This window comes from Leptinotarsa decemlineata, unplaced genomic scaffold (genome assembly GCF_025532065.1).
Source record: "Leptinotarsa decemlineata unplaced genomic scaffold, Ldec_3_MD MMD2_tig00026307_RagTag_RagTag, whole genome shotgun sequence".
Lineage (NCBI taxonomy): Eukaryota > Metazoa > Arthropoda > Insecta > Coleoptera > Chrysomelidae > Leptinotarsa > Leptinotarsa decemlineata.
In genome coordinates, this window is record NW_027412681.1 from 1,030,551 (window position 1) to 1,607,266 (window position 576,716).

General features: G+C 35.2%; 38 protein-coding genes and 3 long non-coding RNA genes across 73 annotated transcripts in view; 29 read left to right on the forward strand and 12 right to left on the reverse strand.

Annotated features, from left to right (window-relative positions):
* Nucleotides 1–1,217: 1,217 nt before the first annotated feature.
* LOC141485141 (uncharacterized) lies at nucleotides 1,218–5,936 on the forward strand. The gene is made up of 2 exons (XM_074181253.1): nucleotides 1,218–1,827; nucleotides 2,528–5,936. The coding sequence occupies exons 1-2, from the start codon at nucleotides 1,491–1,493 to the stop codon at nucleotides 4,108–4,110; spliced, it is 1,920 nt and encodes a 639-aa protein (XP_074037354.1). The 5' UTR covers nucleotides 1,218–1,490; the 3' UTR covers nucleotides 4,111–5,936.
* A 1,502-nt stretch (nucleotides 5,937–7,438) lies between these two features.
* LOC111506419 (tachykinin-like peptides receptor 86C) lies at nucleotides 7,439–70,434 on the reverse strand. Its single transcript, XM_023161484.2, has 7 exons — nucleotides 70,264–70,434; nucleotides 28,621–28,816; nucleotides 23,839–23,981; nucleotides 21,858–22,169; nucleotides 19,703–19,794; nucleotides 10,785–11,075; nucleotides 7,439–9,573 (listed from the first exon to the last, which is right to left on the reverse strand). Exons 2-7 carry the CDS (start codon nucleotides 28,782–28,784, stop codon nucleotides 9,433–9,435), a joined length of 1,143 nt encoding a protein of 380 aa, XP_023017252.1. The 5' UTR covers nucleotides 28,785–28,816; nucleotides 70,264–70,434; the 3' UTR covers nucleotides 7,439–9,432.
* LOC111506420 (uncharacterized) lies at nucleotides 59,639–60,549 on the forward strand. Its single transcript, XR_002722257.2, has 3 exons — nucleotides 59,639–60,054; nucleotides 60,123–60,269; nucleotides 60,327–60,549. It is a non-coding gene; the product is annotated as an uncharacterized lncRNA (long non-coding RNA).
* Nucleotides 60,692–67,448, forward strand: LOC141485059 (uncharacterized). Its single transcript, XM_074181001.1, has 3 exons — nucleotides 60,692–66,290; nucleotides 66,350–66,571; nucleotides 66,629–67,448. Exons 1-3 carry the CDS (start codon nucleotides 66,120–66,122, stop codon nucleotides 67,274–67,276), a joined length of 1,041 nt encoding a protein of 346 aa, XP_074037102.1. The 5' UTR covers nucleotides 60,692–66,119; the 3' UTR covers nucleotides 67,277–67,448.
* A 10,332-nt stretch (nucleotides 70,435–80,766) lies between the features above and the next one.
* On the forward strand, nucleotides 80,767–157,041 carry Brf (Brf RNA polymerase III subunit). The gene is made up of 13 exons (XM_074180878.1): nucleotides 80,767–80,885; nucleotides 80,940–81,164; nucleotides 81,217–81,441; nucleotides 93,051–93,155; nucleotides 144,095–144,244; nucleotides 144,431–144,524; nucleotides 144,595–144,727; nucleotides 144,787–144,886; nucleotides 149,984–150,109; nucleotides 150,928–151,134; nucleotides 153,598–153,856; nucleotides 154,317–154,510; nucleotides 154,929–157,041. Exons 1-13 carry the CDS (start codon nucleotides 80,798–80,800, stop codon nucleotides 155,087–155,089), a joined length of 2,067 nt encoding a protein of 688 aa, XP_074036979.1. The 5' UTR covers nucleotides 80,767–80,797; the 3' UTR covers nucleotides 155,090–157,041.
* On the forward strand, nucleotides 86,447–92,855 carry LOC111506417 (mitochondrial nicotinamide adenine dinucleotide transporter SLC25A51). Its single transcript, XM_023161482.2, has 2 exons — nucleotides 86,447–86,948; nucleotides 92,348–92,855. The coding sequence occupies exons 1-2, from the start codon at nucleotides 86,519–86,521 to the stop codon at nucleotides 92,737–92,739; spliced, it is 822 nt and encodes a 273-aa protein (XP_023017250.1). The 5' UTR covers nucleotides 86,447–86,518; the 3' UTR covers nucleotides 92,740–92,855.
* Nucleotides 94,661–128,747, reverse strand: lute (BTB/POZ domain containing protein 3 lute). Of its 4 annotated transcripts, none has more exons than XM_074180880.1 (7): nucleotides 128,469–128,747; nucleotides 113,203–113,530; nucleotides 105,816–106,050; nucleotides 105,592–105,759; nucleotides 105,093–105,309; nucleotides 98,264–98,629; nucleotides 94,661–96,495 (listed from the first exon to the last, which is right to left on the reverse strand). In XM_074180880.1, exons 2-7 carry the CDS (start codon nucleotides 113,453–113,455, stop codon nucleotides 96,028–96,030), a joined length of 1,707 nt encoding a protein of 568 aa, XP_074036981.1. In that variant the 5' UTR covers nucleotides 113,456–113,530; nucleotides 128,469–128,747; the 3' UTR covers nucleotides 94,661–96,027. The 4 variants fall into 4 exon arrangements, with proteins under 4 accessions (XP_074036981.1, XP_074036980.1, XP_023017248.1 ...); XM_074180879.1 differs by having other exon boundaries at nucleotides 105,816–106,053; XM_023161480.2 differs by lacking the exons at nucleotides 113,203–113,530; nucleotides 128,469–128,747 and adding an exon at nucleotides 108,115–108,337.
* On the reverse strand, nucleotides 146,160–149,844 carry Nubp1 (NUBP iron-sulfur cluster assembly factor 1). The gene is made up of 2 exons (XM_023164321.2): nucleotides 149,324–149,844; nucleotides 146,160–146,823 (listed from the first exon to the last, which is right to left on the reverse strand). Exons 1-2 carry the CDS (start codon nucleotides 149,679–149,681, stop codon nucleotides 146,234–146,236), a joined length of 948 nt encoding a protein of 315 aa, XP_023020089.2. The 5' UTR covers nucleotides 149,682–149,844; the 3' UTR covers nucleotides 146,160–146,233.
* Nucleotides 157,042–157,946: 905 nt separating the features above from the next.
* On the reverse strand, nucleotides 157,947–166,168 carry Sec23 (transport protein Sec23). 3 transcript variants are annotated; one of them, XM_074180875.1, is made up of 13 exons: nucleotides 166,010–166,168; nucleotides 165,632–165,955; nucleotides 165,055–165,310; nucleotides 164,818–164,998; nucleotides 164,477–164,725; nucleotides 164,172–164,342; nucleotides 163,711–163,853; nucleotides 163,349–163,560; nucleotides 162,997–163,197; nucleotides 162,562–162,888; nucleotides 162,096–162,317; nucleotides 159,322–159,345; nucleotides 157,947–158,399 (listed from the first exon to the last, which is right to left on the reverse strand). In XM_074180875.1, the coding sequence occupies exons 2-13, from the start codon at nucleotides 165,908–165,910 to the stop codon at nucleotides 158,310–158,312; spliced, it is 2,355 nt and encodes a 784-aa protein (XP_074036976.1). In that variant the 5' UTR covers nucleotides 165,911–165,955; nucleotides 166,010–166,168; the 3' UTR covers nucleotides 157,947–158,309. The 3 variants fall into 3 exon arrangements, with proteins under 3 accessions (XP_074036976.1, XP_074036977.1, XP_074036978.1); XM_074180876.1 differs by having other exon boundaries at nucleotides 165,632–165,952; nucleotides 166,010–166,142; XM_074180877.1 differs by lacking the exon at nucleotides 159,322–159,345 and having other exon boundaries at nucleotides 166,010–166,167.
* A 5,538-nt stretch (nucleotides 166,169–171,706) lies between these two features.
* LOC111508727 (asparagine synthetase domain-containing protein CG17486) lies at nucleotides 171,707–176,814 on the forward strand. The gene is made up of 4 exons (XM_074181339.1): nucleotides 171,707–171,858; nucleotides 171,912–173,102; nucleotides 174,055–174,296; nucleotides 176,632–176,814. Exons 1-4 carry the CDS (start codon nucleotides 171,796–171,798, stop codon nucleotides 176,807–176,809), a joined length of 1,674 nt encoding a protein of 557 aa, XP_074037440.1. The 5' UTR covers nucleotides 171,707–171,795; the 3' UTR covers nucleotides 176,810–176,814.
* Nucleotides 176,815–176,900: 86 nt separating this feature from the next.
* On the reverse strand, nucleotides 176,901–187,854 carry LOC111508726 (maspardin). Its single transcript, XM_074181340.1, has 5 exons — nucleotides 187,510–187,854; nucleotides 187,090–187,330; nucleotides 183,960–184,189; nucleotides 178,587–178,835; nucleotides 176,901–177,162 (listed from the first exon to the last, which is right to left on the reverse strand). The coding sequence occupies exons 1-5, from the start codon at nucleotides 187,606–187,608 to the stop codon at nucleotides 177,094–177,096; spliced, it is 888 nt and encodes a 295-aa protein (XP_074037441.1). The 5' UTR covers nucleotides 187,609–187,854; the 3' UTR covers nucleotides 176,901–177,093.
* Nucleotides 187,855–190,693: 2,839 nt separating this feature from the next.
* On the forward strand, nucleotides 190,694–198,292 carry LOC111508723 (uncharacterized). Of its 2 annotated transcripts, XM_074180894.1 has the most exons (3): nucleotides 190,694–191,252; nucleotides 192,023–192,081; nucleotides 195,331–198,292. In XM_074180894.1, exons 1-3 carry the CDS (start codon nucleotides 190,901–190,903, stop codon nucleotides 195,334–195,336), a joined length of 417 nt encoding a protein of 138 aa, XP_074036995.1. In that variant the 5' UTR covers nucleotides 190,694–190,900; the 3' UTR covers nucleotides 195,337–198,292. The 2 variants fall into 2 exon arrangements, with proteins under 2 accessions (XP_074036995.1, XP_023020094.2); XM_023164326.2 differs by having other exon boundaries at nucleotides 192,023–198,288.
* Nucleotides 198,293–198,582: 290 nt separating this feature from the next.
* LOC111508724 (uncharacterized) lies at nucleotides 198,583–202,995 on the forward strand. The gene is made up of 2 exons (XM_023164327.2): nucleotides 198,583–199,175; nucleotides 200,654–202,995. Exons 1-2 carry the CDS (start codon nucleotides 198,824–198,826, stop codon nucleotides 202,240–202,242), a joined length of 1,941 nt encoding a protein of 646 aa, XP_023020095.2. The 5' UTR covers nucleotides 198,583–198,823; the 3' UTR covers nucleotides 202,243–202,995.
* LOC141485032 (uncharacterized) lies at nucleotides 202,896–206,153 on the reverse strand. Its single transcript, XR_012466973.1, has 2 exons — nucleotides 205,559–206,153; nucleotides 202,896–205,498 (listed from the first exon to the last, which is right to left on the reverse strand). It is a non-coding gene; the product is annotated as an uncharacterized lncRNA (long non-coding RNA).
* LOC141479846 (uncharacterized) lies at nucleotides 203,640–207,954 on the forward strand. Its single transcript, XM_023164330.2, has 2 exons — nucleotides 203,640–204,667; nucleotides 206,150–207,954. The coding sequence occupies exons 1-2, from the start codon at nucleotides 204,316–204,318 to the stop codon at nucleotides 207,154–207,156; spliced, it is 1,359 nt and encodes a 452-aa protein (XP_023020098.2). The 5' UTR covers nucleotides 203,640–204,315; the 3' UTR covers nucleotides 207,157–207,954.
* Nucleotides 207,955–210,162: 2,208 nt separating this feature from the next.
* On the forward strand, nucleotides 210,163–215,594 carry LOC141485031 (uncharacterized). The gene is made up of 2 exons (XM_074180895.1): nucleotides 210,163–210,715; nucleotides 212,078–215,594. Exons 1-2 carry the CDS (start codon nucleotides 210,364–210,366, stop codon nucleotides 213,082–213,084), a joined length of 1,359 nt encoding a protein of 452 aa, XP_074036996.1. The 5' UTR covers nucleotides 210,163–210,363; the 3' UTR covers nucleotides 213,085–215,594.
* A 422-nt stretch (nucleotides 215,595–216,016) lies between these two features.
* LOC111508725 (uncharacterized) lies at nucleotides 216,017–220,337 on the forward strand. Its single transcript, XM_023164329.2, has 2 exons — nucleotides 216,017–216,624; nucleotides 218,757–220,337. Exons 1-2 carry the CDS (start codon nucleotides 216,276–216,278, stop codon nucleotides 220,103–220,105), a joined length of 1,698 nt encoding a protein of 565 aa, XP_023020097.2. The 5' UTR covers nucleotides 216,017–216,275; the 3' UTR covers nucleotides 220,106–220,337.
* Nucleotides 220,338–224,972: 4,635 nt separating this feature from the next.
* Nucleotides 224,973–233,747, forward strand: LOC141485033 (uncharacterized). 4 transcript variants are annotated; one of them, XM_074180898.1, is made up of 4 exons: nucleotides 224,973–225,113; nucleotides 229,322–229,936; nucleotides 230,125–230,301; nucleotides 233,491–233,747. In XM_074180898.1, exons 2-4 carry the CDS (start codon nucleotides 229,585–229,587, stop codon nucleotides 233,580–233,582), a joined length of 621 nt encoding a protein of 206 aa, XP_074036999.1. In that variant the 5' UTR covers nucleotides 224,973–225,113; nucleotides 229,322–229,584; the 3' UTR covers nucleotides 233,583–233,747. The 4 variants fall into 4 exon arrangements, with proteins under 4 accessions (XP_074036999.1, XP_074037000.1, XP_074036997.1 ...); XM_074180899.1 differs by lacking the exon at nucleotides 233,491–233,747 and adding an exon at nucleotides 231,769–232,791; XM_074180896.1 differs by lacking the exon at nucleotides 233,491–233,747 and having other exon boundaries at nucleotides 230,125–232,791.
* LOC111508715 (uncharacterized) lies at nucleotides 225,200–227,883 on the forward strand. 3 transcript variants are annotated; one of them, XM_074180902.1, is made up of 2 exons: nucleotides 225,200–225,751; nucleotides 226,047–227,883. In XM_074180902.1, the coding sequence occupies exon 2, from the start codon at nucleotides 226,121–226,123 to the stop codon at nucleotides 227,330–227,332; it is 1,212 nt and encodes a 403-aa protein (XP_074037003.1). In that variant the 5' UTR covers nucleotides 225,200–225,751; nucleotides 226,047–226,120; the 3' UTR covers nucleotides 227,333–227,883. The 3 variants fall into 3 exon arrangements, with proteins under 3 accessions (XP_074037003.1, XP_074037001.1, XP_074037002.1); XM_074180900.1 differs by having other exon boundaries at nucleotides 225,739–225,876; XM_074180901.1 differs by lacking the exon at nucleotides 225,200–225,751 and adding an exon at nucleotides 225,758–225,990.
* A 2,022-nt stretch (nucleotides 233,748–235,769) lies between the features above and the next one.
* LOC141479896 (uncharacterized) lies at nucleotides 235,770–239,775 on the forward strand. 2 transcript variants are annotated; one of them, XM_074180904.1, is made up of 3 exons: nucleotides 236,323–236,461; nucleotides 236,512–236,608; nucleotides 237,567–239,775. In XM_074180904.1, exons 2-3 carry the CDS (start codon nucleotides 236,551–236,553, stop codon nucleotides 238,901–238,903), a joined length of 1,395 nt encoding a protein of 464 aa, XP_074037005.1. In that variant the 5' UTR covers nucleotides 236,323–236,461; nucleotides 236,512–236,550; the 3' UTR covers nucleotides 238,904–239,775. The 2 variants fall into 2 exon arrangements, with proteins under 2 accessions (XP_074037004.1, XP_074037005.1); XM_074180903.1 differs by lacking the exon at nucleotides 236,512–236,608 and having other exon boundaries at nucleotides 235,770–236,461.
* Nucleotides 239,776–242,156: 2,381 nt separating this feature from the next.
* LOC141485034 (uncharacterized) lies at nucleotides 242,157–242,876 on the forward strand. The gene is made up of 2 exons (XR_012466974.1): nucleotides 242,157–242,567; nucleotides 242,661–242,876. It is a non-coding gene; the product is annotated as an uncharacterized lncRNA (long non-coding RNA).
* A 646-nt stretch (nucleotides 242,877–243,522) lies between these two features.
* On the forward strand, nucleotides 243,523–251,832 carry LOC111508716 (uncharacterized). 3 transcript variants are annotated; one of them, XM_023164316.2, is made up of 2 exons: nucleotides 243,523–244,065; nucleotides 244,116–245,313. In XM_023164316.2, exons 1-2 carry the CDS (start codon nucleotides 243,720–243,722, stop codon nucleotides 244,124–244,126), a joined length of 357 nt encoding a protein of 118 aa, XP_023020084.2. In that variant the 5' UTR covers nucleotides 243,523–243,719; the 3' UTR covers nucleotides 244,127–245,313. The 3 variants fall into 3 exon arrangements, with proteins under 3 accessions (XP_023020084.2, XP_074037006.1, XP_023020083.2); XM_074180905.1 differs by lacking the exon at nucleotides 244,116–245,313 and adding an exon at nucleotides 250,536–251,832 and having other exon boundaries at nucleotides 243,534–244,065; XM_023164315.2 differs by having other exon boundaries at nucleotides 243,535–244,065; nucleotides 245,221–246,952.
* LOC111508713 (uncharacterized) lies at nucleotides 248,984–250,628 on the forward strand. Its single transcript, XM_023164310.2, has 2 exons — nucleotides 248,984–249,421; nucleotides 249,472–250,628. The coding sequence occupies exons 1-2, from the start codon at nucleotides 249,082–249,084 to the stop codon at nucleotides 249,480–249,482; spliced, it is 351 nt and encodes a 116-aa protein (XP_023020078.2). The 5' UTR covers nucleotides 248,984–249,081; the 3' UTR covers nucleotides 249,483–250,628.
* A 53-nt stretch (nucleotides 251,833–251,885) lies between the features above and the next one.
* Nucleotides 251,886–255,079, forward strand: LOC141479889 (uncharacterized). Its single transcript, XM_074180906.1, has 3 exons — nucleotides 251,886–252,037; nucleotides 252,099–252,832; nucleotides 253,955–255,079. The coding sequence occupies exons 2-3, from the start codon at nucleotides 252,487–252,489 to the stop codon at nucleotides 254,794–254,796; spliced, it is 1,188 nt and encodes a 395-aa protein (XP_074037007.1). The 5' UTR covers nucleotides 251,886–252,037; nucleotides 252,099–252,486; the 3' UTR covers nucleotides 254,797–255,079.
* A 1,359-nt stretch (nucleotides 255,080–256,438) lies between these two features.
* Nucleotides 256,439–262,765, forward strand: LOC141479856 (uncharacterized). Its single transcript, XM_023164306.2, has 2 exons — nucleotides 256,439–257,098; nucleotides 257,902–262,765. The coding sequence occupies exons 1-2, from the start codon at nucleotides 256,747–256,749 to the stop codon at nucleotides 259,614–259,616; spliced, it is 2,067 nt and encodes a 688-aa protein (XP_023020074.2). The 5' UTR covers nucleotides 256,439–256,746; the 3' UTR covers nucleotides 259,617–262,765.
* LOC111508712 (protein KRI1 homolog) lies at nucleotides 260,046–264,151 on the reverse strand. The gene is given in 10 exon segments (XM_023164305.2): nucleotides 260,046–260,830; nucleotides 260,981–261,244; nucleotides 262,012–262,079; nucleotides 262,141–262,279; nucleotides 262,335–262,547; nucleotides 262,607–262,766; nucleotides 263,229–263,469; nucleotides 263,472–263,521; nucleotides 263,632–263,956; nucleotides 264,012–264,151. Coding segments are annotated over 10 exon segments (2,256 nt in total). The 5' UTR covers nucleotides 264,127–264,151; the 3' UTR covers nucleotides 260,046–260,149.
* A 1,239-nt stretch (nucleotides 264,152–265,390) lies between these two features.
* LOC111508722 (protein C1orf43 homolog) lies at nucleotides 265,391–267,040 on the forward strand. 3 transcript variants are annotated; one of them, XM_023164323.2, is made up of 4 exons: nucleotides 265,391–265,739; nucleotides 265,793–265,955; nucleotides 266,166–266,412; nucleotides 266,466–267,040. In XM_023164323.2, exons 1-4 carry the CDS (start codon nucleotides 265,542–265,544, stop codon nucleotides 266,668–266,670), a joined length of 813 nt encoding a protein of 270 aa, XP_023020091.2. In that variant the 5' UTR covers nucleotides 265,391–265,541; the 3' UTR covers nucleotides 266,671–267,040. The 3 variants fall into 3 exon arrangements, with proteins under 3 accessions (XP_023020091.2, XP_074037229.1, XP_023020092.1); XM_074181128.1 differs by having other exon boundaries at nucleotides 266,175–266,412; XM_023164324.2 differs by having other exon boundaries at nucleotides 265,393–265,739; nucleotides 266,193–266,412.
* A 1,831-nt stretch (nucleotides 267,041–268,871) lies between these two features.
* Nucleotides 268,872–284,765, reverse strand: LOC111512727 (focadhesin). The gene is made up of 13 exons (XM_074181127.1): nucleotides 284,357–284,765; nucleotides 284,116–284,304; nucleotides 283,797–283,953; nucleotides 283,453–283,741; nucleotides 280,613–281,381; nucleotides 279,039–279,242; nucleotides 278,479–278,723; nucleotides 278,225–278,424; nucleotides 277,500–277,736; nucleotides 274,341–274,601; nucleotides 274,081–274,277; nucleotides 270,687–270,990; nucleotides 268,872–269,045 (listed from the first exon to the last, which is right to left on the reverse strand). The coding sequence occupies exons 1-13, from the start codon at nucleotides 284,620–284,622 to the stop codon at nucleotides 268,890–268,892; spliced, it is 3,474 nt and encodes a 1,157-aa protein (XP_074037228.1). The 5' UTR covers nucleotides 284,623–284,765; the 3' UTR covers nucleotides 268,872–268,889.
* A 1,104-nt stretch (nucleotides 284,766–285,869) lies between these two features.
* Nucleotides 285,870–287,720, forward strand: Use1 (Vesicle transport protein Use1). The gene is made up of 6 exons (XM_023168876.2): nucleotides 285,870–286,029; nucleotides 286,417–286,564; nucleotides 286,627–286,748; nucleotides 286,898–287,073; nucleotides 287,390–287,531; nucleotides 287,601–287,720. The coding sequence occupies exons 1-6, from the start codon at nucleotides 286,014–286,016 to the stop codon at nucleotides 287,639–287,641; spliced, it is 645 nt and encodes a 214-aa protein (XP_023024644.2). The 5' UTR covers nucleotides 285,870–286,013; the 3' UTR covers nucleotides 287,642–287,720.
* Nucleotides 287,658–295,134, reverse strand: Grip75 (gamma-tubulin complex component 4). The gene is made up of 10 exons (XM_023168875.2): nucleotides 294,974–295,134; nucleotides 294,779–294,920; nucleotides 294,100–294,451; nucleotides 292,712–292,895; nucleotides 292,222–292,524; nucleotides 289,597–289,852; nucleotides 289,285–289,465; nucleotides 288,857–289,064; nucleotides 288,244–288,312; nucleotides 287,658–288,189 (listed from the first exon to the last, which is right to left on the reverse strand). Exons 1-10 carry the CDS (start codon nucleotides 295,115–295,117, stop codon nucleotides 287,920–287,922), a joined length of 2,109 nt encoding a protein of 702 aa, XP_023024643.2. The 5' UTR covers nucleotides 295,118–295,134; the 3' UTR covers nucleotides 287,658–287,919.
* A 711-nt stretch (nucleotides 295,135–295,845) lies between these two features.
* On the forward strand, nucleotides 295,846–312,182 carry Su(var)2-10 (E3 SUMO-protein ligase Su(var)2-10). 3 transcript variants are annotated; one of them, XM_074181136.1, is made up of 10 exons: nucleotides 295,846–296,478; nucleotides 297,358–297,524; nucleotides 298,317–298,464; nucleotides 299,398–299,591; nucleotides 301,256–301,463; nucleotides 301,523–301,763; nucleotides 304,776–305,007; nucleotides 307,624–307,796; nucleotides 307,861–308,031; nucleotides 310,994–312,182. In XM_074181136.1, the coding sequence occupies exons 1-10, from the start codon at nucleotides 296,452–296,454 to the stop codon at nucleotides 311,341–311,343; spliced, it is 1,911 nt and encodes a 636-aa protein (XP_074037237.1). In that variant the 5' UTR covers nucleotides 295,846–296,451; the 3' UTR covers nucleotides 311,344–312,182. The 3 variants fall into 3 exon arrangements, with proteins under 3 accessions (XP_074037237.1, XP_074037238.1, XP_074037236.1); XM_074181137.1 differs by lacking the exon at nucleotides 295,846–296,478 and adding an exon at nucleotides 296,618–296,772; XM_074181135.1 differs by lacking the exon at nucleotides 295,846–296,478 and adding an exon at nucleotides 296,820–297,096.
* Nucleotides 312,183–314,917: 2,735 nt separating this feature from the next.
* LOC111512722 (uncharacterized) lies at nucleotides 314,918–317,156 on the forward strand. The gene is made up of 3 exons (XM_023168873.2): nucleotides 314,918–315,441; nucleotides 315,655–315,988; nucleotides 316,633–317,156. The coding sequence occupies exons 1-3, from the start codon at nucleotides 314,991–314,993 to the stop codon at nucleotides 317,138–317,140; spliced, it is 1,293 nt and encodes a 430-aa protein (XP_023024641.2). The 5' UTR covers nucleotides 314,918–314,990; the 3' UTR covers nucleotides 317,141–317,156.
* Nucleotides 317,157–318,825: 1,669 nt separating this feature from the next.
* Nucleotides 318,826–340,513, forward strand: LOC111512721 (inter-alpha-trypsin inhibitor heavy chain H4). 3 transcript variants are annotated; one of them, XM_074181132.1, is made up of 11 exons: nucleotides 318,827–318,983; nucleotides 319,805–320,020; nucleotides 322,385–322,588; nucleotides 324,468–324,725; nucleotides 325,663–325,971; nucleotides 329,892–330,125; nucleotides 331,736–332,024; nucleotides 335,538–335,876; nucleotides 337,757–338,026; nucleotides 338,889–339,065; nucleotides 340,267–340,513. In XM_074181132.1, exons 1-11 carry the CDS (start codon nucleotides 318,915–318,917, stop codon nucleotides 340,428–340,430), a joined length of 2,529 nt encoding a protein of 842 aa, XP_074037233.1. In that variant the 5' UTR covers nucleotides 318,827–318,914; the 3' UTR covers nucleotides 340,431–340,513. The 3 variants fall into 3 exon arrangements, with proteins under 3 accessions (XP_074037234.1, XP_074037233.1, XP_074037235.1); XM_074181133.1 differs by lacking the exon at nucleotides 338,889–339,065 and having other exon boundaries at nucleotides 318,826–318,983; XM_074181134.1 differs by lacking the exon at nucleotides 329,892–330,125.
* Nucleotides 340,514–343,610: 3,097 nt separating this feature from the next.
* LOC111507091 (alpha-N-acetylgalactosaminidase) lies at nucleotides 343,611–350,709 on the forward strand. 3 transcript variants are annotated; one of them, XM_074181142.1, is made up of 10 exons: nucleotides 343,611–343,628; nucleotides 345,295–345,466; nucleotides 347,990–348,164; nucleotides 348,269–348,443; nucleotides 348,507–348,601; nucleotides 348,990–349,151; nucleotides 349,247–349,444; nucleotides 350,102–350,266; nucleotides 350,460–350,535; nucleotides 350,598–350,709. In XM_074181142.1, the coding sequence occupies exons 2-10, from the start codon at nucleotides 345,312–345,314 to the stop codon at nucleotides 350,654–350,656; spliced, it is 1,260 nt and encodes a 419-aa protein (XP_074037243.1). In that variant the 5' UTR covers nucleotides 343,611–343,628; nucleotides 345,295–345,311; the 3' UTR covers nucleotides 350,657–350,709. The 3 variants fall into 3 exon arrangements, with proteins under 3 accessions (XP_074037243.1, XP_074037241.1, XP_074037242.1); XM_074181140.1 differs by lacking the exon at nucleotides 343,611–343,628 and adding an exon at nucleotides 343,719–343,945 and having other exon boundaries at nucleotides 345,287–345,466; XM_074181141.1 differs by lacking the exon at nucleotides 343,611–343,628 and adding an exon at nucleotides 343,719–343,945.
* Nucleotides 350,710–351,780: 1,071 nt separating this feature from the next.
* Nucleotides 351,781–364,410, forward strand: LOC111507090 (angiogenic factor with G patch and FHA domains 1). 2 transcript variants are annotated; one of them, XM_074181139.1, is made up of 8 exons: nucleotides 351,781–352,196; nucleotides 352,253–352,480; nucleotides 352,716–352,874; nucleotides 352,930–353,011; nucleotides 358,790–359,188; nucleotides 363,555–363,762; nucleotides 363,823–363,922; nucleotides 364,142–364,410. In XM_074181139.1, exons 1-8 carry the CDS (start codon nucleotides 351,984–351,986, stop codon nucleotides 364,304–364,306), a joined length of 1,554 nt encoding a protein of 517 aa, XP_074037240.1. In that variant the 5' UTR covers nucleotides 351,781–351,983; the 3' UTR covers nucleotides 364,307–364,410. The 2 variants fall into 2 exon arrangements, with proteins under 2 accessions (XP_074037240.1, XP_074037239.1); XM_074181138.1 differs by lacking the exon at nucleotides 352,930–353,011 and adding an exon at nucleotides 353,047–353,167 and having other exon boundaries at nucleotides 351,782–352,196.
* Nucleotides 364,411–365,478: 1,068 nt separating this feature from the next.
* Nucleotides 365,479–379,944, forward strand: LOC111507089 (glucosidase 2 subunit alpha). The gene is made up of 8 exons (XM_074181131.1): nucleotides 365,479–365,625; nucleotides 365,685–365,771; nucleotides 366,002–366,238; nucleotides 366,610–366,939; nucleotides 370,556–371,254; nucleotides 374,769–375,015; nucleotides 375,101–375,471; nucleotides 377,544–379,944. The coding sequence occupies exons 1-8, from the start codon at nucleotides 365,612–365,614 to the stop codon at nucleotides 378,265–378,267; spliced, it is 2,709 nt and encodes a 902-aa protein (XP_074037232.1). The 5' UTR covers nucleotides 365,479–365,611; the 3' UTR covers nucleotides 378,268–379,944.
* A 1,442-nt stretch (nucleotides 379,945–381,386) lies between these two features.
* LOC111507088 (polyubiquitin-C-like) lies at nucleotides 381,387–391,917 on the reverse strand. 2 transcript variants are annotated; one of them, XM_074181130.1, is made up of 3 exons: nucleotides 391,770–391,917; nucleotides 386,693–389,427; nucleotides 381,387–381,969 (listed from the first exon to the last, which is right to left on the reverse strand). In XM_074181130.1, the coding sequence occupies exons 1-3, from the start codon at nucleotides 391,856–391,858 to the stop codon at nucleotides 381,680–381,682; spliced, it is 3,114 nt and encodes a 1,037-aa protein (XP_074037231.1). In that variant the 5' UTR covers nucleotides 391,859–391,917; the 3' UTR covers nucleotides 381,387–381,679. The 2 variants fall into 2 exon arrangements, with proteins under 2 accessions (XP_074037231.1, XP_074037230.1); XM_074181129.1 differs by lacking the exon at nucleotides 381,387–381,969 and having other exon boundaries at nucleotides 386,572–389,427; nucleotides 391,770–391,916.
* A 3,027-nt stretch (nucleotides 391,918–394,944) lies between these two features.
* Nucleotides 394,945–397,724, forward strand: Arl6 (ADP ribosylation factor-like 6). 2 transcript variants are annotated; one of them, XM_074181159.1, is made up of 3 exons: nucleotides 394,945–395,309; nucleotides 396,344–396,705; nucleotides 397,464–397,724. In XM_074181159.1, exons 1-3 carry the CDS (start codon nucleotides 395,132–395,134, stop codon nucleotides 397,476–397,478), a joined length of 555 nt encoding a protein of 184 aa, XP_074037260.1. In that variant the 5' UTR covers nucleotides 394,945–395,131; the 3' UTR covers nucleotides 397,479–397,724. The 2 variants fall into 2 exon arrangements, with proteins under 2 accessions (XP_074037260.1, XP_023018104.2); XM_023162336.2 differs by having other exon boundaries at nucleotides 394,952–395,309; nucleotides 396,344–396,780.
* Nucleotides 397,725–399,210: 1,486 nt separating this feature from the next.
* Nucleotides 399,211–422,614, reverse strand: btz (CASC3 exon junction complex subunit). 4 transcript variants are annotated; one of them, XM_074181344.1, is made up of 9 exons: nucleotides 422,449–422,614; nucleotides 421,973–422,256; nucleotides 421,480–421,683; nucleotides 418,423–418,638; nucleotides 418,007–418,364; nucleotides 414,969–415,293; nucleotides 406,258–406,568; nucleotides 403,738–403,963; nucleotides 399,211–400,015 (listed from the first exon to the last, which is right to left on the reverse strand). In XM_074181344.1, the coding sequence occupies exons 1-8, from the start codon at nucleotides 422,521–422,523 to the stop codon at nucleotides 403,745–403,747; spliced, it is 1,992 nt and encodes a 663-aa protein (XP_074037445.1). In that variant the 5' UTR covers nucleotides 422,524–422,614; the 3' UTR covers nucleotides 399,211–400,015; nucleotides 403,738–403,744. The 4 variants fall into 4 exon arrangements, with proteins under 4 accessions (XP_074037445.1, XP_074037444.1, XP_074037446.1 ...); XM_074181343.1 differs by having other exon boundaries at nucleotides 414,969–415,296; XM_074181345.1 differs by lacking the exon at nucleotides 422,449–422,614 and adding an exon at nucleotides 422,317–422,427 and having other exon boundaries at nucleotides 414,969–415,296.
* Nucleotides 422,615–424,457: 1,843 nt separating this feature from the next.
* Nckx30C overlaps nucleotides 424,458–576,716 on the reverse strand; it is a 163,779-nt gene continuing 11,520 nt past the window's right edge. Inside the window, exons 2-7 of one of the 5 annotated variants that reach the window (XM_074181188.1) lie at nucleotides 556,822–556,857; nucleotides 515,178–515,373; nucleotides 505,336–505,547; nucleotides 476,223–476,370; nucleotides 464,001–464,253; nucleotides 424,458–436,266 (exon numbers count right to left, since the gene is read on the reverse strand). In XM_074181188.1, the coding sequence (XP_074037289.1) occupies nucleotides 436,026–436,266; nucleotides 464,001–464,253; nucleotides 476,223–476,370; nucleotides 505,336–505,547; nucleotides 515,178–515,373; nucleotides 556,822–556,857 (1,086 nt within the window). In that variant the 3' untranslated portion in view covers nucleotides 424,458–436,025. Of the gene's footprint in view, nucleotides 436,267–464,000; nucleotides 464,254–476,222; nucleotides 476,434–505,335; nucleotides 505,548–515,177; nucleotides 515,374–556,821; nucleotides 556,858–576,716 lie in introns of all 5 variants that reach the window. The other 4 variants (XM_074181184.1, XM_074181185.1, XM_074181186.1 and 1 more) reach the window with 4 other exon arrangements.
* On the forward strand, nucleotides 543,025–544,481 carry LOC111507092 (uncharacterized). Its single transcript, XM_023162340.2, has 3 exons — nucleotides 543,025–543,245; nucleotides 543,474–543,656; nucleotides 544,234–544,481. Exons 1-3 carry the CDS (start codon nucleotides 543,159–543,161, stop codon nucleotides 544,372–544,374), a joined length of 411 nt encoding a protein of 136 aa, XP_023018108.2. The 5' UTR covers nucleotides 543,025–543,158; the 3' UTR covers nucleotides 544,375–544,481.

The following is a 576,716-nucleotide window of genomic DNA, read 5'->3' on the forward strand; positions in this document are numbered from 1 at the left end:
AATTTAGTGAAAATCTCACAATAAAGTGTTTTTGGAATACGTTAGTTATGGATTTTCATCAAGTATCGGCCGATTCCATCATATACCCGGAGAAAAAAATATTAATAGATCGCGAGCTCGAATTCATTCGAATTATAGACAGCATTTTACGAAAGTAGGGCGTGGGACTGAATCGATAAATTGTTTTAATTTAAAAGTGAGTGCACTGAACCAAAAAGAATTAAGGGGAAACATAGAGCTCAGGTAAAAATTGATGTTTGAAAATGTAACAAGTAGTATTCAATTTTTTGTTTTATTGTTTTAGCAATTTAAAAAGTCATGGATTGAACTGCCTGAATATAAATCTTGGCTTCGTTCTGTACCTAATAATCCATATAAAGAAAGACGTACTATATGTAATGCTGAATTTGTGGGTGAATTGTCGACGATTAAAAAACATCAGAACTCTGACAAACACAAGACAAAACTTAAGAGTCTAGGTAAGTCAGATTCTAAAATTGTAATGAAGTTTATGCAGTCAACTGATGCATCTTCGACTCACGACGAAAATATTAAGTTAGCCGAACTTAAACTCTGCGGAGATGAGGCAGGCACTTCAACTTTTATAAATCTGTCGCGTTTTGTATTATATATATTATTGTTTCCTAATTCTAACGTAGCATGCGAAAGATAGTTTAGCAAAGTTAATTTGATTAAAAGGAAAACCAGGAATTCGTTAATTATCAGTACGCTGAATGGTTGTCTTCTTACAAGCCAATGCATAAAGGAAGGAGGAAGTTACATAGACTTTTCCCCAACCAAAGATATGGTCTCACGTATGACAAAAACCAATATGTACCCCAAAAAAATAGAAGAACTTCATGTAACTGAATATGAATTTCCAATAGACGACTAGACAGTTACATATTTCCAATATTTTTTTATAATATATTTTTTTCTTAATTATCATTTTATTATGTACTCCATATGTATTTTTTTGCTATATTATTGATGTTCTTTTTTTTATTTAAACTAAATAAATGACTTCTTGTTTTTCTTTCATTTCAAAAATATCATAGTTCGGAATAACTTCTTATTTAAAATTATTTAAGTCGCTAATATATACATTTTCTATGTGTACGGTAATTTGATTCAAAATACGGTAATTTCTCTCGGTAAGTACGGTCCTGCAGATCTTCGAGGTTGGCAGCACTGCTACTAGTAGACTACTAGCACAGTATTTCTGTATACAAAAAACTGTGGTTAGGGTGTTCTGTGGCCATATGCCTACTAGTTAGTAGTAGTCAAGTCTCTACTCCACAAAGCTTGGTTATAATAGTTATCTGGTCTACTCTTCATTTTCATTAGTGTTATAGTGTTTACATTTACCATACTAGTATTATTCACAGTTCAGATTAATTATTCAGATAGTGAGTAAAGTGACTCAAAGATAAAAGGTGACAAACAAATCCACGTTGCTCCTACATATATTTTGAAAATTGAACTAGATAATGACTAGTGATAATTGTGGAAGACTAATTAAAGAGGAGGAAGAGGAGGAGGATTGTAATGCAGTCCAAAGAATGATCACGAAATATGAATTAGAGCCAAAACAAGTTAAAAGTGAAGATCTCATTGATATTGTTGATCATGATTTGAAATCTGAAAGGTACTTGGAAGAAGTAAAAGAAGCCTCACATTGTGAGGCGTGTGGAGGATGTTTGCTTAGTCCAACTGATTTCTTCAGCCCTGATCATTCAAAATTCTGTTACAACTGCCAATGCCAGAACGGGTCAAATGCTATGCAAGGAGAAGACATGACTCTGGATTTGAAACAACTTACTTCAGGTAACATATATTTTAGTAAAGGTTTGAGAAGAAAGAACCCGAAATGTCAATGGGTGCCAAAAACATATGTTTTCAACAAAATTTTGTTCCAAATCTTAGTAAAAAATTATATCTGTAGAACTGCGCTACAATGACTGAGATGATTGAAGTAACACCTTATTGTGAGATTTCCACAGAACAGTCTACGAAACCGAGTTACATGTTTCACTGAAAGTGTTTAATACGAACCGAATTCTACCTAGTATATTCTTCTTATATACATTACTGATTTAACTTCTTGTGTGAAGATTGTGTAATTATTATCATGGATAATATTAACATCATCAGTTGACCATAGTATTAAGTCGTCTCTTGATGATACTAAATTGGTTAGAAACACTTTCTTCGAGAGACAATTTTTGTTCTGTTCTGTGAAAAATGTTTTCAATAGATTTTTGGATAAACAAATTGATGAGGTTCAGAGGTATAGTTTATTCTTTTTTTGTGTACTCAAAGGGATGTCATATATGAAAGGTTTGAGAAGTGGCTCATTATTGATACTGGTGAAAATCCTTGTTAATATTGAAATCTGAGACATTTCAACTGAAAAGTCCATTTTTTAAAAATATTTTGATTTGAAAATGATGTTTCTTGTGACCGATTATAAATGTAACTATGTACTGAAATAAGTATCCTCTCTTCATAAAACTATTTTTTATAGATCCTGGAATCCCTCTATTTGAAACCCAAGAAGAAACAATTGTTGATAAGGAAGGGGAGATTATCAATGAAAATATGTTGAAAAGACATGAAAAAATTCATACTGGCAAAATGCTGCTTCAGTGTAAAATCTGTTTTAAATCATTCATCAGAAATAGTGATTTGAAGAAACATGAAATGATTCATACTGGCGAAAAACCATTTCAGTGTAAAATCTGCTCTAAATCATTCTGTCTATGTAGTAATTTGAAAGGTCATGAAAAAACTCATACTGGTGAAGAATCATTTCAGTGTAAAATCTGCTCCAAATCATTCATTGTAAGTAGCAATTTGAAAAGACATGAAAAAACTCATACTGGTGAAAAATTATTTCAGTGTAAAATCTGTTCCAAATCATTCAATCAATGTGGTACTTTGAGAAGACATGAAAAAATACATACTGGCGAAAAACCTTTTCGGTGTAAAATCTGCTCTAAATCATTCTGTCGCAAAAGTTATTTGAAAATACATGAAAGAATTCATACTGGTGAAAAACCCTTTCAGTGTAAAATCTGTTCTAAATCTTTCATTGAAAATAGTTATTTGAAATCCCATGAGAAAGTTCATACTGGCGAAAGACCATTTCAGTGTAAAATCTGTTCCAAATCATTCAGTAAAAGTAGTCATTTGAAAGTACATGAAAGAATTCATACTGGTGAAAAATTATTTCAGTGTAAAATCTGTTCCAAATCATTCAGTAAAAGTAGTCATTTGAAAGTACATGAAAAAATTCATACTGGTGAAAAATCATTTCAGTGTAAAATCTGCTCCAAATCATTCCGTGAATGTAGCCATTTGAAAAGACATGAAAGAATTCATACTGGTGAAAAACCATTTCAGTGTGAAATCTGCTCCAGATTATTCAGTCAAAGTGGTCATTTGAAAGTACATGAAAAAATTCATACTGGTGAAAAATTATTTCAGTGTAAAATCTGTTCCAAATCATTCAGTAAAAGTAGTCATTTGAAAGTACATGAAAAAATTCATACTGGTGAAAAATTATTTCAGTGTAAAATCTGTTCCAAATCATTCAATGTATATGGTACTTTGAAAAGACATGAAAAAATTCATACTGGTGAAAAATTATTTCAGTGTAAAATCTGTTCCAAATCATTCAGTAAAAGTAGTCATTTGAAAGTACATGAAAAAATTCATACAGGTGAAAAATTATTTCAGTGTAAAATCTGTTCCAAATCATTCAATGTATATGGTACTTTGAAAAGACATGAAAAAATACATACTGGTGAAAAACTGTTTCAGTGTAAAATCTGCGCTAAATTATTCCGTGAATGTAGACATTTGAAAAGACATGAAAGAATTCATACTGGTGAAAAAGCGTTTCAGTGTAAAATCTGTTCTAAATCATTTCGTGAATGTAGTCATTTGAAAAGACATTTAAGAATTCATACTGGAGAAAAAGCGTTTCAGTGTAGAATCTGTTCTAAATCATTCCGTGAATGTAGTCATTTGAAAAGACATGAAAAAATTCACACTGCCAAAAAAACCATTTTTGCTGTTTGTCATTCAGTGAGTGTAGTGGTTTGAAAAGACACAAAAAAGTTTATATTGGCGAAAAACCGTTTGTGTATGTTCATTATTATCCCCAAAAACATTACATGGTCATATATGTAGAAATTATGTAACTAGTTGAACATTAACCTCTAAAAAACTAAATATTGTGATCGTTTCTTCGGAATCAACTTTTTTACCAGCATTTATCTGATCAAGTTTTGGCATGAATGCCGATTGACGTATTTATAAATTGCCTGTTTTCTTAGAAGTAATATTGTGTTTTATTTCATTTTTTCAAAATCTATGTGTTTCCTGATTTAATCGTTTATATAATTTAGTTTTCTGAGCATTGTATAATAATTGATTTTTCTCAAAATCAACCTGTTCAATCAGATATAATCATTTATCTAATTAAGTTTTGTTATCATCTACTGTTACATAATATACATTGTACGGATCCAAGTGATTTAGTTAGTAAGTAGTTGAAAATAATTTATTGTGAAAATTACTTAATTATTATCAAGGAAAGTCAGTGTATTCATAATACCTATTTTCATTATTTCATTATTAGTTACCCACTTGAGTAAAGAATTTCAATTGGTTTATTCAATTTTTTCTTCCTTTCTCCACCAGTTTTTTATTGTCTATACTTACTCGATCTCCCACTTGAAGCTTTCCAGGCATTTTTACAGAAATTGACAATAAGCAAGAATCCAGTGATAAACTTCCAGTAGAAAAGACATACCAGGCAATTTTGCGAATTCAAAACCATGTGCATCAATATGGCAGATTTGTTGTTTTTTATAACTCTACATTCAGATAACAGATAATTCTCAGATAAATTTGATGAGCTTTCATTTAGATTCTGTGACAAGGAATTTTTACAGATTTGGGAATTATTGAAAATATGTAGTACATGCTTGAACTCAAGGCCGTGCAAAGTTTCTTCCTTTGCAGGCGTCAATCTTTCCAAATCTGGAATCGATAGACCTTTTCTGAAGAAGTATCTACCGCAAGTGGTGAGATTTACAATGTGAATGGCTCAACGCGTTATTTATATTTATTACTTTCAGTCGTTGGAAAACGATAAAATCAAAAAATGCAAACTTTCACAGCCAGAGATAACAGTGAAAGCTATTTTCCGGTTTTTTTGGCCGTGGTCTGCAGGTTTTATGCCCGACGTTACGTCTACTACTGCGGTAGATATCAAAGGTGAAAGGTAACTGTCGCAGTACCCGAGTTGTTGTTTCCGTTCCGAATGCGGTAACTACAATGCTGATATTTGACTCTGGTTTTATTTTATTATTGGTGGATTACCCGACCTTGTTCGTACAACTAAAGACAGGTAGCCAGATTTTATTAATGCTCATTGCCTGTTTCCTATTGAAATTATCCCCATTATTTGGATTTCTATTACCTTTGTATATACTTTGGATAGTCATTTTGAGTTTTATGGAGTATTAGTGTTACTCTGAATGGATGATTAGAATGCCTTCTTTGTTGAGAGCATGTTAGGCTACAGCTATCGGTTTGCAAGTCATTATAGATGAGAATCTTTGTTTCGAAAAACATGTGAATGAACTAATTCGCAGAGCATATGGACAGTTGAAATTGATATATAGTAGTAGACAATATTTATCAAGAAAAATCAAATCAATACTTTTCGAGAGCTTGGTTTTTGTCCAATTTTAATTTCGCAGTTTATCTCTATGGTCCAAATCTCACAGTTTTTTATGAAAAGAAAATACAAAATTAATGAAACTGATCAACGGTTCCCTTTATTTCTTGAATGGGTCGCTTGAGTTCTTCTTTGGAGGGACTTGAGGAAACTTTGCAGTCCCGTAAGTGCAAAAATATTCATTTACGACATTCCTTATTGATTATTTCTCTGCGATTGCCAAATGAGGATGCCGTATCTACTACACAGAATACTAAAATGACGCAGATACGGCATTATAGTTTAGGAAGCCAGCAAATATTTGTAACAATGAAAGCCGGATCTGACTTTTCAGTAAACAAAATTAATTTTTTTGGAAAAATTTCCTGTTCACTAGATTTTCAATATCATTCTACATCAGAAGTCATCTTTCCTCAATCAAATATATCGTTCTACACAAAGGAATATCAAAATACTTTGACGCTGGATTTATCGATACTAGGTCACTAGTAGACACCGCATTTGATTTTAGCACGGCAGTATAAACACAGACATATACCCTAGACGGTTCACGGCAATGCTAAACAACAGAGACGGAAAAAAGCGCCATCTGAAGATTTGTATCAGTATCATTGTGACGGACGCGGGATATTCAAATGTTGTATATAGTTGGAATATTCATTTTATTCAAATGTTTTTTGTAAATTTTAGCGTATTGTTTAGAGTCTCAAACTACACTTTATACTGAGTGTTGAGTGGACTTTAAACAATACGCTGAAATTTCCAAAAACAATGTAAAAATTATAGTCAGAACAAATGTATTTTGCCTCAAAATGACTATCACACAGCCTTCTAGAACCGTAAACTTTTTTTGGGCCCATTTCCATCAGTTCCAAGTTATTAATTACCAGTATCCATTTCTTGAACCTATTTATATCTTTATCTGGATTAGGGAACGCATGTCTTATACTAGATATACTTTTGCAATAAGGAACGCAACATTTGTTGTGGTAAACCATTGTGAAACAATCAAAATAACGAAATGAATAATCACTAGGGTACACAGTCAGACAACAACACCACAGACCAACAACACGAGTCACATGACCTTTTTTTATATATTATGCACATGTTCTTCTTATTTTTACATACATCACAAACCACAAGAATATATGTGGGTCCGTGACATAAAACCGAAGAACAAATTTTCAGTGCCATCTTAAGACTTGTATCGGTACTAAAAAAGGGATTCAAGGTGAAGTAACCTACGTGAACCTTCTAAGGTATATGGTCTGTGAGTATGAACCACTGTTTCTTTAACAACACTTTACGGCACTCACTACTAGTAATAATGTAGATATCATTTTCAACATAAAAATGAGAAATAGAAACAGCATTTTTAACCATTTCCCAATTGTAATAGTCCTCTTATCAGAGAAGAACTAAACAATTAACAAAAAAGAAGCGTAAGAAAACACTGAAAGAGTTCCGAATACATTCCAACTGAGCAGTGGCGTGCAACAATTTGTTGCTATTAACAATATTGAAAAAGTTAATTATCGGAAAGAACTCTTTTAAATACGTCCAAATTTAAAGATCAAGGTTGTTGCTGTTTATGGCAAAAAGGGTGCTTTGAATAAAACTATTGCCATTTTATAAATGAAAGCAGAAAAAGGGTCATTTTCCAGTAAAAAAAAAGTGACAACCAAAATAATACATTTATTAACAAATTACAGGATCACAGACAATGAACATTCATTACATAAATTGTTACACTGGAATTCAAACATAAATAAATTGTATGTACACTACGGAGAAGCGTATCCTTGCTTGAGAAAACAAAACATTCACGTCGGTGAATATTCCATATAAATTTGTCGATTGGTGTGTTTTGAGGTCTTTTATGTACAGTAGTGTAATAAAATAATATAAACAATCAGTTATCACTCCATTGCTTTTTTTTTCAAAATTATCCCATTAGTTAATTTACATTATTAAGTGACAACGATTATGGACATACAATCGTTGATTAAGTGATGCGACCCCATGGTTGCCAACTGCGGTAAAATAACGACATTTGACATTTGCTAATGAATAAATAACCTATCTTTCTGATTTTCTTCTGCATTTTCATTTTTGGGTCATAATTGGGACAGACTATCCTTTTTTTCTTTATAGCTGATTCTTCATTCTGGAGACCCCAACATTATATAGGATGACTGAAAATCTCTTTTACCAAAATGAAAATGCAGAAGGAACTCAGAAAGATAGGTTATTTATTTAATAGCAAATGTCAAATGTCATTATTTTACCGCAGCTATGGGGTCGCATCACTTAATAAGGTCAATTATGATTCAATCAGCAGATGAAAGCGACAAAATGAATTTGTCACTTGTTATATTTGAACTTGTTTTTTTTCTATTGTGATCTGTAGGTTATTACCTGAATATAGACTGATCTCTGCTTATCGAATCAATATAGATTCATTGTCACAAAACAAGTAACTTCGAAATTTCATTCGTTTGTTGCTCATATCTCTGTTGACACATACTCCAAATCTGATTACTAATGGAACATTGGAAGTCTCCACATAAAAACAGTATTTTTCATGATAGGAAACCAAACAACAATGTTTCTTATCAATTTTTGAAGGGTTATTTTTTGAACTTTAATTACTCTCAAGTCATGTGACATCACTTTACTAGAGTTGAGGAACATTCGAGGTCACACTTTTTGGGGCGAAACTTGAAATAAAATTTAAAATAATGATTTTTGATTATTCTAAAATACAAATCATGAAATTATAAGAAAACAACAAAAATTAATTGGCGCTCCGAGGCCTCTTGAGATATCTTACATTTTGTTTTATGGGAGAGGAGATATTGGCAGATCAAGATCTTCAAATTTTCTGGGCTATATTAGGAAAGCATGCATAAAAACTACTTCCATTCAAATTTCAACAAATGTAACTCTTTGAGGCAGTTCGAAGTTGATTGCTTCTTTTGAAAACATTTCTTTCAAATTAGATACTTTGAATAAGAACATTTTGTCTGCCGCCAAGTTTTTATTTTAGTTTGAAAGTTGTAGATATAACCTAGACATTTAAATACCTTACCATGATGATACTCGGGAACAGAAAAAATTAAGAGGAGCTTCACCTTTGCACATCTTGGACATTATAAACAAGCACAGCTTATCTCTTTTGGTGTTTGAAACATTTTTTTAGTCACAATTATTTTGGAAATTAAAATTTTTTTGCTGAAAGATCACTTGTCATTTCAAAAGGAGTGATATATATTTGTGCATATCAGATCATGAACAGGAAAGACCGATTGAAGCTCTTGCTATAATCGGTAAACAAAAAAAAGGACTTTTAAAAATCCCATTCCAAGAAACAGCCCCTTTGGAGCTGAAGTCTACACAGTTTTACTTTTCAATAAAGGATTCTCTCAAAATAATCAACTCTCAGTTAATTTAAGGATGCTTTCGAAGTATGTCCTTTGAAATTATACCATGTTTGCAACCAGTACCCTGTCTCAATTGGAATTTTTACAAACCACTAGTCGAAATTTTTTACTGTTGAAAATCTCACGCCACAGAACACTTGTTTGTTCTGAAAACGTCTCAGAACAATAACTTTTGTCGTGGACTCCACATAACATGTTATTGTTCTGTGACTAACATTTAGTTCTTCTATTTTATACGGCAAATGTTTTCGTTGTTTTTTGACTTGACTGACGCCTGCTGGTGTTGAAATTCAGTTGGTTCATGTGGTTTGGACTATTTTTGAGCCGTTGCATGTAATGCAGCTGTGTTCCTGAACCGCTGCTGTCAGCCCACTGAAAATAAACAGAGTTCTTTGTAGAAAAACACAAAATTTGTATGGAAAATTCGAATTAAATTACAAATAATACCTGAAAATTATACATTGAGAAATATAAATGATTATTTGTCTATGTAAGAGAATGGATATTGTTGTGGTATCACACTGATCGTTACAAAATAAAAATTAAATTTTATTTCATTATATCGCCTGCAGAACTTCCTAATGTAGTAGTATTCAATAGAAATGTTCAAGAAAGGTCCATGGAAACAAAAAATATTATTATATATACTGGAAATGAGAAATCACTTTCCGCCTCTCAACTGCTTCCACTGCAAACAAGCAACTAATATATTTTCAGTAATAATCAAGTGCAATTATCGCAACTGTCGGTTCTAGAGAATTTCTACTCCTTCTGTTGAAATATCCAATTAGATGAATATAAGACGTTCGAGTTCGTCGATGAGCTTCTTTTAATTAGAATCCAAAAGCACTCAACGAGAAAGAGATTCCACTTCTGAACCATAGAATTTGTTAAACTGCATATCTCAATCCGCAACCCAACGCTTTACGTAATTGTGATAACTTCAATCTGAGAAGTTTGCGTTATTTCCGGAAATTTGACAAGATTCATCAGATGCTGGCGTTTGAAAGAGCGTGATTTTTATGTGCATAAGATTACATTTTTGTTAGGGAAGCTTTGTCGATAGATTCAATTACGATTTTGATTATTCATGTCACTTTTAGTGCCGTAATTTGAATCAAATATGAGACAAAGGTCAAGTTCTTTTCAGAAATGTCAGTCATAAAACACATTGTTTGCCGACCTTTCGATAGAAATATTTATTACAATTATTTTATAGACAGAGATACTCTCAACTAATTTCATGTCATGCTATTCTGATCTGGTGATGAAAAATATCTTGTCATCTGTTGAAAATCTAAATAAAACTCAAGGTATTGGAAAATGATTGGAAACATGCTATGGATGACAACATCATAACAGTGGGAAATTTTAAATTCAAAGTAAGCTTTCCCGTGCATTTTATTGCCACTGCGAAGACGTTCAACTGATTTCATTTTGTTTGAACTGTATGTTGATAGTTTTCAGGTAATGTTAAAGTAATTTCTTGGTCAAATAAGCCGCTTTTCTGTTTTTAATCGTTTATCGAACAATTTTTTTGTGTACTTATAGCTGAAAAACGTACCTAAAAGACTCCAACTCACCTTAACTATCTGTCTCCTCCTCTTGAACGTCATCTTTACGCAGAACAGATTCTTGATGGACCTTCTGAATTTCCTGGAGAGGGCGCAGTATATTATCGGATTCAATGCAGAGTTGGCATGGCCTAGCAGGCGTAGATACCTCTTCGATTGTTTCGTATGCTCTCCCGTTGAAGTGCCCAGATCGGCCATCAAGGTCATCAGGTGATACGGCAACCAACAAAGCGCAAAGACAAACGCAAGCAGCAGAAGGATACACGCTACCCGTTTCCTACCTTTGATCAGCTTGTTTCTCTGCAACAAATTGAAAGGCTTTTAAGAAATCAGCAGATGGTGAGATTTTCATATGTCAGTTGCCATATTTTCAATGTAACTTTTTTTTTCGGTGTCAACTGCATCGACTACTAAATGGTCTAGTGTTATGTTAATGATTACCAGAGCACCTAGGAAGTTTTATGGTTATTCACAGTCACGCCATCTATTCATTGGGTATAATGAAAAACACCATGCACCCATGATGTTGCGGAGTTTTTCGATTTGAAAAAATGTCACCAAGTTAGATGGCTTACAAGCAACGAAACCTGTCACTTGTCACGTCTCCAGAGTTGGCACAGAACACCATAACTGAAAATGGTCACAGAACACCTTTATATTGATGTTGTTCTGTGGTTACGCACGAATTAGCAATGCGAAACCAGTTGAACAAGTTTGTAATTTTTACAACACCCTCTACGTTTATAAATTCATGCTCAATTTACAATAGCCATCATGTGCACCCCACGACTGTTAAAACCACCCCCCTGCTGAAACAGGAAGACGACGACAATTTACAATATTGATTTTAACGCTTTCAAATACTCAATTATGTAAATTGGAGTGTTTGCGGTTAGTTTCACGAGTTTGACACCTCTCATCTGTTAGACTGCAGCGAGGATGAACGGGGTCATCAAAATTCAGCATCCGCTCGCGTCCATTATTCTCAACATGAAGAATTGAGAACTGCATCTGTGTATTACGAGGGAAATTTTGGGGAAAATGTCCCCGATTTCTCGTCAGTGGTTTGAACAGTCTACTGTTTTAAATTCCTTATAGGGTGACTATTCAATATACTCTTGAGCCACAGACGAAATACTTCTACCAACTTCAACTTTCTCTGATGTTTTTTTAATAAATACTGGTTTCACGTCGTGTTTCTAAGATTATCCCAATCCGATCTGTAACCTACTATCGCAGTAGTAGACGAAACGTCAGATTTAAAAACCTGAAGACCTCTGCCAAGATATTCAAAAATTCACAAATAGTTTTTACTCAAAGTGTTAACTGAGTAGAAGATCGCGTGATCTAACCGATTTTTGTGAAAAGTCACACATTCAAAGCCAGCTTTTCCTATTTGAAGAAAAATCATCTCCTGATCAGCATCTAAGTATCGCAATTTCCTCCAGCATCAATGAAATCAATTGGGAAAACGGATCTCCTGATAAAACTGAAACTTTCTGTTCTCTCTGTGATCCCTCATCGGAAAAACCTTGACCCAACTTTGCCTTGGGATAATTGCCTCTGACATATCCAGAGAAATCTGCCAAAAGCAATCTATTCGAACAGAAAGGCTTAACGTGTGCCGCAATTCTTTCTACGGACGACAGGACCGTCTACAGGAGATATATGTAAATTGAATGTAAACCTTTAATCAAGGGAAATAGTAATTGAAATTGTACAAAATAATCGCATTACTTAAAGTTATCTCTAATTTTCTCTTGAGATAGTGCCTCTGAGAGTACGTATATCTAACTTTCTCGGTCGACCATAAGCACGCCTGATTAGTGAGTTTATATGTATGTAATGAAGACTTCACATTATAAGTTAATCCGATAACTTTAAAAGGTCGGCGAATGTTATATAGACTTGCAACTTAATATTGTCTATGGCCTTCTGTCGGTCTTTGTTATTTTGATTTGAGGAAATCAATAATGAGAGAATGTCAGTCCCTTTCGTCATATTGGCCTGAAAATTTCTATGCAAGCAAGCAGTGGCTTGCAGCTCAGTGGTCAACTATAGAGTATTTTAATAAGCGCCCCACGTTGGGCGCCAAATGTGATATCCACCTTCCCGTGGGTTGGGCTACCTATCGGGCGCGTCCCCAGGTGGTGGATAGGGGAACAACCAGGGGGCTGGAGGCCTTGTCCGAGAAGCCAATGGAGCCTTACGGAGGGGGTCGCCGGACTCCTGGTCAGTGGCAGAAATAAGTAGGGTGAGGGGAATTGAAACCCCCAAAAGCCTTTACAAACCATGCCACCGTGGATAAGCCTACCCAAGCTAAGGTTTGAGGAATCGTGCCGACAGCTGAATGGTCGCAGGGTGGTATGCGGTCACGAACGATCCCCTTGAGGAACCGGGCGAAACCTCATTGTAACTAGCCTTCCTCTGGTGATACGGGGCTCTGCCAAAGGTGACCAACTCTTCCCTTGCTACTAGTGAGAACACACATGAACGGAACAACACAAATAACCTCATTTAATACTATTATGTTATTGGAAACACCGTGTACATCAGTTCCAAAGAATGATGAGTATCCACGAAAACTCGCCCCATGTATAAAAGTGAAATATCTAATTGTATTACACCCTGATTCAACCCAACAGAGAATACAACTTACATTCTCAAGGTAAATACCTATTTGTCGTAACGACAGATCCTCTGAAAAGGGTACAGGAGGCCGTATTTCCAGTTAATGACGTAGTTCCGACTGAAGTATAGACGAATGGACAATTTCATATCCATTAATTTTATGTGCTTTTTGATGTCAACTCCTAGTACGAAATTGCCTGCAATTAAATTAGCCGAAGAAATGGAGGTGGTTTCACAATATCCATTATGGCGATTGTTTCTTTTACAGCTTTGCAGAAGAGGTGATTCTAATGGTTTAGTTCACGACGGTTAATGTACCTGCTGAAATAAGTATAATTGCGTATATAATAATACTCTTGGTTTTAGTAGGATAAAACCTGATATATACAATAATAATAATGATACACATTGTTGAATGAATGATCATATGAACGAACCACTACATAATATAAAATAAAGTCGCTTCCTGCTGTCTGTCCCTATATATGCTCCGATCTTCAAAACTGCCCAACGGATTTTGATGCGGGTTTTTTTAACAGATAGAAGGATTCAAGAGGAAGGGTTATATGTATCTGTATCTTTAGAGTAGGGAGGGCCAAGACTCGCCGAACACACACTCTCTTATTGACGATAATTTCTGTTGACACATCCTCCATAGATCCTCATATTATGGAGGCGTTTCCTTAGTTCACAGTGGCCAGTTGGAAATCCTACTGTTAAGCGTATATTTTTACTGGTCATCGCCAGATATTTTTTCGGCACCAGCTTCCCAGGGATTGCGCATGGGTGTAACATTTGGAGGTGGAGTGGAAGAGGAAGAGGGTGCACTTATAGTTGCTGCCATTCTGCCTCTTCGCTCTCTTTCTTCTTTTGGCCTCGGTGCAAATGCGCTTACGCCTTGGCCTTTGTGTTGCGTCACGAGGTGATCTGCTATGTTCAGCCTCATTCTGAGCGGTAGATTGGGGTGGACATTTCTGTTTATCCCTAGCCACCGCTGTATATTAAGGTGAGCATTTCTGTCCAGCCTCGGGACTTCCATTAGTTTCTCTCAAAGTATATCTTTTCCAAATGTTTGACCCATCGATATAGTAACCGATCGAAATCACCCAGCCTTCCAAATTATCCCAGAAATTCTATTATTTTCGATAGGTAAGTACGTCATCCCAGGAAAACTTCTCGTGGTAATCAGACCGAAAATAATTCATACCCAACCCATCTCCCTTTGCCGTCAACTTTTTCCACAGTTATTAGATTCAAGCAAACTTTATAAAGTTGCCAACAAAAACGTTTCGAACCGTTTTGAAATTATCTGTTCGCAACACATTTTTCCTTTTTACGCCCTTAAAGCTCGACTCGTTTTTCAGAGGCGATGGAACTTTTCCAAGGAAGCGGAATGTCACCGATAAGGCGGTGCACGATTCAGTGACGATATTATCCTCCATATGCCGGGAAACACGAGGCTGGATGAGTTTCCTGTCTTAGTTCGTGTTGCAGGAACACGTGCCAAACTGTAACCGGTTATTAACTGTTTTAGTTGGCGAGGGAATGAGAAAGGAGTCAATTTATCTCTATTCATTTTCCAGAAAGTAATTACAGGGTAACTTTCACAATTGTATTTTGTGAAGGTTTCAAACATGTTTTGAGGTTATACTTCTTTTGGGGAAAACTTTTAGGGAAAATCGTGACAGTAAATGTTTACATAATACCAGTGATGAAAAGAGTTTAATGGAGAACTTTTAAAATGTCACACACTGTCATATGTTTTGCAGCGCTATCTTGCGGCAATGGTCCCCTTGAAAAACAGATATCTTCTTCTTCTCTCATTTTTTCTATTATTGCTCTCACATAATATTCAAAGTGACCATTGCCGTAAGGTGGAGGTGCAGAACTCTAGGAAAACAACTGCAATAATTGATGTTTTCTTGGAGCGAAAGCGGATTTTTTTTCTGGAATAGTCACTAACTGAAATAACAATATGAGATAAATAGTACTCCATTACTATATAGAAGATTCATCTATCATTTTAACTACGTGAGTCAGAAGATGTCAGACAAATGGTCATGCATTGTAACTAGTCCATAAGCTTGATCACGATTAGATAGTTGTGAGGCTATTAAATTGTCACGCTTTGTGATTGTTGAGCTGTTCCAGTATTCATTTAATAATATCCTATCGAAAAGTAACGTCTACCATTGTGTGTGGATTATATAGTAAGATTAGTGGGCGGTGATTTTTCTTGGTGGCGTGAGATGCATATTTTTTGAGTAAATATGGTTCTACCATTGTTTGTATTTGTTGCGAGTATTAACAAACCTCAAACCAATTTTTTTCTCAATATTTGACCTTTCAGAATAAAGCAATACCTGGAAAGCGATGCGGTCAAACTAGCCACCTGTAGATTTCTAATGTTTCCATGCTCCAATAGTGACCCGAATGTAACGTCGACTACTTCTCAAATATACTTTCCCACTGAAAGCGATTACTCACGTCAGATAGTGATCGTTGCGGTCACGAATGGCCGTAAACAATGAAATGGAGCACGTTTGATTTGTGTTCCATATCGCAACGAGTGGAATCCACGTGCTGGTGCAATGTTCCAGAAAAATTGGGTCCAAATTTCACGAAATTATGAGCTATAATTGAATTAGATTCCTGGCAAATAGACACACTCTGTGTACACTTTTTCTTCACCAGAATTAAAAATATTCTCACCAAGTTGGCATTAACACGATAATGCAATTCATACCGAAATGGCAACATAAAGTAGTATGTTTCAACAACTGTTTGCAATTAAAAATCAAAATTGAATTTCTTTATAATACAAAATCGACAATTCTAAACTTTTGAACCCATTAAAAAACAAACCCCTGATGATATCTGGTGTACAAAGGTATTGTTACCGACCTCAGTTCCCGATGCTTTCTGAAGATCGTCTTCATTTTTTTATATCTTTGAAAGTTCGAATTCGAAGTCGAAAGAGTTCAGAGAAATTCATCTCTCAGATGTACGAGGACTAATTTTATGATTTGTCTTACTTACAAAAATGTTCTGAGACCGCTTGTCTTTGTCAAGCTTATGCAGTTGTCTGCATAAGCTTGACAAACGTTCCAAAGAACGTTGACACTAGAGAGCGCTGATGTTGGAACTAAGTCTTAGATTTGAGAGATTACTAGTTGGTTGATATGCAAGTTTGTACAGATGCACAGAGTTGACATCAGAGAGAGCAGATGTCTGTAAACCCCAGCGAAACTATGATAGTTTCCATCACCAGGTAGAGGAATTCGAATGATTCAACTTCAACTTTTTCAAAGTTAAGGTTATTCCATTCGCAGTGGAAGTGAAGCATCTAGGTATTATTTTCAATAAAAAACTCTACCCGTAGTTATGGGCATATCATCTTAATTTCCTCAAATTTTCAACTGCTCTCGAATACGAAACCAGTTGAAAATAGTTGTTTCGCAGTTCATACATTCATCACATATTCTATCTATTACTCAACGGAGAAGCAACAGAGAAAACATAAGCTGAATAACCCAGAAAGAAATTCAGGAAAGAGGTATCTCAGTTCACCACAAGCAAATAAATCAAATGATACATGCTCTTCATTGTTACTTCTTTCCCAGTTTGTTCAAGGTCAAATCGATGAAAACCAACAACTTCGCTATTACCCGGGAGATGTTCAACTGTCTACTTTGGGGGTCCCAAAAGAAATCTCTACCTTTGAAATCTTATCTCGCACTATTCCACTGAGTGTTATACATCAGCTAACTTTTGAGGTTACCTTTTTAATATTTGAGGGGTCTCGACAAGTGATCCCGGTCAGTTGATAAACTTTGAACGTTTATTTTTTCCGTATCAAATATTTAACTTCTTGTTTAGTCCGATGAAATTGGGTATATTACTTTATCTTTCGCTTTAACAAAGTTGTCATGATTTAAAAAATCAAAGAGACTGTAACAGGGTGTGGTATCCCTGTTACGGACATTAGCTTTTTTAAGCGAAACATTTTGTGATATATTTTTCAAATAAAGTTCGTGGAGATCAAATCGTTGAGGTGTAGTTTTTGAAATCAAGATTCGTAGTTCCATTTTCCATTTTTTAAATAACAAAATGATACAAACGACAAAAAATAAACTATAACGTCGATAAGCATGATGTTTATAGGTTCGTTCGTTTGTAGAAATTCAAATTGGTAACTACTGAAAAAATAATGAGAGCAAATCAACAATGCCATCGATCAGCTGGAAGCTAAAGTCCAGCAGATAGTAAATGTTTGACATTTGTTCGAGTTCGAGGAATGATAATCTGACGGAATTCGATTTTCAATTATCGGAAATCATCGACTTCATGTTGATGATATACACTACCTTGCACTGACGAGTGGCCAAACAGCCCGAAACCGGTCTGCAAGTGTGTTCCAATAATTGAGAATTTATTGCGGCAGTTGTATCGTCAACAGCATATGCAGGAATAACTTCTGTGAAGAATCCTGCACTGACACTCGTCGGATATAATCCAACGCCCTTCGTGGTATTAGCCAGGGGAGTAGTTGTTTTCTGATAGGTTTCCGCCCATTAACCTACTGTGTAGGGAGTTGAGACTGGCCTGAACGAATTGTTCTTAGATAATTTGACTTATATTTAATGACAAATGACATTTGACAGATGTTGAATTATTGGAAACTATAGATATCTATAGCACATACTATCGAATACTATTATGTCGATGTTTTGCCAACACTAACATGCTCAATTTCTCTTCAACAATGGTGTGAATGACCCAGTTCATCAATGTTCTGTCCTTTTCATTGAAGTGAAAGATTCCAACATGACGTTTTCAAATATTACAAATAAAGTATTGAATCGTCATGATTATGAATATCGCAAACCTGACTAATTTTATAAAGAATGCTGCACATAAGCCTTGCAAAAAGCTATGCGAATGAAGAAATTCGTTCACAACTTGGTTTTTGTTACGAGAGATATTTTAATGTGAATAAACGACATTCATTTCAAAGGAATATTATGAATAGGATGGACAAAACAATGCTGGTGATTCAAAATTCAATTATTAGTATTATTTGGCGGATAAACAATACGCACGTTTTGGTGAATGCGCTAGTATTCAGATCAATACTTGGCCTCCTAAATATCATATATGATATCGTTGCAAATAAATCTAAAAGGTTTCCTTGACAAATTAAAAAAAAACTTTTTGTACTTTCCACATCGCGTATAAACGTCTACTTCCATAACATTATCTTGATGGAATTATAAAACATAGCGCTTAGATAATTATCTCGTAATTAATATAAATTCCTTCTTCTTTTGACGAAAGCTGACTGAAGGAATTAATAATTAAATATCCAGGAGAAATTTTCACGTAAAAAACGCGAGATATTTTGAGATTTCATTTCGATCGAGAGGAGCACTTTTGATCTCAGTCTGAGAGCCATGAGGATTGAGTTATACAAGGCTGAAAGTTATACAAGAAGTATACAAGAAGGAAGACAATTGAAAAATTTTGCTCCAGTATATGAATTAAATACTATTATATTCACCTTGGTTTGTTGATTATAATCCATCCCGGAAGTATTTCTTTTACTGATTAATAATACACAACACCATTTAATACTAGTTATTGATAATTAAAAAAAAAACACCTAAAATGGCGCAGTCGGTAGGATCTACCCAAAACCTTTTCAAATAGTTGCGACCAATTATTTGCCCTTCAGGGTTACCTAATTTATTATTACTATTATTATCCGAGGAAATCTCGCAATTCATCCCATGCTATACACCTCTAATGAACCGGTTGGAAAAGCGAATGCTGATTGAAGTAGAAACCGCCAAATGAGCGTGTTAACTTTCAGTTCACGTAATCGGAATGCCGAACGAAAGGAATTAGAGAAATGACTGTTGCTTGTTCGAGAAATAGTTCATTTTGTCCGATAGAAGGAAATTAGGGACGAACTGTTGATCCGAATCGATAGGCATCATGCGAAACTCCGGCGAAAACGCTATTGCAAGAGAATCGCTTTGGGATGCGGATTTTTCTTCTCCGGTTCTTTTTTTGTTTCATTCGTATAGTTCACCAGAACAAATTAATTGAACACTTTCAGTAAATGGTCCTTCTGGCCGTATTCAATGAATATAATGGTCCTTCGAGCCAGATTTTACAAATAAAAATCAAAATGATCTTCGCGATCAATATTGCATTATTTCCTCTGTTAGAAATGAAGTTTGTTCTTAGTGGAAATTAACCTTAAATAACAGCGATTCCATCACGTGACTCACCTGTTGGGTAGAAGTTGAATCGTTGTCAAATGGTGGTTTTCCAGAGCAAAGAGTTCTGCCCATCATCGAATAAGCGAAGAGCATGATAACACCTAAAAAAAATACAAAATAGGATATCTTTTGAAAAATTAGCTACTCTAGCTTGTATCACGGTGAATATTATTGCAAAAAGACTTGATGATGATTTACATTAAAGTTGCCGTTCAATCGAGCTTGACATCTTGACAATAGGATCTACCATTATCTATTTTTAAGAATATTAAGAATGGTGACTAGTTTTTTGCGTTTTTTCAATGATATTGGTTACATTTATCAGTTTTCTGTGTTTTGATAAAAGAAGGTAGACAATTGAAACATTTTGCTTCGGTATATGGATGATATATTATATGCATCTTGGTTTGTTGATTATAATTAATCCACCCTGGAAGTATTTCTCATATTGATTGATAATACATCACTCAATGAATACTAGCTAATGATGTAGAAAAATCTAAAAATGGCGCAGTCGGAAGGATCTCCCTAATAATAGATTTCTGTTGAATGCTACGTAGAACTATTTCTTCATGTGATACGTTCTCAGAAAGTTCATTCCACATAAACGGTGTTTTTGAGTTTATCTCGTTTAGACAGACAAACCCGGCGGTGGGATTTTGCTTTATAATATGTAGTGATTTACAATTGAAATGATCAGAAGTAAAAAGGAACGATGCTAAAATTTTATCGCCACGGAGCAGTAAAATAGTTTTATGCTTCTTCCTTTCGTTGTTTTTTATGTTGAGGATGTTTCATATTCAAGTTATGTTGGAGTTGCCAACATCCTGAATCATTACTTTTTACGATCCGAGCATAAATATTTGAAATTTTTGTGTCTCCGTATAATCAACGTTCATGTTTGTTGATACGATAAATTTTTTCACGAAAAAAACTGGAGTTGAGTTAAACGATTGAAGTGATCACTATCAGTTTTTTCACGAGATGCTTTCGTAATTTTTTTGTCGATTTCTCGAAGGCACGAAAATTAAATCAATGTTCGAGGGCGAATATAAACTGTATTTGTATTTACAGACTGGACTAGTGATGTAAAAATTCAGCTGTGTTCAGGTGATGGCTCATTGTTTTACCTCCGTTTTTATTTATATTCGCAATGAAATGAATTATTTTGAGAGATCTCTTTCAATTTGTTTGAATATCCGAATATTATTCCACATTCGATGTTTTGAAACATCAAAATCTATTTTCGCCGGAGGAAAATCCACATCAATGTAAATTTCATATTAATTTCATTCTGCAATAATATTGAATTCACCACGAATTTTATTTTTTTAATAACTGAACGTAGTTAGGTAGTGGATTTGATGGGGTTTCCCTCTTCTAAAGACACACGTAGTTTTCTGTAGATTTAACTTTTTAGGGATCCACACAAAAATAAATTAAATGACGACAAATCTGGTGGTCGTCAAGGCCACTCCCCCAATTTAGTGCAGTGAAAATCGCTGATCTGAATAAGCAAAAGGATGAAGGTCATTTGATATTCTAATAGGACGTGCTCCTCCAGATTATGCCTTGATTGTTCGTCAATATCTAGACGAAAATTTCCACAGTACTGTGTTGTAAGAAGAGACTTACATACATACATCTATATGACCACCCAAAATACTCATTTGGGGCGTGAGAATACTCCTCAAACAACCAAGAGACTGCCGCCAGTGCTAAGAGCAGGACATTCTGATCAAGTGATGCTGAGTTCTTGAAAATTTTTTCACCAATAGGTCTTCTTCTCGTCCGAGCCTGGAACAGGTCGTCGGTCTCTTCAAGTCTGACTATAAGCAAAAGGACATCACACTCAGCTGTTCGAGGTGTTGATTAGAAAGATTTTAGCCTTTTCAGATATAAATTCAAATTCAATTATAGCTCCAGGAGAATAATTTTATGAAGCACCTTGGTTGTTATGATCATATCCATTGACGTCATGATGTGAGTGATGTTTCTGGCCTCACCAATGGGTGCTAAACTTTCCCCAATTCTCCAGAAGGCCGAGACAAGAGCTACATGTATTCGATGACCAAGATGGGATTTTAGAAAAAGGAAGCTTCTCCTAAGTGGGTTATTATTATTGTTGATACATTCTATAAAATTGTTATTGACATTGACTCACCTGGCATGGCGAACATGAAAACAAACCAAACAATTCCTAGATCGCTCTGCGAAATGGGAAACAAACTCCAATCCTCTATGCACACAGACACCAGCAGTCCCAAATCAGTCGGGAAAAAATCCTCTCGTAGCCTGTATATGAACAGGATGGGCGAAAAAAGGACCAGCGACATCACCCATAAAGCTATGATTATGACGACGGTGGTCGTTTTGCTGAACGACCTGTATATCATTCCGAATGGCCTTGTGATGGCTAAGTATCGATCCAGAGCCATCGCTGTTATCGTGAATATGCTCAGGGACACCGCTATACCTGAAAAAAAGGGGATTGATGATTTTTCTTCTATTCGAAGACAAACTTTTATTGGATATGTTACTGCTGATATGATATTGTTTATATATAGGGTCTTCTAGTTTAGAATCAAATATATTAAAACAGATTGCTGTCAACAATGGTTACCAACCATCTATCAGTGCTGCTCCAAGGCAAAAAAGTTTTTACGAAAATGACAGATGAAAATGTATGCTTTTCGCTATAATTGTATAGCATCAATGGTCGCCAACACTGTCATCAGAATAATTGACAAGTGACAGCTTGCCACATGATGCAAAGATGGATAAAAGCGATTAGCACATGCGCAGACACTCCATCGTATGTGAAATGAAAATATTTTGAAGTGGTTATTACAAATATTTATATTGATTTGATTACTATTTGCATTATTATTAATTGAAAATTCTGCATTCACCAATCTAGCTTCAGCTTATATTATGTATCAAATCAAATGACAACACAAAGTCTCCTAAAACAAAAATCAAGAGGGGTGAGGTGAACTACCAACTACCATTCATAAATATTTATTTCAAATTCGTCATTTTTCTTTTAGCGTCAGCGGTTTTCGTCAGATTTGACATTTCACTGATCTGAAAAATAAGTGCTTTGTGCTCTGTGATCGACGTGATCGAGATCTATGACTTCTATGAGTTCTATGACAGACGGAAACGCCTATCATAATGAGACGGAAGACATAAATAGACAGATTACTCGACTATCGAAGGACGAAGTGATTGAAATTTGTAAATATATACCGTGACCTCGTTCGAATCAATTCAAAACCAAATGAAGTCAAAATGTATGCCTTTCGTCAATGTGATATGCATGTAAGAAAAAATATTGAATTGTATAGCTAGGAGCAGCCCTGTCATCTATTATTCACAAATTAATTAGTAAATTTTAACACAGGTCAGATAGAAGATTGGCCTTCAACTCTACCACCTTGGTTAGTTCACCTTCTGTGAAATATTTTTCTTTACCTCATTTTAACCAAAATATGTGTACTGTTATTTCCAAATTTATAGAAAATACCATACTTGACACAAACATTTCTTTTTAATCTCAAAATACCATGAGTAACTTTTCAGTAAATTCCAAAGACAAAATTAACAAATTACACAAAAGTGGAGTCTATAAGCTTGACTGCTATGATTGTTCTGCATCTTATATTGGTAGAACCTGTAGACCTCTTTTTACTCGTATTAATGAACATTTAAAAAAACCTGAAAAATCTGCTTTTGGCCATCACAATAAATTTCACAATCATAATTGTAGTCCCAACAGAAATTCCAAAATATTACATAAAATAGATAATAAAAATTTCCTTAGACTTTTTGCCAAAAGACAGATCTTGACTATTCAAAATTTATTTTGATCATTTTTAGACTTTCCTTTGAATACCTACATAACCTACTGAGTTTAGAGAAGTAAATATATCAGACTTAGAATAAATAAACAATTGCCGTTTCCTAGTGATTTTTTCAACAACTATCTCACTTCTCCAACAGGTATTCTCAAGTAAATGAGATTTATAATGGTCCCTTTGGAATATATGATATTTGTGTTGCTTATATGTATAATAAAATTCTCTACTGGAAAATATCCTGCCCAATTAAAGTTACAATTGAAAACTTCTGGAAACACTCACATTGAAGGTAAGGCGATATTTTGCAGGTTAGTTTCCCAAATGGATACATCGTAGTGTAGGCCAGCCATGCTGCATTGGGCATGCATACCAACGTGACGAGTAGATCAGCTATGGACAGATTGACTAGGAAGTAATTGGTAACACTGAAACAAAAAATTAACGAAATTGCAAGAATTGTGTGATTGGACAATGTCTACGTAGTGTATATATATTATATACAACCAAAAGGTAGCTACACAACAAAATTGTGGGAGAAGTCCGGAATGTAGGTACTTATCTAAAATTTCTATTTACGATTTTTTCCTCGAAATAAGTTGAAGGTTCATGTCACAATTACAACTGCGAAGAATTAGTTGTGGCTCCTTTTCATTTACATGTCTCCCCCGTTTTGAATTTCGAGCAAGATGTCACAGTCGAACGAAATTTTCATAAGAGGGAAACATCACTACATAGTATAAAACGACGAAGTCGTTATGGCCCTTCACAGCATGTAATTTAAATGAATATTACTCATTCAAAATACAGGAACATAGCGGCGGTACCGGCCGGTGGCCTGTGTCTAAAAATAGTGCTTTATCCTCTATATGTAGTATCAGCATGGCACCCGTGCGGAGCCGGGTGCCATGCTTTTTGAAACTCTGGTTGCGTAACATGAACTTTCGATTCGATATAGCCCCAGAGAAAAAAATCGAATTTGACATATTGTATGATACAACAGTAACAAGGGTGAAAGATACGAGAGATGAAACCTAACCTCAAAAAAGTCCTTGACCAAGATAATACTGGTATATAATCTACAAATTCAGGTAAACACATACGTCAAAGTGATCTTCACAAAAATGAAGTTGAGTTTTGGGCAATATTTCCTTGAAAGTTTGAGCCTCGATTTTCATGTTGGTTTTTTGTACGAGGCGAATATAAATAACTTGCTCGGAGTTTTTATAAAAGTATTAGTACACTGAGGAACTGTACATCACCGATAAACCTCTGAACTCACATTTAATAACGGTTATCAGCAAATGTATGGAAGAGCTTCTAATGTTTACATGTAGTCTACTCGAAAGTGACGTCACAAGCGACGCCATGACACTTTCGAGTATTTTTGTGTGCATATTTGTGTATTTATTTCATATTTTTATGGGTAGTAGAGATCCGATATTTTAAACGGACCACTCTATAAATATTTTTTCCATTGCGTCCACATCCAACGGTACCAGGCATCAACTCGCGAATTACAAACTCTTTCGCGTTAAATTATCTGCAAAACCTTCCCGCCTTTAAATCCTTTAATCGGATTTTCTTTCAGCCCACCGAAATTATCATAACGAATTGGTCTGTCAGGACGGTTTTGTCTCCGCTGCAATCCCGCCCTGTGAAAGGAGCAGATTTTCTATTGTTTCGTTGGATAAACTCGAGTGGTTCGGTTGTTCTTTCGAATATTGTTCAAATAATGAGCCCAAAATTGTTGGGAAAATGACTGGAATTGTGTTTTCCTTTCGTGATAATGGAAATGGTTTGACGAGACAAGGACTGTGCTTATAACGACAAAGATAACGTCGGAGATATTTTTATATATACTTAGGGCCATTGAAAATGTGGAAAACTTGGTCTTTCTCAGTTGGTGTTTGGGAAAGAATCGCTTAGTCCTGAAACAGTTCATTACGACTTGTTAACTGAACTACTGGAATGGCCTGCATAGTCACCAGATTTGAGTTCGTCTATGTTGGGGAGCCGGGAGTGGTTCATCTATAGGCTAGTGGGTGGTCGAGTTGTTGTTCCGTTGTTCCGATTACTGTAACTAGGATGCTTGTATTTGACCCTGGTTTTATATGATCATCAGTCCCTGTGTCAGGCATTATAAGGTTAGTAAGAAGACAGTACAATTTGTAGCGTGAATGAATTAGGCTTATTCTCTTCTCGCCATATACTACACTACCATATACTAGCTTGCGATCTTTCAGCTACAAACTCCGTTTTTGTTCACAATCTACCTCAGAATTCTCAAATCAGTTGCACTCTCCGAATAACTGTTGTCTAAACATCTCCTTGTCCCTTTGTACACTTTATTGTACGTAAACAGACCCCATGTTAGTCTTGTTTCTCCGAAACTTCACCTGAGGCTTAAACCTTCATGAATAAACTTAACCAAGACGTTCTATTCGAGAGACATTTGCCTTTACAAATTTCAGATAGTCCTTTGAACGTTCTGTGAACACTTTCAATTGACGAGGGTAATTAAATTGGCCATGGAAATTATGTTATCGATTAAGGTGGAAGATATTTGTTAGAAATTCATGAAGCTTTTGTTCATTTTGCTTTTTTTCATCAGTTTATATCAGTTTCAGTGTAAAATGAATTGAATTTCCATTGTGAATTTCCCTAAAAAATTTTATTATTTTCAAAACAGAATTTTGGCAACCATGTTCAGATTTCAGTAACTCATTGTTCCATGATGTAATTGAAACGTCACGCTTGTCACTTGTCATTCATGTTTCATACCATAATGTTCTTATTGATTCGGCCAGTTCAACAGTGATATTTCTCAAATTTTCAACATTGACCATTATACCAGTTCTTCAAAGAGAGCAATCGATTAATTTATCTCACACGGCTTTGGAGCATCATCTAGAATGAGGCCAAAATTCGCTACTCCAATTAGTTTCACCAGCCCTACGACGGTATCCTCTCATTACAATACTTATTACTAATTGCAACGTTACCTTTATTCGTCTGTAGCGTTGAGGGCGTACTAATTATGCCAGATCGTCACTTCAAAACCCTTAGCTCGAGCTTAAAACGATTCATTCCTCCTAAAACACTAGAAACTATTCAAGAGGATATGTTTAGGTCGCGGCAATGGATAACTGAATATTGTCAAATATTTGTACCCGGACCATCATTGAACAAGATGATACTTGTAGTTGTAACAATTCTTTCATATGTGACACACTTGATGGACACGTCCCAGGTAGCAGTAAAAACATACACGTCAAACGACGGTTTCCAAATTTCCATTAAAACGTTTTTTTCCGCCAGGATTCAATTCTTTTTTATTCCGTTGATCCATTGGTGGCTCGTAATGATATGTTGAACAATATTGTGATGCTATCATTATAACATCGAAAAAATCTGGTATATCATGTCAGACTTTTTGATGCCATTGAGAAAACAAGACTACTTGCAATTGAGTTGTACAATTTATATCTTAACACGTGATTTTTGAGGAGATATATATTTCGTTGTTATGTTACTTGTTAACGGTGTTACATTTTTTTCGCAGATCTTGTATAAATGACAGAACAACGAAAACAAAAACTTACTTCATCACTTTACTATTCATGAAACTTTAAATTACAAAACCGAAATGAACTAGACATTTGTCGCTTGCTTATTTCGAGTTCCGTGCTTTGACAGTTGACAATTTTAGACATTCAACTGCTCCCAAACGAAAGAATTTTTGATTCTTGTGAAGATAAATCTTTGAAATGGTACCAGTAATGTTGTTTCATAGAAGAAAGCAAATCAATAGGAGTTCAGGAGTTATGTATACGATTTATTCAGAAAAAATGCTGGTAAATTTTCGTTTTGAGGCCACCCGGCGATTTTGAAAAAATTTTTGAGTGTATTTATGTATTTTGATGCGTAGATTACGAATCCGAAAGAAAAAAGCGGCGCTCTCCCTTATTTACAAACTTACGGCCCTTCAAACTTCAGAAAAAGGCAACTTTTTAGCTTTCTTTTTCACACGATAAACTTTTTAAAAAACAAGCATTTATGCACTAGCTCACCTTTACAACTCATTCCTCCTTCATTGACACTTTTCACTTCAACAATCAACATTTTTCCAATAGAAATGTTAAAAAATGTATGGAGCTGCTTTTTGGTTATATATCTCTGTATTAAACGTTTTTAGGGTTAATGTTATAGTCGGTACGACTGATTCTATCAATATTACTAAAGTAATTCAAATGTTTTTTGCGTTCATTCTTTAGATCATAGGTTGGTGTTTGGTATTACGAATTTGAAATAGTAGGCGGCGACAAATACCAACCACTTTTTTCTGAAATGTCACTAGTAACTAACCTAGAAATAAAAGAATGTCACTAGAAGAAGCATTCGTTTTTAAATTGAGTTTTTTATAAGAAAAATGTTAATTGTTGAATTGAAAAGTGTCAAATAAGGAGGAATAAGGTGTAAAGGTGACTTAGTGAATAAATTCTTGTATTTTCAAATAGTTTATCTTGTGAAAAAGAAGGCTGAAAAGGTGCCCTTTTCTGAACTTTGAAGGGCCGTAACTTTGTAAATAAGGGAGAGCGCTGCTTTTTTCTTTCGAATTCGTAATCTACGCATCAAAATACGTAAGTAAAGTCAAAAATTTTTTCAAAATCGCCGGGTGCCCTCAAAACGAATATTCACCCTGATTTAGAGTTTTAGAATATCAAAATCTTGAAAATGAAAAAGAATTAATGCTCCGTTTTGTCAAAAATATGCAAGGTATTCTACTGTTCTTCTACTGTTGTGCAGAAAAGACCTCTTTGGGTAAACTCAACTGTTTAATTTCCCTTATATATTCCCCTTTAGATTCCCACAACGGTAATTTTAGTTTTGAACCAAACAAAAATTCAGATCAAATCTACGCTATTAAACTTTAGCCTACGTTCCCCTCGTCGTCATCGTTCTCAGTATCGTTATCTTCACTACCGTTTCCTATATCGTAACGAATTATTTTTATTGTCGAAAGTTTTTATCAAAATACGATATGAGAATAAAAGGATAACTCACCTCCTCATGTACTGATCCCTAAAAACGACAATAATTACTATGACGTTGGCACAGAACGCAGTAAAAAACAGTGGAACGTACAGGCCTATAATATCATAGTAGTTGTCTCTATATTTGCTAAGTATCAGTTCATCTGTGAACGGATTCTTCGTGGTATTGTTCATAGTGCCCTCTGCCAGTGATGGCTGGTGATTATCTAAAAAAAAAAAAGATTTAGTTTACTACCCCACTACCTCAACACTTTTGGAATATGGCGAATATTGTTTCTGTTTCTATTTGTTCATTCAAGGAGCCGCAAACCATAAAAGATTGGGAACATCTGGGCTGGATGATACGCAACGAAAACCGATCATCCTGCCGCAGGGCTCCAACCATTGTTCTACATTACAGACGATTGACGTCCCACCTACGTCAATGAATTTCGTAATAGATTTCGTGCAAGACTTCGACTTGTTCCACCAAATCCATTGTTGTTATCTCTTTTCAACAGAGGTTCGTTTGTTTTCAGTCCACTCGGATTTGGTATATCCCACAGCAATTCTGAACGATATCGAGAAAAGCAACCCATGTATAGTACGATGTAGCGGAAAAACCCTTCGAGATAATTATTTCTTTTTCTGATATCTTGTTACGGGGGCTTTTGTAAGAAAGCGATTGTGTTTTCCCAACAATTCCGAGAAATCAGTAAAACGTTGTTTTATTATTTGTGTGGAGGGTGCAAAAGAGATTATGAACTGAGGGTTTTCATTGTCTAGAGAAGAAAGGAATAATCCCGCTGTCTTGTTTGGAAGGATTACCTCACAGAGGGTCCTTTATCTCAAACACATTCGTGAAAACCACCACTTGTGAAAATTGTCTGATTTACTGACAAAAACATGTGAATGTAAATAAGCCAAATTTTCATGTGAACGATTATGGCTGGTTACTCTTTTCTTTGAATCAGTTTTCTAAACTTCAATAAGATGTGTCTCGATCAACTCATACAGGGGTGTCAATTTGAAAACTTCCTACCCTCAATGTACCTTCCTTCCAGTAAACAATATGAGGATCAAGGACTATTTGTAGCCCTCATGTTTCAACCCCCCAGGAGGGTTAGATGTTACCCTTGGAATTTTAAATGGGAAGGGGGGTCAAGTGACACATCATTTTGATTGGCGTTCAATTCTGTTGAGAATGGTACCCTGACTTATTATTTTTTGATGAGCATTTTCCGAAAAATTGCGTTCTAAACTATCAGAAATAATTATTAGCAGCGCAAGTTGAAGTTTTGGGAACATTTGCTACAGAGCTAGGAACTCCTTACGATCAATATCAGAACAGACGGGAATGTCACGCGAGTCTAGAAGAAAAGCTTTGCGAATGCATACATTTCACCCTTAAAGAATGCGGAGTTTTCAAAAGCTGCACGAGAATGATTATGATAGAAGAATCGTTTTGTGAAATCATATCTCGTCGAGTCAATACCATCCCTAATCTTCTGTTGAACATCTGTTGAATACCTCACGTGAAAGTAAGAATAGAAGAGAGACATCTCCAACTTTTCTTTCATCATCATTTTGTGAAAATCTACAATTCTTGTGTCTGAAGTTGCATCGGGACACGTAGAAATATGGCCTGTGATTCCCAGACAACAAAAATAGGGACAAACTTCACAAAACATTAATTTCTGCACCTTTTCACAAATGTTCTAGTAACACTTCTGAAACGTCTATTTCTCTATCCCAAAAACCCCGATCATACGTAATTAAGAGCCATAATGAAAATATTGAATTACTATTAAACTAAACAGAAACCGAGAAAGAATTTAAGTCGGTTGCCGGTTTATGTATTTAATAGTCTATTGGGATTGCTCGTAAAATAATTTATGGTAGCAAATCAAATAAATGGATAATGATTTATTCTACACACATAAAATTGAGATTGCTCAATGAACAGCCCATCAATAAAGTTAATGAAACCGGTCGGTTGTGATAGAGAAAACGGGCTCTTAATAATTTTGAGTAGAAAAAGTATGATGTATTCACTGTGTGTTGAAACAAAGAGTGACAAATATTGAAAATATTTTTTTCATTGAGTAGACATTCGATCAATATGTCACTACTCTACAGGATTCGGTAAGTTTTGATTTATAACTTCCTAGAATTTCATCAAAATCGTGAAAAACGAGAAAAAAATTACTTTTCTATACAACTTTGTTAGTGGTATAAAGACAGGGATTTGAAATCCCTGAAAAAGCAAAATTAAAATGAATAGGGAATTCAAATCATATTACAAGTACAGTTCAAGTAAACGATATAGTGCAAACTACCTACCAACAGCTCTCCTTCAATAATATAGTTAGGGAGCTAACTAGTTTCGTTATTCAATATCCGATTAAATAAGAACTATATAATATATATAATAAATATTTCATTTATATAAGTGAGTGGGAAAGTAGGGATTCAAATAACAGGGTGATAATTGAAAATATTTCTGAATACTACTTTCTTCGAAAGCTTCTGATGATTCCTCTTCCATATTCTCTGTTTCGCCCTCACTGTCGTCATTTAAATCAATAATAAATCTATTTCCATCATTAATATGGAAGTGTCCAACCTCCATATGATCTTTTTCAACTAAAATAACTTTTTTAATCCTTTTCTGCCAGTCTTCTTCGGTGATATTATATACTTCTTCTTCAACTAGCTCCCTCACCTTCTAATCAAATTTTGGGAAATTATTTTTACGCCTGATACTTTGTTTCAATTTTCCCCAAATCAACTCGATGGTATTGAATACACAAAAATAGGGGGGAAGTCTCAGTATGGTGTGTCCATACTTTTCAGCAATACCCTCAAGGTCTTACACTTTTTCAAATGTTTTTGTCTGCAAAATTTCAAGTAGTTGGTTTTTGGTATAGTTATCTTCAAAATACAAATTGTTATCCATTAAAAAAACTTTGTATTTCATCTTTCCTCGAATTTTTATTCGATACTTTGAGCTGTCGCGAATGATAGGAAGCGTTGTCAAGAACTATTACACCATTCGCATCCAAATTTGGGATCAATGTGTTTTCAAACCATTCCTCAAAAATATTAGCTTCCATGTTCTTATGATAGTCAACATTGCAGTCCTCAAGTTTTTTCCACATAATTTCAAAGAATTCAGAACTCATCCTTCATTTCCTCCGCAATGCACAATGATTAGTCGCGATCTTTTGCTTGCAGGCATGTTAGGCGTACATATTCTCGAACCATCAGTCCACCCTTTCGTAACTGTGTCGTGAGTGTCATACCAAGTTTCGTCCAAATAGAAAATTTGCCATTTTTTTTTCAAAAAAGTCACTTCACGATTTGATTTCCACAAACGTGAGGTGTAGTTTTTTGAAACTACCGAATCAATCAGAAAAAAAAAGAAAATTTGCCGTTGTTCTTGTCTATATTTAGTTATTTTGTTCTAAGTATTTGTCATGGAATTCCACTATTCTTCTGCTTTCCATAACTGCTTGACGTTTGTTTATTATTTTGAATCTGAATCCTAGTCTCTTTATCCAATTCTGAAGAATTTTGTCACGGCACGTCTCATTATGGCCGGAAGTATTCAATTTCTTCCTTATGATTTCAGTTGTAGGAATCTCGCTTTTGTAACAGTCGTTTATTGTTTTTTTCAATGATTTTATTAGATGAACATCTAAACGTATTGGTAATGCCGTATCACATCGCGTCTTGCGTACATAAGTTTTGTTTTTGACTATTTTACGTACAGTTGAGAAAGAAATTTCGGTCAAATCTCATGTTGCTTGTAATAGTTTGTTTCCATCGAAACCAAACTTGAGATGTAGATTCTTATATACATTGAAACATACTTTCTGTGTTTCAATATTCTAATGCATCCGAGTCTTATTCACTGGTATCTCTTTTCGCATTGTTCACCATCGCTATTGGAATCACTACACAGGAAAAGTCAGCTTTGTTATCACACTCGTTATTACTATTAGTATTTTTTCAAGGACGCTACATTTTAAACAGATAACAAAAATTTCAAGTAATTATAACTGCACCAGTAACTGCACTCAAGACTCAAATTTGATTTTATGACTCTTCAGTCAATCATTAAACTTGATTAGTATCCAATACGAACCGCCAATTCTTCAGCCCACGTGGACTAGTTGGGAGTAGCATTATTTCTCTGTATTGGTTTTTTTGGCCTTTGAGATGCCGATAGCTTTAACTATTCACAATACAGGTTACTTCGACTATACCTATATTTTTCTCCACTTGGAATAGATTTTCTGGTATTTTTTTCGGATTGTGGTCCATAATACTAGAAATAATCTAAAAAAAGAACGATGAAATGTTCAATACACCTTCCCAATCAGGTTCTTGACTCGGATCAAAGAGTTCATGCATTTTCTACCTTGCTTTGATTGCACGGTTTTAAGAAGCCGATAAAAACCCACTCTGATCGTTCCTTCTGACAGTTTTCTTTGGCCTTTTTACCGTCGTAATTAATTTCGTAATCCGTTACGTCAGTGGATGCCTCGCTGTGTATACAAGATAATTGAACTAAGATGCCCCATGAACTTCTGTAAACATTGTTAATTTGATCCAACAAAGATTCAAATATCAACTCGAAGTTTCCTGAGAAACCGCAAAGTCGTTTTTATGGCGAGAAATGGTATAATGAAGCAGTGGGTGTTCTCTATTTACAATTTTCGAGATGCAGGGTCGGCATTGATGAATTTGGGAATTGTATCTTTCAGTAAATATCGAATAAAATACTTTTTTTGGGGTGTTTCACCTTTATATATATACTTATCTGTTCAATATATATATATATATATATATATATATATATATATATATATATATATATATATATATATATATATATATATATATATCTTTCTAACTTTACTAACTTATACCTCCCTCATAACTTCCGTTCGCCTCGCCCGGTCACACTTTTTCGTAACGCTTTCGTCACTCATACACCAGCTTACTTCCCAAGTCAAGCGCGCGTAAAACAGTTTTACTTCAAAAAGCTATCTCATAGTTAGTACATGGATTCATTATATTTGTCACTAAGAAAATTGTTCTGTTTGTCTGTAACTTGACAATTTGACAATGGGGAATGTTCCTCAATTTGGGTTATTACAGCAAATGCAAGTTTGAACAAAACAAAGTTGAGTTTAATTCATGAGTTTTTTAAATTCACTCAGAAAAGTATTCAAATTGATGTTTCAAATGTTGGGTTTTAATTTTGAAAGAGATTTGTTTCACATATTGGCAACAGCGCCTATATCAAGTTCAAATAATTTATACGTACCTAGATAGTCTACTTTAAAAAAGGAAAATTATCTTTAAAAATCAACAATTAAGGCAAAATATAAATTATAGTTCAATACCACTTCCACAAGCCACATAAACAACAGTTGTTTTGTTACTTATTTATACAGAGGAAGATAGGTTAGGTGCACAAAATGTCATATGTCACAGAATGTCTCCGAACTCGGAACATAAGTAAACAGAACAGCTCGCCTGTGTCTCATACAGGTGACAGATTCATTGTTCTTTATTAGCTATAACCGATGTTGCCAAATGGTGAAATAGAAACGAATCCCTTTAAATGTTGAATGCATTATTTCATTCTTCTTTTTTAAGTATTTAAATAATTTTTTAAAGAAAAAGGTTGAAATGATAGGTTTAAAATACGTTGTTTTAGAGCTCTTTTATGAAAACTACTTGATTTTCGTCAGGAGGAACATTCCCCTTTCCGAGTTTCTATTTATTTTCAATTAGGGGATTAGGGAATTGATTATGTGAACTTTTACATTTTTTTAGCGGTCTAAGTGTAGACCTTTGTCACTTTATTGTGTTATTCCTCAATGATTTTGGTATTAGAGACAAGGATTGAATAAGCTGTTGAAAGTATACCTTTCAAGCACTAAGATTCGTAGAAGAGGTTGAGTGGAAAACTTGAGTTATTACAGCACGTTTAAACTTCCATTCGAAGATGCAGGTATTTCCATTTCATTTTTCTAATTTTCACCATATTCATTCAAAACTTTCGTTCATTTACTTACTCTTTCAATCAACTAAAGTCTATCCAAATGCAAGATAGAGTAAAACGTGATGTTCACGTGATCTCCCAGTGTCAGATGGAAAGGGCAGCGTTCATTGGTGAATTCGTCTTCTTGGTACGAGTTTGGTACCAGCTCAGGGTCGTAATCAGTCGTTTGCGTGTTTGTGTGGCGTGCGTTATAGTATATTGTTTAAAATTGTTTTCCAAGATGTCCAGTACAGACACTGCTGATGACACTGTGAACTATCCTCTGAGTCCAGCCAGGAAACGATCCAAAAAAAGACATTTGAGGGTTGAGATGAAAGAAGTGATTTTAAATTTGTTCAGAAAAGAGATGGAAGAAATTGAGACATCGACTGTCGACGAAGTCGTATCGAAAGTTCCCGATAAAATTGGAGTGTGTTGCGCTTTGATTTACAATGTTTTACGGGAATATAAACAAAATCAAACATATTTCAAAGCGAATACAAATCAGAATCTTCAAACCATTATAAAATCAATAGATGATGCTGATAAACATGCAATCAGGAGGAAAGTGCATGAGTACTTTTTCAGAAATGAAATACCAACGATAGACAAAGTGCTCACAGAAATAAATGAAGATGTTTTATTGTCAAGTTTTAAGCGGTCAACATTCCTTAAAGTATTGAAACACTTGAATTTTGTATGGAAAAAACGAGGGCGCAATAGTTTATTATTGGATAGAGAGGAAATTGTGTTATGGAGGAGAGAGTATTTGACCAAAATTAAATATTATAGGGAACAACAGAGAACAATTTATTATATGGATGGAACCTGGGTTAATGCTGGTCATACTACCCCTAAAGTATGGGTCGATGAAACTGTGACCTCATCTAGGAGGGGGCCTGTCTAGATGGACTATCCACCGGATTAACAAATCCATTAGGTAAGCTTATATTTATATTGAGACCTGCCTCAATCTCAATATATAAAAAGTAACCCTCGTATTTGTTTTATTTACTTACATACCTCTTCATAATTTTAGGTAAAGGATAACGGCTTATTATTTGTCACATCGGCAATGAGAATGAGAATGGTTTGTTGCTAAAGGGCTGTGGTGTTTCGAGTCGAAGAAAACTGGAGATTATCACGAAGAAATGAACGGTGAATCGTTCGAACAGTGGTTTTCCAAAGTTCTCTCCCATTTGGAAGATAATGCTGTGATTGTAATGGACAATGCACCTTATCATTCGCGATGGTTAGAGAAGATTCCGACAACGTCTTCAAAGAAGGTTGAAATCCAAAATTGGCTGCGATCAAAGAATATTAGCTTTGAAGACTCAATGCTAAGAGTACAGCTACTAAAAATTGTCAAGGAGCGCAAGCTTGAATACCAAAAATATCTAGTAGATGAAATGACAGCAGGCCAAAACAAAATTGTCCTTTGCCTGCCTCCATACCACTGCGAGCTCAATCCCATCGAGTTAATATGGGCGGATGTGAAGAATTTTGTAGCTAAGCATAACACCACGTGTTCGGCATGTGATATCGGAAGTCGAGACAAAGATGTGGAAGCTTGATAACATAATAGAGGCACAAATCGAGCCACTGATAATTCAGATTGGTGCGGATGACACTACTGATGAAGAGACAAATTCATCCAGTTGAATAATTTTGATTAATATTCCTTTTGATTTTACATAAAATAAAAATTAACAATGAAGAAATAATTACGTCTCTTTTCATATAATGCTTGAGTGCGCTGTGAAAAATCCAATGAAAATCTTTTTATATTACACATGTTATCTGCATTTTTCCTGTTAAACTGCAAAACTTGCGCATTTCACTCGTTATTATAAAAAAGTTTTCCTAAGTAAGATATAGCATTTGCGATCAACAAGATGTTGGTTCTGAATACGACCCTGGCCAATTCTTGGGATTTTCAATATCACATGCGTAGGGCATGTCAATGTTTACATCCACTCTATCTTGGATTTGAATTTGCTTTAGTTTCCACTACAATTTTTTGTTAATTTTGTTGCTGAAAATAATGAAAATTGATGTCGTAGTATGCGGGAGATTCAGTATTGACAGTTTCAACTCGATTCTGAATCGCTAATATTTCAATCGAGGAAAAGTGATTTTCAACTAAATCATAACTAATTCACAAGAAAAATTTATGTAACAGCGATAAAAATAAACACTCATTAATATAGGACTCTTTTAACGGTCAAATTAGTATCTCTTAGTTTGAATTCCCTGTAGAGTTTAGCACCTTAGTTGAGGGAGTTGATTATGCGGACAGGGAAAACGTGCTCCGGTTCCGTTTGGCGAAAAGCTGTCTAATATAAAAGTGTCACGTCATAATCCTGCCGATATCCTGTAATGAAACCAGAAGAAACTGTTGCCTACTTTATCGGGCATCAGGTACTAGAGCGATTGAAGTTTTATGATTTTCTGGACCGCCGAGGCCCCATAAAGGGTTTTAGGATGGCAGGATGATTCACAGAGATACGTAGTCTGGGTTGGGACAAGTTAATGAACTATCCGACGTGCCGCATAAAAGGTATATATCTTGGTGAGAAAGATATTACATAGGTCAAACAGATATATGCTTTGATATAGTATCAAGTAACATAAAATATATTCACAACTAATAAGACATTTCCTATGGACTGTTGTATGGACAGGAGTGTTTTCGAATGATGTACAAAATGCACTGAAAAATATGGGTCACCTGCCACATGAATCGAATAGTATTTTGGTATTGTTTTCAACGATACCGTAATTAGACGTATTATTCGTTTAAAATGCACAAAACCGAGTAGCTTATTTTCAACAACGTTTTTTTTAGGGCGCTGGTTCTTGAGTCTATAATGCAATTATAGTTCAGCCTATTACCACTGACTTATGGTAGGTTGAAACAGTGCTGAACGGTTTTTCAATTTTTTAATCTAGTTTTGATGACTTCTGACATGTCGGTATGTTTCACTTAATTATGCCAATTGTTCATGAGAACAAGAAAAAAGTATCATTGTTCATAGCCTTCAGTATCAATCAATCATGAAAATAGGATTGAAAATTTTCACCCGCATCATCCTAATCTTCGAAACACATTTCTAAAGCTAGAGACATGCGCTCTTCATTATATGTAAGTTCTCATTTGAAATTTTAGTTTTTTTTTTTCAACAAAAAGAGCAGAAGAATCGTGTGAAAGTTATTGGACTGGTACATTATAATTATTTTGTTCGCATTCGACATACGAACTTTTAATGTATTTGGCCCCACATTGTTCACTTCACTTGGAAACATTTTTTTGTTAGTGAAACGTGTAACTTAAATGAATAATGTATTCGTATAATTGATTTCTAGAGAGAAACACTACCAATTTGACACGTGACGTCCCTTACATTTGACAAGAGCTTGGCACCACCGCATAATTCAATGTGTTTCTTCTTCTTCTTTCTGCATTCTTGTTGTTCTGACTGTGTGCGACATTGCCAACTTGTTTGAGGTCAATTTGATGGTTAGTTCCAAAATCATAAATCATTCTTTAATATGAAACAAAAACTTCATATGTGGAATTTTGTTTAACAGATAATCAATTGACTAGTACTGATCGTATATTCATTCATGTACATATTTCTGCTTTACAAATATCATATATATTTTGGAATATAGTTTGAAAAGGGGAAGGTTAATTTTTAAACTTCGATTTTACTTCGGAATAGAAATATTTGGATGTCACTCCTTGATAAATGAACTATTTTCTGATAGAACGAATAACATTGATTGAATCTCTTGTTTTATTGGAAAGTTTAAAGATCTACAGAAAAAACAACAATTTCCTAACCCATTTCATCAAAATACCCTAAATTTCATCGCACTAAACAACAAGTTAAATATTCTATACGGAATAAATAAACATTCAAAGTTTATCAACTGACCGGGATCTATTTTCGGAATCCCTCAAATATTAAAAAGGTAACCTCCAAAATTAGCTGATGTATAACACTCAGTGGAATAGTGCGAGATAAGAATACAAAGGTAGAGATTTCTCTTGGGACCCCCAAAGTAGACAGTTGAACATCTCCCGGTTATATAATAGCGAAGTTGTTGGTTTTTATTGATGTGACCTTGAACAAACTGGGAAAGAAGTAATAATGAAGATCATGCATCATTTATTTGGTTTCTTCTTCTTCCCGTATTTTTGTTTTTCGGACTGTGCGTACGGCAGATAGATAGTTCCGAAATTAAGAAGAATTTTTCATCACGATGAAAGAATTTTGTCAAAGGGAAATATGTTTGAGAAGTACTAATTGAATAGTTATGTTGCATATTCATTCATGAATTTTTTTTAGTGCTTCGAATTTTCAGTAGTATTTGCCCACAGAACTACGACAAAAATAATCCTCATCCCACCTATATCCCACTCCTGACGAGTCCCTTCTTCCGTTCTCGACTCCGCTAATTATCATTACTCCATGAATCAGCGAGTCTCCAACTTTCAGAGGCAATTCATTAACACAAGTCCGCGAATTAACATAAGTGGAATATATAATAACAAGGCGAGGTTTGCTTCCGTCGCGCCTTCCTTAATGAGCAAACCAAAATTAATAACTTCTTGTCATGGCCGGATTACACGATGCCGTGTTTTATTCCGCGTAAGTGGTCGATTTTGCTGCAGTGAAGGATTTTTTGGTGACGGCTGATGGATGGCTAGGACGAAACGTTGGTTTGCTGCTGAGAGAGTTGCAAATATTATTTTTCGTGAAGATGGACCAGAAGAAGATACTTGAGGCAATCTGACAGCAGTCCCTATGCGTAAGAAACATTTACTTGAAAAACTGTGGATTAGTTTATCGAACATCGAATTGTGTAGTGTACTTAGTGAGCTGCGTGTTTCTATCGTAGTCTGCTTTCGGGGATATCAAGCGGGCTATCCAGTTTAACAATTTCCAGGGAAGTATCTTTGAAAAGGGGGTAAGACCCCAAATTCATTTTTCTGGTATAAAGGGTATACCTAACCTAATGAAAATGTGTTCATGTCATCAATATATAGGGTCTTTCATTAAGCGGTTACTTTCTTTGAATTTAAATTAAAGAAAGTGGGTGTGAGATTTGAAGTTTTTTATTCGTTTCATCTTTTCGTTGGAAGAGGTCAAACCTCTACGGGAAGAAGAGGTTAATCAAGAAGAAGAACTCAGGTAAAAACCAACAACAATATCTATATAGTAGAAAGCAGTATAGGCACTGTTAACGCGAGACTTTCCGAACCGTCTTGAATTTTGCAATTGGACGCTGGAAATGATTAGAAGAAATTGTGACTTTCTGAAGACCATATAATTCACAGACGAATGTAGTTTTTCTCGGGACAAGATTATTAATTTACATAATTACCAAATATGGGCTGATGAAAACCCTCACGCTATTGTCGAAACTAACCATCAAGAACAGTTTTCTCTTAACGTGTGGCTCGGAGTTATTGGGGATGATTTAATTGGGCCTCATTTTCTACCTCCTCGATTAATTGGGAGGCATACATTCAATTTTTAAGAGAAGTGCATCCAGTACTGCTGGAGGAAGTTCCTTTGGGCATCAGAAGGGATATGTGTTTTATGCATGATGGGGCCCCCGCCCATTTTAGTCAAGAAGCACGTCAGCATTTAACTGAAACATATGAAAATCAGTGGATAGGTCGAGGAGGACCACATAACTGACCCGCTCGATCCCCGGATCTCAATCCTCTCGATTTCTCTATTTGGGGCCGTTTACAGCATTTGGTTTATCGCACTCCTGTTCGCGATGTAGAGGACTTAAGAAACCGCATCATCGATGCGTACAGGGTAATCAGAGAGACTCCAGGAATATTTGAGCGAATACGTGGCTCAATGCGCCGACGTATAGACGCATGCGTAATGTCTGAAGGTAGACATATTGAACATTTACTATTATTTCTACATGTTGTGTGTTTTGTTATTAATAAATTAGTTTTGTTTATTACCCTTTAATCGTTCAATGCAGGTACTAACTACAAAATAACAATAAATCCAGTTCGCATTTATGACGATGTATCTCTGTAGTTGTCTGTATAATAATTTTTTGTTGCGAACTGGTTTATTTTGGGCAAAAAACCCAAGAGACATTTTTTGTTGAGAATGAAACAGGCTATCGAAAATAAATTTTTAAATTGTAAACAAATAATAAGACAAAAAGTTACATTGGAAATAAATTTTAGGGGTTGCGTTTTCCACTCCTTAAAACCATGGGGTGAACCAAATAAATTACTGGCTAAGTGTCTTTTTGGTAGTACAAAACGTCAGGTTAGTTTCAATATTGTAACTTTTTCAGTGCTTGTGAAAAAAATTGTGTACCCCCTTTAAAGGGCTGTATCTTAACAAGGGATGCTCCAATGAAGTTTCTTTATATGATAGATCCCCTCTTTTTTGCGATGAGGAATCACCTCCTTAAATGTTTCACACTTATTCAGTGACACCCTGTATAGTAGGAAACAGATCGTGTAAGGACAGTCTACTTCCGAACCTTGACAAAAATTACTTCACCTATATAGTAGGGAGCGGATCGAGTAAGGTCGGTCGACTTCTGAACACTTAATAGAAATCGCCAGAAGATGACAAATTAGATTGTCGAAACGTCATGAGATCAATGTCATTGAGAATAGTAGCACCGAACACGGATCAAAATTCGGGAATCAATTCAGCAGAATTTTTGCCGCATGTTTAATAAAAACCCTGTTTACTTTTATATCTATTTTGTTCCACAAATTCTACATTCTTCGAAACCATATAACAACTTATGAATGCGTTTCCCTGAAAGTTTTCAGGTCAAAACTTGACAAGGTTATGCTTATTATTATTTTCGAAACGTTGTTCCGTTTTCGTTGAGCCACCCTGTATAAACAGCCTTCGAACATTGTAATCATTCAGTAGGTAATGGAAAGCTGAAAATGTGCCAGCGAATGTAAATATTGACTACATCGAAAAGCATTTCATGTCATCGTTATATCATTTTGAAGAAGTCTGTTTATCTAGTGCCACATTTATTTATTCTGTTTACACCGTAATTCTGATCTATGCTACAATTTCCTAGATGAGACGGTGAATCGAGGCCGACTTCTATCATGGGCTTCCCTCTGAGAGGGGTTTGATGGGGGTAATATACCACACGAACCAAGAAGCAGACAGACAACTGGAAAATTTCAGAAAATGCTTATTTTTTTGTTCGTTTATACTTTTTTGTTTCAATTAATTTGGAACATCAGTTATTATGAAAAAAGTGTCTCTGCGTGTCCAAGATAACTTTTAAAGTATAGGATGTTTAGTCGAAGTAAACGATATTGTGCACTCTTGAAGTTGCCGGCACTCTCGAAGGCCAAAAAAATCAATACGTAGAAATGAACCGGCTTCGAACTAGTCCGCGTGGACTGTAGAATTGGCGGTTTGTATTGGATAATTTTTACTAACCGAGTTTCATGATTGGCTGAAGAGTTATAAAATTAAATTTGAAGTCATGTTACGGTGACGAATAGAAATTGGGGAATGCAGGGATGGTTATCGCCGTCGTGTTCAGTTCAGATACTGATCGCGATTTGAGTGTTTGAATTCGATATTGGTGCCATTACAATTACTTTGTGTTTGCTGTTTAAAATGTGGCGCCCTTGGACAAGTACTAATAGTAATAACGAGTGTGATAACAACGCAGACTTTTCCAGTGTAGTGATTCCAATAACGATGGTGAACAATGCGAAAAAGAGATACCAGTGAATGAGACTCGGATGCATTTGAATATTGAAACACAAAAAGTATGTTTCAATGTATATAAGAATCTACATCTCAAGTTTGGTTTCGAGAGAAACAAACTATTACAAGCAACATGAGATTTGACCGAAATTCCTTTGTCAACTGTACGTAAAATAGTCAAAAACAAACCTTATGAACGCAAGACGCGATGTGACACGGTATTACCAATACCTTTAGATGTTCATCTAATAAAATCATTGAAAAAAACAATATACGACTGTTACAAAAGCAATGAGATCCTTACAACGGAAAACGTAAGGAAGAAATTGGATAGTTCCGGCCACAACGTGAGCTGCTGTGACAAAACTCTTTAATCGTATCATTTTATTCAACTGTATTCCTTTGCCTATCAAAGAAATAAAGTTATTTTCATTTGAAAATGAAATAAAAAAATATTTGATGCTGAAGTAGAAATAAATGACATGTCAAAGTGAAAATAGGAGGAACGAGGAATCTAAATTATTTCCTCATTGTGTAAATGTGTTATATTATACAATCATATTTTTAAAATATTTTTATGTGTAAAAATGTGATGAATCAGTTTTTAATCTGTCTTTATTTATTTTGTTACATGACTCTATAGTATTTAAGTGACGTGCCAAATGTACAATATTGGTAAATAAATATTCTATTCTATTTTATAGTTATGGAAAGCAGAAGAATAGTGGAATTGCGTAACAAATACTTAGAACAAATAACTACATATAGACAAGAACAACGGCAAATTTTCTATTTGGACGAAACTTGGTATGACACTCACGACACAGTTACGAAAGGGTGGACTGATGGTTCAAGAATGTGTACGCCTAACATGCCTGCAAATAAAGGATCGCGACTAATTATTGTGCATTGCAAAGGATGAGTTCCGAATTTTTTGAAATTATATGGAAAAAAACTTAAGGACTGCAATGTTGACTATCATAAGAACATGGAAGCTAATATTTCCAAGGAATGCTTTGAAAACACATTGATCCCAAATTTGGATGCGAATAATGTAAAAGTTTTTGACAAATCTTCCTATCATTCGCGGCAGCTCATCAAAGTACCGAATAAAAATTTGAGGAAAGATGAAATATAAAGTTTTTAAATGAATAACAATTTGTATTTTGAAGATTACTATACCAAAAACCAACTGTATGAAGTTTTACAGACAAAAACATTTGAAAAAGTGTATGCCTTTGAGACTTTCCCCTATTTTTGTGTTTTTAATCCCATCGAGTTGATTTGGGGAAAATTGAAACAAAGCATCAGGCGTAAAAATAATTTTTCAAAATTTGATAAGAAGGTGATAGAGCTAATTAAAGAAGAAGTATCTAATATTACCGAAGAAGACTCGCCCTAAAGGATTAAAAAAGTAATTTTAGTTGAAAAAGACTATATGGAGATTGGACACTTCCATATTAATGGTGGAAATAAATTCATTGTTGATTTAAATGACGACAGTGATGGTGAAACAGAGAATATGGAAGAGTAATTATCAGAAGCTTTCAAGGAAAGTTAGTTATGTTGTTGTTCTATGAAACCAAATCTGATCTATGAGACCAAATCTGATCTATGAAACCCAATACATGGAGTATGTTCCTTGTAGCGAACAATTACAGATCACTTAGTTTGACCAACGTACTATTAATCACATTCCTTTGGCTTATTTGTAACGAATTAAATAAAATAATCTCTCTGACCAGCAATTCTTGATACGTCTTTGACTTCTATGTCATAACAGGCCCGATCAATCTCAATATATTCGAAACGACATTCTTGAAGAGAGCACAAGGATGGATGATATCAGAAATAGACCCAATTCGATGATTACTTCAGGATGAAAAATGCCAGGTCCCTCTTCATTATTGGCTCCAAAACAGATGATGCCTTCTCTTTTTTCCGAGCAATCCATTTCTATGAATTGACGTACGTAATAATGACGTTGAGAAATGGAACGTCGATTAGGTAGCAAACGGTGAGATATACCGGGGAAACAAAATTAGGTTTCATACAGCGTTTTTGTGCGGGAAGATGGAGTAACGAAACAAGCGCGACTTTAGACAAGAAGGTATCTGAAGAAATTAGAAAATTTGTGTGTCGTCATCGGCAACCTGGCTGGAGAATGCATGACGAGAGTGTCACAAAAAGGGTGATCAGGCGAGGCAAACGGAAGTTGAGAGGGAGGTATAAGTTAGTGAAGATAGAGAGAGAGAGAGTTACGTTTCGTATATTACTGTAGAGGCAAGAGAGAGAGAGAGGTACGAGCACACATTTACGGTCGAGTAGGCTTTAAAAACTTAGGAGAAAATTACCATACGTTGCCAGTAATTTTAGCAGGAGATTTCGCATCGGAAGATGGACAACTCTTGGTAAATAAGAACTGCAAATGAATAATAACCGAAATTAGCCTACCACAAGACATAGAATAATAACTCTGAATATCTTTTTAATTTTCATAATTGATAAAAATAAAAAATCTATTTAAAAATATTAGTTTATTCATGGAAACCCATAATAAATTGATTTTACACATATACACAATAAATCAAATATACATAAAATACATAAAATAAGTATCTTATGATCCATTCTAATAAGGTAATAAAATTACCGAAAGCTAAAGAGATCACAAAGAGTCTTCTTTATAATTTCTGAAAGAAATGTCACAACTGTTTCTAAATCATATAATAAAGTTGTAACTCCAATTTGGAATAAACAAAAATCGAACACAATATACAAAATTTCGTGTATGGATTGTTCCAAAACATATAAAGGACAGACTTCTAGACTCCTAATCACTAGCATAACTTCACACAAAAGCGGCTGCAGACGAAACGTTAATTCTTGCGCACAGAATGGATTTTGAGAACCCAGAAATTTTGGATATAGAAACCAACTTAACTAAAAGAACATTTTTAGAAATGACCCACATCAATAACGAAGAACATCGCATCAACAAGCAAATAGATCTTAACACTTTGGGCCAAATTCAGACATTTTCACTTAAATACGAGAAGGATAATAGAAAATCACTCAGTATTCAGAATTTTCCCACATGGCACTCTGTCAAAATCTGATATATTTCAAAATTGTTATGCCACTAATTTCCGATCGTTTTGTTTCAGTTTCTGTTGTATTATTCTCCCGTTAGTAAGTGTTATATTTATATCTATATAATCTATTTTAGTTGCCCTGACAAAGGAAATAAATTTACCGAAAGCTTGACAGATGACAGTCTTCTTTGTAACGGCCTTAGCAATCTGACTGCAACCCCATATACAGTGTGTAAAAGCGAAATAGAATAAACTCACGTCAAATTTAAATTGTAACTTGACATACTTTAACGGAACCCACCCGTCGAATGACAGGTACAACCTCCAATTTTTTAAATGGGAAGTATAGACTTGTTTGAAAGGTCTCTTCATTCTCTATTCAAAAATGTTATCATTTTCAAGTTTATTGCAACAATCAAGATAAAATGAATTGAAATTATGTACACTCAAATTTTATTGCAATATACTCAAAACTCATTTCATGTTGAGAGGTTTTGATAATAAGAAAGTAAGCACAAACCATAGCAATGTTCTTTTTAGATGGTATCGTTTAAAAACTGTAAATAATTTCCGTGGCAACGTTAGTTCAAAATGCCTTGTCAACTTGTTTTGTACTTCACAACATTAGTAGTCAGTATTTTAATTTAAGTTTAGGGTTCGTTAACTTCAAGTCTGACGAATGGTTAGATTAATGGAATTGCATAAAATAACAGTTTTACAAATGACTGGTTACGGAGATGAAACCCGAACACAACAGGAAGTAGCTCGCCTATTTCATGAGGAATTTTCTAATTTACCGCCCCTATCTCAAGGAACAATAAGCAAAATATAAATGCAGTTTCCCGAGCTTGGTCATGTCGGGCAGATAAAAAAAGCAGCTGCCAATGCAATGAGTGATGAACTCAAATTAGATGTGATGCATGAGTTTGAGGAAAACCCGCATACATCGAGTGGAGAGGCGTCTATTACATTGAATGTTAGCCATACATCGATAGTAAACATATTAAAAGAAAATAAAACGCATCCCTATAAAATGATATCTACTCAGGAGCTCATGGAGGACGATTTTGATGGAAGAAATCATTTATGTGAGCAAATGATGGACATGTTGGATAACAATTTCATCCAATTGGAAAACGTTATATTTTCTGATGAGTATACTTTGTCTCTTAAGGGTCATGCTAATCAACAAAATTGCCACTTCTGGTCAACGGAAAATCCTCACTGGATGAGAGAAGAACCATTCATCGAGATCCTACCCATCATTTTCAAGATGAAAATTTGATATTTCTTCTACACATAGATAATGAAATTGTTACTGCATATTATAAATACCTACAGGGCATTGTGAACTATCCCGAGTTTGTGGAGTACCTATACTCTGTGAAAACACAACAAATCGTTTGTCTCGTTGAATGCATTCATCATCTTGAAACATAAAAGCTTTTCGTGCTTTCAATTTGTTATGCATGCTGAATATTTTCAACGAAATGTTAAAGCGTTACGACACTCTAAACGGAGTTGATTGGGATTCGTAGTTTTCCATACGTTACGTTCGCAATATTTCACGTCAGATGACAGTATCTGGAAATAAAATATTGCGAATTAGTTATTTTCTAGCTATATTTCATAACGAATTGTTTGGGATCGTTCGTAAACGATATCCGACTATCCGATGCTATCCATAAATGAATACATTTTATGAAATATGGCTGTGTTTTTCCATTAATTTCGTCAAATTAATTGAGGATGAAGTCAAAAAAGTCGGCAGAGTGGGAAAATATGGACCTTAGTACTTGTGCAGCGGTAAAAATAATGGACTCTTATTATTTCTGCTACTTTTCTTGATTTAGTCACATCAACAGAGCAACAACGATATCTCTCTTCAAGAGGACACTTTGGTGTTTTACCACTGAGAAACTTTTTCTGAAAAAGTTGTGGACTTGGATTTGGACCCACTTAGACAACTCAGAAACATGTGCGAAGGAAAGGTAGAATTGGAACACTCAGAGATGAATAAATTCATCATAAAACAATGCTCGCATACACCGAAACTGCAATATTATTCTCGAGTGTTCTTTGAAACGAATTAGCATCTTCCGGTAATGCCGGGAGATGCTAATTCGTTTATTATATGATTTTCACTATAGAGTGTTTTACAAAAACCACGACACGTGTTTCGCTATACAATAGCTTCCTCAAGCGTAAACTTGAGCGTTTCATCGTACTGCTGCTCACTGGAAGTTTATCAGGATGTCTGTTCTCTGGCAGCTTCTCTTGCCAAAAGAGCATTATCTCCGAGAAGGCGCACAAGTTCTATTTTATCCCGGACACTTAGTTCTCCCATGATAAATCACTGTAACATTCCTGTAGGATTATATCATGATACAATGTGAATGGTGATTCGCCCACAGAACTATAAATATTGAATATTTTCTGATGAAATTTGGTATACAACCATTTTACAGGGTTCCCAGTCCAATGGTGATTTTAAATTTTTCCTAAAAAAATTTGCTGATACGATTGATTGTATTTTAGCCTATAAAAATATTCGCAGCAGGTTTTTGTAGAAAGAAAATGATATCTGGTCCCAAAGTACAGTTTTTTGAGCACTGCAATTCAAAATAAATTTCTTCGAAATCGGAGAAGAAATGCAAATTTTGGGGAGGTGTCCCGCTTTCAATTGGGTCACACTGTATATAGATTTGGTAAATGAAGTCGGCGTTCCATTGTTCAACTTCAAATCACGTATAAGCGAAGCCATAATAGGCGGAATCAACGATTTCCAAACCTTTCACGACGTCACAAAAACCTGCAGAGGTTAATTTTCTATCGCCCTTCTTCACACCCGTTTTTGCCATATGCACAAAGCGTTTTTTTCGTGTTTCCGAACAATCAATTTGCCACCTGTTACCGCCGGAGTGCACGATCCGATCGTTTCGGTAGTTTGATAAGGTCCATCCATTAGTATACATTCGCGTTGAAACATGCCGCCGCATTATTCGTGGAGAGCAAATCAAACAACAAACAAAATACACAGACACAGCACCCTATGGGGATAATTGAACATGTGAATCGCCGAAAATCGATATGATTAAAACGCGATCCTTTTGAAAGTTCCAATAGTCTGGACCAGTGATGACGAACTTTTCAAGATCGGTGTGTCAATCCTAACGTAGCGATCAAAATGTAAAATTATTAAATTTATTTGAAGCTGTCTGTGAATTTACAATCAAATTCAAATTCGCCTCACAATTTCAAAATTCAATTTAAGTGTATACGCGGTTTCCACGGATTCGACAATAATTGTGCAGCGATATGTAACTCGTTCATTCTGTATCGAAAATTGCAAATGGAAATCCGCAGAAATGAAGTTTCCACGAAGCATGCTGCAAAAAATTACGAGTCGCTTCGCTTTTTTAACATTTGCTGGGGTCTCCGTCTCTGTGAGTTTTAGAGATTATATCCAAAAGCCATTAAGCCTCAGATTTTATTGAAAACGTGGCAAATGAATCTATTGAAACACCTTTCCGCGCCAACTTGTCAACTTCCCTAGCCTACTTCTTTCCGAATATCGTCAGACACTTCACTACATGTCTCACGGGAAGTTACTTTCAATGGAGGGAAAACGTCTAAGAGCAACTAGATGGCGCGGCGACGGGAAGTCCACTTACCGCAGTGATAGCCAATTATTTCAGGGAACGTTTTGAAGAGAAAGCAATTAACCACTTGAACGCTCAACACCCCAGAATCAAGTTCACTATGGAGATTGAACAGGACCAGCGGATATCATTCCTAGATCTACTAATCGAAAGATACGGTACTAGGCTAACCCACAAAGTGTATCTAAAAAAACACACACACATGGATAGGTACCTGCACATACTATCAGCCACCATCCTAGTCAAAAGAGAAGAGTCATCTCCACTCTAACGGAACGAGCTCAAAGAATATGTGGACCAGAGCATCCAGAGGAAGAAATGGAACATCTTGAGATCGAATGGATACACTGTACCTGATATCAACAAAGCCATGAAACTGAAGAGTCATACGATTCAAAACGGAGAGAAGGATAAGATGGTTGCATGCTCGTATCTACCATCCCTAGGGTCACGGACAGAATTGAAAACTCTTAGGAGAAACATAACATTAAAACGGATTTCAAACCCGCCAAGAAGATACAACAAAGCCCTAGGTCGGCCAAAGACAAGAGGGACCCACTATTAGCAGCGGGGGGTTCATCACATACCGTTACGTTAGGTCAGGTCAAGTTTCGACTTCTGAGAGTTGGGGGTGTAGGGGGCGACAGCTGGTGTACGGAAATTCATTTAGTTCACATAAATGTATATAAAGTTATATGAAGTGAACATGAACAAATCAAAAATATTGTTATTGTCAACGAGACAAATTTCATTGATGCCTCACTCTGTGATGATTTATTGCTTTGTTTTGTTGGTTCACCGATTATCATACACTTATCAATTCCAGGGTGTAAACACGGTTTTTGTTTCCTGGATTATGATTACGTGGCCAAAATACTACTATCTACATGAATGAATGTGAGATTAAAGATGATAATAAGTCAACTGAAGCTTCAGTTGCAACGTCAAGAAGAGTACTTTTACCATGTCACTGAAGATGACTGTCAAAGTTGCAGTTGAAACGTTTGGGGATTGTAACCACAGAAGACCACGGCAAAACCTGGAAACCAACCAAAACAGTACATACAAAACTCGTAGATCCCTATAACCATTGAATTCAACGTTTTACAATTGGTCCATTTCTCAAGTGAAATTCCTGATATCAACAGGATGGTGCTCCACCTTATAATATAGGGAGTGTCGCTAGAATCCTGGGGAGGATGTTTCAACGAAGATTGGTGGCTACACATGCCATCACGTTTGCCAGACTTGCAACCCTTTACTATTTTTCTGGTCCCCAATAAAGACACAGCTTGCACTTTTCTATATCGAATGTTACATGATTCTAATCCCCCATTTCAATGTCAGTTTCCGAAATTGTTCGAACAGAATCAAGCCAATCCACGCCAAATTGAATGGGGAATGTTCCTCCTGACGAAAATCAAGTAGTTTTCATAAAAGAGCTCTAAAACGACGCATTTTGAACTTATCATTTCAACCTTTTTCTTTAAAAAATTATTTAAATACTCAAAATAGAGGAATGAAATAATGCATTTAACATTTAAAGGATTCGTTTCTATTTCACCATTTGGCAACATCGGTTATAGCTAATAAAGGACAATGAATCTGCTACCTGTATGAGACAAACAAAGATGACAGATTTCAGAGGCGTGCTGTTCTGTTTACTTATGTTCCGAGTTCCGAGACATTCTGTGACATATGACACTTTGTGCACCTAAACTATCTGCCTCTATATAAATAAATAATAAAACAACTGTTGTTTATTTGGCTTGTGGAGGTGGTATTGATCTATAATTTATATTTTGCCTTAATTGTTGATTAATAAATAGAATATCTTAGGTACGTATAAATTATTTCAACTTGATATATTATATGCAAGGCGCTGTTGCCAATATGTGAATTAGAAACAAATCCCTTTAAAAAATAAAACCCAACATTTGAAACATCAATTTGCATACTTTTCGAAGTTATTCTGAAAAAGTCATGAATTAAACTCAACTTTATTTTGTTTAAACTTGCATTTGCTGTAATAACCCAAATTGAGGAACATTCCCCATATGGGGCAAACTATCCTAGATAAGGGAAACTTCTGCTCGATTGCGCATTAAGGGAGGGCCGATGGCCAAAATAAACGTGTCATAACGCTGGAATTTGTCCGAATCAAGCTATTCGGGTGGGTTTCATAGGCATTTACGTCAACGTGACTTCTATATCGACGAGAGTTGATTTCCCCTGGATATCATCACAGATGTCCGTGTAAAACTGCCTGGGAGGACTTAAATACGAATGTAAATAAAAGTTTTACGTTCAGTTTATTTTAGAGATTGTGAAGGGAGAGGGAAAACCTCAGATAATTGAAGTGGAGTGTAATTGAGTGCGTGTTTTTCGAGGGACTGAGGATGAGACTTCGTTTACACTTGGAAATTGGATTCATGATGCTGAAAAATAACATGCGTTCATGTACAGTGTGCAGAGAGGTGAATGGAAATAAATCGTCTCTTATTCAAGAAATCACACTATTTACTACGAGTAAACCGTTAATACATATTATATGATAAAATAGAGAATCTTACTTGATTAAATCTGCAATACAATACAAAAGTTGTTAGAAATGCAAGAGGGAGAAAAATCAATAATATCATCTGCAAAACAACTTCATTGCTGTGACACATGTCAAAAGAATGAAATGTCCAGATGTCATATAGAGTGCATTTCTTTAATGTTAAAATTGTACATCAATTAATTGAAGATGACCCTGATCGAAGAACAGAATTCCGCGAAATCATGACGGAAACCATTGCAAGGCATCCTACCTATCTCCACAATATTTGTTTTAGTGACGAAGGTACATTTTTTTCAAACGGCAATGTTCACAGACAAAATTGCCGTCATTGGAGTGACACTAACTCTCACGTTTTCCGGAAAACACATACCCAATATCCAGAAAAAATTAACGTTTGGGCAGGAATATTGGGAAACCATATTGTAGGACCTCTATTGATCAAAATTAAACAGGAGAACTGTATTTGAATATGCTGGAAACTACTGTTGACCCTCTCATCACTGAAATCGTCGAAGCGAATCCTAGATATTGTATTCCGACAAGATGGAACACCAACACATTACTCCAGACAAGTAAGAAACTATTTGTCTACTACTTTTCCCGGTCGTTGGATTGGCCATCGAGGATGGCCAGCCGCTCGCCACATTTGACACCTTTGGACTTTTTTTATGGGGCTATTTGAAGCTAAAGGTCTACTAAACTGAACCTGCTTCAATATTGGATATACGATAGAGGATAATAATTATTTGTAGATATCGTATTACCGTTTTCAACCTCTTGTCCTAGATATGGCCAGTTGATTTCAAAATATGCTACGTCATCCCAGATCCTGTTATATTTTCTTTATATATTCACGATATCAATTTTTGTCTCACATCTAAGGGCATCGAGGTTGTAATACCTAGCAAAAGTTATGTATGTTAATGTATATTCTAGCTTCGGGAAGAGATAGATTTCATTTGATTCAGAATTTTAAACGCCGGTCCTGTGTCTCATACAATGTAACATCTTCGGCCAGACCGTGAGAGTGTTTATATAAAAATTCATCTGCCTATTTAGGGAAGGTATTGTTTCAAAGCGTGTGGTGCGAAAGTTAAGGGAAATCAGTAGAGAAATCGTAAACCGGTATTGGATACAGGGAAGTTCAAAATAAAAAAGTGTTGGTGTTGAAGATACACTGGATCAATGGAACCTATGGGTTGACCATGAACCATCGAAGAGGCGTTATGTAAGTGTTTGTTTTTCTTCATATACTAATCCGTTGATATTGAAGAACAGTATTTCAAAATCTGTCATCATAAATGCACCTTTCTGCTCTGATCCAAGGGATTTATTACACCCTTTAGCACCACAGTCTAGTCCCGAATTTTGTACTCTCTATTTCTCAGCAGATCTAGCATTGAACTTGTCTGCACAAAACGTTGCATAATTTTCTCATTGTCTTTATGACGTACATGAACAGTAACTACAAATTTGCTGAATAAAAGCGAGCAATGAAAGCTTGTCTTTCAGAAAAACAGTCACATCCAGACGACATATTTCATAATACTACTCGTAGCTGTGTCTGAAGCACACATCATATAATTTGTCCGTTTTCATTTTGCTACATTTCTCTCCACTGCCCAGTAGCGTAGCTAATACATGTTTCTTTAGAAAAAGTACTGAGCTAAAATGAATAATAATTATTCAGTTCTCACGTGATTAAATGAAATCAGAGACTAATGACAAAGCATTCGTGATATGATACGCTGTTCCGACTAGCCAAGGGTTTATCAGTGTTACTGGGCTGAACCACAAATGCATTGCTGTGCTCAGTAATTGCTGATGACAAAATCAGTTTATCCTTTGAGAAAATCGTTTGAAAAAGCTAACAACTGATATTATTGCAGGAATATTTATACAGTAAAGTCCGGATATAGTGAACTTGATAAATGCATCAAAAAGGGTTCACTATATCCGAAGTTCATTATAAAAGAAAAATTTAGTCATATTGATTACACCTTTTTTTATTGATACTCTTCAGATGTTTTTTTTATTTTAAAGTATATGGACAAACAAGCGTTTTTCATAATTTGTCAACTAGTTAGTATAATCAGATATTTTACTTTGCACAAGTCTGTTACTAAAACTAATGTTGCTTATATATTCTTCAAGGGTACAAAAACCATTCCAAACGTTTTCTGGAACTTCACGTGATTGCAAAAAATTGCGAATCTCCGTTATTTTTTGTGTCATGTCCTTTACTGATGGAACATTCATAATAACATCTGCCTCAGGTTGCTTCTCCTCATTTTCCTCATCATCACTTATGACTCCCACAGCTGCTTCTGAAAAAGAGTTTGAAAGTTTAAATCTAATCTTAGACTGCACTTGTTGTATGTTACCTTTTGAAAGTGACTGAATAATTTGCTCTTCTGTTAGGCATTCGGTTGACACAACATGATCATCTATTGATACATATTCTTCAAAATCAAAATTTTCCAACCTTTTTTTAATTTCTGTTTCAACTGATTTTTGAATATCAGTAGTTTCTTGAGTCTTTGTATGCTTCTTCAACCACTCATTTAAAGGCATCTCATCATCTGAATCGAATTCATCCTCTGCTTCAAAGAATCCCGCATGCTTAAAGCAATTCGCAATTGTTTCTTTAGTAACCTGCTGCCAAGCACGATGAATAAAGTTTATAGCATCTAAAAGGCTCACTGAAAACTCCTGTTTACTATCAGTTGCTTCTAACATCTTTAGTAGCATTATTTTTCTATATCGACTCTTGAGAGAATGTATTACTCCTTGATCCATGGGCTGCAGCTTTGAGCTGGTATTAGGAGGCATAAAAACCAATTTTATTTTCTTAAGTGGGACTTCAGGATGTGCTGGACAATTATCTACTAAAAGCAAAATTTTCCTGTTTTTTCTCTGTAGTTCTGTATCCCATTGTAGCAGCTCTTCAGTAAACAATTCAGACGTCATCCAGGCTTTACTGTTTGATCTGTATTTAACTGGTAATGTTCTGTTTTTAAAACATCTAGGATTGGCAGATTTGCCAATAATAAACAGTTTTCTTTTTTCTGTCCCTGACATGTTTGCAGCAACCAAAACTGTAATTCTAACCTTGGACATTTTTCCGCCAACACAGCTTTCACCAATAAATTTTAATGTTTTGTCAGGGGTCAGTCTATAAAAAAGTCCAGTCTCGTCGGCATTGAAAATGTCATTACTGTCATATTTTTTACGAAGATCGGGCCATATGGTCGTGAACCAGTTACTGACTACATTCATATCAACTGATCCAGACTCACCAACAATTTTGCCCCCAGTTATACAATTTCTTTTCTTGAAGCGCTCAATCCAACTTCTGGAACATGTGAAGTTTTTTCCCTCGATTTTACTTCCCATTTCACTTGCCTTCTCCTGAAGAATCGGACCACTTATTGGTACATTTTCTTGTCTTTTTTGGGTAAACCATTGTAAAAGGCCCTTATCAACATCTACATGATCCGATTTTCGTAGCCTTTTACACTTACTATTAACCTTGCCATATGAAGATAAAATATTATCTTTATTTTTCCAAATTATGCAAACTGTTGATTTCGGCAAACTCATTTCACGACAAATATCACTCTGTTTACAGCCATTTTCCAATTTCTGAATAATATCATACTTTTCTTTAAGCGTTATAGCCTTACGCTTTTTTTGATTGTCCATTTTGAACGCACAACACAATACAAACGTACAAATTATACAACAGTTCACAGTAAATTAGAACGGCAACTGAAAGAAGAGCAACAACTACGTCTTTGTTAAATCTAATATCCGGGGAATCCCACAAGAATTCCCCGAAAAGTTCATTATAAACGGGTAATTTGGTTCACTTTATCCGGAAATTCCTTATAACCGGGTTTACTATAAGCAATAAAAAAATTCATTGTTCTTATGGAATTTCTTTTAGGTATTTAAATTTGAGTTTACTATAAACGAGTGTTCACTTTAAAAGGGTTTGTTATATCCGGACTTTACTGTATTTCTGTAAAAGAAAGTTTTTGGCTTTCTGCTACTAAGGTAGCAATCGATTTCAAAAGAAATAACTCTATACCTAGATGTGTAGATCATGCAAAGAAGTAACTTTCAGGCACAAACTAGAAGAAACAGAAGCTGATAAAAGCATTGAATTTGTCACCGAATTACTGATAGATTAGGATTTCCTCATATATTAATGGAAATGTGAAACGAGAGAGGTCTCAAAATTGATCCCTGAACAACAACTCGAGCATCAACTCGGGCACTTCGATCGCTATCACATCGTCTTTGATAATGCTTACCGCAGTAGTAGACGAAACGTCAGTCATAAAAACCTGCAGATCACGGCCAGAAAACCTGGAAAATAGCTTTCACACAACCACAAGCAACTTATAATTACACTTTACGTGTTAGAAATCATACGTTGAAAGGTAAGACCTCGTTAATCCTTAGCTCGCACAAGTTTTGACTTCTGAGGGTTGTCGTTCGTAGGGGTGCGACAGCTGGTTAACGGAAAAACAGATTTTTTTTAACAGACTAACGAATAGTTTTGAGCTTACTGTTTGGATGGCGGTGAATATTATAAGTATCTATACCGTAAAATGCAAATGGAAACTCCTGTTTCCAAACAATATAGCATTTCAATGGTGTAAAAAACTTTGTTTCTCAAATGAGATATCAATTGTTATTGATGGAAAACTATTTCTTTAATTCTTGAATATTTCAATAGAGCTTAAAATTATCTTTCCGAACATGTAGCACACTTGATATTCTGCTAGAGTCATCTTTGAACTAGCTTTTAGGTTTTTTCATGTAGACTTTGAAACGCACACTTACATCAAGTAGAATGCAAATATTTACTGGTAGCTGTAAAATTTTTATTTAAGCATAAAGACACTCTTCAATGGGGAATGTTCCTCAATTTGGGTTATTACAGCAAATGCAAGTTTGAACAAAATAAAGTAGAGTTTAATTCACGAGTTTTTCAAATTCACTTCGAAAAGTATTCAAATTGATATTTCAAATGTTGGGTTTTAATTTTTGAAGGGATTTGTTTCTAATTCACATATTGGCAACAATGCCTATATCATGTTGAAATAATTTATACGTACCTAGATATTCTACTTCAAAAAAGGAAAATTATCTTCATAAATCAACAATTAAGGCAAAATATAAATTATAGTTCAATACCACCTCCACAAGTCACATAAACAACAGTTGTTTTGTTATTTATTTATATAGAGGAAGATAGATTAGGTGCACAAAATGTCATATGTCACAGAATGTTTCGGAACTCGGAACATAAGTAAACAGAACAGCACTCCTGTGAAATATGTCATCTTTGTTTGTCTCATACAGGTAACAGATTCATTGTCCTTTATTAGCTATAACCGATGTTGCCAAATGGTGTATTTCAAAGATGACTCTAGCAAAACATCAAGTGTGCTTCTATTTTTAAAAGGTAAAGTAAAGTTACACCATGTGGAAAGGTCTACATAGGAACAAGAAATTTTTGACAGGAAAAAAGTTACAGCAAGTTTTCGAAAATGCACATTTTGGTCCACTCTGTACGAGAGCTTCTCAACACCAAGCACTATATTTTTTTGATAGTTGAGACAAAACCCTGTATCTGCTCTGGATAAGGATAAACCTAGACTGAATTATGCGAAATTCTATTTTTGAAATTATTTCGAAACCACATCTGCGGATTATCAATTTTTATTCCAGGTATAGAAACATAAAGAACTGTCTTCCAAAAATAGAATTAACAGCAACTTCCTGTCATAGTTCACCTCTCCAATCAATTTTCCACCTAGGCACATCATGCGTGGGAAGAAATGACAAACGATCTATTTCCAGGTCCAGACTCGGTTTCATATCGCGATGAAATAGTCCTTTGAGGGTGGAAACTTCAGCGAAAAAACTTTCATTGGCGGCACTAAAATACAACAGATGCTGCAAAAAAGCTTGAAAGCCGCTCGTAATAAAAGAAAAGTCATTTGTCAGAGAGAAAAGCATGTTTGTCAACATTCGCTTGTTAATAAATTTGAATCTCTGAGTGATGTCCTTCTCTCCAACCGGACGAAAGTCTGTAAAAGGGGCTACGTCAATAACTTTTCGGAGGTGGGGAATAAAAGTATTCACAGGAGCGGACAATTTGATATCACGATAGCTTGTGTCAGACGGAAATTCTTCAAAGTTATTACAATTTTTATGAAACTGTGACTTTTATTTGGAAGTTGAGAGTTCCCGGGATTTTATTAACTCCGTGTGGTCTGTCACGAATGTAGACGAGTTGGAAATACTTTGTGATAACTCCAAAACAATTTATAGAAATCATTAGTTTCGGCGGCATTGTTTTTGATCCGTTTGATCCTTTTCAGCCCAGGTAGTATAATCCTCAAAACAAGTTTCGCTCTGGAAGACGTACGAAACACATAGAGACGGACAGATCTCGACTAGTTTCCACTGGAAAGATTAGAAAATCTACTTGACAAACACAGTAGGGATGTATCCGTGTTAGGAATCACACGATAAAAGGTAGGACCTCGTTAGTTCTTAGCTCGCACAATTGTCTCAACTTCTGAGAGTCGTCGTCCGTATGGGGGCGACAACTGATTAACGGAGAAACAGATATTAAACAGATCTCTAGCTAACAGACCACCGGATTGGCAAAATGCATACAGGTCAGGCATGTCCATGACACGGCTTTTCGACAGGTTACAGAAAGAGCAGAATGTGCCTACGAGAGAAAAGGGTACCTTTGGTTTCCTATAGAGGGCTCGTTCGACAAGAGTCGAATCAATCTAACGATTATGGACATACAGGATTGCTTACTTTTGCGATTTTGTTAGACATATCACGTGATCTCGTGACGTAACAGCGGTGACTCTGGATTGATTCGGTACTGCACTTTTAATTAAAATAAACAAATTTCATGTAAATTCCTTATTAAAATATTATTTTTATATAGGATTGAATACTTAATATAAATGGATTAATACTAAGTAAAAAGTTTCCTTTTGTGGATGATAGGGCGAGCTATTTTGCCCTTTTTAAAAGTAAGAGGTTTCATCAGTTTTTTATTTTTTTCGTGAAAACTGTAACTCCCACAAAAATTTTGTAAAAAAATTTGTTTTAGATAATAGTATTATCTAAAAATTTTGTTCATAGTTTTTTGTTCCATCTTTCATAATAAACGCTTAATAATCAAAAATATATTAGTAATAAATTGTTTATTAACAACTTTTTTTATTTATCTGACAGAAAATACACGATACGGTTTTCATTTTTCATCAAGAAAATGAGAAATTCAGATAGAATAATTTAACTTGAATTTTGTTCCATAAATGATAAAATTGATAAATCTACAATTTAATATATAATAATACCACATTAGAGTAAAAAGGAACTACTAAATATATTCCAATAATTTTTTTTGCTTGAATGTAGAAAAATAAATCTAAAGGACTAATTATTACCTACTTTATTTAATTTTCCATTTATTTTTCTATTATCAGAATTGTTTGAATTTTTTCTTTTGAGTAAACTATTATCGTCGGCCTTTAAGTTATCATATTTCATTCTGATAATTGTTCTTAGTTTGCAAAAGAGTTTTTACAGCTCCTGGCTCTTTTCTTAATCCATTTGACGGATGTTTTTGGAAAAGCTTGTTCTACTTTTTAATTTTTTTTAACCAATTATCTGTGGGTTCAATAAAACCTCCCAATAAAATTTGCTGGACCCAAGAAGGTATACTGTAATTATGATCTTCTGCTTTTATTTTCTAAGTATAATCGCTCAAACCAGGTAGATCATTTTTATGCTTTTTAGCAAAGTATCCAGCGATATATTCTAAAGAGTCCTCTGTTGTTTCTGGAATATTTGTATTTGAAATTGAAGGAATGTTAGTAGAAATATCAGAACTACTAGATGAAAATGAGCTACTGCAATTTGATCCTATTGTCTGTCCGAAATAATCCTTAAAAAATGTTAAAATAAGATACAGTCTTATGGCAGCTACTAAAAGTGTCACCAGTGTTACGTCACATCTGCTCGGCGCTTGTTTAACGTGGCCATATATGTAAGTGAGCAATCCCGTATGTTTATAATCGTTGGAATCAATCGTCGTGATCTCGAGAAGAAGAAGAAATGAAGTTACAAAAAATTAGTGCGAACGAAGGAAACATTTGTTTTTAAATAAAGTGAACTCTTTTATAAGACCTCAATCTTGTTACCTAAACCCTCTCCTCATCCCAGTTGCAGAGTGGACCAAGAATAAACAGCATCAATAACGTCCTAATCGAATCGAAGTAATCCAAACTCTGATAAACTCATCAGTAAAAGTAATTGTATGATTTCCCTCTTGTTTCCATTTCAGGGAGAATGGGAGAAATGACGCGTTGAGGCAATTGCACTAATTTCTCCAGAGTCTGACAAGTAATTGACTAGAAGCCAATCTATGATCACGACGTGATCGATTGACGATCCAGTGGCGTATCAACGGGTTCTCCCACATTGGACTTAGGTATAAATAAAGGGTTTTTATAACAAAATACTTCACTAAATATTGTTCTTCTTATAGATCTACATAAGAATCAGTGATGATCATTATAATTACCCGGAAAAAAACATCATGAAAGTTGATTTGATTGAGATTTATGCAAATGAGGATTTCATGGACGGTAATTTTTTGAATTTATTTCAAAATGTTGCCAGCATTGACTTTTCATCGATTTGTTATTGTTGTGGGTATCATTTGCGTGGCATTATTATTATCTTTAAATAAATCACTGCAGTAATTTTAATCAGTCTGTTTTGATAATCAATCAAACATACAGTTATCAATGTTTTTACATTAAATGTTTTGTTTGAGGCTCTTTACTCGTAGAAGTTTGTGATTTTCATACTTTTACTAATTTTTTTATGCAAATAACTTCGATTTAGAAGTATTTATATTGCGGGTACAATCAAAACACCGACAAACTTTTTTTGGTGCAAAACTGTGTCATTTTTGTATTTGTCAATGAACTAATAAGAAAAAGGTTTTTAAAACTTTCATCTACATAGTCTATTATCGTAAAATATAAAAATAAAACATTTCTTTTTCAAGAACAAAACACAAGCACTACAGGAACATGTGAAGGTATATTTTTCAGTGTCTAAGCAATTCTTTGATAGAAATTTGATTAACTACAAAAAATACAATCGACTTAAATTAGCACATCACACATCAGACCAAAACAGTGAATTTTCCGCCATTGTGTCATAATATAATATTTTGTGCATTGAGGGAAATACTTAGACGAAAAACAAGTAAAACGCCGATACTTCGATAGCCCAGCATCTGTCTCATTCTGCGTTCTGTGCATAATTCCACATAATATTGTTCGCAGTAAGTAAACAATGTTCCGCCGAAACGGAAGAGAGAAAAAGAATTGCAAATAGCCACCAATAATGAATGCAAATGTGGAAAAAGTCGAAGACAATTTTCCGTTATCCAGAATGACTGGGTCGTTGAAGCGAGTTCGTGGGAAAGGATACTTTATTTTCTGACAAAATGCCGATAGCTTCGATTACCAAGCTCGTGCGTTAGGGTGGTTAGGACATTTGTAAACATCTTTTGAGTTATTTTTTTGCCCTAAGTCAGTTCACTGAACTTTTTTGACAAACGAGTATAAATTATCATCATACTTTATCATATCGTTCTAAAATGTGAAAAATTTTTAAAGGCAGGAAGAAAACCATAACCTTTCATTTTCAAACACTAATCTATTCTAATAAGATATAAAAGATATAAGATAAGATTAGATATAAAAAATGACTACATTAGAATGTCTCTAATGCAGTTGTTGGATTATTTTTCGTTGCACTCGTCATACTCAAATACGTATACATGTCCATGCAACCTACTTAGTTTGTTAAGAGATCATAGATGTATATGTTATCATGGGTTTATTCATCATGGTGTAACGCATATGCATCATGATTGATTTCAGCCCCATGGGTTTCCGTTGATGCATTTGGTAGCATCCCTTCTACCTCTGCCTTCCTTTTCACCTTTTTTAATGTTGGTTCCAGGACAGTTCATGATCTAGTATCACTCCCAGATATTTGACCATCCTCGACAGATATATCTCTTCACCTCAACGTGTTAGAGGTTCTAGGACCTCTGTTTTCGTCCTCTTTCGTTCTCTGGTTATAATATTCATGATACGTTGTTATTGATATTTGATATTTGCTCTGAGCTACGATAATTAGGTCGTCTGCATATTTTGTGTAAATTATGGTCCAGGAGACATTGCAGCTCTTCCATTACAAAGTTCCATAACAGAGGAACATCATCGTCTAAGGACATCCCCTTGCTAGCAGTGCCGCTTCTGTTTTTCCCATAATAGTTGTGTATACCAATCTTATTCTAAGCATATAGTCTATCGATCTGCAACTAATGCTGTCAGCTGTCACTCTATCTTCTGCTATGCTTTGATGATCGATTTTAGGGAGTAGTCATAGGGCAGTAGTTATTTTCCGGCAGGCATTTCTCAGAGGTAGAAATATCGAGAAAGCTGAATGCTTTTCTTTTTTCGAAAGAACCTTTGTTTTTTCTTTTCTGATTCTCCCAGTCCATTTTCACAGCTTCATGACTTTGATGTCGTTGTGTTGTGATTGGTCTATGATATTCATACCCAGAGAAGGAACTTGTCTTAAGAAGAAATCACATGGGACTCAATCAGGAAAGTAGGATGGCCGTGGTGCGGTATGTACTGCAGTAAGTACTGTATGTACAAAAAAACAAATTTGCAACACTTTTTTGAAGCTATCTGTATATCAATTCTCTTTCGAGTTCAATATTGTATACCGACATCCGGTTCTATAAATCTTCACCAACTGGAAATCCGATAAAGTGAATATCGCATCAACAAATCACCGGGAGAAAAAAATATTTTCGTTCGTAAAACAACCCGAATAAAATATTTGTTTTTCTGTGATATGCAAAAAAAAATGTCATGAGTGGAAATGTAGAAAATCCCTCTTTCCCGAATGGCTCGACGACCTGACTCGTGACCCAATTTCCTGTCATCTGAAACGGGAGGAATTCGTTTAGCGTTGAATTTTCGATAAATATACATTCCAACCGGCATCGCACTTCACAGATTTATTAGGCCCTGTTTATGTTATTAGCAAATGGTGTCTGTGTTGTTGAGATGGATTCAGTCAAGGCATTAATGTCCATGAAAACATGAGTGTCTTTTTCGATTTTTCCCCACATAGGTAACCTTTAGAAATTATATTGAAAGCTACCCGGTAAACATTTTTTCTGTGTTTTTCGTTTCAAAAATGATGGAGAACATTATAATGACGATTCCATGATAGTTTTTTTGACGGTAATGCCCAATTTCCAATGTTGTGAAAATATAACATGACGTGAATCATATTTACGTCTCATAAAGTAGGTACATACTTACTGTGATGGAAATTTTCAGTATTAACGCAAAAATATTTATGAGAAAAAAACCCTATAAAATGTGAAAGACTCTCTACTTTTGGACTCTTAGAGGACTATTGCCACAAGATGGTCTTTTGAACCTCGGGGATAATAAAGATTTTTGAACTAAATTTTTCAATTGTTCAACTATTTGATCTCATAAAGAAAATCAGTAGACTTTGATGGCCTGCAAACTTTTCATGAATGAAAGTCTCGTTCTTTCTTTGTATTCCGATAGATTTTTCCATTTCCAATTCTCACATAGATTGATCGAAACTGGTATGTGAAAATGTCTTGCCATGTGCTAGAATCCGAGTGAACTATTGCTACAAGATGGCACTGCAAAACTCAGGGATAACAAATGATTTTTTTGGAGGACTATCTAGTTTTTTCATTTGCTCATTTGTATTTGATCTGATGGAAAAAATGAGTGAACTTTTTTATGCTAAACGACCTTGAAAATCATATCTCTTCCTGGCATTTTGAACGAGTTTCTTATTACTATTTCTCACACAGATTAAAAACTGGTGCCTGAATATTTCTTGCCACTGCTGGAATTCGAAGTTAAATCACTTTTTCCAGTTTTATGAGGACGGGCTTGCGGGAGAGTAAGGAAGTACTTCCACAAAGATTACAGCGGCTTAAGACTAAAAGTTTTAGCGGTGGTCTCAGTGAATGTATTTATAAACAACCCAAGGAAGAAATCTCAGGCCTAAATTTCCATTTGAAACATATCGAAGTTACACTGATAATAGCAAGGATTTCAATTTGAAATGAAAAGTTGGGTCTACGAAATGAAAAGTTGGGTCTACGAAATTTGGAAAAAGTGTAACAAGCCGTATCAATAATATATTACCCAATAGATTAACCAAAAATACATTCTGATGCCATAAAACTGAGGTCAAGCTATGACGTATGTTCTGGTGAGATCGTTTTGTATGTTTTTGGTACAGTGCAGTATAGTATGCATTATATTACTACTATAATGATTATTCTCTACATTCACAACGTCACCAGAAATACAGAAACAGCTCCGCTTCATTATTTTCGCCAACGGAACTTTCACAAGAGATATATCGAGATACATTTCGTCAATGTAACACAAAATATCATTTTGTTATTTTCTTTGTTTTCCTCGAGTTTTGCAGCGCCACCGTACGGCAGTGGCTCTCTAGAATAATGCAATCGTGACAACTTCCACGAAGATATCGTTTTCCAAGAGAACCCATAAATTAATATGTCATCCGCTTTGAGTAATACCGCAGTATTTTACGATCCTGCACGTTAACATCAACAAATATTCAAATGGCGCGATTAAAAGTATGCAGAACAAAACTTCGCAGGTTTTACGACCCTCATTCGCATCGTAAATATTTATCGGGGAGACCACTAAATCAAAGTAAATAATTGCTAAGTAAATATATAGACCGTTCAAGAAAGTGATGTATATCGGTAGCCCGTTTATTTTTGTTATTGGCTGGATATTGTGGGAACGGCCGGGAATATGCGTTACTAAAAACATGAACATTCGATGTTTGCTTGTTTTCACAGGTGATTCGTGGCTATGGAAGTCGATATCTTGAACGGAGTGGTTTTATAATTAATAGTTCAAACTGTCGTTTAGTATAATCGACGTTTCTAACTGTCTACTGTTACAAGAATAAACCGTTACTAAGATATCGGAAGCGTTTTAGCGGTATTCGTTGTCTGTATAGAATTTGTATTCTACTTTTTATTGCTATTAAGTCTGTATGACTGGCGTGATGGCCAGATACGCCACTGATTTATATCAGATACTTTTTAGATATGTGAAAACTGTTTACCAATGTGAGTGGTTACTACGGTTTACTGAAAAATACCAACACGCGAAGGCTCACATCGTAGGTACGTGGTTTATCCATTTGCCATGAAAGCCACAGAGACAGACAGCCCCAGTCCTCATCAAACAATGCTCAACTCCAGAACGTCCTCTGGACTTCTCGGTCGGCATACCAGAAAAGCTACATTCACCGTGTTTGCCCGTCGTTGTGTAGATAGGACACTTTTCAGAGCTCCGGGGAGCCAGAATTTACATCAATGTCGAAGTAAATTAGGTCCCCAAGGTAGACGTTAGATTATTGATACACCGCTTGCAACCGGTGATAGCGAAGGATCCATGGTGTAAGCAAAGAGACGGGATTTGAAAGGTAAATTTGATTTCACCAAAGAATAATTCGAATACCCATATAGGCGATTTGAAAATGAGAGATTTATTCATTAGATGGTTCAAAAACGAGTTAGGAAGAACATTTTATCTACTTCATATCGTCGAAATAAATGGCGAACCTCGGAGAAGAAAATCTATAGGAGTTGAATCAGGCGAACGTGGTATACCCACTTGTTTTATATTCCATTGTTATGAAGGTGATCTATATTGTTGACTCATATCTATAGTGTTACGAACCCCTAGTTCAAGTTACAAAACTCACTTTCATACCAACTTTACTGAGAAGGACATTGAAAATTTATTATATATGGGATTTCTGTTTGGAAACTATACATAATAGTTATTTATGTATCAAGGGAATTAGGAGGGCCTTAATTACCGATGGCAAAGTTTGCGTCCCGAGGGCCTCTGGCCCGAGGGACAGCAATTGCCTGAGGTTATTAAGGCTCATTAATTCCCGTGGTACATAGATAATTTTATTTCTGACCGATTTCAATAAAATTTTGTTCATTTTTGAAACGGAAAAATGTACCAATTCATTACCTTCCCGGTATATTTGAATCAGGTACCGTTGATTATAGTAGAGTTTTCTTGTTGCTAGGTTGTTGCTATGTTACTTGTTTATAAACAGAACTTTGTTATCAAGCTGTGTTTGCGGTGAAAACGTGTTTTCTACCCCAAATATAATGGAGGATATTTTGAAAAAAGCTGAACAAGCAAGAGAATCATTAATTCCATCGAAAAGTGAAGCCGTATACCAAAAAGAATACAAGATATATCTGGACTGGCTGACACGGAAAAATGTTATGCCAAAAGATGTCACTGAAACTATATTTCTGGCATATTTTCAAGAACTGGTAAGGAATTTTCTATGTTTTTCGGTAGATTTGGTAGTAATTGTGTTTATTCATTTCAGTCAGAAACGTATAGTCCGAATTCTTTATGGACTAAATGGTCAATGCTAAAATCGATGGTGACTATACATGAGAAACGAGATATCACCAAGTTCAATGAACTACAGGCTTTTTTGAAACGGAAGAGTAAGAGTTATAAGCCGAAAAAGTCTGCTGTTTTATCTCCTAAAGATGTTATTAGATTCCTAAAGGACGCTCCTAATGATATTCATTTATTGCATAAGGTAATTTTTTTCTTATTTTCCTTTTTGTGTGTATTTATTTCCTTTTTTTTGTTATAGGTTGTTTTGATTATGGGTTATTTTGGAGGATGCAGAAGTCAGGAACTTTTGAATATGAAGATATCGGATATAGAGGACCGGGATTCCGTTATGGTAGTGAACGTACCGGAAAGTAAAACTGGTGTATCGAAGAAATTTACAGTTGTGGATGAAAAAGAGTTCTCCGCTTTGCCTTTATTAAGACTTTATATGTCTTTGCGTCCTAAAGGTATTGAACGATTTTTTTTGAGCTTCCGACAAAATAAATGTACATCTCAGCCAATTGGAAAAAACATGTTTGGGAAAATCCCCAGCAAAATCGTAATGTATTTAGGATTGCCAAACTCATCTTCCTATACGGGACATTGCCTTCGTCGCACTTCTGCTACTGCTCTAGCCAATGCAGGAGCAACTATGACTAACTTAAAAAGACACGGAGGTTGGAAAAGTTCCACGGTGGCGGAGAGGTATTTGGAGGATAGCATCGAATTGAGAAATAAAACGGCGCGTATGTTGTCTACTTTGTCATCAGAAGAGGCAGGTACCTCGACTGTAGTGAACAAAAGCTCCAGCCATACAAAAGAAGAAATTGTTTCCAGTGGCGGAAGTAATTTTCAGGGAACATTTCAAAATTGTACATTTATTATTTGTAATGACGTGAATAAATAAAATATGGTTCAGTTTTCATTTCTATTTATTTTTACTTGTGAAAGGTAGAGGGAATTATAAAATCTATAATGTCCCAAGGGAGTTATGACCCTCTTTATTGATAGCGTAACTATGACGATATAAGCTTATAATATCCCGGTCAGAAATAAATATATCATGACATGGATTAATGATCAATTATACTGGTTGTTTCAATCAATAATAATTAATATCAATTTTGGAAGTAGTTTGAGTCCTATTATCGACCTTACCTACGAGGTGAACATATGTTTGAGACAACTATGCCAACAAAAGAAACAAAAAAATTGCTAATCGAATGTACGTAGCCGGCGAAATTTTAACGTTCACTTTATTTTTTCAACGGACCTCGTAAAATCTTCCAATAAATTATTAGGTTCATTATAATCACGATCAAATTCGTGCCTTTCTGCCATAAATTTGCAAATTCTTTCACAGAAAGTTCTCCGCATTTGATCAATATAAATTTGGAACAAAATTCCTAATGAATTGGAAAGTTAAATTTAATAACACTATTTCAATGTCGCTTTCCTCGCTTTCGAACTGATCCGCGAACTTGCACAAATTGTTCAATAGAAGTGTCATATGGATCTCCAAATTTGTTTTTTTTCCTATTTAAATTCATGAATGAATTTTCACGAAATATGATTTCCAATTATCAAATTCCATGAGTTCCTGAAATAGAATAGTGCACCATACCGGTTCAATTTGTGTTTAATTTCGGGTTCTCTCTGTTCACAAACACAAACAACAATCTCTGTGCTTCGATCTAATTGCATGTAGCTCGAACAATGCAATTTCATCCAATGTATTTTGAAGCTGATCTAATGTGCATTCGCAACCACTTCTCATTCCCCTTGAAGAGTCCTTCAAGTTGCAATATTTGTGTCTGATTTCGAAGCAGACTTGATGATAATAATTGTTCTTCCTTTAGTCAGTTGTGTTTCCTGATTACATTATGTTGAAGATCATCACCTGTTTTGTTTAAAGTAAAGTAGTTTCTCAACTATAGGGAAGTAAATTTGTAATAGAGTATCGAAAAAATAACTTTGTCAGTGACAGATAAGTTTTCACCTCTCTCTCCCTCTATGTTAAAAGCTTTTGCTTCCATTGAGGCGCATTAAGCCAGAAGTTTTCACCTATTTCTTCAACTATTCTTGTTATAACTGATATATTGTATGTATCACCTACAATTCAAATTAATTGAATCAATCGTCCAAAATTGTATCATCAAAATTTACGAACTTTTTTGTAGAGAATTTTATGAGGAACAAAAATTTAACATCATATTTTATATCATTCTTAATGTTTTCCTAGATATTTAATTTGTATGTAACATACATGCACAATCATAAACAAAAATACAACAATTGGCAACACTATTCAGCTTTGAATCGGGGGTTCTGTATTGTCAAATGAGGAGCTACCGAATGACGTGTATTTTTCAGTTTATTTCAAAGTAGGGTTCGTAGAGAAAAAGACAAGAGTTAATGTACTGCCTAAAATGTCCTCGCTAATCAAAGTACACTTTAGTTATACTTATTTCACTTATTATTAATTGATAACGTGTCATCCAAAAATGAGGTAAGCGTGACTTAAAATTTTCCAGTATATTTGACAAATATTACAAACCCAAAAGAAACGATTCATTTTTCATTTCAATATACTGCTTTCGATTTTGAATAATCTTTGAAAACCGATTCAGAGGTGAACTTCTTATCCCATATCGATATAAATATCAATTCATAATGCCATTATTGACACAGTTGGAGACCCTGCTGGCATTGAAAAAGATCAAGCATCAATATGTAATAGATCTTTCATTCACAAAACCGTGCTTTTTCGAGACAGAATTGTCTGTTGTTTAAGAAAACTAAATAATTTTTCCGAGTATGATAATTCAAATATTTTGGAAAATACACAAGTCCGTAGTCATCTGGTATATACAGATCTGGAAATATCAAACGGATATAAAAAAAAGAAGAAGAATATATGCTATTATTATGGATCAATATGTTCCATCGAATGTTCCAAAAGTTCAGAACAATATCAGGGACCAGGTGAGTATCATGGTATATTTTCTCAGTTTCTTTTTAGAATAAAACAAAATGTTTAATGATCCTTTCAATTATTGATAACAATTAAATAGGACAGGGCAATGTTTGTTACAATTTTAAATGTCCTACAAGAACTATATGTGGTTTTGTTGAAGTACAAAACGAAACAATGCGAATTTATTACAATAATTATCAACATAAGTTGTGAGATACATCGATATTATATCAGAACAGAAAAGATTGAAATTCCTCAATAATATAAAAGAATTCTCTGCCTTGGAGTTCCGAAATAAATCAATGAATATTACTGAAGTTTGATTTAAAGACCTTTCTGCACGAATGCCGACTAATAATGTTAAAAATAAGCCTAATGATCCGTTTCTGAGCAGCAAAGATGCCTGACCCCATACCATAATGTTGTATAAAATTGTGGAATACACAAATGCATAGTAGGTAAACCTGTAATAATGAATCTGTGTTCAAAATATTTCGTAGCGTCGACAGAATGTAAAAACTTTTGTTGATTTTTTTACAGACCCTTTTCATTTGTTCCTCCCATGTTTAGTTGCAATGAAGTGGATGTCTAAACGATAGTATTATTGATTTCGAAGGTAAAGTTAGAAGGTATTATATTTTTGGTATAAAACTCAATTACTTCTGTTTTATTATGATTTATGCATGCAGTAATCTGCAAAATCTTTCAGAATCTTTCAGCAAACCTAAAGACACTACCGTTTTTTATATTATGAGGCTGGTCATTGATATAGGTTAGGAAACTCAAGGAACTTAAGCCACTTTCCTGTGGAGTTCCAAGATCTAAATCGTTGTCTTTTGATAGACAAAATTAAATATAGAAACTTCTCAAAAAATGCTCACAAATCAAAAATACTAAAGCAAAACAACAACTCTTACTTTCTAAAAGAACATCTTCAATCAGCGGCCAGTTCCCACACGGTCACTCCAAAAGTTCGAAAAAGCTTCACGTGTCTTTCAACATTCCTTCAAATCGCTCCAGTCGCGTATTTTCTCGCCGCTTTCAGCTTTTCCAGCCGCTGAACCTGGAAAGCTACCGAAGAGAACTGAAACACGCTTCGAAATATTTCCCGGTTGATTTTCGAATGTTACGGACATGCGCAACTTGCAGAAAAGTTTATCTTATGCCTCGCCAATGAAAACTTACACCTGGAGTTAGGGAAGGTTCCGGAAAACTACCCAAATCCCTGATTGAGATCGTTCATCAGAAAAGTGGCGAAATAACTAAACAGAGTATTTGGAAGTTTCAAATTAATTTTTGTTTGTTGGTTTGTCAAGATGTCTGTGAGAATAGTTAAGGTCTTCCCAAGTCTAAAAACATGTGAAAAAAAACATTTTTACTTTCCACTTTTACATCATTATATAGAAGTAGAAACTTCAGCAAAAAAAAGAAGAAAATAATTAAACCCAGCGACACATACCTTGAAAATTGCCACAAAATGATTTTGCATACAAGAATTCGGCAATGTTGATACAAACTGAATGTTGATATTGATTCCCTTCAAAAACATTAAGTGTATATTACCTATTATTCCTCTACATTTTTTCAACCCCCTCTATGATGTTCTTGTTATTGTTTTCAAGCCTAAGTGATAAATAATTGCGTGTGCATTGTGATGATAGTGACGGTTTGTAACATATCGAGTTGGATCATCTAATTGAAATGTAAGTTTTGAAAACAATTATACCAGTCAGTTGAAAAAATAGGGTTACGGTCATACGTTACATATAACTACTGTATAAATCGGTAATAAATTATGTCCCAATTATTTGAAAATGATTTAACCAAAAACTATCTTACTTGAGGCAAATGATGAAGCACTAACTTACTGTTTTGTGAGCATGGTACATGGCAAAATACTTCATGAACATGAAAGGCCTCCAGACAAAATTTTCTGAATATTATGTAATAACAAATGGTGCTGTAAGGGCCCGTTTTATAGGTTCGATTTCAACTATGATTGGAGTTCAAACTATTGATTTAACAAGTAGGGCGTTTTATAGGTTCCAATCAAGGAGAATTTTTTGATTAACCTGTCAGTTAACTGTTAACAGTTAACTGTCAGTTAACGTAAACGATAGTTGGAGCAGTTAGCCATTGCCTGTAACTCGGCGTAGATTGATGTAGGTAAAATTAATTTATGTTGTTGATGTACTGCAGTACAGTCAACCCTTTAGTGCCTTATAATGAGGAAAAATCATGTTTTCACAAGATTATGTAGATTTTCAGGTTTAGCAGTGGTTAAAGAGACTATCCAAATACTCCAAAAATTTTTTTTTGTATATACACGAGTATACTCCCACAAATAGGTACCTCTAAAGAGGTACCTACTTTTCCATGCATCAGGTAAACATGACGATGATTTTATTGATATATTCCAAGAATTTCTGTCAGATGGGGAAGGAGTAGGAGAATTTGGTAGGAGTCTCAAAAAGGCCCCGAATATTCAGGGAGACATCAGATCACGCTGCTGAACCGAATTGGGCATCTACTTGAAAGACCAACGAATCAGTTGAGTTTACATAATCACAACTCAAAGTAATAAAAATTTTCTTAGGAATCACAGCTTGAGTTCCTAGAAAATGAAAGCTTTTCAACAATCAATATAACTGCTTAATTGGAACCTATGAAACGGCGAAGTGCTGCAGGAGGTTCAAAATCGATCCAAACTGGAGTTCAAACTAAAGTTTAAACTAGAGTTTCTATGAAACGGGCCCTAACGACTTTTGCTGATCTTTTTTTGCAACGATAATTCAACATAGACACTATAATATGGATACGTGCTACTGTATGTGTAGAGTAGGGAGGGTGAGTGTGACCCATTTTACATTCTCCCAAGGAGTTGTCCTCCTAGGTCATCGTCCATCCTGTCCTTTCCCGGAAAGTGGACAGGTCTCTGGGACACAACTCCTTCATATCAGCAAGTGTAGGCCAAGACTCGCCGAACACACACTCTATTATTGACGATAACTCCGGATATTCACATAGGACATGCTTGACAGTTTCATCTTCCTGTTCACACATCCTGCATAGAGGTGTGTCCACTAGCCTAAAATTGTGGAGGTGTTTCCTTAGTTGACAATGGCCAGTCAGAAATCATACAGTTAAGTCTAGATTTTTCCAGGTCATCGCCAGATATTTTTTCGGCGCCAGCTTCCCAGGGTCGCCAAGGGTCATCTTCTTCTTCTTTTTCTTCTTCTTCTTTTTCTCTTCTTCTTTTTCAGTTGTTACAGTCAAATGTTCTTTCCCAAAGACCAGTCCATGTTATGACATCACTGTGTTTCAACCAGAAAATCTAGAATAAACAACATTCAGTATTACTGAATTGCTGCATCTCTCACATTACACCTTTTCATTTTGTTTTTGCTAAGCCACCTTGTATTACTAAAAATACATTTCTGTTTTGAGAAATTCCTGCTACGGTAACATCAACATCACCTTCATAAAGCCAATCAAACTTCTTAATAAACTATCTTAGGCTTCCGCATTGATCTCTTGAAGGAAGAACACTGCCAGTATCCACTTATTTTCCATTAAGAGGAGGAACGGCTTCATTTTAAAGTCGTTTTCAAGTCATTCCAACTCCAATTCGTTCTCATTTTGAAGTTTTAAACTATTGTCGTTTCGCAGTTCGTAGTTGGCACTAGGATGAATTATTTGGGGTGGAGATTCGATAGCAGGTATTAATGAAAAATGTACGATGTGTGTTAAGAAAATGAAGCGAATTTTCATTTTTTATTCATCTATTTCTATTTTGAACCCTTCAAAGTGGCCTAAGCAACTTCTCTAATGGTGATTCGACGATTCTCCATAACAATTTTCTTCACTTTCTCAACATTTTCATCGGTAGTTGATGTGTTGAAGCGTTCAGGGCGAGCTTCGTTATTCACATATTCTCAACCTTCTGTGAAGAGTTTGTAACATTTGTTAACATTTTTCCGACTGAGTTCAATCACTGTCCACCTTAACGACGGCGGGTTGGCTTTCCTTGTTCATCTTTCACTGCCTGAACCACTGTGCATGCTGTTTTCGGCGAGTGCATTAGCTTGGGATGTGGGGGTTGAGCAAACCGGCCATCGGATGCCTGCTTCCACGTAGCCCCGCTGGATACGGAAGTGACAGAATCACTTGTGGTTCTGTTATTCCCTAACTGAATGGCATCCCAACGATGGCTGGATCCTACGGTGTGTGTATCCGTGCCAAGAGGATGTCAGCTGTCTCTACGGAACCTTCGAGATACCGGGCGCCCTCTCTCGCCTTGTCACGGTAATGCGGGACTTTGCCGTGATTGACCTTCTTTCTCTAGCTACTTGTGGGACTTTCATGGACAGAGGAAACTCAAAAATTATTTCTGACGCTGAGTCAACAGAGGAGATTGACGTCGAGCTTACGGCTCCAACTGACGTCTCTGTGAATTTAGATCAGGAGCGAGAGCTTTTCAACTCTCCAACTCCTGATCCAATAACTGAACCTAAAAAAAAAAGGTTTAGTGGTGCAGCCAGGAAACGACAGAGTCGTTTTCTCAAGATCGGGGTATCTATAGTATAACAATTTTCAATTGAAGGTAACTCATATACAAATTGAACTGAGAGCTAACGGCAACAATGTTAAATGTTAGAACTAAATTCTTACCCGGGTCGTTTTTATTGTCTATGCATCGCCATTGTAAATAATTGAAAAGTGAAATGATTCCATAAAATTTTCCCCCCGTAACAAGACAGCTTCTGCATATCGATAGGATGTACGAGCGAATAGGTGAACCAGTTAGTTAAATACTTTGAAATATTCGTAAACTGATCAACACTTCGCAGGTCTATTATGTTTGCGTCCTCAAAATGCCATAACTAGTCATTATCAAGCATCCTTATCTGCATAGGCGTAGTGTGTTCTGTTTCTTGTGTAGGTGACTTTGTTTTGTATTTATTAAATATATTTTATTATATTTACTAAATAGACTGTTACATTTATTAACTTCAAAATATAAGATAGAGTTGGCCGATACATGTTTTTCAAAATACATTATCATAGATTTTCATCGCATTCACACTTTATTGAGAGATAATTAATTGACCTAGTCATTAAACTCAGGTATAACTGTCATTAATTAGTTCCTAGAATATTATTCGGTTCTAGGTAGATAGTAATATTCCAAAAAGTATATATAAATCACAATGTATGTAGAATTCAGTTTGTTAGTGAACACGCTTGAAAAATCTACTGTGCAGCGAAACACGTGTTGCGGATTTGTTAATCTGTTCTAGTGAAAATCTCACAATAAAATGTTTTTCAAAATACATCAACTTTAAAATAGTTTTTGAGGCAAGTGAACAACTGACAAATAGCTGAATAATATGATTGAATTTCATTATTTTTTTAGTATTAAGATGGATGCCGTAGCAGGTCCAAGTAATGCACATAGAGAGCGGAAGTTTATGTCGTTAGAAGAAAAAGATTGTCTGTAGAGTGTACGAAAATTTAAAAAATACCCTCCGTACAGTGGAAGCTGTAGCCCAGGACAAAGGTAATGGATGATGATCTCATTCCAAAAATGAGCAAAGAGAAGTTAAGGAAAATAATAAAAGAAGATTTAAAATTTATATATGCCAAACGATCCCGTAAATCTGTCTTAATAGAAAGAGAAGATATGGGAAAGAAAGTTTTTGGCTTTCTACTACTCCATCTTGAAGAAAGCCAAAAACTTTCTTTCCCGAAAATTAATCACTCCTAAAAATATAACCCCTTCAATTCAAAGAGAAGATATAGTCTCATGGCGACGGAGATATCTTCGCTCTATTAGAGAAATCCGTTCTGCTCACAAAAAAAATTATTACCTGGACGAAACGTGGGTGAATGCTGGTCACACAGTATCTAAGATCTGGCAAGATACTACTGTATCATCAAGCATTTGTGGACGGTTTATCAACAGGGTTACGCGGACCAACGGGTAAAGGGCAACGACTAATTGTCGCCTATATAGGTAGTGAGAGTGGCTTTTTAGACGATAGTGCATTAATTTTTTTATCCAAAAAAAAGAGGGATTATCACGAAGACATGGACGCCCAACGCTTTGAAGGATGGTTTGAATCCCTTCTTTCACGAGTCGAACCAAATTCGGTAATAGTAATGGATAACGCTTCTTATCACAGCCGATTAATAGAACAGCTGCCAACTATGACCACCATAAAAGCAGACATGCAGAGTTGGTTAGGACAAAAAGGAATTCCATTTTCCTAGGACATGGTTAAGGCCGAGCTTATGAGTGTCATTAAACAACATCGTGACAGATATCGCCAGCACGTGGTGGATACAATAGCTCGTGCTGAAGGCATCACCATTTTGAGACTTCCTCCTTACCATTGCGAGTTAAACCCGATAGAATCAATCTGGGCTCAAATATGGGGTTACGTAGCTCGTGAAAACGTGACATATAAAATTTCTGATGTCCAACGTTTATTAGAACTCGCAATGGAACGGATACGGAAAGAAGATTGGGCTAATGCTGTAGCCCATGTGATCAAGGTAGAAGAGAAAACGTGGAGATTGGACGGGATGATAGACACTGTCACACACAAATAATAATAGATTGAAGTGTGACTGAGGATTCCTCTTCGGACGAGTCAATGGATTCTGAAACGTCATAAGCATAACATAGGTGATTATTTCTTTGCTTTGTAGTTCTCTTTCTATATAAAAGGAACATAATAATTATTTTGTAAATATTTCTGGTTTTTTGAAGTACTGTATTAGGCATAATAAGAAAATCTAATCAGTTTTACCATTGACACCAGGTAGCGCCACCAACTATAACAATTTTTACGTAATTACCTATGTGTTTAAATGAATAAAAATATTATTTTAGTACGTCTCTGCAGAGTTGGTAGGAGGATTATCCGTTGGTCACTTCAAGTGCGACATTGCTAATGAATCACCTCCAATTGAAAATTGTTATAGTATAAGGCATCGTCAGGTGTAGCTGACGTGCAAAAACCTTCATATGGGAAGGTTGTCGCGGGTATCAAAGTGGGAATCTTGCACCTTGACTATCCGACTACCTCATTAACGATAAAACAGCAGAGCATATACTTTGTGCCTGCCCCGCTGGAGGCCAAATCAGGTTTTAGAGTTCGGCAGAGCCGTACTCTTACCATCTGAGATGAAAGACCACTCATCATACAAACTGATTGGCTTCGTTAAAAAGCTGGGTTTATTTGGTCACGTGTGAATAATAGGTGTGAGCCACAATAAACCCTTGTGGGTTGCGGTGGAGGGTCGAATCGACCCACTCACTTTGGACCTAACCTAACCACCTAACGACACGCCCGGCGATGTGGTAGGCAAGTAGAGTAAAGTTCAAAAATCAAATTTTTGAAAAGAAAAGTTATTTTCCGTAAAAAATTGAGTCGTAACAAAATACGATCGTCAATGTAATGAGACAAAATTGTATAAGGAAAGTCGGTGAATAATGTTAATCGGGAAAATGTCAAGAAAAAAGTCATTGCTATCCAAATTTGACGAAAAACAATATTTGAGGTATGATTGATGCAATTGTAAGGAATATATTTTTAAAAAAGAAAGGTGGAGAAGTAGAAACCCAAAACTTTTTTTACCACTTGTATATTGTTTCACTTAAATAATTTCGAAATTAGCATCTCTCATTGGTTGTTTTGAAGTTTCAAAGTCGAACCCTCGCCTGAAAATTAAAAGGCCAAAACAATCATTAAATTGATGGAATCACAAATCCAAATCATCCCAACACAAAACCATAAAAACCTCTTCATTAAAACCTCATTTCCATTTACCCCTTTCTGTAATCGCCTGCTTAAAATGTGAAAAATATATTGCCCATCATCGAATTTTCAATAAAGGGTGAATTCCCACTGCGAGTTTGTGTTCCAACCTTCTTTATCGTTTTGTTTAGCATTCCATAAATCTGCAATTATTATGCAAATGCCGTGAAAGTTGCGTGTCGAGAAGTTTTATTGAAACAGAAAACGGAAACAGACTTTTTTGAATTGTGGTGTAGTTCTTTCCACAAGGCCATACGTCAGATCGTAGAATGGGTGTTTTAGAATTTTCAAGTGTTTTCAACGGAATATGTGGCCTGGAAATGTCACCGGTTTGGAAACAGAACAAAGAAAAAGTTGGTGGCCGTGAAGGATTTGTTTATTTAGGAAGTAGTTTGGGATGATTACAAATACACCTTTCGACTTTCCGAGAAAACAAGTTGAAAAATCAATATTATTCCTCAGTTCGATAAGGAAATGATTCGTTTATCAGAAAATAACACCCATACTTTTTCATACAGTGAAAAAATAGAAGTTTCATAAATGATTGTGAAGTCATTATCACTGAACCTCCCTCTCCTTTGGAACAACGTCAAAATGTATATAATGTTTACAAAGCAGAAAAAGTACATGAATAAATATACAACATAACTCTTCAATAAATATTACTCAATCAAATATTTCTTCAAAGAAATTTCAAAAATCAAGTCTTCCTTTCCTTAAGAAATGCTTAATTTCGGAACTAACTATCATATCGGCTCAATGACAAGTTGGAACATAACACGCTCAGTAAGAACAATAAGAATACGGGAAGAAGAAAATTTTACTGAATTTGAGTGACGTCACGACCATTGTTTTTACACGACTTTGAAACAACTATAATACAATTCCATAGTCAACCACTTCGCGAAACAAATGAGAAACGATAAACAATGCAACTGAGACGTCAAGGATCGCGACTATGGGACGGGGAACCCCACACGACAGCGTCGTCTGCTTTTTGGGGAAACCCAGAATTATACATAGTGCTGAGCTAGTGCTTGTGGAGGAATCCCCGAAGAAGACAGCAGTGAGAGCGATTTTTCAATGTATGTATATTGTTTTTTTAAGTTGAGTCACCGGGCTGGTGTCACCCCAAAAAGGTGACCCGGTGCGACACGCCTCCGCCACTGCAGCAGAGATCTGTTGTAAGGAAATCAACTGAATCTACCGAAAAATTTGCTTTTTCTACACGCACAAAGGTTGGCAATCGGACAAGATATAAATTTCTCCATTTTCCACATTGTGGAAGGTAAAAATACCTCAAAGAGGTCGATGAAATCTGATTTTCCTTCACCAAAAGTTACTTTAACATAATTCGAAAATCTCCAGTTTCTCTGTTTTTCTAATTATAGCCGTCACACGGTGAGCTTCGCGTTGATGAGTAGGTATTTCAAGTTATTCGAGTTAAATGTAATGAATCAATATTGATATTGCAGGAGAACTTGGCAACGTACTCGACAAAAACAAAGTGGGCATCAATTATAGGAGCAAACATACTAATAAAAGTTTATTATCTCTGGATTTTGTGATAAGTGAATAAGAAAGCTTTCAGAAACTGGTGATTCAATGAAAATGTCACATCGTGAGTGTTTTTCTTGCTCCATTGTTTTCAGAAAGTAAATGGCTTTCACGAGATTTTCTCTGTAAATTCATTCGAATGAATTTGGAATGGAGTCGGAATATACATACTGCCATTTCTATTTATCGTTTCATGATTAGTGTTCATGGAAAAATCTTGTTGAAATGTGGATTTTCAATGGTGTCATCGATTGCTTTTTTCAATACATCCCATTGTTTAAATTTTTGATGTAGTGGATATCGAGAAAAAAAGTCATTAAAAAACTGTCAACTGTCAGTTTTGAAACTAAATTCCAATCATCTTTTTTTATCAAAGTTGAATTTCAAAACATGGCGTGACAATTTTGTTCCTGTCAATTTGGGCAATTATTGAGAATCAACAGAGAAGAATATCCATCCTCAAGGACAGTTGGGATCAGCAGTGTGATCGTCGTTTAGCCTAACACCACTGATGAGCCCTTGGCAAGTCCAAACAGTGCCGTGTGGTGTTGGATTACGAATGATCGTATATTCACAGATATCAGAAAAAGCTGATCAGGAGAAGTAAGCTTATTAGAGATAGACATCGATCAATAAAGTAAAACTCACATTTTATTACGAACATTTCTCCTTTTACGCTGATTGAGCTTGTAGCCGATCGAGTCGTCAACGAATTACTTTTTAATGGATCGTCTAGCCTTTACATCTGCTTTCACACAAAACAATATGTACCATAAACAGTGAAAATTAAATATATTTCTTGATATTATTTCAGACAAACTGGCCTATCAAACCACCCCTTAAAGCTTTTTTACTGGCCTGGGATAGCATACTAGAAACATATTTCTTTAATTGAACTGGGAAAAGGCCCTAGATTTTATGAATTGTTTTTCGGCAAGGATAAAACATTTGCTTGCACTGGATAGATAAAAAACTATTTTAAATACATTCAATACTGCTTTTTCGAACTTCTCTGTAGCATAACTTTATCGGGGAGTTTGTAGACACGAGCCGAAGAAGAAAAATTTGCCGAATAACGATATATCAATTATAACTGATTGATGGAAAAATAACTTTGGATACAAGTCTCATGTTCCACTAACTACTCAACACATAAGTGTATGTAAGTTGGTGTAAGATAAAAAAAATTCAGTTTCAATTTAATGTAATTTTGTAAGGAACTTTTGCAAAAAAATTCAACCCAACGTTCAAACAATTATTTCAAGAAGAAGAAATCCATCTTGATTTTGATCAGGTTGAAAATCTCTTCCCGTACCCTTTCAACTGTCTCTCGCCCTGAAGACGAGTGGTTCAAGAAGAAGCTTATAAATCGATACTTGATAAAAATAGCTGCGTAAACGCAAGCGAAACATAAGTGGAACCACCTATTGGTGTGACACCCAAGCATACGACGCTTTAAATTTGTCATGAAAGATTTGAAGGAAATAACCTGCTTGCAAATTTCAGATGTTGCTAGTTGCACTTGTTTCTCTGTGATTGAGAAAAAAATCCAAATAAGGATTGATCTTTCATTTATTTTACACTAAAATTCAGCCTGTTACTGAAATAAAACTCTAGAACAACAATTCGAATGGAGGGAACGTACGGAAACTCGGAACCACTCGAAACCGAAATTTAAAAATGACCATGACGCAAGATGAGACGTCATTCAAGAATAGGTGAACATGAACAGTTGAAAATTACAGTTTTTCGGTGAGAACTGGAACAGTACGAACAAGTTCTTCAAATTTAACTGTTCAGTGCTATCTCTACTTCGAGTGCTGTTCACTGCTTCTTCTTCTTACATATTTTTTCCAATATTGATTATTTGTAACAAATTACGCTACTTTATGTTCAAATCAGCTACGCCGCGCCGCTATCGTCGAATAAATTCCGCTACGGTTGGCAACTCTGCTCGAATGAGAAGCAACGGCACAGAACTATAACTTAGTTTTAGTTCTGTGAGCAACGGCCATAGAAATTAAAGACAGTTTGAAGTGTTTTGTGAATTTGTGTTTGATATTTGGTTATGACACAGTTCTGGATACATAACCTAGATTGCCAAAAATTGGTACTTAGAATTCCAAAACCAAATTCTTCACATAATCAAAACACAGGTGAAACGGTACGAGTACAGTAAGTTCGCGTTTATTTTAAGTTCATTTCCGTAGCATCACACAGAATGTCGTCGGGGCGTAAGTGCAAAAACTGCGGAGGCTCGGATATCGAAGTGGACCCCGCCAGAGGGGATGCGGTGTGTACGGCTTGCGGGTCCGTGCTCGAGGACAACATTATCGTCGCTGAAGTGCAGTTCGAAGAGGGGGCTCATGGGTCTTCTAGTGCTATCGGACAGTTCGTCGCAGCTGACTCAAAGGGAGGCATAACCAAGTTTGGAGGTAATAAACTCTTCTTCTAGTTAGCATTCATTGTTGATGGTCTGAATTTTAGGCCTCCATATGAGTGATAAAGCGGAGTCCAAAGAAATCACCGTTCGAAAAGCTCGGCAAGGGATATCGAGGCTGTGCAGCCAGTTGATGCTGAGTCAACACTGTATCGATACCGCTTGTAGATTTTTCAAACTCGCCCTCGGGGAGAACCTGACCAGAGGCAGGAGGAACACGCATGTTCATGGTGCTTGTGTTTACTTGACTTGCAGGACAGAAGGTACAGCACGTATCCTTTAAAAGAATTTCATGTCTTTCTGAGAGTTGTGCACTGTTGTCGTGAATCAATTTGAAGACATCTTTTATGCTTTCAACTTGATTGTAGCAATGATCAATGAAAGCCAAATTATAGTCTTCCACAAAACTATCACACTTACCCATTTATTAAAAAAATTACAATTGAATTGTGTAATACATAAAATTAGCTGTTTTCAAGCTGCAGCCTGTCTTTTCTTTGGCATCTGAAGTACAAGCACAGTAATTTTTCAGTTAAATGCCTAAATGATCCAAACTCACTTTTAAATAAACACTTTTATAAGTTGAAGAGGGATATTTCAATATCACTTCATTCAGTTTCATTTGATATCTACATAGCAAAACTCACTACACTTATTGTGTTATAAGTTTTGCTGTAAAAATATCATATGCTTTTTTTTTCTTCCATAGATTTCAAATCTGTTAACGTATTTTCAGACAAAGCTTGAAACTTAGAATTTCACCATAACAACATAGGCTTTAACGGCCTGAGTCACGATTAAAGAAGTACAAAACGTTTCGTCTGTTGTTGTGGCAGAGATCATCAGTGGTATATGCGTTGAGTGTGAGGACGATGGTCATATCTACAAGTCCCAGCAATGAAATGTTCGGTATTTCAGCCAGGATTTTTTTCTCTTCAATTCGCTATGAAACACTGTTACATTGAAAGAAACGTTAAACAAATAATGGAAAATATTGTGAAGTCAAGATAAACGTTGGGAAAAATCTTTATTTGATCTACTTCACCGTTGAAATGTGGAAAATGGCACATTTTGAAAAAAACCGGAGAAAAACTCAATAGAAATCTGTCTAAACGTCTAAAAAACTTCTTGTGAATGCAAGATGCGATGTGATATGAAATTACCAAAACCTTTAGATGTTCATCTAATAAAATCATTGAAAAAAACAATATACGACTGTTACGAAAGCAATGAGATTGCTACAACTGAAATCATAAGGAAGAAATTGAATATTTCCAGCCATAACGTTAGCTGCTGTGACAAAACTCTTCAGAATTGGATAAAGAACTAGGATTTAGATTTAAAATAATAAATAACCGTCAAGCAGTCATGGAAAGCAGAAGAATAGTGGAATTGCGTTACAAATAATTAGAACAAATAACTAAATATAGACAAAAACAACGACAAATTTTCTATTTGGACAAAACTTGGTATGACACTCACGACACATTTACGAAAGGGTGGACTGATGGTTCGAGAATGTGTACGCCTAACGTGCCTCCAAACAATGGGTCGCGACTAATCATTGTGCATTGCGGAGGAAGTGAAGGATGGGTTCCGAATTCTTTGAAATTACGTGGAAAAAAATTGAGAACTGCAATGTTGACAATTTGTATTTTGAAGATTACTATACCAAAAACCAACTACTTGAAGTTCTACAGACAAAAACATTTCTAAAAGTGTATGCCCTTTGAGAATATTGCTGAAGATACACCATACTGAGACTTCCCCACTATTTTTGAGTTTTCAATCCCATCGAGTTGATTTTTGGAAAATTACCTTCTTATAAAATTTTCCAAAATTTGATACCAACTTACATTTGATTCTGTTGAGCACTTTAGGCGTGAAAAATTGAAAAATGTAAATATATACATTACACTCTTCCATCCTCACAAACTTTACGCATTTATAGTATTAGTACAGTAGGATTAGGAGCATTACCGATGTATTTCATTCTAATTCCTTCAGTTTTTTTGCTGATGCTATTCAATATTGTATACAGGGTTGCGCAAAAGTCCGGAATAAAATTAATATCTTTTTAACCAGTATTTTAGGAAAAAAACGCCGAAACACGTTAGTTGATTTCACGTTGTACGCATTTTTTGGTAATAAAAAGAAATTTTTTTTTCAACCCCTTAGCTGCAACATTCCCCAACTTTGTTTTTCAAATGCAAACCTATGTCGTGTATGGGCTCATTGAAAAGCTCGTAAAAAATGGATTCTGACCATAACCTTTTTTTTTTTTGTGGTTACAATGAAATGAGAAAAAACTCTTTTGAAAAGTTACAAATACCTAACTTAGTGCTATCTACGGGTGAATTAACGTAACAGATGCTGAAATTGGCCTCCAGCCTCTACTTGGCAGCCTCCTAGGCGATGGTAAAACCCGTCTACGGAATTCCGAATGGCCTCAGCCGGTATGTTATGTGATTCCACTCTAATTCTGCTTTTTAGATCTTCAATATTAGCCGGCCTATTTCGATAAACGTTGTCTTTCATATATCCCCAATAAAAATAATCTAATGGCGTTAAGTCTGGGGATCTTGGCGGCCATTCAATTGTACCATGTCGTCCAATCCTGCATCCTGCAAATATGTCATCGAGATATTCTCTGACATTAATACCACAATGTGGGGGAGCGCCGTCCTGTTGGAACCAAAGGGGTTCAGTGGGGATATCTGGATCTGCTTCGTTGGGAAACATAACAGCTAAAGCAGGGACTAATTCAAAGCGTAAAAAGTCTAAGTAGCGTGTAGCTGTAAGGTTTTCCTCAAAAAAGTATGGCCCTAATATTCTGTTGTTGATGATGCCTGCCATTACATTTACTTTCTGAGGACGCTGCGTACGAGTTTCGCATATCCAGTGTGGGTTTTCCTGACTCCAGAATCGATAGTTGTGCCTGTAGCTTCGTCCGAAAAGAGTATGTTGAGTGGAAACCAATAATTCTCGTCACATCGCCTCACTATCCCCTCACAAAATTGCAAACGCCTGTCATAGTCATCTTCCAAGAGCTCTTGGACAAGACATACCTTATATAAGTGGTATTTTTCTGTTTTCAAAAACCTCCCAATCGTACGTCTAGACGCAGGACGGTTTTGGACTAATGAAACCGTTGACAAATGTGATGATCATTACAACAAAGTATAAACAAAATAAAATTTGGAAAAACACAGTCAAAATTAAAATTAACGAAACTGATGTAGAAATAGTGAGTAAAATTAAGTATCTAGGGTTCATTGTAGATAATACAATTTTATCGAATGATCATGCTGACTATATAATAAGCAAAATATCAAAGAAGCTGTATTTTTTTTTCTAGAGTGGCATCTGTATTATCAATGTATGCCAAAATAACATGCTATAATTGCATAATAAAACCTCATTACGATTTTTGCGGGACTCTCTTATATCTCTTGAATCAGAACAAATTAAATCAATTACAAAAATTACAAAATCGTGGAATGCGAATAATATTCTGCAATAGAATGACACCTATACATAATAATGCTCTGTAGTTTAAGGTGGTTTAATGTCTCTCAACGATTGTATTATCAAACTATGATATTTATATTCAAAATAATAAATAAATTGCAACCAACATACTTAGTAAACCTTTTAATCACAAATAGTGAAGTACATCATCATGATACTAGATCGAACACCAATTTTCACATCTCAAGGACAAATTCACGTAGCAGTATGAACTCATTATTTTTCAAAGGTCTGGACAGTTTCAATAAACTACCAAATAACATAAAAAACTCTTCTTCTCTCCGTCTATTCAAGAGGGACTTGGTAACATTCATAACGAAAAACTGAATTAAAGCTAATTTATATTTAAAATATAATAATAACGAAGACTTGGTTTGAATGAATATATAAGTAAATATATAAACGTGTATCCTATATAGAATATGTGCGATATATTTTTTTTTCTTTTTTTTTGGGATTTTCTGTTATTTGGTTATAATAGACTAATTTATTTTGATTTTTATGTATTATATTTAGATAAAGTACATTAATGATGTTTATATTAGACTTGCCTATCTGGAAATAAAGTTCTTCTTCTTCTTCCTGCAGAGATACGGCAATGTCCAATTTTTGATCTTCGTCTAAAACATGTGGCCGGCCACTTCTGGGCAAGTCCTTCACTGTATCATGTGTTGTGTTTTACCTGGAATATCTAAGTTAAATCCGGTCTCGAAGAACGAAATATTGAAATTCAATGTCAGTCAAAAAAAATTTTTTTTATTCTCTCTGTTTTAGTTACAACAACTGAACATCAAACTAAATATAATTAAATACATGGTAAATGAGAGAGTAAACAAATAATAATGAATATAAATACTGAACATTCTCTCCCGCAGTAATTGATTCGAATAAAAGAAATTACTTCAAATCTGATTATTCTCGGGAGACTTCTCTTTAAATACATCAAGTATGCAAAGTGTAGATACAGCTCGTTTGAATGTTGTTCGAGAAGCTGTAACAACATCAACCACTCTGATTTTGCCATCCTTCCCAGGGTGAACATTTACACGAGCAATTCACTTAGAGATTGCACACGACCTGAGCACGGATGGTTTCATTCATGTTTTTCGACAATTTGGTAGTAGACGAGGTTTTCCGCAAGAGATGTATAGTGACAAATTGTCGAAAAACATGAATGAAACCATCCGGCTCGAAGGACCAATTAATGTTGTGTTTTACCTGGAATATCTAGGGGTTAAAAAAAAATTTCATTTTATTGTCAAAAAATGCGTACAACGTGAAATTTACCGACGTGTTTCAGCGTTTTTTCCTAAAATACTGGTTGAAAAGATATTAATTTTATTCCGGACTTTTGCGCACCTCTGTATAAGTGGGTATCTATTGATTGACTGACACTCATTCAAAGACCCTACCTGCATCAATATGCAGGTAGGTTCCATACAAAGAACCTACCTGCATCAATATGCAGGTAGGTTCTTTGTATAGCGTAAATAAGCGTCAAGGAAGGGAATCAGGATTTTCCACCCCCGAAGGGAAAATAGGGGTTTAGAGATGGTATTGAATGTCGTTAGTTTTGAAGTTGGAAACCCGAAGTTTTGGGTTAATAAAAAAATATTGTAACTATTCGTTTGAAATGATCTGTCACGAAACTTAATGTGCCAAACCAAACTCTACGCGGGCAACGACTAGTAGCGACTATTTTCCCGGTTTATTTTGACCGGACTATTAGATCGGCCTCACGCAACATTCGACGTTCCCCGAACTGTCACTCGTGACAGTCAATAAATTCTGAATGAAAATGTCAAACCGCCTCGTCCCATGCCCACCGATGCTTATTTGAGGGACTTCGGATGCGGTCTTGGGGCCGCCTTCGTCACCACCTCCATCACCTTCCCCATCAACAAACTCATCTACCGGCAGGTCCTCGGAGACGGTCGTCTCAAAAACGCTTTCGAATCCATCCGCAAAGAGGGCCCGTTCTACCTGTACCGCGGCTGTCTGCCGCCTCTCCTTCAGAAGACTGTTTCCATCACCACCATGTTCGGCGTGAACAATTCGGCGATGATAGCGCTGAAGCGGTACAACATGAATGAGTACTTGGAAAAGATAAGCGCGAGCGCAGCATCTGGTACCCTGGAGGCGGGGTTCATGCCGTTCGAAAGGGTGCAGGTTCTGCTCGTGCACGCCAAATACAACAAGAGGTTCAGGAATATGTTCCACGCTTTCAAGCAGTTGAGAGCGCAATACGGTAAGCTAGAATTAACTTTTTGGTGAATTGTTTTCGTAAAACAACGATAAAAATGAAAACAACAATAAAAATTAATTGGCGCTCCGGGACAACTTCATTCGGGTTTATAAATCCTTTATTTAGCAATGAAACTGCTAATACAATACATATATAATCAAATACGACACCACAATGTGTTAGTCAACTAAACTTAGGAATAAAATTTCTAAGTATGAGTACTACAATAAATATACAACATCTTCTTAAAATATCACAGTTGTTAGTCAATATAAAACACAAACAAAATACAAATATAGAATACAAAAAAAAAAGTTCATACAGTTAAAATTTATATTATATAAAGGCTAGTTCATTCACCCAATAGATGACTCTTCAACTTTCTTTTGAATAATGCAAGAGTGCTACATTCTTTAATATTTTTGTTCAAACTATTAAAAGCTAACATTCCTGCATGGTAAATGGATTTCTCAGTATTCTTTTTATTTTTAACTCCTACATATATGTTATTACGCGTTTTTGTATTATAGTGATGATGATTCTCACTGTATTCAATATGCCTACTCAGGTATGTCGGTGATAGGTGATTATTCATTTTATATATCATTATCATTGTATAGTAATATACGAGATCTGTCTCAGCCATCCATTGCAATTCCTTCAGCATTGCTTTGATTGGTGTCTCTCTTGGTTTTCTTAATATGATCCTCATGGCTTGGTTTTCTTAATATGATCCTCATGGCTTGGTTTTGTTGTTTTTGTAATCTATCCATTTCATTTTTATTGGCAGTATATATTATCGATGCACAAAATGTAAAATGTGGTAATATAAGTGTGTTATATATTATAATTTTTGTAGATTTTCTAAGTGTTGGCGAAATCCTTCCTAGAAAGCTAACATTTCTTGAGATAGTTTTTATTACCTCTTGTACGTGTTCTTTGAATGTTAAGTCTCTATCAATTAAGACTCCAAGATATTTCGTCGCACTAACGGTTTCTATTTCTATATTATCAATATGGATATTTAAATGTCTGCTTTCAAGTTTATGACATCCCGTTTTATTAGTAAATAACATGAATTTTGATTTATTACCATTTAATTTCAATACATTATAACTACACCACCGACTTATTTTTTGTAGTTCACTATTCATTGTATCTATCAAATGTTCCACATCATGTGCACAGTAATATACAAGTGTGTCATCAGCAAAGAGATGAACTTTACACTTGTCTACCTCATTAACAATATCATTTATATATATTAGGAATAAGAGTGGTCCTAGTGTACTGCCCTGAGGTACTCCGTTGTTATTGACCATTTCACAGGACGTTACATTATTGAGTTTTGTTACTACTATTTAGGTAATCTTCAAACCATTTATAGACTGTACCGGATATTCCATAATTTCTCAATTTAAACAGGAGTCTTTTCCTATTTACTGTCTCAAAGGTTCTTTTCAAATCTAAGTAAACTGCTCCTACATTCATATTTTGATCTGTCCACATTTTCCAGTCAAATAAAACACTTTGGACCGCTGTTTTGCAATTATGCCCAGTTCTACAACCTGATTGATTTTCAGTTAGAATATTATTACTATTTAAAAAATTTAACATTTGCCAACAAAGTATTTATTGGTCGCATATCACTGGCTTTACTTGTATTCTTTACTTTTGGAACTGGAATTATTGTTGATACTTTCAGCATAGATGGAAATGTACCGGTGCGTAGGGAATAGTTGACAAGGTTTAATAATGAGCCTTTTATATTATGATATACTTTTTTCAGGAATTCCGTTGTTAGATCATCATCGCTACCTTTATTTTTCATTGTCAACAATATATCATGTAGCTCCTCAAAACTAATCAATTTGAAATCACTCAAATGTTCTTTTGCAGTGTTTTGTATCCTTATTTCATCTTGTGTCTCAATATGTATTTCTTCTACTAATTTATTGATACTTTCTACAAAATATGTATTGAGTTTATCAGGAATCATATTAATATCTACTTCTTCCTCATTGTCAATCTCTAACTTGGTGAATTTTGTTCTTTCTTTTGATGACAGCAAAGGTTTCAGTGTTTTCCACATTTTTTTGGGGTCACCACTACAATTATCTATTTTGTCCTTGTAAAATATTGATTTTTGTTCTCTAATAACTTTCACCACATTATTTCTTGCCTGTTTGTAGTTTTCTTTGTCTTCAATCTGTTTTGATTTCTTATATAGTTTGTTATCCCTGTATACTACTGATTTTCTAACTATATCATTCCACCATTCTTTATATTCCGGTTTAATTATTTTTTCCTGTTTTGGAGCTGCTTTATCCAAACATTCTTTCATAATACCTGTCATATACTGGCATTTCTCATCTACATTATCATGATGGTATACCCAATTTACCTTCACCAGCTCATTATTTATATCATCATAATTAATTTTGCCTCTAGTGTATATACAATATTCGTATGGTGTTTGGTCTTTATCATTGTTTAAATTGAGTGTAATTAAATAATGATCACTTATTTTTGGAGTTTTGTGTATATGAGCTGAAATATTCCTGTTAGTAATCACCAGATCTATAATACTTCCACCATTGTCAGTAGGATGAGTAATATCATCAATAACTTGCATGAAGCCCATATCAGAGGTAATTTCCCTCAATCGTTTGCTGTAGGTGGTGTTTGCTGAGAAATTTATATTGAAATCCCCCACTATCAGAACCAAGCAATTTATATCAGACATTTCATTACTATCTATTTAAAAACTAATTAATGACAGTTATACCTAAGATTAACGAACATTACCTGAGTTTAATGACTAGATCAACTAATTATCTCACAATAAAGTGTGAATGTGATGAAAATATATGATAATGTATTTTGAAAAACAAGTATCGGCCAACTCTATCTTATATTTTAAAGTTAATAAATATAACAGTCTATTTAATAAATATAATAAAATATATTTAATAAATACAAAACAAAGTCACCTTCACAAGAAACAGAACACACTACGCCTATGCAGATAAGGACGCTTGATAATGAAGAAACCCAATGAATAGTTATGGCATTTTAAGGACTCAAATATAATATACCTGCGAAGTTTTGATCAGTTTACCGATGTTTCAAAGTATTTAACGAATTGGTTCACCTATTCGCTCGTACATCCTATCGATATGCAGAAGCTATCTTGTTACAAATTTTATGGGATCATCTTTCTTTTCAATGATTTACAATGGCAATGCATAGACAATAAAAATAACCCCGGTAAGAATTTAGTTCTAACATGTGTTAGAACCCAACATTCCGTGTTAGGAATAACACGTTAAAAGGTAACACCTCGTTAATCCTTAGCTCGCACAAGTTTCGACTTCTGAGGGTTGTCGTTCGTAGGGGTGCGACAGCTGGTTAACGGAAAAACAGATTTTTTTTTAACAGATTTAACATTGTTGCCGTTAGCTCTCAGTTCAATTTGTATATGAGTTACCTTCAATTGAAAATTGTTATACTATAATACTTGATATCCAGTTTGATCACTTATGCAACTGTCCGGACTTGTGGTCAATAAAAGAGTGTGTATTCGGCGAGTCTTGGCCTACACCTGCCGATATAATAATAATAATAAATCGTCTTCATTGGTGAAGGTACAAAATAGGCGCAGTTTAGCCAAAGGCTACTCTTACACTTAACCTAAAATGTGCAATTATAATCAACTAAAATGATAAGTAGAGAGAAAGACACGATGAAAAAAACGCATCACATAATAATAAAAGTGGTTTTCAGAAAATGTTTTTTCAGAATGACTCTTAACATCTCCTTTCGAAAGTTGCATACAATTGTATAACAGTGAGTTGTAGAATTTGATGGAGAGATAAGTGAACGACCTCTGAAACAGTGACGTCTTATGACGAGGGACATGCAGTTTATTTTTTGATCTTACATCCAAGGAATGTAGCATAGACCTAGGAATCACTTTATTGTAAAGTGATGTGGGAATTTTGTAACTCAATACTTTGTACACAAAATTGCAAAGATTATAATTAGTACGATTGATCATTGTCAGCCAGTTTAATTCTTTGATTTTACTCGAGACATGATCGAATTTTCTTAAATAATAGACAAGTCTACAACAGAAGTTCAGTACTTTCTGTTTCCGTTTTAAATCAAATTTACTTAAAAGATTGCTGTACACAATGTCACCATAGTTGAACCGTGATAAGACCAACGACTCAGTGAGAAGTTTCCTGATTGGTCGACTGAAAAAATATCTATTTGAATAAATCAGTTTGAAAGTCCCAAACGATTTTCTAAGCAAATCATTCAAATGCAAATCAAATTTTAGGTCAGAATAAAAAATAATACCTAGGTTTTTAATGGAATTCACAACGGGAAGTGTAGTGTTCTCAATTCTAATTGTGAGATGTTGTGCGACTATAGCCCTATTCTTTTTATAACCGAAAAGCATCAAATGGCATTCATTCCTATTCAATTTTAGATTAAGTGGCGCAGCTAAATTAGAAATGGTTTGTAGGTCAGAATTGATGAGGTTTTGAATAGTTCCATAGTTGTAGATGTTTAAGTTGGTATACAATTGCGTATCATCTGCATAGGCCTGAACTTTTGAGTGCTTCATAGAATTCAAGATGTCACTGGTGTAGATTATAAAGAGTAAAGGTCCTAAGATTGACCCTTGAGGCACACCAGAAGTAACATTTCGAGTTGACGACATTTCATTATTATAATATACCGTTTGACAGCGATTCGTTAGATATGAAAATAGTAGCAAGACTAACTCATCCGAGAATCCATAATATTTCAATTTGAAACATAATAGAGAATGATTTATAGTATCAAATGCCTTCGAAAAATCTAAGGCAACTAGAGCTGTCAACTCTTTATATAAAGGAGATGTCTCCCAGTGACCTGTCTACCTTTCTGGTAAGGACAGGATGCATGATGACCTATGAGGACAACTTCTCGGGAGGATGAACAATGTGGCATAAGCGCTGTTGGCTCCTTCCCTACTCCACAGATCCAGTTTGGTCCAGAATACGTAGTTACTTGCCATTAAAGTGAGAGCATGACCTTCTGAGGATAGACTGTTGTCCGAGTTTCTATCATAATGTTCGTGTACACCAGTTTTTCTTTATGCTCACAGTCTATCTACCTGTACCTGCTAAGTGCAAGAAAGCAGATATCCTGTTAGCGAATGATACGTACTAAAATGCCTGTCAAATAGTTTTTCCACAACGCTTTCAAGTCACCAGAGTCAGTATAAGTTTGTTTCGTCCGTAATCATGAGAAATATTTTGAAACCTCGACAAAAAATCTCGCCCGGCAGTATAATTCGAAAACATCCTTTATGACACACCCCACCATCCTATCCATTCCTCTTGCAGGTCTGAAGGAGTACTACAGAGGCTTCACGATAATCTGGATGCGTAACATATGTTCGAATTCCTGTTTCTTCATAACCAAATCGGAACTCCAGAAGCTTCAGATCATGAAAGACAAGAGGGTGAAGGACAGCGTGAAAAACTTCTGCTCGGGCGGCCTGCTCGGCCTCATCATGTCCACCCTCTTCTACCCCATGAAAGTAATGAAAATCTTCGCGCACGAAAAGATCGGTGGGCCCCACTACAGCGTGTTCAAGACGGCGGCGGCGGTGTACAAGCAAAACGGGGGCGGCCTCAAGAACTTTTATCCGGGGGTAGCGATGAACGGCGTTAGATCGTTGCTCAGCTGGGGCATCACCAACATGGTGTTCGAGTTTTTGAAGAATGTCGCTTGAGGTTTGTTTCAAGGTTATGCGCCAAACGGTTTGTGACGTTTTTCCTTTTTTGCCACCAAGTAAAGTTTTTATACTTATATTACCCATTTTGCAATAAAAGTGATTTTCAAAGAGTCTCTTCTTATCGTTTTTACATGTACTCAACAGTCCTGAAACCACAGAAAAATGCATAGGTGGTTCTGAAGATCGTATGATGAGTTCTCATGAATATAATAACTAGTATTATTCGATTCCATTGACGATGTCACGAACAGTGTAGCCAGGATTATCTACAACTCCCCTATCTTTGCTTTCCTTAACAATTTTCACAGATTTATTGATAGATATTAGCGACGTTCTGCAAATATGCTGCTACGAATTGGGAAGGACATATCTCCGATTGTCGCAGGCGCTGAGTATCAACATTCCATCGGTGGGTAAGTGTTTTTTTAATTTCTTATTCTTCTTCTTTTCGATTCAGTGGCCTCAGCAACTAAGGCTATCCGGCCAGTTGGTAACGAACGTTGTTGTTAAGTCCAAATGTGGCCACACTTAAGTAGACCTGGGGCGGGCCCATCCACACTTGGAATGAAATAAGCGCGTGCAAAGAATTATCATGCTCAGACCTTAGAGAGTGCTTTTTTGAAGGTTGAAAGCCGTGAGAACTCTGCAACTTGAAATATTTCAAGTTTATACATGTTGCGACTGTGTAGACAAGTTCAATTTGTAGTTTAGAATCGGTTAATGCTTTTTGCGTTTGAAAAATGATATAAAATGACACGCTAACATCGCTAGTTTTCTTCATATTTGAATAACCTTATGTTTAAAAGACCAAACTAAGAAAACGCCAAGAGAGTTTTTAAAGTCATTGAATATTTCCACGTGCTCAGTTTCTTATTCAATGTGCGATTTAAGCTGTTGAAGGCTAGAATTTTTTTTGAAAATGGCGGCGATTGAAGTGATGTTCTAATTTATACTGTTAAAATTCTTCTAGTGGAACATTTCTGTTCACTGTTTCGTTAATTTCCGAAAGTCTTAGATACAATGGATGTGAAAGACATAACCAGGCTTGGCATTTGACAGACGGGTTATGTCAGAATGATAAATTTTCCTAAGGCTATGCCTAGGTTGTGGCAGTTGTTTCCTACGCTTTAGCTTTTAGTTCTAATGAGTAGATGGCGTTACGAGATGTTTTGATTCGGATATTTACACTAAAAAAGCTAAGCTTTGGTTGAAGTTGGGTTTCTGTTCTATTTTGCATAAGACAGTTTTAGCTTTTCAAAAGCCTGGACCACTATTCCGAGCAAGAAAACTGTACAAATCCCAGCAACTTTTGATGCTTTATAAAGCTCAGGTCAGCTATCATGTACGGAGCTCCGCCCCTAAGCATAACCTGCAGCTGCTGGATTATATCCAGAAAAGAGCTATTCGCCTGATTGGAGACACGAACATACTTGCAACCTTGAGTCTGGAACATCGAAGAAAAGTTGGAGATTTGTCTCTTTTTTATAGATATTTTCAAGGGAGGTGTTCAAGTGACTTGGCACATTTGATTCCACCAAGAGCGGTTCATATCAGAAATTTGCGACAGACAGTGGCCTTCGATTCAAACACCGGAACCAAAGTCTATTACATTTCCTAACAATGTCAATCTCGTATTTTCATCCAATGAATGAGTTGAAATTGGAAAACTTCTGAAAGGATCTTTCATCTTTATGTGATAGGGATTCGTTCTCTTTCCTGCCAATAGATGGCAACCTAGGGTAGATATTACTAAATGTAAATCGACTTGATGGAATAATAGAAACACAAATTGTTTATTTTCTAGAAATATTAGAATAATGGGTCCTGAATTCAATAAAAATTAATGTTGGTTTGCCTCGGCTTCAATATTTTATTTCACTTGAAATTTTCAAATTCTTGGAGAAATAATTACTACACATTCTAAATAGTTCTTATCTTTAATACATTTTCAACAGCAGCATACCATTTTTAAAAACTCATCTATCGAATACATCATGTTACAGGGTCTTAACCTAAAAACTGATTTATTTACAAACAAAACGTAACCATGAGATTGTTGACTTAAAATCATCTCGACTTTTTCTTCAAAAAAATAAAAGCCCAATGTTCGAAGTTGCTATATTGTAATACTTTTTATAATAAGTTGTATATTTAGATCGTTATATCTTCCAACAAATATATATTTATTCGGCCATATTTTGTCTAATCAGTTGGCAATGATTCAGGAGCTGATTTCTGTAGTCTTTGTACGCTTTAAAATTCAGTTAAAAATATTTTGCGGGAACCTGATACATATTTTTTTATTCCTTCTCTTCTCGACTCTCATCAAGTTGTGGGTCTTTGGCCTAATATGAAGTGAAGTTTCAAAACTCGTGAGAGACAAATCTTCAGTGTAGCAGTGTCCAGTTTATGACTCGTGGGAGTTTGTGTGTCAGAATTTTGATTCCGCAGTTTTTATATTCAACAACTAACTCTACAGTTGGCACTCATATAAATCGATTAGATCATAAGTATAATAAATGAAAGACCTGCGAATAATTATGTAAATCAATTTAAAAAACAAGTATGTACTGAAAAGTATGTTTCAATCAATGCCACTGTGTATTTCAAAAGAGTGGAGCCTTTGCCTTGTTTCTGTTGCGGTATATACTTTCTACAGCCCTTTGTGTTGTTATCAACATTTTGTGTCACAAAGTGATAGAAATAATTGTGGAGGAATAGAATACCAACACCTTTTCCAAAACTAACCTCTTCAGAAAATATACCCCGTTAAATTTAAATAAAATTACTGTTTCAAGTAATGAATCACTTAATACCAGTCGACAATTAGGCAAACAAGCGACTCATTTAGATGTGTTGCCAAATGCATAAATAATATTCAGTTCCACGAATTCTGCACAGTCGAATCCCTAAGATAATACCAATAAATATCGCTTCTGCTCCCTATTATTTTTTTCACCTCAGAAATAATATAGATTACGTTAGTTTAGAAACTGTGTCCTCGGAAACCTCAGAACTGAAAAATGCTACACAAAATTCATCAGTTTCTCATAGTAATCAATTGAATAAGGTTCCTATTCCATGCAAATGAAGTTCTTAATTCACGTTCGACCCCCAGATAACACAGAACTCCGCCACTGTTGTGATTGAGATCCCTTGAAACCTAACCTCACTAATAACGTCCGCGTCAACCGGTTCCGACACTCCCACATTCAAACCACTTCGAAATCACCATACAAAAACACTCGGTAGATATACCGTGCTAATCCAACAACCCCTCTCCCTTTAATACTCCTCGTGCGCCGGTCCATAAAAAATAAGTTCCGGAATCTGACCGCCTTGCACTCCCGTTCCGTTGGTACTCTCGGAGCTGCACTGGAACTGAAACGTCACCTGCCCCACCGTCGCCTCGCTCATGCCCTCCTGGCCGAAGTAGCTCAGCTCGCTGCCGTCGAGGATGACGGAGGCCGTGTAGAAGCTCTCCGGTTCGATCTGGATCGGATTGTCGAAGTAGACGTGGAACGTGTTACTCGAACCGTCCGAAAAGAACTTGGTGTTGTTCTCGGCCAACACTCGGCCGAGCCGCTTCAGTTCGATTTTGACCGCGTAGTCTGCCGCTCCGTTCGAAGAGCCGTACAGGCCGAAGCCTACTACGAATATGCGGCGGTCGACGGAGAACTGGATGCTGTCGCAGCGTCCGCGGTAGCGCCACTGGTTGGATCTGTAGGCGCATGACTGGAATCGGTGACAGACCTGGAATAAAAGAGAGTGAGGTTAGGCATTGTGCACATCGCCAATTGCACCAATCAATCTAATGCAGAGTATGATAGGCTGCTGATTGACGCCGGAAGTCAACAGCTTCTGGGAATGTCCTCTGACTTTATCAACTGTCAAATACGGAAGTGTTCCCGAGTAGAGAGGACTGGATTCGCCGGGAGAAGGAAATATTTAGAGCAGAGAAAACAGAGATCAAAAACACCTTCAGGTTCTGGTGCAGGTGTTTTCAGTCGTAGATTCAAGACAGATATCAACCTGCCTAGGGTTCTATGCGACTGTATTTCTGTGAAGTGGCATTAGAAGCTCTTGGCTCCTAACGAGCAAAGTCAAACTTGGTAGCAATTTGCCAAAAACGACTCTCTTCAATAAAAAGACCCAACAAGTTGTCTCTTGTCTGGATTCCTGATCACACTGGTCTGGAAAACAATTAGGCTGCTGACTCCCTTGCAAAGGGGGGTGCTGCACGTAGCTTCATCGGAACAGAACCTGTCATTGGATGGCAAGAAGATTTATGGACTTCTGGCAAAATCTTCCAGGATTGATTTACTCCAAGGCGTTTATTCGCCCTTCGAAGGTTGAAACCAAGCAGTTTTTGGACCACAGTAGGACCACAGCTATTGTGAGATAATTTGGCAGGGACCTGGTTAGACCACTTGCACATATAATGAACCGCTCTCTAGAAGCAGGGATATTTCCCACTCATATGAAGTCGGCAAAGATAACTCCAATATATAAAATGAAAGATAAAACATATCAAATTTGGTGTATTCGTAACCATGTCGATAGTAACTGCGTGAGGTATAAAGACTTACAATAAGTTGCCTGTAAATATTAGAAATGATTCCGAAGCGCCATGAAAAAATATTTACTAATTAATTTTTTTACGACCTCAACGACTATTTTAATATGAAACAATAGTGAATTAGTGTATGTTTTTATATATTTGTCATTGTGCATATTGATTGTAAAACTATAGGTTTCTTTTTTAGGATAAAAACTTCTTTATTGTTTACTGCTTACTAGCTGTTCCATAGGCGTACATAATTGAGTCGGTTAAAAAATCAAAAATGAAATACTCATTTATTTTGAACATTCAATGTATTGTTAACAAATCTGAATCCGCCCCTTACTGATATGCCGGCCAGCGAATAAACACATGACGTCACCCCGAAAGTATGCAGTCGGCAACAGTCGGTAAAACTCTAGAAACGAACCGACTCCAGATTTTTAGAAACGATCGTTACCGATATAATAAGTCCGGCTTCCCGACCCAAGAGGGCCCCTGAAGAGGTATTAACCTATAGCAGGGTCCCAACAAACATCCAAATACTTTGTAAAATACTAACCCCTTAATAATGAATAAACGTAATCATACATACCCAAGAGGGCAGTTCAGAAAGTGAATCTAGCGGCTAAACAAGAAATTCAAATAGTGGAAATAAATTAGGCGTTGGTTTCTAAGTGTTGTAATAAATAAATTAGTTTGTGATTATTGAAATATTGTTGGAAATAAGTTTGTTTAAGACAGTCAATCCATTAATTTGTTTCAGTATGATTTGATATAACAAATTTCAAAAGACTGTTCAAATTTGTATGCATACGGCGGGTAAAAAAAAGAAAACTCGCCTTAATAGTCAATAGACTTTTTTTTATGAAACACCTAAAATTGTTTTCTTTTTTGAATTACGATTAAAACTTTCGGTACATTCCATTGAAAGCACCTTTCGAAAACGTGACTACTCACCTGCGACTTCAGTCCGGCCCTCGGTTTGATAGGATACTGCAAACACGGCTTGTTAGTAGCGGTGAAGTGAAAAAATATATCAATCGTCTCTTGTTGCGTCAGAATACCGATCTGAGCGGCTCCATTCGCGAACTCTTCCAGCGTCATCGTGGGTATACGAATTAGATAGAGGGCGTTGCCTAGGACGTCTCTTTTGTTCTGCGGGGTCGGTTCCATTTCTCTACGATTACATTCCGCCGTCGCCCAGTTCAGAGCTGCTTCCAGCAGGTTCATTTCTTTGCAATTGAGGGTCTCTCTTCCCAGCACCGATTCTAATGTGGACATGTCTATGTCGACGAAGCCCTCCGACTTCACTGCCATTTCTGCCTGAATAAAGTGATGGTAAGCTGAATAATTATTAGTGTTTTTGATATTGTAAAGGGAAAGTTGCAGTAGCAGTCTCATGGCTATTACATTTGGGGAGAAGGACGTCAGTTCGTATATCATTCGCTATTTGAAAAGTATTTCTATCATTATTATTGTCAGTTGCAACTGACGGTTCGAATATATTAGGCAGATCGCGCTGCTAGTATTGATTCCATATTATTTCCAGTTAACTCCAACCTTCAAAAGACACTTGTACAAATTTCACAGCTGCCTGACTACTAGTTTGTGGGATATAAAATTTTGAGTGAAGCAACTTTTGTTACTTTGAAGAAAATGTATAAAAAGAAATGTCGTGTGTTAAGCATTGCTTTTTGGTGAAAAAAAAAATACTGTTGAAGCTAAGGCTTGTGAGGCACATTATTCGGATTTTGCACCAGGAAAATCAACCGTTGAGAAGTTGTTACAGTATAATTTCTCTTAAGAGAGGTTGTCTGACTGTTTCGCATATTGGATAAATTATATCAAGGTCATTGTTCTGCAAAGTTCGTAACTAGATACGTTTCTCGATGTCTCGTCAATAAATATCGCTCCGCATCAATCACCGACAATTAGCTGCCAAATTAGATGTAATACTCTCTTGAGTGGGACAGAGAAGTTCAACAATGATATTAATTATTTTGATTCGTGAACGGGGGCCTAGACCCTATTAATTATTTTGATTCGTGAACGGGGGCCTAGACCCTTTCCAACATTTTAAAATTCGAATCAATAGTAAAAGAGTTCAGGCAGGAGCACACTGTGTTTATTTAGTGAGTGTGAAAATACGATTTCTGGATTATTTTTCATTACTATTACCCACGATTGGGGATTGAATCGCCATTTTTAATAACTAGTGTTGTGAGCTTAGTTGTTATTACCTCTTTTATAGGGGATACAAAGCTGAAATCATATTCTAAGGCCACCCTTCATCAAAGGTATGGATACAATAGTTGATAAAGTATTTCGGTTTATGCCGTTGGATAACGTAATAAAGGAATTTCTGAAATTCGAAAGCCTAACAGTTCCGCTACTCCCTGGAAGTTGAGCGAGTGCAGTTTCAACTTCCCAGGTTGCAGCCAAAAAGGGAGGAAAGCTAACGAATCGGATGAGAACCACCATTATTTCTTTGATTATTGCATTTTTCTTCTGACACCCAATTTCGTCACCAGCCAAGTTATTTGTAGTTGTTTTGAAGCTAACTTGTTTAACTATATAAATAAATTAGACTTGTTTCAACCCCTAGTACGTACAGGGCTAGTTATTTAGTATACTAGAAAGTGAGTTTTCTAGAAAGTGAGTTTTATAAAGTCACGTAATATAGACGTTCTCTCTCTCTCTCTCCAAAGAGAAAGGTTGTATTAATTGAACTACTTAGGAACCAACCGTCTCCACTGAGCTAACCAGTACTCTACCCTACCTCAAATACTGGCTTTCGGTACAGCAGTATAAAATTTTGATACGGTTTCACCCTTCAGAGTAACAACTGATAAAACCCTTACACATTATATAAAGACTCCTTCTGAGCCAGGAAAAAGCCGGTAACAAAGTGGTTTGCTGAGTTCAAACGAGGTGATGCGAGTACGAGGAATGCTGTGGACGCCCCAAAGAGGTTGTTACCGACGAAAACATTAAAAAAGTCCACAAAGAGATTTTGGATGACCGCAAAACCCAGTTGATCGAGATAGCTGACTTTAAAGATATCAAAGGAACATATCGTGTATGAATATTTGGAATGCTCGCTAGAAAGAAACTGAGACATATTTTGAGGCTCAAGATAAATTGTACTATAAAAATGGTATCGAAAAATGATGTGACCGCTATAAACGTTGTATCGCCCTTGAAAGGAACTATATTGAGTAATGAAATCAAATTTCACTAAATGTTTTATTCTATGTTGGCTTTCAAAGCTGTCAGCCCAACTGACAAGCACAGGTAAAACGAAAGCAATAAATTCATTTTTAATTCACCCTTATGTGATAACAGTGAAGTCTAAGATCTTCTTAGTGTTGAAAATAAAGTAATAAATACTTTTGATAAACGCATTTCCAACGCTTTCAACAAATTCGTCTCTTTTCCTTTACTTCATGTTGTCTTTCGGCGTTACTTAATGAAGATCCATAGTAATTTCATAAACTACACCTCACGATTTGTTCTCAACAAACTTCATTTTTGAAAAAATATCACATGTTTCGCTATCACAGTAGCTGTTTCATAGCGAATAATATACTAGTACTTTTAGTACCAAACATGTGATATTTTTTTAAAATAAAGTTTGTGGAGATCAAACCATAAGTTATAGTTTGAGAAATTATTGTTTTAGTATCACAGATAAGGTATTGATGATTCAGGTAAAAATTTTGTTGTAACAGGTACAGGTTTAATCGACCTACCTGAATGACATTTACTAGATAATGGGCTCATTTAACAATTTTTTTTTCATAATTTTTCATAAAGTTTATCTTTCAAATAGCACACCTGCAAAAAATCTGAATTTTCACTCTTCATCTCCCCCCTCAAATTAATTGGTTGTATGTGGCGTTCACCGAAACGGTGCGTGGTCAAGCTTGACGTCACATCAGTCGACTCGGCGACAAGGGAATGCTGGAGGATGAGCGAAATACGTCTGCTAAAGCCGTAGAAAGCAAGTTGTGTGTTGTTTACTGCAGTGTGTCAACTGCGTGAATATGAATAATGATAAAAAAAGACAACTGCACCAGACAAAATTTTTATTTCACTGTTATGAAAGTTATGACAGCCGGCTATGCGAAGGACCGACTTGGTATCTGCCAAGGGGACGCATTTTTGTTGCGAAGATCATTTTAATGTAAGTATGAATGATAATGATTAATAAAAAAAAATTATAGTTTACTCTGAGCACTACTTTGAATTTTAGATTAAAACATACTTAGAAAATTATATGTCTATCAAGACTATGAAAGCGGGAAAAATTATATTGAAACCAGGCGTAATTCCGCACATATTTGATTGCCAGATTGATATACCGACGGCCAAACATGTAAAGCTCAACCGTTTGTTCAAAGAAAGGAAAAACAAACTTTGTTGAATACTTGTTACAAAGAGATATCTCTGAAAATAAAATCATATCTGGTTAAGCAGGTACACAGGAAAAGACCTTTGATGTTGGAATTCAAGTTAATTAACAGGTTTTTCGAAGATCAAAAGCTAAACAGACCGTAAATATTATATACCACCGAAAAAAAAAAGTTCTAAAGAACTAGAAAATACAGAAAGTATTTGACATGACATGACTTCTGTTGAAACATAATCAGATTCTACTTTGTCTGGAATATTAGTTGAAAACTGGAATTCGAAAAACAATATTGGGTGAAGATCTATTTACGTCATAAAAAAATCCGAAATTTTGACTTGGAATCCCAAGGTACTCTTATATATTATAGAACTTTTGTCTCAAAAATGCAAGTTACCCAAAATGACATATAAACCGAAAAATTTTGTGGGTTACTTGGGAGATGATCTGCTTTTATAATATATAATTTTCAATTTCAATCTACCGAGGCTTTGGCCTTGAGGTAACACTTTGTCTGTTCAAGACTAATAGGGCTTGTCTACTATCAGTGCAGATTGTTGTTTTGCCAGAAATTCCTTTCCTGGTTATTTCTTTTGTGGCGATTGAGATCCCCCCCCATTCCCCATTTAATCCTTAGACAATCTGGAGTACTCATATGCGTATTGCGTTTGTAGCATCTGACTGTGTTCTGTTCCATTTGTATTTTGTAGTGTTTATTAAACACAAGTCTGGGCTCAGTTGCGTCACTGACTGCGAAGTAAGCGCTTCTTGCCATAGGCTTAGCCTCAATTGACCCATTCATACTTCCGAGGTTGACATCAGCCATGCACAATCGTAACATGACCATTAACACAGCCTCCTTAACGTACAGGTCCAGAGGGACTAATTTGTCAAACTGCGCCAGTTTATTTGGGAATGGTTTAATGAACCTAAACCGCATAATAAACAGGTCATCAATCGGACAAGACAAAACAGTGTGTAAAATTATCTTTCGGCGCATTTCAAGGCACACTCTTCAAATAAAAAATTGAGGGTGGTTCAAACCCACAGATGTAGAATAATAGTCACTTTATAGGCACCAGAACTACTGTTATCCAGGACCCTGTGTTCCTGTTTCTGTAATGCATTCCTGCTAATTAAAATCTCAGCTGTTAGAATTTCAAATTCCAAAGCACTTGACTATTGATTCGCCAAAGTTCAAATACGCTGACCTCTTCGCGAGTATATCTGTGACATCAGCACATATCGATAAATCGGACATTGTGTGCTAATGGGGAAGACGGGATCAAGGTACCAATCTACTTCAATAAAATATCCAGAATGTTTTTACAATCCATATATTAACAGATATTTTGTACACAATCACAAGTTTGTTTCGTTACAACATTGCCCGAAAAAAAAAACACTGTTATGCTGTGAATATGTGGAGTAAAAACATCTGAAAAAAGCTACCCGGAGGTTTCACTGGGGGTGGGTCGAAATGATCAATCCCACATCCCCATTCGATATCCTACGCTGTCGAATTGACCAAAAACTATTCGAAAAATCATTACGATATGTTTACGTAAACGTTGAGCATTACATTCAGAATTGCTTACAATCTAAGGTTTTATGCGCAAACTTTTTAGGAGTTAGAGAAAATATTGGCAAACGAACAAATTATATTTGGTGTATCACCTTCAAAGAAGGATCTCGGTATTCTGTCCCTGTATTTCAGGCTCTGTTGAGATGATATAAAGAAGGTTTTGACGTTGTTAAAAAAGTGAAACCTTCAATTTGTTATATTTATTGTCTAACCATCAAATGAAATTGAATCTTCTCAAAATTAAGTTAACCAGCTACAAAAATCAAGTTTTTATATTATTTCAAATCGCCTATTAGAGAAAAAGCTTATTGTGTGGCCTTTTTCAAGATGATATTCGATGAGGAATGAGGCTAGATCTGATTTGCGAATAGCTAGTTCATGCTCATAGGCTCTGCTGGAAATTCCTATGAATATGAACTGGCTGTTCACAAATCGGATTCAGCCTCATCCCTTCGAAAAATGCCACACAATAAGCTTCAAAAACACCAAAACCATTGCCTCAGGTTAGGATACTTCGTGAAGTTGATGAAATTGGAAAACATCCCATTTGTCTTGAAAAACGTCATCAAAAATCGGTCATCTATTTTTTTTTTTTTTGATAAAAGTTCAAATTTTCTATTGCTATCGCAGTGAGGCAAATAATGATTATTTATGGCCTGACACCAAATTTGACGTTGATATTACTTTGTTTTCTGGAAACACAACATTCGTTGTGGAATAAAAATCAGATATCATTCTCATGAATCATTCACATTAAATGAATAGTAACAAATTGCACTTACATGGAACACTGTCATCCTCACTGGTATACATCGATGTTTCGCCTTAAGACACTTGCCCTAAGGCTCTTCAGTACCAAATTGGATAACATTATAGAAAATAAACACACTTCATTCACTATAATGTTATCCAACCTGGTACTGAAGAGCCTTAGGGCAAGTGTCTTAAGGCGAAACATCAATGTATACCAGTGAGGATGACAGTGTTCCATGTAAGTGCAACTTGATACCATTCATTTAAAGTAAAAGTCATGTGAATGATATCTGATCACAACGAATGCTTGAAATACAAACTGAGTAGAGAAAAGTATCTTCTGTATAATTCAGTGTTCATATAGAAGTATTTGTTTCGAAAGAATTATTTTCTTTCGTGTAATTCAATGTTTATATGAAAGTAGCTGTTTCAGGAGGACTTTCTTTCAGTTCGTGTCTGAAAGTTACTTCTTTGCATGATCTACACATCCATGTATAGAGTTACTTATTCCTTTTTTTTGTATCAAGATGGAGTAGTAGAAAGCCAAAAACTTTCTTTCCCAAAAATTAATCACTCCTAAAAATATTACTTTGTTTTCCTATTGAAATTTAGTCCTCACAAGATCATAACAAACGTGAAACGGCAAAAAATTCCTGTCTTTTTTCATATTCGAAATGAAGTAGAGTCGACAAACGAATTCCGACAATTTTATTTTTGCAAACATCTCAAAAGCAGCCACTGATAGTCTGGATCTGTAGAAACATTTTTACTCCCCCCCCAAATAGGTAATTCAACCAACCTTGTAAGGCTTACCATTTCCGAGCTATCAATAGTGGGGTTAGCTAAAAAATCGGACTGTATATGTCAGGTTTCACTTTGTTAACAGTTTGTTTAAGAACGCTGCACGATAACATCCGACGTTAAACCATTCTCGGTCTGAGGACAGCGCCGAAACTGAAATGCCTCTCGTGGGGCTCGAACCTCTCATCTTCGCGATCGGTCAACTCGAGGCAAGATATCGAGTGGGTGATGCTTACCTGAGCGTCTATAACCTCCCAGCAGCGCTGCATCAGCTCCGGCTCTTCAAACAGCCTCGATTGGCTGAGGAGGAGGCAGGCGTTTTTTGCGGTGAGGCTAGTCTCGAGATAGTTGACGCAGGCCCTCGCCAGGTGGGGTACTATGTATTTCTTGGCGACGTACAGCGTGGCGAGGACCGTGTCCGCTTCCAGTTGGATCTCGTCGCAGTACAGGTATCTAGAATATGGATTGAGAGTTAGTTTAGTTTAAAATTTCATTGTTTATTTCCTTTCATGCATAAAAACGACCAAAAGGTCGAAGACGTACGTCCGCACATACGTAGTATCCCCCCCTCATAACTTTCGTAATGACAAGACATCAGATTCAGACAAAAATTGTTTTCCGCGGTTTTGTAATCTGTCCTGTAGAAATCTCATACGATCGAATGTTATGAATTGTCATCAAGTATGTGTATCCAATAACTGGACTTTTCTTGCTGTTTCAAACAAAGCTACTTACTTGAGCAAGGTTAGGAACGCTGACGGTTCGACGTCCGGAACTTCTATTTCCTGTTTGCACTCCGCCAGACCGCCGTAGAACATGGCGTAGAACACGGAACTACCCGTGGCGAGAACATATTTGTGAGCGGGAATAGCTTGGGTAGAGCCTGGCGTTCCAACTAGAAACCTGCAAATTAATTATACTATGCTCCCAAACGTCTCTTGCGCAACTGTGATTCTTACTTTATATCTGACATCAGGTCATTGTTGAACATGGCTGCGTTTCTTTCGCGCACCGTCGGTTTGGAAGCTTGCCAATTGGAGTCGAGGGTTCCTGGGGGGCTGAGGGGGGATGATGCGCACGGTGTAGCTGGTGGGGAGCCGGGGGCGCTTGCCGGCTGCATCACCTGCAGGTTTTCCCTTTGCGAGACGGCGTGGTGGGGCGGGGACAGACTGAGAGGGCCATTGGTCAGGGTTTCTGCTGCAAGAGAAACATTTGCAAATTTATACAACCACTAGTACTATGTTGCTGTGTCGCTGCTGTTCCAATGTTTTGATAGAATCAGAATCAACGACCTTAGGCGTGCGCAGCGTTATAGAACAGTGCTTTCAAAAAATTGTTCTACACGCCATCTAGTGGCGAGTTACAGAAAAATTGATAGCCTACAAACCTTCTCTATGAAAAATTACTTAAACATGTCAAGTTTCATCACGATCGGTTGAGCGATGTAGATCAGTTATCAACCAAGCAACCAATCAACAAACATCCATTTTTATATGGTAGACTAGAGAAGTCACAGGGGGTTTCAAAGAATAATTATTTTTCTTACGCATGATTAAGCCTAAATGGAAAAGTTACCATTGCCACAGCGTCATTTCCATCGAGCATTTCTACTTAATAATTGTTTGTCAGTCACTAAGGGCGGTACAGTTTATCACAGATTATTGCAACTATTTTAAGATGCAGAATGAAGGGCAGAACTATCGGGAAAAACACTTTCCCCAAATCCAAAAATACGTCAAGTTTGTTTGCAGGTGTTCTGAACGGCATGTCAAATCTTACAGAAAACAGCATCTGTAATATGAATACATGCATTCAACTACAACAGATATTCTGTAACGAATACACCAACACTAAAAACAAGTATTGCGAGTTGTATGGCATACGTAAAAAGACACTTCTTCAACTGACAGCTCCAATGACAGCTAGCTTGAGGCGAGAATGTTTTTTCAATATTCGATATTGAAAAGTTTTCAACTACCGTTGCTTAAACTATAAATGCTCATTGCTGCTGCTGATTTGCACTGTAATTTACGTTCCATTAACCATAGACCTTTTCCAAATATAGTATGTTGATATCTTGTTTTGCATTCGTTTTTACTTTGAATGATAAAGTCTTTTGGAGAATGGGAATTATTATTCGAACTAATTTTTGTTTCAAAAATCGTGACACATTGTCATAATATTTCAAAATTCTAATTTGTGTGATATCAGACTGACCTGATCACAAATTTTGCATTTATTTATATTTTCCTGAGATCACTCCGAAAAAATGGCACGTTTTTAGAGTATAAAACACAAGATCCTGAAGGGTCATACATGTATTTGAACAATGAGATCATCGAAAGTGTTGCATTAAATAAAAACATAAAAATACAATTGTTTTTCAAATTTTTCAATGAATAAACGAGTGAATATAATTCTCAACAGTTGGTTAGGTTGTCGCATAATTTTGTTTTCATGACTATTAAAAAAGCGTCAATTATGTGGCCTTTTCATGTTGGGTAAGTAGGGCTAATCACAAATTCATAACTCAACACTCGCGTTTGAATTGTTTTCCATTATGAGTTTTGAAAATTTACATATTTCAAAATATATTCTCAAACGTCTAACTTGATCGTTAACTGACAGTTCGTTTCGATATATTACTTTCTAACGAAAAACAACACTAACAATATGGACTCTGGAAGTATAAACGGGCGTATGTCACCATTCATGACTTATCTCTCATTTGGTATATCCTCTCCAAAAGTATCTTTTTCGAAAAAATCCTGGTATAAATCATAGAAAAAGTATAATATTCTACTCGCGAGAAATGGACATTACTTGCTTGAATGATTTACGAATAAGCTAATAATTTGAAGAATAAACTTTTCAAAAACCACTGAAGAAAAAAATTCACTCAAATGTGACTGTAACTCCATGAATCTTGAAACACCCGGTATATATAATTGACCAGCTCACTAGTAAATAAACAGATGGTCAACGAGATCTACAATTAACGTAATTGATGGTTATGTTCCAATTTACCAATTCGTCGACAAACAAATAAGAAATTCAATACAGTCGCAGCAAAGTCGATACTAAATAGAATGCCGAAAGTACGTTTACGATCAGTCGGTCAACTGTGCGTTTATTATCACTAAAATTACCGGGAGGTGAACGGTCCATTGACAGTCGCACGTACATAAACACACACCACACGCACACTAATATTTACGTACACCAAACGTGCTACGAAATAGACAAAAACAATCTCACCGTTCATCCAGGCGTTAGTCTGCGTGACCGCCATGTTGTCTTGCGTCCTCTTCACGGGCTTCGTCGATATTTTCGAATACAGATTCGACATAGCCATCGTTGCTCGACCGTTTTCGATTCTTTTTTTTTCACATGCCACTCGAAAAACAGCACCTGCTCTCTCGCGCTACCAGTGCACCGTCGCCATGTTTGCCGTGTCGCTGTGCCGATTCGAAGTTCGAAGTCGGTCGATTCGCGTTTCGCGGCGTTGCCAAGTGAGCTCGAAAGTTCATAGGTCGGAAAAATAATATGTCAGCAAAACATTTGAATTCATGAGTACGACACAATGTTTAGTTTCCTTTTCCCAAGTTTGGTCCTTATGGAAATTAATATACATCTCATGCGAAGTTACGGAATCGTTTTTTCTTCATCAAGATAAATTAATAATCGATTTACATTCAACGATTATTTCATCTTTTAGGGGTTTTTATCTGTTGAAATAGTATTCACGGAAGGGCCACATATTCTCATTATTCGTTTCTTAAAAATCATGTTTTAATCACTGGTTTAAAGTCCTAATTTCCAGTTAAAAATTGTAATTTCGAGTTTGAAGTCGTAATTTTGAGTTTGGAGTCGTAATTTTGAGTTTAAAGGCGTGATTTCGAGTTCAAAGTCATAATTTTGAGTTTAATTCTGCTGGAAAACCGTTTGAGAATATATTGTGTCCAAAATAAACAACATCAAGTCGATGTTGTTAATTTAGACTTTCAAAAAGCCTTCGATCAAATAGACCATTACGTTTTTCTCAGCAAATTGACAAAATTGGGACTCTCTAACCAACTGATTACTCTGATTGAATCATATTTAGTTAACAGAAGACAGTTCGTCGAATATGAATCTTTCAAATCGGCCCGGTACGTAGTTACATCTGGGGTACCACAAGGTTCTAATCTTGGACCTCTTTTATTTTTTATTAATGACTCGGCAACCTCTTTGAATATTCCTAGCCTACTATACGCAGACGACCTGCATGTACAACATGAATTAGATGTAATCAAACTTTGGTGTAATAAAAATCGTCTACAATTGAACGTATCCAAATGTGAAATAATATAATTTACAACAAAAAAGCGAACTTTAATGTACGATTATTCAATCAACAAATCTACAATCAACCGCTTATATGAGATAAAAGGTTTTGGTATAACATACGACACTAAATTAACATTTACAACACATATGAGGAATATGACTGCTGATGCAAATAGGATGCTTGGATTCATTTACAGAAATGGCAAAAACTTCAAAAGTATTGCCACCTTAAAATTGCTATATTTTGCGTATGCCAGATCTAAGTTAGAGTATGGCTCTGTGTTATGGAATCCAGTTTACGACTACCAAAAAACATCAATTGAAAGCGTGCAAAGGAAGTTCTTGAAATACTTATGTCTAAAAGTTGATGGTCAATACCCCACGAGAGGCATCGATCATAACATTTTATTGACACAATTTTATATATCTATAGAAAATAGGAGAGTTATCCTTGGTATATAATTCCTGCTTGAATTACTGAACAACAATATTGATAGTACGATTTTTTTACCCGAGATAAATTTCTCAGTAGCCAGAAGTGGAGGTCGACACAATCTGAAATTCAATTGCGAAGCATCACGCACAAATGTTATGCTACGATCACCATTGAATTTTATGTGCAGTAGCTTCAATAAAATCTGTGAGTATTGCGATATTCCTTTCGACTCTCTAAAGGCCTTGGTATCATGTATCCACAATCACTTTTAATAATTCTATGAATAATATTTGTGTCAGTACTGCTACACTGCATGATTTGTAACTTTTTGTGTATATACTCAATATACTCATAAATCGTTTTTTTAAGAGGATGATCGATATAGACTAACCGACATTATGTTGAAGTTCTGTGTACTTACTTGTGTAGTTTTCCCTATTATCTAAGTGTTCCTCAGGGTAAGATTCTGGTCCCACTTCTTTTGAACTGATGAAAATGATCCTTGATAACACCAGAAATGCCAAATGAACATCGTCACACCAACTTGACATGATCAGAAGTTTATTTGTAACTAATTTTTGTTATTGTTATGAATCTACATTATATTCATTTCATCACTTTTTAATGATTTGTCTACCTCAACACTGAAGTACCTATTAAGTACCTATTACACCTGAGATTTGGAATGTTCCTGTGGCATTCAGTAGAAGTATTCAAAACCGAATTTTCTCTGGCTGTGCATGTCCAAATGTTGGATCTTGAATTGGTGGTAAATTTTGTTATGGTTGGAATACGAATTCTTTTTTTTTACTTGAGGTCCAATACCGTTCTCTTGGGGCTTGAATCATGATTATAAAAGTGGGTAAGAAATTCATGATAACAAAGGAGTATTATAGTCTGCAGGACTATTACCATGACAGTTCGATTTGATTTACATGATAAATATTTTGTTCAAAGCATTATTACGAATGCATTCCTTTTTCATTTTGTAATACATAATACATTGACATTACGTAATTTCATCTTCGTGGCTCTCAATAGGTACTTCTAGGAAATCCACCAACACCTGGCAATATTGGCGTTTGTTTGATATCCCCCCCATGGTCGCCACCTCTCGCTTCTGCGTGACGGGCGTAGGGAATCGATTGTTTGTCGTTTGTTTTGGCCGTAGGCCGCCGGGAAATCGGCCGACCGCGATGAAGATTGCGAAGACTCGGAGGACTTTATCTGATCTGATTATTGAGCGAGTCTTGATTGGAGGTTGTTGGAGGAGGACTGTTTTTCCTGGTTTACTTTATTTGTGAATATTCACTGTGACATTTTTGTCACTTTCTCTGATTTTTCTATTAACATGCTCTTTCTACTTGTTTTCCAAAAGTGAAGTTCAGCTTTTGTAATATCTTTCATAATGTAGTTGAATGACTAATCAGTGGAAATTATGAAAGCGGTTTCCAAGATCACACAGAAACAGCAGAAAACTCGAGAAACACCGTTCATAACAACTATACTACCATATATTGAAGGAACCACAGACAAATTCAGCAGAATGCTCCGCCAACATAACATGGCAACATCATCCAAAGACTCAGATATCACTGGAGTCCCAAGGAGTTTACGAAGTACCATGTTAAGACTGTGACAAGACTTACATCGGCCAAACCAGCAGGTGAATCAACAGACGAAACGATGAACACAAATTAGCTGTGAAAGGAAAAGACGCCACGTCTTCTCTCTTCCAACGCGTATTAGCGACAGGACACAACATCAATTTCGAGAACATAAAAATACTAGCAAGCAATGGAAACTTCTACCCTCGAACAATCAGGGAGCCTATCGAAATTGAAAAACGACCTATTAATATGAACAAGAACACAAAATCAAATAGACCTTACAACCCCAGAAGAAAACTTGGCACGTGATAATTCAGGTATAATGACGAAGACAGGCGGGATAGCACAGATAATCGGGCCAACACAGGTAATCAGGCGAACACAGGTAATCGTACCAACACAGGTAATCGGGCCAACACAGGTAGTGGTGTGGCCGTAGAATAGAACACCCTCACTCCTCCACTTTTCGTCATTACCCAGTTGATCAAACAGAAGCTACCGCGTGCCCAGCGGGAAATTCAAATTGTTATCACCGTTAGTGAGTGGGAAAGAGGCGTGTGTGACGTAGCCGATGCATAGAAGGATAAAATGGGTATCGGAGAGATTCAGTTGAAAGATAACAACACGGTTGAATTATAAAAATAACGATATAATAATAATAATAATTCAGGTATAATGACAAAGACAGGCGGGATAGCTCAGATAATCGGGCCAACACAGGTAATCAGGCAAACACAGGTAATCGTACCAATACAGGTAATCGGGCGAACACAGATAGTGGGGTGGCCGGAGGATAGAACACCCCCACTCCTCCAATTTTCGTCATTACCCAGTCGATCAAACAGAAGCTACCGCGCGAACAGCGGAAAATTCAAATTGTTCTCACCGTTAGTGAGTGGGAAAGAGACGTGTGTGACGTAACCTATGCATAGAAGGATAGAATGCGTATCGTAGAGATTCAGTTGAGATATAACAACGCGGTTGAATTATAAAAATAACGATATTATAATAAAAATAATAATTTAAGTGTAATGACAAAGACAGGCGGGATAGCTCAGATAATCGGGCCAACACAGGTAATCAGGCAAACACAGGTAATCGTACCAACACAGGTAATCGGGCCAACACAGGTAGTGGGGTGGCCGTAGAATAGAACACCCTCACTCCACCACTTTTCGTCATTACCCAGTTGATCAAACAGAAGCTACCGCGCGCACAGCGAGAAATTCAAATTGTTATCACCGTTAGTGAGTGGAAAAGAGACGTGTGTGACGTAGCCGATGAATAGAAGGATAGAATGGGTATCGGAGAGATTCAGTTGAAAGATAACAACACGGTTGAATTATAAAAATAACGATATAATAATAATTCAGGTATAATGACAAAGACAGGCGGGATAGCTCAGATAATCGGGCCAACACAGGTAATCAGGCAAACACAGGTAATCGTACCAACACAGGTAATCGGGCGAACACAGATAGTGGGGTGGCCGGAGGATAGAACACCCCCACTCCTCCAATTTTCGTCATTACCCAGTCGATCAAACAGAAGCTACCGCGCGAACAGCGGGAAATTCAAATTGTTCTCACCGTTAGTGAGTGGGAAAGAGACGTGTGTGACGTAACCTATGCATAGAAGGATAGAATGGGTATCGGAGAGATTCAGTTGAAAGATAACAACACGGTTGAATTATAAAAATAACGATATGATAATAATAATGAATGAAAACTCGGATTAAAGAAAAAAGCATGGCTGCCATTGGGGTTTATAGGGTGTGTGTGTGTATCGTTTGAGAAAAAACATTACAGTTTAACGGGGCTCTATCGTTTTAACGTGCGATTCTTCAATGTGTACAGGATGTCTCAAAAGACGTCTTTTAAAAAACATGACAGTTTAACAGGGCTCTTTCGTTTTAACATGCGATTCTTCAATGTGTACAGGGTGTTTCAAAAAACGTCATTAAACAGTTACCTTGTCGGAAGACAGCCTCGTCATCATCGTCGTCCAGATCCTGTCTGTTGCCCTCCTCCTCGTCGTCCTCTTGCCCCTCGTCGAGCATCAACAAATTTTCCAAGATGGAGACTGTGCTCTGCGGGAAGTTGCCGTGCCTCTTGCTGACGAAGGTCGCGCACTTCAGCAACAAATACCAGACGTCCGCGTGGCCTAGGATCCAAGTCAGCGCGTTCCTTCCGACGCTGAGGCCGCTCTGTTCCGCACCCAACATGACGCTACATCGGGCAGACGTCCCGTGCCAGCATCGAGACGGGTTTGGGAGCACGGGCGGTTACTGTCGGCCGATCTGAAAGTTGAATTTGAACGTCAGAATTGAGGAAACATTGAGTATCGCCATGAGAAGTGTGTGTAGGAAATATCATCGAATTTTTTATTCATTTGAAACATCTATTGATGCCATTATGTGTGGCATCACATAATGGCATCAATAGGTATTTATCTCTCTCTCTCTCACACACCCGTATGTATGTATGTATGTTTGCTCGTAACTCTTTTTAGTTCGATGTTCTTTAAAAGCGTGTTTTTTAGTTTTTTAAACTATATTTATTTTGATATTAGTTTAGACAATCAAATAAACCGAAGACTTTACTGAATTTCTCTTTCTCTCGTGGTTTTTTGTTTGTGCAAAGTTACCTGAAAACAAAATCTTGAAGTTTTAGATTCGATTCATCACTTTCGATCGTAACTTTTGACTAACCCTGTATTCGCTGAAAAATCCGATTGTGAATTGGGTGATGGCGAAATAAATGAACGGCACTTGCGGCGTGTAATGAGAAGTTTCACCGTTACGCCGTCTTGTAGTACTATCCATAATTGAAATGAGTGGGTAATAATAAATATGAGTTTCGTTGGATACGGTTACATGAGTCTGCCTCCAGATAGTCTCGACATGGCTGTTGGCAACGATACCGGTTTTCAATATGGCCGTCCGTGGCTGTGATCCCGTCTGCCGTGACGGGATCACAGGGTGATCACTTCTTGTGGCGGGCGCCAAGAACTCCGCCTTGAATAGAGGCGTAGAACCGGCTGCCCCTGCAGGAAAGCTCCCTCACTTGGCACCTCCACGGAGGGAACCCCAAGGAGGTTGAAGAAGCCGTGCAACGACAGTAATATCGCTGGACCTTCCAAAACCTTCGCGGAGGCCACCGTGAGACACCTCAAGGTTGCCAAAGAGAATGTGTGTTCGGCGAGTCTTGGCCTACACCTGCCGATATAAAGGAGATGTCTACTAGTGACCTGTCTACCTTCCTGGAAAGGACAGGATGGATGATGAACTAGGAGGACAACTCCTCGGGAGGATGTACAATGGGTCACATGTGGCCTAAGTGCTGGAAGTCTACCCTCACCCTCCCTACTCTACAGATACCAACTCTATCAAGTAGGACTGAAAGTTTATTCAAAACATTTTCACGTGTTTTATTCTACTAAGCAGACAAGGGTGAACATAATTCAAGAGACATTGAAATGTAACAAGCTTAATCTACTAGTATAATAAATAATATTTTCAATGAAGCTGTTGGTATTTCTCCACTGAGGTGAAGCAGTACCTAGAAGATTATTATAACGGAGGTTTTGAAATTTGTTTCTTTGACTTTTTCAAAATGATGGGAACAACATTATTCTTTCGAACCATAAAGATTGGTTGAAAAGTTCGCGTTAAGTTTCATTCATGATTCTCTATTTTTAACCACCTGAAAATATTTGTTAAACCGGATGGTATTTTCCGCCAATTGATATGAGAATGACACTAGTGTTTTGAAAGTCTGCTCCTTCATTCAGAGGACATGATATTGTGGAAAAGTTTAATCTTTGAGGGTTGCCTTTTATATTTCGGGATGAGAGAACATTTTCCCCATGAAGATCTCTCAAAAATACAGTTGTTTGAACCGATGTGTGAGAGCTCGCATTGTCGTGGTGAAGAGTGATCCGTATTCGGCGGTTGGTTTACCTGATTTCTTGGATGACAACTGGCAAACAAATGGTTGTGTACCACTCAGAATTGACAACTGACAACTAGGACCACGATTGAACTCACCATACCATCGTTAAACACTGGTCCTTGATGGAGCTTCATCGCCAAAAATTGAATTAAATTCATCCATTCACTGTTGCTAAGTTAATCCACTTCGAAAGTTGTAAAAAAATAATCGCACGAAAATGTTCACGATTTAATTCCATTTTTGGGCCGAGATGAATCTTTTAAGTTACTGTAAACAAGACAAATAGCGTTCATATATCAAAACGTTTTGAGTACGCATAAGCTCAAAAATGTCCAACTTTACGATAGACCTGTCAGTTGCCAGATTGCAACACTAGGTTTGCCAAATCCCGAAACATAAAAGGCAACCTATTGTACTTTCATTCAGTTTGTTGAATTCGTAGTTTTCTTTCCAATCAATCCACATGATAGCAACAAAGTGTCAAAACTGGAATCTCTACTTATGACTGTTGTTTCTTTTTCAAATAGAATACATTTGCTCCATTTCTCAACCATGTTCCTAATGAATATCATTTTGTCCTGAGTCAAAACTAAAGTTTATATTCCCGGCAGGTGTTCCTTAGCCACTTCCTTTTGTCAACGTGAGTACTCGAACGTGAAACAAGTTTATATTTGTTTGGTGCCAGTCTATTAATGAGATTACGAAGATTCTTAGCACTCTCACTTTTAAAGTTGATAGTAATTGGTTCACTATGATGTTAATAGCTATAGTTTTTAAATTTCTATGATAAATTCGCGGTACTTTGATTTCCTGAAGATTTGGAGAAGTGAGATGCATGCAGTAGGTTTGGGAAGGAAGTGATAGTAATGGTGTAGTTGTTGTTTCTTTCATAATGAACTACTTTTGGGATTTAATTTGACATAACTTTTGTGTCTTTGGTTCGAATAGTTTCAGGTCTCACACCCACATAGAGTGACACTGTAAAGTACCTTTCAATCAAAAAACAACAACAGATTTTTAATGATAACGAAAATAATCCATATGTCTTTTTATGTTTAGGTTGAGTATGCTATTGTTGTTTTTTGTCTCTTTTCATGGTTTTTCCTGCCCTCTCAGAAATCTCATCTCCATTGCATTTGTTCTTCACTAGATCGGGAGTATATAATTTGACTTGCGGCTCTTGTCCAAAACTGTATATTGGCCAAACGGGGATAACATTTTCCCAAAGAACTATAGAACATAGAAGTAGTTTTTTTAATGGAAACACCAACTCCACATTTGCAAACTACCTTTTAGCAGAAGTACATGAGTTCAATCATGAATATGACGTGTTACATTTAGAAGAGAAACGTTTGAAACTCAATCGTTTGGAAGGTTTAGAAATGAATAGATTTGAAAATTCGGGTAAATCACTGGATGACCAAATATAATTAAATAAATCCCCATTACTGGATATTTTTTCAAATTTAGAAACTGGTGCATAAGCTTAAGTCATTTCATTCATTACAAACTCGGGTACACATTAAACATTAGTTGGCTAAGTGAAACTCATACTTGAAATTTAGGTACTTCAAATTGTAATATATATATATATATATATATATATATATATATATATATATATATATATATAATAAGTGATACAATATTTGGGTATGCAGCAGGACAAAATTTTGTGTAGTCATATTTATAAAATAATAATTCAAACCAACTTACAGTGTATGTGAGGTTATGTGGCAGGTTGAAGAAGTATGGACGTAACATATAAGAAAAATTACTATGATGTTACTCAGGACATTACAGACAAACAATATATAGTAGATTTAACGATATATCATTATATTATCAAATTAAAAAACCACCTGTTCCTTGAAGAGGAAACCACGTGCATGATTCAAAAAAGGACATATGACATGTAATCCAAATTAGCATGCGCTATATAAGCCAATTACGGGGCTCAAAACGAATTGACATTCGACATCAACAAAATTGTTTGATCTGTGGCATGAAACCTTAACATTGTTGCAAAATGATTTTCGGACAATGTCTGGCTGTAGACATCGCATGTTTAGATTCTATTACATTTTAAAACCAAGTAATTTTGTATTCATTTGTATTGTATTTTGTATTTATCTGGAACAATTTTTGAGAAAACTTATCCTAATGGATTTTATATTAAACAGTAATAATGAAAAAGGATGATGATGTACTGTATATGGAAGATTCAATCTGTGAGAAGAATACCATTAGATGAGATTTGATGATTTCTCGTTTTGTGATTATCCATACATATATATATTGTTTGTCTGTAACGTCCTGAGTGACATCATAGTAATTTTTCATATATTTAACGTCCATACTTCTTTCAACCTGCCACATAACCTCACATACACTGTAAGTTGGTTGGTATATATATATATATATATATATATATATATATATATATATATATATATATATATATATATATATGTATTTGGATTACAGCGTTTTCAGTAGTACCACAGTAGAATAATACAACCAGTAGGCTGTCTCAACACGTGATCCGCCCGAGTTGTCGTGCACCTTCAACCGCTCTTAGGATGAGATTCTCATCCTACACGTTCAGTGCTGTAGTATCGAAGGATTCGACGGTACCAGGGGCATCGGATTAGTTATAATAAACGGTCGGAAATTGATATTGTGTTTAGTTTATTCGCTGTTATTATTGTTTTCAGGTTTTGTAGTTGGTTGTAAGTAATTTACCACAAAATATTCTATAATAACTTTTAATTTTGTTTTTTTATAAGCGCGTGCCTATGGTAAAAGAACGAAATTGGCTCCTCACTTCGTTTTGAGTCTTATAGTCTTCATGCAGTCATTGTTCACGGCGGTTCTGGCGTTGAATCTAGTCATTATTACGCCTTGGTCAAACACGAAACGGACTGGTTTAAGTTTGACGATAGTCGTGTCACGAAGTGTTCTGGCGATGCATTGAATTTATTGGAGCCTCTGGAGACACCCTACATTTTGTTTAATGAAAGAGAGGGCATTGGCAGATCAAGATCTTCAGATGATGTGGTACTGCAGGTTTTTCCGAGTTTTCCTGCTGCTGAAAAAGCAAATGCGCCACTGGAATATCGGTGAATTGTAAAAAAAATATAGAACACTCGAATCTTCTTTAACGGAATCCTTCACCTCTCATTAAAATCCAACAGATTGCATCTCATAAAGCAAATTAGAAGACTCGTTCTAACACATTTAACAGTTTCTTGATTATTTTTCATTTCAACCGATTAATTATGCGGAGATATATATGTCAGCAGCGTTGAGACCTCAAGGTTATTCCGTATACGACTGAATTGATGGGTGTCTTTATTATTCGCGATGTCATACAAGGCGTTTCTCTTCTGGAGGTCGAAATACATTACTGATAGGTCGTTTTAGAACGGGGTCGTATCACATTTTTTATTTTTTATCGGCCTCACTGTGCAAATCGGATTCCTTTCTCAATATTTATTCTCATTAATGATAAGGACAGGAAATGATTGTTGCTATTTGGTAGATTTATATTTTTTAATGTGCTTCCTTAGTTTGTCATTTCTGCCATCAATAAAATCTATTGTTATTATTAATATCGTCAGTGTTCGACTCGGCTCGAAGTACAGGAAAATTCCTTCCAACAGGAAGGAAAAATCCCTTTCTTGTGAGACAGGTTGAAAAGTCTTCAAAATACTGGTGCTAGTTCATTTGCGCACTTTTTAGGTAGCCTGAATAATCGTTTTGAAGTAAGAATAAATTCTAGATTGGCGATAAAGTGTAGGTCAGAGAGTTTCCAAATCATCATAATTCGAAATTCGCGGCCATTATTATAATCAGCAGAAAAAATCGCCATTTTGAAATACTCAAGCGCGTCAGATTAAGATATATATGGTTCATCTTTATGTTCTAGACGTGCTGTCTCTTAATCTGACGATTATCTAGGGGAATTCGCCTAATCTGACAAAGAAATATTTTTTTTTTATTTTTTTTTTTCAAATCATTGAAATTAATTAATTGAAAAGCTCAGGAAATAGCATGCAAATAATTAAGTGTATGTTTTTCAAGTAGAATACTTGTAATTATAAAAAAATAATTCTAAAAAAATGCTTAAAAAAATTTAATTTTTTATAATCAATTGATTAATCAATCTTCATTTTCATCACCAACGAGTTTCTGTTATCAGCTGTGATGGCGTCATGGCAACAGAATTCAGAGTGGGGACGGAGTGAGAGAGTAATAGATAGAGAGAAAGTGAAAGAGGAAAAGAAACTCGGAGAGGGAAATATAGGTATCACACAGCTGCACGCATTAAACTTTATCTACGAATTTTTGTTATTTCGGCTTGCGGAAATCGTCAGATTAAATATTTTTCGTTATCCTTGAATTATGTCCTTCAAAATAAAAATAAATTGGCTACCCTCGAGAATGTCGAAATGACGTTATTTTTTTACAACCTTGCTGCCCTTCCCTTTCTTTACGTCACTCTCAAATTGTCAGATTACTGGAATATACACTTTTTAGCATGTAATTAACTCACCCTACCTTAATCTGACGCGCTCTAGAATTTCTGATGGTCAATTTTTTTTTACCAATCTGATCCTTTATCCTGCACGGGCGGCCATATATATGGGGCTCATATTTGGTGTAAGTACTTGACCGGGTAGAAGGTATCCCTCTGTATATTAAGTTTGCGAGTTATTGTGCTAACAACTTGTTGGCTTTATATTGCATTAGCTTTTGACTATGAGCATGCTCTGTTCAAAGTGGGAGTCGCGAGAGCTCACTGTTGACCAAAAACAAGAACGTCTTGATGATTCTGAGCGGGTTTTGTCATGTTCAAACATGACAAACCGGAATTTTTGCGTCGATATGTGACAATGGTGTTGAGCAACTGGTGAGCGTCGTCCAAAGCGACCGAGAACACAATAATCCGCTGGTTATGGCTCCGGTATCTTGGGATGTACGATTCCTAGAAATTTCACAGTCACAGGAGAATTCTACCAAATTTACAAAAAATATGTGAAGCTTCGACCATGCACAAATGAAACACGGTTTTTTTTTAATTACAAAAATAGCAAATGTACGAAACAGCCTGTGGGGATAAATAAATTTAGCACCATGGCGAAAAAAATAGCGAAATTTTTGCAATTACCGAACCCTGAATTATATACTGGCCACTGTTTCCGGAGGTCATCTGCGACTATTTTAGTCAATGCAGGGGCAGATCTTTTAACTTGAAAACGCCATGGGGGGTCGGAAATCCAGCAATGTTGCTGAATCTTATATCGACAACTCCATAGCTAACAAAATGAAAATTTCAAAAAGTATAGTAGAATCTATTCAGCCTCCAGCGCCATTAGAACCTGAACACAACAATGCTGTGGAAGCTCAGTACGTTTCCCCATCAACTTCAACTTCGACCGCAGCTAATATTTCAATTACCGAAAACATGTTGAAACAAAACGACCTATCAGGAATTAGTTTACAAAATTGTTCAAATATAACTGTTGATTACTATTTTAAATAAAATATAAAAATGGGTTAATGACATACAAGTATTATTATATATGTATTTTAATTTTCAATACTTGAAAACAACGCAACCGTAGAAAAAGTACAGTGTACATTGCGTGAGAAAATGACATATTTCTCACTCGCTTGATCTGCGCTCGTGAGAAATATGTCGTTTTTCTCACTTGTACAATATACTATTAATTGATAAAAATTTTGATACTTCTTCAGATAATTACCGTATTGAGTTGAACAGATATGAAAATCAAATTGAAATTACGTCAAACCATAATAGTTTTCGAATTATTTAGATTTCTTATCTCGCATGTTTCTAGTGATCCTGGAAAGAACGTCAATTAGGGTGGATAAACTATAATTAACCGTTTTGGATTGGTCTGGAAAAGCAATAATGTTATTGTGGCTATCTACGAATACACACGTAGGATGATAATGACTGTAACGAGATTAGAAAGCAGAATAACAAAATTTAAATTATAATAGAGAAAGGTTTTGGCCTTCTTTTTCTCTATCTTTTTCCAAAAAAATGTGGGATTCTTTCAAAAAAAGGAAGAAACCAATTCATTTCAGAGTTAACTCTACAAAAATTTATCCCTACTGATATGCGAATGTAAGTTTGTTTGTTACGGTTTCACGCGAAAACTACTCGACCAATCATCATGAAATTTTGTACACATGTTCTTGGAGGTATTAGAAGTAAGATAGGATACAACAACTTTTTATTAAAAAAAAATTATTTAAGATAAAAAAATTGTTTGTCAAAAAAATTTCAAAATCTAGCTACTTTGTTGGTTAGGTTAGGTTAGGTTAGGTTAGAGTAGAGTAGAATAGAGTAGGTTAGGTTAGGTAATAATTTAAAAAAATTGATAATCCCAGCCAAGCAATAAAATATAGTTCTCATATTGATTCATTTCTATTGTACTGACACTTATTTAATGGCATAAATGCGAGCGAAGTCGCGGGTAAAAGCTAGCAGGTACTAATATAAATGTGAGAGTTTGTTAGGATAGATGTATGTCTGTATGCATGTTTGTGGCTTTTTCACGCCTAAGCAACTGAACGGATTTAGGTGAAACTTTATATAAATACAGCTTATACATCAGAATAACATATAGGCTACAATTTACAGAGGTTTTGTGTAATTTTTGTCATAATATAACGATATTGAGTATTAAGTAAGTCGGAAAAATTCTGGCTCCCTGAGAGCTATTTTGGCGTGAGCTGCCTATACCGTTGAAGTTACATACAGATAATGTACCGTAAGATTGTTTATTTTGAATAGTTCTTACGAATCAGTAGATAGTTGTCCTGAAAGTCAAGAGAAGAAAATTGGATTGGATAATTTAGGAAACACTTGCTACATGAATAGCATTTTACAAGTGTTCATGACGTAGAATTTCAAGAACGAAGTGTTAATGATGAACGAGAACGGGAATGTTTCCTACATCAAACTCCAAACATCTGTTCATGCAGCTGCAGTTTCGTAAGAAGGTATCATCTTTCCCTCCAACCGATTTCCTGGAGTCTTTGAAGTCCACTAGATACTCGTTAGGACAACAAGAGGATAGTTCCGAATTCTTGGGGTTCTTGTTGAATACTCTTCGTGAGCAAAACAATAGCAAAATCAATACTCCTGATCGCTTTGGACTGAATGATTCTATACAGCCCATCTCGTCTTGTGTTTGTAAATCTTTTGCTGGAAAAGTCCTCGCTTGTTTACTTTGTGGTAAATGTTCAAGAAGTACCTAAAACTTATGTGAATTTCTGAAACTTCATCTAGCTTTTCCTAATATGACAAATAACCAGTCCTTGCAAAGCTTATTGTTAAATCATCTGAAAATGGAGTTTTTAACAGGTGATGATCGACTGTATTGTCAAACATGCACCAAACTAACTGACTGTTATAAGGAAACAAGTATAGCTGAGGCACCAGTCAATCTAATAATAACACTGATGATTTTCAAACAAGACTCAACCTCTAACGGAAGCAAGAAACTCTTTGGAAGGTTCAAAATAGATGAACATTTCAACCTAGCAGACTACTATTATAATATTCATGCAGTCATTGTTCACTGTGGTTCTGGCGTTGAATTTGGTCATTATTACGAAACGGACTGGTTTAAGTTTGACGATAGTCGTGTCACGAAGTGTTCTGGCGGTGCATTGCATTCATTGGAGCCTCTGGAGACCCCTACATTTTGTTTAATGAAAGAGAGGACATTGTTAGATCAAGATCTTCAGATGATGTGGTGCTGCAGGTTTTTCCGGGTTTTCCTGCTTCTGAAAAAGCAAATGCGCCACTGGAATAAGCGCCAATTAATTTTTATTGTTGTTTTTATTTTATTTTTATCGTTGTTTCAATAAAATGTTCAAAATTAGTTCTAAATAAAAGTCCACTATAGCATATCTACCTCTTACGTGGTAGCCACTATATGCAAAATACTTAGCCGTAAATACAATCAAATTGGATACTTTTTTCATAATGCACATTGTTTAATATCTGTCAAATTCTTATAAAACTTGATACAATTGTCTTTTTGAGTATTTAATATAGATAAACTTTATCTTTTACACTAAGTAATTCAGACGAATCGTTTAAAAGTTATCACGATTAACGCGACGCAACGCAGTAACCATTCCGCGTCGCGTTTACTGTAAGACAACGGTGGACGATGCGCGGGGGTACAGGGGCGGTCTAAGCAATGAAGCGCCAACGCTGAGAACGCAGGCAGACGCGTGAGGGCAGACGTCGTTGACGGTTGTGTAAGATATGCGAATTTCTTTATAGCTAACATGAGTCGATTCTCGAAGCTATTCATTACCTAGTGCAGCTGGCATATTTTTTTAGCTACTGTGTTCTCAAAGTAAAAATATAAATTACTAGTTGTTGCCGAAGCCGAAGCTACTGGACCTAGAATCTTGAAATATGCAGGTAGGTTCTTTGTATAACGTAAATAAGCATCAAGAAAGAGAATCAGGAATTTCCACCCCAAAGAGTAAAAATAACGGTTCAAAGATTGTGTAACAACTACTTTCACATAAACATTTGAATTAGAGTCTTCCAACAGGCAATTCGAAATAATGGTCATCTTGTTGAAGCTACGTCTGTCAAATTAGTTGTTATCTATTGAGTTAATTTTTCCAAATCACCGTGGACGGATACAGCATTCAACAATAGGTGCAAATGATGTGCTGGATGTGCTGTTCGGGCAACGTACCGCGCGCTTCGTCCATTTTACGATCGCCTAATCGACTTACCGACCCACTCGCAATGTGGTAGATAAATCTGAGGCGTGTATGGAGTACAGACACGCCTGAAGGAGGTATTGTATAGCGAAACACGTGTTGCGTTTTTGTTAAACTGTTCAGTAAAGTGTTTCTTGAATACCAGCACATATTTCACAGTGTATCTTCAACAATGTTATTTTAAACGTCAACAATGAATATTTCTCATGTTTTAATAACTCTTTGCATTCACTAGCGTTTTTATCGGAAGATCAACAATTGCGATACATAAATATTTTTAAATACTAGTTGCGAAAACAAAATCGAACGTTTTCCACAGAAAACGTATCATTAAAAAGTAACGCGCGAGATAAACATCTTTGTAATTGTTGACGACGAATAGAAAATGTAGGATGCGATTTTCACTATTTCAAAATCGACTTGGGAACGAGCATCAGAAATTTTTCAATGCCCACTGCCAATAATGTCGGAACATGGATGGTGCAATTAATGTAGAGGGACTTGAACAGGAGAATAAGTATGTTCTGTTATAGTGCTTAATCGGATACGAAATGTTTTGTAGCTCTATACCTCAATGAATATTTATGTGGCAATTTATGCCACAGCATATGCAGGAATAACTTCATTAGTGGTATTAGCCAGGGGAGTAGTTGTTTTCTGATAGGTGTCCACTGTATCGTGGTTTATACTATCTATAGAGAATTTTGTGCTCTACACACGTATATTGGTGCTGTTAATTGTTTGCCTCTTTTCAGCTTATTACTTATTCAGAAAAATAAAAATTCTCCATGAAATACTGAGATACAGTGTCAACAATAAATTCTAGGGAATCAAAATTGATATCACACACATTTTAAGTTGAATTGATTACTACATAAGGACACATTGCAAAAATAAATTTGGATAGGCAATATTGTGAAATTAATTTTTATATAGCTAAAAATTGTTTTATATAAACATATATTGTAAAATAATAGATAATTTAGGTTGGTATATCTGTATGGTTGGTATGCCTGGATGGTTTACCTTAATGGGTTACCTTTATAGCATAAATAGGGTTAGCTCGTATTAGTTTATAGTTTTAATCTTCCTCTTTGAAGATGATCACTTGTTGATCAAAACACGTGTCGAGGTGTTAAAAATAACGATTTGGTGTTGGGGAAAAAAACTCCAGTAATATATATATATATATATATATATATATATATATATATATATATATATATATATATATATATTTAGTAGGATTTAAAGAACAGTATGACTGAATTATGGAAATCAAATTGGTGGAGTTTTTGTAAAAGAATCATCACTAACATTTTGGGTCAATACGATTAAATTTGTTATGGTGGATCTGTTTGACATAAATCCATGTTGTTGCGGAGATCTGATATTACGAACTGTGGAATGTACGCGATTATAGATGACAATTTCGAGAAGTTTAGCAAACCTCGCGGAACTCCAGATAAAACAATCTGGCATGGTCTCACCTAATAAGCAAGATATATTTCGAAACTACTGGCAACATTTCCGTTTAAAAAGTTCTGCGAAAATGTTTTCCAATATATCTTTCTCTGCTTTTTTCGTATAAGACATAGCAATGTTAGTTCCATCGATTGAAATAAGTTGTTCGATTGATGTTCGATTTATTTTGTAGAAATTCATATTGAATATAGAATATAAATTTTTTTCTAATTGACGCATTTTCACAAACAAATCCTTAAATATACAACGATACAGTCAATGTGCTTTTGGTACGTGCAATATGTACCTGATATAACAAAAGTTACCTGAATTATCAATACCTGGTTGTCAAAATTCACAAATTCAAAAGGGGACAGCTGTATAGTTCCAGTTGGTCATTGAAAGTTTTGAAATTGTTCCAATAAATTCATCTTCCTGCTTTTACAGCACCTAATGACACATATGGAGAAGATTTTCTTAAAAAGAAATAAATAAAATGTATGATAATCCAATTTCAAAACTCTCAATGACCAACTTGAACTATACAGCTATCTCCTTTTGAATTCGTGAATTTTGACAACTATAGTCCGTTCATAATTTGTTGATAGCTCACTGCAAGTTTGACCCTCATTAGAGAACTGAAATACAGAAAGGACAGCTAATATGATATAATAACAAAAACCAAACTAAAACTGGCAGTTTAAGATGTTTTCGACTAACCCACCTTGTATCTGAAGAAATACAATACAGCTATAAAACTTTTAATCCGATTATGTAGGTATTTTGAGTGGAAATGAGTGACCAGTGTCGTAGAGTATATGATTAAAACATTAGTTACTTTAAATAAATAAATATATTAATATTCTTAAACTGTAGGTACTGTAAACTGTATTTTTATTTTTAAAAAATTTCTTTATTTTATTCAAAAATAATAAGTTACTTGCAATTAGTAAAAGATACATTTATTTAATTAATACCTATTTTTAAATGATATAAACTACGATTACTTACAAAACTATTCAAATTCAAAATAAACAGGATCATCTTCGGAATCCGAGTCGTCTTGCAGGTTAATAATTAGCGGTTGTGTCTCTACAGTCGCATCAATTATATTGTCAAGATCCCACATTTTTTGTTCTTCTTCTATTGCATGTCTTACTGCATCTCGCCAATTTTGTTCTGTAATATGTTGTAAAGACTCATATAACAATTCACGTACAGCTTGTATTTTATATGACGTATTTTTTTCTAGCCACATAGCTTTTCATTTGTGCCCAAATGAGTTCAATTGGATTTAATTCGCAGTGGTAGGGTGGAAGTCTAAGGACTGTGATGTTTCGTCTTTCCGCCATTTTGTCAACTACGTATTTCTTGACCTTAGATTTGTGTTGCCGGGCAATTTTTAAAAGTTCTGCTTTAACCATTCCATCTTCGTAAGGCAGGGACTTATTCCGCAGCCAGTCAATGATATCCTGTTTCTTCCACGCAGTCGTTAGAAGTCTTTCAACTAGTCGTGAATGATAAGGTGCATTATCTAATACTATAATTGAGTTTGGTGGTATATGTTCAATCATCTGCTCAAAATACTCTTCGAAAACATCAGCTGTCATCTCCTCGTGATAGTCTTTTGTGCTTTTGGATTCAAATTCCAACAAACCATGCTTAGCAAATCCTTTTTCACTGCCAATGTGAGAAACTATTAATCTACTGCCTTTACCAGAGGGTGGGGAAATACCAGTAGACCAACCTTTCATAAAGGCTTGCCTGGAGCTTGATATATTTTTATCTGTCCAAATTTTTGTGAGAGTATGACCTGCGTTTACCCACGTTTCGTCCTGATAGTAAATTGGCCTTCCTTCAGCCCGAAATTTTCGTATAGATCTTAGATACTTTCTTCTCCAACATATTATCTCTTCCCGGTTAATCAAAAGTGATTTTCGGTCTGATTTCTCCCACCGGAAATTTAATTCTTTTAAAACTTGCCACAATTTGGTTCGTCCGACATGAGGCAAATCCGGGTAATCTCTAACTTCTTGTAAAATTTTGTTTAAGTTGGGTATTTCTTTTTTGTAAAAAAATTCGTGAATTTTCCTTCGAATACCATTTTTGGCAAATTCATCAATTTCAATAGGTTTTCTCCCCCTCTTTAAGTATTCGTTTGTATTTGGGTTAGCTATACCTTTTTTTTTTCTTTCTGATAGGAACCTATATATTGTTGACTCCCCTACGCCCGTCATGTTGGCACAACTCTTGATTATGTTCTGAACAGTGTTTGTGGGATTCTGAGAAACCAGAGCATCGTGAACATTCAAAACAATAGACTTCTCTCTTGGTGAATAGACAGACTTACTGACTGTACGCAACAGTACCGATGTAAAACTTGATGATGTTGATGATGATGACGAAGCCATCGCAAGCAATCAAACAAAACAAGCAGGAACGAAAGGTACGTATATGTTTGTAGGAATATGAAAAAAATTACTCACGCACTGCACAAAATTCGCAAAATAAATATTAGAGACGTTAATTACTGCCGTAGACGCCGAAACACCAACGAGCCGTAAATTAAATGCGATTAAAAAATGTACTAAACCAAAAATTATTTTCGTTCGTAACAACTTCACCCTTTCAAGGCAAGTTTCGAATATAAACTGAAGCTTTATATTTAATGAATAAACACCTCAGGAACCTCCGCCTATGATTTTACGAGTTTTACGACCGTTTTATGACTTGGGCCCTCATTTTGTGCTATCGACAAATTATGAACGGACTATAGGAATGGATGATTCAGGTCAAATTTTTCTTATTTCAGCTACCTATTGCAGGTACCAAAAGGACATTGACTGTATCGTTGTATATTTAAGGATTTGTTTGTCAAAAATACGTCAGTTCACTTGAGAATGGTTTAATAAACCGAAATCGGTCGTACCAAACAAAAATCTTAGTAGAAATTAAACAGAAGTTATTTTCTACATCCTATATTCAGATTGAAATAAGAATCTACAAAAAAAACCTCGGACAAACCTTAGTATCTCCCAAATCTCCAATTCTATCCTTTCAAAACTGCACCACGACCTCACAAGTACCAAATTTCTTCTCTCACACTTTCCACTTGGTCACCCCCCACGAAGTACCGGAATAGTAAGTGGTACTTCCCCTAAGGATTTAACTGTCGCGACACGTGTTTCTTAGTACCTTCGGTAAAGAACCAAACTTGGCAGGCAGCGGAGAAGAGATTATTTTTTGGTTCCGATCTCGACGGTACCCGGTACTTTCTCACTTGGCTGCGGTATGCACACTGAGCTTAGGCGCCGCTGGTGCGGTACCATAATTTCAGTGAGTACCAGCGTTATCTCCGCGTATGCAGGAGGGTGTGGAAGTTCTTGCAAGACGATTGGGGGTTGCGTTTTCGAGAAGGGGTAGGTACTGTATCATGACTTTGCCCAAAAGACTGTTCTTCAGAGGTTTTCGTTTTCATTGTAGACTGAGTTTTCTTCAATGAAAAAGTATCGATACTATAATTTTCAAATAGCTTCATTTATACAGGGTGGCCCACCACATTCGCCTCGGTATCTCTACAAGAAATGAAGAAAGTTAGGGAAACACTTTTAGCTCAGTTATATGTGGGTCCATGAGGAGCAAATTCCAAAATTACTTTGAAATATACAGGGTGACTCCCAAAAAAGTTACATACCAAAGTTATATTTTTTCTTGTGGAACACCCTATATTTAAAAAAAAAAAAAAAAAAAATCTGTTTTTCCGTTAACCAGCTGTCGCACCCCTACGAACGACAACCCTCAGAAGTCGAAACTTGTGCGAGCTAAGGATTAACGAGGTCTTACCTTTTAACGTGTGATTCCTAACACGGGTTGGACGGTAGCAAGTGAAGATCGATCGTTCAGACTAGGGCTTGAACCACCGACCAACACGGCAGTCAATTCGAGTGAGTGAACAAAGCACCCACGCCGAACCGCTTGGCTACCGACTGACTATAGACAAAATAAAGGTGAGTTACCATTATATTTCCCATACTCAAAACTGACCGTTTCTGAGAAATTTCGAGAAATTCAAAAATACACACCATAATTTAAAAATTATTTTCACCCTGTAACGTGTAACGAGCTGCTTGTGATTAAATGTACTGCTTAGCTCAAAGGTTGAAGTTAACTACCACATGAAATTTTTAATGCAATATTATTCCGAGTGGCGAAAAAATTGCCTCAAAATTTGGACACACATTTAATTAAATAATTTCTTTAAGTTGAATGGAACACCCCGTATTTAGTGGCGTAATTTGACGCAGGAGTAGATTCCTTTCAACACTATATTAGGGTTCCCTATACCTATCTCTTCTGATTTTTACACAAAAGTAGTTTTTATATTTTACTTGTGAGTAATTTTTTTATCTTTAAAATGAAACACGCTGTATTGTTATGAAAAGCCTAAAAAGCGTTTGAACACTTTTTTATTCGGTAGAAGCACAAGTTTAAATTTTTCAAAATAAGGTGTATCTAAAGTAAAATGCAGGCAAATGTAAAAACTAAAATTTATTGCCATTTCTGAAATATTAAAAAGCATTTTTCAAAATAAAAAGATGCATGTGTCTTAATTATTGGGGCAAAAATATGTTAAATTCGCTTGTTTCTTGGCAAATATATTAGATTTCATAGTTTAAAAAAAATCTGTTTAAAATCTGTTTTTCCGTTAATCAGCTGCCGCCCCCATACGAACGATAACTCTCAGAAGTTGAGAAACTTGTGCGAGCTAAGGACTAACGAGGTCTTACCTTTTAACGTGTGATTCCTTACACGGTGGAACATAGTGGAATAAATAGCCCGCCATACACACAGAGGTTTGTCTGAAGACTTTATCCAGCACAGTTTCAGACTGTCGACAAATCTGTGCGTTAATGGTTGAGCATTTAATTACATCAACAGCTTTTTGAAGAAGATTATGATCGACCACTGAATTTTTGTTTATGGGTTTTAGAAAAATTTGGTGATGAAGAATTTTGTTTTTCATTATGTGCCTTTTTCCGATGAGTCCATAACAACGGATTAGTTAACAGACATAACTCACTACTACAGTGACGAAAACCCTTATCATAATATGTTATCTAGAGTTCAGCACTCATTTCAAGAAAGAGTTCGCCTATGCATCGAGAATAATGGACACCATTTTGAGCATTTATTGAAATAATAAACTATTTAAGATTCCTAATTTTTCGATAAAATGACTCCAAGGATGCTTTTTTGCTTTTCATAACAATACAGGGCGTTCCATTTTTAAGATGAAAAAATTATTTATAAGTAAAATATAAAAACGCCTTTTGTGTAAAAATCAGAAGAGATATGTATAGGAACCCTAATAAAGTTTTGAAGGAAATCTACTCCTGCGTCAAATTACGCTACTAAATACGGGGTGTTCCATTCAACTTTAAGAAGTTATTTAATTAAATGTGTGTCCAAATTTTGAGGCAATTTTTTTCGCCACTCGCAATATTTCATTAAAAATTTCATGTGGTAGTTAACTTCAACCTTTGAGCTAAGCGGTACATTCAATCACAAGCAGCTTGTTACACGTTAGAGGGTGAAAATAATTTTTAAATTATGGTCTGTATTTTTAAATCTCTCGAAATTTCTCAGACACGGTCAGTTTCAAGTATGGATAATATAATAGTAACTCACCTTCATTTTGTCTATAGTATCTAAAAATATAAAAAAATATAGGGTGTTCCATAAGAAAAAATATAACTTTGGTATGTAACTTTTTTAGGAGTCACCCTGTATGTTTCAAAATAATTTTGGAATATGCTCCTCATTGACCAACATATAACTGTGCTGAAAGTTTTTCCCCAACTCTCTTCATTTCTCGTAGAAATACCGAGGCGAATGTGGTGGGCCACCCTGTATATGTGTAATGTGTGTTTGTATATATGTATGTATGTATATGTATACGTTAATTGTTCTTTTCGTCAACACGTATACACCTCTATCCTTTATTATTTTCTATCATTATTTTCTTTCATTGTTCCACGACAAGCATATATTTTTGTGGATTATAACTCATACTTATTCATTTATATTTCATTTTATAATATAATACTATGAGAATTGTGTGCAAAAAATATCATCCAAACCAATTTACCTACCTACTTAAATTATTACGTTTTATATCATTAACTCTGTCATTTGTTCTAGTGAATAGATATATTATTATTATTATTGTTACTTTTCAGTTGGATTAGGAAGTTTTCATATTTCCACGTCCTCAGTGTAATTTTTACTGTTTCGTTATGCCGACAGGTCCATGTGCTATTCCATTTTAAACAAAATAACTATCTCTCTAGATGTTACAGTAAAATTAATACGAAATTATGATTTGTTACTTCAAAAAAAACCCGGATACCAAATTTCGTGCAGATAACTTGTTTTTTGCAAAAGTTATTTCAAAAAAACGAACAAAAAAATTCATTTCCAACACCCTGTATCTCCGAAACGAAACATTTCCAGACACAAGACTTTTTTTTCTTTAAATTGTCCCAGGAATACGTCACTTGAATAGTTTAACGTAATTACCTCTCGTGTAGAAACCCTACAGAACACAAATAAAACAAAAACACATTTTTAAAAAATGTGTCATTATCGAGCACATTCCTTTCATCTGTTTTACTTTCACGTACGCGCCTATACCATAAAATCGTTCCAGTTTGTCTGATCGGACAATCGAAAGTGAAACCGTTCGTTTTTCGCTTACATAATCGAAAAGATTACCTTATTCAATCGATTTGTTTGCGCTGGATTTCATGAGAAGCAAGTTCAATACACCAAGTTCGGTGAAAGCGGCGTTTTCGCGATATTTACTCTTTCAAGGTCGATCGCTTTTGTTTAGTCTGGACTCTCGAGTTCATCACCAGGTTGGAGCTTTTGTAGAATACAAGAGCAATATGCGTGTGTGCTCAATATGAACATTAACGGAGAAAAATGAGAAAAATCTGAAGAGCTCAGATCTGGAAAATATGGTGGCCATATTAGATGTAACGGGTGATTTTTTAAGTGGTATAGGATTCGATTTTCACAGCAACATAAAAAATTGGAAAAAATTGATGATATCTTTATTGGAATCCATAGAACGATCAATATAATTTGATGTTTGAAGATGATTTCATGCACTAATGCGCAAGGTCCAATTCTGGCACACTCTTTCTAACATATCAACCGGTATTTTACGTGTAAATGCTTCTATATTTGCTTCTACAGCGTCAGTCGTTGCTGGTTTATCCCTGTAGACATGAGCCTTAACATGACCCCACAGAAATAATCCAAAGGCGTCAAATCACACGATCTAGGCGGCCAGTTGACGGACCCCAAACGTGAGATAAACTGTTCACTGAAGGCGGCTCTTAATTGGGCCATTGTTCCGCGTGCCGCGTGGCATATGGAACCGTCTTGTTGAAACCACATGTCAGGCATGTCCAATTCTTCCATTTTGGACAACACAAAGTCGTCGTTGAACACAATTTTTGATAAAAATGTGGATCTTCCTCCAACTTTGCCAGCGCCCATTCATCAAATGTTAGACGTTGTGGGAGGTCGTGTGGCTTCAATTCTTGCACCAGCTGTATCTTATAAAGTTTTACAGCCAAATCCTTTCGCAAAACTTTCCACGTAGTGGTTTAACAGAGGTCCAATTTCTGCGAACGGCGCGACGTGTGGCGAGGGGTCAAAGTGGAAACTCGGTTTGAGCACCCCAAAAAACACGTGAATCCGATGAGACGAAACGCACCTACTTCTATATTTTTTCTTCGCCAAAGCCTCGGATAACTGGACTGAAACTTCGTCCACCGTCTGTAGGATTCTTCCGATTATATAACGATTTCGGTAGTCCAAATGACACCTGACACTTGCGCCACATCATAGGACAATAGCCTGTTAGCCTTCACCTCTTTGCCGAGTGCGCGAAAAATTGAGATTTTCAACAGATTGTAGCGGCCAGTTTAGAAAGTGTTAATTTTTTAATGATACATCGTTGTTTGCAGAAGTGAAATTTCCAAACGACGATCAGTTTTTGACCTTGCACGCCGTTTACTTTTCCATTAATACTGTTATGTCATTACATAAAATATTTTTTTCGGGCGAATCCCGTACTACGAGGGTAATCTGAAAAATTTCCGACCTCGGCATGAAGATGGCAGTACTAGTACATAAAAGCTAGCAAATTTCGTTGTTCATTTGTTGCCAGTTACTCACCAAAGTTTCGGCCATTTTGCCATTTTGGACGCGCAGTTCATATGTAACGGTCGTTTGAGTGCGTAGCAGTCATTTTTTGTACGTTTTTATTTTGTTAACCTCTCATGTGCGAGAGGAAAAGTCAAAAGGCGATGCATTAGGAAATTCACCCAAGCACGTTTGGAGGGGGCGAAACAAAAATGGATGAAAAAATAAATATTTCTTGAGAAAAATTAAAATTCACCTTATTTTTGTGTACATATCTTTGTCTAGAGTTTATTTTGAACTTTCGACTGATTCTACTGAAACTTGAATTTGCACTAATTTCATTGGTTCACCACGTACAACAAATATCAACTCTGCAAGCAATTTTCTAACGATTGCGATCTGGAAACAACTGAAGGACTCAATTAGCAGCTCGATGGATACAAAGCGTTATTATGTTCTCAATATTCGTTAATGTCGCTATCGGTATTCTAGTCTGTTTACATTGGTGCTATTACATCGAGTTGGGTAATACCACCCAAAGCGAAGCATGACAATGACACCTCTCTAATCACGGGACGACATACCTGAAAAATAAATATTTGTTTGACCGCTTCACTCGCCGACGTTTCATTCAACAAATACTAATGATCGATTTTTTTCACACCGTTAGTCATTCTTACTGCACCGAGTTGTATTTAAGCTCCAGAAATCATCGAAAAGTCTGATGTAATCTGTAGACCCCTATTATCGTTGAATTCAGCTGTGTTTCACAACTTTTTCTGGCCCTTGAAACTAATGTCGTCTTTAAACTGTAGTTATTAGCTCATCTGGTTTGTCCAACATTACTTTCATGTCGATGTGTTCCTAAATAATTCCATAAACCACATACTTACTGGCTTTTATATATCACTTTTTCAGCTCAGTTAAAATTCTGTAAAGTACAAAAATAGTGTCATAATCTTCCCGCAAGTTTTCAGAATATTCTGAGGGATCTTAGTATTCTTGTTTGGGCATAACAAAATTTGTAAAGAATCGAACATTTGGCATAAACTTCAATAACATTTGCAGTTTCAAATTGACTCAGTGAATGAGTTAAAATTATTCTATTTCTTTGAACCTTTTTCAATTCAAAAGATACAAATCAGTTGTAGACAAAAAGGAGTTTCCTGGGATGAAGTGCTGCTTCAAGATTATTTCCAAAGAAACTATGTAACCTCTCACCATTATGGACTATACTAACACACTTACATCGATTTTGGTATAACAAATAGCGTTAGATGTAAATGAATATGAAATTCAAAAGTTTTGGTCTTTCGGGCCGGATCTGAAGAAAAGCGATACTGATTAACTTAGCAATCAATATAGCAGAGACAGTCCATCTGACATAACTAACCCTCCAAGAACTAGATTCAATGAAAATTTGAACAGTATTGTTGAATTGACTTCTGTTGGCTGGAGCAACTCACAATTTTACAGAACATATTTCCACAAAAGACGCAATAAAAGGCATTATGAGCAACACACACCAGGCATGTCCAATTCTTCCATTTTGGGCAACAAATCATCACTGCAGATGCGGCAATTTTGCTTGTTAACGTATCCATTCAACCAGAAATGAGCCTCGTCGCTGAACACAATTTTTCGATAAAAATGTGAATCTTCCTTCAATTCTTACATCAGCTGAATCTTATAAGGTTTTACACCCAAATCCTTTCGCAAAATTTTTCACGTAGTGGAGTAACAGAGGCCCAATTGATGCGGACGGCGGCAAATCCACATTTCACGGTCGTCACGAACACTGGCGGATATAGTCGCAATATTTTCCTCGATCCTCAATCTACGTATGTGTGTTGGTGGTTTAATGTCCAATAATGTGAACTGGGTTCGAAATTTAGTCACAAGCTTCCGAATAGCTCCCTCAGGTAATAAAATCAATTTGCAAGTGTTGTTCATTCGTAAGTCGATTCATGTTTAAATTATAGACCAAACTGAACAAGTTTGACAATGACACAAGACACCAGCAAAAAAATCAGTCATTATGAATGCGCTATAGGCAACCATATTTTTAGAAACTTCCTCGCCGTTGAACACGAATTTCAACTTGTATAATCTTCAAAATTGCGAAATCTTTTCGGCCATCCACCACTCATGTAATACCCATTAGAAATCAGTTCTCGAACGTTCAAATTAGTCTTTGTGTCTGCAACGTTTCGCAGAAAAACAATACACACATACCGAAATTAGGAAATTTATATGCGTGCAATACTAAAGTCGTTTGAATAATATTCTTATTATGGTAATGCCACGATCAGGAAGGAATTTTCTGAAGAAAACACATCGTCACCTTCGCTAGAAGAATTCCAATGAGGTATTGAGTAAACAAACTCGGTCATTTCGAAGTACAGGTGTGTAAATATCGATCCACTCAGTTTTAAAATATCCGTGAAATGAGTTTGTGAGCATAAATTCTAATCTGTCGGACGTCGTAAGTATCGCCGACGTAAGACCTTGAACGGGGCGGATGCAAAAAGAAGACAAAAGAAGATCAAATTATCACTGGAAGCCCTTTTTGTGAAAAAGCAGGAGTTGTCGAGACCTTTCTTGTGAATGGGCTTGTTTCATGATTTTTGGTTTACTTGGTATTAATTTGGAATTGAAAAGTAGTGTACTTTGTTTCAGCTCTCTAAATAGCGGTTTTCCCGTAATTAATCATTAAAAATCAGATTTTCTAGGCCCGTGACGTCACGGGCCTAGTCCCGCTTCTCGTCCGATTGACCAATAAGAACAATACAAATAATGAACATTGCCAAATTGTAAAATTCACGGAGCGTATACACAGTTTCTAATTCATTCGTGATCCAAAGTAAAGTCACACTCACTTCCGACAACAAAATCTAAGAAGAAAGTGGGATCCAAATGACATAAAACTCAATGAAAACGTTATTTTTGAAATATCTCCGGCAGTAGACATTTTCATGTTGATATCACAGAAATTTTAATAATGAAAGTGTATATGAACCCGTTAACGTTTAAATTCATGAAAAAACTCTCAATATGAAATAAAATGTACTCGAAAACCATGGTTCTAAATAGAATTCAACAAGCTATATTTTTAAATGATTCTCGAAGGCTCATGAACCCTAATAAAATAAATCAATTATGCATTCACGCCACCCACCAAAAATAAGAAATTCAACGTTATATATTAGCCATATTGCTTCCCAGTCAGCTATCTCTCTTGAATGTATGGGACAATGTACTCTTTCTACGGATCAAAAAATATGAAAATTAATTTATAGAGTGAGGAAAATAAAGTCATTTGTATGAAACTGTCTATTTATTGAAATAATGCGATATTGTATTGAGTGATGTCATCACATAGGTAGGCATCATAAAAGATAATAATTTTTATTTGCATTTCAAAGTTTTACTTCATCACTTTAGCATCATGATAGAAAAAACAGCGAATTTTCATCATCATCATTATTATTAAAACGAGCGTAGATTTTTTTTATCCTCCGCCTATGAAATATTCCGTAACATTTACAAAAACCATTCTCCTATTAATTTGAATATTCACAAGATCTCAATTACCCCAGTCCAGCTCGTGCTCCACCAGAAACACATTTTGTAACGAACAATAAATCGAAAATTATTAACAAATCCATCCGAGAAATCTCGTGAGTTTACCCAAAAAAAAATCGCAATCGAACGGTGCAATCGAATTAATTGGATAATAATAATGGTTGACGTCTTAGAACAGTGAAGCAAAGATTTCTGTGAAACTGGCAGGTTAACATTAATTTTTCGCAACAAGAAACAAGTACCATTCATGGATCTGGCGAGAAAAGATAATTATTCACTCGAAATCGCAACTGACGATTATATATTTGCCAAACGAAATTGATTGGAGATGCTTTTTTTCATGTATTTTAAGTTTTTACAGTTTTTACAGTCGCCTCGGGCTCTTCATATTGCCACAATTCGTTGGGAAATAAGTATTGTTACATTCTACCGCTGTCACATATGTTACAAAACTAAACATTGATTACGCTTTATAATTATTTCACCTATTGCAGTTATTACCACAGCTAGCTAGTGATCTGACAATTACACTGAACTGATATCTGAAATAGCCTGATCTCTGAGCGATTGCCTCGCGTTTATAAACAACACAGGACTCTCAGGATCATTCTTCGAAATATTCCATCCACGCCAGAATGACTGATACTAGTTATACAGAAGCTGGATGAGTATTGACCAGAAAGTTAGCTATAACATAATTTTTTCCTTTCGGAGACGATGTCCGTTCAAAGAATAAGGATAATGTAACAAATTAATGAATTAACTGTCTTAAACAAATTTATTTCCAACAATACAGTGTGTAACAACGAAAAATTCTAGGACCGAACCGACTACAGATTTATAGAAAGAGCCGTTACCGATATAATCACGTCTTCCCGGTCCAAGAGGACAGTTCAGAAAGTGAAACTTGGGGGACTCCACATGTAACTGGCTTTAAGTCGGACACATTGTTCGAGTTAGTTGACACATATTGGTATTTGTTTGTCAGATATGAAGAAAAAAGAGACAGGGGGTTCCTTTTATGCCATAGTCATCTATTTAGTCCATTATTGATAGAGGAATATAACGGGAATTTAACATTTGACATTCCACATATCTGGTCTTTTCGAATCAAAAGTATGTGGATTCAGCACCCAAAAAAAACATAGAGAGAAACTTTCTTTTATAATGTTTTCCCAATAAAGCCGTTTTCGAACCGTGGATGACTGGACTATGAGCCGCAATTTGTTTTCTATTATGTTTTGATGACCTCGCAATGGCGATGCAATTTGATTTGCATGTCGTAATGAAGACGCATCGATTATTTGCATAGTTTTCACTCGAGAACAGTGATTTAACTGATGTTCGAGGAATATTGCGTATAGAATATCTTCATTCGAATCGTATTTCGCTTCTTTAGACTCAGGTGTGCGAGATATGATGACTCAATCAGTTCTCGATAACTTTAATAATATATAAACATATGGCCGTATCTATTTCCGCATCTGGCAGCTTTAGTATTCATGTGAGGCTAAAGAAAGTTTTCGATATCTGGTATTATTTCAAATGTGTAAAATGGACTGTTTTCGAAATGGCACGAATTGAACAAAACTGGGTCTCGAATATTTTTATTCGAAATAAACATTCTGTATATAATTCATAATGATGTCATAGATAATAACATTCCTAAATAACGTTAAGTAACTTATAGGCTTAACGTTTTCTAAAAATTATGCAAGGTGTTTGAAATTCCTCATTGTGAATACATTTTTTTTTTCAAATATCTGTTGTCAATGTCAAATTTTCCAATTAATCATTTTGAAATTAAAACACTGATGTAATGAATTTCACTAGTTCGGACTTCCATTGTCTATTATATAAAATGATTTGAAATCCCTGAAACAAGTAAAAAAGAATAATTAAAAAAGAATAGTTGAAAATAACAATTATATTAAGCAACAATAAACCTGAAATGAAATGATAGTAAAATAACCTACAAGTAAAAATATAATAATTGAATAAATAAAAATTAAAGGAATGCAAAAAGAAAATAATCGGGTGATCACCCGAAGACGATTGTAGATACCAACAATCGAAACGTCGTGAACTAACGTGACTTGGAATCTCTACACTTTTTTATTTTTTATTATTTTCTTTTTGCATTCCTTTAATTTTTTTATTTATTCAATTATTATATTTTTACTTGTAGGTTATTTCACTATCATTTCATTTCAGGTTTATTGTTGCTTAATATAATTGTTATTTTCAACTATTCTTTTTAATTATTCTTTTTTACTCGTTTCAGGGATTACAAATCATTTTATATAATAGACAATGGAAGTCCGAACTAGTGAAATTCATCACGAAACATTGTCAATCACCTTCAAACAAACTGATGTAATGTTTTCAGTACCGAAAATAGAAATGTTTGCTTTCCTGAATCGCCACCTCGATTTACAGTTCATGAAATACTGTGTTTTTCACCAAATTTCTTTATTTATAGTGCAAATGTGAATAAGGGTGAAAATTGTTGTTACTTCAGTAAACGTTGCTAATTTACTTACAAACTACGATACAGATTGTTACAACCACTATTAATAGTCGCCCAAAAGAAAAAATCCAAGGGATTCATATCAGGAAATTCAGGGGGCCATTCTATTGGGCCCTTTCTTCCAATTCACTCATTAGAAACGTCCTGAGCACTCAAGGTGCCTCATCTTGCTGAAACTGGTAACTAGAAATCGTTCTGGTTAGTGGTTGAATGGATCTATAGCACTTTTCAAAATCTCTAAGAAAATGTAATCTAAGAATGTAAGTTTTCACGACTGGAGATAACTGTGTGAAAGCCATTTTCCGTTTCACTTGCCCTTCTCTTTTGTTGTGACTGCTGCAAGCAGCTTCATCGAACCACAACCTGTCATTGGCGTCATATTAGGCTTTGCCAAACAAAGATTGAACACCTGGATGGCAAGAAGATTTCTGGAATCTGGCAGAATCTTCCAGGATTAACTCACTCCAAGACGTTTATCAACCCTTCAAAGCTTGATACCAAACAATTGTTGGACTACAGTAGGGATGAGCTACGAGGTCTAACACGACCGATTTCAAGGCCATTTGTTCGAAATTTGCCACCGCCGGACTTGATGGACTGATCATTACAGTACCATCTGTTTGTTCGTACAAACACCATCCCACTGGAATTGAATTGATGATCACAATAAACGAAGAGGGCGGTTATATCTGCTGGGAATACTTTGCTAATTAGCCGTATACTGTTCTTGATTGGGAGTTTCATCCGTTAATGAGGAATGTTCCTCAATTTGGGTTATTACAGCAAATGCAAGTTTGAACAAAATAAAGTTAAGTTTAATTATAGTCTATTTCAAAAGAGTGTAGAGTAATAAAATCTCATTAAGTATTCAAAAGCGCTACAGGGTGATCCGTCAATAAATTCTGTCACTTCCCTAGTCCGCATTGCAAAATTATGTCGTTTCATAAAGAGCAGGTAGGTATCACCCTGTTTTAAGGGATTTGTCCATTGTTATCGACGGATAAATACTGAGCCAGAGGCGCGCTAGTGGGATAATTGCCAAAAGAATATGCATTCATAAAAATTATATTAAAGGAAATAAAAATTTAATACAGCAGAACAGTGTTATTAAAAAAATATAAAATGTAACAATAAAATATATACGAACCGAAATCGGGAAATACTCACAAACACACACGAACGAACTTTACGTATTGAAACACTTGTGGGGACTTTAAATCAATTTATTCACAAAAACGACAAGAACTTTACTGGATACGTTATTACAATTTGACACTTGAACAATACTAAAACTGTGAACTTCCCTTAACGTTTAACAACACTCTATTTATACCCTAATTGAATGTTCTAGAGATTATTAGGTACAATTTTCGAGAACCTTCCGAGAAAATAATTATTCAGACTACCCTTAATTCTAAACCCTAACCTAAGCAAAAGTGTCACTGTCACTGATACACTGGTCTCTGTCCAGATTGCTTATCCCGCTACAGTATATTTACAATTCAATTAAATTATTCTACATCAGTATAGTCTTCATCCGAAGAACTGTCATCATCCCCTGGTGTTATAATTATAGGGTCAACCACCTGATCGACCAAGTTGTCCAGTTCCCACATTTTATCTTCCTCTTTTAAAACATGCTGGATTGCTTTTTGCCAGTTTTCTGATGTGATTTCCATAATGGCTTGATCAAACAATACCTTGACATCTTTCATTTTAAATGTGGTATTGTGCCTTGCAACATATCCTTTAACTTGTGCCCATATAAGTTCTATAGGATTTAATTCGCAATGATATGGCGGTAGGCGCAGCACAGTTACTTTATACTTTTCTGCTACATCTTCTACGGCATATTTCATGAAGCGAGATTTATGTTGTTTTACTATGGCTAGTAGTTCCTTCTTTACTGAATTCGTCTCAAACTGAATACCTTTATTTGACAGCCAGTTAATAATTTCTTGCTTTCTCCAAGCTGAAGTTGGTACCTTCTCTAAGCGCCTTGAATGGTAGCTTGCATTATCCATAACCACGACCGAATCAGCTGAAAGAAATTTTAACATTTCCCCGAAGTAGTCTTCGAAGACATCCGAATTCATGTCCTCATGATAATCTCCCGTCCGGCACGACTCAAAGCTTAACAAACCTTCTTTTAAAAATCCGTCTTCGCTTCCAATGTGAGCAATTATAAGCCTCTTCCCTTTTCCCGAAGGCACTTTAATACCCGTCGAAAGGCCTTCTATGAAAGCTTGGCGAGAACTTGTTATATTTTTATCTTGCCACATTTTTTTGACTATATAACCTTCGTTTATCCACGTCTCATCAAGATAAAAAATTTTCTTTTGCTCTCTGCGGTACTGCTTTATAGTTGTCAAATATTTTCGTCTCCAGCAAACAATTTCATCACTTTCCAGTAATAGTGCCTTTCGATTGTGCTTTTCCCAGGCAAAATTCATACTTTTTAAAGTTTTCCATAAAAGTTTTCTGGATATCAAAGGAATATCGTTATCTTGGCTTATCTCGATAAATATTTTTTCAAGAGTGGGTATTTCCTTTTTAAAATAAAACGAATGAACTTTTCTTCGAATGTCACATTTGGTGTCTTCATCTAAGATTTTTATTGGTCTTCCTGATTTTCTCTTGCATGGACTTACCTGGCCTGATACCTTTCTTTCTCGCAATAATTTAAAAATCGTGGACTGTCCAATTCCAGTCATTCGGGCACATCGCTCAACACTTTCTTGCACAGACAAACTAGGGTGATCGTGTTTTATGCAATCATATACATTTAAAATTATAACTTTTTCGCAAACAGCGGAGAATTTTTTACACTTCTTTTCTTTGGAGTAAATGTCCCCATTTTATAACTTTTTCACTATTTCTATATCACAATATCACTGTACGTTTAATTGGTGTAGTAACAATTACTATTATAACTCGAATGTTTAAGACACCATTACAATATATTTAAACCCTTTTTCTTAATTACCTGGGTTTAATAGGTATTGCATGATTGGTGGGCAGGGTCAAAAAGGGATTATTATAATGACATGGCACCTCGGAACTAAGTGTTAACCCTTTTTTGAGAAATCATGCTCAAGTATAGGAACCCAAATTGCATATTAAATAAGTTTACAAGAACCACTAAAATTAATCTTGATCTTTTTTTAAGAAATTTTACTTACCTAAATACATGTAGGTACTTAGTTTTAGACCAAATTACTTCCCAAAAATGGCCTTTTATTATTATCTATGTCTGTAATTTTTAATTTACTTTAATTATTAAGTTTAATAATCCTAAGATTTGCCTACGCCCATGGACGACAACGAAATTCAGGCAAATTTTATGACACTTCATGATTTATTACTCTACACTCTTTTGAAATAGACTATAGTTAATTTAATGTTTCAAATGTTGGGTTTTAATTTTCAAAGGGATTTGTTTCTAATTCACATATTGGCAACAGCGCCTATATCAAGTTGAAATAATTTATATGTACCTAGATATTCTACTTTAAAAAAGGAAAATTACCTTTATAAATCAACAATTAAGGCAAAATATAAATTATGGTTCAATACCACCGCCACAGACCACATAAACAACAATTGTTTTGTTATTTATTTATATAGAGGAAGATAGGTTACTTGCATAAAATGTCATATGTCACAGAATGTCTCGGTACTCGGAACAAAAGTAAACAGAACAAAACGCCTCTGAAATATGTCATATTTGTTTGTCTCATACAGGTAACAGATTCATTGTCCTTTATTAGCTATAATCGATGTTGCCAAATGGTGAAATTGAAACGAATCCCTTTAATTGTTGAATGCATCATTTCATTCCTCATTTTCAAGTATTCAAATAATTTTTTAAAGAAAAAGTTTGAAATGATCAGTTTAAAATGCGTTGTTTCAGAGCTCTTTCATGAAAACTACTTGATTTTCGTCAGGAGGAGCATTCCCCATTTCGTGAAACATCTAGCTAATTGATTTTCTAGCATCTCAGACATTCAGTTTTTGACTCTTTGTGATTCTCTTCTCCAATGGGCATTCTTGTATAGCTTGTAGTGACATGACACTATATTTCCTGAAACCCACATAGACAAGACATCTCATCTCTTCTTTATACCTAAGTTTACTTGAAACTGGTGTTCAACAGAGAAATGAGCGACAGCTGATTTGATTCAGAAGGGCGTGTAGAAAAATTGTCTTTGATGAAGGTCGGAAAAAAAGTTGTTTGTAAGCAATACCCAACCTTCATGATTCCTTTCTCTTATCTGATTTGTGAGTCAACTCTTTTGAAACCTGATTCTTTTTTCAGATCCTTGTCTGTACATAATGCGATTCGCCTCCAAACTTCACTTCGGCGATAAAACCCAACAGGTCGCCAACACTGCTTTGAGGTTAGTCCAGAGGATGAAAAGGGACTCCATACATTCCGGTAGAAGGCCATCAGGACTTTGCGGGGCAGGTTAGTGTCGATTTGGGTTGATATTGGTGGTAATGTAAGAAAGTTATAGGACAAACGTGGTAGTCTGTGGGATGATTGGGTGCAAGAACACACAACCTGAAATCGCGGTGTTGTATCGTGAAAAACAACCATTTTTTACTCTGGGGCTTATATTAAAATGTTTCAGAACCTGCTTTTTGTTTTTAGCGCTTTTAATCGCAGCCCGCCTGCACGATTTTGGTAGATCGCCCGGAGACATTGTGAAAATCGTAAAAGTGCACGAAACGACTTTGAGAAAAAGGTAAAAACTCGTGTACTTCTTCAACCCGAACTAACGCTAACCCGAAAACCTAACACTGCTCTTTTTCTAGACTGATAGAATTTGGCGACACGCCAAGCAGTGCCTTGACGCTGGACGAATTCATGAGCGTAGACTTGGAAGAGGAGCAAGACCCTCCGTCTTTCAAAGCCGCCAGGAAAAAAGACAAGGAACGTCTTCAGAAAGTGAGATTTGCCATATAATGTTTCGTACTGTACTTTATTCTTATCGTTTTTCGTTCCAGTTGATGGAAGAAGAAGATGAGACCTTCACTGACCTGCAGAAACAGATCGAGAATCAGTTGGAGAAGAACACGCATAAAAGAAGGCTGGAACCGAGGAACGGTAAGTTGACCCTCGAACCTGTGGAAGTTGAGATTAAAAAAACTACAACATTGAGCATTACATTAAAAAAAGTCGAAGAACATTCGGTAGGACCAAAGGAGTGAGCTACCTCTACTCTCTCTCTCTCTCTAATCTCTATGGCCTTTGATTCTCATTCGAGCACATTTGCCCAGTCTTCTGTCCGTAGTGAACAAAAGCTCCGTCCGAGGGCGCAGCGGTCTTACTCGAGGCAATGCTGCCACCTCAAGTGTTTTCATTCGCTTTATTTTCAGCTTACACCTTTTGGACTCCACTCCGACCACGACATCCACGTGTCATGTTTGAGGGCGCTCGTTATCGGTACAACCGTCCTCTGTCGCAGTCGGAGAGGAAGTCGAGCTACCTCTATATTTTATAATTTGAACCACAAACTCAGGGAAAACTTTGACCATTACCATTAGAATTAGTAGTCATAAACGTTCAATGAATAGTTATTCAATTTATGAATGGTAAAGTTACTGTTGAGTGTGGAGAATTATATAGAAAAACTGAGATATTTTTTGGACTTTCACCGTTTTATTTTTACTATCTCAAAAACAATTGTCTTATCATATGTGTAAACAAACTTGTAACTAACAAACTCAAATTGACATAAAATATACAGCATGTAATAAAATCACAAACGATGCTGCAACTCTTGAACTCCAACAGTTACCAAGTTGTTTTCTGTTTATTCGTAAATTTTTATTCTGGGTTTGATATAGTCAAAAGAGCACCTGAAAATATCTAGCAATTGAACAACTACTGAAACTGGTAGAATCAAAACTTTCAGTCAGAACTTTTGCGGGTTTCAGATGACGATAATGAGAATGAACACCGGAATTCGGGAGGTCTCGCACGAAGTGATATCTTAAATGCCATAAACTTTTTCAAATTTCGTGGACGATATTATTCTTATCTAGACGGACTACATTCATATATAAGTCTACGAAGCGCACATCATAATAAACGAAAAAACGTGTACAAAATGGACTCACCGCTCCTCCGATGAGTATGGTCGCGATACATCCGCTCTCTTCAATTGCGAAGGATCCTAGCTCGTTACATTTTCATTCACAATATATTCAAATGAAACTTGAAGATGTGCCGAACTAAAAAAAACGTATGCGAAAAGGTTTATTTTAAATGAATCGCCGTAGTGTCGTATCATTGGCAAAACAAAGAGGTATTGAAATACTCTGATAGAATCACTTATTTTTAAGGGAAGCAAATGACTATAAATAAATAAACTTGATGACCAAAATATATTTATTGAAACTTCTATAACATACAGTACATATAACAAAAAGTGTTATTGCAAAGAAATGTTCATTTCTGGCAGGCCTTCACCAACTTATCCGCGATCCTCCCCACGCCAAGCACGGCGGGGGAGTCGGCCAACTCCACGACGCAATTCCTTCCCTCGTCGCAGCACCTCGTCACCCTCGGGTCGAGAGGCAGACTCCCGAAGAACGGCACCCCCAACTCCTCGCACATCTTACTAGCTCCTCCTGTCCTCGCAGGAAATATCTCCGAAGACTTCTCGCACGAGGGGCACACGAACTCTGCCATATTCTCCACGACGCCGAGTACCGGCACGCCAACCTTCCGGCAGAAATCGATCTCCTTGCGCACGTCGAGCAGCGCCACCTCCTGGGGGGTGGTCACGACGACGGCGCCCGTGACTCCCGCCTCGGACAGGTACGTCACGACGGAGAGGTGCTCGTCCGAGGTACCAGGTGGCGTGTCGATTAAGAGAAAGTCGAGGCGGCCCCAGTCGACGTCGGAGAGGAACCTGCAGATCATGCCGTTCTTGCGAGGGCCGCGCCAGATGACGGCGTCGTCGGCGGAGCCGAGGAGGAAGCCGAGCGACATCACCGAGAGGTTGTCTTCGACGAAGATGGTCGACCAGCCGCAACCTGAGAAAAGAGTAGCTGGATTATGTTGATTATTGAAGTGAAAATTGTTAAAGAAGAAGGAATAAGGTGTAAAGATGACCTAGTGAATAAATGCTTTTGAATAGTTTATTTGGTGAACTGATATTGCCAACTGATATTGCAAGATCGTTATGTGACCTATCGTGATATTGAGACAACCTTAGGCATTAGTGGGACCAACATACATTCAATATTGCATAAACATTTGAGTGTCAACAAAATGTGTTCGCGTTGGATCCCACATAATTTGTCAATCGCTCAAAGAAGGCTCGTGTCAATTGGTCGAAGAAAATGCTTTTAAAAATTACGATCGCAGTGCTTCGAAACACGTCTATGACGTCGTGACAGGTCATGACTCGTGGATGTACGCGTATGAGCCCGAAAGTAAACATAGTCGACTGCATGGGTGTTTCAAGATGAGCCAAATCCAACAAAATTGGTTGCCTGTTTTTTCGGAAAAACTGGACATGTCGCAACCGTACCACTAGAACAACGCAGAACAGTCAATTCTGAGTGGTACACAACCATTTGCAATGCAAGCTCTCACACATCGGCTCAAACAACTGCATTTTTGAGCACCCAAACCATCGACTTGATGAGTCATCCGCCGTATAGTCCTGACTTGGCACCTAATGACTTTTTTTCATTCCCGCACGTGAAAAACAAACTGAGAGGTCAACGTTTTTTGACACCTCAATCAGAGTGGCAAAAGTGCTTCGACAATTGGTTCAAAGCATGCAAAAGGATATAGATCTCCATGGGCATTATTTTGAAAAACAATAAAGTGATTTTCGATGATCAATCTCTAATCCCGAAATATAAAAGGCAACCCTCGTATTACCAATTTCCACATTGGAAAATAGATTCAATTATTTCTAAGCATTCCATAAGATTCAATTTCAAACCTTCCTTTTTCAAATCGAATACATACTGGTCGTGGTTGAACCATTGCCCTTTTACCAAAAGATGATTTTCAAATATAGAATTGGTCTTTCCATTCAAGAAACAATTAAGATGTTCTTTTATTCTTTGGAAAAAAATCTCCCTGTTTGGACAATATAAAGCTTTGGCAAAAACCACAAGTCACCTTATATACTCCTGATCTATCCCACACTGACGTTTTATCTTCATTATTTTTCAAGAATTTGTTTAAACTATTATATGTTCTTTAAACTAAGTCCGAGTCTTTCTTTTACAAAAAACAAGCAACGTCATTGATGGGTTCACCAAATATGTCAGTGACCTGTGACACTCATTATTGTTTCTTGAAGTGGGATAAACCTGGTAAATGGCTTGTTTTCGTTGTTTTTTGGAAAGAATGTGACATCCGATGGGTACGAATGTTTCCTCGGGTATTCCGATGCTCTAAAATTAACAGCATGTTTCATTAGATAGATTTGTTGGTGTCATACAAATTTGTTTACACAACTAATAAGACACTTGACCTAATTACTAAAATAAAAAAGCTAAAATGAACTTTACAAACAAATTCATAATTTAATGTAACTGAAATTATTATTAAAGTATTCATTACAAGATTGAAAACATTTCCTTATCAAGCACTTTATTAATTGCAATATGAACTTATTCAGGTTGAAATCTTAAACGGAGTTTGGCAAATCATTTCAGTCACACCTGCTTTTATTTTACTGAAACGATGGAAACCAATGTAAATATGATCTGTATGTCTAATATCATAGCCACGCAGATTACAGTGCATGACAAAGAAAGATCTATGTTTATAGACACGTATTAGGTATTGTTATATGTATGGAGAAGGTAGAGTCAATATATTGACGTTCACGAAAGCTTCTCTGCGCTCAGCTCTATATCCAAGGCCATCCATAATTCTTGCTGCTTAACATTGTGTACCAAATATTCTGAACGCTGATGCTGCACGATACCATATCGACAAAGCATATCCAATTCTGGATTGAATGAATGAGAAATAGCCTGTTAGGTTCAGTCTTTGACACCATGTTGCATAACCTTCTCAACAGGAATATAAAAGAGGTTATTTTCTTAACTAAGAAGTCACTGTGATATTTCTACTAGAGCCTATTTTTATCTACATACATACCCAGAAACTTCACAGCAGAACTTTTGTTTCTGGAAGGTGGATCATTCAATACGCTGAAGTGCATTGTTTGAGTTTTATAGCTATTCATACTAGTTGCTAGTAAACCAATCAAAAAGTTCAAGGCATTCAGTGATGTTTAATTTATCGCTATTACTAAGTGATTGCCTGAATTGAGAAGTACACCTACATTCAGTTCTGTTTTTATGTGGATAACAATGAATCATAAGTACTCATTTTGTGTGAAATGCAATAATCGTTTTGCAATTGTGTTTTTACCTTAATACCTCAAAAAGCAAATAAAGTAAATCACTTCTCAGGATAACTGTTCAATTTCTTTTCTACCCTTGGTATTGGTGCATCATCAAACACAATAAATATATTTTTTTAGTTCGATTCGCTAACCTGATTCATGCACCTGCTCCCCAATCACTCCCAAAAGTCGTGGCTGAGAAGGTCCGCATACGTCGATATCCAATACAGCCACATTTCTCTCTTCGTCGTCGTGAGCCAATTTTCTGCTCAGCAGAGCCGTTACCGTGCTTTTCCCTACGCCCCCCTTTCCGGACAGTACCAAAATTTTATTCTTCACAGTCAATAGTCGGTCTTTCACTTTCTTGATCCCAGGATCAGGGGCTTTGGGTCCCTCCGCGCATATGCTCTGATTGGGACACCCTGCGCAGGCCGAGGCTTTGCCTGCATTTTCGCTTTCTGTTCCCGGACAGTGCTCCGGGGCCTCGGCAGGATGATTTACACCTGACATTGTGAAATTGCTTATAACGATGAACTAGTTTTTGTCGTTGGTCAGCTAATGATTTGCATAGAATAACTGTGTCGAATGTAAGCAGTATCTTACTTTCTGAAGATTGATTTAAGATAAAAAATTGGAATTTGAAGTTAGGTTATGTTTGTAATCTCTTCTTCTTTTTTCGGCAATGACAAGTGGCAGGGTGAGTCGTAATCACCGGCCAATCAGTTTTTTTAGGGTGATTCACATTTCAGTTGATGTCGCTGTGACGAACGAATTTTGTTTCCAAATACATTTTACAATAGAGAATTTTTCAGAGTCACCGTTCAGTGAAGAACTCGATGATACAGATAAATTTATAAAAGAATCAACTCTAGGAACTGTGAATGAATTGCTGCAGTCGGAAGTTATTGACGATCCGGATGAAGTTGTAAAAGAGCTGGGTAAGTGAAATTTGTTCAGCCTTCTGGTAACTTTGAAGCCGCTTTGCATTTAGAATGTAGTCATTCGACAATATCATTGACTCGTAAAAGTTCTATGAGAATTGAAAAATGCTTCAAACGACAACGGTATTCTTTGTAAAAAAATGTATAGTAAAGTTTTGCGGCAAAACATCGAAGCATTAAATATACTCATTTGAGAAAGACATCTACAGCAAGCGCCAAACGTGATGGCAAGCCCGCTCTCATGCCCACAAACCGTTTTCTAGTCATCAAGAGTATATCATTAAATAACATTTTAATGAACTGTACTACTACCTATAATACTAAATGAAATATGAGAAGAAAATACAAAGAAATCATATGTTTCATTTGCTAACCTGATCAAAACTAATTATAGGTACTTCACTGGCCAGCAAGGGGTTTATCGTAATCCAATAGTAATTTAGTTGGAAGTGTATATACATGCGCAATCAATCGCCATCACGTTTGGTGCTTGCTGTACTTACATATAATTGGCAACGCAGTAAGTAAAATTAACAGTAGACAACATAATAGTTAGTGAATATAATAATTGTATCAGGTATAACTTCTTGAGGACGTTTTCAATTAATTTTTATACCAACAAGAACTTTTTATATGCTACTCGTCTGTTAGAAATATGAAAATTCAATGGTGAATCGGAAGTTCCACAAAGTTCACTTTTCGGGCCCTTACCAACCGATAAAACAAAAGAACTGAATTTAACTCAATCAATGAGGAAACTCTCAACTAAAAATTTTCTGAATATTATATAGCTACAGTAGCAAATGTCGTTTTAGGTCCTGATATAAACAGCATGGGGCTTGTCAATTCTCTCGAAGATGTGGGGAACTCAGTTCAGACTCCTCAGGAATTGACCATCGATTTGTCCTTCGAAGATATCGATGATGCTGAAATCGATACTTACATCATGTCGGACGCAGAGTACGAGAGGAAAAAGAAGACTTGGTTCACTTTAAATGGAGGTTATTTGGAACTACAGAAAAGTAAGTTATTCAGTTGAGAATTTTTTTACTGCCCACTCTGACAGGTTAAGGTTAATAATGGTATCTTCTTCAATTTGTTTAAGTTTGCCAGGAGAATTCCAAAATTCCACTAAGAAAGAATTTCTAAAATGGTTTCGAATTGTTTAGCAAATTGACATGAAAGTATAAAAAATTGCATTTCAACTATAAGTAAATGAAGTTTCATATTAAATAACAATAAAAAACCAATTTTCTATCGGAATCTACTTTCTTGTCATCAAAATTTCTACGTTAATTTCAAATCTATACTCAAATATTTCGAATTTGTTCTCGAAATTTCGATTTTATTCCCAAAATTTCGACTTTATTCTCGAAATTTCGACCTTTTTCTCGACATTTCGACTTTAGAATAAAAATTTCATCTTCAAACTCAGTATTTCAACATTAATCTCAAATCTATTCTCGAAAATTCCGAATTTGTTCTCGAAATTTCGATTTTATTCCCAAAATTTCGACTTTATTCTCGAAATTTCGACCTTTTTCTCGACATTTCAACTTTAAAATTGAAATTTCGACTTCAAACTCAATATTTCAACATTATTCTCAAATCTATTCTCGAAAATTTCGAATTTTTTCTCGAAATTTCGACATTATTCTCAAAATTTTGACTGTATTCTCGAAATTTCGACCTTTTTCTCGACATTTCAACTTTAAAATTGGAATTGTGACTTCAAATCGATATTTCAACATTAATCTCAAATTTGTTTTCGAGAATTTCTATTTTATTCCCAAAATTTCGACTTTATTCTCGAAATTTCGACCTTTTTCTCGACATTTCAACTTTAAAATTGAAATTTCGACTTCAAACTCAATATTTCAACATTATTCTCAAATCTATTCTCGAAAATTTCGAATTTTTTCTCGAAATTTCGACATTATTCTCAAAATTTTGACTGTATTCTCGAAATTTCGACCTTTTTCTCGACATTTCAACTTTCAAATTGGAATTGTGACTTCAAATCGATATTTCAACATTAATCTCAAATTTCCAAAATTACGATTTTATTTCCAAAATTTCAATTTTATTTCCAAAATTTCGACTTTATTCTCGGAATTTCGACCTTTTGCTCTAAATTTCATCTTTAAAATTGGAGTTTTGACTTCAAACTCGATATTTCAACATTGATCTCAAATCTGTTCTCGAAAATTCCTAATTTGTTCTCGAAATTTCGATTTTATTTCCAAAATTTCGACTTTATTCTCGAAATTTCGACCTTTTTCTCTACATTTTAACTTTGAAATTGAAATTTCAACTTCAAACTCGAAATTTCAATATTAATCTCAAATCTATACTCGAATATTTCGAATTTGTTCTCGAAATTTCGACATATTCCCAAAATTTCGTCTATATTCTCGAATTTTTGATTTTTTTTTTTATTTCTACTCTAAAATCGAAATTTCGACTTTAAAATCGAAATTTCATGATTATTTTCAAATGTATTTTGGAACATTTCGAATTTATTCTCGAAATTTTGACATTATTTTTTGAAATTTTGGTTCTAATTGGAAGTTTCGACTTTAAATCGAATTTTCGACTGCAAACTCGAAATTTCAAGTTTATTTTCAAATTTATTCTGGAACATTTAGAATTTATTCTCGAAATTTCAACTTTAAAATCGAAATTTCGACTTTGAACTTAAAATTTGGTGATTAAAGTCATAATTTTGGCTTTGAATTCGAAGTTTTTACATTAAACTGATTTTTTTTTTGTTTAAAGTCGAAATTTTGAGATGTGAAATCTTTTTCAGATTTTTTTCTGCACATCTCATATTTGTCTTCAAGATTTTCTATCTTAATGATTGTTATTCAAAGGGTCATAATCATTTAGCAAGAGTTTGTTCAATTTGGTGTTCCTGACGTCCTGAAGTTTTTATGTAACTGGAGTGTTTACGTAAACTTGTTCTTGTAAATGAGTTGATGCATGTTCTGATTTTTTTCCATGCTTACAAGCTCTTTTCAGTATTGAACCCATTTCTCAGTTTTACTGTCGTTATTTCTTATCTAATCATCGTTATCATTTGAAATTTTTTCAACATTAAAATATGATTCAAATATGCCAAAGTTATCTTTTGAAATTGTTCTATGTCAGATTCGAAGTAAGTATCAAATAATTTTTACATGTTACAACAATGTCTACCGCAGTTGTAAACGTTAGGGACAAAAACTTGCAGACCACGGCCAAAATATCCGGAAAATAAGCTTCAACACAGTTATCTCTGGCTGTGAAAAGATGTATTATCAACAAAGGTTCACTCACATTTCAACACAATCAAAAGAAAAAGAAAAAACTTGATGCAATTGTGAAAAAGTGAAATAATAAATACCAGACAATTTTTTTTTCTGTCGATTGTAGAAAGTCAAACTTTTTTCTCTCGTTTCGATTGTACCGATTTGTGGCAGGTGTGTACGTGTGTTTTTTTTCAGTGAAAGCGGAAAAGCTGGAGAAAGAACGAGAGGAAGGCAAACCGGAGAAGAAACGGAAACGTACGACGAAGAAGAAAACGGGCTGTCCAGCGAGTTCCGCCGGTGAGGCGATCGAGAAGATCATTCAAGAGAAAAAGATCTCGTCGAAGATCAACTACGACGTTCTAAAAAGTTTGAAGGTTGCTCCTGTTGCTGCTAATGATGAAACGGTTACAGTCGAAGACCAAACGACAGCCGTTACATCTGAATCTACAAAACGGTAAGTCTATTGTATTATCATCTGCAAACAAAGTGAATTTAATGGTTGATAGATCATTCACGTACATCAAGAACAGGATAGGGCCCGGCACTGAACCCTGGGGAATACCACAGGTAACTTCAAAGTCACAGAAGATACCTCACCAACTTCAATTTATGCCACCATCACTAATCTTCATTTGACAAGAAAGCCTTCTGTTCAGGCTTGAAATTTTACCATCCTCTCCACAATTAAATTTCAGCAAACAAACCTTTTGTTAAAATAATTTGAATTAGACATTTCTCTCAGTGGTGCAATAAAATTATTATCTTAATAATTATGTGCCAACCGCAGGAATGTAAACACAACCGCAGTGAGAAGAAAAACGAGTTTTTTTTTCAGATAATAATTTTTGATCTTTCAATGGTTCTCTTCAATATGTATGTTTCTTTCAATTATTTTTATTTTGTCGTGTTTCCAGTCGTAGGCTCTCTTTGCTGCCCACTAGTTTGGAAAAAACTACCAGCAGAGGTAACAAGAACAAGTTGAAAGATGTCGGCCTACCTTTCTTCCAGGATTCCCCCAAAATGGAAGTGAAGAACGAGGTTGGAAATAAGATGTTGAAGAAAGAACATGAAAGCGAGATACTCAAGAAGGATGAACAGGCCAATGCTAGTGAGTGTTTGAATAACTTTATTCAATAATTTTGTAATAATGATCTTTAATCTGGATCTGCAATGGGATTTGCTTCCGCATAACTAATATTCACAGGGTTTTCATGTGATTATGTTTAATGATTTTCACGTGTATATAATGTGTGGGGTTTTCATCTGAATTTATTGCGGGATTTTCATGTGAACCCCTTATGGGATTGTCTGAAAAAATTATTGAGGATTTTCATCTGCACAAATTATTTGAGGGATTATCTTATGCCTATCATTTTACATGACAACTGAAGTTATTTTTTCAAGATCTCATTGACTACATTTGTAATCGGATTTGGGGTCGAACCGTTTTTTAACATCATTTAATTTAATATTTAAATTCAATACCGAAAATTCTTGAAAATCTCCAACATTTTTTTCTACTTCAGCATCTGAAGAAGAATTGGACGAATATTTCGAAGACGAAGATCAACCTACAGAGGAGCCCGCCAATGTCCTTGATTTGCTAAGGCAACACAGGCAAAACTTCGAGGAAGATGACGGCCAAAATTTTGGCTATGGTTACGACTACGATGAAGAGGATTATTAAAATAAGTCAGACAGGAAAGTGCCTTCGCTATTGCTATTCCAAAATATATTTCTCATACGAATCAGGGTTCTACAATTTTCGTTGAACATGGGTATGCATTTGCGATTTACCAGTTAGTATATATGTTGTATATATATAAAATGTATATTAGGAAAAAGTGATAATTTTAATAATTGACAATTAGATGTACAGATTTACAGATGCATCTTCACGAAATCATTTTGGAAATTGTCATTATTGCATTTTGTTCAAACACTGTTTGAATGGGGAATGTTCCTCAATTTGGGTTATTACAGCAAATGCAAGTTTGAGCAAAATAAAGTTGAGTTTAATTCATGAGTTTTTCAAATTCACTTCGAAAAGTATTCAAATTGACGTTTCATATTTGGGTTTTAATTTTTAAAGGGATTTGTTTCTAATTCACATATTGGCAACAGCGCCTATATCAAGTTGAAATAATTTATACGTACCTAGATATTCTACTTTATAAAAGGAAAATTATCTTTATAAATCAATAATTAAGGCAAAATATAAATTATAGTTCAATACCACCTCCACAAGCCACATAAACAACAGTTGTATTGTTATTTATTTATATAGAGGAAGATAGGTTAGGTGCACAAAATGTCATATGTCACAGAATGTCTCGGAACTCGGAACATAAGTAAACAGAACAGCACGCCCCTGAAACATGTCATCTTTGTTTGTCTCATACAGGTAACAGATTCATTGTCCTTTATTAGCTATAACCGATGTTGCCAAATGGTGAAATAGAAACGAATCCCTTTAAATGTTAAATGCATTATTTCATTCCTTTTTTAAGTAGTTGAATAATTTTAAAGAAAATGTTGAAGTGATAAGTTTAAAATGCGTTGTTTTAGAGCCCTTTTATGAAAACTACTTGATTTTCGTCAGGAAGAACAGTCCCCATTGAATGTATTTTATATAATCTTTGTTAAATTTTTAGAGATAGAGGTTCCAAATATTTTACTAGTGTTTTTGGAATATCACTTTTTAATGACTTGAAATGAAAACGTTATATAGTGTCAAAACATCTTAAAAGTACCGAAATCAGTACTGCAAGAATATTTGTTGAAGGAAATTTGAGTACGTTTCGTTGTCAGTTTCTTAGAGAAATACTGGTGGTAACACTGACTCTTTCATGACAGGGTAACAAACTTAATATTCTTCTTCTTTTTTTTTGGTAGGCTGGCCTCCTTGTGGAAAAACCCATAAATTGAACTGCAATTTGCACGTGATGCACTATCATCTTAGACAAAACATCTACGATGATAGTACATAACGTTGGATCAATTGAAAACATCCGGTAAAATCTTGAATTGCTTTCTGCTACAAACTATCATTACATTTAAGGTCTTTTCAAAGATCTTTTGGATTTATTTTCACGTTCGCTTGTATATTATTTTTATTTCAATTGACTGAGAGATTTGAAAGATTCTAAAACTTCATCAGTTTTATTTAGATTCAGGATTTTTGCTAGATATATAATTTTAATATGTAATTCAAGTACACAATCTCTACGTTTGAGTTATATAATTTGTTGTACATTAATTTATTGTATTTATTTATTCTTATGAATTGTTTTTTTTTTGTTGATATTAGTATTGAACGAGAAAATTGTTAAGTGAAGAGAATAACGGTGGTTTTTATCGACCTGAAGACGAAGACAGGTTGTAGCCCCTTTTTTTCTGATAAGCACAATTACTAAATACAAATTACTGATAAAAACATGATTTTTTACGAAAAATACTTTGATTTTACTATGTAACTTATCGGGGTGAACTAAAGTTTGACCTTTTTACACCTATATAAAATTCTCCATTACAATTGTGTTATATTTTTCAGATGACTGTAAACCCAAAACAGGTTATTAGGAAACTCTGATATCAGTAAATTTGAATTATAATTATAAAGATATACTTGGCCATTTATTATCTTTGTTTCATTCTTTAGCTGTAAATTGGACTTTTTTGTTATAGAAGACTAGCTCTTGAATCTATTTATTTCTGAGTATTCTGAAAGATTTGAGTTTCAAACTTGTCTCTTCTAAATGAAGCTCGTCATAGTCATGATTGAACTCGTGTACTTCTACTAGAAGATGGTTTGCAAATGTGGAATTGGTCTTTCCATTCAAGTAACTACTTTTATGCTCTTGAGTTCTTTGAGAAAATGGTTTCCCCGTTTGGCCAATATAAAGTTTTGGGCAAGAAGCACAAGTCAACTTATATACCTACTCCTTATCCATGGCTTGCTTTCTTAGTTTTTAGGAGAAATGGCATCGATAATATCTACCTTGTAACCGTTATTGACAACAATTTGTTCAAAGAAACTCTGTTCTCTCTGAAAATTACTTCCCAACAGTGAAATTTTCAATAGTCTATGGACCATACTATGGAACGATGCTATTTTATACAGATAGGGATGTCAAGATAATTTATTTAATTATTCAGCTCCATTTCAGTGGAGAATTTTGTTGATTGGTGAACTGACATGCCCGACAAACTTGCCTAGCTATACCAGTAAAACAGACTAAGATGTCATCTGCACATTAGTACCAGTACAAGAAAATTATTGTGGATTTCATTCTCTAGATTATCCATGAAAATTTCTGCCAACATAGAACTCGACAGGTTTCCCATTTTTAGTCGTTTGTTGCTTGAATAAAACTGTCATCGAATTGGAAATAATTTCGAGATAGACAAATCTAAAAATTTCGTTTTATTAGAGGATTTACTTGGTTCAAATGGTTCATAACAGTTGAAAAGATGGCACTGGCTTTCTTCTGCCAACCCATCTAAGTGATCACAAATTGAAAGAGAATGTAGAAAAACCACAGTTGAGTAATATCATGTATTTGTGAATTAAAAATAAATACATTTGAAAAACAACACAAAATAGTTTTGATTTGATACCTTACAGTAAAACATCTCCATTTCAGTCAGAGATATTTCAACAGAATCGACATACTGCTTAATCGGAGACAAATTAATGGAACAAAATAACTTTTGAAGGGTTTGCCAGTTAAAAGCGGAAAGTGTTGAAATGTTTTTTTGAAAATTTTGTGTTCCACAAATGACAAGAATTTACTGACTCTCTGTTAAAACATCCCAACCGTTTGTTTATACAGGAGACGTTTCTGATCGATCCCCTCCATTAGGTTTGTGTTATGTCTTTGCAGTATTCGAACCGTCGTGGTCAACTAAGCCGTAGAGGACACTGCCAGTTTTTTCAGGTGATCCATGAATACTTGTAACGATACATCATCAGTGAGAACTGGAGCACCTCCGTCCTAGCGAAAAAAAAGTATGAGGGTTAAAACATTCATTGATAGTCTTACGAGGCGGAAGAATGTTGCTTTTAAAAGGTTTCAGATTGATACAGAAACCATTTGCATATTTCTTGACCCTGCTAAAGCATTTGATAATGTACAATAGAAATAAATTGAAAGAAAGTTAGTTGTCTGACATAGTGACACAGGGCATGATATTAGGTCCACTAATATTCTATACATTCATTAACGACCTTTTGAATATTGAAAGTTAGGGTGGAATTCACTACTTTGCAGATGATACTCTAATCATATTCAAGGAGTAAACTTCTAACTTGGTGGAGATATTGAAAAAATTAAAATTTGGTTGGGTTATAATTTATTAACAAATAATTTAAAAATATCTTCATACAAAACCACCACCTTGCAGAATTTGATGCCCCTCTGAATAAAATTCGTTGATTACATCAAATTTTTAGGCATCAGTGAACATTTAATATGAGATTCAACTATATGATGAGAAAATTCAAAAATTTACTCCCGAAATCGACAAAACTGATTCAACAGCTTCTTTAAGGTGAATTGTGCCAAGTTTTCATAGGTATTTGTGTAAGTAACATTTTTTTATCGTGGATGTCAACTGAGTGAACCATTTTTCTCAAAAATTACTCAAACTGAAGTATTTTTTTAAGAAACGTGCACAAAGCTCCTTGAATTGCAATTGAAAGGAAATAGAATCAAGTAAAAAAATCCAACTAGCCCAATAGTTCTACTCCACACCCTCCCAAGTCTGCAAACCAGAATCAAAACAGTTGATAGATTAGGTTGTTATCAGGTTAGTAAACGTGGCAGAGAAAGTTATAAATATAGAATCCCAGCCAAACCTTATCCCCTCGTTATATTTTCTACAAAGCTCCCTAATAATCAATAATAACAAAATTACCCCACTGGAACCTCCCATAATGGCCTATCCGCAACACATATGAAAAAATAAAAACATCAGGTGAGTAAAAAACATTTAAGATTCTTTGCTGATAACACAACACAACAAAGTTTTTGTTTCGGGGTTGAAATTAGATGATTTTAATGTATTTCCACGTGTTAAAACCGAAAGTGACCATAAAAATTATATATTAGCTCTTGTTTTCAAGATATAGTATCATTATATTATATATATGTATATTGAGTTTTCAACAAATGAAATATTTCATCACCAACAGTTGGTACACATGTTTGTTTACATAACACCCCTCTCATCAGCTGTTCTTAAGTAGTAAACATAACCTATGTGAGTTTGTCAATTGTACGCACGTGGTTGCTATTGAAATTATCGTGTGAAGTTGATTTTTAAATTAATTTAAGTGCTGATCTGAAATGCCTCGAAAGTGTGTGAATTCTGTCGATAGCTTTTGCTATATATGTGGTGAAATAACATTTAAGGCTCAGAAACGTAAAATGACACCTATCGTTAAGACAGCCTATGAACATTATTTTGGTGTGAAAGTTGGGGACCAAGATAAATCATGGGCTCCTCATATATGTTGTAATTCTTGTTCCGTCATATTGCGAGAGTGGCTGAAAAATAATAACCGGGCAATGGCTTTTGCAGTACCTATGGTTTGGCGTGAGCCTACCAATCATACAGACGACTGTTATTTCTGCTTAACTCCTGCCATTAAGCAAGGTTTATCTATGAAGAAAAGAGGAACGGTTAAATACCCTAATCTCCCATCTGCTCTTCGGCCTGTACCACACTCAGACAATTTGCCAGTCCCTTCTCCACCCCAAAACTATGAAATTTTAGAGGAAGGTGATGAAGACTGTTTAGAAGGAGCAACCCATCCTTCTACATCCTATGAGCCTGATTTTGAGGTAAGCGATAGGTCTAGTGATCCGCACAGAATTAGTCAAGCAGAGTTGAGTGACCTTATAAGAGATCTTCGCTTGTCTAAGGAAAAGGCTGAGCTGTTAGGGTCAAGACTACAACAGTGGAATCTTCTAAAACATGATGTGAAAATATCTCAGTACAGACAGCGTCAAAAAGATTTGCTTCCTTTTTTTGAGAAAAAAGAAAACCTCGTAGTTTGTTCTGATGTTAATGGTTTGATGGACTGCTTGAATTTGGATCACATCCCATCTGAATGGAGACTGTTTATAGACTCTTCAAAACTAAGCTTAAAAGCTGTACTTCTGCATAATGGAAATCAGCTACCCTCTATTCCTATAGGTCATGCAGTTCACATGAAGGAAACGTATATAAATATGAAAACACTTCTCCAATCAATCAAATATGAACAACACAAGTGGCACATCTGTGGTGATCTGAAAGTCATTGCTATACTCCTAGGAATGCAATTAGGGTTCACCAAGTACTGTTGTTTTTTGTGTCTGTGGGACAGTCGGGATAGAAAATCTCACTATAAAAAAATGAACTGGCCTACACGAGACCTAAACCCTAATGAGAAAAATGTAGTTTACGAGCCTCTTGTAGATCCTAAGGATGTTCTCCTTCCCCCATTACATATTAAGTTGGGACTAATGAAAAACTTTGTGAAGGCCATGGACCAGGAAGGACAAGCTTTTAAGTACTTGAGAGCAAAGTTTCCCAGGTTGAGTGATGCTAAAGTCAAGGAAGGCATCTTTATTGGGCCTCAAATCCGTGAAATCGTAAATGATCCTGCTTTTGACATGATTTCAACAGGAAATGAAAAAAGAGCCTGGGAAGCCTTTAAGGGGGTTGTACATGGGTTTTTAGGTAACAAAAGAGATGATAACTTCACAGCATTGGTTAAAGAGCTTCTTCAAGCTTACCACCAACTTGGATGCAACATGTCCTTAAAAATTCATTTTCTTCACTCTCATCTTAATTTCTTCCCACAAAACTGTGGAGCTGTGAGTGACGAACATGGAGAAAGATTCCATAAAGACATTGCCTTAATGGAACAGAGATATCAGGGCCGTTGGAATGAAGCAATGCTTGCAGACTACTGCTGGTCTGTGTGTAGGGATGCTCCAGAAGTGTTTTATAAAAGACAAGCTAAACGACAGCGATCTTACAATGAATCGGATGGACTTAATTGAAATTTGGTGGTACAAACTTCTTTTATTTGTCAAAACACTAAGAATAATGTTTTTTTTTATTAATTTTGTACTTAAAATATTCTAAAAGAAACATAACAATATTGTTTTATGTACTTTCACTTTTCACGTATAGTATAACTACACTTTAATATTAAGTACTGTGTATCTCAAAAACCAGAGCTAATAAAAATTTTTCATTGTTATTTTTGTTTTTATCTCCCCAAAATTAGTAGAAATTGACTAATTTAGTGTAGGAAACATTCAAAAAATATTTTTTTGTTGTGTTGTGTAATAAACTGTAATTCCTCTCTCTTCCTTTCTTTTTCTGTCCATTCACGCCATATTACTGCTGTTGAACATTTTCTCTTTCGCTCCCTCCATCATTCTCAAAAATTTTCATCTTTTCTCTCACCCCTCATTTTCTCTTGCCTTTCTCCTTTCATCAACTTCTCTTCTCCCCATTCCACACTCCCCATTCTTTTTACTCTTTCCCCTCTTACTATCTTCTTTACTGATAAATCCCTTTATACTTTTGTGATCTTCCATCTCCTTTTTCAGAGTTTTCCCATTAGATATCTTGTGCAGTTTCCAAATACCTCAGAAACGACAAATGCAGAAAAAACAAATTCTACTCACCCCTCCGTAGGCGTACATATTGTTGTGAGTCTGACTCGGGTTGACTTTCGAGAGCAAGAATCTAGCCTGTGATCCTCCTTGTTCCGTATCGATGTAACGCGGCATAGGAAACCTGGTTTGAAGAATTTCCTGGGCATCGTCCACTGGAGCTTGCAGCAGCTGCCTAAAGTTCTCGTATTCAGGCATGTCCTGATATTTGAGGTTACGCCATTGGGCTATTGTCTGAAAGAACACGAAAAATGTCAAAGTAACAACCTCTTTCTACATGTGTTAAGTTTGCGTGCCCCTCTTTATCCCACTCTACCTTCAAAATGTCTTGGATAATCAAAAAAATCCCGACATGAACAGGATGATGCAGTTCAAATACTATTAATTTTCCGAAACTTTGAACCTTATGCTGTGAAAAAAGATTTAAAGTATACCCCAAGGTCCCATTTTGTGTTACCCTTTTAAACTAAAAACTCACCTCGCCATGGAATATCAGAATCTGGAAGAAAGTGTCCATGAGCAGAATTTTATCGGGCTGGATGGAACTCGTATCCAAAAGCACAGGTTCCGGTGGTCCATTGAAACTGTAGCTGTAGAGTATCGGCTGGATCATGATCAGCGACTGCGTGAGGTCTTCACGCATAAGCATGTGCCTGTAGAAGGACGTTTCGTCGGGAGAATTGTTGAACACCTGCAGGAACTGTGACCTTCTCAAATGGTACATGAACTGCGGGTAGAGGCTGAAGTTTTCGCCCAAGCGGAACGAGTTCGGGTCGTCCTTGTTATATTCGCCGAATTTCTGGCACTGAAAAGTAAAACATTATGGAAATTGTCGCTGTCAGTTTTGTCAGTTACGTTTGTGAATCTTTCAACATAAATACCCACTCTTTTGGCAATTTAAATGGAAACTCACCAGACGTATCAACATCCTATCGACCCATCTCAAAACATCAGGGCTATCGTCTGATTCCGCTCTGTAAACTGCCATCCTCGCCATTATCACTGCGGCTGCCTCCTGATCGAATCCAGCACTGACATGATGTATATTAGCAGAAGCATCGGCCCAGTTTCTAGCAACTGTCGTTACTCGGATCCTCTTCTGACCACTAGCATGCTAGAAAAGAGACAGTGTAGCCGATCTAGCCCCAAAAATGGCATTCTCTTTCAACAACTTTTGCCAAGACGACATTTTGTATCTTAGATATTTCGTGATACTACAATATCATTATAATCATCAGTTTTTTTACAGAAAACCCTGTACATACCTGATATTGCGTGATGAACTGTATGCAGCCCCTTCCCCCTTGAGGTATGGGAGCGGAATGTTGGTTGACGACCTCGAAGAACAAGGCCATGGTAGTACTTGGAGTTACCGTACACATTTTCCACTGGACCGTGTTACCCATTCCTATTTCAGTGTCGGAAACCAAAGGATTCTTTACATTCAACGAAACACAAGATCCAATACCGCCTTGAACTGAAAACAAAAATCCAATCTTTGTTCTGCGAGCCCCAGTTCTTATTTCATCAATTTTGTTATTTTTGAGTTTATAAAATTTACACAACAAACAAAAAAGTTCTGAAATAATGAATCTGTAGAAGTAAATTATCAGCAAAACTAGCTCACTTTTCAACTCCCTGGAACACTTGACCTCCAGAGTACCATTAAATGCCATCTTCAGCTCGTTTTTCTGATCTTTCGAAAATATACGCTGGAACGTTTGCTTGAACAGGGAAGAATTAAACGAGTCGCCCATGACCATATGTCCCCTGAAAAATAATACATTTAAAAATATCCATTACAGTGCTACCTAAGAAATCAATTTTATGGATGGCTAGTTTCTCTATATTAGATCCTCTACTAGAAAAGAATAATGAGAAGAAGAACGACAGTGAGAAGAAGAACGATAGTGAGAAGAATAACGACAGTGAGAAGAACGACAATGAGAAGAAGAACGACAATGAGAAGAAGAACTACAATGAGAAGAAGAACGACAATGAGAAGAAGAGAAGAGCACAGCAACAATGAGACAAGCATTAATGAAAGGCCTATTACTAGCAAAATAAAAAAAAACAGCATATACTTACCCTGTTGAATTGCAACACTGTTTCATCTCCATCAATCCTGTCTGATCCAAAGCGCATGAATATATGTCGACGCAATGGCCATTCGTTGCTGCCCTCATCGCTAAATTATCATAGTGCTTGATTGCTTTCTTCATGTATTTGGCGTTGTCTTTTTGGATGTCGTGGTGAGATCTGAAATCAATCATAACTCACCACTATGGCTTCACCACTTCTACTTATTTCAATAAAGAGAGCCACAGGTATGGTGTTTCTCAAGGTTTTATACTAGGTCCCACCCTTATCATATAATCAATTTCACTTCTCACCTGATAGGTTGCTTCAGATCATCATTCAAGACTTGACCAGGGCCTTGAGAGCAAGGTCCTCCGACGAATAGCATGACCCTGGCACCAGTATTGGCGTATGTGCATTCCAACAAGCCAATGGCTATCGATAAAGCTGTCCCAGTCGATCTGAGGGCACGTTTGCCTTGGTGGACAGGCCATGGGTCTCTTTGCAACTCTCCAATAAGATCAGTGAGGTTCATGTCGCATTTCGAGATGGGTTGAAGGAACCTAAAAGGATTTTAGGAGACATTTGAAGTCAAATTAGAGAGTTACGAAAATATATAAACATAGTACCGATGAAAAGCATAATTGAATCTCACCTGCTTCCTGGTGGCGTAGGAGCTTGCTGGAGTGCTCCAGGCCTCATGGGTTGTCCTGGTTGTTGAGGAGCAGGTTGAGCACTTACTGCGGCTCTGCCCACTCCCAACATCTCTTGAACTTGCTTAGCTGTGAGGTCTTTCGTCCCTCGGAAAACGTAGGATTTGCTGCAACCCTCGGTACCTGTAATTAGATGATCAAAATGGGCTTCTGAAGAATCCCAGAAGTCACATTATTACCTAGTTCGTGCACTTGGACCATCTTCCCGAAGGTAATCAATCCTATCAAAGCATTCGGGGGCAACAAGCTCAAAGACATTTGCAAGGAGTCCTTGAGTGAACCCAATTCTTCCTCATCCATGCAAGTGTCGACAACATAGAGATATATCGGGGGTAAACACTGTGCTCTTGTAATAGTGTACTCTATGGTGGAAAACATTGGCATGAGCTCAGCTGGTTGGTGTTGCTCGGAAATGGCGGCATATTGAGGGGGAAACTATAAAACGATAATAGCCATGTTATTTATTTTGATGTTGGGTGCTATTAGAGGTTATTTCAAGTTACTGTGTTTTTGTACTAATTGAATAAGAGATATTTCACGTAATAAGTTTATTAAAAACTCAGTCCCAATCAAGAAATGACAAAATAATCAAAACATTTGATATTATGAGCTACAAAATATGTTTTGGGAAAAATGTTGTCACATCCTGTGTCTATACAACAGCTTTAAGTATTGAAAACGCATTCAAATGCTTCACTTAGAGAAAAAAGTATATATTATATCTTGAATTGTCACTGATTACAGTTGAAAACTTACCGGGTTCCGCTGAAAGCAGAAGTTGCACACCCAAAGCTTGGCACGATAATCTACTTGGCAGAGTGGGTTCAGTATTGCACGACAATTGTTTCTAGTGCACAGCACTGGATCGTACTGAATTGGTGGAAGATCGGGACGTTCTTTCAGGGGTTGGTAAAGACAGGCCAAGGGCACCACCAAACGGGTGGCTTCTATTCTGCTGGACGGCCAGACGTTCCATGTGAACCGTATCCCGTCTCTGTCTTCGTTTTGCTGGATATACTCTTCGTATGTAGCCATTTTCAGTGATAATCAAGTTGAAAAGTATGTAGGATAGTTGGTCTTCTAGTAAAGAATTATTCGGTTAGATTAGATTCTTGACGAGTTCTTTCATCATACCTTTAGGCGCAGCGAAACAGGAGTCATAAACTTAACTACTGGGGCTTAATATGTTAGCTGAGTATCATTTTTCTGCTGTACACATATCAAACTCCACATAGGCACGTCACTGTCAAAGTGTCAAAGAAAGTGAAACGTCACCAGTTTTTCTTCTTCTTTATTCCAAGGAGCCGAAAAAATAAACGCGCCTTTCTCATTTTTTAAGCCGTTGTATTCAAAGACATCATTTTGGTAGATGTTTGCTGCAGACTGATCTGAAAAACGTGGGACGCAGTATCCGGGTTTTATGGATGACAAACATGGGCAAAACATTAAATTAATGACATGAATCATAGTAGCAATTATTTAAAAATGCCTTATTTGATTTATTTATTGTGATATTCGTTTACAGATCTGTATGAAAGCAATTTCTTCACAGGAGAGCATTTTTGTAAAAAATTATTGTGAAGATTTCTGCATGAGAAAACAGTAATTAGCCAACATGAAATAGATTTCTTCAGTTCGGACTTCCATTGTCTAATATACTACAAATTGATTCAAAACTCTGAAAAAAATAAACAATTAAAAAATTAATAAGATTAACAAAAATAACAATTTTATTAAACGAAAAACTGAAACTACAAAGACGATTGTGGATACTAACAATCGAAACGTCGTGACATAAGTTGGTTTGAAATCTTTTATTTTTTTTTTAAATTTTTTTGTTAATGATTATTTTTAATTTTTATTTTTCAGTTTTTATTATTATTTCAATTTTCATTTGTTTGGTTGTTGCTTGTTATGTTATTTCTTTGTAATTTCAGTTTTTCTTTTAATAAAATTATTATTTTTGGTTAATCTTATTAATTTTTCATTTGTTTGTTTTTTTCAAGGTTTTCAAGTCAATTTAAATTATATTAGACAATGAAAGTACGAACTGAAGAAATACACCACCATTGTCAACCACCTTCAAACAAAAATTAAATAGATTGCTTCATCAATATAAATATTAATTTACATAGATGATATGGAAAAATTTGTTCAGTTTATTGTAATATTTGCCCTTCTCCTCACATCATTAACGTCATTTATCTCTAGTGGAATATCTATGCAGCAATGAAGCAAAATTGAATAATGAAAAACAAATTATTATCGAACAAGCCTTAGAATCAGAAACAGAAATGAATACACTTTTAGAAGCCCAGAAAAAACTTATCCTAGAGATGGAGAGACAAATAAAGGATTTAAAAAAAGATCTGTCTGAAAAAGTGACATTAGTAAAAACAATTGAAACACAAACATATGTTTGTCAAGTGAATCATCAATCCACAATGACTAACTCAACTATTTCCAGTGGCGTAGATATTGAGGATTTTGTAGGGGAACATGTAATGGCTGAACAAAAAAAACGAAGAGAAATTGGAAAGAGGAGAAGATGCTACAAAATAACTACAAGCAAACGTAACAAAAATGGAAAAGTACGTAAGAGGCCAATCAACAGAAACAATAAAAAAATAAAAAAACGCACGAAAGAAGGACTCTTGGAGCAACCAGTTCTGCATGAAACAAATATTGATAGTGACATCGAAAAATTGGAGCAGCAGGAAGGCACGAGAAAATATGAAAAGGAAATTATGGAAAACAGTAGATGTTTAAAAATTGGCGAGAGACAGTCAGTAACAATGCCAGGAAAATCAAATTCAAAGATTCTGATCCTAGGTGATGAATACGCATCAGGGTTTTCCGAAGTATTGAAGAAATTTATGGACAATCCTTATTATAGTGTTTTTGAAATCATCAAGTTGGAGACGGAATTATCGACTTTGACAAGGGATATTTTTGATAACACCGTAAGTTACGGTCAAAATGACTATGTTATAGTGATGTTCAGCACTAAGAACATCAGTAACTGTAAAACCTTAAATTTAGCATTGAAAAATATCTTACCCATAAGCAAAACGACAAATATTGTACTACTTTCAGAATGTAATGATCCAATAGATCACATTATAAATGATAAATTGAGAACCGCTATAAGCCGTTTCTCTCGACTTAATAGAAATGTTTCTATTGTACTCTTTGTCGACAGAAAACAACAGGGAAGTAAATTAAAGATTTTTCATAATCTTAAGAACCATTTAAATACGTCAAAATATAGTAATGTTGTTTTAAAAACAATATGTAGGACTGAGATAGGCGAAGATGAACATGACAATACAGTCGTGAGTATAGATACAAGCTCAGCTTATGATGACTCAGTAGTAAACTCAGAATCCTGTTCTGCTGATCAAGTAGAAGAGGACTCTTTTTTAGATATAAAAATTGTAAAAACGGTACATCTCTGATGCTCTTGAACATTCAGTCAATAAGAAATAAAGTAGATGAACTCTATATATTCTTAGATGACCATAAGTTCCCTAATATTGTTTTGCTAACAGAACACTGGCTGGAGATGGAAGAGCCTCTGCACGTACCAAATTACATTACTATTGCAAAATATTCGAGGCAGAACAGCCAGCATGGGGGCACATTGATCCTCATCAACATGGATTTTATTAAAAATAATTATTTCACTGAGATTAAAAACTTTGATTGTATGTTGGCTGAGAAGGAGTTCGAATTCTCTTGTATATATAGTGAAAATCATAAATTATTTATTATTTGTCTATATCGTTCCCCATTATCCAGTGAAAATCGTTTTTTAGAAAGATTGGAAGTCTTGCTATCACAGATTCCTTATAATGCGACTGTAATTCTCACTGGAGATTTCAATATAAATTTTAAAGACAAAGCCTCAATGTCAACAAAATCGTTAGAAAATTTATTAATCAGCTTCAATTTAGAGATGCATGTTGAATTGCCAACACGTCACTCAAAATATTCTAGTTCTATAATTGACTATGTTTGTTCTAACATGAAGGGTATCAAATGCGACGTCATCAATGCAGGTCTATCGGATCATGAAGCAGTAATGTTTTATTTACCTCAGACATTTGAAAAAAGTAGTAGAAAAAAATATATGGGTAGGATATTTAGCAAGAAAAACTTTGATGGATTTAAGAAGAATTGTAATATGCTCAACTGGGATCAAGCAATGATATGTAAGGATCCTTTATCCAAATTTCATTCAATTCTTTCTGATGTATTTAATATAAGCTTTCCTCTTAAGCTAATCAAGAAAAAAGCTAAAAAACCCTGGTTGACAAAGGGTATCAAAATTTCAGCGAAAAATCTACGATCCCTACATATGATTAGAAAATTTGCCAATGAAAATGAAATCTTCACTTCTTTTTATAACAGGTATAGGTCCATTTATAGAAAAACCTTGAAAATGGCTAAGAAGGTATACTATAGGAACAGAGTAGAAAATGCAAGTCACAGGCAAAAAGAGAGCTGGAAAATTGTCAATGACTTCAGAGGTAGAAACAACTCTGCTCCTGTGAAAACAAATTTAGAATGCAACGATATCAATGAATATTATTGCTCAGTTGCAGAAACTGTTTCTAAACAGATTATTTCCTCAAAGGATCCACTGATTTATTTAAATCACATCTCTGTTTCTGAATCTTTCTTTTTCACGCCTACGGATACAGTAGAGATGAAACAAATCTTTAATGAAATTAAAAATAAAAATGCATCTGGGTGGGATGACTTATCTATAAAAATATTTTCACATCTTCCCGACTCGGCTATTATGGTACTAGTTGAATCAGTAAATGTTTCATTTGCAACAGGAGTTTTTCCATCATGTTTAAAAAACGCAATAGTAATTCCAATACATAAGGGGGGTGATACTGATAATCCCGCAAATTTCAGACCAATTTCAATGTTACCCACACTTTCAAAAATAATAGAGAAACTCGTGAAAAAAAGAATAATGGCCTTTCTGAATAAGCATAACACTATTATTTCTACACAATTCGGATTTCAAAGAGGGAAAGGAACAAATGATGCAATTTTCAACCTTCTTCAAAACGTTTACCTGAATCTGAATGATAGGGAAGTTGCAGCAGCAGTTTTCTGTGATCTGACAAAGGCTTTCGACTGTGTTAATCACAAAATTCTGTTGCAAAAATTAGAGAAATATGGGTTTAGAGATGTAGCAATCCAGTGGTTTGAGTCTTATTTATCCGGACGGAGTCAAAGCGTATTTCTTCAAGGCAACTTATCACACAAATTAGAAATTAAATGGGGGGTACCTCAAGGATCAGTTCTGGGACCCACCCTTTTCTTAGTCTATATAAATGATCTAGCCTCAATTGATATTTCCGGAGAGTTCACTCAATTTGCAGATGACACCACAATACTTTGGCATGATAAAAATGGCACACAATTGCATCAAATGATTGAGAATGATATTAGAAAAGTTAAAGATTGGTGTGATGCTAATAGGTTGTCTTTCAATATATCAAAAACTAACATCCTAACTTTCAAATGTAATCTTCAAGAACTTCATATAGGAAATCAGGTGATAAGTTATATGTCGGAAACAAAATTCCTGGGTTTATATATAGATGATAAATTGAAATTCGAAAGTCACATTGAAAAACTCAGAAGAAAATTGGCATCAGGATGTTTCGCTGTAAGAACCATTTCATGGGAACTTGGTATAGATATGGCAAAAAGTGTGTATTATGCTTTAATCGATTCACATTTGAGATATGGAATCTGTTTTTGGGGATCATGTAGTCGATATGTCTTCAATATGATTTTTGTTTTGCAAAAACGAGCAGTAAGGTATATGTGCAAAGCTAAATTCCGGGATTCTTGCAAGCCACTCTTTATAAAACATAAAATCTTAACATTACCTTGTATTTTTATCTTAGAATCAGTATGTCTCATGCATAGCAAATTTAAAAACAAACCTCATGAATTGTCTCAATACAACACAAGACAAGCACTAAATATAACCTTACCAATTCCAACATCGACACAAATAAAAAATTCCATATTTTATAATGGTAAAAAATTATTCAATCACCTACCAAATGAGATAAAAATTTTAGATAGCAAAAAACAATTCAAAAGTACCGTAAAAAAACTTCTATTGACGAAGGCTTTCTACTCATTAGATGAATTCTACTGTATGAACTTTTAATGCGTGAAATTCGACTTCGTTATACATTATTATTTAATTTGTTTCAGTGATACTTATATTTTATTTATATTTATATGAACTTCATTTTATATTTACACCTCTTTGTTGTTAATATTCGTACAAAGCAAATTTTTATTGTGACAATTTTAATATTTTATGTACATGCATTGTATAATTGCACATGTTGTTGTTAAGTGTTTTAGAGTTATATATGTATATGTGTGTGTATGTGTATGTATGTATATGTGTATATGTATGTATGTGTATATATGTATATAAAATTGTGATCATTTTTATTATTTTCATGTACTTATATTTCATATTTTGTATTTTATATTTCATATTTCATATTTTGTTGACCAGTACGAGGATAATGTATCAAATTTCCTTTGACTCAGATGTGCGTCTATCGTAGTCCAATTATAATTATTATCACTTTTTCTACCTCACTATTTATCATATCGATATATATCTAAAGGTGATTGTTGTGTTATTTTGTTCTTTTATTTTGTAAACGACTTTGTCAATGAGAATTATGTTCTTCAGACAATAAAGTATATTTTGATTTGATTTGATTTGAAGTAAATCTTATCTTAAATTAATCACTCCTAAAAATATAACCCTTTCAACTTAAATAATATTAAGAAGAAGCAGCAAACTTCTAACCTAGCTAACCTATAAATTCTCATTTTGTTATGATTTTGTTGTGATGTGTGGAATTTGCTGCATATTTTCCAAAAAAACAACAATCAATATCAACTTAAATGAAACAGTAACTATTTACATTGTTTATACCATTTCAAGTTATAATTAATTATTTTTCAGTTTGACTTGTTGAGAAATAATATTGCCAGAAGAGGGCCAGACAGCTTTGACATAAAACATTTCTCCACAAAAAGTAACCATGATTTACTATTTGCCGCTAGCGTACTTTGGCTACAGGGATGTCACAGTACAAAACAACCCCTGCAAAATGATCGATCAGTATTCATTTACAATGGAGACATCTTTGAAAGCTTGAAGGATTATAGAAGTGCCGAAAGTGATACTGAAGCATTATTTGAATTGTTCAACAATACAGAGAGTGTCTTTTACGAACTGGTAAAACTGCATGGCCCGTACGCTTTCGTGTATTTTGACAAAAACGAGGAGGAACTATATTTTGGTAGAGATCTTTTTGGTAGAAAGAGTTTGCTACTTGGTAAAAAGGGTGATTTGATTGTTTTGAGCAGCGTCAGTCGAAAAATCCATGACTGCACGTTCATCGAACTGCCAAGCATCGGAATCTTTTGCTGGAACTTGAGAACTGATTTACTGTCGATCGACACATTCCAGTACGACAGCCCCAACTTTCAGAGCAAATTGGAGGAACTAGAAACGTTTTTAGATAAAAAAATAGTGGTCAAGAACAGGGAAAATATCACCAAAATACTACAGTTTCAAGAACCCACTTCTCAGTGTATTTCTCTTTACAAGACACTGGAGGACGTAAAAACAGGGAATAATTTTTCTGTGCTTCTCAAGAATAAAGACTGGTTGAATAAAGTCACTCAACTGAAGACTTTACTGGAAAAATCAATACAAACAAGAATTTCCAACCTTCCCAATTATTGCAAAGATTGCATCAAGGATAAACTCATCTGCCAACACCCGCTGGTAGGAGTTTTATTCTCAGGAGGTGTAGACTGCTCCATTTTAGCCCTTCTTGCAGACCAATTCATTGACAAATCCCGCCCGATAGACCTGTTCAACGTAGCCTTTGACGAAACCAAAAACTACCAAACGCCTGACAGACAAACTGGTCTACAAACGCTCGAAGAGCTTAGGAGGTTGTGCCCTCTCAGGGAATGGAGATTTTTCGAAATAAACATACCTCGAAAGGAACTGGATGAAGCAAGGCAGTTTCATATAGCAGATTTGATACATCCGCTGAAGAGCGTTCTTGATGACAGTCTGGGGTGCGCCTTGTGGTTTGCTGGTAGAGGAATGACGGGTGGCGAAAAGTCTCCCTGCAGGGTAATTTCAAATAAATAATTTTCGTTTGTTGGTTCATTCAGTTCTCTTAATTAGTAGAAAATATATATTTCTTCTTCTTATTAAGGTCATGTTCCCAAAAGTGAATATTTGTCATGACAGCTCTACATTCAACCTAAAAAAAGGTTAATATGCATCTTCTTCTTTTTTTATTTACTACCTTGGTTGGTTGGGCTCTCTAACCATAGTCGGCGATGTTTTTGTATTGAAGGAGCCTAATATGCTTTTATGATATGTTTTTTCAAGGTGTTCTGGATTGGCGTTTGGTATCAGTGGTCAATGTAAAAATGACACATTAGGTAGGGATTTGTGGTTCTGAAAAGATTGGCGATATCTTACAGTATGCTCCTTTTAGTAATATTGAGCTAATAATTGTAGTCGGACACAATTTCTTTTAAAACAGCTGTTATTTTTATGTTGACCGTTAACGATACCAAGCGCTAACTGAGAACGCCTCTCGTTGCCTTAATTTTCTCTTTAACAAAGCGAAGCTGTTAAAGAGAAAATGAAATATTTTTTTTTTCTGATTGAGTTGCAAAAACACAAATGTAGAGGATATCACTTTATTCACTTAATTTCTTGTTAGCTATGCAAACTTAACATGAAATTTTAGGCAATATTTTTTTTCAATTGGAACATATAACATTTCTTATGGACTGCACAGACTTTTTTAAAAAAGTTTTCGGATTGTAGGCAAAAACTAAGAGAAATGGCCCACAAATTAATCCTTGCTGAACACCCTAAATAATATCTATTGCTATATACTTCCTGTCCTTTGAGACTGGAGTAGTTCTAAAGGTGTTCCTCTCAAATCATATTTTGAAACTTTTGTTAGCAACATTTCGCAGTCCACATGATCAAAATCTGGCTTTCAATAAAGCTTTTTTGCATTACTTTGAACCTAGATGTTATTTCTCTGAGTGTGCCATTCTAGGTTTTGTTAGTAGGCATGGGAGCAGACGAGCTCTTCGGCGGTTACACGAAACACCGTGCGGCCTTCAAGAAGCAGTCGTGGCTAGGTCTACACGAGATCCTGAAAGAAGACTGGCAGAGTCTGCCCTACAGAAATCTAGCGAGAGATGACAGAGTAGTGTCGGATCATGGACGACAACTGAGGATGCCTTATTTGGATGAGAGCTTGGTGGAATTCGTTCTGAGTCTTCAGTGCTGGGAGAGGTAAAACTAGTTCAAAAATTCACAAAAAGAGTGAGCATACTTGGTACTGGCTGTAAATCAAATTATTTAAATGAACAGTCCGTTCAGGCCAGTATACCTACAACAGTATACTTATGTCTCACTTAGCGTCGGTCCCTTTGATGTTAGTGTCCAGGAGTTTCAGTTTTTACAATGCGTATTTACGTTTTTGACACTAATGACATTTCTCCCTACTACAATCTCAACCAAAGCGTCTAAACACTGCTCAACATACCAACTATTCATATAAACTGCTCAAAAAAAATACAGTTGATGAAAACCATGTTAGGCACCTGAGAAAATTTTACAAATGATAATTTTGCATTTGTGTAATATTCAAGTAACCCAGATCATTTGGACAATGATGAACTGTGTTTCAAGTAGATTTTAAAAATTAATGGAATCGGCAGATGTTCATATTCGGATGTTACAAAATATATTTTCATTTAAACAAGTAGTGTTCAATCATACAAAGATAATTTTTTTGTATGTATGTACTAACTATAAATGTATGTGAGAGTTTTCGGAGAAGTTATGAATTATTTACACCGTATGATAATTAATAGATTGTTTTGCTGTTTTCAGCTTTTACCCAAGTAAAAATTGACGTTATAATCACTGACAAGCCTAAATGCATTTTGACTATACCTTTTTATATGTTTTCAGACAGAAAACAACTACTTCTTTAGCTAATAACTAGACAAATATTGAAACATGTACAATTGATATTGGAATCTATACAAGTGTAGATGTCTAATCAACCCCGAAAAGTTGCTGCGTTGATTAAAAATAGCTATTCTAAATAAACATGTCCTATTAGTCAACAACTTCTTATATAATGTAAATTTTACTATCAAAAATACCTTACGACTGTTAACATTTTGGAATCCAATTCTCTTTAGACATAAGTGTAAAGATTCTCACTTTGGAAAAACAACTTTGCAAGAGCTCTCTAGGACAAATAGTGGGACTTCGCCTGATTCGAACAAGGAACCAACTGCGGACCTTTTTAAAGTGTTCCTCATCAGTGCAGACCATGCTATCACAGGGACTCGGAATTCCTCCTAGAGAGCTCTTGCAGAGTTGTTCCTTCAAAGAAAGGATCTTTGCAATTATGTCCGAGTTATAATTCAACATCTGTTGGGAAAGTTGCCCGAGAAGTAGTATACAAAGGTATAGACATTTCCAAAATGAATGTTTGCGACAGTCCCTAAATAATTTCAAGAAAGTTTTTTCTCCTGACCTGACTGATAAGTACAGTGGAAGAAAATAAAACTATATAGCCTATAGTGTATCTGGAAAAGCTTTAGTGGGATTGCAGTCAAAATTCTTGGTACTAGGTCAAAGAAGACTCCGTATTTTCGTCAAGCTTTCGATAGTTTATTTCTACCTTCCTTAAATAAGAAATCAACTCAGGCTTTGAATACACTTTATTCAGAAAACAAACAAATTTTTCAGTAGGTTGGGTGAAACCAATGAAATTCGACAACTATGGAAGGGTTGCGTGCCTGTCTTGAACTCGTCGTTTCCGCAACTCCTGGGTCTGCGTGTAGAAAATTCAAACCAAAAATCACCCAAAGTATAAGTATACTGTGTCCCTACACTATAGGTTATTGGACTGACACCTATCATAAAACAACTACTCCCCTGGCTAATACCATGAAGAGCGTTGGATTATATCCGACTGGAGTTAGAGCGAGATTCTTCACTGACGTTATTCCTGCATATGCTGTTGGCGATACAATTCCGGTTTGTTATGTTTAAACATGGCCAAGCACTGCTCAGAATCATCAAGAAGTTCTTGTTTTTGGTCAACAGTGAGTTCACGCGGCACCCAATTTTAACAGAGCTTTCTCATAAGTCAAATGCTTATGCAATATAAAGCTAACACGTTATTTTGATATCTTTACAATGCAACTTCACTTTTCGATCATTCAAAACTATTTTGTAGTTTTTTTTTAATGTTTTCTGGCCTCATTTAGACTTCCACTATGTTTGCATCATCAGTGTCTCTATGACCACGTTTGAAGTCAGCAAACTAACATTTAATTGCTGTTTCTGACGGAGTGGAGTCCTTATAACATTTTTCAAGCCAGTGCTTTGCTTTAACGGTACTTTTTCCCATCAAGAAGCAGTGTAAAATTAAAACGCGAAATTGTTTTTGATCCATCGTTTGAAAACAAGAAAAGTGTGATAACTCACAAACTTATGAGTAGCTTTTCTGTGTTGTACAATAATAATAAATATTTTGGCAATCGACAAATCTACTATAAAATAATTACTCAACAGATAATGTCTTATCCAACGTATTTTGCAGGTCTTACCCTTCCGATAAGGTTGTTCAAGGCTTTGGAGAGAAAATACTACTCAGAAGTTTAGCTCATCACATTGGTTTAACAGAAGCCGCTCTACTGAGGAAGAGAGCTCTGCAGTTCGGATCGAGAATAGCAAACAAAAAGGAAAATGCTCATGAAACATCAATAAAATTATGTTGAGAAAAGTTGTAGATTTTTTAAACCCATTTTAATGAATAATTCTTCAATGGTGAAATGGTCAAGGATAAGGATTGATGGGATGTGTGGAAAACAACGTACAATACTTGTATTTATCACTTACATTTAAAATAGTATAAATGGTCAAGGTTAAGGATTGATGGGATATGTGGAAAAACAACTTACAATAATTAGTATTTGTCACTTACATTTAACATAGTATAAAATCTACTATAGAGTTCAAGGATATAGAAGCTATCACAATTTAGCGGCACTTGCGCCAGGAATTAGGACCTATTGATTAAAGGTCTCTCAGATGCAGCAAATGGAGAGTCATCGAATTGCCGAAGGTGAATCTATAAAAAATAATTATTCAGAAACAAAACAAAGAATTACCTCTCACTTAGGAAAACAGATCGTTATACATGCGTCATCAATACCTGGTGTGATAAAATAATGTTTTCATATAGTGAAAGACGAATAGAACTTTTGTTTGGATCATAGCTTGCATTGAGTACATCGAAGAGATAGCTAAATCTGTTTGATGGCATTTTTCATTTGTAATTGTTGCATAAACTATACTGCAGAGTGTTGATATGAGAAGAAACAGTTTTTGTAGAAAAAATTTGACTCTAGTAAAACGTAATTTCAATGGCAACATAAACAAATCTTATCTCCTAATGAAATAATCCGATAGTTACCTATTTTGATTGATCAGGGATAATTTAACACAGTATGTCTGTAGTTTAGAACTAGACTAGTTTTAAACTCCAGAATCACCAGAAGATGGCAAATGAGACTTGGCCGAAACGTTGTGGAAATAATCCTTGTGAAGATCAAACGACAGAACACGGAGAACAAGTCTTCAATGATATCGCTAAGTTTATATTAAACAGGAAAAATCATGGCTATTCCACTAGATCACAAGACCTTTCAGTAGTTCCCCATTGAACTGCTCAACATTAAAAAAGTCGCCTGTACTTTGGACCTAAAATATTCAACAAATTGGACACCTCGATAAAAGATTTCAGTAGTATATCGGTTCTCAAGCCAAGGTTGAAAGCCTACCTCCTTAGGGACCAATTTGCAGTATATGTCAACAAATCACTAACTAGTTTTACTTGCAAATAATTGAATTTAACAGGGCATACATCTATATACTCAAATTCGATTGTCCTAATTTAAACAAATCTTAAAAGGGAATTTCAATAATCATATCTTTTTCTCAATTTGATGTTTTTTTCTCAACAATTTTCTCCTGTAAGATGAGATTTTCTTACATACAGAATGGGTTATACCATTGGACGATTAAAATTCAAATAATCAAATTAGGTTCTACAAAGGGTTTGAATGAATATTATTATTATTATCTTATCATTATATCAGTGAAAAAACTTCCCCCACCAGAACAAAGATACTGTCTCTCGACACACGTTTTGCTAACCAAGTTAGCATCTTTAGGAGATGACCGAGACCTGCAGTCTTGGAGTGACCACCTTTTTGTTCTGGTTTCAAAAAAATTCTGTTCAAAATCCGTTTTCCGATAACTAGCTGCCGCCTTCCCGAACGACACCACTCAAAAGCCGAAATGTGTGCGAGCCAAGGATTAAAGAGGTCTTACTTTCAAACGTGCGACTCCTAGCTGACTCAAAATCCGAAATTATTTGAAATTTCCATTACTTTGTCGACTTATTTTGGATGCACGGATTGATGACGCATACGTTAAGATCTATTTACCAAACTGTATACAGCCACTAATCGGCAAAATCATTGTTCGTACCTGCAAATGTAAGTTGACCTCTCCGTATCGACTGAGATAAGGAAAATTCCCTCCCGATTTGAGGTGGGCAAGTTTGGCATTGGGGTAACACTTGCAAAGCTCCTCCCGCACATTTCCAGAGAGAGCGCATTCGTCAAAAACGTCTATTATGGTGACTGGAAGAGCGACAAGTTTGTGAGCTTGAACGTACCCTCTGTGGCAGTTTAGTGTGAGTCTGCTTGCAAGATCAGTCTGTGGGATACTTTCCAGCTGAAAGGAAATTCTGACAATGAATATGTGGATAAGTCTATCACGTTGTATGACTATTCTGATAGAGCTTTTTAGGCTATAGCTTGTAATCACTAAACCGCATCATTAGACAATAGAAGAGAGGGAGTCTGATCACGGCTGATCAGTTAAAGAAATCTCTCTTTACTTCAGGAGAGCCTTTGGAATCTCTTTAATCCTTCTTCAATCACATGTTTGCGAGTAATTCTTCATTCAATCGTGATACCTGATTACAATATGACATTTCAGAACTTGTAATCAGTCAAAGCCAAAATATGCTTTATTGTCTGAGAAGTCATATCTCATTGAAAAAGCTTGGTTAAAATAATTGAAAAAACAAAATTACACATTTTAGCTATCGCTACTTAGTCAGGTATAACTGTACACTATAAAATAATATACATTGCTAGTGTGAGTAGAATAGAAATGTATTCATCATTAAAAATTTCATACATGTAGCACATACAGATATAAAATTTTATCAGACTAGTCAAAATAGAACATAAAGCGACTGCGCTTATCTATAATTACAATGTCTATATACATGTTAAGAAAGAAAGAAATTTTATTGAGCTCAAATTACAATTTCTGTTACATTAGAAAATATCTGCAATAACAAAGTTTGTTTAGGTACGTCATACTGAAAATATAAAAAATATACATAGAGTACATAAAAAAATCTCACAATAGTTGTGACTCACACTATAAATACACATATATACACACATATAGGTACATATATTAGGTACACCGACAATTGAATCCCTCATCAATCTCATAGAAGCCTTGGGTGACAAGTGAAATTTTTATTCTTTGATATGAAGGTCTTTCCACTCACTAGGCAAAGTGTTATATATTTTTATGGGAAGAAACTCCGTTTGTTTGACTGTATTTTGATAACGCATCTTCGGTAGCCTGATGATAACTTTGTGTTTTGTATCATAATTGTGAATGCTGGAGCCACTATTATATTTATTTTTATGTACAAACAAAACTGCTTCTAGAATATACATGGAAGGTAATGTAAGTATGACCCATTTTATGAAGATTGGTTTAGCATGGGTTCTGGAATCAACTTTTTCTAAATCTCTCATCTTTTTTTGGATAATGAATACTTCACTTGCATGTGAGGAAGCACCCCATATCAGTATTCCATAATTTATGGTGTTCCATGGTATGGTATTCCATGTTAGCAGTTAAGTAGACATATGAATAAGATGCAAGAACGGTGATTAGCTTAAATTTGTTAAAACTGTAAAGTAATTATACAATAATACCTAGAGTTGTACAAATTCTTCAGTAGAATAAAATGCATCTTTTGTAAGGTAGTCAAGTAAAGCACTTTGGAATTCAGTGAAACTACATATGTTTCCAAATAGCTAAAGTGCTCTATTATAGCAGATGATACCCTGATAACTTGAGGATCCCTGACCAAGAGCCAGTCGAGAGTAGGGTAATCGCAATTCATTACCATTCCAAGTGTAATGTTAATGTATCATGTTGATTTTAATGTAGCTTGATTCATATTTCTTGATAATCATTGTTATGATGAAGACATACAGTGAAGGCAATGTTGATAGTGCCTGCCATACATCTTATTATCCTTTTTTGTCATATGGGCGGGATTTCCCCAAAAGGTCAGCCCATAAGACATTACAGACTGTATGAGTCCAAAATACGTCAGTTTGAGTACCTGCAATGAAACAGTTCCCCGCAACTATCTCATTACAAAACATAAGCTATTCATTTTTTGAGGTAAAAGGTTGTTTTTTGCTACTATTTGGCTTGTATCATCTACATATGTTATAGTTTTATTTGGTAACAAAGATGCAAGTACTATATCACTCATAAAGATTATGAAAAATAGCGGGGCCAGTGTTGATCCTTGTGGGACTCCCATTGTAAGTAGGGCAGGTTCTGATTTTATCGAATCAATAACTACTACTTGCATCCTGTTTTTTAGATATGAGGCAACCCAGTCATTGGCTACCCCACTAATCCCCATTCGGTAATGTTTTTGAAGAAGTAATTCATGATTAATGGTGTCGAAATCTCCGGTAAGATCAAAATATAAGCAGACTGGGAATTGCTTCTCATTTAGGTTCATATATATGTGATCACAGAGTTCATTTATCGCAGATGTTGATTTTTTTCTGCCTAAAGCAGTGCAGGAATAAGTTTGTGATGTTCAGTGAATTTACTCAATCTCATATAGTAGCTATAATCAATTATTTTTGCTTACGGTCTGTAGTTGTCTACTTCATTTTTAGATCCTTTGTTACCATGTAATTTCCTTAGAAACTTTATTTTTCAAGAAAATACCAAATTATACTTTTTGACGTCTATTGACCTTTTTTGACAATCAACAACTACAACTTTTTTATAAACATATCTCATTGTTGGTAATTGAAAATGCAACACACCCTGTATTGTACATCAATAATTTATTTTTAGTTATTATTTTGACATTTTTGTATGTATATGAATGACTGTCAGATACAAGTTCATCATAATATATATATAAATTATTGATATGTTCAATATAACGTTTAGAAGTAACTCAGGCTTATTGTAATTACACCTTTGCACTGCCCTCATTGCATTTCCAACACTCATTCATAGCTAAGCAAATGGAATAAAAAATATATACTGAATGATAAACAAATAAACAAAATATATAATCTGTAACATTTACATTTTTTGAAAGGGATTTTTTTAAACAAACTATTTTGTCTACAAACTTTGTAAATTTTATTTTATATTGTTATATTTTATCTATTAGATATGTGAACTAAGTTCTGCTCAAATTGTGTTTCTGGGTATTTGTGCCTTTGAATTGTTTCTTTTCTTTTATTCTTTGAAGTGCTATACTCGTATATACCAGATTTTTAAACAAGCTTTATCAATAAGATTGTATTTTCTTGGACAATGAAGTAAATGTCTATCTATCTATCTTTCAAACGAATATAAAATTTCGATGATATCTCTCACACACAGTCCGCAGTTCTTCATTAACTTTTTCATAATTTTCAACCCAATACAATCTCAATTATCTTGTGTATCTCATTTGCTGTTTTTATTGACATTTTGATTAGCCAAGTTTTTATAGTTACATTTATAAACTACGCTGCAAAACATCCTCTTTTGTTCGTCTCAATATCTCTTTAGTGAGTTGGTTATAATCACAACACATGATTGATAAGCATGTTTTGCATTTCAACTTGTGTACGTTTGACCTTATGAGCTTGAGTTGTTTTAGATAACTTCTTGTTTACTTCATATCAATTATTGCCACAATTTTACATCCCAGTAGTTTTTCATGGTTTCAGGAGTATGCTCTATTAATTTTCACAAAAATATAATAACAATAATAATGAATGCTTCATTACGCAACAGGATTCACCCACTTACAGGGCTGTGAATTCATGATCAACAGTAATAATATTTTTTTCACAAACTGAGTAGATATACTTGAAGGCTGGCTGTAAATCAAATTATCTAAAAAAACAATTTGTTCAGACCAATTTCAAATTAACTACAGTGTAGATTAATGGACCGACACCTATCAGAAAACAACTATTCCCCTGGCTAATACCACGAAGGGCGTTGGATTATATCCGACAGGTGTCCATGCAGCACTCTTCTCTGAAATTATTTTAATTATTGTAACACACTTGCAGACCGGTTTCGAGCTGCTTGGCCATCGTCAGTGTAAGGCAGTATCTTTCATCTGTTGAGAAAACTTTTCCATACAGAGAGGCGGTTGGTGATGTTATGTATCTAATGACAGGTACAAGACCAGACAGTGTTGTTTCCAGGTCGTTAGAAGATCCCAGCAATTATAATGGGGAATGTTCCTCATTTTGGGTTGTTACAGCAAGTTTGAACAAAATAAAGTTGAGTTTGATTCATGAGTTTTTCAAATTCACTTAGAAAAGTATTCAAATTGTTGTTTCAAATGTTGGGTTTTAATTTTTAAAGGGATTTGTTTCTAATTCACATATTGGCAACAGCGCCTATATCGAGTTCAAATAATTTATACGTAGCTAGTCTACTTTAAGAAAGGAAAATTATCTTTATAAATCAACAATTAAGGCAAAATATAAATTATAGTTCAATACCACCTCCACAAGCCGCATAAACAACAGTTGTTTTGTTATTTATTTATATAGAGGAAGATAGGTTAAGTGCACAAAATGTCATGTCACAGAATGTCTCTGAACTCGGAATATAAGTAAACAGAACAGCACGCCTCTGAAATATGCCATCTTTGTTTGTCTCAAACAGGTAACAGATGCATTGTCCTTTATTAGCTATAACCGATGTTGCCAAATGGTGAAATAGAAACGAATCCCTTTAAATGTTGAGCGCATTATTTCATTCCTCATTTTTAAGTATTTAAATATTTTTTTAAAGAAAAAGGTTGAAATGATAAGTTTAAAATGCGTTGTTTCAGAGCTCTTTTATGAAAACTACTTGATTTTCGTCAGGAGGAACATTCCCCATTGTACCCAACTGAAACGAATACTTCGATACCTCAAAGGAACAACAGATTACGGTATAACGTATAAAGCAACCAATGTGGATGGCCTGAGAAGTTTAAGTGATACTGACCATGGCGGAGATGAAACAACAGGACGTTCAACAACAGGTGTTATTTGTATGTATGCTGGCGGTGTGACATCTTGGCTCAGTCAACGACAAACCTCAGTAGCTATTTCCTCAACGGAAGCTGAGATAGTAGCTGCAAATGAAGCTTCCCGTAAACTAATTTGGTTGAAACAGCTGTATGAAGAATTTTTGGATATGGAATGTAATCCAGTAACGCGGAATATCACAGACATACCAAACATATTCATATAAGACATTTCTTTGTAAGGAAACTGGTTTTAAATGGAGCAAGTTTGAGAATTTGACTAATAATAATAATAACATTGATAACAATAATAAAGAACATAATCGAAAAAAAAAAATAGAAATGTAAATGGAAAGTAAATTGAAGCGCAACAATAAATATTCAAGACATTGAAATGAAAAATAAAAAGAATGCCAACGAATAATTTCAGTACTCCAAATGCAATTTCTTTCGACAGAATCGACACTCACCCTTTCGACCATAAAATCTATAGCATCCACCATTTGGAGATCAACCTTCTCCGAACCGAAATTCCCCATGAGCATCCTCTTCAGCACCAGAGATGGAAGAATCCAGAAAATTGAGGCAGACTCGTGACTGTTGAATATGGAAGTGTCGACAAATGTATTGCATAATATCAAAGAGGATACTCTGGGACAATTTGAAGTGTATTCGGCAAACTTCTGAGCTAGATAACCCCCTGAAAAAGAAACACTATATGCTAGGTGGGTAAGAAATGAGTCGCAGCTATTAGATTAGCGATGAAGCCTGTTGGAACAGCAAAAAAATAGTAATATTGAAATTTATTCAAATAACACACTTTAATGTGAGATTACTACTTCTTCGCAAGCTAGAAGTTTACGGATTTAGAGGATCTGCATTACTTTGGTTTGAGACGTACCATTATCATCGGTGGCAGAATGTTCTATTAGATGGAATTTCATCAGAGGAACGTTTCAATGGCAGTATGGAGACAATTTAGCCTGATATATCGTTTTAAGTTCTTGATATTCCCTCTGATATAAACCGTTTTTATATACTTTGTTCAGCTCAGATAACTCAGTTAGTCTTCTACTAATTTCTCTCCACTGGATTTTTACGGCAGATCCTTTCATTTTCATTGCATTTTTTTTTATGTACTGTGAGTTGGTCTACTCCACTCTAATAATAATATTTTTTTCCTTTTGAAAGTAGTTTTGATTAAAAAAAAGAATGACAATATTGAAAAAACTGTTGTCAGTACATGCAGCATGTTTTTGGTTGAACATAAGGCTTTTTTTTTAGGTTCGAAATCAAAATATAATGTAAAATTGAATATTTTGATTTAAAAGAATTCAGATTTTTGTGGAAAAGTTTTAGGTTGTGTGAAAAAACTGGTGCACATAAAACTTATCGATCTTTTCATTACCTAAATACTCTTTTAGATGGTAGTTCTAGTTCCAATGGAACTTCTGAAAAACCATTTCAACCCCTTAGCTTGGATCGACTTCAATTTATTTTTCCAATAATGAGCACGATATTTTCTTTCCTTGATAACTATTTCTATGCTGTAATTATTATCTTTATCGTCAAAAATTAATTGTATTTATCTACAAAAGCAGTTAATAGAACTGAGAAATATGACTTATAAAAGATACCAAGCTTTTATCTACATATGCATTTTAAAAATAACTGATCATTCGTTGCATGTTTTTAACAAATTACAAGGTTCTTCACAATGAAAATATTCTACGTAATAATAATAATAATAAATGTTATAAATATTCTTGACCATCGCATCGTTTTCAGATTACTTGGTAAGGTATTCCAAGGAATAAGGATACTGTGATAAATAAATCGTTTCCAAGACACGTACAATGTTTATACTAGGGGAAAAAAGGGCAATATAGAAAAAAAAACGATTAACGAATTCGCTCAAATGAACATGTATGAAATATACAAAAAAAATATAACAATATGATGTTTTATAATAGAAGATATTTTTTTATTTTGCTGACATTCCTCAAAGAATTTGGTAAATGATTATATAATTTGAAACCATTACAATAAATCGACATTTTACCAATATTTGATCTAATATTCAAAACCCTTGGATTTTTTGAATGCCTTTTTTGAATAGTAAAGTTGATCACCAATTATTTCGAAAATCAAATTTGAATGTTTCAATTTGTTTTTTGCCAGACAAACAAAGATGCAAAGTTCATTGATATGTCTGATATACTTTTTGTCTGTATAAATCATTAGTTGGTTCCTTATAATCTAAATTGAAAATAGGAGGCCTGATCAAAATAAGATGAATTTCAATGTTCTCAAAAAATATTTATTCATTCATAAATTTCTATTTTGTCCATCTCAAAGTAGTCCCCCTGAGATATAATACACTTGTGCTGACGTTTTCTACAATCCTCAAAAGAAAAAGTCGCAGGGGGGCCAAGTCTGGTCAATATGGTGACTGTGGCATGATTACGAACACGTAATGAGTGAGCCGGTGCATAATCGTGATGCAAAAGCCAAGAACTGTTTTTCCACAATACAAAACAAAATTTTATCACTGTATACTCTATTTATTTTAGAAACAGTTTGTTGGATGCATAAACATAAAACAGAACTTTCCTCAATTGTCTATACCACCCGTCAGACCCTAAATTTGAGTCTTCCCATACGTAACTTTACTTTAACTAAAAATGATGTATTTTATAATGGTATCAAGATGTATAATCATCTTCCTAACTACCTGACATGCGTAGCAAACTGTACTGACGTCAACTAAAGATTTTCTTATCGAGAGGCCCTATTAAAGTTTGCAAAAATTCAATTATATTTTTAATACAGCTTGTCAAAACTAGAAAAAGACTTGATAATTATCTCTCACTCACTCCCATCGTCTTCTAATGAACGCACATCTAATGGGCTGGACCATAACGGAATTTAGAAAGCTCTTCCTACATTTGACAAGCTGTTCATATATTTTTGTGTTTTCATACATTGTTTAGGCATTTTAACAATAAAATGTTTCTATTTGTATGTACATAGAAGAACTGTTGATATTTTTTATTTCTTCCTGGTAATATTTGGTATAAGCGTGGTCCCAGATACGTTGCGTTTCTTTGTCCTATAGTTTTGTCACATCGTGGCGCATTTAAAGAGTATTGTAGGAGTGAATGATTGGTTCTATTTTGATGTTTCCTTTTTTAACATTACTCAGTATGCTCATACAAAAAAGTTGTCAAATGTCACATACACTTGCTTCTTTAAATAAGGCCTCAGTTGGAAGAGTTTTTTTCTATTAAATATAATTTTCTGTATCTATTTCTGTATGACATTTAGATTCCTAAAATAACAATCATTCACTCTTCCAAACCTATTATACCATAGGATAGTTGTGATTGTACAAGTGCAAAAGTACAATGTTTTCAAATGCTGAATGTCAAGAAAGTTTTTTAGGCGATTGAACTTTGAGAAAAAATATAAACAATTTTTATAGCTCAGAGGAAGACGATGCCAAATTCAATAGCGAACTCCAGAACCTATTTTCTCATGATGTTTCAAAGTGTTTGGACCATACTAGGTTATGATAAATAGCTAAAAGCAGTAACTCACCTAGAGAAGGACCAAATATATGGATCCTGTCCAACCCTAAATGATCCAGCAACTTCCTGAATCCCTCACAGAAGTCCCGTATGTTCCAATAAGCAGGAGGTTCGGCAGATATCACCCTTATACCTTTCGCAGATAGAGCAAGTGCTTGCTTGAAAAAAATATCAGCCGTTCCCGAAGCAGGGGGCAGACAAAACAGAGGGCAACGCACTGTTTTGGGGCCACAATCGTAGAGTTTCCATTCCTAAAATGAAAAATGAAAGGGCTTCCTCGATTCCAAATAGGTTTTAATTGGGACCCATCAAAATACACAGTTCTATGAAGTATTCAATGGGTACATCGGAAGATATTTACGAAACAAATATGAAATACAATACTGTTCGACGGGTTCTTAATCATAAAAACAAAGAATCATTTTTTTACCTTTGTGTTGTCTTTGTCCACAATTATAACTTTTAACGGTACACTACTACGAAAACTGCGGTATTCTGGTGATTGGCTTAAATTACTAGTACAACTCATAACTGTGGAACTATTTTAAAAACTCATTTCTACAAATAAAAAAAACTTTGAATTTTTGTAAACATAACCATGGAACAGGACTTGTCTATCTCTCTCTCTCAATATTTTTTGCCTTTGCTTGCTTTTAGGCGCATGAAGCCAAATGCAACAGAACTTATTTCTGATCCTTGGCGTTCCAACCATAGACATGTATATATGGACTGGGTTATCTCACTTTTACACTTTTTCCGATTTATACTTGCGGATCGCACAACGTCTTGGCCTCTGCGTCACAGCATCATGTGATAAATCAAATCCCAAAATGATCACGTTAAATAGCGTGACGTATCTGACGCTACATAAATGAGTGACGTAAATGCCAGGACGTGAATCTCGTCACCTTTTTTTAATGGCCGGAGTCAATGTTTATAATTACGTAATTTTTTCAATATTCTGTCTTTACTAGATTCTTTCAGAATTAGTGAAAGACTGCCACAGAATAATTGAAATAACAGACCAACAAAGTGCACATTACTTTCAAAGGCAGACTGGGCATTTCTTTACAAAATGAACCTTTCTTCCTGAAACCCAGGAAGAAACAGTCATTGTGACCGAAAAGGAGGTTAAAATATCTCATCTGTTTAAAAAAAAATCTGTTTAAAATCTGGTTTTCCGTTAACCAGCTGTCGCACCCCTACGAACAACAACCCTCAAAAGTCGAAACTTGTGCGAGCTAAGGATTAACGAAGTCTTACCTTTTAACGTGTGATTCCTAACACGGGTTGGACGGTAGCAAGTGAAGATCGATCGTTCAGACTAGGGCTTGAACCACCGACCAACACGGCAGTCAATTCGAGTGAGTGAACAAAGCATCCACGCCGAACGGCTTGGCTACCGACCAACATCGGCATCGACATCGACGCCACATATATTGTTGAATTCAATTCTAAAAACTATTCGACTTTTGGAGAAAATATAGAGTTCATGAATAAAACAAAAGTTGCTCAAAAAATGTGAACGAAAGAAGCGATGCAAAATTGCTTGAAAATAACAATCATACTGAGGAACGCTCACTGTCATCTATTGAAAGTAGTATTTCAAAAAAGCATATTGACTCAAAGCCATTTCAGTGTTCTGAATCATTCTTTCAAAATGATCATTTGACAAGTCATGGAGAAATTCATACTAGTAGAAGACCATTTTACTGTAAAATCTGCCTGAAATCATTCGTCAAAAGGTGTCACTTGAAATTGCATGAAACTATTCATACTGCCGAAAAAAATTCAGTGTGAAGTCTGCTCTGAATCATTCACTACAAAATGTAGCTTGAAACTGCACGAAAAAATTCATACTGGCGAAAAAACCATTTCAGTGTGAAATCTGCTCTAAATCATTCAGTCAATATGGCCATTTGAATAGACATGAAAACATTCGTACTGGCAAAAAACCGTTTCAGCGTATATTCTGCTGTAAATCTGCTGTAATACCGACAAAAAACCATTTTAGTGTAAATTCTGTTCAAAATATTTCATGGGGAAAAATAATTTAAAATTGCACACTAATATAATGGATAAAAATCATTTCCTTTCTAAGAGTGAAATTGAACATTGTTGAAAAAGAATAACCCATATAACTTCAATAAAGGTGTGACAGATTTTGGAAATTTCATCCAATAAATTAAAAGGATATTATTTCTAAAGTTTTGCCATACTTTTCATCCACAACTTGTTCAATACAAACTTTATTGACAAACCAGTATAGTCACTGGAAGCTAGATGTAGAGAGAATGGTGGATGTGGAAAATAAAACACATCTCGTTCAATTTGTCTAATGTATTCATTGCCTTTTGGCACAGTGCGTTGCTCCGATGAAATATGATTTTGTTTTTTTCCTTGTGCAGACTTTTTTTTGCAATTTCATCCTGAAAATGCATTGACTAATCAACATAAAAAACAACCAACCAAACAGTAGTGTGTCTGAAACTCGAATAATTTCACTGCGGCTCTACTGCACATACGATACTGAGAGAAGAAATAAGATTTGTTCAATAGTAACAGCTCGTGTCTCATATATTACTACCACTGAATAATACAAAATAGTTTTCACAATTTTTCGGAAATTTTTATTAAAACAACGATAAGAATAAAATAAAAACAACAATAAAAATTATTTGTCGCTCCGGGGCGACTTCATTGATTCCAGTGGCGCATTTGCTTTTTCAGCTGCAGGAAAACCCGGAAAAACCTGCAGCACCACATCATCTGAAGATATTGATCTAACAATATCCTCTCTCTTATAAAACAAAATGTAGGGTGTCTCCAGAGGCTCCAATAAATTCAACGCATCGCCAGAACACTTCGTGATACGACTATCGTCAAACTTAAACCAGTCCGTTTCGTCTTTGACCAAGGAGTAATAATGACCAAATTCAACGCCAGAACCACAGTGAACAATGACTGCATGAATATTATAATAGTGGTCTGCTGGATTGAAATGTTCATCTATTTCGAACCTTCCAAAGAGTTTCTTGCTTCCGTTAGAGGTTGAGTCTTGTTTGAAAATCATCAGTGTTATTATTAGATTGACTGGTGCCTCACTATACTTGTTTCCTTATAACAGTCAGTTAGTTTGGCGCATGTTTGACAATACAGTCGATTATTACCTGTTAAAAATTCCATTTTCAGATGATTTAACAATAAGCTTTGCACGGACTGGTTATTAGTCATATCAGGAAAAGCTAGATGAAGTTCCAGAAATTCACATAAGTTTTCGGTACTTCTTGAACATTTACCACAAAGTAAACAAGTGAGGATTTTTCCAGCAAAAGATTTACAAACACAAGACGAGATGGGCAGTACGGAATCATTCAGTCCGGAGCGGTCAGGAGTATTGATTTTGCTATTGTTTTGCTCACGAAGAGTATTCAACAAGAACCCCAAGAATTCGGAACAATTCTCTTGTTGTCCTAACGAGTATCTGGTGGACTTCAATTTTTTGAATATTTAGTCTTAGAAGCATTTCCATGGTTTCACACTAAGATTTAGTTAGCAGCGCTGATATGACTCAACTTGTCAACTGTCAAAAAAACACGAAACAAAAACAAACGTTCAACTTTGATATTCCATGTCAGTCATGGTTATAATATTGGTTTTACTTTACATCAGTTTAATTATTTAGAATAGTAGGAAAATTATACAGACACTAATTATTACAAACTGAATCTCAGTCGGAGATATCGTTGAAAACAATTTCACCTTGTCCCCGTCACAAAAGAGTAAACTATTTCAAGTTTATCTTTTTCTGAAACTTGATAATGACTACCCATAAACGTGGGAGACCAATTAAACAGGAAGTGGAATATTTTGGTGATGAGAATGATACACACAACTCTGAAGAAAAATTTAATACACTCCGAGGAATTACCTCAAAGAATAAATTTGGGACAGAACATATCAAAAGTGATGTTATTGATATTGTTTATCATAATCTGAAATCTGAAAGTTGTCTGGAAGAAGTAAAAGAAGACCCACATTGTGAGAAGTGTGGACGCGGCTTGCTTAGTCTAACAGATTTTTTCAGCACCGATACTTTACAATCATGTAACTGCCATGCTATGAGAGGTGTTGATATGACTCAGGATTTTAAACCACTTAACTTTGGCTCAGGTAACATATTTGTTATAGTAAATGTTTTTTTGTAGATTTTACAATGTACCTAATTTAGTCTATAACAGAATCCCTCAAAATATGCTCAACATTGAGGTTATAAGCAGATTTCTGAAGCCTTTGAAAGACTTCAGGAATCTGCTTACGTCTGCCCTGCTAAATGAAGTACTAAGGGTGGGAAGTTTTGAAATGAAGACACTGTAGATTCAGTCCATGAGTATCAAAGTTGAACAAGGTTCCAAAAAGTAGTTAGTTGTCAAGCTAAGCTTCAACATCGACTACCTTGTGTCCCACTGCAGAGAAATGTCCATTCTCACTTCTAAGACTTGTCCTTGAAGAATAATTGAGTCCAACCCTGCATTCGTGGTTCGACACGAATGCCACTGATGATAAACTTGATATACCAGCAAAGTTATATAACAGAAAATTTAAATAGTTAGATGTTAATTCATCAACATGAATCTAGATAAAGCACAATGGGAACAATTTCATAACAGCTAGAAAGAATGTAAAAAAAATATTTTTTTATAGTATCAGTACTAGTGAAAATCAAGTCAAGTTCTTAGGAATCTGTTCAATGTTTGTCCTGCAGTAAACTTCGTTAATATTGTTCAATTTCAAACAGAAAATCTAAAAAAATCTCTAATTTGATATTTGCACATGTTTTGATTCGAAAATAATACATGTATCATATTCAATCGAAAATATGAGTGTGTAATGATGTTGAGTAATTTGCTCTTCTTTATTCATGGAACCAGTATTTTTTACAGATTCAGGAATCTTTTTGCATGAAACCCATGAAGAAATAGTTATTGGGAAGGAAGAGGAGGTAATCAGTGAATATATATCATCAACGCCACATGAAAAACTATTTGCTATCAAAAATGTTCATTCTGTTGAACATGAAATGGTACATATAACGGGGAAGATTGATGAATTTAGTTCTGGAAACTGTTTGAATTCAGTTAGAGAGAGTAGAATTCATGAGAAAAACGAAAGTTGCTCAAAAAGTGAAGGAATCAATGCGAAATTGGTTGAAAACAAGCATACTGAGAAACTTCCAGTGTCATCTATTGAAAGTAGTATTTCAAAAAAGAATATTGACTCATTTTATTGTAAAATCTGCTCTAAATTATGCCATCATTCTGGTCATTTAACGAGGCATGTAAGAATTCATACTGGCGAAAGACCATTTCAGTGTGGAGTCTGCTCAAAATCATTCATTCAAAAAAGTGATTTGAAAACTCATGTAAAAATTCATACTGGTGAAAAACCTTTTCAGTGTAAAATCTGCTCTAAATCTTTCATTCAAAAGGGTCATTTGAAATCCCATGAGAAAGTTCATACTGGGGAAAGACCATTTCAGTGTAAAATCTGCTCTAAATCATTCACTCAAAATTGTAATTTGAAACACCATGAAATAATTCATACTGGCAAACTTCCATTTCAGTGTAAAATCTGCTCTAAATCTTTCTCTCAAAATTGTAATTTGAAAAGCCACGCAAAAATACACACTGGCGAAAAACCATTTCAATGTAAAGTTTGCTATAAAACGTTCACTGAGAAAAGACGTTTGAAAGTGCATGACAAAATTCATACTGGCGAAAAACCCTTTCAATGTAAGGTCTGTTTCAAATTCTTCATTCAGAAATATAAATTGAAATTGCACGAAAGAATTCATACTGGTGAAAAACCTTTTCACTGTAAAATCTGCTCTAAAACTTTCGTTCATAATAGTAATTTGAAATACCATGAGAAAGTTCATACTGGCGAAAGACCATTTCAGTGTAAAATCTGCTCTAAATCATTCATTCAAAACAGTACTTTGAAATCCCATGAAAAAATTCATACTGGCGATAAACCATTCAAGTGTAAAATCTGCTTCAAATCATTCGTTCGTGAAAGTGATTTGAAAAGACATGAAAAAGTTCATACTGGTGTAAAACCGTTTCAATGTAAAATTTGTTCTGAATCTTTCATTCGAAATTGTCATTTGAAATCCCATGAGAAAGTTCATACTGGTGAAGAATCATTTCAGTGTAAAATCTGCTCTAAATCGTTCCGTCATAGTAGTACTTTGAAAGCACATGAAAAAATTCATACTGGCGATAAACCATTCATGTGTAAAATCTGCTCCAAATCATTCCTTCGTGAAAGTGATTTGAAAAGACATGAAAAAGTTCATACTGGTGTAAAACCGTTTCAATGTGAAATTTGTTCTGAATCTTTCATTCGAAATTGTCATTTGAAATCCCATGAGAAAGTTCATACTGGTGAAGAATCATTTCAGTGTAAAATCTGCTCTAAATCATTCCGTCATAGTAGTACTTTGAAAGCACATGAAAAAATTCATACTGGCGATAAACCATTCATATGTAAAATCTGCTCCAAATCATTCGTTCGTGAAAGTGATTTGAAAAGACATGAAAAAGCTCATACTGGTGTAAAACCGTTTCAATGTGAAATTTGTTCTGAATCTTTCATTCGAAATTGTCATTTGAAATCCCATGAGAAAGTTCATACTGGTGAAGAATCATTTCAGTGTAAAATCTGCTCTAAATCATTCCGTCATAGTAGTACTTTGAAAGCACATGAAAAAATTCATACTGGCGATAAACCATTCATATGTAAAATCTGCTCCAAATCATTCGTTCGTGAAAGTGATTTGAAAAGACATGAAAAAGTTCATACTGGTGTAAAACCGTTTCAATGTAAAATTTGTTCTGAATCTTTCATTCGAAATTGTCATTTGAAATCCCATGAGAAAGTTCATACTGGTGAAGAATCATTTCAGTGTAAAATCTGCTCTAAATCATTCCGTCATAGTAGTACTTTGAAAGCACATGAAAAAATTCATACTGGCGATAAACCATTCATGTGTAAAATCTGCTCCAAATCATTCGTTCGTGAAAGTGATTTGAAAAGACATGAAAAAGTTCATACTGGTGTAAAACCGTTTCAATGTCAAATTTGTTCTGAATCTTTCATTCGAAATTGTCATTTGAAATCCCATGAGAAAGTTCATACTGGTGAAGAATCATTTCAGTGTAAAATCTGCTCTAAATCATTCCGTCATAGTAGTACTTTGAAAGCACATGAAAAAATTCATACTGGCGATAAACCATTCATATGTAAAATGTGCTCCAAATCATTCGTTCGTGAAAGTGATTTGAAAAGACATGAAAAAGTTCATACTGGTGTAAAACCGTTTTAATGTAAAATTTGTTCTGAATCTTTCATTCGAAATTGTCATTTGAAATCCCATGAGAAAGTTCATACTGGTGAAGAATCATTTCAGTGTAAAATCTGCTCTAAATCATTCCGTCATAGTAGTACTTTGAAAGCACATGAAAAAATTCATACTGGCGATAAACCATTCATGTGTAAAATCAGCTCCAAATCATTCCTTCGTGAAAGTGATTTGAAAAGACATGAAAAAGTTCATATTAGTGAAAAACCGTTTCAATGTAAAATGTGTTTCAAGTCGTTCAGTAAGAATAAGTATCTGAAAATACATGAAAAAAAGCATACTGACAAAAAATATTTCGCTGTAAAATATGCTCTGAATCTTTCATTAAAAAAAATCATTTGAAATTGCATGAAAAAATTCATAATGACTAAAAACCATTTCATTTATAACAGCGACAGTAAAATAAAACATTGTTGAAAAAGAATAAGTCATATAATATATCTGTTATGTTCTTTAATAAGGGTGTGACAAATTTTCGAAAATTCCGTCCAATAAATTAAAAGGTTATTACTTCTAATGTTTTGCCAGGCTTTTAATCAACCATTTTTTCAATACAGAGTTTCTTGATCAACTGAATAACAGAACTGACCTACTATACTGACCTGGTAAATTTCTCATGTTTTTTTTAAGTTTTTATGAATAGAATAGTGCAAGTTCATTTTCAAATGAGAAGTGATTACTCATCAAATTCATATTTTGATTACTGTGAGCATAGAGCAAATGGAAAATTGGTGCCAAAATCGAACCTTGTGGTACATCAAAAGTTGAAACTGTTTCACAACTTTTACTATTATTGATTACCATCGTGAACAGGATTTTTGGTTTTAGGGGTAGGTTTCTGATTGAAAACAACTACGGTGAAGGATGAACGGTTTAATTTCAATGGAAGAATCATAACATTATTGTAGAAGGTGCCTATTCTGTTGTCTAAATAAAAGGGTAACCTAATTACAATAAATCACCTAAGTAAGTTTTACCTACCTAAATAAAAGGCCAGCACGAACTAAATAGCGGCAATGCGTCGTATTTAGTTGTTGATCACCAATAGTACCTAATTATTGAGACAAAACAATTTCAAAGTTGTAAGAAAAGAAATCTGCCTTAGAGGTGCCCTTTTTGCCCCCTCCCCAAATAGATTACTCCAGGTATGTGCACAGTTCATATTTTCCCACCAATAGCCATCGGTCCACTTGAGGACCGATCTATTGCGAGGATGCCTTCTGAAACCGACCACTAGTGATTCGTTACAATCGATTTCGAAAATACTTTTGAAATTGTGTGAGTTATTGCACCGATTCTTAAATGGCTTCCTTCCGAAATTTCATTCTAGCAATAGCTGGAATGAAAACAGTTGGAAAATGGCGTTCACGCCATTTCCAAAAAAAAAAACCAAATGTATTGTGTTGATATTCCACATGAGCTAATCGGCGCCAAACGGTCTATAATTGAAACAATAGTAACTCGATAGCACATATTATGTTCGTGTTCTTATATTTGTGTTTCTCTAATTCTTGAATCATTAATGGGGTGCGTATGGAGGTTCTAAGAAAATTGCCAAACATCCCGCTCAGCTCCCGTCACGTGCAGTCGCTTGCTCACATTGTATACCCATATATCCCATACCGTTGGATATTTTTAACTACTTGCATACTAATAAATCAATTTGTGTTTGAAAATCTGTCCACAGCCCTTGAAATTTACCTCATATTGCCTGTCAAAACTGGAAATGATAAATTCATCAATGATCAATATTGAACACTAAATAAAACTTGAAATTATCACAGTTTAGCCAATGCGAAACCACAAAAAGTAAATTTTTCGTAATTACACTTAATATTAGGAGCATCCTATAATGATTCGTTTTTAAATTAAAAATTTTGAAATTATAAAGGTGTGCTTTATTATTTGTAACCCTTCTCTCTCTATATTGATGGCTTCTGCTTCCATTGAGGCGCATTAAGTCATTTGTAACCCCCTTCTTTCCTAGATAATACTCAACTCTTCTGTAACATCCATTCGAGATTATTAACTGATATGACTCAGAATCGAATAATCTGATGAATTTATATGTCAACTGTAGTAGTAGGGCATAATTTTCCATCATCAGCTATCATAGCGCCCACACATAAATTTGATTTGTGTAAAAGCACAAAAGGGAATAAATCTAATGAGGTCACTATGTCGGACGTGGTGGGGGGCCGCACCTTCTACCTTGATCCTATTATATAAAGCTTTAGTTCGCTCACATCTTGACACGAAAAGTGAGAATCTCTGGAAGGGAGATTGACTGGCAAGCGCGGGTAAAGTACCTCGGCCTTTTAATAGACCGTAGGCTCACTTGGAACCCGCACATTATGTACGTTAAATCTAAGATCGAGGGTCGGATAGCCAGTCTGTACCCTCTGATCAATAGAAAATCCAAAATGAGTTTAAAGAACAAAATTACGATCTACAACACGATGTTCAAGCCTGTCATCACGTACGCTTCAGGTGTCTGGGGACAAGCGGCTCCGTCCAACATTTCCATTTTGGAAAGGTTGCAAAATAAGTTAATTAGGATGATTGTGAATGCTCCTTGGTTCGTGCGTAATGAAGCCATCCGCAGAGATTTGCAGCTGCCTTCCATTCGGCAGTCCATTCAGTTGAGGAATGAGAGAGTTTTCGAAAAAACGGAAACTCATGAAAACCCGTTAGTTAGGGAAGCCACAGATTATGCTGTAGGCGACCCCTCCCGATATAGAAGGCCCCGACACTCTGTCGAATGAGGCCCTCATGTCCCCCGTTAAAGGATGAATAACTTTTTCATCCATCCCACCCCAGCCAGGTAGGGGTATCCCGTGAAGGGCGGCACTGATGTCTAAGGACTTCATGCCGTCATCTATCAGTTGTGTAACCATTGGCCCCTCTCAAGGCCAACAATCAGCCAAAAGGGTAGGGGAGCTGGTCTCCAAACCTGGACGAAATCAGGATGACTCGTCACATCTTGACACTATCCCGTGAAGGGCGACACTGATGTCTAAGGACTTCGTGCCGTCATCAATCAGTCATGAACCCATTGGTCCTTCTCGAGACCAACAATCAGCCGAAAGGATAGGGGAGCTGGACTCCAAACCTGAAAGAAATGAAGATGACCTTCTGAACATCTTGACACTATGAACCACTCGTCCTCCTGACGAGAGACAGTTGAAAGGGTAAGGGAAAAGTTTCCAACCTGATGAAGATGACTATCGACATCTTGACACTGACCCGCTCCTCGTCCTTGTAACAAGCGTTAGTTCCAAGGGTAAGGGAGCTGGGCTCCAAGCTGCTTGAAACAAAGATGACTTTCCACATCTTGACATTCTCTGCGACATTGTATTCACTTTACACCATTGACCTTCCGAGGCCGGAGCGTGTGAAGATATCCCTATACGCCGATGACACGGCTCTCCTCTCGTCTTCCATGGATCGGGAGCTCGGCGTCGTCTACATGCAACGTGTATGTGCAAACAACCATACTCCAAACATTCAATTCTTATAATTGAAAATACAATAAGAGGCAAGGTTAGCTGTGAATTCTTATCTTGCAACGAAGGAACATAAAAATAATATAATTCAATTTGTTATAAAATTCACCATAACAACTATCACAGATAATTAGTGCAAGCGTGTAAATCAAATTATACAGGGAAAGTCGAAACTGTATACAGGTACAAATGTAATTAAATTACAAGCCAATAAAATTCGTTTGAACAGAATAAAGAAAAAGAATTCTAAGCGACCTGAACATATAATCACACGAAATGTTTAATGTTGAAATGTTCTGAATAAAAAATCTATAATAATTCAGCTGTTTTTTTTTTAAACCTTATTGCCCTGCAACATTAAGCAGTGGTTAATTTCAGCGTATTGTTTAAAGTCCACACAACACTCAATATAAAATGTAGTGTGAAACTCTAAACAATACGCTAAAATTTCCAAAAAACATTTGAATAAAATGAATATCCCAACTATATACAACATTAGAATATCTCGCGTCCGTCACAATGGTACTGATACAAATCTTCAGATGGCGCTTTTTTCCGTCTCTGTTGTTTAGCATTGCCGTGAACCGTCTAGGGTACATGGTCTGTGCTTGATATTGATATTCTATCCATCTCGGTCACGGCCTTAATGTTGGTTTTACTTTACATCAATTTAATTCTTTAGAATAGTGGGGAAACAATATTTAAAAACACTTATTACTACAAACTGAATCTTAGTCGGAGGTATCAGTGAAAACAAATTCACCTTGTCCAGAAGAATTACCAATTCCATGTTTATCTTCCTTTGAAACTTGATAATGGCTACTGATCAATGTGGAAAACCAATTAAACAGGAAGTGGAATATCTTGGTGATGAGAATGATACCCACAACTCTGAAGAAAAATTTAATACACTCCCAGGAATTACTTCAAAAAATGAATTTGGGCCAGAACAGATCAAAAGTGATGTTATTGATATTGTTTATCATAATCTGAAATCTGAAAGTTGTCTGGAAGAAGTGAAAGAAGACCAACATTGTGATGAGTGTGGAGGCGGCTTGCTTAGTCCAACAGATTTTTTCAGCACAGATACTTTACAATCATGTAACTGCCATGCAATGAGAGGTGTTGATATGACTCTGGATTTGAAACCACTTAACTTGGGCTCAGGTAACATATTTGTTATAATTAATGTTTTTTGCAGATTACAATGTATCTAATTCAGTCTATTCAACAACCAGACAAACCAAACAGAATTTGAAAAAAAAAAAAGATGAGCGGTGCACATAACTTTTGAGATGAGTCATTCCTTTAATTTCAATTTGACAGAAATTATAGACAGGAAAAGTATTCTACGAAAATGATTATTTTTGGACAAGGCCCTAGTTATCAGCCATGAAAAAATTGTATATCCAAAGACAGACTAGGGCTTTCCATATGAAATGGACCAATAGAAAAATAATTTTGCACCATGACCTTTGAGATTTTTATAATTTCTCTTTTGCTGATTGTACCTATAAAGAATATTGAAAATTCAAAATTTTTCATGGCAATTAGTTTTTGAGTTATCAATAATTGAAAATTTCGCACAATGAGCCTTCCGTTCGGTTGTTTTTACTTTGGTCTTTTTTTGTATCATTAGGGAGATTTGAGTTACTTTGGGCTTTTTTTTGTGATCAGGTTGTTTAGTTGATGCTTCTGTGCACTTTAAAGATGGGTTATTTTCTAGGAGTATGATTTTTCCAGGTAAAAGTGCAATGAGTGTGTCTTTGTCCCTGATGATTGTGTCCTTGTCCATGATTATCTGCCTACAAAAATATATAAAAATACTAATAACTCTCATGAAGTTGAGAAGCCCAACAACTATTACAAATATTTTTTCCACTTGGGTTCTCCTTATACATAAAACACTTAACAGTGAGTTCATGTGGAAACTCCCATCGAGATGTATAATTATAACAAGTCTCCCTAATTATTTCTCATCATTTACCAACTGCAGGCTTATAATTGACTGTACAGAGGTAAAAATTACAAATCCAAAGGATATGAACATGAAGAACCAAACTTACAGCAATTATAAGCATGCATGTACTTATAAAGTATTGGTGGGAGTTTCCCAGAATGGCGTTATACCATTTGTAAGTAAACATGTTTCCTGATTCAACGTCAGACAAGCAAGTATTTTTGATGAGTAAATTGAATAATCATTTAGAACCAGGATGTTTTAAAGCCTGGAGTGACCATTGATGTGCCTCCATTTCTAATGAGCAATTGATGTACCAGCAAAGTTGTATAACAGAAAATTTAAATAGTTAGATGTTGATTCATCAACATAAATCCAGATAAAGCACAATGGAAACAATTTCATAACAGCTCTAAGAGTGTGAAAAAATTATTTTTTTATAGTATCAATACTAGTGAAAATCAAGTCAAGTTCTTAGGAATCTGTTCAATGTTTGTCCTGCAGTAAACTTCGTAAATATTGTTCAATTTCAAACAGAAAATCTAAAAAATCTCGGATTTGATATTAGCACATGTTTTGATTCGAAAATAATACCTACATGTATCATATTCAATCGAAAATATGAGTGTGTAATGATGTTGAGTAATTTGCTCTTCTTTATTCATGGAACCAGCATTTTTTACAGATTCAAGAATCTTTTTCCATGAAACCCATGAAGAAACAGTTATTGGGAAGGAAGAGGAGGTTATCAGTGAATATATATCATCAACGCCACATGAAAAACTATTTGCTATCAAAAATGTTCATTCTGTTGAACATGAAATGGTACATATAACGGGGAAGATTGATGAATTTAGTTCAGGAAACTGTTTGAGTTCAGTTAGAGAGAGTAGAAACGAACATTGCTCAAAAAATTTGAATGAAGGAAACAATGAGAAATTGGTTGGAAACAAGTATACTGAGAAATTTCCAGTGTCATCTATTGATAGTAGTATTTCAAAAAAGACTATTGACTCATTTCAGTGTAAAATCTGCTTTAAATCATTCATTCAAAATAATAGTTTGAAAAAGCATGAAATAATTCACACTGGCAAATTTCCATTTCAGTGTAAAATCTGCTCTAAATATTTCTCTCAAAATGGTAATTTGAAAAGCCACGAAAAAATTCACACTGGCGAAAAACCCTTTCAATGTAAAGTCTGCTATAAAACGTTCATTGACGAAAAAAGGTTGAAAGTGCATGACAAAATTCATACTGGCGAAAAACCCTTTCAATGTAAAGTCTGTTTCAAATTCTTCATTGAGAAATGTACATTGAAGATGCATGAAAGAATTCATACTGGTGAAAAACCCTTTCAGTGTAAAATTTGCTCTAAATCTTTCTCTCAAAATGGTAATTTGAAAAGCCATCAAAAAATTCACACTGGCGAAAAACCATTTCAATGTAAAATCTGCTATAAAACGTTCGCTGCTAAAAGAAATTTGGAAGTGCATGACAGAAGTCATACTGGCGAAAAACCCTTTCAATGTAAAGTCTGTTTCAAAAACTTCATTGAGAAATGTACATTGAAATCGCATGAAAGAATTCATACTGGTGAAAAACCCTATCAGTGTAAAATCTGCTCTAAATCTTTCTCTCAAAATGGTAATTTGAAAATCCACGAAAAAATTCACACTGGCGAAAAACCCTTTCAATGTAAAGTCTGCTATAAAACGTTCATTGAGAAAAAAAGTTTGAAAGTGCATGACAAAATTCATACTGGCGAAAAACCCTTTCAATGTAAAGTCTGCTATAAAACGTTCATTGACAAAAAAAGATTGAAAGTACATGACAAAGTTCATACTGGTGAAAAATCATTTCAGTGTAAAATCTGCTCTAAATCATTCATTCGTAGAGGTGATCTAACAGCACATGAAAGAATTCATACTGGCGATAAAACATTTCATTGTAAAATCTGCTCTAAATCATTCAATCTTGGAAGTTATTTGAAAAGCCATGAAAAAATTCATACTGGCGAAAGACCATTTCTGTGTAAAATCTGCTCTAAATCATTCATTCGTAGAAGTGATTTGAAAATACATGAAAGAATTCATTCTGGCGATAAACCATTTCAGTGTAAAATCTGCTCTAAATCATTCATTCAAGGAGGTAGTTTGAAAGCACATGAAAGAATTCATACTGGCGATAAACCTATCAAGTGTAAAATCTGCTCCAAATCATTCGTTCGTGAAAGTGATTTGAAAAGACATGAAAAAGTTCATACTAGTGAATAACCGTTTCAATGTAAAATTTGTTCTAAGTCGTTCAGTAAGAATGAGTATCTGAAAATACATGAAAAAAGGCATACTGACAAAAAAAATATTTCGCTGTAAAATATGCTGTGAATCTTTCATTAAAATAAATCATTTGAAATTGCATGAAAAAATTCATAATGATTAAAAATCATTTCATTTATAACAGCGACAGTAAAATAAAACATTGTTGAAAAAGAACAAGTCATATAATATATCTGTTATGTTCTTTAATAAGGGTGTGACAAATTTTTGAAAATTCTGTCCAATAAATTAAAAGGATATTACTTCTAATGTTTTGCCAGGCTTTTAATCATCCATTTTTTCAATACAAAGTTTCTTGATCAACTGAATAACAGAACTGACCTACTATACTGACCTGGTAAATTTCTCATGTTTTTTTTAAGTTTTTATGAATAGAATAGTGCAAGTTCATTTTCAAATGAGAAGTGATTACTCATCAAATTCATATTTTGGTTACTATGAACATAGAACAAATGGAAAATTGGTGCCAAAATCGAACCTTGTGGTACATTAAAAGTTGAAACTGTTTCACAACTTTTACTATTATTGATTACCATCGTGAACAGGATTTTTAGTTTTAGGGGTAGGTTTCTGATTGAAAACAACTACCCTGAAAGATGAACGGTTTAATCTCACTGGAAGAACTATAACATTATTGTAGGACATGTGTATCCTGTTGTCTAAATAAAGGAATAACCTAATTATAATAAATGGCTTCCTTTCGAAATTTCATTCTAGCAATAGGTTGAATGAAAACAATTGGAAAATGGCTTTCACGCTGTTTGATAAAACAAAAACCTAATATATTGTGTTGATATTCCACATGAATTCCCAGAGCCAATCGGCGCTCAACGATCCATAATTGAAACAATAGTAACTCGATAGCACATATTATGTACGTGTTCTTATATTGGTGTTTATCTAATTCGTGAATCATTAATGGGGTGCGTATGAAGGTTCTAAGAAAATTGCCAAACATCCCGCTCAGCTCCCGTCACGTGTAGTCGCTTGCTCACAGTGTATACTCATATATCCCATACCGTTGGGTTGGTTTTGAAACTGAATTTGACGTTACATTACTTCAGTTGTGAGAATAGTCACTTGTTGGTCCATATTTTGAATACAAAAAAAATACTTCTGGTACACTGGTATTACGTTTGTAATATTTTGGCAAAATATTGTGTACAAAAATCCGATTTTGAGGTTAGAGAAAATTGAACAGTTTGTTCATATTGTTGAATTTGACATCTGACACAAATCATTAAATTCTGGCGAATCATATCAACAATGAGTTTTAGAGTTGACGGTAGGAACAGGTTAAAGGAAAACAATTGGCGTTCACGCTGTTTGATTAAAAACAACCTAATGTGTCATGTTGGTATTCCACTTGAATTCTCAGAGCTAGTTAGCGCCCAACGATCCATAATTGAAACAATAGTAACCCGATAACACATATATGTTCTTATATTGGTGTTTCAATCAATTTGTGAATCATGAGTGAGCTCATGATTCTAATGATGATAATGGAATCTCTCTGCAGTTGATTCAGTGGGATTTCCACTGCACCACCTGCAAACAGAGCCAGGATTTAAATCCACAAACATACTCCGGGGTGGGAGTCGGAGTAATAATTAATATCCCGGAGAGGTGCATTATGACATGCTCAAGGTTGCTCCTTTCCTCTCATACAACCTACGACTTTGTAGGTATGTTTGGCAGATACACAACGGAAAAAACAAGTTGGGTTAGTTGTTGTTTACTTCTATACGGTGGTAGCGGAATTTTTGTTCATGTGTAGCGACTTTATGGTTCATCCAGTTGGCAACACTGTATTTCATATTAAGGTCTCAATGTTAGTGTTACTTTACATCAGTTTAATTCTTTAGAATAGTGGGAAAATTCAATTATCCAGATACTAATTACAACAAACTAAAGTTCAATAGGAGATTCGAAGAAATCAGTGAGAACAAATTCACCTTGTCTACGTCACAGAAGAATAAACAATTCCACATTATTCTTTGAAACCTAATAATGGCTACTGATGAATGTGGAAGACCAATTAAACAGGAAGTGGAATATTTTGGTGATGAGAATGATACCCACAACTCTGAAGAAAAATTTAATACACTCCCAGGAATTACCTCAAAAAATGAATTTGGGCCAGAACAGATCAAAAGTGATGTTATTGATATTGTTTATCATGATCTGAAATCTGAAAGATGTCTGGAAGAAGTAAAAGAAGGATCACATTGTGAGGAGTGCGAAGGCGGCTTGCTTAGTCCAACAGATTTTTTCAGCACTGATGCTTTACAATCATGTAACTGCCATGCTACGAGAGGTGTTGATACGACTCTGGATTTGAAACCACATAACTTTGACTCAGGTAACATATTTGTTATAGTAAAAGTTCCCTGTAGATTTAAAATCAAAAAATTTTCACAATATAATTAAGTCTATTAACAACCAGACAAACCAAACAGTATATGAAAAAAAAATAGGGAAACAGCAATACAACAAAGTGCACATCACTTTGAAATGAGTCACTCCTTTGATTTCAACATCTCATATCGTGATATTTTTGAAAATAAAGTTTTCAAAGATCAAATCGTGTGCAATATTGCAATATTGAATTCGTTCGTCTACACAAGATATTTGAGAAACTTCTGTATGAAAAACTCACCCTCTGAGTTATAAAAATATAATGTAGACTTTGAGTGCCCCACAAAATATAATGAACTACACTGGCAAATTGATATTTCAACAAATCATTATGGCTTCATAAATGAGGAGTATATAATATCAATTAATCATAATTACAACTCCGTAATAATTGTGCTGTTACCAGAAATCAAAACGTGTCTCAAGACTGTATCCGTATAAGACAATAAATATTTTGTAATAAAATTTAAAAACATTCATCTCTCTCAACTATCTACACAGTAGGTTCTTGCAAATGTCTGCCGGAAAAAAACTACTTCTCCGGCTAATAGCACGCTGGATTTTGAATTACCTATAACTTACACTTATGGAAGATACCTAACAGAGGTTAGTCTCGCAGATATATGATGGGGTTGGCCGATACTTGATGAAAATCCATAACTAACGTATGCAAAAGACACTTCATTGTGAGTTTTACAAAAACCCAACACGTGTTTCCCAGAAGAAACCAGATGTTTCTCGTAGATGTTTTCGTTCATTCAGCAGCTAGGCCATGCTGAAATTATTTTAGTAGATCACCTACAGATCGGTTTCTTGCACTGAAGAGAAGTAATACCTTGAAACTGGTCTGTATTGTATAGATTGCTTTTCCATAGAGGTTGTTGCACAAATTTGTTTCTCAATTTGGAACCCTATAGCTATACAGGATATTCCTATAAAATTATAAAAACGTGATAATATGTATTATCTAGAAAATTACGTCTACTCAGACTTGTCCTTTAAGAATAATTAAGTAAATTCTGCATTCGTTGTTCAGCACAGCACCACTGATGATAAACTTGATGTACCAGTAAAATTACATGACAACAATAGAAAATTTAAATAGTTGTACACGCATCCAGATATAGTATATTGCAAAAAATTTCATAACGGGTAGAAAGAATGAGAAAAACTTATTTTAAAAGTATCAATACTTGTGAAAATGAAGTCAAGTTCTTAGGAATCTATTCAATGTTTGCCATGTAATGAGCATCGTTAATGTTGTTCAATTTCAACTAGAAAATCTAAACAAATTAGTGGCTAATATTTGCGCATGTTTTGATTTGAAAATATGTAATACATGTTTTATATTCAATCATAAATTTGATTGTGTAATGATGTTGAGTAATTTGCTCTTCTTTATTAATGAAACTAGTATTTTTTACAGAATCAGGAATCTTTTTTCATGAAACCCAGGAAGAAACAGTCGTTAAGAAGGAAGAAGAGGTTACTGATAAAAATATGTTATCAACGCCGCATGGAAACACATTTGGTATTAAGAATGTTAAACACGAAGAGGATATTGATGAATTTAATTCTGGAAACTATTTGAGTTCAGTTAGCGAGGGTAGCTTTCATGAGGAAAACGAAAATTGCTCAAAAAATTTGAATGAAGGAAAATATGTAAAAATGGTTGAGAACAAGCATACTGAGAAACTCCCAGTGTCATCTGTTAAAAGTTGTATTTCAAAAAAGCATATTGACTCAAAGCCTTTTCAGTGTCAAAGCTGCTTTAAATCATTCTTTCAGCGTTCTCATTTGAGAGATCATGAAAAAATTCATACAGGCGAAAAACCCTTTCAATGTAAAATCTGTTTCAAATCATTCCGTCTATGCAGTCATTTGAAAAGCCATGAAAAGATTCATACAGGTGAAAAGCCATTTCAGTGTAAAATATGCCATAAATTATTTTCTTATTCTGGTGGTTTACAAGAACATGAAAAAATTCATACTGGCGAAAGACCATTTCAGTGTAAAATTTGCTCTAAATCGTTCATTCGTAGAAGTGATTTGAAAATACATGAAAGAATTCATTCTGGCGATAAACCATTTCAGTGTAAAATCTGCTCTAAATCATTCATTCAAGGAGGTAGTTTAAAAGCACATGAAAGAATTCATACTGGCGATAAACCATTCAAGTGTAAAATCTGCTCTAAATCATTCATTCAAGGAGGTAATTTGATAACACATGAAAGAATTCATAATGGCAAACGACCATTTCGGTGTAGTATCTGCTCTAAATCATTCATTCATGGAAGTCATTTGAAAGCACATGAAAACATTCATACTGGTGAAAAACCGTTTCAGTGTAAAATCTGCTCTAAATCGTTCAGTCAACGAAGTAGTTTGAAAACACATGAAAAAATTCATACTTGCGTTAAACCATTCAAGTGAAAAATCTGCTCTAAATCATTCATTCATGGTACTGATTTGAAGAGACATGAAAAAATTTATGCTGGTGATGAACATTCAAGTGTAAAATCTGCTCTAAATCATTCATTCGTGGATGTGAATTGAAAACACATGAAAGAATTCATACTGGCGATAAACCATTTAGGTGTAAAATCTGCCCTAAATCATTCATTCGTGGGGGTGATTTGAAAATAAATGAAAAAATTCACACCGGCGATAAACCATTTAAGTGTAAAATCTGCCCCAAAGCATAGTAGTAGTAGTAGTAGTATATATTTGGTGCTAATACAAAGTTTACACAGGTCATAACAGATATTGCTTATCTATAAATACAAAATATAAAATATTCAGATAACTTGAATGGTTAAATGGACAATTACTATAGATATACATACATTTGTGCAAATAAAACAAACTAACTATGAAATAGAAATATAAAACAAGTTAAAATATATATGATTAAGTGGTATTACATGTCTCGAAAACCATCACTAAAATATTCATCTAAGGAATAAAAAGCTTTTTTAATTAAAAAATTTTTGATTCTGTATTTGAACTCCTTCAAAGGTAGATTTTTGATATTTTGGGGAAGCGAATTATACATTTTTGGAGCATAATAATTTACGCCAGTTCTGGTTCTGTTGACTCTATGGTTCTGGATATACAGATTTGAATTATTTAAAGTGTTATAACTGTGGATTGCATTATGTGTAGTATAACCTCTTATATGTTTTTTAACATGTAGCAGGCATTGCAATATATATAATGATGGAAGTGTAAGTATTTTATTATTTATGAAGCTACTTCTACAGTCTTGCCTGTAATAAAGGTTATCAAGAATCCTAATTGCTCTTCTCTGGATGCCAAATAAATCTGATGCATTGGGCACATGGCCCCAGACATACATTCATACCATACATTCAAGCAGGTTGTTTGAAAAAACATAAAAACGTTCATACTGGTAAAAAACCGTTTCAATGTAAAATTTGTTCAAAGTTGTTCAGTAGCAATATTTATCTGAAAACACATGAGAAAAAGCATACTGACAAACCAAAACTCATATTCTAAATATTTCAGTTATTATTATAATTTAAAATAGCATTTCCGATGCTAAGAATCACTTTTCTACCAAATTAGCTCCGAAGTTTGTTGGACCTTATACAGTTCATCACCTCGCAATATTTGTTTATCTGACACAATTCAATAAAACATGTTCCTCACTGTAAAATATCATCAGTTTCATTTTTGGTTTTGAGCTTTAGATAAAAGTTTTTGTTCAAGTAAAAACTTTATTTCGGGAAAGAGGTGTTGAATTGGTCAAAGCTTTCGCAGCCGAGATTTTCAGTGTTACTGCATTTGAGTTTGAAGGCTGTCACCAGTGAATCATCAAGATGAATAAACTTCTGAAGAAGTCAGCCACTCGTGCTGGCGAAACGTTAGAATGCAGTTCCAAACTACGACTGTCTTCAAACCGGAATGAAGATAGTAACACTGAAAAAGGGGTGTGTTACGCTTTCAAAATTGCTATCTGAAAGATCTGTGAAATGGTTCAATTTTTAATAAAACTTGAGTAGATTTCATAACGAAGATGGGAAACGTCTATAAAATTCTACATAGTTAATAGTTTATTCACAATACAATAAAAACATTTCATTTCGTAACATGATTTAATATAAAAACAACTGGAAGTGATACCTACAAATAGTGCTCACCATAACTATAATACACGAAGTGCAGGGAATTTGCAGCAGCCGTTTTCGAGACTTGCCATTGGTCAATGCTCTCACATATACAAAGGCATCGTATTTTATAATTATTTCAAGAACAAATATGGCAGTGAAAAAAATTTCAATGATTTTAAAACTTTTAGATCTCTTTTGAGTAGATTCTTGCTGAAAAAAGCATTCTATTCTGTGAAGGAATTTTTAAATGACTGAATATGGCCTTTTTTTAACAAATTTTATCGTTGAAAGTAAGTTGTGTATGTAGAATAGTCTTATAAATAGGTATATATTCTGTATTTAGTTGACTAGTCTTATGAAGTAGTAACATTTGTGTACCAAATTACTTTGTAACATATGTTCTGCTTTTACAGATGATTAAATTCTATTCTATTCTATGACCCTGAATACGCCTTGTCAAAGACCTCGCACATCTCAAAGGCCACACTCAATCTCAGGTTTGAACTAATATTGTGTTTTCATTGATACAACCTACTTGTTTGCAATAAATTATGTTCAGACATGTATGAATTTTTAGGCATTTAATTTTTCGTTTACCTTAAGAGAATATTTTCAGTAATAGTGAATCTGTTCATTGCTAACTGATAAGGCACTTAAAATCTCCACCATTGAGAATAGTCGTTAGCCAATCTCCGCTTTTTGGATACCTACATGACTTACCCTTTGGAATTGGCATAAAAGCGGATCGAAAGACTCATTTATTGAAGGTAATATTGTTCCATAAAACTGTCCATTTATTTGGTAGTGCAAAAATACGTTTTTTGTAGTATTATGAGCATCCTGTAATGATTCGTTTTTATATTAAATATTTTGAAGTAGCTATAAAGTTGTCCTTTATTATTTATAACCCATTCTTTCCTAAAAAAGATTTGCCTCACTTTTTGAGGTGGTTTTGAAATTACTTCAATATTTGACGTCATTCACGAAAATATTTCAAAAAGATTGTAGTAAACAGAATCGATGAATTCGTGTTACCTGTCAACTGTCATTGAATCATACAAAATAAAATAGCAAAGGCGCCACTGGAATAAAAGAAGTCGCTCCGGAGCGCCAATTAAATTCAATTGTTGTTTTTATTTCTATCGTTGTTTTATAATTTCACAAATAAATAAAAAAGAAATTTAATTTTCTCCGGTTTTTGGTTCCACTTTAAGATGATGTTAGCAACACTGATAGATGGCGAATAACTTTCATCGAGTATGTCAACTTGCCAACTGTCAACCAAACACAAAACAAATAACAAATAAACGTTCAACTTGATATTCCATCTCAGTCACGGATTTAATGTTGGTTTTACTTTTCATCAAATCAATTCTTTAGAATCATTATTATCCAGACACTATTCAGTACGAACTGAATCTCATTCGGAGATATCATTGAAAACAATTCCACCTTGACCACGTCACAGAAGAGTAAACAATTCCACATTATTTTTTGAAACCTAATAATGGCTACTGATGAATGTGGAAGACCAATTAAACAGGAAGTGGAATATTTTGGTGATGAGAATGATACCCACAACTCTGAAGATAAATTTGATGCACTCCAAGGAATTATCCCAAAGAATGAATTTGGGCCAGAACAGATCAAAAGTGATGTTATTGATACTGTTTATCATGATATGAAATCTGAGAGATGTCTGGAAGATGTTAAAGAAGGCCTACATTGTGAGGAGTGTGGACGCGGCTTGCACAGTCCAACAGATTTTTTCACTACCGATACTTTACAATCATGTAACTGCCATGCTAGGACAGGTGATGATATGACTCTGGATTTGAAACCACTTAACTTTGGCTTAGGTAACATATTTGTTATAGTAAAAGTTATCCGCAGATTTTACAATTGAATTTTAACAATATACTTAATTTAGTCTATTCAACAACCAGACAAACCAAACAGTATGTAAGCTTTGAGTGTCCCATGAAGTATAATGAACTACACTGACACAAATTGATATTTCCAAAATCATTATAGCTTCATAAATGAGAAATATATAATATCAATCAATTATAATTACAGCTCTGTAATAATTGTACTGTTACCAGAGATCAAAACATGTCTGAAGACTGTATCAAGAAGAGATACATACGTATAAGATAATAATATTTAGAAATATTTTTTTTAAACATTCATCTCTCAGCTATGTACACAGTAGGTTCTGGTAACTGCCTGCCGGAAAACAACTACTTCTCCGGCTAATAGGACGCTGGATATTGAATTACACACGACATACATTTATGGAAGATACCTAACAGAGGTTAGTCTCGCAGATATATGATGGGATTGGCCGATACTTGATGAAAATCCATAACTAAAGTATTCAAAAGACACTTAATTGTGAGTTTAACAAAAACGCAACACCATACTGAAATTATTTTAGTAGATCACCTACAGACCAGTTTCTTACACTGAAGAGAGGTAATACCTTGAAACTGGTCTGTATCCTATAGATTGCTTTTTCATAGAGGTTGTTGTACAATTTTGTTCCTCCATTTGGAACCCTATGCTATACAGGATATTCCTATAAAAGTCTATAAAAACGTGATAATATGTATTATCTAAAAAATATCAAGGTTCAACCTTTCGCGGTCTGCCTGTTGCTGACCGTTGTACTAGGCACACAGTTTCGAGTATGAATTAAGAAGAAAGTGTTGGTAATTTTTGCTCCTTGTCAGTTGCAAACCATCGACCATCCCTGTCTCTCTGTAACTTCCACTGTAAGGCAACTAGTTGATAACAGAGTTCAAAAACAAAGCATTTATAACCTCATAAATGACGTGTTCATTCGGAGAGATGTTCATGCTCTCTTCTACTCAGACTTGTCCTTTAAGGATAATTGAGTAAATTCTGCATTCCTGGTTCAGCACAGCACTACTGATGATAAACTTGATTATATGACAACAATAGAAAATTTAAATAGTTGTACACGGATCCAGATATAGTACATTGTAAATACTTTCAATGTTTGCCATGTAATGAACATCGTTAATGTTGTTCAATTTCAACTAGAAAATCTAAACAAATTAATTAGTGGCTAATATTTGCACATGTTTTGATTTGAAAATATGTAATTCATGTTTTATATTCAATTGTAAATTTGAGTGTGTAATGATGTCGAGTAATTTGCTCTTCTTTAAAAATGAAACTAGTGTTTTTTACAGATTCAGGAATCTTTTTTCATGAAACCCAGGGAGAAACAGTCGTTAAGAAGGAAGAAGAGGTTACTGATGAAAATATGTCGTTAACCCCGCATGGAGAACTATTTGGTATTAAGAATTTTAATTCTTTTGAACATGAAGAGGAGATTAATGAATTTAATTCTGGAAACTACTTGAGTTCAGTTAGAGAGGGTACATTTCATGAGGAAAACGAAAATTTTTCAGAAAATTTGAATGAAGGAAAAGATGCGAAATTGGTTGAGAACAAGCATACTGAGAAACTCCCAGTGTCATCTGGTGAAAGTCGTATTTCAAAAAAGTATATTCACTCAAAGCGTTTTCAGTGTCAAACCTGCTTTAAATCATTCTTTCAGCGTTCGCATTTGAGAGATCATGAATTAATTCATACAGGCGAAAAACCCTTTCGATGTAAAATCTGTTTCAAATCATTCCGTCACGGTAGTCATTTGAAAAGTCACGAAATGATTCATACTGGCGAAAAACCAATTTCATGTAAAAATTGCTCTAAACTATTCTCTAACAGGAGTAACTTGAAAAAGCATGAAATACTGCATAATACTAGCGAGCAATTTCAGTGTAAAATATGCCATAAATTATTCCCTTATCCTGGTAGTTTAGCAAAACATGAAAAAATCCATACTGGCGAAAGACCATTTCAGTGTAAAAGCTGCTCTAAATCATTCATTCGTAGAAGTGATATGAAAACACATGAAAGAATTCATACTGGCGATAAACCATTTCAGTGTAAAATCTGCTCTAAAACATTCAGTCGTGGATATAATTTGAAAAGTCACGAAAAAACTCATACTGGCGATAAACCCTTCAAGTGTAAAATCTGCTCTAAATCATTCATTCGTGGGAGTTCTTTGAAATTTCATGAAAACAATCATACAGGCGAAAAACCGTTTCAGTGTAAAATCTGCTCCAAATCATTCATTCATGGAAGTAATTTGAAAAGACATGAAAAAATTCATACTGGAGAAAGATGATTTCAGTGTAAAACCGATCACAGTGCAATCTGTTTTCTCTAAAATCTTTGAATATGCATATTTGAACAGACTGAACGTTTATTTGAATGAGAACATTATAGTATTCGATCTTCCAGCGAAGTCTTGTTTTTAGGAACGTCTTTAGACGAAAATTTGACCTGGAGCGGTCATATTCAGAAGGTCTGCAACAAACTCAATTCCGCATATTACTCAATCAAACAATTGAAAAACACTCTAGATAATTTTGGATTGATGAATGTCTACTTCTCTATGGCTTATTCTCACATCAGCTTTAATATCATTTCTTGGGGATGTGCAAGGGAATTTCCACGAGTTTTTGTTGCTCAGAAAAGATTGCTGAGACTAATTTTTAATATAGATTTTCAAGATAGTTGTAGACCAATTTTCTTAAGAGAGGGCCTATTGACGGCAACTTCTTTATTTATCTTGAAGTGTGTCACTTTTGCCCGTAACAATATAACTGAATTTGTCACAAACGCGGATATACATGGTAGAGACACCCGTCATGGGAAACCGTTAAGAACCCCCTCACACAAAACGGCTCACTTTAGATGCTCCCCACTATTTAATACAACAAACTGTTATAATAACTTGCCGGCATCTTTTAGGAAAATCGAGTCAGATAAACTTTTTAAAATTGAGGTGAAGAAACTTCTCTGACAGAAGTGTTACTACAGTCTTGAGGAATTCTTGCACGAAACTTTTTCATGACATTTTGAGAGTATTTGCTAGAGCTTCTCCGATTTTTTATATAATACTTCTATGTTGTGAAAGTTTGTGGACGTGAACCATATTTATTGTTTTTGTATTGTTCAACTTCTGTAGTTTTATTTTTGTTTTTTAATTATGACTTAGCACATGTACTCAATGTACCAAAGTGTTAAATAAATAAATAAATATCCAGAAACCAATATGGTTTTCAGAATTCAAAGTCATCAACCGATGTGATTCATTCTTTATATTCGAACGTCTTGAATTCAATTAGCAGGGGCGAGTGCCCTAGCGGGATCTTCTGTGACCTCAGTCAAAAATCTTTACATAAAACTCCGTAATATTGGCATACAAGAAAATGCACTAAGTGAGGAAGGTGATTAAACATTTTGAGACCGTTGTAAATAATGGAGTCTTTAACTAGGCTCGAAGAAGGCAGCGATAATTTGAAGCTGAATCTTTGTTTGGTTTGATACATTGGCTCGTCCAAGTTGTTAAACAAGTTCCTATTTTTAAAGAGAAGGCAGATTGTTTCATATATAAATAAGCAGAGCACAGTTAGGATTCTGTTACAGGCTAAAAGAGGCCGACAAGAGTTCCAAGGCTTGGCTTTGCATATGCATCGTATTGCATAACGAAGATTGGATTCAAAAAGGGAATGATAAACCATTATAGCTACTGCAGATCCGAGCTCTAATGCAGTTACTCGTATTGCATAACATCCAGAGGAGAGCTTGGAATTCAAACTGGGTCAATAATGTAAATTAAGAATAAGAGTGGGCCCAGTACCGAACCTTGTGGGAGGCCGCAAGTAATTTCACCTTCATTTGAGTATGAAGTGGTTTTGACCATCTGGGTGCGATCTGCTAAGTATGACTCAAACCACTCGAGAGTTATACCGTATCTACAGAATTTTCGTAAAATAATTTCATGATTCTCGCAATCAAATGCTTTGGCTGTATCACAGAAGACCGCAGCCACTGTTTCTTTGTCGTTTATGTTGGAATAAATATTGTAAAGAAATGAAAGTATGGCATCGGAAGTGTTTTTGTGCTTTTGGAAACCAAACTGGCAATCGCCTATTTTGTTTTCATTAAGAAAGCAAATGAGTCTTGTTTTAACTTATTTTTCTATCAATTTAGCCATTGTAGAGATTAGAGAAATTGGACGAAGACTTGATGGACCATTGATGACTTCACCCTTTGGCAATGCTAACACAATCGACATAGAGCAGATAGAAAATTGGTGCCGAAACCGAACCTTGTGTAACACCAAAAGTTGAAATTGTTTCATAACTTTTGCAATTATTGATTACCATCGATGTTGAAAATATTTTTAGAATACTTTGTGTGTTATAAGACAAGTTCTGAAATAGGTTCCTTTCAAGAGTTCACGCTAGCAACAGGTTGAATGAAAATAGCGAAATGGCGTTAACGTTGTTTAAGAAAAAAGAAAATCTAATTTATAGTGTTGATATACCGCATAAATTCGCGGAGCTAATCGGCGCCCAACGGTCCACAATTAAAACAATAGTAACCCGAAAACATATGTTTTTTTATTGGTGTTTTTCTAATTTAAGATTCACATCAGTATTAACAGCGGTCAGTGAAATAGTCACAGTTTTGCTAATACAAAAGCACGAAAAGTAACTTTTTGTAATTATATTGAGTATTATGAACATTATTCTGTAATGATTCCTTTTTAAATTAAAAATATTGAAATAACTATAACAATGTCCTTCATTATTTATATCCCCCTTCTTTACCAATGATTACTTTTCACTCGATTTTTTCGAAACGTCTTTTCTTGGTAGGTTTGAAACTGTTTCAATATATGATAGATTTGACGTCATTCACGAAATTATTTCAAAGAGAAATAATATCACGCCAGACATGACTAGGAACCGATTTATCTGTTGACTTTATGTACCTGTCAACAAAGAATCAAATTTGAAGCTTCTACAAGTATTTAGGCCACGTTTGTTACTCAATCTTTGTAAAAAAAAGACAATGTCAAATGTCTCATCAAGCCTGTGTTTACTGAGAATCACTTTTTCGTTGGCTAACAATATTTTATTGTTAAATAAAATTATAATAAACAGTGTTTTATGTACCTTGTTTAATTTTCCTCATCACGGACTCGCGCGGGATTCTTATAGTTCTGTGTTCTGTGGGTTAGCCACACTGATAGATGACGGATAACTTTCAGCAAGTATGACACAACTTGCCAGCTGTCAAGGAAGCACTAAACAAAGTTTAAAGTTTCAATTTTATATTCCATCTTAGCCACGGGATTAATGTTAGTTTTATTTTATATCAGTTTAATTCTTTAGAATAGTGGGAAAAATTATCCAGACACTAATTACTACAAACTGAATCTCACTCGGAGATATCGTTGAAAACAAATCCACCTTGTCCAGAAGAGATAACTATTCCATTTTTATCTTTTGGAACTTGATAATGTCTACCAATAAACATGGAAGACAAATTAAACAGGAAGTGGAATATTTTGATGAGAATGATACCCACAACTCTGAAGAAAAAATTGATGCACTCCAAGGAATTACTTCAAGGAATGAATTTGGGCCAGAACAGATCAAAAGTGATGTTATTGATATTGTTTATCATGATCTGAAATCTGAAAGATGTCTGGAAGAAGTGAAAGGAGGATCACATTGTGAGGAGTGTGAAGGCGGCTTGCTTAGTCCAACAGATTTTTTCAGTACCGATGCTTTACAATCATGTAACCGCCATGCTCTGAGAGGTGTTGATATGACTCTGGATTTGAAACCACTTAACTTTGACTCAGGTAACATATTTGTTATAGTAGAAGTTCTCTGCAGATTTTACAATTAAAATGTCACATTATACTTAATTTAGTCCATTCAACAACCAAACAAATCAAACAGCCACTCCTTTGAATTCAACAAAACAGAAATTAAAAACTGAATATATTCTAGCAAGACGATTATTTTTGGAGATGGCCCATATTATCAGTCATGAAAGATTGCGGATTTAAAAGCAGATTAGGGCTTTCTACATGACATGGACCAATAGAAATAAAATTTCACAGCACGACCTCTGAGATTTTTATAATTTTCGGTTTACTGATTGTACCCACAAAGAATATTGAAACTCAAAAATTTTAGATTTTAAAGGCAATGGGCTTCTTTCATGATTTTTGGTTTATAGTTCACTTGATAGAAATTTTAAATTGAAAAACAGTGCACTTTGTTTCATCTCTCTAAGTATGGTAGTTTTCCCGTAATTAATTATTAAAAATCGAATTTGCTAGGGTGGTAACGTCACAACCCTATTCCCGCTTCTTGTTTGATTGACCAATTGGAACAGTGGAAATAATCAACATTGCCAAATCGTAAAATTTTCGGAGCCTATAATTATCAGTTTATTTATGGAAGTGTATATGAACCCGTTTACGTTAACTAAAATCAGTATTCAAGTTCGAAAGATCACAAAATATTTTCCTAAACTATGAAACTGAAACTGTAATTTAATTAAGTAAAATGAAAAGCATTTGATTTTTTTGCAAAAATATTAATTCATTTTCTTTCATACTTTCAGCAACAGTATTAACTCCAGATAATACTTTCTGTGGAGAATACTTGAAGTTGAAATAAAAAACTGTGTCATCAAATTCCATATTTTCGCTCCCCTGTCATTTATAGTCACTTTTGAAATGATTTCTATAAAGTCTTGGAAGAGGGGAAGGATTGTAGTTCTTTCTTTTGCATCCAATATATTAAAAGTTTTTTTGATCAATCTTCATGTTCCTAGTGCTAGTCTAAGAAATCGCAATAGGGTTTTCTATGTAGACACCCGATCAGAGTCTCCACTCAATCGCTGCCTTAAGCAAGTGAATGATCTAGTCGTAAGTCATCAAAGTCTTGAATTTTTTTACTGTGATGAATTGGAAATAAGACAGTCACTTAAAAAAAATTGCGCCATATATACCTGTTTTTATTAATGTTTCTCTTGTATGTAATTTTAGGTGTTTATTTACTCTGTGTATTTTAAAATCAGTTTAAATGAAATCTATCTATCTATCTATCTAACGTAAGCAATGATTGAAAAGGGAATAATTTTATATCATAATTCCATCCATATCTTTATGAAAGTTATCTTGAGAACTTGCTTTACAAACTTCCTGAACTGATAAGGTGATTCGATATGTTTAAAATTTGTAGGTAGATAGTTATATATTTTAACTGCATTATAGATCAATGAGTTTTTAATCAAATTTGATGATGGAATAGGAAGTCTTGATGAATTCCTAAGATGATTTGTTCTTATGCACTAGGCACACAGTTTCGAGTATGAATAAAGAAGAAAGTGTTAGTAATTTTTGCTCCTTGTCAGTTGCAAACCATCGACCATCCCTGTCTCTCTGCAACTTCCACTGTAAGGCAACTAGTTGATAACAGAGTTCAAAAACAAAGCAAATGGGTGTTCATTCGGAGAGATGTTCATGCTCTCTTCTACTCAGACTTGTACTTTAAGAATAATTGAGTAAATTCTGCATTTCTGGTTCAGCACAGCACCACTGATGGTAAACTTGATGTACCAGTAAAATTATATGACAACAATAGAAAATTTAAATAGTTGTACACGGATCCAGATATAGTACATTGTAAATACTTTCATAAGAGGTAGAAAGAATGAGAAAAACTCATTTTGAAAGTATCAATACTTGTGAAAATAAAGTCAAGTTCTTAGGAACTATTCAATGTTTGCCATGTAATGAACATCGTTAATGTTGTTCAATTTCAACTAGAAAATCTAAACAAATTAATTAATGGCTATATTTGCACATGTTTTGATTTGAAAATAATAAATGTTTCATATTCAATTGTAAATGTGAGTATGTAATGACATGCTCAACAATTTGCTCTTCTTTATTAATGAAACTAGTATTTTTTACAGATTCAGGAATCTTTTTTCATGAAACCCAGGAAGAAACAGTCGTTAAGAAGGAAGAAGGAACTAAAAACATATCAACGCCACATGGAAAACTATTTTGTATTAAGAATGTTGATTCTTTTCAACATGGAGAGAAGATTAATGAATTTAGTTCTGAAAACTATTTGAGTTCAGTTAGAGAGAGTAGATTTCATGAGGAAAACGAAAATTGCTCAAAAAATTTGAATGAAGAAAAATATGCGAAATTGGTTGAGAACAAGCATCCTGAGAAACTCCCAGTGTCATCTGTTAAAAGTCGTATTTCAAAAAAGTATTTTGACTCAAAGGCTTTTCGGTGTCAAAGCTGCTTTAAATCATTCTTTCAGCGTTCGCATTTGAAGGATCATGAAAAAATTCATACAGGCGATAAACCCTTTAAATGTAAAACCTGTTTAAAATCGTTCCTTCGTGGTAGTCATTTGAAAAGTCATGAAAAGGTTCATACTGGCGAAAAACCATTTTCATGTAAAAATTGCTCTAAATTATTCTCTCACAGGAGTAACTTGAAAATACATGAAAGACTGCATCATAGTAGCAAAAAGTCATTTCAGTGTAAAATATGCCTTAAATTATTCTCTTATTCTAGTAGTTTAGGAGAACACGAAAAAATTCATACTGACGATAAACCATTTCATTGTAAAATCTGCTCTAAATCATTCAATCTTGGACGTTATTTGAAAAGACATGAAAAAATTCATACTGACGATAAACCATTCAAATGTAAAATCTGCTCTAAATCATTCTTTCAGAGTTCGCATTTGAGACATCATGAAAAAATTCATACAGGCAAAAAACCCTTTCAATGTAAAATCTGTTTCAAATCATTTTGTTATAGGAGTAATTTGAAAAGTCATGAAAAGATCCATACTGGCGAAAAACCATTTTCATGTAAAAATTGCTCTAAATCATTCTCTCACAGGAGTAGCTTGAAAATGCATGAAAGATTGCATGATAGTAACAGAAAGTCATTTCAGTGTAAAATATGCCCTAAATCATTCTCTTATTCTAGTAGTTTAGGAGAACATGAAAAAATTCATACTGGCGAAAGACCATTTCAGTGTAAAATCTGCTCTAAATCATTCATTCGTAGAGGTGATTTCACAGCACATGAAAGAACTCATACTGGCGATAAACCATTTCATTGTAAAATCTGCTCTAAATCATTCAATCTTGGAAGTTATTTGAAAAGACATGAAAAAATTCATACTGGCGATAAACCATTCAAGTGTAAGATCTGCTCTAAATCATTCCTTCGTAGAGCAGATTTGAAATCACATGAAAGAATTCATACTGGCGATAAACCATTTCATTGAAAAATCTGCTCCAAATCATTCATTCATGGAAGTAGTTTGAAAAGACATGAAAAAATTCATACTGAAGAAATATGATTTCAGTGTAAGATCTGCTCTAAATCATTCAGTCGTAGTGAGTTGGAAAGACATGAAAAAATTCATACTGGTGAAAAACCGTTTCAATGTAAAATTGTTAAAAGTCGTTCATAGAAATAAGTATCTGGAAATACATGAATAAAATTATTTGTTTGAAGGTGGTTGTTAATGTTCCATGGTACATTTAATTAGTTGGGACTTACATTTCCTAATGTGATATTAAATTAAATCTGATTTTCTTGTACTCGGAATAGTGTTCCGCAGGGGTCCATCCTAGGGCCACAAATTTAATGCATCCAAATTTCCTTCTGAAAATAATTTTTTTCACATCAACTAACCCTAATTTACCCGTAAAGAACATTTTTCAGACGGATTGCTAACATAATTTTTTTGTCGCATTTTTAATTTTTATTAATGATTTTTTGGGTTTGCTCTACACTACTGACTTCTAAAAAATTGTTTTCGGTATCTTAGAGCTACTATTTAACTACAGTCAGATTGCTATGCAGTTCGGTACAATTTTTTGACATTTTTGAAAATTTAGTCCGAACAAACGCTACGGGAAAAATGTCTGAAATTTGTATTTTTGAATTCGAAACAATCAAATCTACTAATTTGATGCTGCTGTGGCTGTATTGCTGTGAGACAATAATTTTGGTCGTTGGCTCTCGTACTTACTAATTGGTATTTTCGAGTTCAAAATAATCGAATTTATTAATTTGATGCGGCTGTAACTATTGCTATGAGACAAAAATTTTGGTCGTTGGCTCTCGTACGTACTAATTGGTATTTTGGAGTTCGAAATAATCAAATCTATTAATTTGATGCGGCTCTGGCTGTTGTGATGTGTTTTGACACAAATTATCTATATCAATGTTGTTAGATTGGCTACAGTGACTGTCGGAACCTACCTGTCATATGTCATATTGTAAGTCTACAGAGATGAATAAAGGCAGTTGCTCATGGACATGCGACTAGAAAGTATCACGAGTTTCATTCAAAATATAACAGCTGTATTGCTATGAGACAAACATTTTGGTCGCGGGCTCTCGTACCTACTAATAGCTGTGAAGCATGAAATAACAAAAACGAAAATTTTTGTCAAAAGTCAAATCAAGTTTATTACTGAGAATTAGTTCTTCGTTACTAAACAAATTTTTATTGTTGAATATTAATTTAATAAATAGTGTTTTATGTATCTTGTTCGATTTTCCGAGTCACGGGCTCGCGCGGGATGCAGTCATCAGCCTCGAAATTTGACTCTAGTGCCAAAAAATGACATTTCTGGCACAAACCAACATAACTCGTACAAGTTAAAAAAGATAATTAACAAAAAAATTATATAGTTGTTCTAACAAAAATCGTGGTCGCCTTCTGGGGTAAGCATACATTTTCAGGCAGCAAATCTGTTAAGTTCCTAAATGAAATGGGAGTGGCTTGTTGAAATCACACAAAAATTCAACAACTCGGAAAACGAATCAGTACCACAGAACTATAACTTACTATAGTTCTGTCACAGTATACTTATATACAGTAATCCCACTTCGGGTGATTTTTGGTTTGAATATTCTACACGCACACCCAGGAGTTGCAGTCTCAGATCTGCGCAAACGACCAGTTCAAGACAGGCACGAAACCCATCCAAAGTTGTCGAATTTCATGGGTTTCACCCAACTTACTGTGGTATATTATTTTACAACTCGTGAAAAAATGTTGGAGGTGGTCTCTTATTCCATCAAAGTCTGGTTGCAGGAATATTACTGGAAAAGGCGTCGATCATAAGAAATATTCCATGTATTTTATTCAAAACTGATCATTTTGTCGGATTACGATAATTGTCACATTGGCAACAGTGCAAAATGCAATCATAACCTTTTCGTTTCCTTTATACTTTACACGTTTTCTAAGTTTTCTTGAATATACTTTTATTCGTTTGCTCACAGTGGGTGTTTTTTTCTGCGAAATAGTGAATAGCGAAATCCCTACAGTTCTGGCTGAGTTTGTTTTCAAAAAACCGAAACTCGTCCGCCATCTTGAATTCTCAAATCAATAAATGAATATGCTATATTTGGCCTTAAATATCACTACAAAGAAATTTCACATGGATTCAACAAAACTCGTTCTTCATCTTGTCTTTTTCCTTGTTGAAAATATATTTTGTCACATCCGAATATGAACATCTGTCGAATTTTTAAAATCTACTTGAAACATAGTTCATCATTATCCAAATGATCTGGGTTACTTGAATATTACACAAATGCAAAATTATCATTTGTACAATTTTCTCAGGTGTCCAACATGGTTTTCATCGACTGTATTTTTATGAGCAGTTTATATGAATAGTTGTTATGTTGAGCAGTGTTTAGACGCTTTGGTTGAGATTGTGGCCGTGAGAAATGTCACTTCTGGACACCAACATCAAAGGGACCGACGCTAAAGTGGGACTACTGTATATAAGTATACTGTGGCTAAACTGTTATTCATTTCATATCTACGAATATAAATTTTTTTCATGACAGAGTTATTGTAAAAGGTTTTTTGCGAATGGGTTTTAAAGGAGAACATATGCAGAATACAGGCATTTCCATTTCTGGACAGGCAGTACTTGAATAATGTAGAACGATCTACTGACACTTTGCAGCTGATGGAACACATCATTCAATGAGTTTGGGTATCCCCTCAGAATAAATTATTTTCCATTCATCAATATAAACATCATCAAGTGCGAGACATTCATTCCAATGCCTTCCCAACTTTTCGATAACATGCTAGAAGAATAATTTGTCCTTGGTCTCAGAATACACTCAACTGTCAGCGATAAATTTCTCATTCGAGCCATATATTTTTCCTTGAAGCGTCTTTTCAAAGTCAGCATAGAACCATTAGTCACTGGGGGCTAGATCTAGAGAGTATGGTGAGTTTGGAAAATAAAGCCCATCTCGTTCAATTTGTCTATTGTTTTCATTGACTTTTGACACAGTGCGTCATTTCGATGTGCAGATTTTTTCTTCATGTGCAGATTTTTTTTTGCAATTTCAACTTTCTAACGAAATGACTGGTTTCAGGGTATTACCTAGTCAGCATATGAACACGAATAATTTCCACTGCACATACGATACCGATAGGAGAAGAATTTGTTGAAATATAAGAGCTTCATCTCGTGTGTTATTTATAACTACTGATGAATAATAAAGAATAAGAAAGAACTGTAGCATGATTTCACTCTAAGATGAAGTTGGCAACAGGTATATACGGACATTTTCAAACTTATACGAAACTGCAGTAAGGTTAGTTACAAATAGATGTGGTAAAAAACATAGAAATTTTCATTTCCCTTTTCATTATGATTTCCTACCACGTAGTAACGGCTACATCCATCAATTTATTGATTTTGTATATTACTAATTAATCTTTCAGTTGAATTGCTTCTTCTTTATTATAGGAATTGACGTTCTCCTTGCATTTTAGAATGAACTCGTTTTCAACATAAATGTATTTTTTTTATATATACATAGGTAAGTTTCATCCAAATATCAACCTACTTTTGTTACTTCAATCTTTTTATTTTTTTCCGCCTCCTGAAATGTCAATATTATGTAGTTGACCCACTACGTATCCTTGTAGGTTTCCGGGGTAGCTGGTGATTATTATATAAGGAAAATACTAGAAATACAAATTGTTCACTTTCAAACATTTATTGGTGTCTCCAAATTATTATTTTATTCTTCCTTCTTTTTTTGGCAATATTTGTCTGAGATTTGAAATTCCTATTTATATATTTTAATGTATAAAATAATTTTACCCTACTATGTAACTTCAAAAGGTGAGTTATTGGGAAATTTCCACATGGATGGTTATAATTGAATTGTTCAAACAATGATACAAATCCTGCAATGACATTTGTTCCTACAATAAGATTCTCAAAATTGCTTTGGAAGTTTACTTCCATGGAGGAAATAAAATAAACAAATCCATTTTTGGGCATCCTTAAGTTACCGAATGTGTCAAGAGTCCCTTTTTGAAATGCTCCGAAATAACAGTACGGAGATTCATTATTCAATTCACAATTTGTTTTGGAATAACTCACACACACAAATAACTCACTCACACAAATGTCACAACTATGAATTTTCAGTAATTTATTTATCAAGTGGTCCTTCGGAAACATGAAAAAACTTATTTTGGATTTTGAACTGTTATTTTTACAACTATTTACAGCACAAACGTGTCCACCACCTATTAGTTTTTCCATTATGTTAAAAATTAAAATTCACGATTCGCACAGAACACAAGTAACATAAACGCCCTAACAAGAGCAAAGCCAAAAGCAGAAGAGAAAGTATGTCACTTCCCAAAATGGCGGACTCATCAACGCGACGGATATGCGCGAACTTCTCCCGCTAAGCGAAGTGACATTGCTGATTGTTACCTATGCTGTGGTTTAATTCTGTAGAATAGTGGGAAAAATTAGCCAGAAAGTAATTACTACAAAGTAAATCTCAATCGGAGACTCGAAGATATCATTGATAATAAATCCATCTTGTCCATGTTACAGAAAAGTAAACAATAAACAATTCCAACTTTATCTTCCTTTGAAATTGGATAATGGCGACTGATGAATGTGTAAGACCAATTAAAGAGGAAGTGGAATATTTTGGTGATGAGAATGATACCCAGAACTCTGAAAAAAAAAATGCACTTCAAGGAGTTACCTCAAAGAATGAATTTGGGTCAGAGCAGATCGAAAGTGATGTTATTGATATTGTTTATCATGATCTGAAATCTGAAAGATGTCTGGAAGAAGTAAAAGAAGGCCCACATTGTGAGGAGTGTGGAGCTGGCTTGCTTAGTCCAACATATTTTCTCAGCAACGATATTTTACAATCATGTAACTGCCCTGCTCGGGATTTGAAACCACTTGAATTTGGCTCAGGTAACATAGTTGTTATACTAAAAGTTCTCTGCAGATTTTACAATTGAATTGTCAGACAAACCATACATCATATAAAAACTCATTAATGCAGTTTATTGCATGATTTTCACTGTAACGGGTTTCACAAAAACCTTGACACGTGTTTGGCTATACAATAGCTTTCTCAAGCATTGATTAAAGCTTGAAATCATACAATAAACTATTGTATGAGTTTTAGTATGGATTTTCATCAAGTAGCGGCCATTTCAATTCAAATCAAACAGTATATGAAAGAAAAACAGTGAAACATGTGAAATAGTAGAACAACAAAGTCACTCCTTGATTCCAACTCGACAGAAAGTATTTGCAAGAAAAGAATGTTTGCAAACTTTCTGTTAGCTGTATGCTAAGTTTAATTATGGAACAACAATGGGTTTCTATCTAAAACATTCATCTAGTTTAACTTTCATAACATACTACACATCTTGAAACCACAAAGTCCTGATCATTTCTTGAACGATATGTGAATATTAACCTGCAATTTTAAACTTGTTTGACAAGGCAAAAAATCAATGAAGATATTTGAAAACCTTCTGTATGAAAATGTCACCCTCTAAGTCATATAAATTTAATGTCAATTTTAAGCGTCCCATTTTAAGGTAATAATGAAGTGAAATGAACTAGAGCAAATTAATATGGCTTCATGAATGAGAAATCTGTAATATCAGTGATCAATTAATTGTACTATCCTTATCGTGTTGTTCTCGCCAGGATATTTGATTCTGTGAGTCCATATATTCTTGTGAATCTAGTGCAAAACTTACCACAGATTTACTTCTTGCATATGTTTTGATTTGAAAATAACACATGTTTTATATTCAATCGTACATTTGAGTGTGTAAGGATATGGAGTAATTTGCTCTTTTTTATTCATGAAACTAATATTTTTTACAGATTCAGGAACCTTTTTTCATGAAACCCAGGAAGAAACAGTTGTTAGGAAGGAAGAGGAGGTTACTAATAAACATATGTTATCAATGTCACGTGAAAAACTATTTGCTATCAAACATTTTCATTCTGTTGGACATGAAATGCTACATAAAAAGGGGGAAAATAATGAATTTAGTTATGGAAACTGTTTGAGTTCAGTTAGACAGAGTAAAGTCCATGAGGAAAACGAAAGTTGCCCAAGAAATTTCAATGAAGGAATCGATGTGAAATTGGTTGAAAACAAGCATACTGAGAAACTCTCACTATCATCTATTGAAAGTAACATTTCAAAAAAGCATATTGGCGCAAAGACATTTCAGTGTACAAATTGCTCAAAATCATTCTTTCGGAGTAGTCATTTGAGAAGACATGAAAAAATTCATACTGGCGAAAAACCATTTCACTGTAAAATCTGTTCAAAATCATTCTCTAGAAGTGATCTATTCAAATATCATGAAAAAATTCATACTGGGAAAAGACCATTTCAGTGCAAAAGCTGTTCTAAATCGTTTGCTGCAAAAAGTAGCTTGAAACTGCACGAAAAAATTCATACCGGTGAAAAACGTTTCAAGTGTAAAATCTGCTCTAAATTATTTATTCGTGGAGGTGATTTGAAAGTACATGAAAAAATTCATACTGGTGATAAACCATTTAGGTGTAAAATTTGCTCTAAATCATTCATTCGTTGTAATGATTTGAAAAGACATGAAAAAATTCATACTGGTGAAAAATTGTTTCAGTGTAAAGTCTGCTCTAAATCGTTCCTTCTATGTGGTCATTTGAAACTACATGAAAAAATTCATACCGGCCATAAACCATTCAAGTGTAAAATCTGCTCTAAATCATTCATTCGTGGAGGTGATTTGAAAATACATGAAAAAATTCATACTGGCGATAAACCATTCAAGTGTAAAATCTGCTCTAAATCCTTCCATCAAAGTGGTCATTTGATAACACATGAAAAAATTCATACTGGCGAACGACCATTTCAGTGTAAAATCTGCTCTAAATCATTCCGTCATGGTGGTACTTTGAAAACACATGAAAAAATTCATACGGGCGATAAACCATTCAAATGTAAAATATGCTACAAATCGTTCATTCAAAGAGGTCATTTAAAAACACATGAAAAGGTTCATACTGGCGAAAAACCATCTCAGTGTAAAATCTGCTCTAAATCATTCTTTCATATAGGTAATTTGAAAAGACACGAAAAAATTCATACTGGCGAAAGACCATTTCAGTGTTAAATCTGGTCTAAATTATTCCATTAATGTGGTCATTTGAAAACATGAAAAAAATTCATACTGGTGAAAGACCATTTCAGTGTAAAATCTGCTTTAAATCATTCCGTCAAAGTGGTTTTTTGAAAACACATGAAAAAAATCATACTGGTGACAAAGATTCAAGTGTAAGATCTGGTCTAAATCATTCATTTGAAGAGGTCATTTGAAAACATACATAGGTACTGTTTGAAAAATATTGAAAAATAAAAGCTTATATTATCTGTTACGTTCATTAATAAGGGTGTGACAAATTTTGAAAATTTCACATAAATTGCAAGGGTATTACTTCTAATGTTTTGCCAGGCTGACAATTTGTTCGATACAAAGTTTGTGGACAAACTGAAAACCTACTAAACTGACCTGGTTCATTTCTGATGTATTTTTAGTTTTTATGAATGAAATAGTGCAAGATCATTTTGAAATGAGGGGAGATTACTCATGAAAACCTGTATTTTGTTTTACTGTTTTACAGTTGACTCTATCAACAGGTTAAATAAAAACAATTCTTTAATGGCTTTCACGCTGTTTGATTGAAAAGAAAACCTTATTTCTCGGATTTCCCAGAGTTAGTCGGCGTCCAACTATCCATGAGTAAAACAAAAGTATCCCGAGATAACACATTGATGTTTTTTTTAATTCATGATTCAGGAAGTGAATGAAATGTTTATGGAGTTATGTGTGGTGGCACTGATACTTTAACAATTATGCAATTGCCATTCTATGAGAGGTGATGATATGACTCGTGATTTGAAACCACTTAACTTTGGTGCAGGTAATATATTTGATATTGTAATAGCTCTCGGCAGATTTTACAATTGAACAGTACATGAAAAAAAAAAGTGAAGTAGGTGAAATAACAGAACAACAAAGTGAATATCCCTTTGAGATGTCACTCCTCTGATTTGAGATACACAGGAATTATAGACAGAATAACTATTCTAGCAAAAGGTTATCTTTGAAGATGACCCACATATCAGTCATGAAAAAATGTGTAGATTTAAAGACAGGCTGGGGCTTTGTATATGAAATGGATCCATAGAAAAATATTTTTGCACCATTACCCCAAAATTTCAAGTTATGGCAATTAGTTATCATATCAAACACGTAGTCATCTTTAGCGACTCAAAAAGTGTGCTGGCAAAATTTCTTTTGTCAACCGAATCTGTAAAAAGCGATTATCTCCCATTACGTACCAGACACCTAATGTATAGAGCCATCACAAGTGAAACAGCATACATTTGGCATGGACCCCTAGTCATTCCAACATCGAGGGTAACGATACAGCCGATACCTCATCCGATATTGGAAGAAACCATCCGCTCTCTTATCACCCTCAAGCAGACTATAGAGAGTTCTAAGCATCATCAAAACATAATATCTGGAAAGGGTGGACCGATCAATATAGTGTGGACAGACAATTCAAAGCTAAACTTTACTTTTTCTCCGTACCAAAACCTTACAAAACTCCATAATTCAAAGATCTGGCTAGTTGTTTTCGTAAAGAAATCATCAATATGTGCAGGATTAGGAGCACTCATTCCCTCAGTAAAGCGCATCTCCACAAACCGCTGCGAATGTTGGGGAAATGCAGAAGTTAATACATATATTCTTTGTCTCCCCTTACAATTTTCACAATATACAAACATTTTATGCCTCTCTTATGATCCCTCCTTCAACAATTTAGCTTCTTACCTTCCCTGATATCTTTTTCAAACATATAATCACCAGTTAACATACAAACCATATCCAAATTCATAATTGCATCCAATATAAAGCTGTAGTGACCGAGATAGACCCAATACTTGTGCACATGCAGTGCTTCGCCGATCATGACCTGATTGTAGTGCCCATACACATAACCGTTGTGCATCACCTCACAGTATTGCTTATACTCTAGTGTAATCGGATATTGTTTGTTAATTGACTTCAAATTACAGTTGAACTTTGTTTTAGCGTATATCCAGGTGTGGCTTCGGTTCAACTCGGCCCCACTTCAGTATGGGTTCCACCTGTAGTAGTAACGTGTTTCTGGAACTCCTGACTGGATAGCCCTGGCAGCTGAAGCCGTTATTGGAAAAATAAGAAGAAGAACAATAAGTGAGACGGATATATATATTTTCTCTATATATATATATATACACAGCATAATTTTTATATAAATTATATATATTACAAATGACTACAAGTATAATTCTACATAAACGAATATTTTTGATATGGCTACTCTTGCTACTACTACTGGTGAAGGTGAATATGAATATGGGACAAAAATTAAACAGGAAGTAGACTCTTTTGTGGAAGAAAACGACACTCTCAACTCTGAAGAAAAATGTGATGCATTTCAAGTGGTTACATCAAGGAAAGAATTCAATCAAGAAAAAATAAAAAGTGAAGATATTGATGTTGTTTATCATGATCTGAAATCTGAATGTGTGGAAGAAATAAAGGAAGGCTCATTTTGTGAGGTATGTGGAGGAACTGAACTTAGTTCAAGGGATTTTGTCAGCCCTGACAGTTCAAAATGCAGCTGTAATTGTCAGTGGCAGAATGAGTTTAAAGTTATGAAAGGTGAGGATATGTATTAAAATTTGAAACCACTCTGTTAACAGAAAATACAGGCATCCCAACAGAAAATTAAAAAAAAAATACTTTGTATACGTTAAAAAATGTATGTTTCGTGACATCATAAATGAGAAAATGTTGATGATGTGAAATGATTTGCTTTTCTTTCTTAATGAAACTAGTATTTTTTACAGATCCCGGAATATTTTGTTTTGAAACCAAGGAAGAGACTGTTGGAAATGAGGAGGTCATCAATAAAAATATTAATGAGATGAAGGAAATACTTAGTCCTGGACACTATTCCAATTCAATTAGAGAGGGTAGAATTAATGAGGGAAACGAAATTTGCTCTAAATCTTTCATTGAGAGAGGTAACTTGAAAGCGCATGAAAAGATTCATACTGGCGAAAAACCATTTCAGTGTAAAATCTGCTCTAAATCATTCGTTCAAAGAGGTCATTTGAAAAGACATGAAAATATTCATACTGGTGATAAACCATTTCAATGCAAAATCTGCTCTAAATCATTCACTGAGAAAAGTAGTTTGAAAGTGCATGAAAGATTTCATACTGGCGATAGACCATTCCAATGTAAAATTTGTTCAAAATCATTCATTTGCAATAGTAATTTGAAAACACATGAAAAAATTCATACTGGCGATAAACCATTTCAATGTAAAATTTGTTCTAAATCATTCATTTATAATAGTAACTTGAAAACACATGAAAAAATTCATACTGGTGATAAACCATTTCAATGTAAAATCTGCTCTAAATCATTCATTTACAATAGTAATTTGAAGTCCCATGAAAAATTTCATACTGGTGAAAGACCATTTCAGTGTAAAGTCTGCTCTAAATCGTTCACTGAGAAAGGTAGTTTGAAAATACATGAAAAAATTCATACAGGTGATGAACCATTCAAGTGTAAAATCTGCTCTAAATCATTCATTCAAAGAGGCCATTTGAAAAGACATGAAAATATTCATACTGGCGATAAACCATTTCAATGCAAAATCTGCTCTAAATCATTTACTGAGAAAGGTAGTTTGAAATTGCATGAAAAAATTCATACTGGCGATAAACCATTTCAATGTGAAATCTGTGTTAAATCATTCAGTCACAATAGTAGTTTGAAAATACATGAAAGAATTCATACAGGTGAAAGACCATTTCAGTGTAAAATCTGCTTTAAATCATTCAATCAAGGAGGTGTTTTGAAAGGACATAAACGAATTCATACTGGTGAAAAGCCATTTAAGTGTGAAATCTGCTCTAAATCATTCAGTCAACGAGGTCATTTGAAAAGACATGAAAAAATTCACACTGAAGAAAAATCATTTCAATAGATAATTTGTTCAAACTCGTTTAGTACAAATGAATGTCTGAAAATACATGAATAAACCATTTTAGAGTAAATTCTGTTTTAAATATTTCAGTCGAAATAATAATTTAAAATTGCATGAATAAATTCATAATGTATTAAAAGCATTCAATTTCTAAGAGCAACAGTAAAATAGAACATTGTTGAAAAAGAACAACTATTGTATACTGATACAAGTGTTATTCTTTTGTAAACTGTAAATACATTATAATGGATTTTCATCAAGTATCTGTCATTTCCATCACACTATGGATTAATTTTTTACTCATTTCCTTCATAAACAATCATAGTATCTTGAGAATAAATTATGGAATACCTGTAATGTGTAATGCTCTTAAACTTTGTTATACGTTTCAAATGTTCATTATACATAAAATTGTAGGATTCTACATGACCTTCAAATAAAAGAAAACGTTCCATTCCACCTTTGTTATCAAGTAATACCTCATTTACAGGTAAAGTCAAATCATTTAAATAATGGAAACTTTCTTCCTAACACATGGACAGGACATTCCAATATTACTTTAAACGGCAGGGTCAATAAAACATAACATAACAAAAACTCATTTCAATGTGAAATCTGTTTTGAATACTTCTCTTGTGGTAATGTTTTGAAATTGCATGAAAAAATTCATACTGGCGAAAAACCATTTCAGTGTGAAATCTGCTCTAAATCGTTCCTTGATTGTGATCATTTGAAACTCAAACAAGTTCAATAAAACGAGAAAGAATTATTATTGATGTAGATGTGAGATAATATGCTTCAGGTGATGATATAATTGAAGAGGTACCTTAGGTAGAGGTTTAGGTAATTTTTTGGAGGTAGTCTCAATTATGGTTACCTTAATATATAAATATTAGTGTAAGAAGCCACTTGAAGTATTCAAATCACTTGACAAAGCTACTGTGTTAGCGAAATATGTTGTGATATATATTTTTCAAATAAAGTTTGTGGAAATCAAATCTTGAGGTGTGGTTTATGAAATTACTATGGATCTATGGATGAGGGTATCACTGGTCGAAACAAGGAGGACATTATTAGTACCTTCTACGCATTTTTTTTGAATTATAGAGATTCACCACGTATTGTTCTGTGGTTGGACAACTGCTCCAGCCAAAATAAAAATTGGTGTTTTATAAGTTTTTTGGTATATGTCGTAAATTCAGATGACGTGGCCATTGACGAAATTGATATACAGTACTTTGTACCCGGTCACACATGTGGTTAAAACAATCAAAAGACTATTTACAATATTTATAACTTAAGTTAATATTTAGGTTGGTAATGCAACATCTTTACATTATTACACTGTTGGTAAGATTGTTTTGTAGACATAGTTGCCAAGTATAATAAAAATGATATAACAGTTTTAGTGAAGAGATTTTGTAGACAAGAACAGTCAGTTTAGTTTTTCATTATTAAAAATTATCACTGTAATTTCATCTGTAGAAAACCAAATTAAAGTGTTGTAGTATTTTTCACAAAGTGTATCATTACTACCACAAGCTTCCAACATAACGCATTCATGTCAGCTGATAGCTTTTACCATCAGGTGGAAGCTGCTTTGAGGAAACAGAAAAAGACATACGATTTCAGGGATTTCTCAGAATCTGTTCAAGGTGCCAATAAGTCAAACGTGGACGTGAAAGAAATGAAACCCACAGACTTTTTTCTCTGGAAGGATTTCAAGTCGCAAGAAAAAATTCAAAAGGCATAAAACATATACTTATAAATGAAAGCAGTAGGGGGAAATTATTATCTGAAGTGTAAAACTGATTTGGCGAAAGATGATTATATGACACTGGATTTTCTGTTTAAGAAGAACATGAAAAATAATGGAATGCCCGCGCCATCCCCTTTATCGTCGCCATGTGGAGTGTCAATAGAGAAACGCGAAAGTATTCTAAATAATAGGAAACGATTTTGGGAAGAGTTGGAAATCAGGCCCCCTTGCCTTCAAAAAATTAAGAATTCATGATAAATTACAATGATAACGTTAATTGATATTTCAATGGAGCAATATAAAATGATTTGCAATGTAGTTTCTCATTCACACTATTCAACGCATGAATACAGTATGTGAACACTGCCCGATAATAAAGCAGTATGTGCGTGTATATACTGCATTTTTCGTTTGTAATGGTTACACAATTTCTGCAGTATATGTTTTTTCTAGCGGAAAAACGTGGAGTATTTGAAAACTTACTATTGTGGAAAGTAAGTAATGTCCAAGTTAATCAAGGAACACGTGAATCACGGCGCAATTGACCGTAAATTCTCTTGGTCAAAGTTAAATGCAAATAGTCGCATATCTCAAAATGGCTGTTTTGTACATACGGCACTTTTGCTTAGCAGGGCTAAGCAGTATTGTTCTTATACTTTGTTATACAATTCAAATGTTCATTATACATAAAATTTTAGGATTTTTCATGACCTTGATGTTGGAGTTTATTTAGTTAAAATTTTTCACATTCTGTATAATCATATATGATGTTTTGTAAAACTTGAATGTTGACGTTGTGACGTTGTTGAAAAAATATATTTGTTATTTTGACAGACAAAAATTTGAATTTTATTTCGCTTCTTTGAGACCGGATATTCCAATAACAAATCATTTACGGGTCAAATCAAATCATTCGAATAATGGAAAGTCTATTCCTAACACATGGACACACATTCCAACGAGTAATACCCTAAATCATAGCATTTCGATGACTAATGGTGTTTCTCTAAATCAAAGAGAAAATCCGGATTTCCTTAAAATCATGACTCCGGCCGTGAAAGCAAATGTTTTACTGCCGTCCCTAGTTGAACTAATTGATTGACGTTTTCAAATATTCTTTGTTATATTACATTATATATAACAGAATATATGCCTATTGACGCTGCTGTTCCAGTCGACCAGGCTGGTTTTATGAGTGAACGCAGCTGCTGCGACAACTTTTATTGGGTCATTCATACCTTGTCTTAAAATTTGTCAGCTTCAGGTAGCGAACCCTCGGCATAACTTACTCGGTTTTGCAGAATGATTTGAGTGGATTCCACGGTAGCAACAGGTTAAATGAAAACAATTGCGAAATGGCGTTCAAGCTGTTAAAGTAAAGAGAAAACCTTATTTCTCCAATTGGGGGGGCTGTGGAGAAACAATCTTTAGAGTTATGGGGGGGGGCTCTAGAGAATCAATCATTCCTCAGAGCCGTAGGGGACTGTGTGGTATGGTCAGTTTGTTAGAAACGCAAGTTTCTAAATGCACAAAATCTCTTATTGATATTCCGCATGAATTTCCAGAGCTAGTCGGCGCCCAACGATCCATAATTGAAACAAAAGTAAAGGGATAACACATATTGGTGTTTTTCTAATTCATGATTCACAAAATGAATGTGGAATGAGTATGAGGGTTCTGGGAAAAATGCAAAACTACATTTAGAATTTACCTCATATTACCTGTCAGAACAGAAAATGATGAAAATTAATCAATAACCAGTATTGAACATGAAATAAAAATTGAAGTCAGTGAAATTGTCACAAATTTTCCTATTGCAAAAGCAGCAAAAGTAACTTTTTTGTTTACTCAGTATGAGTTTACTTACAATGAGGCTGCAGACTCGTCTTTTAAAAAAGGGTGCTGCAAGTAGCTTCATCTGACCAGAAACTGTCATTGACATCACTTTAGGCTTAGCCAAACAAATATTGAACACTCGGATGGGGAATATTATAGATTTGATGAGTTTCTGCCTTTGCAGGATGTCCTAATATAACTTGTTCTCACTGCCTTTAACTCTGATTATCTGTTGAAATTTTAAATTATATGGAAATTTGTTGTTTTTAATAATTTACCTACTATCGTAGAATGTGCATCTGTTTATAATGAAAAAACGGTGGGATAGTCTCGGGGGAAGCGTACGGTGTATCATCGCTTTGTAGTCTAGGACTGGTCTTATGAAAGTCTTATAAGTGTGAAGGAGAGTTTTACTGTCGCATCTCCCGAGCTTGCCTCTCAGAGCTTTTGGCACGTTGGCTCTATTTCGGACTCTGTCCAGTGTCTCTATCAAGTCGATCTCCCAGTTGAGGGTCCTGGTGAAGGTGACCCCCAAGTAGGACACCGAATCCTAGAGTATGAGGTTTTCTCCTAAGAGGCTGATATTCAGGTTATCAGGATTTAATTTGGGACTGGTAGAGGAGTTACGATGTCTGAATAGGATAGTTTGGGTTTTGGTGGGATTTATTTTGATACGCCATTTGTTGCACCACTGCTAGAAATGGTCGATCATGTTTTGAGCTTGAATTTGCAAGCTGCGGGTGTTGGGAGTGGAATGGAGTATATCACTTGTATTATATTAAATAGTATTATTAGGTGATACTTACTCTAGAGTGAATAGTTTGTGCCAAATTCGCCCGAGAGGCAAAAAACGACGATTTATTTTTCTCCGATCACGACAGACAACGGTTGAGCTGATAACGACCGTCTGCAAAAATAACATGTGGATGTCGTGATCGGAGTTGAGTCCAAAAGGTGTAAGTTTAATAAAATGAAGTTATGTTTGAATTGCATTCTGCATTGCTTCAATCAAGACAACTATGCCCTCTGACGAAACTTCTGTACACTATAAACAGGACAAGCCTGGTCAAATGCACTCAAATGAGAAGCAACAGCCATATTAGAGTGAGAGGGAGAGGAATCTGTAATGCAAAAGGAGATACATATATATTTTCTCTCTGACAGATGACTATATTCTATAAATTGATGCAAGTATATTTCTGAAAGAAAAATCTGAAAAATAGGATAATTTGTGACATGGCTACTCTTGGTACTACTACTGGTGAAGGTGAATATGGATATGGGAGGAAAATTAAACTGGAGGTAGAATCTTTTGTCGAAGAAAATGACACTCGCAATTCTGAAGAAAAATGTGATGCACTTCAAGTGATTACCTCAAGGAATGAATTTTATCCAGAACTTATAAAAAGTGAAGATATTGATGTTGTTCATCATGATCTGAAATTTGAATGCAAAGAAGAAATAAAGGAAGGCTTATATTGTGAGGTGTGTGGAGGAAATGTACTTAGTCCAAGGGATTTTTTCAGCCCTGGTACTTCAAAAGGCAGCTGTTATTGTCAATGCCAGAACGAGTCTAATGCTATGCAAGGTGAGGATATGTATTAGAATTTGAAACCACTTAACTAAGATATTTTTTAGTAAAATTTTGAGAAAGAGGAACATGGAATTTGAATAGTCATGAAAAAAATATTTTCCAAAAAGAAAAGTCGAAAGCCTCAAGGAAAATTGTATCTGAGTTACGGATAACTGAGTTGATATTGATATACTAGTTTACAATCACAAATATGTTACATAAACTCGTTTTTTAATATTTATTCAGAGAATATTGGGCTTGGCGATATACATGGAAGAAAGATCGTAGTTAAATAACTACAGTTGAATATTCAAGTATCATAGATGTAACTGTAGGAGTTCCTCAAGGTTCTGTCCTGGGACCACTGTTTAACTATATAAATGACTTGTTTGAATTATTTTCTGAATGTCAATTGTTCAATCAAACAATTGAAAACTACTTTTGCCTCTTTTACTTGAAATATCAATATATTTTTTACATATTCGGATGTTACGAATTTCTCCACAAGAAATGATTAATTTTGGATGCCCCTCATTATTCAGTGTAATAAACTGTTATAATAGTTTGCCGTCGTCTATGGGGAAAATAGAGTCAGAGGTAAAACTGAGGTGAAGAAATTACTTTTGCAGAGGTGTTGCTATACTCTTGAGGGGTAGAGCCTCTTAATCAAATTGAAACATATTGCGCAGTCATATTATTGATATCAATTTTGGGTTGTGAATATTTAGATCATGTGAATTATATAAATTGCTTTTTTTAAATGTTCTGTTTTCATTTCATTAAGACTCATCACCTAGAAAATATCTTTGATACAATTATCTCCAGTTGTTGAGAACTTACACTCTTTTATTTTTGGTTATATTGGAAGACGATGAACTTGCACTAAAGCAAAGTTGAATGGTTAATTGGTGATTTTGTATGTATATCCAGTAAAAGCACAGAAACGTATGTGGAAAGCTTTTTTCATAAAAGATCAATCAGTTCTAGTGAAAATCTAGTCATGTGAAAAATCTCGTCAACTTTGATTCCTATGACCAAGACATGCCAACAAAAAATCTAAAAAAAAAATACTCAGTATGAATTTGTTGAAAAATTTTATGAAACTAGTATTTTTTTACAGATCCCGAAATATTTTGTTTTGAAACCAAGGAAGAGACAGTGGTTGGAAATAAAGAGGAAGTTATCAATGAAAATAGGAAAGAGATGAAGGAAATATTCAGTTCTGGATACTATTCCAATTCAATTAGAGAGAGTAGAATTCATGAGGGAAACGAAATTAGCTCAAGAAATATGAAGGAAAGAACTGATGTGAAATCTGTTGAAAATCAGCATACGGAAAAGCTCCCACTTCATCATGAAATTTCTTCAAAGTCATCCTTTGGAAGTAGTCATTCAAAAAGTCGCGAAATAAATAATTTTGACTTGAAACCATTTCACTGTAAAATTTGCTCTAAATCCTTCAATAAGAGGGGTAACTTGAAAAGACATGAAAAAAGTCATAATAGCTATAAACCATTTCACTGTAAAATCTGCTCTAAATCGTTCACTGAGAAGGGTAGTTTGAAATTGCATGAAACAATTCATACTGGCGAAAAACCATTTCAGTGTAAAATCTGCTCTAAATCTTTCAACCTGAATGGTAATTTGAAAAGACATGAAAAAATTCATAGTGGCGATAAACTGTTTAAGTGTAAAATCTGCTCTGAATCATTCATTCAAGGAGGTCTTTTGAAAATACATGAAAAAAGTCATAATGGCGATAAACCATTTCAATGTAAAATCTGCCCTAAATCGTTTACTGAGGAACGTAGTTTGAAAATGCATGAAAAAATTCATACTGGCGAAAGACCATTTCAATGTAAAATTTGCTCTAAATCGTTCACTGAAAAAAGTATTTTGAAAATGCATGAAAAAATTCATACTGGCGATAAACCGTTCAAGTGTAGAGTCTGCTCTAAATCATTCATTCAAGGAGGTGATTTAAATAGACATGAAAAAATTCATACTGGCGATAAACCCTTTAAGTGTAAAATCTGCTCCAAATCATTCATTCATCGAGGTAATTTGAACAGACATGAAAAATATCATAGGGGTGATAAACGATTCAAGTGTAAAATCTGCTCTAAATCATTCATTGATGGGGATAATTTGAGAAAACATGAACAAATTCATACTGGCGTTAAACCATTCAAGTGTAAAATCTGCTATAAATCATTCTTTCAAGGAAGTCAATTGAAAAGACATGAAAAAATTCATACTGGAGACAAACCATTTCAATGTGAAATCTGCTCTAAATCGTTCACTGAGAAGGGTAGTTTGAAATTGCATGGAAAAATTCATACTGGTGAAAAACCATTTCAGTGTAAAATCTGTTCTAAATCATTCCGTTACAGTGGGCCTCTGAAAACACATGAAAAAAGTCATACTGACGATAAACTATTTCAATGTAAAATCTAATCTAAATGTTTCAATCAAAGTGGTAGATTGAAATCATTGACCACAAATCATTTAAGAGTAAAATCTGCTCTAAATCGTTCATTGAGAAAAGTAGCCATTTCAAAGGATAATTTGTTCAAAGTTATTTAGTGGAAATAAGTATCTGAAAATACATGAAAAAAGTATACTGACAAAAAGCCTTTTTAAAATGAATTCTGTTCTAAATATTTCAGTCGAAATAATAATTTGAAATTGCATTCAAAAATTGATAATGGATAAAAAGCATTTAATATCTGAGAGCAACAGGAAAATAATACATTGTTGAAAAAGAACAACTCATATAATATATCTGTTATCGACCTTTTTTTGGGTAATGGTTACCTTCCACAATCTGAAAAAATATAAAAATTATAATGGAGAACTTTATAAAAAACCGATTTTTTCCTTCACAAAAAATGACTTTCGTTGAATATATCTGTTATGTTCTTCAATGTTCTGAAATAGCTTCCTTTCAGGTTGAATGTACATACATATTTATACATACACGTGTTATGGTTTTGTAAACTGTAGATACATTATAATGAATTTTCATCCATTTCCATCACATATATATAGATATATTTTTTACTCCTCTTTATAAGTAAATGTTTATATAATTTTCAACAATTTAATGAAATATTTGTAATGCCCAGTTATCGCCCTAAGACGATTGTGGATACTAACAATTGGAACGTCGTGACCTAACTTGGAATCTTTTAATATTCATTTCTTGTTGATGATATTTTTTAATTTTCAGCTTTCATTAATATTTCAATTTTTTATTTTTATGGTTGTTGCTTGTATGTTTTTTCTGTGTAATTTCAGTTTTTTGTTTAATAAAATTGTTATTTTTCGGTTAGTCTTTTTAATTTTTTACAGATTCTTTCAGGGATTTTAAATCAATTTATATTATATTAGACAATGAAAGTCCGAACTGATGAAATATATCTGAAATACCTCTTGTTCTTTTACTTTGTTATACATTTCAAATTTTCATTATACAGTGTCATCCCCAAATTTGAATTTTATTTCGCTTCTTTGAGACTGGATATTCCAATAATAACTCATTTACGGGTCAAATCAAATCATTCGAATAATGGAAACTCTATTCCTAACACATGGACACACATTCCAACGAGTAATCCTCTAAGTCATAGCATTTCGATGACTGATGGTGTTTCTCTAGATCAAAGAGAAAATCCGGATTTCCTTAAAATCATGATTCCGGCCGTGAAAGCATATGTTATGGTATTGCCCTTAGTTTATTATATTATTTGTTATATTACATTATATATAACAGAATATATCCCATTGACGCTGCTGTTCCAGTCGACCAGGCTGGTTTTGAGTGGATGCAGCTGCTGCGATAACTTTTATTGAGGCTGGTTTCGAAAAGACAAATGTAAACGAATTGTCATCTGTTCATAGCCGTTGATACAAAGAGATGTTATATAGAGGGTGTTTGATTAAAAATAAAACCTAATTTCTCGTGTTGGTATTCCACTTAAATTCCCAGATCTAGTCGACGCGCAACGATCCATAATTGAAACAAATAGTATAACGGGATAACACATATTGGTGTTTTTCTAATTCATGATTCGCCAAGTGAAGGTGCAAAAGCACGAAAAGTAACTTTGTTTAGTTGTTATTATGAGCATCCTGTAATTATTCGTTTTTTAATTTATTATTTCGAAATAACTTCATTATTTGTAACCCATTCTTTCCTGAAAAATACTTATCACACTTTCTTTAGAAACATCCTTTCAAACTGGTATGAACTGGTTTTGGAACTATTTCTGTTTCAGTATTTGACAGATTTGACGTCATACATGAAATTATTTCAACGAGAAAATATAAATTATTTCATGCCAGCATTGATTTCTCAAAGATGTTTTCTGGCGTTTAATCGTATTAGAGCGTATATTCAAAAACGATCCGTAGTTACGTCTTTAATAATAAGATTCGCCAGAATAGAATGATTTGTGTCAGATGTCAAATTCGATAATAGAAACAAACTTTTCAATTTTCTTTAGCACACAGTAGTGCTAGAACACTTGAGAATGTTGAAAAAAACCGAAATCTTGGTCGCATTAATATCAATACATTGAGTTAGTGGAAATTAGACAAAGCACTTTATTCCTATATCTAATTGTCCTTACCAAACTGATGATGGGGTTTGATATTGCTCTCATACAAGAACCCTGGGTGTACAGGGGAAAAATAATGGGATTGGGGGCATCAGAGGTGAGTTAATTTATAACAGAACCTCAGAGTCCCCAAGAACATGCATAGTTATTATCCGTAAATGAATATATATACTGCCGTTGAGTAATTTGTGTTCCAGACATCATGACGGCAGTAAAAATAAAGACGGCTGGCGAGGGCGGACCTGAGTAAATCATCATTGAATTAGCATACCTCCCTTACGACATTCCGGAACCAACACCAACCAGGGAAGTGGAAGAGTTGGTTAGAGCCTGCCAAGCAAAGGGACTACAACTCATAATTGGCTTTGATGCCAATACACACCACCCTCAGAGTAATAATAAGACATAGAGTTGCCTTGCCTTTACCAATACAATACATGTATTTTGAAACGGTTATCGTACCATCCTTTTCTATACAACTTTCGGCGAGGTGGGTGGCGGGTAATGAGAGGTTATGGAGAGTTTATTTACATTAAAAATAAGTTGGACCATAAAACAGTGGCGGTTGGTTCAATGATAATCGGAGGGATACTAAATATTTATAAAATAAATCATTTCAGGTGAAAATGTAGAAGTTTGACTTCTGTGAGATCTTTTTTTCTGGCAGCGTGTATCCATTTTTGGCGTCTCCTTTTTGAAAGTTTTTTCAGGTCCTCTCTATGTGAAAATGTAATTCACAAGGTATTTTGCAAAAGTTCATCCGACCACGATCCCCACGGCTTCCGCAATTTACAACACAACACGTTGTAGGCATGATTTCATGTTATGAAAGACGATTGATATGTAAAATCAGCCTCAGACAACGAATTTCAGCGCAGCAACATAATCATTCACAAAGACAAGTTGATTATGGTTTTTTCTAGTTTTCTTTCCATTAGAACAAACAATATGTATGGCTACAGGCAGCCATTTTGATTTAATATTGACAGCATCTCGGACAGATCTATAGATATATTTTCTCTCTGACAGATAACTACCACAAACCACTTACTCTAAGTAGTCTGTGATAACTACACATTGTCACAGCATTAGGTTTGTTCTAGCAGCGATTTCAAACGATACGGAATCGTACGAAGCATGCGCATACGAATATAGGCGTTCTAGCAAAGCAAATCCAGGATTCGAACTAATAGTCGCATGTTCTAGCGAAGACGAAATCCAGTTTGCAAACCGTATGAGAACTGTCGAAGTAGTCCAGAGGAATTCGTAAGGATTTTCAGTTTGTGACATGCGCAAATATTCGGAGTGATCGAGTGATCCGATATCACGTTTGTTATGATTTTGGAATATGGATTTGTTGGTTATGTTATGTACTAAAGAAATGAGAAACCAAAATAGAAATATTTAGTGGCCTGATAATTGGTTTAAAAATCTTGTTTTTTATAGAACGGCAATCCTCAAAACTGTCAATTTTTTCATATTTGCGTTTGGAAATTCAGGTGAGTAAAATGATTTTATGTTTTTGAATGAAAATCAAGCAAGCATTTGGTGATTTTCAACTATGCATCAACTATTCAACTCCATTATTACAGGTAGGATTAGCCGAAATGTCATCAGAGTCATCAAGCTCTGAATCAAATTGGGGAAATAATTCTGAATCATCCAATGATGACGAACTTGTCGAAATGCTGTTTCATCACCATGAGGAAGAGGATGAAGATAATCACATCAATAAAGATGCTGCAGACCACAGAAATTTTGTAGCTTGACAAGTTTTAAGATAGCAATAAAATTGTAATATTTCTGTTTGTTGATGTTCATTTCATTGTTTGGCATAAGTTAAATAAACATCCATTCAGGTAAAATAAGAATGATTTTTAAAACAGTATAAAAATATAATTTGCTCAAGGGTGAGTACTTTACGACCGGATTAAGAGTCAATTAAAATAATCGGTGCTGAGAATGACACCACATCCTGTCATTTGCTAGAGAGACAGCACAGCCCCAGCACTGATTATTTTAACGGGCTGTTAATCAGGTCGTAAAGTACTTGTCCTAACACATAAACTAATAACTTCTTTCTATATAATGTACATAACAGGAACCCTATGTATAACATAAGATATCAAACTAAATCCCTCATACTAACATTGAATTCAGAATATTTATCAACATCTGAATTCTTATTTTTGCTCATTTGTATGAGCAAATTATTTCTTGTTTCTAATAATTCATTTCTCTTTCTTATTTATAACTTTTCTTTTTCCAATTTTAACATTTCTTCTATTTTGAATTTTTCCATTTTGACCAAGCCGATGACTATTCAAGCCAATTCAATATGTTCATTTTTATCGGTTTTCACCTTTACTTTTCGCTGCACAAAATATAAATTTCAAATTTCCAACTGATAAGTCAGTTTAAATGACAATTTGACAATTGACATTTTTCAACACAAATAAGCGTTCTAGCAGGACATGAATCCCAAACTATTTACAACCAGTCTCACGGCATACATGCGCAGTTGGCCAGTCCATAACACCAGCTTCAAACCATCCGAAATTTCTTGCTAGAACAAACCTATTGTTAGGTAAGCTGTGACATTGTCATGCGATAATTATATTTTTAAAAGAATATAATTTGTGACTTGTGACATGGCTACTCTTGGTACTACTACTGGTGAGGGTGAATATGGATATGAGAGGAAAATTAAACAGGAGGTCGATTCTTTTGTCGAAGAAAATGACACTCGAAATTCTGAAGAAAAATGTGATGCACTTCAAGTGTTTACCTCAAGGAATGAATTTTATCCAAAACAGATAAAAAGTGAAGATGTTGATTATCATGATCTGAAATTTGAATGCAAGGAAGAAATAAAGGAAAGCTCATACTGTGAGGTGTGTGGTGGAAATGTACTTAGTCCAAGGGATTTTTTTAGCCCTGGTACTTCAAAAGGCAGCTGTTATTGTCAATGCCAGAATGAGTCTAGTGCTATGCAAGGTGAGGATATGTATTAGAATTTGAAATCTCTTAAGTAACATATTTTTTAGTAAAACTTTGAGAAGAAGGAATAGGAATACTTAGTTAGGAACAATATTTTTCACAAATCTCAAGGTTCAGTCCTTGTTTAACTATATAAATAACTTGTTTGAAACAACTGGGGAAAGGAAAATCAAGATAAAAGCAAATAACAGATCAGAAATCAAAAGCACCTAAAGGCTGACTTTCGACTAAAAAAGGTCAGATGTCAATCTTGCTAAAGTGCCCATCAGTAAGTTGAGTACCGCTCCAGAGGAGGGGAGGCGGATGGACGAGATGGGATGTTCTGCACACATTAACCGTGTGGAGAAGATTTGAACTCTGGGCACTCAACCCAGGAGGGGGCAACTGGGGCGGTCACATACAAGAAGTCTTCAACAAATTTAAATCTGCATATTGTTCAATCAACCAATTGAAAACTACTTTGCCTCTTTTACTTGAAATATCGATATATTTTTCACAAATTCGGATATTCATGCTAGAGACACCTGCTACGGAAACTTGTTGCGAGTTCTTCCACATGAAACGGTTCATTTCATATGCTCCTCATTATTCAATGCAATAAACTGTTATAATAATTTACCGTCGTCTGTGGGGAAAATAGAAATAAGAAATTACTCGTGCAGAAGTGTTGCTATAGTCTTGAGAAGTAGAGCCCCTAATCAGATTCATATTATTGTTCATCACATGTGTCCAATGTACTAAAGTGTCAAATTAATAAATAAATGTGAATCTGCAAACCACGGCCAACAAACCCGGAAAATAGCTTTGACACAATTATCTCCAGCTGTTGAAAACTTACACTTTTTTATTTTTGGTTATATTGGATGAGGATGCACTTGCACTAAAGCAAAGTTGAATGGTTTTGTATGTATATGTATGTGGAAACCTTTTTTCATATAAGATCATTCAGTTCTAGTGAAAATCAAGTCATGTGAAAAATGTCGTCAACTTTGATTCTTATAAGACCAAGACATGCAAACAGAAAATCTAAAAAAAAACTCAGTATGGATATGTTGAAAAATGTATGTTTTGTGACATCATGAATAAGAATGTGTTGATAATGTGAAATAATTTGCTTTTCTTTCTTCATGAAATTAGTATTTTTTTTTACAGATCCCGAAATATTTTGTTTAGAAACCAAGGAAGAGACAGTGATTGAAAATAAAGAGGAAGTTATCAATGAAAATTTGAAAGAGATGAAGGAAATATTCAGTTCGGGATACTATTTCAATTCAATTAGAGATAGTAGAATTCGTGAGAGAAACGAAATTTGCTCAAGAAATATGAAGGAAAGAACTGATGTGATATCTGTAGAAAACCAGCATATGGGAAGAAATGAAAATATTCATACTGGCAAAAAACCATTCAAGTGTAAAGTCTGCTCTAAAGCATTCTTGCGTCGTAGTACTTTGAAAAGACATGAAAAAATTCATACTGGCGATAAACCCTTCAAGTGTAAAATCTGCTCTAAATCATTCATTCAAGGAGGTAATTTGAAATCTCATGAAAAAATGCATACTGGTGAAAGACCATTTCAGTGTAAAGTCTGCTCTAAATCGTTCATTCGAGGAAGTGATTTGAAAAATCATGAAAAAATTCATACTGGCGATAAATCATTCAAGTGTAAAATCTGCTCTAAATCATTCATACAAGGAGGTGATTTGAAAAGACATGAGAATATTCATACTGGCGAAAAACCATTTCAATGTAAGATCTGCTATAAATCGTTCACAGGGAAAAATAGTTTGAGAAGACATGAAAAAATTCATACTGTCGATAAACCCTTTAAGTGTAAAATCTGCTCTAAATCATTCACTCAAGGAAGTGATTTGAAAATACATGAAAAGATTCATTCTGGCGATAAATCATTCAAGTGTAAAATCTGCTCTAAATCATTCATTCAAGAAAGTAATTTGAAATCCCATGAAACAATTCATACTGGTGAAAGACCATTTCAGTGTAAAGTCTGCTCTAAATCGTTCATTCATGGGGGTAATTTGAAAAAACATGAAATAATTCATATTGGTGACAGACCATTTCAGTGTATAATTTGCTCTAAATCTTTTATTCGAAATAGTAATTTAAAAAAGACATGTAAAAATTCATATTGGTGAAAGACCATTTCAGTGTATAATTTGCTCTAAATCTTTTATTCGATATAGTAATTTAAAAAGACATGAAAAAATTCACATTGAAGAAAAACCATTACAATGAAAAATTTGTTCAAAGTTGTTCTGAAAATATAGACAACCATTTCAGTCTAAATTACCTTCCAAATATTTCAGTGTAAATAATATTTTGCATGACAAAATTCATAATTGTTAAAAAGGATTTCATTTCTAAGAGCAACAGTAAAATAAAACATTGTTAAAAAGAACAACTCATATATCTTATGTTCTTTAAATTTCTGAAATAGCTTCCTTTCAAGTTGTATCTATATGTATATGATAGTACTAAACAAATCTGAAGAAGCTATTGATTGTATACCGAAACACGTGTTATTGTTTTGTAAATAGTAAATACGTTATGAATGGATTTTCATTAAGTATTAGCCAAACACGTGTGATTGTTTTGTAAACTGTAAACATGTTGGTCATGGATATTCATCAAGTGGCAGCCATTTCCATCACATATACGGATATATTTTTCACTCCATCCCTTCATAAACAATCGTAGTTTCTTGAGAAGAAATAAGTAAATGTTTATCAGAAGATAATTTTCAACTTTTTAATGAAATATCTGTAATGTGCTGTGTTGTTATACTTTGTTATTCGTTTCATATGTTCATTATACATAAAATTGTAGGACTTCTCATTGCCTTCAAATAAAAGAAATTGTTCCATTCCACCTTTGTTTTCTATAATAAAAAATATGATTTTACAAGTGAACATCGTTTCAAAATCATTAAAATAAAGGATATATGTCAATTATATTTTTATAATCGTTTTATTTATATGTATAAAAATTAATCAAACGTTTAATATAATAATCATGAGAATGATACAAGAAATAAGTTAACATATTCTTTAAAAAATAGAGTGAAGAAAATGATATTTCAAAAAAAATGACGTATATAATTCCTTATATATTTGACAAGCTGCCTCATTATATAATTTTTTTTTTCAATGTAAATATGAAATTAAAGAATAGATAATAGGAACTTCACCAATTTTTTCCATGATATAATGAATTTCAATAAATCATGACATATATTTCATCAACTACATTTCTGATGAATAATTTTATTTAATTCATATATTGTTATTAAACACATATTTTAAATTTATGTATTTATTTTCTTTTTTTTCACATATGATCATATACTTTGTACATTTAGTTAAAATTTGTCACATTCTGTATAATCATATTTAATGTTTTGTAAAACTTGAATGTTATGTATAAGTTAGCTGTGACGTTGAAAAAATGGATTAGATTTATTTTGACAGACAAAATTTCGATTTCATTTCAGTTCTTCGAGACTGGGTATTTTCAATGATACCTCATTTACAGGTGAAGTCGAATCATTTGAGAAACCCCATAAGTCTAAAAATTCATGATTCCGGCCGTGGAAGCAAATGTTGTACTACTGTCCCTAGTTGAACTATATTTAATTAACGTTTTTAAATATTCTTTGTTATATTACATCATATGCAACAGAATATATGCCATTGACGCTGCTGTTCCAGTCGACTAGGCGGGTTTTATTAATGGATGCATATTTTCCCACAATAGTCATCGGTCCACTAGATGGACGCCTGGATATTTGTCGGGTTGCTTGAAAAGTAGGAGGTATCGGGAAGATGCTCTCTGAAACCAATACCTGGGATGATTTGTTACAATCGATTTCGAAAATATTTTTGAAATAATTTGAGTGAGTTATTAGACAAGTTCTTAAATGGCTTCGTATTGAAATTTCATTCTAACAATAGGTTGAATGAAAACAATAGGGAAATGGCGTTCACGTTGTTTGATTAAAAAGTAAACCTAATGTCTTGTGTTGATATTCCACATCAATTCCCAGAGCTAGTCGACGTCCAATGATCCATAATTGAAACAAAAGTAAACGGATAACACATTGGTGTTTTTCTAATTCATGATTCACAAAGTGAATGTGGAATGAGTACGAGGTTCTGAGAAAAATGCAAAACTACATTTAGTAACTTATATTATCTGTCAGAACTGGATATGTTGAAAATTCAATGATGAAAAACTATTCAATAACCAGTATTGAACATGAAATATAAATTGAAGTCAGTGAAATTGTCACAAATTTTGCTAATGCAAAAGCAGGAAAAGTAACTTTTTCGTTTACTTAGATTATAGAATATTATAGATCTGATGAGTTCCTGCAAAGGGATGTCGTGATATAACTTGTTCTGACTGCGTTTAACTTCCTGATTATCTGTTAAACTTTTGAATTATATGGAATTATGTTGTTTATAATAATTTATCTAATATCGTAGAATATGCATCTGTTTATAACCAAAAAAAACCGTATTGTGACATACATGTTGAAGTCCAAATGGAGTATATCGCTTGTAGTGTTTTAAATAGTATTTGAATTATTATTTGGTGATAGTCCTGTCAACTGATGCCAGGAGGAAATTTGGGAAATGCGCCCAAGAGGCAAGAAACTGCGATTTTATCACTGAACTGTGTATATAAACAGTTCAGTGGATTTTATTGTTCTCCGATCACGATAGACTAAGGGTTGAGCTGATAATGACCGTCTGCAGAAATGGCACGTGAATGCCGTAATCGGAGTGGAGTTCAAAAGGTTGAAATGAAATTATGTTTGTATTGCATTGCCTCAATCACGACAGCTGTGCCCCCTGACGAAACTTCTGTACACTAAAAACAGGAGAAGCCTGGTCAAATGCACTCAAATGAGAAGCAACTTCTCTCTGACAGATTACTATATTCTATAAATTAATGCAAGTATATTTCTAAAAGAAAACGAACATAATTTGTGATATGGGTACTACTGGTGAAGGTGAATATCTGTATGGAAGGAAAATTAAACAGGAGGTGAAATTTTTTGTCGAAGAAAATGACACTCGCAATTCTGAAGAAAAAAGTGATGTACTTCAAGTGATTACCTCAAGGAATGCATTTTATCCAGAACAGATAAAAAGTGAAGATATTGATGTTGTTTATCATGATCTGAAATTTGAATGCAAGGAAGAAATAAAGGAAGGCTCATATTGTGAGGTGTGTGTAGGAAATGTACTTAGTCCAAGGGATTTTTTCAGCCCTGGTACTTCAGAAGGCAGCTGTAATTGTCAATGCCAGAATGAGTCTAATGCTATGCACGGTGAGGATATGTATTAGAATTTGAAATCACTTAACTAACATATTTTTTAGTAAAAGTTTGACAAGAGGGAATAGGATTACCTAGTTATGAAAAATATTTTTTACAAACCTCAAGGTTCTATCCTGGGACCACTGTTTAACTATACCTATAAATAACTTGTTTGAAACAACTGGGGAAAGGAAAGTCAAGATGAAAGCAAATAACAGATCAGAAAGCAAAGGCACCTAAAGGCTGACCTTAGACTAAAAATGGTCAGATGTCAATCTTGGTGAAGTGCCCATCAGTGAGTTGAGGACCGCTCCAGAGGAGTGGGGGTGAATGGACGAGATGGGATGTTCTGCAAACATTAACCGTGTGGAGAAGACTTTAACTCAGGGCACTCAACCCAAGAGGGGGCAACTGGGGCGGTCACATACAAGAAGTCTTCAACAAATTTAAATCTGCATATTGTTCAATCAAACAATTGAAAACTACTTTGCCTCTATTACTTGAAATATCAATAGATTTTTTACAAATTCAGATATTCATGCAAGAGACACCTGCTACGGAAATTTGTTGCGAGTTCTTCCACATGAAACGGTTCATTTCATATGCTCCTCATTATTCAATGCAATAAACTGTTATAATAATTTACCGTCGTCTTTGAGGAAAATAGAGTCGGAGATAAAAGTGAGGTAAAGAAATTACTCTTGCACATGTATCCAGTGTACTAAAGTGTCAAATTAATAAATAAATGTGAATCTGCAAACCACGGCCAACAAACCCGGAAAATAGCTTTGACACAATTATCTCCAGCTGTTGAAAACTTACACTTTTTTATTTTTGGTTATATTGGATGAGAATGCACTTGCATTAAATCAAAGTTGAATGGTTATGTATGTATATGTATGTGGAAACCTTTTTTTATATAAGATCAATCAGTTCTAGTGAAAATCAAATGTCAAAAATCTCATCAACTTTGATTCCTAAGACCAAGACAAACAGAAAATCTAAAAAAAATTCAGTATGGATATGTTGAAAAATGTATGTTTTGTCATATCATGAATAAAAATGTGTTGATGATGTGAAATAATTTGCTTTTCTTTCTTCATGAAGCTAGTATTTTTTTTTACAGATCCCGAAATATTTTGTTTTGAAACCAAGGAAGAGACAGTAATTGAAAATAAAGAGGAAGTTATCAATGAAAATTTGACAGAGATGAAGGAAATTTTCAGTTCTGGATACTATTTCAATTCAATTAGAGAGAGTAGAATTCGTGAGAAAAACGAAATTTGCTCAAGAAATATGAAAGAAAGAACTAATGTGATATCTGTTGAAAACCAGCAAATGGGAAGACATGAAAATATTCATAATAAACCATTTGGTGATTTGAAAAGACATGAGAATATTCATACTGGCGAAAAACCATTTCAATGTAAAACCTGCTACAAATCGTTCACAGGGAAAAGTAGTTTGAAAAGACATGAAAACGTTCATACTGGCGATAGGCCATTCAAGTGTAAAATCTGCTTTAAATCATTCATTCAAGTAGGTCATTTAAATAGACATGAAAAAATTCACACTGGCGAAAAACCGTTTCAGTGTAAATTCTGCTCTAAATCATTCGTTCAAAGAGGTGAATTGAACAATCATGAAAAAATTCATACAGGCACGAGACCGTTTCAGTGTAAAATCTGCTCTAAAACATTCATTGGAAGTAGTGATTTGCAAACACATGAAAAATGTCATACTGGCAATGAATCATTTCAATGTATAACCTGCTCTAAATCTTTTAATATATATAGTAAATTGAAAAGACATGAAAAAAATCATACTGGCGATAAATCATTTAAGTGTGAAATTTGCTCTAAATCATTCATTCATAGACGTTATTTGAAAATGCATGAAAAGATTCATTCTGGCGATAAATCATTCAAGTGTAAAATCTGCTCTAAATCATTCATTCAAAGAGGTACTTTGAAATCCCATGAAAGAATTCATACTGGTAAAAGACCATTTCAGTGTAAAATCTGCTCTAAATCATTCACTGAGAAATATAATTTGAAAAGACATGAAAAAATTCACACTGAAAAAAAATCATTACAATGAAAAAGTTGATCTGAAAATATATGACAACCATTTTAATGTAAATTACATTCTGAATATTTCAGTGTAAATATTATTTTAAAATTGCATGACAAAATTTATAATTGTTGAAAAGGATTTCATTTCTAGGAGCAACAGTAAAATAAAACATTGTTGAAAAGAACAACTCATATATCTTATGTTCTTAAAAGATCTGAAATAGCTTCCTTTCAAGTTATATGTAAATGATAGTACTGAACAAATCTGAAGAAGCTATTGATTGTATACCGAAACACGTGTTATTGTTTTGTAAACTGTAAATACGTTATTAAATGGATTTTCATCAAGTATTAGCCGTTTCCATCACATATTAGTTTATTGAAAGATAATTAGAAGATAATTTTCAATATTTAAATGAAATATCTGTATGCGTCTTGTTCTTATACTTTGTTATGTTTCAAAAGTTCATTATACACGAAATTGTGGAACTCCTTATGACCTCGATATATCCCGAATATTTCATTTTGAAACCAAGGAATCACACGGTAAAAGGTAAGACCTCGTTAATCCTTAGCTTGCACAAGTTCCGACTTCTGAGGGTTGTCATTCGTAGGGATGTGATAGCTGGTTAACGGAAAAACGGATAACGACCGTCTGCAAAAATGGCACGTGAATGCCGTAATCGGAGTGGAGTCCAAAAGGTGTAAGTTCAAAATGAAGGTATGTTTGAATTGCTATGCCTCAATCACGACAACTGTGCTCCCTGACGAAACTTCTGTACACTAAAAACAGGAGAAACCTGGTCAAATGCACTCAAATGAGAAGCAACAGCCATAATTAGAGATAGAGAGAGGTAGAAGGAATATCAACATAACCTTATAAGCTATAGGTTATGTCAGTGAATGCAAAGGGGATATATATTTTTCCTCCGACAGGTGACTACTTTCTACAAATAGACACAAGTATATTTTCTAAAAGAACATAATTTGTGACTGTGTGACATGGCTACTCCTGGTACAACTAATGGTGAATATGGATGTGGGAGGAAAATTAAACAGGAGGTAGAATCTTTTGTGGAAGAAAATGACACTCACAATTCTGAAGAAAAATATGATGCACTTCAAGTGATTACCTCAAGGAACGAATTTTATCCAGAACAGATAAAGAGTGAAGATACTGATGTTGGTTATCATGATCTGAAATTTGAATGCAAGGAAGAAATGAAGGAAGGCTTATATTGTGAGGTGTGTGGAGGAAATGTACTTAGTCCAAAGGATTTTTTTAGCCCTGTTACTTTGAAAGGCAGCTGTAATTGTCAATGCCAGAATGAGTCTAATGCTATGCAAGGTGAGGATATGTATTAGAATTTGAAGGCACTTAACATATTTTTCAGTAAAAGGTTGAGAAGAAGGAATAGGAATAGTGATGAAAAATATTTTTACAAAAAAAAAAAAATGTCAGAAGCCTCAAGGAAAGTTGTATCTTAGTTATCGATAACTGAGTTGACAGTAACCTACTTGCTGACAATCACAAATCTGTTATAAAAACACATATTTTTATGTTCATTCAAAGAATATTGGGCTTGGAGATATACATGAAAGATAGAAAGTAGTCAAATAGCTATAGTTAAATATTCAAGTATCGTACATGTAACTGTAGGAGTTCCTCACGGTTCTGTTCTGGGACAACTGTTCAACTATATAAATGACTTGTTTGACTTCAACAAATTTAATTCTGCAAATTGTTCAATCAAACAATTAAAAACTACTTTGCCTCTTTTACTTGAAATATCAATACATTTTTCACAAATTCGGATATTCCTCCACATGAAACGGTTCATTTTAGATACATCTCACTATTCAATGCAATAAACTGTTATAATAACATACCATCGTCTATGGGAAAAATTGAGTCAGAGATAAAACTGAGGTGAAGAAGTTACTTTTGCAGAAGAGTTGCCATAGTCTTGAGAAGTAGAGCCCCTAATCAGATTCATATTATTGTTCATCACATGTGTCCAATGTTCTAAAGTGTCAAATTATTAATTGAATGTGAATCTGCAAACCACGGCCAACAAACCCAGAAAATAGCTTTGATTCAATTATCTCCAGCTGTTGAAAACTTACACTTTTTTATTTTTGGTTATATTGGAAGAGGATGAACTTGCACTAAAGCAATGTGGAATGATTAATTGGTGATTTTGTATGTATATCTAGAAAAGGCACAGAAAAGTATGAGGAAAGCTTTTTTTATATAAGATCAATCAGTTCTAGTGAAAATCAAGTCATGTGAAAAATCTCATCAACTTTGATTCCTAAGACCAATACATGCCAACAGAAAATCTAAAAAAATACTCAGTACCTATGGATATGTTGAAAAATTTATGTTTTGTGACATCACGAATGAGAATGTGTCGGTGATGTGAAATAATTTACTTTTCTTTCTTCATGGAACTAGTATTTTTTACAGATCCCGAAGAATTTCATTTCCAAATCAAGGAAGAGACAAAAGAAGAGGAAGTTATCAATGAAAGTATGAAAGAGATGAAGGAAATATTTAGTTCTGTATACTATTCCAATTCAATTAGTGAGAGTAGAATTCACGAGGGAAACGAAATTTGCTCAAGAAATATGAAGGAAAGAACTGATGTGATATCTGTTGAAAACCAGCATACGGAAAAGCTCCCACTTAATCATGAAATTTGCACATCCTTTGAAACTAGTGATTTAAAAAGTCACAAAAAAAATCATTCTGACACGAAACCATTTCAATGTGAAATCTGCTCTAAATCATTCACTGCGAAAAATAGTTTGAAATTGCATGAAAGAATTCATACTGGCGATAAACCATTTCAATGTAAAATTTGTTCTAAATCATTCAGTTACAATAGTAATTTGAAAACACATGAAAAAAATCATACTGGCGATAAAGTGTTTCAATGTAAAATCTGCTCTAAATCTTTCATTCATAGAGGTGATTTGAAAATACACGAAAAGATTCATTCTGGCGATAAATCTTTCAAGTGTAAAATCTGCTCTAAATCATTCATTCAAAGAGGTACTTTGAAATCCCATGAAAGAATTCATACTGGTGAAAGACCATTTCAGTGTAAAGTCTGCTCTAAATCGTTCACTGAGAAAAGTAATTTGAAAAAACATGAAAAAATTCATACTGGCGATAAACCATTCAAGTGTAAAGTCTGTTCTAAAGCATTCTCGCGTTGTAGTACTTTGAAAAGACATGAAAAAATTCACACTAAAAAAAAACCATTACAAAAAAAATTTGTTCAAAGTTGTTCTGCAAATATATGACAACTATTTCAGTGTAAATTACATTCTAAATATTTCAGTGTAAATAATATTTTAAAATTGCATGAAATAATTCATAATTGTTGAAAAGGATTTCAATTTCTAAGAGCAGCAGCAATTTCATATATGTTATGTTCTTTAAAGTTCTGAAATAGCTTCCTTTCAAGTTGTATGTATATGTATATGATAGTACTAAACAAATCTGAAGAAGTTATTGATTGTATATCAAAACACGTGTCATTTTTTATAAACTGTAAATACGTTATAAATGGATTTTCATCAAGTATTAGCCATTTCCATCAAATATTAGTTTATTGAAAGATAATTAGAAGATAATTTTCAATATTTTAATGAAATATCTGTATGCGTCTTGTTCTTATACTTTGTTACATGTTGCAAAAGTTCATTATACACGAAATTGTAGAACTCCTCATGACCTCGACAGATTACGGAATATTTCGTTCTGAAACCAAGGAATCATACGTCAAAAGGTAAGACCTCGTTAATCCTTAGCTCGCACAAGTTTCGACTTCTGAGGGCTGTCGTTCGTAGGGGTGCGACAGCTGGTTAACGGAAAAACAGATTTTAAACAGACTGTTGTTGGAAATAAAGAGATCATGATGAAGGAAATACTTAGTCCTGGATACTATTCCAATTCAATTAGAGTAGAATTCATGAGGGATTCAAATTACATGAAAGTAATTTGAAAGGTCATGAAAAAACTCATACTGTTGAAAAGCTATTATAGTGTAAAATTGTCTCTAAATATTTTATTCGAAATGGTCTTTTGAAAAGATATGAAAAAATTCACACTGAAGAGAAACGATTTCAATAAAAAATTTGTTCAGTTGTTCACTAGATAAGTATCTGAAAATACATAAAAAAATGTATACTGACAAACTATTTTAGCGTAAATTCTGTACTAAATATTTCAGTTGAAATAATTTAAAATTACATGAAAAAATTCATAATGAATAACAAGCATTTCATTTTTATGAACAACAGTAAAATAATAAATTGTTGAAAAAGGATAAATGTTACGTTCTTTAAAGTTCTGAAATACTTTCCTTTCTAGTTGTACGTATATGATAGTACTAAACAAGCCTGAAGAAGCTATTGTATACTGAAACACGTGTGATTGTTTTGTAAACTGTAAATATGCTGGTTATGGATTTTAATTAAGTGTCAGCCATTTCCATCACATATACGGATATATTTTTCACTCCTTCCCTCCATAAACAATCGTAGTTTCTTGAGAATATATAAGTGAATGTTTATTAGAAGATAATTATTGAAAGATCTTTAATATGTCTTGTTCTTATACTTTGTTATTCGTTTCATATGTTCATTATACATAAAATTGTAGGACTTCTCATTACCTTGAAATAAAAGAAAATGTTCCATTCCACCTTTGTTTTCTATAATAAAAAATATGATTTTTCGAGTAAACATCTTATATATATATATATGTATATATATATATATATATATATATATATATATATATATATATATAAAATATATGTATGTATGTATATATAGTATACTGTAACTATACTACAAATACATTTTTGACATCTCTAACACAGAACATTATTTAAAGATACAAGATCATGGAGTATATAAAATGTAGAATTGTATTCAACAGGTGGCAGCATTGCTTCGTGTGACAAGACTGCTAACGACCCTCCACAAAGATGACACGTATTGTGAAGTCCAAAAGGTGTCATTTCAAAACGAAGTGTAATCTAAAATGAAGTTATGTTTGAATTGCATTGCCTCGAGCAAGCTAGCTGTGGCTAGGACGAAGCTTCTGTTTACTATAAACAGGAGGAGCATGGTCAAGTGTGCTGGAATGAGAAGCAACGGCCATATTATTTTCTCTATGACAGATGACTGAATTCTATAAATGTACACAAATATAATTCTAAAATAAAGCCTATTATTTGTGACATGTCTTCTCCTGCTACTACTACTACTGGTGAAGGTGAATATGAATATGGGAGGAAAATCAAAGAGGAGGTAGAATCTCTTGCCGAAGAAAATGACACTCGCAATTCTGAAGGAAAATGTGATGCACTTCAAGTGATTACCTTAAAGAATGAATTTTATCCAGAACAGATCAAAAGTGAAGGTATTGATGTTGATTATCATGATATGAAATCTGAATGCCCCGAAGAAATAAAGGAAGGCATATATTGTGAGGTGTGCGGGGGAAATATACTCATCCCAAGGAATTTTTTCACCCCTGGCAGTTCAAAATGCAGCTGTATTTGTCAATACCAGAATGAGTATGCTATGCAAGGTGAGGATAGGTATTTGAATTTTAAACCACTTACATGGAATTTGATTAGGTGTCATGAAAAATATATTAAAAAAAAGCGGAAGCCTCATGGAAAGTTGTATCTGAGTTGACAATCACAAATCTATTATAAACACTTTTTTTTTTTTTTTGTTTATCCGAAGAACATTCATCGACTCTTTTCTACCTGCTGTCCACTATACTTGAACTTCTTAGAAATGGGATTCCATATTCGGTTGAGGTTCACCGCTTCTTCTTTTCTGTTGAAATTATCTGTGTGTTTGTTTGCTGGATATTCATAGAAATAAAGAAAAACTTGAAAAAAAATAATTCATATCACAATTATACCACAAGAAATTGTAACTTGATTCGACCAACTAGACGTCGTTTATTGACGTGAAATTATATAATAAATTGCCAGTGCATATTAAGGAACTACGTATCCATAAGTTCAAGATAATAGTTAAAAAATATTTGATGTCACACTGCTCCTACTCGACAGGGGAGTATTTCGAGGCCGGTTTGAGTTCTTGGGAAACTACGTAGTGTTATAACAAACACATTACTACAACACATGTCATTGGGGAGCACTCTTCACTCAATTTAATTCTGAATAATTAGAAACGAGGAAATATATATATATATATATATATCCCGAAACCAAGGCATCCCAACAGAAAATCTAAAAAAAATACTTTTTATGGATGTGTTGAAAAATTTATGTTCTGTGACATCATGAATGAGAATGTGTCGATGATGTGAAATAATTTGCTTTTCTTTCTTCATGGAACTAGTATTTTTTACAGATCCCGAAGAATTTCATTTCCAAATCAAGGAAGAGACAGTTGTTGGAAATGAAGAGGAAGTTATCAATGAAAATATGAAAGAGATGAAGGAAATATTAAGTTCTGGATACTATTCCAATTCAATTAGTGAGAGTAGAATTCATGAGGAAAACGAAATTTGCTCAAGAAATATGAAGGAAAGAACTGGTGTGAATTCTGTTGAAAACCAGCATTCGGAAAAGTTCCCACTTCATAATAGAATTTGCACAAAGTCATCCTTTGAAAGTAGTGATTTAAAAGGTGGTGAAAAAAATGATTTTGATTCGAAACCATTTCACTGTAAAATTTGCTCCAAGTCATTCAATAAGAGAGGTAACTTGAAAACGCACGAACAAATTCATACTGGTGAAAAACCATTTCAATGTAAAATCTGTTCTAAATCTTTCAATAAAAATTGTTATTTGAAATGCCATGAAAAAATTCATACTGGTGAAAGATCATTTCAGTGTACAAGGTGTCCTAAATCATTCATTCAAAAAGGTAATTTGAAATCTCATGAAAAAATTCATATTCCTAAATCATTTCGGTGTAAAATCTGTTCTGCATCATTTGCCGAAAGAAATAATTTGAAAAATCACGAAAACACTCATATTATGGAAATACCAATTCAGTGTAAAATCTGCTCTAAGTCATTCATTCAGATAGGGAACTTGAGAGCGCATGAAAAAATTCATACTGGTGAAAAACCATATCAATGTAAAATCTGCTCTAAATCATTCCGTCAATCTGGTACTTTGAAAACACATGAAAAAATTCATAGTGCCGAAAGACCATTTCAGTGTAAAATATGCTCCAAATCATTCCGTCATCGTGGTACTTTGAAAATACATGAAAAACTTCATACTGGCGATAAACCATTCAAGTGTAAAATCTGCTCTAAAACATTTACTCTTAGAGGTCACATGAAAAGACATGAAAACGTTCATACTGGCGATAGGCCATTCAAGTGTAAAATCTGCTTTAAATCATTCATTCAAGTAGGTCATTTAAATAGACATGAAAAAATTCACACTGGCGAAAAACCGTTTCAGTGTAAATTCTGCTCTAAATCATTCGTTCAAAGAGGTGAATTGAACAATCATGAAAAAATTCATACAGGCATGAGACCGTTTCAGTGTAAAATCTGCTCTAAAACATTCATTGGAAGTAGTGATTTGCAAACACATGAAAAATGTCATACTGGCAATGAATCATTTCAATGTATAACCTGCTCTAAATCTTTTAATCTATATGGTAATTTGAAAAGACATGAAAAAAATCATACTGGCGATAAATCATTCAAATGTGAAATCTGCTCTAAATCATTCATTCATAGAGGTGATTTGAAAATACATGAAAAGATTCATTCTGGCGATAAACCATTCAAGTGTAAAATCTGCTCTAAATCATTCATTCAAGGAGGTAATTTGAAAGTACATGAAAGAATTCATACTGGTGAAAGACCATTTAACTGTAAAGTCTGCTCTAAATCGTTCACTGAGAAAAGTAGTTTGAAATTGCATGAAAAAATTCATACTGGCGAAAAGCCATTTCAGTGTAAAATTTGCTCTAAATCTTTTATTCAAAATGGTCATTTAAAAAGACACGAAAAAATTCACACTGAAGAAAAAACCGTTACAATGAAAAATTTGTTCAAAGTTGTTCTGAAAATATATGAATGTTCTTTAAAGTTCTGAAATAGCTTCCTTTCAAGTTGTATGTATATGATAGTAGTAAACAAACCTGAAGAAGCTATTGATTGTATACTGAAACATGTGTTATTGTTTTGTAAACTGTAAATAAGTTATAAGTGGATTTTCATCAAGTATCGCCATTTCCATTACATATTAGTTTATTGAAAGATAATTAGAAGATAATTTTCAATGTGTTAATGAAATATCTGTATGTCTTGTTCTTATACTTTATGTTTCAAATGTTCATTATAAATAAAATTGTAGAACTCCTCATGATGACTAATCATTCATCGAAAGTCAAAATTGAAAAAAATCACGAAAAAAATTCGTATTGTGGAAACACCAATTCGGTGTGAAATCTGCACTAAGTCATTCATTCAGAGAAACAAGTTAAATCATTCAAAGATGTAAATATTGGAATCAAAGGCTATAATAATCAAAATAATGTAATTTTACATCATACTTCGAATAAAATTATATAAACTTCCTTTTTATATATACAACTGTGCATAATGAAATTTTTAAAGGCAGTGCTCCTACTTCCCGTATTTCAACTTATTCTTGAACTTTTTGGGGTTGATACCATATGCTGAAAGTCTAGCATCCGAAATGTTTGTTACATCGTTACTAGATCGCATCTTTTTAGGTTTCTTGGATTTTTTACCAACACCTTCACTATCACTTCGTTTCCTTTTCTTGTTAGTCTTGATTTGAAAGTTATTTTCAGAAACTGGTTTATTCTTTTTAGTTTGTGTGACCTCTTCTGTCTGGGTTTCAGTCTTCTTCTTTTTATTCTTCTTCTTTTTTTTTGTTTGCAGCACAACACCTTCAACGGGAACTTCATCCACAACCTGATTTTCATCTTTTTTTACTTTCTTCTTTCGCTTTTTCTTCGAACTTTCATTTTCATTGTTCACCACAGTTTCTTTATGGACTTGAAGTGCTGCATTAGAGTCATCTTCCTTTTTATCCGCATTATTTTCAACTGCAGCTGTATCAATCTTATCTTCTTTCGATATTTCAATTCCATTTTCCTTCGTAACGTTTTCAGGTTCTTTCGAGAAAAGACTTGGCAGAATTTTCATTTTGAGGTTGATATTTTGTCCCTTTTTTTTGTAAGCGATCTGTTCGTATTTCTCCACGTGATCCGGCCTTATTTGTACGGCCTTCTTTAGTGAACACCATTTGTTGAGTTCTCGCTCGTTTGCAAGTAATATCTGAAAAGAAACGAGCTGATGATATTCTGGGTCTGAAATTGAGAGTGCTTATCTTTTCGAATCATCAATAACATGTCAAAAACTGTGTTATCAAAAATGATTTGTGATACCAATCCACGTTCTAAAGTTCAGAAACACAAGCTTCCTTACCTCCTCCGTTGACAGTCCGAAATCATTAGGAACGACTTGTCTGTACTTGAATCTACATGGGATGTCCCCCACAATATCTTCGCAATCCAATTTGTAATACTCATCAAAATATTTCTCGTAATTCTTATCGCTGGGGTCGTATTTTGGTTTGGGTTTGCTAAGAGCCGCCGCAAACCTCGATTTCCTCTTGCGCCTCTTTCTACTTCTGCCACTCTCTGTGGTATCGTCTGGTGCAGAAGCTTGGGGATCGTAGTCGCAATCCATCTGAAAAAATGTTTCCATTAAATCCTCAGAGATAACTCATGAACCCACTTTGACAAGTTGAAAAATTGAATCAAGGTATCCCCTAAGGATCCACACTGAAGCCACATAGAGAGAGAGAGAAATATTCTTTATTGTCTGAAGAACAAAAATTCATATTGACAAAGTGTATCTTATGTCAGTAGTTAAAAAAAATTGACGCATAATAAAACACATATCACCCAGGAAATAAAAGTAAATAATTTAAAAAAAGACATACGACAAAAAATAAATTAGTCCAAAGATGAACGAATAAATACAGGTATATCACATCAAATGCTACATCAGACCAGGGTAATTACACTAACAGTCTGCTATTAATAACCCCAGGAATTTTGTATGATGTTTGTTCTCAATTGACTCTTCTTCTAGTTAAATATTTTCAATCTACCCTCTGAAAGCCCTTTGGTCTTTAAGACATTGAAAGAAAGCTTATTTGAATTACAACACCATTTTCTAATTACATCTATTCAAGGATTCTAACTCTGAACTATGCCACATTATGGTCGTGTCATCGACGTACAGTATAAAATGTCCTAATATCTTGACATTTGGCAAATCATTCATATACACCAAAAAGAAGAGTGGGCCCAGGATTGAGCCTTGAGGTAGCCAGTTGTCATGTACGCTTCTTCAGAGAGTATTGTTTTTTTTACTGTATGGCTTCGACCTGGTCCACTCATCATCTACACAAAAAGTTTCAAAAAATTATCGAATGATAACACACTTACATTAAAGTTTTCATTGTCCCATTGATTGCCAGAATCTTCTTTCTCAGCATCGTATCGTTCCCAATTTTCTGTAAAAGCAATAATGTAATAAGGTGGCAAGTCACAACCAGATATATAATAGTATCTTACCAATCTCTAACTCTTCATCTAGTTCTGGAAATTGAGGCTTTTGTTCGCCTTCCTCTACAGCATAGAACTCGTCATTGAAAAGAGCTTGCATTTTCCTGTCGTGTTCCTCAGGATCAAAGTCGCCGTCAATATAATTGTCCTAAAAAATATATTTTGCAATGTATATGACATTATGAATAATGACAAATACTAACCTCAAATCCTAAACTGGCATTTCCCGTGATTTCTTTAAGTTTGTCAAGCTTTTCCTCGATTTCCTGTCGTTTCAACTCCTGCAACTTCTTCAACTCCTGCATCTTTTCCTCCTTCTCTTTCTTCTTCCTTTCTTTCGTTTCTTGTCTTTTGACTTTTCTCCTGTCATCTTTCATTCTCAAGGAACCCTCCAAAGTACGAGGATATCTTTTTATCTGAAAAAGAAAGGAACTTTGAGAAAGCAAGTTTAGGGCGAGGCAGTTGCTTTTCTTACAAACTCTTGGTCGGGTTCTTCGAATCTGAAATTGTATTTGTGCTCAAATTCTTCTTGTTTTTCAATGTTTTCCTCGTCATTGGATAAATCTTGGTCGGAATCGTGTACGATTTCATCATAAGTCGGGACATAATCATCATCTTGTTCCGTATCCAAAAATCTGGAATGTCAGTAAAGGAATAATAATAGTACTTATTTAAACATGAATCTTACTAACAGAAAATGTAAATAATCAGAACGTTTGGTAATGTAAAAAATAATGAATAACTTTGTATATACATTAAAGAAGTGTTATGAGAATTCCTCCTTGAGTTGGTAGGAATTGCTTTCGTGAATTTTACTGGGATGGTCACATTATAACAGCCCAAGTAAATGTACACAAATAAATAGTATATGGATATCAAAGCCATGTAGGCTTTGTATCACCGTTACATTTCAATATGTTAGGCAGCAGAAAGTATGTGAAATAGAGTTATACAAGTAATAACAATTATGTACAGAATACATAAATCTAATTGAATTTTTTTAAACTGAAAAACAACCATCTACCATTTGCAAATACATTTGGTCTTTTCACACTTTGATAAATAATTTCAAGACGAAATTAAATGAATTTTCATACCTCTTCTTCAAAATGTAATCCCTCAAAAACTTCTCGCCGTCATCCAGATCAGGTTTATTCCAATAATCTTTAAGAGGCTTCAATTCTGTCTCTACCTCTTTGTCGTCCAATTGTGTTTGCTGACCAGCCAACCAACTTTTATAGTCAGCTTCTTCTTTTTCTGCTTCCTCTTTAGTTTTTTTCCTCTGTTGTAAAATGCCGCCCCACCCATCTTCCTCTTCCTCATCGCTGTCATCAAGAAGTTTTTGAAACCCTCTTTGATGCTTTGTTGCTCCTCAACATATGTGCGAGACCTACAAATATAAAAAAGTTAACCTGGTCTTGATAAATGTTTAGAAATGCAGGCATTATATAAAGTGCTCATTTCTCAAAAGTCATTTGATGTTTTCTTTCAAAAAAATACCTCGGTTTGTTTTCATTTACAATTTCATCCTCTTCATCGCTCAAGACGCCCCCTTTTTCAAGAATGATTTTCCTTTCATAATCTTTCAAATACATTGGTTGTTCTTTTTTTGTTTTCTTAGGTTTCTCTTCGCTGGCAGTTTTCTCTGTTTCTTGAAAGAAGTGAACATTTTTGTCATAAATGCTGGGGTCTTTGCTCTTTAATAAAGAGAGAGTTTTGAAAAAGTCCTTTTCGAAAGCTGGCGTTAATTCAACACCTTCCTCATCGTCTGAGGAGCTGGAAGAAGAATCATCTTGTTCGATATCTTCTCCGTACTTAGTTTTCACTGAAACATATTTAAGAATTACTTTATGAAACGTGAAATGCGGCAAGTTCCATACGCCTGTTTTGTTCCTCCCTGTTTCTCCATTTACTGTAGTTCCTGGCATATTCATTATTGGTTTGGAAATTTTCGTTAACATCATTTTCATCGTCACTCTCAAAAATTTTAGACATTGTTTAGCTACGATATTCTTAACGTTTGCTGACAACTAAAAGACACTAGTCTGAAATTTCAAAAAAAAATTAGGCAATATTTACATATTCCAAAATTATCGACATGCACTTCGAAAATTGAAATTAGGTTAAAATCTTTTTCTAAATTGTTATGTATAATAAATAGACCTCGGTCTTAACAGGCAGTTTTCCAGTGCTTTTAGAATTCTAGGTTACTATTACCGCAAGGTGACGCCACCGTCAACGTAGAACTGAAGGAAAACATATAGATTAAATACTTACTAATAGGTATCTGTCAGTTTTTCGTATACACCAGAAAAATAAAAAATCATCCATCAGTTCAACGATACATTCTAACTTTCTATTTCTCTGCTATTTCTGGATATTTGGACATATATGAACAAGAACAAGAAGAAAATAATAGTTGAAGATCGAGTTCAACATGTATTGACAAAATCAGATCATGAGTTTATGTGAATTTGATTCTCTGTAATTGATGTTGAATGGATTTTTTTTCAGAGGCAAATTGAAAATTACAGAATATAAAATTTTATTACAAGTGAGAAATCATCACGTTACTTCTGAATGTTGTTAGGCTAACACTTTATCCAAAACAGGCACTCTTTCAAACAATCAGATATGCAATACTCTTCTCGACGCGCGTTCCACCAACCAGGTTGGCATTTTCAGGATACCAAGAAAACTAATTTCTAACTTGAAACTCTCAATTCATATCTAACAGGACACAGTTTCGCTTTCACTTTCCGATATACATCATAGATTTCGTGTAGAAAATTGCGAAACATTTTCTCATGAAAGTTCTCGCAACTTTCAGTAGGGGGCGATACACATTAACGATTTCGTCTAGAAATTTGCGAATAATGTCCTCTGAATTATTGCTAGCACTAGAATTTTTTAGTTGACAACTATCTACAGCATTTTCGGCTGTATTAAAGGATCACAACGCATTTGTGTAATTATTGCTGCCTCAAAGTTGGACGAATTACAGAATAGAAATCAGATCAATATTTGAGCAGTTGAAACTAATAACACTTATACGTCAATATTCAGGAGTCTGCGAGGAAGAAAAAAGTAACCGGAACGTACATCGTTAGAAAACACTACTTCACTAGTAAACAACGTAATAGTATCATCGAAACGCGTATTAGTCGTAAGATATAATTGAGATCTGTGCAAGACAATTTGAACTCTTGACCGAAATGCCTCAAAATCCAATGCCACAAAACAATAAAAATAGAAGAAGTGTAATGACAGTGACATTTGAAAAAATTTGAGGTTAGTAAATACTACAAACAAATAATTCAAACTAATTCGTTATCAAATAACACAGAAACATACACATTTAATTATAATTCCAAATACTCACTGGCCTGAAAGTATTCGGTCTTCGCCAAATGCAAGCCGTAGCGGAAAAATTAACCAAGCCAAAGAACATGTCAGAAGAGCTTTCAGGCGTCACCGTCGTCATAATAATAGGACTAGGAGTCCTGACATTCTTGCTGCTCTTCATTTTTGCCAAAAGACAAATCATGCGCTTCGCTCTCCGTTCCCGAAGAGGCCCTCACATACCGATAGGCCATGATGGCTCCAAAGTAATATTAGTTTTTATGTGAATGCTTATGATCTCTCTGAATACGATTTTCAGGTACTGAGAAGAGAAATCGAGAGACGAATCGACCTGATACAAAAAATCGAATGCGAGCCACAGCTGATAAGCAAGACTGATCCCAGGTACATTGTATGTCCCGGACAACAAATCCCTGCCCACTACTACCGGTTAAAGGCTGTGGATGATGTCAAAATATTAGGTAAATAGCTGCCTGCTTTTTTTTTCAACTCATACTCACAGTTCTCAACTGTAAGCCTTATTTATCCTGACCATCAGCATTTTTTCCAAACTATCAGTTTACTTTCTCTAAACTTTTTCCCTCAACTGTTAGTTTTCTAACTCTATTTGGGTAGTTAACTTGTTAATCAGCTTACCTTCAACTGCCATTATTTTTTCACTCAATTGTCAGCCTTAGCAGCCTTCGTGACATTTACAGAGAGTGAAATCACCAAACAGGACAGCTGTCTCGTCCGGCATCCCAGCGAGAACCTGCGAGCTTACCTTTTGACAACGTTGGCCGCCCCTTTAAATGGCAGCGGTCAGCGACTCATTCATCAGTTCTGCGACCTCTACGAGCACGCCAGGCATGACCCCAACCACTTTGGGGACGATGAGTACCAACAGTATAACAGACTCCTGATGAAATTGGTGGATGCGTAAGTAAAAGTCTTGGTAGACACTGCGTAAATGTTTCAACCGATCGTTTCAGGGCCAAACTTCTCAAATCGTACAACACTAGTAGGAAATCTTCTCCTAACCGTACTCCTCAGAGGAAGCATGCTGCGGAAAGGAACAGAAACGTCCACTCGAATTATTCAACGGAAGAGGAGGTATTGACTATTTCAGAGCGTATTGATACTAGACCTTCTTCACTGTCGATAGCGCCGTCCGCAGATAATGAAACATCAGTATGATTTTCTCATGAATAGCCTTCTGAAGCCGGCTCGTCTCTTGGAAGAAAAATATTTAGATTTCAAGATTCTTCCCTTCAAAGCTGCCAATTCTTGGTAAAACAGGGTGTAAAAAGGGGAATTAAACAATGTTAGGAAATGTATCACTGTACAGAAATACAAAGGACCTGAGTTATATTTGATATAAAACTGTTTTTTGTACCATTTTCAAAAGTATTATGAGTGGAATACAAAACAAAAGCTGGATGGGTTTATCCAAGAATATATTAGTTCCACTCATTTCCATTTTCTGCAGGATTTGTTGTTTATAGAAAATAAAAATGTAAAAGTTCATGTCTTAGCTGTTATGTGTAGAAATATAAATGTAACTGAAGGTGACAATATTTTTATTCATTTACCAAAATCATATATTGACATGAGATGAGAGTCTCAAAGTGAGATTTATAATCTGGAAGAAAGTTGGCTCGACAATAGATATAAGACTAGAAAGATATGGTAAGACAACAACATTTCAAGTTTACGTTAAGCATTTTCAGAAGGCTGGTCTACCGGATTGAGGCAGCCTTGTGGAAAAGGAAAACGAGTGATTATTACCCACATTGGAAGTGTTGATGATTTTCTTGAGAGTGTTTTATCAATGCTTGAGCCTTGAGCCAAAGAATTCTGTGATTACCATGAGATATGAACGGTGCTGTGTTTGAAGAATATTTTGAACAAATGCTCAAAATCTATGGGATTGTGAAGCATACGAGGTCCGTTGAAAAATTAAGGTGAATGTTCACATTTCGCGGGCTACTAAACTCGTCAGATTTGCTTAAAAGGATCATCACTGGTGAGGATCATGGGTATATGGTTACGACATCGAAATCAAAAGTCCAATTGTCCTAATAGGAGAGCTAAGATCAAGAAAAAGCACGCCAAGTTTGATCAAAAATAAATGCTGGTTGACACTGTAAGTCACAGCATTCTGGGAATGACCTCTGATTTTATGCATCTCACTGTCAACTACGAACTGTCTTATAAAGTACTGTTCCCGAGTAGGTTTTGCCAAACAAACATTGAACACCTGGATGGCAAGAAAATTTAAAGACTTCTTTCAAATTCTTCCATGATTAGTTCACTCCAAGTCGTTTATTCACCCTTCGAAGCTTGAAAACAAACAGTTGTTGGGCTACAGAAGGGATGAATTACGATGTCTATCTAATATACTCAATATAACAAACACGGCCTCAAAGATGTATGTATGGGTTTGTAGTTTGCAACTCTAGGCAATTCAACAATATTACCTGCATCAAACATTTGTATATCACTCTTATCAGAAGCATTTTGGAATATTCTTTCATTATCTGGTGTCCTCAGTATAATTGCCACAAGTATAGCACGTAACAGGAAACTATGACGTTGATATTTCCAAAGTAGTGCTACTTGAAAAGTACAACATACAAACCCTCGAGAAAAGAAGAGTATTTGCATACTTAACATTCTTTTACAAAATCATACATGGTGAAGTGGATGATCCCTATCTTTTATCAAATATCAATTTCAATGTACCTGCTTATGAAACTAGATTGTTTCGCACTTTTTATATTGAATCGGCAAGAACAAATTATTATCAAAATGCCCCATTAAATGCTATGTGCAATGCCTATAATAATGTACAAAATGACTGATATCTTATTCCAAAATCTTACTAGTTTTAGAAATAGGTTGTATGAAATTGTATAACACTTGTGGAATATTCTTTTTAATTACTTTTTGTCATTTTGTTGTATGTACAAATCTATTTGTGATATTTACCTTTCCTACTCTGTAACTGGGCCATGGTCTGTAGAGTTTTTAAACAAATAAATAAATAACAGACTTCCTTACAGCTCACTGTCATCTCAATCATTATATGCAGAGACTTGGACTGTTGGAAGACAGTGTGTGTCGCCTGCGTTTGGAAAATGATGAAACGGCAGAGCATATACTTTGTGCCTGCCACGCTACGAACCGAATCAGGTATTTACAGTTTGGTATAACCACACTCTTACCATCTGACGAGAAAGACCACTCACCATGCAAACTAATCGGCTTCGTTAAGAAGCTGGGTTTATTTGGTCTAGTGTGAGCCACAATAAACCCTTGCGGGTTGCGGTGAAGGGTCGAGTAGACCCACTCACTCTTGACCTAACCTAACCTTGGGTTCCTAACATAAAAAAGAATTTATATAAAAAACTGTATTAAAAACTGGTTATACAGCTCAAGTATTTCATCCACCTGGAATTCTTCATAAATTCTGTTTCATGTCTTAGTGCCCTCAAAGACAATCCAAACAATATTCTATACTGCTCTGGAACACTGGCTTCTGAATTCATATGGGAAAACCACTCTAACGCCTGCAAAAAATCAATTGATCGATTTCATCAACTAAGTATTTGTATTCAAAAAGCGCAATTTAATATGAGATTTCCACTTGCTAGTTTACAAAATCGCGACACGTGTTTCGCTGTATAATAGTCTTTTGTTTGATTGTCGAATAAAATCAAAAATTTTATAATTTCAAATGCGTTCTTTCCCAACACCAAACTGTTATTTCAACACCTAGACACGTGTTTAATAATAATAATAATAATAAACAGCTTCATTTCAGAGTAGACTACAAACTTTTATTGCAAAAGGTCGGTAACATAGCGTCAAACAAGAAGGTACAGATTTTTTTGTTATAAATATTTTTAAACGAATGTTCTTCAAAACAAAGGGCTCTAAGTCTATGAGAAGTTTTTTTAGTTCTCTTTTGAAAACTCCAATTTTCTTAGTTCGTTTTAATCCGTTAGGAAGATGGTTGAAAAGCTTGATTGACATATAGTGGGCGGTTTCTTCAGTTACTGTTACTCTATGAAGGGGATACATATATTCATTTGTTCTAGTGGGATACTTATGAGCAGGTATATTCTCAGTGAAGAGGTGTGAATTTTTATAAATGAACATTAGGCGTTCATAGATATAAATCGCGTAGATTGTCATGTGTCTTCGATTGATTTAGTACAAGTTTATTTTTATCAAACCAGTCCTTAGTTTTGTTGAGTAGATCTGTACTATTAACCATTATCTCTAGGAAGGTTTCACCACCTGATAACAGACTTGTGTCATTTGTGAAGATAGTTTTGAACTGACGTTGGTTTAGGTTTAGATTACATAAGTTGTTTAAATAAATGACGAACAAAAGAGGGCCGGCAATGCTTCCCTGCGGAATTCTCACTTCTGTGGGAAGGGTTTCGAATCTGAAGACTCTTCCATTTCGTTATATTTCTACAGATTGAAAGCGATCTGATAGGTAGGATTCAACCCACTTTAGCGCTGAGACTCTTATTCCATACCTTTCTAATTTAATCAATATTAGTTGATGACTCAAGCACTCATATGATTTGGATAGATCCAGAAACATCCCGAAAGCTATCAATTTTTCTTCCATCATGTTCTTTATATTTTGTGTGAACTGATATATGGCCGTTTGTGTTGATCTACCCTGTAAGTATCCATGTTTAAGCCTACTAAATAAATTACATTGATTCATAAACTCTATTAATTCTCACTGACATTGCTAGTTCGAATAATTTTCAAAAACTGGGAGGGATGCTTATTGGTCGGTAATTTTCTAGGATCTCTGGATCACCTTTTTTAAAGATTGGCTTCACAATGGAGGTTTTTATCCTGTTGGGAATATGTGTTTCTATCACTTTCTCTTGAACGAAAAACCCCTTTTTTCTAAGACAAGTTGAGAAGTCTGCAAAATACCGGTGCCAGTTCATTTGAGCACTTTTTGAGTACGATAACGGGCACTTCATCAGGACTGATGTCTACTATAAGTTGAGGTGGTATTAAATCGATTTCCATATTTTTTGTTGATTGAGACATGGAGCTACAAAAATAGACAAAAAACCTCAACCCGAATTTTGTACTTTTTATGCTTCTAGATGAGTTTACCTTCGTTCTTCGAATACCCTTTGTTGATGAAATACTATCGACCACTCACTTACCTGCACTAAGCACACATTCCAGCCGTCATCGCGAAGCAAAGCTACAAAAGCTTGTGGAAACAGCTCCCTCAACCTCGGACCGTTATCTGCTTCCAGTTCCTTAGCGAAGGCATCGTAACCCGAAAAGAGCACCACTGCCAGTATGAAAATGTCGAAATAGTAAACCACCTGACGCTGGTCGCATCTATCGGCAACCTTTGCTTGGATCTGGCCAATCAAATGCAGAAGCCACAAGGCGCATTCCTCAGAATTACCGACATGGCACTTGAACACTGATCCGATGTCTTTCCAGAGTCGAGGGGACCTAAAATGTATTCCTTTTCTACATGGTTGAAACTTTTTTTTTCTTTTTTTTTTAATAAAAATATAAAATATGTTGTTATTCCCCCTAATCAGCAAATATGCTGGTCTCGGAATTCACAAACATTCAACATGACAAGTGAAACACAAAAACTAGAAAACCACTACCAAGCTCATAGTAGTAACGCATCAGACATGTGCCTCGAGGCTCAGATGTTCTTTTAAACTATTGTTGCCCGCATCGCATGACAAAACGTAAATAAATTCACAAGGTTCAATGTATATTGTAGATAGTATTGAAATATTCAGGATAACATTAAGATTTTGACATCGGTTTACAAAATCGCCGCCATTATCATCACGACTATATCAGATTTTCCATTGAACAATGTGAAAATATGTAGGTAGGAGGTAGGTATGATGTGTGTGTGTGTATTGCATTTCGTTCTACGGCAGCCGTTCACCTGCATTCACGTTAGTTTTGTATAATTTGTATGCGGCATAGCTAAAGTAGAAGTTACTGTTAGGGACATACAATTTTAATTGGTTTTGTGGACAATGTCATCTGTAAGTGTTCATAAGAAACACCTATAGCCTGCAGTTAAATAAATCGACTACAATCCTTGCAAAACCTAGTTTTGCTACTCGACGGTAGATGGCTCTTGTTTAATGAACTCTCTGAAATTTGGTAGCAGTTTTAAGACTGGGGGGGCTTGTGAAGTGTTATACATTGATATCAGAACCGTTCTTATTACAATCGTCATCAAAACAAAGACTTCCAAAATTTAATGCTTCATGCTTTCGACTGTACCAGGTTTTCTTATTTTTTATCCATCATAATACTGCCCCAGTCCCCCCCTTAGTTATAAGCTGGTTACGCCCTTGACTATAGCCCGACAACTCACGTATATGGACAGGTAATTCATTGAAGACTTTTATAGCCTTTGTAAAAGGATTGTATAATCCTTTGTTCGTTATTACCATGCTCAGGTGTAAGTCATTTCTACCCCTTGTATTATACTCATAAAACTGGTTGTTGACTAGTAGATCGTTGATGCTTTTGATTATTTTCTTTTTTAATTTATATGTCCTGACCAGTTTAACTTATCATTTATTATGAGTCTCAAATATTTGGTTTTTGCAACATTCATTAAGGGTAAGTTATTTATTCTTAATTCAATATTTCCACAAATTCTATTTTTTGATTAAATAGCATGTAAACGGTTTTTGCAGAGTTCACCTTAAGTTTATTATGCGCAAGCCAATTTGAGTATTTTGAGAGATTTTCATTAACTGTCTTCTTCATCTCAGTTAAAAGATGAAAACTTCATTTGAATATTTTTTTTTCCCTTTATTCGGTGCAAAACTTCCAGACAGAAGTAGGGAAGTAAATAAAAATGTTTAAGTAAAAATGAATAACAATTTTTGCTGAGAAATTGAACTAAAAAAAATTTTCTTATAAGTTTTTGGAAACTATATGAACTATTTTAGATTTTTTCAAGCAATTTATTGAAAACTTCAAAACAATTTGAAATCGGATTATTCTTTCCTTTGGTAGTATGTATTACATCAAGATGAAAATTATTTAAACTTTTTGTATTATGATCATGTAATTTAAATGTTTTTAATAATTGAATATTACCTTTCAGGAGATTTTCATATAATTTACATAATGAATCTAGCTTTTTCAAAGGGTATTGAATGATTATCAGTCATATTATAAGTCATTTTGTATAGTTCGAAAGATTGAAGTATCCCACGGTTCATTAAATATTAAATTTATACTTTTATTCATGAAATTATAAATTATATTTTTTTGCCTTTCTGTGCAAAATGACCAAAGATATATTCTGATTCAAGACAGCGGTACAATCGATTCTTAAATTTCATTTATATGTCTTTCAAATTTAACATGTAAATCAATGATTAGGTTCAATTTCAAGACTCAGGTTTTATACTGTTCATATACACTGTCTTTTCTAAGTTGATTGTTGAATTGATATCATTTAACCATTTCTCAATCTTCATCATGTTAATCATATTTATCATCAATAAATTCTCATTTTTTCAAGTTAAAGTTCTTTTGGCGCGTTGGGGAAAAATTATGAGAGTAAATTTTTAAAATGCGCGCGCGCACACCGTCACGAAACACCAACACCCTGAAGTTAGCTTCTTCTTCTTCTTTAATTTATGGCCGTTGCTTCTTAGTCGAGCGCATTTGGTCAGGCTTCTCCTGTCTATAGTGAGCAGAAGCTTCGTATGGGGGCGCAGCTGTCTTGCTCGAGGCAACGCTGCCACCCTACGATTTCTTTCGACATCCAGCCTGGTTATTGTCGTAGCGGGCCACCAGTCCCCTCAAAATGCCTTTTACTTCAATATTTATTCAAATTTAACTTTATTTAAAAAAAACACCTCACTTTCACACTCCACGCCGACCACTACATCGACGTGCCATCTCTGACGACGTCGTTATCAGCACAACCGTCCTCTGTCGTGATCGGAGAGGAATAGTTAGTTAGTTTTTCAAAAAAGTTACCAACAAAGTGAAGGTAAAGACATCTACGTATGTTTGTGTGAGAACTGGCAACTGTATTCACGATATTTATTCAAGTTTATGAACCTACAATTACGATTTTTGAAAATAAAGTTTGTGAAGATCAAATCTTTACGTGTGGTTCGTGGAATTACTATGAAACTTCATCAAGTAACGGCAAAGTCAATCAGAAAATCTTCTTCTCGTTTTTGTTTCACTCATTGTCAAAACATCTTCTTCTCTTTTTTTTTTGTATTGCAAATTGCATCAGAAATACCAATTTGACGAAATATTATAGAACCTCATTGGTTTTTCAGTAGTCTCACCAGTTTGAATATAGTTCGAGCTTTGATTTTATCATAGTTACTGAATTTGCAGGGTGCTGTTAGCAGTTTTTGAATGTTCTTTCGTTCAATGTGTTCTTTTATATTTTTACTTTGTAGAAATTAAAATATATTTTCCAAAGGGAGAATCAATATGTACTTAGAAACTAAATGTGTCAAAGTTGTATAAAAGATTTTTTGACATACAAAATTTTAGGTTAGTCCCAACCATACTGACCTCTCTTTTTGACTAGTCACATCTATCACTTCATCCATCCAGCTTAAAGGAGATATAACGGTATTCTTGGCGAGGAAGCATCTGAGCTTCGTTACTTTTTCCACCCAATCTTCGCCAGAGTTCGTCTTCAAGTTTATTAGAGATTCAAAAATTTTAGTAGGTGCAGATGTCAGTGTTTTCATCAAAGCATCAAACAACTGCGAAACAAAAAGAAACCAGACATAAATAATTGTATTTTCCCGAATAGCATGAAGTTGTACCTCAGACTCGGCATCTGTGACAAAAACAATGGCGGTCAAAACTTGAGCGATCGTCGTTTTGTTGGTTTCTTGAATGTTAGACTCCTCGAGGACTTTTTTTAGGAAATCTAATATTTTGATCAATACGGAAGAGTCCTTAGTAGATTGGTAGTTTTTTATTACGCTCCAAATTGTTGTTTCGAAAAAAGGCTTCAGGATAACCGGCTGAATGCTGTTCGACAGGTGCTTTAGGTTCCTGAAAACGTTCACGATATCTTCTTCCTAAAAAATCCATTAGGAATTTTCACACGCCTTTCAGTTCAAGTCAACATGTACAATATGCTTGAGAAGCATCAAGAAATTGAATATATACAGGGCTATTCAAATTCGTTTCTGTACATGGGGATCTCGTAAACGATAAAAGATAGAGTGTCGGTTAAATTGTGGCAAAGTTGTATATTTTAGAGACCTATTCAATGATGTAAAGAAATCAAATATAGCTCTTTTGGTTCTGGAGATATACAGAAAAAACCAAAAAATCCCAAATTATGTTTTTGCCTATATCTTCTTTATTCGCAGACATATTGAAAATCAGTCCACATTTTGCTATTGGCACTTAATGTGGGCTCTCATAATATATTCATGAATCTTTTATACAGGGTGTCATCTGACTTGGGCAACCCCCATCTTTGAATTTTTAAATAAGGGCCTGTATTTTTTGTTGTAGTTTTTGGATCGTAGACGTTCACTCCATACTGAGAAATTAAATTAAATTTTATATTTCGGTAATATTCGATTATAATTGTGTGACTTATTCTCTTTTAAATTACGGCCCTGGAAATTGGTTGACTGAGTTGAATAAAAACATAATAGCAACTTTCACGTCTCCCTATGTATCGTAGAGTTTTTCGAGAGTTTTTTTTTCATTTTTAGGTACCTATTCATATTTTTTTCATTGCTCTGAGCGTTTTCTACAATGAACTTTGAATAAGAAGACCTTTTATGATTATTTGAAAAATTTCTACATCAAAAATATATTATATGTGTTTTAATAAGCAGAAAAAGAAATGATAGCAGTAGTAACATCCGAAACGAACACTATAATTGTAATGAAAATTGAAATGAAGTAATTTATATAGGTACCCAAAAAAATTATTGGCGCAATAAATGTTCGAATTGGAGTCCTTCCATTTCGAGACATTTTTAAACTCTGTTTTTCATATTATTTATTGCCCTTAATACACTTATTTGCTGCATTGTTGCGAAATCATTCAAAATCCTCAATCTCGAGTCTTCCACATTTTCTATCTCTCTGCCAGCGTAAATCCTATTTTTCAATGTACCCCATAGAAAATATAGTCCAAAATAGTAAGATCTGGTGATCATGCAGACCATCTTAATGTCCCATTATTTGTCTCGAAATGGAAGGACTCCAATTTCGAACATTCATTGCATAATTAATTTTTTTGATGTTATTATTGCTACCATTTTTTTTGCTCATCAAAACACATAAAATATATTTTTGTTTTAGATTTGTTTCAGATAATCATAAAAGGTTTTCTTATTCGAAGTTCATTGTAGAAAATGCTCAGAGCAATGGAAAAAATATGAATAGGTACCTAAAAATGAAAAAAAAAAAAACTCTATGGTACATAGGGAGACGTGAAAGTTTTTTCATTCAACTCAGTCAACCAATTTCCAGGGCCGTAATTTAAAAGAGAATAATTCACACAATTATATACGAATATTACCGAAACATCCCGAAATATAAAATTGAATTTAATTTCTCAGTATGGAGTGAACGTCTACGATCCAAAAACTACAACAAAAAATACAGGTCCGTATTTAAAAATTCAAAGATGGGGGTGGCCCAAGTCAGATGACACTCTGTATAAAAGATTCATGGATATATTCTGAGAGCCCACGTCAAGTGCCAATTACAAAATGTGCACAGATTTTCAATATGTCTGCGAATAAAGAAGATATAGGCAAAAAAATAATTTGGGATTTTTTGGTTTTTCCTGTATATCTCCAGAACCAAAAGAGCTATATTCGATTTTTTCACATCATTGAATAGGTCTCTAAAATAAGCAACTATGCCACAATTTAACTGACACTCTATCTCTTATCATTTACGAGATCCCCATGTACAGAAACGAATTTGAATAGCCCTGTATATATATATATATATATATATATATATATATATATATATATATATATAAAGTTGAGATTCTTAGCGACTGGAGAAATATTCAATAAAATGGATTAAAGGGGTCTCTCAGTCGAAAAAACAACAATCAAAACTCTGTTTTACTTTGCCAAACTTTCGCTTCTAATGGGAAGCTTCTTCAGAGCCTATAATTTATTGAGTTGTGATTTTTTTTGCTTCATCTTCTGATATCATTTTATTTTTTTTCAAACCTGTAATGATTTAATTTGCTTTTTGTTGTATTGTTGAAACAGGATCTCTATTAAGTTTAACATAAGAATCACTACCATTAATAATCTCAAGAGATTTCCCAATATAATCAGATTTTTTCATAATCACGGTCATGTTGCCTTTATCAGATCTTATTATCATGAGGTTTCTGGAAAAAGTTAGTAACAATATTTGTAATTTTTGCTCTGAAAACATTCTTTTTGCTATCACAAAACCCAGTTATCAGGTTTTCATTATGCTCTTTGGTGGTAAGCTGAAATTGAAACCTAAGGCGAGAAAATGTTTTATGTCTAAAAAAAATCCATATATATATATATATATATATATATATATATATATATATATATATATATATGGATATATATATATATATATATATATATATATATATATATATATATTTTGATGATGCGACTGCTGATATATATATATATATATATATATATATATATATATATATATATATATATATATATATATTTTGATGATGCGACTAATTTTCGTCGAAGATAAGACTAAATAACAGTAAGAAAAAAAAAAGCAAAATCAGTGTTTTGATCGGCTCTGGTAATTTATTATACAGATTTATGACATTATACAAAGGGAAGTTTTTATATTTTGTTGTCTTATGACTTGGAATACGCAAAACATCACCATGACGTGTGTTGTAACTGTGCACCGTTGCATTTGTTTCTAGTTCATGGGTGTTAGATTAGTTATCCAAAAAAATTACTTACCATGGGTTTTTCTGTCACCGCATTAATATAGTTTTCCATAAGACGTCTAGCAGTACCAGATATGATCACTTGATGCGAGGACAAATCCACGCAATACTTTTTGGTTTGGGGATCGTGCATCAGCTCTTGGAGAAAACACCAATCCAAAGGAGGTAACGGTTTGCTGAATTCGGTGCTGAGAATTCTTAGACACTCTACGTAGAGTTTGTCGTGGATGCTACCTTTCCATTTGTTCGACTGAAAATATTGAATTCATTTGTAAAGGAGAAGATATTGTTTTATACACAGATAACAAAAATTCGCTAAATGGAAATTTTCGACCTCTGTTTAAAAAAATATGAACCCAATCTCTACGAAATTTAAATAAACATGTCATATTTACAGACTGGGATAATTTTGCACAACTGTTTTGTATTTAATTCAATACATTGAGGTTAAATTTCAATAATAAAAACACATTTTACAAATGTAACACAATATTGTTGTTCCACTGCGAAAAGAGTGAAACCACCAGAAATACCAATAATTTTTTTTGTTTATTTATAAACAATTGGCCAATTATAACAGATCTGATGTTATGGCCTGCAAAGTATTCTTTGATTAATATAATCTTGTAGTTATTTATAACAACAATATTTATAATAGTGACGTCATTAACATATAAGGAAAAACAGAATAGGACCTAGCACAGAACCTTGTGGTACGCCATAACTAACTCAACTCACCCAGGTTTTGATGAACTCCCCCAGACCTCGAAGAACACTATGACTAGGTAGATATCCGTAGTTGAGCGGTTCCTTATTTCCTTTTGTTTGGTAGACGTACTTCAAATAACCATCAATTTCAATGGATATCATTTTGGTGATGAAATTCACCGAAGCTGATGACACTCTCAGTTTTATAAGGAAGTCTATCCACGTTTTACCTGCGAGAGAAACAAGACTGTCGAGAACTTTACTATTATAATTATTATATTTACCTGGCACCAAGTGCTGGGTGGTGGGCGTCGTTTTAGTTGGGGTGCTCGGGTCCAAATACTCCTCAGGCAAATGAACGCATATCTGCTCGAGCCCGAAGGAAGTGAGACTGCTGAGGGCTGCTTCGCATATTTCTGGGTCTCCTGTTTCAACGTATTCCCACAATTGATGCATGACATCTCTGTGCAGTTCCACATAGCTTTCGGTGTAAGACAGTTGCGGGATTTCCCGGATCAGAGAGCAGAGGCTACGAAAATAGTCGTTACAGTAGAAGTATTTATTCCAAAGAATTATTCATCCCCGCAGGTCTACTTTAGAGTCAGACAAAGTGCGAAACACTTCGTTTTCATGAGTCTCAACAAAAAAAATTACCGTACCCAAGTCGGGTGACCGAGGAGGCCACTCATCTGCACATCTTCCTCCAACTCTACAGTATTTCCCATCTACCCTACTGAAAAAGATTTTGAAGTATCCTCATGAAAGATACACCAAAAGATGTGCTTCAAAAATGGATTACCGGTACTTTAAAACGCTTTCGTGCATCTCCTGTAAGTTTCTTTACCTTTTCACGACGGGTAATCTGAGATCATTTCTGAACATTGGCGCTAAGATGGCCCACGTCTGGACGACATTCACAATTTCTGCCTTGCATAATACGGTTACCGCATCGATAGCCAAAGCGCTTGGTAGAGACCCATTATCGTCTTTACATTCGTTCAAAATTTTCGACAAGTGCGCCACCATTTCTTCTCCATATAACTCTGGCCTAAAAATAGTAGATGATATAATTATAAAGTAATGTAAATTACAAAAACTACAGCCATATTGTTGTGAATTATCTCCTGAAAAAAAGTAACGCCAGCCGCGGCCAGTCTTTGCCAATCAACTATGACTTTGCCAAGGTCTACTTGTGCTTCTCGATCATTCTGGATGTTGCGTCGCTGCGAGAATATTCCTATCGGCTTGCGAAGACTTCCATCGGGATATAGAAGCACTGCCAACAGGCAGACGAGGCAAGTCTAGTTGAAAGTGCAGTACGAAGTGAGCTGATAAGGCGATAGGCATTTGAGAATTAGTCTGAAGTTCAGTTAAAGTTTTTGTGTGGTATTGGCAGGGTAGTTGTGAGAGTATTATTATAAAGTCGAGTTTAATTGTACAGTGTGGTCAATTATTGTCGAACCTACGGAGAAAACGTAAAAATATATTGTTATAAAATTAATGATTATAAAGTAGTAGTAATGACAGTTTATATCAATTATGTTTGGCCAGTAAGCATCTGTGATTTTATTTCTTTCTTAAATTAATGAATATTATGATTAAAAAGGGGTAAAATTTCATTTAGATAAGAAGGGGCTATATAAGAAAAACATCCTTGAAATTTGAAAGTACGGTGCCTAGGAATGTTGAATGAGTTAATTCTCAAATTGACCATATGTATGTCAGAATGCCTGCTTAATAAACTATATAAATAACTAGGTGTTTTAGTTTGAAGCAACTTAAACAAAAAAAAAATTAAATATTGGACTCTGTACCTCACATTCAGCTCCTTCATTTTTAATAAAAATGGTGTGACATGTTCACCATATGGTATATAGCTTACGAATCGCAAGCAAGTTATATTGCGGCAAGAAATTAATGTCATAAGAAATATATCTTGTCGACAAATAAATTTCTGCTAAAAAAATAACTATAAATATTAATGAATTGTTAAGTAAATATATAAATGCACTAATGTACACAAATGAGCACACATACACAAATAGTAAAACTATGATTGAGTGATTTTCGTATAAATGTATAAAAAAACATTACAAAGAGAAAAAAAAAGAAAATATATATATATATATATATATATATATATATATATATATATATATATATATATATATATACACACACACAATACACACACACACATATACACATATATACACAAACATATATATGTACATACATATACAAACATATATACATACATATACAATCATATATACGTACATACATATACACATCAATTTTATTATGTGCCGAGGTTGTCCTCAAAAAATTCATTTAATGTATAGTAAGCCTTTTTGACCGGAATAATAATGAAAATAATAATATTATTTCTTGAGATAATAAAGACAAAATACTCACTTCTCCAGACATAACTGCTTGATGATGTAACTCTTGGTGACGTATCTGTCCCACCTCTTCTTAAAACCGCCCCCATCAACCAGCAATCCCTCCAAATAAGGGTAACACATACTATCGATCTTCCAGGCATCAAATATCAATTTCAAACCGACGTTGAACAAGTTCTCAGAGCCTCTGCTGACGGCTTGGAGCGTGGACATGATTTTAGGTATATTTTCCCTAAGGACAACCAACTTTGGCAGGGCCGATAAAAGCTCGAAGCTTAGCCTGGCGTGCCGCGTGTTGGACAACTTGTACAGGATGATTGTGAGCAATTTGGGAGTCAAAGAAACGTTCCTCTCTGCGCTGTTGAGTATCAGAGCGAGGGCTTTCGATAAGATTTCCTGGCTGAAATCGTCAACTAGTAGCAAACCGCATAGAAAGTGTAATATTTCTTCGATGAAAGAAGACGGGCAGCCCTGAAGACTGTCCAGCCACTCGGAAAGTCTTGTTTCGCTGTACAAATCTCCAGATAGTCGGCACAACTCAACAGAACCAAATAGAGTGTTGTTGGAGGTGATTTCTTTATGGAAAATGTCTGGAAAGTTATTCGAACCATCGTCGTTTCGTGGACGGTTATCCATAGAGCAAGTTTTGTTGAAAATGCTTTCAGCTATCTTGTAGGCATCCTCTATTAATATGCAGGGACTCGCTAGCCACTGCAGTAGGGAAGATCTGAGCGTCTGGATGACGTGAAAATCTGCTTTCGACTGAAGTACCACGGTTTCACCTTGAAAAAGTAATGATCGACATCATCAATTCAGTTTATTATTAGATAGATAGATAGACATATACTTTATTGTCCAAAAAAGTACAATCTTATTGAGAAAGCTTGTTAAAAAATCTGGTATATATAGCACTTCGAAGAATAAAAGAAAAGTAACAATACAAAAATAGAAATACACAGAAACACAATTTGAGCAAAACTAAGTTCACTAATAGATAAAATATAACAATAGAAAATAAAATTTAACAAAGTTTGTAGACAAAATAGTATGTATAAGTAGATGAACTATGCCGATTCTGTGACACCGGAAATTCAACTAACAGAAGCAATGAAGTATAGTAACAGAGTTACAACAAATAAAAGATGACATAGATACAACACAAAAAGAAAAAAAGATTACATCTATGAGTGATTCCCAGATGTGCTCGAGATCTATTTCTTATTTCCCTCTTACTGCATTTAACAATATCAAACATATTTGAAAATTTGTTAACATTTGAACACATAACATTAATTGGTGCTTTAGACGTAATATTTGTTTGAGCTCTTTTGCACTTGTCTAGACTACAATCTCGGCACATGAAAATCTATTTGTGATTCTATCTTTCTCAGAAGATAGAAGAGCGAACGATGCCATTTGCTACATAACAACAATCAACCTTGTTCTTTGTAACTGCTTTTTGTGTAGCAATAAAAACATTTATTATTATTATTATTATTAAAGTACAGGAGAGTCAACTTTACCATTCAATAGCTAAAGATACGAAATTGAATCTGCATAGTATATTTATACATTCAGATCCTCTTAATGGATAAACTCCATCAACCTTGAAGCATAAAAATTTCAAAAACCTTTATGGACATTCTCAATAGTTATTGAGTACTGGCTATAAATGGGATTCCATTATAATGATCCATATTTTAGTTTAGACCTTACTAGACTGAAGAAAAGAGTTAGTGCAGCGATATTAAAGTTCCTACATTTTCCAAAGATGAAACCATATATACGATATGCTGATTTATTCATTTCGTGAGAGTTGAATGTAAAAAATAGTATCGGATTAAAAATATTCAAGGAAAGATAATGTTTCAAACACCAATCATGTAAAGAGTTAATTTATTCTTGTAGTATAATACAATCATCCAAATTAGAAACAGAAACATATAATCTTAAATCATCTGCAAACATCAATTTATTGCAATTAAATGCATCGAAAAGATCATTTATGAATATCAAGAATAGCAATGGCCCTAAGTTGGAACTTTGGGGGACTCCACTGGTTGCAATATAGTTTAGTGAGCAAATCCACTGTATGAGACATACTGTTTTCTATTATTCATGTATGGTTTCAAAAGGTTTAGAAAAATATTATTATTGAAACCCAAACAAGCCATTTTCTTTAGGGGTATTTTATGGTTTATTTTGTCATGTTGAATATGAATGAATATGTTACGGAGGTGTAGGTCTGTCTTGATGGTTGGTTCCACTCAACCTAGTATTATGAAATAATTGAAAAAAAGGAAATTATTCAACAAATGACACAAAAAATACAATGATAATGATAAAATATACTTTATTGTTCAAGGAAAATACTTTCTTATTCGTCAAGCTTCCAAAAATAAGGTGAATTCCAAGGGTCTCTGCAATCTTGGGAACAGGAAAAAGTCGTAGGGGGCTATATCCGGTGAATACGGTGGCTTAGGCATGATTACAGTATTGTTTTTGGCCAAAAAATTAAAAACAATCCACTTGTAAACATTTTTCTGACTCAGAGTAGGTACAGTCACCATATGCAAATTCTTTGACCCATTTTTTTGATAGCATAAAATTGCCGAACACGTAAAACTCTTTCAACTTTTATGCCTCTCACCCACAAACTAAACAGTTGAAACTGTGAACATATGTTCCAGACGAGTGTACGAAAATATTTCAAATCAAAAGACGATAGATGATATACTTTCTTCAAATTTGTAATTATTTTGTGAATGCTTCTGGTGAAAAGATGACAAAAAAATAAGCAAAAAAAATCGTTGATGGAACTAGATTTCTAATAAATTAAAAAAAAGTACTCACATAGTTGAAAGACATCTTTCAGGTAAACTGGAGAACACACATCAATTATTTTCGAAAATATCAACAGTACACAGTTTGTAGTGAAGTAACGGAGTTTTCCTTGAAAAACCCTCTTCAAACAATATACATTCGGAAGCATATCCAATTTATTAAGAGCCAAGTAGTACAGAACAGTAACTTGCCAGAGTACAAGCAAATCAACGTTCAAACAACTCTCATTGGAGCTTTCGGCTAGTAGAGCTTGATCAATTAATTCACTAGTTAACTCTACGTGGTCCCTTGTTTCGATCTGAAATATTGATCGTTATACTTCTGAATCAGAAACAATCAAACGTTAACTGTACCTGCAACCAACATAACAAATCGAAAAACAACGTCTCTTCCAAAATCTTTTGACTGAGTAAGAAAGTCCAAAGACGATATTTAAACAAGTTCATTGAAATCGAAGGATGATGCAGCCCATATAAATATACAGGTCTGAATAATTGGTTTACAGGTAACCTGAAAAAATCGAAGTTTTCGAATTACGTTTTTTGTCATCGATTATCAATTATTATACGAAATTCAAAGTCTATTAGAGGAAAAAATAATGGGACTCATGGAAAATTTCAAATACACTCCCTATTATCATCATAAAATAATTGAATCTAAAATGCTTCTCACTCATTTTGCCGGCTATGCAAACCTCTAATTTTATTGAGCACCAAATTACAGGAACTCGGATTTTCAACAAGGATGGTAATCAGTGGATGCTGTGGGGAATACAGATTGTACTTGGAACCTCTCAAATTGTCTTGCTTCCACTTGAGGTACAACAAATCACCCATTATATTTATCAAGCTTGAATGGCATCTGAAATAAGAATCAAAGAGTACATGATCTTGTCTCCTACTAGAGTTCTCACTTTGTTGAGGATGTTGCAGATAGGAAATCGGCAATAATTGGTTCTATTGAAAGCACCCTATCTTCTACCAGTTTTACAACCGCTCTTCCGGAGACTTCGCTGATAAGAGGATCGCAATTCAAAGATTTTTCTTTGAGAAACTTCAGTTCTGGAAAGTCTTTTACCTCATCTTTGTGTTTAGCTAGTATATTTTGAATAATTTTGGAAAATGTTTGCACTACAGTGTTTGGGCTAGTGGACTGTAATTTGTTTTCTAAGTCTTCCATTTCAATGTTTCAATATCACCGGTATTTTAGCTTTTATAATAATTATGGGTATTATTTTGAGACGAGTTTGTGAAAAAAAAGGCATATATAACCCTATCTTAATTTTTGTTTTGATTTTGAATTTGAATTCCTGTTTCCGATACGCTAAAATGTTCTTCTTCTATTTTTTCTCTACTTTAGCCAGAGACGAAATATTTTACGCATCTGTGCTTTATTCATTCTATGTCATACCTAACCAACAATAACGTTTTTGTTCGACCATTTAAACGACAGTACCGTTCATTATTAGTAGCTTTGTGGATAGTCTATATACAAATTTAGTAGTATAAGCTAGTTTCAGAATATTGGAATAAGTGCAAGAATTAGTCAGTGTTGACAATGTGAGGGTTTGTATCCAAATTTTGAGTTTTTTTACCCACTGGGTTTTATTTGGGTTTTATTGTGTGCGTTTCGTGTCTTAGCGGGTATTTTGAAGTTATTTTCACTAATCAAAATTTTCCAAATTTTTGAACGTCATTCAAATGAGATCTGAACTGAACATTTTTTTTCTATTTCAACGACTTTGTATCTCTCACGATTTATACTTATCCATGCTGACTTTCTCATCTCGAACGTAGAGTATATTTTTATACATTAACTTTCAGGATGTTTTATCGGGAGTAATTTGAAAATATTTATCGTTTGCATCATATCCAATATGTGATATAATTATTTTGTAAAATTGTTTCCGACACAAAACCAGCGATGTCCAACAATCTGTTATTTTTAGTAATTATCATCAGACCATTAATTTTACTCAGAAACACAACCATACTATACACCTTAGATTTGCCGTCAATTACAACCAACTGCTGATGATACCAGAACCATTCGAAGGGGTCTGTTGTTACAAAACTTTAAATGGCTGTTGCAGAACCGAATATATTACAGTTCAAATCTTTGAGTTGAGTTAAAGGGTTAGTAAACGATAATCAAGTTTTTAAATGCAACCGAAAATTTCGAATGAATTTCTTCAACCAATTAAAATGCGAAAACTCTTCTAATGAGTCGATAGACGAATCCATTAGTTAGCGATATCCATATCATCCTTTGAAAAAGCCTGCGTAGCAAAATTCACTTCAAAATGATGTTTCATTTAGGAACTGAACTGGTGTTAAAGGCACAGTGTTGTTCCAGTGCATGCACTAAATGCGATGAGTAAGACATCTATTATTCATGGTTGCCGTTACCACAAAATCAGTATATGTATTATTTACTGTGCCGTTACAGTCTTAAGAGTCATAGATTTGCAACACTGGATGCATGTGTGGCATATTTATAAATGGAGAAGTTAAAACCCATGTATTTGTGAATTATTCCTTTGGTGGAGAGATTGAAAAAATTCAGTATATATGATAAGAACTAAAAGTGAGTACAAAATTAAAAATTATTTTTCATGTCATGTCTATTTTGTATTAACCTAAATTTTTGTTTTCCATATTCCATATGTCACGTATAGTCGAAATATTTGTTAGATATTTTTCGTTGCGTAGATTTTATTCGAAAATGTGGAAGAATTGTGCTCAGTTAATTTGTAATAATTTGTTTTATCCCATTCTTAAAAAACAAAATAAAAACATGATACAGCGTTGTCAGATGTCTAATTATCAATTTATATGGAAGTGATTCAGATGACGTTACCGTGATTACATGTATATCCATATACTGGTATTTTTTATGGCTGTGATTATCCATTACTGAGACTAAGGTTATTCGCATATATTATGGCTATAACTATTTATTTTTATTTTTCAGATATGCATTTATCAAGACAAGAAATAAATTTAAGAAGACTGTTGGCCAAATGTGAGTTAATGTGCAAGTCTAGGAAAGAAGATGATAGGATAGAGAAATATGTAGAAACCCTGGAGGATATGCTCCAAGAAGTAAAAAATTTAACTGAGTGAGTTGATCATGTCAAAATACCAGATGGAAATTACGTTCAACTTCTCTTATTATTTTAAGGTCCAGTGAAGCTATAGCTAATTATAATAGAAGAATCGGCGCTATCAAAAGAGCTGTGGGAATCACAACAAATAAATATGAAGATCAAGAGGACCCAGAAATTATGAGAAGCAGTCTACTAGGTGAGATTAAAAAAAAGCTATTTTTGGTCTGTGTTCAGGTTCATTTCAAAGGTAATGACATATATATATATATATATTTTAAGTTGGCATGGAAATAATATCATTCTGTTCATTTATAAATGAACCTTCAGTTTTGAATTTTTTTCTAGGTCTAAGACAAAGAAACGTGGTAATATTGTCAAAACCTGGAGTTGACGATCTCGATCAAATGATAAACTATCATGAAAGTGTTCAAAACAAGCTCACCGAAGATATGCTGCACTTGGCAAAGAGTTTGAAGGAACAGTCAGAAACTGCCAATAAAATTATTAGGAAGGATACAGAGGTAAGTGAAGCAAACATGTATTTTTATATTCAGTTATGCACCTCTGCCAAAATTATGTATACTTGTGCAATCTTCTTCTAAAGTATCATTTGTGGCCTTAGATCAAGTGGCATAACGGACAGCATATTTAAAAAAGGGATTTGTCACTGGGTTTTTAGGAATTTATAGTCGTTTTAAGTTCAAAAATTTTATGAAACATTAAAAATCAGAATGAAGCATGTGTTTTTTTTCGGTTTAACTATATGGATAAAAAGTGGCTTGCAAGTCACACTAAAATGAAATCCCAATACTTATTTCAAAAATGTTTCATTGGCAGGTAGTTGGTAGATCAGCTCAACTAACAGAGCAAAATTATGCACAACTTACAAAAGAATCCGTCACACTCGCTGAACATTCCAAAAGAGCATGGAAGTGCTGGATGTGGATTATGCTAGCTATTGTTGTAATAATCTTTATAAGTGAGTACTAGAAACATTACTTTTTTTTTCTCAATATTTCCATCATTTACTATCAATAACTTTTTTCAGATATGGTGCTGTTCATGAAAGTTATGAAAAAGAAGTACTGAAATGAAAATACCTACGTATTATCATGGAATTGTGATTTATTTATTAAAATGGCCAATTATTTGTTTTTTCATTGAAAAATATCGCAGTTTTATTACAAATTGAGGATTATTATCAACTACCCTTGGGCTTAAACTCATGCTTATTTAGACTGGCCACGGCTGTCAGGGCTCTCAGCCGGCTGACACCAAATGCAGTCATCCTTCTTCTTCTTGTGTTACCAGCGCTAAACCCAAGTTCAGAAGTTAATATGAGTGCTATTAAAAAATGAATATGCAATTTAGAACGTGGTAGAGTTAATATCAGCCTTGTTTTTACTAAAGTATTTGTTGAAATCTAACTGAGAAAGCAACTGCAACAAATGCTGTCCGCTAACTTTTTCGTGCAACCTGTGGAGTATGAAAAGGAGAGATTCTATCACTGTGTCGCTTCTTTTTTGAAAGATTTCGAGCTCTTCCAATTCGGGTTCGGTTAATTCCGAATTCCAGGTGCTGGCCACCAAACAGAATTCGTCGCAGAGTTCGAGCAGCCTTATTATGATGCTGTAAACCTAGAAGCAAAATAAATGTAAATTGAGACAGGATAGTCTGGGCGAAAACTTTACCCTGCTAGGTATTTCGTACTGGACAGCTGGCACTTGATAGAGTCTGTGTTTGTTGGCATAAATATGTTCCTGGAAAAAAATGAGGGATTTTTGAGTTACACAATAAAAATACTTTACTATGAGGTATAGGCAATGTCAGAGAACGAATTCGGCATTAGAATATGTATCGCTATCGTTTTGACAGTTTTATGCTGTTTATTGTGAAATTTCTATGGTTCAACATACAATAGTTTCCCAACTAAGTTTGAGTTTTAACCTCAAATTGAGAATGTTTTTTTTTTATGTTTGACATTATTATTGATAAAGAGCTGAGGAATTTCATGAAATTAACACAAAATCATAAAATGGGTTCTCATAGCATTCCAAAAATTAAAGCAAAAGGTTACATCGAATGTAGCAATAGTCGTTTTGCTCTGTCAGCTTATGTGTAAAGATCTATTGACCGTACTGTACTCGACTTCTAGACAAATTTCCCTGGGTAACACTCAGGGATCCATTCTGGGGTCATTATTACATTGAATGTATTAGAACTGACTTCGTCCGGTTCTGAGAACCAAGAACTTTTCTCGTCACATGAAATTCAGAGCCCTGTTTCATCCTCCGTAATCCTTACCTCATCAGGTGTAGACACAAACGTTTTTGCCAATAAATTAGTGATGAATTCGTGATGAACCTTGATTATATCTTCGAATTCGTTAGCGTTTTCGACGGCTTTCAGCAACAAAGAGAACTGGGCCTCTATCACATCGACTTGCAAGTAATACTGAAGATTATTCACCAAGAACATAAGGTTTTGCCGAAGGGTCCAAACTCTTCTGTCTCTAAAAACAAAAAAAAAACTCTCACAAACTCAACTATCCACCAAGCTAAATGACGATCGAATCACATCTTCAATTCAGTGTTTCTTGATATTAGTGCGAAGAGAATGGAATTCATTGATCATGGTGAATTTAACAACTAAAGAAAAAGTTACCTGCTTACCGAAACTCTTCAAAAAAACACTGTATTTATTTGATACATTACAAAATTTGATTCACTCACATTGTCTGCTTGTTTGAAACATGCTCTGCCCAAAGTTTATGGAGGTCTATCTGTGTTTTACGCAGTCTCAATAAATAGCAGAAAAGCTTATTATACAACTCCATCACTTTCGGATGAAAAACTATATGCAGAGGCCAGTTGATCTCGAAGTTCATCTGCAGTCTAGACCATGGATTTGTTCCTGAAAGAAGTTGAAACTAACGATAGTAATTATCTAGCGAACTGACAATATGAGTTTGTGCCACAAGGCACCATTCCCGGACCATGTCACATGAGCAATCTACCGAAAATAGTACGTAAATTTGTCCTTACGTGTAACGTCTGAATTTGAAGTTAGCTCAAACTTGAGATAGGTTTTATCGTTTTCCCCGTAGATTTTCCTGGCAGTTTCCAGGAATATGAAGTTCAGCTTCTGCACAATCGAGTCTGAGGTGGTGTCTTTCAGATGATCTTCGGCCACTCTAATGAATTGTTGAAACAGTTCCCCTCTGCCCAAGGCGTAATAATCTCTGAGGAGGTGCAAATGTTCGACCAAACTGCCTTCATCTAGCATTACGGACCACAAGTACTGAAAATGATGAGTAGCAGATAGCATTCAATATTTGTTCAATGCCATGGTTTATTTAGCGTTTAAACAACTATAGCTCCAAAACATTGTCATGCATAATAATAATAATTTTTGTCAGTACCAAGAAACACACAGTTTTTAGACACATCAATACAATTTCTAAAATAGGTTTGAGAGGATAAGATTCCTCAATATAGTTTCTAAAAAATGCTTGTAGATAAATTAGATTAAAAAAAATACAATTTAACAAGGTGAAATTCCAATCTCATAAAAATTGACTAAAATGTAAAGCCATTAGCTTTTACAAATTATAAATCACATAGCTAACATATTATATATATTCAAAGTTGAGTAAAAATTCCGGAGGTCACCACAAAAGTGGCTCTATCTTCTTTAATAACTTCGAAAAATTGATCAATTTCATATAAAGGATGTTTGGTTAATATTTTCTTCAATAAGTTTTTGAATCTTCTGAATGGCAAGTTACAAAATTCGACAGATAAGGCATTGTATAGCTCAATTCCTATATTATCTGTTCTTTTCAACCTATTTGATTTATTTCTTGTATCATGTTGGTGTATATCCTTGTGAGCAACTTTATTCATCAAGTTTCGTTGAACAAGAAGCAGATTTTCAAAGACAATAACTGAATATAGGGTCATTATTTCAAGTTTTACAAATATTGGTCGATACTTTTCATCATAAATGGCAGAGACTACGCTTCTTACTGCAGATTTTTGAATGACAAATATTCTATTAAGATGTACCTTTGATGCATTATTCCAATTGTTTATACCATACCTAAGGACTGAATGAAAGAGTGAATGATATGTTGCAAGTGCCGCACTTTGATTAACTTTTTTTTTAATTCTTCTGATAGCAAAAACTGTCTTACTAAGTTTACTACACATGCTATTCACATGGTATATCCATTTCAGGTTGGAATCTATTTGGTAGAATTTTTGTTATATCGATTTAAGCAAATTGTTTCAAAAGTTTCTTTTTTTTGTTCATTGAGAATCAAGTCATTTGGTGTGAACCATGATCGAGCTTTCTCTAATATGTCAGTATGGATCATGTGAGGATCATCTATTTTATATATTTTTTTGCCCAAGGTTGCATCATCTGCATACAATATAGTTTCTATGTCTGACGAGTTCATCACGTGAGGCAGGTCGTCAATGTAGATTAGAAACAGAAGTGGCCACAATATTGACCCTTGTGGCACTCTTCTCAATATCTTCCTTTTTTCACTTTTGGTATTTCCTAGATCAACAATTTGATATCTTTCGTTAAGGTATGACTTCATCATGTCCAGGCAGACACCTCTCACTCCGTAGAGTGATGCCTTGTATAATCCATGATTGATGAATAAATTCTATTATTATATTGTTATTATAACTTGAATAATCTGTATACGATGCCTGGTGTCAAAATTATAAATACATAATGGAAGCTTGCGCATATATCTATCGAAATAGAAACACTTTAGCTGCTAACAGAGCCTGTCATAATCACTCTACTCGGAATGCCCACTTATTATTATCTAGTCAACATCGCACTGCTCTTTTCCAAAGAAGTTTTGAGTTTCAAGGCTGCAAACTTTTTAATAAACTCCCCGACAATATCAGAAATTCTGAAAATTTACACATTTTTAAATCAAGACTGAAGCAACTTCTTCTGTCAAAGAACTGCTACAGTATTGATGACTTTTATTTGTAATCCAATACTATATGTGTGTATAGAAAACAATTATCTATTATTATATTTATGTGGTATACATCGTGTATGTTGTATATATGCGTGTATGTGTATATATGTGTATACATATGTGTGTGTATGTGTACATATGTGTATATATGTGTGTGTATATGTGTATACATATGTGTGTGTATGTGTACATATGTGTATATATGTGTGTGTATATGTGTATATATGTGTGTATATGTATATATGTGTATATATATATATGTGTATATGTATATGTGTGTATATATAGATATAATTTATTTTATTTTTTACACATTTTTTAATTTATAACTTTGTGACATTATCTATTTCGTAGTTTTATTTCTTTTCAATATTGTACATTGACGTTTTCCTCTTTTTCATTTGTACTTCTGCTCTTGTGGTTATACAAATCAATCTGAGTAAATAAAGAGATTATTATTATTATTATTATTCAGTTTCAAGATCAATATTTCAATACACGTAGCATCAATTGCTTTACAGAAAGGTGAAGAAATAACATTCATTATCGCTAATTTTAATTAGAATTTTTGAAACTACATCAACAGCCGATGCCTGTGTATCCCGAGATTTCAATAATAATAAATAATAATTTAATTAAAAACGTTCTGTGATGTTACCTTCGTGAGCTTGACCCGGCATTCCTCAATAGTGCTCTGGAATTCAATATTGTTGAAGGTCTGAGATTCCAACCCTTGTACCTTCCTATAGTAGTCGGTCTCCTTACCCTCCCAGATATCTCTCTCGTATTTGATGCGATAGTTTTCATCGCGAGATTTTTTCGGATCGTTTTTAACAATCCAAACAATCCTGCCCATAAACAGAATGCTTTCGGCCGTTTCGTCGCTTATGAACAGAGGAACCATTTCCCAGTTGATGAAAAATTTACGGACGATAGGAGGGCTTCGTATTCTGCTTTTTTTCTAAAACAAAATACATTTTTCTTGAGAATGACTGATGAGGGGTTGCTTTTTATGTTTCTAGAAAATATTATTATTTATCTGAAGTATGACATTTTAATGTTACACATGCACAGCATTGATCAGCATTTGTTCATGTAGATGGCACTTCAAATGGTAAAATGATAAGCATATGAATTTTTAAACTCACGATTAGTCCTAGTTTTGTACTGCTATCTGAAGACAAGTCAACCAATTGTTCGGGATAGAGAAAATTCTCATCAGCAGTTTTGCCATCTGTTATAAAGAATTCACCATAGGTGTCTACCAAATCTCCGTATATTATCCAGTTACATAAATGTCTGTAGAAAATCTTGTTGATGGATCTGATTATTCTGAAAATAACTGAATGATAATGAGGAAATGTGTTCTGTATCAATAATATGGGCGATTGTCAAAGACAGATGGATGTAATTTCAAATATTTACACGATTTCTATTGATATTTACTTGATTTTGAAGTACCTGCAAATGAAACAAGATCATCTGGCCTATTTCGTTTTGAATCTGCAGGAACAAAATACGAGAATGATACTTACAACTACACGTATTTTGATAAACAATATAGCTTAAGAAAGCATTTTTATAGCAAAATTCTGCTAGAGAAAACTATTGTATAGCAAAATTTTGTTTGAGTAAGCTATTGTATAGCAAAATGTTGCTAAAATAAGCTATGGTATGTCAAAACTTTGCTTAAGAATGCTATTGTACAGCAAAATGTTGCTTAAGTAAGTATTGTACATCAAAATTTTGTTTGAGACAGCTATTGTATAGCAAACTTTGCTTGAGAAAGCAATTGTACATACAAATTTTGCTTGAGTAAGCTATTGTATAGTAAACTTTTGCTCATGAAAGCTATTATATAGCAGAATTTTGCTTGAATAGCTATTGAATATCAAAATTGTGCCCCAGAAAGCTAACGTACATCAAAATTTTGCTTGGGAGTTAATGTATATCAAAATTTTGTTTGAGGCAGCTACTGTATAGAAAACTTTGCTTCAGAAAGCTATTGTACATAAAAATTTTGCTTGAGTGAGCTATTGTATGGTAAACTTTTACTCATGAAAGCTATTATATAGCAGAATTTTGCTTGAATAGCTATTGTATATCAAAATTGTGCCCCAGAAAGCTAACGTACATCAAAATTTTGCTTGGGAGTTAATGTATATCAAAATTTTGTTTGAGGCATCTATTGTATAGAAAACTTTGCTTCAGACAGCTATTGTACATAAAAATTTTGCTTGAGTAAGCTATTGAATAGTAAACTTTTGATCATGAAAGCTATTATATAGCAGAATTTTGTTGAATAGCCATTGTATATAAAAATTGGGCCTGACAAAGCTAGTGTATATCAAAATTTTGCTTGTTTGAGAAAATTATTGTATAGCAAGTGTTTGGTTGGATAAGTTATTGTATATCAAAATTTTACTTATTCAAGGAAATTGCTCACAGGTTCGTCATATTTCACTGTTTATTAAGATCATTCCAACTATTTCAACAATGGCCCATATGTACGAGAATCCCTGTATCGTATACTCACTGATCAGCAGCTTTGCCTATTTGATCCACTCCACAATTTACATGCTTATGCAATCTGCCAATCAACAGACACCCGTGTACGTTATCGTTCTGTATTACCTGGATCATGGACAGCAGCACTTGGAACAAGCTGCGATATTTTTCCAGAGAGCTGAGAATACAAGTCAGAGACAGGTGTGGGTTTTGTAAAAACATGTTTTCCAATTTTATCGTTTCGTTTCTGTAACCCTCTAAAACTTTGTGAACTCCGCTACAAAACGCCGTGATGTACAGACCTGTGGGGATCCTTGTAGTATTTTCCGAGGCTTTGGTTTGAGACAGCAATAGGGTCTTGCTGGATGACGAGGAGAGACCTTGAAGATATTTAACTGAGCATCCCTTGATATAAATACATTTTTTATTTTACTACTTAAATATGAAGACTTAGTATACACACTATTTCAGACATCATTAATCTGTAATTAATGAAACTGGTTTGAAACTTCCAGAAAAAATGGGTGAATGATATAAATAATTTGCAATTGAATTTGGGGTGGTATATACAGAAATGGAATCTTATTAATACATCAGGTATGTTTTGATTGAATACAAAGTTGCAGTTTGCTTATTATTTGAAACATTTGGCAGTATATAAGTTTAAATTTCAATTCATTAATTTGTAATTAGATCAGATTAGCTACCTTCTGGACTAGGAGTTTGGGTTAGTACTGTCCGATTGAAACTTGATATCTTATGAAAATCCACAGCAATCTCGACAATCATTTGCAACAGCTTCTGTTCCCCTGGATGGAGAAATTCTTGCAATTCCATCAGGTGGGTCCACTGAAAATCATTCATTCTTAAATAAATAATTTTTAATGGATTATATACGTTACATTGTGGTTATCCGATAAGTCTGCCCCATCTGGGTTGTTCCAAAGATTGAACAGACATTCGTGAATCATAGTTTTGATAGTTTCAAAAAAATGTATATAAACAATTTCAAAATATTTAAAATTTCTACATGTTGACTTTGACATGTGACATTTTACTGTTGAAGATATGTTCCAAAATGTTGTTCGGTGGATCTACAATTAAGTACCTCGGTCACTTTTATGTTACGTATGATTTTTACAGCAGTTTATCATTTGAATTTTGTGAAAAATAATAAAAAACTTCAATCGTGTTTTTAGTTTTTTCTTTATTGAAATTAGGTATGGAATGTGACATTTTAATGTGTGCACATAATAAAGACTCACATTGTTAATATACTGTTTATACACATACGCACGTACATCATTTGCTCATCAAAGTGGCACTTCGAATGGTAAAAGGATAAGCATACGAATTTATTTTTAAACTCACGACATTACAAAAATTGATTCGAAATATAAGAGATGAATAATAATGCAAAACCAAAAAGTGAAACATGGTGCACACAAATTTCAACCGCAATTTCCAAAAGCTCTTCACCTCTGCGAGTGTTCGATTCAATAATGAGTACCACAAAACTTTTTGAATAATATATACAAATTTTCAAATCTACAGTATTTTGTATGAATCTGGCACTTATTGTTGAAAATATATTCTTTTACTGGAGATAAATCTACAGTTTTTCTTCCTAGAAACAACCTTAGAACCCTTTATCCAGGGTTCCGCGTAGCGCTCACAACGAATAAAATGCTCCTTTAGCCTTGGTTGTCTTAGTCGCGGAGAAAACGTCACTTATGCTCACAGCAAGCTCACAACGATCCATGTCAAGATGTGGGACAAGAAATTGAAAAGCATAGAGTAGCGCTTAGTAGAACGCACGGTATATGGACTGGCGTGACGTCACTTCCACATGAATTCCACCTGCGGAACACACAACTTCTTGGCCACTGCGTCACATTATCAAGTGACCAATCAAATCCCAAAGTTTTCACATGAGTATACGCAACACGTGAGACATCGTGACGATGTATCTGACGTTGAGGTTATGAGTGACGTAAATGCCAGGACATGAATCTCTTCATCTTCTTTTAGTTGTAAGAGTCAATGTTCTCTCTTCAATGGTCAATCCATATTCATTATTACGTCACTGGCTGCCATTTTCTGTCGGTCTGTTTGTCTGTTTAGCCGCGTATGTATGAGTTAATCCTGAAATTTAGTTTAAATAAACATCGTTTCTTGGATCGCCAAAAAATAGTTAACAATCACTATAAACTGAATCGGCAATGGTTATCCGTGATGTGCTGAACTTGCGAAGTTTTTGATGTGTGTGATCTAAACATCTTGGCCGAACAGTTCCTTTACAACAAATGAGTGGTTCCCTAGCGTAAATGGTGGTACATTCGTTGCATTTGATGAATTTCAGCCGCTTCGCCCCAGGGAGATGTCCGAAAACACAGATGACTTGCGGGTGAGCGATTTTTAAATACAGAACTTGCTTGAGGCAACACACTTTTTCCAGTATAACAAACTTCCGGGTGAGTCGGTCTGCACTGAATGTTGGTATTCAATTATTATAGGCAATTCTAATTGTCTTTCCCCCAACTAGAAATATGAAAATTCGTAAAAACAGTAGTATATGTCAAATTATCCAAGGTCAAGTCTGAACATGAATACTTATAAAAAAACCTGTAAAGGGTGTTTTTTCAAGAACAATCGAAAAGAAATGCGATTCCGCCCTTGATTTTGGCATTATTATGAAAGTGTAAGTACCCTGAGTTGACTGAAATTTACAATCTGGCTAACAAAAAATCAGAAATCGAAAAAAGAATATTTCGAGAACAACATTGAACTCTGATGACAGTTCAAAAGTGCTTCATGAAGTGATTTACTGCAAATGCTCAATCAACTGTAATAACCTTCCATGATCTGAAAAATAAACAAAGCTGAATCCATAGATAATCGGCTAGGGTGTAATGAAGCTTTAACTGCAAACGTCACTCCGAAAAACTAGTCAGTAACTTGTTGTATTTATAAGTTTGTTTTACTTACAATGTGAATGATCACTGGAAAAAATGCATTTTTTTGGGTATGTATCAGTTCTGTTCCACTGGTTTTGCACGCCTAACCATTTATAAAAGTATTTGATCTTGTTTATAGAAAAAAATAAAGGTTACTATCATTGTTATATAAGGCTCTTGGCAGACATAGATTTTTTTTAGTGGGGGTTGTTTTGGACCACAGTTTGCTATAGTTCCATCATGTGCAGTTATTAAAATTTACAAATTTAACGATGAAATCCCAAATGATATTTCAACAAAAGGTGGTGTTAATAACATTGTTCTTGCAGAGTATGCTAATCACCTTCCGTGTTTCGGAACTTCAAATGCTATTGGGATTTGCGGGACGCAACAAAACAGGAAGAAAAACTGAACTACAGCAGAGAGCTTTGGAACTGTTGAGGGTCAGATCCCATCCTATTCACCAGAAAATCAGAGATCTATATAAAACCGTTCAGTAAGTTCTCATTTGAAATTATGTATCATTTTTATTTCTTTTAGAAATTGTGAAACGTGGTATCATATGCTTATGCAGGGACTTTGAATGTTGATTTTTTCATTAGTCAACCTATAGGGCTCACTAGTTTCGATAACCACATCACCTGAGCCCGTAGTGACTGTATTTCTACAATTAGACAATATATATATATATATATATATATATATATATATATATATATATATATATATATATATATATATATATATCAAAAATATGGTTCATAACATGTTGAATCAACACTAAAAATAATTGAAGAAAGATTCTATAAGGCAGATTAGCCTTTCTCCAAAAAATACTTGCAATTGCAATATACTCGTCATTCATCTGATGACTTCAATAATTATTTTGTTCAACAGTAGTCGAAACATTTTGAAAAAAAAATGCCGAGTACTCAGTACTATCCATTATACCTCCAATGTTTATACAATTCCAGCTGGTTAACGGAAAACATATTTTTTTTTAAACAGTTATTTATGCCTATGGAACACACACTTGAAAATGATTCATTACTCAGTTGCACAAGGAAAGGGACCATAGTCAATAATAACAATTTAATTTTCTTGGCTTCCCTTCTTGACTTAGCCTCATTATTGTTCTGCTGTATTTTCTCGACATGAATAAACATTATTATCAGTATATTATTATAACGTTCAAGCCTTGTGACTCCATGTGAATTTCAGGGCGGAATTCGATGTGAAAAAGTGGCTTGCATAGGTTATCTTCAGTAAGTGAATTTATGTTTTGTAGACAAAGCGGTGCCCTGACGAACGCCCCCCCAACGAGTTCTTCTCCTAATCAAGAGCCCCCCCAAGTGAATGGTATGCCGCAGCAAGGAAATATCCCCCGATCTACTGCTACGGTGCATCCTTTCACTGTAGATACCAGGCAGATGGCTGTGAGTATTTTATAATGATAACCAAATTCAAAGATGAATCCGGGATCACATTGTTGGGTTAGGTTAAGTCTAAAGTTAGTGGGTTTGAGCACTTAGTTGTATTTTTCACACAAAATTTACAAAGGACTACCAACTTTTATGCCTCTCACCAACAAAATAAACAATAATGATAGCTTTTATTGCCCAACAGTTAAAAACCATTTACAGGGTTAACTAAGTACATTAGAAGTAATATAGATCCTTATAACTACAAAATTTATAATTTGAGGAGCTGAATAACAAAATTATAATTTAATAAAATAAAAAAAAAACTATACCAGAAAATTAAAAATTCTCCATGAAATACTGAGATACACTGTTTGGAATACCTCTATCAGGATAGATACCATGAGATTTGAAGTAAATAAACTTTAGGAAACGACGTTGAACTTTTTCAATTGATGTATTGTAGCAATTGTAGAATGGAGACCATAGAACAGAGCCATATTCTAATTTTGACCGTACGTAGGTAACATAAAGAGTACATAGAGCAGATATGTTTTAAAAAGATCTACAATTGCAAACTATGAAGTCATAAACTCTCAATGCTTCACTTACTTTCGATCTAATGTGGTTGGAAAAAGACGAATTTTGATCAAAATATAAACCAAGATCTTTAATTGAGTTACTTCTGCAAAAGTAACTTATTACAACAGACATAATTACTGAGGTCATTAATAAATAATAAGAACAGAGGTGGTCCGAGAGTCTACCCCTGAGGTACTCCAGATGAAGGATTGTAATAAAAAAAAATCATAGCTGTTATAAGATACACACTGTTTGCATTGAATTTAGTATGATTTAATTTAATATTTTATTTCTATGTGCAATATTTCTATGTGCAATTTCTATGTGCAAGTTTGTCTATCTAATGCTCGTGTGTTCTGGTTTCAGGCTCGACAAAACCCGATGTATCAACAGAATATCTATTCTCCCTACCCTCAGTATTCCGCAGCAAAGCAGCAACAGAGCGTTCTAGCCGCCAACTACCCCATTCACCCTGATGTGAAATTTCGACGACTTCCTTTCTACGATGTTTTAGCCGATCTGTTGAAACCGTCGTCTCTAGTTCCTCAAAGCAACCAAAGGTAAGGTAAATCATGGTTCAGATTTGGGAAAATATTGGTATTGATAAGCTCTATTCTGTTTTCCACGATTTCTTCTGTCCATCATTGGAGGAATACCATCTGAGATTGGTTATATCAAATTATACAAAACATGTTCAAAATGAATACAGTATTTTTCACTTTTTAACTGACACAATGAGGAATGTTCCTCCTGACGAAAATCAAGCAGTTTTCATAAAAGAACTCTAAAACAACGCATTTTAAACTTATCGTTTCAACCTTTTTCTTTAAATACTTAAAAAAGAGGAATGAAATAATGCATTCAACATTTAAAGGAATTCGTTTCTATTTCACCATTTGGCAACATCGGTTATAGCTAATAGAGGACAATGAATCTGTTACCTGTATGATACAAACAAAGATGACATATTTCAGAGGCATGCTGTTCTGTTTACTTATGTTCCGAGACATTCTGTGACATATGACATTTTGTGCACGTAACCTATCCTTCTCTATATAAATAAATAACAAAACAACTGTTGTTTATGTGGCTTGTGGAGGTGGTATTGAACTATAATTTATATTTTGCCTCAATTGTTGATTTATAAAGATAATTTTCCTTTTTTAAAGTAGAATATCTAGGTATGTATAAATTATTTCAACTTGATATAGGCGCTGTTGCCAATATGTGAATTAGAAACAAATCCCTTTAAAAATTAAAGCCCAACATTTGAAACATCAATTTGAATACTTTTCGAAGTGAATTTGAAAAACTCATGAATTAAAGTCAACTGTATTTTGTTCAAACTTGCATTTGCTGTAATAACCCAAATTGAAGAACATTCCCCATATGTACACACACGGAACAAGTACTTGAAAATGATTTAGAATAGAATAGAATAGACATTTATTGTGCCCATAAAAATACAAATATTTTGGACAAGTCATCTATTACATTGCACAGTTACATAAAAAAGCTGTAAATGTAACAATAAAATTGAATGTAGAGTATAAAATGCATTTTAAAAATTCTTAACATATAAAGAAACAGGAATAAAAAGTGGAAAAGATGCACTAGGTATCTCCAAGCGAATCCTTAAGAGTAACATTAAACTCACTCATTTTAGTGAGAAGTTTTTTTACTGTACTTCTGAAAAGTCTGAGTGGCAGATGTTTGATTTTTTCAGGAAGTAAATTGAAGCAAGTGATGCCAATTAATTTGCTTTTATCTAATCTTCTTAAGAGGGGCACAATATTATTTCCATTGCGTGTTTTGTAGGAGTGAATATCCGAGTGTGTTGTGAGTGTGTGATAATTTTCTTTGACATGCAGGACATTGTCAAAGATAATTTGTGAGAATAGAGTCATGATTTCTGTATTCTCAAACAAAGGTTTACAGTGTTCATTATATTCAGCTTTAACAATGCTACGTACAGCAGCTTTTTGCAAGACAAATACTCTTTGAAGATGGGTGTAGCTTGCATTACCCCAGCACAGCAACCCATAACTCATTGCTGAGTGGAACAAGGCGTAGTATGTCATTAGAGCTGCTTTCTGACCAGCCGTTTATTACTCCACTGTTCAAGGAAATAGACTATAGATAAATTTAAAAAATGAATAAAAGCCAATATCAATGTATAATGTACTGCTTGATAAACTTCTTACCTTGTTAATTTTGTTTTTAGAATACAAGAAGGCACTTTCTACTTCCACCTCACCCCTCAGCAAGCTACCGACATAGCCAGTTCCAGAGACATCAGACCAGGAGTGAAGTGCGACTACGTGAAGCAGGTCCAGATGAGGTTCTGCCTGCTGGAAACTACTTGCGAGCAAGAAGACTATTTTCCTCCGAACGTAGTCGTGAAAGTGAACAACAAGTTGTGCCCCCTACCGGTCGGTAGACAGACTTCAGCCGTGTATGGAATTATTAAATCGAGCGTTTCATTTTACAGAACCCCATTCCTACCAATAAGCCAGGGGTGGAACCAAAGCGCCCGCCTAGGCCCGTGAACATAACGCAGATGGTGAAGTTGAGCCCAACTGTTGCGAACACCATATCCGTCTCGTGGGCAGCAGACTACGGCAGGGGTTACGCAATAACGGTAGGGTTGGTTCACAAACTGAGCTCTTTGGATCTCCTGCAGCGGCTCAAGAACAAGGGGATAAAGAACGCAGACCATACGAGAGCGCTGAGTAAGTCTGAATCTGTATATCAGCCAAATGGAATAAATTTGAAAACACATGAATGGGGGCCTGTTGGAAGCAAACTCTTGGATGTGCCGATTCATTTGCTTATTTATTTGTGACATTGTCTATTCGTACAAAATAATTAACAAATTCATTCATATGTACTGTGACCATCAGCTAGATGTACGGAAAAAATATTGAAAGTAAGGATGGCAAAAATAAGCAAATCAATTTCAATATTTTCACTGTTTCTTTAAATGATTCCAAAGAAGTATTAGAAAGTTGTAAATCCTCATTGTGAGTGTTTGCAAGTCTCAAAATTCTACCTATAGACTCATTCTGGCCATAGTTGGTATGATGGAAGGGTACTTGCGTGACAACCAGTTTATTAATAACGCTACCAATAAAGGGAAAGCAGTGTGGACATTGGTACAAAAGTACACAGGGAAAACAGAAAAAAAGAATGTTTCAATTCTAAGAAATATTGATAAAGGAGAAAAAGATAAAAAATTAATCTTAAACAAAGTAAATAGCTTCTATATAAATCAATGTTCTAAGTCTATCGTCATGACAACAAATGAACATACAAGTTTACATCCAATAAATATAACCCTATTTCTTGCACCAACAACTGAACATGAAGTAATCTCTACAATAATGTCACTAAAAAATCTAAAATCGGTTGGCTATGACGAAATCCCGGTAAAACTCTTGAAATATGTTGCACGTGAACTATCAACACCCCTAGCAATTATTATAAACATGATGCTTAATAAAGGAATATTTCCTGACAAATTAAAAATAGCTCATATAAAAGTAATCTTCAAAAAAGGTGACAAGGATCAAATAAAAAATTACAGACCTATAGCATTATTATCAAATATTAGTAAGATTTTTGAAAGAATCATATATAATCGCCTTATATCCTACCTTGAAACATTCGAACTATTAAGTGATACACAAAACGGTTTTCGAAAGGGTAAACCGACAACAAGAGCAATATATCAAGCTTTATGTTCAGTCATAAATAGTCAAAACAACAAGAAACATAGCTTAATGATTAACTTAGATCTTTCAAAAGCTTTTGACAATGTCAATCATAAAACATTGCTAAATAAACTTGAGGCTTATGGAATCAGGGGAACCTCAGCTAACTTGATAGAATCATACTTATATAATAGAAAACAGTACGTGGTCGAAAAATGTCACATCACAAATGAGGTTATAAGGTCTGATGAACTAACAATAATTAGAGGGGTACCACAAGGATCAATTCTAGGTCCATTGCTGTACATTCTCTATACCAATGAACTACAAATGGACAACAACTTGAACACTATACAATTTGCTGATGACACAACCGTTATCCTTGAAGAACAAAATGGAGATGACTTGGAAAGAAATGTGTTCGATGCTTTAAGTATCCTGGAAGCTTGGTTTGCACAAAATCACCTTAAGCTGAACCCTAATAAAACACAGGCAATCAAATTCTCACAGTCAGCTGAAAATGATTATACTTTTTCGGATGGTAAATCAACAATAACAACTATTAAAAGTTCAAAATTCCTGGGAATTGAACTAGATTTTAGACTGGATTGGAAATCTCATCTGGATTCTTTGTCAGAAAATGTTGCAAGGCATTGCTATGCCCTAAGAGTCATCACTAAAACAATAAATGTTCAAGCGTCAATGTCTGTCTATTATGCACAAGTCCACTCAAGACTTAAATACGGCTAAATTTTTTGGGGTGCATCTGTGAACGTTAAAAAAATTTTTTCACTTCAAAAACGTTCTTAGAATTATTTATAAATCCAAACAAACTGATAGCTGTAAACCTTTATTCATAGAAAAGAAAGTACTGACCCTATACAGTCAGTATATTCTTGACAGCATAATGTTTATTAAAAGCAATCCAAAGCTTTTTAACGATTTTGATAAAGCACACATCTACCCAACAAGAAATAAAGCAGTTTTGGTTACTAATATTCCTAATTTTACTTATATTCAGAAAAATATACCGTATACTCTAATAAAAATCTATAACAAACTTCCAAATGCACTAAAAAGCCTCTCTAAAACAACACTCAAAAATAAACTTAAAAACTTTCTTCTAAATAGAGCATACTACTCAACTGATGAATATTTTAAAGATACCATCCCTTCAGATTTTACCTGCTAAAATGTCTCACATTTAATTGATTTCAATTTTTAAATGTTTTTAACTGTATATTTATTACACTGACATGTTCTACGCTCATCTGGGCATTTTACTTCATTGTACTTGAACAAATAATAAATAAATAAAAAATAAATAAATATGTGGAGTCCTCGTTAAATTATATTTTACCGTGAGGCCAAGCATTTTGTTTGTAGCATAAGATTCGAAATTCTCTTCAAAATTCTAACAGATAGTGACATTGTTTTGCATACTACTCAAATCGAATTTTATGCTAGCTGTTTTTGCCCTCGTTACCACTTGTTCATGAAGATTTTATATGTGGCTTAAAAAATTCTGATTCTTGATAAGGAAATTTCTATCTTCTACGTAAAGTCATCACATGAAATTTGGTGAAGCTATGGAGGTTGATTATCGAGTATTTGGCGTATATCAGAAATAACGAAGGTCTTAATATGGAACATTGTGGAACGCCTGACTCAGTGGAGACTTGTAGACTTTCAGTAATATTAGTGCCTACTCTAGCAATCACTGGCATAGAATTTGATTCGTGCTTTTCGAAATGCAGTTTTCTTCATCTCCTGAAGAAGCAATAAATCTGCCTCCTCATATTTCCGAATCAATTGAAAGTAGATTTAAGAAATTGTACATGAAATATGTCAGGAATGTTCTAAATAATCCAGAAATTTAATGAAATATAGGGTGCTGCATTCAAAATAAGAAAATTGGTAGTGTCTACACCATGAGCGTTTTTTGAACATGAACATTAATTTTTTTAATTTATTCAATTTGGCTAATGCCGTATAGGATCCTTCATTGATAACGGAAATTTTTTCTCACAGTCAAAGAAAAACTGAACGACGACGACTGCGAAATAGCCACAACGTCGCTCAGGGTGTCGCTGATGTGCCCCTTGGGTAAGATGAGGATGACTACCCCATGTCGAGCGATAACCTGCAGCCATCTGCAGTGCTTCGACGCTTCGCTGTTCCTCCAGATGAATGAACGGAAACCGACTTGGAACTGCCCGGTGTGTGATAAGCCGTCGCTGTACGACAATCTGGTGATTGACGGGTGAGTCATTTTGCAATCAGGGGGGAAAGACAGGGAAGGCGGGAAAGAAATAGAGAGTGGAGAGTTTAGAAGCTGAGGGTATGAATGACTAGAGGCGAGAGTAAAGAGAAAAACTAGCTGGAGAGAAAGTGATTGATTGGAGTATGCATGAATGATGGGTAATAGAGAATGAGAGGATAGGAAATAGGAAGGAAGAGAGGGAAAGGAAGGCATGAAGGAATCTAGAAAATACTAGTTGAGAGGGCGAATTTAATTCCAGAAGATTTCCAGCATCACTCACCTTCAAATGTGAACCACCTCTTAATTTGAATAACAACATTCTCGAGATGAAATTGTCCTCCGAATTCTTAGGACTTCACATTGATAATAAGCTTAAATTTGAGGATCATATTATCAAGTTGAATAAAAAACTTGCGTCTGGCTGCTTTGTAGTGAAGTCAGTTTCGAAGGAACTGGGTAGAACCTTTGCAAGATCTGCGTACTTTGCCTTTGTGGATGCACATATAAGATATGGTGTTGCCTTCTGGGGAGTATGCAGCAAAAGCATGCTGCAGACTGTTTTCGTTTCACAGAAGCGAGCTGTCCGGTATGTGTGCGGGGCAAAGTTCCAAGATCACTGCAAACCATTATTCAATGAACAACGAATTCTGACAATAATATCTCTATTCATTCTTGAAACAGTAAGTCTGATTCATGAAAATATATCTGCTCATGATGATATAAACGAGCCACTTTCTCTCTCTCTCTCTCTCTCTCTGTCTGTCTGTCTGTCTGTCTGTCTGTCTGTCGTCTGCCTCTTTGTACGATCAGAGCGTCTCAACTCGGGTATTTCAGGTACTTTAGGTAAATTTGCCTGTATTTGTACTGCAGTACAAAGTCTTACACATATACTTGCAGTACTAATACAGACAGAAGTGTTGATGAATTGCATACTCCCCAAAAAAGGTTATTTTATAACCTAGGTGGGGTTCAACGAGGGCGTAACACACCGTTCTGGCAGTTTTGATTCCCAAATTTATTGAAGTTACGTCCAGAACAAATTTTACTTTTAAGTTGTTTGATATGTTCAGTAAATTTGAGATTATTGTCAATGTGAATACCTAGAAATTTAGATTGAGTCTCGTTCTTGATCACTAAGTTATCACCAAATGACATGTCATCAAGAGATCACCTGAATGATAAAATGTTTGTTTTAGTGATATTGAAGGATTGCAAATTAGCATCACACCACTCCTTGATTTTTTCATATCAGTTGTTTCTGCATTGTGTAATTCATTCGAGTTTTTGTTGTTTCACAATATTGTCGTGTCATCAGCGAAAAGAGTGAAATTTCCAGAAATGCTCACATTTGCAATGTCATTAACATATAATAAGAATAAGATGGGTCCCGAAACTGATCAAATCAAATCAAAGCATGCTTTATTATCTGAAGAATAGAATTCTTATTGACAAAGCTCCTAAATATAATAGTACATAAATCCTAACTGCTTAAAATGAGCAGGAAGTCATGATAATTAAATGAAATTAAAATTATGCAAACCAATATGGATTGTCGGATGTTAAAAGTGGATGTACTTAATGTATATATACAGTCATGTTTCTATAAAATATTTTCACAACTATACAGTAGAATAGAAATAAAAACAGTTTTCCCTAATTTATTCTATATTAATTGGTTATAAATACAAAACAGGAAAGAATTGTCAGATGATAAAAACATTAAAATAATATATATACATATATACACATATACATATATACATACACATACACATATATACACACATACACATACATATATACACACATATACACACACACACAGACATATATACATATACACACATATACACGTACATAGACCTATGTACACACATATAATAATTTTATAAAATGTTTGATTTCTTAATACAGTTAATATGTACATACATATATAGTCATACATACACACCTACCTTTAAAACTATTTAGTGAGAGACATAGATACGACATATTTTGTACTGCTGTCACAACTATTCAAAATTTTGTTCAAAAAATTCCCTCAAATCATAAAACGGTCTTGTTATTAAAAAATTTTTTACAGCCCTTCTGAATTTCTGTGTGGAACACCACACAAAATTTCCATTTATTTTTCTGAAAGACCCTTTGTTCTTACCATTTGATTCCTTCCTGAAAGGTAAGGTTCAAACCATTTGAGCGTCATTTCTCTGATCTTATGATCAACGCAATCATACACATTTGAAAGATCACAAAAGACCGCAGCTGCTACATTAGGAGAAGTAAACTTTGAGTAAATATCATAAAGAAATGGAAAGATAGCATCGTGCGTATTTTTATTGCTTTGAAAACCAAACTGGCTTTCACTTAAGATATTGTGGTGTTGTAGGAAAACCGTCAGACGTATTTTCACAAGTTTTGGCCAGAAAGCTATGCAGCATTTGGTAACATGAGGTCTAGTAACTCTCTAGATATAGATTTTTAGCATGACAGTGTTATGCAATTTACATCTAACACACTGAATATTCTATTATCAATAATGTTGAATTCTTTTGGAAATTTGTAAGCAGCAAATGGAAAAAAAACACTATACCTAAATTTAAATTTTTAATGTTTTAGATATTTCACAGAAGTGCTGAGCTCCTCCATTCTTTCTCCCGAGTGTAATGAAATCCAGTTGAACAAGGACGGCACGTGGAGCGTGCAAGTCCAAGACAAGAAGCAAGTGAAAATCGATAAGCCAACGGTGATCGGGATCGACGATTCCATAGAGATCATCGGAGACGATGTCGGTACGTACACTGCTCCATCAACGTATTGGCTACTGATATTCTTATTTTGTTTCTTTCTATTCAGAAATCGTGACCAACTCGGCTACTTCTTCGTTGGTTGCGGAAAAACCTATAGAAGCCGAGAAGGAAGCACCCAAACCAGAAGAAAAGAAGAAAGACATAGTGGACCTGACCATTTCCGACTCCGATGACGATGAACCTTTGGCTAAAAGAAGAGCCATCAATCCCAAGCCAGGTACGTTGAATAAACAAAAGTAAAATTCTGTTGTGCAACCGTTTCTTTGACAGTTGACATCTGTGAAAACTGTTGTGTTGGAAAATATTTGACCCCGATTGCAAATTATTCAGATTGTAATTATTTAGAAGGTTTCTATTGACTGGCCCAAGTATTGGGCCCTGAGACCATTCTCGGTTAAAGTCGATAATTGTGAAAGTTTTTTGGGCTTTCAATTTTTTCAATAAAGTTGAATGACTTCAACTGAAGCTCCCGCTGAAGCTAACAGAAGATTTTTTACGGTTCTTGTTCCCAAAGTCATATTTATATTGAGGTTTTAATGAACTTGGGGTAATTTTTTAAGAAGCTCTCCATACTGAATGTTCGGTTCTTAGCATGTTCAATTTAATTTTTTAATCTGTAGACTAATAAATTTGTTATATGGCTTTTCCACATTCAGAGTTTATGCGACTGTATCTCTTGACAGGAAGCGTTTTGTGATCTATTCCAGTTATCAGTTTTATTATTGTTGTATATTTTTTGTAATACCTAGCTAAGGAGTTGTTATGTTAAAAAAAGACTCTGATCTGTCTAAGTGATGGTTATTACGACTTGGGGTGCGTAAGCATACATTCGAATTCGAAAAACCATATTCATTTTATAGAAGTGATACTGTTTTTAAGCTTTACTATACATTTGTGGCCTTCCTAGTTGTATTTGTACAAATGTTGATAATTATAATGAATTTTTTTAAAAGGATATTTTTATTGATCTCTTTGCCATCCCTTTTGAAAATTATGAGGTTACGGAAAAAAAATCACCAAAGATCAACCTCGAATTCTGCTGAGTAGCATTATTTTGTCAGATGGTCTCATTTAGTATCGAGTTGTTTCAAAAGTTTTATCCGTTTTTATGAGTCTACTTTAAACTGTAACATCTTCGGAGTTTTATCCCAACACCAAACTATTATTTTCACAACTTCGACACCTGTTTCAATCACCAAGTGATCATCTTCAAGAGGCGGATTAAACTGTTTAATATTCCTTTTGTAGAATGATTAAACTGTTTAATCTGCCTTTTGAAGAAGACTAAATCATTTAATCTTTCTTTTGAAGAGGATTAAACTGTTTCATCTTCCTTTTGAAGAAGATTAAACTGTTTAATCTGCCTCTTGAAGAGGACTAAATCATTTAATCTTTCTTTTGAAGAGGATTAAACTGTTTGATCTTCCTTTTGAAGAAGATTAAACTGTTTAATTTTCCCTTTGAAGAAAATGTAAACTGTTTAATCTTCCATTTGAAGAAAATGAAACTGATTGATAATCCTCTTGAAGAACATTAAACTTTAATCTTCCTTTTAAAGATGATCACTTGATCACTTCAAGGTGATTAAACTGTTTAATCTTCCTTATGAAGAAGATTAAACGTTTAATCTCTCTTTTGACGAAGATTGAACTGTTTGATCTGCCTTTTGAGGAAGACTTCTTCCTTTTGTAGAAGATTAAACTATTTAATTTTCCTTTTGAAGATGATCACTTTAAGGTGCTGATTAAACTGTTTAATATCCCTTTTTCCTTTTGAAGAAGATTAAACTGTTGATCTGCCTTTTGAGGAAGACTAAACTGTTTAATCTTCCTTTTGAAGAAGATTAAACTGTTTAATCTTCTTTTTGAAGATGACCACTTGATCACTTCAAGGTGATGATTAAACTGTTCAATCTTCCCTGTGAAGAAGATTAAACTGTTTAATCTTCCTTTTGAAGAAGATTAAACTGTTTAATCTGCCTCTTGAAGAAGACTAAATCAATTAATCTTTCTTTTGAAGAGGATTAAACTGTTTGATCTTCCTTTTGAAGAAGATTAAACTTTTTAATCTTCCCTTTGAAGAAAATGAAACTGTTTGATCATCCTCTTGAAGAACATTAAACTTTAATCTTCCTTTCAAATATGATCACTTGATCACTTCAAGCTGATTAAACTGTTTAATCTTCCTTTTGAAGAAGATTAAACCGTTTAATCTCTCTTTTGAGGAAGATTGAACTGTTTGATCTGCCTTTTGAAGAAGATTAAACCGTTTAATCTCTCTTTTGAGGAAGATTGAACTGTTTGATCTGCCTTTTGAGGAAGACTTCTTCTTTTTGAAGAAGATTAAACTATTTAATTTTCCTTTTGAAGATGATCACTTGATCACTTCAAGGTGCTGATTAAACTGTTTAACATTCCTTTTTCCTTTTGAAGAAGATTAAACTGTTTGATCTGCCTTTTGAGGAAGAATAAACTGTTTAATCTCCCTTTTGAAGAAGATGAAACTGTTTAATCTTCTTTTTGAAGATGATCACTTGATCACTTCAAGGTGATGATTAAACTGTTTAATCTTCCTTATGAAGAAGATTAAACTGTTTAATTTTCCTTTTGAAGGTGGTATCTTGACCACCTTCAAACTTCCTTTTGAAAAAAATTTGAACTGTTTAATCTTCCTTTTGAAGAAAATGAAACTGTTGAATCTTCCTCTTGAAGATGATCACTTGGTAATTGAAACACATGTCGAGGTGTTAAAAATTAATTTATTTATTATTTATTCATTCATTTACTATAAACTCCCAAATGGCTAAGTTTTTTTTTCAAAATTCATTCTGAATGTTTTCACTTTTGTAAATTGATCTTAATTAATATTTCTGCTTTCTCAGTATCTTTCATTACACCTGTTTTAAACATGTAAATAGATGAATGTATTATTGTTAGTTCAATTGAATAAATGGTTTCGAAACAACTTGGCATTTTTTTTCTTTGTGTTTTGTGTCAACTGTCATATTGTGTCAAATATCAAGGAGAAATTGATGATGGAGGTAGCCTATTGCTTTTGTTTATGCTACATTATTTTTATTCATACCCGAATCTAGCTGCAATGAAAAGTTGTACTAGGTTACAAATCAGTTTTCTTTATGTGCTATCATCGTTATTATTATTATTTTCAACTGTTTGTAGACTCTACCAGCATCTCGTCAAGCAGCAACCAGTCAAGAATAACCACAACGCCGGGCCCTTCTTCGGTTTCCAGCTCAGGCTACCCTGCCAGCCCTTCAGTCATCAACCTGGACAGTCCTTCACCGCCGAGATCGCCACAACCCCAAGCGGGCGTCCAGCAACAGCCGCTCCAGCAGCAGCAACCGCCTCCAGCCCAACCCGCCTCTTGCATGCTTGCCAGCCAGACGAACGGAAACGCCAAGCCTACCGCGACGGCGGTGCCCTTCATGAGCCCCAACAGTATGCCGTTCTTAGATCTGGACGGCGAGGCGGCCGGTGCCGCGACTTTGAATTATCCGACGAGCTATTGACAAGGGGGGGATTTTGTGCGCGAGGGGCGTTATTGTTTTATTTGAGAGTGTACAGTTAGGATTGATCAGATTTTTCGAAATGAATTCGGTCCTAAGTGGAAGTGCACTGCCAAGGATATTTTTACTTTGTGCCTGTATATTCTAATATTCATCCATGGAAGTTTGCAGATTGGAAAGCTGACTTTTTTGTAACTATTTGATATGTTTTCAATATTTTAGAATTGAGTTGTTACCACTGATAGTTTTTCATTGATAGTGAACTTTTCTCAGAGAAAACTTTATTTATATAACTCAGGTGTGACGAAAGTACGGGGAACAAAAACTTAATTGGCCTGAGGACTTGACAAGGCTCATATGGAAGTTTTCATATTACATACTACAGGCTTGTATGGTCCTAAAAGTTTTATATTCATCGCAAGGGATTAAATTTGATCTTGTGAAGAGTGAAAGGTATGGCGCCCAACAAGAGGCGGTTTGAGGATAATTGGTAATTTCAGCTATATAATTTCAACAATTGAAACACGTAGAGGTTTGTTGTTCTTGGCTTGTCTCTTGGAGTTTGGTCAGTTACTAATCTTTGGCAACTGTCAAAACCAGCCTCATAGTTTTTTATTGGTGAACAGAACATTTTTGGAGTCCATTTATATTGTTGAGTATGTTTCGGAAATGAAATTTCAAACAACTGACGTTTCAAAGAGTTGATTTCAATATTGGATGGAGCCTGATTTCCTATTCCAGTTGGTTTTACCTGTAAACCAAAAATATTGTTAGTAATATAGTTATTTATATCAAAAATTGTCAATAAAAGATGGAAATAGATATTTTCCTAAAAGAACGAACCCTGTGCATTTATTTAGGCGCTGGACAATTTCAATACACACTACTCATCTTGTTGACAATCTGTTGAATTATACTTTTGTATATATTCGGAATAAAAGTCTCAGAATTACGAAGATGGTAATGGTTGGAGAAGTTTATTCTATTCAAAATATAAGAAAGAATTGTTATGAAATGTGAGTATAGATGTCGATATGATTTTATGGTATACTTCAGGTGCATAACCTTCACATTTCTTGAAACCCAAATTTCATTGAAGTTGTTTATTTTTCGTTTTAGGCAGCGTGGCATTGCGGCATTGATAGATGATGTTGCTAGCATTGAACTTTGCCCCTCTTGAAAAATATTAGACAATTAGGTCGGTCGGTAGCCAGGCGGTTCGACGTGGGTGCTTTGTTCCACACTTTGTTGGTCGGTGGTTCAAGCCATAGTCTGAACGATCGATTTTCACTTGCTATCGTCCAACCCGTGTTAGGAATCACACGTTAAAAGGTAAGACCTCGTTAATCCTTAGCTCGCACAAGTTTCGACTTGTGAGGGTTGTCGTTCGTAGGGGTGCGACAGCTGCTTAACGGAAAAACATATATTTTTTAAACCTTGCCTCCGAAATTTAAAAAGATAGATTATTTGCAAACGAAACTCTGTAAAATTGACTTCTGTCTGTTTACAACTTACTTGAAAATATGTAAATGCAATTCTCTTTCTGACATGCTTTGTTTCGCAGCACCGTTATGTCCATGGTACATCAAATTTAACCCCCAATCAGGGTTAGTTTATAGGAGAGGTTTGACAAAGGGCTACCTGAGGTAAGGGGAATTCTGTGACGCCATTGGAGGAGAATTTTATGTGAATAGTTTATTTTACGGTTATCAGCCACTATTTCCTTGTGCCTTTTTTATGTTTTGTGCGTTTATTATAATGTTTGATGACAGTTCAACATCTGATTTCTGTAATAAATTGTAAAACCATGTGATTCACCCTGGCAGTAAAACAGTGAGTTTCCTTTTATTTCCTAAAAATTTTCTAGTGAAGCAAACTTGGACCAATTACTGTGGTCATCGTACTGATTGGATCTCAATCATAATCGCTACTGAATATGCTCTATTCACTTTAAAAACGATGTTTAGATATTCTGAAAAAATATTCTTAGAAATCAGATGATTTTCCAAAGTATCGTATCGCATTTCCTAATGGTGAACTGTAATTATTTGCCAAACGCAACGAAACATGTACACTTTGTTTTTATATTGCCTTCATATTCTATATCAATTCAAATTTAGCGCCATCATTCCTTCCAATTACGTCAAAAACATGGCAGCCAACCTTAACAATCTGTTATCTCTCCTATAAGTAAACCTTATCATAACTAAATTCTTAGTTTGGATTTTAGACATTATCCATACTCAAAGCAATAAAATATCAAAAGGCGTCTTGCTTATTTGAACTAGTCAGTTTTAAACGAAAATAGATAGTGATATGGTCTATTGCGCCAGCAAGAAAGCAAATACCAATAAAACAAGAAGAAAAGGAAGAGACTGACAAGTGTATCTCTAATAAACTACTAATGTACCATTGTTTGTACGGATTCAATGAATAACACGTTGAAACTAATAAATAAAGGGGAATGTTCCTCAATTTGGGTTTTTACAGCAAATGCAAGTTTGAACAAAATAAAGTTGAGAATTCATGAGCCTTTGGAATTCACTTCGAAAAGTATTCAAATTGATGTTTCAAATGTTGGGTTTCAATTTTCAAAGGGATTTGTTTCTAATTCACATATTGGCAACAGTGCCTATATCAAGTTGAAATAATTTATAGGTACCTAGAAATTCTACTTCAAAAAAGGAAAATTATCTTTATAAATCAACAATTAAGGCAAAATATAAATTATAGTTCAATACCATCTCCACAAACCACGTAAACAACAGTTGTTTTGTTATTTATTTATATTGAGGTAGATAGGTTTGGTGCACAAAATGTCATATGTCACAGAATGTCTCGGAACATAAGTAAACAGAACAGCACGCCTCTGAAATATGTCATCTTTGTCTCATACAGGTAACATATTCATTGTCCTTTATTAGCTATAACCGATGTTGCCAAATGGTAATACGGGGTTTTAAAGCTTTTTCATGAAAACTACTTGATTCTCGTCAGGAGGAACATTCCCCATTGTGTTCGAAAGTGAAGTTGAACTGTAGGTTTTGCCATGGAGCCTCCTTCGGTTATAATCTCCAAACGTTTCAGCTGCAACTGTGGCAGTCATCTTCAGTGGCGTAGTAGAAGTGCTCTTCTTGACGTATCAACTGATACCTAACCTATTTCTGTAACGTTTTGGATTCAGAAGTATAATTGTATATACATGATTATGTTAGTGGGTTTCGCTGAAACTTAGAATTACCCATGCGTTTCATTTCAGATTATCTATGATGTTTTTAATCTTGGTTTAAATGTGACTCGACTTGGGCTCTAGTTTTTAAGAAAAATAAATATTTTCAACCAATTAAGGCAATAATCTCGGCAACGATGAACTGTCACACTGATTGGTTGGATATTCCAATGGATGTACTGTTTGTCGAAGTAATATTTCAACAAATTGTTTAGATTAGTCAGTTAATGAAAAAATTTATAATCTAATATTAGTATTAATATTGCAACCAATTGAAATTCAAAATAAAATTATATAAAATGAATATTCCAGTTAAACTACAAAGAGCCTTTAGTCAACTTGTATGAACTATCATTCCATAGTCCAGCTGTCAGGTTGACATCTATGACTTGCGCAATCAAGTAAATTCAAAGTAAAGAAAATGTTTGTTTCGGCGGGTTCTGTCCTGAAGTTACATGCTTTGTCGGATAATCTTCACAGTTTGGAACCAGTAGCCGTGTATAAACCGAGAAAAAGTTACGGTTCGGCTTGCAAATTAACCAATGTTTCCTGGTGTCACGACAACAGCTACATCGCCCTTCTTCAAGACGATGGCCACCCCGAAATTGTGTCTTGCAAAGACAGAACTAACCTCAACTTAGTTCATACGATACAAAGCTTGAAGAGAGTAACGTCGCTGAGTTTCAAACAGAACACGAAGAGGATTTTAGCACTGGGAAATCACGAGGGGGAGGTTGTACTCTACGACACGAAAAACAGAGGTATCGCGAGGAAAATTGTGGGTCTTTCGAGCCCTGTCAGAATGCTAGAGTTCAACAGCAGGGACGAACAGATTTTTGTAGGGGGCGATGCAGGATCCGGTGTATTCTCAGGTAGATTCTGTTGATTGGAATGTTGAAAGTTTTTTCTCATAAAACATTTCTTTCTACCAAATCTCAGTATGGTCATAATTATAAATGATATTTCTCCATGATTTATCCCAACAACCTAGGTGTTCCTCAAACCGTCATCCTCCAGAATGGAACCAATTCTAACCTGTGTGAGTTGTTGGACAATATTAACGTCTATTTTTTTTCTCGTTACAGATCACGACGGAATAAACAACTTCACAAAAGAAATCGCTCTTCCCGACTCGTATACGGCTTCAAAATTCCACCCACTCTCGCCCAGCATCCTCGCCCTTGGCGACCAATCGGGTCGCGTGTTTCTCCGCGATACGGAAAAGGACGAAGTCATCAGCAGTACGCAACGTCACACGTCAACTGTCACCGGCATCGCCTTTACCGGCGATCACAAAATCATGGTCACCACAGGAATGGACAACAAGATTTGCGTGAACGACTGCCAAACGTCAGACTGCGTCTTCAGGATGAACATCCACCAAGCCATCACCTCGAGCGATGTGAGCCCGGACGACAGGTACAAAATACCTCAGTGGAGGTAAAATTATAGAGTTGCTTCAAACTTTGTAGACAACTATAATATTCATCTCTGTCACTTCACTTTCAGGATATAGACAACGGAAATGAGGAAGTTGTTGACATGTGTATGACATGTGCATAGTGCACACAAAAAAGGGAATATTCACAAACTATCACCTTACAAATCACCAAAATCATGTCAGATTAACTCTAAATCACGAAATAACTGAAAAATTCGATAGAATTCAATAGTAAAATAGGTGTAGAGTTCTGTAGAGGTCGAACATCTACATAATACTTTCTTTCTCTATGTGTTTCGTCCCTTTAGTCAGTGGGGATAACATAATCATCAACAATTCTTCGAGAATATTCAGTCAAGTACCTAAATTCAACACCAAACCATCAGCGATGACGATGACTGATTTGACAGATTGAGTTTGATGAATGGGATTTTATCAATGTGATACCGTTGACAAACGTGTGAAAAATTCCACACAATTGATAACTGACATAATTGCTAGTTTATGAAACGAGGATGTGTCGATAATGATGAACACAGAACCATAGGGAATGTGATTTCTAGTTATAAGCTAATGGCTTACGAGTTCTATAAATCTCTTTTTGTAATCTTCTCTTCAACAGGTACATTGCTGCGGGCATAGAAGACGGTTGTGTCTACATCTACGACATCAGGGAACCTTTGAAGCCTTTGGTGTGCACGAACGCTCACGATTGCGCAGTGAACAAGATCGCTTTCGAGCGAGCGGTTCCATGCGCAGAGATCGTGCGCGAAAAACCATCCGTCACGACATTGAACGAGAGCGAGTTCGGGGAAAACCACTCGGAAGTTTCAAACTCGATGGGCGACATAGACAGGCATGACGCCGAAGACGAGAAGTTTAAGAAAGAACTGCTGCGGATGGTGAAGAGCCATATGAGTTACTTGGAGACGCAGTTGGCCGAGCATTGCGCCAAATTCCAGAGTTTCATCGCGAACGAGTTCGACGCGATCCACAACGCAATGGCGCGCTGGGACGTGTTCAACGTGGGAGACACAGCGGAGATTGCGCAGGCTATAGATTCAACAGACTCGAGGAGTTCCAGAAGCGGAGCTTCCGTGGGGAAGTCTCGGTCGCAGATGAGGCAATAAAGAGTATCAAATGGAATTTGAGTTTTTTTTTTGCACAGGAGGAAATTTCCTATACGAGTTCAAGGTTTTGTGTTGAATTTGAACGATTTAGGTGATACTGTGTTGGAAAATCCGATTTCGGAAAGTTTATTCCACAAGGAAGACATTTTTCTAAAGTGTATTCAGAGGCAAATTCAGTCATTGATCTATTTGAAATATGTTTGAATACTATTGATTGACTAAAAATCAATGTTATTAACATTACTTCGGAGCAGAGCTGTTGAAGTACCGAACGAAAGCACTTGAGTAATCGTAACAAAAAATTCAAAATGTTTTGATATAATTTAATAGCACCTATAATAGTTGAATACCAGTATCAAGTACGCTCCATTTATTCAAAGTATTTTAGTATATAAGTAGTACCGAATAATATAAGGAATACTCCTGAACCACACATCATTTACAAACTGGAAAATTCACGGAGCTGAAGTTTTCAAACGCTGAAATTTCGAATTTGAGAAGGAACGGACATCAAACATAATTAAGGATAACGTTAGAGCGAAGAACACTACCGGAACTAACTGTAAAGTTTGTTACGAATCGTTAATAGTGGACGATAATAGTTCTCCCGAGAACATGCTTTCAAGAAACATCTGGTATATATAGGTACAGCTCTAAACCCTATCATGATACGGAAGCTGGAGTATACTGTGCGAGACAGAAACTCAGATTACAGGTATCCGTTCGATCGCTACTCGTCTATCTTCCAGGTGAAAGTGTATGTAATTCTACAATCCGAAAAAAGATTGGGGGCATCAACGAAATGAGCGGGTATTATAAACATCAATCCAAGAGTGACATTGAGATTGGTCCTGAAATGCCATGAAGAAATGAACATCTGGACAAGATTATATTACCTGTAGCCCAGGACCAACGCACTTAGGAATCACAGGCAAAAAAAAAGCCGATAAGTTTGCTAGAAACGAACCATCAAATGCATATATAGGCCCTGAAATACCTATGGGGGTACCAAAGTCTATGGTATGTGACCAGGTCAGGACATGGGTCAATGAGACCCATAGAGTACTGGAAGAATACTCTTGGGAACACACATGTGGGAAAACTTTCATGAAGAGAACTGAATAAATTCTTCAATGATTAGTTCAGAAAAATTATAGAGCTGTCTTTACAGAGTACACCACGGGATCAATCAAAATCCAATGATATCGGGAGAAGCTCACTATTTCTAATACTAAACATACACACTCCGCGTCCCGAATAATACTAAATCACGATTTCAATTAATATATTCAACAACTACTTCCTCAGCTAACACCACGCTGGATATTGAATTATATCGGACATACATTTATGCAAGATACCTCACAGATACATACAGAGATACATACGCCTAAGAAAATAAACCTATAGTTTAGGTAGTTGGAAGAGATGAATATTTTGAGATTTTATTTCGAAATGTTTATTTTCTTATACGTATTATCACAGTTTGTCTAACTTCTAAAGCTCTTAGTACTAATAAACGGTTTCTCATCAAAATTGTTGAGGATCATCATCTACCCTCACTTTCTCATACTCAAACAATAAATAATCTTGTTTGTTATCGACCTGGTTATTACCACACATTTAATTACAATCAGTTTATGGTTTCTCGTGGGATTGAATATAAATGAAAAACTATGAAAACAGGAATAAAAATTTTAATCACATCTTCAAGGATACACTCGATATTTTAGATATGCCGCCAGAGTGAGTTTGTATTTTTTATGTAAAAGTAATGTGCACAAAAATGAGAACGAAAAATTTTGTGATGGGCATGGCATTATTTATTATGCTGCAGATGGAAGTAAGTACTTTCTAGCCTTTTTAAGATATTATCTCCATTGTAGAAGGGGTGTATATGTCCAAGCCAAGTCTGTGAAAAGGATTGATCTGATTATAGAATTCCTTCGTCCTATAAGAGTCCTATGTCTTCGCTACTCTATCCAAATTTAGCCCACTTGAAAGCAAATTTTTCAATGTTGTAGGAGAGCCGCAGTGACGAAGTGGACTCTATATCTTTGAGTGGGCTTCATGCTGAAAGGGGTTCCAACTCAGTGACAGAGAGGGGAATGTTCCTCCTGACGAAAATCAAATAGTTTTCATAAAAGAGCTCTAAAACAACGCATTTAAAACTATCATTTCAACCTTTTCCTTTAAAAAATAATTTAAATACTTGAAAAAGAGGAATGAAATAATGCATTCAACACTCAAAGGGATTCGTTTCTATTTCACCATTTGGCAACATCGGTTATAACTAATAAAGGACAATTAATCTGTTACCTGTATGAGACAAACAAAGATGGCGTATTTCAGAGGCGTGCTGTTCTGTTTACTTATGTTCCGAGACATTCTGTGACATATGACATTTTGTGCACCTAACCTATTTTCCTCTATATAAGTAAATAACAAAACAACTGTTGTTTATGTGGCTTGTGGAGGTGGTATTGCAAACTCCTACGGAGATTCATCATATTTATTTTTTTAGTCTCATTTCTACCGAGTTCTCCTCAGTTCATCTCTGAAGACACAACTACTAATGATCATTCAGCATTCCCAATTCTTCTACAATTCCTGCATTACATTGCACGAATATAAATTCTGATGTTTTATTTTTGTAATTTTCAGGCATCTGAAGAACTCCAGCAAGAAGAATATTTTGTAAGAACCTACGTTGCTGACCGTATAGCACTGACACATATAGATACCAAGGTTGTGAATACCTTGAGTAAATCTACCCGTGCATCATTTTGTGTTTTTCTACCGGAAAGGGCCATATTGACTGGGTTTCACATGGATATTGATGGCCAACGCTACGATTCTCGTGTTGTCGAACAGATATTAGTAAGAATTGAAATTGCACCATTAGCACGAGGGTGTTTATTGGACGTTTAGTGTACGTCATTTTGGTTACGCGAACGTTCGATAGATATCTGTAATAGGGCTTAAAGCGTATAAAATGCAGGCTAGTCAATGATACTCTTGAACCTATACATCAAAAATGTTGTATAGTAACATTCTGAAAAAAAAATGTTTATTGCCTACTGTAGGATGATGGTAATGTAAGAGTGGTATTCGGCAGGATCAAGGAGTTGAAGAAATCTGGTATAAGTATTAGCTATTGTCATGAGGAAACGTATATAGTCACATACATTTCAAAAATTCATTGTTACATATATCGATTGTAATAATCTTTCACAAAAATGGACAAAAAAGGACACTTCATAATGATTAGTAACTCAAAAAGTTGTTGCTTAGTGAATGAGGATTATAATTATTCATCAGAAAATGTGAGCATGCACAACTTTCTCTAAAACCCAAAACTAGCAAAGAAACAACAAAATTATACCCAGATTTGGTAAACCAATCAACAAATTTATGAGTTTACAACTCGATAGAGATAAAACATATTTGGTATGCTTGAAAAGTTTATTCAGTTGCTAATAATAATCACAAATTAATATTAAAGGCTCATTATAATAATGACGTGATATATAAAATCGATGAAATCCATGCATTTTAAACAATTGTTAAAATATACTGGAGTGAGTTTTAGAAACATTTTGAAATCATGATATTTATCGTTTCCAGATTCTAGAAACTAACACATAAAACTGCCGATCACTTAGTGTGTAAAAAATGGGTTTCAGTGCCTTTGAATCTTCTATGCGTCCCTCAGAGTAATATTACTCTGAGATGCGTCCGATTAAACGTAATCCATGGCATAGAACAGTAAATTCTATTTCTTCTGTGGTGGGCGTTCCCGAAACTATGTCTTCCATGTCGTTAATCAGCTTCAACTGAGATGCATAGAAATATCATGTTGTAATCCCTTAGTCCTCTCCGTATGTAAAATAAGTTGACGAAAACACTCGATCTACGGCACTCTTGATTCTTTGTAAAACGTACTTTGGTATTCAAACTCACAGAGGCGCTAACAGCACACAAATGTTTACATTTGAAAACGATTCATGTTGTTGGGTCAGTTTCATTTCTTGAGTCGGGAGATTTCCATAAAATAAAAGCGAATCGGTACAAACATCAACCAATCGAAATTGCAGCCTGAGAAGATGACAGCTTTTCTGTCGAGAGAAACACTCAAGTTTTTCCGCGCTGAGGAGTGGGAATTCTGATGATTCTGTGGCGTTACCATCAGGAAGCATATACATGTCACACATGTATAATGGATCACGTTTTTGACAACTGTCAAAACTGTTACGTTCACAAAACACGAGTTTTTTATCTTTACTAACAATAAAACAACGTAAAGCGAATGAATTTCAATACATTGAAAGATGTAGTTGTGGTAAGAGGATCATCATGAAAAATGAGAAATAAAACTTCCGTTGTATTTTTACCACTTGTGTTCGTAACTAACGTAAGGTTGTAATCGTTTGAATATGTCCTTGTAGGATGAAACTGCAATAACGTTAATTACAAATACAAGTAGTAAAAAACATAGGAAAATCACGTTGGTGTGTCTTCTTAAGCCTTCAACTCAACTTCAAAAGTTAACACCTTCAGAACATACGTTTATATGTTTCATATGTCTTGGAATGATCCCAAAAATAATCACCTTCCATACTAACCAGTTATTACGAAACATCTTATATATCGAATCATTTTGTGGGGAACGCTGATTAACTTTGAGCCAAAGCTATTTTCCGGGTTTGTTGACCGTGATCAGCAGGTTTATATGCCTGACGTTTCGTTTACGATTGCAGTAGACCAAAGTACCAGTAGTAGCAGTAGCAGTACCAAAGGATGAAGTGCTCGGGTCAATCTCACAGCAGATACTACAATCACCGTGACAATGTCTCTTGTGTTCGTGTAGATACATGGGTACTTACATTTCTTTTCGCCTGAGGTATCCCAAATGTTTGATTGAAATCAGAAATACTATCTAAGACTATATAGGGAGTTGATTGGAATCACAAAAATAATTTCAATCGAAAAGAAGGAGGAACTAACATCAACAGAGTTTGACTACCTGCACTGAATTACATAGAAACGAAGGCACAGTGGAACAAACGCAGAGATTCAAACGTTGAATGTAGAGAACAACCCAAGCACTTCGTCCGTTGTAATTATCGCCTCTGATAATACCCGCTGCGGTATTAGGCGAAACGTCAAGCAGTGAAGCTACAGACTAAAACAACCGGAAAATAGCTGGGTCACAGTTCACACTCGTTGATTGATTATTTCCAGGGAGGTGAATTTTCTGAAGGGGTTGTGTATGAATCTGTAAGCGTGAGGAACTCATTTAAATTCGGTATCGACGTTTCGATGGAACCGCACTCTGAGATTCATTTCCATTTGGAGTACGAAGAGCTCTTGCAAAAAGCGAGTGGCCGATACCAAATCGTCTCGAACATCATTCCTGGGTCTTTGGTGGAAAATTTGAAGATTGAGGTAAGTACAAAATAATGAATGTGCACCAGAAATTGATGAATATATCATCATTTGATATACTGTGTGAAGTATTCAGTCTTACGCTTGTATACCTCGCTTCCGATGGATCACCACTATGAAATTGTTAATTAGGTATCATATTTTATTGGGAACTGCTTGAAAGTCGAAAATGAAACTTCATTGCTTTTAAGTCACGATTTACCGACCACAAAAGAGTAAAGGCTGAATAGATTCACTGTATAGAAGGAAATAAATACTGTTTTCGGCAACCGTCCGCTTGGAAGTATAGTCTATGAAAAGCAAATCCGAACAGCTAAATAAAATAATAATGTACTGGTTTGTTGAATTAACTAGTTATTACCATTCAAAACCTCCCACATAAATTAATGATTGGACCTCGTATGAATTTCCACGCCGCCCATGCCATACAAAGAAACTGCCGATGTTCGGAAACTATTTAGTTTTTATGCCATTCGAATTGAAATCGTACATACTACATTAACTTTCCGGACGCTTTTTCTTTGAGAAAGTATCATTTTTTCCATCCTAGTTCCGGAAGAACACCACATCGTGGTTGTCATTGTAAATATGAACATCTTGGTAGGTATGGTTTCAATAATTGCAGTTCATCATTACCATTATTAGTTGACATTTAGATTTTTGAAAGTTTGTTAGGTACCTACATTACTATTCTATAAACGGTGTACGCATTTATACTTGAATTTACTGGCAGTTGTACCGTTGCTAGGAAACCAAATCGATAGTGCTGTCAGTCAAAACAAAACGTGCACTGAAAACATTATACATCTCATTCCTAATCAATCCAACACTGAAATGCATCTGATTCCGGAAATCCAAGAACTGATTACGGAGTATAAAAAAAGAGAAGAAACCATAGAAGCCAAACTGAAAGAGTCCCGTGACCATCTGTCAACATTAATCGACGAAAAACTACCAGAAACCAAAGAACACGTGACTTTTGAAGAAGCAAAGGAAAGAAACAGGACGTTGATTAATGATTTAGATATCGTCAAGGGAAATTTACGCTCCAAGGCTATTTTTAGCCCATCGGAAATGCAGTGGAAAAAAATTTGTGAAAACTATAGAGCGGAACCGTCACTAGAGGTCAACAAATGGAGGTGTCACTTGCCAGTATTCGTTTGAAATAAAAAAAACCGGTATTGTTAGTCACTATGACCTTTATTGTAAACCTATTGATTGTATACCTTTTTATCAATAAAACTGGCTATTTATTGAGTTTTCATCATTATACAGTGTGTTCTTACCATATGAAAATTACAAGGACCTTCAAAAGATATCAAATGGTGATATCACAAACACTGGAAACCCGGTGTAGTTTATGATCTTCACAAACTTTATTTTCACAAATATAGTGAATGTTATGTTCATAGGCAAGTAAATGACACAAACTTGTGGTCGTCTAGATTTAGAATGTCCTTTATTCAAAAATCGGAAACGGTTCTCCTGTCACGTCACTTATGACACAACACATTGTTGCCAACATAAGTGCGTTCCGAAATACCTACCTAAACATACATCATAGTGAATAACATACCTACTAAAAACTAATCATTTACGCTAACTTACGTCAAAGTGACCTTCACAAAAATAAAGGTGAGAATTGGGTAATATTACCGTTGAATCTCGTGTTACAAGTTCAAGCCTGTTATTTTGTGTTGTTTTTTTTTGTACGGGACAAACACTAATAAGTTGTTCGGAGTCCCTCAGTACACTGAGGGACTGCAAACCACCAATATACTTTTGAATTCATATTTAATGATAGGTTATCAGCAAATTTATGGAAAACCTTTCAGTATTTTTGATCACTGTTGAAGCCAATTCACTTACCACCTTTCAGGTGTTTTTCAACGAAACCGTCCCAGTCATCTTGAAAGATACGTTCTTTCGTTCTGGATCAGACTTTCTGCTCAGATCAGATGTAGACCTTGGACTCGAGATCATCAACACTCCTACGGGATTTGGCGTCCTCATCAATCCAGATATTTTCACACAGCTCGAACTCGTTTGTTCTGGTCTAAGAAGTAGGTCCTTCAAAGGACTCGTGGGGCAGTTTGTCGTGGAATACAACTTAGAAAACAAACACGAGGGAGGTCTGGTAAGTTGTATTCATTTGTTTACAATAGTTTTGCACTATAAATGCTATATATTATGCCTTATTAACGGTCGATAATCAGTATTCACAAATTTTCATCACTTCTCTACCAATATGTTGATTATTAATATAACGACTGCAATTTTTACCCATTTAATTGATGGACCGCAGCTGTCATCGAAAAATATATATATAGTTTTTTTTATTCTTCAGCTAACATGGCAGCTGAAGAAAAATAAAAATATATAAACTAAATATTGGTGTTTAACTCAACAACATAGAATATCAGAAAGAAACAAGCAGGGAAATGATGAGAGTAAATTTTTCCGATGCGCGTGCACACCATTACGAAAAACCGAAATCCTGAAGTTAGCTTCTTCTTCTTTAATTAATATGGCCGTTGTTTCTCAATCGAGCGCATTTGACCATACTCTTCCTGTCCACAGTGAACAAAAGCATCGTTCAGGGGCGCAGCTATCTTTCTTGAGGCAATGTTGCAGACCTAAGTTTTCTCATTCACTTTTTCTTTCTTTGGCGACCTTGTTTCATCTTTGGCGACAAACCACCATGCGTATGTTACCATGGGTTAACCTTGCCTATCCCAGGGCGTCCCTCCCACTCCTGCTGCTTTCTTCCTCACGGCGGACGCTTGAGATTGGATTTTAGTGCTCTACGAAGACACCACGAGATATTCACGCGTCTTTCCTTCAGCGTCTGGATTGTCACTATGAAAATATGGAAAATTTTGATGAAAAATTGATATGTGTTATCCAGGGTGTTGATATCGATTGTCATATTTTGATGATATAAAAATCAATTATGGTGCAATTACCAAGTGAATCGAAGCATATTTTTCTTTGGACAAATTGAAACCAATGATTATTCCATTCATTAATGACCCAAGAACGTAGTAACATCTTTACTTTGCCCTTTATTTCAGACTCTCTTCGATGGAAATACTTTCATCACTTTTTTCTCACCACAAGCTCTAGAACCAATACCCAAGCATATAGTGTTCGTTCTGGACACCAGTGGAAGCATGTGGGGAAGAAGAATAGATCAACTGAGGAATGCCATGAAACAAATACTACCGCAGTTGTTGGAAGACGATGTATTCGACATCGTAGAGTTTGATTCTTCGGTGTACCTATCTCAGTTCGATTCACCTGGCAATAATTTACGAAAAAAAGTTATCGACCATAACACACCTCTTGAACACTATGGTAGTTTGGATGATATTTATCTAAGGGTAAGGCACTTTGAGTTTTTCAAAACATTTCGGTAAAGAAAAGAAGAAAACATTAACAAATTTCAATTGGGAGTTTTTCTGAAACAATTGTTCTCCTAGATTTTCCAAACCTCCACTATTCTGATACAAAGGTTAGGAGTTCAGTCAGAAACTGGCACTGTGGTGATAATGAAATAGTTGTTGAAAATAGTGAAACTAGTATGATTTCAATTCTCCAAATGAAATAACAGAATTGATAAATTCAAAACGACGGAACACAAACACTTATCTTTTCTATCACATTCTTCCTACTGCTGTAGATAACATCATATATACCAATGATATGAAAATAAATAACAAAACTCTACCAACAATACTTATTTTGCCATTGCAATATTGCATTTCGATTTTTTGAGCCAGAAATCTAATCACTGAACAAATCACAGAATTTTAACAATAACAAATAATTCGAACAAAAAGCAAAGCTTTTTTATCATATAGTAATTGTTCAACAGAAGTTGTACGCAAGCTGCCGCTTCTGAAAAGTGCCGAAATTTTAGGAAGAAGACAGAATAATGAGAACTCAATAAAAGTTTTAACTTTCAGTATTCGATATATTTTATGAAAGATGAGAATTGAAACTTCTTATGTTATTATACCATTTTTATTTGTAACTAGCGATATTGCAGTTTCGTCCTACTAGGGCATTTTCAAACGAATTGTATTCGCCGGGGTTTCATCAAGTAGTAACACAATTTTAGGATTTTGTGACTTGACGCCGGGTTCTCAGTTCGCCTACTACTCATTTAATGACATACTTTGAGGGTTTTGTGACTCGACGCTGGGGTTAGGTTAGGTTAAAAGTGAGTGGATCTATTCGACCCTCCACCGCAACCCGTGAGGGTTTATTGTGGCTCACACCTATTCACACTCGGCCAAATAAACCCAGCTTCTTAACGAAGCCGATTAGTTTGTATGGTGAGTGGTCTTTCTGGTCATATGGCCGAACTTTGAAAACCTGATTCGGTCCCCAGCGGGGCAGGCACAAAGTATGTGCTCTGGTGTTTCATCATTTTCCGAACAGATGCGACACACACTGTCTTCCGACAGTCCGAGTCTCTGCATATGATGATTCAAATAACAGTGACCTATGAGAAGGAGTGTTAGACATTGTAGTTCAGTAACTGTAGTCCAACAACTGTTTTGTATCAAGTTTCGAAGGGTCAATAAACGCCTTGGAGTAAGCCAATCCTAGAAGATTCAGCCAGAAGTCCAGAAATCTTCTTGCCATCCAGGTGTTCAGTGTTTGTTTAGCAAAGCCTAAAGCCCTGTTTTCCTAGCGACGAATTTTTCGCGTCGCGTGCGACGTGTTACGCCCAGCTTAATACGTCGCCTACCCCTCCATAGGAATCCAATAGGACTGTTTTTCTAGAAAGCGCAACACGTTCCACGCTGACGTGATGCGCTCAACGTGTTAGACCAACTGTCAGGTTTTGTCTGAGACCGTTTGTTTCGTTTTGTGTTATTAGTGACTTTCTGATGTGGACGGAGCTATGCTTCCCATCGATGGGAAAACCCTAACGCTCCCAAGACTCATTGACTTTATGTTCCTATTCTATACAGTTAGAAGGGGGTAAAAAATAGACACAACACCTTAGGTACTATCGTGCTTTTAGCAGACGGCGATATGCGGTATCCAAAAGCCAGTAATCTCTACGACGTCGGGCCATCAGTGCCACATCGTCAGCGGCCATGGAGATCCTTCCAGATCTACCTCCTCTCCACATTTTTCTGGAGAGAGAGAGAGAGAGAGGCTAGATGGACTGCATATAGACTTGTGCATATTGCCAATTGCACAAACCAATTCAATGCAGAGTGACCTCTGACTTTATGCCTCCAACTGTCAACTACAAACTGCCTTATAAAGTATTGTTCTCGAGTACGGATTGGATCCTCCGGGAGAAGGAAATATTAAGAGCAGATAGTTTTGCTTCACAGATGGATCAAAAACACCTTCGGGTTCTGGACCCATGACAGAGATATCAACCTGCTCAGGAACTTTACGCTATTGAATTGTGTGCGGAGAGATTGGAGAATCCAACCTCATACACAAGTCAATAAAAATATTCTCGGACAGTCAAGCGGCGTTGGAAGCTTTTGGCTTCTACCGAGCGACGTCTAAATTGGTAGCAAATTGCCAAAAACGACTCTCCTCGATAAGAAGACTTAACGGATTGTCTCTGGTCTGGATTCCTGGCCATACTGGCCTGGAGGCAACAGCCAATGAGGCTGTTGACTCTCTTGCAGAAGAGGGTGCTGCAAGCAGCTTCATCGGACCAGAACCTATCATTGGCATCGGTCGTATTCAAATGGAGTTTGAACCATCATTCAACCAATACATTTTATATAATTATGCTTTTTTGTGGTTTTCGAAGTCTTGTTCTGTGTGTTACAAGAGGTAAGTGCAAGAAACGCAGATGAAGTGTCAGAGACGCTTACAAAAGGGAAAAAAAGAAAAAGGATCCACAGGAAGTGCCAATGAAAAGAATAGGGCAATTTTTACTGGGAACTTTAGCAATTTTTGGATGATGTGGAAGATGAAGGGAAGAGTTTCACGAACGTTTTACCTTCACCAAAAAATCAACAGCGAACTTTGACTTTTTTCGATTTTTATAAAATTAACGGAAAAACAGATTTTTTAAAAACAGATGTCACTTATTTCTTTTTCAAATTTCGCGTGTGACCAGAAAATATGGTCCTCCTCTTCATCATTTTTCATTTGTTTAAGAATAATCATTGCAATTTGTTTTTTTCTTCTTTGGATTCGTTTCATAATGACACATCGATACACTGTCTGTTGTCCGTCAGTACATCAACTGAACAGAGATACATGCTTCGCTTAGGAAAACATTAAAACACCGCGTGATAAGTTTCACGCCCCTACCGACGTAATTAGGACGAACCCGGTTCCTGCTGCGCGAAAAACACGTCGCTACACCTTAAAACGATGACAATGACAGATTCTGGTCCCATGAAGCTGCTTGCAGCATCCACCTTTGCAAGGGAGTCAGCAGCCTCATTGCCTTCCAGGCCAGTATGGCGAGGGATCCAGATCAGACACAATCTGTCAAACCTCCTTATCGACGGGAGTCGTTTTTGGCAATTTGCTACCAATTTAAAAGTTAAAATACAGTCGCATAGGTTCCTAGGCATCTTAATATCTCTGCCCTGGGTCTGCGACTGAAAGCACCTGCACCAGAAGCTGGAGGTTTTTTTGATCCATCTGTGAACCAACAACTATCTCTTAATATTTCCTTTTCCCAGGAAGATCCAGTCCTTTCTACTCGGGAACAGTGCTTTATAAGGCAGTTCGCAGTTGACTCCATAAAAATGTGGAGAGGAGGTATACGTAGAAGGATCTCTCTGTAATTCAGAGAGCTTCGTTTGGGCCGTTTTCTGTAAGGCCTTCTGCCACCAGGCAATTACACCATAAGTGATCATTGGTCTGACAATCATCACATAAATCCAATAGATTTGTTTGGGACCTAAATCTCAAGTTTTACCACAATTCCTTCGACATGTCCATAGGGATAATCTGGCATTGTGTAACCACACCTCCGTTCTAAATGGAATGACCTCACCACTGCAGGAAAGTGGCGTTTCAACGTCCAATTTTCTCCTCCTGGTGAAACTGGACTATCACAGTTTTGCTGGGGTCTCAATCTATCTTGTTGATCAGGTAGTAGCAGACATTCGGTTTTTTTTGGCTTGAATCAGGGGTCACAATCTGCGTACTTCTAAGCAAGAACTGGAGATTGTAGGCAACACGAAGCATCGACGCTTCAAAGACGAAGCCGCCTTTGATTTATAATCTCCGATTCCTCTGAATTGTATTCTGTATTCTGATCAACAATAAATTATTATTCTACGTTATTTTCCAGAACATGTCTTTTTCCGCAACTAGAGCAACACCGGAAAACATTCAAAAGGCATTCCGAAGCATTGAACGTATGCAGGCTAGCGAAGGTACTAACAGCATCGGTGGATTGGAGGTTGGTCTTTCCTTGGTGAAATCAGTGCAAAATAAAAACTCGGTGTATGTACCAATAATAATATTTCTTACGGATGGACAGCCAACAGTGGGTGTTATGGAAATTCGAAGTATAGTTGATACGGTAAGAGAATCTTCCTTTTAATGATTACTAAGGCTGAACTTAGTCCCTTGGCAATAGTAGGTAAGAGGTTTTACTAAGCCTGAATGATGCGTTGTGAAAAGTACCTAGTCTAGCATTCATTAGGTATAAATAAACAATGATAACTAACTTAATGTTTCTAATAGTGATGAGTAATTAATGCTCATTATAAATGCAAAGCGCTAACAGATTGCTCGAACAAGATTTTGTGATTTCGTTATGATTTACCACAACTGTAGGGTGGCCAATCATATTTTTGTGTCGAAAACGAGTCGCAAACACTTCAACTAAAACCTCAACTATTACTCAAATGTCAATCGACTTATTAGATCGCCCCGCGTACTGCACTGTCACTTCAACTTGACTATCCCGATAGGCGAGTGGATCGCGTTTATATTTGAAGACCACAGGGGAATATCGGGCTTTGTCACAAAAACGAAATTCGTGAGAAATCAAATTTTAAACTTTTAAAACCTTCTGGCCATACTCACTTTCATATCTCCCAAGGTTCCTATGCAGTAGGATCTGATAAATACCTGCCGTAAAATAAATTGATTTCCTGGCTAATACCAGGATAATTCCAGATTTTGCTGTGTTGAAACGGTAGGAGAGATGAATGTTTTGCAATTCATTTTCTTAATACGCATGTATCTCAAATCGATACAGTCGTCACTTTATTTGATTTATGTTAGAGTGAGATGTTTTCTTCTCGATTTTGGGGCTTTATTTCTTAGACGAAGGTGTCATACATGCAGGCGAGCCGCGTTGAAGTCAGTCGAGCACAGATTATAACTACGTTGAGACAAGTATTTTGACAGTTTCCCGCCTTTTTTGTTTATTTCCTTAGACATCCACCTCAGCGCTGTATTAAACATTAAATGTGCAATGCACACAGCACATGTTTTGGCGTTTTGTTTTTGTTATTGTTTATTGATCTTTATCCTGTTATATCGCTTTTTTTTTCTCAGAAACCAAGTTTTAGGTTTTTTTTATAAATACCTTTCAATAAATATAACATTTTTTCACATTTAATCACGATCGTTTTTTTCACTACGAGAGTAGCAAATTTTGACTTCTGATATCACAAAATATCGTCTTGACATGAGCACTGTAACACTAAATCACATAATAAAGGGATGTATTTCAGTAGTTTTTGCTGCATTTTGGTAGTTTTGATATTACTTGCCTTTCTAACCAACAATTTCTATCCATCCTGAGTTGTAAGCATTATATAACTTTCGAATTGATTATTTGTTGTACAGAAAATCATGAATAGCAACTCAAAATGCAGCTAATTCTACCATAATAGATTTTTTCCAATTAATCAATCTAGATCCTTGTTGAAAATTCAAAATTTACCGCCAAATTTCACTATCGATAAAACAGTTCCCTTAGCCGGAGGAGTATCTGTTATCTAGCAGGTCATTGAATGTTTCGAAATGTTTATTTCTTTAAAAAAAACATCTTCTGTTCAAAATACAAGAGTCGACAGAAAACAAATAGAAATATCGATTATTTTGTAATAAAATCGGAAGAATTTCAAACGATTAGCGTTATTTTCGAAGTGCTGACAAACATATTATTTTATTCAGATTACAAATATCAACCAAAGAGAATACAAGGCTCCCATATACGCCATTTCTTTCGGTGTTGATGTTGACTGGAACTTTTTGAATTCTCTCAGCTGGCAAAACGGAGGCAGGGCAATAAAGATCGAGATTGCTAGAGATTCCGCTGTTCAGTTGCTGAACTTTTATAAGGAGATTTCGGTGCCTGTTTTACGGGACATCACGTTCAAGAATCTGCCGGACTCAGAGGAAGTCACCAAGTCGAGTTTTCCGGTATTTTTTGATGGGTCAGAATTGAACGTAGCCGGGAAAGGTGAGTTTTAAAAGAGAGTAAATACATTTTGGTAACTCGTTTATTCAAATATTGTATAAGAATGATGGTTCATGAATTTAAAATACTCCCTGTATTGTGAGATATGAAAATGGAGATAATGGGCTTGTTTCATGATTTTTGGTTTATAGTTCACTTGATAGAAATTTTAAATTGAAGAACAGTGCACTTTGTTTTATCTCTCTAAGTACCGCAGTTTTCCCGTAATTAATTATTAAAAATCGAATCTGGTAGGGTGGTGACGTCACGACACTATTCCCGCTTCTTGTTCGATTGACCAATAGGAACAATAGAAATAATCAACATTGCCAAATCGTAAAATGGAAGTGTATATGAACCCGTTAACGTTTCAATTAATGAAAAATTCTACACATGAAATAAAATGTTTAGTCACTTTTTAAATGATTTCTATAAAGTCTTGGAAGTGTGGAAGGATTTTAGTTATTTCTTGTCAATACTTTCACTCATTTTTTCCTCATCATTTTATCCTTTGGGAACCTAAACTCATTATATGAAATAACTCACGTATAAACCAATGCGCTTTCTGTTTTCTTGTACCTTTCGGCATAATGAAAATCAGCACAAGAATGCACCATATTAATATTCGAATATATCTCTAAAACACTTTTAAAACACACACAAACTGAACTCGATGAAAACACGAATTTTTCCTACGCGAGCTGTCGTCTAAGAAAAAGAAACTCAATGTTGCTAAAACAAGCATAATGCATCCGATATAACATACATTTTCAATGGCGAATAAACCAATAAATTGCGATATGGGTACTCCATTTTCCTGAGAAAATGAATGATCAATTAAAATTTTCTGTAATTATTCATTCATTTTTTTGAGAATAAAGCCAGCAAACAAATAAATATATAATAATAAGATCGCTCGAATCCACGAATTAAGCATAAAAATGGACAATAATATTTTCTTTGATAACTGATATAGTACAAGTTATATCTAAATATGATTCAGAATATAATTTAACGTGCTGTATTCTCAGATGGTTTTCGAATGCTCATGAACCCTAATAATATAAATCAATTATGCATTCATGCCACCCACCAAAAATTAAAAATTCAACGTTACTGGTATATTAGGCATATTGTCATCCAGTCAGCCAGCACCCTCTGTAGTGTATGCGACAATGTGCTCTTTCTACTGTCAATGGGTTCCACACATAACGTATTTTTGTTAAAATAATTTCAAAATGAATGTTGAGCCTAGTTTTGTTAAAACTGACTCCGACAACTTACCAAGAGTCGATTTTGAAATGATCGATGAATTTTACTTGAAAAATTTGCAATACTTTGGTACCGAAAGAAGGTCATTTCAGACTTTGTCTTTTATCAAAGAATGGAAAGTTTTGATTTAATTTTTATTTCAGCTCGACCAACTAAAGAAAACCATAGATCTCTAAGAGTTTCGTTTTTTGGAACACTGAAAAACTTTTTGTCTGATATGGATGAACTGTTTTTACAACTGGGTATAAAACATATTTAACCATTTTGGTGGTAGTAATGGTAAAATTCAATCCAAAAATAACCTGAAAAAATATTTTTCGGAATGTAAACTAATGACACGGAATATGCAGCAAAATAGGCACCCGCCGAGACCTACCTTTTACAAAAAAAATCTTTTATTAGATAATTGTAACAGTGGTATTCATACAGAGTTGACAGAAATATCAACAAAAATGGCATCTGTCAAATTGGATCATCAAATCTGTGATTGGATATTGAAAACCGATACACTTGGCAACTCCGCTCCAGACTCGATCAATTTTATTGGTCAACAAATACGCGGCCAATTTAAATTCTTGCTTTCCGAATTGTTCTTTTTATGCAAATATAAAGAGATCTTGGGACCGATTAGGCCTGATAAATATAATATACCCCTAACTCGATCAGTCTATAAGCAAATCAGTATCATTTTCTATAGCATGAAACAAGCCCATCATTGCGCATTTGTATACATGCATTTTATTACCCATCATTGGCGCGCACACGGGTAACGATCTTGAAGAGTTATGCAGTGAAACACGGCATTTTAGTTCGTGGAATACTTTATTTTAGCTTAATGTAAAATCAAAAGATAACTAACTAGACAACATGGAATCGCCAGCTGTCAACATCAACCGGAGTGTCTACACACCCGTCTTGACGTACAACTACAATTAATGATCGAAATCTCTGGATTGTATTTTAACAGATCTCAATGTTTTTTTGAAGAGAAAAATGGTCCGCCACTGAGATATTTCAAACTAAAAATCATTTGTAAATTCCTCGTTCAATTTGTGGAAAACAATCTCTCTTGCCTTCGTTTCGTATAGGGTGCAGTGTATATGCAAAAAAATAAGCATTTCAACGCGTATCTTTCATTTCTTCAATACATTATTCAGCTAGTAAGATAGCGCCAAAATTCTGTTGAATACTAAATGTCAAATTGACACTCGATCATTTTTAAGCTTTCAGTTTGATATAACATTAAGGTTGATGATTGATTAAATTTTATCGAAAAGACTGGAAAGTTATACAAATGCGCATTGTTAGACATGCAGACATAGAGTTTCTCGTCACACAATATTGGCGCGACTTCACCAACATTCCCGCGTAAATGGTACATTTTACTTTGTACAAGCTCTACTACCTAGGGACTTTTAGCCTCGCATGTTTTTTTGCCAGTGGATTCTTCATCAAAAACTGATTTTTTTAATGGCGTTTTGTTTACTGACGAAACTAATTTTGGACGACAGTGTATACGAAATTACCATAACAATGCTAAAGCTTATTTTCAGCATTAGTTTTCAGTAAATGTTTTAGCTTGGGGTACTTGATGATCATTCAATCGGTCCATATTTCCTCCCACAACGGCTAATGGGTGACTCTCACCTTAATTTCCTGCAGGAAAAGTCACCTGTTCTTTTTGAAGAAATTCCGCTTCAGCTGAGATAACACTTCTGGTGAATTAATGTACGTAATCACTCAGATACAGTATATACAAATCGTTGGATAGCCAGGGAAGGTACCAACATTGGCCTGCTCGATTACCGGATTTAAATTCTCTAGATTATTGCATTCAGGGTTTTCTCGACTCATCAGTTTATTCCACTCACGTCGAAAATGTTGATGGCCTGAGGGATAGAATTGTATCTGGCTGTGCGACAATAAGAAATATATATCTTAGAGTTAAAACTAGATTCAAACTGTAACTCATTCAAAAAATACTGAAAATTTATTCAAAATTTATATTTGAATAATAAAAATAATTCACATACTCACAGGTTATTAGATATTCGATGTATAATATATTTCGAATATTCATTTTTTACTTGATAAACTTCATACAGGTATAGTTTATTGTAGTTATTTATATATCAGAAATATCCAGAACTCTAGAATTCTTTTTACTACTTTCTGAAATCCCCCATTTTATGTCATTCAACACTGATGATACAACTTGTTTGCAACTCAACTGAATTCTTTCAGGCGGTTCTTTAGACAAGCCCATATCGACTTCAACCAGAGGATTGTCAGGCCCTCTGGACTATCACACGACCCAAGTGAGCGTCCCCGCCGGATATTTGGAATGGATTTGGGCTTACCTTTCCATTAACCAACTATTAGATCAGTTTTATGCTTCCAACGACGAAATTTTCTTTAATAAGGCGTGCAATTTGACTGTCCAACATTCATTCTTAACCGAGTATTCTTCTATGATAGTCACTTTGCCTAAAAACTTGGAATTACTCTTGAACATTGAGGGAGGAGTGCTCAGAAATCAACCAAAGCTAGGAAAGCCACCACAATATTGCTCGGACTTGCCAGGTACGTTGATAATAATAATAATCACGGAGAGTTTCGCAAAAATACAGCAAAGCAAATGAAAAACCATAACATCCAACTCCTTCCCGATGACATTCTCTTATATTTTAAAATGTTATCAAATTAGTGAAATTGTAGAAAAATAATGAAGATCTCTAAGATTCTATATGTTTGTTTATTTTGAAATTCTTTGAGAGTTGTAAAAACATCGTTCTACTTGGCTGAAAATTGTGCAGATAAATCAGAATTTTCTTTGATGAATCGGTATAATTCACCACACCCTGTATAGTTGTATTCAGACCGAACAGCAGATATACATGAAAGTTAAAAGAATTTTGCTAAGGTATCTTTAAATTAATTCAAAATGATTTAAATTGAAAGGAGTATATTTCAGCGGATGATTCGTTTTTCGGGAAAGAAGCTTTTTGTAGAAGTGGAAAGCCAAAAAGTTTTTTTTCAATCTGATATATTTGTAATAACAATATTTTCATCTATTTGGTGTACTGCAACAAAATTTTTGTTGAACTTATCAAAACCATTACAAACGCATTTATAAAGTACCAGTATTTTTATCTATTTAATAAAAAATTTAAATGAATATTGTGTTGTAAATCATCCCCTGAAAAAAATCAAGGCCGGCCGCCGCTGGTCGTCGTATATCGATTGTGACTTGGCCAAGATCGCGCTCAACTCGACTTACGCTTCGCGATTGTTCTACATACCGCGTCGCTTCGATAGACTTCTAACGACCTCCCTATCAGCTTCGAGAGACTTCGATTATCATATATAAACACTACCCACACGCATATCGATGAAGTCTACTTGACGACAGTGCGGTACGAAGTGATCTAATAAGGCGATAGCCATTTGAGTATTAGTCTGAAGTCTCAGTCGAAGTATTTGGTAGCATTGTCAGTGTAGCAGTGAAATAAAGTTGGGTTTTATTGTACAGTGTAGTCACTTATTGGCAAACCCACGGGGAAAACGTAAAATGTCAAATATTTCGGATATCATCAATTTTTCACAGCAATGATCATCTCACTAATTGATAAAATAATTTAGGCAATGGCCTCAGGGTATGGTTAGGGGCGGAACAATATTGCAAAGAAGGTATTCTTTGAAAGATAGTTTTTGTGGAAAGTCATGTTTCTCGCTGCTTATGAATTTTTAACCATTCAAAAGCTAAAAAATAAACCAAGCAAAGTTAAGAGGGAATCTGCTGAAGACTTTCTCTGAGTATCTGTGGTCTGAGTGGTTGGGAGCCGACACAACTTTCATGGGTTTGTTAAAGAGAGATTGTTACTTTGCCAAAGATGTTTACGCAGTATGCTATCGCTTATACAGAATTCTGGTTTCATCTGAGAACTCTTTTCCACCATCTCCATTAAATGTTTTTCTTGGTAATCCATTCAGAAGATATTCCTGTACGATGTACCTGTACGAACCTCCTGTACCACAACGACATTCCCAGAAATCGTCGTAGTTGTTTCACATCACAGATGCCCATGACTATTTTTGGGTCGGTTCTTATACCCTCTTCCTGTGTTTTTTGTCTTTTTCAAGCAACGGAACACTTCTTTCAGATATTCTAGATATTGTTTGAACGTTTTGCTGACTGACAATGGCATCGCAGGTACGCTTTAGCATATTTCATAGACATACTAATTACTCTGTCAATGAGTCTCTGGAATACAGATAGCGCTGAATGCAAACCAAATGGTAGATCTTGAAAGGGAAACAATCCCCAGATGAAAATACTTGTTTTTTGATCTTCCACTAAACCCCGCTCTGTATTTGTGACGTTTGGAGGTCGATAGACGTAACTTTGAATCCAATAATTTTATGTGATATTTGTTTATTGACAAAGAGTATTTGTTTTCCAGCATATTTTCGTAAACACTATCCTAACGTGACTCCAAAACCTAAGACAACAACTACAAGAAAACCAATAACCACCACAACTGAACAATTGAGCTCTGAAAGTGAAGGACTGGTTACATCTACAACTGAGGAAACCGAAACAACCACAACTGAACTATACGAAGAAACCACAACTGAACAATACGAAGAAACCACTATGGATCAATGTGTTGCAAATGAAGACTGGCAGATAACAATATCGAATAAATATTCAGATTTAATTCGAAGCAAAGGTAACTCTTATATGTCCGAAGTAACGAGGGCCAGAGACATAGTCGATTAAATTATGAAAAAAATTATGTAATTTAGTTTCGCAGATATTCGAATAGAACCGAAATTCACCAATTAATTTTTTTTTACATTATTTAAGCAGATATCGAACAAATCAACCATGCGCATTGCCACTTTCTTACAGATTTCCGATCCCAGTTCTCGTTTCAGAAAAATCACCAATTTAAATTTTTTAGGAGGAAAAATAAGAATCGCTATATATAAGTTAAATTTTTTGCACAACTTCAAAGGATATATCCCACATATTTGGAATTTCATAAATTTTGAAATATCATTCAAATGAGCTCTAAAGAAGACAACTTTTTTCTAATTCAATCGAATTTGTATTTCTTACAGTTTCCAATTTTCACATAGTGTAATTTTTCATTTCTCCTTGAAATTCGTAACTTTCGTATCAGATCAAAATTGAAAATGAGCCTTCGGAGGGATAAACAGTTCTCTTTTATAAATATAAGGAAATAAAAAACATAAACCAATAAGGAATAAACCATATCGTATAAGGATTTCATTTGGAGTGCATGTATTTTTCTCAGTTGGCTCCTCTGTTTAGTTGTCATCAATGCCAATTGGCATCAATGTTAGTTGTCATCAATGTCAGTTGTCATCAGTGTCAGTTGTCATCATGAATTCATGAAATATTAAGGATATCAATCAACACCAATGACAAATGCATAGACTAGGGAACATAGAAATCCTTCTTCGATATGGACCGTTATTTCCTTTATTGATATGAAATCATTTGAGTTTATCTACGGTTCATCTATCAGAAATCACAGAAGATTTGGGCTCATGACAATGTTTCAGTTGCAGAAAACTGTATTCTTCGCCCTACACCGAGGAAATGCGCGGATGGTTCGGAAAAATGGTTCTTCAACCAGCTGAGAGGGTACTGCACATCATTCAACTACTGCGGTTGTGAGAAAAATGACCTCTATTTCGCCAGTAAAGAGATTTGCGACGAAACTTGCGTCATTGTTGAAGGTATATTATATTATATTGTAGAATATAACTCCTCCGGGATAGGGAAGGGGTTTAATAAAATAAAACTCCTCCAGAATAAACTGACTTATGTATTTTCCCGGCAATTCTAGTTCAGTGACTGACGTTCAATAAATGGGTCTAGGGACCACATCCGCCTCTCATCAACTTATCCATGTTCACGAAATCATAGAATCAACAAATGTCAAGTTATTGTTTTCATAAAGAATTCTACTGCTACAGCCATTTTCAAAGACTACAGTAATGAAAAATATTATTTCAGGATTGTTTTCAAATCGTTATGAAAATGAAAGGCAGACGTTGGATATTGGCGAGAATTTCAAGCAGGGAATAAAGAACAAAGTATATGTCTTCTTTTTTTATAAATACCAACAGTGGAAAACTGCAGCTGTAAAAGATCTAGATTATCTCATAATGGGCCGAAACACTGCTAGGGAACATTTTTGAAATAAATGTGTTTTTAATGCATAAAATACATCAGAAAATCTATTTTATTATGACGCAATTATATTGTGGCGTGGAGGAGATGGCCTCTTAACATTTGTTTTTAAGTGAAGTAAAGAACACTACGAAGAGATGACTATCGAAGTCTTCGAATAATGGTCATCGCGAATGCTATATTTGTTTCCAAGAGACTCAGTAATTGTAATGGACAATGCAAGCTACCATTCTCAGTTTGAAGAAAAACTGACCAGATGGAGTTGGCTCAAAAATGACGTACTTATATTAAAATGGTTGAGTTCAAAAAACATACACATTCCAGATAACTCGGTCATGATATCTCATGGTGTAGCTAGTAGTAATAGATATAAGTTTACAATAATTTGTAATCGATAATCTCACAGCATTCTGGTGTATAACAGTACAGAGACTTCCTCTTCATCATTGTGAATTGAATTCGATGGCTTGTATGGGCATATGTAAAGGAGAAAAATGTGTTCAAGGAAGAAAGATAATGTTGGCCCAGTTAACTTTGTTGAGACATAATAACTCGTAAATAGAAAATGAGTAGGAAATAAAAAAATTACACGAAGCTTTCTGTAAGGGTTTTGCCTACAAAATGAATTTCCAATACTATACTGCTTTTGAAAATGAACTGACGTAATACATCAAAATTTTAATTGTAGTATGAGATCTTCCAATCTTCTAAGCGCTAATACTTCAATGCGATGTTTTGTTTCAGATGCTTGTAAGCTTCCTATTTCTCTCGGGTCTTGCACCAACTACACTTTGCAATGGTTTTACTCCCAGAGAATGAACAAGTGCATCCAATACGAATATGGAGGGTGTTATGGCAATGATAATAGATTTGATACAAACGAGGAATGCTCGAAATGCATACTTTAGTTAGAAATACCATTCAACGACGTCTCATCAATCATAATGTAAAAATTACTATTTTTTCGAAATAAAAACTGAACTTAAACCAATTATTATTCTTCTTTTTCTTGCAGTAATTGACCGAGATGTTGGATCAGATGAGACAAATGACAAATTAGCTTTATTTTTTTAGAAACCTTAACCTCGAGAAAATTGACCTAGAAAAAGTTATCTCTTGAAGTTATTTGGGAAATTTTTGAAACTTTTTCAGGAACAATTCACATTCAATTGATTTTATATCGAGTTGTAATCAATACCCGGTAAACTGATTTTCAGGCCCGCGTAGAACAGTACGTGTTATTGGAAAATTAAAATGTACTGGAATAATGTCAAACCAGTATAACCAAAATATATTTTCGGAAATGTCTCGACAATTTGATCAGAAATCTTCAGATTCCTCTAAATCCATAGATAGAGTTACAAAATGAAATTTCGTCTCACTCAAGTTGTGGAGATTGATTAAAAATTATCAGTACTTTCAATTATATTTGGATACTCATACAGACATTTTATAGGCATTCGTCTTTTTTTACAGAAAATTAGGGAATTACTTTGTATGAACATCACATAACTTATAAACTTATATCTGATGACATAAGAATGTGAGATCTGTGATAAACATTCAGTTTCGGACTGGCACAAAACAGCTGAACTGTCACTTGCCAAATTAATAAATACAAAACAATGTGAGGGTGATATTCACAAAACTATATAGTTTGTGGGGATATTGCAGATTGCAGATCTGCTCATTTTTACGAAAAGTGTCACAGCATTAAGATTCAGAATAATTGATTGTTATCCACAGTTTTCTTATTCAAATATTCAGAATATCTGTGTACGAAGAATGTGAACTGTAAAAAAAGTTTAACACTTCTGCTATACTTTTTCATTCATATATTTTCAATTTTATATCAGTTTAGGATTTTCAGATATAGATATGCTCCATTGTACAAAATAAAGCATAGGCAGTCAATCAGCACTAACACAAAATGCGATACTTTATGAAAACAGAAAGCTTTACAGAAAAAAAAATTGCAATGCAGTTCTGCTATGATATATTTTATATTTCTTATTATTCATACAATGATTCATAGACATGCATCTTAATATTCCGTGTTAGTAATCACACGTTAAAAGGTAAGACCTCGTTAGTCCTTAGCTCGCACAAGTTTCTCAACTTCTGAGAGTTGTCTTTCGTATGGGGGCGATAGCTGAATAACGGAAAAACAGATTTTAAACAGAAACAGATATGTATGATATTTGTCATATTGTAGGTATGCAACGTGCTTGGAGTTCTTCATTTCATTTTTTCTTACTTTGTCAATGGGAACTTTGAACATAATGTTTTGGGCAAAACTACATGCTTCCAGTTTTTTCATTTTGTTTTTTTTTTGAACTTCCATTCAATATTTTGGTAAATATAAATAAAACGACTACGGAAAGAATATATATTAACCACGCGCAAACAAATGATAATGAGTTCCACTGAACTTCTCAATATTTATCATAACTTTACCATATCAGCGACTACATAATTATTGCATAAGTTTTTTCAATATTTCATTCCGTCAACAATTAAATATATTATCACCCTTGAGCAAAACATTTACGATAACCAAATGTTTGACAAACTTCATTACGATAATATTAGAACATTATTTACAGTTGATTAGTCAGTGGCTCTTTGACCTTAAAATTTACAACTTGTTCCCCAGCACTATTTTGAAACACAAGTTGTATAGTTTAAATACAGCTTGCTCTAATCCACAAAGGCGCTCCTATATCACATAGGGAGAACGGCTACAAAATTTTCGACAATTTTGGAATAAGATAAATCGAAATAAATATTTGGTAACTACTTGTTCACTGAACAGACCGATATTTTTATGCAACGGCCATACCACGTTGAAAAGTGCCAGTTCTCGTCCGATCACTGAAGCCAAGCAACGTCGGGCGCGGTTAGTACTTGGATGGGTGACCGCTTAAAATTTATCTTTAATTTCCGATGGATTTTGCCGAGCAACGAGGCATTTCTATACTTATAAATGCGAAAGTCACTCACTTAACACTCACCCATTCATCTCTGTTTCTCCGTGCTGGTGAGGCGTAGGATGATAAAATTTGGTATATGTATAGGTGCTTCTTAGGTCTTAGATGAGCACTAAGAAAGGATTTTTAAATATTCCAACTGAGGAGCCCACCTGGAGGTAAAAGGGGTGCGTTCACATATGAAAAGTACATTTTCATCACTGTTTCCCTGTACCGCTAAATTTTCGGAGGCTGAAATTTTGTATATAGGTTCGCTTTATATTGTAAATGTGTAATAATGAAGGATTCGTAAATATTTCATTTTTCCATCACTGTTCTGGTTGCGCAAAAACAAAGAACAGACCTCGAAAGTGTCAATTTCTCTTGATCGTTCTCAAATTGTGGGGCACCCACTTTTCGAGCTCTTCGACCTTTCCACTACGTTTTAAACCACCATAAACCACATGGGAGCTGACGCCCAGTTCTTCCGTCATTCCACACACCGTTTGTAATGGGCCAGTCTCCACAAAGGTTCTCAAATCCTCGTCCTGGATTTCCGCAGAGGCTTCGGGGCTTATCTTCAAGGTTAATATCACCATAACAAAATTTCGCAAACAATGCGTTCATTACCACTATTATTACCAAATACCTGGTTAATTTTTCGGGCCTTTCGGCAGCGCTATGGTTCAATTTGAAATCGCATAGCAATTAAAATTTGGAAAATACATAGAATATAATATTCTCTATCGATCGATGGTATATACTATGACACAGTACAAAAAACATGACACTAAAACGAACAAAAACTTTTGAAACAACCTAATAGAAAATATAAGTAGAAAGAATTAAAGATCCGTTAAATCGTTCTTAGTCACGGTGGAAGAGCAATTTCTGCCTTGATTTATCATGCGCAGACGTTGAATTCTGCCATTTGTTAGGTTAGATTAGTATCTCTTGTACTTTTTGGAGCATATCCATCCCTGTTTCGATGTCACGTTTTTTCATTCGACTCTGTACTCAGAAATACATTCATGTTACAATTATGTTCGTCCAGTGTGAATATTTTACTCTCTAACAACAATTATCATAAATTATAATTGACATTCACGAATAGAACTTCTTCGTGTTTGGAATCTTGTACGTAAAAAATGCCCTGATTTGCATAATTGATTGTATCTAACAGCTGTGAACACCGGTTTGTTGAACTTATCAGCATTAAAAACATAAATATTGATTAGAGAAGATACGGCTTGAAGTGGTCTACGTTTATATTTAGTCGCGCTTTGATTGTTTGAAGGTTTAGTCACAGTATGGCTTTTATTGTGGTTTAGTGCTTATGTTTGCTGTTCAGAATAATTATTTATTTAGCAGATTCAGTGATTGATATTACCAGGTTGGCAAAAATACGGTTAAAAAAAATAATCGCGCACGATTTTTCACACATTCGTAGCAAGGTAATAATGCACAAATACATTGTTCGCTTTACATCACTGTATAGTGTTCCACAGGGGTCCATTTCGGTACCCTTAAATTATGATTACGTTATTTCTGGTTGTATCAGAAAAGCAGCGAATATAATCAAATAATCATTGTATACAACTACATTCAACGAAAAATTTTAACGGACGATTTGACAGGTATCGCAGAGAGCAGTTGAGTCATTATTTTTCCACTTATTCATTATGAGATTTTTGTCGAAGAAAAAAGAGTGAGTGGGTAAAGTTCATTATGTTTCATAACTCTAGTCCTGAATGATCTTTACAAAGCACTCGAATCGACATTTGTTTGTATCTATTTTCCAGTATAGATATGATTTTATCCCTTGGAGAAGAAGTGTTTTGGCTTCCTACTTCTCCATCGCGGACTTTTTTGTAGACCTTTTTAGGGTGTTCTGTAGTACATTTTTTGATCTATCTCGTAGGGTTCGGACAGTTTTTGCAATGTAAGCGCAAAAAATGTGTTTATTTACGACTTCACATTAGAAACCTCTAAAATTATCAGTGTTTATCTACGATATTATGCATGTTATATACATATGAACCTTCCTCTTGAATCACTTTATCTAATAAAAGAACCCGCATCAAAATCCGTTGCGTAGTTTCAAAGATCTAAGCATACATAAGGACAGACATCGGGAAGCAACTTTGTTTTATATTATGTAGTGATGAATGAGGTAAAATTTCACTTACATGGAATACTGTCATCCGATGCTTAAAATAGCCATTTTTAACACTTCAATTGCTTCGAAAAAAACGTTTTTCATCGCTACATATTCTTCAAAAAAATATAAGCGCATATACAGAGTGGCTGTGTGTTTCAAAATACGTTTTTGATGTAGTAATAACGTCTAACAGAAAGTCAGTAAGTCGTTTATGATAGGAACCAGAAACGAAATTTCCTTAGACCATGCAATGTTTCGGAAAACACACTTGCTTGTTCATTACTAATATGGTTAATATTACAAGATGAAGCACAAAATTCATCCATTAAAAGACGACTTTACGTCACAAATGAATTAAATGTACTATGTCATCGATGACGCAATGAAATTCATTCGCTTATTTGTTTCAATGAGGATACACTATAAAAACACACTTTTGTCTATTTTCCACGATAGTTCTATATTTGTTACTAGTTTCGGTCATCCATTATCAAAACTATTAGACCAATCCCAGCCATAGAAATATTGTTTAAATTGAAAGGCGTATATTTTAGAAGAATTTTTGAGAAAGAAATGTTTTGGCTTTCTACCTCTCCATTTTTCATTCAAAAAATATGAGAATCCACAACTTCAGAGTTTCAGGAACACAAGAAGCAAGTATGAACTCAGGCCATCTGGCGTTTTTCTTAAGCATATTTGCTACTACGCAAGCCTTGGACAATGGTCTTGCTCTAACACCTCCTATGGGATGGATGCACTGGCAGAGATTCAGATGTTTGATCGACTGTGATATTTACCCAGATGAGTGTGTCAGGTAAGTGGTTTGAGAGCTTTTTTAATAACTTATTCAGATAACCACGAGTTACGTATGTACACGTGGTTATCTCAATCGTCGCAAAACACCGTCCTTTGATGGGTATCTTCAATCTTGGGAACAGGAAAAAGTTTCAGGGGGTCAAATCTGGTGAATACGGTAGCTGAGGCATGATTACAGTATTGCTTTTGGCCAAAAAATCACGAACTAGCAATGACGAGTAAGCAGGTGCATTATCGTGATGCAAAAGACATGGGTTGTTTTTCCACAATACCGGACGTTTTCTTAGTATTGCTTCTCGCAAGCGGCGCATAACATCAAGACAATAAATACTCTTTTTTGACCGTACGACCATAATAAAAAAAATCAACCAGTAAGTCCACTCCCACTACTTTCATTCATAAATTCACAAAGTTCTCGGTGACCTCGAAACGGAGTGTGGAGTTCATTTCGTTCTTTTACCATAGGCATGCGCTCATATAAAAACGAAATTTAAGGTTATAGAATATTTTGTGGTAAATTACTTATAACCAAGTACAGAAACTAAAAACAATAATAACAACAGCGAATAAATTAAACACAATAGCAATTTCCGACCGTTTATTATAACTAATCCGATGCCCATGGAACCGTTAAATCCTTTGATACTACAGCACTGAACGCGTTGGATGAGAATCTCATCCTAAGAGCGGTTGAAGGTCCCTGGCAACTCGGGCGGATCACGTGGTAAGAAGCTACTGGTTGTATTATTATACTGTGGTACGACCATGTGGCGAAGACTTCTGTGCCACGATAATTGAAGAAAACAGTGCGCAAAACCTTGACATTTGATCGCCATCGACGTCAATCAACAAGTGTTGAGCGATGCTCATGCAACGGTTATTTTTTGCCAAAATTCAGCAATTTCGAAACAAACTTCGCTGTCACATCACAGTAAAAATCAACCAGTAACTCAGCTCCCACTACTTTCATTTATAAAGTTCTCGGTGACCTCGAAACGGAGTGTGGAGTCATTTCGTTCTTTTATCATAGGCATCCACTCATATAAAAACGAAATTTAAGGTTATAGAATATTTTGTGGTAAATTACTTATAACCAACTACAGAAACTAAAAACAATAATAACAACAGCGAATAAATTAAACACAATAGCAATTTCCGACCGTTTATTATAACTAATCCGATGCCCATGGAACCGTTAAATCCTTTGATACTACAGCACTGAACGCGTTGGATGAGAATCTCATCCTAAGAGCGGTTGAAGGTCCCTGGCAACTCGGGCGGATCACGTGGTAAGAAGCTACTGGTTGTATTATTATACTGTGGTACGACCATGTGGCGAAGACTTCTGTGCCACGATAATTGAAGAAAACAGTGCGCAAAACCTTGACATTTGATCGCCATCGACGTCAATCAACAAGTGTTGAGCGATGCTCATGCAACGGTTATTTTTTGCCAAAATTCAGCAATTTCGAAACAAACTTCGCTGTCACATCACAGTAAAAATCAACCAGTAACTCAGCTCCCACTACTTTCATTTATAAAGTTCTCGGTGACCTTGAAACGAAGTGCGGAGCCGATTTCGCCCTTTTACCGTAGTCGTGCCCTCATATAAAAACGAAATTTAAGGGTATTATAGAAGATTTTGTGGTAAGTTACTTATTTCGTACGGCGATTTCACTGGTCCTTCAAGAGACTAACTCTTGTCACATATGTGAACCGTCAATTAATGTTATATCCTTGACTAGGATTGACTTTCAATAAAACAACTATTATAGTTTTCACTTTATTCCCTTGATAACTGACTCGACAAAAAGAGGCCCGTCAAAGTCATCGCCACAACGTGTCAACGAGTTCGTGGTGCTGGCAAGCAAAACAGTTTCATTAAAACATTTTTATATACTTTTGGTTCAGAAAAGTATATTGATAAACGTTTGTATTTAAATTTAATAGTATTCATTCTACCTTTGGGTGCATTTTGACTTAGGCGTAATTGTAAATTGAGAAAATCAGCGATCTCTCCTGATAGGCAAGCCTCAATAATCAGTTCTGCAGGTGACTTAAAGATATTAAATTAGGCACATCTGCAAGTTTCCTTCTCAACTCTTCATTTTCTTTGTATTTTTCCTCAGCTTTTCCTTCATAGGTGTATGGCTTGATAAAATCGCAGATGTCTGAACATAAGTCGTACTAAACTTGGGGGACGAGGTTGGGGTAAAAGATAGCTGTATCTAATAGCGGTACGTCGTCTTTCTCAAAGGTTCTTGGCAATGTAATAGTGATTCAGCGGTTTCCTATAACAATTTGAATTAACAATTTGAATCTACTATATGTGACGTATGTATATACACTTCTGTGTAATGAGATGAATAAAATATCTATCTATCTATCTATATATATTATTTAATTCACGCAGACGAAGAGTCAGCCATGTGGTATGACTTTTCTTGGTGTCTACACAGAAATACAGTCACAGTAGACTTAGCACATAGCAGATTTTTAAGCAGTAGCAATTTGTCAACAGTGAAAACCTATTTCGAGTTATGGCAGACCACCTGGCATCTGATGGATATCTTGAAGCAGGCTACGAATACATTATGATAGACGACTGTTGGGCATCCAAAGAGAGAACAAGTGAAGGCAAACTTCAACCGGATCCAATCAGATTTCCCAGCGGATTGAAGAACCTGTCAGACTACGTAAGCAAAGTTTCTACCTCAACTTGAAACATTTTAAATCAGGTGCACGGCAAACGTCTACGTTGGCACCGACATATTCCTTCATTTGGTTTACCGTGTTATAGGTACACGGTAAGGGGTTGAAATTTGGAATTTACGGAGACTATGGAACCCTTACGTGTGGTGGTTACCCAGGCAGTAAAGATTACTTGGAAATCGATGCGAATACTTTTGCCGAATGGGGCGTGGATTACTTGAAATTGGATGGCTGTTATTCGGATTATCATACGATAGAAGGAGGTAAGTGCATATTTTGCATAAGAGGGCTAACTTGATAGTATTATAAACGGAATATCTTTTCAGGTTACATCAAAATGGGCAAATATTTGAACGCGACCGGTCGTCCAATAGTTTACTCTTGCAGTTGGCCAGCCTATCAAGAACCTGAAGGACTGAAAGTGAGGAATTCCTGCTGTATTATATTATGTTGTTACAAAAGTTTTGTCCGTTCCTATGAGTCTGCTTTAAACTGTAATCTCTCAGTGACTCCTCATTCAATTTGATCGGAATAAGCGTCATTTGAATCACTGCAGTTTTGCCAACGTGACACAGGTCGATTAATTTCGTCATTATGGAAATGGAGCGCTCGAGATTCGATGAAATCGACTATGGCCGTTTTTGTCTGGTTCTGATTGGCAAACATTCTACCGGTGAGAAAGTTATCGAAGTGTTTGGGGAGAATGATATGGGTGAGACAGACCACCATACGGACAAAACTTTTGAAACAACCAGTAAAAATTTTGAATATTAACGATGAGTGTCTTCATACTTTATTCAATGTTTCAGTCGAATTATTCGTTGTTGTCGGAGGTGTGCAACCTTTGGAGAAACTGGGACGACATTGAAGATTCCTGGTATAACGTTACCGAAATTTTGCAATGGTTCGCTGATAACCAGGACAGGATTTCGCAGTTTTCTGGCCCGGGGCACTGGAACGACCCAGATATGGTAATATTACACTTTAACTCAGAATTTTTAAAAAATATTCGGAGTAAGGAATCGCACGCATATTTGACAAAGTGTTATCATCGCTCTGATTCCAGCTGATCATTGGAAATTACGGTCTGAGCTTCGAACAAAGTAAGGCCCAAATGGCCATTTGGGCCGTAATGGCTGCTCCTCTCATTATGTCTGTTGATTTACGCACAATCGATCAGAAAGCAAAAGATATTCTCCTCAACAAAGATGTGATAGCCGTCAATCAGGATCCTTTAGGGATCATGGGTCGACTTGTTTTAACCGTAAGTACATCACTATTCATCTGAGTGCTCTTCAAAAGATGAAATAGAAAAGTTTAAAATTCAGTAATCATATTTTTTTGGAGAAAACTCGTACAGGAATTATTGATAATTAACAGTTGGGCTGGAAAGTTAATAGGCTAACATATAATTTTTTTTATTGATTTTATTATTCCATTCAGTTCGACTTCAGTTTCTTCATCGGCGCTAAATTCCTTTCCAGTGATTATTCTCTTGATGTTTGAGAACAAAAAAAAGTCATTGGGGACCAGATCTGGGGAATATGGTGGATACGGAGACAATTCGAAGCCCAATTCATGCAATTTTGCGATCGTTTTCATTTATTTGTGATTCGATGCATTGTCTTTATGAAAGAGTACTCTCTTTTTCTCTCAAAATGGAGACTTTTTTTTCGAGGGTCTTTTTTGCAAGGAAGAACTGAAAGGATAGTTGTACATAATACAATTAGTGATTTCAGTCAGGTGTTCCCCAAAGTTACATGCTAAGACCTTTGTTATTTTTCGTGTATACGAATGATTTGAATCATCATTTCCACTGAAAATTCATTGGGGCTCACAATAGGTCAACTTTATCTGAACAAATATAAACATGACCAATTTCAATATCATGTCCATTCGAATTTCATATTTTTATTTTCAGAAAGAAAGGATCGATATCTGGACCAAGCCGGTGCTTCCAAAAATAGACGACAGTTATTCGTATGCAATTGGATTTCTAAGTCACAGAGTCGATGGGTACCCTCGCAGAATTAATTTCACGTTGTCCGAATTGGGTATTAATAGTTCTAAACAATATACTCTGAAGGTAAGATCATGGAGAGTTCCATCTATTATATATCTACAGTACATTAAGTTAAAAAAACGTCAGAATATAGACTCGCATAGATTTTGATTTGATCGAGAAACTACCCAAATAATAAAAGTGTCGTCGATTCTATTGTTTGTTAATTTAGTTTTGAATGTCATTTCGTCATATCCGTTTTCTTATTTTTTTTTAGGATCTTTTCGAACCAGAAAATGAACAGAAGATTGTAACAACTAAGAAACTTGTTTTTATAAGAGTTAAGCCTACAGGTAAAAATATGTCGTTACTTATAAAAATCACTCTTCTGATCTACTCATGACTTGCCTTACAGGTGGTGTACTACTTTTAGCTACTCCAGAAGATAATTCTATCAAGAACCAGAAAAGATGATTTTTGAAAAAACTGACTATTGATCGATTTAGGAAATAAATAATTACATTGTTTGGTGTTTTTTTACAAATACTGTTCATTTTCATTCAACGATAGTGTTAGTTGTATTAAAGTAAAATGAGATGTCTCTTTACATTTTCGTAGTTTTCATTCAGTCAACTTGTTTATAGTGATTTGTACCTATTGAACTCGGAACTCAAGGACTCAACATTAAAGTTATTCTAAGAATATTGTGCTCAAAAATACCTTATAAATATATGTAATATATACAAAATAGATAACAATTGTTGATTTGTTACAATTGAAAAACTAACGACATGTGCATGAATGTTTTTATTAAATGTATGATTTGATGTTAATAGTGGGCTAGGAAATCGAAAACTAGATACTTCATTCAGGTGGTGCAGATAATAGGTGCCATTCCATATATTTTGTTGATTTTCATAACAATTCAGCATGACATGTTGAAAAATAAGACTTCGCTAATTATCAATTGGACAAGTATTGACTTTGGAACTTTATCGTCCGTCCGACATGATCATGTATCATCAACTTTTATAAACAATTTATTGATACCTTGGCTTATATTATTGCAATTTTCGAAATGATCTCTACTTTTCTCCGCAAGTAAACCACATAGTAAGAAAGAATTACCTTAAACTCACTAGTTCTAAGGTAGGAGTTTGATCCCATATTTACCGTTCCATGAATCCGAATATTTATGTCTTGTGTTCCAAAAGAAACCACCCATTCATGTTTTCTCAGGTAAATGCTTCTTGAACAAAGGGTGTCGGTTAGCATTTCATTACATTGGGACATACTCTAATGAAAGATGACATAGTATTACATATGTTTTGTGGTGCTATGATTTTCCCGATTAGCGATAAAGATCAGATAATCCGATATTTCAATCTCTTTGCTGCAATTTGTGATGTCCATTCTTATCAGTAAAAATTTTGGGTAAATTGAACAAGTATGGATGCTACTTTGAGGGATTGATTTTATGAATTTTAAGTGAATAACGGAACGCAGCATTGAATTTGGAATGGTTCGGAAAGCAGTGGCCATCTTGACAATACCTATTGACGTTTGAGATCACAGAATATAAACAATTGTTCACTATTCTGTGGTTTGACATTTCACGTTATTGTAGTACATGAAAATATCTGCGCTAGATTTCTTAATGTAGTGTCGGTAGATTGAATGATAATGTGTAATGTTTGCTGGTTTTAAGGAGTTTTAAACATAACGAAAATGAATCTACAATGTTCTAAAAATATTTTTAATATCGTATTATAGGAAACTATATATTTTTTCTTTAAGTAAAATGACTGATAAAGCAGATATCCCAAGAGATGCCAAATTCTCTTGTGAAGATCTTTTTCAAGCAGATTCCGATTTTAAGTACAAATCAGAAATCGATCCCGATTTGAAAGAGACATTGAAAGACATTCCAGGCGCTCTAGAGTACATCCAGAAACTGGAAAAACTGATAGTAAAGCACCTGAAGAAGATAGTTAAATTGAAAAACAAGCTGAAAGTAAGTCGAATGTTGCAAAGTAGTTCAATATTATATAGTTCATACTTTTTTTTCAGAAGACTGATAAACTCGTAGATGTTTTTACACAAACTGATTTCGAAGCAGACACAGAATATACAGTTTGTAATTCTGATGTAGGCACTGAGATGCCAGTTGGTGAGCCAAAAAGTTTGGCAGACGATATCAAAGACGCAGCTGAAATGGCTATGAAAAACACTGGGTTTGTCTATGAAGAAACATCTGGAATGTATTACGATTATAATACAGGATATTATTATAATGCGGTATGTAACTTTTTTGGAGAATGAAAACTTAATCTTTCTAATTGTCAAATATCTCGAAAACCTTTTTAAAACACGTTCTCAGTACAGATAAAGTCGAATTACTTTAACACGTTCCACTTTTATTTCTCTGATGGAAACTGTGTGGAAACTTCTGACATTTTGTCTCATATTATAATAAAATTCAAAAGTTTTAATGAAAAATTAAGATGATTGATTATATTTAATTTCAATATAGGAATATGGACTCTATTATGACGGTTCAACAGGAACATATTTAAATTACAATCAAGATACCAAGTCTTACGAGTTCCATTCTCAAGTGAGCTTACAACCAGCAGAGCAAAAACCAACCAGAAGAAAAAAACGTAAAAACAAAAATGGCAGCAGAAATAAAGTGAGTACTGATCCGTTGCATAATAATTGATTTTAATGATGTCTCATTGTTCCAGGTAAAGTCTTCTTCTGATTTGGAGGACCTAGAGAACTCTTTCAATAATATGAGCATAAATAATCTACGATCCATTGCTCTGGGTACGTATAGATCAATAATACAGTATTGTTTGTAGGACACTAAACGACAGCGTGGGGACGAAAATTCGCACTCGCCCAATAGGGATTTTGAGGAGGGAGAATGTTCTGACAGCGGAGGGATTTCTTCCAATGATGGGGCTGACTCGGATTCGAGCGGTATAAGCATTTTTAATTTTTATTGCCAATGGGTTATTACTTACTGTTCATCTCCATTCAGTAGGATTTTTTTTCATGATTATTTACAGCTGGTGACTATTTGCTTCATCTCACACGAAATTTTCTATTCGACACTGCAATTTCATAAATTGGTAAGGGAATTTAAGGTGTCAAGAAATGGAGGTGAGGAGTGATGAAAAGTTGATATGAGAAAGTCGAAATTTTTCCTTTTCCTATATGGTATCTATGTTTATTGGCCTATTTCCTAACTTTGTTTTGGAATTAACATATTTGAATTTGTTATTACAGTAGCTACAAAGATCGATACAAAAAATAAGGGGTCTGTATTGAAAAAATAAAGTTGATGAAATCTACTGGAAGAAACGCCACATTGTAAATTGGTTTATATCATATTATAACAACAATGAAACGGTATCCAAAGTTCATCTGCCTTTTTTTATATCATTCCAAATGGAGGCGGTAAAGACATGAAACAAAATTCAACAATTCTAGTTTTGGTAGATATTTTAAAGATAACCTCTGATGTTCTTGATCTGAAACGACAGTATTCTAGTTTCAGAAGATAGGAAACTCTTGTCCAATTTTACCGACCTTGAAAATCTTAACATTTCCAAGATAGCAATAGTGGGATCAGCTGAAAAATATGGCCTGAATTTTAATGGTTTACCTTATCCCATGACCTCATTGAATATCAAAACTATAATGTGTGCAGATGATACAGCTTTGAGCAAAACATTAGGTGAATTTGACGTAATCATTCAAGAACCACTCTAGATAACAGTTCACTAGTAACGTCAATTGATGCATCTATTCGACAACAAGAGGGTTTGAAAATAACAGAAAATCTCAAATGGAACAAGCACATTGATAAGATTTGTAAAAAGATATCCTCAATATCTTATTGTATTTAACGCTGGAATGTAAATAGATCACTCTTAATAATGTACTGCCATGCATACTTTCATTGTAATGTTTCCTATGGTATTATAGCTTGGGGAGCATCTAGTGATTGTTCCAGAATACTCAAAATTCCAAAAAAAACCATAGCAGGAGTTACTAGAAGGACAAGTTGCAAATTCATCTTCAAAATCTCAGAATATTGACTGTTACAAGTATAAACATTTATGTGATATTAAAATATATAAAACCGCATATAACCAGTTTTCCTATTCTTGATGGTAATAAGAATTATAATACTAGAAATTCCCTACAGTTGGAAGTGCCAACACACAGATTGGTTGTAGTTGTATCTGAATCATATCCCAGCCTTATGGCCATTAAATTGTACAATAAACTTCCAAGTACAATAAAAAGTCTGGCTCTAAAACAGTATAACTATTAAATCAAAGAGTTGCTCCTGGATAAATTCTATTATTCTCTCAAAGAATATATGGATGATAACTTATCACCCTGTACATGTGTAACATTTAAGGAAGAGTTTATTATATAAGTTTGAAAATGTACGTATTGGACGAAACTTCAGTAACGTTAGTTACAAATAAAAGTGGTAAAAAACAGAAAGTTTCATTTCTCTTTTCTTCATTTCAGGAAGATTTTAAAAACGATACTGTTACATAAATAACAGATTATTTTTGGTTTTGACTATTATATATTATATTATCTATGTAAATGGGCTCATTTAACTTTTTTTTATTTAATTTGAAAGTTTATGTTCCAAATAGTACATCTGTAAAAAAACTGAAATTTCACTCTTCATCTTCTCCCTCAAATGGGGAATGTTTCTCAATTTGGGTTATTACAGCAAATGCAAGTTTGAACAAAATAAAGTTCTTCAAATTCACTTCGAAAAGTATTCAAATTAATGTTTCAAATGTTGGGTTTTAATTTTTAAAGGGATTTGTTTCTAATTCACATATTGGCAACAGCGCCTATGTCAAGTTGAAATAATTTATACGTACCTAGATATTCTACTTTAAAAAAGGAAAATTATCTTTATAAACCAACAATTGAGGCAAAATATAAATTGTTGTTCAATACCACCTCCACAAGCCACATAAACAACAGTTGTTTTGTTATTTATTTATATAGAGGAAGATAGGTTAGGTGCACAAAATGTCATGTCACAGAATGTCTCGGAACTCTGAACATAAGTAAATAGAATAGCACGCCTCTGAAATCTGTCAACTTTGTTTGTCTCATACAGGTAACAGATTCATTGTCCTTTATTAGCTATAACCGATATTGCCAAATGGTGAAATAGAAACGAATCCCTTTAAATGTTGAATGCGTTATTTCATTCCTCTTTTTTAAGTATTTAAATAATTTTTTGAAGAAAAAGGTTGAAATGCGTTGTTTTAGAGCTCTTTTATGAAAACTACTTGATTTTCGTCAGGAGGAACATTCCCCACTAATAGTTGAATGTGGTCAAGCTTGACGTCACATCGGTCGACTCGGCGACAAGGGAGTGCTGGCGGCGATGGCAGCGATTCATAATCTCTAACTACAGGCCCAGTTGCCACCACTCCAAGCTCGTTGCCTGGTATGACGTCAAGATGTACCGCGGGCGATCTCACATTTTCAATTGCTCTTGCTCAGTTGTTAATTGACATAAAAACCGGAAAGTTTTGTGGGATACTTGGGAGATCTGTTCTGTTCTGTTTAAAATCTGTGTTTTTCGTTTATCAGCTGTCGCTCCCATACGAACAACTCTCAGAAGTTGAGAAACTTGTGCGAGCTAAGGACTAACGAGATCTTACCTTTTAACGTGTGATTCCTAACACTAACACTAATTTGATAATATATAATTTTCAATAAAAATCTAAATTATCCTGAATCATCCCATTGTATACTGTGCCTCTAAGTGCACGGAATTTGTATTTTTAATTTTGTATTTGTATACGTTTTGACATACTCAATGTCATCTATATATTTTCTGATTGATTCGGCCGTTACTTATATATATATATATATATATATATATATATATATATATATATATATATATATATATATATATATATATATATAGATCTTTATTTAAAAATAGGTAACCCTAATATACATATATATCCCAATTAAATCAACGGTATATATATACAACATTAGACAAACACAAAAAAAAGAAATACAATGCAACAATAATATACGAAAATCACAGTTTTAAAAATAGAATTAGTAGAATTACAAAAATTACAAGAATTGCTTTCAGTACGATATCTATTTTATCTTAATAAGTTCTTTCAATTGTTTTTTAAACAAATTCAACGCTGATGATGTTTTAATGAAGTCTGGTAGTTTATTAAATTCTTGGAAACCTTTGAAAAATAAAGAGTTCATAGTACTGCGATAAGCAGTGCTGCTAATGTGAATGTCATTTTTACCCCGAGTGTTATAAGTGTGAATGTCTCTATTCAATATTATAAATGTATGAAAGTAAGCAGGAGCCAGGTTATTCAATATTTTATATACAAAAATCATTGTGAAATAATACAATCGTTTTTCGACTGAGAACCAATTAAGCGTTGCTAACATAGATCTTATGGGGGTGAGACGATTAGTTCTCAGAATTATTCTCATGCCACGATTTTGAAGTTTTTGTAGCATATTCAGCTTAGTAAGATCAAACAAAAACAGGGCTGATGAGCAATAATCAAAATGCGGTTGAATAATTGAATTATATACCGTGATTTTTGTTTCGGTTGATAATTCCTGGGCTATACGAGAGAAAAAATAAAGTTTTTTTGAAATTTTTTTATGAATATAATTGAAATGGGTATTGAAGTTCAGAAAGTTATCCAACTGGAAGCCCAAATACTTGATATTCGATACAATTTCAATTTGTTCATTATTGATGTTTAGGTTAAGGCTATTAATATTAATGGTATCATATCTGTATTTACTTGTGAATATCATAGCCTGACTTTTAGACACATTCAATTTCAATTTATTCAAACTCAAATACTTGCTAATTGATTGTAAAACATTATTCATTTTTTGAATAGCCGTATCTAGGCAGACGTCACTACAAGCAATTAAGGTATCATCAGCAAAGAGGTTAATGAATTCGCATTCCACAAAGAGGTTAATATCATTAATGTATAATAGAAACAATAATGGGCCCAAAACACTTCCCTGTGGAATGCCAACATCATTATCTAACTCAGACGAAACTTCAGACTTGAAACGTACCCTTTGGCTACGTTGCTGGAGGTACTTATTTAGCCATTGGTATACCTTGCCCCTTATCCCATATTGCTTGAGTTTATCCAACAATATTTTACGATCAATGGTTTCGAATGCTCTCTTCAGATCAAGGAACACAGTAATTACATATTTCTTATTATCCAATTGAGTTTTTATATGGCATAAAGTTAATTGTAACGCGGACTCGCATGAAAACTGTTTTCGAAATCCTGACTGATTATTCATTAAAATACAATTTGACTCAACATGATGTAATAACTGATCGTATACAGCCACTTCGAGTAATTTTTCGATAGGTGGTAATGTATTGATTGGGCGAAATTCATCAGCTTTATTGGTATTAGGAACTTTTTGAATTGGTACAATAGTGCTAATTTTCAAACTTTGTGGAATTTCACCAGTAGTTAACGATGTATTAACGAAATTTAGAATAACATGTCCTATAGTTTCAAATATCTCCTTTAGCATCCTACAGTTCAATATTTCATGAATAGAAAATATATTGTTCATGCCGCGGATTATTTTTCGTAAGTGAGGCATTGTGAGTACTTCAAATTTATCGAATGGCATGTATATATTATTATTTAAGTTGGTCCAGTCTTCATTAATATTTATACTATGAACTATACTGTGAATGCTTTCAATAAAGTAGTGATTAAAACTTTGTGCTATTTCTAAGTTGTCTTTTATAGTTTTTTGCCCATCTGATGTATCAAAAATTATATTGAGTGGAGTGTTCAGATCATTTTTATTAACTAATTTTTTTAGTGTTTTCCACATTTCTTTTGGATTGTTTCTGAATATATCAATCTTATCAAAATAGTACTGCCTTTTCTTTACTTTCAGAAGGTTTGTCACCTCATTTCTAAACCGTTTGAAAATTTGCCATTTACTTTGAGTTTCATTATTAGAGTTATTTCGGAAATCTCTGTAAGCTCTGTCCCTTAATTGAATTTTATCAAATACTTCATAATCGAACCATGGAATATTTGACTTATATCGACACTGTTCTATAGGCGCCATATCGTTGATTACTTTTTCACATTTTTCCAAGAGATCGCGATAAATAATTTCAACATTAGCGGAGTCCAAATTGAAAGTTTGCATCATGAGACTAATTTTAATATTGATTAAACTTGATGAAGGCCCATAGTAATTTCAAAAACTACACCTAACGATTTGATCTCCACAAACTATTTGAAAAATATATCACAACATGTTTCGCTTGCATAGTGATTTGAATCACTTCATAAAGCTCCTGTGCTAGCGAAACATGTGATATATTTTTCAAATAAAGTTTGTCAAGATCAAATCCTGAGGTGTAGTTTTTGAAATCATCTACAGGTGATTCAATTGAATAAATATTATCATTATTATTCCCTGAAAGTAGGGCATAGACCTGCCATTCTACTATATCTCCCGATTCTCGCCTTGCAGACATCTCCAAGCAGTGGCCCCCCTGCATGCGCGTCATCGTCGAATCGACCGACAGCTCCAAGCTGAAGGAGGGTTCCCTGCACATAATAACCTTCGAAGGGGGCACCTTGGGCCGCGAGGGCAGCCACTCCATCCTGGTGCCCGACGCTAGCGCCAGCAAGCACCACCTCAAGATCACCTTCGACAAGGACACGGGCCTGTTCTACGTCGTCGACCTGGGCTCGAGAAACGGTACGCTGCTGAACGGCAAGCGGATATCGCCTTCGAAGCAGGAGAGTGAACCAATCGCAGTGGAGCATGGCAGCAGGCTGCAGATAGGGTCGACAGTGTTTCTGTGCCACGTCCACGAAGGAAGCCAGACGTGCGGGCATTGCGAGCCGGGGCTGATTCAAGCCAAGGGTGAGTATTGCTTAAAAATAGAGTTACAGAGTGCTTTGCCATGAGATCTCATTGTGGGGGAACCAGCAAGTTATACAAACGGTGCATTTGTTATGCAGAAAAATATATTGAGAGGCATGATGAAAGTCTTGTTTGGGAATTCTGGAATCTTAACCCTGCCAGGCCTCTACGTATTTAAACTCATGATGAACCAATCTGGTTTTCGATGTGAACACTAATGTGAAACAGCGTTACAAGTTTCAATATCCAAATGGAAACTTGCTGTTGATGATAATAAATATACAGTGGCAGTGTTCCTAGACTTCAAAAGGACATTTGAGACAATTGACGGTCATATCCTACTAAAAAAACTCAAATATTATGAAATTTCTGGTTCAGTACTTGAATGGTTTGAAAGCTACCTCTATGTTCGAACTCAACAGACTAAAATTAACGGGACATATTCAAACCTAAAAGGTGTCGATAATGGCGTACCTGAAGGTAGTGTCTTGGGCCAGCTTCTGTTTGTTCTTTACATTAATGACATCAACTTCATTAATGGATGTGAATTCATCAACCTATTTGCAGATGATACTCTGATTGCAGTGAGTGAACCTGAATTACAAACAGCTATCAATAAAATTAATGGTATTATGATCAGAATATCTGAATTCCTCAACATTAATGAACTCAAGCTCAATGTCAATAAAACGAAAGCAATGATAATTACAACAAAACATAATTCAATTGACAAAACATCTATAATTATAAATATTTACAATAAAAAAATTGAAATTGTCGAGGAATTCAAATATTTGGGGTCCATAGTGGATCAAACACTGAATATGAAAAAACATTTCAATTATATCCGCAATAAAATTGCTAAAAAACTATTTTTCTTTGGCCGTGTAAACAGTTGCTTTCCGTTTCAGACTTCCATTACAGTTTTCAAATCAATCATTCAACCACATTTCGATAACTGCCCTACTTTACTATCATAACTTGATGCAAAATGTTTGACTACATTGCAAAAACTACAGAATAGAGGCATGCGCCTAATTTTACGATGTAATAGATATACGCCAACTACAACAATGTTGGAAGTCCTGGATTGGCTTTCTGTGAAAGACCGTCTGTTCTATCTTACCATGGTGTTCATCTTCAAAATATCAGTCTCGTTGAAAAAACCAGACATCACCAGAAGATGGCAAATGAGACTTTGCCGAAACATTGTGAAAATAATCCTTATGGGGGGAAAATACACAGAACAGGGAGCGAAACCCGAGAAAACAGTTCATCATACTTTATATATATATATATATATATATATATATATATATATATATCTAGTATTTGTAATTTACATTGTTATTTTTTCTATTTATTGAATGCTTGGATAATTCAGAGCATACATATTTTAATGTTATGAAGTTGGACCTGTGACTTTGTCTATCCAATTTTAAAATGTTTTTGTATATCAGGATGCCTATTTGAAATAAATATATTATTATTTTCATCATATACTACCTGGCTGAAAAATAACACATAGTCTTGTTGCACTCACCTCTTTTTCAGTTAATGCTAACCTTCAAAAGAAAGCTGTTGAAAGAGATTACTTTTAAAACTACAGTACTATGGAATAACTGGCACAGTACTGAAATGGTTCAGAGACTATTTGAGTGATAGAAAACAAATAACAAAGGTACCTCCTCCGAAATCATTAATGATAATGGAGTGCCACAGGGTAGTATACTTGGGCACTTACTCTTCCTTCTGTATGTAAATGACCTTGTTTTCAAGATCTCTGATTGCAAAATTAGTTTGTTTGCAGATGACACAACTCTTTACTAAATTCCCAACAACACAGTTTCTCAGAAGGTAAATCCAGTTGTACCAACCTTGCTCTTTACACAAACTACTTAATTGAAAATCTTGGGATGAGGCTACAGAATGACTCTGTCTATACTGACTTTTCCAAAGCCTTTGATAGAATCAACCACGGCCTACTTATATCTAAAATTCAAGCGCTTGGTATAGACGGGAATGTTTTCTAAGTAATCAATAGCTTCTTAACTGGTAGAACTCTGTCTGTAAAATACGGAGGTACAACATCTACGCCCATTCAGGTTCCATCAGGGGTACCACAGGGATCCCATATGGGCCCAGTGCTGTTCAACTTGTTTGTATCGAACATAGTGTTTGTTTTCTAATATTCAAAATTTCTTATGTTTGCTGATGATCTCAATCTTTATCGAGCAATTACTTGCCGTGAAGATGCTGAATTAGTTCAAAAAAATCTCGAAGCCTTTTCCATGTGGTGTAGAAATAATTTGTTAGAAGTAAACATTGATAAGTGTCAAATCATTACGTTCGCTAAAATTAGTCCAATATTCATTGAATATACATTGAATAATATAGCTCTTGAAAGAGAAACATTTATTCGCGATCTGGGAGTTGAATTTGATAACATGATCAGTAAAAAATACTTTGTAGTTCCTTACAGTTTGTATAATATGTTTTTGTAAATTGGCTTTGCCGTTGAATGAATAAATAAATAAATATACTACTGTTCTCGTAACGTTAATGAGCTGGTAGATACTCTAAATAGTGAGCTCTGCAGAGTTAGTCGGTGGTATAATCTCAACACTTTTAAACAGAATAGTGAAAAGACGAAATGTCTTACTGAGTAATAAAACAGGTTATGACGAAATAAAAATAGAGGAATTAGTATAAATATTGCTAATGAGGATATTGAAAGTGTAAAAGTGATGAAGTATTTGGGAGTATTGATTGACCAAGGACTAACATTCAAAGAACGTGTATTGAAAGTGATAAAAACTAACACCAATAAGGTCAGTTTTCTGGTGAGAGTATCACCTAGCCTATCTAGATGGTCGAAAATTACAATTTATAATATACTAGTTTTCCACATCTTTCTGTTCTTCAATAAAGCTAATAAAACGAGTTGGATCGACTTCAAAAGCAACAAAATAGAATCATACTGGGGGTACCAAGAGACACGCCAATAGTCAACATGTTGAGAGAATTTAAATGGATGTCATTAAAAGACTATGTGTACTATCAAACAATGGTACTGATATATAAGATGCATCACCATTTTATTGTTATTGTTATTTTTTAAGTTTAATAACTTCATTACTATTGCAATGTTTTTATAGTGTTGTTTGTTGCTTTGTATCTGTATCAATACTTTTGTCTTACCTTCGTTGCCCACATATGTGTAGATATTTCATATGAGCGGTTGAAGTTTATTACTTATGAATGTAACCAATCATAGTATCACAGTTTACAAGTCAATTGTTCAGCCACACTTCGACTATTGTTCCTCTATCCTATATCTATTCAATCAGAATAAATTGTCTCAACTCCAAAAACTTCAGAATCGTGGTATGAGAATCATTTTGAAGTGCCGTAGAGATACTCCTATCACTATTATGCTCAATGTTTTAAATTGGCAATCCATTTCCCAAAGACTGTTATACTTCACAATGATCTTCGTATACAAAATATTGAACAATTTAGGACCATCTTATTTTAATCAGTATATTGTCTTTCATCACGATATTCACCACCACTTCACTCGAAATAATAATAACTTATATATTAACAGAACAAAAAACAAAAATACTATGAACTCATTGTTTTTCAAGGGTTTTGATCCGTTCAACAAATTACCTAATGCAATTAAAAATAGCCCATCTCTGAACATGTTCAAAAATGAACTGAAGAAATTTGTTTTAAATGTACAAATATGATATGTATTATGTCTTTGTTACCTGTAGCTGTAATTTGTATAATTCCATTCATCTAATGTTCGTTATATATTTTAAATAATTATGCAATTTATCTTTCTACATGTTGCATTGAAATTTTTCGAATGTATAATGTTGCTGTTTTTGTAGTAATGTCTTTAAAAATATTTTATTGAACTTATGTTTGTCATACATTTAAGTCATTTCTATATGTAACACATACCTTGTTTTTTTTTATTTCTACCATTCTAGTTGATTTGTATATTATTAGGATATCCTATTTAAATAAAGATCTATCTATCTATCTATCTATCTATCTATATATATGTAATTCATTGTTTCAATATTTTGACATCAGCCTAATGATAGTTGGGATCAAACATTGTATATTAGCTTATGCTAAATGAAGGAATTAATATTTTACAGTTTAATGTATAACTTTGAAAATGTCGTTATAGGACGAAACTCCAGTAATTTTAGTTACAAAAAAGTAGTTAAAACAGAAATTTTCCTTTCTTAATTTTCATGATGATCTCTTACCAAGTAACGGCTACATCCATCAATTCATTGTCATCTTTTCTACTATTCTTCAAAAATATTCTCGTGATTTTCAGTTCCCGAAAAAGAAATAGTGACGACAATTAGCAGATCAGAAAGGCACAAGAATGAGTTGAAAAACCTGAAAATGAAATGCGGAGTGGGTGCAGAATACGGAGAAGACCCCAAATTAGCAGCCGGTTATACAGACAGGGCCCAAAAACGGAGGGAAACAGTTGGCAGTCAAAACCCGCACGAAAAAACCAAGGTGGCATCGTTAGATGAGTAAGACAAGTGGAGACGTGTGTTTTACACGATTAAAACTAAATAACGTGTGATTTTCAGGTCTATAGATAAGGAAAACAAAGGGTTCAAACTCCTCGCCAAAATGGGGTGGAAAGAAGGGCAGTCTTTAGGAAAAGACGGGGAAGGTCGTTTAGAACCAGTAAGTATCACCGCTGTCTGACGTTTTTCCATACAAGATGGATACAGACGGGTCTAAAATAGACCCTTGTGGGTGACAGACTTTCAAATGACGGACTGGTTGGGCAAGGATCAGAAAAAGAATCGATAAACATGTTTCTCCTACCAGTTTCTCTGATCCTTTGCCTAACCAATCGTCATTGGTTAGACATCACAGGACATTCATATTTTTCTTACACAGGTGAGGCCGGTTGCTAATCAAGGAACTGCTGGTATTGGTAGTAACGAAGCTCACGTGGCAGTTAAGGTCCCCAACGAGAAACAGTCTATTTGGAAGAAAGCTCAGGAAAGATTCGAAAAGTTACCAGCAACTAGTGATGCTTTCGAGGAAGATTTGGCTAACTGAAATTATTTTACTTTTGATGCATGGTTATTTTCATGTAAATATAATGATGATTGAACTGTTAACATGTATAATTGTATTGTTGAAAATAAAGGTTGTGAGGTGGTTGTTGCATTTTTATTCAGTCTTTTTACACCCCCGCATTTTTATTATCTATCTTTGTCTTTTCTTGATTGATGAATTGGCATAGAAGGTGAATGCCTTTATGCATTGATTTTAGTTTTCACATCGAAGTTGTTTTTTAATTCACCCAAAAATGGTGAACCGTTTTTTGTTCATTAGGAGATAGTCCAATCAACAAGTTGAAAAACGTGAAAATAGATATAAAGCTACTAAAAATATCTATTCGAAGGATTTTGTAGTTGTTACAAACAAAACAATCAAGGAAAAATGAGGTATTCAGCTTCTTGTTAATAACATCAAAACTAAATATTCAAGGAATGAAACAAAAAGATTCTTAAAGAGGAGGAAATTCCCTATAAAAAAATACTGACTACTGGAAGTATGCATCTAAGAAGACTTCCACAATGCGAAATTTGTTTAGGTTCAAAACTTAAACTGTAGGGTCTTTCATTAAGCGCTTGCTATCTTTAAATTTAAATAAAACAAAGTGTATGTGAGACATCGATTTTTTTTATTTGTTTGAAAGACCTATTGATGCCATGCTAATTCATATCACCTCTACTTGAGATGACCATGCCCTCAACAAAAATAACTTTGTTGTGAAAAATGAGGACATAAAGTTTTTTCCAACAGGAGCTTATTTTTTTTAAATGTTTCAAAAGATTCATAATTTTTTAAAATTTTTGAATAAACATTTAATGTAAAAAAAATATTTTCGCTATTTTCATCGACTATGCATCTGTAGTTAAACGAGCACGCAGATCTCTATTTTCAGCGTTAAATCAAAATTATAAATAATAATCTTTTTATTTCATTCGTCAAATACTTATAGTTTTAATTTTATTAACAAAAAACCGGAATACCTCATTATTTCCTCGATTATTTTGTTCAAAAAAATCGTAATTTCTCTCCAACTGTAAAATCTTTCGCATACATTTTTCTAGTGCTAGTTATTAGGTTTAATACTTAGGTATTTTGGCATACACCCCCACTATGAAAATTACCTTTCTTAAAGTAACTGTCTACGCCTATGGTTTATCTTTCAGTGAAAACGTCATCCGCCATTCTGAAGAGAGGAAGGTGGTGAACGATGATTGGTCAATTTTTGACAACTGTCAGTTTGTGAGGTTAGCGACCGAAAGGAGATCACTCTAAATCATTACAAAAAGTGTAGCCGGTGCCAACATGGCGCTTCGAAGGTGATTTCTCCGCAATAGTTTTCAACTCCCATCATATTCATGACTTACTTTCTTTTCAGAATTCTAATCACGGCATCGAGCCTGTATTTCTGTTTGGCTGTGGACAAGAACAACTTCAAAACATGCGATCAGAGCAGTTTTTGTAGGTAAGGAACCACTCAAGAGCTTAAGTTGTTCCACAGGGTACTGAAATATTTTAAATACCACAAAAACGTTGAACAAATTTGGTTTTTGAGAAGGAAATCTCATTTTTTAAATGGTCTTTTCGGATCTTTTCACCTTCCACAATCGGAAAGAAATAAAAATAATAATTGTTGAGGACACTTCAAACAGTCCTTTGAAAGCAAAATGATTGACTGACTTTTATTTTTCATAGACGGCTGCGGAACGTGAAACCAGACAATAGCAAATACGAACTAGATTTATCCTCCTTGCAAGTGACAGACGACAGCATCGAAGCGAAATTGGTGAACACGGAAGTTGGTGCTCAATTCAAATTCTCTCTAACTGCCATCAACGGAAATATCTTCAGAGTGCAGGTGGATGAGGTGAACCCCTTGTATACGAGATACAGACCGCAGTTCGCCTTGAATGGAGAAGTACAACTGGCAAAGTAAGATTTAAAGATAAGAAGTTACGTGTACGTTAGTTATAAAATACAGTAAAAATAATAATAATACTTAATTCATGTTGGATCACTAAACCAGTTAACTGAATCACCATAGTATTTAATCTGACGATATAACTTAAAATCAACTGCGAAAGGTAATCTTTTGAATCGATGACGTAGGTAACTAGTACATTATTAAAAACACTGAAAGGTCCACAATGACTGCCTTGAGGAACACAAGAACTCACAGAGAATTATACTAATTATGGTAGAAAAAATACTTGTTATAGTTGAATAAGTGAATATCAGTGAAATGTTACTGATTCTCATTCGATGAAAGTTACAGATTTTGAAACAAACTATCATTCTTTTAGGTTGCAGATTCTCGACAGGAACAAAGACTCCGTAACGGCTCAGTATGCCGATAACAAAGCGGTGATATCTGCCAGACCGTTCAAAATCGACTTTTTCAAAAAAGACTCCTTGGTAAGTGTCGTCAATGGCAGGGGCTTGTTCACTTTCGAACACTACAGGAAAAAGCCTGCTGAAGGCGAGGCGGAACAAGCTCCTGAAGATCCTGGCGCGTGGGAAGAGAACTTTAAATCGCACCACGATAGCAAACCAAAAGGTCCTTCGGCTGTCGGTTTGGATGTTACATTCCCTGGAGCTTTGAGAGCTTATGGATTACCTGAGCATGGAGACAGGTAAGGTTTTGGGAAAAATATTGAAAATACCTTTATTGTTCACTATTGTTTCAATATACGAGTACAAGCAACATCAGAACCATCATTCACATGACTGAAGAAAAAGAAGTTCTACAAATTATCACTTAAGAATTCCCAACTGCAACAAAAATATGGTTCACAGATTTTTAGTTTATACTTTAGCCGAAGCATTCAACTTTCTTCCTTCCAGTATAAAATAGATAGAAACTTTCGAAATCAAAAAATTATATTTTCCATACTTTTGTGAAAATACTGAATAAATAATTATTGCAACATTTACATTCTTCACTGGCATATGCATATTATGAAGTTATCACGATGTATTAATGTTAATTCTAAGCCGTCATATAATTTGAAATCTGCCTATATAATAGAGTTGCACAATATGTGCCAATACTCTATTATTGAATCAAGGTAATCAGGTCTTCTTTGTTGGTGTGTACTATTTTGTAAAATTTTGTAAACTTTTTGTTTCTAATTTTTCTGACATATTTTCTAAAATGATAATAACATAGACTGACGATTTTGAGATTAGAAACATCTTGTTTTTTAATAGAAATTTTCCTATGAATTCTAAAAGTTGAGTTCATCAAAAATGAGGAAACGAGATATTAAAATTGCATCTAGAACAAGTAATACGTTGCGAAAGTTACTTAAAAATAATAAATACAAAACAGCCAAATTCGAGAAATCAGGAGTATATAAATTAAAGTGTGGAACGTGTCCTCATGTATATATTGGTCAAACTGCCAGAACATTCAGGAATCGAATCCAGGAACATCATATGAGCTATGTAAATAAGAAAACAAGTTCAACATATTCAAATCATCTTTTAGAAGAAAATTTTAACGAAAAGTTTGACACAAAGAAAATAAAGGTTTGAAACTGAATCATTTGAAAGCAATGTAAATTAATAAACTCAAAAATAAATGACCAACTGGATTTGAATAGATCACCATTATTGAACTTGTTTTCTTAAAAAACTGAGGAAGTATTATTATTGATGTAGAAGTTAGGTAATATGCTTCAGGTAATTGAAGAGGTACCTCAGGTAGAGGTTTAGTAATTTGATGGAGGTAGTTCCAATTGTAGTTACCTATGGTATATGAATATTAGTGTAAAAGGTAACTTGTAATATTCAAATCACTGTTTTAGAAGCTACTGTTGGCGAAACATGTCGTGATATATTTTTCAAATAAAGTTTGTGGAGATCAAATTGTATACTTTCTGTTTCTTCTTGAATTTACACATGGACAGTTCATATCACCATTCATGACTTAATAAAGGAATCTTGAGTCAATTTCAGCTCGGTGGTGCTCCAGAGTAGATAAGTTCAAAAGGAGCAGATTGAAGGACCCATAGTCTGATATCTTTTTTCTGAAAAGTAATAATATCGCTCATTTTCAAAAAACAAAGAATTGGACGTAAACTACGGAACAAAAGATGATTTGAGTAAATTCATTAAAAACAATTAAGACAAAACCCCAGATCGTGAGTATATAAGTTGACTTGTGGTTCTTGTCCTAAATTTTATATGCAAAACCGAAGAACTTTCTCCGAAGGAATAAAAGACCATAGTAGTAGTTTTTTTGGATGAGAATACTAATTCAACATTTGCAAACCATCTTTTGACGGAGAGGCACGAGTTCAATCACGATTATGGCAGATTGCATTTGGAAGAGAAATGTGCAAAACTCAACCATTTGTAATATTTAGAAATCAAATGATTTAAGAATTCGGGATTATTGCTCGACGATCAAATAGATTTGAATTGTTTCCCTTTATGGAATTTACTTTGCAAGGCGGAAATTAGGATAGATTTCAAAAGTAGGTGATATTATTCTCCAATCTATAAAAGCATGACACAAAATTTAATTATTGCGACGCCCGAAGATGATAATAATGATATTTATTTGCCACTCAATTTGAAATATACAATAATTGTAATTATCGACAAATAAAAATAAAGTTCCCACATAATAATATACTATAGATTATAATGAATGATATATTTATTTATTTTTTTTATTTAATATCGTTTAATGTCTTAAGAACTAACATCTTGTTGACAAACACTTTGTAACTCTAATGCGTGTTACCATACGATAGATGCAATATATGAAATAGGGAATAAGCTTTTTTCCATTGGCAGGTACTTATTAAACACTAAGTTACAATGTAAATAATACTAAGTTCAGATCATAGATGAGGGAGAGAGTATCTTATAAATATGTATAAATTAAGTTTTTATGTATAAATAAAATTGTCTTAAAAAATTAAAATTGTAAGATAAAATTAAATTAAAATTAAAATAAGATTAAAATTAGAGTTACACTTGTATAGATAAAATTAATATTGTATAAATAAAATTAATGTTGTATAAATAAAGTTGTCAATAGAATTAAAATTTGTATAAATAAAATTATTTCGTCATGAGTTTAGTTAATCATCGTAATATTCTGTCAAGTTATAATAAACCTTGTCGATGAGATGATTTTTTAGGTTTTTCCTGAATATTTCATAACTTTCAGATACTCTTATGGACAAAGGTACCTTGTTGAATATTTTTAAACCATTGTAAATAACAGAATTTTTTATTAAAGTCGAGTTTGGTTTTGTAGTTCTAAGCTGATCAACCTGTCGTGTATCATATGCTATGTTACCTTCAGTATATTTGAACTTGTTTTTGTATATTAGGCTTGCTGTTTCTAGAATGAATATCGACGTCAGGGTTAATATTTTAGTCTTTTTGAATAACGGCCTACAAGATTCTGTCCATTGGGCTTTGCAAATGTATCTAACTGCCCTTTTTTGTATTACAAAGATAGAATCGAATAACTGGGATGTGCATGCTCCCCAGAACGCTATTCCGTATCTCAAATGTGCATCTACCAATGCATAGTATGCACATTTGGCCGCCTGGAATCCCAATTCATTTGAAACCACTCTGAGAGCATAGCATCCTGAGGCAATTTTTTTTTAAGGTTTGTTATGTGGTCCTCAAATTTTAGTCTACCATCTATTTGAAGCCCCAAGAATTTCGTAGATGGGTTATCTTCAATCAATAAATATAAAGTTTCTTTTGGTATGAACAAAAATTACATATAGTTAATACAGGGTGGGCCATCGAAAACTTGACATAGAAGTTTTGGATACTAATCGTCCCCAGTTCCCTATTAAAATTCCAAGGGTTGTTCACCCCTCTGCTCCGGGGTTGAAGTAACGACGCTGTAAATGGGGAAAAAACTGCCCCCTACCCAATTAAAATCGACCTGTTTGAGGGTTTTTTAGGATTTTCAAGATTAGTACCCAAAACCTCCATGTCAAATTCTCGATTACCCACCCTGTATAAATAGAGTTATACAAATTTGTCATTTAATAAAACAGTCGCAATAAGTACATTGCTATTGTATAGCGAAACACGTGTTTGTTTCGTAAACTGTCAAGTGGAAATCTCACATTGAAGTGTGTTTTTTTTTAATGCGTTCTCGAAAGTTGTCTTATTTCAAATTTCTTCCAAATAATTTCAAATTCATATCAATTTCCCAATCCACAGACCAGTTTAACCCCATTTCTGTTCTTCATTTCTCCACAGACTTCCCCTGAGAACGACTGGGCCCGGCGGAGTGGATCCCTACCGCCTATACAACTTGGATGTATTCGAATACGAACTCGACTCCACCATGGCAATCTACGGTTCAGTGCCCGTCGTCCACGCCCACTCCCCCAAGCACACCGTGGGAGTCTTCTGGCACAACGCCGCCGAAACATGGGTGGACATCAACAACAGCAAAGACGGCAACGTCATGTCTTCGCTAGTGAACCTCGTCTCCGGCAGCAAGTCGGAGAGTAGCGTAGAGGCACATTTCATGAGCGAAAGCGGCGTCGTCGACCTCTTTGTCCTGATGGGGCCCTCCCCGAGGGACACGGTGCGTCAGTATGCTTCACTGACCGGCGTGGCTCCGTTGCCCCAGTACTTTACGCTCGCGTACCACCAGTGTCGGTGGAACTACAACGATGAAGACGATGTGACGTCAGTTGTAGAGAATTTCGACGCTCACGACATGCCGGTTGATATCATGTGGCTGGATATCGAGTACACCGACGGAAAGAAGTACTTCACTTGGGACAAGATCAAGTTCCCGCATCCCGACGTTATGATCGGGAATCTCACGTCGACAGGGAGGAAGCTGGTTGTCATAATCGACCCGCACATCAAGCGAGAGTCTGGATATTTCTTGCACGAGGACGCTTTGGCCAATGACTATTACGTGAAGACAAAGGAGGGCAATGTGTAAGTATTTTTCTAATACGCTTTTATTAGCTTCACCTGTATGTATGTTTTTTTTGTCAGTTTGTTTGTAACTCTCCCTTCATGGTATTAGCCAGGGGAGTAGTTGTTTTCTGATAGGTGTCAGTCCATCAACCTACTGTGTAGGGTGTTGAGACTGGCCTGAACGAATTGTTCTTTTAGATGATTTGATTTATAGCCTGTCTTCAAGTATGTCCACTGACTATACGTGAAAGATTCGAGTTTTAGTTTATTGAATACATTTCTTAATTCATTATTCATTTTATCAGCTACTGTTTCTATATTATTTCCTGAAATTGATAACAAAGTGTCGTCTGCAAAAAGGTTCATGAAATCACAACCAAGGATAGTATCCATATCATTCAGGTAAATTAAAAATAATATAGGTCCCAAAACACTCCCCTGAGGTACCCCGAAAATGACATCGTGAGATGATGACACTGAATCCTTTATTTTGGTTACCTGTTTGTGTTGTGATAAATAATCAGTCAGCCATAACAAAACAGTTTCCCTGATACCAATACTTGGCAGTTTATTTAAGATCTAAAAACCTCTTTTGAGATATAAAAATATGGCTATAATATATGTCCCTTATGTATTGATTCTTTCCATTTTGCATTCTCAACAACAGATGTTAATAGACCCTCCTTCAGTAGTATAAAAATTAAGAACATCAAGGAGGAAATCATAGAGTTGAAAGAAATCAAGTACTTAGGGGATAATAGATAAAAACTTAAAATGGAGTAACCATATTGACTATCTAACAAATAAAGTGAGGAAGCTTATATATTAATTTTATCAACTACGAAATATCCTCTCTAAAAATCTCCTTTTATTAATTTACAAATCACTGGCCGAATCACTCTTTCGTTATGGTATGGGGAGGAATGTACAAAAATGCTCTACAAAAACTAAATGTCATTCAAAATTATATATTAAAAATAATATATAGGAAAACAAAACGTTATCAGACAACACTACTTTATAATGAAGACGTTGGTGACATAAGATCTCTATATTTTCATAGCCTATGTATATATGCCTACAAATACAAGCAATATCAAAACCATCCTTCACATAACTATACAACCAGAAGTACTACAAACCATCACTTAAGAATTCCCAACTGCAACAAAAATATTGTTCATAGATGTTTAATATATACTTTACCTAAAGCATTCAACCTTCTTCCATCCAGTATAAAAGAAAAAAAAATTTCAAGAAATTCAGTGTTCTATCAAAAAAATATATTTTTCATAATTATTACACCTTTCTAAAAATACTGAATAAATAAATTAATGCAACATTTACACTTCTTTGCTGACATACGCTTATGAAGTTTTCATTATGTTTTAATATTATTCCTAAGCCATTTTGTTACAAGACTTATTTGAAATCCGCATATATAATAGAGTTGCACAATACAAGTGTTCAATCACTTAGGTGCCAAACTCAGTAATGTAATCAGAAATTAGTATAGCTAACCAAATCTTCGATTAACTTGCTGAACTATAAAATGTATAGTATATTTCCTAGTATGTATATGGATGTATATATATATATATATATATATATATATATATATATATATATATATGTATATGTATATGTGTGTGTATATATATCATATCATATTTATTGTATTGTTATCATTTTCAATTGTATAAATTGTATAAAAATTGTATATTGATTTTGAGAATCCTATTGTTACAGTGCTTTTGTATAATATGATTATATTAAATAAAATTAAATTAAAAATATTGTGACTTGTAATGCAGACTCTCATGAATGGTGTTTTCTGAAACCTGACTGATATTTTAGTAAAATATCATTATTTTCTAGATATTCAATGAGTTGATTATAAACCGTGAGTTCTAATATTTTTTCAATACAAGGCAAAGTGTTGATTGGTCTAAATTCCCAGGATTTATTTGTGTTGGGGACTTTCTGAATTGAAACAAGGACACTGGTCTTGAACTCCTTCGGGAATCTGCCAGTGCTCAAAGATGTATTGATAAAATGCAACAATGCACCAAACGTTTTTTAAATAAGTTCGCAATTAAGTATCTCACTGCTGTATATAATAGAACAAGCATCAAATATAATTAATATTCATATACATTCATATGTCGACACAACTGCTTTTCATTTAAAAATATCACATTTTATTAAAAAAAATCACTGTAAATTGTGAAAATAATAAGACTTGCAGTTCTTTCAACAATGTGGCATGTTACATGGTCATTTGGTCCCTATTGAACAGGAAATAATTCAATAAAAGGAAAAGACGTGGAGGTAATTGTTGCCGAGTGAGATATGAGGAATAAACAGCTAAATAGAAATGAAAGAAATGGAGATATATGCAAGAGAGGAAATTGACAGGCAGAGGGAGAAATAAAGGAAACTTGGAATAAAGAAACAGAGAAAGGAGGTTAGGATTATGAAGTAGAAAATTGAAATATATGTGAATAAAAAAAAGAGGTTTTCAGAAAACCAGTAAATTCAGTAACGACATAGAACCAGATAGGTTCAAAAAGGAAAGCAGGAAGAATGATAAAAGAAGTGAGGTGAATGCTACATTTATAGTACCTAATAAAAAATAAAGCTCTTCCAAACAAAAGCAGAGCAAGGGAATGGAAAAGGAGAAATGGATTCGCGAAGGAAAGATAAAGGAGAAAACAGGGGGAGTGATAATAGGAGGGGTAGCAAAATGGGAGAGCTTAGAAGAGCAAAATATTAGAAGATAAAATAGATGGTGGAGAAAAAGGAAAGAGAAATGACAGAAAAAAGAAGAGAATGGCATTATAGGAGAGTGTCAAGTTAGAGAGTAGGAGGAAAGTGTATGTGGAAAAAAACAGATAGGAGAAGTGATAAAGTGGAAATCCATAGAAAGATGTATTGAAAGGAAAAAGTGTGAGATTGACTTGGGAGATATACATTTTTACAAAGAATTAGATGAAAATGTGGTAGAGGATAAGAGAGCTTCAAAAGTGTGCGAGAAAGTTGTAGGAAAGGTGATATTGAACAAAAGAAAATTACATAATTCTGGGTTCAGGGAAATATGATGGTGGCATGATAGTGTGAGATAAGAGGTATGCAAACATCAATCAATACCAATAACATGTTTTTCAGAGCAGAATTATTGAGATATAGTAGAAAAAAGGGAAAGAAAAAAATTACAAGAGCATTAATAGTAAATGGAAAGAGTACTAATGGTAAAAACAGATGAAAAATTAAATGAAAGAGGGAAAATCGAGATAGCGAGAAATATGGAAGGAAAAGAAGAGTGAGATTGATTTGGGAGACATAAATGTGTATAGATATAGAGAGATGTGAAAAAGATATTTGAGATGAAAAAAAATTGGTACTAAGAAAAGGTATATGTGAGAAATATAATAAAAGATGATAGGGTGAGACTATGTAAACATAATTGCCAAAAGAAAAAGGGAAGACTTTGAGTGGTACATTTTTTCAAATCTGATATTATTTTGTACAGGTACGAAGGTTGGTGTTGGCCAGGATCTAGCAGCTACTTAGATTTCTATGATCCTAGAACATTCGACTACTACAAGGGTTTATACGCTTTGGACAAATTTGTCGGTACTACCAATGACGTAAACATTTGGAACGACATGAACGAACCATCAGTGTTCAACGGACCGGAAATAACTATGCCAAAGGACTGCCTGCATTACGGAGGATGGGAACATAGGGATATCCACAACGAATACCCTCTAGCCCAAGTAAGTATACATTATTCAATAGTAATAATAATAATTCTCTAGCGAGGTAACTTATCTTTATGGTTACTCTTCAATTACCTTTCAGAGCACTGCTACCTTCCAAGGCCTTCTCGAGAGATCCCCAAACCGCAGACCGTTCATCTTGACCAGAGGTCACTTCGCGGGCACTCAACGATCCGCAGCCATCTGGACCGGAGACAACGCAGCAGAATGGTCCCATCTCGCCATCAGCTACCCGATGTGTCTGTCCGAAGCGCTAGGAGGTATTAGCTTCTGCGGTGCAGATGTCGGAGGGTTCTTCAACAATCCTGATGTCGAATTGCTGCAGAGGTGGTACCAGGCTGCCATTTGGTTGCCGTTCTTCAGGGCGCACGCGCACATCGATACTAGGAGGAGGGAGCCTTACCTTTTTAACGAGGACGTGAGGAACAGGATCAGAGCGGCTTTGAGACTCAGGTTGGTAATTGGAGTGAAAGAGAGACGGTATGAGGTAGTGATGGGCTTGTGAGAAGAGATTGGAGCGGAGTGGGGGAAGTATAAAGTATGAAGGGGGAATTTAGGCGTATGAATTTTCAAGTCGAAGTTTGAAAAACTCGAAGAATGATTGAGAGAGTTTTGAAAACTATTTCACTTTGTCAAAATAGCAATTCAAAAAATAAACAGTGTCATAGTAATGAGCAATGAAAAACAAATTATAAAATGAAAAAGAAGAAACTGTTGAAGGAGATGTAAGAGAGTTTTCCAAAAAGATTGGAGAAAAGTCACATATTTGTAAAGAGAGAGGTTTGGAGTTTGAGAGATACTGAAAAAGAGGCTGGGGAAAGTTTTTGGTCATTTCAAATGGGTATAACATTCAGATTGATTCTGAGAATGGAAGTAGATAATTGTTAGAAAATGAAGCTTAGATAGTTAGGAAAGCATGAAAATGAAATGACGAAAAAAGTAGATTAGTGAATATTGAAGGGAAATGGGAAAATAGACACATAAATTGAGAAAGTAAGGAACTTAGACATGAGAGATGCTGAAAAAGAGGTTGAAAAAAGACGGAGAAATTGGAATGGAAAGTTTTTTTATGATTTTGATGTGTGATTATAATGGATTTCTTCAGATTTATTGTACGCTAGAAACAAGAGATTGAGAAAGCAAGAAATAATTCGACTGGAGAGAAATGGAAGATGAGAATTGCTGGAAATGATTAGGAAGACAGGATAGAGTGAAATTGAAAAGGTGGGAAAGTAGACGAGAAAAAGAAGTTGAAACAGGATGGGGAAATTGAAATGATGGTGAATTTGTCAATTTTGAGGTGTGGTTAAGGATTTAACTGGAAAGGAATGAGAGATGAGAATTTCTGAGAGTGGGAAAGCCTGAAATTAATTTTTAGATATGATATACTGCTATATGTTGAAAAAAAGAAGGACGAGATTTTTGTTTTTTGCATGGTAACAGTAAATTCTTCCAATAAAAGATTGGAAAGACAACAAAAGGCTCTACTGGAAGAAAACGACAGTTGAGAAGGGCTGGAGAATGGGAGAAATTGAAAGAGTGTGAAAGAGACCTTGAAGTGAGAATAAAAGAAACTATGAGAGATTGGCAAGGAGGGGGAAATTGAGGAGCCAGACGGGAATCAAAACAAATAATTTGAGATCGGAAAATTGTAATCAAGGGAGCGAATGCAGGATAATAGGGTGGAAAACATTTATAGGAATGAAAATGAGTAAGATAGCGGAGTATCAAAAAAGAGATGGAGATGAAATGATAGGCTAGAAGATAGATATTGAGATGTTAGAGAGTTATGGTGAAAGGGTCCTTTAGGTCGGTATTAACCTCTTTCCCTCCATCTTTTATTCCTCTTTTTTTCATTTCCTCATCACTTTATTTGTTTTTCTTATATCTTCTGCGATTTTTCTCTCAACACTTTTTTTGTCACACATTATTTTTCTTTTGTTTATACTACTTCTGATTCTGATATGTATCTATCACCACTGCTGCATATTACTTTTATTTGGTTTTTCCTTAGTTTAATTCAAATCTTGGTTTTTTTACTCGTGTATTTTTTTCTCTTATACATTTTTTTTGCTTTCATTTCTATATCTTTGACACTTTTCCGTTTCTCTAAATTATCTTCATTGTATGTCATTCTCCTCTTCAATTTCAACCTTGTCCCTTCTACATATTTGTTTTTTTATATCCTTCGGCACTTTCTCCCTCCCATTTCTCTTTTAGTCGCAGAGTTTGTCTTCTTTGTTCATTCTTTTTTTGCTTTCTGATCTCATTCTTTCCATCATTTCTTTCTTATTTCTCTTTCACTGTCTATTCGTCCAGTTCCTCCTAAACCTTTTTTCTTTCCCTTTCACATTTTTTTTAGGATAATAGAAAAATGGATGGGATAGACTGAATAATAGATTTAAGAGGAAAATCAGCCTGAGTTTTGAAAGCAAGATAGACAGTAAAATCTGGAGGAAAATAGATCTTGAACAAAATAATACTGTATCAGATGCCTCTGTTTCATCTGCTTCTTTCCATTCCAGGTACGCCCACCTGCCCCTCTGGTACACCCTCTTCTGGGAACACGAGACAACAGGGGATCCCGTTATCAGACCCCTCTTCTACAGCTACCCCTCCGATGAAAACGTTGTGGATATAGACAGCGAGCTCCTGGTAGGCGACTCCGTCTTAGCCAAAGCGATATCCGAAGCCGGAGCTTCGACTGCCTCTGTATACCTGCCCGGCGGTTCCGACGAATACTGGTATGACGTGGAAGACTTCAAGCTGTACCGCGGCACCGGAAACTTCAACATTCCCGTCACGCTGGATAAGATGGTGGCATTCTACAGAGGCGGGAGCATAATTCCCAGAAAGGACAGACCTAGGAGGGCTTCTAGTCTTATGCATGAAGATCCGTACACGCTCTACGTGGCATTAGACAGCAAGGGGAGCGCCAGCGGCAGGCTCTACGTCGACGACAGGGAAAGCTACGGATACAAGAACGGAAAGTACTTGTACCTTCACTTGAGGTTTGAGAATGGCCAGTTTAGCAGCAGTCCGATCGACAAGACTGATTATCCGACGAAGGAATGGGTGGAGAGAGTGGTTATTTTGGGGGCGCCCAAGGGCACGGTTGGAGCTAATCTAAGCAGCAGGAGTATGGGCACGGTTCGGCTGGAGACTTCGTACAGTGATGATGGGAGGGCGCTGGTCGTGCGCAAGCCTGGAGTTAGCATCAGGGAGGCTTTTACTATAAAGCTGAATTGAGTAGGGTTGGGCATTTGTGAAAGTAGTGATCAAACTGGGGGTTTTTGAAAGTAATTTAGGTGGGGTTGTTGTTTAGGACCAAAGATCATATGGTACCTTCCCGAGGCTTTTGGTGCGCTGAACTCGACCTTGGAATGTTCCTTTGCATTAGAATTTTAAGATATTTGAACCAAAAAGTGCACGAAATAGTTATTTTGTGCTGTTCAAGACTTTTTTCACCTAGCACCTGTTTGGACATTTGGAAGTACAACTCTTCTCCTTTAAAATTCAATTTAGATTTGTCAGATATCTTATTTTGTTCAGCAGGTATATTCGACTGAAGCTCGTCCTATAACCTTGAAGCAAATCCTTTTTGGAATTTTTAGGTTAGTATTTCAGAAAATTCTGACAACAGTAACATTTTGGTCAAGTCCTTATAATGGGGAATGTTCCTCAATTTGGGTTATTACAGCAAATGCATGTTTGAACAAAATAAAGTTGAGTTTAATTCATGAGTTTTTCAAATTCACTTCGAAAAGTATTCAAATTGACGTTTCAAATGTTGGGTTTTAATTTTTAAAGAGATTTGTTTCTAATTCACATATTGGCAACAGCGCCTATATCAAGTTGAAATAATTTATACGTACCTATATATTCTACTTTAAAAAAGGAAAATTATCTTTATAAATCAACAATTAAGGCAAAATATAAATTATAGTTCAATACCACCTCCACAAGCCACATAAACAACAGTTGTTTTGATATTTATTTAAATAGAGGAAGATAGGTTAGGTGCACAAAATGTCATATGTCACAGAATGTCTCGGAACATAAGTAAACAGAACAGCACGCTTCTGAAATATGTCATCTTTGTTTGTTTCATACAGGTAACAGATTCATTGTCCTTTATTAGCTATAACCGATGTTGCCAAATGGTGAAATAGAAACGAATCACTTTAAATGTTGAATGCATTATTTCATTCCTCTTTTTTAAGTATTTGAATAATTTTTTAAAGAAAAAGGTTGAAATGATAAAATTAAAATGCGTTGTTTTAGAGCTCTTTTATGAAAACTACTTGATTTTCATCAGAAGGAACATTCCCCATTTTAAACCTCATCCAATTGCTCAAGACTCCATAATTGTCAACCCAAATTCTATAAAACCTTGGATTAATCCTTTTTTTTTTGCATTTTAAGGTTATAATTTCTGGATATCCTAGGGTAACGTTAACCCATTGATCCAGTCCTTATAATTTAGAACCTTGAAGCTTTGCCCTAGGATTCAGATCTCGGACGTGATAACGTCAGACTTTTTAATCCATACCCAATTGCTGAGAAACTCGGATCATTCAATGAATACCCTAGTGCTCTAGACTCTTGTGAAACAGAAGATCAAATGAAGTCGAATTCAGCACACCAAAAGCATTAGAGAAAGTATACGTTGACTTACCCTTACCAAAAAGCATCCCTTAGTGACATTTCATGAAAATCGGATACTTCAGTTTAATATACGTAAGGTATGGCACTCCCTTATAGTTTTTTTACGGTTAGGTGATAATACAGTCCAGTGATTTTTTCGTTGTTTAGGTCTTCTTTTGTTTTGATTCATAAATTTTCATTTCAGAATGATTTTGGATACATCGCTTGTAAAATATTTTTGGTTTCACTTGTTGAGAAATAAATTGTTCATGAACTTTTGATGTGCTGTTTTATTTCTTGCAAATACTGCGAGTTGAAAATATTACTAAAAAATGATAATTATATTTCTACATTGCCGACGGGGACAAGTGTTGCATTATTAGTCTCCTAGAGGGCGCCACAAACTTTTTCAATTAGAAAAAAGAGGTCTTGTGATACCTCAGTTGATAGGCATTTCAATTCTTTATCCAACAGGTTTTTATTTTTGGAAATCGGATGAGCCTTTCTTAAGTGATTAGCAGTTTTCCATTCGTTTTGACGATCTGCAATTTAATAATAATATTTATTTGTAGTTCCTGCAGCTGAAAAAACAAATGCGCCACTGGAATCAATGAAGTCGCCCCGGAGCGTCAATTAATTTTTATTGTTGTTTTTATTTTTATGGTTGTTTTATAATTTCACACATATAGATAAAATAATTATCTAATTTATAAAACTAAAAAAAAAACTACATACTGGAAGAATACTGTTGATCTTAGTTCTAGCCTAGAAGAAAATAAAACTAGAGAAAAAAACAAAAAAGAGGAAGGAGAGAGGAACAGATTACATGTTAAATGTTCATACTGAACATTTTTCAGAAGTATAAATACTACGAAATCAATGACTCTGAGCAGCGATGAGAATTTTTTTGTAACAGCACATAAATAAGGAAACTTAACTAACTGTATATTTTTGTGGAATATTATTATACAAACTATATAATATAGCTGAAGGATCGTCGATAAAGAATGGTTCGATGGGGCAGAGGAGAAAATAACCCTTTGAACCACAAATTTTTCAATTTCAAAATAAAGTGTTTTCAAAACTCACTCAGTTCATTTCAATAAATGTTCTACCATTTACTCCCCGGCAATAAGGAAGTCTGTGTCCTATATGTTATATATTTGGGGTAATATCGTTACAAGCACCTCTCTTAAAGACAAACTTCAGTTGTGAATTATACACTTCCAAAGTCACATATCCCCTCAAAAAAATCTAGAGGCATTATTTCAGGCGATTTAGTGGGCTCTTCTAAGGAACTGAGTTTGCCAGTCTGGCACTGAAAACTAAATGTGTTTCTTTTTGTGGCAAAAGAGGTACACTTTGATGTCAAAGTTTAAAAAATATCACTTCCTATTAAGATTTTCGATACAAATGAAGTAAAATATGGCATTTAAGAAAAGTAATACAGAGTACGTAGATTAGTGATATTCTCTTCATCGAATTGATAAAAATAAAGAAATGTATTCATTTATAGATCAATTACATGCTATCGAACATGTCAATTTATACTTATATACAATAATTATCCAAAGTGGATATAATCAAAAAGGTGAGTATACAATTTGAACTGTGTATGCAGATTTAAAAGAATAATACCTCATGATCTACTAAATGGCGCTGTTCACAATAATTATCCCACAATCACATTTTGATTAGGGCTCAACAAAGAAACAAATGAATTTATTCACATTTTTATTTGAAAATTTCAGTGATACAAGGTCTGATCAGTAATTTTCATCCTTAAAAGGTAACACCAAGTGGAAATTTGGTTCATTCTGGAAATAGTGAAGGACGAGTATCAAACAGTGCTGTTTCGGAGCAAATCTGTTGTGGAATCAACTCCTCACCCTACTAAAAACTGATAGAAGGTTCAACTTCCACGAAATCACTCATCTCTTGACGTTCTACCAAAAAGGACAATCACTTCTGATCTGGTGAATTCCTTCCTTCTGTGACTGTTAAAGCTGACATCTCAGTCCTCTCTGCTAGGTTGATTAAGAAGGGCTTTTCTCCGATATTCACTAATACAACCTACAACTAGAGGAGCAAATAAGTAAATCACCGCTCCTTCAGTGATATTGTAGTCAGCTAGAGTACGATCATTTCTCAGGTGTTCGTTGGAGAATTCCAAATTCTGTGAGTTGGGAGAAAGACCTTCGGTTTTCACCTCGATTTTTGCTTTGACCTCTCTAATAGTCTCGAATGGCTCCACATCCAAGGGGATATATGAATTAAATATTGTGCGCAAAAAGATCTGCATTCTGTAAAAAATTCAATTGCATTATAAATAAATCAAACGTTAAACAACCATCCCACAAGTAAAAACTTGTAGTAGGACACTCAATCATCTATAGATACAGGGCATAACCGCGAGAGAAAGAACTTTTCAAAAAATGGAAAAACACAAGTTTTGACCTGAAAGCCATTGCAAAAACTTCAACGCTGTGTCATCTCATCCAACAATATGATATCCAAAAAATTCAAAAATTGAATGAATTTTATTTAAAACTTGCCATTAACGCTAGTAGATAAATGACACAATACATTGATGGATTAAGTTCATCTAAGAACTTGTCTATGAGTAACCCTCCCGATGCTGTCGAATGTATTTTTATGTTTTATTCTACTAACAAAAATGCTTGAAAAGTGAAACAGGAGTAAATGCATGGTGAAAATGTATAAGATATAAACAAAAAATGTCATGAGACAATAAATACAAATACTAACCACTAATTTAAATAAATAAATGCTTGTACTCAAGATGTTACTAATTAATACTAATTCCGTTTATAGTGTATGTCGTGTACTCTGCTTGTATATTTAATTTTCATATATGAACAAAGTGCTCAGCGTTATCTATAAAATTAAATTTATATTATGAGTACATTAAGCACTTCTATAGATAAAGCAAGAATGAAACAAAATCTAATAGAGAGTGAAGATTAATTCAAACTCTCAGTCTTAGGTCATAAAAAATCATTGATTTTCAATTGAAACATTCATGAAGGAGAATACATATTAATCTCATATATACTTGTCTTCGAGAGAATTTTCAAGACGTGAAACTTGTTGCATATGATTTAAAACTGGTGCATGAATCCATCCTGAGAGAAGCTGAAATTTTATGATTTTTTTTTTAGTTGTCAAAACCTTTTTTTGGTTAGTTTGGAACAAACTACTACATGTTCTTTTATTATTCCTAGACTGAGGGTTATACTATTTTACATTATCACAGACATTATCTTAAAAATCCATTTCTCCCATAGATTTATATAACTGTTTTAACAGTTAGAAGGTCTAGGGTTTCCCCTTTTCAACTAAAAAAAAAATGTAAATGTAATTCATTTTAGTGGATTTACTGAAAGGATTCCTTCTTCATATTATACAAAACAAAAATATTTTTATATATTACTCACCCCTCACCTATATATTTTCACAAAGAAAATGTCTTCTAAATACCACCCACAGAATAAAGCTTAAAACAGTTTTATCACGCCTTGTTCTGTACACTTTCTTTTGTGCTTTTGCCTTTGAGAAAATATTAAACTGATGAGAGGTGTTAGCTGTGTACAGGCCGTGTTCCACAGACCATATACCCCAATACCCCTGTGTTCTGAGATGAAAAATACGAAATAAATAAAGGAAGCGTTGCCAGAGCTAGGAATGTATTGTCAGATTTATCGATTTTCATAAACATTTGGCTACTGGTACCGCCACCTGCAGCCTCTTGGACTGGAAGTGACTGCTATACTGGCTATTTATTTTTGCGGAAAAACCTAAATGTCGTCTTTTTACGAACTTCGAAATATCCATTTTGTTAATTCAACGAGTTATGTTCTGTAAACTTACTAGCAGTTTTATATTCTAGTTGCAAAACTGACCCAACTTAGGTTCCCGAATAACTTGTTACAATGGATTGAATCTTACCTCAAAGGGCGTACCATGACTGTAAAATGTGAAAATGTTAGATCAAGGTGCAACGACGTTAAGCTTGGAGTGCCACAGGGTCAGTGCTTGGACCATTGCTTTTTTTGTTGTATGCAAATGATTTGTCAGAATATCTGAAAGATTGCCACCTTACCATGTTTGCGGATGATACCACTATCACAGTTACAGGGGGAAATATTGATATACTGCTTAGTAAGGTAAAATGCATAATCGATAGTTTTAGCTCCTGGTGTCAGCGAAACAGATTAATATTAAACTCCACAAAAACTGTAATAGTAAATTTCTATAATAGGAAAAATAATGTTCCAGATGACCTACAAACTATTGACGAAATAAAGATTAGTAGCGAAATAAAATTTTTAGGAACTTACTTGGATGAAAGCTTATCATGGGATCTGCAAATAAAAGATGTCTGCAACAAATTAAACAAGACATTCTTTGCTTTAAGGCAAATGAAATCATGCATGGACACAGCAGGTCTACTAGAAATCTATTTTGCTATGGCATATTCACATATATCCCTCAATATCATAGCATGGGGTTGCAGTAATGAATTCATCAGAGTATTCGTAGCACAAAAGCGCATTGTTAGACTAATTTTCAGCATTGAACACCGAGACAGCTGTAAACCAGTATTCGTTAGGGAAAAATTATTACCGGCTCCCTCCATATACATTCTTAAATGTATAGGATTTGCTAGATCTAACATCCATGAACTAGAAACAAACGCAACGGTGCACAGTTACAACACACGTCATGGTGATGTTTTGCGTATTCCAAGTCATAAGTCAACGAAATATAAAAAGTCCCCTTTGTATAATGCCATAAATCTGTATAATAAATTACCAGAGCAGATCAAACAAATTACCTCTGATAAAGTGTTTCATGGTAGAGTAAAGCAATTGCTGCTGCAAAAATGTTACTATAGTTGTGATGAATTCCTGGAAGATGATTTCTGTTGAGCAATGATTTTACTAATTTTTTTTTCCTCTTACTATTATTTAGTGTTATCTTCGACGCCTGTTCCATATTTTTACTAAGGAATTTATATACGTGTCTTGTCTATATATGTGTATGTATGTGTGTATGTTTATATATGTGGGTGTGTGTATGTGTGTATATATGCATATATGTATATACACATATATGATAAATGAAATACCTACCTATTTTATTCGTATCACACTGTTATTATGTTCTATATATATATATTAATTTTAAGTTATTGACATACCATATGTACATACTGTACCTCAGTGGCAAATGAATAAATAAATAAATAAATAAATAAATATTCTATTCCTATTCGCCTTTGACTCAAAACGATATGATTTAACACGTTCCTTTGATATCTTCAGCTTCAGCTATCTCGATCAACTTCACTTTGCGGTCATCCAAAATTATTTTGTGGACTTCGATGTTTTCGTGGGTTTCAGCCTCTTTGGGTGTCCATTGCGTGCAGCGTCCTCGGTGGTCATTTCACCAAGTCAAATTTAGAAAACCACGGTTGATTTTCCTAGTACAACTTCCGAATAATGTTCATAAAGCCAAGTCCTGGCTTCAACAGTATTTTTTTGCCATAACACATGAAATTTCTTCCATTCTATCACACACACTGACAGTCCGATAGCTGTGAAATTTTTACACGTGTCTTTTAAATGTTAGGGTTCACAATTAATCATATGGATTTATCACTAGTAGCGCCATCTGTGTGTTAGCATACGAACTTTTCAACCCACCAAATATGTACTTATAAGAGCTTACGATACTGAAACAGACCAACAACTTAGCATTAAACTTAGCAATAGAATTTGATGGTGTGGTTGATCAACTTTTTAGATATATTCAAAGCAAAAAAACTACTAGTTGAATCATATCGCTCAAAATTTGGGAAGAAATCAATATTTCATTTAGGAGTTAAAATATATATTAATCTTCCAGAGAAACTAAAAATGAATAAAAAAAAAAAAATTCAAATCGGAATTGTAAAAGCTTTCTTCCTCTAATTGAAATTCTGATCTCCATATTACATTTTTTTGTTTTTAATTACCATTATAATTACCAGTCCGTGCAAAGCTTATTGTTAAATCATCTGAAAATGGAATTTTTAACAGGTGATGATCGACTGTATTGTCAAACATGCGCCAAACTAACTGACTGTTATAAGGAAACAAGTATAGCTGAGGCACCAATCAATCTAATAATAACACTGATGATTTTCAAACAAGACTCAACCTCTAATGAAAGCAAGAAACTCTTTGGAAGGTTCGAAATAGATGAACATTTCAACCTAGCAGACCACTGTTATAATATTCATGCAGTCATTGTTCACTGTGGTTCTGGCGTTGAATGTGGTCATTATTACGCCTTGGTCAAAGAAGAAACGGACTGGTTTAAGTTTGACGATAGTCGTGTCACGAAGTGTTCTGGCGATGCGTTGAATTTATTGGAGCCTCTGGAGACACCCTACATTTTGTTTTATGAGAGAGAGGACATTGTTAGATCAAGATCTTCAGATGATGTGGTGCTGCAGGTTTTTCCGGGTTTTCCTGCAGCTGAAAAAGCAAATGCGCCACTGGAATCAATGAAGTCGCCCCGGAGCGCCAATTAATTTTTATTGTTGTATTTATTTTATTTTTATCGTTGTTTTAACACATTGTAATATAATATAACATTTTATTTTAATTTACCCATTATAATTAAAAAATGTATATATTTATATATGTATGTGTGTGTATATGTATATTTGTGTTTGTATTTATGTGCTGTATATGTAACTGTTAATATTGAAATAATTTATTTAATCATTTTAAATTTTATCCCTGTTATAAACATTTTTGTTTCTTGGGATTAATAAAGATTATTATTATTATTATTAATACACAAGATTTGACATAATGAAAAAAAAAACCAACATATATTAAATTAAGTTTATTCGATATTGATACAAACACTACTTACTGATAAGTTTTATAATAACAACAAATAATTCCAATGTTTCAAATAATTTATTTCCTCCATTATTTCGCAAATTATCCTCCTCTGAGACGTAGCACCAAGTGAAGGGTGGATTCTTTCTGAATATTGTAGTCTGAAAGAGTACGACCGTCTTCAAGCTGTTTGCCGGCAAAGATCAAACGTTGCTGGTCTGGGGGAATCCCTTCTTTGTCTTGGATTTTGGTCTTGACATTCTCAATGGTATCGGAAGGCTCTACTTCTAGGGTGATGGTTTTACCGGTCAAAGTTTTGACGAAAATCTGCATGCCTCCTCTGAGACGTAGCACCAAGTGGAGGGTCGATTCTTTCTGAATATTGTAGTCTGAAAGAGTACGACCGTCTTCAAGCTGTTTGCCGGCAAAGATCAAACGTTGCTGGTCTGGGGGAATCCCTTCTTTGTCTTGGATTTTGGTCTTGACATTCTCAATGGTATCAGAAGGCTCTACTTCTAGGGTGATGGTTTTACCGGTCAAAGTTTTGACGAAAATCTGCATGCCTCCTCTGAGACGTAGCACCAAGTGGAGGGTCGATTCTTTCTGAATATTGTAGTCTGAAAGAGTACGACCGTCTTCAAGCTGTTTGCCGGCAAAGATCAAACGTTGCTGGTCTGGGGGAATCCCTTCTTTGTCTTGGATTTTGGTCTTGACATTCTCAATGGTATCAGAAGGCTCTACTTCTAGGGTGATGGTTTTACCGGTCAAAGTTTTGACGAAAATCTGCATGCCTCCTCTGAGACGTAGCACCAAGTGGAGGGTCGATTCTTTCTGAATATTGTAGTCTGAAAGAGTACGACCGTCTTCAAGCTGTTTGCCGGCAAAGATCAAACGTTGCTGGTCTGGGGGAATCCCTTCTTTATCCTGGATTTTGGTCTTGACATTCTCAATGGTATCAGAAGGCTCTACTTCTAGGGTGATGGTTTTACCGGTCAAAGTTTTGACGAAAATCTGCATGCCTCCTCTGAGACGTAGCACCAAGTGGAGGGTCGATTCTTTCTGAATATTGTAGTCTGAAAGAGTACGACCGTCTTCAAGCTGTTTGCCGGCGAAGATCAAACGTTGCTGGTCTGGGGGAATCCCTTCTTTGTCTTGGATTTTGGTCTTGACATTCTCAATGGTATCAGAAGGCTCTACTTCTAGGGTGATGGTTTTACCGGTCAAAGTTTTGACGAAAATCTGCATGCCTCCTCTGAGACGTAGCACCAAGTGGAGGGTCGATTCTTTCTGAATATTGTAGTCTGAAAGAGTACGACCGTCTTCAAGCTGTTTGCCGGCAAAGATCAAACGTTGCTGGTCTGGGGGAATCCCTTCTTTATCCTGGATTTTGGTCTTGACATTCTCGATGGTATCAGAAGGTTCTACTTCTAGGGTGATGGTTTTACCGGTCAAAGTTTTGACGAAAATCTGCATGCCTCCTCTGAGACGTAGCACCAAGTGGAGGGTCGATTCTTTCTGAATATTGTAGTCTGAAAGAGTACGACCGTCTTCAAGCTGTTTGCCGGCAAAGATCAAACGTTGCTGGTCTGGGGGAATCCCTTCTTTGTCTTGGATTTTGGTCTTGACATTCTCAATGGTATCAGAAGGCTCTACTTCTAGGGTGATGGTTTTACCGGTCAAAGTTTTGACGAAAATCTGCATGCCTCCTCTGAGACGTAGCACCAAGTGGAGGGTCGATTCTTTCTGAATATTGTAGTCTGAAAGAGTACGACCGTCTTCAAGCTGTTTGCCGGCGAAGATCAAACGTTGCTGGTCTGGGGGAATCCCTTCTTTGTCTTGGATTTTGGTCTTGACATTCTCGATGGTATCGGAAGGCTCTACTTCTAGGGTGATGGTTTTACCGGTCAAAGTTTTGACGAAAATCTGCATGCCTCCTCTGAGACGTAGCACCAAGTGGAGGGTCGATTCTTTCTGAATATTGTAGTCTGAAAGAGTACGACCGTCTTCAAGCTGTTTGCCGGCAAAGATCAAACGTTGCTGGTCTGGGGGAATCCCTTCTTTGTCTTGGATTTTGGTCTTGACATTCTCGATGGTATCAGAAGGCTCTACTTCTAGGGTGATGGTTTTACCGGTCAAAGTTTTGACGAAAATCTGCATGCCTCCTCTGAGACGTAGCACCAAGTGGAGGGTCGATTCTTTCTGAATATTGTAGTCTGAAAGAGTACGACCGTCTTCAAGCTGTTTGCCGGCGAAGATCAAACGTTGCTGGTCTGGGGGAATCCCTTCTTTGTCTTGGATTTTGGTCTTGACATTCTCGATGGTATCAGAAGGCTCTACTTCTAGGGTGATGGTTTTACCGGTCAAAGTTTTGACGAAAATCTGCATGCCTCCTCTAAGACGTAGCACCAAGTGGAGGGTCGATTCTTTCTGAATATTGTAGTCTGAAAGAGTACGACCGTCTTCAAGCTGTTTGCCGGCGAAGATCAAACGTTGCTGGTCTGGGGGAATCCCTTCTTTGTCTTGGATTTTGGTCTTGACATTCTCGATGGTATCAGAAGGCTCTACTTCTAGGGTGATGGTTTTACCGGTCAAAGTTTTGACGAAAATCTGCATGCCTCCTCTAAGACGTAGCACCAAGTGGAGGGTCGATTCTTTCTGAATATTGTAGTCTGAAAAAGTACGACCGTCTTCAAGCTGTTTGCCGGCGAAGATCAAACGTTGCTGGTCTGGGGGAATCCCTTCTTTGTCTTGGATTTTGGTCTTGACATTCTCAATGGTATCAGAAGGCTCTACTTCTAAGGTGATGGTTTTACCTGTCAAAGTTTTGACGAAAATCTGCATTCTATAACAAAAAAAATCACTATAATTTCTCATTATATTTGCCAAGGAAAAAATAAAATTTTGAGCCCTTTGTAATCATTGTGTCAACTATCTTGACTACATTTGGGAATTGAGTTGAGTCACATCACATTGAACAAGCAGTCAGTTTTTGAAATAAATATGGTCATATACTTAGCAATTACTAATTTTTCAAATGGATGTAATGCCCTTTTTTCAACAACCTTTACAATTTTCATTAATTTTTTATAGCATGCCCCCCAAAAAGGAATTTCATGTCTTATGTGCGATTGAATTACTGCATAATGTGCTCATCAAGAAAATTCTGTTTCAATTTTCACATTTAATAATAACAAACATTTATGTCACAATTGATCGAGAAGCAGATGGCAAAAACTGGGTCTGGTGTATAGAATAGCATGGGTTCAAATCTTACTGACGGTAGAGCTTATAAAATCTTTTTTAACCATCTAATTATCGAAATATTAGAATTCAAATAAAATAACAAGCGTTAGAAATTTCTTGAAATTATTTTAGAATGCTTCCTAAAATGAATCTTATTTTCAAATATTTCTAGATAAGTCATAGAAAAATTATAGTATTCTATTTGCGAAACGTGATCATTAATTGCTCAAATGACTTACGACACTTGCTTCAATATCCTACAAAAGGGGTTTTGCAGCCCTTCTGAAAGGCATAAGTACAGTTTTGTTTTTAAAATTTATGATATATTTATAAATATACTTGATGCCAGATGCGACCTTTGACCAAACTGGACAGCAATATTCCGTCATTTCTAAAAAGTGTTTGATGGGGCTCTAAAACAACGCATTTTAAACTTATCATTTCAACCTTTTTCTTTAAAAATTATTTAAATACTTAAAAAAGAGGAATGAAATAATGCATTCAACATTTAACGGGATTTGTTTCTATTTCACCATTTGGCAACATCGGTTATAGCTAATAAAGAACAATGAATCTGTCACCTGTATGAGACAAACAAAGATGACATATTTCAGAGGCGTGCTGTTTTGTTTACTATGTTCCGAGTTCTGAGACATTCTGTGACATATGACATTTTGTGCACCTAACCTATCTTTCTCTATATAAATAAATAATTTAAATTTTGCCTTAATTGTTGATTTATAAAGATAATTTTCCTTTTTTAAAGTAGAATATCTAGGTACGTATAAATTGTTTCAACTTGATATAGGCGCTGTTGCCAATAAGTGAATTAGAAACAAATCCCTTTAAAAACTAAAACCCAAAATTTGAATACTTTTTGAAGTGAATTTGAAAAACTCATGAATTAAACTCAACTTTATTTTGTTCAAACTTGCATTTGCTGTAATAACCCAAATTGAGGAACATTCCCCATTGTGTTCATCATGAGATATTTCTCGGATTGAACAATAATATAAAATACCAAGAATGCAAAATTTAATTAATTATTAATAATATATCAGCGATTTCTTCATAGTAGATCAATACCTATAACCCGACTTTTGAAATAATATATAAGGATGAATCATATGAACCAATATTGATTCTAGAATTCTAGTTATGGATTCATTTGAGCCATAGCTAGTAGAATGGTATTGAACTTTAAACAGCTCAGAGATTCTGATTCATCTTGACATATGGACAGTTCATAACTTTATTTATACCTTCATAAAGAAGTCTTAACTCAGTTTCAGTTCCGCAGTGCTTCAAAGTAGATGAATTCAAATATCATGATTTCACACACATACACATTATGGATTGCATAAATTCGGAACTATGAAAACTGCACTTCTATTGTTATGTTGAATACTACTATAAGTTTCACAAATATATTGTTACGGATCTACAATATGAGAGTCTAGCTCAACATTGACCTTTGCATCTGCTTAGAAATTAAATTAACCTATAAGGAATGTATGAACCTACACCATAAACATAGTTTTCAATCAAGACTAAATCCATTAAACTTCAATATCATTCAAAAAAAGAAATATATACTTGAGGTATTGTTTACAGTATAATGTCTCGAAATTTTCCAATGACTTGCTAAAAGTGAGTCAAATATTCAGTTAGTAAACATATGGAATAATGATAAAATATATTTTAAAAAAGCATTTTATGAAAAGGCAAATCGTTTCATGACAAAAAACAATAATTACAATAGAAAAACTTCTTGTGATGATTCACGATTTCAATGAGTCAAATATAGCTGGAATGAGCCATAACTACAAATATCTATTTGAAAAAACTTGGTTGTCCTAACTAGGCTGTTATATTTGAGTAGCAGATCTACAATATTTGTCATCATGAGAGAATGGCATCTTTAGAAGGCAAAGAACTTACCCACCACTTGTTTGACCATTTGAACTATCACAACTAGCAATAACAACCCAAAACATAAGCGATTTGAGCAAAAATCCCAAACCGACCATTATTTTTTATAAAGAACAACAGTACTATGTTGATGAATTTCCACAAAGTCATGAAGAATTGTGTTTTTGATCCTTATATATAAGTATAATGCCAATGTATTTTTACACCTTCTAAATATATTCTTCGTAAATTTTCTCTGAGATAAACATGTCATAACATGTTTTCTTGAACTCTTTATGTGTACTTATTTTCAGATCAAATCGAATTGAGTGAACTTATGGAAAATAACTATACATGTACCTATCTTTTTCGATTCGCCACCTTATAACAAATAATTTTTTTTCTGATCAAGTTTGTAATCTGACTATTTGGACATAGTATTTTTATATTCACACACTGTTTTAGCACTTTAACACAATAACACCACAAATTTGTTATATATAAAAAAATATGTCATTTATTGATTATTTCTTACCTGATGCTCAGTATTTCTTGATGAAATTCTTCAAGTCTTTAATCTTATAATAACCACAAAGCACGTATAATAACTTGTATTACAAATATGAATAAGAATGACAATATTCCTTTATTATTGACGTTTATACAATCATAGTTCAGTGTTGCCGGCACCACACCACCATCTTTTCTTCTTCTTACTTTAGTACCAGCTTCAGGTTTGGCGCTATGGCTAAATGCGCCGCACGGAAGCAATAGCCAAGAGAACCTAGAGAGAGAGAGAGAGAGGTTTGGCGCTATTATGATCAGTTCTATTTTAATTACAGTGTTGACTATAAGAAAATGTATTCTTCTGTGTGCTAGACCGTTATTTATAGATGGTATAGACTCTTCTCGCTTCAGGGTAGGTATGAAGCTTCAGGACAAACCGAAATGCTGCTTCGGATAAAAAGAATCCAGGAACAACGACCTGTTATCATCGCGACAAGGATTATTATATGCCTTCTGCTACAGGAAGAATAGAATAGAGTATATTATGATATAATATGATGGAAAAGACTAGAATAGAATGGAATGGAATAGAAATCACACGTTAAAAGGTAAAACCTCGTTAGTCCTTAGCTCGCACAAGTTTCTCAACTTCTGAGAGTTGTCGTTCGTATGGGGGCAACAGCTGATTAACGGAAAAAATAGATTTTTTAACAGAACAGAATAAAATAGAATAGAATAGACTGGAATAGAATGGAATGAAATTGAATGGATTAGAATGGTATAGAATCGAACAGAATAGAGTAGAATAGAATAGTATATATGTATAATATGAATATGAAGAAAAATGAAATATTATTTTCAAGAATGTAGAAATTCATCAGAAGTGGTAATATTCCTTATCACTTTGGTTCCTATATAGTGCCTATATAGTGCAGCACCTGCAGTACACAAGAAACTTTCATGATGTGTTTTCATATCTTTGGAGGTGTATTACATTACCACTAAGATATCTATTACCGCAAATTGTACAAAATTTCCTTCCATTGTTATTTCCAATCCATGAAAACCACCGTTTCCAATCCGATTTGGATTTGTAGGTTTTTCTTTTTTTCACAAGAGTTTTATTCCTGTTATTGTTGTAATCAGACTCCTCAAAACCAGAAGTCATCATGAAATCGTCGAATTCATTTCCTACTTGAATCCTAACTCTTACGGGCATGTCGATGAGTGCAGCCTTCTTATTCTAGTCTCATTCGCTATCACAGATCACAGACACTGATCATGCACAGACACGATCTATAGCGTTTTCTGATGCTCTTGTATTCAAAACGTATTCGTCTCTCCACCTCTCTCTCACTCTTCGGCTGGCCGTAAGTGACAGAGGAGATAAACGAATACGTTTTGAATACATGAGCGCCAGAAAACACCTTATGATAGTATGACAAACATGTAACTTTGACACAAAGGCGACAATGCAGGAAATGGGATGTTATGTGCGTTTGGATTGTTCGGAAAATACGATGGAGTCAACGATATATAGTAATCGTTTTTGGCGTGAGTAATAGCTTCATGGATTTTGTTCAATAGTTCTTCGTCCTTTATCTCAAAAACCTTCTGGCGTATGGAAAACAAGTTTCGAACAAAATTTGTCGCAAATTTAATGTTCTTCATTTAAACTGATATTTGTGTCCTTTGACCTTGAATAACTTCCGTCGCTGATGAGACTTTTAAGGCAGCCTTCAGAACTCCGAAATGAAGGTGTGTACTGGTTTAAAGCTATTCATCTCTCATTTCGAAATGGAAACCCTAACCAAAACGTAAATCTCTTTATCTTTTTCAGTTGTTGGAATCAGTGTTCTTTCTTCAATGGCCAGTCTATATTATGATATCACTGTATACAATATACAAGTCATGCCTAACATGTAAGAAGTGTTGCCGTGGCTTTTGAGGAATACGAAATAATATGTTTATTAGAAATGTGATTTGGTGTTTATAAAATCACAGCTGTTATGAATTTACTGAAATTTTGGTAAGCTATAGAACACGGTTTCCTGAAAACTGACGAACCAAACATCAAAATACATTCGATGATTTTGTATTGTTGGAAGTGACAACTGTGGATTTGGAATATTTGAATACCCAAATACAGAAAACTCCCTAATCCAAATAGGTTTCGTAATTGTTGAGTATTTCACATATATGAAAATCTTATTGACTCAGTGACTTTTCAACACTGAATAATCCCTTATATCAACTTTCATCTCTTTTCGTATTCTGCAAATATTTGTGGAAAATAACGATTTGAATATATTTATGATTAATGGTCATGGAACATAAAATTTGTTATTGTTCTGTGGTACGGTGTAATAACAAAATTTGAACACAGAACACGAATAGAAATTTAGGTGGTAATCGCCACCAGTAAGTAATATAGTAGCCAACTGAGGAGAAATTAATGTACTACAAAAAATATTTATCCGATAAGGGCGATTTAACGTAAAAAGACTTCCCAAAGTTTAGGATTTTTTGCAAATTGTGAGCAATAACACTGATAAAAATTCGTTTTGAACTCCACAGCATAAAACTTTTTCTCCCAGTATAACAGTTTTCACTGTTAGCTATTCTTCGAAAACGATAGGAACAGTGAACTACCGATTCAGGGAACAAGTCAACTAGTTACAATTTTCGAATACCAAATAAGTATAAAGTATGCATTCCTATACGAAAACTGTGAATGCGCGTTCAACTACAACTGTCTTTAGGTTGTCATGACAACTCTTTCAGTATATACAACCTGCAGATATCCTGCTCAAAATGGTAAATAAGACAAATTTGCAATGAACACTTGATGTTTATTGATTTGGAAATAATTCTTTAGTGATAATATGGGCCTTTTCCAAAAGTTAGCGCATTTCTTGGGTGTCAAAAAGAGAGAAGTTAATGTTCTCGTTGTTGGACTCAACAACAGTGGAAAAACGACTGTAGTAAATAGATTTAAAAATGAAGAAGAAAGGGTTGCAGATATTGTTCCAACGGTTGGCTTTTCGGTCGAGCGATTTCAAAGTGAGTACTATATCTATTCTTTTCCGCCAGAGGGAAAATACCCAGAGTGCCTAGATATAATCATGAATTACGAGATGATAAAGCCCTGGAATTACGTTCCTTCGCGCTTCATTTATAGGAATATTTGTCGGAGAAATTTTACCAGTGTCTGTTCGTCAACCTAGGTATGTTCGCTGTCTTAGTTCTCATAACATCCTTTATTTTTACAGAACTAACTTACTACTAACGCTAAATGGAATTCAATTCCTGAGACTTTATTATTTTTCTGCCTTTTTTATATATTTTATTTCTCATTGAAAATTTCATCTCAGAATCTGAATCACTTGTAGAGGTGCTACTAGATTTGTTGCTTGTGTTTTCATTGTTTTTGTCATAATGAACACTTTCACTTTCTACCTCTTTACATTCACTTGGTTTTATTATTATTTCTATATCAGTAGCGTTCATCTCGCCAAGTATTTTATCTAGTACATTTTATACAGTTTATTCATGTTTTCCACTCCTAATGTATCTAATACATTTTCTACAGTATCACCTATCTCTTGATTAACATTTTCGTTGACAATTACTCGTCTGTCGTCAACCTTGGTCTGTTCGTTGTTCGTCAACCTAGGTTTGTTCGTTGTCATTGTTCTCATAACAGCCTCCGGTGTAATTTTGAATAGGCTGCACTCACTGAGCTGCACTCTCCAAATTTGAAAAAATTTCGGGTTCACAAATAAAAAAAAAAAATGCGTTCTTCCTTGTTTCCAGAGTTGATTATTGAACTTAAAAGTATCTAGAAGAAGTTGAAATAAAATGTGAAGGAGTTGGTGAATACACACTTGCGTTTTTCCATCGTTAGTATTGTGACAAAGAAAGCTGAAAAGTTTTAATTTTCGAGGGCTGTAACAATGGGGAGTACCGATTTTTTTTCGGTTTCCTAATCTACCAGTGAAAATTATACTTCTTCAAAATCGGAGAGTGTGGCCTATCCGAAATTTTAGCTGTTCTCCTTCCAGAAGGGGCTTGTTATTATCTATCTTTACTTCCAGATAAAAGCCTGTCCTTCACAGCATTCGACATGTCCGGTCACGGCCGCTACAGAGACCTCTGGGAACACTACTACAAAGACTGCAACGGCATCATCTTCGTGATCGACAGCAGCGACCGCCTCAGGCTAGTGGTGGTGAAAGAGGAACTTAATCTCCTCCTGCAACATCCGGATATATGTCACAGAAAGCTGCCCATCCTCTTCTTCGCCAACAAAATGGATAGCAAAGAGGCCCTTAGCAGCGTTAAGATAGCCGCGGCCCTGGGCTTGGATAAAATCATGGACAAACCTTGGCACATATCGGCGAGCAACGCCCTAACGGGCGAAGGGCTGCAAGAAGGGGTTGAATGGTTGACGCAGCAGGTGAGGGAGATTATTTTGGCCAAGGCTTGATGACTGTTGTGGTAGACAATCGACGTTGAGGACGAGAGGAATAATGTATGTTTTTTCATACTGTGTGACCAAGAGATGCATAGAAATCCTGGTCTTTTTAGATTTTATTAGAAGCTATGACTTTTACAAGCGTGGATAACTAATTTACGCTTCAACACGCCTCTTTTAGGCGTTTCCAAAACATCGCATTCGATTTGTACTAATGGTAGGTTGAAGATCAAAGATTGCATGGTCTACTCATTTTTTGAAGGGTTTATTTTGAAATCAATGGCTCTATTATTCAGATTTTCAATTTATGACCTATAGTGCAAACAAATCTTTCAGCTACATTGAAAATTGAAGTGCCAACTTGACTTTGTCAGGTAGTCACTTGTTGTATAGTCACTCCCTCTGTGAACAGAATGGTGAAACTTATTGGATCGTATTTTTGACAAAATATTTCACATGGAAAAGGGGTCTATCACAAAACTATAACTTATAACTAAGTTATAGTTCTGTGGGTCTAATAATCATTCCAGGTATCTTTTCTTCTTTTTCCATTAATGGCTTCAGCTGCCAGGGCTATCCAGCCAGGGACATTCCAGGTATATTCTATGCATCTTGATATACTTTAGTTATTTTTTGTATTGCCAACTTGATACTTAAAACCTTTTTGTGTGAAGAAGTCAGAAGAATTTGAAATTAATAACTGTAGATCAACATATTAGGCAGTAACTTTACATTTTCAGCTTGTCCTTTATTGAACTTGAGAAGATTCTTTGTAGATCTGGATGTATTTTACAGATTGTGAAAGGCTGATAACCCAAAAAACGTAAAGAAATTAATATTCAAATCTATGAATATAGATCATTACTCCTATTTTTACTATTCTGAAGCAAAAGGCTCCCAAATTACATAACATCTGGAATTTTAGAAGAAAAATGGTCTCATGTTTGAATTGTTTCATTTGCATTTCACAATAAATAATTTTTCAGCTGTATTTTGAATTATTTTCCATTGGTTACTCTGCAGGAGGGCGCTGAGTGATGTATGCACGATGGAACATTGGATTCCTTGTAGTTCTCAAGTCTCGAGGGGGGTCAGGAAAAAAAAACAAAATAAAATTCTGTCAATGTCCACGTTTTGATCTTTTTATTGGGTTCTCTCCAGTACACTGAAATTGAATGAAAAATATATAACGTACGAAAACATGGTAATACCATAAAACAGAGGTGTCACACTCAATTTTGCAAAGGGCCATATATTAAATTTAGAATGTGTAGGCGGGCCAGATTCGAATAAAAAAAAATACTGTATTGTTATAACATTTCATTCATTTAATTATACTGTATCTGTAGAATATACGGTTGTTAAAAATCATATCAAAGTTATGAAGAGGGTTATCATTTTGAGCTCGAGGATGACTCCTCTTGTTTTTGACAAGCTCATTGATGTCAGGTATCATATTCGTTGAAATTATTTTAAGAATTGATTGGAAGTGTTCATTCCTAAGTCTTCAGCGATGTTTATTCCTATTTATTTTCATGACAGAAAACATCTGCTCACATACAAAGGTACTACCAAACGTGCACTAAAACTTCGGTGAAATAATGGATATCAGAAAACTTTTCATTCAAATCTTATAAAAACTGTCGGTGATTTAGTGCTCTGCAACTTATAAAATTTACTATTTCAGTTATAGGTTGCATGGTCCATTTTTAAATGTTTGTATGCCAATGATTCCCAAAAAAAATCTGTTTAAAATTAGCAAGTCGGTTCGACCGGCTACCATCCGATGAATTATACAGTAAAATCCAACAAAATTTCTTGTTTTAATTTAGTTACATGCCAGCCATGGCATTTTATGAAAAAATGTGCAATTTTCCAGTTAGACTGTAAAACTCTGCACTCACTATTAGCTACAAGTTTTTGTAACATTATGCCAAAAACGTAACAATCGACCGACCGTATCGCTTCGATTACTCGACGCAACAGACTCACATAACGTCACGTCGACGCACTCCTTTTATATTCTCTACAAAAATAATAGGGTATTTCCGCTTGTTGCTAAGAGATGGCGGTACTGTCTATGATTGAGTTGTTCACTAGAACTAAATAGGTACCTTATCAACTTTCTCGCTTGTCTACACGCACTTCTTCCTACCATAAAACAAAATCAATTAATAAGATTAGCTTGATTTTTTATTATAATCTCCTTTAGTGTGACGTTGCGAGACATGAAAGTTTAGAATTTTTTCCGAAATATTCATCTTCTATACTTATTTTGATTTCCAATATTCAATGACATATCAAAAATACTATAATATAGCCTAATGCTTAGCTAGTTGGGAGAGATTGATGTTTTGAAATTCATTTCCAAATATTAATTTTCTTCTACGTATGTTTGTCCACGATAGTTTTCATTTTTGTAAACTTGAGAATTTTGGTAGCCTGTAATATTCACCACCTCTCACATCCTGACGAAAAAAAACTCAGTTTTTGAAATGGTTTGACCATATAATATGTATTTGAAATAAATAATTTACATATCAAATATAATGTATATAACCAAGGAAGCTTGCCAAGAGTATGACAATTACGATTATTTCCTATCATTCCTCCACCCATTCTTGGTGTTATCACATGCTGAATTCGCCAAAAAAAAGTATAGATAATGACGCGAAATCATGTCCGAAGAGTATTTTCAAAATTTTAAATACATTTTGAGAAAAAAAAGTGATAACTATCTTTCTAGCGGTACAGCTTAGGATAAAGAACGTGTTAAATTACAAATTATATCAGCATCAAAATAGTCCTCTTGTTTATAAGTATAAATGAAAGCAGTAAGATCAAAGGAATATTTCAACTGTCAAGATATTTCGTCAAATTCGCTAAAACTTTGAAAAACCTAATTAAAATAGATTCGCTCATTAAATGTTGAAAAGATACAAATGTATATTTGTAAATAGTCACGAATGAATCAACAGATACAATAAAGACTCCCTATATAATAAAAAACTACTTCCAACATTTCCATATTTTGATGAAGGACTTCTTGCAGCAAATCTCACCATAAAAACATCTCATCGGGGAGTGCACGAAAAGCAATCAATTTTGGAAAGGCCAGAATCATACCCCCGCGTCAAGACCAAGATGCAACCCGGCACTCCAACTTTTAGAATAAGAAAAAAGCTCGCAATTATCAGCCAAAACCTTTCGCACTGTTTGCGTTGTTATAATCCATCCACATGTTGTCTGCTTTGATATCTTACTAATGGTCGGCGTAAAATGATGGCCCACTCTGTAACATTATTATACATGATTACTAGACAGCACGAATATATTGGTCATCAGTAAATTTTCATTTATATATACAGCGTGACTCACGGTCGATGGTAGGTTAGACGTTTCTGGAAAACGCAAAGCATGATTTTTCTGAAAATTTCACCTCTCACATTTCCTTACCTGTTCTATCGATCTAAAATATTTTCAGCATTGCGGCATTGCCACTTCCATCAAAAAGTCCTAGCAACTTTATTTTTTTAAATGGAACACCCCGTATATTAATACATTTTTGGAATCGCTCTGGTATTTTAATACTTTTTTGTTGATAATGTCCTATACCTATCTCTATCTGTATTCGGAGATAAAAAATAAATTGTGCTGAATATGGTCCAAAACATAGCCTTAATTGAAATTAAGTACATCCAGTACTCTCAATTCATGAAAAGTTGATATTTTGATGATAGTTTGGACAAACTCGAAATGTTCAGATAACACCAAGAAATCGACTCCATATCATACAGGACGTGCTTAAATTACTATTATTTCCATTGTGCATAAAAGTAGTCAAAAGTTCATTTTTTCAAATGAAACCCCCTGTATATTACTCGGTAAATTGAAAGATGGTGAAAAATGCTTCAAGATGATATATCATGTCCCTATACCTAAATCGTCAAGTTTACTCAATAAAGTCGCTTCTTCTAGAAACATTATTTTTTTTTAGAATTTGGATTTAGGTAGCAGTGGAATTATCAAGCTTATAGCAGTTTGGTTACTTTTATAAGTAATTTACAAAGAGTTATCAACGCTGTTTCGAATCATCTTCCAAAATGAATGCAAATATCGATTATTCAAACGAAGTTCTTATGAAATTATTTATTATACACATGAACAAAGTGATCAAATCATTGTCAGAACGTGTAAAAAATTCAACCAAATGTATCCTGAATTAACACCAATTAATGAGATGAAGTTTGTAAGATTACAAAATAATTTCCTTAACTATGGCTCCTTCAACATTACCAAAACCTGTTACTTCAAATGAGGGCAATACTGTTAACGTTTTGGCATATTTTTATGCATATCCAGAAGCTTCCATTCGCAGTGCAGAAAAATATTTAGGTGTATCACATGCTTCAGTACAACGAATTTTGAAAAATCACGGAATGCATCCGTATAAATTTACAATTTTGTTATTTTGAATCATCCTATTCTGTTATTGTCTGTACTTTCACATGTTTTAGCCCACAAAATCTTACTTTTTACCTAGAAATGACTGATTTTTGGTACTGTTGTTCCCTGGGAACTTTGAGCCATAGTTGAGGAAATCATTTTGTAACCTTACAAACTTTCTCTCGTTCATTGGTGTTAATTCAGGATACATTTGGTTGAATTTTTTTCACGTTCTGACAATGATTTGATCACTTTGTTCATGTGTATAATAAATAATTTCATAAGAACTTCGTTTGAATAATCGATATTTGCATTCATTTTGGAAGATGTTTCCAAACACCGTCAATAACTTTGTAAATTACTTATAAAAGTAACCGAACTGCTATAAGCTTGATAATTCCACTGCTACCTAAATCCAAATTCTAAAAAAAAAAAATAATGTTTCTAGAAGAAGCGACTTTATTGAGAAAACTTGACGATTTAGGTATAGGAACATGATATATCATTTTGAAGAATTTTTCACCATCTTTCAATTTACCGAGTAATATACAGGGGGTTTCATTTGAAGAAATTAACTTTTGACTACTTTTATGCACAATGGAAATAATAGTAATTTTAGCACGCCCTGTATGATATGGAGTCGATTTCTTGGTGTAATTTGAATATTTCGAGTGTGTCTAAACTATCATCGAAATATCAACTTTTCATGAATAGAGAATACTGATGTACTTAATTTCAATTAAGGCTATGTTTTGGACCACATTTAGCACAATTTATTTTTTATCTCGAAAACAGATAGAGATAGGTATAGGACATTATCAACAAAAAACTATTAAAATACCAGAGAAACTCCATAAATGTATTAATATACGGGGCGTTCCATTTGAAAAAATGAAGTTGCTATGATTTTTTTATGGAAGTGGCAACGCCGCAATGCTGAAAATATTTTAGATCGATAGAACAGGTAAGGAAATGTGAGAGGTGAAATTTTCAGAAAAATCATGCTTTGCGTTTTCCAGAAACGTCTAACCTACCATCGACCGTGAGTCACGCGTATATATATATATGGAAACACCCCCCTAAAATTTTAAGTTGTAAATCGATTTTAATAACTTTTTAAATATCAAGTACTAAAAGGTCTACCTTGGGACAAAATTTGAAATGTCGATTAAATTTTCAGGGCATACTACGATATTTTTTCTTAGTCGAAAATCGGGATTTTTTATTAGCGATTTTTTTATTGAAAAAATCACTACACCACTGGATTCAGAGTGCCTCTAAACAGGTGTGACCAAAATTTCATGAAAAAATTTTCATTATTAACAAAGTTATGACAACTCAAAAATTCGAAAACTCTCACAGCTAACAGTTACAAAAAACACCCTATATCAACAGATATAGCCATGAGAATATTTTTTTTATGATTTCAACAATAAAGTGCCGCCAGATGAAAAAAAAAACTGTATTTAGTAACAGCAGATGTTTATTCATTTAATTGAATAATTATGTAATAGTTATTATTAGAATTTTTGTATATTAAGATTTATATTTCAAATAAATATTATTATTATTATAAATTTATTTTGCATTAACTTTATCGTTATGGATGGAGAGAAATTGCATAAAAATGATTTTTTGCATTCCTTTCATAATGAAATAATAAAAAGGGACAAAACTTTTGAGATAACCTAATAACTGACAAAATTGTTATTACACTTGAAAAATGCCTCCTTATTTGAAATAGGCCTGCTTTAGTTTTTGATAAAGTTTTACACATAACTTCATTCATATTTTCCATTTTGAAAACCTTAATTTCAGGTTAGTGGAAACACAGAACAACGAACAAACTAACACAAGTACCCATCAAAATAAAAAAAAAACCTGTATGGCCACTCATCTCAAAAATAAATTTTACTGAAATAACAAACAAAACGATCAAAGAATCTTCATAACAAAGCTTTTGCATTCAAATTTCCATTGGCTTACTAACAAATTGAAGATAAAAAATTCGGGGAATGGAAGATTCTAGTATCGTTTAGTACACCTTATTCATTCCCAAGTGACAAAATCCCCAAACTATAACGTACACAATAATGTACACGAATTCATGGACAAAATTTTAACTCACCAAAAATAATCGCTTTCTCATCAAAACTGCTTCAGACGACATTAAAAAAGTTGATACAAATCTGCTATTCATTTTTCATGACAACTGCATGAGGAGTTTTAAAATTAAGACAAATGAAGAGCAAAAGACCTTATCAGATATTCATGTTTCGACGTATTTTTCATATATATCAACTTCTCTCATCTTAGAAGAATGGTGGATACTGAATAAGATTAGGTTTATGAGAATCGCTCTGACTTACAAACATAAAAAGTATGTTGGTCAAACAGGGTGACATGTGAAGACCCGCTTCAAGAACAACACATTACTGAGGTTGACAAGAAAAGAAATGAACGATTCTAATTTGAAAAGTTCAAATCCTGCCACAAACAAAGAGACTCCTTGGTGCTCAGAGTCCAGAAACGTCCAAGAAACTAAGCAAAACAAGAAGCGAACCATACCTATTCATCATTGCTGCGCTTCGACAGATTCGTTAGTCTCTCTCGCTTCGACGGTTTCATTTTGTTGATAATTTGTGTCGTCAGTTTTTTTCTCTTGTCCGGGTGGGGCAACTATCGGTATCGCAGCCTTTGGACGCTTCTGGGGTGCCTGTCGTTGAGCTAGCTGTTGGTCGGTTGAATAGTAAGTTATGCCGCCTTGCGGTTGGTACAATTCTGTCGGCGGAGTCTGAAATTGTTACTCACACGTAATACACGCCATCTATTGATCGTTTTGGCAGTAAGTAATACTTACAGCAGGGGTCGAGATTTTTTATCTTGAATTGTTAGTAAAGTTCATGCAAGTCTTGAGGTTAGGATCGACGTGCTGCCACTAAATACATTGAAAAGCCAACCACAGAACACAGAATGCAGGCTAATCTAAATTGGTAGCTTTATTACTATTGGAGAACGAGATGACTTGAACGGTTAACTGGTGGTCATTTTAATGCTCAAGATGCAACAAGCAAATAAAATGATTATTCAACAATCACTTTGAAAAAAAATGTACGTAATGAAAAGAAAATGGATCCAAAATAGATCCTCGTGGAATCCCGGAATTGAGTTTATAAAAAAATTGTTATACATTTTTTAATTGAGATGTAATAACACAATAATAATAAAGTTACTAATGCTCTGCACTTTTTATACCAGACAATTATAATCATGCAATATTTCATTTTGATTTTTTCACAAAAATCATAAAGTTTTCAAGTTTTTATTGCTACAATTTGATACAATTTAAAAGATTATGGTTGAAATAATCTATCAGACAATGAAAAAAATTACAACGTATATACAATTCATCAGAGCATTTTACTGTAAAGCAACTGAACCAAAAATAAGATAAAACATAATTAATGAAGCCCAATTCTGGAAATTAATCTTATAAAATGAATAGCTAAAATAGACGAATAACAAATATATCGATTAACTATACATTTTCTTTACGCAGAAAATAGATAACTTCCAAATGGCAAGAAAGAGTATAGAAGAGAGAAGAGAAGGAAGAGAAAAGAGGGATAAAAAACAGGTGAGCAAATGGGAGAGAAGAGACACGGAAGGGAGAGGGAAAAATAATGGGAAAGAAAAATAGAAAGAAGCGATGAAAAGAATTAAGAGAAAAAAAAAAAAAGAAATAAGATACATATTTTCATTTCATGTAGAAATAATATTTGATAATGCAACAATTACGTGAGGCTGAAACGGTTTCCATTAAAAAAAGAGGGAATGAAGGAAAATTAAAGAAGTGGAAGTAAAGAGAGAGGATGGAAGCAGAAACAAAGTAGAAGAGAGGTATAAGTCAGAGACGAGTATGAATGAGGTTAATAAAATTTAGAAGGAAAGGAGAAGATAAAATGAAAAATAGAATAAAGAGAGTATAGACAGGAGAATAAAGAGTTAATATGGACGAGTGAAGGGATAATAATGAGAAATAGAAAAGAGACTTTACAAAGAGATTCGAAAGAGTAAAATATGCGTTGACGAAATCTACACTGAAATTCAATTTCATTCGATGTCTTGTTATATAAAAGGTAAAATTGGAACCTCTGACAAAGAATTGATCCAAAGACAAACACCAACTTGGTTGGTGCAAAATGCTTTGTAAATAGTATTGAATTTCTATAAACAAATACTGAATGATATCAACTACGACGAATCAATAATGGAGTGTTTGTCAAACTGTTTATATAACGTCAATATTTCGATAAAACATATATTGGAAATGAAAAACCTCCACTGCTATATTTTTTACACCCGTGGATAGTACTAGTCACATTTTTATCTATCTTAGTCTGCCAAAGATGGAGACAGTTCAACTTCCACAAGCGTAGAACAGATTTTTGATAATGCAATAAGCCCACCAGCCCGAAGCTTTTTCCATGGTAAAAAATAACCAGTGTAGGGTAAAGAAGAGAGACACAGAAGAGAGAACAAGTAAAGAAAGAAAAGAGAGTAAAAAGAGCTTATAGAAAGAGAGAGAATAAGGACCCAGTAAAAAACAGAGAGGAAAAAACAGGGGGACAAGAAAAAGTAGGGGAGGGGGCAGGAAAGAGTGAAGAGGGAAAAAGTTAGTTGGAAGTGAAAAAAAAGGGAGTGAAAGAAAAGAAAAAGTAGAGAGAAGAGTAAAGAATGGATATAAAAGATTAAAGAGGTAATAGGAGAACAGAAAGAGGAGTATTGAGGATTTAGAACAGTGAGTAGAGGGGGGTGAGAAGATCAGGGAAAGTGAGACAAAAGTAGATTGTATAAAAATGATCTGTTGGTGAGGTTCACTTGTAGAATTGACTCGTTAAAAAATCACCTTAAGGCACCCTCCCGAGCAATCATCTAATCAAAAAAATTCCGTCACAAACCCTACCACGAAACTATAATTAAAAAAAAAACAAATCAAACCCTATTCATCAAGCTCCCCACACCCCAAATCTTGCCGTCACACTCCGCCATGCTGCTGACCGCATCCCAATCCAAAATCAAACTTACCGCCGGATTGAATTGCTGAGGGGGATAGCTCTGGTAGTTAGGCGTGTACGCGGCCTGCCCTTGGACATAGCTGAGGCCCTGGGGCACTTGCGGTGTGAGGTACGTGGGGGCCGCGTAACCCGACTGCAAGAATGTAGGCGGAGGCGGAGGGTACGCGTGGGGGAAGGCGTTGGGGACGGGAACCTGCTGCGGGATCGGTTGAAGCGTAGCCATCTGGGGTACTTGCGTAGTAGTGGCGGGGATTATCTGGGCGGGTTGCTGGATAAGCGGTTGGGTGACGGCCGCTACCGGGGGTGACTGCTGGCTGTAATCTGAAAGAGGGAAAATATAATGATAGTAATAACACAGGTCTACAAAAAAAACTTCGCTTCAAAAATGACATTTGTTTTTATCTCCATGAAATAATTGAAAAAGTATAAAAAAAACGAGGAATTGTGGTTTTATTTTTATTATTTCAACATTTATTTATTTATTTATTTCATACACTATTCTACAGGATGAACGCAATTACAAAATAGGGAGTAACAGTGGCATTTACAAATATATACTTACATAAGGTTTGTTTTGGTTCTGTATTTCGAACTGTTATTGAACCGTCCCGTATCGACGCCGAATCAATGCGCAGAACAGTTCTGGAACGGTCCCAACAAGTAAAAAACCAAAACATATAAAAACATTATTCTGACAAGTGTATAAACAAAGATTGGAGGTTAGGTACCTCTACTCTGGTATAATGATCATTGGACTTTTCAGTTAAGTTTATAGACAAGAGTGAAAAATGAAGCAAATATATAATTAAAGTGTAATGTTGTTTTTGAAAAAATGAGAGTAACAGGAATTAACTAAGACGTTATCTCCGGTTATCCAAAATTAAATTGAAAATATTTTGTCCTCTCTTTGTAATCTTATACTAATGAGTTTGACAAAAACATGCCAAGAATACATTTTTGGAATTGTAAAAGATGTGATAATAATAATGATCAGTCCCTACTCAAATGTACGAACTAATAATTACCGTTCCGGAATAGTTCCGAATCGGTTTGGAGAAAACCAAAACACTTTGTGAACGATACTAGAACGATTCTATATGAACCAAAACACATTTTAATAACTGCGCATGATCGAACTGTACAGAATTGTGAACCAAAACAAACCTATAATATAATTTGTGAATCTATATAAAAAAAAAAAAAACAGAACTGTATTCCGTATTACTGTTTCTGTTTTATGTTCATGCAACTTACAAACAACATAACCTGCAAAAATTGTTATAAAATAAATTATGTATTTGCTGGCGCAGGAAAAATTAGGAATTCTTTAAGTGAACCTAAAATATGAACATCTTTAACTACACAAATTAATTATTGCAGTGACCTCCCAGTTCCATGTTGATTAGTAAATAGAATAGAGATACAAAATACTGCAACCTTCTTTTACTCTCCAGAAATACACTTGATTAGATTTATTTTTAAAGAATTGAAGGAGTTATATTTTTAGGAGTGATATTCGTTGTGGAATGTTTGAAATACAAACTGAGTAGAGAAAAATATCTTCTGTATAATTCAGTGTTCATACAGAAGTATTTGTTTTGAAAGAATTTTTTTTCTTTCGTGTAATTCAATGTTTATATGAAAGTAGCTGTTTCAGGAGGACATTCTTTCAGTTTGTGTCTGAAAGTTACTTCTTTGCATGATCTACACATCCATGTATAGAGTTACCTATTTTCAAATTGATTACTTCCTTTCTTTTTTTGGAAGATTCCCTCGTCCCCTTTTTTTGTATCAAGATGGAGTAGTAGAAAGCCAAAAACTTTCTTTCCCAAATTATTTTTAAAGGTTAAGTTGAAATTCCATGCCAAACTTCAGTTGAACTATCAGCTGTTTCAATCAGAAATTTCAAATTAATCTGAAACCAATATTTACCAGACATGCGCGTTGACAACGATTTACAAATAGTTGGAAATCTGTTTGTGACTCAAGGTTGGAACGAACCTAATGTTAACAACCCTAAATTGGCTTTCCGTATCCCAGAAACTTTTATAACAGACAATGATATTTGTGCATAAAATTGTTAATTATTTAACTGGAACATACCTTAAAATCTATTAGCTTTAATTATGATATTCACAAATATTACACTAGACATAATCTTGACATACATATACATAGAACTAATACCAAAATCAGTATGAACTCAGTATTTGTCAAAGGCTTTGATACGTACAATAAATTGGCCTCATTCAATTAAATCATCTTCAACTTTAAAAAGGTTTAAAACTGATCTACTGCATCATATTTATAACATACACTAATAAGATGATAAGTCATGATTTTTGGAGTATTAATCAATTATTTGTTAGTTACAATTTTGTTATTGTATATTAAGAATGTATCCTGCTAACCAAATAAATATTATTATTATAACATTGCATGTTTCTTGGGAAAAATAAATTGTTATTATTATTAAGATTGCACATCGTAAGTTTTTCGTCATTTGTAAATATGAAACCACGTATTTCAATTTCCCGACGATGAAATTTTATTTAATAGACTCTTGAAGTTGTGCTCACGATTTATAACTACACCGAGAAACCTATTTTCAGAAAGAGAATGTGATTTGTATTCAAGTTTGGAAAATTTGGAACCGTTCCCCACCTACCATTCAGATTATCCCTTTGCTTTCTGGATTTATCTGAGCCCAATCGAACCATATAGTGATGAGTATTCCTCAGTTTTTTCCTATTTTTCACTGCTTCTATAACCTCCCTCTCGCTAGACAAAACCGCCACTACCGGCCTAGTTCTGATACCTGTAAATCTCCCAATCCTGTACACTTTACAAACGTACGCCGACACACCCAAGAACTCAATTATTTCCTCAATTTCCCTCATATCAAACTCTATCCTTTCCATAAGGCTGGTAGCTGAAGACTCTGGCAGATTGAAGACCATCAAATTATGCGACCTGTGCGATTCATTTCTGCTTTCCAAGGCTGAACTAGGTGGAGTGTAGTTTAGACCAGCTTCGCTAGATGTAAGTCCAATACTAAGTGAAGATGGTGAAGATGGTACTTCAGATTCGTTTTGAACATTCACGATGGAGCTGTGCTCCATTTCATGACAAAATGGCTTTGCAGCGGGATTTAGACCGACTACCTTTTTTTCACCTGAATATGTTGACGGATCCACAATAGAATTCAGCCAAATTCCATTATACGCAGGTTCATTCATCCCCGACTTCCTTGGCTTGCAAAAATTCATTTCGAGGAATAATTGTAAACACATATTTTTATATATGATATCTCTTTTATAGTTCTCCACTCCCACTCGAAACCTATCAATAGTTTCTTCTAGTTGGGGATTTTTAACGATACTTTTCGTACAATCGGGGCAGAAGAATAGAACAACTGTTTCTGCTAATAAAATAACTTGCAAGTCGGTAGACGACAGAGTTGAACAATTTCTGCATATTATTTTTGTGCATAAGTTGCAAGGATATCCATTCGTGGCGGTTTCAGTGCTGCATTTTATGCAATTGGTGGTAACCTCCATAATCATTTTAGTAGCCACAGAATGAAGGAAGCAGATCCTAAAGACGGTAAAATTTTGAGTTTTTCCACTAGTTTTTGCCACTTATTTAAAATGGAACCAATAATTTGAATGTAAGTATTGATTATGTTCAATTATTCACCATGCTACTGTTCATTTCACTAGTTTTCGTTGCACTACTTGGTAATGTTTATTTAGATGAGATGTTGTGGAAGAACTTGCAAGTTTTATTCAAATTAAAACCACTAAAACACGTTAAAATTAGGCACTCAACAGTAGACACTTATACACAGACAGGTTTTGATTTTTTGCAACATAGAAGATAAGAAAATAGGAAATAATTTTTTGTTAGTCTGGTTTTGATTGAAAAAAAATACTGATTGCTAGGAAACCATTCAATGTCATTTCAGATGGAACAGATTTAGACACCACAAAGATATATACAGGGTGTAACATAAGTACATTAAAATATTCAAGTGATGTATTCCTGAGACAAACTAAACAACGACAAATTCCAGCAATTAATAGTAACCACAAATACATCTCTGCAGGAAGACAGAAATGTCAGACTGCTTGGCCTTGTTCTGGATTACAAACTCACCTGGTCAAACCATGTCAGTCAACTAAGCCTAAAATTGTCCAGCTCACTCTTTATAATCCGCCAATTGAGGCCCGTAACAAACTCATACACCCTACGAACCGTCTATTTTTCCCTCTTTCAAACCCATCTTAATTACGGTTTACTACTTTGGGGAAACTCAACAGCGGCACCAAAAATATTCGTACTACAAAAAAAGGCTGTAAGAATTCTCTCCAACGCTAATTATCGTGATATATGCAGACCACTTTATAAAGCACTGAAAATTATGACCCTTCCATCTCTCTTTGAGCACACTACTGGAAATACATAAGAACCTGCCGAATTTAACTCTGCAATCCGCTGTCCACGAACACAATACCCGCGGGGCCCATAAAATCAAAGTACTCAGATATAGACTTGCTAAATCTTCCAAAAACTCACTCAACTACAAACTATATAATGTGCTACCAGATAAGTTAAACAATGCAACCATGTATACGTTTAAATTCACAGAATGACATTACATCTTTTACTGAATGGTGTGTAGACAATGATATGGACGTGAATGTGTCTAAAAGCAAAAGTATGTCTTTTTCTAGATCACTTACTCATTACAACAATATGTATACTATAGCAGGCGAACTATTAGAATCGGTGAAATCCATACGAGATCTTGGTGTAGTGGTGGATGTCAAAATGGATTTTCACCTGCAGTATGAACAGATCTCTAGCAAAGCAATGAAAATGTTAGGCTTTGTATGCAGGACTACAAAATACTTCACCAACATTAATTCTATCAAGTTATTGTATTTCGCTTTGGTTAGATCGATTACAGAATATTGTAGCTGTGTTTGGTCACCAACTTATGAAATTCATAAGTACACTATAGAAAAAGTACAAAACAAATTTATAAAATATATTGCCTTTAAGTTGTCTATACCTCTCAGTTATCACTCTTTTTCAGAAATTCGGTCTGTAACTGGTTTACTGAAACTTAGTTTACGCAGAGAACATATAGATATTATATTCCTTCATAAATTGCTTAATTTCAGAATTAATTGCTCAACTCTTCTTGCCCAAGTAAATCTTCATGTTCCTTCTAGAAAAACACGGAATAATCTAACCTTTGCAATAGATTACCATAGGTGTAACTATGGAATGCATTCTCCTTTATCAAGAATAGTCATAAACGGGAATAATACAAAATTCGATCTCTTTCATATTTCCGAGGATATTCTTAGAAATAAGTTAAGATATACTTATTCTTAAATTGCTAGTATCTGTCATTTACTTTTATTCTCGCTTCATTTCAATTCTCTACTATAACTGTTTAAATTGTTATTACTTATAATTAAATTAGATAAGATTTGTGTTAACAATCTGATATTTGTATAACTTATATTAAATGGGAGTTACCCGTGAATAAATATATAAATATTAAACTCTTCTTGACGGACAACGCTTTCTACTCACTAGAGGAATATGAAACTTGTGTGATAAACGGGGGCTTGATGATGTATACTCGCTGAGCAGTCATAAACCCAACCTAAACTAATAGTCTCACATGTATTTATCTATGTTTAATCTTAATATTAACACTTAATTTTAACTAGTTTTTTTTTTTTTTGTAACTTTTGCATTTTAAATTTTACATGTTTTTTTTATGACTTTATGTATTTATCGTAGTCATGTGACTTACTATTATTATTATTGTTTTAACTTAGTTATAGTAATGCATTTCTGACTGCTTCAAGCATATATATTGACGTATCTATAAACTGTATGTTTCTGAAGATTAAAATTTATTATTATTATTAATTAAAAAAAAGTCTATATGAACTTGTGTCCGGAAATGCTCAGTTTCGGAGATACAGAGTGTTGAAATTGAATTTTTTTGTTCGGTTTTTGAAAATAACTCTCGCAAAAAATAAGTTATTTGCAAGAAATTTGGTACCCGGGGTTTTTTGACGTGGGAAATCATAATTTTGTATTAATTTTCATGCAACATCTAGAGGGCGCTGTGTACGCTGTCATTATTTATTTCAAATTGCCCTAACTTTTTTGACAGTAAACTTTTGGTACTTTTCATGAAAAAAACCAATTCCCACACCTTTTCCAAGTAAAAGAGGTACACCTCCTCATTTACAATTTTCTATATCAATGCATATTACTCTATAGCCAAATTTTTGTCACTCTCCGCTTGCAAATTAAGTTAATTAACTCGAGCAGGCTATGAAAGTCTGTTCGCCGCCGTCAGATTTTTAACTATTAATTGACAAATTTACAGTTCGGAGTTTATAAAGTGATTTTTTGTTACCATGCCCGACTTTACGAATGCTGAAGTGACTGATATGGTTTTTGCATACGGCTTGGCTGTCAGAAATTCAAGCGAGGCCAGACGCATCTATCAGGAAAGGTATCCCCAACGCATGACTCTTTGTGTAGCGACCTTTGCGAAACTTTTCCGGTGACGGACTACAAGAACTGTAGAATTGGAGGAGGCGTTTCTCGATGAAATTAGTGAACAACCAGAGACAAGTACAAGAAAAACTAGTCAAACTTTAAATGTGAGTCACATGATAGTTTACAGAATTTTAAAGGAACAGCAATTATATCCTTATCATATTCAGCATGTCCAGGCACTTACGTGATTTCCAACCACGTATCGAATTTGTTCAATGGCTTCAAAGAAAAGTCGAACAACATCTGCAAATTTTCATCAAAAATCCTCTTCACAGATGAGGGTAATTTCTCAAGAAATGATATCATGAACTTCCATAACAACCACATCTGGGCGGAAGATAATCCACATGCGATAACGCAAACTCATTTCCAAGACAGATTCTCTTTTAATGTATGGGTAGACATAATTGGGGATTAATTAATTGGGCCCTATTTTCTCCCCTTACGTTTGAATGGAGATGCTTACCTACATTTTTTGGAACACGAGCTTCCACAACTTATGGAAGATGTTCCCATTGGTCTCCGAAATCCCTCTTGGTTTATGCAGTTTGATAGCAAGACATTTTTTAGACGTAGCATATCCCCAACGATGGGTAGGAAGAGGAGGCACTGAGCATTGGCCCCCGAGGTCACCGGACCTCAATCCCGTCGACTTTTTCTTTTGGGGATACCTAAAATCACTAGCTTATGCTAACCCAATTGAAATCGACGAAATGTTGAGGGATCGCATCATAGCTTGCTGTGAAACGATAAGAAACACTCCGGTATTTTTCAACGGGTGCGGAATTCTTTGATGAGGAGAGTAGAAGCTTGTATTACTGTTGGGGGGTCGTTACTTTGAACAGTTTTTGAAATAGTTGTTTCGTTCAATTTTTATATGTTTACTTTCCTAATAAATAACATAGTACTTCTCCGAATTGTTTTTTTTACAAACTCTGAAATGTAGCACTTTCTAATTGAATAATTGAACCTGACAAATTTTTTAAATTTGGATTGAATAAGCAGTTCGATAATGCTCAGTTTAGAAGAAGTCTGTACGGGTATACTGCATATAAAGTTTGATGAAAATAACTAAAATTGCAAAAAGCTTATGACAAAAACCTACCATGTTTGGAAAAATTTCAATAACATGTATTTCGAAAACGAATCATTCTTCGTTAAACATTTTATAGGAAAAAGTTGTTTATTTTGACGAGATCCACCACATACTTAGTTTTTGTAATGTTCCCAACAACTTCACTTAGCGCCCTAGGAGCTAAGTATTCCTTAATCCATTTTTATTTTGTCCCCTTCGAAGTAATTCCCCTCAGATATAACCCTCCAACACTCGAAACAGTTCTAACGTACACTTTTTGGTATGTCTTTGAACTCTCTTCTCTATTCTGTTTTTATCTCCTCAATTGTCGCAAAAACGCCGACCTTTCATGAGTATCTCTAATCTTGGGAACAAAAAAAGTCACAGGGGTTCAAATCTGGTGAATACGGTGGCTGAAGCATGATCAAGGTATTGTTTCCGAACAAGCAATGACGAGTGAGGTGGTACATTATCGTGAATTGTTTTTCCACAATACCAGATGTTTTCTTGAAGATATATGCCGCTTGCTTCTCGCAAGCGGCGTATATCTTCAAGATGTGTGTCATTACCTGAAGAGTAGGCAGATTGAGACCCCAGGGTCAAGTCACAGAATCCTAAAAGTGTGTTATTCCCTGAGAAGTAGGTAGATTGAAACCCTGGCGTCAAGTCCCAAAACCCTAAAGGTGTGTCATTATCCATGGATTAGGCAGACTGAGACACCGGCGCCAAGTCACAAAACTCTAAACACGTGTCATTACTCGAACAACGAAAAAATCAAGGCACAAGGTTCAACCTGGACTCCAGAAACTCATACGTTCTGAAAGAAACCCTTCTCTTTCTCTTGCTCTCTCATTATATACATCGAAATGTTCGAATTTCCTTTATTACAAACAGTCAAGAATTTTTGGGAGAGTTAAGATAAAGTTGAAGTTGATGATGCACTGATTGAAACTATCTTTACATTCTTAAAAGTGTTGTTCCTGTCAACTACGAATCCCGCAAGTACCATGCATAAGAAAATCGAAAACAATAATTGGAAAACTCACCATTGGGATAAAAACTAGGAGGATTGTGGTAGTTCGGCTGCAGTGGGGGGTTATTCGCTTCAGGCAGAGACCTCTGCCTCATGGAGCTGTAACGCTTTGAGCCCTTCTGCTCGGACTGGAGCCTCGGAGGGACACTTCCTTGGCGCTGATTGTTGGCGTTGGGGGGCGCGGCCGTTTGACGCTGGTTGACGTTAGGAGGGGCGCTGCCTTGGCGCTGGTTACCGCCTGGGGAGGAACTGCCTTGACGTTGATTGCTGTTGACGGCAGACTGTCTCTGACTGAAGCCACTGGGAGGAGCGCTACCGTGACGGAAGTAGTCGTTTTGCTGCTAATCAGGACAACAGTTATTTATTGATTTACGAGGATTCAACTTTTTAATTACTGTAGAGCAATGATTGAACTAAAACTGAGAAATATCTATACACCGTTCCGGTACAGAGAATTAGAATCAAATCAAATTGAAATAAAAATAGAAAATGACAAAATGGAGCTCATTACTTAATTCAAATATCTAGGATTCATGTTGGACACGCATCTATCAATGAATAAACATTTCACTTACAGAAAAAAATGTATGAGAGTGTCCCAACACTAAATTATGCAATCACTGATAACTGTATACAGGGTGTAACTAAATAAGTGTAAAACATTTAAGGAGGTGATTCCTCATCGAAAAAAAGATAGGATCTTTCATATAGAGAAATTTCATTGGAGCATCCCTTGTTAAGATACAGCCCTTTAAAGGGGGTACATAAAATTTGTATAACAATTTTTTTCACAAGCACTAAAAAAGTTACAATATTGAAATTAACTTGACGGTTTGTACTACCAAAAAGTCACTTAGCCAGTAATTTATTTGGTTTACCCCATGGTTGTAAGGGGTGGAAAACGCAGCCCCTAAAATTTATTTCCAATGTAACTTTTTGTCTTATTATTTGTTTACCATTTAAAAATTTATTTCCGATAGCCTGTTTCATTCTAAACAAGAAATATCTCTTGGGTTTTTTGCCCAAAATAAACGTGTTCGTAGCAAAAAATTATTTTACGAACAACTACAGAGATACATCATCATAAATGCGAAAATACGAAACTAATCTATCTAGTAGGTCGCTATTAGTGATAGTGACAATTAAATTGGTATGACGCTGTCAGTTTGTGAATTTTCGAAATTGAATTAATACTAATTGTGTGTTGTTCTGTTCTTAATTTGTTACTTTAATAATTCACTTGTTATTAAAATGGCATACACGAATGAGGAAATGGCTGATATGCATTACGTTCACGGTCAAATCCATCAGTATAATACTAGAATAAAAAAAAATTGTATGTAAATAATCAAAGAAAAATGTTCAACACTAAAGCATAACAGTCTACCTGAAAATGTAAAGTCTTCTAACAGTCTTATTCTGTTCAAAAGAAATCTATTAGACCATTAAGGTGATACAAAAATTATTATGTATTATTATTTTTTTTGTATTTTCAATCATCATAGGTAAGACTACTTATCAACAAATATCAGTAGATCTTTTTTTCTATTATTGGGTTTATATGTATATTAATGATAACATTATTATCATTGTTGTATATTACGATGTATCCCATTTGAATAAAGCATTTCATTTTAATTTTATTTCATCAAACGAATCCATACTACAGCTACCGGACTGAGTCATGGCCAATGGGAGGAATCATATCTGCGTAAAGTTTGGGTCGCTGTATGACAAAGAAACTATTAGGAAAAAGGGAGTATAGACTCTTTTGTCTGCAATTTTACGTTTACGGCTCCTAACAGACTGATAAGAGATTTCTACACATCTACTGCACATCTTGAGGGAGGGGCTTCTCACCGGTACTGCTGTATATCATTTTAATTTAAACAATTGTTTTTTGAAAGATCGTTCAGTTGATCTAGATTTATCAATAATAATAGCCTTTATTACCCAACAGTTAAAAACCATTTACAGGGTTAACTGAGTATGTTAGAAAAGTCATATAGATCCTTATGATCACAAAGTTACAACTTGAGAAAATGATTAAATAATATAATAAAAAAAAAACTATACCAGAAAACTTAAAATTATCCATGAAATACTGAGATGCAGTGTCAACAATATAGTCAAGGGAATCAAAATTGATATCACACAAATCTGAAATCATATTGAAGTTATTGCAAATGCTAAAGATAGGTGACTTGAGGTACAAATTGGTTCTGGTTAGTCGGTTGTAAAAAGTTTTTGTACTTCTAGTTCTAAAATGTGGCACACAGAAATGTATAATAGATAACACATCCATAGCATCCACATTGTTGTACAGTAATTTATACAGAAAAATTATTCCAGCAAGTTTTCTGCGTGATTCAAGACTTTCAATATTGCATGTTATGGTAAGAGATTCATATGGAATACCTCTATCAGGATAGATGCCATAAGATTTGAAGTAAATAAACTTTAGGAAACAAAGTTGAACTTTTTCAATTAATGTGTTATAACAATTGTAGAATGGAAACCATAGAACAGAGCCATATTCTGATTTTGACCTTACGTAGGCTACATAAAGAATAAGTAGAGCAGATATGTTTGACAAAGATCTACAATTGCGAACTATAAAGTCATCAACTCTCAATGCTTTACTTACTTTCGATCTAATGTGGTTGGAAAAAAACAAATTTCGATCAAAATATACACTAACATCTTCAATTGAGTTACACTTGGTGACAGTGGAATGGTATCTATTTGATAATTGTAGTCGATTACTGATATTTTCCTACTATAAGACACTACTTTACATTTGGATGCATTGAGTTATAGTTTGTTAACTTCTCACTGAGTATGTATATTTTCTAACTGTCATTGCAATGTATTACACTCTTCGATAGTTCGAGAGCTAGATACGTCAATGTCTGAGTGATTTCTATTCGCAAGCCTCGGCATTCACCGGAGATATAATTATTGTGACAGATTTTTGTGTGAAAAAATCGTACATTTCTATGACTGTTTTATTATGTGTCTATTTTTTATAGTATCCTAAAATGGTATTACCTTCTTTGTATTTCCACTACCCTTGTAGACTCCGTCCACGCTCAGCTTGTTCATCTCCCTCTCCAAATCTTGCAAGTTCTTCTTGTTGGTGAAATTTTGCGATTGGATAAAGTCACCCTTGGCCTGATTTTGATTAGGAAGGATCTTCACCTGTTCCTGTTTCACGTTGTACTTTCTAATGTCGGCAGTTCTAGAAGTGAACCCATTGATGGCCGTGGGTTTGATAACCCTACCGGATCCGATACGCTGCTGGCTGTTTTTGTTGCTTTGCTGCTCTTGAGCATTATTAGTGACGGGTTGAACACGCTCATTAGGGATCTGCGGTTGAGGTACAGGTTGTTCCTTGGGAGGCTCAGTTCTGAAACCAAAGTTTAATCAATGCGATTGTATGTTCTGTAGTCGATGATTTCACAAACCTTTCTTCAGTCTTCCTCACTTGCTCTGCCTGTTCCCTGTTTTCATTACTTTCCGTCTCAGCAGAGGGCTCTGAAGTTGATTCTCTCACGAGAGGGGGGAATTCCTCCGATTCCTTGCCAGGTCTTGTTGTCTTTTTGGGGCGATGCACAACCGGTTGAGGTTTGTTGTAAGCGTCTTCGTCTTCCCAGTTACGTGTGTATTTATTGGGACCACGACTGCAAGAATTAGACATTGACACTCCTATATTCATACCATCATTTGATAATTTTCATTGTATTCTTTGGAAAAAAGTAGCATTGAAATAGTTTTTCAAAAAAAAACAATATCAGAGTACATGAAAACATACTTCAGACAGGGATAATAATTATACTATATCGCACTTATGTATGTAATTATACACAGTTAAAACTGTAGTTCAAATTCAATTTTGATTTTCAAAAGAAATATAACAGAAAATTTACTTCTATCGTATTACATTTATTTTCTCAAACCTACATGATTCACTTTGATTTATATTTATCAATATGGTAATCATCTGTACTTCGACAAACAACTAATGAACAAAAGGACTAATAACTGAATTACTTAGTTTTTTGTTTATTCCCAAATATTTTCACGAATTCAAGATAATTTAGTGCACATTTCAGTAACTTTTTTCATGGAATTAAAAAAATTTGGTTTCTGATTTTGAAAAACAAATATTTTTTCAAATATAATCCACCTCCAATCTTCTCTTATGTATTAATTTGTAATATCTAATAGATTAATCAATTTTTATATGAGAAGAGCAAACTTGCATCATTAACAAAATTAACTTTTTTTATGTCTTTTATAATTCCTGTGACGAAATCTGATATGTTGAAAAATAATAGCAGAATACTCATGATTACTCTCTTGTGTAAAGAAGAAGAAGAATATATTTATTAACATAGGTAACCTTAATATACAATATTATATAAAACATATCAGGAACATTATTTTATTGTATATAATTATAAAAAATAAAAATGTAGATATAGTTCAATATTAGAAACACATCAACAAAATAACAATAACTTTTGAAAAACTAGAGTATACAGAAATAACATTTGATTGTGTATCACATGAAATTCTTTTGAATGAATTAAAACTATGTAATTTTTCTGACAACACTATAAAGTTGATCAACTGATACTTAGAAAATCGATTTCAAACTGTGAAAGTGGGCAATTCTCTATCAACAAGAAAAAATTACAACTGGTGTAGGGCAAGGATCTATTTTGGGACCTCTACTATTAATAATTTTCATTAATGACCTACCATATTGGGAAAATCTATCTGCATATATTTTATATGCAGATGATACTACAATCCAAACAAATGCTAAAACTTTAGATGAGGTACTTATATTATCCTCTGAAGCACAGTCACAAACTGAAAGGTGGTTCAATACTAACAAATTATATCTGAATAAAAACAAAATATAAAACATGGTATTCACTCTAAGAAATGTGGAAAATTACTCAAATTCCCAAAGTAGTGTGAAAATTTTGGGAATTCATTTTGACAGTGAGTTAAAATGGGATCATCACATAAATGAACTATCAAAAAAACTCATGAGACATCTATTTTTACTAAGAAACCTCTCCAGACAAGTTTCAAAAGCAACTCTTTAAACGGCATATTTTTCCTTGTATGAATACATTATTTTATGATATTGTCGCCTGGGGACATGCGACAGATTGTGATAGAATATTCTGACACCAAAGGAAAGCAATTAGAATATTAGACAATATCGAGGATAAAGACGAATGTCGAAATTCATTCATTACATTAAAAATACTAACCTTTCCTTCTCTATATATCATGGAAAATTTAATATACATAAAAAATAATCTATTTCAATATGAAAGCTTTGAAAAAGTGCATGACCACAACACTAGGCATAAAAATGATTTGAGTACAAACTATTGCCGCTTAAAAAGATGTTAAAATGGACCAAATTTTTGGGCTGTGAAACTTTACAATAAATTACCACAAAAAATAAGATCTTTACCTAATAACATATTTATAATAAGGATAAAATATTTTTTAATAAAAAACGCTTTATTCAGCACTGAAGAATTCCTTCACTATGATATAAGTTCCTTAACCATATAGACATTTGTCGTTGTTTTATAACACCCAATTTTAAATTTTACTGCTTTGTGATTAAGTGTGCTCGTCGACATAACTCAGATGTGCTTAGAAGACATAAATGTTTTTTATAAAAAAACTTTTTTCTTAGAATTGTAAGCATCTATTGTTTATGTAAGTATTAATAGATTCCTCACATATACTAATTTTATCAATATGTATGTACTGACTTGTGTAAATACTGATGAATGCATAAAACACCAATAAATTATCTATCTATCAATAATAACTGATATATTCCTGTAATCTTCATGTGTATCAGGACATCTATTTGTAATAAACCTATTTCTATATACTCTAGATATTGATATTATCTTATCAAATATTACTCTATCTAGCATTTTGGATGGATTCCAAAATACCCAATTAATTAATATTTTGCACCTTTCCATTCAACAATTTTTTACTCTGAACCATAGTAAATTTGAAACTGGTACTATAACTTTTTCCCTAGACTTCACATATTGTGATATTTTCAAAAACAATAAAAAACTAGCTGTATTATTGCGAATTGTAAACAAGCTTGGTATAGTTAGTTTTCGGGTTTCGTCGTGATCTTCTTTGGTTATAATCTTCAAACGTGTCAACTGTTTCAGTTGACCAGTCAAGAAGAGTACTTGGACCAAGCCACTAAGAAGACTTCCGCAGTAACAGTTGAAACATTTGAAGATTGTAACTGAAGAAGACCAAGGCAAAACCCGACAACCAACCAAAACATTGACGCCGCCAGCAGTGAAAGCCTAGATTCCTATACAAGCTTAGATATATATAATAAATGTTCACAGCATACAATCACTATCATCAAAAGTGTAACTTTGACGTTCTGTGTCGATTCACAATTAATAGAGTTACTCGAAAAACATTGAAATTTCCCCACTCACCCATATCTTCTACGCCTTCTCGCCCTTGGTGGACCGTCTTCATTTCTGATATCGTATCCATAGATACCGATCAATTCTGTCCTCGTCTTGGGGCCTTGTTCTTGCTCGCTGAACCTATCATGGGCCCATCTCTCCTTCTTGTCCTGCCAAACTTTTTTCTTTCCATCTTTATCCTTATCCTCCTCGACTATTACATTGGATTCACTGAAAAACGACGGAACTGTCATGCAAACAGATTTTTTACAGATTTTTGAAATCGAAATAGGTATACTGAAGATGACAGTTTTGATATAAGTGATTCGCAAAGTGTTTTTAAATGAAGATGACCCCAAGAAATTTTATGTTACTGTTTGTTATCGTGAAGCAGCTTCAACTTCATTCTTTGTTTATTATTAACTTTTGTCTGCATGCTGTCGCCGTAACATTTTGTAGGTCAAGTTTGAAAAAATGGCTCAAGTGCCACATAAGTAAGTTCAACAACCTCCATACTTACTCATCTTCTGCAGTACGATCATCATGCTCGTAAAAAGTCCCCCTCTTGGGAATATACTGGGGATTTTTCTTGTCCTCATCATCATCGACCTTCTTGGAAGGGACACTCTCCTGTCCATCTCCTTCTTCACGCTCCAAAGTAACGCTACCAGCATCAGAGTTGGAGTGCTCATCAGAAGCCCTGGATCGGATTTTCACATTCGGGTCATCGCTGTAGCTGTCAGCGCTATCATAATCAGAATTTTCCGACGACATTTTTTCTCCTTGATGGAGGTCAGTTTCTACCTGCAAAATCATATTAACCGGTCAGTGTGAAGGTTCGGGTGTAACTGAAGAGTGAAACACCTCGCTCTACTTAACGGTAATGAATGTTGACCTGAATTGATAGTTTGGTTCTTTCACTTGATACTTTCACTGTGTTGCTGTCTCTCAAAATGAACTGAGAAACAAAGGCTTGCCTGTAGGTACCATACTCACCTCTGGACCTGACTGAGAATTTCTGCCTTCACCACTATCTATTTCAGGGTGTTCTTTGAGAATTGGAACGTCCATTACTGGAAAAATAGGAAAAAACAAATATTACTCTTCAACCAGACGACCTTCAAGACCTGTCAATTATTGAATAACTAATGACAGTCACTGCTGTTATTTAGGAATTTTCAATTGTACCAAACTGCAGTGAAAATAGTGCCCAAAAGGGGTCGATATTGCCCACATGTCAGTTTCTTCTTCTCATTTGTGACATCTACATTTCATTTCGTAATAAATCGAACAATTAACATTAGATATTCTTTAACACAGTTGTGCTGAAACAAAATCCATTAGGTTTTCATAATTCGGATTATTTTGTCAAAGTCAGAAGTTGAATCAATCGGACTCCGTGCAGACACAACTTTCATAAGAATTCCTCATTTATTTTCTGAGATCTTGTCTACATTGATTTCTTCCCAAATGAACCGAGCGAATCGAGCTAACCGAGCGATCAGATTTGTATTATACGAACAAACCTATTTTTGATTAACACAGAATAGAAGTGGTTCTATGGAATTGGCTGCGTTCAGTACATTTCAGGTGAACGTCTTGCGACAGTTGGAACTTGGCGTCCGTAGTTTGGAAGAGGCAGACGTAAGGGCTTTGAACTGCGGGCTCCAGAGGTAGTTGTCAGCGATGCTTTGAGACTTCTTCATTGATAGACTCTTTAATGCGATAATCGTCGCAGTTATGATGAAATATCTGGAGCCAATCTCTTTATTAGGTTATTGTTACGTAGCAGCAGATGTCATCTGCCCCCTGTCTCTTGATATATTTTAGACACGTGTAAGGCATTCTCATTGGTGGGACATTATTAATAAGTATTTTTTATATATGGGTTACAATGATCAAAATTCTCATCTTCAACTGGAAACTCGCTATACAATACAAAGAACTAACTCGTTTTTCAGAATTTGAAATATCTGTATACATACATATGTATTAAAAAATGAATATTTCGAAAAACAACTACTTCTTCGGCTGATCACAATCTGGAAGACAAAGCTATCTAGAAACAATTAGTTACTTTCATGTAAAAATTCAATCACATGGAAGAAAGAGTACTTCCAAAACGACAATTTTCATATGAACATTGAATTATACAAAAAACTTTTCCTGTTGAGTTTAAACTCCAAACATTCGTTATGGAATCGAATAAGATATTATTCACAGGACTGGTAGACAATATAAGAAAAAGGTGAAATTTCACTTTTTAGCACCAAACAGTATTCTAAAATACTGTTTTTTCTCTCAATCCTATTATCTTGCATTCAGATGATTTGAATATCATTAAAATAATGCATTGTTATTTCTAGCAAAATCTACATCTTCCATACTTTTTTGCTTGTTTCAGAAACTTGGAACCACTATATGAATTGATGATCTAGTTGCTGACTCACTGTAGAAACTCGTTTACAGATTTTTCAACATATAGAATTTAATTTTGAAATGTATACGCAGGTTTTTCGTGTACTAGTAGAATTGTGGCTCCCAACGAGGGGCTGAATGACCTTGAAATTATTTATCGATGACACCCTTGAAAATATTCAACAATCCTGGGTTATTCATTGAGAGGAATAACCATCTTTAATTTGATGATGTAATTACGGAACACTCCATATGTGATAATTTTGGCGGTGCCACACATTCTATTTGTGGCATTTTTATATTTCAATCATTTGAAACGTAACAAGCAATGCTGCCCTTTTTTCATATACACTGGGGATTTTATTTGGCTTGTATTTTCTCTCGATGTTATTATTTTTAATTCAGATGATTTTAATTCAAATAACTTGCAGTGTTAACTAGTAACAACATTTACATATCTCACACTTTTTTAATCGTTTCCGAAACTTAAAAATCACTATATGAGTGGAAGACCTAGCTACTGAGAAATCCTTTATTTGGATTCAATGCATTTGTTGTTTTTGAGGTGCTGAATTGAAACGAAAACCTCATTTATACATATTATATTGTCGGCAAAAAGTAACATACCATGATATGGCTTCATTAATATTACAAGTACTATAATAATAAAAATTCTCTAGCAATAACAATCTACAGGATACACCATTAACAATCTTATCTCTTTTATATACCTATGACGAATGCATTTACAAAAAAATCATTTTCATCGTTTTCATCGCAGACGGGCCTATTCAATGGACAAAATAAATAATCAATGCCATCGACGACGAAAATTTTTCGGTACCTTACACGCTACGTTGAAGTGTCTTCTAATATACAGAAGGAAGAGAACTGAAGGCATTACTTTAGAAGAAAAGTTATTTCAGCTCTACCGAAGCAAATGAAGCTAAGACGGCCCTATCATTGGTATACATTCATTTGTCTAGACGGTTTGGTTCAAATATTGATATTACACAACGTAGCAGTTATAAAACGAAAATTTTCATTCATGAAAAGGTCTATTTTGTATAGAAGATATGTATCGCCACAAGAAAATAAATGATCCTCCAGTATATCAAAGATTTCAAACGAATCTTAAATGAATAATGAACTCCATTTTGTTTACGAAATGACACAAGAAAATGGAAACTTCTCCAAGGTTATATTTTCGTGTTATCTTGACATAGAAAAAGTATCACTTTCTGTTTTTGAAAAGATTTGAGATTACATTTTTAAATAGTTTGGAAGAATTTTCAGTAATTTTTCTCTCTTATTTTTGAGCTCTGTCACCAAATTGAGGGTTATGTAACAAAACGTTTTTGAGTTTTGACGTTGTTTTTTGTATTCGATTCATTATTGTTTCGTTGAAATTCATTGAGAAAGTCTCATGATCTTTTTGTATGAGTGGTCAACTAGCAAATTACCATTACTTGAGTTGAATTGGTTTATAGCACTATTTGAACTCAGCAACATCTTTTTCTGGTCAGTAGATTCAATTGACAACTGACAATTGACTATTTATCTTTACTTGTGACGTAACAAAACCCTATTTTTTGAGAATTAGTTGAGGAACAGTTATTTTACATATGAGAATCTGTAATTTCGAGAATTGTCTACAAGGTTGAACAGAAAAAAATCACCCGACCCATTTTGTTTTAAACGCACTATATTGTAAATCCTTCAGCAATCAATTTAGATTTCTTTAACCTCTTCGAGAGGAGTTACTAACAACTACTCTCTTGCAAATTTCGTTGAATCTGATACTTCACTGGAGGATCACTGCTAGAAAAATATAAAAATTCTAGAAAATATTCACATTACAAGATGGTCTTTCAATAGGATTCTAGAAATTACAAAAAAAACTTGAAATTGTACTTGATGACTCATTGTAGAAACTCGTTTACAGATTTTCCAACATATCACTTCTTGATGATTGTAAACAAAAAAACGATGATACTATCGAGTATACTTTTGGAATGTATATGCAGGTTGTTCGTGTAGAACAACAAGTAAAATTGTGGCGCCCAACGAGGGGCCCAACGACCTTGAAATTATTCGTGGAGCATGACTCTTCAAAACTGTTGGACATTTCCTTCTAATGATCCAATTAGCCCACGCTATCTTCACGAACCCTCTGCATATATTATTTTCAAAGCTGAGCAGATTTTAGATAAAAAACAATTATTGAGAAATGTTTTCAGCAACTTTTCAACAAGATATAGTATATATTCACAAGATCATAACAGTTTCGACTATAGTTAAACTACTTAGATTGCTATTCCCTAGAAGAGCAATATTATATTTTAGTGTTTAGGTTTAATTTTTTTTAAGCTGGAATTTGAAATATGATATGCCTATGTACTATTGGACTATTTTTGCATCTTACAATATTCACATATCGCACATTATTTATATAGGGTGGGATAAATAAAAAAGAGTGAGTAGAATATCTGGCAAAAGTTGGAATGTGGTAGGTACTCAAAAATGATTTTTGAGGCGTCCTAAAATTTAAATCGATTTGAGAAGTTATACGTAATCTCTGATGAAAATAGATCACGAAAAATAAAGCTCAAACTTTATCCCACCTTGATACTGTAGCTTTTTTGCACGAATGTTTTAGCTTTATTGTAAAGCTCAAAACTGACTCGGAAATATTGATGAGTTTTGTGTGTAACAGTTTATAAATTATATGATATAAATTTAATAGACTTTGTTAATATATGATAAAAACCTCTATAGCATCAACACACTTCATTCTTTTCAACTTCAAACAAGAATATTTACAACTAATCCATACAGAACCGAACGTTTTTTTTCGATATGGAATGAATCACAGTGAATTGACAATAACTACTACTGATAAATAAACTCTTTCATCAAACATAAATGAACTAGGACTTCTTTCGGAAACAGCAGGGATTTCAGCTATATTTTATTTTGCTAATTGATATCTCGATTCCTTACCGCAGTAAGTTCATTTCTCTGCTTTTATTTTACTTTTCTTCTTCAAAATAGATTAATTAACAATTCCTACTATTCTCTTCATATCGTTTTACTTTATTTATTTAATTTTTTATCCTTCACAATTTTTAATCTAAGTAATCTAATTCTTCTCGTATTATTTTTCAGTTTGGTTTTCGAGACAGGTTTGTTTTGGGTAGAATTTTTTTGGTAGAAACAGTATTTTTTCTTTTCCACACTTGCTTTTCAAAGTATGCCGCATATGATATATCAATGTTTTATTGCTGGGATTAGACAAAACAGCAATTTTCCTCACCATGAAAAAAGCTTCATCGAGATTTGATATCATTTATGAGCTTGTGTACCCTCAAAAAATCCTAGTTCATAAACTTAGCAGGGTTACCTGCTTATTCAATCATTCAATTTCTAACGTAAGTTTGAGGAACTTATTAACAATTTGAAGGAAATGAGTGTTTAGTATATTATAATCAAAGGTGAAATATTTTGATGTAACTGCCTCTTTAGCGAACCCTTATAAACATTTTCGAGTGAGTCTTTGCACACAAAACCATCCATCACTGATGAGGGTATTGTCAAGTTCGAAACACTCTTGTTTCAACGTTCATGTGCCTATATAAAAAAATGGCTGCACCGCAGGATTCAGCTATTTCAAGCGACAGCTTTTGAAATTCCAACTTTTTGAGAACTACAGGTAAAAATTACATATACTATTAATAGTGACTAAAGATTGTGCAAACATGATATCACATATTGAAATCACAAATTAGGACATCAAAGAGGAGTCACAAACAGATTAGAATTGGTGAAAATCTTGGTCATAAGTGAACATAAGTCGTAACAGCGGTTCCAAAACCTTTCCTCTGGGATAATTTATCGTTCGTCTTGATATTTTTGATTCATTTATTGCAGAGAAAAAGTCTGGGAACGTACTTCAAACACGTTGGAAAAAATTTAACAATGCAATTCACATGTATACATTGTTACATTGGGACAGTGACAAATGTAGTAAAAAAGTTTACACATCGAACATATATAATATACAACACAGGTTTTGCTTATATGCTTCAGCATGCTTCAATTTGTCTGTAATTCCGTCAAAATTAATACACGTAATTTTATAATAATTTGTACGATATTTATTGACCACATTATTGTATTAAACATTCGTTCCGTCTCCATTCATTGAAATTAATATATTCCTTATTTCTGGAAACCAAATACTTTCTTAATGTTTTCAGATGCTTGTTTGAATATAGTTTTCTATTGAAATATCAAAGTTCAAACTTTCATTATGAATGTACGTATATAAAATCTAAAAATAGAAGTGACGAAGCAAAATATATACATTTTATTTTTCCATCAATTTATTTTGTTGGTAACTTTTCGTGCTCAATTTATAAATTACACAGCCGATTCTCTGTTGCTTCAGATTGAAAAATGATAAAAAAGAAGCACAAAAAGTTCAGCAGATTTGTGGTTCACATCAAGTACGTTCATTGTGAGTCGAAGATTCAAACATCTTTCATTGCCATCCGTTTTTAGTGTTTTTTTTTTGTAGAAAGTTGAACTTGAACTGGAGCCAGTCTTCTATACAATTTGACTGTAGTGGAAATTCTTGATCTGGTGAATCAACAGAAAAAAATTCGAACCATATTCAAACAAACCATTGTTTATGTCATTCATTTTGCAAATGTATAATGTATTCACCATTGTTTCTGATGTTTGATTTTTTCCACCATCGATTTCATTACCATCAATATCGGATTCAATGTGCCAGAGATTCAGATTCATAACAAGTTCTTCCATAAATAATGGAGACGACAACAGAAAACCTCGTACAAATATTATCATGTGCGGTTTACCATTTGTGTATGGTATTGTTCGTATTGTAACATGCTATTAGTCCAGACAAAATAGGCATTTCAGTTTAAATTATTTCTTAGCAAGCTGGATTTTTGTACAGGCCCAAAATACGCCATTATGAATGAAATGTCAAAAGTCCTCATCGATCCCACTTGTACGTCGTTTTTTATTGGAAGTCAAAGGTCACAATTTTTTTTTCTTTGCTTATATCTCTTGAATAGTGAGAGCCACTGAAAACACTTTATTTATTTATGTATATACACGGGAAAGCCCAATTCAGATATCAGTAGTACAGTATACAATATATGCAATATATCGGCAATATATGCAATATATCGGCCTAGAGTTTCACTTTTTGTGTAATGTAATGAGGACCAAACTGTGGAACAATAATCGAGATGAGATCTATGATCTCTAGATCTATGAGATCTAGGGAAAATTAGAGAGATTTGATAGCAGTGATGTTGGTAAAATGACAGGTGGTTTTCTTTATAAAGCCAAGCATCTTCATAGATTTTTGAATTACAGCGGAAATGTGTGATTTCGAAAAAGTTTATAGACCGTAAAGTTTTCTACAAAAATGAAACTGATACTTTTTTTAGGAAGCACCGCGATTTCAGACTTGGAAAATGCAAATATGCTCTCATATATGGTCAGTATGCACCATCGCGTTTGAGAGAAAGAGCGAAGAGGAAGAAGAGAACCATGAGAAAGAGCGGAGAGGAAGAAGAGAGCCATGAAAAAAAGCGGAAAGGAAGAAGATAGCCATGAGAACGAGCGAAGAGGAAGAAAGCGAAGAGAAAGAAGAGAGCCATGAGAAAGAGAGCGAAGAGGAAGAAGAGAGCCATGAGAAAGAGCGAAGAGGAAGAAGAGAACCATAAAAAAGAGCGAAGAGGACGAAGAGAGCCATGAAAAAGAGCGAAGAGGAAGAAGATAGCCACGAGAACGAGCGAAGAGGAAGAAAGCGAAGAGAAAGAAGAGAGCCATGAGGAAGAGAGCGAAGAGGAAGAAGAGAGCCATGAGAAAGAGAGCGGAGAGAAAGAAGAGAGCCATGAGGAAGAGAGCAAAAAGAAGGAAGAAAGAGAGTCATGAGAAAGGAACAAGTGATACAGAGATTGAGTATGAATAGTGTGATTTTCTTGCTGCTACAATTTACATTATATTGATGATATGATGTGTCATTGAATTTCCTCGATCATAATATTTATTGTGGATAATTTCTATGGAAGAAACCACATTGAAAGCACAGAGTATGCTACCTCAAAGCAGTGGCAAATCTGGGGTGGGCACAGGGACACGTGCCCCCCATTACTTTTTGAAATATCCAAAAATATAATAAATTTTTAGCTTGGTTTCTCATATCATTGCCTTTTTTAGGTAGAACTGTCGCATTTTGAATAAGGGAAGCAACTCCAGTTTCAGGTACTGCCTGAAAGAACATCTTCTGAACAAACAATAATACGCGGATATCTTGTAGGCAATAGCTGAAATATTTGTGGTATTCTTATGTTTATATCGATATCCGCCTCATCTCCCCTTTTTATTTGAATAAAATGTTGTACCTACTGTCAGAATTACAATTTGAGCTCTTAGTTCCTTTGGTTTTTCTATCTTTTTTACCTTTTTTTATTTTGTAAGGTGCAAGAGAAAGAATGTACTCTGTTCAATCTTGTATCCTACTGACAAATTTATATTTTTTCTCTGTATTGTAACATTGTTATTTCCGCTGTCAATTAATTCATTTATTATTATTATTATACTCCGGATTGGGAACTGAGCCCCTCTCAAAATAATTTTCTTGATCCGCCACTGCCTCATGGGTTATTGTAAAAAATTTACAATCTACAAACTTCATCGGCACCATTTTTCTTCAGCTCTCACCATTCAAGAGATACACGCAAAAACAAAGAAATCGTGACTTTTGAACTCGAATAAAAAACAACCAACTAGTGGGATCGATGTGGACTTTTGAGATTTCATTTATTATGAAGTATTTGAGGCCTATACAAAAATTCGGCTTGTTGAACAAGTTTGTAAACTATTCCCCTTTTTTCGTCTATTTTGTCTGGACTATATTGTGGAATCTTATCACGTAGGGTAGAACAAATCAACAGTAGGCACTTTCAATAAAAGTCCATAGGACCTGCAAGTGCCCGACAAAATCACTTATATCTATTATGTACATGTTTCCTACACAGTAATTGTATAGTCTACATCTATATCTACAATCTAGATATGTATATTTCACTATATGTATTATTCTGTCCTACAGTGCAATATATTTCGGGAAGTTTCAAGAATTATCTAGAATTTTACTGACCACAAATCAAGCGTATTCATTTAACATCCAAAACAAATTTTCTTGAGAGTATTCATTTTGCAGTACTTAATTCAGTTCTATGATTCTGTTAGATTTTTCGTTTATTATTGAAAATTTGTATTAGCTTTTCACTAGAACCGTTTACCGAACTCCAATATGTCTTTTTCACGTGTAGTAAATAATACTACACGTGAAAATACGTTTTTATACAGGGCGTTAGAATGAAACTTTGAGCCTTCTGTAACTCAGAAATGGATCCAAAACAATTAAAATTCCAGTTTCCTTTGGGTGATACATCGTTTGATATGTCTCTTGTATCTCAAACTGGTTTATTATTTACTGAAGAAAACGGTCGTTCAAAAAAAACTCGTATCAAAAAACTAATAATTGCATTTTTTTCTCTTTTCGAGAAAAATTAACAAAAAGCAGCAGCAATTATGATCTTCACTAATTCCAGCATCATTATCAACAGACGATCCCGATATGAATCCTTTGGATTTGATTTTAAAATAAGACTTAATGTTATTTCGAATAATATAACAGTCGATTTTGTTCCCAGTGACGTTGTTTGTTGTTTCTCAATAAAAGAAGCAAGGGAAAATTAAGTTTTTTTCTCAAATTGAATTTTTTGATAATAAGTGAATCACTTTTGGAAAACTAGAGAGGTAAACGGTACCGCAAGTGTATGGATATCATTTCAAAATTCCCCTCGTAGATTGACGTTTTGAGTCATAGTGTGGTCGACTTTTCGTTGTACACCCTGTATACCGTATAGCGGTTTCGTGTATTGACTACGTGTATGTAAAAACAAAATCCAAAATTTCTGATCACGTACATGGTGGTGTTATGATGTTCCTTTTTACGTTGAAATATTTTATTTTGCAATTAATATACACGGTATATTCCTGTTAGTAGGCAGGTGAGAAATTATGGAGTTGAAAATTTCTCTGACCCATATATAATTGAATATATAAATGAAATCATCGCTCGTCTATATAATTCATAGAACCCAGTTGCTATCTCAAAACATCACCGCTCAAGTTTATAGTGGTCAGTCGAATTCCAGTTAAAGCAACTAATATAACTTACATTTGTTGTCTTCCTTTTCTTATCAAAATTGTCATTGAAAAATCATCTGATTAAAATTGCTACGAATCGTTCAAATTGAGTATCTACTTTAAAACAATCCTATTTCGTTTTTTGTTTGGTGAAGTTGTATGAACTGCCCGTCTTGTATAAAACAGTAGATCAAAATCTATTCTTTAATAAAATGTTCATTATTGCTATCGTAGTGGGGGCCCTTTCTAATTTAAAAACCCTACGGCATTCTTCGAGAATACTAAATCCAGCCCCAGCTTGAATATCTGAATATGACCTACATAGTTTCCGGATTTGACACCTCTCGACTTGAGCGTAACAACTGAGTTTGATATTGTCGAAGGATGCCTTGAATGCTAAAACACACTATAATGGAAGTCGATATTGTTTGTTTTGTGCATATTATTTGAACACCAATAGCGTATAATGTAATACCTCGGGTTCATTCAACAGAGATTCAATCTCCACAGGATTCTTACGTCATCTGAGACATGTTTGTTTTTTTAAAGGTTGTGTTTAATTTGTAACAGGTGCAATTGTAGGTTCATATTTTTGTCTAATACACCTGATTCAACTGTTTTTCAATTTCTACTTTACAATATGTATTAGACAAAAATTGTAAAGTTGTTTGCCCGATGTTTCACGTTTGGAAATAGAACCCGAGTATAAGAATATTATAGTAATATTACTTATTATTTATTGTTTAAATGTAGTTCAATTTGTGAAAATCATTACAATTTGTGCCACATATTTTCCATTGTTTTGAAACATTTTCGAGATTCATTTTTTTGAATCTGGTTCGACAAAGGAAACTAGCAAAATATGAGACACAAATTATCAAATAACAATCGATTTCTGTACCGATACTGAAAAAAGATCATTTTGGACAGTTCGGCAATATTAAAGAGGAAATATTATGAAGAAAGAATTTGATACTCGTATGAATTATGAAATGAAATAAAAGACCATTAACAAGAAACAATTTCGAAGTGACCGCTAAATTATTATGTGATAATAATAAAAACATTATTAACATATAAATATTTTCACTCGACTGGATTTATTCGAGTTCTCCACAGTTTATATAAGAAAATAAAGTTATATGAGTTTATACCAGGTGGTTGGGAAGTTGAAGTGAGATTATTTTAACAAAATCAAATCATTCAATAGAAAAGTTGATTTTTTGGAAGAAAGTGATTTTTTAGACCAGATATTCTCGAAAGCAGATTATTTTCTTTTCTTTTCATGGATTTACAGACTTTTGAACTCATTTTCAGATGTTCTGGGTAACTTTTTTCACCCCTCAATTAGAAAAATATTTCAGACAAATAAAATTATCACTAATTAGACTTTTGTTTTTTGTCCAATCAAATTGTCATTCGATGAGTAAAGCTCTAAATTTCTGAAATATTCTCAGAATAGAACAGCTTCTCCAACTTCATAAAAAGAAGAGACAAAGGAATAGATCAATATTTTGACGTACTTTTTGGCAGATCAAACTCATCACTATGGCATCAGTGGAATTACTCATGAACGGTTGGTAGTAGTAGCAGGAGGTAGTCAGATTGTGAAAAACTCATTATCCTCATCAGAAGGTGAAATGTTTAACAGTCTAACAAAATTTTAATGACTTTTCCAAAATAACTTCTGACTGTCTCATGATTGTTTCGATTTCAATGAAACAGGATTTGACGGTATACAACTTCTTCCATTGCCAAATTTATCAGGCCAGATATAGTCATCATCAAGATTCCTGTTAATCCCTCCAGTTCCTCGTCTAGGTCTCTTCAGCTAGGATGCTTGTGAATTTATCCACGCATCTTTTTCCATGTCGTGCCTTTGTCGGGGTCATCAATGTTAAGACTTTAGTTATTTTTCCTTTCAGGAATCTCCAATGAAACTGTATTTCAGTCTAGCAAAATTTTAATGACTTTTTCAAAATAACTTCTGACAGGTTCTCTTTTTTATATCAACTATATGGTGAGCAAAAAAAAATAAAAACAAGCAACAAATTGAATTATTAGAAAATCTGAAGTTTCAACAAATGGCGTACCACAAGGTTCGATACTGGGACCGATGATTTTCTTGTTGTACATAAACGATTCAACATTTATCGATATAGAAGAAGAATTTACCTTTATGTAATCTCCATGAGAGATATAGAATTTAAACTGGTACGACTTCAATCTATTGTCATTTAATTTCATCAAAACAAACTAGATATCGTTCCGCTGCTTTATTGACAGCATACTATTAACAATGCAGACAAAATGATTACTTAGATTCGCCGATCACCTCAATAAAAAGCTAGCTTCAGGGTGTTTTGCAGTGTGAATAACTTATTAGGAACTTGGTTTGTCTGCTGCTGAATAAGCTCATTTCTATCTAATTGATTCTCATTAAAAGTATGAAATGTCTTTCTGGGGAGTATGTTGCAAAACTCAATGATGTTTTCATTATACAAAAAAGATCTATAATATTCATGTGTAATGCCAAAAGTCGAGACACTTGCAAACCTTTGTTTGAACTTCATGAAATTTTGTTAGTCTTCGGAATCGTCACTCTAAAAACAGTCTGTTGGATTAACAAACATAAACTGAGATTTAGCGGCTACTCCAATACTCGTAATTATGCCTTTCGTCGAGCTAATGATAATCACCAATACCAGCCTCTACTCTGGTCAAAGACTCCTTGTATTATAATAGTCTTATTATGTTCAATCATTCACCTGGACATACTGAAATTTTAGAGGATAACTGTAAGTTTCGGAAATTAGTAACAGATTTATTACGTGGTACACCCTGTTATAGTTTAGAAGAGTTCTATGAGGACAGTTGCCTCTAATTTATTTTATCTTCTGTATTTTCAATATGTAGAAAAATTATGGTATTCTGCATTTTTGATATTTTGAACTTTTCTGGTATTGTTTCTTCAATTGTTATATTTCTCTTCAGTATCCGATATATCTCAACTCTGCATTTAAGTTATTTCAATATGATTTGTACTCTATATGTATGTATATGTGTTTATATATGAAGGAGAGAAGATATATACATAGAAAATCCTACACTTACTGGGAGTTCTTCTTCTGGCGAAATCCAAATATGGAAAGCAGTAAATTATATTAATTTAAAATGCCTCATACTTTTGTTGTATCACCTTATATGTAGGTATATATTTTTTTGAAGTTGCAACATTTTTCACTTACAAATCGATATTTATATCGGTGAAATGACGAAAATATCAAGTACTAGGATATCAATTTTGGTATTTTTACTTTTTATTCAAATACGATTTGTTGGACAAAAAAAATTTGAAATAAATGAATTGGAAAGAAATTTTCGATTTTTAAGTTGCATTTCTATTCTTCACTTCCGAAAATATCTAAGGCAAATAAATCAGACAGTTTACTGGTTTTTGCAATGAAAAAATAACCGAACCACTTTTTCTAAATTTGCCTTACTTTGTTCATGCTGTGAAATTTTCCACGGCTGATTATTTGCTGTTTTCGAGTTCATCAGCAATAATCTGTAGGATTTTGTGTTCGACGTTTCGGCTGAAATCGCCTTTGATAACGTCAGTCGCAGTTATAGGCGTAACTTCAGGTCCAAAAAACCAGTAGACAGCAAATAATCTGCTGCCTAACTATTTCTAAAACAACTTTTATCAACTCAAGGTTCTCAATAGAAAAAAAACTTATCTTCAGCAAAATTCAAAACCAAGTCCTCGACGATTTTTTTTCAGTACGGGCACGGAGTTAACTCCACTATCATATACGCTATTCCCGTCAATATCATCGACCAGTTTTTAGATATCAGTACAATTTGCTACCTCACAAAAAGTTTGTGATGTTCTAGAAGGGACATACGATGTATTCGTATTCGAACATGAGGGACACGGCCACGAATACGAAGTAGAGCAAAAACATGGTGAAGCCCAGTCCTCTGTTCATCTTCCACCGGAAGCAAGCAATGGACATGATCACAAACACGAGCATCATGAAGAGGATGGTAATGGAGCACACCATACCGACTGAGTTTACCTCCACTGGCTTTCCGTAGATGACGCCGAACAACAACCAAGGCACTGGTAATCTGGAACAAAACGTTAGTTGAGAGGGATGATTGTTGGTGAAGTCTACTTAGATATATTTGGGAAAGCGTGACGATATGAAATCTGGAAATCAAGGACTTGGTAATGGTTTATTCTTGTACAATATTTTTAATTTATGTTACAAAATCGGGCTTCCATTGTCTAAATGAGGTGTTGACAGATTTGAAATCCATGGAATGTTAGAATTTTTGAGAATTAAGAGCTGTTGCGCTGGATATTTCTATAGTATAACAATTTTCAATTGAAGGTAACTCATACACAAATTGAACTGAGAACTAACGGCAACAATGTTAAATGTTACAACTAAATTCTTACTGAGGTCATTTTTATTTTCTATGCATCGCCATTGTGAATAATTGAAAAGTAAGAGGATTCCAAAAAATTTGTCCCCCGTAACAAGATAGCTTCTGCCTATCGATAGGATGTAAGAGCGAATAGGTGAACCAGTTCGTTAAATACTTTGAAACATCGGTAAACTGATCAACACTTCGTAGGTCTATTATATTTGCGTCCTCAAAATGCCATAACTAGTCACTCGGTTTCTTCATTATCAAGCGTCCTTATCTGCATAGGCGTAGTGTGTTCTGTTGCTTATGAAGGTGACTTTGTTTTGTATTTATTGAATATATTTTATTATATTTAATAAATAGACTGTTATATTCATTGACTTTAAAATATAAGATAGAGTTCATCACACTTTATTGTGACTTAGTCATTGAACTTAGGTATAAATGTTCGTTAAACTCAGGTATAACTGTCATCAATTAGTTCCTAGAATATTATTAGTTTCTAGGTAGATAGTAATATTTCAAAAAGTATATATAAATCACAATGTATGTAGAATGCTGTTTGTTAGTGAACATGCTTGAAAAAGCTACTGGCAGCGAAACACTTGTTGCGGATTTGTTAATCTGTTCTAGTGAAAATCTCACAATAAAGTGTTTTTCAAAATACATCAACTTCAAAATAGTTTCTGAGGTGAGTAAACAACTGACAAATAGCTGAATAATGTGATTGAATTTTATTTTTTTTATAGTATTAAGACGGATGACGTAGCAGGTCCAAGTAATGTACAAAGAAAGCGGAAGTTTATGTCGTTAGAGTGTATGTAGAGTGTACGAAAATTAAAAAAATACACTCCGTACAGTGGAAGCTGTAGCCCATTGTTCATTTTTAACAGAGATATCTGTGTCGACAATTGAACGCATTGTACGTGAAAAAAAGGTGACTGGGATTGTGCAAGCTCCAAAAGTACATTGTCGTGGTAGGAAAAAAATTGAATAGGACGAGTACCAGAAAAATTTTGTACGCTATACCATTCATTCTTTCTTTTTTGAGAATAAAGCACCAACCCTCGAATCCATTAGGACAAAGGTAATGGATAATGATATCATTCCAAAAATGAGCAAAAAGAAGTTAAGGAAAATATTAAAAGAAGATTTAGAAATTATATATGACAAACGATCCCGTAAATCTGTTTTAATAGAAAGAGAAGATATAGTCTCATGGCGACGGAGATATCTTCGCTCTATTAGAGAAATGCGTTCTGCTCACAAAAAGATTTATTAACTGGACGAAACGTGGGTGAATACTGGTCACAAAGTATCTAAGATCTGGCAAGATACTACTGTAACTAGTTATCATCAAGCATTTGTGGACGGTTTATCAACAGGGTTACGCGGACCAACGGGTGAAGGGCAACGACTAATTGTCGTCTATATAGGTAGCGAGAGTGGCTTTTCAGACGATAGTGCACAAATTTTTCAATCCCAAAAACCAGGGGATAATCCTTGGAAATTCACAAGCATAAACATTGCGGGTGCAACCTGTTAAACGATCAAATCGATTTAATTTACTCTCCGGTTTTTAAATTGGCACATCCGCATTGTGACCTGTAAATTCAGGTACTCGAATCAAGTACCTGAATTGTATATATTGGCGAATGTAATGAATCATTGTTAGTTTATTGTATTAGTTTGAGAATGTCCATATAGGACGAAACTGCAGTTACGTTGGTTGCAATTAAAAGTGGTAAAAATCATAGAAAAACAAATTGTAACCAACATACTTAGTAAACCTTTTAATCACAAATAGTAAAGTACATCATCATGATACTAGGTCGAACACCAATTTTCACATCCCAAGGACAAATTAACCACCAGTATGAACTCGTTATTTTTTAAATTTTTTGTGTTGTTTTGAATATCGAATCGTATAACTCTTAAAAAATCACCCGTTACAACAAACGGTGATCAATCAGTAGTATATATCGTTTGTTTGAAGGTGATTGACAATCTTTCATGATGAATTTCACTAGTTTGGACTTCCATTGTCGACTATATAAAATGATTTAAAATCCCTGAAACAACTAAAAAAAAAGAATTGAAAATGAATAGCTGAGAATAACAATTATATTAACCAAAATAAACCTGAAATGAAATAATAGTAAAATAAAATACAAGTAAAAATACAACAATTGAATAAATAAAAATGAAGAAATGAAAAAAGAAAATAAAAAGTGGAGAGATTCCAAGTCACGTTAGTTCACGACGTTTCGATTGTTAGTATCTACAATCGTCTTCGGATGATGACTGGACTGATTCCTCCGAGAGATGAATATTTATATGTCGTTCGAGTATTTTCACTTATCCCCTCTTTCCATTTTCCGCTTCACGGGTTCCGTGGGAGATGACCGTTTTGGCGGGAGTTGGCTATTTTTCGCTTGATGATGGGTTTCCATATGTTACGTATTTCTACGCTGGCTTGGCTGAATACGGTGTTGGACAACATATATGTGGCTGTGCAAGATCTCAGCTTGGGACCACTCGATGTTGTGTTGATGGGTCCAAACATGGTCCGCTATTCCTGATTTGCTGGTTTCCCCTCGCTGTGTGTGTTTCTTGTGCTCGGCAAAGCGAACATTCTATGGCCTCTTAGTTTCACCAATATAGGATGCATTATATGCTATATGCATTATATGCATGCAATATAGAATTGCATTTACAGGGTATCTGGTAAATGCAATTCTTGGAATCGCAGTCCGCGTTTGGTGGCCTGGTTTTCGTGAGGCTGCTACGGATAGTGTTACCGGATCTGAAGCAGGTTCTGATGTTGTACTTGGAACTAATTCTCTTTATCCTCTCCAATAATCCTCTGATGTAGGGAAGTGCAAGCACTGGTTGTGACGGCTTTTCTTCTTTGCGAGGCTCCTGCTGTCTTCTAGCCAAATTCGTTTCTACCATTGCTTTGGAGTAGCCATTCCGTTGAATATAATTTTTGATGATGTCTAGTTCCTTCTCGAGACCTTCCTTCGTATTACAAAGCCCAAAAGCACGGTCTAATAGAGTCTTGATGATTCCTCTTTTAGTCGATTGATGGTGGTTGGATTCGTGGTTCAGATACTGTCCCGTATGAGTGGGTTTTCGGTATACAGATGTTTCCTACTTAGTGACGGCCCTCTTCACCAAAACGTCTAAGAATGGCAATTCGTTGTTGATTTCCTTCTCCATTGTGAAATTGATGGAAAGTCTCACGCAGTTGATGTGTTTCAGGAAGGCGTCTAGTTCAGTATTCCCATGGTTCCATATTATGAAGGTGCCGTCTACATATCTCAACTAGACTCGAGGTTTCTTGTGGGCTTCTTCAATAGCCAGAGTTTCAAACCACTCCATATATATGTCGGCTATGACTGGTGAAAGTGGCGATCCCATTGGCAGTGCCTCATCCACTTTTTATTTTCAGTTTTTTTTCATTTTTTTATTTTTATTTATTCAATTGTTCCATTTTTACTTGTATTTTATTTTACTATCATTTCATTTCAGGTTTATTTTGGTTAATATAATTGTTATTTTCAGCTATTCATTTTCAATTCTTCTTTTTTAGTTGTTTCAGGGATTTTGAATCATTTTATATAGTAGACAATGGAAGTCCGAACTAGTGAAAGTAGTATATATCCTACTATAGTCAATTCCGCCAAGAACTCACACTCCGTTCTCAGTCATACTGAATGCATTTCAGATTCACCTTTCCCTTCTTCTCACACAACGAAAGCACTCAAAGTTCGAGCCTATCGCCACCCACACAACCCCCTCCCAGCGCAAAAACAAATTAGCAGTCGCCGAAGAAACTTTTTTCTTCCCGTTCAAGTATTGATCAGTAGAAAAACTCATGCCGACGTAGGGTCAAATCTGTTCGATCTCAACGCGACCTGAAGTAGGGCAAACAGATTACGGCACACGACCAGAGCACGAAAGGTGTGATATCTTTCATCGATTGCCTACACGAAAATGCCCTTACTCAGCTGTTTGCTCGCCTTGATGAGCCAGAGTGGATTCTGATGGGAAATCTGATTGAGGGTGCATGCCGCATTGAAACTTTTATAGGATTCGCAGTATGCGCTTCCGTGAGCGGGATTTGGATGCATAATAGATGGAGGAGGGGGGAAACGAGTGTCTTGCTGGAGTGAGTTTGAGGAGGAAACAAAGATATCACATTTCTATCTCAATACACAAAAACAGTTTGATCTGAAATGACAGTGAACAAATAACGCTCATATCCAAAAGAGAAATGGACGACGGTTATAACCACTCAGATAAGAGTATTCCAGATATATCCATCGACGAGAAGCCATAGCATCGAAGTTTGGCCAGCAAACTATCATGCTACACACGGTTAAAGACCTAAGAAGTGTTCTCTATATCAACTAAATTGAATCAAACCGCGAATACTTTCCAAATCCAATATCACTTCTCTCAACAGTGACTTGAAATATCTCAATATTTCAACTCACTATAAAACTTTCTCTAGAATTTCTAGCTATTGTAAGAAATTCAACTGGATTCACCAAATCTCTACGCACGACTGCCTATACCCTAATTTAACTAAACTGCGAATATTTATCCATCCCGAAACACCTCACAAAACGGCGACCTGAACTATCTCGTATTTCAGTACCACCAGAATTTACTTAGAACTTCGTAGGAAGTTCCAATCGACCTACTTCTGAGTTCGTACGCTCCTGATTTTAACCTCAAGTCAGCTAGCCAAATAAACCACGAATATTTCGCACTACTGGAATCCCCTCGCGACCCAGTGTCTTAAACCACCTAACACCTGAGTTCCTACAACAGCTTTTTCAGCAACCTCCCCAAAGGGGCCAACTGCCCCGGTTAAGAGCCCCCCAAACGACCCTGGGGTCCGGGCACGACTGACTTAATTTTTTTCCCAAACAACTTTCCACCTTTACTCTGTTAGGGGATGTAATTCAAATAATCTCATAAAAATTCCCACCAATCAGGAAGTCTGAAATTGTTTCCGAAACTGGTACTCTTAAGGTCCTTTACATGTCCAGCGAATAAGTCCGCAAGAGTCGCTGACTGTTCCACGAGATTACTAATGTCGTGAGCCTGCTACTGATATACAGCGTGACTCACGGTCGATGGTAGGTTAGACGTTTCTGGAAAACGCAAAGCATGATTTTTCTGAAAATTTCACATCTCACATTTCCTTACCTGTTCTATCGATCTAAAATATTTTCAGCATTGTGGCGTTGCCACTTCCACCAAAAAGTCCTAGCAACTTTATTTTTTTAAATGGAACACCCCGTATATTAATACATTTTTGGAATTGCTCTGGTATTTTAATACTTTTTTGTTGATAATATCCTATACCTATATCTATCTGTTTTCGAGATAAAAAATAAATTGTGCTAAATATGGTCCAAAATATAGCCTTAATTGAAATTAAGTACATCAGTACTCTCAATTCATGAAAAGTTGATAATTTGATGATAGTTTGGACAAACTCGAAATATTCAAATAACACCAAGAAATTGACTCCATATCATACAGGGCGTGCTAAAATTACTATTATTTCCATTGTGCATAAAAGTAGTCAAAAGTTAATTTTTTCAAATGGAACCCCCTGTATATTACTCGATAAATTGAAAGATGGTGAAAAATGATTCAAGATGATATATCATGTCCCTATACCTAAATCGTCAAGTTTTCTCAATAAAGTCGCTTCTTCTAGAAACATTATTTTTTTTTAGAATTTGGATTTAGGTAGCAGTGGAATTATCAAGCTTATAGCAGTTCGATTACTTTTATAAGTAATTTACAAAGAGTTATCGACGGTGTTTGAATCATCTTCCAAAATGAATGCAAATATCGATTATTCAAACGAAGTTCTTATGAAATTATTTATTATACACATGAACAAAGTGATCAAATCATTGTCAGAACGTATAAAAAATTCAACCAAATGTATCCTGAATCAACACCAATGAATGAGAGGAAGTTTGTAATGTTACAAAATAATTTCCTTAACTATGGCTCAAAGTTTCCAGGGAACAACTGTACCAAAAATCAGTCATTTCTAGGTAAAAAGTAAGATTTTGTGGGCTAATACATGTGAAAGTACAGACAATAACAGAATAGGATGATTCAAAATAACAAAATTGTAAACAAAATATCACATTTTCACAATAAATGCTGAAAATGTTGTCCATTACATTCTAAACACTTTGAAATGTTTTTTTGTACGCGACTTGTGGTTGCTTTTTCAATTTCCTGGGGATCCAGATCTTCAATACTCCGCACTATTCGCCGTCGCAATTCTTCTTTGGTAGGCACTGGAGTACTGTATATCCTTTCTTTTAAAACACCCCATAAAAAAAAGTCAAATGAGAACGAAATGGGAAACTGGCTCAACAGCCATTCTCCAGTTTTGTTTTTTCACCTTTGAGAAATTGGTATGGCCGCCTTTCTCGTCAGATATTTTTCCACTGTCATAACCTATCAAATCTGCCTTATAAAGTACAAACCTATTATCCAGAGAAACTTCAATCTACACAGCAAGTTGCCACACAAACTTCGTTGCACAATAAAGCGATGAGACAAAAAACACGTGCTCTTTCAAACTTCCTCTGACTACATTATCATTCGAGCGGCAACTTTATGAACTTTATAACTCTTTAAAACATTCCCTACATAATTCATAATCATTTCGAGACACAGTAGCCTTATCTAGCCAGAATTAACTCGCAGTTACGTCCCATTACCTTTTTCCGCGAAGTAAGTTGATAAAGTAAAGGTTAATACTGTTAGCCGAAGGAAAATGTACCGTTTGCGATGAGTGCAAGAGCTCTGGCCTCAAGGAAAATCCAATTTATTAATTGAGAAAAGTGGTGGACAGTATGTTGGAATTCTGTATCCGAAATTTCTAGGAATAAAATTATTTGCCAGTATTCAAAATTAGAGTTGATTCACATTGATCTCGTTACGCTACAGAGTTTTTTCATAAACTACAATTCAAATTGCTAATGATCTATGACAGATAATTCAAACGGTCGATCAACCATATTTGACTATGTCTGTCTACTATTGACAGCTCATGGTTGTCCGTGGTGCTGGCTTATCACGCCACGTCAATTTCATGATCATTGGACCCCCTGACGTTCGTTTCGTGTCAATTCGCCTTATCGTAACGAGAGCGAAGCGAAAGTATATCAGGCCGTATCGAGAGAGACACCATATTGTGCATCAAATTTAACTGACGTGAATTGTCACGGAATTTAAGATAACGAGAAGGAAATGCACTTCAACTGCTCCTGAACTGGAACTTTTGAAAACCTTTCATGAATGTTTCTTCAATTTCTGTTTTTCAGTTGTTGAATTGAAATGTTTTATTTTCGGGACGTACATATCGGCATATTTATCTTCCGAAAGCGAGTTAATATTGACATTGAAGCTTAAGAATTCCGCAGTCTCGAAGAATTTTGTGGATGAATAACTACGTTGCCTGTACATTAAGGAGGTTGCGTTTATGACTATGTTACGATTGCGCACGACTGGTGTAAACCTCGAAGTAGGAATGGGTCAATTGAGCTGCACTCACTCTCCCTACTCTACAGATAAAGAACAACGTTGCTTTTGCCTGAACATGCAACTATATTGTATTGCAATCAAGACTGATCATTATCATTTATTTTTGTTCGGTTATGCCGATCAAGTCCGCTACCAGAAGCTCGAATACTATGGAGATCCCGCTGGCAGCGGTAACTTATAACAAGTAATGTAATTGGTCTCTGGATCCGCGAATCATCTATCCTAAGTAGATAGGATACTCGTAGGTAAGTGGGTCTGCTAGTCCCTCCACTATAACTTGCGTGAGTTTACTGTGTCTTACTTTTATTCAAACTTGATCAAGTAAATCCAGCTTCTCAACGGAACCGATTGCTTCATTTGGTGAGTGATCTTTCAGGACTACCAGCAAGAAAAGGACACTGCAAAAACTATCCTGATCCCGTCACCAACGGAGAAGGCACAGAATGTGCTCTGCTACCAGAATCAAAAGTTCTTTGTGAATCACAACACAACAAAAAAATATTTTTTGAATGGTTCCTACACTAAATTAGTCAATTTCTACTAATTTTGGGGTGATAAAAACGAAAATAACAATGAAAAATTTTTATTAGCTCTGGTTTTTGAGATACACAGTACTTAATCTTAAAGAGTAGTTAAACTATACGTGAAAAGTGAAAGTACATAAAACAATATTGTTATGTTTCTTTTAGAATATTTTAAGTACAAAATTAATAAAAAAAACATTATTCTTAGTGTTTTGACAAATAAAAGAAGTTTGTACCACCAAATTTCAATTAAGTCCATCCGATTCATTGTAAGATCGCTGTCGTTTAGCTTTTATAAAACACTTCTGGAGCATCCCTACACACAGACCAGCAGTAGTCTGCAAGCATTGCTTCATTCCAACGGCCCTGATATCTCTGTTCCATTAAGGCAATGTCTTAATGGAATCTTTCTCCATGTTCGTCACTCACAGCTCCACAGTTTTGTGGGAAGAAATTAAGATGAGAGTGAAGAAAATGAATTATTAAGGACATGTTGCATCCAAGTTGGTGGTAAGCTTGAAGAAGCTCTTTAACCAATGCTGTGAAGTTATCATCTCTTTTGTTACCTAAAAACCCATGTACAACCCCCTTAAAGGCTTCCCAGGCTCTTTTTTCATTTCCTGTTAAAATCATGTCAAAAGCAGGATCATTTACGATTTCACGGATTTGAGGCCCAATAAAGATGCCTTCCTTGACTTTAGCATCACTCAACCTGGGAAACTTTGCTCTCAAGTACTTAAAAGCTTGTCCTTCCTGGTCCATGGCCTTCACAAAGTTTTTCATTAGTCCCAACTTAATATGTAATGGGGGAAGGAGAACATCCTTAGGATCTACAAGAGGCTCGTAAACTACATTTCTCTCATTAGGGTTTAGGTCTCGTGTAGGCCAGTTCATTTTTTTATAGTGAGATTTTCTATCCCGACTGTCCCACAGACACAAAAAACAACAGTACTTGGTGAACCCTAATTGCATTCCTAGGAGTATAGCAATGACTTTCAGATCACCACAGATGTGCCACTTGTGTTGTTCATATTCGATTGATTGGAGAAGTGTTTTCATATTTATATACGTTTCCTTCATGTGAACTGCATGACCTATAGGAATAGAGGGTAGCTGATTTCCATTATGCAGAAGTACAGCTTTTAAGCTTAGTTTTGAAGAGTCTATAAACAGTCTCCATTCAGATGGAGTGTGATCCAAATTCAAGCAGTCCATCAAACCATTAACATCAGAACAAACTACGAGGTTTTCTTTTTTCTCAAAAAAAGGAAGCAAATCTTTTTGACGCTGTCTGTACTGAGATATTTTCACATCATGTTTTAGAAGATTCCACTGTTGTAGTCTTGACCCTAACAGCTCAGCCTTTTCCTTAGACAAGCGAAGATCCCTTATAAGGTCACTCAACTCTGCTTGACTAATTCTGTGCGGATCACTAGACCTATCGCTTACCTCAAAATCAGGGTCATAGGATGTAGAAGGATGGGTTGCTCCTTCTAAACAGTCTTCATCACCTTCCTCTAAAATTTCATAGTTTTGGGGTGGAGAAGGGACTGGCAAATTGTCTGAGTGTGGTACAGGCCGAAGAGCAGATGGGAGATTAGGGTATTTAACCGTTTCTCTTTTCTTCATAGATAAACCTTGCTTAATGGGAGGAGTTAAGCAGAAATAACAGTCGTCTGTATGATTGGTAGGCTCACGCCAAACCATAGGTACTGCAAAAGCCATTGCCCGGTTTTTATTTTTCAGCCACTCTCGCAATATGACGGAACAAGAATTACAACATATATGAGGAGCCCATGATTTATCTTGGTCCCCAACTTTCACACCAAAATAATGTTCATAGGCTGTCTTAACGATAGGTGTCATTTTACGTTTCTGAGCCTTAAATGTTATTTCACCACATATATAGCAAAAGCTATCGACAGAATTCACACACTTTCGAGGCATTTCAGATCAGCACTTAAATTAATTTAAAAATCAACTTCACACGATAATTTCAATAGCAACCACGTGCGTACAATTGACAAACTCACATAGGTTATGTTTACTACTTAAGTACAGCTGATGAGAGGGGTGTTATGTAAACAAACATGTGTACCAACTGTTGGTGATGAAATATTTCATTTGTTGAAAACTCAATATACATATATATAATATAATGATACTATATCTTGAAAACAAGAGCTAATATATAATTTTTATGGTCACTTTCGGTTTTAACACGTGGAAATACATTAAAATCATCTAATTTCAACCCCGAAACAAAAACTTTGTTGTGTTGTGAATCATCTACAAGGTTAACAGAGTATGGTACTGTTTCTTCAGTATACTGAAGTGGTTAGTCTACGACTACAATCGTCAGCTAGATAAGCAGCACGAATGTTTGGCTTGGGAAGTCGGTCTCTTTTAACATATTTTAGAGAGACGCCCTCCCAGATTGCGGCATACTAAGTGTTACCACTAGACAGGAGCGCTCTTCTGATACTCAGGTGAATTTTCAGGTGATTTGTAGCCAGCCAAGCCGGATTGGTAACTGTGACCATCTTCTGGAATAACTTTCATACTGGAGATATTCCAGTTGATTTGTCGTTATTGAGGTTGCATCAAGATTCAAGATACAAAATTCCTACCTTGAGGGCAATAGCAACCTTCCCAGACGTTGTTTCTGCTGCTCAAGAATTTGGTGCAAGGTAGTTTCACAATGTTACAGGGAGGTCATTTGGGGTCGTTAAGCAGACATTCATGTTCTCTGTAGACTCAAAGTGGAATTCTTTAGTCCTTCACGATATCTAAAGGATCTCATGAGTAGCGAGAGGAGAGGGGTCCATCACGGCAAAGCCACGCATCACCATGACATGAATGACAACTGAATTGACAGATGTAGCTTCAACATGATGGCCGTTATCAATTGTCAAAGTTCTAAAGTCTCTATTGAAATATCCTTTATTTTGAGGCTTCTGCTCATGTATGCTCCCGGTTATTCGTTGTTTATGCCTCTTCTGTCAAATTATATATGCACATTCTTAGAGGTTTTTGCTTGAAGACTTTGATTGACGTTCGCGGGACTTTTTAAAGTCTTGGAAGTGTATCATTCAGTATTACCTTCTCACATATTATGTTCCTTCTAAATTGCTGACTGATTGATATATCCCAGTAGAAACGGATCCAGGAAATTCTGCAGCGCTTTATTCCGATTCCATTGTAGTCTGTGTGTGAAAATTGTGACGTCTAATTAATTCTGAGCATTCTACCGTTGAGAAAAGAGCTGACACGTATACGCTTTAATTAATAAAGCATAATTAATGAAGCTTGCGTCATATATTACGAAAGTGAACATTCCGTTGACGTTGTTTGATATAGGTCCTTGGTAGGAGAATTTTTTCAAATGTGAAATTGCTTGTTTATTCGGTTGAGAAAGCTATTCTTAGCCAAATTTCGCGAATGTGTCAGTGAGTGTGATGGGGGTCTCTATTAATTAAAAACAGCTGATATTAATGGCTTTTCGCTATGTCGATATGTTGAGATGAATCTAATCAGGAATATTTGTATCCTTTCAAAAATATTTTACAACGGAGTGGTCAGGAAGTGGTCACTATTTTATTTAACTTTTCCAATAGGTACTTCATCAAAACTGTCAATAGTAATATTCAGTGCATTTCTTCAATGTCCCCCCCTTATTATTTTTGGAACGGGTCAACACAAAAAAATACCTAATTTAAAATAATGAAATTAATTTTTTCTTAAAAAAACTGTTACTCAACCATCCCCCTTTTTCAGACTGGGCGCCATCTGGTAGGAAAAAATTTAATAGAATGGGAGATCTTGTGACACATCATTTTGAAGCTACTGACGAATACTTCACATCCTAGAATATGAAGTCAATATCTTCACCTACTACAAACAGACGGAACATTTAATAATTTCCTGAAGACAAACACATTGATATCGATATTTCTAGAAATATTCCTTTTTATCTGCCATATGGCAATTCCAACAACCCGAAAAGGTTTGTTGAGTTATTTTTTGTATATAAAAACGACAAATAATGTCAGTACGACAATGAACATCATTGTTTAGTAACTTCGTAGATTTGCCTAAATTCAATTTGAATTTCTCACAAGTTCTCTGTTGTGCTGTGAGGTTTAAGAATTATTACGAAATTATTGTCAAGAGTGGTTTTCAAACATTTTTAATTAGCTTTTGTCAATTTAGTGTCGTATTCGAAGCTTCAATAATTAAACAAAAATACGAGTAGGTAGGTATATAACTAATAGAATGCCTGGTTGTGCGGTTTTTGGTTGTAATAATTACAACAGAGTGACAAAAGGGACCAATATTAAGTATTTTCGATTCCCAAAGAGCAAAGAACTGTCTAAACAATGGATTTCAGCATGTAGGAGGAAGGACAACATCAATTTGAAAAATGGTGTGTATTAATTAAATAAGAGGTTCAGAGTGGGCACAGCATCAGTTTTCAAAGTACGGGCGTTTTTTGTTGAAAAAGTACCATATTGCTCTTTGACTGATAAATCTTCGAAACAATCTTTATGGAAATGAATAGAACAAATAGTTTCTGAAAACCATTGAATACCTAATAAATTATGTGTCATCATTGATTTAAGAGAAAGCAAACTGAAGAATCAGAAAGAACAATTCGTTTTGCTAAAAGGAGAAAATCCACTCTTTTACCATAGCAACAATTGGAAAATTATGAAGGTAGGTAAATACCATACGATGCATTACATTGTTTGTGCAGAACAAGGACCTATATAAGATTGCGGTAGATTAACAAACAAATAAGTTTCCATAATTTGAAAAACAGGATGGAAAAAAAAATTAATAAGTTCGTAAATCAACGAAAGAAAACTCGATGAATTACCAAAATAGCTTCTATCTCATTTTGTAGCTCGATTGTTGAGAAAAATGAAAAACCACCTCATTTTTTGAACGGACCTCTGTCGACACTACGAACGGTCGTCCATACTGTGAGGACTTCATCTACTGATCTGTCTTTGACCCAGAATGTAAACGAGTGCTTGCTGATGATATCACAACTCACAAATGCAAGATTCCTCGGCGCCCAAAGAGTATCCAGAGCGAAAACGACTTTATCCAGTAATTCAGAACAGCAGTTCCTTCTCAAAGGCTTGAAGTAACGAGACACTCAGATTTACTCTTTTATATATAGCGATTTCCTGGAATCTCAAACAATTACTCTGGCGGAAGCTGTTCTGCGTAAAATAAACCGGAGAGACGAGAAAATGTTGTAGGCTTATGTCGTCCGGGATATTCAAAACTTTCCTTTTAGGTTTCTTATTCATAAGCAGCGCCGCTGATGGCAGTATCGATTTGTAGTCTCGGCAGGGCTCTTAGAAAAGAATGCTGTGGGTATACTTCATCTGGATAGTGATTTCAATAGCACAAAGGATTATGATTTATATGTTTCAATTCTGAAGGTACTGCAGTTAAGTGGATATGGAGATGAAATGCCTGAATCTGGATACGGTCCGGAATTGGGATCTTACTTTTGTGAGTTACTGGGGGAACTCGAGGATATGAAACAGGTTTGCAATGATTTATTGTAACGAGTAGGTGAACAACTGGAACTGTTAGAAAACTCATTGAGATTGGGTTTCTACTTCCCTATCTCCATACAAAAAATTATGGAAACTTCCTCCGGAAGTTACAAGACGTGTAGATCATTGACAGAAGGTACTTTTAAGCTGGAAAAAAGCCTTGTGTTGCACTGTTTGGAACCGTTGGTGTAGTAATGAATATTACAGGAGTTTTTTTTCCCAACACCAAATCGTTATTTCAACACCTCGACACGTGTCTCGATCACCGATATTTGAAAAACAGCCCCTCAAATAGTTACTTTCATGATGTTTCCACTTCTTTCGTATGATAGGGGACTATTTATATTTCGGGAACTGGCAACACTGATGTCAATAGGTGAAATGTGGCAACACCATAATGAAGTTAGGCATAAACGTACTCAAGGGCGTCGCCAACGGGGGGCAGGGGGGGCAGATGCCCCCCCTAGAGATCAAATGTAGCAAGCCGTAAAGCGACCAAAGTGCGAGCAATTGCTTTCCTTACTTATTAATAAATTCCGCATCGCATAACAAAACGTACATAAATTCACAAGGTTTAATGTACATTGTAGAAAGTATTGAAATATTCAGAATAACATTAAGATTTTGACATCCGTTTTTGAAATCGCCGCCATTATCATCACGACTATATCAGACTAGATCAGACTAACAGTCTAAAAATATTTAGGTAGGAGGTAGATATGGTGCAACGATTATGGACATACAGGATTGCTTACTTTTGCGATTTTGTTAGACATGTCACGTGATCTCGTGACGTAACAGTGGGGACTCTGGATTGATTCGGTACTGCACTTTCAAATTAAAATGAACAAATTTCAGGTAAATCCCTTATTAAAATATTATTTTTATATATCAATATAAATGGATTATTACTAAGTAAACATTTTTCTTTTGTGGATGATAATGCGAGCTATTTTGCTCCTTTTAAAAGTAAGAGGTTTCATCAGTTTTTTATTATTTTCGTGAAAACTGTAACTCTCACAAAAATTTTGTAACGAACTTTATTTTAGATAATGATATTATCTAAAATTTTTTTTGGACCTTTTTGTTCCAAAGGACTCCAATAATCAGAACAACCATCTTGACAGAGTGATCTGGATAAAGTCTGCGGAGTTCGAAGAGAAAATCTCGATATTTTATCCGTTTTTCCTCCTCTTATCTGACGATATTCGTCTCGCCAGGAGCTGAAAACTCCACGACAAATATCGTTTTGGTGTGGTGGTCGAGAAGAACTACATCAGGCTTATTAGCTTGTATGAGCCTGAGGGTGGGGAACGAATAGTTCCAATAAATTCGGCACTTCTCGTTCCCCACAACAGATTCAATATCCCCCGGAGCGTAGGACAACACCGGTGTCTCGTCAATACCGTAAGAGTGCCGTAGATGGTAATATAGCACTCTTAGGGCCGCGTTATGTCAATATATATAGGCCGAGACCGCATATGCTGGACATACTGATAGCAAGTGCATTAGGGTCTCGGGCGCCTCGCGGCAAGCCCTGCACCTTGCGTCAGGAACCTCTATACCCATCACGCGACTGCGGTAGACTAAGGTGTTGAAGACACCATCCTGACAAGCCATGATGAACCCCTCAGTTTTCGACTTCAGCCCACTCGACCTGAGAAAAGCGAACGTCAGGCGCTTTGATAAGCCAAGGTCTCCAATGTTATTGAAGAAGACCCCATGCATTGGCTTATCCTTGTGTCTCCGCAGAAGTAAGGTGATCTCTGCGGCTTTTATCTGAGCCTTTTGCTGAACGGGTTACAACTCGGTGACAGAGTTGTAGTCACCTCGTTCAGAGTCGAAAACTATACCGAGTTCATCAGCTGCTCGGGCAGCTGCCCTAAGAAGAAAAGCTCCAATTCCTGCTCTCTCATGGTCACGGACCATGCAGAGAAGGGGATCCGAACTCCTGACGACTTTACAGGCTGTATCCAGTACCATTCTGTCATGTAGACACTCCAAACTCAAAAGTCCACGGCCTCCCTGTTGTCGGGGGAAGTACAACCGTGGAACGGACGATTTGGGATGCAAACTCCTATAGAGATGCATCATTTTTTGGGTCTTTACGTCGAGTTGATACAGCTCCTCCCGAGTCCACTTCACTACTCCAAACGAGTAGAGTAAGATTGGAACGGCAAGCATATTTGTTGCAGCAACTTTGTTCTTCCCCGACAGTTCCGATGACCAGATCTGTCGAAGTTTGTGCTGATACTTGTATTCGAGTATTTCTGAGCGCAACGGATAATGGCAATAGTGAGATGCAGAATAGAAGGGGGCTGAGGGAATCACCCTGAAATACACCCCTTCTGAAAGTGACCCACCCTGTTTGAACTCTTGCTTGACCAGATGTTACGGTGAAGCGAGTTCGCCAAAGTGGTATCAGTTGTTCAATGCATCTCACTATGTTGTCGGGTACCGCAAGGCATCTGAGCAAATGCAAGATGAGCTCATGCGAAATTGTATCAAATGCCTTACTGTAGTCGATCCAGGCCATAGAGAGGTTACGCTTATTTTGTATCGAGTCCTGCGTTACACATCTATCGATGAGCAGGTTCTCTTTACATCCAGCGACTCCTCTCTTCGACCTTCTCTGCTCATATATCCGTTCGAACACTCGGTCAACTGCGGTGAGTATTCGTGTGTACAAGATGCTTGCAAGCAACTTATAACACGAATTCAAGCATGTTATCGGTCTGTAATTCTTAGGAACCGACAAATCTCCGCTTTTGGGGATAAGAACGGTTCGTCCCCCGACAAACCAATCCGGAATCGGCTGCTCTCCATCCAGCCATGAGTTGAAAACTCTGGCCAGATGGCGGTGGGTACTTGGTAGTTTTTTCCACCAATAAGTGTTCAGCTCATCTGGACCTGGAGCAGCAAAGTTCTTGGAACCAACAAGGGCCCTTCGAACGTCATCCGGGGTTATCGGGTTGCGCAGTTCATTGGGCTCAGGCTGTCGAAGCTCTCTGTTGAAAGCTTCGAACTGCGCTAGGGCTGGAGTGTCTAAGTTGAGTGGCTGCGGGTGTTCATAGATATCCTTCCAGAAGGATTCCACCTGATCAGCGGTCGGCGGATTATCCACAACACGTGGAGGCTCTTGGAATAAGCGAGAAGGTTTCTCGCGGAACCTAAGGTTTTCCGCGATACTTCTCGCTCGCCTCACTAGTGACTTCTTAGCAGCTACTAGCATTCGTATCCTATCAAGGCAGTGCTGTTTGGTGGTCAGCAGCACGCCTTGGCTTAAAGTGTGATGGATACGTCGTAGATTGGCGGCTATTCGCCGCACTGCGGGCGTGAAAGGCCTATTGGCCGCCCTGTAATCCATCACACATTGGATACGAGACGCGTGTTGTCTCGCCGACGTGATCTTAGCCTCCATCTTGTGTACACGCCGTTCAATCTTCCGAACCGCAAGGCCGGGATTTCGTCCTTCCGATTCGGAAAGCGATTGGACGACGTTATACACGGCGGTGTTGATTTGCCAGAGATATTATTATTATTACTATTATAGTTTGGTAAGAATAATAAGCGTACAAGTTTGGAAAGAACCTCTTTAACATTTCTATTGTCATCTCTCGATTTGCGTATAGATGAGACGAGTAATTCTTGGAACAGGTTGATGAATTTGAAGCATACATTATGAACAATGAAGGTTTGTATAAGAACTTTGAGGAACTCCTAATTTTCTCTTGAAAAACTGATGCAAATTCAGTATCATTTCTTTAAATTTGTTTATTAGATCTCGAATCTTCTACTTTCCTTGATGATTTGATCACAGGATTCTATATGTTGCGTATCAATACGATAGCTTGGATGGATGCATCCTTGGGCAACATATATGCAGCTTCTTTGAATTTCCCTTTAAACCACTGTTTTTCCTATGGATGATCTCAGCTTGGAACCGCATGATATTATGTTGATGAGTCCATGTCCTGCTATTCCCGATTTGCTGGTTTCTCCTTGCTGTGTGTTTCTCTTGTGTTTGGCAATGCGGAATTTCAATGACCTCTAAGTTCCACCGATGAAGGATTTGTTGCACTCACAGGATATCCGGTTAATACAATTCTTGGAGACGCAGTCCGCGTTTGGTGGTCTGGTATTCGATAGGCTTTACGGATGGTGTGTCCGGATCTGAAGCAGGTTCTGATGTTGTACTTGGACCCAGTTCTTCTCATCGTTTTCGACAATTTTCTGACGTAGGGAAGGGCAAGTACTGGTTGTGATGGCTTCTCTTCCTTGCGAAGCCCTTGTTGTCTTCTTCTAGTCTGTTCCATCATCACTTTGGAGTAACCATTCCATTGAAGATCTTCTGTGATGATGCCTACTTCCTTCTCGAGACCTTCCTTCCTATTACAAAGCCCGAAAGCACGGTCTTCTAGAGTCTTGATGATTCCTCTTTTGGTAGATTGATGGTGGTTGGATTCGTAATTCAGATACTGTCCCGTGTGAGTGGGTTTTCGATATACAGATGTTTCCCATTTAGTGTAGGTCCTCATCACCAATACGTCTAAGAATGGCGATTCAAATCATATCAGATTCAGTAGACCTGAAACTCCGAACTAGTGAAATTAACCTTGAAACATTGTCAACCACTTTCAAAGAAACATTCCAAAACCTTGTCCGGAAAATATACCAGATCTTTCCATGGACGTGCCATTCGTCTTTCTAGAAAATTAAAAGTGAGTTTCAGGAGTAGATGATTTGTTTCCACCGTATCAAATGTGCTGATTAATGAATACTGGTCTAAGTGCAGTTCTGTGTAGCATCCTATTTTTTTTTTATTTTCAGCGAGCACCCAATCTTTCAAGGCAAATTAGGACAAATGAAGTAATCAGCATCGCGACCGAAACAATTAAAACTCAATTTCGGTGGGGTTTAGATAACCGCACCCACGAAAAAATTCCGCCTTCCAACTTCCGACAAGAAACTCATCAAACATTTGAACGAAACAAGTGGAACTCATCAGGCCATCGGATTCGCGTGGCGGTTATCCGATTAGAGCGGCGATTTGCATTCGAATCGCAACGAAATCGTGGACGGCAAACTTTAATGAACTGTCAGCCGCCCCCACTTCAAGCACTGTGCATGACTTCACCGCCATTATGAATGCTTAATTGATGCATATGATCACGAAAACAATTTGACGGTGGCGCTGCTCGCTATCCGACGTGTTCTGCTGGTGTCGGATTTGGTTGACTGAGGAAAATTGGAATTTGTTGCTTTTTAGGGGCTCGGTATATTTTTTCTTCAAAATTCCACGAAAGAGAAGTCTTGGTTGAGACACATGTGGGAATGGGGAATGTTTCTCCTGATGAAAATCAAGTAGTTTTCATAAAAGAGCTTTAAAACAACGCATTTTAAACTTATCATTTCAACCTTTTTCTTTAAAAAATTATTTAAATACTCGAAAAAGAGGAATGAAATAATGCAATCAACATTTAAAGGGATTCGTTTCTATTTCAGCATTTGGCAACATCGGTTATAGCTAATAAAGGACAATGAATCTGTTATCTGTATGAGACAAACAAAGATGACATATTTCAGAGGCGTGCTGTTCTGTTTACTTATGTTCCGAGTTCCGAGACATTCTGTGACATATGACATTTTGTGCACCTAACCTATTTTACTCTATATAAATATATAATAAAACGACTATTGTTATTGTGGCTTGTGTAGGTGGTATTGAACTATAATTTATATTTTGCCTCAATTGTTGATTGATAAAGATAATTTTTTTTTAAAGTAGAATATCTAGATACCTACGTATAAATTACTTAAACTTGATATAGGCGCTGAAGCCAAATATGTGAATTAGAAACAAATCCCTTTAAAAATTAGAACCTAACATTTGAAACATCAATTTGGATACTTTTCGAAGTGAATTTGAAAAACTCATGAATTGAACTCATCTTTATTTTGTTGAAACTTGCATTTGCTGTAATAACACAAATTGAGGAACATTTCCCATTGTGTGCACAATGTGTACATGTTACATTATACAGGTTTTTCAAGCAGCATGTCCTATGCGAGTATTCAGAGTTATCGTCAATAAGAGGGTGTGTGTTCGGCGAGCCTTGGCCTACACCTGCCGATATAAAGGAGATGTTTCCCAGTGACCTGTCCAAATCAAAAGAAATTGGTTAGTTGAATATGAATAATAGAAGAAAACATAATACCATGTATTCACATACGAAAATAACTTACCGTTTAGTCGAAGTAAACGGTATTGTGCATACTTAAAGGTCACGGCGCTCTCAAAGGCCAAAAAAAACCAATACATAGAAATCAACCGGCTGCGAACCAGTCCACGTGGACTGTAGAATTGGCAGTTCGCATTGGATAATTTTTACTAACTGAGTTTTATGATTGACTGAAGAGTCATAGAAATCGGGGAATGCGGGGATGATTAGAGATTTTAGACGGTCATTTGGCATCCAAATAAACTCTGTGTTATCCGGTTCTGAATATTACAAGAACACAAAATGTTAACAAATTCAGCCAATTTTACAAAGAACAACTTTTTGAACTTGTGATAGCGATGACATTTCCCCGTATGAAGAAGCATTAGTAGTTCAGCCTAGCATCTCTGATGATTCCTATGGCGGATCGAAACAGTACTGTTTGGTGTTGGATCATAAATGTGTTGTGCTCGGGCACTGCTTTTCAGCATATTGATATAGTTTACCGTAAGAGAACAATGATAATTGAAACCTCTTATGTTTTGGAGACGATAATGGAGACGATAAGGGTTTGAGTTTTCATTCTATTTGGTTTAAGATTATTGCTAATCTACCATATTTCAGCTGTATCTTTAATTCGGATGATAGTGGTATGGAAAATATTTCACACGTGGAAAAATCTGTCGGCGAGACCATTTATCTAACTCCATGTTCATTTCGTGATATCTGTTAACCTCGTTTCTGAAATTTGAATAACTTTGTTGGACTGGAACGCGATTTCGTTACTGAATGTAATACACGCGGGTGATATATGATGTTTATGAAAACTTTTTCGACTGCTGTAATAAACTCACTTCAGGTTCATTTATAAGGAACGGAATGAAACGACTTCGTAGAAAAACTTCCTCTATTCAGAATAACTCAAATTGATCTACCTTGTTTCAATTACATGATCCTCGTCGTAATCCTTCCCTATCTCAATGTTACATAATGTTTTAATAACATAAGATCGGCATACATCGAAAAGAGCTGTCCTGGCACGTATTAGGTGTTCTAATTAGAATATTGTTTATTTCTCAATTTGTTATTGTTCCACATTATTTGCTATACCAGTACATCTCCCCCCGATGACGAAAAAAAAATTTTAAACAATATTTTTTTTTCATTCAATAAACAATTTTGTCCTATTTTTGTGTATTTCTACCAGCTTATTATCTATTCTAACTACAACATTTGGATCTTTATCTTCTACTATAATATAAGGACCTTTGAAGATAGGATCATACTTATTTGAAGATGTGTTCCTTACTAATATCTTATCACCTATCCTAACATTAACAGGATTAATTTTAATATCTAGTTTTTGTTTTCGTAACGATTTTGATACCATTAAATTATTTCTCGCGTCATTCCAAGCTGTTTGCAATCTAAATTTTAACTGAATTGGGTAATCATCGAAATTATATACAGGGTCGACTTGTGTAGCAATGCTCGATGGTACTCGACTCATTTTGCCGAAAACCAATTCGTATGGACTATACCGAGTTTCCGTATGCACTGTATTATTATATGCAAAACACCAATATGGTATCCATGAGCTCCAGGTGTCTGGATGCTCTGATGCATGTATGCGTAAATAATCACCTAGATTTTTATGTGTGTTTTCCAATGCTCCAATGGTTTCGTGATGATACGCCGTTGAATTCAGCTGTTCGATTTTTAGCAGTTTGCACGACTCTTTGAAGGTCGACGCTAGAAATTCAGTGCCTCTGTCTGTCACAACTTGTTCTGGAATACCAAATCGTAAAATAAAATTTTCTACGAATGATTTCGCGACTGTTACTGCCTCTTTATTTTCTAATGGATACCCTTCTACGAATTTTGTTAACTCACATTGCAACGTCAAAATGTATCGGTTATTTTCCCTGTCTTGGTCTAAAGGGCCCACCAAGTCAAGAAAAACTTTCTGAAACGCTGAGGTAGCCGTTGTGGTTATTTTCATTGGTTGCCGATGCGGTCTTGAGTACTTATATCTCTGACAGTCATCACAACGTTTTACAAAATTTTCGATATCCTTTCGGAGACCAGACCAAAAGTAAAGTTTTCTAATATTGTTATACATGCGATTAATTCCAGCATGCCCTCCCGTTGGTAACATGTGGTAATCGTTCAAAATTAATTGCTGGGTTTCCTTCCTAGTTATGTGTTGCTGAGCTTTTATTATATTTATTTTTATACCTGCCTTTCGAATTTCATTGGGAATTTCCAAAATGTTTTTTAATAACGATGCGCATCTATCTTCTTTTACTATAACTAATTCTGGAATTCCATATTCTTGGCAAATTTCCTTCAGGTCTCTCAACGATGCACCGAATGCAGTCGCTGATCGAGATTCATCCTGATTCATATAAATAGTATTTGCCTTTTCATCATATAATATATTCCCTTTTATTTTACACTCAGAACGTTTTTTTCTTTGAAACTCAACTTTCGACAAAGGATACAACTGAACAAATTCTTTAGGTGGTTTCAATAATTCTACGACACCAGGATGATCAGGCCTGTTATCGAAAGAGATATTGGACTTTTCCCGTGAATTGTTGCCCAATTTCTTCGTTTGTGCCCTTGTCACGACATTCATGACTTGACAGGAATTAACTGACATTTCTTTCAGTTCGTCGGAGTCAATTTTTATACGACTTAATGCATCAGCCGTTACATTATCTTTTCCTTTAACATAACTTATTGTAAAATCATATTCTTCTAGTGTTAACCTAAATTTCGTTAGTCTACTTGAAGGATTCGTCATACCGAAAAGATATAATAATGGTTTATGGTCTGTAAGGATAATGAACTTTTTCCCGTAAAGATAAGGACGAAATTTTTTCACACTCCAACAAATAGCAAGTAATTCTTTCTCTATCACACAATAGTTGACTTCAGCTTTATTCAGCGATCTGCTGGCGAACGCCACCGGCTTATCATCTGAATTTGACAGAACTGCTCCGATAGCCAAATTTGAGGCATCGGTACGTAATTTAAAAACGTTTGATTCCGAAAAATCAGGATATGCGAGAATTGGTGGTTGTACCAGCGCCTGCTTTAGCGTTTCGAATGCTTTTTGACATTCTTCGCTCCAAGCGAATACTACACCCTTTTTTGACAATCTGTTAAGCGGTGCTGCGATATCCGCGAAATTCTGAATGAACTTCCTATAATAGTTCGCAAATGCTACAAACCGTTTAGTTTCATTCGAGTCTTTTGGAACCGGAAATTGCTGTATAACACGTATTTTTTCAAAATCTGGAGATATTCCTTCAGATGAAATCACGTGACCCAGATACAATATCTGTTTTTTCAAGAATTCGCATTTGTAAGGATTTAGTTTTAAATTGACCTGTCTCAATCGCTGCAAAGTTTTTACCAAATTCCGATTATGAACTTCCAAATTATTCCCGAAAACTATCAAATCGTCCAAATAAATGAAACATCTCTCATAATTTAACCCTGACATTGCTATGGTCATCGCTCGAGAGAAAGCACTTGGACTCAGTTTCAACCCCATCGGTAATCTCGTCATTTGATACTGACCTTTATCGGTTGTGAAACTTGTGTAAGCTCTAGATGTTGCATCCAATTCAACCTGATAATAGCCCTGAGATAAGTCAAGATGTGAGAAGTACATCGCTCCGGAGAGTGAGTCTAAAATTTCATCTATGCAAGGTAATGGAAATTTGTCATCCTCAATGCGTTTATTCAACAGACGGTAATCGATAACTATCCTCCATTGTTTATTACCCTTACTATCCTCTTTTTTCGGTACTATTAACAATGGTGCCGACCATTCGGACCTTGTTTCCTCTATAATTCCTTCTGACAGCATGTTGTCAATTTGTTTATTTATTTCCGCTTTCTGCGAATGCGGTAACCGGTATGGTTTTACGTATACCGGAATGGCATCCTTTTTTAAATGTATGGTCTGTTTACAGACATTTGTCACCGTCAGTGGGTCATTTTCAAAGCGAAATACGTCCGCATATTTTGCACAGATTTTATCAATAGCTATTTTTTCCTGCTTATTAAGACCTTTGGTATTTATGGAGTTGAGTAACTTATCTATACGCTCAACTGAAAAGTGTGTGTTTCCAAAAGTATGAACATCAAATTCTGAAATATTTTCAGTTTTGGGCCTAAAATTTTTCAAGTGTACCTCTTTATCCGTAATATTCAGAATTTTAACAGGTATAATGTGGTTGTGAGGCTTTGCGATAATTCCCGCCGTATAAACACCTTCTGAAATTTCTTCTGGTATGATAATACAATCATCTGAGTTATGTACTTGCAAATATTTAATAATTTCGCACCTTGGTGGAATCGTTATATAATTTTCATACTTGGATTGCAGTGGAATCGACAGTTTCCGATTGTTTATATATATAGAGAATGTGCATAATTCGTAGTTTAATATTGCAGAGTGCTTGACAAAGAAATCTGACCCAATAACACCATTCATATCACTACCAAAGTCATTCACCACATGAAATTCGTGACCTATCTTAACGTCAGATAGTTCTAATGTAATATTAGCCGAGCCTTGCGTGAAGACAAAACCCGCTATGCCGTTTATTTTGATTCTATTTGTCGTATCAACAAACTGATTTTTATTTATACATGATGTAAAAATTACGCTTACCGAAGCACCCGTATCCAATAAAAATTTCAACTCACTTTTTCCGTTTTTCATACATACATAATTAAGACCATTCATACTTAAAACCTTATAATCACCTACATTCTCACTGACTCGACCGAAAAAACTGATTAGCTTGCGGGGAAGGGTTGTTTAATTCAGCATCCTGAGCGTTTTCCATAAAAAACCCTCTTCGAGATGGACTGAAAGTTTGGTTGTTGTGATTATTCCAACGCCCTCTAAAATTTCCGCGAAAATGTCCCTGGTTTCGACCCCTAAAATTATTTTTACTATGCAAACTACTTCCTCTGATCTTATTCGATTGTGAGTTATTGAATTGTCCGGTACTGAAATTTGGTCTTCCCCTATTATTCTGCTGAAATCCTCGACTCGTACGGTTGAAATTATTAAGTTTTGAGTTCCCTCGCATGTGAAACACCTGCGAAGAAGAGGTTGCACCTCCCGTACATTCCTCATCTACAGCTCCCGTTATAGCATCTTTCAAAGCGCTATAGTTCCTAGCTTTTATGACAGTTCCCAGATCGTGACTTCGCAGTCCGTTCGCGAAAGCATGAATTGCCAGTTTTTCGTTCGCAACTTTAAGAATTTTCATTGCCTCGACATTTCCATCGGCTTGCGCTATTGTCAAATCGACCAGTAATTCCTCGATTGATTTACCAAATTCATTCACTGATTTATGTTTTTGTTTTGCGTTATGTAATTCAACTGATAAACTTGCGGCAGAATGCTTTGTCAACAAGTGTGTTTTGATGTCTTTAATTAAATCAGTATTAGACGGATATGACGACTCTAATCTCATCTTTGCACTTTGTGACAATCTAGTTTTAAGGACATAGTTTGTTAGTGTTATTTTTCCATTATCGTCTAAAAGACTATCGTATAATTCAATGGCATCTATTAACTGTTTTACAGATTCCTCCGAATTGTCGGTTATAGGCAATAAGCTTGACGCTATTCTGAGATCAAATTTTTCACCCATTATTGTAAAACTTCTAGTAATTTCTGTAATATTAGCTAATCTAGTCTCTAAGGTATTTCGAATATCGACTAATAATTTGTTTGAAGATTCAACATATAACTTAACTTTTTGAATTATATCTGCATCTTTAGGGCCCGCATTGAATTTATTTTTCACTTCATTTAACTCTGATTCAATCCTATTTAATTCTTCAAACTTGCGATTTATAGCTTTTAGATCGACTCGCCTCTCTTTGCTATCTTTATTTAAATTCCTATTAAAAACTTTGAGTTCTTCAAACGAGTATCTAAATAAGTCTATGATGCTCATTTGCTACGCTAAAGACGAAAATAAATCGATATATTGATACACAAACTTATACTAAATAAATACGACCTTAAAATGTCTTTCCATGTGTCATCCAATTTCCACTCTACTTGTTGTTGGTTTTCACTTTGGAATGCGTGAACCACCCATGAAATTCGTTTTCTTCTCACTCCTTACGCCTATACCAACTCCTGACTCCTCGTTATCTCTCTTCTTATCTTCTTTTCTAATGATTTCTGGCACCTCTTTATTAGAAATGCGCCGAGTGCCAAAATGAAACAGGCGAAAGCTACTATGCCTAGTACTTCGGAAACGGAGAACCCATTGCTAGCTGAAACTCCACCACTGTTCCCGGCTTGGCTTATGATTACTTCTTCTTTACTCTCTGTGGATCCCATGTTGGAAGATGTCAAATGCAACTCGTCTCTATTTCTCAGTATCTACCCGTTAATAACATACGTGGTAATCCTGGAATCATCCTGGCAGGATCGCCATGTAATAAACTCACTTCAGGTTCATTTATAAGGAACGGAATGAAACGACTTCGTAGAAAAACTTCCTCTATTCAGAATAACTCAAATTGATCTACCTTGTTTCAATTACATGATCCTCGTCGTAATCCTTCCCTATCTCAATGTTACATAATGTTTTAATAACATAAGATCGGCATACATCGAAAAGAGCTGTCCTGGCACGTATTAGGTGTTCTAATTAGAATATTGTTTATTTCTCAATTTGTTATTGTTCCACATTATTTGCTATACCAGTACTGCAAATTTCCAGTGCCAGATAGAATTTCCAAACAAAATGTTCTACTATTTCAAGCGGGTTTCATTACCAAAACATGCAAAGTTGAAAATGTATCATCCATCCGCATATTATGAATAAACTAACGTACAATTTCAATCAAATTGGTATTCGAATGTGTCACTGAGATATTTAGGAAATGTTTCAACAACCTTGTTTGTTCGATTGTAACCTTCAGCTACTTTGTAGACTTCCATCCTCCGTGCCTCTAAATATTCATTATCTTTGCTCCTGATTCTGCTAGTAAAGAAGCAGAAGACCTTCTGAAACAGTGACCTCTATATTTCTTTGGTTCTGGGAGTTTCATAAACTCAGCAATGGTAGAGGGCATTTTCCCAAACGTGTTTATACCCAATGGGTTTCAGAAAAAAAGTTGATGATTGATAACAGAAGGGCGTTATGCAAAGCATCTATTTTATTATGAAAACAGTAAAGTTGTATAAAAAACTTTGTATGATATTTATGATAAAAGTAAGTTTTGTTTTGTTAGTGAAACTTTTTCACTCACAAAAAGAAACCTTACTTTCAATACTCATATCACAAATAGCTATTTTCTACTTCGGGGCTATGAAAATCATACATTTTTCGAGAGTTACCATAGAGTTACCATAGTTGAATCTAGGTTTGCGATCTAGAAATGTTTCGTAGTTTATATATGTAACAAACCAATTCAGAACCAAAAAAGGCAAAATCTATCCGACTTACCCGACCGTAACATCGAAAATGTTACTGCCGACTGAAGAGGAAACAGCCATGTCGCCGAAACCTTTCCTAGCCACGATGACGGAAGTGATGAGGTCCGGAATCGAGGTACCCGCAGCCAGAAACGTGAGCCCCATCACCTCGGGGGGAATCCTTATGGTGTATCCCACCATGTTGGCCCACCATACCATCAGATACGAGTAAGCCGCTATCCATAGGATGCTGCCGAGGAACGTGATGGGGAAGAACTTTTTGCCTGAAAAAAAAGACAACAGTAGTTGAAAGGATTTGTTAGACGACAAACAGTAATCTTCGGCTAAACTGTTGCAAAAATGATACTAAATTTGGATCAGAGACACCTAGAAATCTCGAGGCGACAAAGTATATTAACAAAGAGGCTTCTGGGTCAAACGGGAGTGTGACGTCATCGACGCAGGATGGAACGAATATCGGAGAGTTTCAAAGAGCGTGGCCCCCTTGCCCTCGGCCCCCTTAGTACTCCGCATCACCGATCGGCCCTCTTTGGGACTCCGCATAACCCCTCGGCCCCTTGTTACGTTCCAGTCACGTGATAGTTATGAGAATCGAACCCAAGTCGTCCGCATGGTAGACATTGTCCTTAGCCTCTACACCAACGTATGATATTGAAAGTAACTGCGAATGATGGGTATTTATAGGGTATTTAAAGTTTTGTCGGGAACGAAATTGACTTATTTTATATACTTGACGGCATTTTTTTTGATTTTGTTTTACTATTGAGTCAAAAAAATTCCGAAAACTGGCCAATGAAACGCAGAATATGCATCATTCATCCATTTTTTTATGTCACCTTTAAATTAGGCACCTTCCGAAATAATACAATCAATCATCAAAACATTTTTGTTTTTGTTGTTGTTTGTTGTTTTAATTTTCGGTTTTTTATCAGAATTGTTTAAATTTTTGCTCTCAAGTGACCTATTTTCGTCGGCCTTTGAGTTACTATATTTCATTCTGATAATTGTTTTCAGTTTGCAAAATTCAAAAATAATATTTGCAATTATTTTTGAAAGAATGTTTACAACTCCTGGCCCTTTTCTAAATCCATTTAAATGATGTTTGTTCCACTTTTTAATTTTTTCTAACCAATTAATCTGTGGATTTAATAAGACCTCCCAATGAAAGTTGCTGGACCCAAGAAGGTATATTATAATTATGATCTTCTGCTTCTATCTCATAAGTATAATCGCTCAAACCAGGTAGATCATTTTAATGCTTTTTAGCAAATTATCCAGCAGTATATTCTAAAGAGTCCTCTGTTATTTCTGGAATATTTGTATTTGAAGTTAAAAGAATGTAAGTAGAAATATCAGAACTACTAGATGAAAATGAGCTACTGCAATTTTATCCTATTGTCTGCTCTAAAATCGTGTCTGCGCTAATTTCAATTTCATCTGTACCAGTTTCTAATTTGATGAAATCCATTTTTGAGAGTGAATTTATTTCCTCATTTGCAGCGACGAATCCATTTTTTTGCAAAGTTGTGGAAACCATATTCCTAGCAATAGGAAAAGAGTGAAATATTACATCATTAACACCATTTTTCCTTAAAGTCAACTGATTGCTTTTGCAAGTTGACACTGCACTAATACGACCAGGCATTTTAACTAAAAATTACAAGGTTATTTAATGGTTGTTTAATTATTGCTATTATTTACAAAAATGTGAATATTTCCAATTTTTACCTCAATTCAATTTAATAATGTTCAAAAAACAAAAAAAGTTTCACAATGGCAAAAAACAAACCTCAAAACGGAAGAAAATAACAGAGTCTTATATGACATCTACTCGTTACACCAGTTTAAAAGATGTACAAAAGCACAAAAAAATACGACTTTCACAATAAAAAACTCAATGTTTCAGAAACCTAATTGGCAGCTACTAAAAGGGTCACCAGTGTTACGTCACATCTGCTCGGCGCTTGTTTAACGTGGCGATATATGTAAGTGAGCAATCCTGTATGTCTATAATCGTTGGCACTAGCCTGCAGCAGGGCACCACTTGAAACACGTACTATAACTTAACAACATTAAGAGAAAAGAAACGTATTCGATCGATCATATGGATTCGATACTAGTAGCGTCATCTGTGCGTTAGCCTACGAACTTCTCAGTACATCTAGTATAAAAATGCAGGAAAAACTACCTTAGACCCACCACCTCCGTCGTTCAGAGAAAAAAACCTAATACCACGAGAGATCGTCGAAATTCACTGCTGCTAATGACGCTGCCATAACTCTCCTCCAAATGGACCGCTATTCCTTGGCGAATATATCAAAACCGCCCTTAAAAATCGGTCGTCCTCCTTTCTTTTCGTTCTCTAGTTTCTCTAATTCCTCCCTTTCGAATAGTAGGTCACGCCGCTTTCTGTGTGAAAATGAAACGCGTGTGTGGCGTTTTATTCAAATTGCTGTGTTCTGTATCACTTTATTATGTTAAAATTTGCTGCGAGTCGCTCGTTTGGCAACGTCTTCTCTTTTTGTTTATTAAAAGTTAGTTTCTCGAAAAAGGAACTCATTATGTCCTCGTGATTTGTGTCGTCGTTGACAGTGGAGTGGTGGTTTTTGTGGGAGTCATTTTTCGTGTCTGACGCGTTTTCTTCGCTCTCCCTTATTCAGAACTATTATACTTTGTACCAGCTCCTAATCACAAAGAATCAGCCCTGAAAAGTTTAAGCGAATTGTTGTAGTTTTCCAGTTTTAAAATCAACGTTGTAGAAACACTTGTTGTAAGCAATTACGAAAAAGATTTTAATTTTCTTGATTACGATAAAAATCATTTCTTGGGTCACAAATTAATTTCTTGACAGTCCCAACATTTTTAGATCCTTCTGGTGGGTGGATGAAATCGTTAATGAGAGTTTCACCAGGTTTGCATACACCTTGATAAAAAAGCCAAATAAAAACCAAATCGGTGCGATTACTGTGATCTGTGATCTGTCATCTGGTAATTTCTCATCGGATCTTCATATCATGAAGCGGTTGAAATGAGTGACGGGTGAAGAGACGATGTGAAAAAGGAATCGCTTCCTTGAAGAAAATCTTACTTCGTATCATGTAAAACCACCTCCTGATGTTTATATCGTGAAATACATACTTGTGCTTCTTCCTACCGGTGTTCTTAGCCAATGAACTCCATGGAGATGCTTATTTGAAGCCCCTTGATGGCTTCAAGAAATTTTTTCCAGGTACATTTCATGGTCCTAACTTTGACCTTTGTACGTTCAAGAAACGATCCCTGTATTTGTTGTGATAATTCAGTGTATTTGCTCTTCTGGATTGATGATATCTTAGCTGTGTCTCACATTCTATTGATGATATGAATCGTGTTCAAACTGTTCTCGAGTTAGCTTTGGAAAATAATTGAATTTTATCCAGAGTTGGCATATCAGATTGCAAAATCTCAAATTTATAATATTTGTCTGTTATTACTATTTCATCTGCAGCTCATTTATCTCGAGCTTTTTTGAGGTTCCCTACGTTTATTTCATCAAATTCTTCTTACCTTGATAATTTTTGTTAGGTCAGGTCAGATCATATCTCTGCCCCTGTAAAACAACAAATGAGGAACTTGCGTTTCCTGAGGCTTCAGCAAGTGTTCTTCCTGCATAGTCTTGACCAAGAAATCGTCGTACTTCAACCAACAGCTGTAGCCGACGTGGAAGGCATCGGTTACGTAGTGACCCATGTTGGTCTCTTTGACGTCATGGTACACGACGACCAATAGCTTGTATAGCTCCTCTTCTGGAGACTGTGTTTTCGACGAAACCAGTATCGAATACATTTTCGAGTCGAATTCAAATTCCAAAGCCTTGACAATTTTCTTGCAACTGTCGTAGCTGTAATAAAAAAACACTTCAAATGCAATATGAGAATAATGGGAGGTTTGCAGAGTATTACTTGCTCCCACGCTTCAACCTAGCTATCAGTTTTCGTCGAAATTATCCCCTCTTATCTGTTTTTGGAGACAAATACCTCCAAGCGCTTCCCTGGCAGTCTTAACTTTCCCAAAGTTGAGAAGTAGCGTGACGAAAGTCTGGATAGTCTCATCAATGTGATCTCCGGCACCATATGTGCCGGGGTGAGTGGCGGGGGATCACTGTCTCTCTCTTATGGGTGTTTGACAGTCCCCCGGTGCAGAGCACACGGCACTCACCCAGTAAAGTTATCGGTCAACCACCCAATCCCGCATCTGCGAGTAACAGGCGTTGGCCGGTTTCAAGCTAGATGTGTGGGAGAGGTGTCTCGCAAGAGTCCTCGGCGGTTACTCATCCAACGCTGGAAAGGTAACTTTCCTAACATGAGTGCCCCTCGGGGTAACGTAAGGGTATGCGGTGCAGACCACACGGCGTACACCCAAAAGTTGTTGATGAACCGCCCTATCCCGCACCTACACGGGTAATGGGCGCGACATCTTCGACATATGATGTGTGGTAGAGGATGCCCGAAAGAGTCCTCGGCGGTTACTTATCAAACGTTGGAAAGGGAACTTTCCTAACATGAGTTCTAGGGGGGAGGTGAGTGCCTGCTCGCGGCTGGAGGCTAGCGAGCCTCATCTCCAACTGGCGTTGGCCTCTTAGGGGCAGCGGCTCCACTAGCGGGTAAAGAAATACGGGGATGCGGTAATCCATTCATGGGTGCATTGCAGCCCCATACCGAGGCACTGGACGGCTTATGCTGTTCTGTGATCCTCGCCTGCTTCTGTACGGATCCGAGCGTTCGAGGTGTCGGGGATCGCGGTCCTTCCGGGCTCTAGTATCCGAGTCTAGTCTTGGAGGGCACCAAGGCAGACGCTTGAGGTGTCGGACCCCGGTTGGACGGACCTACTAGTATCCGAGCTTAGGACCCCGACCGGCCACTTCCGGGACCATATTCCCAATTGATTTGGCATGGTTGGCGGGGGCAGGTGTGCTTCGCGAGCACTCTCTGGCGAAAGAAGAGCTTAGTTAACTTGTACGAACGTTCGGTCGAACGCTGCCGATGGTCCTGTCTCTTGGTTAGCCACACTAAGTAGATGTAAGGAGGCAACTCCGGGTTCGGTGAGCGGGAGGAAGCCCTGCGAAATTCTGTTGGTGTGGGGTGAGGGGCGGTACACGCAAGGATTTCCCGAAAATCCACCCCTCCACACCCGATCGCATCCAACGCCAGGGTGCGTCTGGGGGGCCTAACCGGCCCCCCAGGCCCCCCGGTGAGGTCGTAACTATGACTCTCTTAATGCCATTATTTGTCGATCCTATAACCTTCCACTTATTACTTGAGTCATTACCCGTAGCAGAATCAACGGGAGGTTTTTCGTCTTCTGTGTAACATTTGGAAAAATCTATTGACTTCAACATTTCATCATTTAAACCGTTCAAAAGAAAACCTAGTGGAGTCATGAGAGACCAACATCCATTCCATGCGACCTACTAGTCTGGATTTTTGCATTTCCCTGTTTCATTAAATCTGAAGGCGATTGGTAAACCCCTCGCAGGCCTTTTTTATAAAGTGATTATATCCGATTGACCTGAAATTTTGCGTGCTAGTTCAGAACGGATGACAATGCATGTTAATCATAAACGTGACCTGATGCTGCTGCCAGGATCGGCTCCGTACGAGAGATCTCTTTAGCGATAAATAACAGGGACACGAAATTTTGTATACGCATTCGTTTATGATAGGCAGTTGGTATGCCCACCATGAAATAGGTGCCACATCCAGGGTTGGCTTCGATAAAAAAATATATTTCTAGAAAAAAAATTAAATCAAGCTTTTACCTTCAAATACCTACTTCCCGACCCTAAAAAGAAGACAAAAAATGGTGTAGTAGGTTGTAAGAATTATTTATTTGCATTGTAAAAAAATATTATTATCTACCACCCTCTAAGTTCCCAGAGTAAGTGGGCCCATCACACAATGTGAGCAACAGGCACAAGATGCATACCATGACTTGTGCCCTGGAAAGATCAGAATTGAACTTTAAATCACATCAGCCACATTCATTTATTTGAAATTATAATAAAAGATTGTCGCGATGCATAGAAGAAATCTCTACATATTCAGTCAGATGAAATTTAAATCAGGAAACATTCTGACAAATCAACTAGGTACTGCAATAAATTTCAAATCCGATAAATCCTATGTGTGCAAAAAAGTTATTGAAGGTTTAAGTTCCACATTTCAAGCATTCACAGCACTTTTATTCAATTACAAACATTATGAATTGCTTACAAGTTTAGTAGCTGCCTTTCTAATTACAAAATTTCAATTACAAATTGAAATTATCGCGACAAGCTTTCATTATAATTTCAATTCTGTTAAGTCATAAATGAATGTGGTTAATGTGATGCAAAATTTAATTCTGATCTTTTTAGGCCACTTAAATGAAAGCTTGTTCTAAAAGTTTTTTGTCATTATTTTATTCCCATAATGGTAGTGTCTTCTGATAATGCAATCTATCCCTCTTCTCCCCGATGCCTGGATGTTTGAAGCTGAAGACGTATCATGAAATGCTTCCCCAATATCCGAAACAGCAGCTAACATTTCTTTCTTGGTCTTGAGACCATAATTTAATTTTTCTAGGACCAGGATGAAGTATAAATACTTTCAAAATGTCAGGGTTCGCACATGATTGTAATGGAAGCTGCCTTAGTTTGAGGGACAGAGTTCATCCACATCGGCCAAACACTTCTACAGTAACACTTGGTGTTGCTCCATGTGTTGAAATACTTGAGCTCACGTATGTTGTATACTCTGGTCAGCTTATTTCCTCATTTTAAATGATTTTTCGCAAGTTATGTTGAAAGTTTAACTTTCTGCTTTACAGAAACCTTTCTTCGCCGATTCGCCCCTTCATAGAATCAAAATCAATCCACTGGAGGCGTCTCCCAATTAATTCAATCACTCCCACGAAACCAAGAAACAAGACCTGGGTGCGAACCCTTTCGAGATATATCATGGAAACAGCTCGTGCAACCTTCCAGGAAAGTTCAAAAGTCAATGCAACTTCACGAAGCGTTCATTAGGAGAGCACACGCAACTTCCACTTGCGATGAATTGAAACGTTTCCCTGCATATCCAGGCGTAGTATTAGGAGGGTTTATTATTTTCGCTGATCGATATTTGCCTACCATGCTCGGTCACGCTAATCCATCGTAGGCGGTGGTCAACCCGATATACAGGGCCATCGGAAAAAATGAGGATGTTAGATTAGAAGAGGGTGATTGCATCCGCAGAAACATATGATAATATCGGACGTGATGAAGGATTAACCAAAAATTGCCCTGAATATTTGAGGTGATTTCATGGCGCCCAACGCGGGGCATCATTTTGGAATTTCACAATTCAAAATGAGATTACAACTCTCAAATTGACATGTGTGAGATGAAAATAGATATTTCCAGATTAGGTAAGGCTAGGTCTAGGGTGAGTGGGTCTACTCGACCCTCCACCGCAACCCGCAAGGGTTTATTTTGGCTCACACCTATTCACACTCGGCCAAATAAACCTAGCTTCTCATCGGAGCCGATTAGTTTGTATGGTGAGTGGTCTTCCAGGTGAGATGGTAACAGTATGGATCTGCCGAACTGTAAGAACATAATTCGGTCTCCAGCGGGGCAGGCACAAAGTATATGATCTGCTGTTTCATCATTTTCCAAACAGAGGCAACAGACAGGGTCTTCCGACAGTCCAAGTCTCTGCATATGATGATTCAAATGACAGTGACCAGTAAGAAGGCCTGTTAGACATCGTAGTTCATCCCTACTGTAGTCCAACAACTGTTTGGTATCAAGCTTCGAAGGGTTGATGAACGTCATGGAGTGAGCCAATCCTGGAAGATTCTGCCAGAAGTCCATGAATCTTCTTGCCATCAAGGTGTTCAATCTTTGTTTGGCAAAGCCCAAAGCGATGCCAATGACAGGTTCTGAGGAAGCTGCTTGCAGCACCCTCCTTTGCAAGAGATTCAGTAGCTTCATTACCTTCCAGGCCTGTATGGCTAGGAATCCAGACCAGAGACAATCTGTTAAGTCTTCCTATCGAGAAGAGTCGTTTTTTGACAATTTGCTACCAATTTAGACGTTGCTTGGTAGGAGCCAAGAGCTTCCAACGCCGCTTGACTGTCCGAGAATATTTTTATTGACTTGTGTGTGAGGTTGGATTTATCCAATCTCTCCGCACACAATTCAATAGCGTAAATTTTCGCTTGAAATACAGTCGCATAAGTTCCTAGGCAGGTAGATATTTCTGTCCTGGGTCTGCGACTAAAAACACCTGCACCAGAACCGGAAGGTGTTTTTGATCCATCTGTGAACCAACAACTATCTGCTAGTAAAAATAAAGAAAGAAATAAGAATCATATTGCTCTAGCAGTAACCATATTGAGACAGATGGATAGTATGTTTAGTACGAAGTAATTGAACACAGAAGAAAAATACTCTATTTTCCACACGCGTTTTGCTAATCAAGTCAGCATTTTATGTAGGGGGGTGATAGCTGATTAACGAAAAAATATATTTTGCAGTCACTTAACTGCCTTTTAATTACTGCTGATTAATTACATATCAGGTAATATTGAACTAATCAACATTATTCAGTGATATGCACAAACACTATCAATAATTGATAGCGTCTATGTTTTTGGCGCCATTTTTAGATACACTTGAACTGAGTATTAACTCATGTCTAAACCTTCTAGAAAGAAGTCGATGAAACCATTTACTTCATCTTCAAAACTGTTAGAAAAAATATCTTCAAATGTATTACTGAAATTTGGGAGAAAGTATGTATTGTTAGAGACTGCATTTCCTGCAGTCTTCGAACTTCGTTTTCCACCTCCATCGCGAGTTTTTTCTTTATGAAGGAATACAACAGTCTCTTCGTGGAATGAGGAGAAACCGATCCTGGGAGGGATCGAAGATCACCGATGATTGCCCAGAGGATGTACACTTCAACATAGATTTCAAGAGGCGGACGAAACTGTCCACGAAAATGAACACCAAACCGTTATTTTAACACGTCGACACTTGTTTAGATCACCAAGTGACCATCTTCGAGAAGAAGTTTAATCTTCCTCTGTTGTTTGTCCAAAACATGTTAAAGCTCAATGATTATGATGTTTCTCTACCTACATTAAGATGATCTTCCATTCAGATTTTGACATAAAAATGCATACACTGGAAAGGTTCATGATATCCGTAGAGAGTCAATCTTTTAGGTCAGTCGTTATGTTCTCTAGTCCTCGAGTTGAGTATATATTTTCCATTCATGATGATCAGGTAAAGTTAACTAGCAAAATGTGTATGTTTTTAAATGAGGAAACGCTTCAAAACAGACAATGAGAAAGTGAACTCGTATTCAGACGATTAACGAAATATTATCATATTTGATTAGGTCAATACAAATGACGTAATGTGTGTTTGAACTCCGAACAAACCTAAACACTGAAATAGAACCCAACATTAGCTTGTTTGTATTTACTTACTTATATAACCATACCGTGTTTACAATCATCTCATTTTCATTCAAAACAATCACTGGAATAAAACAAAGATATAATCAGCAGATTGATTACCACCCATGGGAAATGTATTTTCAGATACAGTAGCTTCAAAACATTCAAATCTTGAAACTATTTCTTCAACGTCATCGATTTCTATTTCAACACTGTAGCTTTCATCCCGTACTTTTTGTTTAGAAAATATTTGGGCTGTAATTAAATGTTATTTTCCCGTTTCAGCCTAACGTAATGTGTTGCTCTGAAAGCAAATTCTCAATAATTTCCATGCTCGCAACCTATTTCTACACGTTATTCCTGATTCCTTTCATATTTCTAACCTCAGCACCTCATAAAACATTGTTGAATTATTTTCCTGTTTCAGCCTAACATAATGTATTGCTCTGAAAGCAAATTCTCAATAATTTCAATGCTCGCAAGCTATTTCTACACGTTATTCCTGATTCCTTTCACATTTCTAACCTCAGCACCTCATAAAACATTGTTGAATCATCAGCGGGTAGATTCTAATTCGTAGCTTATTCAAATCCCCTCTTCCATGATGAAACAACAAATCACTCGATATAAATGATGAGAATAACCACGAAATTCGAAAAGATGCAAAATCAACCTCTAAGCAGTGCTGCTCCAAGGCAAAAAAATTGAACGAAAATGACATATGAAAATGTATGCTTGTCGCTATAATTGTATAACACCAACACTGTCATCAGAATAATTGACAAGGGACAGCTGCTTCTCGCATAATGCAAAGATGGATTGATGGAATAAAGTGATTTGCTCATGAGCAGACACGCCATCGTATGTGAAATGTGAATATTTTGAAGGGGTGCTTATCAATATATTGATTTGATTACCTGCACTAAAAATTCAGCTGCTCCACTCTCTGTATCGATTAAATCTAAGAATCTATCATATATATATTCATTTTTCCAGTATCTCACAAGAATCACTAGACACTTTTTCATGCTTATATCTGTAGTTTCATCAATGATAATTGAGAAATGAATTCTCCTCAGATCATTTATTATCTCATTTTTGAAATTTGGCCCTAAATGTCCGACAATTAATTAGGTAGTTTTTTCTTTTCAATTTGGCAATTTCAGAATCAACATATGCACTTTTGCAAAATTCTGGAAAAGTATTCATTAGTGATAAAAATACTTCATGTTCACATGTTCAACAAAATTTCAATTCAACTTCTCTAATCAATTGTAACTTTGTTTCTTTCACTGAGTTTGGTAATATTTTGTCTATTTGTGCCGCATACTCACTGTTTTTGTGAGTATTATTATTCAAATGTCTAATCATGTTATATTTTCCGCCATATATTTTTTTTAACAAATTGTACAAAAGGGAATTTTTTAGATTTGTCGAGGAATGTAAATTCATCTCCGGATGATTGTGGATTGAGAATATACATTTTTCGCTTTCTTTTTTTCATTTCCTGTGGCTCTAAAGCATTATTGCATTCATTTTCTTGAAGTATCACAATTTCTTGCGAATCAAGCATGCTTGCATGGGGCTCATTATCACGCAAGATATTAGATGAACTCGGAGCTTGAGCATGGGGTTCATTATCAGGCAAGATATTAGATGAAGAACTCGGAGTTTGACTGGATTCTTTTCTAGACAATTAAATCACGTATCTGTAATAAGTGATTCAGAATATAAATTGACAATTCAAATACATGATAACTGGTTACATTCCAGTCTATTCATTTCATTTCAGGCTTTGAACAGATTAAACTATCAACTATCATACATCAATATTTATTTAAAATTTGTCTTTTCTCTTTTCTCACTGAGGATATGTTTTTCTTTTAGCGCCAGCGGTTTTAGACAGATTTGACATTTGACTGATATGAAAATTAAGTGTTTTGTGCTCTGTAGTCGACGTGATGAGTCCTATGACAAACGGACACGTGGGACACGTCTATCCTAATGAGACGGAAGACAGAGATAGACAGGTTTCGACTATCGAAGGAAGAAGTGATTGAAATTTGTAAATATATAACCGTAACCAAATGAAGTCAAAATGTATGCTTTTCATCAATATGGTATGTATGTACGAAAAATATTGAATTGTATAGGAATTCGTACAATTGTATAGCCAGGAGTAGACCTGCCTCTAAGGAATTTTAGGTTAGGTACAGACGCTATTCGGTGTAGATCTTAGACAAGAGAAGGGAGAGATGCTCTGTTCCTTGGAGTCTGAAAAATATTACTGATGTTACGTGCGAAAATACCGGCGTATAGAAGTAAGTTGTTGGAAAACAGTTTTCAATTGAATTTTTTTCATGTCTGGTGATATAAACATGTGGTTTGGAAAGTTGATAGAGACTAGTACATCATATAAGAAATTGTTAACTGAATAATATGTACTACTTTCTATTTTGATTTCATTTCCTACCATGTCTTCTTCTCCTTCTTAATTTTTCAGTTAGGCCTGCTATCTTCAGCTTGAATGTTGTGTTTGCAAAAAAAAAAACTACAAAGTGAATCATCAACTAACGTAACGGTGATAGGAACATTTGAACTCACTACTATGATTGGTTCCGACGTAAAATACCGTGAAGTATTTTCTTTCAAAATCATTTTGAATCTCATTGTTTGGGATTCCGCGTGTTTGATTTTGGGAAAGGGGTCATGACGTGACCCTCCCCTCTTAGATCGAGCCTAGTCTCATTGTAACACTTACCTCTGGGCGACCTCGTATCAGGCAGAGTAAGCCACAATGGGAAGACAATTGGTGCCAGGAGCACGTAGGTGATCCTCTTGCGAGCCCCCGAAGGCCAGCTCATGTCCATCGCTTCTGGGGGCTCCTCATCGCCGCTGCCGTCCCCCACCTGTAGACACACCGCGGCTTGTGAGGTTAGAGACTTGCGAGCGCGAACAGAGGACATGCGTCGCTAGAATCAGAAAAGCAGTCGAAGGTCAGATATTTTGAAAGTGACGTGAGACACGTTCTGGAGTGTATACAGTGTGTTGGAGTGCTACATTGACGGTGGAGTGGATGTTTTTTGGGAATGGGTAACAAAATACAATAGAGGCCTTTTCCATCCTTACATTGAAGGCAGCATCACTTTGTTTATTCACGGGAAGTAAGTTGGACCATAAAACAGTGGCGGTTGGTTTAGTTGATGATCGAAGGGATACTATATATTTATAAAAGAAATCATTTCAGGTGAAAACGTATTCTGTTCAAATAGTTCCTACAGGAAATCTGATTTATTATTAATGATTATGAAAATGGACCGACATTATGAAAGGGGATATTTTTGATGTTTTCAATGATCATTTTTTTGATAGTATTCTTATAAATAAAGTTTTTGAAACTAGGTTTATATTGTTTCATAATTTGACATATCCCAACCAAAAAAATGTTAGAAAAATGACGGTTGTCATTTTTTATTGAATATTGTCTATATGCAGAGAAAGAAAACCCAAAACGGAAATCATATTTTTTGTGTAACGTAACTTAGTTGTTAAGTGAACAATAACAGATTTAACACAAGAATAACTATTTAGTATACAAACTGAACATTGAGCAGAAACCTTTGTAGTCTGTTGATTACAGAATGAATATGACCATATGAAAAACATATTTTTCATGTTTTTTCATTTACATCGATGATTACTATGCTGATTATTATGATGATTACTATGATGATTATTATGAAAACATAATGTCAGTCCACAAAAACCCCTAGATACCAATTTTGAATGAAATCACATAATCACATATCAAACCTCAATCGTAATTATGAATACTCATGATTTCTAATCGAAAATTCTTTACATCGGACCCCATAAACCGTACCGCTTGTTTATCAAATCTGAGAATGAAATCACAAATTTCTTAATCTGATTTTATGAAGCAAAGTTCATTACTTTTGAAACTAACATTTATCATCGTTATGAATTAGTTCATTTGAAATAATTTAATTTTAACCCAGTAAACCACGCGCTTCATTATAAAGCCATACATAAATGAAAATCTAGTATGTGGTAGAAAAACTGGCTTCATTTTCATAATCATTAATAAATATTTAATCAAATTTCCTATAGGAACTATTTGAACAGAATACGTTTTCACATGAAAGATTCATTTTATAAATATATAATATCCCTTCGATTATCAACTAAACTAACCGCCGCTGTTTTATGGTCCCACTTACTTGAAATGTAAACAAACTCCCTATAACCTCTCATTACCTGCCACCCCCCGCCCATAAGTTGTACAGAAAAGGATAGTACGATACCCGTTTCAAAATACATGTATTGTATTGGTATAGGCAGCGTCTTATTATTACTCTGAGGGTTAGACGGTGTTGGCAACACTGGAGAGAATGAGGTTAGAACGGAAGATCGCAACATGCTGGTTGGACAGACAGAAAAATAAACTGTATTTATAAAAGTAATGTTTAATCTTGGTCTTTATTATTCGGGTAACGAATAAAACAGAGTGAAGTACCTGAACTGACCTACTTGGCACTGACAGGCTGAGTGGTAGGCAGGTAGTGAATTTTATTTTCAATATAAAATGGCTGGAGACAGTGCTGCTCCAAGACAAAAATAATTTATACGAAAAAAAAGACAGATGAAAAAAAATGAATGTTTTTCACTACAATTGTATAGCATTAATGGTCGCCAACACTGTCATCAGAATAATTGACAAGTGACAGCTTCCCGCATTATTCAAAGAGGGATTGAAGCGATTTGCGCATGTGCAGACACGCATTGTATGTGATAATTTTGAAGTGGTTATTACAAATATATTGATTTGATTGTTATTTGCATTAATATTAATTGAAAATTCTCAATTCACTAATCTAGCTCTAGCTTATATTATGTATCAATTCAAAAGACAATACAAAGTCTTTTAAAACAAAAATCAAGAGGGGTGAGGTGAATGAACCCGGCAGTTGAAATCGCTACCGCTAATAAAAAAATATGGGTAAATGTAAACATACATTTTTATTGCAAAAACAAAAATGAAGGGCATATTCAAAAATAGAAACAGTTTCTAAAATGCATGATTACTGGTTATATACCGGTCTATTCATTTATTTCAATCTTAAAACAGTTTAAACTACAACTACCATTCATAAATATGTATTTAAAATTCGTCTTTTCTCTTTTGTCACTGTGGATTTATTTTTCTTTTAGCGCCAGCGGTTTTCGACAGTTTTGACATTTGACTGATCTGAAAATTAAGTGCCTTGTGCTCTGTGATCGTGATCTATGACTTTTATGAGTTCTATGGCAGAAATAGAACAGATTATTCGACTATCGAAGGAGAAGTGACTGAAATTTGTAAATATATAACCGTGTCCTCGTTCGAATTAATAACGTAATGCAAAACCAAATGAAGTCAATATGTGTGCTTTTCGTCAATGTGGTATGCACGTACGAAAAAATATTGAATTGTATAGCAATTCGTAGATGTGTATAGCCAGCCAGGAGCAGCCCTGCCTGGAGATGAATTTGAAGGTCGTAGTTTCTAAATAGAGTGTTTGTTCGGAAAACCGGCAACATTTCCATTCTCAGTTCGATGTCTTTCGATGATTTTCGTTCGATGATTTTGAAGTTGAATCGCAACCGTATTGAAAACGATATAATCAGTTCGTTCGCTATCTCTTCGATATACCGCTATTTAGGGCATATAACATCCCTTTTGTGAATGTTGTGTCAACGAGTATATGCATCAACAGTTAAATTAGCTGGAAACCATTCCAAGGAGCTCCTGAGAAAACCCATTGCAGCTTATACAAGAGGAAAACTCCAACTATCAGGTAACTTTGATGCTCAGGTATCGAAATTAATTAGAATTAAAATTACAGTCCACTGTTAACGCCATTTATGTACTTTCGCTATATCATTTGTATTTTTAACGTACAGTGTTACTTCCGTTACTTTAGAACGATATGCTTCCGATGCTCAAGCCCTTCACTTGAGAAATACCGAAAACAGCCCTTATCGAGCTCTTCCGCCGTTAGAAACTTCGTCAGGTAATGTGACCCGACAACCAGGAAAAATCCTGAAACTAATGAAATTACATCGGGAGCTCTCTGTTTCCGTCTCACCATCCATCAATCTACTACAAATTGCATACTTAGTCCTTCTTTGGCCGTCAGATAAATCACGCGTGCTCACGCCAGGCCGAGATCGATTTACGAATTATTCGCGGTGATCCGTCACACTCTTGAAAGATCACAGGAATTTCCGTGTCCGTTTCCAAGACGACTGAGACGGCCCATTCATCAGCGCTTATCTATGTAGATACTTCATCTGTTGTCGACCGCCGATACAGCGATTCAAAATCGGAGTGAAGCCTCAGAAGATTATCGACTCGATACGAGTTGATGGGGGATTGAACGGAGGTTGTTTCTTTTGAGGTGGCTTTGTTGGCGGGGATGAGGTTGCATCGATGCGTTTGCTGAAAATGTTTTAGGTATAACGGGTGACTTTTTTAACAATTTATTGTTTGAAGATGATTTCATGCAAATGTCTACTCCTCCGCTTTAGATGGCCCATGCGCAAGGTCAAGTTTCAGCACACTCTCTCTAACATATCGACCGGTATTTCATGTATAAATGCTTCAATATTGGCTTCTAGAGCATCAGTCGTTGCTGGTTTATCCCTGTAGACACGAGCCTTAAAAAGATCCCACAAGAAATAATCCAAAGGCGGTAAATTACACGGTCTAGGCGGCCAATTGACGGGCCCTAAACGTGAGATAAACTGTTCTCCGAGAGCGGCTCTTAATTGGGCCATCGTTTCGCGTGCCGTGTGGCATGTGGCACCGTCTTGTTGAAACCACGTGTAAGGAATGTTTAATTCGTCCATTTTGGGCAACAAAAAGTCGTCAATCATCACACGGTAGCGCTTGCCATTCACAGTAAAGTTCCAGCCATTGTAGTATTTGAAAAAGTACGGCCCGATGATGCCACCGACCCATAATCCACACTAAACAGTGACTTTTTCGGGATGCATCGGTAGCTCTTGCAATGCTTGTGGCTGGTCTTCACTCCATTCAACCAGAAATGAGCCTCGTCGCTGAACACAATTTTTTGATAAAAATGTGGATCTTTCTCTAACTTTGCCAGCGCCCATTCACCAAATGTTAGACGTTGTGGGAGGTCGTGTGGCTTCACTTCAGGCACCAGCTGTGTCTTATAAGGTTTTACACCCCAATCCTTTCGCAAAATTTTCCACGTAGTGGAGTAACAGAGGTCCAATTGCTGCGAACGGCGGCGAATCGACATTTCACGGTCATCATGAACACTGGCGGATACAGCCGCAATATTATCTTCGGTTCTCACTCTACGTATGCTTGTTGGTGGTTTAATGTACAATAATGTAAACTGGGTTCGAAATTTAGTCACAAGCTTCCGAATAGCTCCCTCAGTAGGCCGACGAAACTGCCCATAAATTGGAAGGAGTGCACGATGCACTTTCTTCACCGAGCATGAATTTTGATGATAAAATTCAATAATTTGCAAGCGTTGTTCATTCGTAACTCGATTCATGGTTGAATTATAGACCAAACTGAACGATCAGATGTATGACTAGGATTAAGTCAAATAATTGGGAAGTTTCGCTTTTTATTGTGATATTTTCATCGACCAATAGCTTTCCCACTGAAAACTTTACAAAATCGCAACGTGAGTTACTCTCAGCGTGAACACATTGTATTTGAGAAATCTACTGATCTAAATTGAAATCTACTGCAATATATTTGAAGAGCACCAACTTACCAACATAGTGAAAGTTTGAGTTTTCGACCACTAGGTGGGGCTTGTAGAGACATTTGAATGGCATCACTGAATCTAGAAGGCCTTGACCTTCTTATGGTTTTGGTTGTATATATTCAAAACCAGATATGTTTCAATGTTCGAAATGAAACTTTGAATTTTTTTGAAGTTTGAAAACGAAAAGTGAAATGAGGTTATGTATTATTATCTTCTTCTTCTTTCTTCAATCGGAGGTCGGAGATATTCAGAATTCAAGAAAAAGTATCAAGCAATTGGGAAATGAATGTTTTATGATCTGTATCCATTCTGTATATAGCAAATCGAAGCGGGCAGCACCCAGACGCCAAAGCGTCTTATCTAAATCTACCGAAGTCTATCGGCGGAAATTCATCTTCTGCAATTCTTCATTTTGTGTTGAAAATCTACCGAAAAAGTAGAAATCTACCGCATGTGGTCACCCTGGTTACTCTAGACTGTAACATTTAATTTTTCCTCTTCTCATTTCATACTGTTTGCGGGACAATCTGAACACGAAGAAAACCTTGTCTATTTCAACTTGTAGATTGTAACACATCAATAATTCAATTCTCTACTTTCAGAGATCTAGGCCTAGGCTATGACCAACATACTGACAGCTGTCAGTTTTATTCATTTTACGGTTAGGTATACAGAACACCGTCAAGTATTCTTCTTCTCTTATTTTCTTCTTTTGTTTTCAAATAGAAAAGATGACCTATTTTTTTAGGACAAAACATTACAGGAAAATCACTAGGGCACTGAGAGCGGTGTCTGTGTAGAGGTAGTGATTCACATTTGATTTGAATCGCTGGAGATGCCAAGCAACTTGAACACTTCTCGTGAAAGTATCTACAAAAGAGAGACAAATCTCCAACTTTCCTTCGATGTTTGAGACTATGAAGTTTGCAAGTGATTTATGTGTCAATCAGGAGGATGGATTCTTTCTGGATGGAATCCAGCAGCTTCAGGGTATGATTGAGGGCAGAGCTCCATACATGAGAACAATACTCCAAAGAAGGTATGATCTGAGTTTCATAAAGCATTATTGCACGATGCAAAATGGGGATTTACTCGAGCGTCATTGAGACATATTAGGTTGCAAAGCTTAGACGATAAGAAGAAAAAAATGTATATAATATATATGTATATAATATATACCTTTTCGTCGGTGGGGGAAGCGGCTATATATTTTTAAATATGTGAAAAAATACTGTTGCATCAGTATTGATAGCATCAATATCCTACGTATTTTTAATAATGTTGGTATGTTAATCTGATCGTTTGCATGATGTGGGGGGTTGTACGTAAGGGTTAAAAGTGAAAAGATAAAAAATTCAATCGAACGCGTCAGATTTTCTAAGGGAGTGTTAAGTGCAAAAATGTGCAAAAAAATTCGCCATTTTGAAATACTCAAGCGCGTCAGATTAGGATATATATGATTCATCTTTATGTTTTAGACGTGCTGTCTCATAATCTGACGATTATCTAGAGGGATTCGCTTAATCTGACAAAAACAATATTTTTTTTGAATTTTTTCAAATTCATTGAACTTAATTAATTGAAAAGCTCAGGAAATAACATGCAAATAAATAAGAATAATACTTGTATTTATAAGAAAATAATAAAAAAAAATGCTCAAAAAAATTAAATTTTTTATAATCCATTGATTAATTAATGAAGAAAAGAGAAAAGAAACTTTATATGCTTTTTACCACTTTCATTTGTAACTAATGTTACTGCAGGTTCGTCCTATAAGGACATTTTCACACTTATACAATATATAAGGACATTTTCAAGCTTTTACAATATATAAGGACATTTTTAATTTTATACAATATATAAATTTGAAATTGTCCTTATAGGACGAAACTGCAGTAACGTTAGCTACAAATAAAAGTAGTAAAAAACATAGAAAGTTTAATTTCTTTTTTCTTCATTATGATTTCCTACCACGTAGTAACGGCTACATCCATTGATTAATTGATCAATTAATTATCTTCATCTTCATCACAAACGAGTCTCTGTGATCAGCTGTGATGGCGTCATGGCAACAGAATTCAGAGTGGGGACGGCGTGAGAGAGTAATAGATAGAGAAAAAGTGAATTTTCGGCTTGCGGAAATCATCATATTATATATTTTTCGTTATCCTTGAATTATTTCCTTCAAAATAAAAAAAATTAGCTACGCTCGAGAATGTCAAAATGACGTTATTTTTTACAACTTTGCTACCCTCCCCTTTCTTTACGTCACTCTCAAATTGTCAGATTACTGGAATATACACTGTTTAACAGGTAATTAACTCACCCTACCTTAATCTGACGCGCTTGAGAATTTCTGATGATCAATTGTTTTTTACTAATCTGATCCTTTATCCTTCACGGGCGGCCTTATATATGGGGCTCATATTTGGTGGAGGTACTTAACCATGTACAACGTATCCCCCTGTATATCAATCTGCCGCGCTTCAGTAAATCCCGAAATTCCCGCTTGGGCTCCCCTATTATTGAAAGCTGCTGAGGTTTATACAGTTTTCTGGTTTGGAATAGTGTTCAAAACTTTCGAGAACCAATTTTATTGCCCTTTTTGGGAATAGGCTAAACGTGAGCAATCTTCCAACAAGAAGGAAAATTCCTTCCTTGTAAGACAACCGATTGCGAAGTTATTATTGCATGAATTGGAGGAAAAACGATAATTCGTAACCTTGCAATCAAAAGAGAATTGAAGCAGCTCCAAAGGGGGTCATCTGTAATTACTTTAAGACATTGAAAGAACTGATGGACTGGAATAGCTTGACTACATACTGGGTGGGTTACTTACTGGACCTTTCAGAGGTTAATTGAAGAAAATAGGGTTGAATAACAGATATCTTAGCTACAGAGGAAGAGATAGAAACAGCTTCTCATGTCTGATGCAAATGTGAGACTCTGTATTACAGGAGCCAAGCAATTTATGGACAACCGAAGGTCTAGAAGAATGTAACAACCATACCACAAAATCACTATATGGATTCTGAAAAAATTAGAGACCAGGTCTTCTTTATTCGGCACCAGTAATTCCTTCTATAGCTTCTACATAAAATGGTTTTTCTGAAACTGATGTATCAATTCTAATCGTTTTTTGTCAGGTATTTCTTGAAATGAGTCAACATACATTTTTCATTTCCACAAAGCTGGCGACATGCAATTCGGCAATTTGATTATTTTTTATGGAGCTCTAATCTCAAACCGAGATAGAAATGTCGAGTTCTCTTTTAATACGGGAATGAACATTCGTAAAATGAATACGACCGCGACGGCAAATGTTATTTTCAGCTTCGAGTCAGAGATATTGGCGTGTTATCTGATATTAATGTTCATGACAAAACATTGCGAGTACTATCGTCGTTCAATTTTTGATGGGGAAAGATTGTAACCAACGTCGTATAAAGTGTATCTAATTCGTGAAGAAATTCCGTATTTTTTTGTTTGTTTTCTAGGTTACCACATGACTGACAATTACAATAACTGTGTTGTTTTTTCCAGACCTTTCGAAATGGTTTCGAAAGTTGAAAGAATATTAGCGCAGATAACTTTTTGCTTGATTCTACACTCAAATATCTGAATCAGTGTAACGAAAATAAGCTTGCCATCAAGATCTTCTCTGTAGTTATTTGGTTATTTTTTCATGAACATTTCCCAAAAATATAAAGGTTCAGAACCCTGGAGTTTGAAAGTCTCATGCCAACTATGCTGATACTGTTTATGGTCCAGGACTCTTGAAATCTCGACTGGCAGAGACTTCAACAACTGCAGAATTCGTGCATAAGACTCGTTACAGACGTAAGGAGTCGTGAGCATGTGTCTTAATACTTGGGTGGCTGAACATGGATATTAGGTGCATACAGCATTCTGCTAGTTTATTCCATAAGGTCATATCCACTGGGAAACCTGCCTACCTATTCACGAAACTGTTCTTTTTAACCGATCTACATAATCTAAATTTGAGATTTAAACATCGTTTGACTGCACCTAAACATAAAACTTCTCTTTTTCGAGGATCTTTTTCTTATAACATTGCACGTTTATATAATCGGCTATCCATTGAATTGAACTCCCTACCACCACTTAGTTTCAAGAAATCTACAACCACTTTGAAACCATTTTGAGATTGTACCAAACTTTCACTCAAAAGGGAAATTTTCAAAAATTTATCTAAATGGTACACTGCAGACGGCAGCTCTTCGTCGGTAGGCACTATGGGTTCATTGGCACTATGGGTTCGGGCAAAATTTCAGTAATTTAAAGGTCAAACGAAAATGAGAGGGGCGCCACTACAATTTTTTATAATATCTAGTCAAAGAGTACTTACTTGGAAAGTTGAGCAACCAAATAATGACTACTTAGATGGTATACCCAGAACTATTAGAGACTTGACCATAAGATGTTCGTAAGTTGATGAGTGTGAATCGACAAATAAATGAAACATAAACACATACAATTTTATTAAAATTTGGCTCTTCACTGGTTCAGGAACAGTTTTTCAAAAGAAATTAAAAATTATGTTTCTGTTAGTGGATACTCAAATTCTACTCAATTATCAGGTGGATTGTGTGCCATTTTTAGCCACACAGTACTGTGGTGGTTTTACATATGGTTGAGATACATAGTTATACCTGAGTATCAAAATCAGATTTTACAAATTAAATGGTTCTTAATATTAATAAAACCTGTTCACTGGAGCCGTGGTAGGAGTCAACGGTGGAATTCTCCTGGATGAATTTTCAGCGGGGTCCAAAACTTCTACAATTCAAAAGGGTTTCATCAAAAATCATACGAAGCATATCCCGATGATGGTTTGTCTTTCTTCCCAAAATAATCCGTTCCAAAAACGGTTCCTCCAAAAAATTGTCTCTCTTTCAATTTATATTCCTCCGAAATAACGAAAAAACTATTTTTCCAAGAACGATCCTTCCATAAAAACTATTCTTTCAACAAAAAAATCTGTCCTCTCTAAAAACTTTCTCTTGGCGAAGGTTATTTTTTTATTTACCAAAAGTCGTGGGGAGGCTATGGACTTGATCTCAACGGCGTAACCCTGTTCGGGAAGGGCGTCAGGGTGATCGTCCGATGGAGTCTTGTGGGTCTAAATAAAACTTTGGAAAAGGGAAGCCAAAACCAGACAAATTCTGCCCTTCTTCCGTAACGACCGCTGCTCTCCACCATCAATCAACTCACCTCCTCACCGACTGAGTGACTCGGAGTGACTAACTTCCCGTCAGAGAATTCTTCCCCTTCCCATTCCCTACTCGTGAAGATGGTGCAAACTGCCATTGTTGACACGTTCCACGCCACTCACCCAGACTGAATGGGTAAAAATCCCAACGCGTTCAGCTACATTCGGTCAGAAACCGAGGTGTCTACACTGCCTCTTGGCATCGTTAGCTATCTAGGACCACGCCAACACGGAAACAAACGAACGAACTCGGGTCGCCCCGAAAGTTGGACATCTGATCTAAGAGAATTGTCCGAATTGATGGTAGGCAAGCAACTATACCACCATAGGTCTCTACAGAAAAACTTCTAAAATTAACAAAGTAAAGTAGCGAAAATTTAATTGCTACAAGATCATATCCATATATACTTCATACCGCATACATGCGGCAAGCTAGCGTAGAGATACGCAACATATAGAAACCCATCATCAAGCGAAAAATGGCCAACTCCCGCCAAACGGTCATCTCCCACTGAACCAGTGAAGCGGAAAAATGGAAAGCGGGGATAAGTGAAAGTACTCGAACGACCCATAGATAGTCATCTCTCGGAGGAATCAGTCCAGTCATCACCCGAAGACGATTGTAGATACTAACAATCGAAACGTCGTGAACTAACGTGGCTTCGAATCTCATAACTTTTTTTTATATTTATTTGTATTTCTTTATTTTTTGTTGAATCGTTTTAATTTTACTTATATTTTATTTCACTTTTATTTCATTTCAGGTTATTTTTGCTCAATATAATAGATATTTGCAGCTATTCATTTTCAATTCTTCTTTTTCAGTTGTTTCGGGGATTTCAAATCATTTTAAATATTAGACAATGGAAGTCCGAACTAGTGAAATTCATCATGAAACACTGTCAATCACCTTCAAACAAATATTCTCGAAAATTTCTGAGCGCAACGGATACTATCAATAGTGAGATGCAAAGAGGAGGGGACTGACTGAATAATCCAGAAATACACTCCATCCATCTTGTTCCGACTCTAGCCTGCCAGATGTTATTATTATTGTTATATTGTTCTCTCCTTGAATTTTGAGGTAGTTCTTGAAAGTCAGTACTTCTGCCATGGATGAACCCCACTGAATAATTGAAGTATCCTCGTTTTCACTCCTACCTCCAATTTCATGAACGGTTAGAGTCGTTTGCATATAGTAAGCAGAACCAATTTCCAAAGTCCTGAAATGCATAATGCACTTGATATCGTGTACACGCCGGCCCTAATGCGCTAGCAAGATTAATCCCGTTTATAATTAAACTTTACGGTGAATAAAACAGCGGGTTAGAGTGCCCAAACGTTTACTACTAAGAGAACCTTTATCTTATGAATAATTTATGTACACTCGGTGTTGAGGTAGATTCGGAAACGTCTAGAAATTCCATACATTCGGCATGGTAATTCATCGAATTATTCGGTTAGGGTTTCGTACATAACTGAATAATTTTGTCGTGACAGGCTTGGCGTCTCCGAATTTCATCATCAAATATTTGTGGAATGATTTCCAATTAAACAAACGGATATAAGCTATAAGTATCAGCCTGGGTCTTCCACTGTACGCTTCCTATCTTTAAATTACAATAAAACAAAGTGGTCGTGAGATATCATTGAAATTCTTTATTCGTTTGATATACCAGTATGTGTAGAATGTAACATCGTGGCCAGTTCATATCACCTCTACGTGAGCTGACCATGCTCTCCAATTGCTCGTGCAGAATATCCAATGTGGCATAAGCTGTGTGGTACGTAGCGGCGTCCCGTTGAAACCACATGTCATTCGTGTCCAGATCATCTAATTCAGGCCAAAAAAAAGATGGCAATCATCGACCTATATAGTTCGTCGTTGACAGTGATGGTCCGGCCAACGTCCTTCTCAAAGAAATATGGACCAATGACGTCGCCAGCCCAAAATCCACACCAAACTGTGACTTTTTCGGGATGCACTGCACGGAATTTATACAGTGCAGTTCTTTAATGTCCCCCCCCTTTTTATGCACGAATACTTTATTTTGAAGTAAAATTGACAGATGAAACTTTCAAGATGGCGACTGGGCGACGACTGGGCCGGAAAAATTCCCGGGTGATTTCTATTTTCCACACACTTTCCCTTTACAAACACTCACTGTCAACTAACCACCCTGTCAAATTTTGAGCTGCTGTTGCTTTCAGGGTGATAAACACGAATTTCACGATTATCGTGATATCCCTTTCAGAGGTCGCAATATTATAGTGTCTTGTAAAAACATAAAAGGCAATCTCCGTTTACTACCATTTATTTGGCTTCAGAAGTGGGATCACAATAACCCTCCAAGACTAACCCTATCTGAATTCAATCACTTTCCCTCGAAACAATCCCTTTCAATCGCGAACCACAAAACTTCTGAAAAATTATATAAAAGCCTTTGTTTTCAACCCCATCAAACGGAAGAGATGAATCGATCAGTAATTACGAGGCTTTTTGAAGAGGTGCTTTTGACGTTGATTAAACGTATCAGGACCCCGATAAGTACACAAAAGCACAACATCTGGCGTTGCCAGATTTAACATAAAAATCCTTCGGTTTTTCCGGTTACAAAAATGTGAAATTACGCGCACTCGACTTGAAATTCTTTTTCAACACCAGATGGCATCAATATGATAGGGTTTTTATGAAGAGAGGTTGCGAAATGACATTCAAGAACATCAATTTCACTCATAAAGATGAATTTCACGATGAAAATTGATTAACTTCACCATGAATGAGCCATATTCAAGGTCGTTTTCAACATTTTCAAGAAAATGTATTGGAAATTAGGAGACGTTCTAACAGATGAAGACGAAGGATTCCTTTTTTTTATTATTTATCCGGTATGAATGGAAAAACCCTAGGTACAACGTAAAATATACATGTATAAAAACAAACTCCAATCCAAAAACAGTTACACAATTCATTCTCACAATTATGTCGATGTATCAACTTGTATCGTCGACTGTTGCAACATCGGTCAATTCAAGAACTCGTCTAAGCAGAGCATAAAACAACCAATCTATCATTTGTCAGAAAAATATACACAAAACAAAAAGCTTTCTGTCGAAGGGTTTGCAGGTCAGTCCGTTTATATAAAAAGTGTAACAGAGAATAACTTGTTTTCACTTGATCATGATTATTTGACGCCAAGATCATTGAAAATGATGAAATGGAACCGACTCCAAAGTATCTTTTCATAAATGGCCGATAGGTTGTCTGAAATAATTTTGGTCAGACTATGTTCAATTGAAAGTTAAAAAATGAGTTTTCTCACCATTATGCTCATTTGTTTATTGATCAAATATTATACCAATCGAAAGAATGAAGCCTATAGAATATATTAATGTTGGTATAGGTTAGTATAGGTATAGGTTAGTTTGCAAAAAAATTTGGTTGGAATGATTGTTGTCAAGCTTAGAAATGCAAAATTTTGATGCGTCAAAAAGGCCTGACTGAACTGTCACTAATGATACAAGAGGACGCAGCATTGCGGATGCGCGTGGTACGTCCCACTGGTGAAACAGAGTTCGTATGTTATTTGTTCATTTCTTGTTGCTCCAGAACAGAGCTGTGTTCTCTAGTCTAGTGTTAGCTGGTCTAGTCTTCTCTCGTATCAAAGTTGCGCTTTTCAAAGCTTTCCAACAGTCATTCAGGATAAATTCCTCGCAAACCCCCCGATATCATCGTGTTCGTAATGAAACAGTGCTCATTTATTGGATAGATGAAGGTAAATAACTAGTTTTGATTCAGCCCATATCTGCCGAATCAATAACTACGCCAGGAACAAAAATGTTCAATCCAACGTTTGTATATTCAATGTTCTGTATATTTTCGATTGTTCAATGAACAAATGAGTGTAATGTCCAGAAAAAGGCATTTCTGAATATTTAATCCACCATAGTCCGTCCAGGATGTTTTCAATCAACCCACTAGGAATTCATTTCAAATTCATGAAAATATAGTTGATTATTATTCATAAGCTGGTCTATCAAATCATATCAGAGGCTAATTCTTGGCGATTCTTCACATCTCTACTAATTGAACACAAAAATCGTTTCTTCACATTATAATGAAAGTCCTTAAATCTGAAGAAATTTCTTTGCCTCCGGCAACGCCGAAAATATCACAATGATGTGATTGCAACGTATACATATATACAAGTGGAGTCGTGAACAATGGCAACATCGACTAATGATGTGCTGTGCCACTAACTGTGCTATCTTGTGGGAGTAACGGATAGTATTTAGATTTCTGGATGAGGTTGACGTCAGTGTCGGTTGCTCTGGATATGCTGGAGATGTTTTCGATAGGGGGAATGTATCGCGGTAATCTGGAAATGAAATTGATCGGTTTGCTTTGTCTGGATAGTTTTCCTGGGTATCAATTTGGTTGGATATTTATTCAAAGACATAGAGCAAGTGTTTCTTTCTTGATTGGAAATTTTATTCTATTCATTCATCTATTCAAAAGGGCACAACTCTATCAATGCAATCACAAACATAAAAAACAAAATTATACCTACAGATTTTCACAATTTTGGTAGTTAAAAGAACAGGTATCCAGCAGATACAAACCAGATGAAAATTATTGTTACTAATCAACAACGACCAACAATAAGTTTTATCTGGTTTGTACATGTATCTGTTCATCGAACTACCTATTGACCAATCAGTAATCTCTATCAATCGAAGTCGATAATTCTGACAGCTATTTGAGTTCTATATTAATTATTTATCTTCTTCATTTAATAGTTAGGCAGATGAGATGATGCCAAGTATTCTTCTTCTTTTATTTGGTCATTGTGATCAACGTTAAGTGAGCAGTAAGGTACAGACAACGATATTTACCCAGGTTTGTGAGGATGTCATACTTAAAACCGGTGGTCGCTCTCTGTGTACATGTTTAAAGGGACTGATGGAACAAGTTGTAACATAGCCCGAAACCGATTCCATGTGTGGAGGATGGAATTTTGAAAAGGTCTTTCCTGTGCCTGGCTTCAAATGAAGAAGACGTAGTGGTGATTTAATTAGAAATTTTTATATTCACCAAGCCAAGCGAATTAAGACAAATTCAAGGCGAAATATCAAGCAGGTGGTCGACTTCGTAATTTGGGTCGAATCAAAATCGAGCTTGTAGTTGAAGTTTTTAGTAGGGAATAGAAACCAAAGTTGGATCCCAAAAGTTAAGACAGTCCTTGAACAGCTGGTTAGAATATCGGAGCACCTAGATCCTGATAGACAGAAGACAATCGATAGTTCCTCGATGATTCTTAGAGATGGGGTCACGATCACGCATTGTAAGGTTTAATGCACTAAACCCAAAGGCGAGCCCTTATATTTAGTTACTGATCAGGTTGATAATTATTCCCTTCGATGAAGAAGTATAGAACCTTCAGTAATTGTTTGACTCTCAGACTCTCCGATATTATTTTAATTCCATTCAAACAAATAGGTGAACCTTATTCATTGTTTTAACACAGTGCCTCCTGTGTGAGTGTGAATGAGTTGATTTACAGTGACAAGTATTGAAAAGCGAGAACAATATTTCTGTAATTTACTTCGGATGCAGTCGAGTAGGAAGAGTCGCTCTCCATTTTCGTCATCACCCAGTCGACAAATCAGAAGCTACCGCGCGCACATCGTAAAATTCAAATTGTTCTCACTTCAACGAGACAGACCACCTAGTCAATCGCGCTAGTCACGTAGTCCCAGTGGCCATCGGCGGCCTCGGGCTCCCTTATGGCTTCGCCTCTGGGCCCCCTTTACTCTGGCCCCCTTATTGCTTAGCCCCCGAGCACCCATCTTAGCGCACGAATATCTCACGTTGGCGTGGTAGCCTTTGTCCTTAGCCTCGACACCAACATGAGATATTGGAAGTAATTGTAAACTGATGATAGTGATGTTGTTGGCGGTTGTCTGATGTCATCGGCAATTCCGTGAAGTAGGATTCAGTTGCCCAAGCGGACCTCCAAGCGGAACCTTGTGTAACACACAACTTAATTTATGAAAACAGAGTGACGTTGGTCAGCCAATCAGGATGAACGGAACAAATATTGGTTGTGCTAGATAGAATTCAATTCGGAGATGAGGGTTGAATAATAATAATGATAAAACATAAAAAACGTTGAAGATGACATCGTTGGCGCCGGACAGAAAAGATGGCGCAACATGTCCGAAGTGCAACGTGTCGCTAATTATATTCGCATCGTCACATGTAGCACATCAAATGGAAGAGAAAGGAATGCAGAATTCATTGACGAAGAAGAAACAACGATGGCGCAGCATGTCAGAAAGGCACTAAGTTGTATCTTCGTTGATAATAGTTAGATTGACGAGTGTAGCACATCAAATGAACTGTTGATTAGTAGACCCTCTCTTCCTATAAATTCCTATAAAAATCGAAAGTCAACCTGTGCGTTTGCCTCTGAAAACTCAAGAGTACGTCATAATGTAGTGGAATGCGTATTGGATACAAAGTGTTTTGTGAAAATCTGTGATTTTTATCAGGGATAGTGATAAATTGATCGCTCTAGATCGCTGTTCTATTTGCTTGTTATTACTTTGTTGTCTGATGATTTGAAGTTTGTTATTTTTGATCTCAATGACTTTGAGACCAGATGTGATGGAAGTTCTGTTTTCCAAGGGTTTATTTTCTTGCACTCACGTTCACCTTCAATTGATTTCCCTCTGCTGATAATTTCACAGAGGGGGATGAAAACTTTAAGATGGAAAACTAGTATTCGAGAACACTAACAGAATCTTAATTTGATGTAAATATTATTAGTGCTACTAGTGCTGTGTCCTTATTAAAGCCAACCGAATCAAATTCATTTTCAGAGACCGGATATACATCTTCTTCTTATGGTATTGACCTGCGATACCGAGAAAGTCAACTATATTTCTACAGAATTTGATTGTGTTCTATAGGCGATGCGTACCAATACTTGAAGCGAAGCACAACTCTTTACGTACTATTTCGAAAACTACCAAAATTTACCTTGAATTTTTTGCAAAAGTACTCAGGAATAAGCCTGCTGAGGTCTCGGTACATAATAAATACAAATAATGTGTGTATTAGGTTGTGGGTTTGTCATAGAGAGTTTAGAGTGCAATGGAAAAACATACGGAGAATTTTTCAAATTTGCTAATATTGCAGAGGAAAAAGAGAAACAGTAATGTTACATTTTATTTGGTGACTGAAATTTTAAAAATTATCAACAATGATAACAGACATACGGCGAGTCAATTTGAAAACGTATCGCCCTGTATTGTATATTCCGACCCTTAAAGGAAATCTAAAAGTTGCAAAAAACACGTCAAACTCTCAAGAAAGGAAGGTTTTGGCTATCTTCTTCTCCTTCTTCATACAAAACTGTGGCAATCTTACAAAGGAAGGAAGGAATCAGCTTTATGAGGACCATTCCGACAAAAGAATCGAATTTCGTGAAAAAATGACGGATTTTATGAATGAAAACTAAAATATTTCACAGAATATTTGCTTTACTGCTTTGTTTTATTTTTATCGCTACTGGAGCGATGAAAATCTGCGACTTTTTCGGAAAAATCACACACAGTATGCAGAGGAAGTGAACGTTTCGTCTGGTATTTTCGGGAATAGGATTATTGAATTTTTATTGATTGATGAAAATCTGGTGAGCTCTACTTGGATATGTTTTAGGAAATAACATACCCCTCAATAACAACTAGTTTGAAAGATCAAATTCCCTTTCAACAAGATGGAGCTTCACTATACTACTTTCTTACAGTTAGACAGTTGCTAATGACAAATTTCTTGGAAGATAGCTTGATTGAAGAGGAGCAATAGAATGGCCTACACGATCACCCGACTTATAAAACATAGCTCAAAATTTGGAAGATTTGAAGAGAAGAATAACAGTTGATGTTCAGAAGATTTTGGTCATTTTGAAGATTTGAAAAGATGAACTACTTTCTTTTTTTTAGTTTTATTGCAAAACAATTGGTACTCAAATATCTTTAAGGTTTTACTGAAAGTACTGAAAAGAAAGGTCAAGTATAAGGTATTTTTGAAAAAGTAGCTGAAAGAGCTAAACAAACTTTCAAAATGTTTTCTCAAGAATGAATTTGACGTATTTTTACATATACAGTGTGTAACAACAAAAACTTAACAGAGCCGTTTTTGAATATAAAAAGTAAGATTTTTGAAAAAAGCTCGGACACGTCGATTTCTAATTAAAGGGAGACACCTTACAGACTGATCAGATTTTTTGTAGTTCGCACCCCCACGGAGGGGTGCGTCCGACGACCCTTATTTAGATAGGGAAAGTAGGTCGAGTGGCACCTTGTTTTAAAGGTATTTCGAATACCTTTACAACTCTGCTAAAAGAAAATTTTTGTAACGATTAGTTTTCGAGATAATATGAAGTTAAAATTGCCATGTTAATGATTCATTAGACAGACCACTCGGTAACATGTATGCCCAAATAAAAAAATTTTCGAGCAGTTCTTCTTATCAGTTTTTTGTTAAATAAAATCCCTTTTTTAAAATCAATACCCACTTCTCTTCTTCCAGTTTTCACTCGTTCGATTGTTTTGTTTAAACGGGTCGTGTATTGTTATTTGTTTAAAAATGCCTTACACTACTGCTGAAAGGGTTTCAGTTATTGCTTTATTTTTTGGCAACGACCAAAATGCTAATGGAACATCAATTTTATTTAACGAGCAAAACCCTGGTAAACACCTAAGCAGAAATCATGTTCTGAATTTGGTCACAAAATTAAGGGAGACAGGTTCGGTTTTTAATAAGAAAAGAAATGTTCAGAGAAGGGTAGTGAATGACGATAATGCGATTGGAGTGATTGGTCAAGTCATCGCCAATCTCAGGTTAAGTACCAGAGGTTTATTAGCAATGGCCGGAATAAGCCATATGAGCGCATGGAGAATCTTTAAAAACCACAAATTCCATCCTTACAAAATTAAACTTGTTCATGAACTCAATGAGGATGATTTTGACCGAAGACAGGAGTTTTGTGAAGGCATGAGTGAGAGATCAATGCAAAATCCCGAGCTGTTTTATAACATCTGTTTTTTGGACAAAAGCTCATTTTATTTAAATGGTTGCGTGAACCGTCACAATTGCCATTATTGGTTGGATGAAAACCCAACACAATACGCAGAAATACATACCCAACATCCCCAAAAGTTGAATGTCTGGGCCGGAATATTAGGTAATCATATTATAGGTCCATTTTTCATTGATGGAAATTTAACCGGTGATTCTTATTCACAACTCCTTGAAGAGGCAATACAACCTCGTATAGTTGGAATAATTGAACAGGATCCAAGATGTCAAGATGAATTTATCAATATTCAACAAGACGGTGCACCACCCCATTATGCCCAGCAGGTTCGAAATTTTTTGAATAATCATTTTGAAAGACAATGGATTGGCAGAAGAGGTCCAATTGAATGACCAGCACAATGAACAACACTGGACTTCTTTTTGTGGGGATATTTAAAGTCTAAAGTTTATGCTACACAGCCAGTCAATTTGGATGAATTACGTCGTAGAATTATTGGTGAATGCCGAGCTATAACTCCTGAGATGTTGAATAATGTAAGAGCAAAATTCTAACAAAATCTTTATTGTTGCATGGAGCAAAATGGCGCACATTTTGAACATTTACTCTGAATTTCCTATGTGAGTTACCCTTATTAGGTGTTACTTTTTTTGTGTGTGCTTTAAACAATTATTGGGATTTATTAACCCTAAAACAGTTTTTTAAACTTTTCTGTGTCATCAGCATTCAAGGAAATCAGCAGGTTGTATTCGTTGTGTAGGTGAGTTTTTAGTATGATTCACTTTTTTATCAGAAGTATAAAATATCCACGTCGAAAGGCAACCTTCATAAGGAGGTGCCACTCAATTCACCTAAAATGTAAGGGTGGTAACCAACCCCATTCCCCGAAAAAATATCCTCGTAATAAACAAATAATTCTTACTTTTTTACGAAATCAAATGGACACTTATTAGCAGGTTGTCATAAAAAGCAAAAATCAATTTTTTTACGAAAGTTCTGAACGTAAATTGTACCTTAAAAACAATTTGATTTATTTTAAAAAGAGTTGAACTCAATAAACACAACCTTTAAATCTTCAAATTATCTCGAAAACTAATCTTACAAAAATTTTCTTTCAACAGAGTTGTAAAGGTATTCGAAAGACCTTTAAAACAAGGTGCCACTCGACCTACTTTCCCTATCTAAATAAGGGTCGTCGGACGCACCCCTCCGAGGGGGTGCGTACTATAAAATATCTGATTAGTTTGAAAGGTGTCTCCCTTTAATTAGAAATCAAAGTGTCCAAGATTTTTTTAAAAATCTTACTTTTTATATTCAAAAACGGCTCTGATAAGTTTTCGTTGTTACACACTGTATTTAGTTTTCAAATAAGTGCCAAAATATGAAAGGTGGACGGAACGTTAGGTTTTAAAACTGACACTCTACATGGAAATTTAAGTTCATGTGAAAACAAGGTTCTTCTTCAGGAAACATTTTATTTCAGATACAGGTTGAATCCTGAAAGTACAAATATTACTTTCTCATATTCTACTCAATTTTATGACGAAAATTGGCGAAACGTTATGAATGCCAATGTCACAACAATCCTGGTACCACCAAAATTCTATCTTGTTTTCGGTCAGAGGAAAGAAAACTACTGAACTTTCTTCTTTCATACGTTCTATTACTTTGTGACAGTATTTGAAATATTCTCGTTATGTTTCAGTAAAATCTAGTGAAATTTTCGATAGAGAAACTACACATAAAACACGAAAGTATTCAGCAATAACATTAATACATAGAATACAAAAACTACAAGTCTACAGATTGGTTTGGAAGGAACGATTGGAAACTTAGGTTATGATAATTGTATATCTGTCTTGGTGTTAATGGTTCAATGATTAAGAATTTGAAAGACAACTGAACATAAGTAATACTCAGGAATGAGAGAGTTTTCTCGTAGACTAACTCAAATAAAAAACTTTGTTTAATGTTTGCAAGCGACTATGAAATTGTAGTTTTGAAGTTATAGTCTTTGGGGAAGACATTAAATAAATCTAAAACAAACAAATTAGTATTTCATATACAGTTGTCTTTTTCTACCTCTTTGGGTCATGCTTTCCTTAGGTTTCATTAAATGATTTAACGACATGTGATAGCGTTCATCTGATCCACATAACTGCGAAGTTTGTTGCAAGAAAAAAGTATGATTTGCTATGATTTCATTGATTTCTTGTCTAAGGTGATAGTTCATTCAATATCTGTGTTTATTTGTCTGCTGATTTTGTTCAGAAGGAAACATTTCAGATAATAATAAAATAATTATAATCCATGGACATTCAAAGACACACAGTTTAGTAATTTAGATTCCTGAGTTTATTTACGTCATCAATGGGATGCATGAGCATCCCATTTCACAAAAAGTTGCAGCTCTCTGTAGCGGTAGTTGTCCTCACCAAAGGTTCTGGTTTCATGTACATTCCCATCGGTTGTAAACCGTACTTTTTCAAGAGCTAGGTTGTATTTTACCAGGGGCATATTGCTTGTTACTTGCTACATGCTGACTCATGAAAAGTCTTGAAACAATGAGGTTTCCTGATCAAAAAAGTTGATAGTTTTCTCTTCAGATAACTTTATTGAAAATTGAGTTTGAACATGGTAGAACAACTTATGCTATCTAACTGAGAGTATAGAATATACGAAAGGAATGTATCTATGCAGTCATAGATATGAATGCCATTTTTGAAAATACATTGTCTCTTTATCCTGAAAAACAAAGATATTTGGACTCTATTCTCCACCATTTCGTTCTGCATCATGAGACTATGAAGTTACGTGGATCATGTCGATATCACAACGTTTTTCACGATAGTTTTACAGGAATCAACTTATGAGAAAACAGGGAACAAACCGCATTCTTAGGTTATTTTGGGGTTTTGAAACAACAGATCAACAAAATATTCAACACTCACATATAACACCAAAGACAAATAACTTACAATTGAATCGGGATTCCATGGGTATTGCTATGTTCAAATTAATAATACGCAGTAAACGTTCTTATAGTAGAGTATTTCCTAGTGAAATTGTTCCTGATTTTGTTTTGTCGAGAAAATAGAATCACTTTGAAAAACAATAAGGATGTTGATACTCTTCATGTGTTTAGTTAAAATAAATATAATAGTGTATTCATTCTTGATCGATCCAATCTCTATGCTCCAGAGGCAACTGTCAAGAAAGATTTGTTTTTGTCTCAAAATCACCAAGAGCCATTTCAAATCTTTTAGAGCTGAAGGAATGATATGATATGAGTGCTTCAAGTAATGATACACAAATACAAATAAAGAGACAAACTGACAGTTTATAACATAAATAAAACTTATAATTGAATAAGGAATCCACCGTGTTAGAAATCACACGTTAAAAGGTAAGACCTCGTTAGTCCTTAGCTCGCACAAGTTTCTCAACTTCTGAGAGTTGTCGTTCGTATGGGAGCGACAGCTGATTAACGGAGCCATTTTAAATTCATGAGAGCAGAAAGAATAATATGATATGAGTGCTTTATTAGAGAGATATTTTGAAACAATCGGCATTCCATTTTATAAAAAGATCATATTGAAACTGCAGAACAGCAGATAGATTGAAACTAATGATGATCTACAAATGCAAATATAGAGTCAAACTGAGAATGAATAACACAAATGAACCTTATAATTGAATAAGGAATCCCCAAGAGCCATTTTAAATTTTTAAGAGTTAAAAGAATGATATTATATGACTGCTTTAACTGATGATCCACGAATTCAAATATAGAGTCAAACTGAGAATTAATAACACAAATAAACCTTATAATTGAATAAGGAATTCACAAGAGGCATTTTAAATTTTTAAGAGCTGAAAGAATGATATTAGTGTTTTATTAGAGAAATATTTTGAAACACTTGCCAGCCCATTTTAGAAAAAGATCATATTAAATCTGAAGGGACCTTTCCGGAAAAGTTTCATATCTAAGGTCAGCAGATAGATTGAAACTAATTATGATCCACAAATACAAATATAGAGTCAAAATGAGAACGAATAACACAAATGAACCTTATAATTGAATAAGAATATAATCAATATTTCTAGGCTAAATCTTTACGAAAGAGAACCTTGTATAATTTGGATGTACTAACTCCTATACTAAAAGTTTTCCTGAAGGTCTTCTCAATGACACTCATTCATAACATTGGCTTTTGAAAACGGTAATATCTCCATGGAAGTTGAAGGCGGTGTAACCCACTTGTCTTGGTAAGTTAGCAAGGTATCTCCTATTTCTAAGATATGGTGATTGGATTATCATATAGATACACTATACTATATCTCACCTTATCAGGAACAATTTCACTGCAGAGAAATATCGAGTAATTTTATTGTGATTATTGAATATGATGTTCACACGTATATCATTACCATCAATCCTCGATATTTGAAAAGATCCCAATCAAGTTACTCGAGTTTTGGTAGAATCATTCAAGTCAAACAGTGAAATATTGTGGAATGTTTCATCAAAACCATCATTTTTGAATAATCCTATATTTAATATTCATTTGGGATATCCATATTCCTTGTTGAGTAAATTCAGTAAATTCACAGTGAATTTGTTTTGAAAAATTTCTTTCACAAGCCAAATTCATGAGCATTTTATATATATCTTTCTTCAATTTGTGCTGACTGACGTCGATAACTGGATGGATAACTGGATAACTGGATTAAAAATGTTAGTTCCACACATTGCCACAAAATAGAAGAGAAAATAAAATTCTACCAATTTATGAATAGCTCCTAATGTCAAACTGGGCCAAGCTTGGGAGAATACACAGTTTTTGAAAGTGAAAATATTCGAAATTGTGTGGAAATTATATTTCTGGTCAGTCGGTGGTGGTTTGCAGGTGATTGTGCTCGCTGTTTCGTTTACGACTGCGGTAGATATCAACAAAGACTATGGGGTAACGGACATAGTGCAGAACATACTACAGGTAGCATACTGTTCAAAATGGTGGCGTCATCTATGGGAATATTTTTGAAGTGAGAAACTAAGGAAGACATTTCCAGTTTTCATTGAAAAATTTCAAAGTTTTCCTCCAACTCCTGTACACTGAAGGGTACCTCTTTCATTAAGTGAAGATCAAATATACTATGCGGGTTTTTTCTGTGCCAGTAAGTGAGTAATCAATAACCCAGCATGATAGAGAGCAGCTTGTAAACTTTCACTTTTTTATTGGCGCAGACGAATGAACCGCATAGTCCCTTTGACATTTTTCTGTGATAGAAATACACTGTGATGTCAAGGTTTTAAAAATACTACTGCCTAATAAGTTTTTCGAGTTGAATGAAGTAAAAAATCACATTGAAAAATAGAAAAGTACGTGAATTGGTGAAAAATTCCAGTCCTCAAATTTTTTCCAAAATCTAAACTTCCTTTTTGTTTCTCATTACATCAACTTGTTTGAGAGTATTTTTATAGAGGACGTTGTAGTGCCACCATATTGAATTTGAAGGAAATGGCATTTACGTTGCTATTTTGAATATAAACGGTCACTTGTGGTACATCGATAGAAAGAGAATTTTATAAATTCTCAAGTGGTCTGAAATGAAACAAATTTGGGAAATATCTGTGACAAAAAACAAATTGATGGATATGTTTTGAAGAATTATGAAGGTGTAAGTAACAGGTTAGTTACTTACAGAGTAAGTTCAGGACTTTGAGAAAATATTTTGTTCAAAAGCAGTCAATCACCAGGTGCAAGTTGAAAAAGATCACGTCTTTTAGGCTTGTTTTGTCTGATGTGGGCGGATCTAAAACTATTACATTTTCCGTAATAAATGTTTGTCATCAATACTAATGATGTTGACAATCTGAAATAATTTAACGTTCTTCGTCTCTAGCAAACGCCACGAAATTAATTTATCTGATCTTCTTAGTGGAGGTGATGAGTGGAATCACTCTTTTTTCAGTTTCGCGAACCCAACATTGACGAATTTGGGTTTTGGGAGCTAGTTTACTGACTGTTGCTTTAGGAGATGTCAAAAAAGTTAATTAGTTATAACATGCAGACTAGCAGATGAATTATTATCCGCATTTGAAAGGTTTTAATGTTAGGAAAGGATTCTTTTGAGAATATTGGTATTTCATCTGGTACAAAGGAGGCTGCTGTATCGATTAAAGATGAATCAACCATTAAAATGCCATCCTCAACACACCCGGATGATTCCAATGTACTAAGAACTTCAGTGATAGCAAATTGCCTTGAGGCTCTTTTAACTCCCACCTCAAGAAGGTAAAGTGGTGATTTTCAGTTTGAAACCAAAAGGAAAGTCTCATTTACATCACTGAACTCAACATTTCATAAGATGTTTTGTTTCCAGTAGCAGAAAGTTTTGGACCACACCTCACTTTCAGAATCCACATTGCTACTGACCATCATATCGCATATATAGTAGAGAATAATCAAGCTTAGCACTTGTGGTCTTATTTATGAGAAAGAAGACCAGATCCTTAAGGAAGCCGAAGGGAGTATAAATGGCTTGGAATGGTCCCATCCTCGTAAATTTTCTCAGAAGCCCAAAGCGATGCCGATGGCATGTTCTGGTCTGGCGAAACCGTTTCATAGCAGAGACAATTCCCCAAGTCTCACCGTTGAGGTAGTTCACTATCAACTTAGACGTTACTTGGTGGGAGACAAGTGATTCCTGAGCCGCTTAGCTATGCCTATGTCCCTATACAGATAGATATTTGTCCTGGATCCGCAACTGTATATACCTGTACCAGAAACCAAGGTCTTGTCGATCTGTGAACCAACGGCTTTCTGTTCATAACATTTTCACCTAGCGGAGGATACAGTCCTCTCTAGCCGGGATAAGTATCCTATGAAGCATTAAGTCGCAGGTTTTTCCAAGAAGGCCCTTTCCAGAAATCAGTAGAGGAAAAGTAGAATCTAGGAGGTTATCCATGGCCACAGACGGTGTGGTACAGAAGATACCGGAAATCCAGTTGAGTCTCTTACACCAGAAAGCTTCATTTGAACCATTCGTTGTGAATATTTCGGTTCTATACGTGATCATTGGTCTGACAATCATCACATGAAAGTAGTTTTTCAGCTTTCAATTGATCTTTATTGTATCTGGTGATAAAGTTTTGCCCAGACTGTTATGTAACGAGTTACTGCCTTTTCTGGAGTAATGGAAAAAATACTGGGCTATGCAGATGACTCAGTCATTTTAGTTTGAAATGAAATAGACCCTGAATATTATAACAAAGTGAACAGTGGAAAAATAACTGACTATGAGCCCAACGAAATAGACCACTGTATCATTCTCCAAGAGAACCAAGATGAAGGGCCTAGGACCTCTAAAACTACATACCTGGGTGTGATGATAGATCCCAGGGTAATCTGAAGCCATCATCTAGAAAGAGTGAACATTAAGGCAGAAGTAGTGCCGAATCTGGCCAGACGCACCTATGGAAAGACATAGTGTATTCTCTCTACACCATGGTGATTAAATTCGTGATAACTTGGTCTGGTGACCTCGCGGAGGATCCAGTCCTCTCTAGTCTGGATAAGAACACTATGAAGCATTAAGTCGCAGGTTTTTCCAAGAAGCCTCTTCCCAAAAATCAGTTGAGGTGAAGTAGAATTTAGGAGGTTATCCATGGCCACAAACGGTGTGGTACAGAAGATACCGGAAATCCAGTTGAATCTGTCTCTATACACCAGAAAGCTTCGTTTGAACCAACCATTCGTTGTGAATATTTCGGCTCTGTACGTGATCATTGGTCTGACAATTATCATAAGAAAGTACTTTTTCTAGCTTTCAATTGATCTTTATTGTATCTGGTGATGAAGTTTTGTCTCCACTATTATGTACCGAGTTACTGCGTATTGTGGAACAAAATGGAAAAATACTGAGGTAACATAATGAGGGGATCATGCAGCAGACCCTGAATATTATAACAAGGTGAACCGTGGAAAAAGAACTGAATATAAGCCCAACGAAATAGATGCCAATGACATTTTCTGGTCTGGAGAAACCGTTTCCTCTTTTTGCGAGGGAATCGGCAGCTTCATCACCTTTCAGGTCTGTGTAGGAAGCAATCCATAGCAGAGACTATTCCCCACTAGCATTCTCCAAGAGGATCAAGATGAAGAGCCTAGGACCTCTAAAACTTTGAGGCGAACAGATACAGCTGTCAGAGGCTACATACCTGGGAGTGATGGGAGATCCCAGGCTAACCTGGAACTAACATCTAGAAAGAGTGAACATTAAGGCAGAAGTAGTACCGAATCTGGCCAGACGCACGTAAGGAAAGACATCGTGTATTCGTTCTACACCATGGTGATTAAATTCGTGATGACTTGGTCTGGTGACCTCGCGGAGGATCCAGTCCTCTCTAGTCTGGATAAGAACACTATGAAGCATTGAGTCGCAGGTTTTTCCTAGAAGGCTCTTCCCAGAAATCAGTTGAGGTAAAGTAGAATTTAGGAGGTTATCCATGGCCACAAACGGTGTGGTACAGAAGATACCGGAAATCCAGTTGAATCTGTCATCACCTTACAGGTCTGTGTAGGAAGCAATCCATAGCAGAGACTATTCCCCACTAGCATTCTCCAAGAGGACCAAGATGAAGAGCCTAGGACCTCTAAAACTTTGAGGCGAACAGATACAGCTGTCAGAGGCTACATACCTGGGAGTGATGAAACATCCCAGGCTAACCTGGAACTAACATCTAGAAAGAGTGAACATTAAGGCAGAAGTAGTACCGAATCTGGCCAGACGCACGTAAGGAAAGACATCGTGTATTCGTTCTACACCATGGTGATTAAATTCGTGATGACTTGGTCTGGTGACCTCGCGGAGGATCCAGTCCTCTCTAGTCTGGATAAGAACACTATGAAGCATTGAGTCGCAGGTTTTTCCTAGAAGGCTCTTCCCAGAAATCAGTTGAGGTAAAGTAGAATTTAGGAGGTTATCCATGGCCACAAACAGTGTGGTACAGAAGATACCGGAAATCCAGTTGAATCTGTCATCACCTTACAGGTCTGTGTAGGAAGCAATCCATAGCAGAGACTATTCCCCACTAGCATTCTCCAAGAGGACCAAGATGAAGAGCCTAGGACCTCTAAAACTTTGAGGCGAACAGATGCAGCTGTCAGAGGCTACATACCTGGGAGTGATGAGAGATCCCAGGCTAACCTGGAACTAACATCTAGAAAGAGTGAACATTAAGGCATAAGTAGTACCGAATCTGGCCAGACGCACCTAAGGAAAGACATCGTGTATTCGCTCTACACCATGGTGATTAAATTCGTGATACCTTGGTCTGGTGACCATTTGAGAAAATTCGAATTATATGGTACGTGCTTCAATGCTTACTCTTCTTCACTAACCGTAGTAGATAATGGTTTTGAGTTTCACTACTTTGAAAACATATCTAGATGATCCTAGCTATACATGAAGAAATCAATCATGGATAGAAAAATGAGATTGTGCAGTCGAAAACTTATCAAAACTCACTATTTGACTGATGAATAATAGTAAATGATGAAAATTCGTGAATTACCAACCAAAGAATATGGATATTCCAAAAAAACCGTCATAATTTTCTACCCTTGCTCTAGGAGCTTACTCAGTCAAATGCTCTTAGCAAAGACCACAAGATTTAAGCTCGCTTGCTGAAGATCGACGAATCGCACTTACCGCATCTAGACTGATGTCTGTTAGGGCACTGGCCACGCCGTTGGGCATGTCCGCTATGCTGGAAGGCGCCAGCATAGTCTCTTGTTTGGTCGCTGTATTGATATGATTGGCTGCCGAGCTTGTCGCAGCGCCGTTTTGAGGTTTCGTAGCGTCTAGCAGCACCTTTAGCGATGCTATCGCGTGGAGTTGCGTTGCCTTTTCGTCCACTTTACCTGGAACAAAAACAGTGGAACGTTCAGTCCGTTCAGAAGTTTTACATGATTTTTTTTGTTTCAAAGTAGGTAAGAAACGGATATGTATTGCTACGTGCAGGAATAAACAGGCAAATAGGAGGCAAACTTAACTCCATCTAGATACTCAATTAATCTTCACTCGAAACACATCTCTGAATATCTGCTTAGAGTGAAAGAGTTGATGAATAAATAATATACAGGGTGTTCCAAATTAAGTCGGCACCATTGCCAACACCGTTATTATTGATACTACGAATTCCGTTGAATGGACAAACTAGTAGCATTTTCATTGTCCTTCTCGATGCCGAAAACAAAAAATAATGACAGTTGCGTTTTCAAAATATTTCATAAAATGATATTTTTTTAAATGGAACACTCTATATTTTATCATGCATTTCTATTCGTAATAACATTCTCAACAACAATGATCCTATCACCTTAATTTATTTCACTAGTACAAAAAAATTCTTTGTTTTAGCGAATGAAGAGCTATAAAATATCGGGTAAAGCACCGCCTTTTTGTTGAACACATATTTGAGCCCTTCTCTTGACACTACGTGTTGCTTTCAACACAACTCGGCCATTGTTCACCTCATTCCTCAGAAAACCCCAAAAATGAAAACCTAGAGGTGTTATGTCTGGCGAACGAGGAGGCCACTCAACAGGACCATATGTAGCAGTCCATCTGTTTCCAACAAAGTCTCGCAACATTCTATTTACGCCACTAAAATTATGTGCTGGTGCTCCATATTGCGGAAAATAGATCATCTGACTAGCCTCAAGATCAAGATTATTGAAAAACTCTTCTAACACTCTTTTTAATAAATTATTGTGAAGGGATCCGTTCAAAGAACCATGATAGAAAAATGGACTGACAATTCTGCCTCTGAATGAACCACATCAAACATTTATACTAAATCATCTTTCCGGATTGTGGGGATGGACTAAAAATTGATTATGTCTACTTCAATAATGAAAATTGTTTCTATTATAATGAGTGAGGTATCTTTTTGGCAACACTGTTTTTGACAGATCACGCGTGGATCGTGTCATTGTCAAACTTGTTCAGTTTGGTCTATAATTCAACCATGAATCGACTTACGAATGAACAACGCTTGCAAAGTATAAATTTTTATTATCAAAATTAATGCTGGTGAAGAAAGTGCATCGTGTACTTCTTCCAATTTTTGGGCAGTTTCGTCTGCCTACTGAGGGAGCTATTCGGAAGCTTGTGACTGAATTTCGAACCCAGTTTACATTATTGGACATTAAACCACCAACACGTATACGTAGAGTGAGGGCCGAAGAAAATATTGCGGCTGTATCCGCCAGTGTTCGTGATGACCGTGAAATGTCGATTCGCCGCCGTTCGCAGCAATTGAGCCTTTGTTACTCCACTACGTGGAAAATTTTGCGAAAGGATTTGGGTGTAAAACCTTATAAGACACAGCTGGTGCCTGAAGTGAAGCCACACGACCTCCCACAACGTCTAACATTTGGTGAATGGGCCCTGTCAAAGTTGGAGGAAGATCCACATTTTTATAGAAAAATTGTGTTCAGCGACGAGGCTCATTTCTGGTTGAATTAAGCAATTAACAAGCAAAATTGCCGCATCTGGAGTAAAGACCAGCCACAAGCATTGCAAGAGCTACCGATGCCCCCCGAAAAAGTCACTGTTTGGTGTGGATTATGGGTCGGTGGCATCATCGGGCCGTACTTCTTCAAAGACGACAATGGCCGGAACGTCACTGTGAATGGCGAGCGCTACCGTGTGATGATTGACACTTTTAGTTGCCAAAAATGGAAGAATTTGACATGCCTGACATGTGGTTTCAACAAGACGGTGCCACATGCCACACGGCACGCGAAACAATGGTCCAATTAAGAGCCCCCTTCGGTGAACAGTTTTGGGCCCGTCAATTGGCCGCCTAGATCGTGTGATTTAACGCCTTTGGATTATTTCTTGTAGAGTCATGTTAAGGCTCATGTCTTCAGGGATAAACCAGTGACGACTGATGCTCTGAAAGCCAATATAGAAGCATTTATACGTGAAATACCGGTCGATATGTTAGAGAGAGTGTGCCATAAGTGGACCTTGCGCATGGGCCATCTAAAACGGAGCCGCGGACAACATTTGCATGAAATCATCTTCAAACATTAAATTATATTGGTCGTTATATCAATTTCAATAAACAATTTTTTCAAATTTTTTGTGTTGTTTTAAAAATCAAATTCTATGCGTCCTAAAAAATCACCCGGTAATTCCTACAATTTGAAAAATTTGCCTCATCGCTCTATATAATATTTCTATAGAGATCTTGCCTACATTTATTCATAAACCACCGACAAAACAGGTCAGCGCATTCATAATTGAAAAATAATTACCAAGTAATTGAAAAGTAGGCACGTTCGATCTCCGATGAATTCTTTCTCTGAGCTTAAGATAAATCACCCTACCAAGCGGCGTTCCATATATGCAAGCCACCAAAATTATTAATGCAACGAAATTTATGGAGGTATTAATGCCTAACAGCGACAACTCCTGGCAATTCCCCAAAGTTCATACGGTTCATCCATTACGGGGATTTATCAAGCAACAGAGACATGAAATGCTTTGCGAAATCCGTAATAACTACATTTTCCAAGTCCTTTGTTATTTCGGGAAATTATTATGAAGGAGAAATCGAGCGAAGAACAAAGTTCCTGTGAATGGAAAATAGTTGATTATAGAGACTCTGGGTTAGTTTTCATCTCCGGGTGATTTTCCTCAGGTGAAATTTTCAGCTAGATGTAAGGAAATTACTGAAGGAAACTTCGGATGTGTCTAAATTATGAGATACCAAACCCATTAGAACTTAGGAAGTATCTTTGAGTAAACAGCAGAAAGGAAGTGTAATATTATAACGCAAGTTTTTCCAATATTTCGATTGAATTCATTATCACCTTCAGGGAAAAGCTACAGAAGGGTTTAATGATAGAAATATTTTTGTATGAACAGAAAACAAGCACTGTGCGGTGCATGTGCGAAAATTTATTCCACACTAAGCCAGTTCTCCAAATGAAAGAGTTCTCAAGCAGTGTCGTTGTTGAACATACAGGATTGTAGTCAACTTTGGACCACTTTAGTGATCCAAGTGTGTTAGTTTTACCGCTCTCATTTCAGAAAAAACCACGAAATTTATTTTTTCTCAAAAATAATCATGTGAACATCAATTTTTAAATTTTGTTTCCTTCATAATAGTCTCTCTCAAATATAATACACCTGTTCCAGTGTTTTTTCAAATCATCGAAGCAGTAGTAATATGCACTTTTTGGTTAGTTCAAGTAAACGATATAGTGCTATAGTGGGAAAGTACTGATTCAAATAACAGGGTTCAGTTCAACTTTGAAAGAAAAGTTCAGATACAGAAGTACAGAAGTAATAGATCGCTTCAAAACACTTCACCAACTTTCTTCGGAAGCTTCTGATAATTCCTCTTTCATATTCTCTGTTTCACTATCACTGTCATCATATAAATCAGTAATGAATTTATTTCCATCATTAATATGGAAGTGTCCAATCTCCATATAATCTATTTCAACTGAAATTACTTTTTTAATCCTTTTTTGCCAGTCTTCTTCGGTAATATCAGATACTTCTTCTATAATTAGCTCTATTATCGTCTTATCAAATTTTGGAAAACTATTTTTACGCCTGATGCTTTGTTTCAACTTTCCCCAAACCAACTCGATGGGATTGAAAACACAAAAATAGGGTGGAAGTCTCAGTATGCTGTATCTATAATTTTCAGCAATACTCTCAATGGCATTCACTTTTTCAAATGTTTTCGTCTGTAAAACTTCAAGTAGTTGGTTTTTGGTAAAGTAATCTTCAGAACACAAATTGTTATCCATCAAAAAACTTTATATTTCACCTTTCCTCGAATTTTTATTCGGTACTTTGATGAGCCGTCGCGAATGATAGGAAATATTACACTATTCACATCCAAATTTGGGATCAATGTGTTTCTAAACCATTCCTCGAAAATATCAGCTTCCATGTTCTCATGATAGTTAACATTGCAGCCCTTAAGTTTTTTCGAAATAATTCGTAACTTACCCTTTACTTCCTCCGCAATGCACAATGATTAGTCGCGATCCTTTGTTTGCAGGCATGTAAGGCGTACACATTCTCGAACCATCAGTCTACCCTTTCGTAACTGTATCGTGAGTGTCATACTGAGTTTCCTCCAAATAGAAAATTTGCCGTTGTTCTTGTCTATATTTAGTTATTTGATTTAAGTACTTCTTATGCAATTCCACTATACTTCTGCTTTCCATAACTGCTTGACGTTCATTATTTCAAATCTAAATCCTAGTTTCTTCATCAAATTCTGAAGGGTTTCGTCACAGCAGCTCACGTTATGGCCGGAAGTATTCAATTTCTTCCTTATGAGTTCAGTTGTAGGAATCTCCTTGCTTTTGTAACAGTTGAAACCAAATTCGAGATGTAGATACTTATATACATTGAAACATACTCTTATTCACTGGCATCTCTTTTTCGCATTGTTCACAATCGCCATTGGAATCACTATACTGGAAAAAGTCTGCGTTGTTATCACACTCGTTATTACTGTCAGTACTTGTCCAAGGACGCCACGTTTTAAACAGATAACAAAAATTTCAAGTAATTATAACTGCACCAATATCAAATTTCAACACTCAAATTGCGATCAGTTCCTGAACTGAACATGACACGACGGCGATAACCATCCCTGCATTCCCCGATTTGAATTCGTCACCGTAAAATGACTTCAAATTTAATTTTATGACTCTTCAGTCAATCATAAAACTCGGTTAGTAAAAATTATCCAATGCGAACTGCCAATTCTACAGTCCACGTGGACTGGTTCGCAGCCGGTTGATTTCTATGTATTGGTTTTTTTGGCCTTTGAGAGCGTCGCCAACTTTAAATGTGCACTATATCGTTTACTTCGACTATATGCCCTCGAACTCTCACAGCCTCATCTAACAGCCAGGTAAATCTGATATTGAAATATTATTTCAACAAGCTATAACTATCGTTAATATAATAACTATCGTTATTTATAATATTATTATGTTCACTTATTTCTACACTCTCATAGTCATCTAGATGCCTGTTTTTGTTAACTTGTCTGAATAATCTCAATGAACTGAAGTCTATGGAATGGTTTTGTTGCAAAATATGATGGGCGACTGCTGATTTTTCAGGTCTTCCATATTTCAAGTGTGCTATGTGTTCCTTATATCTTACTTTATATCTTACTTTAATAGATCTATTTGTCTGTCCATAATATTTTGCATCGCAGTCCTTACATTCAATTTCGTGGATTCCAGACTTTTCCGAATTCTCGACTTTGCCTTTTGGACTTCCCAAAAGGCTCTGTAGTGTATGACTTGTTTTAAAAACCACCTTCATATCTAGTTCCTTGAAAATCTTTACAAAGTTCCTCGTATATTGGTGGTATGGAACTGAGATGTATTTATCTTGGTTTTTGTCCTTTCTGAAAGTCGAGATTTCGTTCATTCTTAACCTAAACTTCTTCTTTCTAATTATGTCATCTACAACACCCCTCGAGAAACCGTTAGTGGCTGCTATTTCCTGTATTGTACGTCTTTCTTTTGTGAACCTATCATGTGTTAGAGGGAAAATTTAAATGAACTAAAGTCTATGGAATGATTATGTTGTAAAATATGATGGGCGACTGCTGATTTTTCAGGTCTTCCATATTTTAGGTGTGGTAAGTGTTCCTTATATCTTATTTTAATAGATCTTTTTGTCTGTCCATAATATTTTGCATCTGTCCATTTTGCGATTCATCAAGATTAGTTAGACAAGTTAACAACAACAGGCATCATAGATAAATCATAAATAAATAAGCAGATCAATTTGATTCATCAACTCTTCAGGTGATAATCACCAATTTTTATTTTTATTCATTTTTCTCTTTTCTACTATCACCTTCAATTGCCTTTTTTGATTTTCTGTATGTTTGTATTCATTATGGAGTGTTGCTTGTTGCTTGAGTTTGAGTAGCTCTCAACAAGACTGCGCCAATGAATACCAGATGAAGCCGATTCATTATTATTACTATTATTGTTCTTGAAATAATATTTTTAATACACGTGAACAGGTTTTCAAATGAAATATCTTGATAATTACTTCTCTGTTACTCGATATGAATTTCTCGACTTTCGTGAAGCGGAAGAGAATCAAGTAATGGATTCACTGGAGAATTGGAGCCCTTCCATTTGAGCAGACGAATTTTGTTTATATTCCTCCTCTCGTTGAAGTACGTCTTCAAATGTAGATGAGAGAACAGACTACTTAACTTGAAGAAAGGAAAGACAATCGATTTTCGTCTTCTCGAAAGATTTTAGGACTGTCATATGAAAGCAATGATTAAGCGAACGTTTTGTTTTTATAAAAAGTCGTTTTGGAGGGATCACTATTCAATGTTGAATTTAATGAGGTTGTTTCCTAAAATCGTAAAGAAATATTAGTTCATAGTGAAAGTTAATACGATTCAAACTACTACGATATGTAAGAAGCAAGAAATTAATGTAGTTAGTAATGCACGCGCCTGAAGAGTACAATGTCTGGTGAAACGCGATTTTTTGTCAAATGAAAATCTCACTATAGAGAGAGTTATTTGAATACATTCAAAATACTGAAAGGAGGTTTTGTCATCAGAAGAATATTCTTTCATGTGAATGGTTAATGAATATTAGAAATCAAAAGATTGAAAATTGAATTAGTAATCACTGGTATATTACAGTTAAAAGTAGACTCATAAAAACGGACAAAACTATCGGGATTACCTGATAGCTTGAGTATTAATGTTTTCTTTCTTTCTTTTTCAACATTTTTCAGTATTTTTTGCACACCCTTGTCAGTTTATTATAAAGCTATTTCTTTTTCAGTTTTGTATTGCCTGGTGAATGGAGTAATCGGTTGTGAAATTGAATCAATTTTCATTCATCATTTGCATTAGAAATTTTTGACATGGAGATTGTTGTGACGGAGAGTGGTAGATGGCTGGAGATAAAATCCATTGGGAAGAACGTTTTCAGGTAGTTTATTCCACATAAACGCAGTTCTCCAGATGGAAGAGATCTCAAACAGTGAAGTTCGAGGTGTACTGAGTTGAACCCCTAAGATGATATGATATCAGTCATCACCCGGAAACAATTGTGGATATTAACAATCGAAACTTAGCGGAGTAATTTGGCTTGCAAACTTTTTTTATTTCTTTTCAATCGTTCAATTTTCAATTGTTGCTTGTGTTTTCTTTTATTGTTATTTCATTTCAGAGTTATTTTGCTCAATATAATTGTTATTTTCAGCTATTCATTTTAATTTTATCGATTCTTTCAGGGAATTCAAATCATTTTAGCTGTAGGGGAGGAAAATCAATTCATATCAAAAGCATCACACTTATATCGAAAAACATCTAAAAACGTTGATTCTAAAAGACTGATGACATATAAAACAATACACAGATCGAATATATTACAAAAACTCACAAACTCACATCTACCACGAAACCAACATCAACTTAAAAATATACAGGGTGGTTGAAAGATTTCAATTTGGTATTTTGTGAAGTTATTCGACAGTTGAAAGCGGCATCGGTATAAAAATTAGGAGATCATGGAGACATTCATAGGGGGAATCATTTTTCCATCCCCTCAAAAGAAGTGAAATTTGTTTTTATTAATAACGGTAAATGATTCTGACACAAACCGTGTCGGTCAGAATATTGTTTATGAATTTCAGTACTTGTTTGTTTTCACCTCAATAACGAATTTTTTTAGATTCTTCAGACTATAATGGTCGATGAAGTTCATTGGTGAGTACTCTTTATGTATAGTTTCCAGCTCTATGGAAACAGAGTTGTTTCAAAAGTTGTTCAATAACTGGAGTGACAGTTCTGGTATTCACCCAGAAGGCAAATCCCCCAGATGCTCCAAACTAAGGGTTGCTAAAGTTCTTAGGTGAGTACTTTCCATGTATGGTTTCCAGCCTCATAAAAATAGCATTTGGTTGTTCACTGGTTCGAGTGAAACTTTTGGTATTCACTCAAAAGGTGAATCCTGGAGGGTACTTTTTGGGTATGGTTTCAAATCTCATAGAAACAGTGTTGGTTAAAAGGTTGTTCACTAACTTGAGGGGTGTTCACCCAAAAGGCGAATCCTGGAGGGTACTTCTTGGGGATGGCTTCAAGTCTCATAGAAACACTGTTGGTTGAATGGTTGTTCACTAACTTGAGTGACACTTTTGGTATTCACCCAAAAGGAGAATCCTGGAGGGTACTTTTTGGGTATGGTCTCAAGTCTCATAATAACACTGTTGGTCGAAAGATTGTTCACTAACTTGAGTGGTATTCACCCAAAAGGCGAATCCTGGGGGGCACTTTTGTTAATGGTATCAAATCTTATAGAAACACTGTTGGTTAAAAAGTTCTTCACAAACTTGAGTGACACTTTTGGTATTCACTCAGAAGGCGAATCCTGGAGGGTACTTTTTGGGTATGATTTCAAGTCTCATAGAAACACTGTTGATTAAATGGTTGTTCACTATTTTGAGTGACACTTTTGGTATTCATCCAAAAGGCACAACCTGGAAGGTACTTTTTGGGTATGGTCATAAGTCTCATAGGAACACTGTTGGTTAAATGGTTGTTCACCATTTTGAGTGACGTTTTTGGTATTCACCCAAAAGGCAAATCCTGGAGGGTACTTTTTGGGTATGGTTTCAAGTCTCACAGAAAAACGGTCTTTTAAGAAGTTGTCCACTAACTTAAGTAACACTTGATGAGTTTCAACTCAATATTTCCACAGATTTTCTAAAAATTCACAGGTGAACAATAATTTCAGACGAGTATGTGTGAATGATTCCAACGTCAACAAAAACTGGTGGTTGAAAGGTAGTTCACTACCTTGAGAAGCACTCGTCAGTTTTTATCTGAGTTATAAGGAGCTGGTGATGTTCCTTAGCGAGTATTTTTCAACCTCACAGAAAACGTGTCTGTTAGAAGGTTATTCATCACCTTGATTACGATTTGTTTGTTTTTTCCTGGATGATTTTTTTACATTCTCCAAACTGGGGGTTGATAAAGTTCTCAGGTGAGCACCCTTTGTATAGGTTTATAGAAACGCTGTTGGTAGAAAATCTGTTCACTAACTTGAGTGACACTTGGTATTTACTCAGAAGGTGGATTGGCTCAGATTATCTGAGCTATGAGAGTTGATACCGAATACTTTTTGGGTATGTTTTCAAGGTTGAAAGGTAGTTCACTAACTTCAGTAACACCTTATAAGTTTTAAATTGAGATTTTCACAGATCATTTAAAGTTTGGGGGTTGACAATAATTCCAGATGAGTACTTTCTGTGAATGGTTATGAGCTCAATGGAAACTGATGGTTAAAAGGTTGGTGTACTAACACTTAGCCTCTTGGTTACCTTTCTAACTGTTGAAAAAATATTACAATCGACAACTTTCAACCACCCTACACAAAACAACACGGTGCAACAAACACGACGTTCACACGAACACCGATAGAATTGAAAATGATAAGGGATACCTGCATACTGACCATCGTGCATAGGATCAATGGTGTGGATCATGAGTTGGAGGAGGCCGTGTCGAAATTTGGCCCCCGTGTGGTGGTGGCTCGTTGAGGACGGCAGTTGTGGCGTCTCGGAGGCTGTCCTACTGGTGACGCTGCCGCCAGGCTGCGTCCCGACGCTCGTTTCGCTCGACGTCGCCACCGTCCCGTGCTGAAATAAAAAAACATCGTTGAGGAAAACTGACTGTTATTTTGAATGAAAGTGGAACTTGGTGCAGTAACATTTGTTGTTGTGTCAGGATTTTGTAGGATTTCTGGAGTTTGAAAATATTCAATAGTGAGATCTCTCTATCATAACCTCAACTACATCCATGTGACTGTTAACTAACAAATTAGAGGTTGGTTGTTCTGACTTCTTCGCTCGAATATTATGAATTCGAATGCGATTTGAATGAAAGTAAAACCATCCATTTAGGATTCGCGTTAAGGAACACAGTGGAACTCTCGGAAATAGCGAAACTCCTTGGTATGTTTATAGATAAAACCTTGCCTTGGGAGGTCCATATCGATCATGTCTGCAGAAAATTGAATCAAGCAATATTTGCAATACGACAGAAAGACGTGCTTAGTTTACTATTCGTGCTGTTTGCTACTCATTTGCTTACTCACATATGCCTCAAGATATATTAATGTGGGGTTTCTCTGTGGGGGCAAAACGTGTTTTTATTGTTCAGAAATGATTAATTAGAACTGTCTTCAATATTGCACCAGGTTCAGCTGTAGACCTGCTTTCTGTAAGAACAAGATGCTAAAGTTACCTTGTATCTAGGTATATAAGGCTCAGCTCCATGTGAAAAATAATGTACCCAATCTGAGATATGAATCAATAGTTCATAACCATGCAACACCAAATAGACATTTATTAACTATTCCAAAACATAAAACAAAAACATTTGAGGAATCACTTGCATGTAATGGCATAATATTATTCAATAATTTGCCTCAAGATATCAAAGATTTGCGTATCATACCATTTAAAAAACAAATAATGGAGCTATTAACTAATAAGGGATATTATAGCATAGAAGAATTATCAGAAAGGGATACACTGTTATGATGATTATTGTTTTCACTGCATTTATTTCACCCTAGTTGAAGACCAATTTTTTTATGTATATATAGTTGTATGTATGTGTGTGTGTTTGTTTTATTATTTTTTTATATATGTATATAGTTAAGTACCTGTCTTAAGTGTCCGATCATTCTTATACTGTGGACCGTTATTTTTGTTTTATATAATTTTCACATTTTTCAAGAGACACTTACGCTACTCTTCCACTGATTGAGTGGAAGAGTGGGAGAGCTAAACTCCGCCAGAATAAGCAAAGACAATTCATTATTATTTTTATTATTATATCCATCGACGGCCACTTGCGGGGAACATTCTTTCAGGAAGCTGGAGAGCCATAGCCATAAAAAATTAATACAGATCATAGTCCTTATCTACATGAAAAACTCTCTTATAGAACGGACATCCATAATTTGAATATTCGTAAACAAACCATTCTCACTATACCATCACACTGTAAAGAAATATACAAACGGTTCTTTTCCTACAATATGGCAGTCTGCATAAATAATTTGCATAAACTGGATGGATCATACCTACAACTATCGCCGTTGGCATTCAAATCCAAATTCAACTACCTACTAAGTATTCAGTGAAGTTCTCAAAAATTGCTCTGCTCTCTCTCTCTAACCCTTACCTTCTTATGCTTTCCTTTCTTCTCCTTCTCTTTATTTACTTATCTTTACTCATTCAGTTTCGTTAATGTATTGTTATCTGTTAAAACTGTAAATATCTCATTGGCATTGGTGGAAAAACAGAAACGGTTTTCAACTGTTATCTGAACCAATAAGTCCAGCCATTTATTCACCAGAATATCATTTAATAGCACCACCACTACTGTATATTCTTCTGTTTTTTTCTTTGATGGGTGATAAATGTATTATTATTATTATATTGTTGAAAATCATGCCCTAGAGAAAATAACGTCGGCCGCTACTGGTAGCCATAAACCAATTGTGACGTAGCTGACGTAGGATGGAATTCCGGCGAAATTTTACCATGTTTGCCGTCTACAAGACACATAGGTATTGAAAATGCTGGAGAGAAGTCTCAAACAAAAAAGACCAATGGCCAACAGGTCGATTTTCAAAATGTGTGCCTTTTTTGGAGTTTGGTCCTTCTTACCTAATGTGATGTCCTTTGAATGACACAGCTAAACGAAACCGTCAATTTTATTAGGTTAAAATAAACATTCACCACAATACAAGCTTTTTTAAAAAAGTCTCTCAACAGTCGTGTCTCGAACAAATTGCATGCATTCCATACATTGATTGTAATATCCGATAATCCATGAACTTTGTGTGCCACATTCATTAGAAAGCCAGACATGCAAATTATTTGTTTTGACCAGCGACCACAAACTATCATTAGTTTTTTCTGTTTTGAAAAACTATATAGTTGATACCCAATTACCTCACGCTTTTGAATGAGATTCTGAGTGAGATGGTTGATTAAAAAAAATCGACGTTGGAGAAGCTTTCATTACGTAGTGTTGTGAATTTGTATAATAACATACCTCAGTGATTAACCAATAGATAAACGTAGAATCCTGAACTCATATACAGGGCGGTTTTTTAGACGATCCAACTGATGCTATCTGGGAAACGGTGAGATCTACATTTTCAGTTGAATTTGAGTGAACTCTGTTTAATTCACATATTCATAACCCTTACTTTTGTATCACCACTAATCTTTTAAGTAATATTTGTAGGTTAAGTAACTTTTATGTAATACACACCTGTAGTCCGTTATAAGAATGCTGGGGAGAAATTAAATTGAATTTTTCACAGCAGAACAAGAATACTTTATGGCCAGAATAAAAGTTATAGAACCTCAACCTACTTAGGTCAAATCACTACAAATATTTTAGATTTTCTGCACCACAAAAGTGTAAATATTGCTTTCAAAACCAAAAACAATTTAGGCATGTACATAAAGAATACCAATGATGAATGTTCAGTTTCAGAAAAATCAGGAGTGTCTGAATTATCATGTGGGTCATGTCGTATATTTTATATAGGTCAAACTGGAAGAACGTTCAAAACCCGCATGAAGGAACACAAAAATAGTTTCCAGAATGGAAAAACAAATTCCACATATGCCACTCATTCAATCACAGACGGAGACGAGTTCAACCATGAATACAAGCCCCTTTATTTCCAGAAGAAAGGTTTGAAAACCTCTCAATATATCATGAACGATCAAACTGAATTGAATGATTGGCCATTATTGAATCTGTTCATATCCAGATTTCCGATATTCACTTCCATTCTCAGTGTTGCCAATAGAAAATTTTCAGACCCCTCAGTTTCTCAAACGAATTTCTCAATATTCCCCAACATGATAAAAACTCCTCAGATAATACCTCATCCAAGTGTTTTGACTTAATTGAATCTGACGAAAAAATTTATGTACTTTTAGTAGGTATACATTTTTATGTCAAAGTATCTAAGATCAACATCTAAAACCTTCAAAATGTAAAATCTGCTCGAAGTGAAAGTCTGATATTTTTTGAAAACGATCTCCAATTCACAACACAACAAAAAAATATTTTTTGAATGTTTCCTACACTAAATTAGTCAATTTCTACTAATTTTGGGGTGATAAAAACGAAAATAACAATGAAAAATTTTTATTAGCTCTGGTTTTTGAGATACACAGTACTTAATCTTAAAGAGTAGTTATACTATACGTGAAAAGTGAAAGTACATAAAACAATATTGTTATGTTTCTTTTAGAATATTTTAAGTACAAAATTAATAAAAAAAACATTATTCTTAGTGTTTTGACAAATAAAAGAAGTTTGTACCACCAAATTTCAATTAAGTCCATCCGATTCATTGTAAGATCGCTGTCGTTTAGCTTGTCTTTTATAAAACACTTCTGGAGCATCTCTACACACAGACCAGCAGTAGTCTGCAGGCATTGCTTCATTCCAACGGCCCTGATATCTCTGTTCCATTAAGGCAATGTCTTGATGGAATCTTTCTCCATGTTCGTCACTCACAGCTCCACAGTTTTGTGGGAAGAAATTAAGATGAGAGTGAAGAAAATGAATTTTTAAGGACATGTTGCATCCAAGTTGGTGGTAAGCTTGAAGAAGCTCTTTAACCAATGCTGTGAAGTTATCATCCTTTTGTTACCTAAAAACCCATGTACAACCCCCTTAAAGGCTTCCCAGGCTCTTTTTTCATTTCCTGTTAAAATTATGTCAAAAGCAGGATCATTTACGATTTCACGGATTTGAGGCCCAATAAAGATGCCTTCCTTGACTTTAGCATCACTCAACCTGGGAAACTTTGCTCTCAAGTACTTAAAAGCTTGTCCTTCCTGGTCCATGGCCTTCACAAAGTTTTTCATTAGTCCCAACTTAATATGTAATGGGGGAAGGAGAACATCCTTAGGATCTACAAGAGGCTCGTAAACTACATTTTTCTCATTAGGGTTTAGGTCTCGTGTAGGCCAGTTCATTTTTTTATAGTGAGATTTTCTATACCGACTGTCCCACAGACACAAAAAACAACAGTACTTGGTGAACCCTAATTGCATTCCTAGGAGTATAGCAATGACTTTCAGATCACCATAGATGTGCCACTTGTGTTGTTCATATTTGATTGATTGGAGAAGTGTTTTCATATTTATATACGTTTCCTTCATGTGAACTGCATGACCTATAGGAATAGAGGGTAGCTGATTTCCATTATGCAGAAGTACAGCTTTTAAGCTTAGTTTTGAAGACTCTATAAACAGTCTCCATTCAGATGGAGTGTGATCCAAATTCAAGCAGTCCATCAAACCATTAACATCAGAACAAACTACGAGGTTTTCTTTTTTCTCAAAAAAAGGAAGCAAATCTTTTTGACGCTGTCTGTACTGAGATATTTTCACATTATGTTTTAGAAGATTCCACTGTTGTAGTCTTGACCCTAACAGCTCAGCCTTTTCCTTAGACAAGCGAAGATCTCTTATAAGGTCACTCAACTCTGCTTGACTAATTCTGTGCGGATCACTAGACCTATCGCTTACCTCAAAATCAGGGTCATAGGATGTAGAAGGATGGGTTGCTCCTTCTAAACAGTCTTCATCACCTTCCTCTAAAATTTCATAGTTTTGGGGTGGAGAAGGGACTGGCAAATTGTCTGAGTGTGGTACAGGCCGAAGAACAGATGGGAGATTAGGGTATTTAACCGTTCCTCTTTTCTTCATAGATAAACCTTGCTTAATGGGAGGAGTTAAGCAGAAATAACAGTCGTCTGTATGATTGGTAGGCTCACGCCAAACCATAGGTACTGCAAAAGCCATTGCCCGGTTTTTATTTTTCAGCCACTCTCGCAATATGACGGAACAAGAATTACAACATATATGAGGAGCCCATGATTTATCTTGGTCCCCAACTTCCACACCAAAATAATGTTCATAGGATGTCTTAACGATAGGTGTCATTTTACGTTTCTGAGCCTTAAATGTTATTTCACCACATATATAGCAAAAGCTATCGACAGAATTCACACACTTTCGAGGCATTTCAGATCAGCACTTAAATTAATTTAAAAATCAATTTCACACGATAATTTCAATAGCAACCACGTGCGTACAATTGACAAACTCACATAGGTTATGTTTACTACTTAAGAACAGCTGATGAGAGGGGTGTTATGTAAACAAACATGTGTACCAACTGTTGGTGATGAAATATATTTCATATAATGATACTATATCTTGAAAACAAGAGCTAATATATAATTTTTATGGTCACTTTCGGTTTTAACACGTGGAAATACATTAAAATCATCTAATTTCAACCCCGAAACAAAAACTTTGTTGTGTTGTGATTGAAAATCAATTCCGGTAGTTGTTTTGCCAAATGTTCCTCAGGATGATTTGATTTATAGACAGTTTTCAAGTATGCCCACCTACCATAGATGAAATTTATTTTTTTATACTTACGAGGATTTGGGCCATTCGGATATACGGTTAGTTAGTATATCGTCTACAGGCAGAGGGAGCGATGACATATATGTTGTTTGCCGTTGGCTTCCGCCTAGTTCGAGAAATGATACTGGGAAAGGAATTCGATTTTCAATTATGAAAAGTCATCGACTTCATGTGGATGATGGACACAACTTTGCACTGACGAGAGGCTAAGTAGCCCGAAACCGGCCTGCAAGTGTGCCTGTTCCAATAATTGAAAATCAATTTTGGCAATTGTATCGCCAAAAGCATATGCAAGAATTTCTGTGAAAATTCCTGCACTGACATATGTCGGATATAATTCAACGCCCTTCATGGTATTATCCAGGGGAGTAGTTGTTTTCAGATAGGTGTCAATACATAAACCTGATGTGTAGGTGAGGGAAGACTGGCCTGAAAGAATTTTTCCTTCAGATCATTCAAGGTGAACATCATTTTTGTAAACCATCTGACGGTATCTCTCAGTGACTGATGAGTTACAAATTATTTTAAAAAGTGTGCCTACAAATCAGTATTACCGAAATTCCTCCAAATTTCTGATTCCTTGCAATTCCTTAAACCGTGTAAAATCCCTCTATAATTGAGAAATTCTCTGACAATTGGCGTCAGTGATAATGTTCCACTCCACTTTTAGCTAGTTGACTGACTGCAGTTGCTCTATTAGAGTGATTGGTTATTTTCCTCTGTTTCGTATCCAAGCCAATTGCTTCAGCAGAAGATTTCGTCCATCCGTTGATTATATTTCTACCCAGAGGCATATTGTCATACCAGTTATCGCTTCCTGTCTTCCAGTGACGATTTGGCTTTAAAAATAGTCTATTTGTCTTGATATATGTGCCTCGTTTTGATAATAATTTAATGAATAATCTGACAGGACAAGCATTGTTATCACTATTTTGAACTAACCATTTGCTAGAGGCGCAGTTCTTTGAACCCCCTTGGCAGGTTTTACTGAAAATTGAATTATATTCTATCCTATTAGTTGGAGATCCATTGTTGTCCTTTTCGATATGAAAATAATCAACTAAGCAAGCAGCACCTTCACCACCTCTCCAAGCCAATTCCACCGCTGCTATGTGATAAAATTTGCGTAGGAGTCCTATAGGGGTATTTTCATCCCAAAAGTTTATAATTTTACTCATTTCATTTGAAGTTAATGGTACTGAGCTTGTTTTGCGTTCAGTGGGATCTGTTTGTAAATTTCTTCGTGCTGCGTCGCGTGCATTCCGCGCTTGTTTGAATGCAACACTTTTAAAGGGGTCTAGCATGATATTATACTCCTTGTAATACTTTTCTTGTAATAATTTGCTTGTTATATTCCATACGGTTGTAACAGTAGCCTCCTGTGCTATCCTTTTTTCTCATATTAATCGCCCAATCCTTGAGTATTAATGCAAGCTCTTCGAGAGTACGATTTCCATCCAATTCATATTTTCTGGCGTCACAAAACTCCATAAATATTTTCCAAGTGTATTTTTTACTATTGACAGTATTTTTTGATGTATTTTCTTCAATGATTTTGTCAATTGCCGCATCATTTTGAACACCAAAGCGAGGAAGTGATATTTTCGAAATAAATTGAATTACTGAAATGTCAAACAACTTTATTGTGTTGGTTGCTTAGCAATGTCATGACATAAGTGATAACTACCCGTGAAAACTATCCATGGGTAGTTATCAGTGTAATGATGGTTTCATTGGTTATTTCGACACACATGACTAGAAATAGACAAATTTGATAGGATAATTTTTTTGGCAAAACATTTTCACTCTGATAGCATAACAACCTGAGGCTAGTTTTTTATTTAGATTTCTTATGTGTTCCTCAAATTTTAATTTATCATCTAAGTAGATTCCTAAGAATTTGGTATGTGATTTGTTGATAACAATATTCCTGCCTAGATGAAGGTCATTATATATGAACTTAAATGCCAATATGCCTGGTTTTATCAATGTTGAAGCAAAGCAAGTTTGCATCGCACCATTGTTGAACCTTTTCTAAGTCCTTGGAAATGTTAGATTTCAGAAGTTCAACGTTATTATCATGCCACAGTAATGTGGTATCATCCGCAAACATTGTGAATGATCCTCGAATGTCGAGTTTACTGAGATCATTCAGATAAACAAGGAAAAAGATTGGCCCAAGAACTGAACCCTGAGGAACACCACATTCAATATTTGAACTATCAGAGAATTTATTATGTAACTCATTATGAAAACTGTATCAACAATTATCATGTCACATGTTATTAAAATCTCCTCTTTATTTGTTAATCTACTGCTTTTTTCCCATTCCTTTTGTATTTTCTGGCAAATATAATCCTCTGATACTCCCAGTAAAGGGTGAAGTGTTCCATTTTCCGGGAAAAATGGAGTTATCACTTTGTCTTCGAGGATCTAATAAGAAATTCCGGACGCTGCACAATCGCAATTTATGTGAAACTGAAATTATCGATGTTCTTTGTTACTAAGGACCCTAAAGGAAAATTATTGGTTTAATTGGAATACTGCGGGAAACTTGGTGGCGTGAGTACATTCCAAAAATTAATTGGTTGATAGCTACAGACATAACACCTTTGATCTGCGGTTTTATTTGAGTAACTCTGATAAGAAAAACAAATCTGGGCAATTGAGGTCTTTCTATCTGCAGTGAAAGTGGAGTATCCAGTTATTATCTTTGATGAAGAAGTTACCTGCAACGCCCTTATGGAAAGAAGTTTATGCAGAGCAAGACTGTCCTATGGACATAATAATAATAGCCTTTATTAAAAACCTATACCAGTAAATTAAGAATTCTCCATGAATTGATATTACACACATTTGAAATTGAATTGAAATTATTGCAAATGCGATATAGGAGACTTGAGATACAAATTGGTTCTGGCCAGTCGACTCTCAAAAGTTTTTGTAGAGCAGATGTGTTTGACAAAAATCTACAATTGCGAACTATAAAGCCATAAACTCTCAATGCTTTACTTACTTTTGATCTGATGTGGTTGGAAAAAAACAAATTTCGATCAAAATATACACCAAGGCCTTTAATTGAGTTACTTGGTGACAGTGAAATGGTATCTACTTGATAATTGTACTCGATGACTGATATTTTTCTACTATAAGACACTACTTCACATTTGGATGCATTGTTAAATTCATACCTAGTCTGTATATTTTCTAACTGTCGTTGCAAAGTATTACAGTCTCATAGTTTCGACAGGTTAATATATTTTCAAATCATCTGCAAAAATAACTTATTAATGAGTATTAATGAATAATAAGAACCGAAGTGGTCCGAGATTTGACCCCTGAGGTACTCCAGTAAGGGATTGTAATAAAAAGAATCATAGTCGTTATAAGATACAAACTGTTCGCGTTGAAGTAAGTAGGATTTGAGGAAAAGTGCTGCTGAATTATGGAAACGAAATTGATGGAGTTTTTGAAGAAGGATCATGTGATCAAGTCGATCAAATGCTTTAGCAAAATCAGTCACTATGTATCACATCAACGACCACGATTATCTAATACATCACTAACATTTTGGATCAATACAATTAAATTTGTTTTTGTGGATCTGTTTGACATAAGTCAGGTTGTTGCGGATATATGATATTACGAACTGAGGGAATATGTACGTGATTATAGATGACAATTTCGAGAAGTTAAGCAAATTTCGATAGGATTGAGATGGGACGATAATTCCGATTATCAGATGAATCTCCAGTCTTAAAAATGGGACAAGCTCGTGATATCTTCCATAATTCAGGAAAATTATTATTTTTAACTGCAAGATTGAAAAGGGATATACCTATACACCGATGCAATCTTTTATCAAAAAGGATGGTAGAAGGAATCGAATAAAATTTGGAGTTTACTGCCCATTGGATCACACATCTTCAGACACATCTTCCTGGAGAGGCTAGATAAACAAAACGAGAATTTTTTGAAGGTGGTTGATAATGTTTCATAATTTCATTAGTTCGAACCTCCAGTGCGAAGTAACCTGGCTTGAAATCTCAATTTTCGTTTTTTTTGTTCAATTGTTCAATTTGAAATTTTTTGCTTGTGTTTCATTCCACTTTGATTTCATTTCAGGGTTTTTTGCTCAATATGATTGTTATTTTCAGCTATTTTTCTCAATTGTCACTTGTATTGGTGGCTCATGAAATCCAACAAAAATATAATTTTGCATGTTGCCAATTACACAAAACAGGATTTTGGGGCGGGTAAAAGAATACTAGTCGACAAATTTGACAAAAAGTGAAGAAGGCGTTAAAATTCTAAAAAATACATTTTTCAAAATGAATCGAAAAGGCGATGTTCAATTATACAGTGTGTAAAAGCCAAACGAAATAAATTCATTATTTCGGTTACTCTACATATTAAAAAAAATCTCGAAACACGTCAAATGTGAATTATAATTTTACATTTTTTAACGTAAAAATGCCAGCCCCACCTTCCAATTCAAATAACAAGAGCAACCCTCAATTTTTTTAAATGAGAAGTATAGGTTTGTGATATATCGTTTGGAAGATCCCTTCATTCTCTATTCAAAAATGGTTATTGCTTTCAAGTTTCTTACAACAATTGAGATAAAATAAATTAAAATCATGTGGATACCGACATTCGATAAAAAAAACTCAAAAACTAAAATTTAATGGAAAACGCAATGAAATGTAAAATACATGAAAGAACTATGGGTGTTAACGAAGTAGATGTTCAAAATATTCACCGCGAACGTCTTGGAAACATCCTAATCTCAAATAAAACTGTCTTCTAACATTATCTAATATATCAGGCGTGACCGACCTAATCGCAAGCTTTATTCGTTCTTTTGAAGGTTCTGAAGGTTCAGTTTTGAACACATTGTTTTTTACACATCCCCATTAGAATAAATCTAATGATGATAGATCAGGTGATCGCGCTGGCCATTCAATCGATCCTCTCCTCCCTATCCACCGATTGGGAAATGTATCGAGGTATTGCCGGACATTAACTTGGTAATGTGGTGGTGCTCTATCCTGCCAAAACCATATCGTATTCACTGGAACATTAGGGTTTCCTGGATTAGGATATCCATTCGCTAAACTTGGAATGACATCATTTTAAAGTGGTGTCAAATGATTATCGCCATCCAAGTTGCCCTCAATGGAAAAGAGACCAACGATATGATTTCCTACAATCCCTGCCTAAACATTAACCTTTTGAAGATACTGCCTGTGTTCTTCTCTTATCTTATTATTAATGATATTATGATTAACGCAAAAAATTGTTTATTCAAAACTAGTCTCAAATACCTTGACAGCATTCCATTAAAAAACCGTTACAAAAGTTTGAGAAACAAAGTCACCAATTTGATAAAAACCACCAAGCAAAATTATTAAAAGAACAAAATAGAATACAAAAAACAAGATACCAAACAACTATGGAATATTGTGAAAGAAATCACCGGCACTAAACATGAATCAACCACAATTGGACCAATAAAAAATGATCAGGAGGTACTCCTATCACATTATATATTAAATCCTTCAGTTTTTATTATTAATAAATGTGCTGTGTGGCCCGACTCATTCAAAACTGCAATAGTGACTCCTATCCATAAAAAAAGGATAAAACTGAAATCACAAATTATAGACCAATCTCGCTTATCACCCGTCTATCAAAAATTTTCGAAAAATTGCTATAGAAAAGAATAAACTCATTTATAACCAAATACGAATTGATTTCATATAAACAATTTGGCTTCAAAGAAAAAACCTCAAACCAAGACGCGATTCTTGAACTGACAGAATTGATACATAAATCCTTGGAGAAAGGAAAACCTTCTTTATGTCTATTTATAGACCTAACGAAGGCTTTCGATACTGTCGATCATCAACTACTCCTACAAACTTTGAAAAATAATGGTATCAGAGGGAACTCCCAAACGTTTTTTGAAAGCTATCTTCGAAATAGAATGCAAGTTGTGCGAATTGCAGATATAATTAGCAATAAAAAACAAATAGAATGTGGAGTCCCGCAAGGTACGGTACTGGGTCCTCTGCTTTTCAATTTATAACTGAATGAATTATTCAATTTGTACAGCGTTGGGAAAATAATTGGACACCCAGACGATACTGCGATATTCTATGAGGCAGACACTTGGCTTGTTTTGAAAAAGAACGTAGACTTCCACTTGCTCAAAAAATGGTTTGACCAAAGGCCCCTGACAGTGAATCTGGAAAAAACAATGTTTTTTCCTTTCAGCTGCAATCTATCCAATGACTGTCGATTTGAAACTCTTGATGTCGGCGAACAAGGAAAAACAATAAAAATAGATTCCCTGAGAGAAATCAAAAACTTGGGCGTCTACATAGATAGGAAATTAACTAATATTTCCAATTTAGAAATTGGGGGTTATACCTGTCATTGGACGGGGGTTAAAGGTAGGGTAGGTAGCATTTTTCCGTTGAAGTATGTCAAATTATAATTTAAATTTGACGTCTTTCGGGAAATGTACCGTAACCGAAATAGAGAATTTATTCCACTGTATAAGTCTATATGTGTCTGTAATAATATCTGAATTCACAATAAATAGTATCTGGCACCTTCTGGAACTGCATAGCTACATAGCACCTCCTGGAGTTTGATTTTCAGCGGGTTATCATGGTCATCCATGAGCATATATATAACAATTTTCCCATAAAGAAAAAAATGTTTCGGTGTAAAGCAACTTCAAGGACAGTTAAATACAAGACATATGAGTGCTCATTAGCTCGATTTCCATATTACTTATATTTTTCTCATACAGAGTGGTCCAACGAAAAGTATGCACCTTGCTTTTCTCCTTTTTTTGTAACTTAACGCAAAAATGCTCGGACAGGTTGATTTCGCTTTTGAGGAGGACACATTTCAGATGCATTTTTCTACCTGTGCCTTCAACCCCTAGCGAGGGTGAGTAACAACCCTAAAATTTTAAATGGAAAGTGGGGTCGAGTGATATACCATTTGAAAGGGCACAAAATTATCTTTCCAATGATACCTAATTTGTTGTATTTCACTCAAGCATGTAGATATTATGAAGAAAAACAACTACAACCCAGTACTTTGAAATGTGTAATTGACTTAGTAGAATCCTACTTTAGCAAGGGCTGAAAATGTGATCCATTTGCTTCCATACAATAATACAGATTTTGTTCAAATCTATTCCTAACATTCTGTAGCATATCAGGTGTTATACTACTGCACTCTGCTGTAATTCGTTGGCAAGGATCTTCAATGGACTCGGGCTGCGTAGCAAAACATTTATTTTTCAAGTGTCCCCAAAGGGAAAAGTCTAAAGGCGATACATCAGGTGACCTGGCAGGCCATTCGATGGGGCCTCTCCTTCCAATCCACCATCCAGGAAACCGGTCATCTAAAAACTCTCTTATCGGAGCAACATAGTGAGAAGGTGCTCCATCTTGCTGGAAATGAAGCCGATCATCATTATGATTTTGGTCATTTTCAATTATTTCTGTTATGAGAGGATCAATTGTATCTTCAAGCATGTTCAGGTAGACCTCACCAGTTGAATTCCCAGGAATAAAAAGTGGCCCTACGATATGACTACCTAATACGCCACACCAGACATTGATTTTTTGAGGGTACTGGGTATGGACGTCTCGGCGTAAGTGTGGGTTGCTGTCATCCCAGTAACGGCAATTATGCCTATTCACAGCTCCATTCAAAAAAATGTACTCTCATCGGAAAAGCACGTGTTGAATGATAGGTGCGGATCATCAATTAGTAGCTAGCTCAGTTGTTCACAAAATTGCAGCCTTCTATCAGGATCATCTTCATTGAGTTCCTGTACTAATTTAATTTTGTACGGATGAAATTTATAGGTTTTTAATATCCGTATTATAGACGAACGGGAGACACCTGAGGCTGCAGCAAGCTGACGGGTACTTTGAGTATGATCCAATTCAACATGTCCCAAAACAGCGACTTCCACTGCTTCATTTCTGATCGGTTTCCGTGGCTGGTGTTTCACATTACAGACAGATCCGGTATCGACAAACTTTTGGACTAACTTGGCAACGTACGAATCATTCACATTTTTCCCGGGATGACTGTTATTAAAGAGGCGAGCAGTAAGTCTAGCACAACTATTATGTTGATAATAAAGTTTAATAATTTCAACTCGTTCAGGAATGGAATAAACCATTTTTATAGTAAAGTTGAAATAATTTCAAAAGCAACCGAACTGAATCAATTAACGTTTGCCTAAATTCTTGTTGTTGTTATTCGAACCAAAAAACGCACGAGAGAAATTGAGGAATATAGTAATGATAAAAATGCTGTTTTTTCCGAATTTTCATTAACACCAAAAATATCGAGTGAATGTTCTTGCTTTTTTTATAACTATTCAACTCGACCCCACTTTCCATTTAAAAGTTTAGGGTTGTTACTCACCCTCGCTAGGGGGTTGAAGGTAGAAAAATACATCTAAAATTTGTCCCCCTCAAAAGCAAAATTGACCTGTCCGAGCTTTTTTGCGTTAAGTTACAAAAAAAGGAGAAAAGCAAGGTGCATACTTTTCGTTGGACCACTCGATATGGACCAAATTCGAACTTTTGAAAAATCAAATGAAATTGGTTTTCAAAACTGTATTGGCAAGTATTGGGCAACACAAAAGATAGGGTGACGGAGAAATAAATGTCATAAATATTTACGGAATGAGCTGCAAGGATTGGGAAAAAAAGTATGTTGGTCAAACCAAGCGAACTACAGTATCACGTTTATCTGGTATTGTAAATAATAACTTCAACTGATTTTTTGTTGCCTCCCATTCGAATATATAACTGCAACAACAGAGATATCAAACTTTTATTTGTCCGATACATTCGACCTGGATACTTCCTCATAAATTGGGTAATGAAAAAACGAAATCATCCCATCCGCGTTATGACACGCTATAAAAAAACAAAATACAGTCCCATAACTCACGATCATTGTGAAACTTCTGCAGTATCGAAATGAAAAAAGCATAAACATTCGCGGATATACTTTTGACCTACATTCGGGACAACTTTGTTTCAGTTGTTTCCATGGACGTGTAGACCCTAAATGGAGTTTTTGAATGACCCGGTTCAGAGTGAGGGAAGGTCCAATCATTATTTATCATCTGCCGGTGAAACACGTGGTGGTGAAGATCGACTGATTTCAATGTATTCATAGGAAGAGTGATTGTCAATTTTCATTTGTGATTACCAATATTCACCTGTTACCAGTGGATATTGTTCAGGTATGGTTCAGTTGTTTTGATGAGAAAATTATACATTAAAGTCCCCAACTATAAAATAGCGGCTTCTTTGATTTTTCAAATGGAACACCCCATATATAATATCATATTATGATTCATTATCACTTTGTCAACAAATTCATATACTATTTCCCTATACCTATCTATTACCGTTTAGAAGATATGAATTAATTTTGATATTTTTTTTCCCAAACATGAACTTTTATAAATGCTGATAATCTTGAACTCTCTTTCACTAAAACGATCAAATTTGGAATGGAGTGATCCTATGAGGTTCTTCACTCCGAGTCATATTTTCATTTGCCTCATACAGGGTCTTCAAAAAATGCACATACTTTGATCTCATGAAAAAATGAGTGGAACTCAATTTTTTCAAATGGAACACCCTGTATAGTTCAACATTTTTGAGCTCTACATCCAATTTTAGATTAACTTTGTTCAGATAATAGTATTTCTATTTTGTCCGTTTTCGAGATAAACTGTTTCAAATGGAAATTGACATGGTTTCATTGTTCATCACTCATTTTTGTAAAACATATTTCATTTGATGTTTCTCAATTAGTAACAGATAATACAATGAAAAGATAATTATTGAAGTACTCCTCAACCATCGAATGAAACTTCTCTTCAAACAATAGTTTTATTAACGCTGAAACACGAACTGAAAATAATAAACCCATAAATTAATGAGTTAATTTAATCGTCAGTGTATTTCAGAATATGTTCAAACACATCTCCACCTCTACTTGAACAAACATGTAATCTCTTCAAAATATTGTCATGTGTAGCGCTTCTGATCAAGTCTGGAGTCAAACTATTGAAAGCAGTTGTAACTCTCGATTTCATATCTTCTATTGTTGTTATTGGAGTAGAGTAAACCATATTTTTAATGGAACCCTACACGAAATAATCTAATGGATTGCCATCTGGTGTTCTAGGAGGCCAACGAAAATGTCCATTATTACCAATCCATCTGTCTTCGAAGATTTCGGTTAAAGCTTTGCTGACTGAATGAGAATTATGGGGTGGAGCACCATCCATTTGGTACAATACACGTTCTCTTCCTGGTCTATTATTTAAAATCATTTGAATTCCATTCCTCAGTAAATCTTCATATTTTGATGCATTCAAATTATCATCATAAAACTCGATATAAAAAATTGACTCATTCTTTATGGCACAAAATACATTGAATTGCCATCTTTCTCGAAAACGCCTTTGGCGGACAACATGGGGATTTTCTGGCGCCCAATAATGACCATTGTGTTTATTGAAAACTCCATTTTTTGTGAACTTGGCCTCATCTGTCCATATGATATTGTCAAGGAAATGTTCATCCTCTTGAGTTTCGACAAGTAACCATTCAAAGAATTCCACTCTAAGAGGTAAATCAGTCTCTTTCAAATGTTGGACACAGTAGAACTTATAGGGATGCCATTTATGCTTATTAAGAATTCGACAAATTGTCACGTAGGGTATACCTATCTCCCTTTCAGCCTCGTGCAGAGAAGCATTTGGAAATGCATGAAAGTATCCCAAAACTGTTATACCATTGTCATCATAATCCATTTTAGTCTTCTTACGAATGATTTTTGGACGGAAGGTTCCATTCAACCTACAGTTTTTCAGTAGTCGATTTATCACATTATTATTCGGCTTCGGAAGTTGTGGACGAAAGTCTGACGTTAAATAATTGGTTTATTTATTTTTCCAAAACACACTATTAAAAAATATTAATGTGTACTGTTGTACGTTAGAGACCAATACCTCAATGTATACAAATTGTAACTTTTTCTAAGGTAGGTACATACCAATTTCGAATTGACTGATCTAAGACAGTTGAAAAACTGGATCAAAAAGAATTATTACTAAGTATAAAAAAAATGTTGAATATCCAAAATAAGTGATGAATTCAAAAAAAACGAGCAAGAAAACCACGTCAGTTTCCGTTTGAAACAGTTTATCTCGAAAACGGTTCAAAATAGAAATAGTATTATCTGAACAGAGTTGATCTAAAATTGGATGTAGAGCTCTTAAATGTTGAACTATACAGGGTGTTCCATTTGAAAAAATTGAGTTCCACTAATTTTTTCATGAGATCAAAGTATCTGCATTTTTTGAAGACCCTGTATGAGGCAAATGAAAATATGACTCGGAGTGCAGATCCTCATAGTATCACTCCAATCCATTTCAAATTTGATTGTTTTAATGCAAGAGAGTTCAAGATTATCAGCATTTATAAAAGTTCATGTTTGGTAAAAAAAATTATCGAAATTAATTTATACCTTCTAAACGGTGATAGATAGGTATAGGGAAATAGTATATGAATTTGTTGACAAAGTGATAATGAATCATAATATGATATTATATACGGGGTGTTCCGTTTGAAAAATCAAAGAAGCCGCTATTTTATAGTAGAAGCGACAATGCCGCTTCATCTGAAATATTTAGGGGTGTAGGTCATATTGATTTATACATACTGTGAAATTTTCAGGTTGATCCGTCGAATAGTTTGTCAGAAACGGCTAATTAACGCTCATCATGAAAAGCCCTGTATATTGTCTCCAATCCTCTTTTTATTGTATATCAATGACTTTTTCAATAAATAATCCAATATATTGCTTTGCTGACGACAGCATACTTGTCACGTCATTCCTTTAGATTCCAAGACATTGGCTGCGGATGCACATCTTTTCCGGCAGGATGAGGTTGCCTATTACGATCTAGGAGCTTTTTGGAATTGGGGTGAAAGGAAGGAAGCTCTTGGTAGCAATTGGTAGCAAATTACCAAAAACGAGTTTCCTCGATAGGAAGACTTAACAGATTGTCTCTGGTCTGTGTTCCTGACCATACAGGCCTGGAAAGCAATGAGGCTGCTGTCTGCCTTGCATAGGAGGGGGCTGCAAGCAGTTTCATCGGACCAGAACCTATAATTGGCATCGCTTTAGGCATTGCTGAAAAAACCCAGGCATCGGTTTTCTTCAAAAAGATAAATGTCTCCAAACCGGATATAATATGTCAGGACAGATAATTCCACTTTCTGCCTCGATAAGTTTGTTGAGGATTAAAATGGACACCAATATGTCTTGGCACAATCATGTCGCTGGAATTGCAAAGGCTGCTTTTCATAAGCCTGGAACACTGTTCCGAACCAGAAAACTCTACACACCTCAGCAACGTTTGATGCTTCATGAAGCTGATATCAGACCTTCTGTGGAGTATTGTTCTCATGTATGGAGCTCTGCCCGAAAAAGTACCCTGAAGTTGCTGGATTCCATCCAGAAAAGGGCCATTCGCCTGATTGGAGACACGAACATCACTTGCAACCTTGATAGTCTGGAACATCGAAGAAAGGTTGGAGAATTTACTCCCTTTTTTAGATACTTTCATCAAAAAAAACAAAAGGTTCGATTCCAGTAATTTAAAAAGAGATTTAGAGTTACATAATCAACTTTGATATGAAACCATTGAGTTGGATAAGGATTGATATCATGATGTTAATGTTGTCATCGATTTTGAAAAAATATTAGTGTTACTAATTTTCAGGTATGAAGGCCGAGCATTTTTGGAATTTTTTCAGGATCCTTCGATTTTATCCGTATTTTGATCAACTAATTTGAATAAAAAGAGGTAATCATGTTCTGACACAGCTTCGACTTACATCGTTGTTGTTATTGTGAATATGGAAATCTTGTTAGGTATGGTTTCGATAAATGCAGTTGATCATCATCAGAGCAGAGAAATAATGACTGATAGATAGAATTAGTTGACATTCTGATTTTACAAAGTTCGCATTGTTCTTGTTCGCAATCATCGCAATAAACTATAGAAAGCAACAAGGATAGTGAGTTAGAAAAGGTGACCCACAAAATTCCCATTGCAGCAGCTGCTGCTATAGCACAATTATTGTTTGAAAAATCAAATTCCAGGTGAGAAAACGTTTATGATTAGTTTTTGAAATGGAGAGATATGAAGAAATGCAAAACTATTACAGTAATTTTGGCTCATTTGGCTCAAAAAGCTGAAACTGTCAAATCCTCGTATCCTGAATAGCATGTTAGTCTATGTTGAAAGTGCCATTTGAGTGAAGAACGATGTAAACATAGTCACTTTCCGAAAGGTCGTCGCATTTCTTCAGGAAGGAAGAATGCTGGTTATAGAGTAAGAAAATCAGAAGTCTTCAACAGCATTGAATTAAAAAAAATTATTGAGGCAGCAAATAATGAAATATTTCAAAAATGCTTACGATAATTTTAAAAAACTATTACGATTGTAGTATCTGTATCTGTAGAGTAGGGAGGACGAGTGTAGGCCCATAACATTGTCCCGAGGAGTTGTCCTCCTAGGTCATCGTCCATCCTGTCCTTTTCAGGAAAGTGGAGTCTCTCGAGACACCCTACATTTTGTTTTATGAGAGAGAGGACATTGGCAGATCAAGATCTTCAGATGATGTGGTGCTGCAGGCTTTTCCGGGTTTTCCTGCAGCTGAAAAAGCAAATGCGCCACTAGAATCAATAAAGTCACCCCGGAGCGCCAATTAATTTTTGTTGTTGTTTTATAATTTCATGATTTGTATTTTGAAAGAGTTATAAATTTTGACATATATTGATTTTTCTTGAATTACAGAAGAGAAAAATGTTTAATTAAGCCTGTTGGTATTCACAGTTTTGGGAATTTCGAATTGAGAATCCTAAAAATCACACAGGCCGTAGCATTGGTCGAATTTTAGCGACGTTATTTGCTGACAATGGTGGAAACATTCCGAATTTGAAGAGACACGGTGGCTGGAAGTCCACCAATGTCGCTGAAAGATATACAGACGATTCACTTACAAACAAAATTGAAACGACTACGACCATTGAAAAATTAACAGATGAAACCACTCAATGTGAAACGGAAACTTTACCTTCTTGTTCTGACTTCAACAAAAGTCATTTGGATATACCAAGCATTTCAAAGGAATATAATTTTTTCTAGTCGTGCATAAAAACAGCAGCTTCCGGACTTGTTACGTGAATTACCGTTTCGTATTTTCAAATTCACATCATATTTATGACCAACACATTCCCAATGCGAATCCATCAAGAGTAATTCCATGAAATTCCGTATTTTCAGCGACAGTTCGTGAGTAAACGATTGGAATTACCGATTTGTCATGGCACACGCAAATTGGAAAAAGTTAGCCACTCCCATTACGGGATTGATGAAAATCGTATCGATTCCATCTGAGAGCGAGATGAATTTTCGAATAAATCACGTTATTGTAGCGTTATTGTAGTCCTAAATTAACGGTCTCTCTGCCCGTCACCGGCATTATGACATAAATTATTTCTCATGGATCTCCTGGAACACGCTTTGCGAGTTCCACTGGGAATATCTGGCTAATTGCGAATAGTTAGCCGGGAACTTCGTCAGTGATGACTTAAATTGATCGCGTTAGTAGGCGAGATGGGTTTGGATTGGACGCAACGATCGTCATGCGGGTTTGGGAAAGGAAAATCATTGGAAATTGAGTTTCCATGTACAGAGTCCCGATGATCGTCAGCCACTTCCATTTTGTGACAGTAATAGAACTCACATTCGGAAAATTGATTCTGATTGTACCGACTCTTAAAATTTTATACTGAATACAAAAATACTCTTTTTGTCAATTTCAACTTCCGAGTATTCCATTTCTTTCATTTTGAGGTTAGGTATACGAATTGCTCTCAACAAGTACTTATGATGCACTGTTTGGAACCTTTGGTGTAGTAAAAATATTACTGGAGTTTTTTCCCAACACGTTATTTTTAACACCCCGCCACGTGTTTCGATCACCAAGTGATCATCTTCAAAGAGGAAGATTAAAACTAGAAACTAATGCGAGCTAATCCTATTTATGCTATAAAGGTAACCCATACAGGTAAACTATTCAGGCGTACCAACCATACAGGTATACCAACCTGAATTAATTTTACAATTTTTCCTTATCTGTTATTTCACAATATATCCAAAAAAATTTGGATAGGCATTATTGTGGAATTAATTTTTATATAGCTGAAAATTGTTTTATAGAAATAGAAATAGTCTTATTCATCACTAAAATTTTCACACATACGTAATTACAAGACTAAATTCGTGACAAAACTTATTGGACTAGTCAAAAGAAAAACGCTAAAAGCAAAACAAAAATGTTTGATCTTGAACAAAATTAAAAATGAAGACTACATGTATAAAATAAACTAAGTCATTTATCTAAGCACTAAAAGCAAGAAATTCATCCATACTGTTATCCAACAAGAAATCATATAGTTCATTCCTCATTACAGTTCTACTTTTATTGATCCCTATAAAAGTTGTTATTTTATTGAAACATTTAATACCCAAGTATTTTGGGGAATTTTGACATATAAACATATATTGTAAAATAATAGATAGGGCAAAATTGTAAAATAAATTTAGGTGGTATACCTGCCTTTTGTTGTTTTGTTGTTGTTGTTTTTCATAGTGATTAACGTAGAGTGAGAACTGAGGTATAGACAAAGATAACTACTTTTAGTAATGGCATAGGTACTTGAAATCGGTGTTGATTCTGAAAATATATAAATGGGCAAATTTTTTTTTAAATGGTACACACTACATTTCAAAACAGTTTGTTTTGACATTCTGAGATGATTTTGAGTCACTTTCATACAGGGCAATTCAAATTCAAACCCTACCATTGGGATCTCCCAAACCACGGGAGATACGTCAAAGCTTAAATTGGAGCAAATTTGAGTTTTTCTGTGCCTAATAAAATACTGTTTGAAACTTGAAAAATTTCCAGTATTTCTGGAAATATAAGAAAAAAACAGAAAATCTGAATTTTCGTTTTTATTTTTTTCTAGCATAGCTCAAAACCCAAAACACATTCTCATTGATACATTTTTTCAGCTACAAGTTTTCATGTTCTGTTTCTGTTTAAAATCTGTTTTTCCGTTAACCAGCTGTCGCACCCCTACGAACGACAACCCTCAGAAGTCGAAACTTGTGCGAGCAAGGGATTAACGAGGTCTTACCTTTTAACGTGTGATTCCTAACACGGATTGGACGGTAGCAAGTGAAGATCGATCGTTCAGACTAGGGCTTGAACCACCGACCAACACGGCAGTCAATTCGAGTGAGTGAACAAAGCACCCACGCCGAACCGCTTGGCTACCGACTGACCAGTTCAGTTTTACTATCCGACGTTTCGCCTTCTGGCAATCATCATCAACGTTTTCTCTATTATGGACGCCAAATAGTGCCCCATATTCTGATTTCATTGATGTATACTTTATTATGAGTTGCTCTTCTGAAACCACAGGTTACTTTTTTCAGTTGTCTTAGGAGATATAGTTGATTAGAAAGTTTAGAGCACCTTGTCAATATAACAGTTCCATTTCAAAGAGTGATCCAAGGTTATACCCAAAAGTTCAACTTCATTTGCTGAGTTCTCACGACATTCAGTTTAAATGGAAATCCTTTGGCATTTATTAGGGTTTTGTTACGATTTGTTTGTTAGAAACTCTTCCTTCGCTCTATGCTTCGCCAATTTCATTGAATTTGACAATATTTGCTTATCAACATGTGATTCATATATGGTTACATCATCTGCCAACAGCATGCATGATGATGGTGAGAAGTTTTGCGGTAGATCATTGATATATGAAATGAATAGGAGAGTACCTTATTCAGACCCATGGGGTACCCCGTGTTTGACGATTCGGAACTCTGATTGAGAATCCTGGTATTGTACGATAATCAATCGTTGATGTTTAGTTTTTCTCAGCAAAATATTACAAATTCATTTGCCCTCCATGAAACTAAGGACTATAAAATCCTCATCCTCAGTATCCGGAAAAAACATAAATTTTGGAAAATGGTTTTTATTCTTTTCTAGCTTTATTTTTCGAAGGGTTCGAAAATAAATTGCACTTCCACATTGCCACTTTTCCTCTGCTACATAATGGTGTTTTCAGATTTGCTATCCGACGTTTCGTCTTCCGGCCCCACCATCAACTTATTTTTTCTTATGGGCGCTACAATGGATTTTTTCTGTTTTGAATTAAACCAGATTTTACCTTTTCAATGATGTATCACAAGTTATCATACTTTTTCGAAAAATTGGAGATATTCAAAAAATAATTATTATCATAATACGCTTTGACTTTGATGTCTGTAAATTTGACTTTCAATTTCTTACACTCAATGACATTTTGTTATTGAATTTTTGGCGAAAAATGGCTTTTACAAATGAAAAAAAAGAGATATGATACAAATTCATTACAAATACGATAGAAACAGTGTTAGGACATCGGAAATGTATTTAAACTTGTATCCAGAAAGACGACAACCACATCGAACTATGTTCAAGTTATTGGCTCAAAATCTCACCGAGTTTGATTCGTTTGAAAAGCCAATGAAAAAATACGGAGATAGAATCAACAATCAAAATTTGAAAAATTGGATGTGTATGAGGTAAATTAGACATTGTGTCCTTCTCAATGAAAATAGAACTTCAATTATAAATTACAGCAAATGCTCAAAATGCTGACCTTGTTCATGATAACACAACTGTGCCCTTCTCTAACAATGCTGTACTGAAGGTTATCAATATTTTGATATCCCCTCTGACCATAAACTCTATTTTCAGTGTACCCCATAAGAATGTATCAATAACACTTGAGTCTGGAGACCTTGCTGGCCACCTCACCGGCCCATTATTCTCTATCTATTTATCACCAAACCTTTCAGTCAGGTGAGTAGATACTCATCTGGTAGTGTGCGGTGGAGCACCATCATGTTGAAACCAGATGTTATCGTTAGCTAAAGGTAGATCGTCCAAATAGTCTTCAAAAATTGACATTAAAAACTGGCGATAGGTTTCTCCATTGAGAATTTCGTCAAATAAATGAGGACTCAAAATTCTATCTTTGTAAATTCCTGCCCACACGTTCATACCAAATCGCAATGGAGGTCGAATTTCTCGGAACTGCCTGGGGTTGTTTATGCTCCAAATGTGCTTTCATCGGTCCCTACTACATTTTCCATCGCTTTCGGGATCACCTGGATACAATTTTTGAGATATGTGTATTTTGTAACATTTCAAACTGCTTTTTTGAGATGTCTCCAAGCACTTGTATGACAAATATTCATTTCGGAGGATATTTGACGTATAGATTTTCCCGGCTTCATGTTTATCTGCAAAATAATAATTTTCACTGAAAAGAACACAATATCTAACTTAACTCATACATACCTCATTCATCAAATTTTCTGTAGTTTCCTGGTCCATTCTGTCGCCGTATTTTTTCCTCGGCTTTTCAAATTAACCAAACTCAGTGAGATTTCGATTCAATAACTTGAACATAGTTCGATGTTGTTGTCGTCTTTCAGAATATAAGTTTAAATACATTTCCGAAGTCCTAACACTGTTTCTATCGTATCCGTAATAAATTTGTATCATATATCTTTTTTCTTCATTCGTGAAAGCCATTTTTCAATGATTTGAACAATAACAAAATGTCATTGAGTGTGACAAATTGAAAGTCAAATTTACAAACATCGAAGTCAAAGCCTATTATGATAAGAATTATTTTTTTCAATATCTCCAATTTTTCGAAAAAGATTGATAACTTATGATACATCATTGAGAAGATAAAATCTGGTTCTATTCAAAACAGAAAGAATCCAATGTAGCGCCCATACAAGCATGCTGCACGGTAAGAAGTACAACGAGCTAAACAAAGAGTTGGAAAACGACCCCATAATGGGAATGCCATCGGATGAGATGCTTCTTCATTATAGCTTCGGAAAAAACTTCAAAACAATTATAACAGGCAGAGAGGCATGGAAGGGAGGACCTCCAATAAATGCAGAGATTGCCTGTTACACAGACGGCTCAAAAACTGAAGAAGGTGTAGGAGCAGGAATCTATATAACTAAACCAAAGACAAACGTCTCACTGAGCTTAGGTAAAAAAGTGACGATATGACAGAAACGGCAGCAATACGTCACTTCGCAGAAGAGTTACTAAGGCAGGAGTTTAAGGGAAAGACTATTGCAATATAGCCAAGCAGATATAAAAGCAATTAGCTCCATGCAGGTCAATTCCAAACTGGTCTGGAACTGCCTACAAAAGCTACAAGAACTAGGTAGTCAAAACAGACTGTCATTAGCCTGGATACCAGGCCAAACAGGTTACAAAGGCAACGAAGAGGCTGATTCACTAGCACGAGAAGGAGCACGATGCTCCCCCATTGGCCCAGAACCCTTTTGTCGTACAACAAAAGCGCTGCGAAAAACTTGTAACAGCAACTGGAAGAGAAAACAATCTCAAGAATGGTGAAATAAGGCCCGGGTATTAGAGAGGCCAAAGAGTTCATTAAAGAGCCATCGCCAAAATTTACGGAGTACCTACTAAGTCTGAACAGGCGATCAACTAGAGTTCTGGTCGGGTTATTGACGAGACACTGTAGACTCAACAAACATATGAACAACATCGGACTGGCAGACACAGCCCTATGCAGGCTTGCCAAGAGGATGGGAAACCTCTGTACACATATGCTATTGCGAAGGTCTGTCAAGGATAATGTTTGCAACATTAGGAGAGGAAAAACCACAACCCTCTCAATATATGGGGAACTCGAGGTCTGGCCTATGGAGTCTAGTTACAAGGACGGGCCTAGACAAGGAACTCTAGCATACACGAGGGCACACACAATAGACCTGCAAAGGTCGCAGTGTAGTGGCTGTTCAGCACAGAAGCCCCATATTAATCTAATCTAATCTAGCGCCTTTAAGAAAAAATAAAGTTGATGATGGTGGCCGGACGGCGAAACGTCTGACAGCAAATATGAAAACACCATTATGTGGCAGCGAAAAAGTGGCGAAGTGGAAGTGCAATTGATTTCCGAATCCATCGAAAAATAAACCCAAAAATCAAAACCATTTTCCAAAATTTCAGTTCTTTCCGGATATCTCCGGATATACTCGGAATTTCAGAACTTTTTCAACGGCATATATGCCGATAAATGCGCAACTTTGCTCCGATTCAACCATCTTCGTGTCTCTCATAATTTCCGAGATCCCAAAGGTGACAATCGAATTTGAAACACCCTGTATTTGATAGAATTGGCCGATACTGAATACTGAGAAGTGTTTTTACCCTGTTACCGCCCGTGAAACTGAGAAAACATAATATTTCTCTCTCAACACTCAGTCTAGAACAGTGATCAGCCTTGACCAACTCTCACCACCGCGTCCCAATTCCATCATGACCAAGAGACTGGTCTAAAGCTTCTCTATAATAACGGCATCGCCGCTTGAATGACCCCAATCGCGCACAAAAGATTGTGAAGCTTTTCATACCTCTTTCAGCGGCGAAGTTTACGGAAGTAGAACTCGTTGAAAACAATGCATGTTTTTTAATTGGAGTTGGGATTATGAGGCTTTATCAGTTATTGTTCTGGGAAATGACGACGGAGGCTGTGATAGTTGCTTTTTCGCCATTATCTTCGATGACGGTTTCTGTGACGAGGTGGAGAAATTCACCGTGGTTTCTAATGCGTCCCTTGATCGTTCCTTTGGGGGAAATCAGATGTGGAGTTAGGTAGGGTTGTATAGTGCCGCTAAAGTTCTCGATATGGTGATTCAACTTGATGAGTTGTTTCAGGAGGACTTTCTTTCAGTTTGTGTCTGAAAGTTACTTCTTTGCATGATCTACACATCCATGTATAGAGTTACTTATTTTCAAATTGATTACTTCCTTCCTTTCTTTGGAAGATTCTCTCATCCATGTTTTTGTATCAGATGGAGTAGTAGAAAGCCAAAAACTTTCTTTCCCAAAAATCACTCCTAAAAATATAACCCTTTCAAATCAAATAAGATTCCTCATGGCTGGGATTAAATCAAATAGGTGAATGAATGTCATTACGATGTCATCGATGACAACAACTATAGACTAGTCTCTTTGCTATCAGTGATATCAAAAATCATGAAGAAAGCTGTGAACCACCATAACCTTCAATATTTGAAAGAATTTAACATCTTGAGCGATCATCTTTATGGCTCGCGGGATCTACAGGCGACCTTCTATTGTATGTCACCCGCATTCAGAATAACACAATCGAGAAACATGGAAAGTCAAAAGCTGTTGCGATTGATATTTTCAAGGCCTCTGATTGTGTCGGATAATTTTTGTGTATAGCTCTCCAGCTTCCTGATACAACGTTCACTGCAAGTGGCCGTCGATGGATACCTTTAGAATACCTTTACCATCAACACTGGTGTTCCCCAGGGATCCATATTTATTGTATATCATGGCGGATGGCGGCATGAATGCCTCAGACATCAGTACCGCTCTTCACGGTGAACCCCTGCCTGGCTGGGATGAGTGGATGAGAAAATTGTTCATCGAGAGGGGTCATCTACAGCATAATCTAGAGCTTACCTAACTAACGGATTATCGTGAGTTTCCGCACCGTCGAAAACTAGCTGAATCCTTGATTGAATGTGATCATTTCCGAGTTGACATAAATATTCACACCACTGTCACTCAGTCAACAATATCTGTCAAAATTGTCAACACAGAATATTAGGAATTTATGCAAAAATGCCGGGTAAAGCTACGTGGTATACACCGATAGCAGTTTTGAAGAACAAACAAGAAGGGTGGCAAAAAATAGAAGACACATGTTGGGTGAGTATCAGCAAATTGTCACTTGGAAAAATGATTATTCTTGAAAAACTTTGGAAACTAAAAGTACCATTTGTAACATTCAAAGGCATTCTGATCTTAGTATCGTTGCTCATAACTCTTTCTGATTCTTCCGTGATATATCGTGCGTAACATTTCCATGAAAGAATTGATGTGCTGAAATTCTCAGTTTTGAAAGCCGCTGCGTTTATGCATGTCTTTGATTTACAGAAAGCTCCACCGGTGGACCTGACCAAGGAAATAAACTACTTCAACAACGATTTCCAGCACCACAGTTTGCCGGAATATGACCTATATTTCGCCTTTACCAAAACTCTACCTTTGTGGGATGAAAGAAAAGGTAGAGATAACAGAAGTTACTTGCCAGATATACATGACAACATTTTTGAACAGGTACATTTTTTGATATTGACAGAAAATTGAGAAAGACTTAAACGATTTGCTTTTTCGCATTGTTCACCATCGCTATTGGAATCACTACACAAAAAAAAGTCTGCGTTGTTACGACACTCGTTATTACTATCAGTAGTTGTCCAAGGACGCCATATTTTGAACAGATTACAAAAATTTTGAGTAATTATAACTGCACCAATATCAAATTTCAACACTCAAATCGCGATCAGTTCCTGAACTGAACATCGACAACACAACGAGTATAAAAATCCTCGCATTCTATTCGTCATCGTAACATGACTTCAAATTCAATTTTATTGCTCTTCAGCCAATTCGAAAACTCGGTTAGTAAAAATTATCCAGTATGAACCGCCAAATCTTCAGTCCACGTGGACTAGTTGGCAGCGGCATAACTTCTTTCTATTGGTTTTTTGGCCTTTGAGGGCGCCGACACCTTTAATTATTCACAATACCAGTTACTTCGACTATAATAATAATTTAGGCAGAACTTAAACAAGATAGAATGAAAAAATCAGGTATATATAGACACTCCATGAACTTGATAATACATTTTCAGGAGAAATTGAAACCAATTCCTGCTCTAACATCTATGAATTATGGAAGACCTTGTAGAGTACCTTATGACGTGAGTGACATAACTTACAGAAGACAGAATGCCACATCAGACTTCAAGAGAAGAAGAGGAGTGGAAATTTAGGAAAAACTCAATGAACAGATGATTTTTCGAGTGATACAAATATGTATATCAAAATATTGTTGTCATCTGGTAACTTTGAAATCAAAAAATTGCAAAAATTATCTATTTTTTTATATAATACATACTAGCGATGAGTTGTGGGAAACCATTCAGGTGGGTTTAAACAATTTTTCTATTCCACCTAGAGAAAGATTACTCGTAGATAGTTTTCTGAAAATTCAGCTCCACGAAGACACACGAGGGGAATTTCATTAGTTCGGATTTCCATTGTCTGATATTATATAAAATGATTTGAATAGTTAAAAATAACAATTATATTAAGCAAAAACCCTGAAATGAAATAATAGGGCAATAGAATGAAAGTAAAAATTGAATGATTGAACAAAAAAAAAATTATAAAAAGTTTCAATTGTTGGTATTCACAATCGTCTTCGGGTGATGACTGGACTGATTCCTCAGAGAGATGATTATTTATGGGACATTCGAGTACTTTCACTTTCTCCGCTTTTTTTTCCGCTTCACTGGTTTAGTGAGAAATGACCATTTTACGGGAGTTGGCCATTTTTCTCTTGATGATAGGTTCCCATATGTTGCGTATCTCTACGCTAGCTTGGCTGAATACGTTGTTGGACAACATGTATGCGGCTTCTTTGAATTTCCTCTTGAACCAATGTTACTCTCTGTGTATGATCTTAGCTTGGGACCACTCGATGTTATGTTGATGGGTCCAAACATGGTCTGCTATTCCTAATTTGCTGGTCTCCTCCCGCTGTGTGTGTTTCTTGTGCTCGGCAATACGAACATTCAATGGCCTCTTAGTTTCACCAATATAGGATTTTCCGCACTCACAGGGTATCCGGTAAATGCAATTCATGGAATCGCAGTCCGTGTTTGGTGGCCTCGTTTTTGTGAGGCTGCTACGGATAGTGTTTCCGGATCTGAAGCAGGTTGTGATGTTGCACTTGAAACCAATTCTTCTCATCCTTTCCGATAGTCCTCTGACGTAGGGAAGTGCAAGCACTGAATGTAACGACTTCTCTTTTTTGCGAGGCTCCTGCTGTCTTTCAGCCAAAGTCTGTTCTTTCATCGCTTTGGAGTAGCCATTCCGTTGAAGATCATTTTTGATGATGTCTAGTTCCTTCTCGAGATGTTCATTCAGCCTTGTACTCACGGATCTTTTGGTGGTACCTATATAAACTTTTCTGCAGGTGCATGGTATACAATATACCCCCGCAGCTGATAGTGGAACTCTTTTGTCTGTCGCAGATCTAAGGCTTTGTTGTATTTTCCGGGTGGGTTTGAACTTGTTTATATTTTATGCGTTCCTAAGATTTTTGTCGATTCTGTCTGTAACTCTGGAGATATACAGTAGAAATGCACGTGCAACCGCTTGAGATTCCTCCCTATTCTGACTTGTGGAAGTCTTTAATTTCATGGCCTTGTTGATCTAGATGTGTCAGTCGTGTGACACGCCTTTCGACGAGTACATCTAGAAAAGCTATCCGTTGTTCCTGTTCAGTCTCCATGGTGAACTTGATGCTAGGGTGGAGGTGGTCTAGAAATAGGTTCAGTTTGTCTCTCCCATGTCTCCAGATGACGAAGGTGTCATCCACGCATCGTAGCCAAATGGTTGGTTAGAAATTGAAAGCGTTGATTGCCTTCTTCTCAAATTGCTTCATGAAGAAGTTGGCTGTCACCGGGCTGATTGGACCTCCCACCGCTACGCTGTCTAATTGCTCATAGAAATCTCCTTTTCATTGGAAGCAACTTTTCGTGAGGCAGGCCTTGAAGAATCCGACAATATCACTAGAAAACAGGTTTGCTATCTCTCTCAAAGAATCATTTATCTAAGGCTTTTGACTGCGTGTCACACACTCTGTTACTTGAAAAATTACAATATTATGGGGTGAGAGGAGTTTCGTTAACACTTATCAAATGGTACCTCACAAATAGATATCAAGCTGTTTCATACAATAATACCATTTCTAGCTTCCAACCTGTAGTACATGGAGTACCTCAAGGATCTATCCTTGGGCCCTTACTTTTTATCATCTATGTAAATGATTTCTGCAATTTTATGACGTCAAATAAAACAATTCTCTATGCTGATTATACGACCTTAATCTACAGTGGAAATAGTATCAACAAACTAACAGAAATATCGGAAGACATTGAAAATAAAGCTAATACTTGGTTATCTTAAATTATATTTTATACTCATCCGATCTGAAATTACTTTTGCTGTGCGTAAGCATATGTAACAAATTTGTCATGACTTGCTACAAACATGTTGGGTGTAATGTGGTTAAATAAACTTCTATTCTATTATAGTCTATTGTATTCACCCACCATACTCTCCAGACCTTTCGCCAACCATATTTTCAAATACTCTGATAACTTTCTGACCGGTAGAACCTTCGCCAATCAGGACCATGCAAAAATGGCCTTCGTCGACTTCATCAAATCCAGAACACCCAATTTTTAAGCTGACAGAATAATTTGCCTTGTGTCAAATGACGCTAATTTGATTGATTTGAATAAGTTTTCACTGAGATATAACAGATTCAATGATTTATACATTCACCAGCAGAAAGACCTATGATAGAGAAAATAAAATAGCAGATAGGCGGGGAAAAAGGTATTTTATAGATTCCATTTCAGCATTCGTGAACCAAATGATTTCTATTTCCATTCAGATAATGGAATTTACGACACGAGTGATACAATTTAAACCCTGTTCCGAATAAACATTCTGGCAATGGCAAACAAATTAAAGCTAATCATTCGATCGATTAAATCGGTTAGATAACGGGAATACAAATGGATGGTTACAGGTAGAGAATGACTGAAAATAAATGTTTTGGCGCATGTAAATTAACGATAATCGTAGGAAATACATTGCAATAAAACGCTTGTCGCGTACAGAAAATTATACAGGAACGCTTAAACTGTCTCCCCCTTTGTTGGTCCGTTGGCTATACCAGAAAAAAAATCTAGTTTGGATTTCGGATGTTGAACAAAAAAAAACTTATTATATTTTCTTTAGAAACGGTACTTTGCAACAGTCTGTGGTGTTCTTTCCAACGGGTTGGATATTTTACCCCAGAAAAGGATACAACTGGATTTAAAAGGATCAGGTGCGAAAATAACAGATTTTCCACATCAAAAAATAACCAGACACAAGTCAAATTTTGAAATATGCTGTGTAATTTTTCTGTGACTCAGAGTTGCCCATTTTATGTGAACAAGAGTTGAATATACAAAATTGGCGCAGTCGGTAGGACCCATCAACATTTTTGTTGATGCCTAACTATCAATGGTTTACCTTAATCCTTTCAAGGAAAGAAGAATCAATATTCCCAGCCTTTAGACTACAGCAAAATGGTCTCTTCAACGTCGAAGAATACGTGTACGCTAACTTTGTCTTAGCAATGCCAGTGAAATTGAAATCCATTCTCTAGAAACATCCTTTGGTAGGGCAATAATCAAAAAATCATTCCCGTTTTCATTGTTTTCATCAACTGAAATATAACATAATTATATTAGGGTTTTTGTGAATGATCATGAGATTATCATAACCATAGCTATTCTCGAATTTGAATATTTTGAAAAAAAACTACTGCTGTTGTAATTTTATCTCAATTGGAAAAACAGAAGTGAATGTTGACTTTTTTCTGCTATCAATGATGGTGTTAATAAACGTGTTGTCCGACGTTGGTTTGCGAAATGGATCAAAGAATTTGCATAAAATGTTGTGTAAAAAATGGAATCAAATGTCTAAAAACACTCTAAATGTTGACAGTAGCATACGGTGATTGTACTCTGATTTTGATTCAATAACTTGAACATAGTTCGATGTGGCTGTCGACTCTCGATATCCTAACAATGCTTTTATTGTATTTGTGATAAATTTGTATCATATCTTCATATTCTTCATTTGTGAAACTAATTTTTTGCAAAAAATTCAATGTCTTCTCCAATGATAAAATGTCATTGAGTGTAACAAATTAAAAGTCAAATGTAGAAACATCAAAGTCAAAGCCTGTTATGATAAGAAATAGTATTTTTCAATATCTTCAATTTTTCGGAAAAGAATGATAACTTCTGATACATCATTGAAAAGATAAAATCTGGTTCTATTCAAAACAGAAAGAATCCAATGTAACGCCCCTAAGAAAAAATAAAGTTGATGATGGTGGCCGGAAGACGAAACGTCGAATAGCAAATCTGAAAACACCATTATGTAGCAGGAGAAAAGTGGCAATGTGGAAGTGCAATTTATTTTGGAATCCTTCGAAAAATAAAGCCCCAAAAAATAAAAACCGTTTTCCGAAACTACCGTTTTTTCCAGATATCTCCGGATATACTCGGAATTTAAAAATTTTCTCAACGGCATATTGTTGAATTTCACTAGTTCGTACTTCCATTGTCTACTATATAAAATGATTTGAAATCCCTGAAACAACTAAAAAAGAAGAATTGAAAATGAATAGCTGAAAATAACAATTATATTAACCAAAATAAACCTGAAATGAAATAACAGTGAAATAAAATACAAGTAAAAATAGAACAATTGAATAAATAAAAATAAAGAAATGAAAAAAATAAAAATAAAAAGTGGAGAGATTCCAAGTCACGTTAGTTCACGACGTTTCGATTGTTAGTATCTACAATCGTCTTCGTCTTCATACAGAGAAAGCTAACCGAAGACGGGAACCTGAAAGAGAGAACGAATCTACCTATAGAAGTAATCATGAAATTACTAGGATGCTGTGTACGAAACTGTTATTTCCAACTGAAGGACGAATTCTTTTCACAAGCCAATGGGATCGCCACTTTCACCAGTCATAGCCAACATATATATGGAGTGGTTTGAAACTTTGGACATTGAAGAAGCCCACAAGAAACCTCGAGTCTGGTTGAGATATGTTGACGACACCTTCATAATATGGAACCATGGGAATACTGAACTGGACGCCTTCCTGAAACACATCAGCAGCGTGAGACCTTCCATCAATTCCACAATGGAGAAGGAAATCCACAACGAATTGCCATTCTTAGACGTATTGGTGAAGAGGACCGACACTAAGTGGGAAACATCTGTATACCGAGAACCCACTCATACGGGACAGTATCTGAACCACGAATCCAACCACCATCAATCGACTAAAAGAGGAATCATCAAGACTCTATCAGACCGTGCTTTTGGGCTCTGTAATATGAAGGAAGGTCTCGAGAAGGAACTAGACATCATCAAAAATGATCTTCAACGGAATGGCTACTCCAAAGCGATGGTAGAAAAGACTTTGGTTAGAAGACAGCAGGAGCCTCGCAAGGAAGAGAAGCCGTCACAACCTGTGCTTGCACTTCCCTACATCATAGAATTATCGGAGAGGATAAGAACAATTGGTTTCAAGTACAACATCACAACCTGCTTTAAATCCGGAAACACTATCCGTAGCAGCCTCACGAAAACCAGGCCACCAAACGCGGACTGCGATTCCAAGAATTGCATTTACCGAATACCCTGTGAGTGCGGAAAATCCTATATTGGTGAAACTAAGAGGCCATTGAATGTTCGCATTGCCGAGCACAAGAAACACACACCGCGAGGGGAAACCAGCAAATCAGGAATAGCAGACCATGTTTGGATCCATCAACTCCATCAACACAACATCGAGTGGTCCCAAGCTGAGATCATACACAGAGAGGAACATTGGTTCAGGAGGAAATTCAAAGAAGCCGCATACATGTTGTCCAACAACGTATTCAGCCAAGCCAGCGTAGAAATACGCAACATATGGAAACCCATCATCAAGCGAAAAATGGCCAACTTCCACGGTCATCAAAACGGTCATTTCCCACGGAACCAGTGAAGCGGAAAATGGAAAGCGGGGATAAGTGAAAGTACTCGAACGACCTATAAATAGTCATCTCTCGGAGGAATCAGTCCAGTCATCACCCGAAGACGATTGTAGATACTAACAATCGAAACGTCGTGAACTAACGTGACTTGGAATCTCTCCACTTTCTATTTTTATTTTATTTTTTCATTTCTTTACTTTAATTTATTCAATTGTTCTATTTTTACTTGTATTTTATTTCACTATTATTTCATTTCAGATTTATTTTGGTTAATATAATTGTTATTTTCAGCTATTCATTTTCAATTCTTCTTTTTTAGTTGTTTCAGGGATTTCAAATCATTTTATATAGTAGACAATGGAAGTCCGAACTAGTGAAATTCATCATGAAACATTGTCAATCACCTTCAGGCATATTGTTAGTCAGGTAAATGCGTAACTTTGTTCCAATTCTACCATCTTCGTATCTTCCATAGTTTCCGAGATCCCAATGGTGAGGATCGAATTTGAAACACCCTATATATGTAGTTTTTCAGATACGCTATTGCAATAAATATTTATCTCGGTGATAATACTGACATTATCCATCCTTGACGCATTTGACCTCTACAGAGTTCATTTCAAACTGTTAAAATGTGGCGATTCACACAAAACACTCAAAATTTACCCATTGGCCAACAACAAAATTCACATCGAAACGGTTATGTTGTATTTTTCAAAAGTGCAATCGATCGGGGAAAACTCATGCTTTTAAAAATTTTCCAGTAAGTTCAGGACCATTCGATGAAACGACAGAAACTACTTAGATTAGAGAGAAGGAAAGTAGAGTATTCAAATAGTTGCCTATTTTGTATTATCAATTACTTGGAACCATGAAAATAACGTATAACAATGAAACAAATAACAAAAACATCAATTCACTTTTAAATCATTCAACACACTAAAGGTAACTGAAATACCAAACCAAACATTTATTAAACTGTTGAATAGTATTTAGTATATGAGAGCGCTGATAATGATGATACAGAAATTACTATGGATAAATCTGTTCCAAGGTTGAGGTTGAAGCTTTTTATTGCTGCTTCAAATTTCATTTTTCACTCTTTCCAATCAAAACAAAATATATGTTCAGTTTATGTGTCAAATATAACCAATGAAACAGGTTTTTGTTCCAACAAACATTTCTGAATGTTAATTTTTGGAATAATAACAACCTTGTTACTGGAGTTGAAACTGCGGGATAATAAAACTTTGACCATTGACCATTTAGGGTTAGTGATATGGATTCAGAACAAACTACGTATTTAGCTCAAACAAAAACATAATGAATATCTATAAATATATGAACACACCTATAGGTCATCAAAGAAGTAATATTATTCCTTGATACTTATCGTAGCTTCCTTTAATTTTATGATTTGTTTGAGATCGCGAAAATTATCACGATAAGCCTGGACCAATTTTCCAAATGAAAGTTTTTGGTACTGAATATGTTGAAAGAAATGTTATTAACAAGTTCATTAATAGTATTGTTTTCTATCGTCAAACTAGATGAGACTAAATAGAAAGAGAAATTTAGCCTGAATCTCTATAGTCACTGGTAGACTCTGTAGTAAATGTCTTCTGAAATAAGTGTATTTTGCTTATTGACGAAAATAATCTGAAATATGGCTCCTCCAACCAACAGAATATAAAGATGTGAACTTTTGAGAAAGTAGCTATTAATTCAAAATGTGTTTTGATCCTTATAGCCATTTATGATCAAGTTAACTTTCTATGAATGATGATAATCCTATCAGAATTTTCTCAATATCCTGTTCACAGATAGTTTCGATAGAAATGACCAAGTGAATAATTTTTTGAGTGTCAGGTTTTTTGAAGAGTACCTCTTGATGAGCAACAGACATTGCATACACTGATGAATGAAGCAAGAGCAAATGTTGATATGAGCATCGCTAAGAAATGCTACAAATCGAACAACCTTGACTACATAATTCATCACAGCACCAAGGGAAAGGATGAAGTGATATTCTCCTCAGCTCGTAAAAGTATGTTGGACAAACTAGGAAAGCTACAAAAACTAGGTTGAAAGAAGGAACGTTCAGGAGCTCCTATAATTCTTGGAGATTCAATTCGTTGTGGTTCGAATATATTTGTTGTACTGAATGTTCTCAAAAAGTATTTTGGCTCTTGCTTCAATCAGACTGGTAACTGTTGAAATTTCTACTCTGGAGAATCATTAACTGATAACGAGTTGAAGCTATAACAGTTACAAATGATGTTAATGCGGCATCTATGAAAGGTCGGATAGTTATAGAGGGTGTGTAAAAAATTCTTGTAGACACAAAATCATCAGGACGAACTTAATATATAGTGAGGCCTGAGTGATATTTGATTATTCAATATTCATTTATATCTTATTCACATGCTAATTTTTATCCATAAGACGTAGAAAAGACTTGTAGCTAGTCCAAGAGAGATTTAGTTTTATCTCTATAGTTAATTGAAGAATACATCGAGTCAAATCACTTTTTAGAAATCATATACGTATATGATACCGTTGAATTATATTATGAATTGAATTCTATGTGATTTTTATTCGGTTATCCTCCTATACATACACACAATACACACTCTCTTATTCATGATAACTCCGGGCACTCGCATAGGACATGCCTGACACTTTTATCTTCCTGTTCACACATCTTGCATAGAACTGTGTCCACTAGCCCCAGATTATGGAGGTGTTTCCTTAGTTGACAGTGTCCAGTCAGAAATCCTACTGTTACACGTAGATTTTTCCTGGTCATCGTCAGATATTTCTTGGCGCCAGCTTCCCGAGCTGCCCAGAGTGATCCTGTCAAAATTGTATCCTTTGATTCCATTCCATATCTTCAGGGATTGAGCATGGGTATGACGTTTGGCTGGTTCCGCAATTGCCAACGTCATCAGGGCGTAGGTATCACTGGGTCTTAAAATTCTTAGCCCAGCCGCTTTCTTAGCTAAAAGGTCGGCAATGCGATAACCTCCAATCCTGTCGTGCCCTTTAATCCACCTCAGGATATTGTTATTATCTACCGCGGCTTTGGCTAAATCTTGGTGGCACTCTAGTACTATTCCTGAGGTAACACGTTCTCTGGTCATTTCTTTGGTGGCGATTGAGATACCAGCCAGTTTTGTTTGGACCACGCTGGTATTTTTTCCTATTCCTCATTTGATCCTTAGGCTTAGTGATCTGGAGTAATCTCCACATCCTGAGCGTTCTTTGGTTTTTGAGCCATCTGTATATATGCGTATTGCATGTGTAGCATCTGACTCTGCGTTCTGTTTTATTTATTTTTTGTAAGGTTCATTAAACACATACCTGGGTTCAATAGCATCACTGACTGTCTGCAGCAGAGGTTGCGCAGTCGATTTCACGTAGTAGGCGTTTACAAAAAATATCTTTGACCTGTCAATTTTCATTCCAAAGGCATATTTATTCATAAATCAAGCATATTTTCAAGCGTGATCACCTTTTCCACCTTGAATTTTGAATGGTACTGCCAAATAAGTAATACTTCTTCTTTGAAATTTGATGCAGTAGATAGCGAGAAAACTTCAAAAAATGAAATCTGTCACAAACAAATGTTGTTACGCGTTGTTCATCAAGAATTGCTGGATTTTTCAGTTCACGAAAATGGAATTCAAATCCTATACTAAAAAATTAACGCAACCTTCCGTTGAAAGTAGTAAGTAAATCATCAATACTCCATTCATTGACGTCTTTGACATTGAGTGAATATTCAACAAGATTGAGCACCTGCTTCTTATCAGAATTTGAATGAGATCATTTCTGGTAGGTGGATTGGTGGTTTGGACTAGTAGTGTGGCCAGCATGATCACCTGACTCAGGTTACTTTTTTGCCACATTTGAAGATTATTATTATAAAACTCTACCAGATATATCTGAGGACTTTGAACGTTCGATACTTGTAGTTGAAGTAAAAGTTACCATCTGTAAGTCCAGACATGACGACACATCAGTTTGAACCATGTAAGGCTTTTTCCATCGGGTTTTTTGAGTATTCTTAGTAAGTAAACTATTGAATATCCATTATTTTCAGTCACCTCTTCATTGAATCAAACCATTACAACGGTGCTTAGAATCATTGACCTTTTTTTTCTCGAGAATTGCCATACAAAAATGCAGGTAAAAAGGTTGACTTGTCATTGACTTAACACCCGGACTGGAAAGTCCCGGGATTAGGAAAAAAACGCAAAATAGGCCTCAGTTTTAGCAATAACCTCCTCATTCGAGCGGAATTTCTTATTGGTGATCAATTTTTCGAGGTCTTCGAACAACCAGTAGTCGCTGGGAGCCAAATCTGGCGCATACGGTGGATATAGGAGCAATTCGAAGTTCACTTCATGTTTTTTGCCATATGCTGTCGTTTCTTTGCAATTTCGGTCTTCAAACGCTTCGATAACGCTGTATAATATTCCCTCTTGATGGTATTTCCCTTCTCAAGATGGTCGATGGATATTACATCACGAAAATTCCAAAATACCGAGGCCATAACCTCACCAGCCGATTGTTGTGCTGGACGAGGTTCACCAGTTCCTCTCCATTCAGATGACGATCGTTTTGATTCCGGAGTGGAATGATCAACCAGAAATTCCAGTTTGTTATGTTCAAACATGGTCAAACACTACTCAGAATTATCAAAACGTTGTTTTTGGTCAACAGTGAGCAGAAAACCAACGTTTAATTGTTGTTTCTGATGGGGTGGAGTCCTTATGACACTTTTGAAGCCATTGCTTTGCTTGAACGGTATTTTTCCCATCAAGAAGCAGTGTAAAATTAAAACTCGAAATTGTTTTTGATCCATTGTTTTGATAAATAACGATAGTGCCACTCTTAGTTTAATAATTCACAAACTTATGAGTGAAATTTCAACAGCTTTCTTTTGAACCTTAGTACTAACTGAAAAAGTGGTGAATGCAATAAGTGATCACTGTTTCACAACAATTGACACACAAAAATTCAGGTTGAAAGGCTGACATGTCATTAACTTATAACTTGTAATGCACTGTCTCTGGTGTAGTAATCACTGGAGTAATCACTGGAGTTTTATCCCAAAACAAAACCGTCTTGAAGATGATCACTTGGTGATCGAAACACGTGTCGAGGTGTTAAAAATAACAGGTTGGTATTGGGACAAAACTCCAGTAATATTCATTGACTAATAACATAATTTCTCGGTTTATATCCACTGCATCAAATTCAATAAGAGTTGTCAATAGTTGACAGGATAAATTTATATCGTTTCAGATGAAGGGGTGGAAGGTACCTGTTACATCCCTTTCTTCGGGGTGGATGTAACAAGGATAAAATATGCTGATAATGTTTGTCCCTCAAAATTAAGATCGACGTGATTTTTCTCTATGGGTCAACTGAAAGGAATCAGCCTTGTTTCGTCTTCATTAGTATATCATGTTCATTCATTGACTTCAATATATAATGATAATAATAATAAATATCTTTTTTTCTGAAGAATAATCGCAAAAAGATACAAAAACAGAAATAATGTCACCAGTAAGATAGATTATGTCAGACAGTATGGCTGAGGTATTCAGCAATAATATAGGGTTCTATATTCAGTAGAATGTTATGAATTCCCTTTTTGAATTCACCAAGTTCATTCATTTGTTTGATGCTGGTGGGGAGTTTGTTGAACATATTCATGCTCTGATAGAATGGGCTCCTTTCTGTAACAGTTAGTCTATGTTTTGGGTATACATAGTCAAAATTTCTAGTGTTATATACATTTTGTGGCAGACTATTTTCAAAAAGATGTTTGTTTCCAGAAAGGAATAACAAGAGTTCCTGTACTCCTATAGGTGTAGATATTTTAAGACTACTGAATTTGACTCTACATGATTCTCTTGAGTTTAGTTTCAGCATAGTTCTTGAGGCTCTTTTTTGTACAATAAAAATTTGCTCTGCATTTCTACTACCTCCATATAAAATAATCCCTTACTTACAAACAGATTCAGAATTTGAATGATAGACCATTCGGATTACATCTATGTCAACATACTGACCAATAACTCTTATTGAATACAACACCGAGGTCAACTTTTGACAAACATTTTGAATATGACTGTTAAAACTCATTGTGCTGTCTATGTGCAGTCTTAAGAATTTGCACTCATTTTCTATTTTGAGTGAAATATTCGTCAGTCAAATCTCTTGAGGTAAGTCAAATCCTGTTGATGAAAAATCAATCACATTTGTTTTGTTTTTCTAAAAGTATATGTGTTGAAAAATATGTCTCATAGTTCTGATGAGTGGAATACTGATTTTCACCAAGTTCTTTCCACATAGAAGGACCTTCAGTTCAATAAATAAAAAAACGGTTAGTCAAGCTGGTGTTTCTAACTCGATACAATTTTCATCTGTGGTGTTTCGGTTTGGTATTTCAGTTGAGGATGCACATAGGTCAAAATACAAACGAACATTTCGAAATGGAGCAATGGAAAGAAAAAGGTACAGTCAAACAACAAGAAGGTAGGCAACCTTATCCAATACTCTACTGACCTTGTTGCTGTCTACAATGACACTGACCGATGTGGACTGAAAAGAAAAAATATTCGTTAGTTCAAAATGTCAACAGATAATAGCATAGTGAACTTTGTTTATTGCGTGATGAAATATTTCATGCATTTATATTTCTCAAGTGGAATAAAGTAAACATTTCCATGTCATCTTGTGGGAGTTTTAAAAATAAGTATCTTGCTTATTGAGACCGATCGATAGTTGATATGTTAACATAATTTTGTTGTTTGGAGAACCGTTTTTTCATTGAGAAAGACAAAAGTTATGGTTTTTTTTTGGCAACGGTTCTGAGAAATACCCATTTCCCGGATTACTTATAAAATGGTTACGATTAGTGTTCCGCAAGACCTATAATCAATCGCTTCTATAAAGAACAATTTCAAATCTTCGAGTGCATCAATGCACTGAAATTGCATTGAAAAAAATTACGACTCTGGAGTGGTGGACTAGCCGCATATTTCAAATTATATATAATCTTACATTCTTACATATATAATCTTACCTTCAATATAACCAAAAGAAATAATTTAATCTCTGAAATCATCCAACACGAACCGCCAATTCTACAGTCCACGTCGACTAGTTCGCAGCCGGTTCATTTCTATATATTGTTTTTTTTTGGCCTTTGAGAATGCCGCCAAGTTAAGTGTGCACAATATCGTTTACTTTGGTTATACCTATCTTCTCTTCGAATTTCAATATTCAATAAAAATAGGAATTAATATGTTCGAAAGTTTGTTTTACAAAGAAATATAATGAAGCTACCAATTTTTGCCCCTGCTCGGGTAGCTGTTCCAAAAATAAAAGCCCTAATTTCTACTCTTTTATGGTCCTGGACCATGCAGAGGTCTTCTGATGAGTTTACGGGCTCCACCCAGTACCATTATGTCACATAGACACTCTGAGCTCAAAAGTCCACGGCCTTCCTGTTGTCGGGGGAAGTATAACCGTGGAACAAACGAATTGGAATTCGAACTACTATGGAGGTTATTGATGTGAAACATCTATAGCCGCATGTAAAACTGCTTGTAGCCTTGGCAACGGGTCGCCATACGCAAGCGACTGTGCGATTCCTTTCCCACTGATTCAGCGTTACGCTATTTCTCTCGCCACACTGAGCTCGGATACCTATAGTATATAAAGTTGTGTTTACTACGGTATACATAACATGTGTCTAACTAAATGAATAATTTAAAAATATTGAAAATAAATTTTGTCTAACAGTGATAATTCAGAAAGTGAAAGTGCAAAGGAAGCAAAATCACACCACGACACACTATCGAGTCATCATTCAGTTAATTATAAGTGAGGAAATATTAAGAGCAGATAGTTGTTGGTTCACAGATGGATCAAAAACACCTTCGCAGACCCAGGGCAGAGTTATCTACCTGCCTAGGAACTTACGCGACTGTATTTCAAGCCAAAATTTACTCTATCGAATTGTGTGCGGAGAGATTGAAAGAATCCAACCTCAAACACAAGTCAATGAAAATATTTTTGGAACTTGGAACTTGGTAGGACTTGGCTCCTACCGAGCAACGTCAAAATTGGTAGCAAATTGCCAAAAACGACTCTCCTTGATAGGAAGACTTAACAGATTGTATCTGACCTGGAAGGCAATGAAGCTGCTGACTCCCTTGCAAAGAAGGGTGTTGCAAGCAGCTTCTTTGGACTAGAACCTGTCATTGGCATCATTGCTTTAGGCTTTGCCAAGAAAACATTGAACACCTGGATGGCATGAAGATTTATGGACTTCTGGCAGAAGCTTGGTACCAAATAGTTGTTGGACTACAGTAGGAATAAACTACCATGTCTAACAGGCCTTCTTACATGTCACTGTCATTTGAATCATCATATGCGGAAAACAGTGTGTGTCGCCTCTGTCTGGAAAATGATGAAACTGCAGAGCATATACTTTGTGCCTGCCCCGCTGGGGACCGAATCAGGTTCTTTGAGTTCGGCAGAGAGATCAAATCAGTTTGATCTTCATCTCGAAGATGATCATTTGGTGATCGAAATACGGTCGAGGTATCAAAATAACGGTTTGGTGTTGGGAAAAAACTCAAGTAATATTCATTACTACTCCAAAGATTTCAAACAGTGTATCACAAGTCCATAAAGACTGACAAAAATATATTTCAGAATTAACTGATAGCCATTAGCGTACGATAGTTTTTATTCGCTATCAACAGGAACATGAAAAATCAAATAGTTGAATAATTTTCTAATGATGTTGGGATTTATATTGAAAAAAAAATATTACTATTGATGTTTCACATCTGCTAGGCGTTCCGTGAAGGCTCACAATTTTTTCATTATCATTATTATCAACACATTTTGAAAACTCAATTATCTGGTGTACTCAAAACATCTGACACCGATAAATATTTCCAGGTCCCTTCACTGTATCTCTCTTGCAAAAAATATCCGAAAACAGCACTGAGCTAACGCAAAATAAACCCCATTACGAGATGTAACTATATCTGCCACATAAGGGGATGAATCCTCGTATTACATCTGGGACCCGTAAATCCCGCGCCAGCGTTGATGTGAGCGCATTTATCTGTGTACACTGAAAAAGTCCGGTTGAAATACCCCGTGGTACATTTATTCCTACCGCGGAGTGAGGATATTTCTGTGGAGATCGGCGTTTTAATTTTTTCAAGTGGCCGTATGGGATATCGTATGACAGGGTGAGATAAAGAGGTTGGAATTCACATGACAAATATGTATAGTTTCTTAAAGAAGACGTAGTATGACTCAGGAGGACTGGCAGGTGCAAAGAAAAGGGTGGTTGGGAAGAAACTGAGTGTGAAATCAAACAATCTTTGAAGCCGCGTGGTACAATTTTCTGTCAAAGTTTCACGCCAGCTTGTATGCGCTGTCTGTTCAACAAAGATCATGTAAGACAAATCTAGCATTTTTAAATCAATATCTCTGTACGTACCTGGACAAGCAAAAACAAGTCGATGTTGTTTATTTAAACTTTCAAAAAGCCTTCGATCAAATAGACGATTATGTTTTTCTCAGCAAATTGACGAAATTGAGACTCTCTAATTAACTGCTTACTTGAACTGAATCATATCTAGTTAACAGAAAACAATTCGTCGAATATGAATTGTTCAAATCGGCTCAGTACGTACCACAAGGTTCTAATCTCGGACTTCTTTTATTTTTAATTTTTATTAATGATTTGGCAAGCTCTTTGAATATTCCTAGCCTATTATTTGCAGACGAACTGAAACTATATTATAAAATCGACGACATTACTCACTGGCAACGTGTACAACATGAATTGGATGTAATCAAACTTTTGGTGTAAAATAATATTTTTCACAACAAAAAAGCGAAATTTAATGTACGATTATTCAATCAAAAATACTACAATCAACCGCGTTTACGAGATAAAAGATCTTGGTATAACATACGACAGTAATAGTATATTATGCAACGATCAAGTAATGATGGTTATTAAGACACGAGCATTAACCGGGATACGAAACGAGCCGAAGGCGAGTTTTGTATGGTATATGCGAGTGTATTAATAACCATTACATGAGAGTTGCATACGCTATTTTTTCTAAGCCCGATAAATAATGAAAAACTATAAATATTATATTTGTATTGAACACATTTACAGTAATTAACTCATATTTTTTTTAAAAAACACAAACTTAATGGTATTATCATGGATATATGAAAACTATAAAGATTCTAATTATATTTATATTGAATATAACAACTGTAATTAATCTGATCTTTTAAAAATATTGGAGTCGATGGTATTCCTTCTATATCGCTGTTTTCAGACATTTTGATAATATAGGTAGGTAATATGAAAACTGATTTCGACAAATAAAGCAATTAGTTACTTAGGTTAGAATCTAAGACAAACAAAGGAACAGGATTTTTGATTGAAAAATTATGGGTTTCTATTGGTTGATAATCTGTATCGTTATGAAAAATCTGTATCATAATGGATATCAATTAACATTTACAACACATATAAGGAATATGACTGCTAATGCAAATAGGATGCTTGGATTCATTTTACAGAAATGGCAAAAACTTTTGCCTATGCCAGATCTGAGTTAGAGTATGGCTCTGTGTTATGAAATCCAGTTTACGACTACCATTTTTTCGAATTAAAATATTTTTTCCTCCAAAGCGGTAGTTTTTAATGAATCGAGTGTGTTTGACTCATCTAATATCTTCGTTAGAAGGTACTTCTAATTGCACTCTCTGAACAAGATTTTGTTCAATGTATCAACAGTCAATACATAACAAATACACGAAAGCGACAAATTTTTGTGTTTGCTTGAACCCTAGATATTTATATATTAACGGAGCTTATTTTATACGACTGTTTTATTCGACCGATATGATGCTGTATGTCCTGTCTCTTGATGATGTTTGGACAGGGCTGAGGACGGGTCTGACTTTCGGACAGCAAGTTGATGTTCGTACACCCTACTTGTCTCACGTCTGTTGGTCTGGCCTACATATGTTCTATAGCAATCGGAGCATGGAATTTCATATATACCTTGGGATTCATTGACAATTTTGACCTTGAGGAATCGTAGGAATGTGAAAATTTTATTTTTGGCAGTGAATCTGGTTTTTATGACCTATTTTTTAGGAATTCAGCCAATTTTATTAGTAACACCTTTATTGTAGGAAAGGAAAGCTTTATGGGGACGTTTTTGTCTTTTGGATCTCTAGGGCTGGATGGATAAGTTTGTTGACGGCGGATGGATCTGTCAATTTGGTGGTCTGATGGTCCATTTTGAAGAAGAGCTGATTAGAGTCGAGCCAGTTGGTGTAGTTTATCATGGCGGTCTGTGATGTTGACAGATCTGTGGATGAGATAATTCAAGATGGAGTTGGTTTGTGCTGGATGATGGTGGGAGTTTGCTTTGAGGTATATGTTTGTGTGTGTTGGTTTTCTGTAGACCGTGTGGGTGAAGGAGTTATTGGATTTTGTGCTGAGGAACCGTGGGACCATATGAGGAAACGTCATCTACGTATCTGAGCCAGTAAGAGGATTTGTGGCGACCGAGTCAATAGCCTTGGTTTCGAAGTCTTCCATGAAAAGGTTTGCAAGGTCTGGTGAAAGAGGAGAACCCATGGCGGCGCCCTTCACTTGTTTGTGAAAGGTACTTTGGAAGAGGAAGTATATGCCGAACATACAGTGATAGATGAGATGAGGAATTTGGTATTTTGTTTCGAGAATGTTCAATGAATCAGACACATCTTTTATAATCATTTGAAGAACAGCCCTCCTTGTAGACACACTACTTATTTTCAATAATACCATTGCTGAGAGATGAAGACGAAAGGGATTCGATCTTGATTGAGAGTTTTGGAGAGAAACTACAAAATTTCTTATTTCCTAATCTACACGCAGGGCCGAAGCGAAAAGAAATACCAGGGGGGAGGGAATCCAAATTTTCCCAACCCCACCAGCAAAATTTCCCAACTTTCGAAGAAATGAAAGCTGAGGGAGTCGTTACTGTTTAAAAAATCTGTTTAAAATCTGTTTTTCCGTTAACCAGCTGTCGCACCCCTACGAACGACAACCCTCAGAAGTCGAAACTTGTGCGAGCTAAGGATTAACGAGGTCTTACCTTTTAACGTGTGATTCCTAACACGTTCCTACTACTATAATATATTAATTTTCTCACTTAGCTATCCAAAGATTGGCTGAATGCTTATGCCCGTTAGGTTATGCACAAACAAAAATAAATTTTTGGTAATTATAAAAATATTAACTGGCGAGAGGAGTGAAGTGACAAATTACAGACCAATATCCCTTATTCCTTGCTTAGCCAAGATATTAGAGAAAGTTGTGAAAGTTAGGCTTAATAAATTTCTTTCAAAATATAAACTTTTGTCAAATTCTCAGTACGGTTTTCGTGAGGGAAAATCCACGCAAGACGCAATTGCCACTGTGTCAAACTGTGTCTAGATAAAGGAATTCCGTCGATTGGTGTATTCCTAGACCTAGCCAAGGCATTTGATACCGTGGATCATTCCATTCTTCTGGACACACTTGAAGATTTGGGAATAAGGGGTACAGCACATTCGTTTTTCAGAAGTTATTTGAAGAACAGGAAACAGAAAGTACGAATACAAGATAGTGAAAGTGAAGAACAAGAAATCACATGTGGTGTACCCCAAGGCACGGTATTAGGGCCTGTATTGTTCTTGATATATCTGAACAATATTTTTCAATTGGAGAGAAACGGAAAGATCGTTAGCTTTGCGGATGATACCGTCATAAAATATAATGACAATAATTGGTATGAACTTAAATTAAAAATTGAAAATGACCTGACAGAAATAAAATTGTGGTTTGATCATCGCTTATTGTCAATCAATTTCAACAAAACAGTTTACTCACCCTTCAGTAGCTTTGAAAATGCACTCCCCACCTTTGATATTATGATCCAAAAGAAATATAAAATAAATCAAGCCAAAAATATCAAATACCTTGGTATTGTATTAGCTTGTCACTTTAAATGGGACCAACATGTGAGATTTCTGACTCAAAAGTTACGCTGTATCCTGTACAAATTCAAACAACTGACGCAATATCTCAATATCAAGCAGAAAATAATGATATATAAGAGTTTAGTAGAATCTCATTTGAATTATGGAATCATTGGTTGGGGGGGTCTTTCGAAAAGTTATTACAATATACTGGAAATCTCGCAAAAACGGTTCCTCAAAATTCTTCTCAATAAGAATAGAAGATATTCTAGTGACTTGCTGTTTTGTGAAGCTGGTGTTAATGATGTTAGACAATTATATTACATACAAGCAAATCTGAGACAATTTATATACAGATCTGAGTTGATAATGCAAAACCATAATTACCCAACTAGGCATAAATATAATTACAAATCACCCCTTATGTATAAGTCGATCGGGCAAATAAGCTATCCATATCTTGGGCCTAAGTTGTTTAATACATTGCCAAATGATATTAAAAATGAGGTCTGCGCACACCGTTTCAAAAAAAATTTAAACATTATGTACAAAATACAAGCAGAAACTATTTTCATGAAATTATAGAGAGTTAAATCAAATAGGCAATAGATTAAAATGAATAGAATAAAAAAAAAGGAATGAAATTTTTACCATTGAATTCTTCAATGTAGATATTTTAGTATGTTTTTGCTTTTAGATTTTAATTTTAGATCATTTTATTAGGTGAACTTATACACTCTGTGTATGTATATTTCGTTACAATTAGTAATGTCTTATGTGTTTCTTTTAAAACTTACAAACAAGTACTTGTACTTCGTAAGCTGTAAATTTATTCACCGTTAGCTTTAGAAATTTGTTTTCAAATTACAATTTTGTACTATTATCCCTGTACTATTATCCTTGTGTGTGAATAAATATTATTATTATTATTAATTATTCTACTTTGGACCAAGGTCCTTGGTCTTCCACCATATCCACCATGTATGGGAATATTAAATGCAAATGAAAAGAAACAGCATTTAAATAATATTGTGTTTATTGTTTTCTACTATAATTTTTCTAAATTTACGGCCCGAATTTTCCCAACTTTTCCAAGTCGAAAAAACAGCGAAAAGTTGGGAATTTTGAAAAATTGTCACTTTAGAATTTGTGGACTGTTCTCTTACTTGGGAGAAATTAAACTTTTTCAAAGTTTTCAAACAACTCAGAATTTCAAAGTATGAGATCTCCAAGTTATGCATGTTGAGAAATCCCAACCTTCTCCTGTCCTTTCCCTTTTCTTATTACCTCTCCCTCTCTTTTCTCTCATTTGTATTTTTTAAATTTTTATTTATTTTTTACTATTATTTTTTTCTATTTTCACGGCCCAAAATTTCTCAACTTTTTCCCAAGTCGAAAAAGCAGGGGGGGAGCTCCCCCATCCCCCCATGGCGACGGCCCTGTCTACACGACATTTTTGCAATTGGGCTCACTAATTATCTAGACATTTCAACTTCCCTTATTCAATTGATTAACCTTTGTCGGAAAAGGAGTTCTGTGCCGCCTCAGCGGTATTTCTGTAGAACTCCACGATAATTTTCCCTATACGTAGCCCGTCCTATCTTATCTAGGGATCTACGACAAATCCTCCTATCCATGAATATTCATCGCGGATAAAGCAGATTTCTTTAACGTGCCAGATCAAATCGTGGAAGTAGGTTAACGAGGGTAACGGTTGGAACTTATTGATTTCCCCAGTGTTTTATCCTAACGTAAGTTCGGGAAATTTCTTGAATAAATACCATTGGATAATGTTTTAGTTACGATACGAATGAAATGGGAGTTTTCTAAAAAGTAGCGAATAGTTCGAAGGGTGGTGAATTTTATCCAAAAACCTATTCGCTCTCCATGCCAATTTCGAGAGTTGCTGAAAAATGTGGAAAAGGTGTAAGAGTACGAATACGACGAGTTATGGACCAAGAAGGTTCATATTATGTTGTAAATTTCTGGGATGAACTTTTCAGATTGCCTTTCATTATATTTGAGCAGATGCTCTGCGGATCTGGGGTTATTTATTTTACACATTTGAAATGTTAATAACCCAGATATCATCAAAGAATTTCTGCAAAAATTTTTTCCATTAGGAAACTTGCATTAATGTATGTCGGATATAATTCAATGCCTATTGTGATATTAGCCAGAAAATTAGTTATTTTTCGGCAGGGATTTAGCAGATCGTACTGTGTAGGAACGTCACTTTGATGAATTTAAGACTCGATGTGATACACCTATTCATCAATGTTCATCACAATGAATCTGTAGATAACCTCTCCATATTCTAAGTAAGAGTAGGTCTATTCGACCCTCCACCGCAACCCGCAAACGTTTATTGTGGCTCACACCTATTCACACTTGACCAAATAAACCCAGCTTCAAAACGAAGCCTATTAGTTTGTATGGTGAGTGGTCTTTCAAGTCAGATGGTGAAAGTATGGCTCTGCCGAACTCTAGAAACCTGACACAGTCCCCAGCGGGGCAGGCACAAAGTATGTGCTCTGCTGTTTTATCATTTTCCAAACGCAGGCGACACACACTGTCTTCCGACAGTCCAAGTCTCTGCATATGATGATTCAAATGACAGTGACCTGTAAGAAGGCCTGTTAGACATTGTAGTTCATCCCTACTGTAGTCCAACAACGTTTTGGTACCAAGCTTCGAAGGGTGTGAATAAACGCCTTGGAGTGAGCCAAGATTCTGCCAGAAGTCCACAAATCTTCTTTCCATCCAGGTGTTCAATGTTTGTTTGGCAAAGCCTAAAGCGATGGCAATGACAGGTTCTGGTCCGATGAATCTGCTTGCAGCACCCTCCTCAGCAAGGGAGTCAGCAGCCTCATTGCTTTCCAGGCCAGTATGACCAAAAATCCAGACCAGAGACAATCTGTTAAGTCTTCCTATCGAGCAGAGTCGTTTTTGGCAAATTGCTACCAATTTAGACGTCGCTCGGTAGAAGCCAAGAGCTTCCAAAGCCGCTTGACTGTCTGAAAATATTTTTATTGGACTTGTGTATGAGGTTGGATTCCTCCAATCTGTCCACACACAATTCAATAGCGTAAATTTCCACTTGAAATACAGTCGCATCGGTTCCTAGGCAGAAAGATATCTCTGTCCTGAATCTGCGACTGAAAACACCTGTACCAAAACCGGAATGTGTTTTTGGTTCATCTGTGAACCAACATCTATCTGTTTCTAATATTTCCTTCTCCTTCTCCAGTCCTCTCTACTCTGGAAGAGTACTTTATGAGGCAGTGCTTAGTTGACAGTTGAGGTCATAAAGTAAGAGATCATTTTCAAAATGTTGGACTTCCAGTGTCAACCAACATTTTGTTGCACTCTGCATTAAATTGATTTGTACAATTGGCAATATGCACAAGTCTATATGCAATCCATGTAGCCTCTCTCTCCAGAAAAATGTGGAGAGGATGCAGATTTAGAAGGATCTTCATGGCCGCTGACGGTGTAGCTTTGCCTAGGCCGTTTTCTGTAAAGCCTTCGTCCACCAGACAATTGCATCATAAGTGATAATTGGTCTGACAATCATCACATAAATCCAATGGATTTGTTTGGGACCTAAACCCCAAGTTGTACCACAAATCTTTCCACATGTCCATAGGGACACTCTGGCTTTATGTAAAACTTTTTCCAAGTGAGCGTTCCAGGTGAGTTTCCCATCAAGGAAAATGCCAAGATAGTTCACCTCCGTTCCAAATGGAATGACCTCACCATTGAGGGAAAGTGGCGTTGGATCTTCCAATTTTCTCCTCCTGGTAAAGTGGATTATTACAGTTTTGCTGGGATTCACAGGCATATTCAGAGTAGTCTAACGAAAAGTATTCCCCTGGTTTTTCAATTTTCAACATCGATGGGAGGACGAGTCATACATCTTTTGAAATTATAAAAAATTAGCTTTATTATGTAACCCTATTTGTTAGATTCCATACCAACAAAGAATTCGGAAACGGCGTGAAAAACCGTAGTTCTTTGACTTTGAGATTGATGAAACAATGACTTCATAATTTGTTGCTGCGTTGATGAGAATGAACCTTTGTCAAATTTTCAAAAAAAAGGTCGGTGGGGCAGGAATAGAGCATGTGCTCTGGTGTTGCATTTTATTGCATTCATGTTCCATTCCAAAGATGAGGTTTTTGGAATTATTTCCATTGAATATCAGCTTACTAGCCTTAAACTACTCTATAGATTATGCCTCATTTGAACTTGCGAGTTACTCAGGATCTATCGTTAATTAGTACAACGGTTGCTACATCATTCGCAACCAAAGATTTGTCAATGTATTCATTCTATCGGGTAGATCATTCATACATATCAAAAACAAAAGTGGCCTCAAAACATTGCCTTGGGGAACTCTATTGTTCACTGAAAGGCTTTCACTGGTTAGATCTACACAATGATCTGAATGTGGTTTATTCACTTGAAATGCAAGTTGAGATTGTCATTTTTATGCAATATATTCCTTCGATTTCGTCGGAAAAGTTCTGTAATTGAGAAAAAAATTACAAGAAAACAACGTAGTTATTTGGTAATTGAATAGAACTAGCCCATGCATTTTCTGTTGAATTTCACTCATTTCATTATTTATCATTTTCCAAATACCGTCAACAATATTACGAATTCAGAAAAGGAAAATATACGCATAGAACAATCAAGCTAGGAAAATATAAGAACAAACATATGAAGCATGCATTGAGGTAGCATTCAGCATGAAGCAGGACGCATAACAAGGAAGGGACAAAGCAAGGCGAGTAGTAAGGTGAGAAAAAAAGAAAGCTTTTATTCTCACTCACCAGAGCTTGAGCTGCCGCTTGGTGCTGTAAACAACGAAGCATACATTTAGTAGGTACAGAGAACAGAATGTACAGAAAATAGACCAGTCAGTAGAAGTAGGGGGTTAGAGGGATCCATTTAGTGAAAGGCAAGCAGAGTGTATTCATTTTCATGAAGGATATCTATATGTACATACATTTGTTCCGCAAATACTTTCGGCGCAGTGCGTTAGATTGACGCTGTTAGCACTCAACCAGATTTCCTACTGTCTAACCCTTCAGAAATTTCGCTAGTTCTATGGTATATGTGCCAGCCGCAAGCATTCACAAAAAGCTTTGATGACTACCGCTGCCAACAATGAAAGGTGGTGTTTAATCTGAACATTTATCTGTTTGAGTTGTTTTGAACAAGAATAAAAAGCATCAGTTGCAGTTTGGGTTGCAGTTTTCGCAAATAGTCAGGAATATCACATGGGATATGGTAATGAGGAAATTGGGACATTACTTTGTCGCTTTGAGTTGCATTTTTGTGATACTGAAGTAATTCAACATTTTTTTTATTAAAAAGACGCTTCAACCACGTAGGGTTATTAGCGTAGGTTCAGTGATACAGATTATGCTAGTGTTATATTTCGAGTAACATATTAATGTTTGTTTGAAGGTGATCGACAATGTTTCATGATGAATTTCACTAGTTCGGACTTCCATTGTCTAATATATAAAATTATTTGAAATCCCTGAAACAATTAAAAAAAGGAGAATTAAAAATGAATAGCTGAAGATAACAATTATATTAAGCAAAAATAAACTAAAATGAAATAATAGTGGGATAAAATACGATAAGTCAAAATCGAACAATTGAACAAAAATAAAGAGTACTTTCACTTATCTCCACTTTCCTCTTTTTCCGCTTCACTGGTTCAGTGGGAGATGACCGTTAGGTGGGAGTTGGCCATTTTTCACTTGATAATGGGTTTCCATATGTTGCGTATCTCTACGCTAGCTTGGCTGAATACTAATTAGTTTCAACGCAACATATGGAAATTCATCATCAAGCGAAAAATGGCCAACTCCCGCCAAACGGTCATTTCCCACTGAACCAGTGAAGCAGAAAAAAAGGAAAGTGGGGATAAGTGAAAGCACTCGAACGACCCATAAATAGGCATCTCTTGGAGGAATCAGTCCAGTCATCACCCAAAGACGATTGTAGATACTAACAATCGAAACGTCGTGAACTAACGTGGCTTGAAAACTCTTAACTTTTTATTATTGTTATTTTCATTTTCATTTCTTTATTTTTGTTCAATTGTTCGATTTTGACTTCTATTTTATCTCACTATTATTTCATTTCAGGTTATTTGCTTAATATAATTGTTATTTTCAGCTATTCATTTTCAATTCTTCTTTTTTAATTGTTTCAGGGATTTCAAATCATTTTATATATTAGACAATGGAAGTCCGAACTAGTGAAATTCAACATGAAACATTGTCAATCACCTTCAAACAAGCTTTCACACAGTTTCTCAGTCCGTGAAAGTTTACACTCTTTCATTATTATTATTATTATTGTTGAATCGTCATCAGTACAAATAACGTTCAAATTTCATGATAGTGTGAAATTCAACATATTAATGTGTTTAAGAAAAGCTAAGAGATTGTCAGTATTACAATTTTTCCCTAATATGTCTGTATATATGTGTGTATATTTTGTGTTCAACACTTAAAATAGAATTACACACTGTACATTTAGATTGCTGTTCGCCCGTCTGAAGATGTCCATGACTAGCGCGTGTATGACCCAGTCGAAGTCGTGAGATTATTACTTGTTTTCGCCTGTTTTCAGGTGTGTCCTTCCATGGTAGAACCGATGTCTTGATGCTGGATAATTCTGAGGATGATTCGTTCCATTGGGATTGCCAACAGTTGGAGAGGATATGTTTGTAAAAGGTTTCAGATATCGCAACTTGAAGTTCTGTTGCTGTAATCGGGTGGGTAATAGCTTCCTTTGCTAGTTTGTCTGTTATCTTATTACCTACTATTCTTTTATGCGATGGAATCCACATAGAATGAATTTGTGATTCTTCATTCTCTTGCAGAAAGTGTTTAGCTCTTTTCATGAGGAGTATGATGGGGTGGTTGGTGTAGAGTTCTTCAATTTATTCATCATATTCCAAGAAGAAATCAAATATATCATTCACCGTAACGGTGTTACATTCATCATTTTTATAAGAAAGTTCATAATTATGTTTTCAAAACAGTCTCACAGTTACATTATACATCCATTGTACATCCTCTCGAGGAGTTATCCTCTTAGTTCATCGTCCATCCTGTCCATTCCAGGGAGGTGGACAGGTCACTAGAAAACATCTCCTTTATATTGGCAGGTGTAGACCAAGACTTGCCGAACACTCTCTCTTTGGCAACATTGAGGTGTCTCACGGTGGCCTTCGCGAAGTTTCAGAATGTGCAGCGACATTACTGTCGTTGTGAGGCTTCTTCAACCTTCTTGGGGTTCCCTCCGTGGTGGGAATGGCACAATCTCTTCATAGATTTTTGGTCAGTTATAAAGACGTGGTGGAAAGGCTTTGGATTTTTGTATGACCTCCAAGCCTTGGTGAACAGATAAGAAGATTTGTTTTTATTGAAAGCTTTCATTTAACTTGACTTGTATGTAAGTTAACAAATCTTGCAAGTTCAATTTGACCCACTTCCCGGTATCCGATTGACATCGGTCCAGAACCGATGACAATGCATGTTGATCATAAACATGACCTGATGCCGCTGCCAGGATCGGCTCCGTACGAGAGGTCACCTCTATGCACAAGAGGCATACCATGACTTGTGTAATTTGGTGAGATGAGCGTCATTAGCATTGGTTTGCAACCCGTCTAGGAGAAGGAAAACTCCAAAATCAAACCCGGAACGGTGTTTCGTCAGGCACGGGTAAGCTCTAAGCTGAAAAAAGTTGCACATCTTTCACCAAATTACCACCCAAGTCAAGGTGAGGCCGTGCCGAGGGCTGAGTGGCATCAGGGTGTAAAATTATGTCATGAACGTACCACCTCAGGGCACCGGAGCGTACCCTCTTGTATATCAGCTCTTACCCTGCTGAAGGAAGCTTGGGAGGGTTGACAAATATTTTTTCGGTACTCGTGGGAACACTATGGAAAATAAAGCAATATCAATACAAAGGAAAAGAAGGTTAGAGAAGGAGAAATTGAAACGACATTGAAAACTTGCAAATGAAAGCGTTAACTTGAAACGCCAAAGGCCTCCTGATAGAAGAATTATACTGTTCGAAATTAACTGGGAGTCGGCCATGCAATGACGCCATCAATGAAATGAATAGACTGAGAAATATAACAAGCTAATTCTTCTATAAGGTATGCCGGAGGAGTAGGTACCTACCTACTTCTATAGAATATAGTTCATCTTAATTATAGTTGTCCCCATTCCTTAAGTTTTTCTGATGAAGGACTCTCCGTTTTATAGATGGACTTTCATATTGATCGATAACTACCGATTGAAACTAATAAATGTTAAATAAAATAATGATAAAAAACTTTCAAACAAGCTTTTATTTAAGTGCCCTGAAAAGATCAAAATAAAATTTTAAATCGCATTAACCACATTCATTTATGACTTTACAGAATTGAAATTATAATAAAAGCTTGTCGCGATGATTTCAATTTGTAATTGAAAATTTGTAATTATGTAAGCACCTACTAAACTTGTAAACAATTCATATTGTTTGTAATTAAATAAAAGTGCCGTGAATGCTTAAAATGTGTAACTTTAACCTTGAATTAATTTTTTGCACACATAGGATTTATCGAGTTTGAAATTTATTGCAGTACCTAGTTGATCTGTCAGAGTGTTTCTTAATTTAAATTTCATCTGACTGAATATCTAGAGATTTCTTCTAGACATCACGACAAGCTTTTATTATAATTTCAATTCAATAGATATGTTTAGAAAGGTACTTTCTGAACATCTATTTCAATTGAAAGGACAATGAAGAAGCACAAACCGAAAACTGTTTTGTGAAAGTCACGTTTTGAATCTGGTTACTTCCCCAACATTATTTTGATATACAGGCGAAATGGTATTGAAACATCTGTCATTTCATCGCATATATCGACCCAGCAACATAAAGTTCGAATTTATATTTAGACGCCCTTTCATATGGCTGAACTGAAGTCACGTAAGGAATCTATATTTATGAATTCGAATTCGTACAGAGCTACTGGAATTGATTATAATATCGTCAAAACCCCCGAATATTTCCGAAGGAGCCATCTTGATGAAACGGTATTTTCAGGGTGGGAGTATACAGCGTGATCAAACTGAAGTCGCCACTATTGCCAACTTCTTGATTATTGAAGTCAGACTTGAAAACTGGTGGTGTTTCTTCTGCTGGTTAACAAGGTGCGGTAAATTTTCGTTTTGTGGACACCCGGCGATTTTGAAAAAAATTTTGACTGTACTTACGTATTTTGATGCGTAGGTTACGAGAAAAAAGCGGCGCTCTCCTTTTTTTAAAAAGTTACGGCCCTTGAAAGTTCAGAAAAGGGCAACTTTTCAGCCTTCTTTTTCACCAAATAAATTATTTAAAAACACAAGCATTTATTCACTAGGTCACATTTACACCTTATTCCTCCTTCTTTAACACTTTTCACTTCAATAATCAACATTTTTCTTATAAAAAACTTGATTTAAAAACGAATGCTTCTCCTGGTGACACTCTTATATTTGTAGGTTAGATACTAGTGACATTTCAGAAAAAAGCGGTTGGTATTTGTCGTCACCTACTATATTCGTAGATTTTAATTTTTAGTTTGACGTGAGAGAAAAATACAAAATGAATTTGAACGAAATTCATAATTTAGTGATGGTAACAAATAATTTAATTCTATATTTGGTTCAAGTAGGAGTGTTTGCAGCAACAATACGTTGTACTAATTGCAATGAAGAGTGCAAATTAAATTATGACGCTTTATGGTATAGATGCAATAGAAAGCGGATTATGAAAATACCGAAGAGAAAAGCTCAGTACATTTATTGTAATTTTAAGAAAAGTGCCAAAACCCAATTTACGAGCTAAAGAATGAAGGCAAAAAACATTTGAATTACTTCAGGAATATGGACTGCATCAGTCGTACCAACCATATCATTAACCTTAAAAACGTAAAATACAGTGATATGTAACCAAAAAGCAGCTCCGTACATTTTTTAACATTTTTATAAGAAGAATGTTGATTATACTTTGGATGAATATTTTAACGATAGCTTTTAGCTGACTTACGCATATTTTTTATCTTTATTCATTAAGGAGCTCTCAAGCTGTTACTTTTTATGTTTACTCTTTTATATATACATATCTTTTATATCCTCCATTTTAACATGGTTTGTACCCCTGCACTATTTATATTTTTATTTTTATTTCAGTTCACAAGCTTTGTCTACAAGAATATGTCTTATGATGATAAAACATATTATTATTATTATTAAACTATTGAAATACGCAGGTAGGTTCTTTGTATAGCGTAAATAAGCACCAAGAAAGAGAATCAGGAATTTCCTCCCCAAGGGAGAGAAATAGGGGTTTAAAAATTGTATTGAATTTCGTCAGCTTCGTCTTCAGTTGAAAACCTGAAATTTTGGGTCGATAAAAATATATTGTACCTATTTGTTTGTCACGAAACTTAATTTGACAAACCAAATTCTACGCGGACCAAGCCTCGGGCAACAAGTAGTCGGTGATGAAACAGTTCATATGCTAGGAAATCTACGCTACTGGCCTACAAATTTCTTAGGTTGTTGGCGAAAGAGGAAGAAATAAAAGAAAAGATACGATCTCGAGGACTATCCCGAATATCCTGGATATGTTACTCGGCTCAGGGCATTACCGGATGATGGCACTGCGGTATTAACCAATGCGGTGGCTCACAGCTATAGATTTGATGGATTTGGACGGATTTATAGTGATATGTTGCGACCCGAACTACTTTGATTTATGTATGAGCTTCGGCTTTTTCGATTATATTGGATTGATGAATGGGAACCGCCACTTCACTGTGAAGGCGGTTTGGAAGTGATAATTATCAATCATATCTCCAGAAACTGACTTAAGTACTCAACAATGAATATTTTTTTCCGGTAACGGGGGACATATATTATATTGGAGAGCAATTTATTTTTACAAATATGTAGGACATACAAGAATAAACAACAGTAAATCACTTGTGTAAATAAATAACTGTGAAATATGAAAGATTTGACGATTATTCAGTTACATGATTTGTTTCCGTGCGATTTACAATTCAAATGTCTTATCATATAACCATATATTACACAATCTGTAGCCACCTAAGCTAGGCTTGTGTCGTGGCTACAGACTGATATAAGGTGTGTTGTATAATGTATAATAAAATAAATACAAAAAAAAGAAAAAAACTAAAATAGGTCGTTTGGTTACATAATACTATCTACCTCTCTAGGTTAAAAACCGCAGTTGGAGAATGATGGCTATAGTGAGGAAATAAGAAGAGAGAAAGAGAGAGCAGGTAATTTAGCTTAAACATTTTCAAAGATATCCTGCAATTGATCATAATGATTTCTGATGAAAACTTTCAGTTCCTTCTTCAATTTATGATAATTATTAATATTCTTCGTATGGAGTGGTAGCTTATTGTATAATTTCGGGCCAAAATATGTCACAAATTTCTTGTTATGACTCAATCTACAGCGTGGCATGGTAATTGCTTGGTTGGAGGTCACTTGCGTATTATATTTATGTGAAATGCTGTTAATGGGGTTCCTACAAATCCATAATAAACATTGATGAGCGTATAATTTTCTGACTTTGAACAAACCACTTTGTTCGTAAAGTAACTCTGTAGAATATCTCCTATCCTTTTTCAATGCGATTTTGATCAATGTATTTTGTATAACATCAAGATTATGTAGTGATGTTTTGAATAAGCCACCCCTTACTAAATGCAGTATCTAATCATCGACTCCACCAAGGCACCGTACACCGTCAGTATGACATCTCTACTTAGGTTACTTCTTAGTTGGTAAAATTTCCGAATCAGTTTGCGGAGTTTTTTCACTATGTGATCATTGTGATCATTCCAGTGTAGAAATTGGTCGATCATGACACCTAAATATCTGATAGAATGTGTTTTATATATTCGGGAACATCGCCAGTTTTGGTTTTCTATACACGTGAATTTGTGAATCTTAATGAAGTTTTCGTCAGGTTGATCTTTTCTTGTTGAAGTGAACGTTATAAATTTACTTTAATCTATGTTAAGACTCAATAGATTATTACTTAGCCAATTATATATCGATTTCATTCCTTTGTTTGCGTTTTCATATGTTTCATTCCAAGTTCGTCCCACAAATACTACCGCAGTATCATCGGCGTAGGATAATAGTTTTCCTTCAACATTGCTGATATTAAAAATATTGTTTACATAAAGCAAAAATAAAATAGGGCCTAATACTGTTCCCTGAGGTACGCCCATGCTGACGGGTAGCGGATTACTATATGAATCATTAATTTTAACTATCTGAATTCTGTTAGATAAGTAATCTTCGAAAATTTCGAGAGGCATTCCTCTAACTCCAATGTCCTGTAACCGCTGGAAGAGGATATCATGATTGACGGTGTCGAATGCCTTGGCTAAGTCTAAAAATACAGTGATGCATTTTGCCTGATCCTGAAAACTATTGAAAACATTATTTGCCAATTCAAAAACTGCTCCTTCAGTCGATAAATTTTCTCTGAATCCATATTGAGATTTGGAGAGGATCCCATTTATGTTACAATAATCAACTAGTCTATTTTTTAAAATCTTTTCAAATATTTTAGCAAAGTTATTAATAACTGTTATTTGGTCTGTAGTTATTTGTTTACGCATTAACAATTTTGTTTTGTTTTGCCGACTTGGAAAAGTTGGGAAATTTCGGGCCGTGAAGATAGAAAAAATAATAGTAGAAAACAATAAGCACAATATCATTTAACTGTTGTTTCCTTTCATTTGTACTGAATAGCGACCAGCGACCAGCGACCTTGGTCCAAAGTAGAATAATTCCCATTATTATTTTTATAATCACCAAAATTTATTTTTGTTTGTGCATACCCAAACGGGCATAAGCATTCAGCCAATCTTTGGATAGCTAAGTAAGAAAATTAATATATTATAGGTAGTAGTAACCAATTTCTCGGCTTTCATTTCTTCGAAAGTTGGTAAATTTTACTGGTGGAGTTGGGAAAATTTGGATTCCCTCCCCCCTCAACTCAACTCAATTATTTGGAATCCTTAGAAATTCATGATCATTCACATTGCGGATGTAACCTGCTACATGATCAAATCGATCTAGTTACCCACCGGTTCTCAAACTAGCTAACCCACATTGTCTCAGATCAACAAAATTCAGGTACACAATTAAGTTAAGTACTTCTGTTATTTCCTACAGTGGTGTTATAGAAGGGCTAATGTAATCAATTGTTTTAGGTTCATTGTTTAAAAATGTCCTTATAGGATGACACTGCTGTAA

Excerpts from the sequence above, each read along its gene's own strand:
- LOC141485141 (XM_074181253.1), top strand. The coding sequence starts at position 1,491 with ATGACTAGTGATAATTGTGGAAGACTAATTAAAGAGGAGGAAGAGGAG. Across the intron at positions 1,828-2,527 it reads TTTGAAACAACTTACTTCAG|ATCCTGGAATCCCTCTATTT; the intron begins GTAACATATATT and ends TATTTTTTATAG.
- LOC111506419 (XM_023161484.2), bottom strand. The coding sequence starts at position 28,784 with ATGAACAATACCACGAAGAATCCGTTCACAGATGAACTGATACTTAGC. Across the intron at positions 23,982-28,620 it reads AGGGATCAGTACATGAGGAG|TGTTACCAATTACTTCCTAG; the intron begins GTGAGTTATCCT and ends TTTTTGTTTCAG. Across the intron at positions 19,795-21,857 it reads TTTCATGTTCGCCATGCCAG|GTGTTATCATGCTCTTCGCT; the intron begins GTGAGTCAATGT and ends TATTTTTTTTAG.
- LOC141485059 (XM_074181001.1), top strand. The coding sequence starts at position 66,120 with ATGGAGGATATTTTGAAAAAAGCTGAACAAGCAAGAGAATCATTAATT. Across the intron at positions 66,291-66,349 it reads TGGCATATTTTCAAGAACTG|TCAGAAACGTATAGTCCGAA; the intron begins GTAAGGAATTTT and ends TATTCATTTCAG. Across the intron at positions 66,572-66,628 it reads ATATTCATTTATTGCATAAG|GTTGTTTTGATTATGGGTTA; the intron begins GTAATTTTTTTC and ends TTTTTGTTATAG.
- Brf (XM_074180878.1), top strand. The coding sequence starts at position 80,798 with ATGACACAGTTCTGGATACATAACCTAGATTGCCAAAAATTGGTACTT. Across the intron at positions 144,525-144,594 it reads GAAACGACTTTGAGAAAAAG|ACTGATAGAATTTGGCGACA; the intron begins GTAAAAACTCGT and ends CTCTTTTTCTAG. Across the intron at positions 154,511-154,928 it reads GGATGAACAGGCCAATGCTA|CATCTGAAGAAGAATTGGAC; the intron begins GTGAGTGTTTGA and ends TTTCTACTTCAG.
- LOC111506417 (XM_023161482.2), top strand. The coding sequence starts at position 86,519 with ATGCCCACCGATGCTTATTTGAGGGACTTCGGATGCGGTCTTGGGGCC. Across the intron at positions 86,949-92,347 it reads GCAGTTGAGAGCGCAATACG|GTCTGAAGGAGTACTACAGA; the intron begins GTAAGCTAGAAT and ends TTCCTCTTGCAG.
- lute (XM_074180879.1), bottom strand. The coding sequence starts at position 113,455 with ATGTTGGGTGCGGAACAGAGCGGCCTCAGCGTCGGAAGGAACGCGCTG. Across the intron at positions 105,760-105,815 it reads GACCTGATGTCAGATATAAA|GTTTCTAGTTGGAACGCCAG; the intron begins GTAAGAATCACA and ends ATTAATTTGCAG. Across the intron at positions 98,630-105,092 it reads GGGAGGTTATAGACGCTCAG|GCAGAAATGGCAGTGAAGTC; the intron begins GTAAGCATCACC and ends CACTTTATTCAG.
- Nubp1 (XM_023164321.2), bottom strand. The coding sequence starts at position 149,681 with ATGTCAGGTGTAAATCATCCTGCCGAGGCCCCGGAGCACTGTCCGGGA. Across the intron at positions 146,824-149,323 it reads GGAGCAGGTGCATGAATCAG|GTTGCGGCTGGTCGACCATC; the intron begins GTTAGCGAATCG and ends CTCTTTTCTCAG.
- Sec23 (XM_074180875.1), bottom strand. The coding sequence starts at position 165,910 with ATGGCTACATACGAAGAGTATATCCAGCAAAACGAAGACAGAGACGGG. Across the intron at positions 159,346-162,095 it reads ATATGTACGCCTACGGAGGG|GCCATTATGGGAGGTTCCAG; the intron begins GTGAGTAGAATT and ends TGTTGCGGATAG. Across the intron at positions 158,400-159,321 it reads TTATGGGAGGTTCCAGTGGG|GACGGAGGTGCTCCAGTTCT; the intron begins GTAATTTTGTTA and ends TTTTTTCGCTAG.
- LOC111508727 (XM_074181339.1), top strand. The coding sequence starts at position 171,796 with ATGTGTGGAATTTGCTGCATATTTTCCAAAAAAACAACAATCAATATC. Across the intron at positions 171,859-171,911 it reads ATATCAACTTAAATGAAACA|TTTGACTTGTTGAGAAATAA; the intron begins GTAACTATTTAC and ends ATTATTTTTCAG. Across the intron at positions 173,103-174,054 it reads GCGAAAAGTCTCCCTGCAGG|GTTTTGTTAGTAGGCATGGG; the intron begins GTAATTTCAAAT and ends GTGCCATTCTAG.
- LOC111508726 (XM_074181340.1), bottom strand. The coding sequence starts at position 187,608 with ATGAGTTGTACTAGTAATTTAAGCCAATCACCAGAATACCGCAGTTTT. Across the intron at positions 184,190-187,089 it reads TATATTTGGTCCTTCTCTAG|GGGGTTATCTAGCTCAGAAG; the intron begins GTGAGTTACTGC and ends TTTCTTTTTCAG. Across the intron at positions 177,163-178,586 it reads AGGTCAACTTACATTTGCAG|ATTCACCTTCGGCAATTCGA; the intron begins GTACGAACAATG and ends TATTTTTTATAG.
- LOC111508723 (XM_023164326.2), top strand. The coding sequence starts at position 190,901 with ATGACTACCCATAAACGTGGGAGACCAATTAAACAGGAAGTGGAATAT. Across the intron at positions 191,253-192,022 it reads ACCACTTAACTTTGGCTCAG|ATTCAGGAATCTTTTTGCAT; the intron begins GTAACATATTTG and ends TATTTTTTACAG.
- LOC111508724 (XM_023164327.2), top strand. The coding sequence starts at position 198,824 with ATGGCTACTGATCAATGTGGAAAACCAATTAAACAGGAAGTGGAATAT. Across the intron at positions 199,176-200,653 it reads ACCACTTAACTTGGGCTCAG|ATTCAAGAATCTTTTTCCAT; the intron begins GTAACATATTTG and ends CATTTTTTACAG.
- LOC141479846 (XM_023164330.2), top strand. The coding sequence starts at position 204,316 with ATGGCTACTGATGAATGTGGAAGACCAATTAAACAGGAAGTGGAATAT. Across the intron at positions 204,668-206,149 it reads ACCACATAACTTTGACTCAG|AATCAGGAATCTTTTTTCAT; the intron begins GTAACATATTTG and ends TATTTTTTACAG.
- LOC141485031 (XM_074180895.1), top strand. The coding sequence starts at position 210,364 with ATGGCTACTGATGAATGTGGAAGACCAATTAAACAGGAAGTGGAATAT. Across the intron at positions 210,716-212,077 it reads ACCACTTAACTTTGGCTTAG|ATTCAGGAATCTTTTTTCAT; the intron begins GTAACATATTTG and ends TGTTTTTTACAG.
- LOC111508725 (XM_023164329.2), top strand. The coding sequence starts at position 216,276 with ATGTCTACCAATAAACATGGAAGACAAATTAAACAGGAAGTGGAATAT. Across the intron at positions 216,625-218,756 it reads ACCACTTAACTTTGACTCAG|ATTCAGGAATCTTTTTTCAT; the intron begins GTAACATATTTG and ends TATTTTTTACAG.
- LOC111508715 (XM_074180902.1), top strand. The coding sequence starts at position 226,121 with ATGTTATCAATGTCACGTGAAAAACTATTTGCTATCAAACATTTTCAT.
- LOC141485033 (XM_074180896.1), top strand. The coding sequence starts at position 229,585 with ATGGCTACTCTTGCTACTACTACTGGTGAAGGTGAATATGAATATGGG. Across the intron at positions 229,937-230,124 it reads TGAGTTTAAAGTTATGAAAG|ATCCCGGAATATTTTGTTTT; the intron begins GTGAGGATATGT and ends TATTTTTTACAG.
- LOC141479896 (XM_074180903.1), top strand. The coding sequence starts at position 236,110 with ATGGCTACTCTTGGTACTACTACTGGTGAAGGTGAATATGGATATGGG. Across the intron at positions 236,462-237,566 it reads CGAGTCTAATGCTATGCAAG|ATCCCGAAATATTTTGTTTT; the intron begins GTGAGGATATGT and ends ATTTTTTTACAG.
- LOC111508716 (XM_023164315.2), top strand. The coding sequence starts at position 243,720 with ATGGCTACTCTTGGTACTACTACTGGTGAGGGTGAATATGGATATGAG. Across the intron at positions 244,066-245,220 it reads TGAGTCTAGTGCTATGCAAG|ATCCCGAAATATTTTGTTTA; the intron begins GTGAGGATATGT and ends TTTTTTTTACAG.
- LOC111508713 (XM_023164310.2), top strand. The coding sequence starts at position 249,082 with ATGGGTACTACTGGTGAAGGTGAATATCTGTATGGAAGGAAAATTAAA.
- LOC141479889 (XM_074180906.1), top strand. The coding sequence starts at position 252,487 with ATGGCTACTCCTGGTACAACTAATGGTGAATATGGATGTGGGAGGAAA. Across the intron at positions 252,833-253,954 it reads TGAGTCTAATGCTATGCAAG|ATCCCGAAGAATTTCATTTC; the intron begins GTGAGGATATGT and ends TATTTTTTACAG.
- LOC141479856 (XM_023164306.2), top strand. The coding sequence starts at position 256,747 with ATGTCTTCTCCTGCTACTACTACTACTGGTGAAGGTGAATATGAATAT. Across the intron at positions 257,099-257,901 it reads GAATGAGTATGCTATGCAAG|ATCCCGAAGAATTTCATTTC; the intron begins GTGAGGATAGGT and ends TATTTTTTACAG.
- LOC111508722 (XM_023164323.2), top strand. The coding sequence starts at position 265,542 with ATGCAAGCCGTAGCGGAAAAATTAACCAAGCCAAAGAACATGTCAGAA. Across the intron at positions 265,740-265,792 it reads TAGGCCATGATGGCTCCAAA|GTACTGAGAAGAGAAATCGA; the intron begins GTAATATTAGTT and ends TACGATTTTCAG. Across the intron at positions 265,956-266,165 it reads GGATGATGTCAAAATATTAG|CCTTAGCAGCCTTCGTGACA; the intron begins GTAAATAGCTGC and ends CTCAATTGTCAG.
- LOC111512727 (XM_074181127.1), bottom strand. The coding sequence starts at position 284,622 with ATGGAAGACTTAGAAAACAAATTACAGTCCACTAGCCCAAACACTGTA. Across the intron at positions 281,382-283,452 it reads GAAAGATGTCTTTCAACTAT|GTGAAACCGTGGTACTTCAG; the intron begins GTGAGTACTTTT and ends TACTTTTTCAAG. Across the intron at positions 278,425-278,478 it reads CACCCAGCACTTGGTGCCAG|GTAAAACGTGGATAGACTTC; the intron begins GTAAATATAATA and ends TTTCTCTCGCAG.
- Use1 (XM_023168876.2), top strand. Across the intron at positions 286,565-286,626 it reads GAAGTAAAAAATTTAACTGA|GTCCAGTGAAGCTATAGCTA; the intron begins GTGAGTTGATCA and ends TATTATTTTAAG. Across the intron at positions 286,749-286,897 it reads TATGAGAAGCAGTCTACTAG|GTCTAAGACAAAGAAACGTG; the intron begins GTGAGATTAAAA and ends ATTTTTTTCTAG.
- Grip75 (XM_023168875.2), bottom strand. The coding sequence starts at position 295,117 with ATGTCAAAGTCAACATGTAGAAATTTTAAATATTTTGAAATTGTTTAT. Across the intron at positions 294,921-294,973 it reads ACTTATCGGATAACCACAAT|TGGACCCACCTGATGGAATT; the intron begins GTAACGTATATA and ends AATGATTTTCAG. Across the intron at positions 289,065-289,284 it reads GTTTCAAACAAGCAGACAAT|AGACAGAAGAGTTTGGACCC; the intron begins GTGAGTGAATCA and ends TTTTGTTTTTAG.
- LOC111512722 (XM_023168873.2), top strand. The coding sequence starts at position 314,991 with ATGTTTGTTTCGGCGGGTTCTGTCCTGAAGTTACATGCTTTGTCGGAT. Across the intron at positions 315,442-315,654 it reads AGGATCCGGTGTATTCTCAG|ATCACGACGGAATAAACAAC; the intron begins GTAGATTCTGTT and ends TTCTCGTTACAG. Across the intron at positions 315,989-316,632 it reads GATGTGAGCCCGGACGACAG|GTACATTGCTGCGGGCATAG; the intron begins GTACAAAATACC and ends TCTCTTCAACAG.
- LOC111512721 (XM_074181132.1), top strand. The coding sequence starts at position 318,915 with ATGTGCACAAAAATGAGAACGAAAAATTTTGTGATGGGCATGGCATTA. Across the intron at positions 335,877-337,756 it reads ATATTGCTCGGACTTGCCAG|CATATTTTCGTAAACACTAT; the intron begins GTACGTTGATAA and ends TTTGTTTTCCAG. Across the intron at positions 338,027-338,888 it reads AGATTTAATTCGAAGCAAAG|TTGCAGAAAACTGTATTCTT; the intron begins GTAACTCTTATA and ends ACAATGTTTCAG.
- LOC111507091 (XM_074181142.1), top strand. The coding sequence starts at position 345,312 with ATGAACTCAGGCCATCTGGCGTTTTTCTTAAGCATATTTGCTACTACG. Across the intron at positions 345,467-347,989 it reads TACCCAGATGAGTGTGTCAG|TGAAAACCTATTTCGAGTTA; the intron begins GTAAGTGGTTTG and ends ATTTGTCAACAG. Across the intron at positions 349,445-350,101 it reads TGGGTCGACTTGTTTTAACC|AAAGAAAGGATCGATATCTG; the intron begins GTAAGTACATCA and ends TTTTATTTTCAG.
- LOC111507090 (XM_074181138.1), top strand. The coding sequence starts at position 351,984 with ATGACTGATAAAGCAGATATCCCAAGAGATGCCAAATTCTCTTGTGAA. Across the intron at positions 359,189-363,554 it reads GGGGCTGATTCAAGCCAAGG|TTCCCGAAAAAGAAATAGTG; the intron begins GTGAGTATTGCT and ends CGTGATTTTCAG. Across the intron at positions 363,763-363,822 it reads AAGGTGGCATCGTTAGATGA|GTCTATAGATAAGGAAAACA; the intron begins GTAAGACAAGTG and ends TGTGATTTTCAG.
- LOC111507089 (XM_074181131.1), top strand. Across the intron at positions 371,255-374,768 it reads AAGACAAAGGAGGGCAATGT|GTACGAAGGTTGGTGTTGGC; the intron begins GTAAGTATTTTT and ends TATTTTGTACAG. Across the intron at positions 375,472-377,543 it reads AGAGCGGCTTTGAGACTCAG|GTACGCCCACCTGCCCCTCT; the intron begins GTTGGTAATTGG and ends TTTCCATTCCAG.
- LOC111507088 (XM_074181130.1), bottom strand. The coding sequence starts at position 391,858 with ATGGTCGGTTTGGGATTTTTGCTCAAATCGCTTATGTTTTGGGTTGTT. Across the intron at positions 389,428-391,769 it reads AATGGTCAAACAAGTGGTGG|AATGCAGATTTTCGTCAAAA; the intron begins GTAAGTTCTTTG and ends TTTTTGTTATAG. Across the intron at positions 381,970-386,692 it reads GGTGCTACGTCTCAGAGGAG|GAATGCAGATCTTTTTGCGC; the intron begins GATAATTTGCGA and ends GAATTTTTTACA.
- Arl6 (XM_023162336.2), top strand. The coding sequence starts at position 395,132 with ATGGGCCTTTTCCAAAAGTTAGCGCATTTCTTGGGTGTCAAAAAGAGA. Across the intron at positions 395,310-396,343 it reads TTCGGTCGAGCGATTTCAAA|ATAAAAGCCTGTCCTTCACA; the intron begins GTGAGTACTATA and ends CTTTACTTCCAG.
- btz (XM_074181343.1), bottom strand. The coding sequence starts at position 422,523 with ATGGACGTTCCAATTCTCAAAGAACACCCTGAAATAGATAGTGGTGAA. Across the intron at positions 418,365-418,422 it reads GTGAGGAAGACTGAAGAAAG|AACTGAGCCTCCCAAGGAAC; the intron begins GTTTGTGAAATC and ends CTTTGGTTTCAG. Across the intron at positions 415,297-418,006 it reads GTAGTGGAAATACAAAGAAG|CAGCAAAACGACTACTTCCG; the intron begins GTAATACCATTT and ends TGTCCTGATTAG.
- LOC111507092 (XM_023162340.2), top strand. The coding sequence starts at position 543,159 with ATGCCGGGTAAAGCTACGTGGTATACACCGATAGCAGTTTTGAAGAAC. Across the intron at positions 543,246-543,473 it reads AAATAGAAGACACATGTTGG|AAAGCTCCACCGGTGGACCT; the intron begins GTGAGTATCAGC and ends TTTGATTTACAG. Across the intron at positions 543,657-544,233 it reads ATGACAACATTTTTGAACAG|GAGAAATTGAAACCAATTCC; the intron begins GTACATTTTTTG and ends ATACATTTTCAG.